At 40.4% G+C, this 576716-nt stretch overlaps 1 protein-coding gene across 2 annotated transcripts; it reads right to left on the minus strand.

The window, feature by feature from the left end:
• Positions 1-11851: 11851 nt before the first annotated feature.
• Positions 11852-486898, minus strand: GRIN2B (glutamate ionotropic receptor NMDA type subunit 2B). Of its 2 annotated transcripts, XM_058282823.2 has the most exons (15): positions 486729-486898; positions 486115-486348; positions 484692-485122; positions 349481-349909; positions 215004-215602; positions 136305-136419; positions 77479-77681; positions 76402-76573; positions 76038-76191; positions 72640-72765; positions 69415-69644; positions 29762-29922; positions 27859-28046; positions 20191-20429; positions 11852-17885 (listed from the first exon to the last, which is right to left on the minus strand). In XM_058282823.2, exons 4-15 carry the CDS (start codon positions 349889-349891, stop codon positions 16029-16031), a joined length of 4455 nt encoding a protein of 1484 aa, XP_058138806.1. In that variant the 5' UTR covers positions 349892-349909; positions 484692-485122; positions 486115-486348; positions 486729-486898; the 3' UTR covers positions 11852-16028. The 2 variants fall into 2 exon arrangements, with proteins under 2 accessions (XP_058138806.1, XP_058138807.1); XM_058282824.2 differs by lacking the exon at positions 486729-486898 and having other exon boundaries at positions 486011-486158.
• Between the last annotated feature and the right edge of the window lie 89818 nt (positions 486899-576716).

Below are 576716 nucleotides of genomic sequence, written 5' to 3' on the forward strand. Positions count from 1 at the left end.
TTTTTGGGAATAAGCTTTTTGTCTGGTTATAGCTGAATCTATTTCCCACTCCACCTTCTCTCTCATTCCAACAGTCACAATATTAATGGCTAAAAAATAATGTGCAACAGTGCATTGGGGGAGATATTTAGAAACACTTGTCTCCTATGACCTTACAACTGTGGGAACCTGAGGATGGCATCATGTCGCCAGCACATTCAAACTGAAACTTAAGCATCCTGTCACCGAGGGCTTGTGTCTTGAAATGATAAAAAATTGAGAGAGAGACAACAATAACCAAAAATGCCTCGCACATGAGAGGCACCTTGATCAAAGCCCCTGTGCACGCTCTTATGGAGGTCACTTAATATTCTGGAGCACACCCCTCTCATTAATAGAACTGCAGGCTCCCATTGGAGGTGGGTCACTTTCCCAGCGTTTGACCTTGAATTGAAGCATCTGGTAACAAGGTTTTTCTTGCTCATGTCTCAGTCTCTTTTTCATCTTTTCCATCTTCTCCAGTTAAAGAAAAAGAGAAAATCAGGTGGAATTACTTCTGAGGATTTCTTTTAATGAACTACTAGCTTAGATAACGGTGCAGTATAAGGAACTTATGCATCCTTCATAAGAAAAGATGATGGAGAAGGAACCAAATCAAGAAGGGACACCAGGAGAGCTGCTAAGAAGGCTGGTGGGTGAGGAAGAGTTTCCTGGTAAGGAATTTGGAAGGTTAATCTCAACTCTAAAACCCACTTTGCAATGGCTAAACAACTAGCTCTTTTGTCCATTTCCTGTTGTGGCTGTCATTCTTTTTGTCCAGCATCAACTGCTGCAGTTGATTTTGGAGTCATGACAGTCCAGGGAAGGAAAGAGAACCAAATGCCTCAAAGAAGAAGTTGCTCAAGAGGAGAGAATAAGAACTCAAAAGGCATTTGGGATTAAATGAAATATGCTGATTCTACTGGTTCTTCATGAATTTTCATGCCAGTCTTTGCCAGGAGGATATTTGATTGGTGATGACCAGGTAGACTTCCCTATAATGTGACATAGAAAATGAAAAAGGAGCAAAGGAAATCAGAAAACAATAACTTCCTATAAGACTGTAGTTTTGTTCTTGGTTTCTCTTATCTCCCTGGGACAGTTTATCCAAGGGTGAGCAGAAGACACTGCAGAGGATACTGTTAATTTGACCAAAGATACTATATATCTCAGAAACAGCAGTAACAATTTCCTTGATCAGCTGGCAGTTTGGATATAGACACTTTCCCAGGAGATGACTTCTTTTGGTGGCATGAAGTTGAAACTCTGTGATAAGAGTTCCCTGCCCATCTTCCAGTGACCTCCCAGATCACAGGTTCCTGTTTACCAGCCCTTACCCCAACAAGGTTATGTAGACTGTTCTTTCATGGAAGCTACAGAAAGGAAGAAGCCAATGAGAGGAGTGAGTTGCCCATGTGCCAATGACCAAATGGACAATTCTTGCTTGAGAAGAGAGTGATAGTATCTGAGGAATCCTTTCTTCCTCCCAGGCTCAGAGGAAAGAGTTTAGCTCATGTGGGCGCTGCTGCCCAGCAACTGTTCTGTGCTCTGAAATGAACACTATCTTTTTCTGCCTTTCCATAGGATACCTGGCACCCAGGCCCACTAAAATCTACCCGTGGGAAGGTACCCTTATTTTATGCATCCTCTTGGCTTGGAGGCCTTGGTCTTGTGCAGAATATGATTTTCTGTAAAAAAAAAAAATTCCTACATAATGCTTCCTGGAGATCCCCCGTTGGCATCTATGCTTGAAGGTCGCCTTTCTCATTTCTACTTTAATCCTGAACACATGGGCTCTGTGATTTCAATAAAATAATCCTCTGGTCACGCCCTTAGGTTATCCAGCGATCTTGTTATTGCCCTCCTCACCAGTAATTATAGCGGTAGCACAAGACAGGGATGGCCATCTCAGGGCAATGATATGCTACTGCTGATGCCCACCAGCTGTTGGTTCTGTTACTGATCATTGAGAAGCATCACAACCCTGTAAGGACACTCACATGAATGATGAAGCTACCATGAAGTCAGGGTAGGATAACCTTTGCCCCTTTTTCTTTGCTTACTGTAATGCCATCATGATTTCATGTGGCCTACTGGGAGGCAAAAAGGCAGGGGGAAAAGGCTCTTTGTAATTGGTTTGACTCTAAACTTTGAGCTCATGGATGGTTCTAGTCCTGCCTTCCCCCCAACCCCCCCAACCCATGCATGGCCATAAAATTTACTTCCTCTCTCTTTGTCTTTATCCCTCTCCCAACCAGGCTCTGGGATGTCTACATTGAGTAGTTGTATTATATAACACTTTAATCTCTCAACTTCCTACTTTCTGATTTTCCCTTAAGAGAGAGACAGGATGGACTGATGAAATGGGAAAAAATATTTCTAATTAGAGCTCTTTCACTGCTCTTGGTATAAGTGAAATGCTCTATATAAATGAGAATGTGTTTTGTGGCACAAATTAAAGTAACTATCCTCTATGGAAAGCTTATTACTTCCTAGGCTTGATACCATTCATCAGTGAGCAAGGTGGCAAGAGGAGGTGGCTGCAGGATTCCTTGTTACTTTGGGTCTTACAGAATTCACTATTGCCATCTTGGGGTAATATCAAAGTTTCATAAAGATTTCATGAGAGCTTCATCAGTCTTTAGAATTCCCATGTTTTCCTTCCTTTAGGTTTTAAGCAGGTAGCAATTATTTATTATGGGGAATGGGGGCACAAGTCCTTCCTTCAGAAATCCATTGTGTCTCTATGATCTGCCTTATACTTCTACTTATGCTTCCATAACTACCTCATGCCTTAATAGTGAACTTGGGCTTGATATATTTGACTTTGACCAAATTATATTGAGTTATTCAGAAGAATTTCAGGGGCCCTCTCTTGAGGTTTCCCTCCTCACTGTGGACTAAATAGAATTAACACTTCCAGAGTATCATGATACCCTTACACAAATTCCTGAAGGCTCCCCTCCTCATGAAAATTTCAGGAAGAAATCCTCTGCCCCAGATTCATTCTTGAACTTTTTATTTATGTGGTTTACATGCTACATAGAAAACTTTAATAATAAAAAATTATTTACAATGTCTCACCCCACAAAATTAAAAAACATTTTTACTTGACCTCCAGCTTTTCTTCACGACAGAAACTTTTGTACCCCTTTCTGATTTTCAAAGCTTTCCATTTGTTCTTACCCCTTCTGACTTGTGCCTGTGGACTCGTGGGGAGTGTGTGTGTGTAGTTTTGTGCAGAAGAATTTGCAAGGGAAAGATTAGGCTGAATCAGATACATGGCTTTTCTTCTCCACCCTTAGATGCTGAAAATTTAGGGTGGGATGGACAATTTTGGCAAATTAGCTCACATCCACATGTCCTCTACTTCAATTTACAGTTACTCATAAGTTCTACAGGCAAAAAGTGGTAGATGCCTAAGTGGGCTGCTGGTGATCCTAGAATTCCTACCTTCTTCAAGGAGTAGTAGCAGAGGTCAGGGTAGAAAGTGCCATATCTCAAGGCCTGTTTTAACATGTGAATTAACCTAAGAATGCTCAAGGAATAACTTCAAATTTCTATGCAATCCATTCCTTTTGTGTGCTACCAAGAAATAACCAAGGTGATGGCCCTGATAGTTGAAAGTGCCCAAGAGTCTCACAAGCCACCAAATAACACAGTTGTTCTTTTCCCTCTGATCTATGGTGCCCAATTAAGTATCAGACCCTGCCCTCAACCATTTAAATCCAGGGGTTTGACTATATTGGAATTGGGAGGATTCTGGTTTGGAAACATTAAGTACCATGCACTTTTTCAAGCTCTGTGCTCCTTCGGCCTCTCATCTTAACATTGCATGTCAGTGTGCGCATGTGTGCGAATGGCGGGTTGACAGGAGCTGACTCAGGATATAATACCTCAAGATCCATAAACTGAGAAAGAAGAGTAAGATAATGCAAGAGATGAAAAGTTGAGGAGGGGAAACACATCTGTTAGTGCCCTGGTTGACTTCCAGCCACATTCTCATCAAAGCATAGAGGTTCTTACAGTTTTGTGTTATTCTCAATAAGAATCATATTGGGATGCTTCTTTTTCCTCTTTGCTTCCTGCCTACATGAAATCTTGATGCTTTCCCTGCTCTTGACCCTGGGACAGGTAGAAAGGAAAAATTATTGCACCTCCCAAGCACTCAGTCCTAGCCTCACCCCCATTGAGTACAGACCACTCCACTCTACTCATGCTGTTTTCAAGAGGAGACATGGGAACACATGGATGTGTGTGTTTATCTAAGCAACAGGACTCTCTGTGCTCAGGAAGACTGGCTCCTGCTTCTCCATCCTCTTAGCAGTGAAACATCAATGGGTTATCAGAAGATGACATGAACTCCAGAGGGTAAAATAAGACAGTCAGCAGGGTAACCAACAACAACAGTAGTTTCCTTCACCTGAAGTTTGGATATTTCTATCAAATCTTGAGGTGTTAGTGATCCACAGACTAAGTAGATCAGAAGAGCAAATACTGGCTCAACAAACTATAACATGTCCATTTATTTCTAAATAAACACTGTCATCTGCCGGGAGGTTATTTCTCTTCTTCCATAAAGTGATAGAGACAGGCGATTTGTTAGGAGTGTGTGTGGGCGCGTGCAGGTGCACAAGTGTAAGGCAGCTCATGGAAGAAAGATCAAATTAGGTGTAGTTGTGCAGTTCTGGTGAGTACGTGGAGGCCATTTATAAATGACTGAGAGCAAAATCAGCCAGAGGCAGCTTAATTGCCCAGTCTGTGGTTTGCAGATGGCTTTACATCACAGCCAAAGGGAACATGAAAATAGCCCCTGATTTCCAAAGGAAATGATCGATTACAATTAAAATGTGACAATGGCCATGACAATTAACCACACAGAGTGTTCTGAACACGATGGAGGTTTCAGGCAGGAATTTTGTTGTTGCTGTTGTTAAGCAAATTGTCCCCTCTGAAAACAGTTAATATTCTTCTCTAAGAGAAGCAGGCAGTGCAGTGCGTTCACATTTTTGTGGCCATAGCCCTGAAGCAGCATTCGCATCAGACCTGAGAGACTGTGCATCCCTGAGCCAAGGCGACTGGATGGAGACCCGGCCTGGAAGCTGGGGCTCTGCGGGAAAGCGGGAATGGAGAGCCCTCCTCTCACTGCCAAGGGCGGTGACCCACGCTGTCGGTGTGCGCTAGCTCAGGGCTAACACTGGCTTTGGCCTCACCACCTGTGCACATCCAGGACCTCGCAGGTGTGACTGGATCCTCATCCCTCACTCTTCACAGGGTGGGCACAGTTACAGCAGAAGGCAACCATGACGTGGTTCTTGCTTTCCTTTCCCGGACCTGAACAGCTGTTACTTGCCCTGGTATTTTGTTATTGGATCAAACTGTTTTGGAGTCTATAAGCAGGTGTGGGGGTGACTCTCAGAAACCACGCTTTAATTTTCCTTTATTACTAATTTCCCCTGCTGCTGCCTCTTACTGAAAAAGAACAATAAGTATAATTCTATCCTTGGTCTGATTATGCCCAGGAAACAAGCTCCAAGTTTAAGGTAAACCTTCACTCCCCAGGGGTGATGAAAGGCATGGCCTTGTAGAAGGTTGTCAGCTTGGGGTCTTGCTCTTGCAGGGTCCCTACTTTCTGAGGTTATCATTAGAGGCTACGGGGAAGCAGGGGACTCGTGTGTAGGCTCCTCCTGGCTCTCTGTGACATGAATGACTGCTCCATTGTAGACTTCCTGCTGCTTTCCTTCCTTCTAGCCTTCCTTCACTTTTACAGCTCTTTATCGGAAACAGTTGGCATGAACACCTCATGGGTGAAAATCGCCTCTGGGTACATTTTGAATTTCCTGAGATTTTGGTTCTTTCATAGGTCCAACAGAGATTCATAATTGCCCCTCCTTCTGAGGATGGTTGTCTTTCAGCCATTCCACCAGATGTTACCAGACTATTTGTTTCATTGGGGGAAAAAAATATGCCTCATAATATCATGAGCTGGCTTTTGCTCTACAGTGTTAACTATCCTCATTACCAGGAGCAGGCTCATCCAGACCCCAAAGGATTTTTGAGACCCCAAATTCTCTCTCTCAGCTTCTATCTTAATTTTCACCAAGATATTTCCCAAGTTGTCACATTTTTGTCCCCTCTTGTCAAATAATAGTTCCTCTACCCTTCTTCTGTCTCAATGAAGAATGCACTTGGTTCACTTTTGTGAAGAGAGACTTGTCACTATCTGCAACTTATTTGACTTTGGTTCCCTATAGTACACTTTAAATTAGCACACAGTGGCTGGAGAAGCTTCCCGAAGGAGAATAATTGATGTCCAATGACAGAATGAGATTTATAAGGAGCTGGCCAAAGAAAGGGAGCACTATTGGTTACCAGAGCAGTTAAGTGGAAGTATTAGCTCCAAGGCTTTCTAGACACAGAGACTGGCTGTGACTAGAAGGAATAAATAATGGAAAACCAAGTGGAAATTTTGTTGGATATCTTTGACTAGCTCTGAGGCAGTAGAATTAGAAGTTTGATGGAAATGGAAGTAAGTGAGAAGAAATTTCAGAGTAAATTAGGAAGCTGAAAGTAAAATAAGATTTTTTAACAATTCCTTTTCAAATTTCTGAGTAGAATGCCAAGGGGGCAAATAAAAAGGGTGATTAAGGCTCAGAGAATTGCCATAGAATAAGAAGTGATGTTGTCTCCCCCAGTGTGATGAATACCTTCACATTTTACAGAGAAAGGGGTAAATCAGGAACTGGAATTCTCTCTGAGCCATCTAATTCAAATCCTAGCATAATTTCATTTGAAATACACAAATCTGAGGAAAACTGCTCAATTACCTCAACTTTCTTCTTCCCCTTGGTATAAATGGTCCTGTGGACACAGCCTTGGAAACAGAGAGAATCTACAGGGTCCAGGAAAGAAATATCATTGAGACAAGGCCCTGAAGAACAGTTTCCTCAATTCTAGCCTAGCACAGATATAAATGTGGCAAGTACCTGGCAAGCAGCATAATGCATTGATCCTACTGGCTGGGCCATCATTTGGGGTCCATAAGGCCATGTAATTAGTGAGCATGAACTGTGACAAGGTCCTACTGGTACTGAATGTGTTAAAATAACAACAACAAAAATGCCTCAGACTGGGTCAAAGGCCAGTCAAGTTGTTAGAGACTTGGGCTAATTAGTAAAGCATTTGGATACAAGCTCCACTCGGACTGTCGGAAAAGCTCCTGATACCTAACATTTGATCAATATCCTTCATGGTCTTGTTCTGTCTCTCTGTCCCTTACTTGGTTTGTGCACCTGTAGTATTCTAAGTACACTCTACTATCCACAAAACAACACTGAAGAACTTTAAAAGGCAAAACAGAACTCAGAAAAATCCACATTCTCATTTAAAATAATTAACATGGAAATGTAAACACATAGCTGTGAATGGGTGTATGTGCAGAAATACAGATGTAATGTGGAAGACTTGTCCTCAGGTTTTACTGTACTTTCAAGTATCCTGTGGGTAAAATAAAGTGACTCCTTTTCAATTATAGTTTATAATATTTACTCATGCCTTCCATGTACAAGGCACTTTGTTAGGTCCTAGAGGAGATAAAAGATGGATAAGTACATGGCCCCTCACCATAGAGAGCTTTTTAAAATCTAGCAGAGGAGATGATATGTGTAACCAAAACTACACAAGAAGATGGTCTGCAATAGCTGTCCCTAGAGAGATGCAATTCACAAAATGCTTACAATTTTTTTTTTCCTGGATGGGAAATGAAGAAAAGTGGGCATGGTGGCTATTTTCTTCTGGTCTTTGGAGATCTGTCTAGTGTGGGATGGTTACTATGAAAGGAGGGAATGGAGATGGGGATGAGAGCATTTTGGAAAAAGGGAGCAATTTAAGGAAAGACGCAAAAGTGGGAAAACACAGGTCTTACAGGAAAATTAAGAAAGGTGGCAAAATTGACTGAAAAGTTTTGTGTGGTGACACACATTGGTGATGCCATTAGCCAGAAGGTGAGCTTGGCAAAGATGCTGGTTCACAGGGATCATTTTGGAAATTTAAGTCTGAAGTGCTTAGGAGGACAAGTACAGAAGGTGCCTGAAAATATGGACATTAAACTGAAAGTAGGGTGTAGGAGTGAATATTTGGAATTTATCCTCCTTAAAGGGTCCTTAAAGTTATGGGAGGTGGCAAGACTGCTACAGAAGCATGGATATCAGGAGGGTTAAGTGCAGAATGCTATGGCAGTTCAGTACTGAGGGAACAGAAGGAAGAGCAGGAGCAAGCAAGGAAACAGACAGCCCTGGAGAACAAAGATTAAAATCAGAGAGTGCTGCCCTCAGAGGTTACTGTAGGTTACTGATGATAACGAAGAGTAGGAAGAAAAGACTATGGGATTTTTGTAGCAAGAAGTTCAACAGGAAGTTTCCAGAGAGTAGTTTCAGTAGAGGGGTAAAATGTAGATCAATTATAAAATTTAAGCCATGAGCATTAGGTGAGGAAGTAGATAAAGAAACACTGCCCTTTTGAGGAATAAAGGGAAATAGGGTAGGAATTCAAGAGTCTGGATTGAGAAGAGACTTGTTTTTAGAGATGGCTGTAGGGTTTGAATTTTGAGGTGTCTCTAAGATGGAGAGAAGATTCGTTTTTAAAGATGGTTGTAGGGACATATGTGGAAGAGATTAAGATACAACAGAGAGAAGAGCTGATGACTAGAGCACACCTCAGGAAAGGTCAGAGGGTAGGTTTCAGAGCATAAAAAAGAGGAGCATTGAGTTGAGAGGGAGGGTGGAAGAGATGAGCAAAGGACGGGAAAAATTTAAGGTAGAGAGGCAAGGTTTTGTGAGACATCTGAAAGCAGGTATCTTTTCTTAGTATGAAGTAGATTGCCTATTGAAAGAAAGGAGATGGGAAGAAAGTTCAGGGCTTAAGAAGAATGAATAACAAAATTAACAAACAATTGGAGAAGGTGAGAAGGAGGTCACAGTTGGAGTAAGAAAAAAGATGGTCAAGCAGGGTAGGGTTTAGGTGAGAATAAATGGATTGGATTTGCGCTCTTCTTGGAGATGGGCTGGATGGGGGGAGAGTGGGATACAGAGTCAGAGAAACAAAGCAGGTTTGGTGGAAAGCCAAGGGGAAGAAGAGATTACTGGTGAGCATGTTGTTGATATGAGTGAGCACAGATTAGACCAGGAGGGAGGTAAACTAAGCCAGAGGGAGCTTGAAGGAAGATAGGTATGATTCAGAAAGTGAAAGGTTGTGGGCAGAGAGGGAATTTCAGAGTTTTAGCCCTAGGAAGTGGAATAGTTCCAAAAGAAGAGGTCCAGACTGGCCACAATGGTGGAGAGCTAAATCTGCTGTTTTGTTTTTCTTTTAATAACATAATGGAGAGTCTCTTTGATTTATACCCTGAAACCAAAAATGATTAAACCTGCATATATAAATATACACATTTACCCACACCTATTCATTTATACATAACACATTTAAATATTTTATACCTATACATTCATATGTTACATGTGAATATATAATATACTCCATTTTAAAAACTATATCCTTCACAGTACCAGCCCAGGGACATAGTATGTGCTCAACAGATACTGATTTAATTGAGCTAATGTATTTAACCAGAGCTTTTATGTTTTTGCCTGCATAGTACTGGAATCTCCTCCACCCCCTAAATCACAACATTGAAATAATTACAAGCAAAGAGCATTCAGGTTTAATATGTGAAGACCAAATCTATCTGGGCTTTAGGGTTGTGCTTCTTAATTGTATACCCTTAATCCTTGCGCTGAATATCTTTCCTTCTACCTTTGCCATAACATGGGTTCTATGCACCAGAATCCCATTAAACTACTCTTCCTACCTTCAGTTCTCATCAGGGGCCCTCCTCCTCATAATCACATCAGCAACCATGTTTTAAAACATGGAGCTGCAACAGAAAGTCACTGTGATGAGATGGTTACAAATAGGCATACTGGCAAAGAACTGCGGAAGATCTCTAACTTTTCCCACCTTAGTTCTGTTACTGCTATCCTAACCCATCCACTCACTGAGCAAAACTCTTTTCATTTCTCCAATATTGTAAATTAGAGGCCCCAACCTCACCAATATCTTCAAGGCATGGCAATAACACTGATTTTTATTTAAGAATTTTGGTGTGGGGTGTTTTGTCATGGGAATAAATAGGTTGATATAGTCTAAGTCATAGAAACCCCCAACTTTGCTTCACTAGAACTGAAACAGGAATAGAACCTAGGATCTGATTTGTTCTGGGGACCCAGTGTGACTGAGTCCATGTGGTTGGAAAAGGATGGAGATGGGGATGTCCTCTGATTTGATATCCTCTGATTTGATATAAATTCTGGAACCCTCCAAACCACAATGGCATTGCAGACATAAACAAATACTAGACATTCTCAGATTAGCCTTTTTGTATTTTAATGATATCCTAAACATCTGATAGATCTAAATATATTACCCCACAGGTTAAGTAGCACGTGGTGGTCAAGCAGCTACCTATGAATTGGATGATTGGGCAGAATTGAGCAACCCCTATGGAGGTGGAGAATTTTAGAATATAGAACTCAGCTATTTGGAAGATTAATAGAATGGGGAGAGAGAACAGATAATGACAGTATCTTTTTAAAATCATAATTTTTCAATATCTTTCTGCCTGGCTACTCAGCAACCTGTAAAGGAGGAGGAAAAATGTCAGTTTTCCATTTTCTATAGAGTCACACTTCTTAACCTGCCTCAGGGTATTTAATTTAGCAAAGTCATAAATTATATACTCATGTGACTGATTCTTGAAAATAACTCCTGGCAAGGATTCCTATTCCTGTGTTATGCGAGGCTTAAATAAAAGCAGGCAGAAGATGAAATACTTGTTTAAAAGTTTCTAACTCGAGAATCTGTATCCTTGTCCCCATTCTGCTACTCTGTGGTCACTGCCCATTTTCCCTTTTTCTGTAGTGAAACTTAGTTCCAGGAAAAGGAATGGCTATCCTAATGGATGTAAATCCTTAATATAACTTAATATGGCACCCTTCCTGGGATTACTTTCATTTAAATAACAGATGAGCAGTTCTGTGCTAAAAGAATACATCTGTGTAGGAAGCCAGTATTGGGAGTAAGGTAGGGAATGAAAGAGTCCTTGTCAGGACTTCTAGAATCATGACACAGGCCATCTGCAAGGCCAGACCCACTTCAGTAAAATGGTCCACTTCTAGCTGCTGCTCCATAAAGAGGTCCTTACACGGGCAAAAGAGTCTGACACCCAACGAAGAAAGCAAGTGACATACCAAAGCCTGTGGTAACCCACTGAGCACTCACTTCCCACGTGGCTTGAGCTCAGAGAAAATGTGAAGTCTGGCCACAATACTTGGAAGCACGTAATGCATTCGTCAACAGCACTGCAGGTCCATCATTTATGCGTACATCTGAATCACTCCTAAGACATCCAAGCAAACACGCACAGGGTGTCAAGGAAGGGCTTTTTTTTAAGAGAAGAAAGATATGGAATAAAATAATAAATTGAGTCCTGGATTAGCTTTTTTCATAGTCTGCTGCCCAAACAATGCAGGATATTCAGTCCCTAAATCGTGAACTGACTAAAAAACCAAAACAAAAACCGAACACAAAGAAACCCTAGTTCTACAAGAGATGAGCAGGTGACCAGCACACTGCAGTACTGGTAACATGGGTTCTTTCCCTCCCACACAAGAGAATTGCCCCTTGGGGAACCCCCAATGGCAGTGGAAGACTGGGTAGATGAAATGCACTCAACTGTATAAATTGAACCCCTAGTTGATCACACTACACATGCAATTGGCACTACTGACACCATCAACATTTAATGGAATCTCTTGGGACTCTTCCCCTAATCACAACATGGCTGTGGCCAGTACAGGGGAATGCATAGCTAGGACACTTCCCAAGTTCTGGCGGAGGATACACAGTGACATACTCTGAAATAACAAGATCCTTTGTACATGCATCACTTTGAAGGCGGTGCACATCCTTGACCTAGGCATATTCCAGGGTCAGATTATCTTGAGTTGGTGAAATGCTGATATCAGGACCAACCCACCAACACCCCTTCGACAGTGGAAGGGAATGTTGCAGGGTAAAAAGGAGAGAGAACAGTGGTTCTAAAGAAAACTGGAACATTAGGTCCTCCTAGGGTGTCTGAGGAACTTCCTACTTTCAGATGGATTGTGTGTGTGTCCTAACCCATCTGTGGCATAGATGGCGATTACTGCTGAATTCATCCTCACGCATTTTATGTGCTTGTTATTCTGGAATTAAGTAACCTCTAGAACCTGAAAATGCCCAGCCTTCCTTTCTTTAAGCTTCCTTGAGCAGGTCATGAAAGTCTTACTTGGTCCCAGTTCAAACATCCAGTTGAGCAAAAATGACACTTTGGGGGCAAATAAGGGGTTTAGAAAATTGAGTTTATCCAGCTGTCAGCTTTCAATGATGGGAGGATAGGAAAAAAAAATGTTACGCAATATGCCAGATTAAGGGATTTGGAAATTTCATCCTGTGGTAAAGAGAGAGAGAGGCTTCCACCTTTCACAAAGCCAGTAGTTCAGCAGAAGAAATTCTGTTTGTCTACTTTAGCCAAGGTCAGCTTATAACTATCTGGCTTGAGGCAGATAGCACCTTCCTGATGGCAGAAGTTTGGACAAAGCAAATATAAAGCCACTACTGGTACGTCCCTCACATGCCCACCCTTCTACTTCTTAACCACTGAGCCACATTGGCTTCCTTCCCTTCTACTTCTTAATCTAACTGCAACCTTTTCTAAGAGCATCATCTGGAAACTATGATTAGAGCAGATCTGGAGTCTTTTCTAGAAGAGCATGTGAATGTATAAAACGTATATCCAGGGCTACCTCTCTGTAACCATATATCACATGCTTCAAAAAGTAAAATTGGTGGGGATTTTCTGAATGGGCTTGCAGCGCTGATTTCTAAGGGGTGTGGGAGGGGACAGGGAGAGGGTCTGTGCCTGAGGGCTCAGAAGAAGAGTCAGAGTGGTTGAGAGCAACGTTGAACATCTGAGGGTGCTGCCGAGACGTGTCTCAGGCTGGATATTCCTGAACTCTCTCTGTCACACCGAGAAGGAGAGGTGAACTGGACTTCAATTCTGCTTTAAGTCCTTAAGAGACTCTTTCTTACCCCTAGGTGCTGACAGGGAAAATATGGAGCTGATAACTTCATTCTGCAAGGAATTCTGGTAACCCATGATCTACCTGGGAGGCAGGCACTAGACCTGAGGTTCGCTTAGAGCCAAAGTGGACTCTGGGTGAAACCCAGGCCAATGGGAATGAAGACTTATCACACGTCAGGGAGAAGACTGGTAGTTGGGGGGGGGGGGGGGCCACATAGACTCCAATCGCTTTGCCCTGGCCTTTCCAGTGCAGTGGCCTCCATCCGCAGTCACTGTTTCCAGACGCCCTGAAGCAAAAGCCATACAAAACAATCCCCCAAATGGAAAATGGAAACCTATAACAAAACACTTTCCCCCTCATACCCATCCCCACCCCACTCCCTCCAGCCCAACACCCTGAATACTCACAAGAGAACACTTTATACAAAATTAATTAGAAAACAAAATATTTACATATGAAATAAACACCATCTCGATTTTCTGTCACCAGTGGAGAATGACAGAGCCCCTTTGTTCTAGATTGCTGTTCGCTAGGTTAGTTGGTTTGGTTTTTTTTTGTTTTGTTTTGTTTTGTTTTTTTGTTGGTTTTTTAGTTTTAAAAGGGTGAGGTAAGAGGAAGAATAAGGGGATGAGCCCCTGGCACCTGGACAGGGTCAGGGTGAAGCAGTGTTTCTATGGCCCTTCTCCTTCCTCCTGGAGATGCCTCACGCCCTGTGTCTTGCATTCAGTCTTTCCTTGAATCTAAGGTAAAGCACTCCGTGCTCCTCTCTCCAAATCTGTGAGAGGTTCAGCCCCTTGCCCCCAGGTTCATTTTAGAAAGGAAACAAAGCTTTACAAGGCCTTCAGTTGGCTTTAAAATGGAAGATACTGAGGTAAAAAAAATCAAGGAGGAGGGTGGGGGACAGCAGTTGAGGGCGGCAGATGATGAAGGGTCGTGAGTCAGGGCAAACAGGAAGGCAAAGAGCAGCCCTGAAGGGTGTGACTTGAAGAGACAATGGCAGCTTCCTTTCAGAGGAGAATGAGCACCTTTCTGGTTTATATGTCCTGTGTGCAACATGGCAATCCTGCGGTCAAGCTTCCAGACCCGGGGCTCTTTGGATGCCACCCTGTGTAAGGAGGGGAAAGCAGGACTGTGGAGCTGACCCAGAGAACACCCCTCCCCCAAGTTTTAGGACAGGCAGTGACAAATATTCATTTGCTTTCTCAAGTTTTCAACTTTAAGTGAAGGGGGCATCACATCTGCCAGTACCTTCATCCCTGGAGTTTTCTATTTTTTATTTCTTCAGTATTACAATCTGAGAGGGAAGGAAGGTGCTGCAGGAAGGTAGAAGGGCTTCTACCAAGAGTGTCCAAAATGGGCCCAGTGTCACATTCTCAGGAAACTAGGCCCAAAGAGGTAGCAGGAGAGTCCCTTCCCTCCTACCCTCCCTCAGTTCCAAATGTCTTCCCTTCCCTCCATGCCTCTGAGCTGTGCTTGTGGAGGCAAGCTCAGTTTTTCTTAAGTGTCCTTCCATCTCGGCTGTAATCACTTCTGGGGAAAAGCCAGCTCTCCCAGCTCCAGGTTAAGTAAGAAGGGATCAAAGCATTGGAAACATCCCCCTCTCTCACTTACCCTACCAGCTAACTGCCCCCTGTTCTTCAAAGCCTTACTCAGCTTTTCCCCAGACCTTGGCCAGCTGAGGGTCTGAAGAGCTCAAGAGACCTGCAAGGTTCTTTTGCTCTCAAGTGTAGGCAAAAGAATCATGGCTGCTTCTATTTCCCTTTAGCCTTCCTGGAAAGTTCTTTGCCAAAACTGGTGGCAACTGCTGGCAATCACTGAGGAATTACTTCTATACCCTGTTCTTGTAAGATTGTTCACCACCGTTTTGTGTGTGTGTGTAGCTCACAGAATTTTCTTTATTTAGAACCTGCAACTTCCTCTTTGAGGAAGGGTAAAGGGGAGAGACAGCCAAAATTCAGGTCACACGTGACCATCTCTGTTTGTATATAAGCCAAACAAGCATGTTGCTTAGTGATATTGAGAGAAACAACATGAGTCGAGGTAGCCTTCTCTAATTGATAGGCACCTGGCTGGCGACACGAGTGCACGTGGACATGGACACACAGGCTCATGCGATCCATCTGCTCTTACCTCTAATGCACCGTGGGGCACTATTATGATGTCCTTTCCAGTTTGTTCGGGAATCCACTCGTGCCTCCACCAATGACCTTCTCTTGTGGTTCACCACTAATGAGTCACATGGCATTGGAGCAAACATTTTTTGGCTTATATATAAACACACAAGCCTCCCACCCTCTGCTTGGCACCTCTACCCTAGACAGATGTCATCTGAGCAACAAGAATTTAGCAAACGCCTCTTTTCATTCACAAGCAGATGCTAAATGGTGTCACTTAGATGCTTTTGCTTCCTCACCAAATGCAAAGATCATTTTGGGAAGAGCTACTCCTGGGCTCACGTGAACGGTCCCTTCTCTAGCTTCCTTTGAAATGAGCGGCAGGGAGCTCTTCCGTGCTAGGAGGAAGCTCGCATGCAGCCACTTCCTCTCTTTTCCTTCTCTACCCTCCCGTGCTGGGAGAGCCCATCATCTTACCATGGGAAAGGAATGGCTGACAGATGGGGGAAGGCAGAGAGAACTGCAACAGGGAAGAGCGTTGGTGCTGGCTGCCAGGGTTGCCTTCAGTAGGTATCAGAACTCCAGGATCCCATAAATGAATTAAAACAAGAAAGGAGCAAATGGGAACCAAGTTCACCCCCGTCCCCTTCCATGACAAGTGCCCCCCGTGACCCGTAGCCCTATCCCTCCCATGCCCACCTTAACCTCTCTCTTCCCTCACTCAGACATCAGACTCAATACTAGAAAGTTTCTCATAAACATGCCCATTGCTGGAGCCATTGAAAGCCCTGGGGTTTTTGTTGTTAGGCACACAGGGGTTGGACTGGTTCCCTATACAGATGTCCTTCTGGAAACGGCCTGGCACTGCCCCATGAAGGGCTGAGACCACTGGCTTGTTGGTGACAAGGGCCCGGAAGTCCGGCCTGGCTTTCGGCACCCCTGCCACCGTGGGCTGCCTGAAGAAGTAGGATTTGCTGCCATGGAGCAAGCACTGGTCATCCCCAAAAGTGGGGATGAAAGGGTTTTGCGTGACCCGGTCCGGGTAGAGCGACTTGCTGAGCATGTAGCCGCTGCCAGGGTTGTTGTGGTGGTGGTGTCCGGCAGCGGGCACTGAGGACTTGTTGTTGGCAAAGGTGCTCTCACCAGCTGGCATCTCAAACATGTGGGCATAGGGACTCCCATCCAGGAAGCGGCCCTTGTCTTTCAGGCTCACGCTGCGCGGGGCCAAGGCGGCTTCTTCCTTCTGCAGGTCCACGAAGGTGTCGTAGGAGTGCTGCCGGCGCAGTTTGTTCCGGTTCTTCTTCTGGGCCTTGGAATTAGTCGGGCTCTGGGGGTACTTGGTGGTGGAGGCATTCGATGTTACCGCCACGGGGGCAGCCGGCTGGTCTAGCTCCTGCAGGGAGTTGTCCTCGCTGATGTCATACAGGTTGCCCGCCTTCTTGCAAGCCTCACACCGGATGCACGCCTGCCTGCCTGAGTTCTGCCCTGCCACGGTCGTGGAGTAGTTGTGCAGCTTTGAAGGGCAGCTGCGGCAGAAATTGCCCCCGGACCGGTCTTCCCAATCCACGTTGGTCAGGTTCTTCTCCCAAGGCGCTGGCACCCCACTGACCACACCATGCTTGTCGCCCGTTCCGTGTTTGAGGTGAGACCTGTTGGTGCAGGGTCCACCTCCACTGACCGAGTCACGCTTAAAGTCCTCGCCCCGCTCCTTGTAGATGTCCGTCAGGTCCACGTGCTCCCAATGAGGTGAGTTCTCCTTTGTTCGGAACTGGTCCAGGTAGAAGTCCCGTAGCCCTTCCTTGTCCCTGAAGTAGCGCTTGTGGTCAGGGGAGCGGGGCGGTCGGCGACGGTAGGCCAGCTCGATCTCGTCAAATTCCCGCCGGGACTTGGCTGAGGCCGGCCGCTTCTTCAGGCTGTCCTTGTACTGCTGCTTACGCCTCTTGGCTGCATTGCCCTCGATGTTTCCATAGGTGACGGTGTGGGTGGAGATGTCGGAGACATCTGAGCGGATCAAATCGTCGTGACCACTGTAGCGGTCACTCTTGAAGGAGAACTTGCCGTACAGGTCACTGAGCTGACTGTGTTTGGAGGAGGGTAGACCGATATCTAAAGGCTTCTTGCTGATGGACCTGGGCTGGGTGGTGAAGGGTGGGTTGTCACAGTCATAGAGCCCGTCGATGGAGCTGGCACTGCCGATGCTATGGGGCCGGTGGTGATGGTGGTAGTGATCTTGGTACACGTTGCTGTCCTTCAGCTGCAGGTTACCAAAAGTTCTCTCTACCTCACTTATGTAGTCACTGAAGAGGTTCTCCTCACAGGGCGGGTTGTTGTAGGACTTGCAGTCAGAATGCGTGAAGCTACGGCGGTGCTCAGAGATGTCATAGACTGATGACTCGCGTCGGATGAAGTCCAGGGCACTCTGGGGGGAGCCATTCACACCAGACAGGTTAGCCATGTTCTTGGCGGTGCGGAGCAGGCGCAGGATGTTGGAGTGTGTGTTGTTCATGGTCGCGGTGGGGGAGTTCATCACGGATTGGCGCTCCTCGATAGCCACTCCATGGATGCAGCTGTAGATACCCTGAAGCAGGATGGGACAGGACAGATTAGGTCTCTGATGAGGCTAAAACTGCCCATAAGAAGCAACTCTCTTCTCTACCAATTGCTTAAATAGATAAGAAAGTCATGTAAACCATGAAATAGTCTAATGTACTCACAGAAAGATGTTGCTGGATGCTTGCCTGATTTATCCCCTTGAATTTAGCAAGTTTCATTTAATGAGCTAAGGTCATTGGCCTGGTTAAGTTTAGGCGGAATATCAAAGAAGGTGCATGGCTATACCTAGTGACTGGGGCAAACAGATTAGGAATTCCAAAACATGACCTTCTTGCCTTGACTCCACCAATCACTTACAATGATTTTCCTTTCTAAGCTCAGGTGTTCATAACATAAAAATGAGGCCATGCTATCAACTCATATCAAAATTATTGTCAGCTTCCTGGAAATAAATGGCAGTGCTCTCCAGATGTTGAGGCTTTATGCCATAGCTGACCACCCTGAGCTGACAGTCAAGCACAGCAGAGCTCAATAGCTCATGAATGCCACTCATCTCCAGCTCTGACAAGTTTTGAGCAGCTTTTAGAAGTTTGGTCACCAGTTCTCTCCTTGAGCCAAGCATGAACCAAATTCACAGCGAATTCAGAAGCCCTGGGGTCAAAGAAGGTCTCTTCTCCTGCTGTGCCTTACACTGTGGGAGGGAAGGATTGGGACAAATACCAAGTACTGAATAGAATAAATAATTCCTTTTGAGTTCTCTCATTTATTCCCTCTTTAGTGCCTCTTTTCCTTCTTATACTTTCTAACTTAATATTATCATAAATAATTAATATCTTAACAAATTAGCATTGATTGAAGACTCCCTGTGTATAGCTCCATGTACAGGACTTTGAAGAACACCAGCCAGGAGAGGGAATGAGTGGGGTTCACTTAGGACACAGTATGCCCAACTCTAAAGTCAAGCCATCCTACTACAAATATCTTGCTCCCTGCCTTGAAAGCTATACAAATGTGGGGTTTTTCTCCCTGTTTAGGAAAGGTATTTGAAGAGGAGGTTGTTTGACTTGTAAAAGGGAACTAATTTGGAAAGAGACCTTCTCTCAGTGGGCAAGAATGAGAGGGGAGAAAGTTAAAAAGGAGAATGGCAGCTTAGTAGGAAAAAAGAAAAAGGTTTAGAAGAGGCGAACCTCAATTCCCAGAGGGCATTAGCAAAATATCAAGGTAAGTTTACTCTCTTTCCCTGCCCTCCTTTCTAACCCATCTTGATTATGGCCAGGAGAAAATGCCAAGCATTTTTCCTCCATAGATAAATTTAATATGTGTAAGGGCTGTGAACAGGAATGTACATCACAGGCCACCAGTTACCATTGCCTCTGATACTACCTTATCTGGGACCATGGGGAAAGGCTATGCAATAGACCCAAGTGACTCAGGGACTGTGACTACCACACATTCTATCCTCTTGCTCCAATGTTACAGAATGGCCTGGATTGACTCAAGCCAGAGAGGAAGAGGAGAAATTGTTCTCTATCAGTAAAATACTGTAGGGAAATGATGGAAAGGTCAAAGAATTAAGTGAAAAAATTGTTTTCTTATATAACTCTATTTAAGCCAAAGTTAGTCATATCTTAAACCTGGACCTCTATTTTAAAAGAGATTTTTAAAATTTCACCTCTAGTGGCTGAATCTCAAGTCAAGCCCACTTTGCCTTTTTTTACTTTTCCCTGTGACCCTTAGTTCATATTCAAAATTGAGTCTCTATGCCTCATTTCAGATGAGAAACAAAGAAGAGACCTAAATAAAGATTGACTTGAGGGTTATGTTCTTGTTTCAACTAGATAAGTTTCTGGAGTGTAACTTTTTATGGGTCAGGATTTATTTCCAAAGCTTCTGTTAATCTCTTCTACCCCACACATGGTTAAAACATAAACTGGAGTATACCTTTGTTTGTTAAAATAAGAGAGAGACACTACATTTCACTATTTAAAAAGAAATGTGATTTTTAAAGAATCAAAGGACTAATACATCCTATACAGAATTAACTAATGGTGATTAAAGACATTTAGGGATAAGCTAATTTTTGGTTGAAAGCCAAGTGCCCAAGTCCCAAGCAGAAAACTGTTTCTTAAAGGAAAAATAATAACATTAATTTTTTTGGAGCCACTTGAAATTATTTCACACAAGCTCCTGGGCATATGAGCATGATATGGTCTCTTGCTTTAGCAACATAAGTCTGGAGTTAGTGAATTCCTGGGTTTCTCCATTTTGCACAATCCTAGGTGGTTAAACTGTCTTTAACAAGCTCCAGACACCTAAATCAAAGCACTTACTCTGCTGATAGAGAAGACCATGCCAGGCTTGCCAGAACAGACACCCATAAAGCAATGTCGGAACTGCCAATAGAAAAGGTGTTCACAGATGAAGGTGATAAGGCTGAGAGCCATGGCTGCCCCCAACATGTAGAAGACTCCCGCCATGTTGTCAATGTCCAGCTGGCTGCTCATGACCTCATTTTTCTCATTGTGGCAGATGCCTGTGAGCCAGAGAGCTTCGAGCTCCTCCATCTCCCCTGGAGAGGGGTCAGAGAAGGAAAACAGATAAAGAGACAAGAGGGAAAGGAGGAGAAACAGGGAAAAGAAGATGTTGGAGAAGAGAGAGGAAACAAATAAGACATGGATGAGAAAGAAAGAGACAAGGAGACACAAAGAAAGAGAAAAAATGGAGAAAGTTAATAGTAATTTTACTAATGCTATTATATATTCATTCATCAACGTGGTCTACAAGTATTCAATGAATGCTTAATGTGTGTGGTACTGCAGTTGATACAAAGATACAAGACATAGCCTCTGCTCTCATCATCTATCCAGTGTGAATTGGTATATAAATAATCAATGTAACAAATTATATGAGGGTAATAAGAATTTATATTAGTTATTTTGTGTATGGAGTGGTGGGGGTTTTCATGACAGAGGTAGGATTTGGAGGTGGACATGGCAGATGGATGAATTTTACTTTGTATTGTATGAAAAGGCAGCCTAGGTGGCAAGCATAGCATGAATGAGAGAAGGGAGGTAGGAAAGGCTTTTTAAGGGAAAGGCATGGAGAACAGGTCAAACAAAATTATAGTAGGTGAAAGAAACTGGATAAAAAGTAACAGATAGTGGAGAATAACATGATCAAAACAACTGATTCAGAAGGTTACTCAAAATTGTGCAATACGGATAGGGAGGGATAAAAGGGGCAAGGGGCTGATACCTTAGGGATTCTTAGATACTGATTTCTTGTTTTAGCAGAATATAACTATTAAGATTAAAGGGGGATTGTGGGAAGATGACAGAGTAGGGAGCTCCTGAACTTGGCCCCTTCTCGTAAAACAACTACTAAAAAGACAGGAACTGTCTAAGCTATTTTTGAAACCCTGGAGGCCAGAAGACCACTGTACAGAATCCAGGGAAGAGATGGAGGAAGAGGCTGATACATTATGAGAAAGAACAGTAAATTCTCTTTTCACAAAGTGGTTACTGGCATCCATCCCCATTCTTGAAGCAGGTCAACAAGCAGTCTCACCCCTGGCTTTGCCGGTGACAGAAGGGGATGTAAAAATCCACTTCCCCAAGAACAGGGACAGGTATGGCTATCAATGATCATGGCTTTTTTATCAAAACAATTTTATTGATACATATTTGTAAAACATAAAGTGTAAATTCAATGGCATTTGGTGTAATCAGATATTGCATTCATCATTTCAATTGTTCTTAGAGCACTTTCATTATTCCAATAATAATAAAGAACAGACAAACTTATCATCTCTCAATTACTCTATGCCACACATAGCTGCTACTCTGTTTCCCTCTCTCTAGTATATTTGTATTTATATTTTGCAAAAAACAGTCTTATATATGCAATATCACCCATCTTTGTGTTTTATATGAGGTTTTACTATTTTATTCAGTCCTTGGCTGTGGCTTTCGATTAGCAAATCTGGATCATGGAGGCCTTGCTCTGAGAGCAGCTATTGTTACAACCTGTCCAGGACAAGGACAGTGACAACCATTGTTTCAACCAGATCAGATAGCAGCAGCAGTGGTGGAAACTGCTCTGCTTCATCAGGGCCGCAGAGAACAGTTACTTAAAGTGCAACATTTGTTGAGCCAGTCAGGAAAGCCCAGCTAGGGGAGCCATCAGATAAGCTCCTGGTGCCCATCCCGATCCCATTCTTGGGTCCCTGCCCTGTTTCAGATGTGAAAAACTGACTTGGGAAAGTCCTCTTTCCAGAATTTGCCTTCCAGGCAAAAGCAGAATGAGACAACAAAAGGAGTGTAAAAAAAACTATAGAGATGGACAGTCTAGGGCAAAGGTCTGCCAGCTTCAAACATCAGGGAGAGGGAGTTTGGTCTTCTGGGAAACAGAGTTCTCCTGTAAACAGGGGAACTCTAAAACAACTAACTAGCAAAATCCCAGGAAAAGACACAGGCCCAGAAAGACAGAGAAAATCCTACACTGCATTTGCCTTGGGAAGACCTTCCTGATAGGTGGGCTGAAGCTCAGCAGCTGGTTACAAAATCAAGAAACAGACAACATAGGGAATAAATCCCAGAGTTAACATTTTAAAACATTAAAATGTAGAGTGTGCAACAAGAGAAAAGACAAAGAAACAGAAAATGATGGCCCTTCCAAAGGGAATAAAAATCCAGGAAACACCAACCAAGAAGACCTGAATGCTGACATTCTGAACATAGTCTTTAAAATATTATCTTGAAAATGCTCAAAGTGATGAAAGAAAATATAGGGGAAGAACTAAAGGATATCAGGAAAACAATGAATATGCAATATGAGAATCTTAGTAAAGAGACAGAAATATTAAAAAGGAACCAAACAGAACCACTAGAGTTGAAGACCACGATAGCTAAAATGAAAAATTCCCAGTAGAGTTTCAAGAGCAAACCGAAGCTAGCAAAAGAAAGAATCAGTGAACTCAAAGACAAGACACTTGAAATGAGTCAGGCTGATGAGCAGAAATAAAAAAGAATTGTTAAAAACAAAAATAGTCTAAGACACCTCTTGGATACCATCAAGTATACCAATATAAACTATGGGACTCCCAGAAGGAGAACAAAGAGAGGAAAGGTCATAAGGAATACTCAAAGAAATAGTAGAGAACTACAAAATACACAAGCTTTTTTTTAAAAGTTATGAACATACACATTCAAAAGGCAAGAGAACACCAAATAGGATATGCATGAAGAAAAACACACCCTGTCATATACTGATTACACTATCAAATGCAGAGGATAAGGGAGTTTTCTGAAAGTTGCAAGAGAAAGCAATATATTATGTACAAGGAAGTCACAGTTAGACTGAGTGCCAATTTCTGATCATAAACCATGGAGACAAAAAAGGCAGTGGGTTGAAATACTTAAAGTATTGAAAGAAAACAACTACCAGCCAAGAATTTTATACCCGATGAGACTTGCTTTCAAAAATGAGGGAGAGATTAAGATATTCCCAGATAAACAAAAGCTGAGGGAGTTCATCACCACTAGACCTGCCCTACAAACAATGCTAAAGGGAGTTCTTCAGACTGAAATCAAAGGACACTAGACAATGGTCCAAAGTGGAATAAAGAAATAGACATGCAGTAAATGTAACCATTTGGATAATTATAAAGGCCAGTATTATTGTAGTCTATTGTTTGGTATGTAATGCCAGTTCTTACTACAGGTGCTAAAATGCAAATGAATAAAAAATAATGATAAATATATGGTTTTGGACATACAATGCACAAAGATATAAATGGTAACAAGTACAAAAAAAGGTGGGGGAACAGTGGAGTGTAGGAAAAGTATATGTGCATGTTGTTGAAGTAAGTTAGTATCAAACCAAATAGATTGTTATATATTTAGGATGTTAAATTTTAACTCCATAGTAACCACAAGGAAAACTGATGAAAAATATATCCAGATAAAAATGGGAAGGAATTCAACATTGTACAACTCAAAAAAATCAAAGTAAATATTATATAAAAATAGGCACTAATGGAAATAAGGGACAAAAATGGTATACAATTTACAAAGGATAAATATCAAAATGACAGAAGAAAGTCCTGTTTTATCTGTAGTGGCTTTAAATGTCAATGGATTAAACTCTCCAGTCAAAATGCAGATACTGGCAGAATGGATTAAAAAAAAAAAAGCATGACTCCACTACATCCTGTCTGTAAGAGACTCATCTTAAATTCAAAGATACAAATAGACTGAGAGTGAAAGATTGGAAAAAATGACATGAAAACAATAACAAAAGAGAGCTGGGATAGCTATACTAATATCAGATAAAATGAATTTAAGTTAAAAACAGTTGTGAGGGCAAAGGTGGTCAATATATACTGATAAAGGGATAATTCAACAAGAAGGCATAGCAATTATAAATATATATGAACCCAGCAGCAGAGCCCCGATATATATTAAGCAAATACTGATAGATTCGAAGGGAGAAATTGATGGTCGACATTTACAGTAAAATACTTTAATACAACATTTTCAATAATGGATAGAACATCTAGTAAGATGATCAGTAAGGAAATATAAGACTTGAATTATACTCTTAAACCACCTAGACACAAAAGATATACATAGAACACTTAGTCCAACAAAAACAGTATATATATACTTCTTGAATGCACATGGATTATTCTCCAGGATAGACCATGTATTAGGTCACAAAATAAGTCTCAAAAAATTAAAAAATAGTGAAATCATATAATGTATATTCTCTGACCACAATGGAATGAAGCTAGAAATCAATAACAGAAGGAGAAATGGAAAGCCCACACATATGTGGAAATTAAACAACATACTCTTAAAACAACCAATGTATTAAAGATGAAATCACAAGAGAAACTAGAAAATACCTTGAGGTAATGAAAACAAAAACACAACATACCAAAACTTATGGGATGCAGTGAAGGCAGTACTGAGAGGGAAATTTATAGCTCTAGATGCATAAAAAAGAAAAAAGTCTTCAAATATGAGACCTAACCTCAAAACTGTAAGACCTAGAAAAAGAAGAGCAAACTAAACACAAAGTAAGCAGAAGGAAGGAAATAACAAAAATTAAAGCAGAGAAATGAAATAAAAAACAAACAGTGGAGAGAATCAATAAAACCAAGGTTGGTTTATTGATCTTTGAAAAGATCAATAAAATTGAAAAAACTCTTAGCTAGAGTGACAAAGGAAAAAGAGAGGATATAAATGATGAAAATTGGAAATGAAAAGGGGGGCATTACTACCAATCTCACTGAAATAAAAAGGATGATTAAAGGATACTATGAACAACTGTATGCCTATAAATTAGATAACCCAGATGAAATCGAAATTTCTTAAAAACACACAAACTACCTATATTGAATCAGAAAGGAAGAAAGGATTTCAAGAAACCAATTACTAGTAAGGGTAATGAATCAGTAATAATAATTTTAAAAACTCTCCTGACACAGAAAATCTCAGGACCAGATGGCTTCAAAGGGGAATTCTACCAAACATTCCAAAAAGACTTAATTCCAATTCTGCTCACTATGTACCAAAAAACTGAAGAGGAAGGAACACTCCCTAACTCATTCTATGAGGTCAACATCCACCTTCAAATCATAAAGGTACCAAAAGAAAAGAAAACTACAGACTAGTATCTCTTATTAATACAGAAGCAAAAATCATCAAGAGGATTCTAGTAAACTGAATCCAACAGCATATTAAGAGAATCATATACTATGATCAAGTGGGATTTATTCCTTATATGCAAGGTAAATTCAAAATAAGAAAATCAATTAATGTAATACACCACATTAGCACAATGAAGAAAAAACACATGATCATCTCAGTTGCAGAAAAACATATAACAAAATACAGCATCACTTACTTATAAAGACACTTAGAACACTAGGAATGGAAAGAAACTTCCTTAACATGATAAAACACCTATATGAAAAGTTCACTGCTATCAATATACTTAACAGTTAAAGACTGAAAGATCAGGAATAAGACAAGGATGTCCACTATCACCACTGTTATTCAACATTGTACTGGAAGTTCTAGCCACAGCAATTAGGCAAGAACAAGAAATAAAAGTCATCCAAACTGGTAAAGAAGAAGGAAAACCTTCCCTATTTGCATATATGATCCTATATACAGAAACTTTTGAAAAATCCACAACAAAGCTACTAAATGAATTCAGCAAAGTGACAGGGTATGAAATGAACACCAAAAGACAGTAGTCTTTTTATATACAAGCAATGAAGAATCAGAAGAAGAAATGAAGAAAAAAATTCCATTTATACCATCCACAAAAATAATCAAATATATAGGAATAAATCTATCCAAAGATGTAAGAGACTTATACACAGAAAACTATAAAACGCTACAAAAAGAAATCAAAGAAGACCTAAATAAATGGAAGGACATTCAATGCTCCTGGATTGGAAAACTAAATATCATTAAGATGTGAATCCTATCCAAAGCAATTTATAGATTCAATGTAATCCTAGTTAAAATGCAAACAACCTTCTTTGTGGAAATGGAAAAGTTTATTATCAAATTTGTATGGAAGGGTAAGGGACCCATAATTGCTAAAGCATCTTGAAAAAGAAGAATGAAGTTGTAGGACTCACACTTCCTGATCTTAAAACCTAAAAAATGTGTTTTCATCAATTATAACTAATGTTCCATACCAATGAAAAGTGTTAATACCAGGGTGATATATGGGAATTGGGTATTTTATGCATGATTGTTCTGTAAATGCACAACTTCTCTAATAAAGAAAAAAAAATAAAGATTGAAAAAAAACGAAAAAGAAAAAAAGAGTAAAGAGTAAATTTGGATAATGTAAGGTCACCAAATTCAGACCAGTCTGCTTTTAACACTGTTTTAAGGAAGCTTTGATTAATTCAATCCCTGTCAGGTTTCAATAACCTTTATCTACTTCACTGGATATTAGGAATGAGAAAGGTAGAAATCCTAGAAAAACAAAATTCTGAAAATCTCATGAAGAAAATTGCTAGTCCAGTAATTCCTGGTTTGGTTAAAAATTTGAACTTTGTATAATTTGACAGGAATTTCAGTAACTTTCACAAATCATCCCTACTGCTGCTCCTTTTCATAGGCAGAGGCTCCGTTATTGTGCTGAAGTGACTGCTACTTTAAAATTACAGATGCTTTTTCACCAACATGGCCACATTCCAGCTATTACTCCCTCCTCTTTCCAACATTAATCAAATCAGCTTTTACTCATTTCTTTGATCAAACTCTGATTTTCCTGACTAGCCTGGAGTCTGAAAATCAAGCTGTGCTCCTCTGCCTGTTACCTCATTCCTTACAGCAAAGATTCTGCAGACATAATTTAGAGACCCATTTGGTTGATGGCCTGTGGGGCCAAGTGTTGTCAGGTTGTTCATCCATAACTGGGTTAGTTCCTATGGGGCAAGCAGGAGAATTAGGTGCTTTGGACAGTAAACTGGAAAGGGATGCAGAAGACATGTATAGAATGCAACAGGAGCTGCCATTTTCTCAAAGCAAGAAGGCTGCTGAGCATGCTGTGAAAGCAATACTGGGAATGCCTTATGATGTTTGCCTTCTAGACACTTAGCCCTGACCCTACCTCTTCTAGCTGAAAGAGCAAGATGGGAGGAAGGAAGAATGAGTAGAGAACTATAAGTTCATTTCTCAAAACACAGAGGAGAGACCTTTCCCTTGTTCTCTCTACTGTTCTAGCTGCATTTGAGAGCACTGATGTTGAACATCTAATACCAGCCTCTCCTACGTTATCCCTGAATGTTACTTCATTGCCTGAAATCTCAGAACACCCCTCCTTGGTCACTTACTTTAACCTTCCCCCATCCTTCTCCCCAGTTCTCATAGTAGACTGTCTCAAAATGCTGGGGTAGAGGAAAGGTTGGTATTTTGGATGGGCCATCAGTAAAAGCCAAATAAGCACTTTCCCTTTTAACTTACCATCTCCAAAGAGCTGCAAGATAGCAAGATCCACCTGGCGCTTCCATCCAGAATCCTTTTGGATAGCAATGCCATAACCAGTGGAAGCAAAGACCTTCCCACTGCCAATGGTTACCAGCTTACAGCCTTCATCTCTGCCTGCCATGTAGTTCAGGACTGCTGCATCATAGATGAAGGCATCCAGTTTCCTGTGCAGGAAAGAAGCAAACAAAATCCAATGGAGGAATTTTATTACAAAACTACCTGTGGGGGCCATTAACACGAAGCAATGGGGTTCCAGCAAACTGTGGAGAGAAGTGGTTTAAAGTAAGTCTCAAATTGGAACTCTGCCAGAATGTAAAGCCAAATCCCTGGCTGTTCTTTATGTGATTTCAGGTTGAAAGGAGTTCTTTCCCTGCCACTGGGAATGAGATGAGAATGGAAGTTCAGCCTGAAGCCAGCTCATAAGCGGTGTCTGAAAAGGAGAAGGCGTAAAATGGAATCAATAAAAATAATAACAGAAATAATGAAAAGTAACTACTACAACTATAACAGCAAAGAGCATGGGTTAGATTTATATAACATTTTTCATTTCTCAGTTCAGTTCATTACAGTCCAGAGTGGGGATAAGTGTAGGTGTATGTGTTTCAATAGATGTGAAATGCTATTTCTGTGGTCAAAAAAGGTTTCAATATTCTGTTGTGCAGGGCAAAGGTAGAGATGAGTGATGGCATGGTAGCAGTGCAGGCTTGTGTTCAGAGCATGTGTGTGAACCTAGAAGAGAAAGCAACATTTAGAACTCATTTCAAACTCCTAAACATAGAAGATTCTCACTTGATATATTGTGAAGTAGAGGAAGAAATTAATATATAGCCATACAGGTAATAGAGAGGCCTGCAAGGAAGACAAGTATGCAACCACTTCACTTTTACAAGTTAAGTAGCTTTGTAATCCTTGGGAAAAAACAAGCCTTTTAATGGCATACTAAGAGAATTCTCTTTACAAAGTCCATGAATATCCTATAGAAAGAAGGAACACCAAAAAATGAAAGCTTTGACATGATTGAGAACTGTGGGTGAACCAGGGCCTAGACTACCCAGAGTGGTCCTTTTCCCAAGCTCAAACACCACCTTCTGAAATCTGCTATGACTTTATGGTTATAGGTTTGATCAAGGCTAACAATATTTTAAGTAACCGTACATTTAGGTGGCTCTTCCAGCACCTGGAGCTATCATTGTATTGAAGAGGTACAATTGCTTCTAGTCATCTTACAAGAAAGGAAACCAGCAAGAAGATACTCTGACTTCAAAAATTACCCATTACCCATAATTCTTGTCTATCTTATTCCACAACTGTTGTTCCAGAAGGTCAAGTAGACGAAGAGACCAGTATGTTAATAAACTCCTTTTTGTGACCAAATACTCTCTAGAGCTGAATCAAAAGGACTGTAAATAAAAGCAAGAATTGGAGATCAATTAACACATTCCGACTGTTGGTTGTCTAAAAACTTTCACCTTTCTCTCTCTCTTTTTTTTTTCCCTTTGCCTATAAGACACCAGAATCATCATGGATCACCTCTTTCTCAACAGGTCTTTTTTCCCCATGCCTAACATATGGACCTTATCCTTGACTCTTCTCTCTATTTTCATATTCTCTTTCATTCCTTTTATGGTGATATCAATGCAAGAAGAAAATAAGTTGTAAAAAGAAAAAGATACACAGAATAATAGAATATGAATCTTTGTATACTGGCCTAAATTATGCTGTAAAAAAAATTGGAAATTTGTAAGGAGCAAATGAAGTCTTTCATTTTACTTTGTTATACCATCAGCACCATCAGGGTACATTAGAATAGTTTATTCGTTCTACGCTGAATAAATATGAGTAACATATCAAAGACTCTGAGCTTGCAAGCAGTTCTTACCCTGTTTTCAGGGAGAGCAATGCATCATCTACACCCCTCTGGTTGAACTTTCCCATGTAGGCATGCATTTCTGCGTAGTTATTGCGAATATTCCTCTCTGTGCTGCCATTGGGTACAGTCCCAAAGCGGAATGGGGGTGAGAAGTCATTAGGTCTCTGGAACTGGAAAGAGAGAGAAAGAGAGAGAGAAAATGTGGAGAGATAGTAAGTTAGCATTGTTGGATCTGTAACAGGAGGGGACCCCACTATAATTTACCAAATACATTAGCCCTCACAGGAGCAGCCATTGCTATCTGAAAGTAGACTCCAATTCAATTTAAATCCTATTGTTGAAAACATTCTACTATGCCAACCCTAACTTAATTCTTGTGTTCCTTTTATGTACACTGCACAAATAGCAGTGACAATGGGCCAAAAAGGAAAGTGCTGTTAGCCTAACTGTAGTGAATGAATCACTTTTATTTCTGAAAATTGCATAAAATCTCCTTCCAGACCTCTTAATTTAGGGACCCAAATACATTGTTATTGCACTATTGAGGCTATAGAGCCTTGGTGAGGTGGGCTGCATTTAATTTTGAAGATAGTTTGTTGAGTGTCAAACATTTATTACCAAGAAAGTTTCTCTTGACTTTTCCCAATTCATTAAAGCTCATATTCATTCTACATGAGATGTAGGATAAAATGTAAACTCAAACACAATTTTAATTATGTTCTCCTTGACTGAGAACTGAGAGTAGATTTCTGGTGCCTATCAAAGTAAACTGAAGCCTCTTGGATTTCCACCCCAATGCATTACCTTTATTCATTTCTACCTATTGCCCTGCAATGAATAAGTTTGTATGTTGCTTCCTGAACACATAATTTGTTCATTTGTATATTCACGGCCTCATGTAGACCTCAGTATGAACTCATGTCCTTCATTTCAAAATGTAACTCAACTCAAAGCACTTTCTTCAGGAAGTCGTCCATGAATTCTTCCTTCTGTCGAGTCTACTTCAAAGTGGCCCGTCAGTACCTGGTGTTCTTGGTTTAGATCATTGTAATTCAGACTTACAAATTCAATTACTCTCTAAAATGTTCTGTCTAAGTTAGGAAAGACAGTCTTAGGAAAGATAATCATTAAGAGTTTAAACTCTAGATTGAGACAGATGTGAATTGAAAACCAACTCCATTGGTTTAGACTACTAAAAACTCTCTGTGTACCATTTCCTCATTTGTAGAAAGGAGATGATAATGCCTAGTTTTCATGATTGTGAGGATTAAATGATATAACCCTGAAGTTGCTTGGTACAGCACCTGACGTATAAGAAATGCTCAATAAATACTTCCATATATTATTTTAAATTTATGTCCATGTTCTACATTCTCTAGTAAACGTCAGGCTCTCATTGCTTCTCATCTTATTAGCACAACAAGGATGAGATATAGCATATTACCAGAGTAGCTATGCCTTGGCATAAGGAAAGAATGTTGATTTTTAAAGTCCTCTTTGTTTTAATACTATACTATTTAATGTGGAGATAAATTTGAAAACCTAATTTGCAAACTCATGAGTCCTCTGAACCTAATGGTCATTCTTTATCCTTCCTTTGACCTGAGAAACTCTAGGATTGCCTGGAATATGGGAGTTTCAAGGACCCAAACCACCACAGCATCAGCAGCCATAAATGACATCTTAATTGCCTAGAGTTCACTGTAATTAAAAGTAGAGTCACTCAACAGTGATTAGGCCATCTGCAGCACTAAAGACCACTCTTTCCTTAAGACGCGCTCACTTTGATATACCACAGTGCTTTTTTTGCCATTAAGAGTTTCTGTCAGATTATTTTTAAAGGACTTGTGATTTTTAAGTGAATAAAGACACTTCAAGAGAGTCAAAGTATTTTAGAGCTGAATGGGCCATTCAAGGTTACCTAGTCCAAGCCATTCATTTCACAAATGATGAAACTGAGACCCAAAGATGGTAGGTAATTAGCTCAAAGTCCTACAGTGGCAATGATGGCTAACATTATCAGTAATTAATTGGCTTAAGTAATATTTATTCCTTATTGTCCTCAGCAGATACCAAGTTTACTTTCTTGGAAGAGGTAATTTGGAAGGTAATATCTGGGTTTAGTAGCTCACTATTTTGGGGAACTTGTATACAAACATGAAGAATGGAGGATCTAGATGGTGAAGGGAGTTGTGGGTAAGAAAGAATAAAAGGATGCCTAAGGAGCTGTACAGAACATATGTCCAGGGTGCATGGTAATGTTTGGATATACTCATAGTGGCAACAATTAAAAATCACAGCAGGGGGGTACTGGGTTCCTGGCCAGTGGTGCTCTGTCGTGGTCCCTAGGGGAGCAGCGACAGTCTCCCAGGTACAGCGGCGGGGACCGGGAGGGAGTGAGGGTGCAACAGTGAGCCCCTGATGCTAATGACTATGCTTGTGAGCTGATAAACCTAAAATAAGAACAAGGCCTAGAGCAACATTGTGCCTGGGAATTTCCTCCTGTCAGCCTTCATGTTACTCAAATGTGGCCAGTCTCGAAGCCAAACTCAGCATGTAAATGCAATGCCTTCCCCCCAGTGTGGGACATGACACCCGGGGATGAGCCTCCCTGGCAACGAGGGACCACTATCAACTACCAACTGATGATGCAACTGGAAAATGACCTTATACGGAAGGTTCAATGCGGATCAGCAGAATATCCATGTCTACATAAAATAACATGACTTTAAAATGCTGTTTGACCTAAAGTAAGGGGGAAATGGAAAGGAGAAATGAGTTTATATGGCTACGAGTTTCTAAAAAAGAGTCTGGAGGCTGGCAGAAGGATTGCCCTCATGCACAACTGAGCAGAGTCAGAGAAACAGATAAAGCAGATACAACCCCCAGATATTGGTTCCTTTGAGGGCTAAAGAGACCCATGGGAGTTATGGTCATGGCCGATGGGGTTAACTACCAGGGCAGATGGCCCCTCTTTGGAAATGGTGTTTATGTGTGATGAATCTGGACTCAGATGGGATCTTCCTTCATAAGACTTTCATGCTAATGTGCTGGAGGTGCAGTTAATGTTGGGGTTTAAGATATATTTAGGGGATTTGAATCTCTGGACTGACAATGTGATAGCCAGGTCCTGAGCCTCAACAGACTCCAGCACCTACAATCTGATTTATTGGACTTACCACACTCAGCTAAGATGGAGTTGAAGAAGGACAACCACCACACCATGGAGCCTAGAGTGATTACAACTGAAAATGGGAGGATTGCATCCAGCATCCATGTGGAATCTGAGCCTCCTCTTGACATAGAGGTGCAATGGACACAACCAATCCAATGTCCACATAGAAGAGGTGGCATTGGATTGGGAAAAGTGGACATGGTGGCTGATGGGTATGGGGAAAGGCAGGAAGAGATGAGAGGTGGAGGCGTCTTTGGGACATGGAGCTGCCCTGGATGGTGCTTCAGAGGTAATCACCGGACATTGTGAATCCTCACAGGGCCCACTGGATGGAATGGAGGAGAGTATGGGCCATGATGTGGACCATTGTCTATGAGGTGCAGAGGTGCCCAAAGATGTACTCACCAAATCCAATGGATGTGACATGATGATGGGAATGAGTGTTGTTGGGGGGGGGAGAGGGGGGGTGGGGGGTGGGGTTGAATGGGACCTCACATATATATTTTTAATGTAATATTATTACAAAGTCAATAAAAAAAAAAAAGGATGCCTAAGACTAAATGTACTTAATAAATGACTGGGTGGGGCTGGCCCTGCTCTGGCAAATATCTAGGTAAGTGCTTCCCCAAATTCTATCATATAGTACTGGTCAAACGTGGGCCCTAAATACATAACAGATACCAGAATATTACGCATATCACTGTCATATATAACACTTCAGATATCTGCATTAAGATATCCCCCAAAATAACTATGGTAGGTAGCAATATAATCAAATAACCCCCCTTTAATCACTAATTCTCCAGTTTGCTAGGACAATGACAACTGATACTCAAAATGACTAAATACTCCAGAATCCAACATGCTTTCTGAAGCATCAGTGAAAATAATGATTTTCTTTTGAAAACTGGCAATCCATTCATGGCATACACAGCAGTTTTTGATTAACCAAATAAAATCTGATCCCTACAGTACCTGATTTCCTGATGAAGCCATTTCATAGAAGGTTTTCCCTATTATTTAGAAACTTTAAAATTTAAAGACCTTTAGATTTCTTGAAGCTATGTGTGGCAGTTTAATATTATTTATGAATTCTAAAAAGATATTGATTATGTCTGTAAAGTGATCTGTTCCTCTGGGTGTGATATCCTTTGACTGTATCAAATTCAAAGGTTTTATGTTTACCTGATTAAATTAAGATTAGGGCTTTGATTCAACCACATCATTAGGGCATGCAGGATTGAGTCCGTGCCCCCTTGGTGGGCTATATAAATGGACACTCATTCAAGGACAATACAGGAGAAGAGATACAGAGGAATAGAGAGCTCCATAGACACAGAAGAAAACTTGTCAGTTTTGATCCTGAGGCCCTGGGAAGAGAGATGTCATTCATGTGATAGTTTACAGCTGATCTTATAAAGAGACCAGAGCACCTGAGCCCAGAAGGAAACAAGCTCTCCAGCCTACAGCTAAGATCAGAAGAAGGTGGGCCCATGAGCCTTAAAAGGAAAGGGGAAGGCTGAACCTTACAGATATCGGCAGCCATCTTGCTTCAAAACGTGGCAACAGACATTTGGTAAGAGAGTACCTCTTATGGTACCTTGAGTTGGACTTTTCAGGGCCTTGTACTGTAAGCTTTTACCCCAAATACATATCTTTATAAAAGCCAATAGATTTCTGGTACTTTGCGTCAGCACCCCTTTGGCTGACTAATACACTATGGCATGACCATATCACTGCATAAAAACTAAAGGACTGAAAAAGTACAAAGAATAGCCAAGACACATTTGCAAAAGAAGGACCAAGTTGGAGGACTTATACTACCTGACTTTGAGACTTACTATAAAGCTAAAATATCCAAGTATCCAAGTATACAGTATCATAAAAATAGATAAATAGATCATTGGAACAGAATAGGGAGCTCACTAGTTGACCCACACATACATTGGTACAAAGGCAATTCAGTGGCGATAGGATAGTCTTTTCAGCAAGTGGTATTGGAACAATTAGACATTAAAAAAAAGAAATAAAAGAAACATCTCACACCTCACAGGATATACAGAAATTACTTCAGAATGGATAATATACCTAAAAGTAAAATGTAAAATTATAAAACTTCAAGAAGAAAATGTACGAGAAACTCTTTAATTTTGAGTTAAGCAACAATTTCTTAGATACTACAACAAAAGCACTATACACAAAAGAAAAAAAAGATAAATTGGACTTCGTTAAAATTAAGAAATTTTTCTCTTTGAAAGACACAGTTAAGAGCATGAAAAGACAAGCCACAGTTTGGGAAAAATATTTGAGAATCAAAGATTTTAAAACTAAGGAAATGAAATAATGTAGCAAGACAATATCTAGGAAAGCACTTTTATTTATTTATTTATTTATTTATTTATTTATTTATTTATTTCTCTCACCTTCCCCACCCCCTGCTGTCTGTTCTCTGTGTCCATTCGCTGTGTATTCTTCTGTGTCCGCTTGCATTCTTGTCAGCGGCACTGGGAATCTGTATCTCTTTTCTGTTGCATCATTTTGCTGTGTCAGTTCTCTGTGGGTGCGGCGCCACTCCTGGGCAGGCTGCCCTTTTTTCATGCGGGGCAACTTTCATTATGGGACATGCTCCTTGCACATGGGGCTCGCCTATGTGGGGGATACCCGTGCGTGGCACGGCACTCCTTGCACGCATCAGCACTGCGCGTGGGCTAGCTCACCACATGGGTTAGGAGGCCCTGGGTTTGAACCCTGGACCTCCTATATGGTAGACAGATGCTCTATCAGTTGAACCAAATTTGCTTCTCAAGAAAGCACTTTTAACACAATGTGGCACATGATGGAGTCTCAAAATTGTTAGCTGCATTAGTGAGGATGAAGTTCAAATTTCTAAAATTGTCCTATGTAGGCAATGTTTCCTAAGACTGAAAGCTCTTTTCATCTAATTTCTTCCTTAAACTGGAGCATTTTGTCCCAGAATTAGCCAAAGCAAAGACATAAGTAAGTTTGCCTTTTCTTTTGAAAATTCTTGACCCAGCTCAGTAAGGGCTAAGAGGTTTAAATAAGATGCATTTTTAATAATTAAAAAACTACCACAGGAACTTGAACTTACTAAAAATTCATGGCTATGGAGAACTATATGTTTAGCGAGGCCTGTGGGAAAGAAGAAAAAATAATCTTCCAAATCTTTTGATGCTTCTGATGAATGCCCTTGTAATAAAACTTTCCCCATCCTGTGAGACTTTTAAGTGGCACTTGTTTAACCTGAGTGGTAATCCATGCTCTCCATGGCTTTGTGAATAAATAAAATTTAATGCTATTCAAGGACCAGAATGTTTTAAAATCCATAGGACAGGGAGGACCCCAGGATTCCAGCAATTGAAGTAAAAACTAAATCTGATTTTAAAGTAGGGAATTCTTTATAGTGCTCCTTATTTAACACCCTTGGCCTCAAATTTGGAATCTTTTTCTGGCAGTCATTTAGATTGGGATTATAAAACTCAGATTTAGATAGGGAAATAAAAGAGGAAACTTTAGGGAACAGACTCATTACGCAGATAAGGAAGAGGTCAAGTAAGTTGTTCAAGGTCACGTGGAAGTAGGAAGCTGACCTGAGACTTGACCCCTAGGTTTTAAGCCTTATCACTGAAAGCCCCAATTGCTGACACAATAGCCCTACTGCTGCTTGCTGGGGAGTGAAGCAACTTGCTGTAAGTGAAATGGGCTAGCAAGAACACCCTTCCTTTCCTGGCATCCAATGCCAACTCTTATCCTTCCCGCTGGATTCAACACATGGCTTCCAGCAATTACTGTAAGCCTGCACTTGCACAAGGATGAAACAATCTCAGAATGTTAAAAGAACTTTAAGCTCACTTGATCCTCCCAGGAGAGCGGCAGGGAATCAGACTTCAGCCCTCTGAGCTTTTAGATCATCTCAGATTTCACTTTAATGACCTAAGGTGAATTAGTGTTGGCAATCAAGCAAGGAGAAATGCACTACAGGCCGGAAGTAGAGGGCCCCTCCCCACGCCCAGGGATGGTGATTGAACTCTTGGGCCCTGGGGCTGTCAGGGCTGTGTCCTTGCAGCAGACTGCCTCTCATCCATCCTGATGTAGTGAGTAAGGGAGTGAGAGAAGTCAGGGAGGTAAGGATTGGTCCATTTTGTTTTATTTACTAAATAAATATATATAAGTTGACTTTCCCATGTATAGGGCATTATTAAATTTTTAAATAATAGACACTATTATTCAATACCTATGTATGTGCTAAGAATAACTCACCTTATCGCCTTTAATTATAATAATTAAAGTGCATCAATTCATTTGTTTACCAAGCATCTATTAGTGTGAGGGATTGAATTAGGAACTAGGGATATGAAGATGAAGCAATCAGACCTGTCTTCAAGGAGGTAGAATATCAGAGGGTAAGAAATGCAAAACTTTAGACAAAGATAGCAGAATAAGATACTTCAGGGTTGTGTTCCTCCACAGAAATTTTAAACAACAAGCAAAAACAGGTAATTCCATCATTTTCAGAGCTCTGGAAAACAGTTATAAAGGGTTGCAGTAACTGGGCGAACACCAAATCAAGAAAAAGGCAACTTAAAGGTGATAGGAAAAGCTTGTAGTTCTGTTGCTGGCTCTTCCCCAAACACCTCCCTGGCTCAGTGTGGAGTTGACCCATGCTTCCAGTACAAGTCCCTGCACCTGGTTCCAGAAGGCACAGAGTAACCCTTATGCACACACTGGAGTACATGTATATCTGTGCCAGTCTGTCTGCTGGCAGACTAAACCAAGACACTCATCACAGGCTTGCTGTCCCAGAGCTTGTCCAGCATATAAAGCAGCCTGCAAGGCAGCTAATATGTATTAAGAAAGGAATAAAATCATAGTGACTCCAGGAGGAAAGACTGTTTCCTAGGGGAAAAGAGGACATGACTAAGACCACACATGCATGCTCAGAGATGATCAGGAGGACCCAATGCTTTTGTCTTGGTCTGTCCTTTAGACTCACTGTTAGGATGGCTAAGCTCTGAAGGAGACCACAGGCCAACATACAGAGTACTATTTCCTCCCCTCCCCTCCCCTGCCCTCCCCTCCCCTGCCCTCCCCTCCCCTCCCCTCCCCTCCTTCCCCCTTCCCTCCTTCCCTCCTTCCCCCTTCCCTCCTTCCCTCTTTCCCTCCTTCCCTCCTTCCTCCTTCCCTCCTTCCTTCCTTTTTTGCTCCTGGCATTCAAGGAAATCTCAGCTGGATACAAGCTTTAGGAACAGAAACACTAGTGACTAAATTCCAGAGATAATGCATTAAAATACTAAAATGTCCCATGTGGAAAAAAGATTACAAGACATGCAAAGAAACAGAAAATTATGACCAATACAAAGGAATAAGATAAAGCATTAGAAATCATCAAAAAGAAAGGCCACGATTTGGACATACCAAAACACTTAAAAAAAAAAGTCTTAAATATGTTCAAAGAGCTAAAGGAAAACACAGACAATGAACTAAAGGAAATCAGGTAAATGACAGATGAATAAAAAGAGAATTTCTATAAAGAGATAGAAATAATAAAAAGGAACCAAACAGAAACACTGGAAATGTATGACAGACAGTGACTGAGCTAGTAGGAGGATTCAGTGAACTTGAAGATAAGACAATCGAAGAAAAGTGAAAAGAGTCTAAGAGACCTGTGAGACACCACCAGCAGCACCAATGTAAATGGGAGTCCCAGAAGGAGAAGAGAGAGAGAGGCAGACGTTATATTCAAAGAAATAATGGCAGAAAATTCCCCAAATTTAATTTAATGAAAAACATGGAGATATTTATACATAGCTCCAAGGAGCTCAATAAAATCTGAACCAGATAAACTCAAAGCAACTCACACTGAGATACATATTAGTTTACCTTTCAAATGCCAATGACAGAGAATCCTGAAAGCTGCAAGAAAGAAGCAATGTGCCGTGTACAAGAGAACTTCAATAATATTTAAGTCCCAGTTTCTGCTAAGCATGCAAGAAGGCAGTGGGATTACATAATTAAAGAGCCAAAAGAAAAAAAAATGGCTTACCAAAAATTATATATCTGGACAAACTGTCTTTCAAAAATGAGGAAGAGATGACAATATGCCCAAATAAACAAAAACTGAGGGAGTTTGTTAGTACTAGACCTGCCCTACAAGAAATGCTAAAGGATGTTCTTCAAGTTCAAAGGAAAGGACACTAAACACTAGAGTGAAGGTTCATGAACGCAGAAAAAACTCCAGGAAAGGTAACAGCATGGGTAAATGTAAATGTCAGTACTATGTATTTTCAGTTTGTAACATCAGTTTTTACTTCTTACAAGGTCTAAAATATAAACGCCTAAAAAGTAATGATTAATCTATGGATTTGGACATACAAAGTATAAAGATAAAATGTGTGACAAAACCAACAAAAAAGTGGAGGGATGATGGGATATAGGAACATAGTTTGTGTATGCTATTTTTTTTTTAAGATTTGTTCTTTTGATATCTTCTTTTTTATTTTTATTTTTTTTATTTTTTGTCCTTATTCATTTTTTAAAAATATTACATTTAAAAAATATGAGGTCCCCATATCCCCCCCCACCCCCCTCACCCCACTACTTCCCCCATAGCAACATTCTTCTCCATCATCATGAGACATTCATTGCATTTGGTGAATACATCTCTGAGCATCGCTGCACCTCCTGGTCAATGGTCCACATCATAACTCACACTCTCCCATGTTTCATCCAGTGTGTATGCTATTGAAGTTAAGGTGGTATCTAATTAAATGAGACTGTTACAGATTTAGGATGTTAAAATTTAGCCCCATGGTAATCACAAGAAAAATATCTGGAAAATATACACAGAAGGAAATGAGAAGGGATTCTGAAGGGTTTATTACAAAAGATCACTAAATACAAAAGAAGACAGAAATGGAAGAATTGAGGGACAAAAAATCTATGACTTGGAAAAAAAACTAAAAAGCACAATGACAGAAGTCCTGCATTATCAGCTGCTACTTTAAATGTAAATTGGTAAAACTCCAGTAAAATGACAGAGATTGGAAGAATGGATACAAAGCATGACCCAAATATTTGCTGTTGATAGGAGACTCACCTTAAATTGACAGATAAAAGTAATTTCAAAGTGAACAGATGGGAAAAAATCCTTAAAAATAGCTACCCAGAGAGGGAAGAGTGGTTGGCTATGCTAACATCAGCCAAAATAAGCTTTAAATAAAAATCCATTAAAAGGGACAAAGAAGGGCAATATATACTTATAAAAGGGCCAATCCATCAAGAAGATGTAACAATTATAAACACATAAGCATATATCAGTAGTGCCCCAAAATATATGAAATAAATGCTGACAGATTTGAAGGGAGAAATATATGGTTTTACATTAATAGTAGGAGACTTCAATTCACCACTTTCAGTGGTAGAGAAAATATCAGTCAGAAGAACAATAAGGAATTAGAGAACTTGAACAAGAGTTTAAACCAATTAGACCTAACCTATATATAAGATACTTCATTCAACAACAGCCAAATACACAGTCTCCTTTAGGGCACATGGATCATTCTCTAGGACAGGTAACAAAACAAGTCTTAATAAATTTAAAAAGATTGGAATCATACAAAGTATTGTCTTCAACCATAGTGGAATGTAGCTAGAAACCAACAACAGAATGACAACTGGAAAATTCACAGATATGTGAAAACCAAGCAACATACTCTTAAATGACCAATGGGTCAAAGAATAAATCACAAGGGAAATTAGGAAATACCTTGAGAGGAATGAAAATGAAAACACAACATACTAAAAGTAATGTGATGCAGCAAAGGCAGTGCTCAGATGGAAATTTATAGCTGTAAATCATACATTAAAAAGATGAATGATCTCAAATCAGTAATCTAACCTTGCACCTGAAGAACTAGAAAAAGAAGAGCAAACTAAACCCAAAGTGAGCAGAAGGAAGGAAATAATCAAGATTAGAACTGAGGTAAATGAAATGGAAAAGAGAAAAAACATTATAAAGAAACAATGAAATCACAAATTGGTTATTTGAAAAGATCAATAAAATGGACAAACCATTAGTTAGACTGACAAAGAAAAAATGAGAAGGGACATAACAAAATGCAGAAATGAAAATGGGGAATGTTATTACCGACCTTATAAAGGATTCTATGAGCAATTGTATAGTCCCCAAATTAGATAACCTAGATGAAATGGCCAAGTTCCCACTGGCACACAGTTTAACGACAGTGGCTTGAGAAGACCAATATCAAATAAGGACATTGAATCAGTAATTTAAAAACCTCCCAACAAAGAAAAGTCCAGTACTAGTGGCTTCACTGGTGAATTTTACCAAACATTCCAAGAAGAATTAACACAAATTCTTTTTAAATTCTTCCAAAAAATTGAAGAGGAGGGAACACTTGCTAAATCATTCTATGAGGTCAACCTCATCCTCAAACCAAAGTCAGATAAAGATATCATAGAAAAGAGATATCCTTATGAATATAACTGTAAAAATATTCAACAAAGCAGCATCAAAACAAATCCAACAGCATATTAAAAGGATTGTACACCATGACCAAGTGCGATTTATTCCATGAATGGGTCAATGTAAGAAAATCACCCTATAAAATATTAATAGAATGAAGGGAAAAAAGCATATGATCATTACGATGCAGAAAAGGCATTTGATAAAATTCAGCACACTTTCTTATTAAAAACACTCAGAAAACTATGAACAGAAGGGACCTTCTTCAATATGATAAAAGGTATATGTGAAAACCCACAATTAATCTCTTATTCAACAGTGAAAGACAGTAAGCTTTCCTCCTAAGATCAGGAACAAGACAAGGATGCCTGTTTTTACCACTACAATTCAGCATCATACTGGAAGCTGTAGCCAGAGCAATTAGGCAAGAAAAAGAAATAAAAGGAATTTAAATTGGAAAGGAAGAAGTAAAACTATCCCTATTTGCAGATGACATGATCTTATAAGTAGAAAATCTGAACAATATATAAGGAATCTACTAGAGGTAATGAATGAAATTGGCAGATTGGTGGGGTCCAAGATCAACACTCAAAATATACCAGCAATGAAAAATCTGAGAAGGAAATCAAGAGGACAATTCCTTTGAAATAGCAAATAAGAGAATAAAATATCTATGAATAAATTTAACCAGAAATTAAAGAGTTAGTTCATGGAAAACTACATATCATTGCTGAAAGAAATTAAAGAGGACCTAAATAAATTGGAAGATATCCCATGCTCATGAATTATAAGATTTATTCTTGTTAATATGTCAGTACTACCCAAAATAATTTATAAATTCCATGCATTCCCAATCAAAATTCCAACAGCCTTCTTTGCAGAAATGCAAAAGCAATCATAAAATTCATATGGATGAGCAAAGTGCCTAAATAGCCAAAACCATCTTGAAAAAGAACAAAGTTGGAGGGCTTGTACTTCTTGTTTTCAGAGTTATTACAAAGCTACAGTAATCAAAACAATGTGGTACTAACATAAGGATACACATAGAGACCAAAGGAATAAAATTCGGAAATAAACCCAGAAATGGGGCAAATTAATTTTTGATGTGGGTGTCAAATCCATTCAATGAGGGAAGAATATCCTTAAGAAATGATCTGGGAAAACAAGATATCTCAATTTTCTGAGATATTTAGATACCTCACACCATATATATTGAAAAAAAAAACAAAACAACCTTCCAAGTGTATTGACAATCTAAACAACAAATCTCTCAGAAGAAAACTTAGTGAAATATCATCAGGACCTTGTATTAGGCAATAGATTCTTAGACTTTATACCAAAAGCACCAGCAACAACAACAAAAAAATAGCTGCTAGACTTTATATAAAAATTAAAAAGTTTTGTACATCAAAGGACTCCATCATGAAGGAAAACTGAAAACCTACAAAAATGGGAAAAATATTTGGAAATCATATATCTGACAAAGGTTTAAAGAACTCTTACAACTCAACATGAAAAGTCAAAGAACCCAATTAGGAAATGAGTAAAGGACGTTGATAGACATTTCTCCAGAAAAGATATACAAATGGCCAACAAGCATGTGAAAAGATGCTTAATATCATTAGTCATTGCATTAGGGAAATGCAAATCAAAATCACAATGAAATACCATTTCACACATACAGAGACCTAGAATCAAAAGGTCAGGTAATAACAAATGGTGGTGAGGATGTGAGAAAAACAGAACCACTATACACTGCTGGTGAAAATGTAAAATGGTATAACTGCTATAGAAAACATTTTGGTGCTTCCTCACAAATTTAAAAATAGAACTACCACATGGCTCAGCAATCCCACTCCTAGGTATAACCAAAAGAATCAAAAGCAGGGATTGGATCAGATATTTGCACACTGGTACTCATAGCAGCATTACACAATATACAATATACAAATGTGGAAGCAATTCAAGTGTCCATTAACAGATGAATGAATTAACAAAATGTAGTATCTACATGCAATGGAATATTATTTGGATGGAAAAAGGAATGTGGTTCTGATACATGCTACACAACATTGATGAAACTGGAAGACATTGTTTTGATTGATATGAACCAGACACAAAAGGACAGACATTATATTATTCACTTACATGAAATAACTAGTCTCTGCGAATTGACAGAGATAGAAAGTAGTGTATAGATTACGGGAGATGGGAGAAAGGGGAGTTGACGCATAATGTATGCAAGGTTTCTCTTTGGGGTGATGTAAAAGTTTTGGTAATGCATGGTGGCAATGGTAAAACAACACTGTGAATGTGATTAATGCCATTGAATTGTATTGGGAGTGGTTGAGATAGGAAATTTTATGTTTATATATGTTGCCACAATTAAGAGAGAGAAAGGGACCCTCTAAAGAGAAAATGACAATTAAACAGAATATGTGATCCTGGACTGCAAATAATGGGGGAGAAAATGCCCAAATGGATATTATGGGAATTACTGAAAAAATTGGAACGCAGATTGTATGTTTTTTATCTATATTAATTTTCTGGAACATGAAAATTACATTTTTTTTGTGGCTACATAAGGGTATCTGTGTTGGGGGTATGTTGGGGTTCTATGTATTGTTTCTGTATTATTTTTGTAACTTCCCTGTAAGTTTTAACTTATTTCAAAATAAAAATTAAAAAAAATAAAATAAAAAGACACAAGATGGTGAGAAAGCCATGGCAAGATTGGAGACCACAAGAAGTCTGTCATTGCCAGGGTCTAGCAGATATGGTGGTGGTGACAGGAGGTCAACAAGGCTGAAGAGGGAGGCAGGGCCTGCTTCACAAAGGGAATTGAATTCTTTGCAAGAATATTGAGTTAATGCTCTAAGGGATGAGAAACAGTACAGCCTCTAGAGCCAAATTCTTGAGTTCAAATCTCAGCTTTGCCCACTTGATAGCTGTGTGACCTTGAACAAGTTAACTTCTCTGTGCCCCAGTTTCCACATTGGTACAACTGGGCTAATAATAGTACTATCCTATAAGGTTTCTGAATATTCCACCAGTTAATCTGAGCAAAGTGGTAGCATTGTGCCTGGCACATGGTAAATATACCATGTTAGCTACTCTTAGTATCACCACCACCACCACTACCACCACCACCACCACCATCACCATCACTGCTGCAAGCAATTGAAGAATGCTGGAAAAATGACAGGATAGCATTTTTGTGTTGGAAAGGGGGAACCCTCAGGTATCAGCATGGAGAACAGCTTGGAAGGAATAAGCCCAGAGAAGAAGAAGACCTGAACTCTGATGATGGTCTGGGCACCAGAGGGAAATAAGGATGAGCACAAGCACCATCAGATATTTACCTTCCAAGAGTAGGTGAGGTGGCGTGTGCAAAGCTAGCTAAAATACAAGACCACAGAGGTGTACACCACTAACACAGAAGTCCCAAATGAGAACGGCTGCAATTGGTCTGGTTTCTTGGAAGGCTTCTTGAAGGAGGCTGGATTTAAGCTGGCAGGGAGGTGGGGTTGGATTTGCAAGGGTGGAGGTGGGGGCTGGAGAAGCTGAAGCATCATTGGCAATAACGTTAGTTTTCACCAAAAGAAGATTCCTCCCCCAACACTACCAGTTAGCCTCCACGGGGAGAGTGAGGAAACAGATATTGGGAGAGGAGAGGTAAGGTCATTGAGGCCATGATGCTAGAAGAAGAGCAGGTTCTGAAAAACAAAACAAAACACTCCTAGACGTTGACGGCACCCAGGCTTCTGTTCTGACCACACAAGGCCATCTCCTCCTCAGCAGCCACCAGTCCTAACGAGGTTAATCAGAGGTAGATTGTATGAATGACAGCACACAAATGAAAACAGCCCTACTGAAATGAAGAGGGTGGCGAGGAAATGCTGTCTTGGGTATCTGGCTGCCCTGAAAAATGGCTCTTCTTCAGTGTGAATCAAATCATCATATGCAGATTAGGAGAAACTGGCGCTGTGACCTTGCAGGGCTGGATATTGTACATCTGTTTGCAGGGATCCATCCACATGAGATGCGGGATCTGGGGGCTTTTGTCTTCAAAGCTTGATAATCTTACACATAAATATTCATTCCATTACTCCTGATTTTGCATTTGAATCACAAAAAGAATCAATGCCCAGTGCTACGCAGGGCTTCTATGCCCCCAAGAGAAAAGGGGGGGAAGAATGAGGATACAAGGAGACTTTTGACGTGTGCTACTAATTATTATGAGGTGATGGTAGGACACCCTTTTTTACCTACCCAGCACCCTACATTATCATTATTATTGTTGTCAGTATCCTCTATTTTAATGGTGCATTTATTCTTATTATTGATTTTTATTTTTTGATGCACAGTCTATTAAATTTAACCCATGTATAGAATCTTATAACTACCACTGCAATCAGGATACAGAAGAGTTCTATCACCCCAGAAAACTCCCTTGTGCTACCCCTTTCACAGTTTCCCCTTATCCTCTGGCAATCAGTGATTTGTTCTCTGTCCCCATAGTTGTGTCTTTTCCAGACTGTCATTTAATTGGAATCATAGAGTATATAACCTTTTGAAACTGGCTTGTCTCACTTAGTGCAATGCCGTTGAGATTCATCCCAGCTCTTGCACATACCTGTAGCCTGTTCTTCTTATTGCTAATTAGCATTCCATTGCATAGATGTGCCCATTTGCTAATCCATTTACTCACTGAAGGACATTTGGGTCACTACTTTCATTTTTTGGTGATTATGTATAGAGCTGCTCTAACATTTGTGTACAGGTTTTTGTGTGAATATAAGTTTTCCTTTTTCTAAGGTAAATATCCAGGAGTGGGATTACTTGGTCATATGCCCCTCCCAGCCCTCTGCAAAGTCTTTTTACAGCTCTTCTTTCTTTTGATCTTCCCAATTTTCCTATGAACTATAGAGTAAGTACAGCATCTATCATTATCTTCACTAACCCAGAGGCATTTCACCTGGGACTCAGTCTTCCCATACTAATGTCTTACAGCCCAACAGGATGAAGTGGACATGGGCATGTGAGGTACTGGGGGAAACATCTAAAGAGGGAGGAGGTGGCTGGAGCAAGCAGTCTCCCTCCTCTCTCATTAGGATCCCTCACTATACCTAAACAGGGAAAGGTAAGTAAGATAACACGAAGAGGAGAACTTCTGAGGGCATGGCCTCCTTCACTATTCCTTAGCCCATAAATGCTTGGCAGACAGGAAAAGGAGGTGACTGGTGCTTACACTGAAAGGACAACATAATGTTAAAACAGTAACTTTGCATGTGAATTATGGGCTCAGGAGAAAAGACCCATGTTCAAATCTAACTTCTACCACTTACTAACTGTGTGACAATAAAAAGTCACTTCACTTTGAAACTGAATTTTAATGATGCTCAGAAAGGAGAAATAAAGTGTAGCATCCCTTCAAAAATTCCAAAACATTGAGTCCAGGAGTGCCAGCCAGGACCCTACCAGGGCATATAGAAATGGGTTAGAAGTCAGGCTCTTCACCCTCATAAAAGTTAGAATCTGGGAGGAAAAAAATTTTGTTTTTCTTTTTACATTTCATTATAAATGATGCATTGGAGAGAATACTGTTCAAATTCACTTGAAGTAGGTGACTGAATTGTGATAGCAATAAGGTTAGAGAACGTAGTTAGAAGATACGAATATATAATAAAAGTACCAAAATTAACCCTGTTCTTTTCCTGAGCCCCTGGAGAACCTGATGCCATTTTGTTCCTGCTGGAAAGTGAGTTAACTTCTAGTAAGCACTGACCACATGAGTCATTTCTGCTCGTTTCCTTCTTATTATTAATATGATTAGTGCCAAGGCTACCCAGAGTGACAAACACACTTAAGTGTGCTTGTGAAGAAACATGTGCCTGAATGTGAGGAAGCTGGTAAGTTGGTCCCTCTGTGACCCTACACCATCCTTCCAGAGTATGTCTTCACTGTTCTGTCTAGGTGCTGTGCTGCTATGGAAGGAGCACTTGGCCTCTCTGAACTTGATGTGGAGCTGGGGGTCTTACGTGGCACCTGGAGGGCTAGAGGTGATGGAGGGAATAGAACTCGCTCTCCTCCTGTCACCACTCTCCTGCTGTGCCCAAACCAAGAGTGTATGGAAAATATAATACTGTTTCTTTGGAATTCTGGAATTTAGTTATCAGTTTCACTTAAAATGAAGATCTTAAAATAGTAAAGAAGTAATTTCTTCTTAATTTTATAAAATGTGAATATATAAGCCTTAATAAAGATTTCCTAAAGTATTTCTTAAATTCAGAAAACAGCATTTTACTGTGTGTTTTCTAGCTGAACTTTAGTCTCTGAGTTGGTAAAGTCAAGGAAATGGGTTTATTACTATAGCTACTTTTCTGTGCCATAACCTGTACCCTGAAATCTTAAGATTTTTGGCAAAGTCTTGTGTCTGGTCATCAAATATCATCATCAACATACATTTAATGAGCATAACCCATGTATAAGCCACTGAGGTCAGAAAATAAGGATCCATGAAGCTGCAGATACAATTCCCACTATACAGTTTAGCTGGGAATAATAATGATAAAAATATAATGACAGCAGCAATTAACACTTCTATACCACTTACTATGTGCTCACAATTTACTATAGTAAACCATTTAGTCTTTGCATCAACCCTATGAAACGGGTACTACTATCCCCATTTCACATACAAGGAAACAGATGCACAAAGAGGTTAGTAATTTGGCTAAGGTCATGCTGCTAGAAACTAACAGAGTCAGGGTCCTCACTGTTAAGCATAAAATACATCACTAAGTTTCTTTGCTCATGGAAAAGATGCTCAGCAAACCCATTTAGAATAAAAAGATTCAATAACTAACCGAGTATGCCAAGTTCCAAATGGGAGGTAAGGAAATTAACAGCTATGGGAGTTGAGAGGGAGCAGAAATCATGCTGAGAGGGTGGAATTGGGGAAGCTGCAAAGAAGAGGCAGAGCTGGAGCTGCTGAGATTTACATGGGCAGGGAAGTGTGGGGAGGGCAATCGGAGCAAGAGGGAAGGCATGAGCCGAGATGTCTTAACTGAAGTTGGAAGGAATGTGCACATATGTCAATGAGGAATGCCAAGTTAGAGATGACGATGGAAGCCACATTGTAGAGCTCACCAAAGGACCAGGCCAAAAGGATGTGGTGTGCACACCACAATGCCTGGACATAATTATTCAGCTAAAGCAATATGGCTTGAAGAACACGAGAAGCTGGAAACGAGAGGTTCACCAGAAAACTAATCACCTGGACCATTTTCAGGGAGGAAATAGTGGGAGGAATAAATGAAATAAACATTAAAGAGGGAAGCCTTGAAAGAATCCAAGTCTGCCTATATATTCAAAAGAATGAAGGCAAGAAGATGGCAGAGTCAACATCATCTCCTCGCCCACTCCCCAGTAGCCAACCAGCCTCCTGGCCATTCCTAGAACATACCAGGCCAGCTCCTGCCTTAGAAAACTCTTCTCTCTGCCAGAAACCCCCAGATATTCCACATCTATATTCCCTCATTAACTTCAGGTAGACCCAATGGTCTTTTCAAGGAGGGCTTCCTTCATCATCCACTATAAAATAGCAACCCTCCTGCCCAACACTCATTATCCCCTGTCTCCGCTTTACTTTTCTCCATAGCACTTAATATCCCAAACAATGTATATAAGTGATTTTTAATTTAATTTCGGCCCCCTGTCCTTTGGAATGTAAGTGATACAATGGACAAGAATTTTTCTGTTTTGATCATTGTTGTATCTCCTGTACCTAGAACAGTACCTGGCACTTAGTAGGCTCTTAATATAAGCGAATGAATGATCAAATGAGTGAACTAGCACAAATGAGGTTACATTTATCATGCAAAAAAATCATTAAAAGCGCACTCCTTACTGGTTAATACATTATCATGCAATACAGTTTGAACATTATTATTCCTCAGCTATAGTCCTATTCTAGCATCCCTGGGGAATAAAGAGTTAACTTGCCCTTGTGCCAGCTGAGGACATCTTTCCTTGAACCCTCTCCATTTTTCCTTAAAAATATATCAGATCTGAGATCCCATAAGAGCTTGTCAAATTTAGGACTTGACAATGCATATGAATATTTCTTTGGCACCAAAATGTGAAAGAGGTGGAGATAATTAGGATAACAGGAGACGAAGTGAAACAGGCATGAGGACAAAGCCATTTGAGTTTTCTCCTTAAGTCATCCTGTGCGTGGCTAGCGTCTCCTGGGTGGCCTTGGTTGTGCTCCCTCAACCTACTCTCAGCCAGACTGACCTGGGGAATGCAGGGACCTATACCAGAGATTTTATAAAAGCTGTGAATGTTAGCAAAGAGAAATGGTCTCTAAAGAAGTAAAAGATGCAGGTGCATTCACCATGGAAACTGGACTTCCGGAGCTGCTCCAGAAGCCTCAGCAGCTCATATACACTTGGAGGGAGAGTACTAAAGGTTACTGCCAAAATTTCCATATGCAAGATGCCCCAGTAGAATTTAGGGTGCTCCAGTTGTTAGCATGATGATGTGAGGTTCCTGACACAGAGGAAACATCTTCAGAGTCACTAACCTGGGACGGGGATAGCGGTAGGACCGCCAAGAGGTCTGAGCCAGGCAGGGCCTGGGGAAAGTGAGGATCCGGGCAGATGTGAGCCAGGGAGAAAGGCACACCTCTGTGTTCCTGGCAATCGATCAAATCAGTCAATTCCAAACTGAGAAATGGAAATGCCAGCGTGTACACACACTGTCACATGGTGACCCATTTACAGCACTGCAGAACTTCTTGCTTTGGTCAATAAAGTCAGCCATACACAGGGGACGTTCAGTTACAGAATGTCAGCAGTAGGAGGGAGCCTCCGTGGGCCCACCCTGAACACTACTTCCCCTTCTGAGTTCACGACAGACCTTCACAACAGAGGGCTGATAAGTCCTTTGGTCAAGACACTTATTTAACCTTGACAAGGCATTTTCCCCAACTTATTTTACCATTACCACTCTCAGAGCACTCGTGGGCTGTGAAACTGAGTCTGAGAAATGCTGATTGAGTGACTTGTTCAACATACAGTGGAGAAAACAGGCGTGGGACAGTTTATTACCTACCCAAGGCCAGGCATCTCTACCCTCTTCCTGGCCCTTCCCTCCCTTCCTTCATCACACACATATAGTGGGTGTCTACTCAGGAGAAGGTACAGTCTCTAGAGTCAGGGGCATCCTCAATGGATCTCCAATGACATTGTTAACATTATTATAACATGGCTGTTACAAATGTAAAATATCATTAACTTTATTGGTAGAAGAATGGAATTTAACTTTTCCAGTTGACTGAGGGTGAAGTAAAAAAACCCTTTATTTTCACCGTTTTGTTGAAAATCATTCTAAACTACATTAATTCACATCCCACTTTAGGGTTGCCATTTATTCAAACACATTCAGTGCCCTGTATGCACCATGATACAGGGACGCGGATGCTATGTGGGAATTTAGATACAAAAGATCAGAGACAGCACAAGAGATTATGTTCACACAAATCACAAGCCCTAGTGTAAATTATGAACTATAGTTAATAGTGCAATTATAATAACAGTCTTTCATCAATTTCATCAATTATAACACTAATGCCAGGTGTTAATAATGGGGATTAGGTAAAATGAGAACTCTATTTTCTGCTTGATATTTCTGTAAACCTATAACTTCTCTAATAAAATATAATAAAAAATAAAAATAGATTGTGTTTAATATGTACTTATTTCAGGAAAATTCTAGATACCATTTTTACTTATGATTCTTTTATAGAAGCTTGTCATGTTATCATGTATTCTTTAACTGAAAAAAAGAGGAAAGTAGAACAGGTATGTTTACTTCAGGGTTGGTGCTTTCTGTTAAATGGTACTAGGAAAATAGAAAGTACTTGGTGAACACTTGGCTGGTTGAGAGCTGAGGTTTTGCTTCTCAGTAGATGGTGCAGGTTGAACACATACACACTTGGAGGGGCCTGCTGTGCTGTTCTCACATCAAGGATGAAGAGTAAATATCTTACCAAATAAGTCCTGAAATTAAAATTTAAGATATTGCAAGCCAAAAAAGTAGTACAGTTCTCCATTTATTCATTTCTTTTCTTAAATACCTCTCTGGTTCAGATGGTTTGATAGAGGCAGAAGCCATGAGGTGAGCAAATTCTACCTGGGACTGTAAGTGTCAAGTGTTTCTAACTTACATTACCCTCTCTTTCTTCTCTCCCATCCATCAACTATGAAACTATCTCCCACTGTTTCTTGAGTTGAAACAGCTAATGAAGATAGTATTGGCTTATCCTATGCACACAATATGAATTCTCCATGTATTCTCATTCACCTATTCGCTGGTCAACTGATTAATTCATTTATTCTTCAACCAATATTTGAGCACCTATATGTGTCAGGCTCTATTACAGTTACTGTGGATACATCAGTGAATACAGCAGAAAAAAATTCTTTCCCTTGAGGTTATAGTTTATTAGGGAGAGATACATATGATGTATATGTCAAATATTAATATGTCACATCAGATAACAATTTCCATTAATGTAAAAAAAGATAGAAGAATGGATAGTGAAGAATAAACTTGTTCCGAGCCTCCTCTGGATTTTAGATCAGATGTTCATCTAGTGGTCTGCCTACAGGATAGCCTGGGCTCACCCTGCCTTTTAGGGACACAATGTCTCCATTCCCTGGAAATTCTTTTAACACCTGGAAGGCCTTTCCTCTGAATCTGGACCTACTGGCTTGGTCTGGTGTGAATCTTCAGAGGAAAACTTTTAATTCCCTACTTAATATGATACCCAAAGTGTATTTCACCCCAGACTTAGAGAAAAGACCTTTTCTAGAATAGGCAAGTGGGTTAAGGAATCAACAGGATGGCTTGCCTATGAATTGCAGCACATATTTGGGAAAACAATCTAGATGAGTCTATTTCACACTTAGACTTTTTAAATCCTTGTCTAAGTGGAGATAATTAGAGGGAAACATGCTCACTTACAAGGACATTTTCTCAGCTACCTTGCAGGAAGTTCCTTAAAAGTTAACTTATGGAGCACCATGATGATTCTATGAAAAGACCAGGCCAGCGGATTCTTTTAATGGTTCAGAGTGCATGTATCATGTTCCCTTTGTTAACAGGTTACAAAAAAGCCAGACTATTTTAAAGTTTTCATGAAATTCTAGACTGGAAGGCAATCAACTGAAAGGAAAAAGAGTCTAAGTAAGCTATAAAGAAAACAGTTCTCTTTATTGCTACAAAAGTTGGGACACCTGGTAAGAGGGTAGATGTGATCAGCTTCTGTTGGGAGTGTGGGGTAGCAAACAGGGTAGGGTCTTAATTTCTTTAACAACTTAGATGATAGGATGGAAAACTTGCTCTTCAAATTTGCTGATGATACAAATTGAATTGGATGGCTGGCCACTTGGGAAATAGAATTAAACATCAAAACAATATGTCTGGCATGGTGAAAGAGATATTAAAAGAATGAATTCAATTAGGAAGTATACACAGTAACCATCAGAGGATATAAAATCACTGCAATATAGCAAGAAAGGGCAAGAATTGGCTTTGTCAAGAGCATGGTTGAACAAAGATCTTGGAACCCTACTAGACGACAAGATGCAAGAATCAGCAATGCAGTGCTGCTGTTTCAGTAGGGAGCCTACAATGGGAAGCTAAAGGCAAGGTGACACGTGGGATGGATGCGGTAAGGCCCCATTATGCAGCAGTAGGAGGGCTTTATGACCACAGTGTACTATCTTCTAGAACTCACAAGTGAAATATTGTGAAGGTTCAGAAAATGGATAAAGGTGAGGGGAGCAACTCCTGTGGTGAAAGGTTAAAAGGGTTCATTTAACCTTGAAAAGGAGAAACCAAGGAAATTCTTCTGTCATTGTACATCCTAAGTGCTAAGTACTGTTGATGTGGTTGTGTCTCTCACTGGACTATGAGACTGGGACTGCTTCAGCAAGGCTCCAATTGCACAGGTAGGGTTTCTGTGCAATTTTGGGACACATGTATACTAAAAATTATCTGCTGTCTATTCTGAAATTCACATGCATTATATCCTGTATTTTATTTGCTGTATCTGTCAATCTGACCCATAGGCTAACTATAGCTGCCCAATAATTAACAGTTAAATTGATTGTTACTATTATATGTGCTAGGTATTACACTAAGTGCAGAGAATATCATCAGTAAAAAGCCAGATGGATGATACAACAGAGGCCTTAGTGAATCTAAAGAACCCAGGGGAGGGGGAAGATTCCGGTAGAAGGCAGCATCTAGGTTGGACAAAGGGCCTACAAAAGGCAGGAGGGATTTCTGGATAGACTTTCAGGGATGAAGCAGCACAGATATTGGTCCTTATTTCAGGGTGCCAGCCTCAACCAGGGGCAGGGTAGCAGCTGCTAAGGACTCCCAAGACAGACTGTGTGGCTGCACATGAAGCTCAATGCTGACAAAAGGCTTAGAGGTGAAGTGCTTACACAGAGCTGCTCTCATCTTCCTATACCCTGTACTAGTAAGTGGTGTAAAATAGATATTTAGGATCTGCTTGCTGAATGAATAAATGAAGAGTAGGTGGTGAGAATGAAGAGTAATGGACCTGATTTCCATCCCTTACACAGAGACTCATTACATGATAGTTGCATTGTGCAGAAACACAGGATGGCACATCAATAGGCAGCATGTTAAGTGTGAACTGGCTGGTAGAGACCCCAAGGGGTACAGAGGATGGAACAAAGCTTCCTGAGAGAGAGGAGTTTGACTGGAACTACTGGGTGCCAGGCTCTCCCAAACCCATATTCAACTTCACATTCTGTGCATTTCCCAAATGGCCAGTGGTCATTAGGGAGTCAGTATTAACTTCATTAGTAGACAGATTGTAATAGACAGAATAGAAATTGTATATGACAATAGGAATATAACTCCTATTGCAAAATGATCTAGTCAGAATGGGTATTAATAAAAAACAAAACAAGGAATGTTATCAGCAATCTACAGTGAAGCCAAGGTTCTTCCCTTAGCTCCAAGACAGCTTGATACGGGAGAAATTAGGTCCCTTTTTCTGAGAGTCTGAAAGGACAGGCAATTCTTTGGCAGGACAGACCATGCATCCAGGGAAGAGCCTGTGAGATTCCGGGTTTTACACCATGTCCAATCCCACAAGAGACAGTTTACTGGGGGTAGGGCCCAGTAGTCAAATGGAATCCTATTTGAAGTTATTGTTTTGTATCACAGTAATGGGCCACAAATATGGCTTCAGGAAACACTCACTGAGCTCTTACGAGGCACCTAGGGTGCTGCTGGGTGCTTCCCCTGAAAAGATCCATGAGGATGGCTGCAAAGAGGTCCCAGGCTCCTCTTGCCCATGGCAGATGTGCCTTTCCAGGAGTCTAAGCACTGCAGCGTGACTCCCCTGTTCTCCCTCCTCCCCTTTCCAGTCCCGACACAGTACCTGCCTTTAACTAAATTCACCCCCACCCCATCCACAGGCGAGTGCTGGAGGTGGGGAGGGTGGAGGGAGCAGTGTGTTGGGATCTAGGGTGGCTAGGAGCACTTGGTCTGCAGCTTTCAAGGCACGTGCTGATCACCACTGGAAGCAGCATGGGCTTCGTGGGACGGGTTTCGTCACGCACCAGGGTCTGCCATAGGATCCAAGCATTAACACACTTTGCATGTTTAGTGCACATGAGGTGCTGTTCAAGGCACTGTACAGGTATTAACTTATTTAATCAGCACAACTGCCATAAGGTAGGTGACATTTTTATCCCTACTTTATAAAATAGGAAACTGAGGCACAGAGAGGTTTAGCAACTCAGCCAGGTCACAAAGTGTCTTAGTGGCTGAGTCTTAATTTTCTCTTTTGCAAAGTAGAAAAAAAAATCTACCTGAAAGGCTTAGGGGAGAAGCAAATGAGACAAAAACATACAGTAACTAGCCCAGGGCATGCAACTGAATCGTCACTAGTGACTGAGGCCCTCTCTGAGATTGTAATTACTGATGTGGTTTATATAGTGATTATCATGGATGAGGGCCATGGTTGCTAATATTGCAAAAGAACACACAATCAGAAGTTCATTTAATTTTGGCTTCAGAATGCAATGTTTAACAGGCAGGCTCCAACCTATGAACATGTCGTCTGCCATAGTTCATTTATAGATCAATTGTTCAGAAACAGAAATACATTCCCATACAGAAACAGCACTGTAAACGGTTAGCTCATTAATGGCAATTTAATACACAAGAGAGCACACCTTTATTTTAATATTATTATCCTATGCTCTGGGGACAATTAATTCATTTAACAAACTTCCGATATACCAGGTACTGTCCCAGGTGTTGAAGAGACAGAGCTATTGGAGTTGCTTTCTGTTGCCTCTAGGAAATTACAATCCAGGGAAGGAAATAGGTACTCAACGACGCCAGTGGAAGATGACCCAGGTGCTGTCGGAAGACAGGGGTGGGGAATCTGGGGATATGGTGGTGGTGCTGGGGTAATGAAGTCCAGGAAGAGTACAGCCATTGTACTTCACTTTCCATACCCACACCCTGCTTCCTGTAGGGGCCATGGTGCTCTCCTAAGCTCCTCACCAAAGGATCCAAACCTGACAGTCCCTATTTTCCTGTACGTGGTGGGACTTATCCTAGAACATGTATGATTCCAAAACAACTTCCAACCAAAAAGTAAAGTTGTGTCATGAACACTCTATTTAGGAGGAGCTAGGAAACTGCCCAACTTCTCAATGCCAAATTCCTCCTACTCCCACTCCATGCTGCTGAGAACACAACTGCCCAGCATAAATGCCCCTCACTGCTGTGTGGACTGTCCGCCTGCCTTGTACTCCTGACATTGGACAGGACTGGGTTGACAGTTACATAATTCAATTAAAAGCCTATTTTGGATGACTTGGGCTTGAGAGGCAAGATTGTAAATCCCAAATTCAAGAGATTCTGAAGTGCTGGGGCAAGGTAACAAGGTGAGACAGTCAAGAGAGAACTAAGTCCTCACTATTGTGATTAATGGGGAAAGAAAATAACTCTTTCTCTGCATATAGTAGACCAGATGAATGCATGAATGGTGCAGGCCTTTTTCAAATTAATTAATCTCATGATGTGAGAGAGAGAGTGTCTATTTATTTCTCCTTGTATGTGTTGATCATATTTGTGCACTTGGCAATGGTGAATCACGCTAACACTAGACCACAGGTTTTCTGTGCATGACCCCATGCTTGCTCATCATGTTCTATGAGATGCTTATATGGTTGTCAGACCAAAGAGATGTTTAAGGAATCAAATCATTCTGTCCACACTGCTTGAACTTCGAATCATGTCTGACCTGGTGGTGACTTTCTAGGTCACGGCTGAGTTGCACAAGGGTAACCCTGTCTGGTGCTGAGAACCTGCATTGACTTTGACTCTGCCTTCATCTCCCCTTGAAGCGTTCTCATCCTTTTTACATCAGAGAGTTAAAGCAACTCCTCTGGCAGCAGCCTCTTCTCATTAGCAATCTGGAATCACTGCTGTGCTGAAGGCTGCATTGTTCTTCAGTGTTTGAATATCAGTTTGCATAATGAAGCAGGTGAGAGTGCCTCTTGCCTGTTCAGGCGGTCCTGATTGGCAGAGAGAAAGGGATGTGTATGTAATTGGTTGCAATTAATTTGATACACTTTTATAAGGATAAAAAGAAAAAGCAGAAAATTGCTTAGTGCTCCGAGTAAAAGACACATCTGTGCACTGTGTGGTGTGTGTGTGTGTTTGCAGTGAGGGTGGCTGTGTTGTGTTAAGGCATGCATGTTCAAGTGTATTTATGTTTTCCTGAGAGTGAAAACAGGTTCTCTCCCCAGAGGCTCTTCTGCTCAGGAGGTCCTCTGCTGCAGCGTCCTTCATCGCACAATGCCATTGGCCATCTTGAGTCATTTGTATTGGAGGCCACTGGGAAACATGAGTGGAAACCTCAGCATTCTTCTCTCAGTACCAGGATGACACCCAGCTCCACATCTCTTTTGTACCCAATCCAAAAAAGGCTGGGTCACAGCTGTCTCAGGGTCTGCTGACAATCAGTTCTTGCAAGAAACTTAACTGGCTTATACTTAACTTAGACCATACTGTGGCACTAGTGCTAAGCTGGGACATGTGTGAGGGAGTTTCAGAGAATTAAACATTTAGGAAATTTAATATCAAGGTGGTTTACAGTCAAGAGCTATCACGCTTGGTCTTCTGGGGTACGGCTCAAATGCCAGCCCCTTCCTCACTCTAACTGCAAGGGGTGAATAGCAAGCTCTCTGAGAGGTCCTCTCAAAGCCCCTCTAGTTGGTTTGAGGAGGTTGGGAGAAAAAGGGGGGATGCCACAACAACCCTCCCCCCCGCCATAACTTCCACCAGTCATTTTCTCTTACAACCCTTTTGATACCTTCAGTTTTCTGGCTAACTCCTTGGTAGGTCCTGCACAGGCAAGAGCTTTCACCACCTACAACTTTCTTTCCTGTCAGTGAATTTAGTGTAAAAGGGTTCCTCCCGTCACTGATATGAACGCTCTGCCTTACTCCCTCGCATCCCAGCAGCCACTGCCCTTATTGCCCGCCAGAAAGAACTGCTCTTGTAGACTAACCTCATGCTTTTCAATGTGAGGACGGAGACCACAAGCGCCCTCCTCCTGATTCTTCCTACTAGAATAAGGGCCTGGCAATCCAGGCTGCTCCCATCCTGAGGGGCTGGCTCGCCTGCTTCCTTTCTCTTTCCACCCTGGCAGTATCAGGATCATGTTGGCCTGGAGTCAGTGTTTTGCCCCTCAAATCAAACCCCAAACAGGAGTGGATTAAAATACTACAGGAAACCCCTGACACGATAGTGTTTACAGAGCATAAGCACTCTTTTAATGGCTCTCTGTGACCCATCTGAGAAAGGGAAACGACATTAAATTGTAAACCACATGATTGGTGTTTCCCCAGCCTCAGGCACTCTCTGATCACACTGGCCCCAGCACATGCCTAGTTTCATCGAAAGATTCCAGAAATCTAACAGGCTGCTTGTAGTTTGCTGAGGACCTCATCCACTCCCGTTATCATTGGAGGTGGGGCCGTCAGAAGAGCAAGAAAGCCCAACTATCCACAAAAGCCTAGAGCCAGCCGGGGCCACCATTTTCACTGTGACTATAAATGTGACTCTGCGAAAACCTGATTCACTCTAAGCCTGATGCCTTTGGTCACATATGAATTTTCATGGCTGCATTAATTTGTCTCAAAGGACTCAGACTTAGTTGCCTAGAAGTGAAACACTAATTCTTAATAAATCCTCAACCCAGGAGCCAAGATTTCACGAGCATATACAAAAGTTTAGCCCCCTTATACTGAAACTCGTATTTATGATTTTTGTCCTAAATCAGAGAGAAAAGACTGTGGACAACTCTTTTATTTTCCTTTGATGAAAATAAACGTCAGAATGAAGAAACTGCTTTGAATAGTCATCTAAACAGAACAGATCTCTTCTCTTAGAACCAGGGCCTCAGCTGTACGCGGATTCCAAGTTCAGTGGAGCAGTCGAGAGCCACTTAACGCTTCCACAGCTGGGAGAGGTGCCTAGACAGGGAGAGGCCGCGTTTGCAGGCTGCACAGATAAATTCAATGATCTGACCAGTTCAAAAGACTTACAAGGTTCTCTCACTTCCCAAAGAATAAGTACAGTATTCCATGCTATGTGTTTTGATTTCTGTAACTTGCTGCCTGTTGCCAGCTTTCATTTTGGGCCCAGATCAATTCAATTCAGATGGGGAAGTTGTGAAATCATACTCACTCTGATTTGCCTAGTTTCTATTTTTCTTACAAATTTATGGCTATAGGAAGTCTCTGGTCATCTTAATATCTTGCATAGGGACATACCACTAAGAGGAGGACTATAGAGCAGAACTTGCCCAAGGTTGTTCTGACGCTACATCTTCCTTTTTTTTTTCTCCTTCCTTCCTTCTCCTCCCTCTCTCCCTTCCTCTTCTTTTTGGCACAAAGATGGTTCAATAATGTCAGCTGAATGAGACAAATTTCCTTATTTTTCCAGTTAAGGAAGACAAACTTCTTGAGGTACACTTTGTGAAATTCATGTTCTCTACACTTGGGAAACTTGTTTTCTCCATGTAGCTTTGTAAGTGCCAAGTTACCAATTATGCATTTATCTTAATGTAAGTTTGGAAAGATCATATATGTGTATGTGTATCCATATATACATACATGTGGGTGTGTGCTCCTGTATAACAAGGAATGTAACATGGAAAATATAGTCGTCTACAAGAATAGAAAGGACAGCTGTTTGCCCTAGATATGAAAAGAATCACCTGTGCCCAATGCTCAAGTCAAGTCCCTTTCACTGCTAAGATTTGAACAACACAGCACAATCCAGATATAGGAGGAATACACTAATAATGTTTTACTCCATGAGAAGAATTGTCAAACTGGAACCTTTCCCTAAACATGACTTCAATCCCCTTTGACAATGACATTACTACTAAGAGGTCTAGTAGAAAGTTGTGTGGGAAGTGTGCAAACAAATAATATATTAAATGTGTGTGAAACTAATGTCAAGCAGGCCCAAAGATGGAGCAATGATGTTTAGACTTTTATTGTCTCTCTAAAATGAACCAACACAGGGAAGACCCTTTGCATGTGAAACCTCTCTGCACAGCTTCAGTGGGAGGTAGACCAGTTCTCCTAAGCAGCAGAGGATAAGTGAGAAGAGGAAGGGGATCTGATCCTTACTGTGAGAAATGTCCACTTGAGAAGGATTGGGCAGGAGACTGAGATGAATGGGAGCAGCACTCAAGGCTAAAATGTGCAACAGGCTCAGAGGATAGGTTGCACGAGGAGGCATCACGGTGCTTTGTTAGTTTTCTGTGGTTGCTGTAATGAATTACCACAAACACGGTAGCTAAAAACAATGGGGATGATTTATTCTCATATTGTTCTGCAGGCTAGAAGTCTGAATTCAAGATGCCATCAGGTCTGTCCTCCCTTTGTCAGATCGAGAGGACAAACTTCTTTGCCTCTTCCTGCTTCTGATAGCTCCAGGGGTTCCTCGCGGTGGCTTCACTCCAATCTCCTTCTGCACATGGTCTTTTCCTCCTTGTAGCGTCTCTTCTTTGTCAGTCTCTTTTGGCCCTTCTCTTAAGGTCACTTGTCATGGATTTAGAGCCCACCCGTACAATAGAGGATGGTCTCATCTTGAGGTCCTTAATTCATATACATCTGTAAAGACCCTTTTACCAAATAAGGTCACATTTATAGGTTCTGGGATATATCTTTTGGGGGGCTGCCATTCAAGCCACTACAGGCCCCAACAGGAAAGCAGAGCTCTGGAGTGAGGAAACCTGTGTGGGAAGTCATGGAATATCAGGAAGCAGTTTGTCATTTATAGGGAGCAGGGCAAAGAGAAGCCTAATACTGTGAAAGAGCACACAGAAAGAAGGAGATAAAGGAGACTCTGAGGCTCTGTTGAGACCCCAATTGTCAGCATGGGTCATCTACATCCTGGGACTGGAAGGGGGACCACTGCTGAACACCTGCAGCCTCAGTCAAGATGAACTCAGTAATACATCTGTAAATAAAACCAAAGAAGACATGGTGGTACCTGACCCTGACCAATAAACCTGGCGCTGGCCATGCACCAGGGCTTTGTTGTAGACAGAGGTCACTATGGTAGGGATGAGAGATGCTCAATACTTGGGGCAGTAGTACATGAAAAGGGCCAGATTGGCTCTGCTAATTTAGCCATTAAGAGACAAAGCAGCAGGTGTCCCTTCTTCTGCCCATGCATGTGGCTGCACACACCCAAGGTTTTCCTCTTCTGTCACTTCCTCTAGACTAGCTCCAGAGGATTCCTGGGCAATGAATCATACCCTTACTTTTTGCTTAGCTACGTGGAGGTCCAGCCCAGGCCCTAGTAGTGATGCTTGCATGTTCCTCTATTAAGCTATTTTTAGCCTCGTATTCCATAGTCCGACAAAGACAGCCTGGGCCAGAACCAGGGTTTGACAGATCAGGGTTGAGGTCAGCTGCCTCCTTCTGGCTTTCAGCCTAAAGTTAATAGGGCAAGGGAAATACATTTGAGCAGTGAAAAGCATGGACCCATTTCCAACCACAAGCTCACACACCACCCAAACATTTCTGTGTACTTGTGTTGTAAATATTCTCATCGCTAGGCTGTGTGCTTATCACCAGCCTGGTTTTCTTACAGAACGTACATTTGCTTATTTGTTTGTATGTTGGTTTAAAACTCATACCCTGTTTAATTCCCAAAGGGACAAAAGGAGACTTGCAAGCCCTACGGTCGTTACACAGGTGTTTAAGTTTGTCCTCCTTGTACTTCCATGCTACAGGCAGAGATGCTGCCCTCACCACAAAGATGAGCACCTTTCTGACGTTTAAAAGTTATAGATGGAATCAGTGTAACTGTGGGGCAATGGAAGTGTTCCACAAGATTATGCAAGGATGGACAGAGGACATGTTAAATTACACCAAAAATGTATAGGGGCCTATAAGCTAAAATGTAAATCATAATGTAAAACATAAGATAACAAAAAATTTAGAAAATTGTATAGTCTAAAATATAAACCATAATGTAAAACCAAGTGTAACCTTGTTTGAAAGCTATTGTCTCAATATCTGTATATCAGTTGCAGTAAATATAGTATGAACATGTAAAAGGATTATTGCTGGGGAAGGAACAAAGTGTCTTAGGTTGGATATGTGGGAGTACTGTATATTGTATATATGAATTACTGTGATCTAAAACTTTTGTGAAGACAAGCTTAATAATGAGAAAAAAAAACAAAGAAAATGAAAGGATGTAGAGACTGAGGAAGAGTTGGAAGAAGTTGCCTTGTCAATGTGCATACAGGGCAACTCTTATTGCAGTGATGGAAGGCAAAACATCAAAAACAAAACTTTTTCATTTTTTAAGTTTTTGATACCCCAATTTACTTTTACTTTAATATTTCTAAATTAGTTTGTATTCTATATCTAACCTTTAAACCCATCGCTATATTCCATTTTACTATTAATGGAACCTGGCAATATATTGGGCTTCATTTTCAGGGAAGTTTTGGATAACAGAGAGGTTCAACAATGGCAGGGGAGAAAGAGATGTTATTGATAGGGGGCACATGGTTGAGAGGGAGTTCTCCAGGGCATATATATAGGGGACATAAAAATGTTTGGATATTTTCATAGTGGTTACAGTTAAAAACGACAACAGAGGGGGTGCTGAGTTCTTAGCCAGGGGAGCTCTATCACATTCCCTAATGGAACAGCAATAATCCCCATGTGCAACAGCAAAGACCAAAAAAGAAGGATGGTCCAACAATGAGCCCTTGATGGCAATGACTATGGCTGTGAGACTGTGCGCCTGAAATAAGAACTAGGCCTAGAGCCGCAGGGTGTCCAAGAGTTACCTCCTGAGAGCCTCCATGTTGCTCAAATGCGGCCAGTCTCGAAGCCAAACTCAGCATGTAAATGCACTGCCTTCCCCCCAGCATGGGACATGATTCCCAGGGATGAGCCTCCCTGGCACTGAGGGATTACTACTAAGTACCAGCTGATGATGTAACTAGAAAACCACCTTGAATAAAAGGGTCAACTCAGACCAGCAGAATATCTCAGCCTACATGTAATATCAGGAGTTAAAAATGGTTTTCGACCTTGAATAAAAGGGGGAAATGGAAAGGACAAATGAGTTTATATGGCTATGAGCCTCCAAAAAAGAGCCAGGAGGTCATCAGAGGGGTCACCCTTATGCACACCTCAGCAGAGTCCCAGAGACAGCTAAAGTAGATACAACTCCAGGTATTGGTTCTTCTGAGGGCTACAGAGACCCATAGATTCTATGGTCAGGGCAGATGGAATTCAGTGCCATGTCAGTTGGCCCTACTTTGGATTTTGTGTTCCTGTGTGATGGAGTTGGACTTAGATGTGATCTTTGTTCACAAGCCTCTTCTGTTACTTATACCAGACCTGTAGTTGGTGCTGGGGTTTAGTGTATACTCAGGGGACCTGAATCTCTGGACTGTCCATGTGATAGCCAGGCCCTGAGCCTCAACAGACTTGCAACTCCTATCCTCTGGTTTATTGGACTTACCCCAGCCAGCTAACAAGGAGGTGAAGAAGGTCAACCACTACACCAGGAAGCCAAGAGTGCCTATAACTGAAAGCAGAATTGCATCCAGCATCCATGTAGAATCTAAGCCCCCTCTAGATATAGATGTGGAGTGGACATAACCATTCCAGGGTCCACAGGATGGAGGAATAGAGTATGGATTAGAGTGGACTTACTGATATTCTATTCATGAACTATTGTGATTAGTAATCAAAGAAAATGTAGCATTGATGTGGAGAAGGAGCCATTGTAGCTGCTGAGGGTAGGGTGTGGGAAGGAGAGAGGTGATGTGGGGGCATTTTCAGGACTTGGAGTTGTCCTGGGTGGGACTATAGGGACAGTTACTGGACATTGTGTGTCTTCCCATGGCCCACTGGGTGGACTGGGGGAGAGTGTAAACTATAATGTGGACTACTGACCATGTGGTGCAGCAGTGCTCAGAGATGTGTTTCATCAAGTGCAATGAATGTCCCATGATGATGGAGGATGTTGTTGTTATGGGAGGAGCGGGGTGAGGGGTTTGGGGGGCATATGGGGACCTCATATTTTTTGAATGTAACATTTAAAAAAATCAATAAAGACAAAGCTCATTAAAAAAAAAAGTGAATGAATGGGAAGTGGCAGTGGCTCAATCAGTTGAGTTCCCGTCTACCATATGGAAGGCCCTGGATTTGTGTCCTAGGGCCTCCTTGTGAAGGCAGGCTTGTCCACTTGCTGCAGAGAGCCACCGGCCCGGATGCCACGGAGTGCCACCTGGCCTGCAAGCACCTCAGAGTGCTGCCTGGCAAGTGCCACAGAGAGCCAACTCAGCAAGGTGACGCAACAAAAAGGGAGACAAGTAAAATGCACAGAAGAGCGTGCAGCAAATGGACACACAGGGCAGACAAGCAAGCAAGCTGCGGGAGTAGCGGGGGGGAATAAATAAAAATTATACAGACACACAGAAAAATGTACAGCGAATGGACATTGACAGAAAGCAAAACACCAGAAGGGGGTAATAAAAAAAAAAAAACCCAAAAGTTAATGAAGTTCCTTCCCCTAGTTCCTGGAGGAAAAGAACTGCAAATTACAGTGCAGGCATATGTCACTCATGACATGGTATGGTATGAATATATGGAGCAGGGCCCTGGCAGCCCCGGGACGTGCAGGGAGCCTGATAGCAGACAGTAGTCTTCTGTGACCTTAGCAGATCCCGACTCCTGGCAGACTTCCTTAATCCCTACCTTTAAACCCCATTGACTCCATAAATGACCCTTCTCTCTCCTGGTGCCTCCCACTCTCCCCCATTCCCAACAGTAGCGTAAAGATTCGGATTGGGTCATATTTAGGGTTCTTTAGTCTGCACAAGTATTGGGAATCATCATTATATTCTGTTTACATTAGCACTTTTGAAAGACTTATTAAAGTATAAATGTTAGAATATTACCTAATTATTATGGCTCAATTACTCAGATAACTCTTACTTTTAGGAACGGAAAATGACTGAAACCATTATGTTTTTACAAGGTAGATGGAAGGATAAAAAGAAAGTGATTTAACTGAAAAAAGCATCAGGGTCTGGAAAGGGTTCTGTGGCTGCCAGGAACATCATAAAGGTAAATTATTTCACCTCTCCAAGCTTTAGTTTCCTTGTCTGTAAACAAAGATTTTAACAGTACTGTTTTAGTTTGCCAAAAGCTATCAAAAGCAAGATACGAGAAATGGGCTGGCTGTTATGATGGGTATTTATTAGCATAAGGCTTAGAGTTCTGAGGCCTTGAAAATGTCCAAATCAAGGCTTCCCAGGCAATGCTTTTCCCCCTGAAGACCAGCTGTCAGCAATCCTGGCCTCTTCTGTCCTATATCATAGACAAGGCACATGGCTGCATCTGTGGGTCTCCCTTCTCTTGCAGGTTTCAGTGCTCTAGCTTCTGGCTTCCTTTTTCAGCTTCTGTAGATTTCTCTCTCTCTGTCTCTCCGTATTCATCCATTTATAAAGGACTTCAGTAAGAGGATTAAGATTCACCATGGGTCATGTTCTACTAAATTAATCTAATCAAAAGTCCCCCCAACCCCATAATAGGTTTACACAAACAGGAATGGATTAGCACTAAGGACAAGATTTTCTCGGATCCCTAAAAGACTCAAACTACCACAAGCACTGTTGCATATGATAATCTATGTAATGTACCAGGCACTGTGCCTGGCTCACAACAAGAGCTGGAAAAATAGCTGTGATATTATTGTTGTTGAAGCTTTATTAATAATAATTTTATTTATTAAGATAATGATTGTTAGTGACAATAGTAATCACAGAGGTTGAGAAGGATGTGATAAAGTGGAGGTGCTGTAATTAAATGAATGGGCCGGAAATTAGATGAGAAGGTGGGGGCAAAGGGTAGCAATGCCAAACATCAGCTACATCACAACTTTGCCTAAAATAAGCTATGAGCGAGGCTTCCTGGCAGAGAGACTTTAAAGCCAAACACATAGGGACTCACACTTTGACTTTATCACTTGATTTAGGGAATTTTTTAACTTTCCAGAGTCTCAGTGTCCTCATCTGTAAAATGGGACTAATCATGGCTGTATAAAGATTATACATATGCTACATATATAACATACATAATGTATATATGTATTGCCTAGCAAATACGTCTACTCCGTTACCTGGCCAAGTTCTTTCCCCTTCATACTGTACTTTATAGGCTGCAAAATGAAGATTTTGTCTGGATAGGTAAAAAATACGAGAATTAGCATGTGGTTCTTTGTTGGGAGAATGATGTCACCAGCTTTCTCAGAAACACCTTCCACTGGGAGAGGTGAACGTAAAGCAGGGCTCCTAAATGTTATTATATACCTTGCACGTCTATGGAGTTACGGCACATAGTGGAATAATTCTGAATTCACTAATGTAATATGCTACACAAAGTGGAAGGCATCCAGTAAAAAGGAGCACAAAAAATAGGTTTTCATGGAAATTCAACTCTGAACATTCTGATTTTGTACCTTAACATAAATGAGGACTGAGTATAATTTTCTGCCATAAACATAATTTTTAAAACTATAAATCTAATGGCTAAAAACATTGTCCCATTATCACTCAAGATATTTATCATTTATTCTGAGTTATATGGAAGATATGTCATCCCCAAGTTTAGAAACTCTTCTCCATTATAAATGTTACTTTCCTTGATGAAAATTTAATTACATTGTAAAAGCATCATGAAAAATCATCTCACCTCTACTATGACACTTATTTTTGAAGTTCTTTTTTCTTTTCTTTTTCTTAATTTACAGAAAACACTTTAGACATTGCCTTCTTAGTCCTGAGACACTAAGTATTTGGAATAAAACTAATAAGAATTTAACGTTTTAAGTACAATTTCAGACAAGTCTCCTTCTGATTTATATCACTGTTCCTGACACTGATATGCAGTTATAATTCATTAGTTACTTAAATGTTTTCTATAATTATGTAAATTATGTTGACACTTTCTGGTAGGATGCTTATACTTTATTACTTTCCCATTTGCTACATTCTGAAATGTATCAGATAACCATTTTCAACCATTTTCAAAGTAAACAGCTGTTAAAGGGCTCTTGCTCTCTTCTTGCTTTCTTTGCCTGCAATGCTTAGGCCAGTGCTTGGCACAAGAGGCTCTTAAGTAAATGTCCTCTCTTTCTCCACAGCCTTTTCCCCCTCCCTCCTTCCTTCCCTCCATTGCTTCCTTTCAGCTTCCTTCCTTCTTTCCTGTTTTTATTTTCCCCTTCCCTTGCTTCCTTTTATGATAACCAAGTCATGGCACCTGACCTTGGGAGATCATGGCCAGATAGACAGAGATATGGTCAAGTACAGGACCACAGATTATTAAAATATAATGTTGAGCAAAACATTGTTATACAAGTGTGAGTAATTATTATGACAGAAGAGAAAATGATGGACTGCCCAGATAAGCCAAGGAAAGCTCCCCAAATGAAGTAATTTCTAATCTGGTCCTTGAAGTTTGAGTAGGAATTTAGTATATGAAGAAGGAAGGAGAATATCCCAGGAAGATGCAAGGATAGAGGCATGGTCAGGAATGGACGAAGTCTTGAGGATACCTGGTATGTGGAATGCAGGTATATGCACTGGGGGATGAGACCAGAGTGGTGGGGAACACTGGGGCTCATTGGTGAGGGGCCTTGACTGCCACACTGAGTAGAAATTGCCTCTGTTCCATAAGCACTGGAGCCACTGAAGGGCTTTAAGCAAATAACTGATGGGATCCAACTTTCCAGAATATAAACGCAAGGTGTGGAGCACAGACAGGTGCACATGTTCTCTTTTCCATGCAGCCTAGGACTTCACGTTCTTTCAAAACCACAAAAGGAGAAACAATCTCCCTCCATTCCTGATAGCCCATGATGATACAGGAAAGATACAGTGCTCCGAGCGATTTTCAGAGACACTCGAAGAAAACAATGTGATAAATGTGGAGGGTCCCCCACTTGACAGCCTAAAACTCCAGGAAGGGCTATGGTTCATCAAACCTCTGCCATATCAATCCATGGGGACATGGTCCCTTCGTCCTCTGCTATGTCCATGGGGAGAAGGAAATACAAAAGGGAATACTAAAAAACAAGGGAGAAAATTTTAAAAAAGGAAGACAAATCAGAGAAAGAGATAAAGTGAAGAAGGAATCAGAATTATATGTGTGTTCAAGAAGCTTGTTTATCTTCCCTGCTTGCTTTTGAGTGTTTTTGGAGTACCAGATGGGCAGATGGAAAAATCAGAACCTGAGTCCCAAAAGAGAATGTCTCCTTCTTTTCACTCTTCTCAAACCATTTACTAAGTATATATGGTTTTTCTTGAGGAAATCCCACCCATAAAATCAGTCATCAACTATGTGACCCATTTGGTCTAATGTCACAGCTGTTTCTATCTCATGGCTTCATCCGGGAGGTGGGGGTGGGAACTCACATTTTCTAAATCTCAGGTAAATGTGGAGTAGGAAACTTGCTGTATGTAAAGGTCCCTGAAACATTTTGGGGGGTATCCACGAGCTTTACTGGACACACAGGAAAGTAGCTCTTATCATTAGTCTTGGACTGCTCCGACCATCATGGTTTCAGGAGACAGCTCTCCCATGGAAACTGTGATGCTTCAGGTAGGTCTAGAGTCAGATGTTCTCAGAACAGGTATTGCACACCCTCACTCAGGAATGATGGAAACCAGCAGGCACTTTCCTTCCTCTCCTGACTGCACAGACCAACGCGAGGGCTGGCAATTGGTACAGGGCAACCAATTCATCTGCACCACACAGGGGCAATCGTCAAGTTAAATAGCAGTTACTTCTCTTCAAGACACTTTGTGAGCAACCCTCCTGCTCAACCCCGGGAAACATATGAGTGTACAGGAGAACAAAGGGAGAGCCTACAGTCAAACACCACCGGGAGGAAAATGAGGGTCAGAATTTGCCAGTTTCCCCAGCGTGGGTACACAGGGGCAGCCTTCTAATAACATGCCCAATGGGCCGCCCTGGGCTGACAAGCTACCTAGCCGTACCCAGCAAGACATACCACGTACTCAGAAAGCTGCTCACAAACCAAGCCCCTTATTTGCAGCCCAGGGTGTACTGGTGACAACCTTTTGCTCATCAGGAGGTACGCATGAAGTAATATTATTTCAGTAGGGAAACTGATTTCTGCTCCCATGTCCCCATTTAAAGAAATATAAGAAAGAACGGTCAACTCTAAAGATCTAGGAAAATTACCGCATATGTTGAGAACTCTGATTACAGCACAGAACGGATCGAGGGAATGGTGAGAGGTTTCAAATGGGTCTCTTACCTTTTTGTCACTCAGGCCGGACACCTGGTCCACGTACTCCTCTTGGATCATGAAGGCAGCTAAGTTGGCAGTGTAGCTGGCCAGGAAGATGACAGCAAAGAAGGCCCACACCGACACCATGATCTTGGAGGTGGTCCCCTTTGGGTTCTGCACCGGCACGGAGTTGTTAAACACCAGACCCCAGAGCAGCCAAATGGCTTTGCCGATGGTGAAAGATGGGCCGCCCGGCTCTGGCACGACCAAAAGACAAGGACTGAATGTTAAGACAGGTCCCTCATTTAAACCTACAAGTCCAGAGCAGGAAGCCCTCCAATGAAGATCCAGGCCTTGTATCAATTGCAATTTAGTTTGAGAGCTGGTAGCTCTCTTCTCCTGGGAGCCCTGAGTCAGGCAGAAGAGGGTCCCTTAGGAGAAAAACCAGATGCCAGGGATGTATAGGCTCCTGCTCCAACTAACAGTCTTGATGCAGTCAAGGCAGCGGAGGAGCTTCCTGCCGCCCACCCCCACACACCAACTCCATAATCAGGACCCTCAAGAGCGCATAAAAACTGAATAAGGAAGGCTGACTGTCCTACTATCATCACCCATGCATCCTTATTACCATTGTTCCTGCAATTTGTATTTGTATCTATCAAGGAAGGATTTCAACTTCACACAAGGTCAGCAAGAATTGTGTGGTCTTTTCCTACTGCTGTTACAGACATTCTCCAATTCTATGCACACTGATGCTGGGTATCTTTGATGCATTTTTCTTGATTATTCTTTAGCTTCTTCAGGCATATAACTTACCAATAGATATTTCAAAGGCGACTCTGGAACTGGCCCCCACCAATGCCAACGCCTCCCTACTGGTCTCCTACTGTCTTATCTTCTGGGTAAAAGAATCTCAGAAAGCCCACGAGGTAGCCATAGACCCCTGGCCTAGCCCCCCATATCTCGATACACACAGTTTAAGGGCCTCTACCCATAAAAGTATTGTGACCTCGCAGCTTGGTAATGGTGAACTCTTGCCTGGAGCCTGGGTTTGCATGTCGCCCCCCCCCCCCCCCCAATACAGAAACAGATACCTGCCTGCACAGTTTACAACATACTAGTGCAGGTCTTATGATATTGTCGGTGATTCTGATGGCACATGCTCAGCAAACCAAATCAGCAGTGACAACACATGGTGAACCAAATATCTAACTGCACACCTATCTGTGTGTGTGAACTTAGTTCATGGAATGGATGTGTAACTATAAAGTTGTTTACAGACCCAGGTCTTGTAAATTGCAAAATGCCCCAAGGAAATCTGATATTTAAAAGTAGCTCCAGGTTGATTTCCTTTGTGAAGACAAGCATTGTTTGGCAAAATGAATAAGTGTAAGCCTTTGTTCTTGGTTTTATGAATCTGGATTTTCACCTCCCTGGTTTTCTTCAAGGGTTAGGGGGCACATTAACTTTATTTCCTGCTACTGTCCATCTCCATGTATTGTTGGAAACTGAGGCACAGTGGCCTCTAAAGGAGAGACATGCTGTCTCCATGCTGGTGCTGTCTCCATGACTACGCTTGCAACCTAAGGAATGCGGTGATTTGGGAGTTCCCAGCAAATGGGATGAAACTGTTAAAGGCTGAAAGAAAAGATGAGCACATATCTTTTGTAATGTATAGAACACTTAGACTTTGTACCTTGAGATAAGATTTTTTAAAATTCCTTAGACTATAGGTAATGCTAATAGTTAATACGTGTTGCTCCTTAATGTCACCGTAGGCTAGTGTTTGTGTGTAGTGGCACGTAGGCTATCTATCTTATAGGCTAGTGTTTGGGTGTATAGGCACGTAGGCTACCTATACCTGCTTCTTTGCACATACACTGGGGTATATAAGACCCCCTTGTAATCAATAAAGTTGTCTGATGAGCTTGAGGCTTCAATGCTCTCAGATCCCCTAATCCCAATCTCTCTTTGTCTTTCATTCCCGATGCCCTTCCGGCCTGCGACTCCGACAATATATCTCAATACGCATTCTAGATGTTTCACTTGTCACTGGTGCCTCTCAAAATGGAGCAGAGGTCATGGTTTTAGATGACCCTTTGGCACAGGCTGATAGACCCCAATTATACCATATTGTGGAGATGTCAAGACTTCCACTCCAGGATGCACAAACCAACTAAGAAGGTAGGTCTGCTCCTGTGGTGGCTCACAACCTGGACTGCTTGACAAAGAAGCATCTCAATCCAAAAGATTCTTATTTAATTGGGGTGGGGTGGGCCTGGTTACTTGAATATGCAACCAGGGCAGAAAACCACAATTGTGAAACATATCGTGTTCGAAATCCCCATTCTGGACTTGGTGAATCAGAACATCAGAAAATCAGGTCCAAACATCTTTGTCTTTTAAGAGCCCATAAGATAATTCTTACATAGAGCCAGGGTTAAGAATCTTTCCTCTGGAGGTATAATTCCAGGATAAAGCTTGCATTCTGAATGGGAGAAGACTCAGGGAAGGCGGAATATTTCCTAGTCCAGGAGTTCTCAGGAAGTTTTGGAGGCACTTTATACAAGGACCCCATGGTCCCCTTCGGAAACTTAATGAACTTTATGTAAAGTCTCACAGAGGCCTCAACCACGAGGGAAGACTTTGCATCTCTTGGTGTACTTCACCTGGAAATTTGATCCTGGAGACCGATCCTGGTCTTCCCTACCCATTTTATTTCAAACTGCCAATTCCCATATTCCCTGGCACAGAGGTTTGAGCCAGGGACACATGCTTTGGTGATCTTGTGCCTCAGTATTGATCCTTTGGCTGTGGGAAACTCTACACGACTCCATCAAACTGTATGCTCCAAGGTACCCTATTTTTCCTTACTCTAAATATATGTATAAAACCTGCCTTTTTAGTTACATCTGTTCAGACAGACTATCCTGGCCTAAAGTTATCAAAATCGCTCCCTCTGACATGCTTATACTACATAGATCCAATGCTGGCCTTTCCGTTCATTTGCCTAGGGGTGGAACTGTGCTCTGGGAAAGGATTGAACCAGGGAGGGATATATAGGTTCAAACTAACATCTTAATTGGGGCGTTTCTAAAGAGTCACCAAGCTAGTGACATAGAAGGCTGAGGGTTCATTTTCAGAAATGAAAATGAAAGTTAGGGAGGAGGCAGACACCCAGTAAGGAGTACAGAGATTAGGAATTAAAAATGAGAAAAAAATTCAGAATGCAACAGTTCCGTATGGCCTTACCTCTGCCATCAGCAAGGCACCTGTTATAACCCACGGGGCTGAAATACTCAAAGACAAAGACAGCCACAGCCGAGACGATGAGCAGCATCACAAACATCATAACCCAGACATCAGCGCTGAATGGCTCTACAGAAGAGGAGAGAAAGCTCAGGGTTAACACGGGGAACAAACAGACTCTGATTAAGTCATAATTCATTTGCTCATGCAAACACATATTTTGTGGAAACAACCCACAAATGCCTTCAGTGAGCTGAACCTGGCTCAGGGAGGAGTAAGAGGCTGCGACTGAGTATCCCCATTCCCCTGATGGGTATGCCAAGGTTTTTCTGTTTTTTGTTTTAATTTCAAATCTATAAGGAGGATAGTCTCATGTCCAAGAAATCCATCATTGGACTGATTTCTGGGTCTTTCAGTAACAGGTACATTTGGAAGCAGCAGCACTAAATACGGAGCAAGTGAATCATATGGGACTGACTCTTGCTTTATGGTCTTTGCTGTGGCTCATCTCTGTGTCCACACCACGCAGTGGTGGAAATGCCTTCTCCAATGCTTCAGAACCTTTGAACCAAATTCGTTCTCCACGCACTTCATTTGGCTTTCAACATGCTGGTATTGACTCAGTAACGATAATGTACAATGAATAACTCCTTGCTCTCTTGGCCTACTTCTCTTCAGCCTCCCAGCCTACACTTACTTGTCCAACCCACTTTGATGTGGTATATCTTATTAGACATCATTAGGGTATGAGAATACAAGTCCTTGTCAAAACTCCATCTGCATTGACTGTCAGGGTCTGCAAGAGGGGAAGTGTAACAGATGACAAGGGAACATGTGTAAGATGTAAATGACAAAGCAACTATAATCTATTCCCTGTTACCAGGTGATAGGGTTGCAGGGGCAAGACCAGGCAAGATAGGAAGAATGTTCTAGACATTATTTCTTTAATTTCTTCAGTCATTTTTGCTGAATTCCTTCCAGTTGATCTATACCTCTCTAGTTTCAAACTGAACCCGATATTCCGTGAGCTACCTCTTTGAAGGCCTGTAAAAAGGGACCATCTCTATTCTGCCCCATGATTCAATGCTCCCTCAATTTGTGCCTCAAAAATAGTTGTGGCCTTTTTAGCTGTCACATCACATTGTAAACTCATAACTAAGTAAATTAACATGCCATTTTCTCCGCTTCTAAATCATTAATAAGGATGAAGCTGAAAGGGGAAAAAATTGGTTGAAAATTTTGAAAATATTTTCTTACTTTGAAATCTACTTGAGATTTATAAAAGCCCAGCCACTTTAGTAATTTAAAAAGGACCTTGATAAAACCCCAGAACTTAGCATACAGATTATGAGATGTGAAACCTTTTCATAGCGGCCAGAGATGTGAACAAGAACGTGCACTGCAAAGCCTTTATAAAGTGGCACAGAGGAAGCCCCTCTCCTTGACTCTGACTGCAATCTCACCCTGATTTCAGTTTTGTCTAAGACTGGAGAATAACTGAGTACAAGCATGTATTTCCTTTATGCTATATTTAGCCCCCTGACCCCAGAGCAACATTCTGTACCCAAAATACTACAAATATTTATATTGCTGTTTACAATGTAAAAAGTACTTGTACCACATACTTTATATAATTGATGTAAGGACTACTTTATGGTATCATCATATCTATTTTACAGAGGAGCAAATGAAGACTCAGAGGGCAAGGTCGTTTCCAAGTTCACATTGGCACGGTCGGCTTATGAACTTGGGTCCTCTGAAGCAAATGTCCAAGCTTTTCACATTGTTTCATGTTGCTTCTTAGTGTCTGCCAACAACACTGGTTTCTGGGCTAGGGGTTGAGCCCTGAAATAGCCCCAGGTGTACTGAACGTGAGCTCTGAAAGACAGCCACAATTGGGTTTTGATTCTGTTGGACGAGAGACTGTTGGAAAATTGCTTAACCTAAGCTTCTGTTTTCTAAGTCAAAAAATGGGTATACTAATAGTATCAATGAGCTAGTATACATAAAGGACATATAGTAAAGCCTGGCACATAGTAGGTGTTCAGTAAACATAGGCTTCCCTTATCCCTGTAACCAACAGCTCTTTCCCTAATACACACACATACACACACAAGACACCCTGCCTGGCATTTCTACGTCACGCTAGGGCTATACTGATATACTGTAGAAGTTAAGGCCAGTGGTATCCTGACAGTGTTAGCATTAGAATGTAGTTTTACTGTGCATCTTTTTATGCTACAATTTTCCTTCTAAAGAAAGAAAGCAAATAAAATTTGTATAGCTGCTATGAAGAATAAGGCAGGCGAGTGTGTATCCTCTCCAATAACATCTCATACAAAATTGGCAGGGCCAGAATTTCACTGGGAGTAAGAAGGTTAGCTAGGAAACTAGAGTACTCTACAGAAAAATTCTAGAGAAAAAACCCTATATCTCTACTTGGTGGTGGGTTAATTGATTTAATTCCTCCATGGGATGAATTAATGAATATTCTAACATTTTAAAAATGTTGATGTCCTTTAGAGAGGTTGTGACTTGTCCAAGGGCTTATAGCTTATTTATGATCAAACCAGGTTTCCTGTTGTCTAGCCCGGTGTTCTAGTTTAAGGTGACATTTTATTTATTTTCCTAGCCCCTTGCTCCCACTGTCTCTAGAAACCTCATCTAATTGAAATCTTGGCCTTAACTCACCATCTCACCAGGTCCTATATCACATCTAAACCTTTTTTCTTATTTTTTTGATTTACTGGGGATTAAACCTAGGATAGCATATGTGTGATGCAGGCGCTCAAACCACTGAGCTACATTTGCTCCTTCACAACTAAGGCTTTTGCCTTTTAAGTGAGGCTGGAGAGAGGGGAAGTATGGAATGGACTGGAAAGGAGAGGGCTCAGGGGGTACACTGGATCAGCTTTATCTGCCAAAGCCTAGAAAAATTCATCTGAATACAGAAAAACTTTTGGTAAACTGAGCTCCATTCTTGAAGATAATTAAAAATAAATAAGGATCTCAATGGTATCCCGAATTAGGGCTTATTAAACCAGGAAGCAGCTTTGACATCAGCTAGCCAGAATGCCTTTTTCCATGGATGAGAAGAATGAGTTCTAGGGTGGCTTAAGGCCAAAAGATGACTAAGTCGCAGGAATGGGACTACCATTGGACCCCTGGCTACCAGCCCAGCACTGTGTTCTCATGGGGTGTCCCGCCTTCCTATTTTTCTGGGTGTTATTCAGTTTCCATGTTTGAGACTAATCCATTATGAAGTCTGTAATTTGGCTGACTGAATTAAGCTCCTAGCAAACCACCTCCTGGCTAAAAGAGCCTGGCCACATGCTCCTTCGGTTGTTCCTTCTTTCTGTCCATATGTCCATTTCCTTCACACCAGCAAATGCATCATTTACCTAAGAAGGCAGAAGGTGAGACGGTCCCATTGCTTCGTGACACCATGACACTGATGCCAGTCTCTATAAAGGGCACAGAGAAGTCGACCACCTCGGATCTCTCCTCATTGATGGTGAGCGAACCTACCGCCATGTAGGCCCGCTTCATGACCACCTGGGCACAGAGGAACAAAGCAGGTAGCACGGTGAGGGGCCTCCACAAAGAAAACACTTACGACCCAGCAGTGGGTATCTTTGTATAGCAGAAACAAAAAATTCTAGTTAGACTTATATTTTCCAAGATTTCTGAATTACATGTTTTTAAATATTTACATGGAACAAAATAAGTGAAAAACGGAAATGGCCCTAAACTGCTGGCACTCACCTCTCCAATCATACCATTCCAGGTCCCATTGATTTTCTTCCCGTGCTTGCCATTGGTAACCAGGTAAAGGTCATAGGTGAATTTCACAGATTTTGAAATTTTCTTAAGGATGTCAATGCAGAATCCTTTGCAGCATTTTTTGATATAACCTGGTTCCTCATCTGTTTTATTTCTAACCAGTGAAAGAAATACAAGACAAAAGAAAGGCTTTATATAAAATGCAAAATACTACCTTATACCATTAAAAGTCCAACCCCAAAGCAGGCCCACCTTCACTGCTCAGCTTCACTACCAGACCTGAGTAGGGAGATAAATGAAGCTACTAGACTACAAAACTCTCAGGATCTCATCATATTGAACCATGCTTCTTCATATTTTCAGTGCTTTCTTGAAGGATAATATAAGCAGAAAAGAGTACACTGCTAAGAGTTCAGTTTGATGAATTTTCACAAACTGAACCACCTAATTAACCAGCAGCCCAATCCTGACACAGAAAGTTGCCAGCAACTCAGAGGCCTCTTGTGCCCCTTTCCAGATACTTTTCATGCTCACAAAAAAAAGAATCATTGTCCTGACTTCCAACACATACATTAATTTGATCTATTTCTTAAAATGTTTCTAAATCTCCGTATTTCAGGACTGGCCCAAGAAAACATGTTCCAACACCAGCAATCAGCTGAAACCTCCATACACCTAAGGGCACAAAGGCCAGGCAAGCCAGAGAAACAGGAGTGTAGCTTGTAGTTAGCAGTAATTCCCCCTGGTCTGGATGGAACCACCCATTTGGCTCCAGGTGTGCCAGTCATGCCATAGCTCAAGAGCGACATGAAATCAGACATGATATCCCAGGCCAGATGTCAACATCTGGGCTACCTCTGGCTACCCCAGGAGTCAATGTTTGGGCCACCACTGGCTATCCCAGGTGTCAACGTCTGGGCCATCACTGGCTATCCCAGTTGCCAACATCTGGGCCATCACTGGCTATCCCAGGTACCAACATCTGGGTCACCACTGGCTATCCCAGGTGCCAATGTCTGGGCCACTGCTGGCTTTCCCACTCCACCCAGAGTGACATACTCGGAGACAATACGCTTCTGGCAGGGGACTGTGTTCCTCATGCAGGTTCCACTCAGAGGGTCCACACTCTCCACAATGACGAACGGAGCCTCCTCCAGGGTCACGATGCTCAGGTGGTCGTCTTCTTGCTCTTCTGTCTCTGGACACATGCGGGGCCACACGTAGTACTTCATCTGCAGGGACTTGTCTTTCCACTTCCCCACCTGCACAGGGGCGAACAAGAGACTCAGAAGCTGCCCGTCACAACATAGTGGCCTGCCCCAGGACCACCTGAATCTCCCCAGGAAGCTGTTAAACAAAGGCAAACAGAGGCAGGCATTGCACACAATCAAGAGAAGAAAGTGTCTAAACCACAGGCTCTAACCCTCAAAATGAGACTACTGGGGCGAAATCGAAGAAAGGTGCCGCATTCATTCATTCACCACTTGCCTAATATTAAATGAGGCCGGGCGCTCTGTGCCGGATGTTCTGTTAAGCACTGTGGCTCAAAGAAGCTTCACTCTGCCCCCTGCGTAGCTCGCATTGAGTGAAGGAGTTGGAAATGTAAACAAGTGTTCACAGCGCTGTGTCTAAGTGCTAAAACCGAAGCCTGTACCAAGTGCGATGAGGATGCCAGAGTTCCCTGCATTATGTGTGTCTGTTGGTTTTTTTGTACTTAGCAACAAGGAGCATGATAGTGAGAGCAGCAAATAGCTTTGGAAAGGTCAACAGAATGACTGGAGCAAATGAGCCAGAAGGATAAGTTTTGGCTTGTAAGAGAGGTCCAGTGGGGAGGAAAGTGCTCTCTCTGAGCTGCCACCATGGGGGTGTGCTCTGGCCAACTTCAGGGAATGGCATTCACATGGACAACACTGTGAATGGTGCCCCCTGCAGTCATGCAGATGGTGGCCCTCCTGCCAAGCATCTGGAGAAATGCGTGGGTTCCATTATCTTTAGAAGAGCCATTCATTTCTATTTTTATAATAGAATCTGCATGGCTTTGTTGGTAGGTTCACACTCCTGCTCTGCCATTGAGTGAAGAATGAGGGAATGCCTTTTAATTTTCTTTAACTGAGCATCTAGGGTATAACACGGAATTATGGAATGCATGCCCCTGCTTTTTTCCCAATCCATGATTTCTTCCATGAGGTAATATGAATCAGTAGATGAGGCAAGGCATTGGGAACACAAAACTACTTAATTTATTAACTATGTAAATCACATAAAAAAGCAACAATTCAACAATGCTGTCTAAGTTTTCAAGCATATGTGCTTGGCTTAACACATTACCCAAAACCAAAACTCTTTCCTTCAGTAGTTTCTGCTTTTGTCTACACTTAGGCTTCTATCTCATGCCTCTCTAGGTGTGGTCCTTCCCTTCTTCCGACTTCTCCCGTGGTGCTGTCCACTTCCACACCCCAACCAGCCTGAACAGACACCGCTGTTGTTTCATTGCATCATTAGAACATGAGCAATGGCTTGGTGTCCTGGGATATATTGTTTGGCACCTGCACAGTCCTTCTTTGGCATTAACCCTGATGCTGGTTGGTTTGCTTCCAAGTGTGTAAACCACATCATATATTCTGAAACAATTGGTTGCTTTCCATTATATGTGTATTCTTCTCAGTACTGTTTGTCTCCCAATTTTGGTACAAGTCCGTTTTTCCTCGTATTGCTAAAGCTATTTATTTTTTAAAGCAGAGTTTTCCAAATAGTTTCACACCATGTGGATATAGTAATGTCTTCTGCCAGTGGTTGGGAAGAGGTGAGGGAACCCAGTCCTCAGGAGTCATCACATTGGGTCACCTCTAGCCCTAAGCAGCCATATTTACCCCAACTGCCAAACTGATATTTTCTGTGTGGTCTATGTGTAGAAAAGTTCAGATGCTCTAAAGTAACTAATTTAAAATTATTTTCATTCCTATCATCTTCCCTCAGCAATCAATTTCAATTTTCTCTCTTAAATCTAAATTTCTTCCTTGCCATTTCCATTGCCACTAGCCTAACCCAGGGTAGTCCTGGAGCCCTTTCTAGGATTATTACAGCAAACTTTAAACCTCACATAAGGATTCTTCCTTAGAGTCCATCCTGAACACTACTGCCAGATAGCTCTTCTTAAAATACCACTTTGTCATATAATACGTTACACAAAAATTTCAGGAACCTCCCACTGCCTTCAGGAGTGTGCATAAACTACTGACTCAAATGGCCAAGCCTGTACATAGAGCCTAACCTACCTTGATAATATTAAATTCCAAAGCATGAATCCAGGAAGTAGGTAGTACAGGGAGCTTACAAGGGTTAACCAAGAACAGACTGCAGCAAACTAGCTGCAGTTTTTTTCTGATAAACTTACTATATCCGTGAAACAGAAATGCTCCAAACATAGCATTTTGACAAATTTCCTCATGACAATTTTATGAACAAGATGGAATATAATATGGATTATCATATACCTTGATAAATTCGAAGGGGGTTTTAAATCTGTATGCAAAAAGAAAAAGAAAATGACTGCTAAATGAATCAATGCCAACATGGAAAGAAGTCTCTTATTGACATGCCAGGGGACTGTTCTTAGAAGTGGCATGGACAGTGTTTCACAAAGCAAAATAGAAGTCATGCTCTCAAAACTGCAAAGCTAGAATAGATAGATATACTGCATTGCAGAATCAAGTTTGGAAGAGACAGGAATTCACTGGAATGATGGGCTGAACCAAATGGAAAGAAATTTAACAGTATTTACATTTAAAGTACAGCATTTTGATTTCATAAAAATCAACTGCACATATTGAAAAGGCAATATTTTAAATTAGCAGCAGTCCATGAAAGTTACTGTAAAAACAAATGGCTACATTTTTGGTTTACATGTCTACCCCATGGGGTGAAGGGAGGGCATAGATGATGCCACTGTACTCTGTGTTCTTCAAACTACAGCTGGAAAACTAGACTCTGATCCTATAATTCTGTAGCCTACTGATTTTCCTTAAATATAGTAGTCTCATTCCTCCAACAGTAATTTCTTCATGCAGGTCCTCCCCACCATGCTTTTTCCCAGCTTCCTAGCAAGCTAGCTGGATCATATCCTTGCTCCACTTAAATTCAATTCAACCACTCACCACCACCTTTGTGTCAGACTCTGAGACATATACCAGAGACAACAATACCCAATAACATTTACTGAGTGCTTAGTACGTGTTAGGCACCAAACATATCTAGTAATCTCATCAATCTCCACAGAAAGCTTGTGAGAGTCTTTTATTGAATGTCTCATTTTACAGATGAGCCTGGAGAGGTCTGATGACTTGCCCATGGTCTCCCCGTGAGTGGACACAGTGTCAGGATTTGATGTCAAACAATCTGACTGCACTGCGTCTCTGACTACAGAGGAGTAAGATCTGGCCCTGAGAACAGTCTGGTAGGGAAAAAACACTACCTATGGACAATAATGTCAAGTGAGGCTTTGATAATTACCCTAATGAGGGGTATAGAGAAAGTACTCCAGGATTTCTAAAGGGGTCAGAATAAACCTCATGGGGCTGCTTATCTTTGAGGTGGGCCTTGCAACGTAAGCAATAGCTCATTAAGTGAAGACCGTTCTATTCACTGAGGCAAGGAAGAGCAAAGGAACAGAGTCAAACAGATGCGAGATGGAAGGACCATGGCGAGCCCTTCATAGCTGGAAGCTCCAGTGTGTGGGAAGATGGTCTAAGTCAGCTCTTTTCCTCCCTAAGAGCTACTCACAATAGCCTGGGGATCTCTACCGCTCGCAGAGCAGATTGGATATTCCTGTGCTTCTCTTCACAGCTGGGTGTTGTACGCTCTCAGGTTGGTAGCTTGAAATTGGCATGGGCACCATGGAATTGGCCAATACTACAAATTAGGACTTCCTCCACCTCCTGCCCCAGTTGTTAATATTTCCTAGCTAACCACTGCCCAGAATACCCAAGTCTTTCATTATTTCATGATATTTACTTCCTTCTTTATTGACATTTTAACTTTTCAGGTGGCTTGTTCTTGTCTCCTACGCTAAATTCTAAACATGTCCCCAAGTTTTTCTATAACCACACACATACTTCTAAAACTCTCTAGACCTCTTTCTACACCTGTAAAAGAAGGGAGTGGATTTCTAAAATGTCTTCCATATAATTTCATGACCTCAGGATCTCTTTAGCATGGGTCTCTTGACTATACATCTTACAGATTAGAGTCAATGAAAAATTCTTTGTTCTTTTTTCCTTAATGGAGGGCAGTATCCAATTCATTTATACAAAAGACCTGCTTGGCTTAACGTTATGATCCATTCTTTATTGTTTATTCCACGGTGAGTGCAGGGAAAAGAAGGGTTAACAAATTCCTTAAAGACCAAAAGGAGGAAGTTAAAATCTATAAGTAAACAAGGCTCATGTTAAATAAAGTATTTAGGCAGAGTTACCTCAAATTCCTTATGGATCAAGCTAGTTTAGAAATAAGTAAACAACTAAAAATGAATGAAATAGAAATTATTTAAGTGGACAAACAGAGTATGTTTTATGTGTTTTGAGTAATTCTCATTTCCAGGGGGATGAAATGTGATGAAAACCTTATGCATGGGAAAATTTGAAAAAGTGATGACAAATAGTAAATGGAGAAAAAGGAGCCTGAAATACTGAAAAGAAAACATCCTGAAGGCTCCCCTAGGGTATCTGAAATGGTATGAGTATATGTTATTGGAAATGCAGAGAGAAGTAAAAAAATGAGGCTAAACTATACAATTACCATATGATCCAGCAATCCCACTGTTGGGTATATACCTAGAAGAATTGAAAGCAGGGACATGAACAAATAAATGCCCACCAATGTTCATAGCAGCATTGTTCACTATTGCCAAAAATCAGAAACAATCCAGGTGTCCTTCAACAGAAGAATGGATAAACAAAATGTGGTATATACATACAATGGAATATTACTCAGCTGTAAGAAGGAATGAAGCACTGACACACACAACATGGGTGAATTTTGAAAACCTTGTGTTGAGTGAAGTAAGCCAGTCACTAAAAGATAAATATTGTATGACCTCACTGATATGACCTAAGCCTACTGAGCAGACTTACAGAGCTAGCGTCTGGAAGATAAGTTATCAAAAAGGGAGTAGAGAGTGGTGAGCTGATGCTCAATATGGGCAGAACCCATGATAAGGTGGAAGGAGGTGGTTTGGTGTAGAGGTGTTGCAGGGATGAGTGGGATCAATGGTGCCAGAGTGTGAAGGTGAGCAGGGTGTGGGGGGGCGGTTAGGATGGACTATCCATGGAACTAAGGTGGCGATTTGAGCAAGGAACAGGTGATTTGTAGGACTGTGGTTGGAACTACAATGGTGGGAAATTTTTTTTTTTTTTTTGGCAAAAATGGCAGGGGAGGGTCACTGGTGCAGGACTTTGATGGTGGGGGCATATGTTGGAAAGGGTACATCTTGGGCATGCTTCTGTGGAATATGAATGTGTTCATCTTGACAAAGGGTATTATCTCAGTGTGTAGAGACCCACACTTTAAACAAGAAAAAACTCCCACCCTGGTGAGTCCTGCAGTATTCTCAAATAGAGGGGTAAGAACGTCTTGAATAGATAAGCAGCACCTAACAAAACAGACCAGTATGTAACTATGAAACTTATTCTCCAAAAATTGAACCTTAGTGGTTGCCATAGGTTCCAAGGGGAGGGGGAGGGAAGAGTAGGTGGAACACAGGCATCTTTGGGGCATTGGAATTGTTTTGCATCATCTTGCAATGACAGATACAGGCCATTATATATTGTCAGAATCTGTAAAAGTATAAAGTACATGTCCTGCATGATATTGCAATGCTGGATACAGGTCATTATATATTTTGTTAAAACCAATAAAATTGTGCAGTGCAAAGTACAAAAACATAACATAAACTATGGACCATGCTTAACAGCACTGCTTCAATATGTGTTCATCAACTGTAATAAATCTACCACACTAATGAAAGATGTTGTAAATGGGGGGAAGTGGGGGAGGGGACGTGGTAGGGTATATGGGAATCCCCTATAATTTTGCTGTAACATTTATGCAATCTAAAGCTCCTTTAAAAATAAAGGAAAAATAAAGAAACGAGGCAAACAGGAGCTATTTCAGAGGACATTCAGTGAGAAAAAGTGAATGAAGGATTTATAATAAATACAAATATAAAATATGATCAGAAAAAATAAGCTAAAGGAATAATGAAGAAAATACCTGTAAAGCACTCTGAATTCCTTTGAGCTAAGCACTAAACAAACATCATTACCACAAGCACATTTGACAACAACATCTGTCCATTAAGAAAGACTCAGTTATCTGCCATACTAACATTTAAAAACATCTCTTGGGGAGTGAAATCATCTTTCTCCAGAGAAAAATTCCTCGCTTAGTTTTCTCAGAAAAACATGGAGTCCCTTTTAGAGTCTCGGGTTTGGTTCTGTCAGTACAAGATGAATACCCAAACAGCTGAGGATGTCTCCTTGGAAGGAAGTCTACCTCAAAAAACCTACAGCACCTGAGTTTCCTTCGTGAATTTTCTAGGGAACCAACCTCTGGTGAGTTTAGACCTCAAAGCCTTCCTTCTGCTAACAGATTTCCTCCATTACCATCAGTGAAACTGGCACCAATTAGCACCCTGACAAGGCCACGGGGACTGCGCCCCTCTGAAAGTCCCTGAGTTTGTCCCTTTGCCATAAACAGCTGCTGAGGCAGCCGGGTGACTGTCATCCTGGAGAAGGGAGAAGAGACCCGGGCAGGGCAGTGCTCAGCGAATGCCACGGCGGTCCTTGCCCTGAGAAGCAGAGGACATCAGTTTCCCTGGGCTGCCTCGCTCGTCTGCACAGAAAGTCATTTTTCAAGATCCTGGAACAAAAGCACTTATTAGAGCCTCTTTAGGCGTCAAAGGTTATTTTTCAAAAATCAAAGCATTTTTGTTTCTTGTTTGAGATGACATCTGGATCTAACACTGAACACTTGCTGCTTATTTTAAGCCTTCATGTGACTTTTAAAATGCAAAACTTAAAGCTCCACATTGTTTCCCTGAGCAAGCTGGGAGAGCAGGAAGCGTCTCCAGGATTCTGCATCCGCTTCAGCTTCAAAGAGGTGGGTCAGATCAAGGCAGGCCTTCGACTCCTTACGGAGAGTTTCACCACCCCCAAAGGGGCACATGGCAGCACTAAGGGTTTGTAGCGGATGAGCGTATGATGGCATTTCTTCATTTTGCTCAGTCTTTATTTTCCCCTATCCTCCCCTTCTTCCACCCCCTTGTAACCAAGTGGGCATCTGGTGGACGGCCATCCATGCCTTTCTCCACATCGAGACAAAATCCATGTGCATAAATCTGAAGAAGGGAAGATGCGGGACTGTGTGCACGAGTGTGTTTGGATTCTCACATACACATTTCTCTGCAACTTGTGGTTCCCACTGAATGTACTTCACAGGCTTTCTTCTAAATCAATATGTAGCAGATCTAACTCATTTTAGTGCCTGCATTGGGTCCCTAATATGAACGGGCCTCAATTTATTCAGTCATACCACTCTTGATAAATAATAGGATATTTCCAAACTAAATTGAAGAAAAATACATAATACATACTATGGTACTTCTTAAGCACCAATTCCCAGTAATGAAAAAGCAGAATCAAAGGATATTTATATTTTTTAAAGTTCTTGGTATTGCCAGGCTCTTTCACCAAAAGTTTGCAGCAATTGAAATTCCTATCAGTAAGACATGAGAGTTCTCCTTGCTTGCCTTCTCATTAGCACTGAGTTTTTATCACTATTAAATGTTTGCCAATCTGAGGAATGAAAAATGCTATCTTATTGCCCTAATTTTCATCTCCCTGACTCGCAGTGAGCGAAGGCCTCTTTCTGCATCTGGTAGTCGTTTGATTTTCCTTTTTTCCCAGTCTAATCACATCCTTCACCCACTTTCGATTGCAGTGTTTGTCTTTCTTATCTACTTCGCTGGAAGAGTCTGGTACAGTATGATAGTAACCCTTTCTCTGTCAGATATATTTGAAATAATGTTTGCACTTGGAGATTTGTCTTCTGTTTTGTTTATTCCGTGCACAAAATTTTATTCTTTCAAGGTAAAATATATCTTTTTATATAGAGTTTCTGTTTCCTAACTCACTTAAAGAAAGTCACCTAACTCTTGAAGTGTTCCTTTTTGTCCTCTCTCAGTACCTTTTTGCCTGTAGCTTTTTCTACACTGAGTGTGAGGGAACCAGCTGGCTCTCTGGGGCAGTGATCAGCCTCCCCTCTGCTTAGCCACTTCCCCTCCCAGGGCGTCCCCCTCTTCCAAGATTCCCAAGTCCACTATATCCTTCACGGCCCTCTCAGGCCTCCTCAGTTCCAGGCGCCGGGCCTGATTCCCCAGCTAGGAGAAAACCCTCTATCACTTGATCTTCTGTTATAATTTTGTGGGCCAACTTTTCTTTGGCTATTACATACTTAACTGTTAGCTACAATTTGCTCTGTACTTCCTGTCCTTGAATGGGTCTGTAAGCACTTTGAGGCCAGGCAGGGACTGTATTATTTTACCTCTTTGTGTTCTTTGTATCAGTTAGAGCAGGTGGGTGCCGAGTGAAGTACTGATAGGTGTCACTGGGGAGACACAGGCTTAAAGCCCTTCCCAGAGCTGCTGCTAGGTTTCACTCCAGAGTTCTTCCTCAAACAGGATGTGGGAGATTAAAGCTGCCCCACCCACTACTTCCTCTTCATTCTGTCTCTCTTCAGCCTTCTCGATTATAAGGCTGTCCTGCACAGACTCAGTTCCTTGTGAATTGCTGAAAGTATAGTGGCACAAGCTGCTGAGCTGAGGACTCACAAGGCCTGGCAGGGCTTGAAGTTCCTTCGCCTAATCATTTGCATATCTGGTGCCATCTAGACTTTGAAATTGGCCAGTGTTTGAAAATTACTTCCCTCATTCCAATCTGATCTGTGACTGCTTCTGGCCTATGACTGCTCCAGCCCTTACTAAGCTGGTGGCTCTGGCCACACCTGCTGGAGGGAGGCCAAGTGACCATACTTGCTGGGCACCCGGTGGCCCTTCCAGTGGCCTGGACATCAGTGGCCATCTCAGACCTTGGTTGTTCTCCCTGGCTGACCTGTGGTTCTTCGGGAGAGCCTGGGGCTTCTGAGAGCCGTGGGCACCCACTGCTACGGCTGGCCAAGGCTGCCTGAGTGATCCTTGATCTCCACTTGGTCCTCCTTCCTGCTCCAGAGAAGAAGGGACTGGGAAGATGGAGGTGGAGTAGAATCTGGTGCCATGCATGGGAGTTGCTGATTCTCTGAGCACCAGATACTGGTTATGGTCATTACAGCCACACCATGGACAGAGACATGATAGTATTAGAATAACTGCAGCCAGGCACTTCCTGTAGAGATATATCATTTCATTGTCACAAACTCCCCCAAAGGTAGGTAGAATCACGCCCACAACATAGGTGAAAACACCGAGGCTCACAGAGAGCACATATGCCAATTGCCCAGTGAATATTCTGAACCTCTTTATTCTGTACAATGTACTGTGATTTGAGGGGAGCAGAAAAGTCTGTTTCAGCACCATAGCTTCCACTCTCACCCCAGCCTCCCAGAAACCGAGACTGATGATTGTGTTTAAAGGTTTCACGGAAGATGACAACTGAAGTTCATGGTGGGGACTTGATGAGCAGGAGGGCAGCAGCTGGTAGGAGGGGGGAGGGTACTGACAAGCCGAGGGCCCGTGGGTGAGTCGTTTAACCCCTGTGCCTGGCATATAGTCCTATACAAGTATTTGCTGGTTTCCTCCTCCTCCTTTTTATTTTTACTAACTCAACTATCATTGAAAGCATCAGTGCAACTGCTTAATGTGCTTACCTTCCTCCCAGAAACATAGCTTTTGGTTTGCAAGGGGCAAACTGGAAAAAATTCCAACTTCCAAAATTTTTAATTCATTTTGTTTCAAATTTTCAGGGTAAACTCCATGCAACTGATTTTTTTTTCATTCAAGTGAAAACAAAAACAGAAATCACAAGAATAAAAATAGCACTACCTTCCAGATTTACAAAAGGCCTTGACTCCAAAGACCATGAATTGAGCCAGGTACTCCCTCTCCATAAACCTGGGACAAGCTACATATTTTAGAAAGGCCATGAGCTCCTTTCGGGAAGAGCATTTTGTTAATAGTCTGCTAAACAGGCTCAAAAGGATGAGAGATTCAACATGTTTTTCTGAACATGTTTTCTTGGCTCTAGGGTTTGAAATCTCCCCAAGCCTAACTCCCCAGGCTTGGAAAACATTTGGGCCTTCGAGGAACTTAATTTCTGAGAGTTGAGCTCCCCCTTCTATTGAGAGCGGCCTTTTCCCACAGCAGCCCCCTTTTCTGGGGCACCAGGATGGAATCCTAAATCATCCTCTGGGACATGCAGGACCCAGGCAGGGACCTCCAGCGTAAGTAGCACGAAGGCTACTTTGACTCGACATCCTCTGTAACACTTGGCTCTGGACGTGTGTGTCCTCTGGAGCACAGCCCAGCAAGGTCACTGACTAAGGCAGGACGGGTGGGCTCCAGGGGTGCTCTGACGATCAGCTTTGGGGGACTGGCTGCAGGCCTCAGCCATCGACATTGCTCATGCTCGGGTTAGCTTCTCCACACGCTCTTTCTTTATCCTCAGATGACAACTTGTACGGGTCGAGCAACGATGCACACTGCCCATTCTGAACTCTGCCTTCTGGATTTGATTGCCAACTGGGTGTGCTCTTCACTAGAGTGCATGTGTACATGTATGTAGGTAGGTAGGTATTCCTTCAGTCATTTAGTTACTCCATTTACTCTTTTCCATTGTTATATTAGTTAAGAGCATAATCCTTGGAGTCAGAGAGGTCTAGGTGGAGACTAGGCTTTGCCACTGTTGATTGTGTATGACACTGAGCTAACTACCTAACTTTTGTAAATTCTGTGTTGTGGATGTCTACTTTTGTCTACCAATCAGCTATCCCTTTCCCTCTTCCCCTAACACACACACATTCCTTTTCTCTCCCTCCCTCTCTCTCTCTCCCCCTCTCTTCTTAGCTTATACTTCCTTTTGTAATCTGACCCTTCTTCAATCCCAACCACAAGGAATCTGTGGAAGTTGCCATGCTATTACATTTTCCAGCCCATCTCCTGACCAAGCCACAGTTGAGCGGTAAAGGGGTGGGCCAAATCCTTGGGAATTTTGGCCTTAGGACCAAAGGGAGTGTTAAGTCAGTCTCACTCCAGTAGCATAAACTATAATATATAAAAGTTAGAAGCTATGGGCAGTTGTGCTTGTACCCTATGGAGAAAAGTGGCCTCTAAGGAGAGAGAGAAGAATGAAGGCAGTGGCCATAGAAAAGTATACGTGAGAGAGAGTGGGCACAAGATTTTTGAGAGCATCAAAGTCCTTCCTGGGCTGCAGCTCTCCTGGAGGCTCAGTCATATGCCTTCTGTGGGCTTCGTTGAGACAATCTAGTAATCTTAAAATAAATTCTAGTATTCTTATAATAAATAATAAATTCTTATAATAGACAATCTATTATTCTTATAATATAACACTCATAATGTCCCACTTACCATCTGTAAATGTTAATGGATAATAAGTGACTATCTTCATGGGGTTTTGATAAAAATTAAATGAGATAATGGACATAAACTGTTTGGCGCAATGCTTGGAAGATGATGAACACTCAGTAGATGATAGTACATGTAGTGGTAGTGGTGATATTGGTCATGACCAACTTTCTGCCTACATGTCAGGAACCAAGAAGAAGGTTGGTTCCTCAGCAGTAGGTTGATTCCACAGCTTCTTCTAGGCAAGGCTTTTTGCCTGGGTCTAAGGAAAGCAGAACCAGGAAGCCTCCACTTAGGCTCTTCAGAGTCTTGCATTTAGGCCAATTGGCTACTGTTGTCATATGAGTGACCTGTGGCTGCATCCCATACCTGTCCCCTAAGCCTCATGGGGTGGTAGTTAATGGACAGTCACAGTGTCTACATTTACAGCCAATCTTACTCAGCAGGTGATTTGGCATCTTTTACAACTTGGCCTACATACCAACCCAGCTGCCAGGCCCAGTCATTTCCATGCCTTCCTTCTTCCTTTCCTCTCTCCATACATCCCTTCAACAAATACATGTCTGGACTAAGAGTCCACAACTGGAAAGTTTGTATAAATGTCCTACTGGGGCACTTTGAAGCTTTTGTGGACCCCAGAAATCCTGTTCTTAAAATCCATTCCTGTGTGTGTAAACCTATTGTAGGTGGGATCTTTTGATTAAATCACTTAGTTATGGGCCTTTCGTTGGATTGCATGACCCAAGGTAGATCTTAGTCTTCTTACTGGAGTGCTTTATAAATGGAAGATAAAAGGTCACAGATACAGAAGAAAGCTACAGAGACAGAGAGAAGCCTCCAGAAGTTGAAAAAGATGAACCCAGGAGAGAGAAAATACATAGATGGAAAAGCCAGAAGCTGAAGAAAACAAGGCCCAGAGGAGAAGCAAGAGATAAGTGGATGTTGCCATGTACCTGATCGTCCACCGCTACAGCTGAGAAAGAAAGCATCTCTTGACTATGCCCTGATTTGGGTACTCTCATGGCCTCAGAACTGTAAGCTTTTAACCTAATAAATCTCCATTGTAAATGCCAACCCATTTCTGGTATATTGCTTCGGCAGCATTCAGCAAACTAAAATACCTACCCAGAGGTTCCCAAGCCAAGAAAGCAGCAGAAGGGGGATGAGAACCCAGGCAGTCTGACACCAGGTCCTTTGCTTTCTGCCATTTATCTATGTTGACTCAAACATTTTAAAAGACATATACTTTTTCATGCTATCCAGGAAGGGATCCATATGGTGTTGTCCTGGGTTTCCATTGAAACTTAGATGGAAACTTAAACAATGTCCAGAGCCCTTGATGTCCTACAGATGAAGGAGAGGGATGTCCTCAAATTCTTTGCAGTGGGAACCCACTTAAGGTGGCACCAGCCTTGTCTTCCAAATGGAATAGTACATCTACAAAAGCAAAAGTGATGGCATTGATATTGTTAATCTGAAGAAGACCTGGGAGAAGCTTCTGCTGGCAGCTCGTACCCTTGTTGCCATTGAAAACCTGCTGATGTCAGTGTCTTATCCTCCAGGAACACCAGCCAGCAGGCTGTGCTGAAATTTGCTGCCACCACTGGAGCTACTCTTATTGCCAGGTACTTCACTCCCGGAACCTTCATTAACCAGATTCAGGCAGCCTTCTGGAAGGCCCATCTTCTGGTGGTGACTGATCGCAGGGCTGACCACAGTCTCTCATGGAGGTGTCTTATGGGCATCTGTCCACCACTGCTCTGTGTAACACAGATTCTCCTCTGCACTGGGTGAATATTGCCACCCCATGCAAAAAGACATATGAAGTGCAGAGAACAGTATCAGGCATGTAGTCATAATGCCCAGTAAGTGGTTTGGATCCACGCTAGCCCACGCTAGCTCTGTCTCCTGAGGCAGCACTGAGTGCCTCGGGCCTAATGCTGCATGAGAAGTACGAGGAACCCAGGCCAGCAGGGGGGAGGGCAGGCATGGAGGGGAAGCAGGGCTATGATCCAGAACACACGGAGGTATCTGGGAAGACCCCAGGGATCCAAAGATGATTATACCGCTCTTCAAACACTGCTCCGAGCACAATCGATCCCCAGCTTGCTGCGTGCCCCTTGCCTCCTGGTTAGTCTCATTCCATCCATCTTCATCATGTGCCTCTGAATTGCAATGATTTTATAGATGTTGTGAGAAAAAGTTATTTGAAAATGTGCAGAAATCAATCTATGGATTGTAGACACAGTAGGATAGTACCTTTCCAAGAATATCTTAGGATATTTTACCAAAAATGATGCCAATTGTTCCCATATATAATAAACCAACCAATCAAACGAAATCAGGTTCCAATACCAACTTTCAGGAACTAGATAAGGAAAGCTGAGCTGGAGCAGGACCTCGTCAGAGGAGACTTTGGAGAGCTGTTTGTAGCACTGCAGGGTGGTCAAGTACAAGTGTCAACAGAAAGTAATGGGAAGCACGATGGAAAAGGAACATATTGCATAAGTATAATGACATTGTTTTCCAGACCACAAACCTGAAAATAAACTTTGATAATTAAAAATGTGCTTTCAAGGGCAACAAGGCAAAATAGTTGAAAACATGATTGTCCAGGAAATCCAAAATATAGTGCTGTGAATAAATATGAAAAGAAACAAGGCACGGACACTGAAAAGATACATACAAAATACTGAGGTAAGAAGGCAACACAAGTGGAAGAAGTCTAAGTCATTTAAAAAAAATTAGAATTTTAAAAGGAAAACTAGACCACAGAGACAAGAAAAATCATGAAAGATCTATGTCCAAGATAGTACTTGTTGTTTGCTCATAGAATTCAGAGAATGGCTTTGTCACATCTCATAAGACCATGCAAAACAGGACGAATTTCCTTTTAAAAAATAACATTCATTCTAATATTGTCCAGGGGCTACCACCCCTCATTAGCCAGGAAAGGTCAAATTCATGGACAAGCACACCTGGTAAGTATGTAGAAAAACTGCTCCTGCGATATTCTGGACTATATGATCCCAAACTAGGATATCCAAAGGTCATTCTGTGTCCAACTGAAATGCCCTCCTCCAGGATAGATCCCATCCTAGACTTTCTTCCCAGATGCTCCTCTTCTTGCCTGGATTTATGGGTGGCTCCTAACTGGTTTTTGCACCTTCATCTCATCTTCCAGCTGTTCATCCTCCACCTGGCCCTCAGAATGCTCTCTCTAAAATGCAGATCTAATGCTTCCTCACCCTTCTCAAAGCTTGCCAGTTTGAACTCATTCCTCTACAGAATAAAATCTAATCTCTTCCGAAAAGCAAACATTTTCCCTTCTCCTTCCCCTTTACTTCCTTTTCCCCTCTTTCCTCTCTCCCTCCTTCCTTCATCTCTCTTCAGGATTCCTAGCCTTTAATTTTATTTGATCACAACACTCTATGCTCTGTCTTAACTGAATGCCCTTACTCATGCTGAAATTCTCTATTTTAAGCCTCACACATTGAGGCCCGGCTGATGGCCAGTCCCAACAGCCAGAACACCGGTGCCTGTGTGAGCGCGGTTGTTGTCGGGGGTCATCCAGCCTCCTCTGAGCCACCAGGTGCAGGCGACCAGAGGAGGAAACAACCAGCTTGTCCCAACTCAAACTGTTGACCCAAAGAACTGGGAGCAATAGGATCGTGCTTTTCCAAGCCACTTTGCTTTGGGGGAGGAGGCACATAGCAGAGAAGAACTGAAACCTAACAACCTGGGGAAGAAGCCAAGGAAGAAGACAAGAAACAAGACCGCAGACCGGAGTAAAAACCGAAACAGCACCAACTTCCTTAGGCCTCTTTAACATATTTAAGTACAGTGCTGACAAAAGTCCCTTTTAATTGTAGTACTGTTGAAATAGTGCTGAATCTAGCCTTGGAAGTTCTGCATTCCAGGCCCAGCCCTACGTTGATAAGCCCATGTCATTTAACCTCTTAGAATCTGCATTTCTTTATCAGAGAAGTGTGTGTATGTGTGTGTGTGTGTGAGAGAGAGATCTACTAACTCACAGGGATGATAGGAAAGTCAAACATATCATGTTCATCAAAATGCCCAAATAAATTAGTTAATTTGTTAATAACCTTGGGCTACAACAATTACTAACAACAGACACATAAAGCAACAAAAATTGATGGGAGAGTGCAGGAAGAGATGCTATAGAATGGGAAATTCAAATTAAACTGTCAGCATGTTTCCGTGTATCAGATAACGTTACTTCAATAGGCATCTCAACACCTTTAGAATTGGTGGTATTTCATCATATTCTTTTATAAAGGGCTCGGCACCTGTCCTGTTTAACTCCTTTTTATTTATTTTGTTTTTCAGGGTTTATAACCCTGCTTGACATCATCCACTGATGGTCAGGGGATCTTATCTCCAGGCAAGAATACTAGGCCAGAGTATGAATATTTGACGCTGCTTGGCCTGTAGCTAGTGAGGAGAACTTGTCCCTTGATCTTGCAGAGCCTGACTCTCTATCTGTGGGTAACAACAATTACCAAAACTCGCCCTTCGAGGTTGGAGAGCCACAAGTGTGATGATGGATTTGGAAGTCTCTTGCAACAGACCAATCCCTGCACAAAGGCAAGGAAATCTGAGCTCTTCCTTTTAGCATAAAAAATAACCAATACATAGAGGCCCTGATCATGTGCCAGACACGGCGCCAAAGGGTCAGTTTTGCAGGGGGAAATTGAGAAAACCCACATTTTGAGATGTGAGATAATCTGTCTGCAGTCAGAACGAATAAACGGCTGGATTAGATTCAGATCCTCATCTGCCTCACTCCAAAGCCTGCACTTCTTAAAAGGCAGGTGCGGCCTCCCAAAGCCACCTCCTCAGCCAGTAGGAGAGCAGGATTATTGGCCAGGTAGTTTACCATTAAATGGGGTCACCAGCTTGTGGCTAAAGAAACAGATGATGAAAAAAAAGTGCTGGGGGAGAAAACGCCTGTTTACAAACACAGCTTAATTAATTAGCCGACACAGATCAGGCGGAAGACGCGGGATTCCAGATGCCAGACATGGAGAATTAATTAGAAGAAAGGCACTGGTCCCCGGGCTTTGGGTTGAAGTCCAGAGCACATGGTGGAATTAAATTACTAAGTTGCCTCAGTGCCCCTCACATTAAATAAATTGTCCCTTAACTTAACTAAAAGGCATTTGATTGAAAAAAGCTCATTGAGGGGGACAGCTGAAATTGGAAAGGCTCAATCAACTAAAGCTGCAAGTGTATTCAAGAAGAGAAGGTAAGGGAGTTTGGTACTTTAGCTCAAGTTAAGAAATGGTCAGAATAAAGCTAAAGTGAAATTGGGTTACAGAGTTGGAAACCCCAACTCTGTATACACTAGGGTTAAAAAAATGGCAATCTAAGCTAATGTTTTAGTTCCAGACAAAAACTACCACTTTTGCTTCAACTGTCTTTATGGTTGCAGTGAAAATGCATTTGGGGAAGCCAAAGTGTCCAGATTACTGCCTCTGAAGTTTTCTACTTCATCTTGTTGATTTAAAAGATTAAAGATTATTTAGGTAAGAGACACAGTCCTTTCATCTGTGTTAAATCTGCAGCAACCATAATAGCTGGGGAGAATATTAAATGAAATAATTACCATTCTGGCTCTTGTGGGCTCTTGTGGGATCGTGTGAGTAAAAGTCACTTTCCAGGAATGGGACCTGTCTCTGCATTCACAGTTAGCCTTTCATTGGGGTTCTGAAAAAAAAATTTTTTTTTTTGAGGTACTGGGTACAGGGAATTGAACCAGGACCTCACATGTAGGAAGCCGGCCCTCAACCACTGAGCCACATTGACTTCCTGGAGTTGGTATTTCCATTTCTTTTGCGTGTTTGTTTTTGTTTTTTCAGGAGGTACTGGGAACCGAACCTAGGATCTCCCCTGTGGGGAGGCGGGTGCTCAACTGCTTGAGCCACATTCACTTCCCTGTTTATATTTTTATTAGAGCATTTCCATGCATTCTGTAGTTGTTTGGGACTTGTACTCTACCTAATTAAGCAGAGAAAGTTAATGAGGTATGAAGTGACTTTTTGCCATACCCTAAATAGCATACAACGTGCATAGAGAGAAGTAAGAAAGGGCTCAGGGAAGAGTCAAGTCTCCGCTGGGGAGTCTTGAAAGTTGGGGGCGGGCAGAGGAAGGAGAGGCAGATTCACAAGGCAGGATCCCCCAGGGAGGGAAGAATGTTAGATTCAGAAGTGACCGAGAGAACATCGAGGGCAGTGGTTTGCTACCAGGCTGCATATTAGAATCACCTGGACAGCTACTAAAATGATGACTCTGGGACCCTGTCCCCAACCAGTTATACTGGAATCTCTAAGCAAGATGTGTTCTGAAGAACAGAAGAACAGGCAGATTTTAAATCCCCCCGGTGAGCTAATGTACACTACGCTTGAGAAGCACTCCTTTATGGCAACCTCTTCATTTTCTTGATGGGGATCTGCGGAAAGAGTTTGGAGGAGCAAAACGGAGAGGGCATGGCTCAGTGACATTAGGGGATATGCAAGATTTAATCTGGCTTTATGGGAAAGGGAGATCACACTGCCTGGGATCCTGCACTTGTACGGCTATTCCACTCGTGTGCACAGATGACTTCATTAATGTGGAGTGCCACTGAGTGGTTTAGACTAGTGGTTTGCAAAGTGTGGTCCTCAGACAACCAGCATCAGCATCACTTGGGATCTGGCTAGAAAAGTAAATCATCTGGCTCCACTCCACACCTACTGAATTGGCAGCTCTGGGGGTGGAACCAGGCACCTGGATTTTAGCAAGATTGATGGCACACAAAAATTTGGGAACCAGTGGCTCAGACGATCTCTCTCCATCATGTGTCTTTAGAGGCAGGGAGAGGAGTGGGACATAACGGAACAAGGAGGTTCATGAGGACATTGGCACCTGCAGCTGAGATGAAGTCTGGCAGGGTTTACTTATGAGTAAACCAAGGACCACAGGATAAAATTCATCCTACTCTACAATGATGATTTTAATATTTACCATGTGTCATCTGCCTGACCTACAGCAGGCTGGTGGAAAGAAAATGCCTTTTGTTCCCTCAAAGAGATCTGATGCCAAACTGATAAATCCCTGCAGTGAAGAAATTTCATTTGCTCCTAGGGATGGGGTTTATTCAGTATCCTACCTGGTCGTAACCCAAAAATTCCTATTGTCAGCTCCTAATTATGTATCCTTATAGATAATACAAAGATGCACATAATAGTAAAAAGATAGTCAACATTTTAAATTTGACTTGAAGAATGGAATACTCAGAGACACAGCACCTACCCCAAAACCTACCCCCACCTCTTTCTGATTATTGCTTGGCTCAGGGTCCTTTGCAGCACCCACAGCACAGCTGCTGGCAAGAGGAATGTGCTGCATCCCAGTGGATAATCCATTTACGGATAATAAAAATGCATGCCACATTTGGCTGACCATGTTAGGTCAGGGCTGCTCTACACACCTATAAGAGATCCTCCATACTCAAGATGGATTTCAAAGCCAAATGAAAACCTGCATGGTTCAACCATATTCCAACTTACCCTAGAATAAATGGTAGAAATAAATTCTTTGACCAACAAATACCTATTGACTACATGTCTTACAACCGTCTTTTTGTGATGCTCTGCAGGGGATACAGAAGACATCGACACAGATTCTACTTTGAAAGCACTAATGATCAAATGGGGAGGAAATATACAGGTATATTGAAAAACAACTTACGACATCAGGTACAATGATAGGCTAACCACTGCTACAAGTATCTGTGAAATGAATTATAATTCCAACACAACAGAAATTCAATTCTTGCTCATGTAATGGTACAGAGGCTGGCAGAGTAGCCTTTCCAAGCAGGTATTTGGGGGACCCAGGGTGATGGAAGCTCTGCCATCTTCAACCCAAGGGGGTGTCTCCATTCCAGCTAGTGAGATCAAAGGAGCATAGTTGAACTTGTGTGAGAGGATTTTAGGCGCTAGGCCTGAAGTGACACCCAAATCATCTGCTTACATTGTATTGGCTGAGAGTCCATCAGATGTCTACTCCTCCCTGCAAGAGAGTCTGGAAAAGAGTCTTGCCCAGGAAGAAGCACAAATAAATTTTGGTATATGCTAACAGGCTTTGCCATCCTAAGCACGGCCAGAGAGGGTATGTGAGGCTGGAGGAGGTTAGTGATAGTTTTTATGTGTGTGTGTGTGTGTGTACTGGTTTCATTGTCATGTATCACTTTTGTGATTTCTGAAGATCCCCTTATCTGGACTTATTGCTGCTGTTTTTATTTCTCCCAGAGCTCTATGGAATGCTGGTCAGTAGAGCCCACTTCAAGGATGTGCGTTAACAGCATTGGGGGGCTGTAGAAAAATTCAGGAAGAGAGGGGCAACAGCATTCAAATCACGCTATCTTGATTTGTTTCTGTCTCTCGTTTAAGTCAATAATTCACTGCTTAAAGCCAATGCCTGGAAAACAACCTAGTGTTGGCACTTATCAGGAATGATGAATTTCATTTCAGGCAAGACACCAACTGTTTTAGCCAGTCATGCATACTTGTTCTGGGGTCTGCTGGGATGTAAATACTGAAAGGAGGTTTAAAAATGTGGAATGCAGAGGCATATGGGGGGAGAAGCTCATCACACTAAGAAAAGCAGAACAGTGAAACAAAGTCAGAAGTACCAGAGAAGAATTTGCATTTTTCCTGCTTTCTGCCAGAAAGAAAAATCAATAGACAGCCGTTAAGAGTTCCCTCTGGTGACAGAGTGGATACCTTTCTCATTTCTCCCCTTCACTACTCAGCTGTCACTTTCCCAGTCATCATTTTCCCAGCTCTGGGTACTGGGAGGAGCAGAGGAAGATGGAGAAGCAGCACACACCTGGACCTCTCAGCCCCTGCTGCTTTTCTGCAAAGATAATTTTCTAATTGGAATCAACAGACACTCTGTGTCTGCAGTATCTGTTGGACACATGCGACATAAGTAGTAATCAAGCGGTAGAATGTGAGCACAGAAGGATTAGCAACTATGTGAACCTGGGCTCTGTAACTTGGGGCCCTGAATCAAGTCATTTGCTCATTTGATGCAAGACATTCTGCTTCATTTAGGCAGTTAGCAGCAAGGAGGAAATGAGTATGTATTCAAATTCCCATGTATTATACTGGGAAAGGTATTTTACACCTCTGGCATTTTATGTTGGAGAGATACACTGAGGCAGAACTTGCATGTACTGATACGTATAATTAGAGTACAAGTTCTTGCTTCTTAATTAATTAATTCATTCAACAAATATTATCACACACCTATCACCAGACAGGCACTCTGCTTGGCGCTGGGGATGGTAGCACCAAGTTGTCCCTGCCCTTGAGAAATTTACATTCTAGTGAAGGAGAAAAACAATAAGGAAATACATACTAAAATGTCAGCTAGACATAAGTGCTATTCAGGAAATTAAAGGTGGGAATGAGGATAGTGAGTGATAGGATTTAGTCATGGTGTTCAGGGAAGTCCTCTAGAAAGAGTTGACATTTGAGCAGGAACTTGAATGAAGTGAGAATCACGTGACTATATGAAGGAACAGGAGGATTGCAGGCAGAAGACACTGCAAATGCAAAGACCTTGTGATGGGGGCTTGCTGGGGGCATTTAAGGACTAGCCAGTCAGCCAGTGTGCTTGGAGCAGGGCATCCAAGGAAGAGAGGCAGGAAACGAGTCCAGCAAGGGAAGGAGAAGACAGGCCACATAGGCCCTGTATGCTAGGAAGGTTTTGGATATTCTGCATTTGATGGAAGGCCACTGCTAGATTTTCAGCAAATAATGGACATGAACTGCTCTGTGTTGGAAAGGACCACTTTGGCTGCTACAAAGAAAATTGACCATAGGGGCAAAAGATGATGGTGACTTTGACCATGGTGGTGGCAAGAGAGGGGGCATGGATTAGTCGGATTCAGGATATGCCTGGAAGGTGGAGAGGACAGGATTGGCTGAAGAATTTGATGTGGGCTGGAGAAAAAGAAGGGAATCAAGGATGGGTTTGTGGTCTTTGGTCTACATATTTGAGGGAAGGGGTGATGCCACTTATGAGACAGATCCTGTATAGAAAGTGGTGAGGATGAGGACAATGCAGCCACTGAGGCCTGATGGACTAAGCTCCACACTCGGTAAGCTACTTACGGGCTATGTGGTCTCTGGTAAGTTTTCTCTGTATGTCAGTTTCATTCTTTGTGAAACAGAGATATTCACAATACTTACCTTAGAGTGTTGTTAGGAAGATTAAATATGTTAATGCCTATAAAGCCTTTACTTAGAATAATGCCTGTAGTATAGGCAACTCTCAAATAATACTGGCTAAAATGAGGAAGATGGAAAGTGGGAAGCAGACTTAAGACAAAATCAAGAGTTTAATGTGGGGCAGGCTATGCTTGAGAGCTCTATCAGACATCCCATTAGAAATTTCAATAAACAAGTAGGCATAAGAGTCCAGAACTTAGGTGAGAGTTCCATACTGGGGATGTGAAACTGGGAGACATTCATGATTAGAAGGTTTTGCAAGCAAAGGATTGGAGAGTATAATCGTGTCCTCAGTGAGCATATACATGCAATGGACAATACATTACATGTGTTCTTAAAGCTAAAAAGGAAAAGTCAGGGTGGCAGGGGGGTGTACAAGAAGAGGAACTAACTTGTACTTGGGAGGCAGGGAAGGTTTCCCTGAGTAAATGATGTTTAAGTTGAAATGGGAAGGAAGAACCTTTCATACTCATAAGTATGTCCACTGCTCCTCTTTGTAAAATTTTAGTCATAACACTTAGGGCCCATATAGAGCAGGTTAAAAAATATAAGTATAGGAAAGGATGGTGAGAAAATTAATTATGCACCTGTGCACATTTCTTTAATGAAAACATCAGTTGGTTTTTTTAAATGAAATATTCATCTTCAGTAGAGTTTGGCATTGACCAGTGAATGGAAATGTCAGAATTTTCACGCATTTTGAATCTGTAGCAAGACATAGTTCATGACTTAAGCATTTTTTCAAAATGATAACGATAATCATGATGCAGGGCCTTACTTAAGATGACAAATTATTACCCTTCAAACCTAAGTGTAAATAGGGTCCAGGTGAATAAAATTTACTAATTTTCTTCCCTGTTCAGGACATGAGACCCTTTGTATACACACAGAAGCTGTTGGTAGTAAGAAGAGTATTAAAGTAGTCCACCAAATATTCTAATACTCTTCTCTACTTTCCCTCTACTTGTGTACCAAATAAGTGAAGCTTTTTTATCTCGTATCCCGCCACTTTGTTGAACAAGATAAATATGCAAAAATCAATAGAGTTTCCATGAGTTAAAACCTAGACTATAGATTATTAGGAGCTAAGAGGAGGTCTGACAGGACTACTGATGTTTACTGTACATAAAAGTTTTTTACTAATTTGACTCTACAAGAGTGAAAATGGATAGAGTTGAAGGAAACACATTATAGTGAATAGCAGCTGATTAATAAATAGGATTGTGGCTGAAAAGGGTAGTCTAAGGATGTAAATGTCATTATAAAGAAAGTTAGAGAAGAATCTAGGGACTGAATAACAGTGAGCTCAGAAGTGAATGATAATTGTGGTTGATGGTACAGATGCAAGAATGTCCTTCTGTGAGACAGAACTGATGTACATCACTATTACAGGGTGGGAATGTAGAGAAGCATGGGAAAAATAACAATTGGTGTGACCTATGGACCATGGTTAACAGAAATACTGCAATATTCTTGCATCAATGCCAAAGATGTACTGTGTTGACAATGGGGGTATGGAAAATGTGTGCCAAATGTACACAATGGACCATGCTTGGTGGTAATAGTCTGATGATATTATCTCATAATTTGTAACAAATGTTTCATCACAGTGTGATGTGTTGGTGAAGGGGTATTATATGGGAATTCTACACATGTGCATGATTGTTTTGTAAGTTCAAAAATTCTGTAATAAAAATATATTAAAAATAATAATAGGGTGGGTTGGGGAGAAAATACACCAAATATAAGATATGAATAATTGTAGTTAGTGGTAATACTTTGATGATATTCTTTCATAATTTGTAATTAATATTTCACAACAATGTAAGGAGTTGGTGGTAGGGTGATGTATGCTTAAAAAGAAAAAATAAGTGAACCTCATGCTTTATCAATAAATTGCTTCACTAAATCAAACAAAGCTTAGATAAGCATCAAGGCCAAAATGATGCTACTGACCTGTAAATAAATGTGCATATCTGAATGGTAAAGAGGATTTAAAAGAAACTAGATTAGATTTCTCACTGGAGTGGAAATGAAGGCTTCTACTCATCTGAAAGACCTACTGCCATCCTTCCACTGTCCCAGATGGCAAAAGTAATGCACTCCTTGACTGGAGCCAAAGACAATGCAAGAAAAAACAAGCACAGGCTGCTCAAAGAAACTGGGCAAAACCTCATACTCAATGCTTTCATTACACAAGAGACAACTTCCCAGACAAGGACACCTGCCCTGACCCTGTTTTCAACACTTTGGTTAACAAGGTAACTAAAAAATGTCTCATCAGTGTATCCCATGATACCTGAAAATGACAATAATATCATTTTGAGCCTGGTGGGTTTTTTTTTCTGCAAGGAGTAATCTAAGTCTGTATGTCCATATGCATGCCTAAGTCCATGTTGAGTGAATGTGGATGGACATATACATATGGGCAGAAGGAAGCTATTGGCAGAGGCAAAAGTCACAGCTGGGGAAAGGTCAAGCTGTCCAAAGAGTCAGAGCTGGGATTCCTAGTTTTCAAGCTGGCCCAAAGTCAAAAATACAGGAAAGGGTCTTGAAACTTGCAAGTTAAACATATTTCCAAAGCTATAGGAATCCATTTCTTTTTATGGGAGGTTGTTTGATCTCTTGTTTTGAAAATGCTCCTGTCTTAAAAATACAAGCATTGGTATAGGATGTCAGCCTTTAACAGTGAAGAACCACTTGGCAGGGAGGGAGCTTCTAGTAGAGTCATATCACCTACAGAATTATGTCCTCATATCTCCTACAGAATTGTGTCCTCCTGCTCACCTCATGACCACCCTATCTCTGGTAAATGGAATGGTCCTGAATTTTTTGGATATAGGAAATGAGCCCACTTCTTACCCCACTTACCCTACTACTGGCTCCCCTTCATACAACAGGCCATAGTAGAGTTGGGGCCCTCTCTGTACTTTTGTTATACCCCTTGGGAAGGAAAAAGGAATTGATATTCGACAAGAAAATGTTCATAGGTATAATCATCAATATCAAAAGCCTGGTGTAATGGTCTGTCATCCTTCACTAGGCTCTGCCCTTGCACTCAGGGCATTCTTGCTGTCCTATTAGAGAATGTAGCCAACTTCCCAGGATGGGAATTCAATCTTCTTTCAGTTATTGTGTGGCTCTCCACCTGTGATGGTTAAGCTATTGTGTCAACTCAACCAGGTAATTGTGCCCAGTTGTTTGGTCAAGCAAGCACTGGGCTAACTGTAATACAAGGGCATTTATGGACGTTAGTCACCATTGACTTTACTGCAGTGGTAAATCATAGATAGCTGATTACAATTACATCAATCAGGGAGATTGCCATCAGCAATGAATGACACTTCATCCCATCTGTTGAATGCCCTAAAAGGGGAACTGATTCCAGCATTGAGTGAGAATTTCCCAGCTTGTCTTTGGACAGCCAACATCTCCCAGAATTCATCAAGAACCTTCACTGGACTTTCACTGGAGCCCCTGGTTGCAGCCTGCCTGTGGAACCTGGACTTGTGCATCCCCATGGTTACGTGAGAGACTCATAAAATCACATTCTATTGACAGATGTCTCCTGTTGATTCTGTTTCCTTAGAAAACCCTGACTAATACACTACCCACTGAGACAATGTCCCAAGAACACTTGAACAAATTCATTAGAGGCATACCCCAGGTAAACCCCTCCCCATGCATCCCCCAATATTTGTGGAAGGTCTCCAATTTGCCAAGGCCAGAAGGAAATCAACATACCCACTGAGCTTTAGTTATATTTTCTCCATTTTATTAAGGAGAAAACTGATGTTTCAAAAAGTTGAGCACCTTTCCTAAGATTATGGAACAAATAAGCTGCCATGTCAAGATTCAAGCCCAGTTGTCTCCCAAACACCACATTCTTTCCGGAGAAGACAGTCTTGTTCTAACCATGCCCATCTAACTAAAGTTCCCAACAGAATTTCAGAAACAATGCTTTTTGATTTGCAGACTGTGGCAAACAGTCAGCAGCAGACCCTAGTATCAGATAGTGCCTTGGACATATCATAAAAATAAAAAGATTCAGCAGCAGAGACTGTAAAGGCAGTCACAGTTTTCACAGACATTAAGGATATCTGCTCTAATACCATATAAATTCTGCAGTTTTCAGCAGTCACTGTATTAATAGCTTTCTCATACCTGAAGACCATAGATAGATCAGTTCTCAGTGTTCAACTCTCCCATTTCCTTTAAAGTTACTACCCTTTTAATCATCCTCTAATTTTCCAAGAAACACTTAACAGGTTCTCCTTAATGCCTGGTAAATTCAGCAGTTCTGAACAGGACCCGTGGCTCTAGGAAGATTGGAAACCTTCAATGCATAATCAAAGAAAGTTGTCCTAACAGATAGGCAGAATGCTATCATCACAAGTACAATTGTCTTCTCGGGGCCTCACGCTTCCTTCCCCTCAGTTCTCTATGACCATTTATTTCCTGTTTCTCACCTATTTCTCCCCATCATTGATTCTTCTTTTCTTCTTTTTCCCTTCTTCCACTCATTTTCTCTTTTCATCTTTCTCTTTCTCTTCAGCTTCTTCACTTTTCCGTGTGCTATTCCTTCTCTTTCTCCACCTCTTATTCTCTGCCTTCACTTCCTCTCTTATAGCTTCAGAGGCATATTAGTTGAGTTAAACAGCAAAACACAGATGTTGAAGTCTCATAAACCTGGTTAAAATTTTAGTTCTGCATCTTAAAGTGTGCCCCTGGAAAAGTGACCCTCAATACCAGCTTTCCCCTATATAAAACATAGCTATCAACTATATTTATGCATAGGTTTGTATACAAGAGGAGGTAACTTATGTGAACACAGTTCATAATGGGAGGCAGTTGTGTCTCTTGTCCGCAGTTGTTAATCCTGCCTTCTCACACGGTAAGCACATGTTAAGCCTACTCTCTCTGTGTTACTTTTCAGCTGTTGTCTCTGGTTCTGGCTCAGCATCCCACTTATTTCCCTTCATTATGTCAAGGTCTTTCTCTGACTGTATTCTCCTCATGGTTTATATTCCTTAACTCTGAGGCCACCTTCAAGAGGAAATAATTAGACATTACAAAATGTTGCATGTAGACAAAACATCCGTGCGTCTCAATGACATGCTGATTTTAGATAATAGTAGTATCAATAATATTAAATACTTTTTGACCATTCTGAACTGTCTATTAAGAAAGAGGAGCTTTGGGTCAAGGAATGGCCAGGTTGCCCTGTGCTTCCATGAGCCCAGTGTGTGACCAAGAAGGGGCCTACCTGGTAAATAAGTTGAATAGGTAAGGGTACAGTCGTTGTCTACCCAGGTAGCCAGGAGACATTGCCGTCTTCACATTTGAAGCTTTCAAAATTTGTGAGCAATTCTGCTCACTGGTTCTTACACCAGGTTATTTGTTGGTGGACACAACTCTATTGTGAGGAAAACCAATTGGGGTGAATTTTCTATACGAACTTCGGAATCATCATTCTCCTTTCCATAAAATGTAGATTCACAAATATATACATCACTTTGCCTTGTGGCAATGCTGACCCCCTGCTACGTAACTGCATCATTTACTTTGAGGTCCACTACAACCCACGTATTTTTTTGGTAGTTCTCAACCTGACCTGCCATTTGCACATCTCAGATTTTATTTTCTGTGGATTTTTGACTCCTGTTTCCCCTTGTCTTTACTGAACTTCATCGTGTTAGGTTCTGATTAGTTGTCCAATTTGTTGAGGTCATTTCCAATTCTAATTGCATCTCCCAAGGCTTTAGCCTCCACTTTAAATTCAATCCACCTATGAACTTAATGAGTATGCTATTGTGGTATCCAAGTCATTGATGACAATCTTAACTAGAAGCAGATCAGGGCTAAGCCCTATGCAACACCATTTTTATGTGTTTACTTGTCAAAAGAAATGTGTTTTCAGGTGCTTTAATGAAGTTCAGTTTAGAAAATATAAGCTTCTCTCTTCAGAATCTGTGATCATTAGGGAAGAATTTGTGACATTTTTGACAACTCAAGGCTGTGTTTCCATACAAGTACAGTTAAAAAATCAGTCATTGTTCAACACTTAACCTTCTTTTTCAAAATAAAAAAACAAAAACAAAGCACAACACTTCATTATTTTGAATATAAAAATTGGAACATATTTTCTAATTACTTGTTTTCCCTGGGAATTCACCCAACTCTGCCCCGCTGAAGGTTTACTGGGTGCAGAGGGCAAGGCCCTGGCTTCTAGTTCCATCGCTGACATACGTGAACGACCATGGGTGAGTTAACCTAACCTCTCTCAGCCTCAACCTCCGTAGCATCATCAGTGAATGAGGGACTTGGATCAGATGTCTGAAAATGTGCTGCCAGTTATAAAGGCTGTGATTCTCTCTTGTTATTAAGGCCCAATTATTCTCCATAGCAAATTACTGCATGCATTCTTTGATTATAAGATTTTTCCCATGACACTTATATATAATATTATACCTTTGAGTGCATTTAAGAAGTAAAGGTTAGTCTAGCTTTGTCTAGAATTTATTCATCAAAAGACATGTTTATTGTTTATGTATTTATTCTCCACACATTCTCAAATATTTGAATGCTGGCTGTAAGAGAGGTGTTCAGGTGACTATCATTTCCTCTTTCTATCAATTACCAACATTCTCCTTCAGACTTCTCACTTGAAAAAGGAGGAAACCAAGGCCTAGGTTGGTTTAGTGACTTGCCCGGGGTCATACAGCTTGCTTGCTTGAACTTGGGTTTCTGGACAGAGTTCTGTACCCTTTCTGTTACATCACGCTCTCCTGGATACTTAACTTATTGTTCAAATGTATTACATGCTACAATAGAAAATACCATCAATTTTATCAGCAAGCAATTAATCCCCTCACCACACAATGGCAGATCATCTCATTATCAACGAGTATGATCATCAGTCTAGACTTTGGAGACAAAAGTGATTCTAAATTTTCTTACACTGGAGAGAGGTAAATCACTGTCAGAAATACATACAGACTGTTTTTTTCAAAGATATTTGGCTCTAATTCTGGAAAACAAAATTAGGGCCAACAGATTCTTGGCCTTAATTTCATAGAAATAAATAATTCCTTGTTCTTGTACTTTGTTTTTCCTCCAAGCCTTAATTCTTCATTTTCTTTCCCATTTTATACTGGATTAGGCCTCCAGGTAGGAGGGATGATGTCAGCAGCCCTCTTCCCTGTCCTCCTTTAACATTTCTACCCTCCAATTCAGAGATTTCTCTGATTCACTCGCTTCCCCCAAGGCAACTTCTACATAAATAAATGTCTAAAAGGCAGGGGGAGAAAAACAAAAAATCTAAAGACATAGCTGTAGAATCTGAGGACGAACGAAGAGAAAGTTATATTTGAAAGAAACTCGAAGGCATCATTTCATCTCAGAAATCTGTATTCTTCTAATCAGTCACCGTAAGACAATGAGGGTTTTGTTTTGTGAACTCCCAAGATCATGCTCATTGATTAAAAAGGGAGTGTTCTACAATAGCTGCCACTCAGAGCGAAAAACAAGAACCTGATATACCAGCAAATCATGGTAGGTTAATGATTGGAAGTTCCTCTCCTCCAGATGACAAAGAATTCAAAGAAATAAATGGAATGCTTCTAACAGCAGTTTTACAAATAGAAACATCTTTTTGTTGAGCTCTTTCTACATTATTAATTTTTTCCTTTTCCAACTCTATGCATTGTCTTTGGTTATTCTTCTTTAGGGTTCTCAGAATATCTTACTGTGTCTCTCATATAGGAAGAAAGGACCAGATATTATCCTGTTTTACACATATTACATCATTTACTCCTCAGTGTAACAGAATGTGGTAGATATTATAGAGGGGGACACATCCTAAAGTACCCCCCCAATGAATCACATCCTTGTGTAATCCCATCCCCCATGACTTGCTTCTGACCAATAGAATGTGGCAAAGGTGAGAGGCTATCATCCTCTTGATTAGGTTACCGTGATGGCAGAGGTGATGGATGTGATGCCCATGATTACAGCCCCCACTTTGACTGCAGCTTTGTGAGACCCTATGCAGAAGATACCTGACCCACAGATACTGAAATAATCAATGTGTGCCGTGTAAGGCCATTTGCTATGCATTGAGAAATATCTCATACCATTGCTATTACCATTTTATGGAAGAGGAAAATGAGCTTCTGAGAACTTAAGTAACTTTGTTCAAGGTCATACAACCAGTAGGCAGCAGAATCCATATTTAACTTAGGTCTTCATAAGCCCAAAGATCAAACGCCATCTCTCTCCAAGATACCATGCTGACTTTCCACACTTACCCTTCTCATTAAATGCAATTATAGGCTGGATATTACCGTGTATGAGGTGCAGTATGACTTCTGAACCTATAATGAACCTATAATGCATATGGTCTTGAAGTCAAACTTTAAAGAACCAAAGCAGTTTGTTCCTTTCCCTACACTCCCCTCCCTGGCAGGGATGCTGCCCACTCCTCACCCCCAAAGGAGAGGAGGGAAGGGGCAGGGTAGGATGGAGGGGGTTGCGGGCTAGCTTTGGCGAAAGGTTCTCACCCATTCAGAGGGAGAATTTAAATGAAAGCCCTCTAAAAGAGAACTGCTGCACCTCAAAAAATGTGCTGTGGGTCATAATAATGAGCCTCCTGCCAGGAATGCTCCAGAGACAGAGCCTGGAGCTGATGAGTAAGGGTCCATGCTTTGGGTTACTGCTGGGTAACCATAAATCCCGCAGCTTCACTTCAACGCGATTGGTTTGGGTTGGATGAAAGGGCACTGCTGGCACACTGACTTTGAGCTTGACAAGGCAGGAAGCATTGGTTCAGATAACTTAGGGGCTGTTGCTTGATTTGGATTATAAAGGCTGAAATTTCATTGGTTAGGCTTGGCTGAGCCTGTCTGATATTGGGTCGAGCTGGACCGTATTTTATATGTGCTTTGGTTAAATTACTGGAACAGTAATAAACTGGTGTATCAAAATTTGGACATGTCAAATTACATGGGTGCATATAAGTAGTAGGATAAACCTTAGCTCTATCGAGTCCATCGTAACGCTGCACTTCTAAAGCATGGCTTCAGAAAGAGCTCAACAAACATTTGAGAACCTATTCCATGCCAGGCCCGGGCTGAGTGCTGTGAGGAAATGGGTGAGTTAAGAGCCCTCAGCCTCTCAGAGTCAATAATCCAGCAGGACATAAATAACTCAATAACCTCCCAGACATTTGGAATTTGCCATCTTTGGACCAGGCAACAGTGATGCGCACAGTCATCCCCAGCTTTACTGTAATCAATCAGGTGACACTAAGTCACTCAGAAGACCAGCTATGGGTGTGAAATCCTGAGGGCGGGCTATGATTTGCTATGAGAATTCTTAGAATTTCAAAATCCCTCCCACTGCCACCAACAGCTTCTCTTCTGGGGACCATCCTTATGGAATGTTGTAGAGTAACTCAAGTCCCCACAAAAACACATTCAAGACCTAACCCCGGTCTGGTGGCTGTGAGCCCATTTGTAAATAGGACCTTTGAAGATGTATTAGCTAAGATGAGGCCAAACTGAGTAAAGATGGATCTTAATTCAATATGTCTAGAGTCCTCCTAAGCAGGGGAAATTTGGACACAGCAAGGAGTGGAAGACAGAAGGAAATAGATGGCCATGTGATGGAGGCAGATTAAGTACTGTCCTCCAGCGGCCACCAGAACATTACACATATCAGAGAAAGTCTGATCCTGCTGATACCTTGATTTTGGACTTCCAGCTTCCAAAACTATGAGAAAATAAATTCCCTTTGTTTAAGCCAAGCAGTCTGTGGCATTTTGTTATAACAGTCCTGGCAAACTAAGACATTGCATTTATGCCTTATGGCAATAGGGAGGGTCTGGGTGAAAAGGAGGATGAGACCAATGAAAACCTCCAGACTTTATCATCTTCACCTTCCAAGTAAAAGGCATGCCTCGGCAGTGCAGAATGTGGACTTTAGAATACGGATAAGTCGTCTCTGCCTGGAGAGTTTTGTGATCTAGTTAATGTAAACTAAATTACATGCTGCATTAAATACCTGAGAGGCACAAGAGACATGGGACTCCTATGAGTATATCCCTTTGAAAGTATAGTGTGCCCTTTAACTTAGTAGGATATTGGTTTTTAACATGTATGCCATGTGTGGTTGACAGCACAAGGGATAGAAGGAAAAGAAAAAGGGATAAGAAGAAACAACCTGGAAAGAATAGCACAGTAGATAGAAATACTGGCTATAGTTATATACTGATTTGAATCTGGGCTCTGCCAATAATTTAATTGTGTGATCTTGGACAAGTTAGTTATTTCCTCTGAGCTCATTCTCCTAATTTGTCAGGGATGATAATACTGACTTGCCAGCATTGCTTAGGAACAGCAATACAAGCACAGTGATTCGCACACAGTGGACACTCAAAAATCATGTTTTGAAGGAAGAAAGGTAGAAAGGCAGGCAGAAAAGATGGAAAGGGGAGCACTGACTTTTCTTCAACTGAATTTTCCAGGATTTTGATTATTTTAGGCTTCTCTCTGAAACTTTTGATTTATCTACCTTCTTCTTTCACCATCCAGGTTCCCTTAGGAAGAAGCAAACTGGTCCTGAGGACTGATTTGCTCATGATTCCTATGAGCACTACTTTCACAGGTGCTTGATGAGAAAAAAAAAACAAAAAACGTGGTGAAATAAGTTTGCAGAAATGTTAATTATTGCAAAATTGAACAACTTTCTTTACCAGAGGAATTTTAGACCCTTTTTTTCTAATGTATATTTTAACTCTTCAAGATGATGATATAAAAGATAGCATTTCTCCACTTAATTTGACAGGAACCAGTTCTTCATAGCGGGTCATGGGAGGCCAGGGTCTACCTAGGGAATACCAGTTTGAGAACACTGATTTATATCAAGATGGCATATCAGTGGGCAACAGACTTTTCATCTGGGAAGGAAAAGTCCCCAGAAGAGGCTATTGGGGAAATCACCCAAAAGAGAACCCCCGGTTTCCTCACCAAGTAAGCAGTATGACATTGGACTAATCATTCAAACCTCTGGCCTCAGTTTCCTCATTGATAAAATAAGGAGTTGGGGATACATATTGTAAGTTCTCTTCCAGAGCTGCCAGTTTAACATTTCCATGTGTAAGTGAGCTACATGACTAAGGACTTAAAAATAATACACATGCCCACACCCATACCAGTGATTCTCTCCAAGAAGCCCCCAGCAGTGTCCCCTGGGCGCCAGCCACAGGCCATGCCCCGGGATAGGGGCCTGACACATTTCAGGTTCTTTCTTGATCGTTAATGCAAGGACTCTCGTGTGAAAAAGGAGAAATGCAAAGAAGCCATCCTGGGCTGGCAGTCAAGGTCCTCCAGAGTCCAGCCATCTCACATTCCTTATCACCCAATAATCCGCCACCAACCTTGGGCTCTCGCTCCTTCCACTCCTCCATGTGGAAGCGCCCTCCGGTTAAACTCTTCTACGTGTCTTCTAATTATGCCCTTTTCACAGTATTATCCCTTTCTCCTCCTCTGTCAACATAAACGCCATTCCTTCTTCAAGAAAGAGTGGTGTCAGATCACATGAAGTCTTCCCCGACCTCTCTCTCATGTACGATTCAGCAGAACTTCATGTGTACATTCTCACTACGACGGAAAATTCCCTTTACATTTATGTTGATTTATCTTTCCAATAAAATCTTAAGAGCTCGAGATTCAGGTTTACCTGTCACCTCTGCTTTCCTCTGCTGTTCTGTACAGGGAAGTATGTCTCATAAGCATCAATCACCAAATGGGAGAAAAAAAGCATCACTTCACTCAATTTGGTGATTTCCAATACACTCCCATCAATTCTTCAGTTATTTACTCAAAAGTCACTTTCTCAATGAGGTCTTCCCTGCCTACCTTATCTAAAATTTCACTACCTTCCCCATAACCTTTCAGCCCCTCTTCCTTGCTTTATGTTTTCTCTTTAGCACTTCTCTCTATCCAACTAGATAACTTCCTAGCACATAGTAGGTGCTCAATAAATATTTGCTCAGTTAGTAAATGAATATGGAGGTCTCTGGTAAAAGCTGACTTAGAGAATGCCACTTCACCTCATAGGCCTAAAATTGTCTCTTACTCTCTATTCTTTTACTTTCCAAACCTGTGCCTAAAAAGGGGGAAAGTGGGGCTTTTCCACTGCAAGGAAAATTCAATTTAGAGCATACTCATCAGTGCCAGAGGAAAGAAGAGAAAAATAACAAGTATGCATTTGTTTGTCTCATAAGCCTAGACCCAAGCTGGCCTAGACTTTTTAGTTCAAGGCAGGAGCAGTACTCCAGCCCAGGCTGCAGTGTGGTAGAAATGTAGAAATGCAAAAAGGTGACAGTCCACAAAGAGACAGGACAATGTGAACCCAACAATGAGCAAAAAGGGCAAGACAGCATTTAGGTAGAAGCACCAGTCTCCAACAGTGATTCTGTCCTCTACTGAAACTAGGCATGTAGCCAATAAAATCAGTCATCAACCATGTGTGGACAGTTGTGTCCAGAAGTGTTCCTCCAACACTTTATCCCAATCCAGTGGGGAGAAGAGCCTAAGGAGAAGTTTAATTTCTCTTTGGGCAGAGGCATAAGGGAGAGGAGGTAGGAGAAAAAAGATACTCCAGTGCAAACTTTGTGAAGGAATGGCATGGCAGTCCTAGTTTTATGTTCTCCAACAAGCACAACACATAATGGTGGCTCAATGAATGTTAGATGATTGGCTGGCTGGTACTGACTTCACATTAGTAGAAATTCTGCATATAAAATATATGCCAGCATAAAGGCCACACCTTTTGTTGGGCTTTAGATTCTATTGCATAATTTTTCCCCTTTGCCTAACTTTGACCCTATGCCCCTTAAAATGAACCCCTCCCCATCACACCCAGAGCCAAGCTAGAATTCACCTTATGTCAGAACTAGAAAGCACTCTATGTCAGAGATGTTTTGGAGTGCCACCAGATAGAAATTAGTCTGTTGCCCATACAACATTTCCATGAGGCTTGGACTGACCACAGTGCTCTATCACTTGATGGGCGTGTGATCTAGAGCAACTTATTAAACCTCTCCAGGACTCCATTTCTTCATCCATAACACTGGGATTACATCCCTTTGGGGATGTGGGGAATAAATGAGATAATTTAGAATTTCATTTACTCATTAATTTCTCATTTGTAGAGCACTTATTAAGTGCCAGGCTGCACTATGCACTAGAGATCTAGAGATTAAAGACCTGGCTCCTGATCTTCAGGAATTCAGAAGCTGGAGAGGAAAGTCATGTAAAAATAAACAAGTACAATATGGTAGATAAATGTATGGATGAGGGTGCATGGAAGTTACGTGGGGAGAATACATAATCAGATTATAATCCAGACTACAGAGAGGTTAGGGAAGGCTTGCCGGCAGACACGGCATTTGAGCGGAACTTTAAAGAGTCATTAAGCATTAGTCAAGCAGAGAAGGTCTGCAATGGGAAGAGGAAAAGTTGACCTTCTTAGAGGGAAAAAGCATATGTCAGTGCAGGGACGTGGGTGCATAGTAGACTCAGAGACTTTTAAGCGATTCCTTATAAATGGAACTTTGAGTATAAACTGAGGAATGATAGAAGGTGAGAAGGAAGAGAAAAGCAAGTGTCTGGAGCCAGAAAATGACACTCTCAGTTCCTTAAAGTGGTTTCTGAGTTTGAATCTTGATGTTACCAGAGCACTATTGCAGCATTTTAGTCAGGGAACTGCCATGAGTAATTTTATGTTCCTTAAAGTGGTTTCTGAGTTTGAATCTTGATGTTACCGGAGCACTATTGCAGCATTTTAGTCAGGGAACTGCCATGAGTAATTTTATGTGTTAGGAGGATCCCTCTGACATGGTATGAAGGCTAGACTAGAACAGGGATAAATCAGAGTCAGGGAAAGGAGACAATTACAGTAATTCAGGCAATAAATGACAAAGCCAGTAAAAAAAGAAATAAAGAAGAGGAAATGGATATGAGAGATGGATGGATGAGAAAAGGAATCATCTAGATGACTCTCGGGTTTCTGTCTTGCACCACTGAGTAGACTGTGGTGCCAAATGTAATACAAGAGGAGAAACATATTGAAAAGAGGGGAGAAAATGTGGGCTTTAGTTTTGGATTTGGTGGGTTGAGATCTCTATGTGATATAAAAGTAAGGCTTTTCCGAAGTTGGCTGGACGTATAAGGTCAGGGCTCAGGAGAGAAACCTGGTGATAAATATTTGGAAGTCATCACTTTTAGGAATGGGTTTTCCATAAAATCTATTAAATTGGTGTGTGAGAAGATGAGAGGATCAAGAATGGAACCTTAGAGGACTCCGATAAATAAGCCTGGAGTAGGCAGTGAGAGTAAGGATGAAAGGAAAGGAGGCAGAAGAAGAGCCAGTGGATGGGAAGAGACAGACAAAATGGGAGGGAGTTTCAAGAGGGAAAGAATTGTCACCAGTGTCAAATATCAAAGGGAGGTTAATAAGCTATTGGGTTGACTTGTAGGATTGAGTGCTAGGAAATCACTTGGGGCAAAAGGGAGAGGAATTTTAGTGGAAGCATATACTACAATGTCTAACTCAATAGACAACTTCCATTTACTTCATCAAGTATATACAGTGGGAATGCATGTAACACTAACTTTCTGTTAACCATTTCAAGTAAGTATGCCTCAACCATTCTCAGTAGGCAAGTTTCATCTATAATCATTAGTTACACATTAATTGTCCATTTGTTCCTCTTCCTGCATGATAGGCTTACGGTTACTTTTTACACCAGGATTTCTATTTGTCGAACAGGCACAGCCTACGTCTCTGATTTTGTCAAAAATCACACAGAAAGGATTGCACAACATTCCCCTCTCCTTCCTGTATTCCCTACTGATTCTCAAAAACAAAAAGGCTATAGCTGTGCTTCCAGTATTTTCCCTCTGTGACCCCAAAAACAGAGGAATGCTGTGCTAGAGGTAGGGCAGCTGAAAGAGGCCCTCGCAGCTAGAGAGGCTCAATGTGAGTCCTCATAAAAGGCATGATAGAAAAAGTCGATGTTATTTCTGGAATTATTTTGATGAGAGATGTAACGAGAAGCTCACTGTAGGGACAGAGAGAAAAGAAAAGGAGGCAGCAGCAAGGGTAAAAAAAAAAGCATCCCTGGCTTCTTTGCAAGGTAGCTGTCTAAGGATAATGTCTGAAAATGTGTGAATGCTGAGAATTAACCAGGAATCCGAAGAATGAAAGAACGGAGCAATGGCACCTAATCCCATTTACTTGTTTTTATACGAAAGATCAAGTGAGAATCTTGACATGAAGCACATCTTTTAAGAAATCCATTGCTGACTCTTTGTATCTGATTGCCTCTGATTATACTTTCAGATAATAAATAGCCTTGCAGGATGATGCCAACGTGAAGATGTACATTGCGTTCTGATCACAGTCTCCCCCAAACTGCTCGCTGCCAACGAGTCAACTGGTTCTGTTGCCGACAGCTTATTTTCGCCAAGTTCCTATATACAAGTGCTGACTCTGTTCTCTTTTGTAGCTGAAACTGCTCAAAGCTCCACAGTCCAGTACTGGCCGTCTTGCTGGGGTATTTTGCCATTCTGGACTGCGTCCCTGCCACCCATCACTCTCATGGCAATTATGATGAATAAAAGTTAGCTTTTGCCTCTATTTCTGCAAATTCCACTCTGAGCTTCAGCTCACTCTCAGGTCCAAGACAGTGTACTGCCCCAGGTGTTGGCTATCTCCCTGAAGGTTGTTAAAGCAAGAAAAACAGAGGGTTCAGTTGTCAGAGAGGGTAGGAACCTGGAACAATAGGAAACAGTATTTCCAAATGAAGAAATGAGATTGAAAATGCCAGATGTCCCAGGCTTCTCCCTATGAGTACAGGACATAAAGTAGTACCTCTCTGTGATGGTCTGAAACTGTATGGACCCCAGAAAACTATGTTCTTAAAATTAATCCATTTCCTGTGGGTGTGAACCCATTGTAAGCAGGATCTTTTGGTGAGCAGGATCTTAACTTAAGATGTGACCTACCTCGTTCAGGGTGGGTCTTAATCCTCTTACTGGAGACCTTTATAAAAGAATGAAAACCAGAAGAGAGAAAGCCATGGAAGCAAGAAGCCAGAAGCAACAAAACCCAGAAGAGAAGGGAGAAACCAGCAGATGCCACCTTGCGCCTTGCCATATAAAAAAGGAGTCCAGGATCACTGGTAGCCAATCTTTGGGAAGAAAACATAGCCTTGATTTGGACATTTTCACAGTCTCAGAACTTAAGCCTGTAAGCAAATAAATCCCCATTGTAAAAGCCAACCCATTTCTGGTATATTGCATTTAGCAGCCTAGCAAAACAGAACAGTCCCTAAACTGGAGCAGTGGTTTTGCATGTTTAGTTGGGCTCCACATGTGAGAAAATTGGAGAGGCTGGAATTTAGTGAGCTGTACTTCCATTTGAGAGAACTATGACTCAGACCAGAAAAACCATCAGCACAAGACATCCAAGAGTATTCAAAAGCCACATGATTCTCTTCTGTCTTTCCAAGATGAAGCAAACCTGTGGGCCAAACACCACATCTTTTCTCAGGCTTGTTCCCCTAACCTGCCTTGGCTCAGTCTGGCCAGAGATGATTCTACTTAAGTTCTGCCTGTGGCTAAAGCAAACACACAGGGTGCACTTGGCAAACACGCAGCACAAGACTCGAATTTCAGAACAATAACAAGCACTGCCTGGGAAGAGGAGATAGGCATCAGGACACTTCAAACCTACTGAGCTTTCATCCAACCATGCAGGAGCCCAGTGGAAGGCAAATGGGGCCAGATCTTTCCCTTGATACATTCAGTGGTGTGAGATGGTCAGGAATATAATCTCCGGGATCTGACTGCATGGCCCAAATTCTGCTTCCTCTACCTATTGGCTGTGTGACTTTCAGAAAGCTGCTAAGCATCTCTGGGCCCTTCATCTTAAATACCGACTCCACAGGGATTTTGTGAGGATTAATATGAATTAACATTAGTGATCTACTTAGAATAGAATCAGGCCCATAACTACTGACATATTATAGAAGTGGTGGCTATTACTATGATTATTATCTGTCAGCCAGAGCTCTTATCTCTTTAGAGACTCTTCTTTAAAAGAATAGACACAAGCCAAGGTTATGCTGCCCTAAATGTTTTTTTTTAATCCTCCACCCCTTGTAGCTTTTTGCTTGCCATCTGCTCTCTGTGTCCATCGCTGTGCATTCTTCTGTGTCTGTATTTATTTATCCCCCTCCCACCCTTGTGGCTTGCTTGTCTGCTCTGTGTCCATTCGCTGTGCGCTCTTCTGTGTTTTTGCTTGTCGCCCTTTTTGTTGTGTCACCTTGCTGAGTCGGCTCTCTGCAGTACTCACTGACCAGCGGCACTCTGCAGCATGCGGGCGAGTCTGCCTTCACAAGGAGGCCCCGGGAGGTGAACCCAGGGCCTCCCATATGGTAGATGGGAGCCCAATTGAGCTGCTTCTCTGCCCTAAATGTTTTGATTCCTTTACCTTCATTTTCCCTGCCAAATGCCCTGGATAAAGTCTGCACCTTTCCTTGCTCTTCTGCCCCCTTCTAAGAAATTCCCTTTACTACCTTCTTTTTTAATGCCTTCCCTCACCCTTTTCTTCATCTCACTTTCTCCAGCTGTTTATTTCTCCTCTCATCTTTCTCACCCTTCTTGGAAAATAGAATTGAGCACATTGTAGGCAGTAATTAAAATTTTGTTGAATGAGTGAATAATAGACCAGTTTCCATGAACATTAAGAGGTAGTCTCAGAATATGATGCTTTCAAAATATAAGAAGGCAAAAAAGTACGACCATGTCACATAAATAATTCCTAATTTTGAAGAAAGGGATCAAAAAGAAAGAGATTAAGTGGTCACCAAAATAATATCCAGGAATACAACAAAAAATGATGAGACTGCTTGACAGTGAGGTAGGGAGCTCAGGTGGCATCAGCGTGTATTCAACTGCCTGGCTCCAATCACCACGTCTCTTTCATGAAGGAAGCACGAATGGTCCAACTGCACAAGCAGAGGCAAAGGGAGTCAAAGGTTTTCCCTGATGCCTCCATCCCAAGGTTCCAGGGAGAGCTGTTCCAGATTGCCATTACTAGCCAGGCAGGAGAAGCAGGACCCTGGAGGAATCCAACCTCCCTTCCCAGCCCCTCTAGGAAAAGAGCCATCAACGAAGTCCATGGAGCCAAACAACTGAAGTGTCCCATCTTGGAAATGAAGTTCTAAAAATAACCAATTAACCAATTAATGAATAAATAAATGACACTAGAAATATGCTACAGTCCAAACACTATGGAAAATGCAAGATTGTTTGAATTAGAAGGAACTTAAGGATTTAATCCAACCCTGTGGTGTTACAGATTCGGAAACTGAAGCCCAGTGGCATTAAGCTATTGTCCAGGGTTTTCCCACAGACTGATGGCAGAGCCAAGCCTTGGCACACCGAGGGGAATGGACTCACTCATTTCTGGGATCTTAGCATTTATATAAAATTGTATTAATTAAGTCAGATCAGGTATAAACATCCTGCTTGAGCCACAGAGAAGTGGAGAGAGCTGGAGTAGAGAGAGGAAGCAGAAAAGGGGACTGGGAACTACCTCTGCAGGAGGCTGGTGACTATGATCCAGTGAAAGTTGAGTCCAGCATTGAAAAGTAACCCAAAGAGGGAATGGAACAATGAAACCCACTGTGCACTTTCTGGCCTGGAACCAAGGGTTATTAACTGGTGCCCTGGCAAACGGGGGATGTTCCAAAATCTGCTCTGGAGGCCAAATAGCTATCCCAGGTTCTAAAAGCTGCTTGAGCTCTCCTTCATGAAGAAGGGCCCAGGTGCTCATCTATTATTGAGCATGTTTAAAAAGCCATTCAGGAAAGAGCAAAAGAGACAGATGTGCAGCTACGTCGTCAGTCCCAGGAGGGCTGCGCTTGCTAGAGAAGGAGCAGAGTTCATGCTCAGCAATATGGGAAGTGCCAACCCAGGCAGGTGTCCTGCCTTCTCCCAAACACCTGTGGGCCCACTCTTCTCCACCAGTTCCACTGGAGAGTGAGTGATGCAGAAGGCAAAAGCCAGCAAATGCCAGCCTTCCCACAATCAATACATCTAGACCAATAAGCTGCAGGCAAAGACTTTGTCCCTTTGTGTATGTGGGGTGGGGAGGGGGGCAAGGATTTTGTAAGGTATATCCATACATGTATGTGTTTTCTAAATGGTAGAATAACCTACAGCAATACAAATCATGTGATAAATATATAACTATAAATAGAAAAACATTTTACATTTTATAATTTAATCATGTGGCATACCATTCACTGCATATAATTAAAGGAAACAGATTACAAAATAGAATCTATAACAGTATCCCAATTTTATAAAAATATGTACATGTATTTTCATAGTATATATTTATAGTATATAAAAGTATAGGGAAAAAAGACTGGGGTGATAAACCCTAAAGTGTAAACAGAAATTATCACTGGATTGTAGAATTTGGGGTGAACTTTATTTTCTTCTTCATACTTTTCTTTATTTTATTATTTTCATAAAGAACAATTACTGTACTTTTGGAATCAGACATAAATAATGAAAGTTATCACAAAAAAGAGAGATTTGTTACACAAAATTAAACAGGATTCCTCAGGTTCTGAAGGAGAATAATCCTCATGACTTTATGTGGAATACATTTAAAGTCATTTTAAGGCATTTTCCTCCCTCAGGATCTTACACTGAGGCACAGGCTCTTACGTGGCCAACAATTCATGTGGAGAAGAAAGATCTGGAGGACAGAATTTCATCTCTGAAGAAAAATAAGAACTTTTGTTTGGGTAAATGCATATCTGTGTCCACCTACTTCTTAAGGTGTCAAGGGAAACTCTAAATGAGCTGTAACAAAGGCAGGTAAGAATCGGGCCACATTGCTTTGTAATGGAATTGGGGGGGCTGATGAGGTGTCTCATCCAGATGAGGTGCCGATGGGCACCACTGGGAAGTCATGACATGAGTCCCTCCCGGTATAGGTGCCCACTTGTCAGCCGCTGCCCTGTTTCTCCTCTCACCTCTTGGAGGCTCTCTTTGCTGCTTCCACTCACTTATCCCACACACCACCCCTCCCCCCAGGAGAGATCCTGCAGATCCTGTTCTTAGTCCTCTGTCCTCCCCACTGCTCTCCACAGGAACTCATTTCCCTGGGCTTCCGGTGTCACCTCCAGGCAGCACACTTCCACCCCACATTGTTCATGGTCTCTTATTACCAGAACCACAGACTGACATTTCCAGCTCCCCTTTTGGCCCCAAAATAGCTCAAAATTAAGAAGCTTAAAGCTGAACCCATAAAATCCCTTCCCTATTATTAACTTTGTTCCCCCTTTGGATGTCCCAGTCTCCAATAACCATCCCTTTGCCTGAGCTCCATTCAAACCTTCCCCCTATGCTACAGATTCCTTCTACCTCTGCTGTCATTCTCCCACCCATCCCCGCTCCCTCTGCCTACTAGCACCGTGTTTGCTCAGGCCCTAGATGGCTGCAGTGGCCGTGCGGGTCCCCATGGTCATAGAGGCCACCACAGCTACTAGATGAATTTTCTGAAGAGAAGCCATAATCATGCCTCTCTCTATCTCACAAACATTCCATGGCTTCCAATTGGTGCGAAGTTCACTCAAACTCGTCATCTTTGTTTTTCATATTCTCTTGGCCCAGTTCTTCCTTCCAGATTTCTCTCTATCCCCTTATTTGTAACCTATTATACAGATATATTTTTAAAAACCTGCTCTTCTATGAATAAATACTGTATTTCACCGGCTCTCTGAAATATCATTTTCAATTCTGCTATTGCCCACCTCTAAAAACCTTCCCTACATTTTAAGGTCCATCACTAAAATCATGTTTTTCTTGAAGCTCTTCCTGTTTCCCTCAACCATATAAGTTATTCCCTTCTTTAAATCCTTTTGTCTTTAGCATATCATTGCCTCCGTTATGTATTGCTGTGTGTGAAAAATTGCCCCGTCTTAATGACTTAAAATAGCACAAATTTATTACACCACAATTTCTATGGGTCAGGAATCCAAATACATCTTAGCTGGGTCCTCTGATTCAGGGTTTTATACAGGCTGCAGTCAAGGAGTCAGGCTGCGGTCTAATCTCAAGGCTCAACTGGTGGAGGATGCACTTTTGAGCTAACTCAGATGCTGGCGGCCAGAGATGTTAGTTTCCTACCACGTGGGACTCCTCACGGGGCTGCTCACAACACAGCAGCTGGCTTGCCTCAGAGAGAGGGACCCAAGAGAGAGGGAGGGAAGGCCCCACAACAGAAGCCATGGTCATTTTATGTGCTCCCCTCAGAAGTGGCGTCCCATCACTTCTGACCTCTTCTAGTCCCTAGAAGCAAGTTGCTAGCTCCAGTCCTCACTCAGGGGGAGGGGACTACATAAGACCATGAATTCCAGGATGTGGGGATTTGGGGGCCATTCAGTAGCTGTCTACCACTGTCGTATTCTCCCCTGCATTCTACTCATGTGATTTCCTTAGCTTCTCTCTTTCAGCGAATGTTTCTTGAGCATGTCTTACTTACCTTTATTTTCCTCATAGCACCTGGCCCGGGGTCCTTCATAGAGAATCCCTTGACTATCTGTTTGTTGAATTGAACTGACATTAACTCATTGCCTGGAAAGAGAAGTGATACCTGTGGCTACAGAAGCAAAAAGCGACACCTCTTCATGGACTTCGATTTTCTGCTTTTCATGTGGACAGCAGAATGGCAAGGGGGGATTGGAGAAGAAGGTCTATCTGAGCATTGCAAAATAGAAGAAGGTGCTATCCATTCATTGTAGCTCTTTGAATATTAGGAAGTTCCATTCTGAAAAGGAGGGTTTCTAACTTCTCTGGGGTGGGGTGGGAGAATCTAAGAGATCAGGTTTCCAAGGCAGAAAGAGTCTAAGCACTTCCCCTACACCCTTATTTAGCACCTGCACACATATAAAGATGTCCATGTGGTTACTTTTATTATGAATCTTCCTTCCCTTCTGTGCTGGATGCTCAGAATCTCATCTGAGCATGGTGCTTTTCTGCCTTGACAACTTCAACCCACTCTTCTCTTGACTCCACTTTTTTATTTTCTCTCTCTGCTTTAATCAGAATAGCACGTCTGAAAATCATTTTGCTCTCTCTTTACACCCGGACCATCTCTATTTAGTCACTGTCATTTTTCTATTCTTATATTTAAGACATGACAACATTCTACCCCTGCCTTCATTTCTAATTTCATTTTTTTCCAGGCCACATCTTTTTCTTTTCATTTACCCACTCTCTTTTCTTCTTCTCCTTGAAAGCTCACGACTATGAAGCATTTCGATGATATTCCTCCTGTTAAGATTATTTGTTAATTTGCCAAGAAAAAAAAAAAAGACAAGCTTACATTCTTCATAGGCCTAAAGCTTTTGAAGGCATTAAAGCTTAGACTTTCTGTTTCAGGTGATAAAAAAGTTTTGGCAATGGATGGTGGTGATAATAGCACAACATTGTAAATTTACTGAATGCCACTCAATTGTATTATTTAAAATGACAAATTTTATGTTATATATATTTTACCACAAAATATTGGTTTTAAGTTTGTGTTTCTGTATTTCACAGGTCGTGTCTCTTGCCTTCTACAATTCTAAGGTGAATTTGGGGACTCGGTACAATATAGAACTGAGATGCCTCTTAGCATTGATGCATTTTAAGAAGGTGCTCAGAATTCTAAACTGCCCCCTAGAGACTCCAGGATGAAGTGCAGTGAACACCCAAAAGGCTTGAGTGTGCTCAATAAATACCCAGTTCCTTAATCTGGACTGTACCCTTTTCCTTGGTATAAATTTTAGACTTTAAGCAGAGACTGGGTATTTTCTGAACTCATCCTTGTTTCTGGAGTTACCATGTCCACAGTATCTACCAGGTAGATAATTTTTTTCTTCTTCTTTATTTTCTTTTAAATGTTACATTAAAAAAATATGAGGTCCCCATATACCCCCCATCCCCCCACCCCTCTCCTCCCACATCAACAACCTCTTCCATCATCGTGGCACATTCACTGCACCTGATGAATACATTTTGGAGCATGCCCCCACATGGATAATGGTTTCCATTGTAGTCTACACTCTCCCCCAGTCCACTCAGTTGGCCATGGCAGGACACACAATGTCCAGCGTCTGTCCCTGCAGCACCTCCCAGGACAACTCCAAATCCTGAAAATGCGCCCACATCGTATCTCTTCTTCCCTCTTCCTATCTTCAGCAGCTACTGTGGCCACTTTCTCCACATCAATGCTACAATTTCTTCCCTTACTAATCACAACAGTTCCACAGTAGAATATCAGTAAGTCCACTCTAATCCATACTCTATTCCTCCATCCTGTGGACCCTGGAATGAGAGGTGAGTCTCCTGGAGAGCCCACATTCCATCCTCAGAAGGCAACAGCCGCAAGCCCAGAGGAGGAGCAGCCAGCTGTTGCCAATCTCCTGGTTTTTTTCCAGGAAATGCAGAAATCTGGAGTTCTATGGGAATCTCTGAGTTTTTCAATGCTATGACCCATTTAATTTTAAAAAAATACCTCTGCAGGTCACACAGAATATGTCTATGATCCAAAATAACCTGGGACTCCCTGTATTTGACTTTTCCTACACATCATCACCAGCTCCTAGTGTAGTATCCCATCACGATCAAATAACGAGGTCAGGTGGAGACAATAACTGTTGCAATAATCAGAGCCCGAGGTGTCAAACTATAAAAATTCATATTTCATTCTCCAAAACATAGTAGTAATGAAAAAACCTGAAGATCAATTACTATCCATATTTCCCATGGCTTGGAAGGGGGTCAACCCAGCATCTCTATAAAATTAAAGTGGAGGATCTAGAAGCATAACTTGAAAAGTTTTTATTTAAATAAGTTGTCAGTTACATTTCTAATAATAGCTCTTAGACATGCTCTTTAGAAATAAATGTAATGGCATCTTTTTAAAATAATAAAGCCATTCACAAAAGCTCCCTTGGAGGCTGGCATCGTCCCTGGTGAAGAGCCACTATACCCTGTCTTACTAGCTTCACAGCTCTCGATGCCATCCGCAATGGTCACATGTATATATGTGTATGTGTGTGTTTTCTTGTCTGGTCCTCCCTGCCAAGCCATAAGCTCCTTGAGGGCAGATTTGTTGGACTGTTCAGACTGTTTCCTCAGAGCTGGAATAATGCCTGGCCCTTAGTAGGAGTTCAGGAGATACTCCGGATGAAATAAACCCAGGCAATCAGCTGCTACACTTTACGCTAAAATGACAGCTAATTGAGCCTCTTCGAGGGAGCAGGACAGGCCTTAACCTCTTCTGGCCGGGCGCATTCCCGCTCTGTCCTCCACTTGATAAAATGACAGGAGAAAGGCTCAGTTTCATTTCAAAGGTAATGACTGGAGGATAAAATGAGAACAGGGAGCCAGGGCAGAGTGGCAGTCTTCAATACCCATTAAAGGTATACTTCCCTCCTCCTTGTGAAAGGAAATGTCGGCCACGGATGCACTGTCTCTGTGTTCCAGAGGTCACAGCTCACGATCCTGAGCCTCAACCCGGGGGCTTCTGCGGGCCCTGAGCATCTGCCTTTCTAATGTGTTCCCAGGTGAGCCCCAGGCTGCCGGCCCAGGGATTGCTCTTTGAGAACCACAGGCGTGAACTGTAAAACACTCTTCAGGTGTCATTTGTGACTATCATTCGCCTCCTGCTCCACTGCCATCCTCTGTACTCTGGCCTTGCCTTTGGGCGTTGAGCACTCTCCCTCTTAGCAGGCTCTCTAGTTCTTTAATACCTTCTAAGGCAGGGCTTCTTAGCAAGGGGCCCATGCGCTTTTACTGAAATTCAAAATTCACATTATTCTTGTGGGGACGTGTTGGTGCAGGTGTGATATATTTGTTAAGTAATATGCAGTACAGTGTGGACTTAGTAAGGGGTCTGTGGTTTATACCTGACTGGCAAAGGGGTCCGTGGAACAAAAAAGGTGAGGAAGCCCTGCTCTGAGGCAATCTCACCTGGCAGAATGAGGAAGAAGTCGCGGAGGGAGCCTGGCATTTCTCTACCAACAACCACAAAGAGGCAGTTTATGACAATGAAACAGAATCCAAGTAGATCAAATAGCACAAGGGCATGCAGCAAAGTTTCATAAACTGTCGTTATTGCTTAATGGGTTTTGGTTGTAACTGGGTGGAGACGAGGCCACATAATGTGCTACATCTAAGCTGAGGAGGTTTTAGATTTCTGAGTGATGGGCCCAGAAAGACTGCTGTGGCTAGGTTGGGGATTTTGCCGATATTTTATTACGACTCGTTTTTTTAAAATTCCCGTGCAAAAACGTTGTTTTAATAATAAAGGAAGAAAACTTGCTTGTTGCTAACTCATCACTAAGCACATGAAGTATTCTAATTCATGTTTCCTCGCTTCCTTCCTGTAGTTGTCTGAAGCCAAAACCCAGCCTCATTCTGGGTGTGTGCGCTTGTGTCTATATGCATGGTCATTTTTCTCCACTCCCTTATTTTCTAGAACCCATGTTCAATTGTATTTTCAGCCGTTTCCATATGAGCAGGTAGAATAATAGCGAACATCTGCAGAGCACTTGCTACATGCCCGACTTTGTCCTAAGAATTTTACATGAATTGAAACGTATTTGATGCTTATGGCAACACTTTGAGGTGGGTGCTATTATTATCCCCATTTTATAGATGAGGAAACTGAGGCACAGAAAACTGGAACCAACATTATTTGCACTTCTTTAGACAAATCGTTGTGTTAGGCAGAGGTGGGTAAGGCATGGTGGCTCTTGGCTTTTAAACAAAAGTTCAATAATCCAGTTAAAAGAAGAGCATAAAACAAGGCCTGGGGGCTTAAAAGCACAGTATGTGCTGGAGAATGTTGGGGGGCCCACTACCGCGGCATGGAGGGGCAATGCAGACAGGTGAGGGGGAAGAAGAAGGGGAAAAAATGTAGGTCAGCCTTGACTGCCATGATTTGAGGGGTGAGAGGGAGCAGACTTTGCCCCACGGAGGTTTTTCCCAAATTTCAGGCATTCAAGTATCATTGTTACAATTTTTATTACATCTGTGGACCACCTATTTTTAATGCAATGCTTGAAATAACCTTTTCTAAAAAAAAAAACCACACATTTATTTATAAAACACTTTGGCAAGCGGCCCTTGCCAAACACATATGATAACTATAAAAATGAATAGATGACTATTAAAGTAAAAACTGTCCATCTCTCTTAAATTAACTCTGGCATCACAGAGAAGCCTGCAGCCACACTTGGGGAAACACAGAAGAGGTAATGATGAATCACGGAAAGTCATTGTTCTTATTCATTGAATTTTGCTCCTACTTGTTCTTTCATGAGTTTATTTTTAATTTTAATGACTCTTCATCTAGTTTTATATGAGTTCCCCAAACACCTCTCTCTTGGCTATTTGAGTTCATAAAATATTTGGTTGATTGTGTTTTATATAAAGCAAATTAAAATTTCATGCCACTCTCCCACTAAGATTTAAGGGCTATTTTGTAGGTCAGCTATTTTCAATTCCCCTCTGCACTGCCAGCAGATGTCTGATGATGGACCACCACAGCCACAGGGCCTCGCCACGGAGGCTGTGTTGGAATAGAGATTTTTTTTTTTTAATGTGAAAGGTGACTGTTTCCTAGAAAATCCCCTCTCTGCCCTCAATCCCTAGACAGCTGTTTCTGAAGGTAGCTCTGGCCTCTGTCATCTGAAGAAACATGTTCTCTCCTCACAGTTTGAGGAAGTGATCCTCCCTTGTTCTCACCGGAAGAGAGGACATGACTGAGCATGTGTGTGTACATATTAAATAACAGACAGCAGGGCGATATATGGGTCAAACGGATTTTTCTTATCATTCTTGCCTTCCTGCCTTTTTCCTCTCTTCCTCCCCGCCTTTTGTGTTAAGCTCAGTTAAATGTTAAACTGACAGAGCCCAGACAGGTTGGATTAACGATGAATATCGCCTGCCCTGTCCCATACAGGACCATTTCTGAATAAATGCGTAGTTTTAAAGCTCTTAAGGATAGGGTCCACATATTTCCACAGTATGATTTTTTTTTACATTATTCCCATTGATTGCTAAGCTCTCATCCTATTAGTCTAGTTTAATACTGTTAAGGTAAAAATTACACTGGATTTAAACAGAGCTAGAAGTAAAGGTCTACTTCCAGCTCTGCCACTCATCAGCTGCGTGACTTTGGGGAAATCATGTGACCTCTCTGAGCTTCAGCTTACTTAACGTACAAATATTTCTCAAACTTGTAATAGGAATGAAAATAGGATCAAAGGTGCTAAAAATTCTTCATAAGAAGCATTGCTAATAAAGTGCAATATAAATGTCAGGTGTACTAGTGGCCAGATCTTCCTAACATCCCTTAATCCTAGCCTAGTCTGTTCTGGAAATTGTACATCTTCCCTAGAGCCTATAGGGAAAATAGCACTTTTTGCACTTTTGTATAAAGAGAATGCTGAGGTGGCTTAAATATCCACCAGAAATTCTACCTAAGAGGTAATGTTCTGTTCCTTCATCAGCAAACTTCCTTCCATATGGGGTGGATGAAGGAAAAAAATAGTACATATCATTAAAGGAATAGCCAAAGATGATACTCTTAGATGATAGCCTACGCTGTCCCGTGGGCTAGAAAAAAGTTCAGAGATATCCAGAGAAGGTCTGGTGTAAATAGAGAAATGTTTTGCACCTAGAAAAGACAGCTGTAGAGCATGGTTTTCTTTTCACCTGAAGCGGTACCTTCTCTCTCCAATGACTGCTTTCTACATCCTCTCTTCTCCTTTTATTTTCCTCTCTAGGATCATACTTTCCCTCTCACCATTCCTCCAGCACAGATTTGCTTTAGCTTGAAACCATCAGAACATTTAGCTGACAGAGCTAAGACCTCAAATGCCAGTAAAACCAGCAGTGGGCCATCTTTATGAGCAGCCGAGAAGGCCTGATCACACAACAGAGAGGCAAAATACGCGTGCTTCCAAGCCGCCGTGAGCTCTCTCTATCAGGATGAACTCAACTTTTCAGTAAAGGACGAGCAGAAATAATTGTAATAGAGAAAATAATAAAAGCACACTGAAGAATCTGGGTTCTCTGGCTGTCATGGGAGATCTGTATCCATATTTTTCATTCAAGGATTTTATGCTGAAAGGCAGTGTCTTTTTGTAAATGACTAACACTTCATTTCAAATCCTGTACCACAGGCTGAGTAGCAGACTTAACCATGCCAAGTTCATTCCTTTGACTCTGCTCCTGGCCATTCTCATAAATAGAATAGAATGTATTGTGAAGAAAGAAACCATGCCTGGACTAGGTCAAATCCATCATCACTGTGGGAAGAGCTCAAAGCATTAGGTTTGCTGGTGCTATATCAAGAGTGGCATCCTTGCAATGTGAAGGACATTCAGGTAGTATAGATTTCACATCAGCCTCCAGGCCTCAGCTACAGCCCATACGCTCTTACCGTGTGCACAAAGTAGTTGGTATGGTGAAAGGTACCTAACAATGCAAAGGGCAGTGCACTGCTCGAATAGCCTTGTCCGTCCCATGCTGCAGCTAGCAGGGATGTGAGTCAACCAGCTGCTGCCCCCACTGGGGAAAGAAGTGGATTACTCTCTCCCTTCTTCCTGGGTCACTGGTGGCAGCGAGAGTAGAAATAGCACCAACAGGATGTCCCCAAGCATGAGCTCTTTTAGCTCCCTGGGAACAGGGGGCCTAAATTTTCCAAACCTCCAACTCTCAAAGAAGAAAATGATCCCAATATGACAGAAAATGCAGATACATGCAGGACACATGGCTAACCCCATTTACTGTGTGATGGAATTGCCTACTGAGAAGTAATCCACCCATCAGCAAAGCTGGAAGGCAGCACACTCAATCAGAAGATGACAGAGTAAACCTGGCGTCCCTCCTAGCAGAGCAGGAATCACAGAGGAGGGCCTTCCATACCAGCTGCACAAGTGTCCACAGAGTGTCACTGAATTAATATATGCAATTATATTAAACCAATTAATCCCGAAAGTAAGAGTTTCCGTATTTAATGGTTTGGGACATGGGATAACAAAGCAGACAAACTTTGCAACCTTGGAAAGTAATCTTCTGGCATCAAAGCTAAAACCATCAAATACTTAGAAATTATTTTCACATGAGAATAGAAAGTCTATTTTACATAATATAAGTGGCTAATCATAAGGGATCAGTTTAAACAAGTATGATACATCCTTACAATGGACTATTAGGCAACATTAAGTTTCATGCTTTTGAATAATGTTTAATAAAATAGGAACATGTCCATAATATCATATTAAGAGAAAAAAAGTATGTTGCGAACACTCATATGAGATGTTTTCAACTCTATTGTACCCCATTATATCGTGTGATAATACACACACACACATACACACACACCCCACATGCAGAGAAGAAAATACTGATTGGAAATAGAAGAAATGTAACTGCTAGTTTTTTGAAGGGGTGGATATGAGTAAATTTTATTTCTTCCTTCCCCCCAATGTCCTTAATGAATATCAATTCTTTTTTTAATCAGAAAGTTATAAATATTGTTCTTGACCTGGATGTAAACACAAGAGTCTTCTAATCTCTACAACCACTGTTTTCATTACCACTATTGGTAATGAATTACAGACTAGAAATTAGAAAAATAGTTCAGGGGACTCATGGGTCAACCACAGATAAGCATCATGAAATAAAAATCTCAATAAAATTTAACATGATGGATGAAAGCCATCTTTTAATGACCGGGACACTTTTCTCTATACTGGGTTTCCTTACGTCAATGTTAAACCAGTATTTCAATCTCTGAGTTCCAATTTGCTTTATACCCTCATCAGCATATATAGATTTCAAAAGTAAAGCCAGCTAAGTTCACTATGTTCTTTTATCCTTTTCATTCAGGGGTTGATGACAAGCACCTGAAGACAAACAGACTTTCTGAAATGGTATTTCTGAAGTCTATTCCCCCAATACATCTTGTTCTTCTCTTTGAATTATTTCACAAACGGGGAAGTGGTGGCAGCTTGACACTGTGGACTGAGTCTAACAGGGTGTTTAGACTTTGGGGGTTAATGGCACACCTCCTTCCCTCCCACTGGGGCTGGCTCTAAGTGCCTCTGCCTGGCACCTGAGGAAAGGGTGTAGCCAAATGCCGTGGGCAAGGGCTCTGGGAACTCAGGGAACAAGAAGGAGGCAACACTTGGATGTGAGGGTCTGCAAAAGGCATAACTCAGAAAGATACCCCAAAATATGTAATCTGGGAGCCCTGTCTAGAAATCATTTTTATAAATAAAATACGTTAGTAGGGTCTTTACTGATCTAGCAACATGAAACACCAATCCAACAATTAAATTGTCTCAAATGATAAGATTTAAAAATTATCTTAGGTCATAGTTGTTTTTAATATCAGCTACTGGGAAATCTAATATATTAAGGTATTGGATATAATGCTTGTCTCATGGAAGGAAGGGAGGATGGGAGGAAGGAAGGAAGGAGTGTAAGAAGGAAGGAAGGAGGAAGGAAGAAGGAAGGGGCAAGCAAAATATAGTCCATGTGCTGGTGTTTGGGCAGAGGTGAGAACATATCTGATTTTTAGGACTTCCACCATCATCCCCTGGGTTAACAGTTCCAGCACTCAACATTCCTTTCTATTAAGAAACTGTCCCCATACCAAGTCTAAGTCCTCTCTGCTGGATCTTCAGCCCACTTCCTTTGGTTCTGTCTCAGAGGAGAAAGCAAACAGCTGTTCCCCAAACCGGGTGCACTTCATCTTCATATGCTTAAGAAAGTACGTCATCTGCTCCTTGCCTTTCCTTCTTCCCCTAATGCCAAGTCCCACAGCCTTTCTCCAAATCTCCTGTTTTCTAACCTCTTAATCCAATCACACATATTAGCACTCAGTTCAAAGTCAGTAAAAACAGCACATTATCAAGTGAGGGCATCAAGAGGTCAGTAACAAACATCCCCAGCAAGAAGGGCTTCTGTTCCACCTCCTCAGACACCCTCCGGGGTGCCTGGAGAGAACATGGACATCCTTGGCCTCTCCCCTGAGGTGGGGAGACAGAGCACAGCTTGCAGAGCTGGGTCCTAGCAGTCACCATTTCCCAAGTGCCTGCCCAGTCAAGTCTCCCAATGTGCTGGGCACAGAGTGGGGGGAGGGGGAGCCAAACAGGCCTGGACCCCGTGTTCCTGAGCAGTTTGTCAGCTTGGGTGTGAATGGGTCTGTGCACGAGTGCGTGCACCTGTGGGGATGGGGAGGCGGTTTGATTTTGTCAGACAACAGTGTGCCGGTGCTTTCTACCACAGCAGCTAGGGACTACTATTGTGTCATCACCAAACCTGACCATTCTGGACTGTGATCACTGTGGTCCTTAGGCACGAGTGTCACAGAGCACCCACACACAGGGCTTACTGCTGCTGGCCAAGGCGGACCGGAGGCAGATGGCCTCCTGACCAAATCTCAACCCTTCCAGGCTGCAGACCCTGGAAGAGAACCCTGCCTTACGTCCCTGTCGCTGCTGTTACTGCTCCGGGGAGTCTTTCTTCCACCAGTTTGCCCTTCCTCTCTCCTGTCAATCTGTCCATTCATTCATAAATGCCATTCGGGTTCAGCACTGAGGGCCAGGCAACAAGTAATGTCATTTCGAGCACGTCCTCTCCTAGTGAATGCAGCTGTGACATCTCGGTATTGCAAGCCTAAGATGCCAGAGATAAGTGGGGGCTCCAGAGAGTCGAGGACATGAGCCAAGCCAACTGATAATGTTTTAATTCACGGGTGGAAGGGAATTTTCTGGTGGGTGGTAGTAGAGGAGTGGGCTTGTAAAGCACATTGTCTCTTTGGGAAAAAGACAAGCAGCAGTTGGTATCATACCTATGCTCCTTTAATTCTGACCCAGACAGTCCCTTTAAGATCTGTTTACATCTCACGGTCTGAAAATGCACCATCATCATTTCTTGAAGTCATTACTCAGAACACACCCCCACTGCACTGCATTTTTATTATCCCCATTTTAGGAACGATTAAATGGAAGCAGAGAGCAGTAGCAATGAAGCAAATCATGAGAGGCTCTGATAAAGATTGAGAAGCCTGAATGCTTGTTGGAGCTGCTTCTCTTCTCTGTGCCTATTTTTAATGCAAGTTTATGCAGCTGTTTCCCACTTAGAGAGAGACTCTTACAAATGAACCCAATCTGCACTCAATTATTTTCTCACCCTCCTTTACCTCTACCAGCTCCTCATGCCGTACCTGCACGCAGCTGTGTGTGTGCCCTCAAATGCATGTGTATGTGTAACCCTTTGTAAATGTCTCTCTCTATGTTTCTATATTCTGGATTTTTAAAACCTAATTCTGATCTAAAGGTTCTCTTTGTTATTCTAGTTCCTCATGCCTCTTAGTGGTTACTTACACAGGATCACCAGAACAGGCACTTTTCATTTAAAAAAGGAGGTTGGGTAAATATATAAAATTTGTATGTGTTTTGAGAATCTTCAAAGGGGTACGTGAGAAACTGGGAACGATCACTGCTCTGAGGAGGGGACCTCAGACACTTAGGATTTTAGGTGAGAAGACATACTTCTCACTGGATGCCCTTTAGTACCAACTGCCTTTCTACCAAGTACAAATATTACTTTAAAATTTGCAGAAGGGAAGTAGAAACTGCCAAATGACATTTGTCGACAAATGTTTCAGGCCCTATTAGCTGGTGTTTTATGCTAAAATCTCACTTAATTTTTTCACCAGGTTTATGTAAAACCTCATTTTACAAAAAGGAAACAGACACAGATAATATGAATCCCTTGCCCAGGTTTACACAGCTAAGTGGCCATGCGGGGAACTGAACTCAATTCTCTCTCATTTCCAAAGCCACGTGTAGTCCCATAGACTATCTTGCCTTGACTTCAAGTCTTTTTGAGGAAACCAGATACGCACAATTATAGCTTTGAGACTACTCTTTGAAAACCGGAAGGAATATTTTGCAAAGCCCATCCAATGGTTCATACCAACAACTTAATGAATCTCCTCAAGCTTAGGTTCCTGGGAAAAAACTGTTAGCACACGCCTCCACTGGAGGTTGAGCTTCAGTGAAGATGTCCCCCTGAGTCCTTTGCTGGCACTCGGAGTACTCACTTCAGAGCTGCAAAATGCACCTGCTCTCAGGCTCTCTTCAGCCAACCACTTCTGTTCAAATGGAAGAGGTTTAAGGCAGACGCCAAATGGCTGCACAATCTTCTAACTCTCCTAAGCATACAGAGTCTTCATTTATTTATCAATGATCTCGTGAGTGCTCACTACAAGCCAGGCGCTCGTCTTAAAGGCAAGGATTACAGAGGTGAACAAGACAGGCAAGGTCCTTGCTCCCACGAAGCCTCCCTCCTGGCATGAAGAGGCAGGCAATAAACAAGCTAACAAGTAAGCAAAATACGAAATAAGTGCCATGAAGAAGATTAAAAGAAACGGTGGTGATAGAGTAACCGGGTGACTACTTTAGCTTGTTTCATCAGAGAAGGCCTTTCTGGGGAGATATTTATCCACATGACAAGAGTGACAAATATGCCCTGGTAGCTACCGTCCTTAAAAATAAACTCAGACCCCTTTGGTATGCTCCAGTTCTCACCATTCTAACTCCTATTTATTTACAGTGTGAATTTGCAATCCTAGAAGTTAGAGCTGGAAAGGGCCCTAGAAGTACTCCTAGTCTCACGTCATCATTTTAGAGATGAGGAATGATCCAGAAAAGTGAAAAGCTAAAAGCATGACTAGAAACTGCAGCTCCTGCCTCTCAGCTCGTTCTCCCGCCACAAGTCCAGGGGTCCTCCCTGTTTCTCTCTCCAGTGCTGGCCCCCTCACTGCAGAGTCTTCACCCTGGGGCTCACCCACAGGGGTCAGTAGGAACCAAATCCTCGCCGGACCACAGGAGACCTTCTGGAATAGGGTTAGGAATGCTGAGGCTACAGGAGGGAACGTGGGGCCAGGGTTGGAGTGGAAGAGATGTCCTAGAGCTGTGCCTGCTCCCTGCCACCCCTCCCTGCAGACAAGGGAACCCTAACAAGGGCTTCCAAGTTTAGGGGCTGTGAGGCTCTGTGACCTCAAAGAACCCTAAAGGTCTCTCTTCAGAAATGTTCCCTGACTTACCAAGTCAACATAAAAATGTCCTGTGCTATGATCCCAACCCCAAAGTTCTATAAAAAAAAGATTCAGCATGTAATTCCTTTAAACAGCAAGTTTCTTTAGAACATTTAAAGTATCATTTACAATAACCCAATCCACATAAAGATTTTACCCCCCCCCCAATAAAACCCAGCTATTATATTGAGTGCAACGGCATAAACTTGGATTCTTGACATATTTTAGATTCCTTTAGTAAGGAATGATTCTCATCCATTCGACACACATTTGTTGAACTGCTACACAGTGCACTCTTCAAGGTGCTGTGAGGACACAACAATGTACAGACATCCCCTCTGCCCTCCAGAAGCATGCATACACACAACTCTGGTACAAGGCAAATATGATGAGGGCTGTACCAGCTCCGGGACGAAGACTATGGGATCAAGGGAGTGAGGGGTTCTCTCAAGGTGAGAGATCGAGGAAGCGGTCACGGAGGAGAGAGCAATGTTTTAACTGGGTTTCGGAGGATGTTTATGATTTGTGTAATTGGACAATTCATTCCAGGAAACGCGAACACCGCGACATGTTGTACAGGGGACAGGACATACAGGGGCACATTCTCAGAATCGAGAGAGGAGCCCAGTGTAGGTTGGTGGTGAAATTAGGAAAGGGGGAGGAAGAGAAAACAGGCCTGGGAGTGTGGGCCAGAGCCTTGAATGGAAGAATCAAGTTTGGACCCAAGCCATATATCAGCGATGCCTTGAGAGGGTTTAGGGCAGAGAGAGAATGCAGTTAAAATTGTGCTTTAGGAAGGACATTCCAGAAGCTGCGGGTAGGACTGATCTGAATGAATAAAGGCAGTGGTCAGGCATAAAGAGACCCCACTTAAAAAATTGCTACATGGTTTGTGGATCAGTTAAAAGGAAGGAATACATTTACCAGCCAGAATAAAGGCAGACTTGATAAAGAGGGAAGGGGTCCAACCCTGGGAGGAGGGTGTAGTTCTAGAATCAGGCCTGAGGAAGAGAAGTCAGCGCGCCTGTGGGAGCAATCTCTCTTTAAGAAAGGACGGTTGGGAGATGCCTCCTCCCTGAGACAGCAGCCGTGAGCCCACCGCGCCAAAGCTATGCTGCTGAACGTCTTCTGATCCAGGCGTGAAGTCTTAGTTATTAATAACTGCTCTTCTGGAGAGATGCAGAAGTGCCTGTGATACAGGAGGGTCCCAGAACACTCCTTAAATTGTGACGTCTCTAAGCAGAAGTGAACTGCAGCTTGATTGGGGTGGAGAGCAGCAGCCAGGGGAGCAGCCATTTCTGAGCACAGGATAACTCAGTGGAGGGAGGTGACTTTAATCAAGAATACCAGGTATCATCTGAGCCCTAGAGCTGAAAGCGCTCAGAGGAACCACGTGACACACTGAGGCCTTCTTTTCTTTTTTTTTTAAGGAATGATGTCCTGGATTCCACCACCAGAGCCACCGATGCCAGCTAAACAAGTGCACACATGTAACTAGCCATCCAGGACTCTGTGACAACACTGGGAATTTCAGAAAGTCTCTCTCTGGTCTCTTTTCCTGGCTACTCACTCTAGAAATACATGGCTCAGTTTCCATTCTAGCCAGAACCATGCTGACATGCTGATGCTTGTTCTCAACCAATTGACCCATGGAGTCTGTAGAAATTGACTTAAATCAATGTTTTCCCAACATGTTTTCACAGAATATGAGTTTTAGGAGAAAAGGGGTCTGTGATAAAATATTTGGGAAATGACAGATTAAGCAAAATGAAAGATGTTTTATTGCTGTAAGATACCGCAAAACTTTCAAAAGCTCATAGGTTCTGAGAATCTCTAAAAGGGAGAAGCAATAGGTAGCATCTCACAACCTTAATTATCTACAGGCCCATTTTTCAGCAAAGCATCTCAAGGAACAAGTGTTCTGAAGAACATACTTAAAGAACCACCAGTGATGGCATTATGCCCAGGAACTTGTATTTTACCTAGGAATCTAGAACAATAATAAAAGTTTATACCCATTGAGTACTTAGTATGTGCCAAGTACCTTACTAAGCACTTGACATATACTCACTTAATCCTCACAACAACCCTGTGATGTGGATACTATTATTATTCCTGCTATACAGATGAGTAAATAAACTGAGTGCAGATAGCTGAGAGATTTGTCCAAGGTCCTAAGTAGACAAGTTAGTGAGCAGTAGAGCCAGGAAGTGACACTAGGCAGTCTGGTACCACAGAAATTAATTTCTAATGGTTGTGGGAAAGATCCTGAGCAGAGTCTAGCATAGTAACCATGGCAACCACAGGAAATCCAAACCTGCCAACTCATAAGTTAGGTTCCATATACTGTATACTTCTCAATTATACCACTGATTATGTTTTTCACCAAATGATTATATTATACATGACTATTCTTCAATTAAAATAATAAAGCCAGGATTCAGAAAGCAACAAAGCCAATAATAAATGGTAATACAAATGAAGAAACCAACCTCTTGATTAACCAAAGAAGCCAGAGAGTGAAGTTGTAATTTTGAGAATTGGCTTCTCCTGTGTTCTCAAAGTATTAATCTCTTGCTCCCCTGCCATAGGGACCAAAACCAAGGGAATGTTTCCCTTCAATATGTGGTAAAATTTTACACCCCTGCTCCTCTATTTGCTCAAGAATTACCAAAGACATGTCCTACCCTCTCCCACTTCCTCTCCTTGTTCAGAAGGATTATCACCAGTTTTGGGTGCATCTGGTAGCCATCTTCACTGAAGGACAGATTCCTCCCTTCAAAAGTGACATTGATCAGATACCTGTAAGGATAAAACAAAAGGAAGGTTAAAAGTACGAAGAAGATATACAAAGAACAAGATAGGTATATAGGAAAACAGTTGGTTGAAGATAGGTAAGTAGATATATAGATATCATTAAATAACTTGGAACCCCTCAAGCTCCCATTTGATTATGCAAGAGGGACACACAAGTTTTCACATAATAGGGAAAATAATAGAATGAGTTAAAAGCTTTGGGTTCAGGTTCATCTATAGCCTTGCCTTTGAACCAATTATTTTGCTTTTGTGAACCCTAGTTCTTTCACCATTTTCAAAAAAGGAGGGTAAAAGGATCTAATTCATTAGGTTTGTAAGGCTCAAATTAGATAAATTATGTTACCATAGACCTCCAGTATAGTAAATTCTCATTAAATGTTAGCAATTATTATTAAAACATGAGGTGGATTTAAAGGCAGAGGAAGTAGAGGCAAGAAAAGGAAGTGAGAATGTATCATAACAACTTCCGATAAGAAAGCTGGCAAATGGAGCTAAGGTCACTCTCTAAAGATAAGCACATGCTTTTTAACTCTAGATGAGGTCCTGCCCAGTCCAAGAGTTGTTTCCAAGAGTTGTGAGATAGCCCAACAGGCAGGGTTCTGACTCCATCAGTTGCATTTTGAAACCAAAGTTATTGCATTGTGTTTAGGGAACCAAAAATGTCAGGAAGGAAGGGTGGGGAAAGCATTTCACAGAGGATTCTGGATACATGTTCATAAATCAGTGGAAACTCTGGAAGTAACTAGAGTCAAACCAGTGAAACTGTCTTCCTCCTTGACACAGGTACCCCCTGCCCATCCCATTTCCCTGCTGGCAGCTGTGATCTGATAAGCAGTTCCCTGATTGGGAATTCCCACAGGCGTGCTCATTACAACTGCATTAGTGCAACTGTGCTGATGGTAATTAATGTCCCTTTACTATAATGGCCCAAGGAATCAATAATGCTTAGCTCTGTGTTCACATGACATGCTACTCTGGAGCCTTGGACCTGATACTGCTTGTGAGATGTATCTCTGCTAAGAAGCGGAAGGGGTATCTTGTAATTGTGGTGGCCATGCTAAAGGACTTCCAGAGTGGAAACAATGGCTCTCTAATACAATGAAGGGAAGTAGAATGCATGGGGGCAGTTTAAAAGTCCATCTTTTAAGTCTTTCCTTTCAGTGAAACTGGAAGTCTTCTCTTTGATTCTTTCTGGTAACATCAGGCTAAACAACAAGGTTGCTAGGATTCAAGACCTTCTAACTATTATAAAGATGTCTAGGTAGCTTGAACCAAACACTCACAGGCCACTTCTGGCTTTTAGGGCTGCCTGGGCTTTTTAAGTCTGCCATTTTCAGGTCTTCTGTAGCTTCACAAATGCAATCAAGAACACAAGAAGATATCCAAACAGTATGGATTCATAGAATCTCAGCACTGAAAGAGACCTTCTTAACCAACCAGGCTGCAACTTCCTGCAGTTTTTGCTTCCCTCTACAACATCATACAATTGATCATCTCAGGTTTTCTTGAATACTTTCACTGATGGGGAACTTATTATCCTCCACCACCAAGATAGTCCACCTCACTGCTGGACAGTGCTTTCTTACATAAAGCTGAAACCTGCTTCTTGCAACTCCTTGACCTTTGTTTTGTCCTTAGATATTATACAGTTTTGTCTAATCCCTATTCCATGTGAGATCTCTTTGAGTATTTGAAGACACTTATCATGGATTCCTTATAAAATCAATTTTTAAAATTGAAGAAGACATTAGCACATTTAGTTCTATAATTTTAACCTGATAGATGAGGAAATGGAAGCACAAGATGTTTGATTATTTTCCCAATACTATACAGTTCATGGGAGCAAAAATAACATTTAAGCCAACATCCTTAGTCCCATGTCCCACTGTGATTCTTACATGCAACATCAGGTTTAACATCTCCGATTCCTTTAGGTAGTTATTGTAAGCCAAAGCTTCAAGTTTTCTCCCCTTACCTTTTTGGCTACTCTTTCTGGACACATTCCACCAATAAAAGTATAGCACTCATAATACAGCTCCATGCTCTCAACAGCATCTTCTGTATTCCTTGCACTGCTCCCTCATGTCTCAGTTCATTGCTACTTGTTAAAGCCTTTCACTAGTTTGATCAATTCCAACATTCTACCAAAACTCTATAGAATTCATTCTAGTTTATATAATTGCAAAACCACAAGATGTAGTATTTTAAACTAATGAACCAGCATTTAGGCATCCAAGATAATTAACTTGGAAAATATGTTTTAATATATTACTGCTTTGATTATAATAGTTTCTGGAAGTCTTGGAAAGGTCTATGGGACTTGCAGAAAACTTAGTCTCATCTCTTTGAAATAAAAAGAAAAAAAGAAAAAAGAAAGAAAGGAGGAGAAAGAAATTACAGGCTTAAGCACCAGTCTTTTCACCAAACATGGCTCTTAATATCTCTGAATTTATCTAAAATACCATTAAGAATATTTTTAAAAAGAGTGTTCATTTCAGAAGGCAATTATAAAATAGAGTATGCAAAAATAATTTAGGTAATAAGCAGCATGAAAGGAACAAGCATACTGCCTCTCAAGATGAATTTTTTGAAGGGGACAGCATTAAATTGGATATATAAAGTGAGGAATTTGAACTTTCAAGAATAAACCATTCTCATGGATATTGTAATTGGTCTGTACTTGAATTTCTCTAGTATTGTTGCTCTGGATCTTTCTGTTTTTCCTTAGAAATCTGTTCTTTTACTTGGGTGTTCACAATCTCCCAGCTCTGCAAGTTTATTCTACCTAAGCCTTCTCATATATTTTATACTTCTCCCCAAATTAAAGCATTTTATGATAGCATACAAGATATTCTTCTCCAAAGTCATTTCACATCCTTCAGCAGCATATAGACTCATCATTCACATTGTATTTTTCTGAATAATTCCCTGTGATTTGCCAAACTTTAGCCATTAGTAAGGAGCTTGGAAATACACAGCAGCATTAAGCAAGGATGACCTTTGAACAGTGGAACAAACCAATCACATGGCGATGAACAGTGGAAAAAATTAATTGGGGATGTGGTCACTTCTAACCAGGTGACCTTGGCACCTGCCAATCTCTCTGAACCTCAGTTTTTCTTCTGTAATATGGAGATACCATTTTACCTTCAGCTTATCAGATATAGCTGTTGTGATGACAAAAGAAAATAATGGAGAGAAAACTATAGAAAGTAACACAAATATAAGGTTATATAACAGGAAACATTCAGAAAAGTAATATATATAAGCATGATTTGAGTACTGAAGGTAAGAAACATGTCCTGTTTTGAACCTCAGTGACTAAAAGTCTAATTAACTACATTTTAACAAGATCTAGTAATGGAATATGTCTAAGGAATGGAGACTGCATTCTATACTCAGAGGATAAAGTCAATTAGCCATATTAATCAATTTAAGTTTCCATAAAAACTGAAAATATCCAGTTACCTTTAGAGCTAACTGTACTTTGTCAATTTTGAATATTAATTAACACCTCAAAGGTTCCATGTTTTAATCCTAGGTAAAGGATTAAGCCATAATTAAGATTAAGAGGTACCATCGCTATTCTAGTTTTCGCTAAACATGTCATCCTCAATTACATAGTCAGAAAGCTTAGCTTCAAATGGCAGCCAAATTCAGGAGATCTTACCATAAGACTTTAATTTCCTGGGAACCTCATCAAAGACTGGTATATCAAAAATGTACTTGATTTGTCTCTAGATGTAGTTTGACCTCTAAGAAACCTGATGAACTGTCTAACAGAGTGCCAATGTTACACAGAATCTCCGAATGCTAGAATGGGAAGAAAACCTAGAAACTCTCCATGGAGAATCTCATTTTAGAGAGCAGACACAGGTCCTTCCCAAGGTGACCTATCTGTTCAGGACTGAAGCTCAAATCTTTTGATTCTCAAATTAGTGTTCTTTTCACTATATATCCCCAACTGAAGTAAAATCTGTTTCAGAGTTCCAGATGTGCAATTTAGTATTCTCAGGTCACACATCAGGCCCCATACTATATAGATCTCTAACTCACATTGAATAAAATAAAATCTACCTCATTGTCTGCTTGACTCCTTGGTGAGAAAGAGCCTCCTGAAGGGCTCAGAACCAACCCATTTGCTTTGTATGGCCACAGCCCTAGTCCAGGGAGTTTAATGGGGTCAGGCTGAGGTAAAAAGCACCAGTGCCACTTTGACTTTGGTCATGCCCCTCAGCTCATCCACTGAACCATGCTGGCACCTAAAACAATGATTTAGCAGTGTGCTCTGTGTAGGAGGTATCCAGGAGAGCTTGCCAGAGTTTTCCAAGCAACCAAGAGCTCTGGCACCTCAATATTCAGTTTTCCCTTAATATTTTTGCAAAAGAGTTGATGTTTAAAATTGTATGGCTGTTCATATGGCAGTAAGAGAGACATAGTATCTTATCTCTTCCAATTTCTCCATTTTCAGCTGAAGCAGATGAAGTCTAGAAGGACTTCGAACTTTACCAAGAGTGGATGTCAAGGCTGAGGACAGGATCCAGGAGTCCTCACTCCCAGTCCACAATTCTTTACACTCACCACCATGCCTCAAAAATGGTGGTTATTTTTCATCACCCTCAGTTTCCATTCTCCAGCTATTAAAATCAAAGTAATGAAGAGAAACAGTTCCAGCTTGACCTCTTGTTCACAATTTCCTTGGTTCACAATTTTCTTGGTCTGAAAATCTATAACTCTACAACTTTGTGTCTTTGGTGTCACCTAATTTCTAAAGACTTCAGCTGCCTTGTCTGAAAACTAGATTGATTCACACCATCTTCCTTGCCTGATATGGGAAGCTACAAGGGTGTTTCTTGACATGCTATCTCTACATTTCATTTCATCAGCACAGGGGCTATTATGTTAATGAACTCCATCATCTGAATGGTGAAACAAAGAATCTTTCAAAAAGTCTTTCTCTGGTTTCCTTTTTGAAATTGCAATTTCTTATACCCATTTTCTCTAGAAAATTCCCCAAGAAATAGTGGACTTTTTCAATTTTTAAAAGCTACCCAACTAAAGACCAATACTGGAGGAAAGAGGAAAAGTTATTTAAAAAATTGGAAATTAAATGTTCAGGTTTGGAGAGACCAGGTAGGAATTTTTGGCTGTGTTCCCAATGTGGAAATTCATAACTATCGAAATGAATCCAAAGCACCAACCCATTGTAGTAGGGTCAAGGTGGCAGGCCATGGCCAGAGAACAATTCTCTGGACTTACTAATGGGTCCACCTGGGATCAAACCCAGGAGCTTGTATCATTAGTAAGATATCCTACACTCACATGAACGTAAAAGCCTAGATAATGCTCAAAATTGCTTACTAAGAAAAAACAAAACAAAACAAAACAAAAAGGAGAAACAAAATAAGTAAGCAAGGAGGGAAGAAACATGGTCTGCTCTATATACACGAGCACATCCATACTGCAGCAGGCAATGCAAAGCACTCATCTAAGAGCAAGGCCACTGTTTTGAGCCTATTTCTGTGCAAACCTTGGATCCCCCAGTTTCTAAGTTGTGTGACAATCTTTTCAAGACACACTTTCTCTTATTTCTGCAAAATGATACCTAGTAGACAACTTCAGGCAGAATTAACTTAAAGGTCAAATTGTAATAATGATTTATAATCACTTGAGACAGGTTAAAAATAGTTTGTTTTCAAGTGGATTAAACATTTTCTCATAAATGGTGTTTATACCATTAATTTACTTGGAAAACCTCTCTGAAATAGTTTTACATCATTAATTTATTTGGTAAGCCTTCTTCATAAATCATAAAGGTCTCAAGTTTAGTTATTTCCCATATCTTAGTTATTTAAATTCTAAATTAGTGGTATAAAATTAATGAGATATTAAAGTATCTTGAAGACTGATCTACATAACTTTAATGTGCTTCCTCTCCTACTGGTATGAGGATTGTACTTTGGTTCCCTAGCAGTTAGGACTGAACAACACTCATTTGAGGAACAAATGGCAATAGGTCAATTCACTATGTATTAAAAAGAAAAAGTCTTCTGAGTCTCTTAGGCCTAACAGTGGAAAACTGAAGAGTTATTATCTAGATTCCATTTCACAACTTAATGCCATGAATTAGTTTTATCTGAAATGAAATAAAATAGAGAAGGATTGCTATATCCAATCTCTAGATACAAGGATGTAGATAACCTCGAAAATTATGTTATTTCTCGCCAACCATCAAACCAATGAGCACCCTGAGTGGTTTGGCCACCAACTGTGATGGCCTCATATCTACCCATCAGTGTGCTTTCACCAACTGGGGTCGAGGTGACAGACCACAGCCAGGGAACAATTCTACTCTGGACTTAATGTTGGGTCCATCTGGGATCACACCTAGCTGCTTGTTTTCATTAGTGAGATATCTTACACTCAGATATACAGAAAAGCCTAAACAACACTAAAAAATGCTTAGTGGTGAGCGTTGAGTAGGAAGAAAGTAAAAGGGAGGAACAGATAAATTAGCTACGCAAAGAGAGAAGGAATGCAGTATTATACACACACACACCCATCTGCGAACAGCCAATGTGGTATGGTGTTTAAGAGAAAGAACACAGCAAATCCACCAGTTCTTAAGTTGAGTGATCATTCAAGTTTTTGTGTGTGTTTTTTTTTTTTTTTTACCTCTCTTTGCCTTCGTTTCTTTGCCATAAAAACCTGTGGATAATAATAGCACCTATCTCATGAGGCTGTGGTGAGGATTAAATTATTCAGCATACATAAGGGACTTAGATCTGTAGTTATCACATGGTTAGCATGGTATGTTAGATGCCATAATTGTTGCTGCTGGTATAATTAGCTGCCATTGCCTGGATGTCAGAGGATGTTATTTTGGATACTAGTCCAAGCTTTCTTACTTAAAGCTGAACACACTGAGGTGGGGACACTGGTCTTAGTCGCTGGCCCAGTGAGATCAGAGTTCAGGTTTCCGAATGCCTGGATCTCTTCTTTTCTACAATATCACCAGTCCAGTAACTTTCCTCATTCTCCCAGTACCCACACATTATTAAGGCTGGTACACATTTGTTTTTCTTACAGTGATTAGTTATAGCTACTGCTTACCCCTGTGAGGTTTTCTGCAGAAGGGCATCACTTAATCATCTTACTTCAATATAAAGTTTACTTCCCAAGAAGAGTGAAAGATGAGCTCATAGTCCCATGATTTTAAATTTTAGTCTAGAACAAATGCTTCCTCAAAACGACTGTCATTCTGACCTCCCAGAGTGCTTGCTTGAAGACTAATGTAATTCTTCTAAAAACCCATTCAGATGGGTGTACTCCTGCTTGTGTGTGATGGCATAACACTTCCTTAGGGAGCGAGCAATGCCACCTTTGAGGCCAATTAATTAGGTGCTCCTGGAATATCCTCCCTCTTTTGACTCCTTTTCTCCTTCCCATTCAAAATAATTGAACACCAAAGCTGTTCTGTATTGAAGCCACTGTGAACAGAATCTGGAAATGGAAAAGGAATTCCCTTTGTCTTCTTGCCCACAACTCTCAGTCACCTTTGCTGTAGGTGAGACCTGCCACGATGCTGTGGGATACCCATGTGCTACTACAGGCAGTTAGAAGGGGAGACTCCCCGGTAGGAAAGAACCAAGTAAATCTTCTGGATAATGTTATGGGCACTGGATTTTTTTAAAAGCTTATTTTGCCATGTGGTATTTAAGTTAAAATTATGTTCTTTTTAAAAAAAAAAAAGCCAAATAAAATTCCTTTTCTCTTTCACAAATTAGGTGCTCAATAAGTTGGAGCATAGCCCAATATAGGCAATCAAAACTAGCAGTGGGACTTTTCCAGAGAAAACACCAAGACTAGCTGATCACTGAGTACACTGCTACTTCTTCTTTATGCCTATCAACAATTTTAAGGTGACATATTGCCTTTCTGATACCCAATTTAGCTCATGGGCTGGCAACACTACGTGTGGGCTATGTCCAAACTAGCAAACCAATGGCAGGCAAAGATTTCTCTAGGACATTTGATTCTTACCTAAAGCCTCTTCCTTCCTGTAGACTTTCAGACTTATCCGAAAAAAACTGTGGTGGATATGCCCAAGAACTTCTTGGTTAAGAATCTAAAGTGATCCAGATATGACATCAGGGAAAAGAATAAGGAGGCTCTCCTCTCCCTTTTGAACTCTCTCCATATCACCAATTTGTTCTTCCCTCTTCTGGCATCTTTCCCTACTTTATCTTATACATTGGGTGGTCAAGAAAATAAATACATTGGAAATCTCTCCATACACAGCCTAACCCCTCTGCAGCTACCGTGTGCTTAATTTCATAATTCTCTTTAACAGCTCTACTGAGGGAGGGGGTGAAAGGTGAACACATATATGATGAATTGAGTATATGGCTTCAGTTACAGGAATTGGGAGGGGAGGTTATGAGAAATGATCATCTACAAATGAGGGTTTTATGATTTAGTCTCTGTAATGACAGCAGAGTTGTAAGTATAGAGTTCTAGGAACAAGTATTTTGAATGGGAAGGAGAAAAGGAGTCAAAAGAGGGAGGATATTCCAGCAGTAGGAGGTTTCCAACAGAGGACTCAATGCCTGGGTAAAGATTCTGTCTCTAGGAAAGAGGAGCAACATATCATTACATTGTGTTACAGGTGTGTGTGTGAGAGAGGGAGTGGTGGGGGCTGTTGACTCATTCCACAACATATCTCTGTTTTCAAAAAACCCGCTCATGAATGGCAGCTACTATGTGGACAAAACTCTATCACGCAAGGAACAAAGCAAGTTTTGGTGTCCATGGGCCAATGAAAGCCCAAGGAAATGGAGAAAATGCAAATGGGAGTGAAGAAAGCTCAGAGAAATGAAGGTTAGTTATAAACACTTTGTTAATGTGGCTCCTGGAGCATAAGTCTAGAAGAACTTTCTGGAGCTATGGTAAAGTGAAAGGACCCATCACTGAAAGCAGTGTTGGCAGAGGAAGGGATATCACTGATCTGAAAGCAGTGAGGGTAAATGTATATCTAATCATGGAGCATGCACCTAGATGGAAACCTTAATGCAAGGTGCTGGTTAAAGATTATGAGCCAAACCCACATTCTACATTTCTTGAGTATCTGCAAGTGTTACTGAAGATCACAGTGCTTTATAGTGCTGTTTTCAGACTATGTTAAAATAGAGAGGTCAGAGAAAGATAAACTGTATTTAAAGAGTTATTTAGCTAAGACACCCATTGATCTTTTCCAATACTCTAAAATGAGCTTGACCCTTGGGCCAGAATTTCAAGCCAGGTGAAGGCCAGAGTTTACTTAAACTAAACTCCATTATCTTCTTTCCTTGTCCTCAAGAGGATAGCACCCAGTACCCCAAATCCATCTTCACAGGGAAGCTGAGAGAAACATGTAATCATCTCTCCCTGCTGTACTGTGTGGGGGCTAGAACTCTGCTGTTCCTTCTTTGTCAGGGGATCTTAGCTCTTTCTCTCTCTCTGTAGGTTGATGTTTCCATGGAAACATGCTGTTTAATGCTTCTGAAATTACTGTGCATTTATACTATTAACTCTATCTTGACCAGGGCAGGTGACAAAGACATTTTCCAACTTCTCTGAAAAGTAATTGCATATTCTAATTTGTTTTCCTGAAACTTAAAAAAAAATAATTGCACATGATCCCCCTATTTTCTCATCAGACCACAGTCCTTAACCCTTGCCCATATCATTCTACTGAAACCGTTCTTACAGCTCATCAATTGTCAAAGCAAGATCGAAAAAATTAAAATCAATAGCATTTGCTCCACCATCTTTCTCCTTAACATTTTAGAGTTTCTAAAAGTTGACACTCCAAATTTTCAGTGACTCCCCTTTATTTATTGTTTAAAGTAGGATACTATCTCAGTTCTCTGCCTACTTCTCAGGCCATTCCTTTTTCTCCTTTTCTTTTCATTTTCTCTTGAAGTCCCAGGACTCAGTTTTGAGCCCACACTCTGCCCCTCCGAGATTTCTTCATGGTCAGAGTCAGTAATCACCCCAACATCAAGACTTCAAAAATCACCATCACAGGTCCCACCTTTGTTCTGACTTTCAGTTCTTTATTTATGATGAGAACATTCTACCTCATTGTCCTGCTGTCAGGTCAAACTTAACATAACCAAGTCCAAGTCTGAATTCCTTAGTTCTTTTGGCAATGTGATCACCATTCTTACAGCTTTAAAAATCCAATGCGGCTTTGACTTCTCCCTCTCTCTTATAATGTCATCTTTACAACATGAATAACAAGAATAAGCTGGCTACTCTTATGAGCCATATTCTCAGAACCAATCAAATCAGATAAAGAATCCACAGTCATTTGGAATTATATACATAATCAGCTGACCGGCATCTTTCCTTTTCAACATACAGTTTCAGAGTTTTGTCTTCCCAAGGTAAATGAAACTCATGGTTTTCTAAACCTTAACATATTTCTGGTCTGGTTACTCAATAAAGCAACTCTAACTATGCTACCATGTTTTTGAGCATGTGCCAGGTTCTGTTCTGGGTGCTTTACATTGTTTTAAATCCTCACAAAAATGGTTAAGGTAATAGAAATATTATAATGAAGACCCATCTAATTCTGAATGATTCCAAAACATGAGCTCCTTCCACTGCTTCAAACTAAGAACAATGATATCAAGAGAAGGAAACAAAGAAATTATCAACTTCTAACATGGTGGAACTAAATTCCAAACTCAGATGTGAATGGCTCCAATCATTATTTTTACTTCCACCCAGCAGCCCATCTGTTGTTCTTTTTATCATATCTCATGCCAGCACTACAGAGGAGGCCTACAAGAAAGAGGGCTAAGCACAGAGGCGCTCCACAGCCCTGAGAAATACTGGAGGAACATTGCTGGTCAGGAGAGAAGTACATGGAATAACAAGAAAACTCCAGTCTCTAGGGGCTGTCAATCTGTCATCTTTCACAAGCGCAAACCCAAAAATATATGAAAAAATGGAATTAACTTCCCTTATTAAAAAAACAGGAGACAAACCACAAAACAATAAGCTTGCCTGGATTTACAGAGGAATTAATTCTCAGGTCATGCTCTGGGAGGAAGTCAGTTATGAAAGTCTAGGAATATATTCTTGGAGTTCTTGTTAGAGGCAAACAACAAGAGCTAAAATATTTATTTGGCTTTGTTAAGTTGGAAAAAAATTTATCCTGGTTTGGTGCAGAATGTCCAAATTCTCTCTGTACTTAAAGACATAATATTAAAATATTTATTTGGGGTTACAATTAACCTCAATTATTCTCAGTAATGGAGGCATAACCATACATATGATCTGGGAAATCAAACACGTATTCTACTCTTAGCAGTTATCCCACTCGAGCTTTCCACAGATTTATACTGTACAATAACCCCTTTCCTCTGGAAATGCTTTCCTTTGAGTTCCCCTCATGCCATATTATCTTGGTTCTCTTCTTTCATCTATGACTGCTTCTTCTTTACCTCCTTTTCTTGCTCTTTTTATTTATCTTTTCCCTTGGTTGGGGTATTTCAAGAAATTTCGTATACGCTATCTGTTCTTTCCTCACTTCACACAGGCATCACCCAAATCTTCCTGAAAGTACCCACACCTCCAGTCCTGACCTCTTTTTCATCCCCTATTTTCATCTGTTGCTGGCCATTTCCACTTGCACATCCCCTGCTATAAACTCTTAGGTCCTGAAATGAATTCGCTTTATCTCCCCCTGCAAAATAGCTGCTTTCAATTTCCCCTCTTTGAACCAGTTTATACTCACTGAGAACTCTTTCCAAGGTCAGTTGGTAGCCCTGGATGACTCCAAACTAAAGGCCTCACCCTTGGCGCCCCCCTCCAAGGGCTAACAAGTAGGGCAACCAGTCAGAACAGCGAACATCTGGGGCCCCGCCCCATCATTAGGAAAGGGGAGAAGGAAAGACTTTAAAAAGGCCTAACCTGGGGCACCAGGCCTGCATCTCACCCTGGAGCATGCCCACACCTATGTCTTGGGGTGTGTACTTATCTCTTTTCTCATTTTTTAATAAACTCTTTATTCCCTTGCTTACCCTAAAATAAATAAAATAAATAAATATTAATTATCCTTATTCATTTAGGCTTGAACTCTCCCAAGTTTCTCTGATATCTTCCTTTTCCTAATTTCCCATGTCCAATCAATCCTTAAGAACTTCCTTTCTTTAGAAAATCAATCTTTCATTCACTCTTTTCTTTCTATTCCTATAGCCATTATCCTACTCCAGGCCTTACTTACTTCATACCTAGATTTTTACAACAGCCCCTTCCTGGGCCTTATATCATCTCATACTGAGTACCACTTCCATTTATTCTTACCAAGACTTCTTAGTGCTTATTACTGCATGCTCCAAAGACTCCATGGCTCCTAGAGCAAAATGTTTGCTCTCAGTCAAGGTCCTGTACATCCTGACCTCATCTACCTGTTTGGAATTCTCTCATTCTCTCTGTATGAGGCCTTGCTAAAGCCAGGCGGCATCTCACTATCCCTTTAACAGGACCTCCATTTTCCTGCCTCTTTTCCATTTTCTTTCAATGGAGTGTAATCCAATTATTCATGCTTATGGATTTAGATCAAATTATTGTCTCTCCATACTTTCCTGACCATCCAAGGCCTCTCTTCTTTCTCCTGAGCTTCCCAGCCTCTAGTCCACATTTCAACATTTGATTTTTTGTTGACCTGACTTATTTTTTCCCTTTGTGTTATTTAACTTTTGATGTGTTGCTATCTTGTCTTCCATGGTGGGCAGTACACTGAGGATAAGAATCAAGTCTTGTTCTTCTGTTATTCACTGCAGAATCCAAATTAGTGCTTTGTTTGTTGTAAGTATTCAATACATACCTACTGATTGCTCAGGCATCCAGAGTAATAGTTTTAAATAGCTTTGTTACCTCCCATCCCACTATCCCACTCCACACTCACCTCTTCTGTGTCATACACACAAAACACATATACACATAACTGGTATTGGGTACTGATTCCTCATGGAAGAAGGTAAATCCTCCAATAATTTGATTTTTTTTAAAAAAAGAATAAATTCTAAAGAACACATACCTGCCTCTCTTTTCTAAAAAAAAAAAAAAGAAAGAAAGAAAAAAAAAGTAAGAAAAAGTAGGACTGACCTTACTCTGGCACAGGCCCTTTAAGTTTATTTACCCTTTTAATGTTCTCCTTACTATGGTTGTCCATAAAATATATGTCTGCCTGTGAGAATCATGTAACCTACCCAAACCCCCATCTTCTCCATGTGGTCCCCAGCCTGTAGAGAGAGCTTAGACAGAAGTGAATATAATCAATGACCAAAAGGCAAATCTACCATGATTTCTGTATCTTCTAAGATATTTATTCCATGTGAAAGAAAAGAAAATAAAACTTCTTGATACTGGGGTCCCTGAAAATTATTTTTCATTTAGAAAATTTTAAAAATGGGGCAGTATTTGAAACATATGTAAAAATTAATACTTGGAAGTTCTTTAACAATATAAATTTACTTTTTAGTCTAGGAACAGAAAAAATAGAACTCAATTTGCTTATAACATTGAAAAAGAAGATATTTTAAAAAATAAAAGGGAAATATTTGTTATTTATTTTCTAGTATTTTTAAAATTTTGAGGAAAATGAGAATATTTTTGGTGGGAAAAGGATAACCTTTTTTCAATATCCACATAGTTAAGCATACACAACTACAATGTTACTTTCCTTGCCACTTCCACCCTCACCAGCAAGAGCAGGAGAGAAGTTAAACATATTCAGATATTCATTGTAAGATCTTCTCTACATTTGGTCAAAGTCTTGATAACCTAGGATAATAATATCTGCAGAAGTACCTATGGGTCAGGGCAGATAATTCACAAGTGAATATTTCATGGATGGAGAGTTAAGTTTAAACTTCTTCCTTTGTAGCAAATAAGACATGAAAAATTAGTCCAGGTGGAAATCAGAATGGCATTGTTAAGTCTTTCTGAACCTCAGCAAAGGCTTAATTTCTGTGAAAGCAAAGGGAAGTTAATTTGAGTAACACTTCCTTGAATTCCCTCAGATTCTTGGGCATCCTAGCATAACCTAGAGGAATTTAGCATTTTAGTCAGTTTTCTTCTCTCTTTTCCAGTCACTATCAGGTTGCTTTGATTATATGTGAAGTTAAAAATACTTGCATTGTGATTGGGAGGGAGGTAGCAAAAGAGCTGAGAGAAATACAGTATTTGTGTCTTTAATTACAAAAGGAGTTGGGTGGGTGTATAAGAGACAGAATATGAGGGAGAAGGATACACTGGAGAGAAATCAAGAGATGGAGAGAGGATGAAACAGCCTGCAGCATGCTGGATGGCATTTCCATGGCAACCACATTATGTGGTACAGAAAACTGCCAAAATAAGTCAAGATCCACAGAAGTAGGTGTTGGTGAAAAGAGACGATACCAGCTTAGCAATGGACAGAAACCACCTAGAGGAGATGAATTATTTTTGTGAGTTTAACTCTTCTTCCATTTCTTTTCTCTAACCACACCCAGAGCTCCAGTTTAAGTGAGAATGTAACTAAAGTGTAGCTGCTGCCAAATCCAAATTTCATCTGTGAGTGTCTCAGGATGGCTGGAATGAGGCTTAAGAGCCCTTGAGTGGATCCAAAAGAGAAAAACTATGAATGAGGTAAATAATTTCCCTCTAGCTATCAGCTTGCTTTCCCAACCTTATTTGCACAGAGGGAATTTGTTTTCATTTTCCAGGTGGCTTAAGAAGGGAGAACAACAAGGAAAGATCCTATGTCAAGATGAAAAGATTATTGGGTATATAAAAATAAGTACAAAGTTCCTAGACTACTCCCTAAGTAAGTGGTCTAGGCTGCCCATTGGTGAAATCTACCCTCACAACATAGGGAGAAGCCTGCTAGAGAAAATAGTTAAGATATCACTGGAGAAACTACATGCTTGGAAAGAGCTTTTCCTGAGACATTTAAATTTATCCAGAAGATTACATATAGTTCTTCTTTAGAATGTAACATATGAGAATCATCAAGTACCTTCCAACAACAGTCATGGAGAGCCTCATGGTAACATGCTATCGCCAGTTCTCCAAGCAGGTTAACATCTGGAGGCTGAGGTAGTACCTGAGACTCACCTGTGGGGCCTGTTAAAAATATGGGCCACAATGCAGAGATAATGTGCTAAGATAGGGCCTGAGAATATGCATTTAGAGCTCCCTAAATCATTCTGCAGTGAAGACAGGTTTGGAAACCATTAGCTGAAATATACAACCCTCACTTCCACTCCTCTGGGACTCCTCTCTGCCTGGCCAAATATTGGTGGGGGGAGCTTTCTTCAACCCGGGAGTGGTAAAATTACCAAGCCTATTGGAGAGTTGTCCCTAAGAGACTCACCAGACCAGAAAAAAATGCCATTCTGCCCTTAAAAATGAATTTGAGAGCAGCTCTTGCCATCAACTTCTCCTTTCTAGAAGAGTCTGCACTCAGAGTCACTCTCCTATAACTGTGGAGGGGCCAGTGAATTAGAGAGAAAAGTAAACATTGTCTACATCAGGGATCTAGACTGTAAGTGAGCATAGTTAAATCTTAAGATAAACAGATTTTGAATGAAAATGAATACTTTTTTGCTCCTATCTATCCACAGAGATACTTATCTTCATCACAGCCTTCCAGAAAAGCCCCAGAAATGTCAAAGGAGACCTTATTGTCACTTAGCTCAAAACTGAGTTCCTTATTTTCAAATTATATCACCATCTTCTTTCTGATTCAAATTTATATCACCAAATGTTTGAAGACTCTCTTCCCAAACTAACTAAATAATTTCTATAAAAACCAAAAGAATATTGAATTCCCATCCTGGGAAGTTCTGATACATTCTCTAATAGGATAGCAAGAATACCCCAAGTACAAAAAGAGTGCCTAGTGAAGAAAGACAGACCATTACACCAGGCCCTTGATATTGATGACTGTACTTATGAACCTTTTCTAGTGAAATTTAAACTTAGCCTAGTATGAGATATTGCCTAAGAGTTACCCTCTGAAAGTTTCCTTGTTGCTCAAATGTGGCTTCTCTCTAAGCCAAACTCAGCATATAAATGCACTACCTTCCCTCTGGCATGGGGCATAACTTCCAGGGATAAGCCTCCCTGGCACCAAGGGATTTTTACCAAGCACCAACTAGCAATGCATCTGGAAAAAGACCTTGACCAAAATGGGGAAATACCGAATACAAAAAAGTTTTTATGGCTAAGATATTTCAAAATGAGTTGGGAGGTCATTCCAGAGGTTATGCTTATGCCTGTCTCAGGAGAATCTCATTGACTGCCATAGTAAACAATGCCTCAAACGATGGGACTCCTGAGGCCACTAGAGACATCCAGACACTATAAGCAGAGCAGACAAGCTCAGGATTCTGGCATCCTCTCAGTGGGCCTTACTTTGGAATTTATGCTCCCCAGTGCAACAGAGTTAGACTCACTTATAGTTTCCTTACACGTCGCTCTTCTGCCCCTTCTATTTGAACCTATAGTTAGCCCTATACTTGTTAAATATGTGTCCTGGAGACATAAATCTTTGGCCTGTTCATGTATCACTTGAGCCCTGAATCTCTGTAGGGTTGCAAAACCTACTCTCCAGTTCATTGGATGCACCCATGATAATTAACAAGGAGATGATATTGGACAATGACCACCCCAGGGAACAGAGAATGTCTGCAACTACAAGCAAGATAGTTCCATCCATCCCCCCCATGGGATCTAAGCCCCCTCTCAATTGGAAACAGAATGGGCATCACTATCCCCAAATCTTCAAGACTGGAGAATGAACAACGGACTAAAGTAGTCTTATTATTATTCTATTTTAAACTTATTATTTTTATAGCAATGGAAGACCTTTTATCATTGATATAAAGGCAGTGGCCACCAGAGGTTCTGAGGGGAGGGAGAAGAAAGAATAGGTATAATATTGGGAATTTTTGGGATATTGGAATTATCTTGCATGGCATTGCAATGATGGATACAGACCATTATATATTTTGCCATAACCCACAAAATTGTGTGAAAGTGTAAACTATAATGTAAACTATAGTCCACAGTTAGTAGCAGTGCTTCAATATGTGTTGATCAATAGTAACAAACATACCACATTAATGAAAGATGCTGTTAATGGGAAAGTGTGGCAGGGGAAGAGGGTGGGGCATATGGGAGTCCCCTATATTTTTACTGTAACAATAATGTAATCTAAAGCTTCTTTAAAAATAAAAAAAAATTAAAAAAAATTTTATAAAAAGTGAAATTTACTAGGAAAGATAGTGACAAGAGCAATGTCAAGATTATTCAACAAATGCTCATGGAGCCCTATTGTGTGTCAGTTGTTAGGAATGCAAAGATAAGAAAAGCTAATCACATCTCCCAAGCAAATACTATGTTCCGGGTGTATAGCAAATATTCCATCATACAGGTGAAGAAACTAAGGCTCATAAAGGTGAACTCATTTTTATCTACCTCATGCAGCCAGTAAATGACAGAATGGAATTAAAGGAATTAAAATTGAGGTTTGTCGAATCCTCAAATTATACTCTTTAACCATACTACACTACCTTTTTCCCTCAGTCTGGTATACCAACAGAAAATATAAAGATTAATATTGTTAGCCACATGTCCACTCTTGCCCTCTATTTCAACCCCTACACAGGTACCAAGGACACATGGAAGTATCATGGGAAAAACATGAAAGCCCTCTTTTGAGAAGAAATGAGAAACTTCCCCCATTCCCTTTTAAGACTAGGGAAAGTGAAGAGAGCCTTTCATAAGTGGAGCAAAATATTATACTTTTGGGTCTCTCTCTTTCCTTTTATTCCTCCAATTTTGTAAGACTTGAGGCTATATGTGCCTCCTACTTTAGAGGTGACTGACTCTGAAGAATAAAGATGATTTAAAATGGTGCCAAAGACAAGGAACAAGGAGTTTGCCATTTCATGGAAAGCTGCAAAGTGATCCCTGAGGTTTCTACATTGTCCTATTCAATTCACCAAGGACAGAAAACAGACATGAAAAGAATCCTTTATCAAGAAAATAAAAGAATCTGTGTCTTTAAGGTTATATCCTGACAGTTGTAATTATAGTAAGGATAGGAAACCACTGCATAAGACATGCATCCTTCTCACTTATCTGTCCCCTTCTATCCTTTCTGCTTTTCCAAATACTGTCATTGCCACTGTCATGTCACTCAGAAACATAACATAAGTGACCCAATGGAGTGGAGCTAAGGAAAGGAAAACCCACAAATAGAATGGTTTAAGTACCACCTTTAGAAGGAAGTGAATTACAGGTGCAGACACAAGGAAAATATGTAGGAAGGAACCCAAGGCTTCACAAAGGGGAGTAACTATAGCTGGGTCTTAAAACTGAGTAGTTTACTTGCCACAGAAGAGAGGGATGGAGGCTCCAGACCAAGAGTGAAACATGTGCAAAGGCAAGTGTTTGCAGAAGTAATGAAGAGGTTAATATAGCCACAGGTAGAACGGAGAAAAGGGAATAAGGGAATGGTGATGGGGAGAAGCATTGGTAGGACTTGAGACTGAAAAGAGAGACTAGGGCCAACTGTAATCTTATACAATAGGGCTCCAAGAAAAGTTCTCAAACAGGAGAGATAAATGTCTACTTAACTTTTAAAATTAATTTTTATTTGTTAAAAGAATAATTATTGCCATTGAGAGTTAAGGGGTTCATAGCCTAGATAAGAGAAACAATATGAATCTGAACAATGGTTGTGGAAATGGTGATTGAATGCTGGAAGACAATCTAACAGACTATTGTGGACAGACTGAAATGTATTTAGAATGTGAAATATAGTGGATTTAAAGGCATCAATTGCACTCTCCATTACAGAACTGAGGAGAAGTATAGCTCTAAGCTCTGCAGGACATCCTCAAGGTATGATACCTTGTGTTTATAACTTTCCTTATTTTAACGATGACCTCCTTAGCACTTCAAGGTCATGGGTGAACTGACTAGTACTTATTTCAATTGGAACAGGAATGAGAAGGAAGGCTGGGAGCGGGTCAAGAAAGAGAGGGACAGTCTTACATTCAAGACCCTCTTAAAAATGAGAAGGTGCAGGGCACATTACTAAAGACTGAGTAGCTGTACAGTACAATCACTGCATGTTAGAAGATCATGCTGTCAGGAGTATGAAGAATGATCAGAGGGAGCCAGCATCCCACAAATAACCTTTTATACATATGAAATAGTTACTTAACTACCTTGGGAGACTTTCATATTCAGGTTTGAGCATTCAGATTCCTTTCACCTTTATGGACTCCCTTTAACTATTTTCATTGTTCTTGCTCAGGCCCTCTCAAAACTCAATGGCATTTCTTTTACACACTGGGATATAGGATGATTACCTCAGATACTTTTCCAAAGTTCCCATTCTGGTCTCTCAAATTTTGGCATGCAGAGGTATCAGTGCATATAATTTGAAAAAAGGTGCCCCAGGTTATTCTAGAACCTCCCCCCACTACACAGTCTTACCTCCACCAAGAACCTCTCCTGTAATATATACCTGATCTATGCTGAGTGAGAAGAAAGATTTCATACCAATTTGATACTTCAGTGAACTCATATGGACTCTGTCTCCCTCTCATTACAACATCATATTGAGGCACCATGTTTAAGTCATGGCTCAGTGCAATTCTCAGCTGTATTTTGCAGTCCCCTTCCATCCTGTTTTTCTGCAAGTCAACTCTTCATTATCAGTGTTAATGGAGGACAGGAAGGGCATATGAAACCATAATCAACAGATAACTCTGAACCTCATTTAGGCAAAGGGCTCCAAATTCTCCCCCACCAAGTCTTTTGCAGAGCTACTATCATGAAGCAAAACTTAATGATTTCACTGTTCTTTCTGCTCTTCCACACCTGCTGGTGGAAGTCCTAATAAGCAGCAAAATGGCCAAAACCCAGCAGGAGGGGAAAGGGTGAAAAGCAAAAGACCTAGAAATTTTACAAAGTGGATAATAAGTACCTGAATGATGGGCTCTTGAAAATCAGGCCCTGGTTGATGAGGCTGATTTTCCCCCCAAATGCAATGAAGACAAATCATCAAAAGAATTTACTTCCAGAGCCAAATTCTGAGTTGTCATGAATTATTCCCACAACTCAGGAGAAAGGCAAGAAATGAGAAAAGCCTCAATTTTCACTTTTTAAATGTGCAACCATAACCTTAAGATTCATCCAATTCAGGAAGCAGCTTGTCTCTAAATGTGATGAAAGAAAACATTCTATTGAGTCTATCAGGGTTTCTGACACACTTACAGATGGTACAATTAACATCTAACTGAGCCCATTTCCCTATCCTCTTTCCCTCTAGCCACCCTATAGCTTTGGGCAACATGTAATTTCACCTCTCCCTTTGTTTTCATCCCTTGTTTTCTCTTCTGTGTAGTTACTAGAAGGTAACTTTGGCTCATTTGACAGTGATATTCTGAAAGCAGGAGCTGGAGTGGAGAGGCTAGAAGGATAGCCTGGCCACAGTGGAGAGATTCTATCCCATGCTTTTCATACAAAAAGCTATTCTGAGATTGTGTTAGGGAGGTCATACCCATTTTGAAACTGGAATGATAAATAACTTTACTAACCATCTTGATTTGCTTGAGTTTCCCTTTTATCCATGGAGTTATAAAGAAGTGAAAAAAACAAAACAAAACAAAACAAAACAAGTGTAGGTTAACTGATGCAAGCTGACATACCAATAATCCTTTGCAGTGCTGATAAAACCCCTGCCCCAGCCTGAGAGGAAGAACTGTAATAAGGAGTTTGAGCTGACACCAGCAAGACCTGCTGATCTTCATCAGATAGCCACAACCTTACATCAACATCCTTCTTAATAATTAGTGAACTGGGCCTCAAGAACACCCTGCTCAAACAGCCCCATAGCTTTGTAATACATGGAATGCATGGAAAGCACAGAAAACATGTATTAAGCATAAATCATGTCACCCTTAACCCTCCCCATTCCCCCCATACCTTCCCTTTGTTTCAAGCAGCCATATAAGCTGCTCCCCCAACTCAACCTTTTGAGCAGAAACCTCATTTGGTGCTGCTTCTGCGCTAATGCAACTTTAGCTGAAGAAACTTACTCTGCACCTCTGCTTTTTAAAAAAGTGTTTGTTTTCAGCACAACAGTACTTGGTGTCAGAAGTGGGATCCAAAGGTGGACAGCAGGACAACATCTCTGATGCCTAGGAGACAAGCATGGTCCTTGCAGGAATCCTTTGCATTCCTTCCATCCTCTCTGAGTTCATCACCTGGCTCACTAGGCTAGCTCCTTTCAGATCTTTGAATTCCTGCCCGTTGCAGTTGAGGTCAAAATCCATTTGTTGAGCTAAAATCTGATCAGGACTGCTATCACAGCCTCTGTTTTTGGTCATCAAACAAGAGAATTATTTTCTCTTTCTGTTTCTTTATTTTTTCTGAACATTTGCTATGGGAAACAGTCAATCAGTCAATTCTCCAGAACAGCCTCCACAAAAGATGACTGCTCATTTTATGTTTTCTAATTCTGGGCCCAATTTTTGTTCTTTTTAAACTAAATGTACAAAATGAACTCTAATGACCCCAAATTTACCTGGCCTCAATGGGAAAGTTTTGATCATTCCAAACTAAATTGTCTTAGGGAAAAGCTGAGCTCATCAAAAGATTCCACTAAGCTTCCCAAATGGGATGCACTTAATAAATGGTTTTTTAAAGTCAGTGAGTGTAAGCACAAAGACCAATTAGAATCTATTAAACAGAAAAATGAAAAACCTTAAAACTGAAACTCATGATCTTGTAAAAGACCTTAAGACAGAAACACACAACCTTGTAGAAGATTTTAAAGCAGAAACTGGAGATCTCTGGGAAACAATTGAAAGTAAAATCTGTGGCTTGGATTCCATGCCCAAAACTTTTAAACCTCTTACCCCTCCCCTTGCCTAAACTTGATCATTTCCCCCCTCCTTTTATCCCCAAAGTTGACCTTCCTTGCCCCCACCATATTCCTCAGTTTCCCTTTAAAATCAAATCCTGCACTGTTTGGGATGGAGAAAATAAAATTAAAGAAGTGCCCCGTTATATGTATGTTCCATGGACTCAAAGTGAACTGAACAGTTTCACTAAGTGCCTCTCCACCCCCAAGAAGACCAAGCTAGTTTTCTCCAAGATTTGAAATTCTTTGTCTCACTTCAAAGCCAGGTGTCCCTACCTCTTTCAATTAGCCCAACTTAATCTTGGCCAAGGACATGCTCTCCACTGATTCCCTACTGGGGGCATATCTGACATTCAATACTATCTTAAACAACAACGGATCCCAAAGGAGCACTGGAATGCAGCTCAGTGTATCACAAAATTTTTATTAGACTTATCCTTAAAGTGTTCCTTCCACCTGTTGATCTCTCAAAGATCCATGACATATAGCAAAAGAATGAGGCATCTGTCTATAATACCCCATTCACTGATGCTTATGATGCAAACTCAGGACTCAGATCATAGCCATTTGGGAGCTCTTATCAATTATCACTCCATGTTATTAGGTCTTCTTCCTGAACTCTACTTGGTCTTGTGACATCGCTGGCTGGCAAATACTTGCTACTTAAGCCCTCCTTCAAACCACTGCCTGATTTCAGGACTCCCTTTATTTGGAACAAAGAGAGAAAAAGACTAAAGTCCTGCAGCTGCAATTAAGTCAACTCCAGTCCACAGGGACACCCATTACCCAGCTCCTCTTTTAATCATCCTCAGGGCTACCTCCTACCTGCCCCCAGAGCAGGAGCCTATCATTACTGCAAACTTCCTGGGCACTGGAAAAATGAATGCCCCCATAAATATCAGTGAAAGGAATTTTTCAAGAATCCTCCTCCATCAGAAATCAGTTAAACTCCCCCCTCAGCACACCTCTTCAATCTTGCTTTCTCAGCATGAGGGTACTCTGGGGAAATTAACATCTATGGGGCTATGACCATCTCAGCCACTCCCCTCGGGTCCATTCCAATTACCATTTGTGGTAGCCCTCTTTCTGTCCTCATTGACTCCAGGGCTACTCTGTCTGTCCTAAGCCCCACTTTATTACCCTGAGTGCCTCCCCAGAATACCAAGCTTTATACTTTCGTGGGGATCGCTACCGATCTTTCTCTGTCCGCCCTCTAAACTTCTCCCATTTGTACTTGGAGGGCTTACTGGAACTCACCCCCTTCTCCTCCCCTCCCACTCCACACCTGTCTTTTAGGGCAAGACTTCCTTTCTAGGTTCGTGTGCCTATTGATTTTCAAACAAAGGGAAGGATTTCACTAACAGTTGTGTACTCATGCCCAAATCCTTTCTGCCCTTTTCTGCACACTTTTAGACTCCCTGGCCCTGCCCACTGATTCCCTTGCTTCTGTTACCTCCACTTTATGGGCTATTGACTCCACTGACATGGGCCACATCCTTAATGCCTCATCCCCATTATTATCCAAGTAAAACCCTCTTTCTCTCCCCTCTCTCCCACAATACCCCATAAACACAGTAGCAATTGAGGGAGCCAGACCCATAATTTAAAATTTACTTGCTGAAAGTCTTATCACTCCTTGCACAAGTCTTTGCAACTTCCCTATCTTCCCTGTGAAAAAAACAAACAATCCTGGATGGTGGCTTGTCCATGCTCTCTGGCCATTAATTCTATTGGTAAACCTAGAACACCTGTTGTTCCCAATCCACATACCCTCCTGAATCTAGTCCTCTCAGAGGCCAAAGTTTTACTTGTGTACACCTCTGTAGTGTATTCTTCTATGTAAAGGTTTCACCAGAGAGCCAATATCTTTTCACATTTACCTGGGATAATCAGCAGTACACCTGGACTGTACTTTCCCATAGTTATACTGAGACCCCTCTTATTTCTCCCAGGTACTAAAACAAGATCTTGCTGACATCTCCTTTTCACAATCAACTCTGCTCCAGTATGCTGATGATCTTCTACTCTGTTCCCCTTCTGCTGATTCCTGCATTCAAGATTCCCTAACACTCTTAACCATTTTAGCGTCAAAAGGGCACAAAGCTTCTAAGGAAAAACTTCAGATTGCCCAACCTTTGTTAAGGTCCTTGGTCATATTCTCTCCTCTCAAAGACTCTCACTGGACCACTCTTGCCTCAAGGCCATCCTTAACTTCCCCCAACCCACCACCAAATGACAATTCTATGCATTTCTTGGGCTCACTGGATGTTGCATTCTGTGGGTCCTCTCCTTTTCTCCCATCACCCAGCCCTTTTGTGATCTCCCCAAAAACTCCCAACCTGAAACTTCCTCATTCTCTTACCCTACCTTTCAGCATTCCAGTCTCTGCAGTAAGCTCTATTAAAACCCCCTTCCTTAGGGCTTCCTAATTACCCTCTCCTCTTCCAACTGTTTGGAAGGAAAAGGAGGGAATGCCTGTGGTGTATTAACCCAAAAACATGCTGATCATTATCACCCCATAGGCTCCTACAGCCAGAAATTAGACACAGTAACTCCCGGCCTTCCCTTATGCCTACCTTCAGTCATTGCCACTGCGACTTTGGTTCAGGCAGTCTCTGAAGTAACCCTAGACTCACAATTTTTGTGTCTCAGATAGTAGAGTCTCTGCTAAATAGCCATCATACCCAGCATTTTTTTGCAAGCTGCCTGCTATACCCAGAAGCCTCCCTGTTAAGCAACCCTAATATTTCCATTGTGTGCATGAACTCAATAGCCAAAGATGGCCCTGAACCTCATAACTGTGTCAGCCTTCTCAAGTCAGTTCTCAGTCCAAGACTGGACCTCAGTGAAGCCCCTCTGAAGGAACCTATGTCTGGTTTACAGATGAGTCCTGCTGTTGTAATAAAAAGGGATATCTACTTGCAGGACATGGAATAACAACCTCTTTGGAAATCATTGAACATGGTTCCCTCCCTGAGGCTTCCTCAGCAGGCAGAACTTGCAGCAGTTACACTGATCTGCTGCTTGGCAAAATGAAAAGCAGTTTACTGCTTCCACAGATAGTTGCTTTGCCTTTGGAGTTGCCCATGACTTTGGCATGCTCTGGAGACACAGAGGTTTCATTATATCCTCTGGCCAGCCCATGAAAAACAAGCTTTGGGTAAGTCAGTTTCTCCAAAGTCTTTTGCTCCCCTAGGCCATGGTGGAAGTGAAAACTGTGGGACATGTTAGACCTGACTCAGAGGAAGCCTGAGGAAATGTGCTAGTAGACATTGCAGTGCATCAAGGGGCAGGTATGGAGTACCTAGTGAACTACCAGAAGCTGCCAAGCCAGCCTGCCTTTTCCTGCTGTGCCAATGGCCCCCGAAGGCCATCCTTAAATTACACTGTACAAGCCCAGCAGACTATGCTCATCCAAGATCTCAAAAACCTGGAGGTCCAAGTGAAGCCAGCTAGTAAGAGAGGGAATCAATGAATGGATTTGGAACCTGGCAGAGAGTCCATGTGGACATCGGTAGCCCCAAGATGGCTGCTGGAAGACACACCCCCATACACAAGATTTGCCATTCAGAACAAGATTTCCTCTGGAAGCCAGGAGACACTCTGGATATTCCCCAAGGACTTTATCATTGGGCCCTCTCGGGGGATTGGTGGGTGGGGTAATCAATCAAAACAGCAAACAGCTGGAACTCCTCCCCTGCCATTAGGAAAGGGGAGGAATAATTAAAGGTTTAAAAAGCAAGCACAAAGCCTGAACTTGCTCTTGCCTTTGGACCGCGGGTCTTGCCTTCACCATGTCTCGGTGCCTGTTCCTTCCTTCTGCTGCCTGCTCTTGCCATTCTTCCCCTGCCCTGGTCACCATGCAAGTAAAACCTGGGGATTTATAATCTATAAGGGGAAATGGTAGTCTGCAAATCAGCCTGCTTTATCACTTTTCAGCCCCTTCCTCTCTACATAGGACCCACGCTCTGTTATTTTCTCCCATTTCTCTTCACTCCCTGCCTTAATAAATTATTGGCCTAACTCACCTGAAGCACTCTTGAAATTCATTTCTGCAGCATAGTCAAGAACCTACACAAAATCTGGCAACACAAGAAGGACATAAAGATCCCCAGACTGGACTTTGGGTCATCCCTAAAAATCTACTCATCCTTCGAGATGTCCTCACTCGCCCATTGACTCACCTTCACTCTCAAACCCATTGGGCTCCTAGTGAGCTAGACAATCTTGCAAGAAAATATTGGTGGGGAAATTTTAAATCTGCAGCTCAAGAAGCAGCTGCCCTGCTCAACCCTGTGGGTCTGCACCCTGGAAGTTCCTGCCACCTCGAGGGCCTTTTGAGATCTGGCAGATAGAGTTCACCCAACTCCCTTCCTGTCTGGGATATACTTGCCTTGTTCGGTCTGTATGCTCTCTCTGTGGGTAGAAGTTTTTCCTGTGAGACAACCAACGGCCACATCTGTAGCCAAAATTCCACTAGAAAAGATCATCCCCTGGTGGTGAGTACCTCAAGAAATCCATAGTGACTGTGGCACTCACTTCACAGGACAACCCCTCTCTGAACTCCTGTCAACTTGGCCCATCCTGCAACACCTCCACTGTGCCCATCACCCCAATTATCAGGGCTAGTTGAACACACCAATGGCCTAATCAAGACATAGCCAGGGAAACTAATGGAACAATTTCCCCTCCCATGGGTTAAAGCTTTTCTCCTAGTCATCATGAATCTATGGGGGCACTCTTTCAGCCCTCACCGACTTTTTCCTTTCGAGGTATTTACTGGCAGACCCATGCCCTTATTTTCCTGGTCCACAAACTGCCCAAGCCAGCTACCTACTGCCAAAATGCTCACAAGCTCTTTCTGAACACCACAAAACTGTTTCTGAGTCTCTCTAGAGATCTTCCCAATTCTCACCCAACCAGGAGATTGGGTGTATTAAAAACAGCATCTTCAGAAACAAGGGCATCAGTGGGAAGGACCCTTCCAAGTCCTCCTGACAGCCCCACTGCTGCAAAGCTTGGAGGAATGGACTCCTGGATTTACCTATCGCACCTAAAACCTCTTTTGGTGTTGCTGTTGCAATAATGCAACTTAATGCTCAATAAACTTAGTCTGCACACACACCGCCCTCGGTTTTCAAAGTTTCTTTTATTTTCAGCACCACACCATCAATGAAATGTAGTCTTTTGGAGAGATCTGAGTTGAATGGGGCCAATGTTAATATCCATCAGACCTGTGCATTGAATTCTTGGTATCTAAGAATTTATTTTCTCTACTTTCCCATATATTTAAAATATTTCACATTTTTAAAATGTTTAATATAGGACTGTGTGGGGAAAAATACAGTTAACCTACATTAAATCTACTGTTTTATAGTGAATTAAAGCAGAGAGCAGTTGGTCCTAGGAAATGCATTTTGCTATGGTAGCAATTTTCTTCATTTGGAAACTAAGCTTCCACATGCAATTCAACATGTGGCCCTGAAATATACACCAAAGCAACAGGTAAGATTCATTTTTCCATCTCCTGTCTAGGATGATAAATAGACCCTTCCCACCCTTTTCCATCATGCACTTCTGCATTCCTAAATGCCAGGCTGGGATTGCCTTTAGATGCAACCTCAGTTGCATGGAATGGCACCTTTTCTTCCAGCTCCAGCTTTTAGATGGAGGCCCCCTTCCCACATCGTTACTGGGCCTTGCTCCCGGGTGTATAGGCTAGAAGGACACAATACATGCTGCTAAAGGAGGCCTGATGATGTGAGAGGAAGCAATTTTACATTCAGAAATGTCTTAAAATCCTGACAAATCCCTGCCTTGCTCCCACAATAGAGAGTATCTTTATATAAAAAAAGTAAAGTAGCAGGGAATTTATCAAAATTTTTCTCTTGCAGAGACAGGCAAATATTAATTGAAAATTACTGTTTTGACAGTAAAATTTCAATTTGTATACAATAAATGACATAAGCGTGCCTGCATAACCAAGTATATTTATAAGATATTTGTAAGCCTGGAAAAAAAATACCCCCAAGTATAATAACACTATTTTTGTTTGAGGTAAAATCTTTGCATTCTTCATATATTTATATAAATTTTCAAATGTTTCTACAGTATGTTTATATTGCTATATATAAAGAAATTATATTTTAAAAACCAGAAAGTAACTGCTCTGTTCACTTGCATCAAATATTGTATAGAGGATAAAAATCATGATTGTAATATGTAGAAACTTGGGAAGACTACCATCCATCAAAATGTTGTCTGAAAAACCATAATGAATAATTGAAGTACATGGTGATGGCAACTGTATAAAAATAGGTATGCAAAAAGTCAAATGCTATGACAAAATTAAAATACTTGGGTTAGGGTGGGTGGGAATCAGTACTGTGGCTCTTTCAGTCAGTTCGTTAGGGGCTAGGACCAACTGCCTGAGGAACTGGAGGTAAGTTGGCTATAAGAGTCAAATTTAACCCATCATAACTGACAAGAGCTTGCATCAAACAACACAAGGACAGTGCTGTAAGGAATACCTGAGCTCACGCCCCAGCTGCACAGCACTTACTACACAGACCTGAGTGAGTCAGTCTCTCTGAGGCCCCCTCCCCAAATACCCACTGGGAAGGGTTATATTGCAGATTAGGGACAAAATGACACATGTAAACTGCCTGTTATTAATAGTCAATTAATAAATGGTTGTTGCTTGAAGTAGACTAAGCAGAACCTGAAACTTTTATCAAGGTATCTCTTGATAAGAAATCTGCAAACTAATCAAAAGAAGCAATATGTACAACCTTTTTACAGAAATCTCTGAAAAAAGGAAGAATAATTTGATCTAGGAAACATATCTGCTTGGAACCTATAAAAGAAGAAAAGCAATGAATAAGGACTCAGTGGTGATTTTTCGCACACTGCAGAGGAGAGAATGAACCTGAAGGAGACAAAAAATTTTTTTCATCCAAATATATTTAGCAGGTAACACTACAGTTAAGACAGACGCATCATAGGTTTTAGTGACACCAGCACCTCAGACCATGCTACTTATTCATTTTTCTATGTTTCTAAACTTACCAGGGAATCTTCTAATTATAATTGAGCAGTGGCAGTTCCAGCATTTCCATGGAAGAGGAGCTGAAGGACAGCAATATGCTGTCTGAGGGTGGGATGGTGGGATGGGGTGGGTGTTTTAGCACACTGGGATTTTTCTAAAAACTTCATCTGCAGAGTAAGCACATGGGTTTTACTTAGATTGTGTGTTTATTTGCCAGGGTTCAGAAGGAGAATTGATGGAAAATGTAAGGAGCTAAATACCATCCTCCTTCCTTTGTGGTGTGATAGTGGTACAATTATAAAAATGTGCTTTCATCAATTGTAACGAATGTTCCACACCAAGGCAAGGTGTTAATAAAGTGGCAGATGGGAATCCAGTATTTTAAGCACGACTGTTCTTCAGACCCATAACTTCTCTAATAAAGATACTGGTGGCCAGCATTTTATCAGCGTGTGAATGAGTCACCTTGAACGTGGATCCTCCTGCTCCAGTCAAATTCTCTAACTGGTGCCATTTGGAGTGGAGACAAGTTGCCCTTCCTGAGTCCTTTCCAAACTGCAAAACTGAGCAAATACGTGGTTTTTGTTATTTTAAACCAGTAAGTTGGAAGTGATTTGTTGCGGAACAATTGAGAACAGAAATGGTTACTAACCAATATCAGGATAACACATCAGTCTCTTAGGATTTTGGTTAGGATGGATTATTGCCCTGATCCTGGCCAATTATGAGATGACTAAGAATATGAGGCTGGGCGCCTAAAACTTCATAGGGCTGTCATAATGCTAACAAAGTAGTATATTCTGTTCAGTTCTTCTCAAGGAGCCTGCTGGCCTCCACCTATGACTTTATAAAAGAATTAATTTGTCTAAAATTGGTCAATTATTATGTGTTAATCAGTGGGTACCTGGTGACAAACAAAACAGACATAGTTTCTGCTATCTCAAAGCTCTCAGTTGGAGAGTTCAACTCTCCAACTGCAACATCAGTGCCTGCTGTAACTGAATTTACAACTGCAACGTCCAGGCCAGATAACAGGGGAAGTTTCTACTTTGATGGTGAAGACTGGTCTACCACAAGGAGTCCAGAACTACATGGATGAAAGGCATGTTGAACATTTTTCCCTCTCAGGACTTGCTTCAAGCACACCACTCAGAAAGCCTGGTAAAGACCCTGCCCACCCTCTTAGACACAGTGGTTCATTGTCCTGTCTGTAAAAGGCAAATGCAAAGCAATGCAGAGGTATGGAGGAAGTGTGGGAAGAACCCTCGAAGGCCTCTTGAAAAATACATAGGCCATTCCTGTGCTAAATAATTTTAGAGTTTTAGCTATACAAACCAGTATTGGTCAGTTCAAACTCTAAGAAAGTTTTTTTTTTTAAATTTGAATAGTCTCAGCAATAACAGAACTTCAGCAAAATGCTAACCAATTAAAATTGAAATTTGTGTAATGAATGCTTTATAATTCATGATCTCCTTCACCTACATCATAGTTCTTCCATTATCGTCCTCAGAAACGATTTCCCATGGGACCTTGGCCTGATCTCTTCTGAGCTACTACCTTCAGACCCAGAATTATAATTGTTAAAATGCTTGCAATTTTGCTAGTTCAAAAATAGTTTTGTGGTGATCTTTCCCTTAAGGGGGCAACCTCAAGGCATTCACTTTTTATTTATAACTTTAAGTGCAGGTCACAATCAAAACTGCCTAGATCCAAGGAGCATTTCATAGCAGGAACAAAAATAACCAGAGCATGTGCCTGGCATCTGTTTATTCAGGTTTCTTAAGTGGATGAGGAAGTGTCTCTGCTTCATTGATAAAAGAAAGGATCAAAGATCAAAACTGTTGTTAAGGGAAACGGACTTTGGCCCAGTGGTTAGGGCGTCCGTCTACCATATGGGAGGTCCGCGGTTCAAACCCCGGGCCTCCTTGACCCGTGTGGAGCTGGCCATGCGCAGTGCTGATGCGCGCAAGGAGTGCCATGCCACGCAAGGGTGTCCCCCGCGTGGGGGAGCCCCACGCGCAAGGAGTGCACCCGTGAGGAAAGCCGCCCAGCGTGAAAAGAAAGAGCAGCCTGCCCAGGAATGGCGCCGCCCACACTTCCCGTGCCGCTGACGACAACAGAAGCGGACAAAGTAACAAGACGCAGCAAACAGACACCGAGAACAGACAACCAGGGGAGGGGGGGAAATTAAATAAATAAATAAATCTTTAAAAAAACAAACAAACAAACAAACTGTTGTTAAGTGACTGTAAACTAAACCACTGAAGCACCATTGTTGAATGGCCATTATGATTTGAACACAGAAATAGATCCCATTAACATGCATTCCATGGGGGTCCATACACAAATAGCACATGTCCAGCCATCCATGGGAGGCCACCCTACTATACCCAGGAATTGAACTCATTGGAGAGGCATCGCAAGACTTACAGGACAGTGTCCCTGAGGCCTACTGAATACAGCAGAACAATGCCAGTGTTAAGAATCAGAAATACAGTTTATGGATTCCCACCTCTTGCCTTTCTACTCTTGTCGTGCCCTGGGTTCCCAGATCCTCTTTTTGCTTAGTTTGATGTCCCTGTGCAGTTTCAGGCTATCCAAAGCCCCTGCATTCAGATTGCCCTTTGACGGCTTCTGCAAGGTTGCTTGTGTCTACATTCTTATCACACTATTTGTTCTGGTGCTCATCAAAACTCCCATTCTGGGAAGAGGACTTGGCCCAATGGATAGGGTGTCCGCATACCACATGGGAGGTCCACGGTTCAAATCTCCTTGACCCGTGTGGAGCTGGCCCATGTGCAGGACTGATGCGCACAAGGAGTGCTGTGCCATGGAAGGGTGTCCTCTGCGTAGGGGAGCCCCAAGTGCAAGCAGTGCTCCCTGTAAGGAGAGCCGCCCAGAGTGAAAGAAAGTGCAGCCTGCCCAGGAATGGCACTGCACACACGGAGAGCTGACACAAGATGACGCAACAAAAAGAAACACAGATTCCCAGTGCTGCTGATAAGAATAGAAGCAGTCACAGAAGAACACATGGCGAATGGACACAGAAAGAAGACAACTAGGGTGGGGAGGGGGAGAGAGATAAAAATAAAAAAATAAATCTTAAAAAAAAAACTCCCATTCTTTAGAGCTAAGGTCTCAGCCAGCTGAGGAGGAAAGTCACGTATACATTACTAATTCATGCCATGGTGGGCAACTGCTGTGAAGGAATGCGCAGGGAGGGTGCTGCACAGGTTTAGGAAGGTCATTACAACATGAATGTTGTTAATTAGTGTTTTTATTATGACAATTTTCCAGCATGAGGCAACAAAGAGTTTTGAGGGAGGGATACTGTTTTCCTAATTTGCACAGAGGTGACATGTGGGCTAATATATTCTGTGAATCACTGAAAAATCTTTGTCCTCCCAGGGGTATGTGTTTATTACTTTGAGTAAATTTCTAATGGGGCAGAACTTTTCCTTAAATGAGCCCACTCCCTTAGGGCCAGCTGGGGAGAAAGGGATAAAAACCATAATGGGCCTCTAAGCCCATCCTTTGGGTTGGAAGTGCAAAAGCTTTATGCAAAACAGACCAGAACTTAGTAACTATTACTGTTAATGGGGTGGATCTGCTGCCTGGGGATCCCAGAAAAAATAGGCCCCTGCTGGAAAAGTAGTTGAAACTTAGCTGCCCAGTGCTCTTGGCCCAGGAATCTCTTCTGGATATCAGAATAACATTCTACTCTATACAAATCTTGACGGCTCTCCTCTCTCATCTCAACCTTCCTATATCTGACCCCTGAAATTCTGGCAAGGCTATATTAAAGTAGTACTTGTCAAAGCACCCACAAAATCATCTAATATTTATTATAGGAAATGTGTTTTTACTTTTATTTAGTTGTGATAGTAGACCTCTTCCTCTATGTCCATTCTTCAGATCTGTGTTACTCATTAAATATTATTGTCATCTTACAACTTACATCTCTTTTATTATCCACATACTACCTATTCATTGTGACAAATCAGAAAATGCAGCTAAGAAAAGGAGAAAAATAATTTCATTGCTAAAATCATAAATTCATTATATTTGGACAATTTCCAGACTTTTTCCAAGCATACATATGTAAATAAAATGAAAATATATATCTCATACACACTCAACCTTAGAAGACTATGTAAAAAAGATTAATCAAAATTTAATAAATCTCTTGTTAATGAAAATTTAAAATAATTTCAATTTAAAAAAACCTGGATAGTCATTACACATCTTTGTGCAGGTAACCTTTTCTTTATTTTAAGTAAGGTTGATCATGGAATTCTCTTAGACCCAATCAATTTGTTCCCAATTTCCTTTACCACCCAGGGAACATATGTGCGCATATACAAACAGTATAAACATGCCCTTAACTTTGTATGTACCCTTTCACCCTTACACTATCATTAACAAGCACACCGAGATTCAAACTCAAACTCACACGGAAATCCAACCATGCACAAAAATCCTGGATTCATTCACTTGTCTCTGTCATCAAAGGAGAGGGAGATGCTGGTATGGGGCTATACGTGGATAAAAATGGGGGTGGGCAGGAAAGAAATTTGAGGTATGGGGGAGATGAAAGTCAAACGGGTTTGTCAGAGAGAAAAGAAAGTAACAGTGGTTCATGAGGATGGTCCATGTCATGAATACTTCCATTCCTTCTCTTTTACCAATGGTAATATGCTGTGTACACCCATCTTTGTTTGTCTATAGTATCTATCACAGTGCTTTACACATAGGGGGTATTTAATGAATGTTGAGCTTTGTTCCCCCATTCTCCCACCTTAGCCCATCTCCATTATCTATATCTTCTTAACTTCTCCGTAAATCAAAAATAAAACACAGGGGAAATGGATGTGGCTCAACCGATTGGGCTCCCATCTACCATATGGAAGGCCCTGGGGTCACCTCCCAGGGCCTCCTTGTGAAGGCAGCCTGATCCGCACCTGTGGAGAGCTGATGGTCAGCACCCGTGGAGAACTGGCACAGCAAGATGATGCAACAATGGAAGACAAGAACACACAGTGAATAGACAGAGAGAGCAGACAGCAAGCAAGCAGCAAGGGGGGGGGGGGGTAATAAATAAATAAATCTTTTAAAAAAATAAAATAAAATACGGTAAGAAGAAATAAATGTCATACACTTTTATAGTTATTTGTAATAATTATTAGGTTTATATAGCATTCATGTGCCATAATAATAATGATAATAACAATAATTATTACATTATTATAATGTAGAATTTTTATTTCAGATTCTCTGGACAAAAGGAAAAAATCTAAATTGATCAGATAAAAAAGGAATGGATAACATAAGGTTTAATGTCTTATTATCTCTAAGTTTATAATTTAAAACTAATTTCATGGCTGGAAGGGACATGACTATGCCTATAAGGATTCCAAAAAATGTAGGCATAACAGAATGAGATGCTAAGTCTGTTTAAACAGTAACGAGCAATTAAAAAAAAATACCACAACAGGTCATCTTTTGCCTTACCTAATAATCTGGCTCTAACATCAATCCCTTTTATTTTCACCCAAAAAAACCCATGAGCTTCTTCTTCACATTGAAAATCATCAATAAAATCTCCAAAATAGTTATTTTGTACTCAATCTAAATTGTTAGTCATTATAGTAATTGCTTTACAATAATTTTATTTTTAAAATATTTTAAAATACTGTAGAGAAAGTCAAGAGTTCAGAGAACTTTAAGAAAGATGGCTAATGTACACTTTGAGGAACAGTGCAAGAAAATGGAGTTGTTTGGGCTACAGAGGAGGGACAGAAAGGTGATGAGATTTTGTCTTCAAGTTCATGAAGGGTTGTTATTATAGCAGTCTAGTAATCATTTGCTATCCATGCCCACAGAGAACAAAGCAGGAACAAATAAATTAAATTACATCAGAAAAGATTTCAATTAGACACAGGGAAGCACCTTCCAGCTGATTAATTACTAGAATGAACTACTTGAGGGAGGCTATCAGACTAGGGAGGCTGTTGGTCTCCATCTCTGGAGCACTTCAAGGAGAGAATAAACAACTCTCTATCTTGGCAGGCTCTGGCAATCATCTGCCTATAGGCACAATGCTCTCTGGAGGTGCCTTCCTGCTATTTGATTTGATGGCTTTCTCAGTGTTTACTGGTATCTCATTTACCACAGAATATATGAGAACTAGGAAAAGGCTGAGGATCAAAAAGACTGATCAAAAAGCAGGGAATAGGGGTAGAATTCAGTGCTGGTTAGACATCAGAAGTGCCAGTCTCCAATCGAATCATACTCTACCTCTTCCTGTCAAGATCAGAAGAAAAATGCATTAATTTGTAATTGCTCAGAGGGAAACTAAATGTTTAGAAATTAAACAAAATTCCTTACAATGACCTAAGCACAACTCAATCAGCAGATGTGATGGTTAATTTCATGTCTATTTGGCTACGTGATGGTATCCAGTTGTTTAGTCAGGCAAGCCCTGGCCTGACGGTTTCATTAGTCAGTTGATTACATCTATGGTTGATTACATTCTCAATCAACAAAGGAGACGGCCTTCAGCAGTCTCCTACAATAGTTAGAAGTCTTAAAAGGAGAACCAATGATTTCAGCAGTCAAAAAGAAGAGTTCCTTTCTCTACCTCAGCCAGTCATGTTCTCCTAGGGAATTCATCAGAACCTTCATTGGAGTTCCCAACTTGTAGCCTACCTCTCAGAATTTGGACTTGCCAATCTCCATGGCTGCATGAGCCAATTCCTATAATAAATCTCATAATATTCATATACAAACATATATTCTTTTGGTTCTGCTTCTCTGGAGAACCTTGACTAATGTACCAGAGAAAATAAAAAGGTCAGAATAAACTTGCTATTGAACTATAGGTTCAGTACACCGATACACCTCCCACAGATCCCAGGCCCCACCTATATGGATAAGATAGTCCCCAAATACGTCTCATATGTTTCTTCCTCTGGCCTGAGCTTGGACTTGACAACCTTCCTATGTCTGACCAACAAGTACTAACTACCTTTAAATCCCCAGCTCAGATACCATTTGCCTTTTGAAGATTTACCAAATCCCCAAGTTTTATTCCCATCTCCTTCTCTACATCACTGCATTTCTATCTGCGTGCTGCACCTTCCAGAAGTCTGTGATCCCTGCTTGCCTCAGCAAGGCATAGCTACAGAGACTAAAGAATGGCAAAGTGTAAACACAGTACCAATTATAGCAGGAGACACTTGGGCCAGAAAGCTCTTGGTGTTCTCTTTTCTCCCTTTCATGAAGATACCAAGGACGTGTCCTGTTGCTTTCTCTTAGGAACTGCCACCACATTCATTAAGTCTCATAATCCTCTTCAGCCAACCTTGTTATGGAGTGGAATCAGACTCTCCAACATGTCACTTCTCACTGCCCATGAACATCAGCATACAGTCTCTTTCAATCTAAGGCTCTTACTCTTAATCGCTGTAGGCATATAGATAAATGGGAACAAATTTGAAAAGCACAAGGTTATCATGAAATGAAAACATTCTTTTAGCTGTGGCTTGGCTCCTTAGCCTTAACTTCCTTCTAAGATAAGACTCATTGGCTTTTGCTTTCATTCCTGAAGTAAGAACCTACCAAACATGATTCTGGTCACCTTTCATTCTATTAATGAAAGCTATGTAGTCTGTTTTCCTCCCCAGAGAAATTCATTTAAGGGAATCAGCAGATATCCTCACATCTAGAATCATCTCTCTGAAGGTCTCCACTCTGAAGAATACCCAGTTAAGTAGATCTCCTCACACTCTCTAAAAGATATATTGTAAAAGATAGCCTAACCCTGGCATAGAAGCATCTGACCCCCTTTCCACATTCTACTGCTACCTCCTTTCCCTACATTCATTCGCTATAATGCCAAAGAGTACTGAAGAGAGCTGAAGACACTCAGAGATGTCCATTTGCTATGCACTTATAGGGTTCCCAAGACATTTACAGTGTCATCTCACAGTCTTCAGGATGCTGTGTGAGTTGAAAGGAAAGTTAAATATTATGTATCAATGAAAAATTCAATCGAGGCAGTTAAGTTGTATTTACTGAACATTTGCAAGTTCTCTTGCATCAGTGTATGGCAGTTGTAAATTCTGAAATTTTCACTTAGCATATTTTCAGTCAAAGACATGGGCTACGTGGAGAATATGGATGCTTGATAGAAAGTAGGGTGAACATTTTTGACTAAATGCAATGTTTGAAAATGCTATTGGATATATTTATATTCAGTGCCTGAAAATAAGAAACGAAAGGGATAAAGCTCTTTGAGAAATGATGTATTGATAATTTCTAACATGTAGAATAATCAGCAAGGTTATTGGGCACAGTTGAGTAAGAAGTAACCAATGTCGGGTGAGACTAACAGGCTTTCTACAGCAGGGGTCCTTAACAAGGGGTCTGTGAGCTTGAATTGAAATTTAAAAAAAAAACATTATTATTGCGGGGATGTGTTGGTGCAGGTGTAATATATTTATTAAATAATACACAGTATAGTGTGGTTTTCACCTGACCAGCAAAGGGGTCTGTGGAACAAAAAAGGTTAAGAACCCCTGCTCTACAGGTTTCATAGGAGTACTAGTGTGAACCCAGGATAAGAGTCCAAGAGAGGCTGGAAGCCTGATGGAACTGGTGTTTTGGTTTGTAGGCACCAAGGTAGTCGCAGAAAGGTTTTATTCAGTGAGAATAAGGTGGAGTGGGCTGTGACTCAAACAGGCAGGGAGTTGCATCAAAACTTAGCCCAGCTAGACTGGGCCAAAAGGTGCACAGCTGCAAAATGAACAAGGTTGCCAATTTACCACCTCCTATAAGACTTAGTTTGAGAATTACGCTGACAATTATAAGATTGTCTTTGACAAACTGAAGGATGAGAAGAGTGTGTGTGCTCCCAAATATTTTTTATCCTGCCATAATTAAAACAAATCTGAAAACTGGGATGAACCTGAAAAGAGTTTTAAAAAGTTACCTATGAAGACCATCTAACTTTCAAAGCCCATGATCTTCTATCTTTACATTTGAATATCATTTTTCTTGACAGAAAAGATATAAGGAAAAAAGGAGTGAAGTATTTCTGCTTTCATTGATCATCTGTTTATATAAAACCAACCAGTCCAAGCCACAGGCCTATCCTTTGGTTATTCTTCTTGCTCCAAATTTTAAGATATTTTTGTTTTCTCTGCATTTGAAAAGGAGTATATATATTTTTGATCATCTATATTATGTGCTAAATACCTGACATATATTTTATCTCTTCTGACAAAATAAAAATCATTTTCTCCACTATATACAAGAAGAAAATGAGGCTTAGAGAGATTAATCAATTTGCCCAAAGTCACAAGTGTTGGCCATTCTAATTCTCTCTTGCAGTTCCGCTCAGAATGTACAAGGGTATTCTTTAATAGCTGCTTTTTCATTCATTCAAAAATATTTTTGAATACCTCTGCTATTTATTCAGTTTTAGGCATTGTTCTGAGTACTTGGGATACCTTGGTATAAGGTTAAAAAACAAAAAACAAACAAACAAAAACAACCCTTCCTTTGTGAAGATTAAATTCTAATGGTTATGTACCAGCTGGGCCCTAAATCTCAACGGAGTTGCAACATCTACTCTCCAGCTCATTAATCTCACCCAAGACAACTAACATGAAGATGATGATGGACAACTACCATAAGAAGGAACAGAGAGTTTACAACTGCAAGCAAGAGAACTCCATCAATCAGCCCTATGGGATGGGATCGCAGCCCCTTCTCAATTAAAAGTGGAGTGGATATCACCATCCCAGAAGCCTCAGGATTGGGGAATGAACTATGGACTAAAGTAGACGTACTAGTATGATACTATAGACTTATTGCAATTCTAGCAATGGAAGAAATCATATCATTGATGTGGAGGAGGTGGCCACTGGAAGTTCTAGGAACAGGGAAGGGGAAAAACAGGTGTAATACAGGGGCATTTTGGGGACTCGGGGATTGTGCTAAATGACATTGCAATGACAGATACAGGCCATTATAAATCTTGACATAATCTACAGAATTGGGTGGGAGACAGTGTAACCTACAAGGTAAACTTTAATTCAGGCTTAGTGGCAATGTTGCAAAATGTTTCATTAATTGCACTGTATGTATCTCACTAATGCAAGATGTTGTTAATGGGGGAAAATGTGGGAGGTACGGGGAGTGGGGCATATGGGAATCCCCTATATTTTTTACATGACATTTGTATAATCTAAGTATCTTTAAAAAAAAGAGTTAAAAAAATTCTAATGGTGGCAGCCAGACCATAAATAATAAATATAAGGATATAAGTGAATAAATGAGCATCTTTTACTGTATCAATGTGTGCTTTCAAAAATCAAGTTTATTCGTCTGGTTCCAGATTAGATAAGGACATACCACATCCCACTGAACACAACCATAAAACTTGGGCAGAATGCATGGCACAGTTATTTGAGGTCTCTGAGAAGCAAATATCAACAGATTAGAAAGAAAACCAGAATTCAAATACCACCAAACTGGTGAATTTAAAGAAGACTCAGAGGGGAGTGGAGTTGGCCCAGTGGTTAGGGCATCCATCTACCACATGGGAGGTCTGCAGTTCAAACCCCAGGCCTCCCTGACCCATGTGGAGCTGGCCCACACACAGTGCTGATGCACACAGGGAGTGCCCTGCCATGCAGGGGTATCCCCCATGTAGGGGAGCCCACGCACAAGGAGTGCGCCCTGTAAGGAGAGCCGCCCAGCGTGAAAGGAAGTGCAGCCTGTCCAAGAACGGTGCCGTACACATGGAAAGCTGACACAACAAGATGACACAACAAAAAGAAACACAGATTCCCATGCCGCGGACAACAACAGAAGTGGACAAAAAGAAGAACATGCAGCAAAATGGACACAGAGAACAGACAACTGGGGTGGGGTGGGGTAAAAAAAAAAAATCAGAGTATCATGACATAATAGTCAAAATATCCATAATAAAATCCAAAATTACCCAGCATACAAAGAATCATGAACATCTCAAATTGTATGGGAAGAGATAATCAACAGACACCAACAATATGATGACCCACATTTTGGAATTATCTGGCAAAGATTTTAAAGGAGTTATTATAACAATACTCAAAGAAGCAATTATGAACTCTCTTGAAACAAAAATGAAAATCTAAAGCATCAGCAATGAAATAGAAGACATGAAAAAGAACCAAATGGAAATTTTAGAGCTGAAAAACAGAACAAAATTTTTTAAAAAAACACCAGATGAACTCAATACATAGAACACTGATAACAGGAGAAAGCGTGAATAATGGTGTTTGGGTAGCACCTTCTCCTTGGAGTGCTAACTACCATAGCAGATTCATGGGGCCCTTCCCCTGAGCTTTTAAATTCAGATAATCCCAACCTAAGTTCTAGAAATAGTAGCTGTTACTGCAGTTATTTTCTCAGTATTTCCTTTTTGTCATTTCAGCCCTCCAATTTTCTATATTATACTGTCTCTGTTTGGCTGGAACATTCTTACATTTCTGTTGGAAATGTAAAATGATATAACCACTTGGGAAAATGGCTTGGTTATATCTTATGAAGTTAAACATGCACCTATTTTATGACCCAGCAATTCTACTTCTGGATATTTACCCAAGAAAATGAAAACATACACTTATAAAAGGACGTGAACAAAAATGTATAGAGCATTTTTTCATTTTAGCCAAGAACTGAGAACAACCCAAATATCCATCAACAGAAGACAAAAAATTCTGGTATGGTCACACCATGAAATAGTACCAAACAAGAGAAACAAACTATTGATAAATGCAACAACACAGATTAATCTGAAAACATTGTTTTGAATGAAAGTAGCCAGACACAAAATAATCCTTATTGTATGACTACATTAAATGACATTCTAAAACAGGAAAAATTAATCTATTATGAAAGAAATCAGAACCTTGGTTGCCTGTGTGTATAGTAGGGAGGGGGAAGGGATTGACTGGGAAGGGGCAAGAGGCAACTTTGCTGATGAAAATGTTCTATATCTTGACAGAGATATGGGTTATAACCATTAAGGCATTTCTCAAAACTCATTGAATATGTACCTAAGGTATATGCTGATATAAAAGCTAGCATGGTTTGTTTTCATAGGAATTTTATCTTTAGAGACTGTTTTAGAGGCTCAGATGATTGGGTCAAGCCAAACTCTTTCCATAAAGCATAGGGCATGTTTCCTAACTTCATAATTTTACACAGTTAGTTAATATGGGCAATACCTCCCAATCTTCACATCTTCAAACAGTTCTTGTAATTAGCATCTCTTGTTGCTAAATTTAATTCACAATATGTTACAATGTAAATACTTCTTAATTTCAATTTGGTTCACTTCAGTAATATTTACTGAGCATAACTGTGTGCAGGCCAAAGTCCTAGAAGATGGAAGAAATCTAAGGTAGATAGCATATAGTCCCTCCCTACAAGATGCTTACAATCTAGGGTTAGAAAATGAGACAGCAAATAATGACAATATATGCAGAAAAATGTTATTTTTAAAGAATAGCAAGTAATCAACAAAGCATGAAATCTGCGAAATGTTAGGTACTTCTTTTAACTTCCTTGGCCCAAGCTAGTAACATGACTTTTTTTAAACTTCCATTTCGACTTCATTTGATGTGCTAATTTTAGCTCCAAGCAACTATGATTGGCAGATGCCAATTATTTCATTCCACTAAACCTCCCTTCCTATTAGTCCTAGCAATCTTAGCAGGTGATCTTCAAAGTACATTGACCTTAGTGGTTTAAACCTCAAACAGCCAAGAGGTTGCCATTTTACACAAGAAAGTCAGTGGGGTTTCCCCTCTAAAGAAGCATCAACTTCTTCCAAAAGAAACATGAAATCTAATTATCCTGCAAATTATCTAAGCAGAAATTAGAATCCACAGTCTTCCAATAAAAGAGCAGTCCTGAAATACTTCTTTTCTGGGAATGAGCCACCAGTGCTTGTAACATTCTTAGTTGAGCAAGATGTCACGTGCCTCAATACTTCATTCCACGTCTAAAAAAATTTTGTAAGTAAACAACACAGAATCTGGTTCTAGTTTTTGCTTTTTCTTCTGTTCTTCTACCAGTGACACCAATGCATAAGTAAAACAAGTAGGAGAAGGATGGGACAAAATTTGGGACTCTAAAGCTTACATGTTTGGAAATCTAGGCTTACCAGATCTTCTGTTCTTCTGAACATAAGCTTGCCATCATTACCAATCACCCAGGGCTGTTAAGCCTGCCTGACTGGAGAACAATACAGAGCTTTTAAGATGCTCTGTCACTAGTTTTGCAAAGATTTTTTCCTTCTTCCTGAGAACACATTCTACTTGCTCCTTTATGACATCAAGTGTGTGTAGTTTTTAGTTTCTGTTCAGTATTGACAAGATGGGTATTGTTTCTGCCCTATATTCCAAAAGCTAAATCCCTAAAACCTCAACTGACAAATTAAATAGATTTCTAAAAATGGATTCTATATCATGCAACCAAAGTCTGTCTCTCAGGAAGTGGGCGGGAATAAGGTTCTCTTCCTCCCGTTGTCCCTCCTCCACCCATCACCCTTGATGGATTGGGGATGTCAGCTTGTCAAGTCTTATTGGGTGCTACCTGATGTAAGTGCACATTGAGGCAGTAAAAATCTGTTCTCAGTCAGCTCTTTTAATAAGTCCCAGAAAACAGGAAGAGAGCAGTAAGCATTCAGTAAGATGCTTCATCTGATACAGTGAGGGAAAAATAGTCAATGACAGGGGCTTGATACGGAGGAGATTTTTAAACAAAGAACAGCTCTTTAGAGAAACTGGAGAAAAAGTTTCCCTAGGGATTTTGGGATTCTAAGAAATATTATGTTTCTATGCTTATGATTTACAGCTGACCTAGACTCCAAGCTCTTTGAAAAGGAGGCCATATCTTCTCTGTAAAATGCTCTATTCCATAGAGTTCCTGCTGAGCCCTAACTATTTTGTGGCTTCTGAATTCTGATGAATAACACTCATCCTCCCTCTTACTCGCAAAGCCAAGGGGAAACTCTGGGAAGTATCCATTTAAAAATGATAAGGTAGACTGAGACGAAGAAACAGTCTGATAATAAATACATTATTTTTATAACACAAAACACCTAGTTCTTTAGACAACAGAAGAACAGAGTTTGTCAGAAGTTATCAGAATGCTAAGAGATATTTTTCTGTATATTACAGCCACCTTATTGATATCAAATTAGGTGCCAAGCTCCCAAGGACAGTGATCCTATCTTTTCAGTAAAATGCTCCCACTTATAGTGCATCGTGCATTGTTGAAGAGCTATCGACCTTGTGGTGCTAAATACTGATGGATGATGGGGGTGGTGACTATGATAATGGGAACAGTGAAAAAGGCAATGACGTTCACTAACAAGACCAAGCCAAATTAAAACAACAACAACAACTGGATAGGGTGAATTATTCTGAGAATAATTATGTACGTATTCATTCATTCGCTTTTCTGGAGCCTCTCAGTTATTGGCCTTCCAAGTGATAGTCAGTTCTCTTAGAATAGCGCAGATGTTTCAGAATGTGAATTCCAGCAATCTTGCTATCAGCATTAAAATTAAACTTATTGTAAATCAGACTTAGAAATTGTTTCTTCCTGTTGGGGATTAATAAAATAATAACTACCAAAGTTCTTAATAATATCAGGCCTTTAGGGATAGTGTTGTATAGAAGGTTAAAGAACTGTCTTCATTCCTCACCCTCAAGACAACTAACATGCAATAAACACCTAATAAAGGTTTTTTGAGTGAATGAATGCTTGACTGTGTGAAAGAATGAATAAATGCATGAGTGAGTGAATGAATAGTCCTTTGAACTATGCTTCTCTATTAAAATAGCTACCGATAGCACAGATAAAATCACATTTTAAGAAAGCTGGAACTTATGTTCTGAATTATTAATAATGATCTCAGGGAACCTGGACTATAGTCTGTCAAATGAGCAAGTCAAGAATAGGTAAGCTCCAGAAGCAGAGAGCAAAATATGAACCCCTGGAGACAAAGCAAAACAAATGGTCATGATGATATCATAAGAGCAAGATATTTTTTTAAGCCTCTATTAAACTTCATGACAATTTACACAAATTTAAACCAGAAGATCTGGGGAAGCAGAAGAGTTTCATCCTATGGAGGTATGTTTCTCCCCGTATTCAATTACTTCCCCCACGATACCTGTTTCCAAATCATTCTCATATCCATAATTATCTGAGTCCAAATTGACTGACATAATGACCACAAAATCCTTCTTTATAAACCTATAAATAAGATCCCAAAGGAGAGTTCATGGCCTAAACCATCACCGAGGAGAACATTCCTTGGGTATAAGAATACATCTAATTTACTTCTGCATCTATGACATGCCTAATACAATGTTTCATATAAAACAAGCTCTTAATAAATATTCATTGATTGACTATGGGAGTGGGGGCTAGGATTGTGCAACAGGCACTAAATACTGAGCAAGTTTAGAGACAGCAGAACACTGTGGGGAGGTGTATTCAGAGTAGACGTCATGGAGGAAATGCCTTCAATAATACATAGAAGTAAATGACCAATAGTCACCTAAGCACCGAGTAGGAAGAAGGTCTCAGGGTCCACAGAAATCCAACAATAGCATGACACCCAAGATTCCTCTGACTTTTAATAGCTTTCTCTTAACGCAATAAGAAGAATGCAGTGAGAAGAATCACCTTATATGAAATCAGTGATGAAATTTCCAGGAAGGATGAAAGAAGAGCTATGGGATGAAGGTGAAAAATAAAGGTAGAAGGAAAGAAATGCTTTCAATGAAAGAAAGTCCCCTTTCTCACATTTCTAGTTGAAAGATTAATCTGTCCTCTGTGGATGAATGTCTAGAATGTTCTTCAGCAGAACACAAAATAGAGGGAAATTACAACTTCTAAGTCCCTATTATTGTCCTCCTGACCACACATGGTGTTATTTCTAGAAGCTTTGGTCTTTGTGCCTGAGAAAGTCCTTCCTACTCTTCACTTTTGTTTTCTGTGCCTACTTGGTGTGACTAAATGTGCAAGGGCTTGGCTCTTTGATCACAAGACTGTAACCACAGAAAATGGGAAGAATGTGTTCTCATCAGAAGGGGGGGATGTTAGAAAGGAGACTATCATGTCCTATCTAATGAAAATGTCATGCATTATGTAAGCATTTAAATATATTTATTCATATTCTTACTCAATCATCACAGCAAACCTTCAAATTAGGAATTAATATCTCCTTTTATAATTGGTATAGCTGAGGTGCAAACAGGTTTATACAATTTAAATACTAGTAAGTGTTAAGAGCTGAGATTCGTAAAACAAGTCCAGCTGACTGTAAATTTTACTGCATTTATCTAAACAGGCGGAGCATGGCAATTTCCGATAAAAAAATTCTAACTTGAAATAAAAGCAAAGCAGCACAGAATAATGAAAAGATCACTGAAATTAAATTCAGAAAGCCCTGTATGGAATATTATCCCCATCACTAACCACTGGACAAATTACTCTCCACTAGCCTTAATTTCCTGCTCTGTGAAATGCCATTTAAGAACTACCCACAATAGAGCAATGCAAACTAAATACGATCATCTTGGGAAACGGACTTTGGCCCAGTGGTTAGGGCATCCGTCTACCATATGGGAGGTCCGCGGTTCAAATCCGGGGCCTCCTTGACCCGCGTGGAGCTGGCCATGCGCAGTGCTGATGCGCGCAAGGAGTGCCGTGCCACGCAAGGGTGTCCCCCGCGTGGGGGAGCCCCACGCGCAAGGAGTGCGCCCGTGAGGAGAGCCGCCCAGCGTGAAAAGAAAGTGCAGCCTGCCCAGGAATGGCGCTGCCCACACTTTCCGTGCTGCTGACGACAACAGAAGCGGACAAAGAAACGAGACGCAGCAAATAGACACCAAGAACAGACAACCAGGGGAGGGGGGGAAATTAAATAAATAAATAAATCTTTAAAGAAAAAATAAATAAATAAATAAATACGATCATCTTTGTGAATGTGCCTAACTCTGAGGCTGCAAGAGTGGGGTTCCTGGCACAGAACTCGCACCCAGTAGGCATTCAGTAAATATTTGTTGAATGATAAAGGAGAAATGAGAGAACCCACAGGAACCATCTCCTTTATTATCCAAATCCATGACAGATGGTCAATCAATTCTTGCCACCCCCAGAAGCCACTCTACCTAAGCTTTGCACTGTCATAAATCAAAACTGACAGAGAAGAAAACTGGAGGTGCAGACACAGCCTGGCAAATGGGTAGGGATCCAAAATGGAAAACAGACTCTTCCTTTTCCTGCAAATCAGTCTTTTCTCTTTGTCCCCCAGGGTGGCTCCCCTATGGCCAAGTTTGCCTTCGAAGAAGAGAGAGAAAAGCAAATCCCAAGGGGAACAGCAGGGATTGAGGTCCCACGTGGAAGCACAGCCCTCGCTGGAAATTTGCTCCCTTCCCTCCTATTTTCCCTTTAACATCTTTCCTTTTCTCTCACCTCCATGACCTCCTCTGTCTCTTGATTCTATAGTGATGATTTCCTGCTTATCCTTACAGAAGGAAAGTCTTTTCCTCTCATGGGTAATCACTTTCTCCTGCTTGACACGGTAATCCCCAGCCTCTTCCTCTTGTCGCCCCCCCCACACTCCCACCCTTGAGGATGGTTCCGCTGCAGCAACCCTGTGCACTTCTCCAGAGAAACATGGGAGAATTTCAGTGACCAGAAGAGGACCCCTGCTGCCCGCACGTCGCACGCTCACTCTTTCTCCTCTTTTTCTCTCTTTTATGGTGAGGAAGCAAAGCCTTTCAGGCTGATCATTCAAGAAACTTAGCTAAGAGTATTTAAGGAGAGAAGAACAGCTGTGAAAGTCCACGCAAAACTTCAAGTGCTAGGGAGGAAGTACCAAAAAAAAAAGTGTGTGTGTGTGTGGTAAAAACCTGCACCGAGGCAGTATCAGAGCTGAATGGGTGGGGTAAGGGGAGAAGGAGGAGTTGGTGCTGGCTTATACCCAAGTGTAAATTGCTTGCTTTGCCCTATAGCATTTTATGGTGATGAGAAGCTTCTCTAGGAACCCCCTGTGGGACTGGAGATGATACAAATGTAAGTAAAAGAAGCTATAATGCTGCCTTGCATAGCAGCTTCTAAAGAGGATCTGGAAGCCCCCTTGGTCAGTCACATGACATTCCCGTAGGCAAACTCTGTCACATGAGGTTAAGCATAGCTGAGATGAAAAAAGTTAGTGCACCAAGGGGCAATCACCAAATATGTTTTTAAAACCCTCTAAAAGGGAGTACAATCAACCATACCAACAGTGAAAACACAGAGAAAACATGCTTCAATGAGCACCTCTCTTCAGCTCAGCCATGTGCATAACTAAAGATGCCTTTATATATCAAAATATCCTCTCATAATATTCGAGATCACTGACTCACCTACTTTGCTCAGACCCATGCTAAGTCTCAACCGATCACAAGGTTGATCAAAGGTCACCATCTACCCGTACTCATACATTTGCTCTCACCCCAATTTCCCCAACTACTACTCATAGGCTGGAATCACACACGTTCACCCACTGTCACCCTCTTCCATTTACAAAAACCAAAAGCTGAACTACACCAACCAGATAACTGCATAGGCTGCGACTCCTATGTGCAATCCACTGCGCACACACCTCAGTCTCTCACTCTGATCTACTGGCTTCCTGAGTTGATCCCATATAAATACATCCATAGTGCATTCTGCTGATTGTTCATGTTTGCTTTCTCCCAGTCAAATGAACACTAGTATACCTACTCCTTAACTCACTCATCCACACTAATCAGACAGATAACGAAGCACCCAGGTTATTTCATTGTAAATTCCAAAGCATGATCATAGTTTCTCTTCAGAAAAATGTCTGAAATCTCTTATAAATTTTAATAAATATTTATTTTGTAATGGAACGCCAGCCAAGATCTTCCTAACAACCAAAATAATGATAGCACTCTGGATTTACCACAATATCACACAGTAAGGAGCTACATAGTGGCACTTAAATAGAAGACCATCATAGTACAATGTGCAAGGATTGCAGCCAAATGAAGCCAACATTTCTATTCATTGTCTGAAAGTCTCTTTTCCATACATTAAAACTTGTGATAAGCCCAAAATATCAATACCAAATTCACACAGTTACTTTTGGCATCTTTGCATTGCATCTGTTTCAGAAATCCATTCTTATGCTAACTTGTTCCTTTTTAAACCTACCAGTCTTAGGGGTGCAGGGTTAGGAGGCAATTCATTTGTTATATCACAGACATGGAAGGCAATTTGCTGCGGCAATCATTCTCATAAATTGATGTTCTGCTCATTAAGATTCTGGAGCCTCTGCTTCCAAGTACCAAAGCTGGTTAATCACACCGCTACTGCATACATTGTAGAAGACTTTCGATTAAACTCCCTTGCATACCTTCAAGGATAGGAAAGACAATTAACCCAAACCATGGGTTCCTCTGTGAATCTGGGAAAGTCTTCCCCAGGGATAGTGTGGTTCACTTATTGTATGGGGAAAGCATTGAAAAGGATGAGCCTATGTCTCAATCACTGGGACTAATGGAGATATAGGTAAGTGTCGAGTCTGCCTGTATTTGTCTAATTAAAAATAACCTTCTCATGTGGATAATCCCCTGGCTTGTGTCACTTCCCAGGCACCTGTGGCCTGGCATCTGTCACAGGGTGTCTAGCTCCTCAGTTCTGGCACATTCAACCAAGCAGTCTTTGTTTTCCTATATCCCCACTAAAAAATGGCATGACCATTCTAGCACTGTGTCAGATTGTCTACACCCGTGAATGGGACTTACCGTGATGGAAAGGAAATGTGCTAATGCACTTGAGAAGTAAAATTGACAAGGGTCAAAAGTTTTTTGGAGGTCTTTAAAGAAAGCATTTAATTCGGTGGTGGATTTTTTTCCCTTGTGAATGCTCAGCAACAGTGCATTAAGCTAAGGCTCACAGAGTTGTCAGAAAGTGAGTGTACTGAAGTGATATTAACTAAAGTCACTGCTACCTTCCTTTGCCCAACAGATTTCTGAAGAGCTTGAAAAGCCCTTTAACATATACTGAGTACTCACTGTGTCGCTAAGTGCTTGAGAAATGGCCATGAACAAGGGGGACATGGACATTGGCCTCATGAGACTTAAGTAGAAAAGGGAAGAAAGATAATAGGCAACCCACAACAATAACACTGAGACAATAACAATATTAACTAATGGTAGCAGCTATTCAGAGAATTCAATAGAGCTATAAGAGAGAGAATGACTGGGCAGCTACTTGGTATTAGGTAGGCAGCAAAAATCCTTCTGAAGAAATAATAGCTAAACTGAGTTCTAAATGGCAAGGCTGAGTTGGGGTTATTAGAAGAACATGCCAGGATGAGGAGGCAGCAGGTTTAAGGATTCTAAAGCTGGAATACGGTTGGCATATTTGAGGAAGAAAAGAAACCAGCTGGAGTACAATGGCCAAGGAAAGAGAGGTAAGAGATAAGGTCAGAGACATGTTGGGGTAAGGTTTTGGATTTTACCTTAAGTGTGACAGGAAATCACTGGAAGATTTTTGAAGTGACATCATATGATTTTCTTCCCTTTAAAAAATTCATTCTGGCTGCTGTGTAGAGAGCACAACTACAAAAATTTTCCAGGAATTCAGGAATAGGATGCTGGTGGCTTGACTAGGTCAATGACTAGAGAGGCGAGTAGACTTATATGTGAGATAACTATGAAAGCAGGCTCTATAGGAGTTGCTTATGTTTTGGATATGGGAATGAAAAAGTGATAACTTAAGGAAAACCTGAACAACTGGGTGAACTGGGGTTGCCATTTACTGAGATGGGAGAGACTAAAGAGAGAGCAATTTTGAAGGAGAGAAATTTCCATTTTAGGTGCCTACCAGACACTGTTTGGAAATGTCTAACAGGTAATTAGATAGTCTAGTCTAGAGTTTTGAGGAGTGGTCTGAATTGAAGATGTGCATTTGAAAGTCCCTGCATATGAAAGACATGTAAAGCCACGGATTAGATAAAGTAACCTAGGAAAACTGGGTAAGTAAGAGAAAAAACTAAAGAAGGCCCAAGAAAGAGCCAACATTGAGAGGTAGAAAGAAAAAAAGAGCTAGTAAAAGTGACTGAGAACTGGATAATGGAATGAGAGGATAATTACAAGAATATGGCTTTATGAAAACCAAGAAAGGAAATATTTCAACAGTAAGCTTATAGCTGCATCAAATGTTTCAGAGAACACAAAGTGACCATGGACTGACTATCGGATTTTGCAAGATTTTAGTCACTGGTAAATTTGGAAAGAGCTACAGAGGTCATTTCATTGAAGTGGTATGAAAAGAAAACTAAATGTAATGAATTCGGACAGCACTGGAGATGAGAAACTAGAGAAAGAAATTACAGATAACTTTTTCAAGGGGAACAGAAAAATCAGGAGGTAGGAAGAGGTGAATGTATGGTCAAGAATTTTTTTGGTTTTTAATTTTAATATAGGAGATACTAGAACTTATTTGTGGCTGGTAGAAATGGTATGGAGAGGGATAAATAGTAAGGTATTTGAGAAAGCAAAAAAATTGACATCCAGAATTCAAGAGTCCAAAAGAGCTGGACTGAAGTTCTTTTGCTTTCTCAAGGACTTTGCTGTTTGCAAAAACTTGGTCTCTAACAGAATCAGGAGTACTTTACCCCCAGTACCTGGAAGGAATGCAGAAGAAGGTATGGTTATTGATGCAGGTAGGGAGGCAGATTTGGTAGTATGACAATAAGAAAGTTCCTGGAAGAATAATTGCATTTTATCAATGAATTATGAGGCAGATTTACCAGCAGAGAATGCTAGATAGAGAAGGAGGAGACTTAGGAGGTTTGAAGTGAGAAGAGAGTGTGAAGTTATTTTGGAACAGGAGAAAGTTAATACTGTAAGAAAGGTAGCTGGGGTGCCAGCAGGACAGAGTGACAATTTGAGATCCTTGGCTTTGTCATCATGGTTGTGTTTCTCCAATACTAGGAGAAGCTGGGGTTGTCCAAATGCTTGAGGCAAGCAGGAAATAGGCAGTTTGCTGAACTAGGGTGATGTATCAGGCACCACTATCACACCACTTCAAATCATCTCAGCTTCACCTGAGTTTAGGATATGGTGACAATTTCTGCTTGTTCTTCAGATAGCTTCTTGCAGCATCTCATCTCAGGACATACTGTCCTGGGTTTCTTTGCCGCTATAACGTGGAACATTAGTGAAAGGACTGCCGGGCATGTGTACTAACACAACCCAGAAGTGCAGGAGAATAAGTGGAAGCTTATGAATAAACATGTCCCTCTTTTGTTTTTCAGGTAGATGGCTCTAAGACACATTTACTAAGGCTCTTTAGATGATCCTGTCAGATTAAGGACCACTTGTCTTCAGCAATACCCAACCCAATAAAATGCATCCTTGCATCAACTTTCTGTCTTCCCTGTCTGGTCCCTCACTTCTTTTCCCTATAATCACGTTCCAAATAAATGGCCTATATATGCCTTTGCCTTAGAATCTGCCTTCAGAGAAACTTAGGATAAGACAATTGGTATCATGAGTAGCTATAGAAATCAAACTCTCAAGATGGGATTGTGGAGTTCAACAAAGGCACGACTTCTGGGGGATAAATGAGGTAAGGGCAATTCCTGGCATGCAATAGTACTGCAGATACTAAGAATTTAATCCTGTGGTGCACTGGGATTAGCTGGAGGTAGGGGGTGAGGTGTTAAGTTGTGTGGTGGCTCTGGCATTTGAGCAAATTGTGGGCAGTTGGCTGGCTTTATCAACATGATCGCAAGTCTTGAAAAAAGCAACTGGAAGAGTCAAGTCAGACAGCATTCAACTCAAGACATACTCTGAAATACAGAGAGCCTGTGAAGTCCTACTCAGGGCCATGCACATCTCCTGCAGCCTCAGGGCAGACTCCTGAAATCCAACCCAGGAACCAATCCTAAGTGTGGTGATGCTGCAAAAGAGACTGAAGGCACCACATTGACATATGGTCACCTACGTGCAAATCCTAATAGGGAAGGAACTGCATGGGGACAGTTAGGTGGGCCGTCGGGGAGGATTTTGTTGAATCCTCCTACAATGCAAAAGAAGCTCCTCCTCTCTTGCTAGAATAAAGAAACCTGCCCTTGCTTAGAGAACCTGCAGAGACTTCATCTGAGGCAGGTGTCTCTCAAGATGATTCCTGTCCTCCTCCTGAATATGTGCTCCTGCCTCCCCTCATGGCCTCAGAGCCAAGAACCAGAGTCAAGTCACAGCACAACTATAGCTGGAAAGCACAGTCCCTCTTCTAGGAGGAAACAGGGTATCTAATAAAGGAATTGCAATGGGAATACCTGGAAGAAAGCAGAGAGCATTCAGGGGACTGGATTTTGAGGGTGTTAGACTGGAGGTGGAAGGGGATATTGCTAGACTGAGGAGAGTTTATTGGCATGAGAGGATTTTCTTGTGACTTGAGGTTCAAGGTTCTGGTAGAGACTCCTAATATGTTCCTGGGTTGATGGCATAGTGAAGAAGGCAGGAGATGCTGGAATGACTTTGTCAAAGTATTGCAAAAGGGGCCAGAAGATTAGGGAGGTGGGAATGTTCAAATGTTCAAATGGAATTGCGATGTGCTACTGAGAACAGATCACTTGGCTGTGTTCTGAGATGCATTTCATAAGCTCTTCAGGAAAGTCTTTGTTGGAGCAAGTACCAGTCATCTGTGGTTATCTGCTTAATAAAGTTCTTTTCGTCAGCTTTTCCTCATTTTTCCCTGCCTCAGTCTCGTGGCGCTTACCCCTGTGCCCTGGAATTATTTCCCTGAATAAAAGCTGTCAGGCTGCTTCTGAGAAGTAGAATATAAGCAAGCTAAAGGACCCAGAGCCCAATCCTGATCCTACCACGGACTCCAAAAGTTCCCCACCTGACTCATTCTACTTTAGTGTCTAGCACACAGAGGGTCCTGAAGAGATCATTTCCTCCCTCTTTCCTCCCCTTCCCCCTTTACCTGAACCAGTGAATTAAGATTGAAGTTGAGAGAAGCAGATGTGGCTCAACTGATAGAGCATCCGCCTACCATATGGGAGGTCCGGGGTTCAAATCCAGGGCCTCCTGACCCGTGTGGTGAGCTGGCCCATGCGCAGTGCTGATGCACGCAAGGAGTGCCATGCCATACAGGGGTGTCCCTCGCGCAAGGATCCCACGTGCAAGGAGCACGCCCCTCAAGGAGAGCCACCCTGCACGAAAACAGTGCAGCCTTCCCAGGAGTGGCGCTGCACACACAGAGACCTGACACAGCAAGATGACACAACAAAAAGAGACACAGATTCCCAGGGCCGCTGACAAGAATGTAAGCAGACAAAGAAGAACACACAGCGAATGGACACAGAGAACAGACAACTAGGGGGAAGAAGGGGAGAGAAATAAAAAAAAAATAAATCTTTATTTAAAAAAGATTGAAGTTGAGGGCAAGCAATTTGTTGGGGAGAACAAGAATGTAAATATATCCACTGTGATCTCTTTTGCTCTGTGCCAGCCAAGAGCCCCCTTTTGAACCACTGTTCTTTGGAGGTGACTCTGCCTGATTTCCTAATACATTATCATGTGTTCCCCCCCCCCCCCACTAGTATGTAGCTTCAGGATAACAGTCTCCTCAGGGGAGCTGAGATCCCTTCTGGGGAAACCAAAGAGCAGATCAGGAATTAGTCACCAGATTGTGTGGCTTTCGACATGAGAAAGGAAGAATGAGAGGAATGAGGTGGGAGGGGAGGGGCAGAGGAGAGTGGGCAGGTGAGAGGAAAGAGGAGGCGAGTGGCGATGGGTGGCAGCGCTGCATTAGATGAGTTCACACATTTCATTTCATTTTATTTAATTATCACAATATATTCGCAGGGTGTTCTATTCATACATACGGGGGAACCTAGGCTTACAGTCCCTTTTTTTAAACAGCAGATCTCAAAGCTGAACCTACAGCCAGGGATTTCAGGGTGTGCTGCTGTCTGAACAAGACACAGGGCTTGATGGAGATGAGGGAGACCGAGGAGATCAGTTGCATAGACCTCTTCAGGCCTCTGCCTCGTTTTAGCTTGATATTATTCAGATACCCCAACAGATGGGAAAACTTCCCAGAACTAGAACACAGGCAAAAGGATTATTTTCATTTTCCCTCTGCCTAGCAAGCAACATTAAGCAAATAAGAATATAGGAAGCAATTTCCAAGACAGAGGGTACAAAGTTTGGTAAGGAGAAGCACTAACTTCACTGGCTCCTGGGTGCTGGCACCGCCTGGCAGACGATGCCCGGGCCGGGCCAGGCAGCCCGAGTGGGCTCGGAGGAGCAGGTCAGCTGCCCCCAGCTGCCAACAGAACTCAGCAATGCCGTCCAAGGCCACTTCACCAGGACTGAATTCCTTGCATGTCTTCAATTGCTCTGCTTTGTTTCCAGAAGTTTCAGTTTTACACTACACCCTTGTCTTCCCTGCTAAGATCTTTGTCCGTAAATTTCCACCTATACCAGTGAAATGTCTAATTTCTTATTTCTTATTGTGCTCTATCCCGTCTCCAGTTCCTGCTGAAGTCATCATAACCCTTTGCCATTTCAGCACTCTTCTGTTAAGCCATTTCCTTTGTAAAGTTTACATTATTCCTCCATTTCCAGTTATAATTAAGCATCAAAGATTCATAATACCCTAGCTCTGGAAGGGACCAACTTTTGAAATGAAACAATTATATAGCATTTTCCCTAAGCCAAGCACTGCTTTTAGGCACTTACAATTATTAAATAATTTAATTTAACACTCAACAGTCCTATAAGCGAGGTACAATTATTATCCCCATTTTTCAGATGAGGAAACTGATACTCAAACAGATTAACTTGCTTAAGGTCAAACAATTAGAAAGCAGCAGAGCCAGGATCTGAACCCAGGTAATCTTTGCTCTTAACCTTAGGGATCATTTAATCCAGTTTCTTTATTGCATAGCTGAGGAGACCATCACACAAAGTGACTAAGGGATTTGTGCAAGGATGAGGTAGAATACAGACTGGTGGGCAGGTCTTCTGATTTCCATTTCAGTGTTCCTGCTGTGACCCCACAGGGCTTTCCTTCCAGAGAGCAATGCTCACCCCCAGTCTGTTTCAATGGTGGTTCCCCATGAGTCCTTCACTGGATCTGTAGATTTACAGTATTACAATGGATTTTCAGTTTATCAGGGTTGTGTGGGAAAAGCACCTGGGATGGTAAGGATTTGCACGTGGTACTTTGGGACCTTAGAACTGGGTGGTCCAGGTTCTAGCTGTGTCCTTTGTGAGCTGGGAGACCACAGAATGCTCCTTCACCTGTCTAGAAAAACTAGATGGTATATGTGAGGATGCTCTGTAAACTGTAAAGAAGTACAGAAACCCTCGTATTACAATATGATGGTGATCGGTCCTATTAAAAGTATAGCATTTTACCCAATTTTTTTTCCCTCCAGAACTTGGGAAATGGCAACAAGGATAGAGAGTCAGATGATCATTTTATCTTAAGATGGGAGGATCTGGTGCTATTGGTAAAAGGCTGGGAGATACAAACCAAGTTCCTAATAATTTATTAAGCGCTCTGGACAAGAGCGTTATGGGGCATAAGTTAAAGATGTTAATAATGGAGAAGCTGGGGTCATAAAAACACACTTCTGCGTGTTCCCTCTCCCCTGGGTATGGGGTAGCATACCTTCCCCTGCCCTTTCGTACTGGCTCAGGTGATAACCTCTTACTGTGGCATCTTGGGTAAACTCATGTAAAACTGATCACATTTGGTATTACAGTTGTTTTCTCAGCTGCTTCTATCATGGAGATGTGAACCTCTCAAGGGTATCAAGTCTTTTATTTCTATACTTAAAGACCCAGGAACATGATTGGCACTCAGGAAATGGTGGCTAAATAATAAATGAATTAATGTTCTTTTACTTCCTTGAGTTGCAATCATTTTGTTTTCATTCAATGGCCCATGATTCAGATTGTCCCCCAAGAATGATAAACTGAGTAGCTCCAGGCTTCTAAGTATTAGGCAGGGCTATTACTGGAGTGTGGGGGTTAATGCAAGTTTTAGGAAATATGGGAAGAAGTATGTGCAAGCTGGAAAGTTCTTAGAACTAATTTTTAGAACCACTGTCCAGTTGTTCTCTAATATTGCAACACCCAACCACTCAAATCCTTCCACAATTCCTGATACAACATTTTTTTCTATACATATTAAAAATTAAACTGAATCAAACAAACAAACAAAAATCCCAAATCAGCATTTTGTCTCATAGCACTTTTATCCATAAATAGCTATTCAGAGAGCTGTAGTTTTGGGCTTCAAAGAAGATTTTAAAGCCTAGAAGAAAGGAAGTATGAAGAAAAGCTCAGAGAGGGGAGATCCTCATTTATACGTTCTGTGTGGGTTCTTCAATATGGAGAATTATTTAAGGGCAGAAACCAGGTCTAAACTTGGTTGATCTCCCATGGCACCTAGTATTAACTCCTCAATAAATTGATTTGATGGCTAGGTGGCTGAACAGATGGACAGATGGCTAGATGGAGTACAATTTGCTATTACCACCATTATCAGTAGTCACCTCTGAACTTAGTAACTCAGGCTAGAATGTCCAAATTACCTATGAATGTGAGACTTGCTTTCTTATGTATTAACTTCCTCTCTGGACTTTACTTTGCACAGAACTGCTATCTATTTATTTACCATTCTTTATTCAATTATTCAAAAGAGACCCTGCCTCCCTCATCACCGCAACAGTAAAATCCTCTAAGTACCCAAGTTTCTTCTCACACAAACCAAACAATATAACACAACGGTATTCTCATTCAGGTATTGTGTCTCCATGTGAGTGAGATAGGCACTCAGAGATGTAATTAAAGTCTAAGACTTCAGCTTTTTGGTCATCTTTCCCCACCTCAGTGCTCACATTTGAGCCCTTCTTCTTTCTGTGCCTCCCATTTTGTCATTTCTCTGTCCTAACTTTTGTATGGTGAAGAGTTCCAAGGCCAGATCATTCCTGAGCTAGGAAGAAGCCTATTGATGAAGAAGTAGCCTAGGAGAAGGAAACCAGAGAAGGCTATAAAGGTTGAAGTTCAGGAAGAGGGAGGGTGCCAAAGGAATTATCAGAGGAATAAGAAACAAAGGGGAAATATATCATAGAATATGCAGAAAAGACCATTTCTAATCTCCTGCTTTATCAAGAACTTCCAGAAAGGAAATAACTGAAGAGATGAAGAACGGGTTTGGGAAAAATGGTATTTCTGTTCTATGACAGGGTTCATTTTGCTACAGAAAGGAAATAACTTACAAGAGAAGAGAGAGACAGAAAGAAAGCAGGAGTAGGGTGGGCGAGACAAAGAGGAAGACATATGGGGAGGGGGGTGGGGGAGAAGGGCGAGGAGGCGAGAACATGGTATGCAGTGGGAACGCTGTTGGAAACATAAGAACCGCCCCCAGAAATAAAATGCCAGCATCTCTGGGCAAAAATCTAAATTGTCAGCACATGCATCTTTGCTCTGAGAAATATACACCTTTTTTTTTTTTTTATTTCCCTCTCCAACAACAGTAAAATGTATCAGATGGAAAGACTGAGATAACTTCCTTCCTCCCGACAGGCAGCACTCCCAGACCCCTTCTTCAGTGCTGACCCATAATTGTGCTTTCGTAAATTGATGCTGGACTCCCATTTCCCCATAGGGAAAATCCAGGAACAATTCTCTTGTTTTCATATAGATTTACATCTCATGAAATCATAATGGGAAAAAATTTGTTTCTCTTAGAAAAAATGAGGAAAAGAAAATACAATCCTTAATACTTACACCTTCTAAACCCAATTTTCCATTTAAGTGCCAGTTAATGTCAATAAGTCAATAAGTCCAATAAGGCAAAGAGAATTAGATAATAACAAAAACAATGACTACTGTTTTTTTTTTTTCTGAGTACTTTCTTTGTACCAGGTCCTTTGCTAAGCACTTTGCATACATACTCATTTAATCAGCAAAAGAACCCAACATGAAACCTTTAGTGTTATGTCTGCTTTTACAGATGAAGGAGCAAGTTCAGAGAGGTTGAGAAATGTGACCACAGCCACCTGGATAACAAATATGGGCGAAGATGTTGGACAGGGACCTCTGGCTTCTGAATACGTCCAAACGGCACCAGATCTCATTTTAGTCAGCACGGTTAAGTTCCTTCTCCACCAACCTACACCTGGTAATAGCAGAAAACTGGTTTGAATTTCTTCCCTCGATTTAATTTCTTTCCTGTGCTGTTTAAAAACTAATGAAATGATGAAATGGTTAAAAATTAGGCAAGTGAATGATCAAAAAATTATGTAATCAGTCCCTGATTAATGGTAGTTAATGATGTCAAAGAGAAGAAAAAAATTATGTACGATCCACAAAAGCCGCTGTCTCTACCACATTTGACACTGTTGACCATTTCTCCTTTCTTACAATAGTCTTCTTTTTGGCTTCAATAATAGGCTCCCTACAGAACTAAGCACCACAATTCCCCTCCTTGTCCCCGCCAGGCCTGTGGCTTTGCTGAATATTCTGCCTCCTCCTTCTTTTTAACTATAATGGATGTTCAAGGCTCACATCACATTTTTCATTTCTCCATATACTCCTGTCCTTAGAGAACTGATCTTTTCTCAGTTGTATCAACTCTATGCTGATGAATTTCAAATCTGTAATTCCATGTTCCAGACTGGATAGCTCCAGGCATTGCAAGACACTCTCAGTAACATGGCCAGCCCTCAGCTCAGAATTTAACACATCTTTTGTGAAATATAAAGTCCTCACCTCAACCTCTTAATTTCCATTGATCCATCGCCATATTTTTAACATTAAAACCTGCATTATCTCTATTTACAGATCCTAAGGAAGCATTCTTCAAAATTCTCCTGCAATCCCTTGTTACCATGAAAATTGGTCCTCGTCATCTCACATTTGGAGTACTTAAAAAAGGTCTGACAGTCTCCCCACTTTGGGTCACTAATCTCTTCCTTCTTAGAGCTGTACAAGTACAAGTTGTTCGCATGGTCAGTTTCAGGGATAAAGATAAATGATATAAATCTAGTCTTCAGACTTCTTCATGACCTACTGGATGCAACCCAAGCCAGGGATTCAAAAACTAAGTAGGCTGTTTCATATAGCAGAGAATTTTAAAGCTCAAAGATTTATTAGTGGTGTCTATTTCAACTCCTTTACAGAATTGCAGCATGTAACAACTAGAAATTGATAGAATCCTACCTTTTACTGAAGCACTAAATTTTTAATGAGAAAATGGAGATGTGGAGAGAGTAAATTACCTGATTAAAGTCACATAATTAGAGATTCCCAATATGGTACCATTTCAACTATAGCATGTTGCCTTTCAGAAGAACAACTCTGTCCCATCCAAACTCACCCACACGTATTTACCATTACTTGTATACAACTCCATTTAGGTGAAGCTGACCTCCAAATAATTCTCATATGAACATTCAGTCTCAAATGCCAAGTCTAAGTCTTTCTTCATACTATTATGAACAAAGAGGAATGTTACCTTCCCTCTGACCTCCATATTCTATGTTCTTCAAGGTCCAGGTCAATTGCAACAATCCCTCCATGATTCAGAGCTATAACTTCAGGCTATAGACAACACCCTTCTACTACAGCTTATGAATTGTACTTCCCACTTGAGGCACTTAATAATATTCTGCCTTGCAATTTTAAGCAACATTTTTGGGTGTGCAATCTTTGGTTCTTTAGCTAAAATCAAATCCTGAAGAGAATTAGATCAAGTCTTTAGTTTTGTGTTGTCCTTCAAACTGAGAGCCAAGAGGAAAAAAATAAAGAAAAGCCCTATAATCTAAGAACAGAGCATGAAACAATGTCTTAACTAGATAACCCAAATGCCCAGAGAAAATCAAGGCCATGGATAAGCCAAAGCTTAATTTTAAAATTAGCATAAGTTATTTCACTCATTCAACAAATATTTAATGTGCCTACTCTGAGCCAAGCAAAGTACTAATCATTAAAACAATAATGAGTGAAATAGACACCCCTGCCAACATGAGCTAAGGGTAGAGTCAGAGGAAGACACAAACATTAAATAATAATATATATGTACATGTATATACATATACTTATATGTGTGTGTACATATATGTATTTGTGTATATACATATATAAAATAGGATGACAGGACCATAGGAAAATGAAAAGAAATGTGCATATTTGAAATACATTTTGCTACAGAACCAATAAAATTAGAAATTTGATTCATGAGGGGGTTGAAGGAAAAGGAAGCATTAAAGATGACTTGCAGATTTCTGATTCATGCAACAGGAAGGATAACCGTTCCATTCATTTGAGATGGGGAAAAGTAGTGGAGGTCAAGGTTTATGGGTGACTATCATGAAGTTCAACCTTGGGCATGCTGAACAGCATCATTAGTAGAGCCCTATTAAAAACAAGAACATTGACAGGAAGCAGTTTGAGTTCTATTCCCTGGCCTTTACCCTATCCATCCGTAGATTGTGTTTTGTGTTTCTTAAAAAGTAAAAGCTCTACAAAAATTAGATCTCAGGAAAGGAAGGCAGATTTAAGGAACTTAGCCCAGAATTGGGTAACTAGACTGTGAATAACTACAGGTTAGTGTTTGCTCAGGCAGGAAAAATATAAAATACATCTTTTCAATCTAAGAAAATCAAATATGGTCTATTTATTTTCCTTTACCATGTGGATCAAAAACTCGGCCAAATAAAAAACTAAAAGTAATGCAAAAAATGATCGCTCTCGGTGTTGTGGTTTGTAAGAGACAGGCTTCCACGGAGACTCTCTCTTCATTCTCCTTCAGTGTGTGCAGTCAGTTGCTGTATAATAGAATGGTATGAATAAGGTCATGGTTCTGGATTCAAACCCATTCAAGCCACTTCATTGATTATACAGTTAGAAGAGAACACAGAAGTTAAATCCTTTGTATGATCAAAGAATCAAAGAATGTTGAAATCAGACAGAACATGGAGCTCATTATCTCTTCCAAATTCTGTCCAAGCAAATGTCTCTTCTGCAATATTATTTTACAGATGAGAAAACTGTAGTCAGAGGAGGTTAAATGACTTGCCTGCCCAAGGTAACACAGCTAATTTGTAACAAAACTAAGAATAGAATAATGGTCTCCAAAACTCCCAGAGGATGGCTCTTTTAACTATCTTTTAACTACACCACATTGTCTCGATGGTAACGACAAGGGTATGCCTAGAAAAGAAGCCCATTTTGGAATGTAATTGGAGATCAGGTTGATGATGTCCAGGAATTGTCAAATTTCAATGTGGCTAAACAAGGTTCCCATGGGTCCTTAAGCACAAGAATAAAATTAATGCAGTGACATCTGAGAAATAGAAACTTGATAGTGGGTAAGATGATTTTTTTTGTGAAATTAAAGATACACAGGGTAGCTTGTTACAGAAATTTAGAGACAAGCAAAGGAGGATAGTGACTATGGAAGAGAAAAAAAAATGATTCTTAGGGCCACTGTGTAGGAATAACTAGTGTTTGACTTTATGAATGGAGAAAATCACTCCAATTTAATTTGACTGATGATAACTTATAAGACCATGTGTACAGCCTATGCACCTAATGTAAATACTGAAGCCTAGTTCAGAGCCCCCCTTCTGCTGCCCATGACTTAGAAAAATCGCGTTCACACATGAAGGCCAGCATACTGAAATTTTAAAAAGAATAATCACCTTTTTACTCCACATGCATAAACCCCACCTATCATTTCTTTCCCGATTCATTCACATTTTCATTCAATAAAAAATGCATGTATCCACTATGCAATGAGTTCTAAGGTGGTTATAAAAATGAATGAGATCTTCCCAGCTCTAGACACTCCCAGATATACTTTTAATTTGAACTATGTGCATGTCTAAATGCTGTAACAGAGATCTAAACAAAGGGCTATGGAAGCACAAAGAGAGGAATGACTAATTCTGCCTGGATTTGTCAGAGAAGTCTTCATGAAGGAAGTGACACTTGAGTTGGATCCTAAAAGATATGCATGTTTCACCAGGGGAATTGAAAGCAAGGAGCATTAAATGAGGACAGTGTGTATGTATGAATGGAATAGTAAAAGACTCATATTTAGAGAATGGTTGACCATGTCATTTGATATTGATGGATCTTAAGCAGGGTATGACGGGGTATGGTGTGGAGGTGGAAGAGGAAGGCAGTTAGATAAGATGAATGAATGATTACATCTAGACATTCAAAGATCTTTTAATCTTGATAAGATTTTGAACCTCATCCAGTGGAAAAAGGGGGCCACCAGAGATTTGTGAGAAAATTAGATTTCTCCTCTAGATCTCCAATTCTTCATTATTTGCAGCGTGCGGAAATCATATTTAACTCAAGGCATGGGCTACAACTTCTTCCTCCCCACCTTAATTTGAGAAAGTCACTTGAGCCACTTTGAAGTCTTCAATAACAATGAAGCCCTCCAAAAAATGTGTAGAAGCCACAGCGATGGGCTTTTCCTCATCTAGCACAGCCAACAGGTTATCAGTCTCCTGGCAGGTGCTTGCTGGGGCATTGGCCATGTTTTTGGAATTGATATGTGATCAGGCCCAGTTCTTTTTGTGTAAAGAAAAGCAGCATTTATTGGAGGAATTTTGGGTACATACCCCTTCAGGGAGACAATCTCTTCACCCCGAAACTAAATTCTCATAAGCAGGGTTTTCATTTTCTCACTGGCAGAAGCCTGCTATGATAAAGCAAAGCGCCCACTTGCCATCAGGCTGCCCCTCATTCAGAGCCTCTCTCCTGTGTTAGGATGGGTCCAGTGTGGGCTGGAGTAGCCCTGTCTCCTGAGTGCTCTGGTATAAGGGGCTTAGCACCCGGCATTGAAGGCCACGCACTGGGCTTACTTATTTCTGAATTGCCTCTTTCTTCTCACATACCTCCCATTCCTTCTCTATGTCTTCTGTCAATTTCTTTTTTTTTTTTTTAATAGACACATTTCCCTGCTGCTTACTAATAACCAGAGTCATTGATTTGGCAGCTGGTACAACCAAGTATGGAGAAGTAGGATTCTTTCCCAGTGCTCAGAAGAAATGGAAGACACAGGGTTTTTTTCAGAAAAAAGAGCCTCACAAGCTGAAGCACGTTTTACTGCCAATGCTGACAGACTTAATGTGTGTGTCCTTTACACGGGACTCAAAAGATTTCAAAGGCTGAATCAAACACTGAATTTCCTTTCTTTTCCCACTTCCCAATTTTATCTTTGCAATAGAAAAAGATTTTTTTTCTCAGTTTTCCTGACACTGAGACAAATGAACTATCGTCTCTTAGAGAAAAAGGGGAAAAAAAGTAATAGCTGGTGCCCACTCAACACTTGGATGTACACTCTGCTCCTCCAGGAGACGACAGGGCATTCCTAGGGCCCCCCTTTGACCCAGTGTGGAAGGGTGGTGGGCAGCACAGTGAGGGGCCCTGGGCTGGTTAACCCATGGGCCTCTTCAGCCTGCCATCTGGCTCTTAACACCAAGAAGCCAGGATGAAATGAGGTTAACATCACTTCAAGCACGATGAAAGCAATATCAGCAAGGGAAAGGAAACCCACGTAAATTACAAGTGACACTGAAAGTAGCTCCAGGCTTGTGTCATTGACGGGAAGGCAGTGGCCACCAGAGGTTCTGAGGGGAGGGAGAAGGAAGAATAGGGGTAATATGGGGGCATTTTGGGGACATTGGAATTGTCCTGCATGACATTGCAATGACAGGTATAGGCCATTTTACATTTTATCAAAACCTATAAAATTGTGCAGTGCAAGTGTGAACTATAGTCCACGGTTAGTGACAATGCTAAAATATGTGTTCATCAGTTGTAACAAATGTACCACACTAATGAAGGAGGTTGCTAATGTGAGTAAGTGTGAGAGGGGAGAGGTGGGGTTTATGGGAATCCCCTAAATTTTTTCTGTAACATTTATGTAATCTAAAGCTTCTTTAAAAATAAAAATTTTAAAAAGGATCATAAAAAAAAGAAAGTGGCTCCAGGCTCTCAGTCACTAAAATACACAGGTCCATAACTGTCTGAGGATCATGGAGTAGTTGCTATACCTCCTTTCACCCATCCTTAACTTCAGTTGCAAAACCCAATGATGTCTTATGCATCCCTAATGTGAAATCCAGGAAAAACACCTATCTACTTGAAAACAAACTGCTAAACATATCCTACGCCTAGTACCAGTCATTGAGTATAAGTAAAACAAGGACCTGACTACTGTAGAAGCCACGCTCAGTCAAACTTTGAAGAGCCAGATCAATATGTAAACATAATATACAATAAATTCCTGGTGGAGTCTAAAAAAAGCAGCACTGGGTAGCAATTAATAAATGCTTCTTAACTGTGTTGTGTTATTGTTGAAGAGAAGCCAGAAATCTCCACATAATAGCCCAGATGTGGAACGTGGAGTTTGGGGAAGAACAAGTGTCCAGGATTCATGTCCTCCTGCTCTTTCAATTAAGCCCAGGTCTGATGGTTTGACACACATGACACAAAATTCCGTCTGTTCAGCTAAGCACCAACATGATAAATGTGGGAGAGAGGGGTGGAGAGAGAGGTTAAAGCCCATGATAACAATCTCCTAATAATTACCCACTTGTTAAGTGTGTCCAGAGGTTCCGCCATAGTTTTCTCTAATAAATCACAAAAAGCCTTAACAACAATGTTGTAGGATTTCATTCTCTTCTATTTTTTTTGAACAAAAATAAAATCCCCTAAGGCATGCAAAGTCTTTACTCAGATGGGTGGTATCATCCCAACATGAAAATAGTTCCTTCCTTAGTACAGTTCCACAGCTATGCCCTGGACTGGCTGCTCACAGCGGACATTGCCAAGGCTGGGCCCAATCAGAACAATAGTATTGTCACACCTTATGCAGCCACGTGCAACAAACCCCTGCCACAACATTATCCAGCGCAACTCAGTTGATTCTCCCTGAAAGAGCACCGTCCCATCTCCAGGAGAAGAGCTGTAGGATCAAGGAGGCCCACCTTTTTTTTCCTTACCTTGGCCCAGTGTCTTTCTCATTCTAAACTGTTTTTTCCTTTTATTCTGTAGCACTTAGGGAGCAATTCCATTAAATGTAATAACAGTGTAGTAATACAAAGAACATCATTTTCTAATGTTAATAACTTTCATTTTAGAACCACTTGTGTACTCCAAAATTCAGCAAAGCATCAATATCTCATCATGGCCAGCAGACACATCAAATTTGAAGCTTGAAAGTTCTCTTTCTTTTGGGTTTATAATCAAGGTACAGGGGAATTGAAGTGCTGTTTAAAGGCAAATTTGTTTTGATGCTCATGTTGCCAGCTTTATTGATGGAAATTCATCTCTCTGCATAGAGTAGACACATGGAGTATAAGTAAAAAGGAGCGAAAACCATATTGGGAAATCATGATCAACTGCAGGAGGATTGCCACTGATGAAATGACCATAACCCATCCCCCTTTCAGAATATAAATTTCATGCTAAAAGGTATCAAAAAAATTTAAACTGGTCATCAGGATAGAATCTAAGGAAGGAATTCTAGCACTAAGGTCAAATGTCTGCAAATGTCATCATTGTTTTTCATCCTGTTCAGCTCTTTGGGGCCACAAAAATGATGGCAGAGTTTAGGAGAGTGGCTCTCAACCTGGCTGTCCTTTGAAACCATCTTGGGAGCTTTTAATAAGTGTCACTTCCTAATGCACTGTCCCAGCCCAACTAACTCAAATTTCTGCACGGTCGGGCCTTGGAATCTGTACAAAGGTTTTTAAAGTGACCCAGAAAATTCGCATGTACAACCACCATGGCTGAGACGCACTGATACAGGGAACTGAAAATATGAGGAAGACAGCATTGGAGAAAGAAAATCAACACTTTCATGAGGCTGTTAAAACAGTATCAGGTGATACATTTTAGAAGACTCCTTTATCTGGAAAAGAAAAAATGTTAACTTTCGATCATCGTGAGAACCATATTTTATTTGAATTAGTTCATCAGTCATTACTACCTCTACCACCCAGCTTTCCTGCCACTGTTCTATACAGTTCTCTCAATTGCTGGTAGATGTAAGTCTTGTCTGCCCAGCAAGACTGTCAAACCTCTGGCCTGTTCCTCATAGTTGTGAGCACGAAGCAGGTAACAAGTAATTTTGTTACCCAAGACTGATGAGAAAGACAGATTCTGCAAAAAGCTCATCACTTGGAGAATGGCAAAGAGCACATGAGTGTTGAACTTGCTACTAATAGGGGCTAATTTTGAATTGGGCTGAATGTTGGGGGAAGGAAGCACTTTCCTAAAGGACTGAGCCGCTAGAGGCCGCTCTGAGCCAGATTCTCGTCAATTCATGTTCAGAAGAGAAATCGCATCAAAGGGAAAGGAAGGCTGCTGGAGTAGCACTGGGAGTCATGGCAACACCAAGGTTCCTATTTTTAAACTCGCTAGTGTGTGAGCACACAAAGTGCGTGTGTGAACGCGTGGGGGAGGGGCTTCTGATATATTCCCAAAGAGGATTCTTTCATGAAGTTTTGAGTTTGCAAGGGGCTAATAATCTGGGACAATGAGATCAAAGAAGTAAGCTAGAATGTTTTTTCCTCCTCTCACCTCCGCTATTGTGCTCTGAGTCAGAAAGGATCCTTCATGGCCTTGTATTGGAAGTTTTAGGAAATTCTTGATACATTTACCCAACAAACTCTGAAATTCTGATCTGTGTTTCTTAGGTTCATTCTGGTAGCTTCTTAGGCAAGCCACTTTGCGTTACAAGAAAAAGAAGCCCAGGACAGCAGATTCAAAGGTCTTTCTAGCTGTGGGACTCTCCACTCCTCATCAGCCCAATCAAATGGAGGACGTGCGCAGCATGTGAGCCCACTGCAGCTCACGGGGCTCAGCGCCAACAGGGAGCTGAACGGGTCTACCGAGGGGTCCCTAAGACATCGAAGGCTAAGTGCAACTTTCTGAGTAGTCCTCCACATGTCACGTTTCTTTCACTCTCAATAGCACTGTTTTCACTTTTCTCCAATTTCTGGTCAAGTGTTAAGACTTGCACAAATCCAAACTTATCTGACCTGTCAAAAAAGAACAGTGGCCCCGAAGGACATTGGTAAATCTTGACAGAGGCCGAGGCCCTGTTTTGTTGGATTACATACCCCTGACAGGGTTGTCTATCTGCCTGGAACCTTCAGGACCCTGTGCAGATTTTAAAACACAGAAAGTCTGCTCCCACTTCAGTGCCAAGGGCTTTCGGGTCTGCAGAGACCACAGGCTGTTGTTTTTCCACATGTAGGCTAATGGGCTTTGGAAACTACAGGAATTAGGATTATAATAAGGATTATTTTTTTCTCCTCAGAAAAGGAAGGCATAAACAAGGTCAGAGCAGGATGTGGCGTGCTTTAGGACCAAGAGTAGACCAAGGGGCTCAGTGTGGGCCATCCTTATCAGGGTCTAGACTTCAGGGCAAGAAATCAGCGGAGATGCCAAGAAAGGAGACTCTTTATTACAAGACCACACAGTCCAGCAGCTTAATAATGTGCTCAGACACGTCAGAGTCAGGCCTAATTTGTTCAGACTCCTCAGCAAAAGATATAGCTCTCAGAAGCATGAACAAACTGGGGCAGCATACACCTTGAATGCCTAAGATTTGGATTTGAAGTCCAACTCTAAGTAACATAAGCAAGTGGCTTGGTTTCTTTATCTGAAAAAGGGAGGTAATAATGCTCCTATCCAGTATTTTTAAGATTAAATGAGGCTATATAAAGCAGTTGGCACACAACGTTCACTCCATGACATTTTCTAAAGTAAAATTTCTAAATTGCTGAAGCTTGAGATTTTTAAGTACCAACCTTTATCCTGATTATCTGAAGCATTTTAAATGGAAAATTTCAGAAAAGTATTCTAGAGTTCTCTGATTTCTCACACAAAGGCTAATCAATAGAATTTAATCACTAGAATTTAAGACTTGACAATGACTATGCTACTTTTCTATACAGGGTTGCTTTAAGAGGGTTACATGCTTTTTAGGAGGTATATGATAGTGTGCCTGAATGACCTTAGACAACTATGCTTTTCAATATCCTCTATCAGATTTTTAAAAATGATATTCTGCTCCCATTTGTTATTTCTTAATGCTGCCTCTCTAATCCCCATCATGTTTCTTATTTCTAAGCTATTGTCATCTGGGAAATCAGATAAACAAGTAACTCAGATACTACTAGTTGCCTACCAAAGATACGGCCTTGCCTTCTTTCTCTAATTAACAGAGCTTTCATTTAAAAAACAAACAAACTATACGTCCCAGCTTCCCTTGCTGCTAGTTATGGCCATGGACCGATTTCCAGCCAATGAACTAGAAGCAAAGGCATTATGTAGAACTTCTGAGAAAGGGCATGTCCTTCTTCCTTTCTAACTGTCATCTGTTACATGAAACTGAAGTTTCAGCAGCTAACTTAGGGATGGGGACAAAGGCCACATCCTTCGAATAAAAGAACAGAAAGCTACCAGGATTCTGGGTCCAGATGGCCATGCAGCTACTGCACTGCTCTGTGTCTTGTTTAAACTGCTCCTGTTATTCTGAAACATATCCAACTCAACTGCCCCACAGGCTTCTTAGAAGAATGCATAAAATTATAGTAAAGGAGCTCTGAGTTAAAACAACCCACATTCATTTTAGGGCAAGAATTTTATCTCAGTGATTATCTGCATTCTTCATGTTTCTTGGTTATGTGCTACATACATCAGCGCTGAGTTGTCAAATATCTGACACCCCTCGGATGAAGGGTAAGTCTCTGTATGGACACAGGAGATGTGGTAACAGAGCAGTTAGAATAATGACCCCATGGAGCTTGTGGAATCATCCACTATTTTAAGTCATTGCTTATATTATACATAACACACACACAAAGGCTATGAAAGTGGTCCCTTTTATTGTCATTATTAGCTATAATAATTGTGGCAGTTTGATATAATTAATGAATTCCAAAAGAAATACTGATTGTTTGTAAACTGGTCTGTTCCTCTGGGATTAAATTATGATTAAATTATTATTAGGACTTTGGGCTACGTCAGTAGGATGTTGAGTTCCCTCCCCCTTGGTAGGCAGGGACTCACAGAGAAAAGACATGGCAGAGGATGGAGTTTTGAGTTTTGAGCTGGAGCCCAGGAAGTAAACACACAGGAGAAGGAATAGAGACAGAATAGAGACGGCTCCATGGACATGGCAGAGGCCCTGGGAAGAGAGAGCCTGATAGTCTACACCTGACCTTGTGGAGAGACCAGAGCGACTGAGCCCAGAGAGGAGCAAGCCCTGGGAGAGACTAGACTCAACCCAGCCTACAGCTGATATTGGAAGGAGCTGGGACCACAGAGCCTTGAGAGGAAGAGGAAGGCTGAATGTCAGCAGCCATCTTGCACCAACAAGTGGTAACAGACTTTGGTGAGGGAGGTAACTTAGGCTTTATGGCTAGTAACTGTAAGCTTCTACCCCAAATGAATACCCTTTATAAAAGCCAACAGATGTCTGGCATTTTGCATCAGCACCCCTTTGGCTGACTAATACAATAATGAACTTAAAGTTTTTTATCAAGTTTTATATCAAACATTAAATACACTTTGATGTATATTCTGAACTAGACTCCACCTGTAATCTCTTTCAGGAGACTATAAAAAGGATCACTTAGAATGAGTATGATATGGCCACAGTGTGGCTTCTGTGACTTTTCTGGTGCCTGGTCAAGGAATGACTTCCCCCAGAAAAAGAAGACATTTGTGCATTTCTTAAAAATATATAGAAACACCTGACTACAGAGGCTACATTCTTTACCTCAAAACTAAATGGGCTAGGGTAACTTAGAAACTTACAGTCATCAAGACTTTAAAAAAAAAATGGAACCAGGTTGGAAGGAAATGCTTTGGTATCCACCAGAGCTAATTCCAAGCAAGCCTTTTTAAAGGATCCCTCCCAAGTTCTACCCCATACTCAAGCTTTCTCATGTAATCACTCAAACGGTCTTAGTGGTAGGGAGAAAGGAGGAAATTTAATATGCAAACATTTTTTCATCCAGTTTTCTTAATAATGCTCTACCCCTTGACAAAAATAAATGTGCACACATAACCATGTACTGTATGAATGATGATACACATGCCTATGGATGTGTATGTGCATGTGCATGCAAGAATTCACATACTGTCATTTATGAATGTAGAATACCAAAGGCAAGGCCAGGAACACAAAGCTTTTAAATGAAAGAAGAGGTGAAGGGCAGGGGGTCATGAAGCAGTGATGAATGAGAAAAAGAGAAAGTCCGAGCAGTGAGGGAGGCACGAGGCAGCCCCCGGCCGGCTGCTGCTGCTGGAAGCCGGACAGAGGGAACAGATTTTAGTAGCAGGGAGCGCTAATCTGTCAGCAGCAGTTCCTTCATGTGTGACCAGCCGGCCTAGCTTGGGGACTGGCGCCAGTCTGGAGGAGCTAGCCCCACCAGGCTCATGGACGAGGATGTGCCACCAGTAACATGCAGAAAGTTGTGCTCCTAAGCTCACCCCTTCCTCAGCTTCTGCACATCAGTGGTGCTGGTCCAGATCCCTTAGCAACCACTTCTGGTCGTCAGCCTGAACATCCTACTGCTTCTATATCCCTATTGGCCATGTCAGGTCCTGGAGCATTCCTTCTGTGAGGGGACCACCTGCACACCCTCACAGCTCCATAGAAGAGGAAACAAAGAGAAAGACTCACACCATCATCTCTTTGGAATGTATAGGATCTTATATAGATGTTGAAACCACACAACCATCTCTGCCTCTAAGAAGCCCCGTCAGTTAAGCTGCCCTTGTCCTGCTGTGATTCAGCCCTCACCCAGGCTCCCAAGCCCCTTTCTGTAACCATAAAGCACTCTAGCTTTCTGGCAGCTCACCACATCCTTAGCTCCACCCAGCCAGCCTTTATTCTCTGGTGGGAAGAGGGAGCAGATGGAGAAGTGACTCCCACTCAATTCCTAAATAATACCAGCTTCAATTCCCATTAACTGTGAATTTTCTTCCCTGTCTGGGGGAGAACCAGGGGAGAGAGAGTCATGGGGTCCTTGACAGACCATGGCAGAGATTTGCAGGAAAGCCCTGGCGGCCCACATAGTCAACCAGCCCCTCCAAGGACGCAGCGAGGGGGCGAGGCAGCCTGCTTAACTGGGGGCGCTGCTCCCGCGGTCAGGGCCCTGGAGTGGTTGCCTGCCCCGCATCTAACGAGATGAGTGGCCTTGCTGAGATTTTGTTTTAACATCTGTAAAAATCCATTCATCATCCAACCATCTATTCACTAAGAAGACATGTATTGATGGGGTTGAATTAGATGAGCTCTGAGGTCTCTTCCTACTGGAAAAACGCTCTGGTGCTATTGGAAGTGGAGCTCTTGTTAGGGCCATGTGAGTGGGTGGCACAGGAGTGGCTGGAACCCAGGGTGGATTCCTGCATCACACAGCCTAAGCCGGGGGTCCCTGGGCCTCGGGCTTCTTAAAAACATATAAAATGGGGGTGGTATTTTCCATCTTCTCATTCATGAATTTATCTGATAAATATTTATCAATTGCCTGCAATGTATCAGGTGCTATGCTGGGAATAAAGCAGTTAGGTTAAAAAAAGTCATCCTTGCCGTCTGCCCTCATGTGCACACACATGCACATACATGGTAAGCCTGACAGGTGCCATGGACAAAAGTATATCAGGGGGAGGGGAGAAGGAGTGCTTAGCATGGTGGGAAGCACACGTTGCCCTTTTAAACAGGGTGACAGGGCAGGTGTCCTTGAGGAAATTCACATGAGGAGTTTTGCATGAATCAGATTAGACAACTGCACAACACTGGCATGCAGTAAGTACTCATAGAATTAATTAATAACTCCTTCAACCTGAGTGATCTTACCATGCCATTCTCACCAACCCACATCCCTTCTGAGGCAGAATCTGTTGCTTTGTCTATTGAGAGTCACTGTTCTTCTCCACTCTAGCTTCTTTCCTCTTTGAGATCATCCTATTCCCTTCCAGAGACAACGTCCATCCCTACATCTCCCTCAGCACAGAGCAGCCTCCCCACACACAGCACAAAAACTCTCCTAAGGGAAAATGGAGCCCTTTACAGAGAAATCCCCTCTTTATCCCCTGCCCACACCTCCCTGCCCTAAATAGTTTTTAGAGGAGGAAGGGGAAGAGGAAGACAAAAAAGAGAAAAAAAGGTGGAAAGGGAGGAGAAAGAAAGAGGAAAGAAACACTAATATGTCATGAATAAACATTAAATTTTACCAGGCAGCCTTACAACTTGAATAGCGATTAATGGAAGAATAAGGATATCAGTGTTAAACAATTTAGAATGACTTTCTCAGGTTTGGATTAAAGGGAAAGAAGCAAAGGTGACTTATTGAAATGACCATCTATTTAAATGATGTGAACGACTATGAAAGACTATCATTGAATAATCCTCATGTTCAGTCATTCTTCCACAAACAATTAAGGCCTGCTTTGTTGTACCCAAATTGCAATTTAAGCATTGAATATCTCTTCTAGGATAGTTATTAGATTCTTCTGTTATTTTTCCCAGTTAATATATCCACCTACACCATTGTGCAGACAAAGTATATCCCCCCATTTACAGGTGTGCCCTGCTTTACCAAGGCCTTTTCATATGAAAATGCAGCATTCTTTAGAGTCAAGTGGGCTTCTTTAATAAGATGAAGGGTCACTATGCCCATAATTCCACTTCCAACTAAGCATTCATGTAACTTTTTGGCCGATTCTCATGTCAATTATATTAAGTGAACCTACAATACATGTTTGCCTTACCATAAATCTGCCAACACTTGGCCTCTGTGAACACTCAATAAAAACTAAAAAATGGGTAATGACCAAGCATCAGTTGCCCATAGTGTCTGAAAACTAAGTGACTCAATTCCTCTTTTATTTCTTAACCTCTCAGCACTTTCCAGGCCAAGAGAGCCAAGTGGGAACAAGTGAGATCCCATGGGAACAACTGACTAATACAATCGTCTTAAGCAGGGAGAAGTTGGCTCAAGGTGGTAGGAAGACGGCATTCATCTAACAAAGCACCTTTCTTCACATCTGTTATTCAGAGGCACTATTCTCCACCCCTCAAAGGCTGGGCCAGGAGTAGGATTTTGTCTCTGGAGAGGGCAACCTTCACTGGGAAGAAAGAACATGGGTGGTGCAAAACAATTTTTAGTAGGAATGCTGAGGACCTCAGGAAGATAATTGGACAAAATTATTCATAAGAGGTTTGGTCTATTAAGACCCTTTTCCTTAAAATCTTATCTACTCTTTCTCCAAGTTCCAAGAGTAGCCCTGTGTGAAGAGCAGGGACAATGGGTTCTCAGGTCAGAAAGGGAGCCTAGAAGTGCACGGAAGGTGGGCCCTCATCTGAGTGTTGGAAATAGACGATCTGAGCTTTAGAGAGAACACTGGGCACAACAGCCGTGAACTGCTCCCAGGGAAGGCGTTAAAGGAATAATTCAGACCTACGCCTACCAACAGCTAGCAATGCTCTCCTAGCTCAGGAGGATAAAGAGGGGCTCGGACAAATGGCCTGGCCACTTTCTAAGTGTTTTCAGATCACGTGGTACCAAATGATTTTCAAACTTCCCTTAGGAACTCAGAATATCATTCATTTAGAGAATCGATGATATAAGAAATTCTTCAACTCTTTCCCATAAATAAAGTTCCCAGTTGGGATAAAATTCTCTCAGTGTACCTTGGGATGTGGTATTGAACACTGTACTACATTTACTAAGAAGGCATAAATGAATGCTTCAAAGTTCCAAGAGAAAATTTATTCTTAGTAGTGTACAAAATAGGGTTGCCAGATTTAGCAAATAAAAATATAGGAACGTAGTTAAATTTTAATTTCAGATTTTAAAAAATCTTATTTTAGTATAAGTTATCTTTGGGACAGACTTACACTTAAAACTTACCCAGTGTTTACCTGAAATTCAAATTTAACTGGGCACCTTGAATTTCTCTGGCAACTCTGGTAAAAAGTTTTATAGCAGCACAGAGCCTTTCTGAAAAGAATCACCAAGTAAGGTGGCTGTAGCTGGCAAAGCTACAAGGAGTTGAGAAGTCACCAGTAAGGAATGTGTACTGACTCCTGATAGAAAAATGCTTATTTGACAGTGAAATCAAACAGCTCATTTTAAGGAATCCTCTCTGAAAATGTCTATGTCATTAAAAAAAAATTAACCTTCCTTTGGTAACTAACAAATCACATCAAATACATGTCTCTTTTTGGGATTCAGGGATATCACATAACCTTTTGGGCAACAAGGTGCTTACATCTAGCCCCATGGGCTTCCCCCAAATGGAAAGAAAGTCTCAGCCTGGTCAGTTACAAATGAGAGTTTACAAGGTTTCTAGGAGGGGACAGCGTCTGTTCATGCTACTGAGTGCTCTTCTTTCAGAAGAGAACCCACTTTGTTATCTCTTAGTTCCTAGGGCCATCCAGGGCTGGGCCTTCCAAGATCCATCCCGAGGAGACTTCCTCCCTGCTGCTGCTGAGGCAAGATGATCAGCAGGCCAAAGGAAAAGTCGTCCTCATAAAACAACCAACTGTTTGCAGCAATTTTATTTGCAGAGATTTCCTGCTGTGGCTAAATGGTGTGGCTGCTTGGTTTGTTATTTAAAAGAGTGACCCTAGTGAGACCAGGGCTCTGAAGGGAGGGGAAGAGTCTGGTTTCAGATCAGGATAAGTAGGAGGAGCTGAGCATATCTAATTGAATTCCACTGATGCTTCTGAGAGTGCTGGGCTTAGTGATAATACCTCCAACTCGGGGCTGACTCCTGACAGTCCCAGTCAACCCCAATCCTTCCTAAATCCTGATCGAAAATAGTAATATATTACAGTACTCTGGAGAGAGGCTGGAGACTGGTTTCAAGAACTGCGGGAAGCTACATTTGGGAGGAAGGGAAAGAAGAAACAATTGGGATGAGCCAGGGATCTGGTACATGGGCAGGGGAGCCATCCAAGAGATGTCCAGTAGGCAGTTAGATACAGGCCAAGAAAAGGCCAGGGTTCGGGACAGCGGAGAAAGTTCACAGAGGAAAGCTCTTAGTGGGGTTCAGTGAGTCTGAAGGCCCTTCTCAAGCAGCGTACTTGGGCAGAGTCTACTCTCAACAAGCACAGGAGGGAAATCAAGTAAAGGAGGACTCTGCTCTACAATGACACCCGAGGAGTTTATGAATAGTCTGCACTGTGAGAACCTTGTTTCATTTTAAGACTGCTGTGCTCGAGGAGACAGCGGTGGGCAGTCGCCGCCTTCCTGGCAATCATGTCTAAGGGCTTCAGGAAGACTGTCTTCCGGAGTGGCCACAGGAGAGACCCTCAGGCCTTGAAGAGATGGTGGCAAAGGCTACAACCACTTGTGGTCTTTCTTAGAGATAGAGTGGCTAGAGACCAGACTTCAGAGATAACATTTACATTCTAATGTACAATGAGCCCAATGGGAAGTAATAGTATCTGCACATTGTTCAACCCAGAGCAACCTTTAAGATAAAAGGAGGCATTCCTGGATCATAACTGCCCCTTGATTTTCTCATGTTGTTTGGCAGATGTTTCAGATGTAATATTCCTTCATTGTCAGCTTTGGTTTAAATTAACAAACATTTTGTAAAATAATCTGAATCAAATTTGTATTTAATGCTAAAAACAGTTGGAGAAATAGGGAATCTACAGGAACTGAATAAGCAGTAATTTTTTTAAAGCAAATCTCTATTATCTTGCAAAGAGGAGCAGAACAACAAAGGTCCTGTGGAGTAGGTATGCACTGAACATACTGGAGCCTTGGATGGTATCGTTTACTCACTTCTAATGTTACCTGTGCCACACTTCATGCTAGAAACGGGATATAGAAGTGAGTAAGACAGAAAGGTTATTGCTTTCACAGAACTTTCAGGGAAGAGATATGATAAAACATGTAATTATGATAAAAGTTGAAGAGTGGTTTCACTGGAAAAATGCAAGACACATTAAAGGCACATGACAGAGTGACACTAGCCCAGGGCTCAGGAAAGACTTCCCAGTGTACAACATGCCAAGATGGAAACTTGAGGGATGAATAGAATGAGGCAGATAAAGGAGCATCTGTGTATGTGTATTTGGCAGGAAAGGGGTAGACAGAGTATTCAAAGCAGTAGAAAGAACTGGAGGTGAGAGAAAACATGATATCTTCAAAGCACAAAAGTAAGTTCAGTATTACAGGAATGTAGTGTTCTAGGAAGCAAACAGCATAAGACAATTCTGGAAAGACAGGCAGGACCCATACTGTGGAAGACTTTATAAACAGTATTAAGGATATTGGATTTTATTACAGGAGCAATGAAAAGCCACTGAAAGGTATTAAGGAGGAAAGTCACGAAATAGCATTCATTTTAGATTACTCTGCCTGCAATGTAGATTGAAGAGTAGAACTGAGAGCAGGAGGATAATTTAGGAGCCCCTGCAGTAATGCAGCTAAGAAGAGATAGGCTGGAACGTGGTAGGGGAGATGAAAATAAGTGAAAGCACTCCAGAGATATTTGGGGACTAAACTCCATAGAAAATGGTGTGATTGACTATGAGGTGTCAGAGAGTAGGAGTCAAGGACACCCTGAAGTTGTTTTTATTTGGGGCAACTTGGTAATGGATGTATCCTTCACAGGAGTGCAGCTTTGGCTAGGAGGGGGTGATAGAGAAATGGGAGAGGAGACGGGCAGTTTCGCTTTGGATATGGTAAGACCAAAGTGCCGAAGGATCACATCTACTCACAGTTAGAAACACAGACTTGGGGCTTAAGGGGAAGGTTGGGGCCAGAGTCATTAGTCTGGGGGAATATACAGACATTAATTGTATCCTTGGCAATGGATGAGGAGAAAAGAGGGTCTAGAACAGAACTCTGAGAGGCACGAATATTTAAGGGGTGGGTAGAAGAGGAGGAGTTTGCCAAGATGCCTGAGAAGAAACTATCATAGAGGTAGGAGGAAAACCAAAATAGTCTGTCCCTAATAAGGGATAATAACTAAGGAGAGGGGAAGAGCAGAAGGTTCAAGGTGTGAGAATATTAGGATTATATCACGATACAGCTACTTTAAAGGTTTTAGTTTCAACCCTGAATTAAGATATTAGCTTTAATTGGATTTAAGAGTTTACCTAACTCCTTCTAGAAGTTCTTCAGGTATAAGTAGGGACCCATTCAATCTCCACTGTATATATTTGAACCTCCCTGCAGTACACTTGCTAAGTACGTACTGATTACGCATTACACTTTTCTCAATACTGTTCTGCATTCCTGATGTAGTTTATCATAAATTTTAAATAGATGTCGAAAACAATAGATGTTGAGTGAAAGAAAGGAAGTTTATTGAATAGCCTGCATAGGTATATTTCCATTCATCCAAAACCTCAGATTTATTTCCACATATGGACACACGCACAGAGAGAGATGTCTAGAAAGACGTTTACTAATTATTTTAACAATGATTATCTCTGGTTTGTAGGATTTGGGGTGATTTTTACTTTCTGCTCTTCTGTATTGTTAGGACTTTTACAATGAGCATATATGGCAATTTTACACAAATAATAAAGCCACACAAGCATAGTGTAGAATCTTCTATGCCACAGAGTCACCTAATACCCTTAGGAGGATGTGCTGTTGTTATGGCCGGGTTATGGGAGGTGAGCAGAGCCTCACCCATGTCTCTATCTTGCTGAACAAAGAAGACTAGGAGCAACCATAAAAGCTTACTGCATAGCAGCATTCTCGCCCATAAAGGCAGAGAGAGGAGGAGCAGGTTCTGAGGAAAAGCCTGTTCCTTTTAAGAGGAAAACACTCTTCATATGCCTAAAGACCCATGCAACCTGTTCTCCATTGCCTCACAGTCCAGTAGCATTCCAGAGGTAGGTGGGCTGGTCCTTCTTTATTTCTAAGTCTACTGCATCTTTCATAGTGATTAAGTATGTAGGGGTCAGAAAGGCCTGGGTTCAAATACAAGTGGAACCACTTAAAAGTGAGTTTGGACAATTGGCCTCTCCTCTTGTTGTTATACTATATTGTAAAAAAGAAACAATTTTTAAAACCTGCCTAAAGGGATTGTTGTTTTGAGGACAAAATGAGGAAAATCATGCAAAACACCTGGAAAAACAACTGCTACATCATAAGAGTTCAATAAGTGGGAGTTGTTATTGTTATTCTGTATTTCTTAGAATAGGAATCCAGAACTGCAGGGTTTGGGTCAGAAATGGTTCCCTCCATCACTGTTACCAATGGCCACCCTAGAGGATTAACCTGCTGCCATTTTGAAATATTCTCCTCATAGTTTCTGAACCTCCGACCCTAATCTTTGAAGATCTCTAACGTCCCTAATGTACACTCTACTCCACACTTACCTGTTTAGCATATTAGACTGGTAGATTCTCTTCTCATGGGTGTTATAACAACTACTCTTGGGCTCAGGGATGAAGCTGTGTTCAGACAACATGTCGGAAGCGGCAGTGGTGATTATGGCAATTCCGTCTCTCACTCTGGCAGGGAGGCCATAGTCCCATTCATCGTAGGATACAGAGATAAGACCAGTCGGGAACTCCGAGGGCACTGTGTCTGTATCCCCTGCCACCAGACTAGGCACGATCCACGTGTAGCCATAGCCAGTCAGCCCTACTGAGTTAGCCACTTCGAAGATGTACGTGGCTTCTTCCTTAGTACAGTAAAGAAGAATGATGGGGCTTTGAAGTTTCTTGAGCTGGTTCTGGATCTTAGAATCTCCATCATCCAGGGACATGTCCAGTAGGAGGACTTCCTCTAATTCCCAGCCCACAAAGCTATTCTCGATGGTGCTGCGAATCTTGTTAACAAAGTCCTGGTAGCCAGGGAAATAGGTGGTGACGATAGAAAAGATGTACCAGTCATACTCTTCCATGATGTTGAGCATTACAGAAGCCTGCTGTTCAATTGATGGGCCAAACTGGAAGAACATGGAGGATTCATCCTAGAACAGTGAAAAAATTAAAATAGAGAGTGAGAGAGAGAAAGAAAAGGAAGGAGGGAATCAAACCAAGATGGTAAGGGAGAGTTCTGAACCAACTGGATACAAAGTTTTCTGTCCATTATTTAATCGTTCACATAAGCCTTCATGATTGCCTATGTTTGAATTACAAACATTTGTAATAACTGTTTCCTTCCTAAAACTCACTCTTAGATTTGAGAGAGAAAATCAACATCATACTCCTCTTATCTGAAATTCTTGGGACGACTGCCAAAACCTAGGACAGCACACCCAAATCAAGTATGCTAATAGTTGAAGAGTCCCATAAGGTGGAATTAATTCTCTAAATGGTTTCATGTCCCTTCAGGTCAGATTTTGCTATTAAATATGTTATTCAAACATACACAGACACATGTGCACATAAACTTTTCACTTTCTGGTCATTTTGGTTTCTCAATTGTGGATGTATATCGTTCAGTCACAGAGTGAATAATCTAAAATACCATCATTCTATACTTAAACCTACTTATGGAGAAGGTATAGGCACACTGGCCCAGCATAAGGGGGTATGGATCAGGAAGAAGCATTTTCAAGACAATATTGGACCAGTGTATTTTCTATAAAGATATAACTTTAAAATTAATAGCACATTTAGTTTGCTCTCTAACATCTGCTCAGGAAACGAGATATGCAAGCTATAATAAGGCTCAAACATTCTATCTAAGTTACCCATTAAAATGCCTTATATACAATATCAAATATGACTAAGTTTTATTTCAGAAAAATGTATAGAAGACAATTCTTTCTCTTTGCTACATAATGCCACAGTATTTAGTCTGGCCTGTTTAATATTAACCCCTCTGTTAAATCTACACATCTTCTGATTTCTCACTCTTTTTGAGAAAGAAGCAATTTTAAAATTTCCCCAGTTTAAGCTGTATTCTACCTGTTGTTCTAAGATGCAAGGCCTGCATTTATCTCCACCTTATTCTAGAAGATTCTCAAACAACAAAATAAAGATTCCCTCATCCTTTGCCTCTCTCTCAGTCCATTTCTCCTGGTTTCCTCCTGGATAAAGGTGTCTCTTTTCTTAGTTGGTGCCCCCATCTTCTATCCATTTCATGCCCATTTTATAATAATCCAAGCTCACAAAATGTGTCTTTCTTAAAGGGGAAGTTCTTTTTTATCCTCCAGATTAGAGCTTCAAAATGCAATTACAAGGGAACGTGCTTTTAAACAAAATTATACCGTGCTATCTTGGTTCAGGAGCATATTATTGTTTATCTGAGGAATTGTTCAGTATTTCTTGGGCTCACACTATTGAAAAATACATATATATAAGTTGGTAAATATCCAGTTAGTGTCCAAAGACCCTCATTTATCGATGAAGTCCGCCAGTGCCTCAGCTCTGCCAATGCCATGCTTGCTTCAAATGGCTTGAACTCTTTACTCTTCTCTCATCCCTTGTGGGATGTTTGACCATTTGGTAGTGATCCTTCCTGTGAAGGGCAAAAGGGTGCTTATAATGACTCCCTCTCCTGGACTCAAACCTACTGTCAAAGAGAAAGCCTCATAAGACCATGGAATTCAGAAAAGTAGGGAGGGTGGGGCACCAAGAATGGGTGGAAAGGGAATGAAAACTAACTCAGAACAGAATAATCATATCATACATATCCCTTCCAAACTCCTTGCCAGCTCACATCTTGGACTTTCTACTAAAGCACAAATATAGCTATTCAGGCTAACCTGACCATGTCATTTGCTTATAGGATACAATGGGAATCTAAGACAATAAAGCTTAATTATTCAGGCTTTTCAGGAGCCCACAGAAAACCACGACAGGAAAGGAAGGCCAATGACAGAAGGGCCCTCCAGAACTGTTACCACTTTAAATAACTTGAGACTCTCAAATGAGACATATTATTACCATTTGAGTTTCCACAGGCATAGTGGATATACTTAAGTGACAAAAAGCTTTCAAATAAATCTTAAAACATATAGGTTTAGGATGAAAGAAATCCCAATTGTATTCAAAGTAAGTCTACCCATTCTGGGAAATAGGAACACACGTTATGATAAGGAGGTTCCTGTATATACACGAAGTTCCATCTACCATGAATCCATGGCTGGCTCAAATGTAGAGCGAGAGAGAGCCTTGAGAGAAAACCCATGGGATGCCATAGTGAATAAGCCCATGCTAATGGGATTGAATGAAAAAGAAAACCAATCTATTCAATATCAACCTGACCCTCCCCTCTTTCTTAGATTTCTCTTAAAACTCTCCCACAATTATAAAAGGTACTGTCAGCTACTAGGTGAAGAAAGTCAATGTATGTTAGAAGGAAAAAAGAGAAAAAGGAATATAACTTCATCTTACCCCACCCATCCTTACCTTACTTTCTAATTCTATCATCCTCAACAAGCTCATCCTTGTTCTGACTCCTCTGCTCCATCAATGTCCAGTTCAACCACTTTTATCTTGCCAATACTTTGTTAAATAAAAATGCCTTATATGACCATTTTTATCTGTGGCAAAAGGGGAGGTCAATGAAGCCAAATAGAAATCAAGAGACAGAGTTATAGCTTGTGCAAATGTTTCCTGGTATAATGAGCAATCCTGTGTTATTAATTTAGTTGACATATCAATCTGGTATACAGCAGTCGGGAACAGAACAATTCTTTTTCAACAAAGCTTTGGGCTAACTCTAAGTTGCAAACAGTGACAAGCTTAGCAAATTATGACCACAGCCACAAATCAAAGAGCAATCTTCATGTGTGCATGGAGTGGAAAGGACGGGTGGCCGCGTATCTATCTTTGCAGCACCCAGCTTGCATGGTCATCACCATAAGAAGTGTCATCTTCAAGGATGAAGGACAGAGATGTAAATCAGTCTGCAGCTCTCTGTTCTTTCCCATTTACATTTTTATCTCCCAAAGTTATTACAGAATTGAGACTTGCAAGGGTCCTTGGAACAGTCTCCTCCTCCAAGTGAAAATTCCCAGTCAAATTTATTGCATGGATGAACTTCTTCAACTTGCATTGAGGGCATCTTTAAAGCATTCCTGTATAAAGGGCTACCATGACTGAGATGAGCAATTAGCACAAGGAATGTAGGACTGTACATAGATCCCATCAGTCTAGAACTGTTATGTTAGATCCCCATCATTTGATATTGATGGTGTTTATTTGCTAAATCAGAAGAAATAGATTTTTTCATTTTATTATGTGTCTCAGAAAATAACTGCCTAAATAATGAGTAGTGCAGGAAATTTTTTTTCTGCATCACCCAGATTCCCTACAGAAATAAAGGAATAAGTACTGTTGCTGCTAAGAGTGCCCCTGCCTGACAGCCTTCAGGTGCTGGCTCCCTTTGGGAACTGCCTCAGCAGAAGAGAGCCACTTTACCAAAGGCATGTCCCCTTCCTGCGTTGGATGACTGGCTGACATGAGTATCAAGACCTGGTCCTCTTGTCTAACCCTGGAGCTCTGAAGGGTCATTGTCTCTTCAGAACCACAGGTTTACTGGGGCTTCCATTAAAACTGCATCACAGCTCTACTTCTCCCATTACCCGACCATGCCCAGTCTTTGCTTCCTTTTCAATGTTGTTCTCAAGAGTATTCCCTAATAATCCTCCTGTATCCTAACCTCTAACTCAGAGTCTGCTTTCCAAGGAATCCAACCAGAGATTCTTTTCTTCAAAATAGAAATGAGGTGACTTAAAAGAGAACATGATATATATTTTCAAATACTGAAATATTTATTTTTTTAATATTGCCTTTTTAAATAAATACAAAGATTACAAAAAATATTACATTAAAAATCATAAGAGGTTTCCATATACCCCACATCCCATCCCATTCCTCCCACATCAACATATTCTTTCATCATTGTGGCACATTCATTGCATTTGGTGAATACATTTTGGAGCACTGCTGCACTGCATGGATTATAGTTTACATTGAACATTGAAGTTTATACTCTTTCCCAGTACATTCAGTGGGTTATGGCAGGATATATAGTGCCCAGCATCTGTCCCTGCAATATCAGTTAGGTGGTAGAAAGATAAGTCTTTGCCTACTGACTCCAGAGGAAAGAATTTGGACCAATGGGTAGAAATAATATAAGGTACTATTTTAGCTCAATGTAATACATGCACTTACAAAATTCAGAGGAAAGAACTTGGACAATGGGTAGAAATAATATAAGGTATTATTTAGCTCGACATAATATATACATTTGCAACAATTATAGCTGTCTAAAATTGAACTGATTTCAGAAGGTAGTGAGCTCCCTGCTGCTATAAGTATTCAAACAGAAGGTGGATTATCATCTGACAAAGGGCTTCTCCCCAGCCCTGTGTCTGGAAAAGGTCATGCTTGCCTTTAAGACCTAGTTAATCAGCTCTCCTACGTATGTAGTCTTTTCTAACTTCCCAGTCGATTCAATGCTCTCTCCCTGTGCTTTTACAAAAGTCTATACCTGCCTCTTTGATAACACTTACCACATCGTAAGTTTACATTTCTACCTTCCCCACTAAAATGTACGTTTCCCAAGGGCAGGAACTGTGCTTTATTCATCTCTGGATCCCTAGGTGCCATTCAAAAGACATTTTTTAAAATGTTTGTTGCATTAATGTTATAATACATTGGATAGGAAACAAATGGAAATGACCTTAAAGGTCTCATCTGTTATCAAATTTCTATGCTGACAGTATATATCTACCTCATGGAAATAAAGTATGCCTGAAATGTTCAACATAAACTGCATTTTTATTAAATGTAAGGGGATTCACCTTGTAGCTAGCTAGAGTGGCAGAAAATGTGGCCAGTCACTTATTTGCACCCCTTGGCAACACACTCCTTGGAAGCATCATCTATTACTTCCTTCAATGCCTCTTCTTTCAGTCTCTTTTTAACTAACTCTGGTCACATTTTCAATCCCACCACTCCACTATAATTCATCTTGTAAGGTAGTAGTGACCTTGATAAGGTCAACTCCAGTGTCAATTTGCTGTCATTCTTGTCTGTATGCAGCCCTTGACATGGTTAATTGCCGTTCCTGATTTCCATTCTCTTGACTTCCCTCCTAACCTACTGGTTGCTGTTTTTCTGACTCCTTTGCTGGTTCCTCCTCTTCCTTCAGACCTTTTAAAGCTGGAGTGCACTGGGGTTGGTCCTTAGTCCTCAAATCTTTTCTATGGACATTCACCTCTTGAGAGATTGCATATCAATTTCCTGGTTTTATACCAATCATTCTCACAGTTCTTTCTCCAAAACTTCTAACATCTATCTAACTGCGTGTTTTACATCTCCACTTGGATGTCTTGGACACATCTAGAACATCTGCAAAACTCACCTCGGCCTTCCCCATTTCAGATAAAAACAACTCTATCCTTCCAGTTCAACTCCTCTCTTTCTCTGGATCCCTATCACCAATCAATCAGGAAACTTTCCTTGGCCTTACTTTCAAAATAGATCTAGAATCCAACCACTCTTTATGATCTTGTCTCAACAATCATCTCCCTTCACCCATTCATGATGAGAGCCTGCTACCTCATCTCCCTGCTTCTGCCCTGGCTCTTTGGAGTTTGTGCTCAGTGCAAAAGCAGGGATGGTCTTGATAAAACTTAATTATAGGATGCTCTCTGCCCCAAACCCTCAATGGCTTCCCAATCCTCTGAAAAGAAAAAGCCAGTACTCTTGACATGAACTCCCTTGCTCCTCAGACCCATGTTCTCATTCTCACTCACTCAGAGCTCTCCTGAAAATACTCACTTATTCCTGCTCCAGGCTTTTGCTCCAGCTTACCTCTGCCTGAAACATTCTTCCTCCAGATATTCATGGGGCCAACACGCTCACCTCTTTCAAGTCTTTGCTAAAATCTCACCTTCTCAACAAAGCCAATCCTGACCACCCAATGGAATCCTGAAACCTGCCCTCTTCTGTCATGCCTAATGCCCCTTATCTTATTCCATTTTGTCTTTTGGTCATAGCATTTATCACCATCTAACAGACCAAATGATTTACTTATTTGATATATTTATCATGAACTATCTCTTCTCAACTAGAATATAAAAACCATGATGGCAAGGATCATTACTTCTTTGTTCATTTCTGTAATTCAGCACCTAGAAGTGGGCCTGTCTCATTGTGGGATCTTAGAAAATATTTGTTGAATTAAAAAGAATGGAGCAATCAATGCTGTAACGAGATGATCCTCAAATCCAGTTTATCTTTGTTGGCTATTATAGCAGTTTGATACTGGTCATGAATTTCAAAAATAGGTTTTGGATTATGTTTATAAACTGGTCTGTTCCTGTATAAGTCAGCCAAAGGTATGCTGATGCAAAATACAAGAAGCCTGTTGGCTTTTATAAAGAGTATTTATTTGGGGTAGGAGCTTACAGATAACAGGCCATAAAGCATGGGTTACTTCCCTCACCAAAGTCTATTTGGAGCAAGATGGTTGCCGACATCTGCCAGGGTTCAGGCTTCCTGGGTTCCTTTCTTCCCAGGTCTTGCTTCTCTCTGGGCTCAAGTCATCTGTTTTCTCTACAAGGTCAACTGTAGACTATGAGGCTTTCTAGGCTTTGTCTCTATCCACAAGGTCAACTGTAGACAATCAGGCAAATGGCTCTCTCTCTCCCCGGGGTTTCTACCATATCTGAGGAGCTGTCTCTATTCCTCTGTGCTCTTCTCCTGGTTCAGGTGCTCTCTTCCTAGGGCTTGCCTCTCTTTCCTCTGTGGACATTACTTCCTGGAGCTCCAGCTCAAGACTCCAGCATCAAATTCCAAATCAAAACTCCAATGTCAAAAACCCTCCAATGCTGCCCTTTGCCATGTCTTTTATCCTACTGATGTGGCCCCATCAAAGCCCTAATCATAATTTCATCAAGCCCAGGTACAGACCAGTTTACAAACATAATCCAGTATCTATTTTTGGAATTCATAACTATATTAAATTGCTACAGTTCCTCTGAGTATATTAGATTGTATTAAATTCAGAGGCTTCACTTTTAATTGATTAAATAATGATTAAGGATTTGATTGGGCTACATCAGTAGGATGTGAGAAAAGGACATGGCAGAGGAGTTAATGGGAGTTTTATTTATTTATTTTTTATCTTTTATTATTTTTTTATTTTTTCCATTTTTTTCTTTATTTTCTTTTAAATGTTACATTCAAAAAAATATGAGGTCCCCATATAACCCCCACCTCACCCACGCCACCCCTCCCACATCAGCAAACTCTTCCATCATTGTGGCACATCCACTGCACCCGGTGAATACATTCTGGAGAACCACTGCAGCACAAGGACAGTGGTCCACATTGTAGTCCACACTCTCCTCCAGGCCAGGCAGTGGGCCATGGCAGGACACACAACATCCAGCATCCGTCCCTGCAGCACCACCTAGGACAACTCCAAATACTGAAAATGTTCCCATACCATATCTCTTCTTCCCTCTCCTGACCATCAGCAAACACTGTGGCCACCCTCTCCACATCACTACTATAATTTCTTCCCTTACTAATCACAATATTTCCCCAGCAGAACACCAGTAAGTCCACTCTAATCCATACTCTATTCCTCCATCTTGTGGACCTGGGATGGCTATGTCCAGTCCCCTTTTTTTATCAAGAGGGGGTTTAGAGTCCACATGGATGATGGATGCAATTCTCTTGCTTGCAGCTGTAGGCACTCTTGGCTCCCTGGTGTGGTGGTTGACCCTCTTCACCTCCCTGTCAGCTGGCCAGGGTAAGTCCAAGAAACCAGAGGGTAGGAGCTGCAAGTCTGCTGAGGCCCAGGGCCTGGCCATCACATGGACAGTTCAGAGATTCAGGTCTCCTGAGTATACACTAACCCAAATGCCAACCACAGGTCTGGTAAAAGTAACAGAAGAGGCATGTGTAGAAAGGTTATATCTGAGTCCAACTCCATCACACTCAGGAACACAAGCTCTAAAGTAGGGCCAACTGACATGGCCCTGAACTCCAGAGCCATCTGAATTGACTATAGAACCTGTGGGTTGCTGCAGCCCTCAGGACAACCAGCACCTGGGTTTCCATCTACCTTGGTTGTCTCCAGTACCCTGCTGAGGCATGCATAAGCATCACCCCCTGTTGACCTCCTGGCTCTTTTTTGGAGACTCATAGCCATAGAAACTCATTTGTCCTTTCCATTTCCCCCTTTTATTGAAGGTCAAAATGCAGTTTTTAACACCTGATATCACATGTAGGTTAAGATATTCTGGGGCTCTGAGTTGACCTCTTTGTTCATGGTCTTCTTGTAGTTACATCATCAGCTGGTGCTTGGTAGTAATCCCTTGGTGCCAGGGAGGCTCATCCCTGGGAATCATGTCCCATGCTGGGGGGAAGGCAATGCATCTACATGCTGAGTTTGGCTTGGAGAGTGGCCACATTTGAGCAACATGGAGGTTCTCAGGAGGTAACTCTTAGGCACCCCACAGCTATAGGCCAGTTCATATTTCAGGCACACAGGCTCATAATTGGAACCATCAGTTTCAAGGGCTCATTATTGGACCATCTGTCCTTATTGGTTAGTGGGATTTTTAATGCAGGAGCCCCGGGAAGTAAATACACAGAGAAGCAGATATGTGAGGAAATAGAGAAGGCTCCACTAGACACAGCAGAGTCCCTGAGAAGAAAGATAAGCCATTTGCCTGATAGCTTACAGCTGGCCTTGTGGAGAGGGCCAAGCAGCTGAGCCAGGAGAGAAACAAGCCCTGGGACAGAGATGAGACTTATCCCAGCCTACAGCTGATATTGGAAGAAGCTGGGACCATGGAGCCTGGAGAGGAAGAGAAAGCGTGAACCCTTAGGATTTGTCGGCAGTCATCTTATTCCAACATGTGGCAACAGACTTTGGTAAGAGAAGTAACTTATGTTTTATGGCCTGGTAACTATAAACCTCTACCCCACATAAATATCCTTTTATAAAAGCCAACAGATATCTGGTATTTTGCATCAGCACCCCTTTGGCTGACTAATATAGCTACCCAAGTATGATTATATTTTTCTGGTATCTTAAAGTCCTTTACATTATTCAAATCTTAGTACTTTATCAGTTTCATAGGGATTATGGTTGGTTCTGTTAGGATATTAATGTAGTTTCAGATTAGATAAACCTGATTTTCTTTCCAATCCCTCCTATGAATGAGTACAAAAATCATCCTTCTCCTCTATATTTGGTTCCTGAGGAGGATCTGTGTCTGATAAGAGGCTAGAACTGCTTAGCTTTCACTGAAATCTTTCTCTACTACCACCGTCTAACAGGCAAGTGTAGAAACGATGAGGTGAGAAGGCAGGGTTACCTCAGATCCCGTGAGAGAACTGGGAAATTCCTTATTTACTCTTTCAACACTGAGCACAAAGTAGAAGCAGAATATGGAGCACAAAATCTCTTTTCCTTTCCCCAAATAAAGGGAAGGGTTTCCTCTCCCAGTTTAACCATCACTTCTTTCATTTTTTTACATGACCAGGGCTGGAGGTTCCTACTTAGGGTGGATTTGAATAGTGTCATGGTTTTGTGAGCAAATGGGAAAAATCCTGATGTTCTGCAGACTCACCATTAATCAGAAATACCTGGACTGAAACACAATGGAAATTGACTGATGAAGAATCAAGATCTTTCCTGCCTGTTAAATGCCAAACCCATTCTTTTCTTCAAATTCCTTGCACACAATGGAGAACACTCTAGGGTTTCAAAAGCCCACAAACAGAAATTTAGGCAGATTGGATTGGTTTCAGAGCCATTCTGCAAAACTGAAACAACTCACATAGGAGCTGGCATTCTTTTTCTTATTTGTTCTTATAGAGGGTCATTTTGATTTCTCCTTGAATTGTGCCCCGTTTTCCTCCCTTACTGAGTCAACCACTTGGATGTGCTTCAATCAATGATTGTAAGCCACAGCTAAGAAATAGGGTAAAGGTATTCACTTTGAGACTATTTAAAAGGTTCTTCATTGTGTAAGTCCCAGAGACAATTTTATAGCAACAGGTAACATATAAGCAACAGGGAGAATAATAAGAAGGGAAGAAAATAAAGGCAGATTCCCTCCCATTGGGATACCCAAACGAATTATAGAATTAAAGTAAGGGAGCAAAGGGCATGGGAAAAACTAAGAGAACCTCTAACTGTGTTTATGTTCCTCTGCAAGGTATCAGGACTTAATTTACTTAATCTCATCTTAAATTAAAATTCCTCTCTATGGCCTGCTCCATTATGCACATTAAACAACTCTTTGATGGACTGACTTGTATTTTTATTAAGAGGTTCTTTTCAATAAAAGAGCAAGCAGACAAGTTCAGCTTCAGCAACAATCAAGTTCCATGACTGAATAAATGAACTTTTAAATAAACACAAAGGAAGGGGTAGTTTAGATAAAAAAGAAAAGCGTAGTTAAAATTAGTGTAAATATTAAATCAACAGTATTAATTAGGTAGTAGGGTTATCAATAGCAGACCAAATTTATTTTGACAAATGTAAAGAATCAATACCAATTGATTCAATATTAATACAAGTCTGAGCATTTTATAGAGAAAAAAAAGGGAAGGCATCATAAAACTAATCCTTGTAGTGGAAAACAGAACAGTTCTTATTAGATATAAATACTAAAGCCAAAACATCCTTATACCATCAAAATCTTCTGTTTAAGTCAGGAGGGTAGAGTCTAAAGAAGAACTGTGATGAATATTAAAGAGCAGGGCTAAGTACAGGCTAGTTTTGGTACTTAACATAGTAGCAGCTTTTTTATGTCAGAATAAAGAGGCTGACATTTGCATCAAATAAATTAACATTCCCACTTCTTTGTACTCATCACATTCACAGACCTGTGGGAATAGAGGTGCTCCGAAGAGGGAAAGGATAGAAAAGGCATTTTATATTTGTTTAAACTATGAGTGCTAGTGCTGCATGTGTTGCCAAAAATACCAAAAGCACTGGTTCTGGATACAGTGGCTACATTTATCAAGGGTCTCGTCAAGAGATCACTGGAAAACAGAGTTCTTTGTCCTTCAGTCCCCGATCTGTATAGAAAGAGTAAGCACTACAGAATTTAGAATTTGAATCAACCATGTTCACTTGGAACAGGTTAGCAAGCCAATGTTTCCAATGGCAGAAAGAAGTTTTCTGAGAAAGATTTTTGTCACCACACTTCCAGTGAAGAGTTTTCCTAGGTCTCTAGGTAGTAACATTGATCACAACTTCCTCACGTAACAGCAGAGTGCAGCCGTTCAAAGTAAACGATGACCACCTGAGATCTGTCCCTATCTCCCCTTTCCTACCCTTAACAGGGAAATTATTAGTGCATTGTCAATGCCAACATGCACAAGGTTGCTTTGGCCACTATACATTAAACCCCTGCCTACCCACAGCAGTCATGGTCAGAGAATGGGTTACTTTGTCTTAAATAGGGTACCAACGGCTTGTTGGCCACCACCCTGTCACAGGACACCTCATGGCAAGGCTACATCCAGTCTTTCTCACTTTTTTGACCTTCCCTAGACTCACTGTTCACATCCCTGCTGGCCTGCAACAGAGAGAAAAGTCTAATATTTGACTGTTTGCATCCACATTATTTGAGATTTTTCTCTGTTCATTTTATATTGGACAATGCTCTCCTTTTCCAGATGATTCAGCTCTTACTTTTGTTATGCCTCATTTATGGATGCTGGTTATTAGCACTAAAAACGGATCTTTAAGCCTTCGGTGCTCCTATTGCTTGCTCTTCATTTCTTTCCTTCTAGCTTGGTGGGAATAGGTATTGAAGACTCCCCAAGAGTACAGCACAATTGACTAAAGCTGATACCCAGTCCTAACCAGATACAGGGAGAACCACCCAAGAGCCATATTTCTAGCCACAAAACCTTGTCCATAATCCTAGGAAAAAACTGCCTGTCCACTTATCTATCCATACAAAGAAGGGATAATTGGTTTGGAAGATACAGAATGTTGTGAATCCAGTTTCCAGTACAGTTAAGGCCTCTCTCTCCGGTCCAGCCAGGCCCTTCTGGCCATCAGCTCTGTCCCTATAAAAACCCTGGGAGCCCTCACGCCACTGTGCAAGGAGCTCTGCAGCCCAGGCGGAGGTTTCCTCCCCCTTTCCCTCCCTTCCTCCACAGTCCTAGTTCCACAGGTGAAGACTCTCAGAGTTTCCTATAGCCCATAGCCCTAGCCCAAACAGTGTTTCTGTTCTTCCTTCTGGGGTCTTAGGTCGCTGAAATCCTGTCACTATCTCAGCTTGACTGTCGGGGATTGGCCACTGTGACCAAGTAGCTGCAGTCATCCAAGGAAAGTATCCATGCCGGCAATATCTTTCCAAAAAATGGAACTTGACAAGTAAAAGAACAATCTATTTTTTTCATTCTTATTTTGAAGTTCATTTGTCTGGTTTTAAACCACATTCAGTGGTCTTCAACATTTCTATAGTTTATAGCATTTCACCTTGGACACTTGTCCTCTGTTAGAAGGATCTAGTAGAAAAAGAGTTCTTCACGGAAAATGCCAATTGGTGTTTCAAACAGAAAGAAGCTGAGGGCACCATCCCCAGATTCTCTTGGGTACGGTCACTGTTACAGTCAGATGCTAGTCCTTCACAGTGGGGCTTTGCCTCTAGATGAATCGCACCAGACAAGTATGTGTTACACACAGTCCTATAATCTTTGGAACTGGCAGTAAAAAAACTCACACGAAGCTGTGAGACTCACATTAGCTGGTTGTGAATACTGATCCATGCTAACAAAATAAAATGGGGGCATCTTTATGGTTCAGCAATGACATTTTCTGCTGATATGTTCTTCTTTCATAAGCACCACTTAAAATTCTCTGTTGAATAATGCCAACTCAAAAAAAAAAATTAACAAGAGTGAAGAATGATGAGAAGACACCAGTGCAGCATGGAACAGAACCACACTTAAACCAGTATAGGAGGATGTGAGATGGAACTAGGTTATTTTGTGAGACTTCAAAGAAAACCACACAATTTTCCTCAACTATGTAGACTGCAGAGTCCTGCAGTCCTGAATTTCAGAAATTCTTCCCAATGTCTACCCTGATGCCATCATGCTGCAGAGCAAGTGCTTTGGCTTTCATATTCTCTTCAGTGAAAAGCCAATAACAGGCCCTCAGAAATTGTATTGAACTAAATCAAGGCAATGTAAAGAGGGATGACAGCCTGCCATTACCTTGTGCATAAAGACTATTATTAAAATCACTTTCAGCCTTTTCTTCCTTAGTCTGAGCATCCCCTTCTTTCATTTCCTTATCATTACAATGTTTATGGAGTTACTTATAGTGTGGTAGGTGCTATACATACATTGTTGATGGATCCTCACATTCCTATGAAGTAAGCCCTATTTCTCTCTCCATTTTTACCAATGGAGAAAAGAAGGTTTAAAGAAGTGAAATAACTCACCAAGGTAAATGAACCTACACTCTTCTGACTACAAAGTGCACACAATCAACCAGTGCCCCACACATCTTCAAGCTTCCTTTAACCATCTCTGCAGCTCCCATCTGGACCATCTACACATCCTATTTTCCTTGTGAAGCACAGAATGATCACAGTTGTCTAGTAAAAGTCTATCCCCTACTTAGTTTAGTACAGATTATTTTCATGAGTTTCTTAAGAGTCATTCTTCTATATCCATCAACTAACATACATTACTAACTAGTGATGGACTTGGTATATATTATTATGCTACAGTATCATTCTATTGGGCAGTTACACAACTTGTTCTTTGTAATTTTTATCAATTGTTTCTTCATCAATCAAATATTTATTAAATGCCTAACAAGGTGTTATGGAAGGCAGAGGAAGTATAAGGCATCATCATCCTCATTCTCAAAGCGGGCTAATTGGAAGATATGATCAAAATATATGAAAGAATTGATGGCTTCCTCATTTAAATGATAATATGAGATTGAGTATGTGTCATAGGAATGATGAGAAGGAGAGGGCAGTATGGCTGGACCAATAAGGAACAGATGTATTTTCTAAGCTTCTTTTTACTTAGCTCTCTCCTCATCAGTTCGCCTATCAATTCTGTGCAGTAGCAAACCATATGCCTGTGCATTCAGTCAAATACCAGAATATGGATGGAAACACAGGTAGCATTGGGCCTAGAGTCCTGCCTTAGATTTGTCCTCTGGTGGGTAATGAGCCTGCCTCCAACATCCACTATCTCAGGGAGAGATGTGGGGGCTAACAGACACATCATATAGGATCACATCCAAAAATTCCACAGTCTAAATGAATTATATATCAATCTTTTTCCTTGATCTTTTGGTTTTCATCTCGGCTTTTCATTTTCATCTCAGAAGATAAGATTAGTATGACAAGACTTGTCCTTTATAAAGTCAGGCTACCCAGATAAAAAATCTTCTCCTTAAATGAGTGCAAATTGATTTTGTTAAGATGTCTTTTCAGTATTCCTTCAGAAATGCTCGGGGGATGATAATTCCTCATCTCTTCCCTTCCTTGAACATATTTTTCTTTACAAGGAACTTTTTCCTTTGGTCTTCTAATAGTTTTCAGTAACTGTCCACATCGGCCAGGTGACCAATGAACAATTTTAGTGTACTATGGGATAAAGGTGAGTTGGGCTTGCAAATTTAAACCCAAGCAACTCACAATAGTAGCCTAATGACAAAAATTCCTTCTCTGGCTCAGTGTAGTGGTCCCTGTTCTCCATTCATTTAAAAATACATTGAAAACTCAGTCTGATGATATTATCTCATAACTTGTAACAAATGTTCCACCACAGTATGGTATGTTGATGAAGGGGTGTTGTATGGGAATTCTACACACATACATGATTGTTTTGTAAGTTCACAACTTCTGTAATAAAAATACATTTAAAATAATAATAATAATAGGGTGGGTTTCAGGAAAAATCCATCAAATGTAAAACATGGGCTATAGATAGTACTAAAATTTTGATAATATTCTTCCATAATTTGTAACAAATGTCTCACAACACTATAAGGTGTTGGTGGTGGGGTGATGTATGGAGACCTGTATGATGTTATGCATGTTTGTTTTGTAAGTTCACAAAGTTTATATACTTCAGTAAAATTTAAAAAAATACATTGATGACTGTCAGAACTACCTCCATGTCTATTAAAGAAACATTATTATTTTTTTTCTTTTCTTATTGGAAAAACAAGGGTATACTTTAAGAGCTGCTTTTATTCTTGGCTCCATAAAATTAAATAAACTTTTAGTAGTGATGACATCTCTGTGCATTAACATGGTAACACAGCTTATCGCTTTTTGCTCACAAAGGGACATAGCCTGAGCCAGGGGCTTCCAGCTGCAAGTAGGGTATGAGAGCTGAATGGCTTTGACTTATCGATGCCACAGTCCTATGTTGGTCACTAATGTGACAACATCAGCAAAGTTACCAGAAACCAGTTTGAAGTTATACTTTACACAAAGAAGAATGATGCTTTTGAGTTCCCAAAGGTGAAAAGATTATAAAAATTATCTAGACAAGAGTCCCCAAAAGACCTGCCAAATACTTTCTATCAAGTAACTGTATCATAACAGTAACCTGGTTACAGAAAGTTCTTAATAGTCAATTATTTGACAACAAAAGGTCAGTTCGCCTCTCCTTAATTTTCTCAACTTCATAATTGTAAGGACTTTTCCTATTGTAAGGACTCGCCTCTCCGTGCCTTCACAGCAAAGCAAGTCTCTCTTGCTTTGGACACAGTCTAACTCTTCAGATACTTAATTGGCCATATTTATTAAATATGCACTAGAAGAGGATCTTCACTTTGCTCAATGAGTGACTTCTAGATAAAAATTAGTTGTGCATCCTTCCTTGATATGTCAAGTAATCCTATCCCTCATGCCTAGATTTCTTTTTAGCTTAAGCTCCCTTGCCCCCAGAGGTACTGTCACCCAGAGGTGGGCGTCTGACTGAAGCAGCCAGTTCCTAAACTGGCCAGTACGTACAATCTGTCACCTGTGTAGAAAAATGAGCCCAGCCCTCAGATTCTCATCTTTCTTGGGACTCTGAATGAAAAATCATGAACGAATGAGCTAGTCTTTCACCTAGAATGTGAAACAGAGTCAGGGCCATGACCAACCAAGGCCATGAGCACTCTGAAACAATGAGAAGGCAGAAGCTATGGGTTGGCAGAGGAAGCCTGAAGTAGAGTCGGGAGCAGATCAGATACACGTGAGAAGCAGGAATTTTTTAAAATAGAGACCATAGTGGCCTTGAAAGAGATCCACCAGATAGCCAGGTCTGAAGTGGTCAAAGTTCATCACATCTTTCTAGCTCTCTCCACATAAGTCCTCATAACAAATTCCCTGAGGGTTGAGTTGTGTTGGGTTATTACAGCTGGTCTTTGTTAAGTAAAAGACCCTAACTAAAAATAAAAAGGCTACCACTAGTTAGTTATTGGGAACTTACTCTACTGCTTCCCATTTTCACAAGGAAAACACCCTCCTAGCTGAATTCCACCTGGCTCTGAATTTAACAGCAGGCTAAGCCTGCTGGAGCAGACAGGGCAGCTGGACAACATCCCCTTCAGCCACACAAGACGGCCCTGCACCCTCAAGGCCCTTTGCTTATTCCCATTCCGTTCTCATCCACTAGCTGGTTATAATATTCCTAATATTCATTCAAGCGTGGCATTTTTGTCACACAGTTCTAAAGATGGATGGCTAGCTCTCTGCATTCACAGCCAGGGCTCTGGGCACATGCACCCAAGTTCTCAGGCACATCCTGAAAGTGCAAGAATGTACTTTGTCAGCATTCCTCCATTTGTCCTCTTATCTATCCAGCCACTTACTGAGCACTTAACACATGACTAACAGATCTAGGCACAGCGAATCAGTACAATTTACTTGAAGAAAAAGTCAAATGTTTTACTTGGAGAGAAAGACTTTTTGCTTCAGCAAGCCACATGTCAGACACTAACAAAACACACCTTCCATCACCAGAAAGTAGAAGGAGGTTAGAGAATGGAAAGCTGAGGTTTAATCTGGGCAGAATTGGTAAAAAGGTTGTTTGTAAATCTTTGGAAGTGAATAGAAATGGTGAAAGCATATCATGGTGTCTGTAACTAGCAGTGCTAAATGGGTATGCCAGTGGTTGAAAACGAAAGTCTAAAGTCATGTATATTACTAGAAGGAAAGCTAAAAACTGTACATATGGGACTGTATAAAATAGTAAAACCTCATGCAAGACACAAATATGGGTGATATTGCATATATAAGATTGTTTTTACAAAATGTAAATACAAATATACTAGAGAGAAGGAAAAAGAATAGCAGTTATGTACTGCTGGGGAAGCATAGAGAGATTGAAAGGTGATGAGTTTTGTTTGTTTTTTTGTTTATTACTGGAATAATGAGAGTGGGAGTGATTGGGGTGATGAATGCACAAATGTATTATATGAAATACTATTGATTGTACCGTTTGGATGGATTTATGCTTTATTAATATGGATCAATAAAATTGGAAAAAGGCATCTGGAAAAAAGGTATATGCGCCTTCAAACACACACACACACATATCTTCCTTTCACAGGCATTGAAAGAGTTCATCAGAAGTTGCTTACAAGCCTGCCCCCAAATAAACAACAGGTGGATGATGTCAAATACCCCAGACTGGACAAGTACAGTGAAAAAGAGGGGCAGAGTCACATGCACAGTGATGCGATAGCTGCTTCCACAGGCTCCGAGGCCACAGAGACCCACACAAGCTCCTACTGCGTGCCTCGAGAAAGGTTATTCATGCGGCATCAAGTCTGCCTCAAGCCCTTATGAAAGGGAGCTATTTATTTTATCAGAAATTCTATTTCATTTGAATTTCTGCTAATCTGAAAATGGCTTTTTTTCCAAAAATTTTAACTGCTTTCAGTTCTCCACAGGTTCAAGAAATGAAATTTCTCCCACCCTGTCCTGCTTGTCTCAGTTACCCTATGAAAACACCCTGAACAAATCTAAGGCATCCCAGCCTTCAACTTGCCCTGTTGTACATAAAGCTAGTCTGTGGCATTTGGGCATTCCCTATGTCCCTGTAAATTTAAAATGGGATAACTGGGTCTGACCCATCAAAGGTAGAGCTCTGTTTGTTCTGAATTATTGGGCATTTCAGACTGACCTGTTTGTCCACGTTTACTTCAAAGGAGATGAACGCTTGTTTTACTTTAACCAAATCTGATTCACTCTAAAAGTATCAGAATGTATCAGAGTAAAATATTCAGTTTACCTTCTGTAAAACAATAGCTGGGACGTTACAAGAAAAACTAGTTTGTGCACTACTTAATAGATTTCACTAAAATTTGGTATGGAGGTAGGGGTTACAGAGTTACTTTAGCATTGAGTTTAAAAAGCCAAATAATCACTAATTTAATCATTAAGCATGCAAATACAAACCTCAAATTATCCTATTTCAACTACACGTGCAGGTAGTAGATATTTTTTCCTGGGGAAAGGGAGCTGAAGATATGCAATGATGGAATCTGACAAGAAAAAGAGGCACTGACCATCAGAGGTTCCTACAAATTTTACTCCTCAGTTTTATCCCCAGGTGTCTCAGTATTCTCTATGACTTTGATAGATGGTTGCCAGTAGCCACAACTTCTCAATGGCCCCTAAGTGAAAATCTAAAATTTAGATTAAAATGAATAAAAATAATAATAATAATAATAATATTAAAAAGTCACAAAAAAAAAAGAATGAATACTGGGATGGATAGAAGAAGTATACACACCAAATTTTATGGGAACAATGAAGGAGAGCAAAGTTATTAAGAAAAATCTGGGAGGGCTTCTTAGAGGAGGTAAAATACAGAAATCACAGTAAAAATGTATGCTGATGTTCCCAGTGTTTTTCTTAACTACTTGTTTTTATGTTATTTCATCAATATCAGTTTTAATTAAATCAATACCCAATCGAGAGGCAAAAAAAAAAAAAGAATGATTTACTAGGAAGCAAAGGAAACAAAGCATTAAGTACAAAAAGAGAAGTAGGATTCTATGGAAAAAGATCTGGACTTGGAAGCAGAAATTCAATTAAAGTCAGATCCTTCTTAGCTGTGTGACCTTAAACTTATCCAAGCCTCATTTTCCTCCATAAAATACTGCTAACTCGAATGTATAGGGTTGTAAAGAGAATTAAATGAGACAATGCCTAGGAAAGTGCCTAATACAATGACTGGAACACACTGACTTTCAGATTGTGTGTAAATACACTTGCCACATATGATGTCCAAAATATAAGCAAAGAAAAGTTTTATTTAATTCAGGTTTACAAGGTAGTTAAGCCGCTAAATTCATCATATTTTTAAGCATCAATTGTTTTGGAACAAGCACAGATTCTAAAGTTTGCTGGACTTTCAGGACAGCCCAGTGGTGCATGGGTCCCCAAGTTACCCCCTTCAGAATATGCGAGAACATTCTGTCTTCTCGGTCTTGAGATGGGTTCCACCGATCCCTCCCATAACTCTCAGCCATTTACTCAATTGGACGATTCCTACAATGTCCGGCCTAAGAGACATACTCTTGCCTCCTTCCTGCTTATTACTGTCCAGTCAGATGAGTATAGAACATTCAAAATCCATTAAGATATTGGTTCTACTGCTTCATGAAAGTCATCTTATTCAGCTATTGTTTTCTGCCAACATCTGATCTCAGACAGAGCAGCTTACATCAGGTGTGCTTGGCAGGTGCCAATTTGATGGTTCTTTACAATCAGGTTACCTGGCTTTACCAGACACAATTCCTCTTTACGATTTCAAGGAAAACTACCTTTTCTTCTCATGTGAAAACTATAGGTTTCCTGTAGACTTTTCCTAATCTGAGCTTTTCCCCTAATCTGAGGAATACCACCAGTTTTGGGCTCTTTTTTAGGTTGGTTTGCTCTGAGCATAAAGAAAGACTAAAACCATCCACCTCACACTTCCATTCATACCTACTGCTCAGGCCACTAGCTCCTCCCACGTCTTATGATTCTCTTTGATGACTCATCAGCCAGAGTGCATCCATTCATGTCAGCTAATCAAAATGTTATAATTCTTTGAATATACATATAAAGTAAAGCAAAATATTTCCTATTAATAAGTATTTTAAACTGCATAGAATACATGAACTAAGAAAGAAAAGAGATATGGCAGAAATAATAAATTGAAATTCTCTATATCTGAATCACTTATGACACATTGTCTAAGCCACACATTTTTATCATAGGTGATCCAGTAGCCTTTTAACAGTTATTTTGCTTCTACAAATCAAATAATTTCTAAATAACTTCACAGGTCTACAAAAACAATCACATTTCCCAGTGTTATTCCTCATCATCAAAGCCATCCCAGCTAACTAATGTACACTCATTTAGCAAAGCCTCAACTTCCATTTTTAACCCCACATCTAGTGGTAAGATAAATGCTCTGAGGTCCTTTCTCTTGCAGGGCCTGATGATGTCATCATTTATAGCCATGGGTCAATTTTAATACTGTTTATTATAGCAGGAACCCGTGAACAGACCCTATCAAATGAAGGAAGGAAGTGTGTTAGGATGGAGGGAATGGTTAGAACCTAGAAGAGACTAGTGTTTCCATGTACCCACCCAGTGTCATACACTGAATCAGTAATTCCCTTTCATTCTAGTACATAAACAGCAAGGCTCTATGAAAGAAACAGAGTTTTCTATACTGTTTTTTTTTTCAAATTCAATTTTCACATTATCTGAAGTAACTAGTTTTGAGCTTGTGAATGCACATATTCGTACAATATTGTGTGCTCGTGTACAAAAAAAAGGCAGAAGAGAATTGACACAGAAGGATCTATACATAGAGGGTACAAATCTGTTAAGCACACTTTGAGGCAAGTTACAGTGAGATGGAGCTTAAAGGTGTTAGTAAAATAAATTGTTAGCTGCTTCTCCATCAAGGTGGACAAATAGAATTACCTTGGAACAGAACCAGAAGCACTCAGAGGTAAACAAGCACCTCTTGTTCTGGGGGAGAGGTAAAAGAACACTTCCGGGAGCACAGAAACAAAGGCATTGCCTCTTGGTATGGAGAACCTGATTTCTGCAGAAGAGGTGAGGAAAAGTATTAGGAAGTCAAGGATTTTCTTGGGAAAAAAAGAGATTGGTTTCCCAAGCCCCTTTGAAATTACCAGAAACATATCTGTATATTGATAATAGTTCAGTCACAGGAAATAACAATGGTGGAATGCTCTATGAGACCGTGAGTAATCTGGGATTGGACCCAGCTCAACATAAGGGACTAGAGGTTTATGAAAAAAGAGTAGTGTCAGCATAGCATGAGGCTGAATCTGAAAGTCCTTCCAGACACAGGCATACAGGCACCATGGTCCTGTCTTAGGAAAGGTGAATTAGCCTATAATATTATAAGCCCAAGACAAACAACAGGGGAAAAAAATAGGGTATACTAGTAGATTCACAGAAAGTCCAGTTGTATCTCAGCTTAGGTCTAGAATTAGGACTGATATAAGGCCTGAGAAAATTCTTACCATTCATGAACAATTTGCTGTGGATACTAGAGAGACCTTCAGAGAGAGACATTGCTTTTCCTGTTAATATGGGCAGAGGGTGTTTAAAAAGTAAACTAAAAAATACAAGAGGTGAGCCCCTTTTTGTTTCCCAAGCTAATGACTATAACAAATGGATACAGAACCAGTTATGCACATGGTAAAGACAGAACCACTTTCGATCCAATTTAGTTAACTTTGCTAATGGGTTTTTCATTTAGAAGTGAAACAATAGGATGGTTGGGAGCATGTAATGATGTGAAAGGTGAGTAACAAAATGGTTAAGTATGGCTCATTTGCTCAATACTCTGAAACCAATGTGCCTCAAAGTCAACATTTTCAGAGAAACCTCATCCCTGAGATAGAAGTTAGGGGTAATATGAATAGTAACAGTCAAATAGTTAAGTCTAGAACAGATATTTAATCTGATCTTACAGGACTTAATTGAGATGCAGGGGTATAGCAGAGGGATTGACACTCTCTAGTCTAGTCTTGAAAAGTCAAATGTACAGAGTAAGAGCAAATGTCATTTTAAAAGATGGTACCATAATGCATATGCTGCAATAAAGTTTTTCTATCATGGACTGTAGTTGAGGGACTTATCTAGCCTTACATAATACATTTACTTTGAAAGATCTAACATGCAATTAACATTCCTGAGCACTTACTATATCCAAGACCCTGTCCTAGGCACTAAGGAGAACGAAAGAAATAATGGGAAATAATCCCTGATCAAAAAAAGTTTACAGTTCCATTACTGAGAATATACAAATGACAATAATGCAAAGTGTAACATAATTATCACAAAGTAAATGAAAACAAGTGTTACAGAGTTCAGCAAAGGAAGGGATCACATATGACTGGGGAAATCAGGCAAATCTTTGTGGACGGGAGGTGTGACAGTTTGAAGTTCTTTTATGAATCCCTCAAAAGAGAAAAATTATGTTTTTGAACTAATCTATTCTTGTGGGTGTGAAACTCTTTTGATTGGACTACATCAAGGGTCTGACATAAACAGAGAAACAGAGAGAAAGACACAGAGAGAAGGAAGCCACTATGTTTGATCCCACCAAGTATAAGAGAGGACTACAAGAAAACAGAGAAGCCCTGAGAGGCTGAGAGAGGAGGCCTGGAAAGAGTCAAGCCCTAGGCCTGGTTGCCAACAGCCATGGTCCAGGAGATGGTAGATTCTGGAAGGGAAGGCAGAGGCCTAAGCAGAGACTAGTGGCTGTCTTGCTTCACCACTGGCAGGACTCTGAGAAAGCATCTCGATGACGTCTTGATGTGGCCTTGGATTTTGGCTTTGAAACTGTAAGCTTTTATCCTAAATAAAACCCCCATTATAATAGCCAACCCATTTCTGGTACCTTTCATCAGCAGCCCTTTGGCAAACTAAGACAGGAGATAATGAAGGTGAAGTTGATGAAGGTGACGGTGGTAGGGATAATTACCAGGCACTAATAGAGTAAGAGGCCAATTCTGGTGACAAGAAAACAAGCAGACACAGAAGAACACACAGTGAATAGACAGAGAGAGCAGACAGCTGGGGAGAGGGGGAAGAGGAGAGAAGTAAATAAAAAATAAATCTTTTTAAAAATTAAAAAAAAAAAAAGAATATATGCATCAGATATTTAAGGTTCTAAGTATTCACTTGTAGCGCATATGTCATCTGGTGCCCTGACTTGTGACAGTCTTATCCTTCCTGAACTTTTACAACTCCTGCATTTTAAATTGTGTAGTAGCTACATTAAAATATAAGAAGCCAGTGACTTTAAATTTTAATAAAATATATGTATTTTTTAAAGATTTATTTTATTTATTTCTCTCCCCCTCCCCCCAGTTGTCTGTTCTCTGTGTCCATTTTGCTGCGTGTTCTTCTTTGTCCGCTTCTGTTGTCGTCAGCAGCACGGGAATCTGTGTCTCTTTTTTTTTTTGTTACGTCATCTTGCTGCATCAGTTCTCCCTGTGTGCGGTGCCATTCCGCAGGCTGAACTTTCTTTCGCACTGGTCAGCTTTCCTTACGGGGTGCACTCCTTGTGCATGGGGCTCACCTATTTGGGGGGCACCCCTGTGTGGCACAGCACTCCTTGTGCGCATCAGCACTGTGCATACGGCCAGCTCCACACGGGTCAAGGAGGCCCGGGGTTTGAACCATGGACCTCCCATGTGGTAGGTGGACGCCCTATCCATTGGGCCAAGTCTACTTCCCAATAAAATATTTTAAGCCGATATATCCAAAATATTATTTTGATGTGTAATCAATATAAAAATTATTAATAGGAAAATTTATACTTTTTTTCCATACAAAATCTTTAATTCCTGGTTTGTATTTTGTCCTTATAATACATCTCAATTCAGACTAGCCACATTTCAGATGCTCACTGGCCACATGTGCTCAGTTGTTACTGTAATGAACATCACAGCTCTAAAGCCAGACTGCCTTGACCAATTACCTACCACTCCACTGCCTCCTAGTTGCTTGATCCCGGTTAGAAACAAAACAAAATGAACAATGACAACAACAAAAAAACCTTTCTGTGCCTCAGTTTCCTCATCTGTCAAAGAGTGATAATAATGATTATGAGAATTCAATGAGAAGGCACAATTTTTGGAACATAAGACATCAATAAATGTTAGAGATGAAAATTATCATCATAAATATTTTAATATTTTTCTATTTCATCTCTCATTGCTACTATCCATTTCTCCAACTTTTATCCAATATCACCAAGTATCCAGTAATACCGCATCAAGAAAATTCTCTTTTGTAATTCATTTACCAGTTAATTCTCAGCTGGAGAAATAATAACATAGAAAAGTCCCATATCTTTAACTCAATTAGATGATGCTTATGCTGGCATAACCAGACCAAAGGTAATACAATTTACTACTTTTTAAAAAATTAATTTAGACAAGTATAGTCCAAGTACAGAGATGAGAAGCACAATTTTTATTACCCTGTTTTAAGACTCTTTGTTCACCATAGTTATTTTTTAAAACCAGTCTCCTTAAATTATGTAGGCAACTTCTATCTCTATGCTGAAGTCTAGTTATATTCAGTCAGAAAAAAGTATTCACCATGATTCACCTGCCCAAGTATTATAGAATGGTATGTGGTCTTTAAGTAGATTTCATATGCTTCCTCATCCATGACTTCTTTTCAACTACAAGGAATAGCAGATTTGCCAAGTTTCTCAAAACTCCCTTTTCAAACAACCCTGTAAAAGGGAACCATAAATATTGGAAAATTGAGAATTAAACGGGATATAGAATGGTGGGAAAGGAATATAAAGGCTCCGGTTCTGGTTTCTTGTCAACTGAAATAAGTAGCATAAGATACTCCTGGGTATTACTCCCCTAGAGAATTTTTGAACAACTAGCAAAAACTAGCAAAGCCATCACCTGAAAACTCCAGAAAATAGTTAAAAGTTTGTCATAACTGGATGAGTGCCAAATTAAGAAAGTACAGCTTTAAAAATGATAGAAAAGGTCATATACCCTTGCTAGCCCCTTTCCACCCCTTTCAGAACATTGCGTGGAGTCAACATATACTACCTTAAAGGTCCCTAGCCCTGTTTCAGTGGGAGAAGAGTAACCTCTTTGTGCATTCAGGGTGCCTGTATGTCAGTGCCAGTCTATCAGATAGTAGTCTAAAACACTGAAGCAGAACACTCATTTCTGGCTTGCCCTCCCAGAATTTGCCCTGCAAGCAGAAGCAGCTAACCCTAACTGTAAGAAACAATTAAGTTGAAGCAGCCTGGGGCAAAGGACCACTTGCTTTAGAACATACAATACAGCTCCAAGGAAGGGGTGAAAGTCTATTTCATAGGAAACAGACGGCAGACATTCTACTCCTAAAAATAGTGGAATTCCTAAGGCCACCAGTAAACATAAGCCCAGGACAAGATACAGACTTAGAAAGGTGGAAAGGACCCAGTACTTTACTTTCACTTTGGGCTGATCTTCTTAATGGGATGGCTCTGAAGGACAGCACCAACCAACAGAAAGCCAATTTGCAAAGACAGTGAAAGGAATTTTTGCATTGGTTTGTTTGTTTGTCTTAGCTCCTGGCATTCAAGGAAATCTCTGTCATATCACTAGCTGGATACAACTCAAGGCATAGACAGCTTACTGACTAAATCCCAGAGTTAACACATTAAAATATTAGTATGTACAATGTGTAACAAAAGATTATAAGACAAAGAAACAGGAAATGATGATCCATCCAAAGAAGCAAGATAAAAATTAGAAACCATCAAAGAAGAAACCCAGACTTTGAACATACCAAATACTTTAAAAAAATAATCTTCAATATGCACAAGAAAATTAAGGAACACCCGTAGAATGAACTGAACTAAAAGATACCAGGAAAACAATGAATAACAATATGAGAATCTCAATAAAGAGACAGAAAGTTTTAAAAGGAACCTAACAGAAATATTGGAGTTAATGACCTCAATAACAGATGGGAAACATTCCAAGTAGGGTATCAACAGCAGATTGGAGCTTCTGGAAAAAGAATCAGTGACCTCAAATACAAGACAATTGAAGTGATTCTGGCTGAGGAGCAGTAAGGAAAAAGAAGGAAAAATAAAAAATGAACAGAGTCTAGGAGACCTAGGGATACCATCAAGCATACCAATATATGCATTATGGGAGTCCCAGAAGGAGAAGAAACAGAGAAAGGGAAAGACAGAATACTCAAAGTAAACATGGCAGAAAACTTTCCAAATTTAATGAATGACATAAATATACATATTGAAACATCCAACAAATAAAAATGGGATAAACATGAAGAGACCCATGCCCAGAAACAAATTAGTCAAACTGTCAAATGTCAAGGACAAGGAGACAATTCTAAAAGGTGCAAAAGAAAAGCAATATAGTAAGTACAAGAAAGTCCCCATAGATTAAGTGCTGAATTCTCACCAGAAACTGTGGTGGCAAGAAGGCAGTGGATCAAAATATTTAAAGTGCTGAATTAAAACAATTGCCAAATGAGAATTTTATATTCAGTGGGACTGTCTTTCAAAAAGGAAGGAGAGATTAAGACTTTCCCAGATAAACAAAACCTAATGGAGTACATCAACATTAGACCTGTCCAAGAAGCAAGTCTGAGGGAGTTCTTCAGACTAAAAGGAAAGGCTACTACACAGTGTATCAAAGTGACATTAAGAAATATAGACCCCCAGGAAAGGTAAAAGTATGGATAATTATAAATACCAGTATTATATATTTTTTGGTATGTAACTCCACTTTTTACTTCTTACAGGTTGTAAAATGCAAATGTACAAAAAGTAATCATAAATCTATGGTTAGGGATCCATAATTGATAAAAATATAATGTGTAACATGTATACCCAAAAGATGAGGTTACAGAAAGGTACAGAACAAACTGTATGCTATTGCATTTAAGTTGGTATCAAATCAAACATGACTGGTATACATTTAGGTTGTTAACTTTAAGCCCTATAGTAGCCACAGAGAAAATATCAGAAAAATACTTCTTTTTCCTTTTGAGTAGAAACTCAAAATGGCCCAACACATATACACACAAATACCCAAATAAATAAGAAAGTAGTCATTTATGGAAGAATTGAGGAACAAAACAGTTATAAGACTTACAAACACCAAATAGCAAAATGGCAGAAGAACATCCTGCATTATCAGAAGCTATTTTAGGTATAAAATGGATTAAACTCTTTAGTAAAAAGACAGAGATTTGGCAAAATGAATTAAAAAGCATAACCCAACTATATGCTATTTATAAGAAAGTTGCCTAAGTTCAAAGACATAATTAGATCGAAAGTGACAGAATGAAAAATATATATGGGCGGCGGACTTGGCCCAGTGGTTAGAGCATCTCTCTACCACATGGGAGGTCTGCGGTTCAAACCCTGGGCCTCCTTGACCTGTGTGCAGCTGGCCCATGCGCAGTGCTGATACGCGCAAGGAGTGCCATGCAGGGGTGTCCCCCACATAGGGGAGCCCCATGTGCAAGAAGTGTGCCCCATAAGGAGAGCCGCCCAGTGCAAAAGAAAGTGCAGCCTGCCCAGGAATGGTGCCGCACACAAGGAGAACTGACGCAACAAGATGATGCAACAAAAAGAGACACAGATTCCGATGCCGCTGACAACAACAGAAGTGGACAAAGAAAATGCAGCAAATAGACACAGAGAACAGACAACCAGAGTGGGGGGGGGAGGGAAAATAAATAAATAAATCTTTTAAAAATGATTTTAAAAAAATATATACAATGCAAGTAGTAACTAAAAAAGATCTGGGGTAGCTATACTAATCGCAGATAAAATAGATTTTAAGATAAAAACAATTACAAGGGACAAAGAATGCTATTATATACTGATGAAAGGGTCAGCTCACCTAATGACAGAGCCTCAAAAATATTAATATATGAAGCAATGACTGATTTGAAGAGAGAAGAAGACGGTTCTACATAAAGGATAGATTATTTAAATACACCACTTTTGATAATGGGAAGAACATGTACAGAGAAGATCAATAAGGAAATAGAAAATCTGAATTATGTTATAAACCAACTAGACCTAACAGATATATATAGAACATTTCACATGACAGCAGCAGAATATACATTCTTCTCTAATACACATGGGTCATTCTCTAGAATAGACCATATGTTAGGTCACAAATCAAGTCTCAATACATTCAAATTCATTGAAATCATACAATGTATATTCCCCAACCCCAATGGACTGAAACTAGAAATAAATAACAGGGAGAACTGCGACACACACAAATATGGAGAAATTAAACAATAAACTCTGAAACAGCCAATGGGTCAAAAAAGAAAAAAACAAGTGAAATTAAAAAATATCTTAGGGGGGATAAAAACAAAAACACAAAATTCTAAAAGTTGTGGGATACAGCAAAGGCAGAGTTGAGAGGGAAATTTATAATTCTAAATGATTACATTAAAGAAGAAATATCTCAAATCAGAGACCTATTCTCACAACTTAAGGATCTACAAAAAGAGCAAATTAAACCCAATATGAGCAGAAGGAAGGAAACAACAAAGATTACAGTGGAGATTAATGAAATAAAGATTTTAAAAAACAATAGGGAACCTGGAAGACATCATGTTGAATGAAATAAACTAGACAAAAAAGAACAAATATTGTAATATTTCACAGATTTGAAACAATTAGAATAAACAAACTCACAGAGACAAAATCTAAAGTATAGGTTACCAGGGAACAGGGTAGGGATAGAGAATGTGAAGTTAAGGCTTAACATGTACGGGTTCTAATTTGGAATAATGAAAATGTTTTGGTAATGAGTGGGGGTGATGGTAGCAAAACATTGTGAATGCATTTAACAGCACTGAAATATATATTTGAATATGATTCAAAGGACAAACATTAGATTGTATATATGGTAACAGAATAAAAATTTTTAAACATCCATGGAACTACATTATACAATGAACCCTAAATTAAACCATGGACTTTAATTAATAGTACAGTTATAAAAATGTGCTATAATAAATCGTATCAACAACAAATGCAAGTTGTTGTTGGTGGTATAATATATGGGAATCCTGTACTGTATGTGTGATTTTACTGTAAATTCACAACTTGTCTAATAAAAAAAATAATAGAGTATCAACAAAACTAAAAGTTGGTCACTTGAAAAGATCAATAAAAATGACAAAGTTTTTGTTAGACTGGCAAAGAAAGAGAGACAGAGAGGACATATACTAAAATTTGCAATAGCTAATTCAATGATGAAAGACTGAAAGTTTTTCCTCTTAGATGAGGAACAAGACAAAGATGACCACAGTCACCACTGTAGTTCAACATTTTACTTGAAGTTCTAGCCAGAGCAATTTGGCAAGAAAGAAAAGAAAGGAAAGATAAAGAAAGAGAGAGAGAAAGACAGAAAGAAGAGAGAAAGAGAAAGAGAGGAAAGAAAGAAAGAAAGAAAGAAAGAAAGAAAGAAAGAAAGAAAGAAAGAAAGAAAGAAAGAAAGAAAGAAAGAAAGAAAGAGAAAGAGAGAGAAAGAGGAAGAGAAAGAAAAGAGAAAGAGGAAGGGAGGGAGGGAGGAAGGAAGAAAGGACATCCCAATTAGAAAGGAAGAAATAAAACTTAACCTATTTTCAGATGGCATGATTCTACATAGAGAAAATCCTGAAAAATCCACAAAGTGACTAGAGTGAATAAATTAAGAAAAGTGACATGGTCCATGATCAATGCAAAACTCAGTAGTATTTATATGTACTAGTAATGAACACTCTCAAGAGGAAATTAAGAAAAAATCCATTTACAATAGCAACGAAAAGAATAAAATATCTAGGAATAAATTTAACCAAGGATGTAAAGGAAAACTATAAAACATTGCTAAAAGAAACCAAAGACCTAAATAAGTGGAAGGACATTTGTTCTCATGTATCAGAATACTAATTTGTCAAGATGTCAATTCTACCCAGAGCAATTTACAGATTCAACACAATACCAATCCAGATTCCAACAGCCTTCTTTGCAGAAATGGAAAAGTCAAATTTATATAGGAAAGGTAAGGGCCCCTGAATAGCCTAAATGATCTTGAAAAAGAACAAAGTTGAAGGACTCAAACTTTGCAATTTTAAAACTTATTACAAAGTCACAGTGATCAAAATAGCATGGTACTGGCACAGGGACAAATATATTGACCAATGGAATCAAATTTTGAGAGTTCAGAAATAAATCCTCACATCTATGGCCAATTGGTATTTTACGAGGGCACCAAGTCCAGTCAACAAAGAAGGAACTGTCCCTTCAAAAGATGGTGCTGGGAGGTGTTTCCAGCAGGCCCTGGCTGCTGAAAGCTGAGGTATATATGCTGATCTCAGTCTAGGCTCCCATCCAGGTCCTGCCAAGGCAGTGGCTGCAGTAGAAGGAATGAGGTGTTAGATGCACAGGCTGGATGCTGCTGTGCAACATTATCTCAGTTCAAAGATGAACTATATGCCCAGTACCACCAGCCTTGTCGAGGACATTGACAATGAGTAACTCATTTCCTCTGAGGGAGACCATACTCCCTTGTGGACATCTCTTCAGAGGAAGCCTGTAGAATAATCACATGGTCCGACTTCAAGATGGAAGAACTATTATAGACTTTTTAAGAAGAATTGATCAATTTGCTAACTTAGTGATACTTCAGACTGTGGAGCATATTCATGTGGGCAAAAAATATGGTGGTATTCCTCAAGGGATTTTTGTGGTCAGAGGAGAAAATGTGGTTCTACCAAAAGAAATAGACTTGGAAAGGCGAAGTGACACACCCCACCAGCAAGTGCGTTTTGAAGAAATCTTAGAAGAACAAAGGGTGGAAATGCAGACCAAGCTGGAAGCAGAGAAACTGAAAGTTCAGGCTCTTAAGGATTGAGGTCTCTCCATTCCTTGAACAGATATTCTAGATGAGTATTAATTCTTTTGTGAGGGATATTCCTCTTGGAGATCAAAGGCTGTCACTGAAAGTGAATCCTAGTAACTTCACATATTTGACCAGAGACTGTAGAGTTTGGAAAAGTCATTTTTATTTTGAATTCTTTTACATATACAACATGAAGAAATTATATGCCTTTTTAAAAATAATAACAAATAATTGTTTAAAGAAAAATGGTAGTAGAGACTTCTTTCTCATGTCACTGTGGAGTCAGCAAGTACTGACTCTCCTTATCCCAAATTAGACTTCATGGAGGGGGGTTCATTACCTGTAAATAAATTATGAATCTCAAAAGAAAAATGGTGCTAGGAAAATGGGGCATCTATATGCCAGAGAATAATGGTGAAACCCTAACTCACACCACACACACAAAAATAACTCAAAATGGATCAAAGACCTAAATTAAAGAACTAAAACTATAAAACTCTTAGAAGAAAACGTAGGGAAGCATCTTTAGGACCTTGTGGTAGGCAATGGTTTCTTAAAATTTACCCCAAAATCATGGGCAACAAAAGAAAAAAAAATACATAAATGGGACTTCATCAAAACAAAAAATTTGTGTGCATCAAAATACTTCATCATGAAAATAAAAAGACAACCTACAACACTTGAACATTGTTGATGGAAATGTAGCCACTGTGGAAAAGTTTGGTAGTTTCTCAGAGTTATGTATAGAATTACCTTATGACCCACTAATCCCACTTCTAGGTATTATCCAAAAGAATTGAAAGCATGGACTCAAGCAGATATTTGCACACTGATCTTCATAGAGGCATTATTCACAGTTGCTAAAAGATGGAAGTAACCCAAGTGTCCATCAACAGATAAATGAATAAACAAAATTGGCATACATATACATACAAGGTAATATCATTTTGCTATAAAAAGGAATGAAGTTCTGATACATGCAATGACATGGATAAACCTTGAAAACATCATGTTGAGTGAAATAAGACATACATAGAAGGACAAATAATGTGTGATCTCACTGATGAAATAATCAGAATAAGCAAATGCAGAGTAAAAAATAAGAATATAGAGTAACAGGGGCCAAGGTAAGGGTAGGGAATGGGGAATAAATACTTAATTGGCACACAGTTTCTGGTTGAGATGATGGAAAAGTTTTGGTAATGGATGGTGGTGAAGGTACACAACATTGTGGATGTAATTAACATCAGTGAAGTATTAATATATATTTGAATGTGAGTAAAAGGGGGAACTTTTACATGGTCTATATGCTCAAGAATAAAACTTAAAAAAAACAGTACTGTACAACACAGTGAAGTCTAAAGTAAACTATGGACAATTATAGACAATAGTATAATATAATAACATTGTTTATCAGTTGTAGCAAATGTACCATACTAGTTTAAAGTGTTAATAGGAAAAAGTGTATGTGAGAATAGTTGGGTATGTGGGACCTCTGTATTTTCTGGATAATTTTTCTATAAACCTACAACTTCTCAAATAAAAAATAAATGGAAAAAAAGACTCCAGTTTTATTAAGGGCCAAATTATTAATATTAGAAAAAGGGTTTGAGAAACTAGATAGCATGAGAAATTACAGAGGAAAAAGTTAAAAGTCGAGAGTCAGAAGTCATCAAGAGAAAAACTATTTACCAAACTAATCAGCATGATATTATTTGTAGGGACAAATGGATTTTTTTCAGGGCTCAGAAAACATAATGCAGGTCCAGGTTTTGTAAAAAAAACAAATAGAGATGTTTGCATACTTTATGGAACTATATGACATGGTTTACGGAACTTGCAAAAAAGGAGAAAAAAAACCTGGAAGCAATCTTTTACACATGGTATGAACCCTGTATTTTCCTTTTCTTCAGAAGGAATATTTTCTGACCACAAATGTGACCACATATTTCATCAGGACACTCAATAAAGACCCTTACAAAATCCTCATTAAGAAGTAACTTTGAGGGAGATCTCTGGTAGATAACCAAATAATTCTTACATAGTCCTGTTTCATTCAGGATGTTTATCAACAACTTTGGAAAGTATACTTCAACAATTTCATAAAACATGCAAATGACAAGATGTGAAGAATAATTGCAATATCAGATGGCAGAATCAAACCTCAAAAATACATGGGTAGGGATAGACTGTGACCTGTATATCAATGTTCAATTTCTTGAACTTGATAACTGCACTTAAGGTAATTACTTAAGTAAATATCCTTATTCTTAGGAAATACATGAAGACAGTAGTAGTATATAACCTACTCTTACATATTTAGTAGATAAGTAGTGAGATAGAGAGAAAGAGAGAGAGAGAGATAAACGGATATATATAGAGAGAGGAATAGAATGATAATGGCAAATGTAGCAAGTGTTAGAATTGGCAAATCTGGATATATGGGGGTCGAAGTTATTTTGGAATTCTCTGTATGGGTTTGTATTATTTGTGCAATTGTCCAGTAAGTTTGAAATTATTTCAAAAGTTTTAGAAAACAATATGTGGACAAGCTAGAAAGATAGCAAAGTAATCAAATGATAGGATATTGAATTGGGATAAAATTAACACCAACTGCACAATTATAAAAAGAGGAAGGCTTGACTTACTTTGGATCATAGATAACTGTAAACTTGGGAAATCAGGTTGCCAAAACAGTCAATGCAATGTTAAGATATTTTACTAGGACAGCATACCAAACAAGGTAGATAATAATACTATATTTGACAGTAAACAGAACACAATGATAAACTAATCATTGATATCTTGACCAAGTGTCCAGAATGAAATATCTGGAAATCATTTAATTTGAGAAACAGCTGGAGAAATCTAGGCTGCTTATTTTGAAGAAGTGAAATTAATGTACTATACCTGGAGACAGTCATGTGGGAAAATGGTTAAAAATACCTCCAGAGAGTAGAATATAACTCCCAAAATGGCAATTATAAGCACAGTTGATTTTGTTGCAATTCACAAAAATCTCTCTCAAACAGAATGGAATGGGTTCTCCTGGACATCCAAGTAAGTTTCCTGCCACCAGGTGAGATGAGATGTTGAACTAAATGACCTTTAAGGTTCTTTCTAAGACTCTATTAATTTAGCATTTATGCAGTAAAATATAAACAAATGGAGTCAGTTCTGACACTATACTATAAACGTGATATAATTGCATATACATATCCCCATCACAGTGTGTGTCTTATTACTAAAGACAAATTTTAGCTCTTCAGTGTCTGCAGATCAATTATGTCAACAGAGTTACATGCTGGACTTTGAGTTAGTGAGGATGAACATAAAAGAGGATCAGAATTTATTTGAGGTGATAAAATAGTCTTTACTATTTCCATAATTAGAAAGCATAGTTCAGGCAGTAGGTCAACCTACGGAAGGAAAGAAGCTAAAGAGATAAATGAGTACGTCTCTGTTCTCCTGCCCATATTGACGGCACAGGGAAAAGGTGGGAAAGGGACAGCTTAAAGTACCTACCCCCGCCCCCTGCCCCTCCACACACACATATCCCTGTTAACTGCTGGAGACAAGGCTCTGTGACTTTCCACAATTCCAGTTTGCATGCAAACCTTCCTTTCTGTACCTAGATGATCTCTGCCATTGAGTCTAAGAACAACATTATACTTGTGCTCCTCTCAAGGGATAAATCTGTCAGATTGTAAGATCTTTTTTGTCTTCAGGAAGAATTCTAGATTATCTCTCAGCTCTTCTGGTTTTAAAATGGATGATTCAATAGGGTTCCCTTTTTGACAATAAAGTAATAAGACTCATTTCTTACAGAATTTCAAACTTTCATATCTCAGAGTTCCACTTTGTACATCATACTTGAGCTACCATTTACTTGGGTGAATAAAACTTGGAGATGCTCTTCACTGTAGAAATGGGTCACCCATACATATATGTATAGTTTAATCTCTGCATCATATCACTCTCCTATCCTCCCCTTACTTTTTTTTTTCTTTTTTTTAATTTTTTTTATTGACTTTGTAATAATATTACATTAAAAATATATATGTGAGGTCCCATTCAACCCCACCCCCCCACCCCCCCTTTCCCCCCCCCTACAACACTCGTTCCCATCATCATGACACATCCATTGGATTTGGTAAGTACATCTTTGGGCACCTCTGCACCTCATAGTCAATGGTCCACATCATGGCCCATACTCTCCTCTATTCCATCAGGTGGGCCCTGTGAGGATTTACAATGTCCGGTGATTACCTCTGAAGCACCATCCAGGGCAGCTCCATGTCCCAAAGACGCCTCCACCTCTCATCTCTTCCTGCCTTTCCCCATACCCATCGTCCACCATGTCCACTTTTCCCAATCCAATACCACCTCTTCTATGTGGACATTGGATTGGTTGTGTCCATTGCACCTCTATGTCAAGAGGAGGCTCAGATTCCACATGGACAGACTGATAATGTAAACCATAATGTAAAACATAGGATAACTAAAAATGTAAAGAACTGTGTATCCTAAAGTATGCACCATAATGTAAGCACAGATGTCACCTTGTTAGAAAGCTAATGTCTCAGACTCTGTACATCACTTTAGGTAAATATGATATGAATAGGGCGTAAGAGTATCACTGTGGAAGGGAAAAGATTTTCTGGTGGATGTGTGGGAGTGCTGTATATTATATATATACATTGCTGTGGTCTAGGACTCCTGTGAAGAAAAGCTGAATAATTGGGGGGGGGGGGGGGGGGGAAAGATAGGATGTGGAATTTTTTCAAGTCAACATTCTTTATCTAAGTTCTTTATCTAACTTTATCCAAGTTCTTTATCTATCCTTTAAACCCATCGCTATATGCCATTCCCTAGTAAGGGACCATGACATTATATTGGGCTTCAAATTTCGGGGAGTTCTGGATCACAGAGTGTTTCAACAATGGCAATGGAGGGATACTGGTATGGGATACCAATGACAGGTGATATATGACTGACAGGGAGCTGTACAGAACATATGTCCTCCCCTTACTTTTACACTCAAGGTCAGTGCTGGAGCTCAGTCTGTAGGGCCAAGATAGATACAGAAGATGGTAGGTATAAGGAAGGAGTTCATCCAATAGTCTATGGAGACAGAGAATCAGGATCTACCAGGTCTTCAGGGGAAGAGATCTACATTGTGTGAGCACCCAGAATTCTCCCACATTTAGGGAATAAGCATGGTTTGACCTAGGGGGCTAATGTTCCCCAAAGAAATCAAATACTTCCAAAAACTCACAGAATGAATTTTTAAATACTGTGAGCATAAAAATAACTATATTTTGGATGCTCAATTTTAAAAATAATTTTAATATTAAAATTTAAGTAATATAAGCATCGAACAAGTGTATAATATGCTACAGAAAAAAATAGCAAGAGCTTTGGTTTACTGAATGCCCTTACTAAAACTTCATTCAAGTCTCTTCCAGGTCAGCTCATCTCTCTTTCACCCCAATGAGCAAGGAACAGGGATACAGAAAAGATGGAAGGGCTCATGAGCCAGGGAAAAGAGGAGAATAAGTTAGTGATTCCAGGTACAAGACCTACTTTCTGATCATCTGCACCAGGATTCCCTATGTAATGAGTTATAGACATTCTATTGATCTCCAAAATATGGGACAAGAGGACTACCACCAGGAATGGATTACTGACAACCACAGAAAGGCAATAGGGTGAAATGAAGACCTTTGTTCCAGGCGATAGGCAGAGTTAGGTGGGTGTTAGCACAGAAACATTTCAAAAGCCAAAACACTGAAGTAATAAGGACACTGTGATCTAGGCACAAGAATCTGGGGCACACAGACAAAGGTAGCCTGCTGAGGTCTGTGACTACCCAGAAAGATTGATGAAGGCCTCTAGGCTCTGCTATGGGACAAAAATACGTCATTTTACTGAAGCAAATGATCTGAGGAAAAGGGTATAATGAAATTACTTGAAATAAACCAAAAAAGCACATCCCAAGCTGGCAAAGCTCTAGGTCCTACCTGTTGGCCAGATCTGGTGTAGATTAGTTCAGAAACTAGGAGAGGCTGAGGATTCAATGTCACCAAAATTTGCCTCTTGGGCAGTGGACTTGGCCCACTGGTTAGGGCACCTGTCTCCCACATTGGAGGTCCACGGTTCAAACCCCGGGCCTCCTTGACCTGTGTGAAGCTGACCTATGCGCAGTGCTGATGCACGCAAGGAGTGCCCTGCCACGCAGGGGTGTCCCCCGCGTAGGGGAGCCCCACGCGCAAGGAGTGTGCCCCGTAAGGAGAGTCGCCCAGCGCGAAACAAAGTGCAGCCTGCCCAAGAATTGTGCCGCACACCTGGAGAGCTGACACAGCAAGATGACGCAACAAAAAAAAGAAACACAGATTCCCGTGCCACTGACAACAAGAGAAGCAGACAAAGAAGAAGATGCAGCAAATAGACACAGAGAACAGACAACCGGGGTGGGGGGTAGGGGGGCAGGGGTGAGAAATAAATAAATAAATAAAATTTCAAAAGCAATGTTTTGCCTCCTAGCATGTCAGAGGAAGGCAGGAAGGAACACATACTAATATAGAATATATCCCTTTGTGTCAGTCTTCCCACTAAGTAGAAACTTCCTGAAGGCAGAGGAGGCCTGGAGTACTGACTAAATATAATCAGGGATTAGCAGATGTTTTTATGTGAATGTGATAGCTCAAGTTGAGCTGTTTCCATGCGCTAGAGTGAATACACTAATGGCCTCAATTAATGGCCTCCCTGTATCTCCTTTGCCATGTGACTTTGTAGTTCCTACCCCTAAGAAGTACAGTCCATTTTCTCACCTCTTGAAATGAGCTGGCCTTATGACTCATTTCCTCCAATACAATGTAGCAGAAGTATCACATTAGTTAAGAGGACTTGCATATTGCTGCTTTCTTTTTATGAAATACAGTCATGATATGAGCAGAAGCCCAAGCTAGCCTACTGGCAGATGAGAAAACAGATGAGCCACAAGAGCCCAGTTGTCCCAACTGAGGTCATTCTAAACCAGCCCAAAGCCAGCCAACAACCAAATATGAAAGAGACCAGCCAAGATGGGCAGGGCTGCCTATCCAGCTCAAAACTGACCCAGATGCAGGAGTAAGCCCAGCTAAGACCAGAAGAATGGTTGAGTTAATCCGAGGCTGATGAGAAATAATAAATGGTTTTCGTTTTAAGCCACTAAATTTTAGATAGTTGATTATACAACAATAGCAAATTGACACACCATATTTTATGTTCTTTAAGCCAAAATCTTAATCCAGGACTTCAGGAGCCAACACACTATGCCACATCGTGTATTCATCTGAATTTATTATAATGAATTAAAAACTTAAGGAGCAAAGATGCTAAATGAGTTGCCCAAAGCCACAGAATGATCAATAGAGCCAGATCATGAATCAAAATCTTTTGAATCCTCCAATCTTATATATGTTCTACCACCGAGGAAGACACACTGGCTGACTGGTCTCCCCAGGAAAGCTTGAGAGTTGTGCCTTTGCCCATATTTTCTGAATAAAAATGTCTAACCTACGCAGGTAATTTTCATTCTTTCCTAGTGTTGTAATCATCTGGAGGTAAATAGCCGGGGCTTCAAGACGAGAAGAAGAAATTAAACCTAAAACCAAATTAAAATAAATTTTGGCTTTATTTGATTTAAGTATCAGAGAAAGTCTCCCCAGTAAGCTTTGTCAATACACAACTGAGCTAAATTTCCCATAGTCCCTGTAGGGACCTTGTGCATAGCACTGCTGCCTTCAGCATGCTCATCTCATTCCATCCCAGGCTAAGGACGGGTCTCCAAAGAGCCCCACAGAGCTCAACTGACCCGCTTTTCAAGAACTCTATTTCCCTTTTAATTACGTAAAATGTCAACGAGGGTAGACGCTTTTCCTGGTGAACATCCTTACACTTACACACTTAGGAAAGATGACTGCCATGGGCCTGTGGTTATTTGTCATCAGGGGCCAGAGTCCAGGGCAAAAAAATAAAATAAAAGGAACAAGGAATGGACCAGATTTTACTCACAAATATCAGATATAAGAGGGAAAAAAAGAGAAAAAGAAGAAAGGCCCGGTTGAATACAAACCCGAGTGAACCATGTAAGCTCGTTGGAAATAGCTCCTTTCCTACCTCAAAGGTAACCGCCACAGCTTGTTCTGCTGCTGTGCCTGCGGCCCGCTCCTCTTCTCTGTGAATGCAGGCTGCGCAGTGGGTGGGGGTGGCCGGAGAGAGCGGCAGGGGATGCAGGGGGCGCGCAGCAGAGAGGGCCTATTCAAGGGCACTTCGTCCTCCCAGTTTGAGACTCTCCACAAAAGAGAGAAAACAAATGCAGACTTCAAAGGAGGAAAGGAAATGTGTACAGCCGTCTACCTCCTCCAAGGAAGCTTTGATAGACAGCTCTTACCTGCTGCTTTATGTTCTTCCTCTACCTCCCAAAACTCCAATTCATCTGAAAGGTGTATTTTTTTCCTCTTAAGACCTATAAAAACAGACATAACTGGTTCCTGGATGAAATGCAGGGTCGGGCCTTACCTAACCCAGGAAAAGTATCCAGTGAATATTATTGGAGAAACTTTCTGAAATGTATGAGAAGTCCCTGAATGAAAGAATTTGAACTTGCGTTGAATTCCGAGCTCATCAGCTGTTCATTGCTTATCTCACATGTATCATCGGAAAGGTTAAAGATTCTATTTTACACAATCTAGGAGAGAGGAATGTAATGGTGGGTAAGACGGGCTGTTGCTGTGAGGAATGCCCTTACATACAAAATAAGTCTTCAAATTTTAGAGCTGTGCATCTCCCTGCCAGAAACATCTGCCTTATTTCAGATGTCCTGTCCCCAATAATGAACTGAGCCACTGTTTGTCTTCCAGTGCCCTCCCACTATGCAATTTTATGCCTTCCTAGCACCTCTGCCAAAGGGCAGGCAGTTCCTCTGAAATAAAACACAAATGATATTCAAATCAACTACCTTTCAGCAGTTGTAGAAAAATATGACAAAAAAAAAACACAAAAAAAACCCAGCAAGAAATATGCGCTTTCACAAGAACTGGAAGTAATCTAAGGAGTTCATAGATCCTATTACTCCCCAAAGCACATAACTAAGACTACCAACTCCAGCACATGTAACAGACTCATCAACAAATGTGCAGGTACAATTTAGGCTAGCATGAGCAATCTGCTGTAACTAATGTGCCAGCCCTCTTTTCCCTCACTCTGGAAATGGGCGGCGAAAGGGGAAGGCTAAAACTTGCATAAACATGGAACCCACATTTCTAAGAATAAAGAGCTCACCTTCTAAATAGAGTCAGTCCTCAAATGCATTGTTCCAACAGTTAATTTTTAACTTAGTCACATGGAAATCCAAAAGCATTTTCCCATCGATCCAATGTAATACTTGGTGACTGCAATCTCAAGCCAGCTTATAAGCACCAACTATCTCAAATACATCAGAAAATATACTTCTCTGGGCCATAAACTCACTGAGATCCCATCTAAGCCATCTTGAATCTTAAGTCCCTTTGGAACTACTGTCCTGACATCTAAAAGCCAAAGGAAGTCAAAGGAAAGAAAAAATAAACAAAATTCCATTTGGGACCTGGGACCAGGTGAGGGGAGGGGAGGCTGGAAGGGGTGGAAAGATATACTATTTCTCCCCATGTCAAGTGGACATCGTAGGGAGGGAGTTTTGTTCCTAAGAAAGAAGGTGAGTTCAGGGGACAAAAATGGACTCTTGGAATAGTAGAGAGGCCATTCTCATGGTTAACCAGTACTCACACTATATTAACAAGTACTGTGGTTATACTTGACATCGTACTATGTCAACTAGTAATACACTATAGTGTACTATCTTTTCAGTAGATGTAACTATTAAAATAATAATACATACACCATTTCCATTGAATATATACATTACATACTAATTAAAGAAAAATATAATTTAAAAATCTAAGCATTAAGGCCTTAACAACATACTCAACTGTTACCGAGCATTGCTGGAAACAAAGAATTTTCATACCGAAAAAAGCACTGGAGATCATCCACTCAACAACTTCATTTTAAAAAGGAGGTTACAAAGGCCTGGACACATAAGATCCTACAGTTACTTAGACACAGAAATCACCTGGTACCCTTGGAAACCTAATTTCATGTTCCTCTTATATAAACTTTGGCTTTTACTCCTTTCTTTGAAGAGCCTTCACTTTCTCTGTATTGATGCTTCCCATGGGAGTTAAACCCTCTTCCCGGCCAAGGTTGTTCATCTGAGTGAAAGTATTAATAGTTTCATGCCAAGCATCTCCCTTTGAACCGAGGACTCAGCTCTAACTGTCTTGGCTGCCAGGAGAGAGCATTTCCCTTTTCTCCTAGTAAGACCATCTTTGCCCCTGAGCATCAGGCCATCTGCTCTTGCCATCTTCAAGCAAATGGGAGACATAAGTGGTGATAGAGCAATAAACCTCTTGCAAATATCTCACTCGCTCAGTTTGCTGACCATCCTGATTAATGCTTCACCGCCACACTTCAAGACAGCCCCAGCTAAACCTTTGGAACTTCTTGCCAAGGACTTCTTAAGGAGCCTTGATTTTTCTCCCCTGTAGACACTTAAAATCCTCATTAAAGAAGAGAAAATGTTTTCTTAAAACAGTAAACAGTGTTTTAACTGTAGCCTTGCATGCCTGAGGTTCTAAATTCTCGTATTCAACGCCAGCCTCTAAGGACCCATGCCAGAGAACGAGAACGATAGACCACTGTCACCACAACAATGGTATCGTCACCAATCAAGATACTACGTGGTAATAACGACAAAAGGATTTACTATTAAACTAAGTGCATGTGCCTTCCACATTCCAGCAAAATGGCTTTAGAAGATAGATGAAGCTTGAAGTATTTGCTTAAAGTTTCACTGGTTCAGCTTCTGGCTTTCTCCCTCCCAGGTTCCATTGATGTCAGCTCCTTGATCTCGTGGCCTGCTCTCTTTGCTCCTATAGATTTTTCTCTGTTTCTGTATTTCTCTTTCTATTCATCCCATTTATAAAGGACTCCATAAGAGGATTAAGACCTACACTAGGTCACACCCTGCTGAAGTCATCTAATCAAAAGGTCCCCACCTACAACAGGTTCACACCAAAGGAATGGATTAGCACTAAGGACATGGTGTTCTGGGGCCCATCCAACTTCAAACTGTCACAACTGAGATCAATCAAAATGAACTTGCTACTACTATGACTCAAAAGCAAAAATGTAGGTGGGGGACAGCTTAGGGTGAGAGTCGCAGGAGGCTATCAGTGGGAGGAGCAATCTTTTGCTTCTCCAGCAGTACGTCTTCCCTCTTGAGGCCACAGAGCTTCAGACAAAGTAATTTTATGTCCTCAACTGGCCTTTTCTGAAATATGGAGGAGCCTAGTAGACACAGCCATAGACATGTGAGAAATCAGATACAGAATTCCATGTTACTGAGCTTGGCATAAGTTTAATGCATGAACATTTATCATTCTCCCCACCTCCCCCCATAGGACCTAATACTTGAGCTCAGTGTCCTGGTAGAGGACCATCTCCTTCTTGGAGACATCTGTCCAGCTTTCTCACTTCTGATCTCCTAGGGAACTAGGGAAGCAAAGCATCTCCCAGTCCAGGCCTGAGTCAATCTTCAGTTCACCTGGCCTTTGCCTGCCTGCCTCTCACAAATATGTTCCCTCTGTAGTAAATCTCTCTAATCTTCCACCTGGTGGGAGCTTCAGTCCCTTATGCAATATCCCTGCAGAATCTGCCTCCTTAGCAGCATCCCATCTTTCTACATTGACCATTGCCCCTTCTGTGTCCTCTCAGTCTCCTCCTCTATTGGCTCATTGCCAAGCCCCCCATATTTGGAGTCATTTCTCATTGAGCTCATTATCTCTGCTCTCTTTGAATATATAGATTCACTTTGAAAAAAAAATTTTTTAATTTACAACGTCTAACTATAAGTCTACCTGACCCAGATGAAAATATTTTTATTTCCCCTTTTGTGACACCCAAACACACATATACAAGTTAGACAGTACTAACAGGCTCTTAGACATCCATCAGTATATTTTCTATAACTTTGGGGATAATTATATTTCATAATAGTCATCTTCCATGAATGCTTCTGTGAAGAACCATTTCTTTTCTTTTTATATTTTGGTGTCACTGCCCACTGGTACTGGGTAGTGATTTTATAAAAATATGGAGTGGGAACCTTGCATAGAGAAGATGCCCACTTATGCTGTTAAATCCGTTAAAGGGAAATTAGAACCAATGTTAGTACCCAGGCCAGTGTTGAAAGCAGGTCCCAAGGTAGACAATTGGGTGTGGGTGAAATCGAGGTGGGACTAAGGCCCCTAAGGTGGGGTCAGGAGTGAGAGGCAGAGCAAGGCAGGGGTGTGGTGTAGAAGCCGGAACGACAAAGCTGGAGCTCTGCCCTAACAGCAAACACCAGAAGGAAACAGGGGTTAGCACATGACGCCACAACAGGGAAAGGACAAAATGGCTCTGGGGAGCACTCTGGTGGCCCTTATTTGTTTTGGTATGGGTCACAATAGCTATAGATAGAAATGACAGTGTAGAGAGAATGTTAAGGAGTTTAAGTGGAATCTTCAGGACAACAGGGTTAACATTCCAACTCTTGTGAAAGGGTCACAGGATTTTTAATGACAAAAGAACCATATGATGCCACCACACACAGTACATTGCACCCATCTCTTATTTAAGCCCTTAAAATATTCTTTCAATTGTCTAAGTACACCAAAGTAATGCCTCGTATATTAGTTTCTTTCATTTTCTCAACAACCTTGTGAGGTAGGAGATTTTCCTCTAATGTAAAGATGCAGAAACTGAAGTTCAGAGAATCTAAGGGGCTTGCTCAAAGCACTAGTAGGCGTCAGGGCTAGGACTGAAACATGCACTCTGATTCTCCACCCTGTGCTCTTTTCAATAAGCCTCAGCTATCCACACAATTGGTGGCCGAGCGTCTCACTTCCTAAAGAACAGTGTTTGGCCTAGGACCCACAAAGGCCATGTCCCAGTTTGAGCCAGCACTGGTGTTATCAATATTTGGGCATGTCTGGAGGGGTAGATTCTGCAGAAGTCTGTTTTCATGAGAAATTCAGGCACTCCCTGCAGGGAGAACTTACTTTAAGTAAAGAAGGAATCAAACAAGTTTAATCCAGTAACAGAGCTCTGATGCTATCACTTGAACTTCTCCCCAGCCTGACCCATGGATCACTGGGGAATGGGAAGGAAAAGCTATAACAAAAAAAGCAAAGGAGCTATTCACGAAACCTGTGGAAGACATTGTGGCATGAGAATCCAATTTTGTGTAACTTTCGGTTACACAGCTTTGTATGTAAACATAATTGGGGAGGAGTATCTTTCTCCCAGATTCTTCATCTGAGACCATGTTGCATATCATGAAGGCTCGAGTATACTTGAGGCATGTACTTAGTAGGAAACTGTAACACCCATAGGGAGACTGTGGTCTTAATGGAGAAGATGGCATGGTTTGAGGAGGTCATTGCACAAGGCAGATGCTACGGAAACCCAGAGAAAATGGTGGCCAGGAGATACTGCACCACAGTTGACTGAAACTATTTGTAAACCTGTGAGATGCCCTCCTGAGAACTCCCCCAAAGCATATCAGGGGATGATGACTTTATGAGGAAGAATGAGCAGGAAGAAGCAAGAACCAGTGAGATTTGGACTGTCACTGATACCACAGCTCCACTGCTTTCACAAAGTGGTGAGGCCTGGGGAAATCAGTGTTCCATGTAATATTCCTAACTGCATTTATGATGTCTATAATTCAGCCTAGTCCCAAAGCAGATCTAACTATTGTGGTAAAGTTATGCAACTCATAAATCCTCAGTCCTTAAGAAAATTTCAGGATACATTTATACAACCAAAAAATGTGCTCAGCACCCTCTTTCTTTCCAAATAGAATGAACTAAGCACTAACGACCTTGCCAAATGCGGTTCTGTTTTTCTCATATTCTTCTTTAGTCTGTCTTTCCTCATTTGAACCCACTCCTCTCCAATTCCCCAAAAGCTTCCAGTAAATAGCCTTGACACCGCTCCCAAATCACAACCACCGGTTGGATAAGCTTTTTTTTTTTTTTTTACTTTGGCTCTTCTGGCCACTTTCCCCATGGTTTGGACCCTTATCTGAATGGTGTCTTCCAATGGGGTCTCTTTCAATCCCATCATTGCACCTGAGCACAGTAAGTAGTTCTCTCTTCATAATCACACATTTTGGGGAGCAGGTATGTAGCACAGGTTTTTATTTCCTTTGAAATTCATTTCTTAAACTCCTTAACTGAAGTAGAAATAAGTTAAAGCAAAAGAAAAGCGAGTCATTTACAAGTAAACATGATTCTGCATAAGGACCACCTCCATTTCTAAGGCAACAGGCCAGTAGATGCCTCTATGACAGCAGGTCCTTTTCAGTGCAACTGCAAAGGCACCTCTCTACTAAATTAAACCCTCAAGTAGGATGAGCTATCACCAGCACACACTATCAACCTTCAGCCAATCCCATTATTGTGACCCCCCCCCAAGCCCAAGAGATCACAAAGATTCAGCTGCATCGAGGAAAATAAAATATTTCTCATTAGTACACACAGACATTGCCGGCAAGAAATCCCTTTACAATTGTCTGACAGAGACATCATTCTTCTCATGAAGTTGTTCAAGAAAATTGAGTAATCAGAAGAAATGAAGCTAAAAATAAATAATGTTAGCCATGGAGTGGGAAGATATAACTCAGCAAAACGCTGGCAGATGCTTCTCCACACGCCAAGCCTCACACCACACAAATGCACCTTCCTGTTCAGCCATGACGATCTAATTCAGGTTTTGTCCTCCCTGGAGGTGATCCCTTTGTCCAGATGGACATCAAGCTACCTCATCTTCCTGGGCATAGAAGCCAGACTGCACTGTAGGTATGTATTGAAATTCAGATCCACTTCTCCTCTGCCAGCCAGCCTAGCCAGGACAGGAGCTGCCACAAGCTTTGAGCCAGCTCCTAGGATGGCTGAGTGAGGCAACAAAGCCCTGGGATTCCTTGGGCCACTCGGATGCTTCAGGACTTAAAAGAGCAATCAGAGCTCAACTCTGCTTGCCCAGATGACTGAGATAGATAATCGTGACATGATCAGGACCAAGCAAATGAAATTTAACAGGAACAGGTGCTGCTTGGTAAAGAGAAACTGCACCAATCTATATTTAGCATTAAAAAAATAATCTAGGATTATTTAGTGGACAATGAGCTGAGTTAGGAATATAACAAGATAAGAAAAAGTTATATCAAGCTAGCTAAATTTAAGAATGCAAGGTAGAAGTAAGAAGGCTGCCATCATGATTAAAACATGGCTTAGATCTTTTCTAGAGAAGGATGTCAAGCTGGTACAACAGCAAAGTAATAGCTTTTATACTTGGAAGAAACAGATTTGACCTTGCCTTGCATTTCTACTATGCCATTTAACATAATTAACTAAATTCTCTGTACCTCGGTTTTCTCATCTGCAAAATGGACATAATAACAATACCTACTTCATTAGGTTCTTATAAGGATTCAATGAGCATAATGCATATAAAGTGCTCAATAGTGCATGGCAAGCAATAAGAATTCAATAAATGTTAGTTTTTAATGGCAAACACTAAATGGAGTAGAACTGTCCATTTCTGATATCACTGAAGAAAGAGGAGTATAAATGTAGAAGGTTCTTGGGGAACAATGCATACTTTAAATATTGTACATATGTCTTCTGCTGAAAACTTTACCAACTACAGATCCAAAAAACTGAAGATCAGGCCTTCAGACTTTGGGCCCCTACTCCATTGTTAAGGATTGAGTCTTTCCCCCACAAAAGGCAAGTTCAGGTCCGAACCCCTGGTGCTGTAGGTATGAACCTATTTGTAAATAGAACCTTTGAATATATTAGTTACTGTGTCCCCAAACTGAATGAGGGTGGGCCTTAATCAAATATGGCTGAAGTCCTCATAGCAAAGAAAACTGGACATGGAAGGAGAAGCCACAGGAAGCTGGAAAGCAATGGAACTTGGAAGAGAAAGGAGAAGATGCTGCCATGTGTATTTTCTATGTGACAGAAAAGCCAAGAAACCTCAAATTGTCCACTAGCCAGAAGATACCAATCCTGGGAAGAATCAAATGCTCTAGCCTCTGAAACCATGAGCCAATAAATTCTTGTGGTTAAACCAACCCATTGTGTGGTATTTCTTTTAGCAGCTGGGAAATTAAGACTCCCATTCTGTGAGGCTCTACCTGGACGATCAGCCAGGTTCCTTGGATACCTCTCTCTTAAACCTCAGTTTTTTAGTAGAAGGAAAAGGGCCAAAGGAAAATATAATTGTGACTGCAGAGCACAGGCATGGACCAACTGTGGCAGGGCTTGCAAATGACCAGGTACATCCTTCCGAAATTCAGAAAAGCTTTTAGGATCATTAGGAACTGAAATGTCCATTAAACTTGAAAGCGGGCAATTAGTAATGCAAATATTAAGTCACCCTAAAAAGGAAAGTGAAAAAAAATCAACTCATTTTAAAAAACCTCTGCAAGGTAAATTGGCTTTCTGCAGCACCTCTTGTCTCTTCCATCTGGCCCGGCAACCCTTTCTACCCATCACTCCACACTCGATTTCCCATTTCCTCACAGACTTGGGAGCATGAGCAGGAAAAAGCCTAAAGTCCCTCCAGTTCAAACTTCTCATCTTAACAGATGGAGAATTGGGACCTAAAAAAGTTGTTTTCCTAGAATACAAATTTAGTGGCAAAACCTGGTATAAGACCCTAATTTTCCATATTACCTGCCTTGCTCATTCTTACTTCAAAGAATTTATTCTGACAAGGATTATGATTGCCCTATTTCTATTTAGACTGTAAGCTCCTTAAGGAAGGATAAAACATCCAGCTTTTGTATTTCTCACTCACAGTGATAAATAGATGATTAAAGGTGATTTACCAATTATGCCTTTCCTAAAAAGACAGTAGAAAGTGGAGAAACCAGTTTCTATCTGGGCATGGGGCAAATTTATTCTGTCACTCACACTGGACGTAATTGTGACAATAATTTTGAAAACTCCATCATGGTTCTTAGAATATGGTTAACTGTCTAGTCATTTTCAAATAAGCCCAGTTTCATGCAAGTAGGGAGAAAATTAGATATTTTGAGTAAAGTAGCAACCAATTGATCTCCATTCAAATATAGCATTAAAACTTTTAAACAGACAAGCTTCAACATGAGTTTCAGGATACATGAGTCAGAGTGAATGTTCTTATTTACAGAGTATGAAACTCTATTAACAGACTTTGTGTAATCTTTATCCTTAGAACTCTTATAAAAATAATACTGTGCATCTTGAATGGTTCAAGGTTTCTCCTGCTTAGAGATACAGGTGGGTAGATGCCCACCTGTGATCCTTTCCATCCTCCTCACCTTTTTCTATTTTTTTTACAGTGATATTCTGGCTTTATTTAATTCCCGATCATCATTATACCTTCTACGTCTAATCACTTGCAGATTCCAATTCATCAGAAGTATCCCTACCTACCCCATCACACCCCATCCTTCAATTTAAGACAGCTATGATTCAGATGGTCTGGGGTGGGGCCAAAGATTCTGTATTCCTTACAAGGTTCCCAGTGATGCTGATACTACTCATTCTCAGACAATATTTTGAATAGTAAACCCTAGGATGTACCCAAGCCATCAGAACCATTTCTGACTCATTCCCCTTCCTCAGTAAACTCTTTGCTAAAACATTTAAAAATCCTTTTTCTGTGCTTTTTTTTTTTTGGTCTTAGGCAGAAGTTTTAAATTTTTTTCCTTTTTAAAATTAATTTGTTTATGTTTAATAGTCTTTTTTTTAAAGATACATAGATCACAAAAAAATGTTATGTTAAAAAAATATAAGAGGTTCCCATATACCCCACACCCCACCTCACCCACTCCTCCCACATCAACAACCTCTTTATCATTGTGGCACATTCATTGCATTTGGTAAGTTTCTGTGCTTATTTTTAAATGAATATACAATTGCAGTATTATTAAAAGAGAGAAAGATGCATTCAATCATTCACTATAAAAAAGTAGCAAGTTTGCAACATGACACACATTATACTGGATGAATAACTCAATCTTATTTGGAGACAGTTGTCTTGGTTCTGCTACTTGCTAGTTGACTGACCTTGGGAAACCCACCTAGTCTGTTTGTGTTAATTTATTCTTCTATAAAATGAAGATAACAATGTCTACCTCAAGGGTAGTGTGAGCATGAAGTAGAATTATTTATGTGAACTCACAAAATACTCCAAAATATATGATAATACACTATAAAAATGTTTGATAGGCTTATCTGTTCAGGATCCCTCCCCTCTTATGCTGAAAATTGTTTTGAGTTAAGGACTGCTATCACCTATCACCTGTCTGCGCACTCCTTCCACCTAAATTAAGAGCACCGCATTGTTTTTTACACTCTATAGAATGTAAGTATCTTTTCATTGTATGTCTGATCTCTTTTATTCCCATCCTTGGGTAATCCATATATCCTAGAACATTTCCAAGGGGAAAACCTGAACCAAAGGATATTAGGAAATATATTCCTGAAAATCTCTGTTCTGAACAGGTTATTCCAACATAAAGTTTCTCAGAATTTCATAAGTACTTCATTTCCCCAAAGCCCCTTTCTTCCATTGATGTCAGAACATTTCCCACAATCACTGGTGCTCAATAAATAGTCACTGAATGCCTGAATTAATATTAGAGTTTGACATTTGTTAAATCAAAGAAAATACTGATAGGTTTGGGAACTGGGGCCAGGTCTTTTTTTTTTTTTTTTTTTTTTTTGCCGTCATGAACAATTTCACTGCGCTGGGCTAGGGCAGCCACCCATCCCCATCCCCTGGAAGCTGTTCAGGGTATTTACTCAGTGACTTGGAAACTCTAAGGAATTATATACCTGTTTCTTAAGAACTGTGGTCACTGATGTAATTCTTACTCCTATCCCCGTCAAGGGACAAAGGCTAAATGAGATGCATTCCACCTTGCACTTGAGTGTGGCAGAGGGTGAGTGGCCCATTGTCAGAGCATGGAAAGGAATGTCAGGCTTTTACACTTATTCCCTGTGTCTCCCTCGCTCTGGCATTACACTGTCCTTACATATCTAGGGGCTGTCAATCCAGCACCAAACCCACTTAAATTGAGGCACAGCCACAAATGAGCCACACTCAGATCAAAAGCTTTCAGATCATAGGACACCTGAGAGAAAACTAAGCCCTGAGCTCAGGGTAGAACCCCAGGGCATCTCTTGCCCATTGCCTTCTTCTCCAGGTGCTGTTCCTGCGCCGCCACAGACAAGATTAACAAGAAGGTTATATTTAAACTTCCAAGAGGCGCTGCTGTGCCATTATGGATCTATTTAAAATCCTCCGGGCAGCTGCAGTACATAATAACAAATCAGCAGGAAGGAGGGAGGAAAGGGAGGAGAGGGGAAGAAGGAGGGGAGGTGGTCAGGAGCATCTTGGATTGTTTCTGTGAAAAATTGACTGTCAAAAGATGGCAGGGGGTGCAGACAAGTTAAAGATGCCCCCATGGTGAGGGAGAGGGAGAGACAGCACATCAGGAAACTGTGCTAAGCAGGGCAGGGAGGGGATGGAGGACCCTAACATGGACATCTGCCAGACCTGAAACCTTGCTGCCTGCCTGGAATATGTGTTCCAGAATACTCTATTCCTCCCAGGGGACCCTACTGAACAATGTGAGCCATCTATCCAGGGTTAATGGAAAATCAGCACGAGAATACAAAGAGCTCTGATAATTGGGATGCAAAGATGTTCCCTCATATCCAAGCAACCCATGCCATTTTGAACCTTGATTCGGCATCTGATAACTCAGCCAGGGGGAGGTCCACAGCCTTTCCCCTTAGAGAATGTTCCCTATTACAACAGCCTTAGAACGAGATGATTTACCTAGAGCTGGGTTCCGTTTTGACCTTCAGAACCCATGCCACTTTGTGTTGCCTTTGCTAATTTTGGTCATAAGCCTCTACTTCTTTCTTGCATCAAAATCCTATATCTACAGTGGAATACTTACAGGGTTCATGCAGCTGTAGTGTATAATCATACACATTTTCCTCTCCCAACACCATCTCCATTGATTGTATTCTTTAACCTTAGTTTGACTCACTTTATTAAAAATTATTGATATCATTCTTTGCTAAAGTTCCTTCCAAGTTATTCAGTTCTCCTGTTTTTTCTTTATGTATAAGTTTACTTAAATACAATTATTAGATTTCATCTAAACTAAAAACTTTCGTGAATCGAAGGACAGTATCAAGAGTGTGAATAAACAAACCATGGAATGGAAGAAAGTACTTGCAAATCACATATCTGATAAGGGTTTGATATCCAGAATATGTAACAGATTCCTACAAATCAACAATGACAAGATAAACAATCCAGTTAAAAAGTGGGGAAAGCACTTCAATAAACAGCTCTCCAAGGAAGATATACAAATGGCCAATAAGCACATGAAATGATGCTCAATAGCATTAGTCATCTGGGAAATACAAATAAAGACCAAAACCACAATGAGACACTTCTCCAGACCTATTAGGATGGTTATTATTAAAAACAAACAAACACCAGTGCTCCTCTCCTGCCATAATTGAACCCCTCTGTGATCCAAAACTTCTTCAAAAATGAAGCCTAATATATTGCCAAATTCAATTAATAGGAAAATGAAATAGTAATGATAGGTTTAAAGATTAGAAATAAAATCTATAATAATTTAGAAAAACTAAAGTAAAAAATAAATGGGGTATTAAAAAATGAAAAATACCATAAAAATTTTATCGATGTTTTGCCTTTCATCACTGTAATAGGTGTTGTCTTCTATGTTCAGTGGCAAGGCAATCTCTTCCACTTCTTCCTCAGTGTCTTATATCTTTTTTTTATTATGTCTTCAAAAAACTTTTAGGTCACAGTAAAGTCACATATACAATATAAGGAACTCCCATAGACCCAACATCCTCCCCCTTTTCCCCCTTCCCCAGCAATGATATTTTTACATGTGGATGTTACATTTGCTACAACTGATGTACAATTTTTTTAAAGATTTATTTATTTCTCTCCCCTCCCCCCAGTTGTCTGTTCTCTGTGTCTATTTGCTGCGTCTTGTTTCTTTGTCGCTTCTGTTGTCAGCGGCACGGGAATCTGTGTCTCTTTTTGTTGCGTCATCTTGTTGTGTCAGCTCTCCGTGTGGGTGGTGCCATTCTTAGGCAGGCTGCACTTTCTTTAACGCTGGGCGGCTCTCCTTATGGGGCGCACTCCTTGTGCGTGGGGCTCCCCTACGCAGGGGACACCCCTGTGTGACACGGCACTCCTTGCACACATCAGCACTGCACATGGGCCAGCTCCACATGGGTCAAGGAGACCCGGGGTTTGAACCACAGACCTCCCATGTGGTAGACGGACGCCCTAACCACTGGGCCAAGTCCGTTTCCCTGATGTACAGATATTGAAACAGCTACTAACCATGGTTACATTATGGTTTTCATTATGGTTTACATTTTAAACAATACACTTTTATAAATTTTTGGTGAAATTTAACATGACCTATATCCATCATTGCACTATCATGCAGAACACTTCCATTGCCCCCCAGTACCTCCTCTTCCATTTATTCTATTCCTCTTTCCCCCTCCCCTCAGGGCCCACAGTGACAACCAAGCTTCACTGCTTGAAGGATAAGATTCATAGATACTTGCAACAATGCTGAGGGTTTGACACACTAGTCTGTCCTCCCAATTGGGAGCCATCCACACTCTTGAGAGACACATTTCCCTCTGTTTGAGAGCATCAGGCCTCCTCAGGATGGGGGCACAACACCTTTCCACTCATTGTATGAGTCTCCACCCACTGATATAACACACTATGACAAGATGAGTACTCACACAGGTCACCCTGTGCCAGATACCACCTTAAACCAGTAACCCTTCCTTATTATATTTTCTAAAGAATTTTCTCAAGATTATAGTTTCAACCATGTACCTGACAATCTACCATGTTCACCTGTCCCCCCTCCCAACCCTCTTCCCAATTCCATGGACCATCTGACCTATCCTACTAACACTAGCCCCTCCTCAAGCCTACAAAGCCCAACCTAATAGGATCCCTATACCCCCGTCTTATCCCTTTACTGCACAACTACTTACCTCCACTTTATAGATTTCACCTGTGTGGGTGCTGATGTGTAGTGTCATTGATGGAGGATGCATGGGTGGGAGGTCTCCAGGGCATGCATATAGGGTATATAGATATGTTCGGATATTTGTTGGGTATTGATATAGTGGAGAGAGTTTCACATGACAGCCAAGAGAATGCTGAGTTCCCCTCCTGGGGAGTTCTGTTGCACTCCCCAATGGAACAGCTACAATCCTCCAAGTGCAAGGGCAAAGACCAGTGAAGAAGGATGGTCCAATGATGGGCCCTTGATACTGATGACTATGCTTATGAACCTGTATGTGTAAAATTTCAACTAGGCCTAGAGCTGCAGAGTGCCTAAGAGTTACCTCCAGAGAGCCTCCCTGTTGCTCAAATGTGGCCACTGTCTAAGCCAAACTCAGCATGTAAATGCATTATCTTCCCCCCAGCATGGGACATGACTCCCGGGATGAACCTCCCTGGTGCTGAGGGATTACTATCAAGCACCAGCCAGTGATGCAACTAGAAAAAGACCTTGAATAAAAAGGGGAAATGGTAAAGACAAATGAGTTTCTATGGCTAATAGACTTCAAATTGAGTTGGGAGGTCATCAGAGGGGTCATACTTATGCACATCTCAGCAGTATCTCAGAGATAGCCAAAGTAGATACAACCCTAGGTAGTGGCTCTCCTGAGGGCTTTGGAGACACCCAGGTCCTATGATCATGGAAGACAGCTCTGGGGTTCAGTGCCTTGCCAGTTGGCCCTACTTTGGAATTTGTGCTCCTGAGTGTGATGGAGTTGGGCTCAGATGTGACTTCTCTACACATGCCTCTTCTGTCACTTTTACTCAACCTGTGGTTGGTACTGGGGTTGGTGTATGCCCAGGAGACTTGAATCTCTGAACTAACCATGTGCCGGCTGGACCCTGAGCCTCAGTAGAGTTGCAACACCTACCTCTCCGGTTCGTTGGACTTACCCAGGTCAGCTAACAAGGAGGTGAGGATGGTCAACCACCATACCAAGGAACCAAGAAAGTATACAACTGCAAGCAGGAGAATCACATCCATCAGCCATGTGGGATCTAAGCCCTCTCTCAATTTAGAGGTGGAGTGGGCATCGCCATCCCAGGGTCCTCAGGATGGAGGAACAAAATATGGATTAGAATGGGAAAACAAACAAATAAACAAAAGCTGAAAATAACAAGTGTTGGCAAGTTTGTGGAGAAACTGGAACCTTCATACACTGCTGTTTGGACTATAAAATGGTACAGCCCCTATGGAAAACAGGTTGGTGGTTCCTCAAAATGTTAATAATAAAATTACCAAATGACCTGACAATTTCACTTTTAGGTTTGTAACTGAGAGAATTGGAAATAAGAACTCAGAAAGGTACTTGTACACCAATGTTCATAGTAGCATTATTCACAAGAGCCAAAAGATGGAAATAATCCTAGTGTCGTTCAACAGATAAAAAGATAAACAAAATATGGTATACACATACAATAGAATATTATTTGGCCATAAAAAGGAATGAAGTTCTTCTACACAATACAACATGGGTGAACCTAGAAAACATCAGGCTAAGTGAAATAAACCAGATACAGAAGGATAAATATTGTATGACACATATGAAATATCTAGAACAAGAAAATTCATAGAGAGAAAAAATTGATTACAGGTTACCAGGGACTAGGGGTAGAAGAGAATGGGGAGTTGTTCCTTAATGAGCACAGAGCTCCTGTTCGGGGTGATGCAAGGATTTTATAGATAGTGATGACAGGTGCAACAATATTGTGAATGTAGTTAACACCACTGAATTGTACACTTAAAAATGGTTAAAATGGCAAATTTATGTTATATCTATATTTTTAGAATAATAAAAGATTTAGTTATTAGCCCCTATTTACATCTCTACTAAGTGACTATCCCCACTCCTGGAACTTCCATATGGTACTAACATCTCTGGACTTAAAATCACAGAAATTGCAAGCTAAAGTCAACATGATATGTATGTGTGGCATACTCTTAAAGTGAAAAGAAGGGTTATTTATTGCCTGATTAATTTTGTTTCTGTGGATGAACAAACTGGATGACAGTTTCAAAAAACACTTATGTGAATCATAAGTCATGAGACTTGGATGTCTACAATAATCCAATAAACCAAATAAATGTCAAAACTTCACTTTATACTGCATAGACATACCCTAAATGTAATGCCATATTCTTAAGTAAATTTGTAAGTAAATTAAGTAAGTGACACAGGATGCAAAGTCTATGCCTCAAAGAGAATATTCTAGTGAATCAACAAATGTTAACAGTTTATACAAATCAAGTCTAAATTCCTCAAGGAGCTATATCTTTTGTTTGGTTGAATGCCTAATAAGTGGGAGATTTACAAAAATAGCTTTCCCCGCTAAAGGAATGGTGGGCAAAATATATACAATTTGCAACTAACCAAAACCTGCCAGGTCAAAATATGCTTTTTGAAATAAACATGGATTTAGAATTAAGTTCTATATATAATAAATACAGGAAATATTTATTAAGTTTTTATGGAATATATTGTGCAAATAATACCAACTTGTACAGATTGTATAATGAACATGCTACAACATGTTCAGGTCACAATCTGACCCACAGATCAAAACTTGGAGAATCCATAAGCAGTATATTGTCTAGTGACAATGTCCCTGCCTTCTTTACATATCTAGGACTTTTCCTGCAAATATGAGTAGTTCAAAAGATAAGGCTTCCAGGAAAAGAGAGCAAGGAGGCAGGAAGTACCACCAGATGCACAATACCAGCATATCCAACTTCCCAAATGCCCGAGGAAATGGAGATGCTTGTGGCAGCATCTCCATCAAGCCTGTAGAAATGTCTCCACCATCCAGTATGAACAGCAAATGGTTTTGGTCAAACAAAATGACCTTTTCAATTATAAATATACCAAGGACATTTTATACTCCAAAGGCTTCCTTCTGGGTGAGGTAATCAATGAGGACACCAGTTTAAGCCTTTCCAAGGTGTCAGGGAAAAATCCTTGCCAAAAGAAAAGAAATGTAGCTCTGCTGCAAAACTGTCCCTCCTTTAACCTACACAGGAACCTTGGTTGACCACTCAGCTCATTTCCAGATTCCCAGCCTCCTCTCCTCCCTGTCTTAGCTGTCATCTGCCGTTAGCTAGACTAAGCCTTTTAGTCTGGTCCTGAGGAACTGCCCTGAGCTTGGCACACATGCCTGTGACCAGACTTGTTACCTGCACCCCACTGAATACAATAAGTCTGGGGAAGCAGACTGGGAGGAACTCGCCTTTGGATTCTGCTTTGTATCCCAGCATCCATCCTTCCATTTGTGGAATCCATCCATTTGCACACCCACCAGATATTTACTGCATCCTTATTTTGTGCTGGGGGCTCAGGATACAAAAAAAGAATAAGATATGGTCCTTCCCTGAAAGAGCTTGATGTCTAGGAGAAGAAACAAAAGGTAAACAAAGAATAATACTTTACTCAGGGAAATTGGAAGATATATACAGGGTATTAGAGGGACAAAACAGTTTCCATTTGCAAGTAGCTACCAGAACAGACAGGTCACAAAAGAAAAAGAAAAGTCAAGTGGCAGATAAGTATATTTTAAAAGGTCAGTCTCCCTAATAAATCAACTAAATAGAAATTTAAAGAACATTTTACCCTTTTAAATATGCAAATATGTTTTTTAACTCTTGCAAAGGTAGGAAAGGTAGATATTCTTATACACTACCAATAAGCACACATACTAGTTCAAGCTTCCTGGAAATCAGTTTGACAATATGTAGCAAAAGCCACAAAGGGTTGAGACAATGTGACCAAAAAAGCCTAATTCTACAAATTTGCCTTAAAGAAATAATTGATAGGATAAAAAAGATCTATCCGTAAGGATGATCATTATATTATTTATAAAACCCCCGAATCAAAAATAATGTAATAATGCTGAACAATAAGGGAATTGGTTTGATTTCAGAATAGTATGTAACCATTAGGTATATTTATTGACAGAAAATAATGATCATTATATACTGTTAAATAGAAAAGTCTGGGAACAAAACAGTACATATAGTATGACTTCACTTTTATTTTATACGACACATGAGAAATTTGTAGTGCTATTATCTGGTGAGATGACGTCTAGATTGTTTTTATCCTTCTTTTCTAATTTCTCTCCAGTGGACATGTATTGCTTTCATATAAGAAAAGTAAAATTATAATTAGTTCTAAGGGAAAATTAAGTGCCTGTCATGGGCCAGGCCCTGGGACTAACTACGTGTGTTTTGGCCTTCTCTAGTCTTCACAGTCCTGCAAAAGATCAGTGATTCCAAGGCACTTGCCTTGTCCAGACCACTGGTAACTAGCAGGGTATAGATTAGAAACCATGCTCCAAAACCCCTGTTTTTCTTCCTATCTAGCTAGTCCATAGTTCTTGTTCCCTAGAATTAGAAAATTTTCATTTATTTTACCACGGTTTTTTAAAAAAAAATGTTTTCCATTTCAATCAAACCCAAGTACTTTTCTATACCAATGCAAAACCTATCATAAAATTCAGGGGGCTGCAAAAATATTATAAAAAAATTTCTAAAAGGCTTCCTTCACTTTATATTTTAAGATAGAGCAAGTACCCCAAGCCCTGTGATGAGAGGGAAAGAGGAAGTGATAGTAGAGAGCCATGACTGAAGACACACAGGGACAGTCCTTGTGGGTGGCCCCACAGCCACCCTAAACTCCACCCTAACATGATGGAGAAAGGCAGCCCAGACTGGCCCCGCTGCCTGGGAACCAGTCATTTCATGCCCGTCTGCTTCCACTTAAGGTACAGGACATGCAAGTACAATATGCGTGATATGAATTGTCCCTTCCCTAAGTGCTTTCTTCACTATTTACCCATTTTCACCTTCCTCTGAACTTGCAAATTATACATTTTTGCTGGAATATGCATTCCTGGGTGGTCAAGTATGAACGAGTCAAACTTTTGCCTCTTCTTCTGGCTCTCACTGCCTTGGGGTTTTTGCAAATCTCCTTTCTTTTTGATAGTGAGACATTTTCAGATAAGAAGCCTTTTCAATGCTGCTTTAATCCCCTATGGCCTGTTTTGTTCACCCACGGCTGTGCATTTCTTACATTTTACTCAGCTGGCTTTCACTCCCTGCACTTGTCACATCCCAGGCAGATCAGTGCTGTGCCAGTGTCCTGGGTGGTTTTTCTTTAAGTCTTTACTTTCGTGGATGCTTATGCCTTTTGGATTCTCCATGATCATTTAGGGTTCTCCATAATCTACCCCTGCCTAGTTTTTAGTCCTATCTCCTATAACTCTTCAGCACAAATCCGAGGGCAAGATATCTGGACTCCTTCCCGAGCCTTTGTGCACTGCTGGTCCCTCCACCTCCACGGCCCCTCTCTCTGCTCTCCTCTCTTCTCCATCCTTGTCCACAGAAATCTGTGGAGTTCAAACACCACCTCCTACAGAGTGCTTTCTCTGATCACACTAATTAAAAATTCCCCTGCATTCATATATAACACTTAATTTGTACAGCTCCTGCAGCGTTTCTCATAGAGCCTTATATTACACACACTTGGCTATGTCTTATCTCTTCCAATAAATTATAAACTCCATGAGGGCTAGAAGAGTGTGTTGCAGCAATAATGCTTTGCCCATAATAGGCATTCAATCAATATTTTTTAAATGAATGAACAAATGGACCCAACCAGGTTTCTCTAAGATTCTGGTCATGAGGGCTAGGGCTAATGTACACAGGGGTGTCTCAAACATGTCTACCTCACTGTGATAACCCAGCATTCATGAACATTTAAGTTCATGGTCACTGAAATACCCCCTCCCCTAACCCCAACATACACAGACACAAGCAAAGCCTTGCTGCCTGATTATTAATTTCAGACTCGTCTGGTTTTGGAAATTTTCCCTTTTTATTGGGGAGCCAATTTACTTCATCTTTAGGTATTTGTTTAGCACTTTATATTTGGAAAGGGTTTTGCAATCATTTCTTAGTTATTTTTCTGTGAGGCAGATTAGTATTCTCATCCCTATTTTACAACTAAACATCTGAAGCCTGGAAAGGTTAAATGACTCATTGAGAGTCAAAGACAAAGCCAATATTTAAACGTACAGCAACTCAGCTTCTTGCCCACAGATTAACCCACCTCACCACCTTCCCCTTCAGAAATCAGGGCTCACGGATCTGCTTAAGGTAACCTCATAACCTAAATAAGGTTGGAGCTAGAAAAACCTAAAGGCCAAAATTTTAAATAATTCTTCTAAACTACAAAAGCATTTTCTACCCTGAAAAGTAATACACTTCAACGTTAACTACAACACAAGGGAAAGGAAGATGCTCAAATCCCCATTGTGAGGTGTTTGCATTTCTAAGAAACAATAAGCACGCAGGCTGTTATCACTTATGTTAGTAAACATCTAAAAATATTCTGTTCAAATTCCAATCTGAGCAATATACCCTACCCACTTAAATTGACTAAAATGACCTTGCACATTTTAATGCTTTATACAAATGGGCAATCCATCACCATGTTACTGTTTATTTTCCTGCAAATCCTATTATAGTGCTCAAGCTCCTTGACTTTGTGTTTTGAAAGTTTGCTTGGTATTAATGAACAGAGCACAAGTTCCTCAATATTTCTAGGACTGTTTTATGGAAAAAGGCATTTGGTGTCTTTGTACCCAAACATGGTATGGCTCCATGAGTATAAGTGACTACTGTCCCCTAGGGATGCTCTGGAAGCATTTCAGGATGCCAAGTGATTGCCTCATGGACAATTACATGAAGTCTTTACAAGAAGCCCTAGGAAGATTCTGGCTCCTTTTATACAGTAGCCCACTTGCTCACCTTCCTTTTCCTGCGATGCCCTTCCACCTCCCTGTCCCCTCCGCTCATCACCTCCCTGACCACAACGACCTTGCCACCCCCCTTCTAGTAACAGTAAGGAAGCTACGCTAGGCAAGGACAGAATCTCACCACAGTGAGATGTGTCTCAATTTCAATCAGCAACAAGAGGGGAAAAAGTCCAAATTAAGCTGCTTGATTACGGAAATTAATCTTGTCATTTAGCAGCCCTGTTCTGCAGAACAGGGTCTTTGATTAGCCTCCTTGTTTCAGAATATTACAAGCAGACATTTATTAAGCAGAAGGCCTTTTTTTGTAGTCAGTCAAGTCAGAGGGAAAGTAAAGGTGCCAAGAGACTTTCTTTTGAAAGAAGGGCACTAAGTCGAGGACCCTTGGCCTATCTCTGAGTCCATCTTCTCCCAGAGCAAGGTGGTCATGGAATAAGGACCTTGCTGACCCACTCAGCAGTAGACCGCCTCTGATGGAAGGTTTAAGAAACAGAAAGACAAGGTGTGATCTTCCATCCTTTTAGAAATGGGATGAATCCCTTGACATAGAGGCAATTGATGACTGTAGATGATGTTATACATATAAAGTTGGATGCAAATATACGCAGCAGCTGCCACTTTTACAGGGCCATAAACTGTGGCAGCTCTGAGTTCTGTAAGTGTCTAGATTGAGAATGCCTAGAAAATGAATGAGTGTGTGCTGTTTTACAGGGTAGGAAGGTCATTCTCTATCTCCCACTAGTGTGCATCAGTATTTTTAAACTTAGAAGGAGAAAATTTGCTTCCTAACCCATGTTCCAAATCTCAGAGCTCCTGGGGTGGCTTCAAGTTTGGTAGCAGAAGGAAAGTTGGGTTGTACCTACTCCAACACAGCTTCTAGGTAGAGGGGATTTTCCCATGCTGGTAATCTGACTGACTTAAACCACCCAAGAGGAAGCACAGCACGGAGTGGCTCAGTATCCAAGCCCCAGGACTTCCCTAGAATAGCTCAGAATGCTGATGGACATCTGAACCCTAGAATTCCAAGTTCAGTCTATGTCAACCAACCGACAGATGAAATAGTTCTAGGAGACAACTGCTCGTTGACAAAGAAAACAGTACTTGACAACAGAAGCATTTCTTTTTAAGTGGACACTAACTTTTCCTTAGAACAAAGGCAAAGAAACATAATCAGGATGGTGAGCTAGAGTAATAGAAGTAAACTAATTAAATAATTTATAAAGAAATGCAGAAAAATATCTCTGGGACAGAATTTCTCAACCTTGGCACCATGACCAGGTAATTCTTTGTCATGGGGGCCTGTCTTGCACACTGTAGGCTGTTTAGCAGCATTTCTGGTCTCTACTAAGTGCCAGTAGCACCACCTCTCAACCAAAACATCACTGGATGCTGCCAAATACCTCGGGAAGGGGTGGGCACATTGAGAACCTCTGCTCAAGAATAATAGTCTCAGGAAAACCAATTTCCATACGTCCTGAATAAGTTCACTATGTCTTTCAATTCTTCAGAGACAGTGTAGTAGGGAGGAAAGACCATGAAGGTAGAGGACAAGAGATGGATAATCAAGTCCCAGCCTCATGTACTAAGTGTGGGACTGTGACTGATGTTTAGTCTCGGTCTCTCTGAGCCTGAGCTGTCTCACTGGTAAGATGGGAATTATAATACCTTCATTGCTGGGTTTTTGTGAGGATTAAAAGAGTTAATGTATGCCCAATGTCTGGTTACATAGGAGATACTGAGAAATAGTGGCAATTATGATTCAAAATCCTAAAATTCTAATCTAAGGCAGGGTTTAAGAGAAAACCCATAAAGTAAAATATTAGCTCCAGAGCTAGTCACCCATAAGGCTTGTTTAAATGGGTTTTAAAAGAGTGAAAGGAACAGAGAAATAAAGAAGTCCCATTAGAAGATGAGATCCTCAAAGGCAAGGATAAGTTATGACATGGCACAACTAAAATTAATACTGGATGAATGAATAAATCCTTTCTAAACCAGCCTCCTATTCCACTTTTGTACCTCCACCACCTAATCTTCATCCAGCCACGGAGTACTAGCTGGTGAACATAAAGCCCTCCAATTCCTTCCCTGTACACTTAGAATATCATCGAGGTATCCTCACCTGGCCTGAGGAACTCAGTTGGAGCACATCTCCTACCCCCTCCCCTGCTTGCTATGCTCCAGCCAAGAGGCCTTCTGGCACGTTCTCTACCATACCACACTCGTTCCTGCCTCAGGGCCTCCCTGCTTGCTGTTCCTGGAACTCAAAGTTCCTCATTGCTTCCCTTCCTTCAGGCCTTTGCTCAAATGTTGTCTCTTCTGAGAGACCTTCCCTTTCCAACCTGTTTAAATAAACTCCCTCCCATCTGCCATTCTTTGCTCATCCTACTTTATTCTCTTCATAGGAATTAATCTCCCAAATTATATTTGGGTTGTTACTGTTGTCTGTTTTCTGACTCCTCCCTAATAAGTAGGTTTCATAAAGCAGGGACTCATTCTTGCCCACTCAATAGCCCAGTGCTTAAAAGGTCTAGCTTATAATAGGCATGGTAAATATTTGTTGAATAAGTGTATTCGAAGGAATATATGAACGTTCTAAAGGTTTTCTTGAAACACTTTTCACATTAGCCTGCCTGTTCTTAGTACAGGCCTTGGAGAAGTGGAATAATCCCCATCTTTACTGAATGAACAAGCAGCTTGTATGTCTACATCTCACTTTGCACTGTTAACAACATGAAGGCAGATTCTGTGTTCTTCTCAAAAGTCTTTGTAACCCTAATGCCTCGTACAGTGCCTGGCACACAGTGAACACTCTAAAATGTTGATTAGCCTTAACTGCCAGATGACTCAGAGAAACAAGAAACAATACTCACGCTTTGAAAGTATGCCCATTGTTCATACTATGCATGAAAAATCTCATAGAAAGCCTGTCTTTTCCCCCTCACCCCTACGACATACCCACAAATAACAGTCAATAACTGGATCTGAAAGTTTCACTTTATGAATTGGATTAAGGTGCCAATGGGCAACACAACATTAGCTCCCTGTCCCATTGCATAGGATTAACTTATTGGATCCAGTAGCAAAATTCACTTACTTGATAATTAACAAAAAATTGCCACCTATGGTAACTGGCTGTAAACACCGACCTACCTTCAATATATGAACACCAGACAAATCTAACTGGGGAAAGATAATGAGGAAGATGCCCAAACAGTGTTGGCAGCATGAAGACCCAGCTCTCTCTGCTTGCCCATCCCCCATTCTACAAGGGACAGGCCCTACTTACAGATGACCCAGTCTTATAAAATGTATGGTCACTATTGCCACAGAACTATCAAGATGGGTGTATTAGTCAGACAAAAGGGGTACCGATGCAGAGTACCAGAAACCTGCTGGCTTTTATAAAGGGTATTTATTTGAGGTAGAAGCTTACAGTCACAAGGCCCTAAAGAGTCCAACTCAAGGTGCCATAAGAGGAACTTTCTCACCCAAGTCTATTGCCACATGCTGATACCAGCCTTCCTCTTCCCTCTCAAGGCTCTGGGGTACCAGCGTCTTCCAATCTCAGCTGTAGGCTGGCTTAGGGTTTGTTTCTCTTTCTCTGGGGCTCATCGCTTTCTGGGCTCCACTGCTCTGCTCTCTTCACAAGGTCAGCTGTCAACTAACAGGTTCATCTCTGTTCCCGGGGCCGTAGGATCCTCTGTGTATCTTCTCTGTGTATCTCCTTCTGTGTGAGAGTCTGTTTATCAGCACAAGGGGGCTGGGACTCAACTCTGAGCCACACTCTAAAGGCATGGTTGAATCAGAGTCCTAATCTTAACATAATTTAATCAGATGTCTCAGTTGAATCTAATGCAATCAAAGGGTATCATGCCCAGAGAAACAGACCAGTTTACAAACATAACCAATATCTCTCTTTGAAATTCATAAATAATATCAAATTGGGTGAAGGACTGCAAGAAGAGTGCCTGTACAATGATATTCTTGATGATATTATTTACGTGAGGACAACAGGCATTTTTCTCCATAAAATAGACCAATCTGGGTTTAATATATAAGATTGCAGAATCTGGCAATTAACACACAGCATGATTGGAGAGCAGAGATTACAGAATGATGCTAAGGCTTCTAGTTTCAGATTGGTCACAAAGTCATCATTTAAGGGAGATAAGAAATGGGAGAACATCAGTGGAAATATGGGTATGGAGCAGTGATGCTAATCCTGGGATTCATAAATGGGCCTCAAGGTATCCATGAATCCCCGGAAATTGCATGCAGAATTTGGTATGTGGATACATTTATTGGGAAAACGGGCCTACAGTTTTCTTTAGATTTTCAAAAGGCTCTATAACCTATGACCACTATTTAATAGACATCTCAAAAGAGAAAAAGAACCAAGTCCTATGGCTCTTAAGATATAGGGAGGTTAACTTTTTCAGATAACCACTCTATCCCACCTCCATAAAAATCAATTCAATAAATATTTGCTAAGTCCAAAACTATGTGAAAATTATTGTGTTGCACCACTTCCAGAAGTATACCCAACAAAAGAAATTGCTAGAAAAAGTTAATGTTCTTTTCTTCTTTGTGGGAATAAAATTCTTTGCAAAATGTTGACTGGAATAACTTCTGGGCTGAATTTTATTTATCTTTTACAACAGCATTTCCCACTACTTATTCTCCTCAACCTGTATTTCCATCTGAACATATCTTTTTTTTCCCCTCTTCTCAACATCTACTAAACCCATTTCTACTTCAAACATTTTCCATGAGTAAAATTCTGCTACAGTGCTTTGCACTCAATAAAGTAAAAATACTTTAAAACCCCTAAAAATAAAAAGTATAAAATTAAAATGAATTTAGTTTTTTTGCTCTAGTAAATCTGAGGTAGCTGCAAGAGATAGATAGCATCCAAAAGAAATGGAAGTGAAGAAGAGAACTGAGAAAATGAAGAGTAAGATCAGATATGTTGATCTGGGTGTCCACCATAGACACAGATATTTAAAACTATGAAGCCATTTGCATTAGGAATGGAAAGACAGTGAACTTGCCCTTAAAGTGACAATTGTAGATAATTAATAAAGACATTTCATGAGGTATGGCCAGCTGGGATCCAGACTAGAGAGCAGTAAGCAATTAGGAAGCTTGGGGAAATTTTATATAAAACTGGAAATCAAGAAAAGCAAAGAGAAAACATATACAGCCAGAAAAGCTATTTAAAGAATCTTTAATTTGAATATTACATATCAGAATTATGATAAAAGGATAAAATAAAGGTAAGGCAAAAATCAGAACCAGATGGCAAAGCAAGTGCATAGGAATACAGCAGAAAAATCTCCCAGAAAAATATGAAGGCAGGCAATGGGCAGCTTTCCTCTTCAGTGAACTCCCCCATGTGCACTAACTCCCAGCTAGAATGACCATAACCCAAGAAAAGGGGCAGATCAGATCGTAAATGTTACCTTTAGACAATAGGGTTGACCAAGATGGCCAACAAAGGAGAGAATCAATACAAGGCAAGGGTATTTTTGTTTTTAATGTGATACTTATTTTATATGTTCTGGGACTTGTGAACATTTTACTGGGGCTGCTACGATTACAAAAAAGCCACAAAGCTTAGTACCTAAGGAAAGGACCAAAGAATTTCAGTGAATAGTGAGTGACTCCCCCATGTCCCATGTCACTAAACCATCTGTGACAAGAGAAGGGATGAATGAATGTATGGATGGATAAATAAAAGTCCGAACGACGGACAGCAAATGTTTACGCAGCATTGAGAAGTACCTTCTCAGACACTGGGTATTGAGCTAAATCCACCAGGTAAAACCTCTCAAGTAAGAGACCTGACAGGAATATATTTCATCACTGAGTCTAACAAAAGGCACCATTCAGAACAGACAATCAAAAAAACATGTAGGAACTTCTGACACCATAAGAACAAAGTAATTGCTAAGTATCCAGCGCGTCTCAAATTCCTTGAGAGAGTTATTAAAGGTGGATTGTTTATGGGAAATGGAGTCATTAGAGAAGGGAGTTTTAGGGATATATATTAGAGAAATTTGAAGAGAATGTAGAAAAGATGCATTGATTTTCTACAGGGCCTTTGAGAATGTTTCTGTGTAATGTGAGAACTGGAAAAGTGAAAAACAAAAGATTCTTAGTTTTTAAAATCTGACAAGCAAGCTGTCATGACCAATAGCTTTGCCTGGTGTTGGGCCTTAAACCCCACTCTGCCAACCGTTGAAGTGGATACATGGGTTAAAGTACTCATCTATTTTCTTTCTCCCTGAAAAATAAGCCTGTAGACCTAAGCATTTTAAAATTCTGGTTCCTGTATTCGTGGGCTTCGTTTGACATGATGCCTCACACAGCAATCTTTCCATTAAAAGAACACAAGTCAAGTATCATGGCAAACGTAACTCAACACACTATATGCTCACACACACACAGGCTCCTGCAGCCCTCTATGGAGGAGACGGTGCCCTGAACACTGCCAGCAGTACATACACTTGGGAGGTTTCAGCAGAGTGAAAAAGAAGTCACAGGGATTCAGCCATGGTCTTTCATCTGGTTCCCACTTGTGAAAATCAGCACATGTGTAGAAGCCCTTTGAAGGATGAGACCACCTTAAGTGGCTTGTATGAGAGGTGACAGGTCCCTAAAGGCACAGATTTGCACCCTTTATCTAACAGGATAAGAAAACAAGTGGGCACAAAGAACTGACACCTACAATACTGTGGGCTTAACAATGCTGTAAAAAGGAATCGAGAAAAGTGGGTGCAGATAGAAACGACAACTGATACACTGTAAAACTAACTTTTCTCTCCAGCCCACTGGGGCAAGGCACAGGAAAATGAAGGTTCAGAATTGCTACCAGTGGTTTGGACTAGGGGCCTTTTTTTTTTTCCCCCTTTCCCTCACTTACAAAAGGTCAGAATGGCAGGTTTCAATGAGGTTACAATAACGAAATCACAGTTGGGACAAGGTGCCAGCAGGCTTTTTGGATTCCAAGCAGTAGGAAGCTTGGAAATTCCACTCTGGGAAGGAGTGAGTGGCAGAACCTGGTTTCCATAGCACTGCCATGGAAACAGCTCTCTATGCCTCTGTGCCTCCAGGCCCTCTAAAACTGAAGCAGCTCTCCCTTTTTCTCTCCAACACCCACCTCCAAATCACATGCCCCCAACCAACCTCCTCACAAACCATTAAAGGATATGCTGAGAAAGTGGGGCCCTCACCAGGCTTTCGCCTGGTTATATTAATACACATTAATGTCCTTGAAAGATGAGAAAAAATTCAGATGTTTCTTCTCCTTTTATGGGCAGTAGGGAAGGAGTGGGGAACAAAGGGAAAAATAAAAACCTGAGGCCCAAAACCCTAAACTTCAAATTGCAAAAGTAAAAAAATCTTTCCAAGAAGCATACTAAAGAAATGGGCCTACTAATCCCATACATAGGGTTCTTTAATCTTCTTTTGTCTGCTTGGAATGCCAGCAAGCAAATAGGAAGGATTCAATTAACTATTAGAATGTATAAGAGGCTCCCTTTAATCTTTATATTTTTTTATTTTTTATTTTTAAAGAAGCTTTAGATTGCATAAATGTTACATAAAAAATAGAGGGGATTCCCATATGCCCCAGCCCCTCCCACTCCCTCACTTTCCCACCTTAACAACATCCTTCATTAGTGTGGTACATTTGCTACAATTGATGAGCATATATGGGAGCGCTGCTACTAACCATGGACTATAGTTTACATGATGGTTTACACTCTGTTCCGCACATTTTTGTAGGTTATGACAAAATGTATAATGGCCTAGATCCATCATTGCAATGCCATGTAGGACAAGTCTAATGTCCTGAAAATGCCCCCATATTACACCTATACACTGTTGGTGAAAACTGGGGGTTTGGTCGAATTTTTTTTTTTCTCAATGTCCATTCCTTGATAGAATAAAAGTTTGGAAATAGCCGTCAAGAATCAGGTAGAGAACGCCAACGGAAGGATGAATGGGCTATTTAGCAAGCCTGGTGTCCCCCAGGCCTCCTTCTCCAGCCCCTCTGAGGGGTGAGTGACAGCCAGCCAGCGGTGAACTGGCCCTGACTCTGGCTCTAGTCGTGCTTTCTAGCTGAGCTGAAGCACTGCCTACCGTTCACAGGCAAGCCAAAGGTCAGGCAGCCTAGGAGGTGGCAGATGCTCACGTCCTCCACGGGGCACGCCAGAAAGGCTCCCCCAGCAGCAGGGCCCACACGAGCCGATGGGCTGCAAGGAGGACCCTGGGGATCCCATTCCTGTCTGCAGTGCCTACCCGACCTGACGCAACAAACATGGGGCGCTTACTGATCTAGCACATGGGCTGTGCGTAAAAAACATAAAACCTGAGCGGAACCTGAAGCTTCAGCTGCTGGGAAGATTGTTGGGAATTAATGCAAATAAAGGAGGGACTCACCAATTGCTGGCTAGGAAATGTGATTTCCAAGCTTCTTCAGAATAAGCCGGTGATAAGTGGACAGTAGGGAGAGTTCATATATATATGCCAAGAGGATTTTAGTGGGGCCCTGGGTTTTTAGCAGCTCAGGAATGGCCCTTCTGGGGCAAACAACTAAAATTTTCTACGTCTTTATTTCCCACACCTGAAAAATCTCCACCTACCTTGCTGAGTAGTCTGAACTGGAAAGCGAAGCTGGCATCAGTCAGAGTTAGATGAAGGGGAATAAAATAAGACAGGAGTTCTGAATTATTCATTTTTATTTATGTATTGTACTGGCAATTGTTACAGTTGTTTTTTTTTTTTTTTTTGTTTCTCCTAGATGTTCAAATTGTAAAGAGAGGGTTGAATAATTCAGCATGACTCAAGGAAACCTAAATGAAGCTCTGTCTGGGCAGTGAAAGCCTATGAAACAGACTCATTTTGTTGTTATTCTTAACATTTGTAGGATGCGGTGGTTTATAATTTAATTAACAACCTGTGACAGTTCTAATGAATGTGATAATTTTGTAAAGCATTTCAACATTCTAAACGTGGAGAGAGACTGAATGGTCCCACTGCCTTCATTTTTAACCAAAGGGCAGGCAGGAAGAAGGAATCCGGGGCGTTGCTGGAACCAAAGGCCATTCCAGGCAGGTATCAGAGCCCACACATGCCAGAGGCATACTTTTGGGTACTAATTCCTGCCCTGGCTGTTTTGAGCACTTATGCTAAGCTCAGCATGCAATTATATTTCATACCACTGTAAGCCTAGAGGCAAGGCAAGATTTATTTTAAAAGGGGGTGTTATTTCAGTCCAAGAGTCACAGGTGACTTGGGGAAACATAGAAAGTGCAAATTTGTCATTATTCCTAGAGAACAAGAAGCCAAAACTCCAGTCCAAGCCTCAGATAGTTAAGTCTCTTTTTTAATCATACCTCCTTTACCAAGTCCAGGAATACTGAATGCTGCTTAAGGAAAACAACTTAAAAAAAAAAAAAATTAGTGAAGCGAGGAGAGAAGAAAGTAGTTTTAAGAAGAGAATAGTCATTATCTTAAGATTGGGGGTCCCCAACTTTCCATCAAAGACAAAATCATCACAGCAGACCCTGTCCCAGGTCCAAGCCCTTCCTTGGATCCTCCATCAGTGCTTCTTACCAGAGGAGCCGCTGGCCTTTTGGACAGACAAGTCTTCACGGTGCAGGGCTCTCTTGCACGCTCTAGGCTGCTGAGCAGCCCAGGCCCCTGCCCATTAAGTGAGAACAGCACTCTACCATCATTATAACCTCCAAGAAATGCACCCACACATTTGCAAACATGCCACGGGGGCTATATCACCTCCAATTGAAAACCAAACCAAGGTTCTCAAGACTTAACTCACACTCATCTTTTCTAAAAGCCCTTTTTCTCTACAAGGGAATTTAACTCACAAACATTTATCTAAAACCCAAAGCCCAGGCTGTGTTTCATAAGTCAACACTTTTCAGATTTTAAAAAGGTAATATGGTGCATTTACCGAATGTTACCTAACACTACCCTAAGGGTGTCTAGAGCAAGTCCCTGTAATCAAACACATAAATATAAAAATATGAGTACTTTTCTGGCTAAGTTAAGACTATAAATAGTTGAGGAACACTTCAGGTCAGATTTTGCTGGCAAGTGAATACACATTAGTTCAGGTTTTAACACTAAATTAACTACAAAAAAAAATGGTTTTCAGAGCTTTTTGAATTTCAGAACTGAAATTAAGCAATTAAGCCTGCGTCCTTCTCCTTTAATAAAATGAAATCCAGAAATTCCAGGGTCAATTACTATATGGAGACTCTTCTGGTGGACAAGAAGAAGCCAACAAGCAATGTAGACTCTCTGCCCTGAAGCTTCACCTTTTTCATAGGATTCTTTGCCCTTTGCTTCCTGGTGCTAGAAGGATACTGTTCTCCTTAAATCCCTGGCCCCAAATTTGGAAAAGCCACTCCCTTGGTTTCCCTTGTCTCTGATGGAATAAGCTAGGAATTCCTGAAAAAAACAAGAAAAAACACTTTATTAAATCCTAAGGGATAACAAAGGGGAAACTAACAGAACTATTTGACCCTACTCTTGCTAGCTAGTTCTCAGAAGCCTAACGCCCCCCAGTGTATTTCACATAAGCTCCAAGAGAAAAGAGGACACTAGTCTAACAACAAGTACCTCTCACGATCCTAACCTCCACCTCCCAAGGACACAACCCTGTATTTTGACCCTTTCTTTTTCAAATGAAACATCCCTTCTCTACCCTACAGTAAAGAGAGGAAGAAGTTGTCATTCTCCCTACCAATAAACCCACCCAACTGTACTCACATATTTATTCAATAAATATTTATTAAGCACCTAGTAGGTTACCCAGCTCAACTAAGTGATAGGGAAATGATGGTGAGAAAACACTGAAGTTACCCTCATGGAGTATCTTAGAAACCTTTTATCTCAATTCAGACAGCACTCACTGCTGACCTGTTATAGAACTTTATAGCATTACATTTTAATTGTTAAATGTCAGTCTCCCTTACTAAACTTTGAGTTTGTTACAAGAAGGAGCAGTGCACTATTTATATCTTGAGCACTTAGTAAAATGCTTGGCCTACATTAGGGGGCCATATAAATGTTGAATGAATTAATGAATAAATGAAAAAAGTACTTGATCACTAAATGCTGTCCATTTTATCTTTCTAACTATCTAAAAGGGTATCATTCCTTTATCCCCACTGCTGTGACTTTACTATCGCTTCACTTGATTACTGTAATAGCCTGGTAACTGGTCTCCTTGCCTACAAAAGTCCCCCTCCACAATGCTACCAAAGAGATTCCTAAAACAGAAATCCTGTCATATCTCCTTTTAAATTCTACTGCCTATGGGATGAGGGTCAAACTCCTTTGACTCATACACATGGCCCTTTCACAATCTGTCCCAATGGATTTTTTTTCAATCTCCTTCTACCTGCTACCAGGCACTGTTTGTTCCATTTACCCAGGACTACTCAATGTTCTGAAAATATACCCTGCGCTTTCATCTCTGTGCCTCTGCCCATGCTACATTTTTCTTTAATACTTTTTTTCCCCACTCTAATCCATATTTTATTCCTCCATCCTGAGGATCCTGGGATGGTGATGTCCACTCTGCCTCTAAATTGAGAGGGGGCTTAGATTCCACATGGCTGATGGATGCAATTCTCCTGCTTGCAGCAGCGGACTCTCTTGGTTCCCTGGTGGTGGTTGACTGTCCCCACCTCCCTGTTAGCTGACCTCGGTAAGTCCAACAAACTGGAGAGTAGGTATCACAGCTCTGCTGAGGCTCAGGGCCCAGCTGACATATGGAGAGTACAGAGATTCAAGTCTCCTGAGCATACACCAACCCCAGCACCAAACACAGGTTCAGTAAAAGTGACAGAAGAGGCATCTGTAGAAAGGTCACATCTGAGTCTAACTCCATCACACTCAGGAGCACAAATTCCAAAGTAGGGCCTGTCATGCTCCCCAGTGGAGCAGCAACAATCCCCCAAGTACAAGGGCAAAGATCAGTGAAGAAGGATGGTCCAATGATGAGCCCTTGATAATGATGACTATGCTTATGAGCCTATGTGCTTGAAATTTCAAGTACATCTATAATGCTTTATATAGCTACTCTTTTCTCCCTCCATCTTCTACCTCAAATAACTGCTACCTTGCCTCTAGAAAAACTCTTTGTTCATTGTTTAGGGCCCAGCTCTAAAATTTCTTACAGGGAGCTTCTCCAGCTCCTCAGCGAAATCATTCTCTGTCTATGAAACGCAGCAATAAAGTAAAGGAGGGCTCCCAGCAGAGGGGCCCTGTTCATTCCTTACACACTTCATCACACACCACACACCTGGAGGAGGCCAGCCCTGCCCAAATTTCAACTGTAAATAAGGGTCCCTCTGCCTTTAAGGGGCTGTTGTTAAAAATGGAAATATTTCAAAGTACATCACATGCAAAGGCTAATTTAAGAATAAGTTATTTATTATCAGGGATTAGCTAATGGACAGCTGAGCCATAGAAAGGGATTGGTGCTGGGGAACAAGGCAGAAATCAGGAAGAAAGATGCTACATAAAAAGAGAAGTAGGCAAGGGCATAACACAAACTTCCCCTACTTTACCATTTCCCTGGGATCAATTATGACCCTAAGTAGTAACCAGAAATCCTTGATCATTTAGTGATGTAGGAAACACTTAGAGCCAGGTACTGTGAAATATCACCTTGGAACCATATATGGTAGAAAAGATATGGTCACTATCCTCAAAGAGCTTATGATCCAGTGGGCTATTGAATTCACGAGAATTTCACATTTTACTATTCCATTGAGGAACAGACTTTTTTTGACCAGCAAAACTTAAAATGAAGAAAACATATTTGTATTCCTTGGAAGTTTAAGACTTCTAAATGTTACTACATTTGCCACTATTCAGAATAAACATAGGAAGCAATGAATCTGTAAGGAGTTGACCATAAATATCTTCAATTTCAGCCATGAAGTAAGCCCTGACTCTAACGTATATACAGTAAAAGTCAAATGAAAATCAGGTAATGAGAGTCAAAATAATTTAATTCCCTCTGTCTCTTTATTCTGTTTTCTGCACTATGAGTATCTCCTAAAGAGCAGGACCTCAGGTCTAACAAACTGTTAAAATGGAGTCCTTTGAAGGAAACTTGGTGTACAAAAAGAGAGGGAAAGAACTATGAAATTATCATTTACAAATACTAAACCAACATAGCATTTCTGGGATAAAGAGATCTTGGAAATAAAGAACTATACTTTTTATATCTTGCTTATAATCTATTTACTAATATTTTCTTGAGGATGTTTGCTTCTCTATACATAAAGGATATTGGAATTAAGGTTTTTTTGGTAATATAGTGTCTCATTTTGGAACCAAGATAATACTGGCCTTGTATCATGAGTTAGAAAATATTCCCTCCACATTTATTTCCTGAATGAGTTTATGTCGAATTGGTATTATTCTTTCTTCACAAATTTAGTAGACTTTATCAGTGAAGCCATCTGAGCTGAGGAATTCAAAATCTTTGATAAATATAGTGTTACATAGGTTATCTATTTCATCTTGAGTGATTAAGGTAGTATTTTTTTTTTTTTTTTGTCTTTCAAGCAATTTGTCCATTTCATCTAAACTATCAAATGCACTGGCATAAAGTTGTTTATAATATCCCCTTATTATCCTTTTAATTTCTGTAGGATCTGCAGTGGTATTCCTCTTTCAAGCCTGATATTGGTCATTTTTGTTTTATCTCTTTTATTTTTGGTCAGTCTTGCTAGAAGTTCACTGATTTTATTGATGAACCAGTTTGGGTTTCATGGATTTTTCTCTTTCATCTGTATAATTTCTATATCATTGATTGTCCCTTCTCTCATTATTTTTTTCCCTTTACTCTGATTTTATTTTACTCCTCTTTTTCTAGCTTCTTAAAGTGGAAGCTACTATCACTGATTGTAGACATAGACTTGGATCACTGATATTATAAGCATTCTATAAATTTCCAAGTAAATTCTACATTAGCAGCATTGTACAAATTTTAATATATTGATTTCATTTTCATTCATTTCAAAATGTTTTTTAATTACTCTTGTGATTTCTTTATTGAATTGTATATTATTTATAAGCTTATTGTTTAATTTCTAAAAGTGGGATATTTTCTTGATTTCTTGTTCAATTATTTTCTGTTCACAGAACTGACTTTGTACGATTTCAGTCAGCTTAAATTACTGAGACTTTTCATGGTCCACAATATTGTATATCTTGGTGAATGCCACATGTTCTCTTGAAAAGAATATATATACTGCTACTCAAAAAAGTACTCTACAAAAATCAATTAGGGAGGATTGTGGGAAGATGGCATCATATTAGGCAGGTAAGGCTCAGCTCTCTCACAAAAACAACAGAGAAAGAGTCAAAAACTGCCCCAGTGGCCTGGTTTGGGGTCAGCAGACCAGAACAGTGCTTCACAACTTCCAGGAAGGTGAGGGACACAGAAAGAAAGAAAGCAAAACAACTAACATATGAGTTACCAAGCCTCTCCTTTGGCAGGGAAGGGCTCCCTTCCTCCACCTCTGAGATACTAAGCCAGGGTAAAACCCCTGGTTAATTGCAGCTGAGAGGGGAGCAGACATCTTCCTCCCTGTCAGCTGTTAAAAGGGAAAAGGGAGGGTGAGTTAGGGGCTTTTGTTCAGTGAATTCAGCCAGTGGAGCCCACTCTGAATCTCAGCTCTGGACAGATGAAAACAAAGAAAAACAGAGAGATACATCTCCAGGGAAAGGTGCTGACTGGTCTGGAAATTGAATGGACAAAACCTGAGTTTGGGTTTCTCTGTTCTCTAACTTCTGGGAGAAAATCTGTGCCCCATTAGTGAGCCCCTGGCATCATTTTGATAACTTAAGCTGGGTAATTTTAAAGACTGAGGATAAACTGAATCACATATCAAAGAAGAGCTGTGGAAAATAATATTAGGCAAGAGAGAGAAATTGGCCATCAGAGTAAATTCACCAACATATTAAGATGCCTAGATATCAGCAAAAAAAGTATAAGCCATATTAGGAAATAGAAAGAGATGGCACTGCCAAAGGAATACACCAAATATCCTGAAGAGATACAGGATTTAAGACAATTAATCAATGATAATCACGTAACTCTCCTAAAGCAGTTTAAAGAATTGAAAAACAATATGACTAAAGAAATAAAGGATATAAGAAAAGGGGGAACATAAAGAACAATTTGAAAGTCTGCAAAGAAAAGTACCAGACTTTATGAGAGTGAAAGACACAATGGATGATATTAAAAATACATTAGAGAAAATAAGAGAAGATTTGAATTGCTCAAGGACAGAATTAGTATTTCAAAGACAGAACACCAGAACTTTAAAAGATAGGAGGACAGAAGGAGAAGAGAATAGAAAAAATGGAGCTGGGTCTCAGGGAGTAGAATGACAATTCAAAATGAAAAACCATACACATTATTGGTGTCCCAAAAAGAGACAAGATGGTAAAAGGTGAAGAAAGAATATTTGGGGAAATAATGACTGAAAATTTCCCAACCTTTATGAAAGAGATAAATATCAATATCCAAGAAGGACAATATATGCCAAACAGAATAAATCTGAAAAGACATACACCAAGACACCTATTATTCAGAATGAAAAATATCAGAAATAAAGAGAAGATTCTGAAAGCATCAAGAGAAAAGCAAAGCATCACATACAAGGGAGCCTCAATAAAATTAAGTACCAACATCTCATTAGAAACCATGGAGGAGAGAAGAAGTAGAATGATGTATTTAAGGTACTGAAAGAGAAAAACTGCCAGCCAAGAATACTGTATCCAGCAAAGTTATCCTTCAAAATTGAGGGTGAGTTCAAAGTCTTCACAGACAAAACTGAGAGAGTATGTTACCAAAAGACCAAAATCACAAGAGATACTAAAAGGAGTGCTACAGCCAGAAAGGAAAAAAACAGGGCAAGAGACATGGAGAAGAGTAGAAATGAAGATTATTAGAAAGGGTAAATTAAAGGGTAAAAAGATAGACAATAGTAAGATATGACAATAGAAAGTCAAAGGTTAAAAAAGGTGAAATAAGTAAAGCCTTTACAATAACTTTGAATGTTATTGGCTTGAACACTCCAATCAAAAGATACAGACTGATAGAATAGACAAAAAAAAAAAAAAAGAGTAATCTATATGCTGTCAAAAAATGATGGATTCAGATATTAGGACACAAGCAGGTTAAAAGTGAAAGGTTGGAAAAAGATATTCCACACAAATAATAACCAAAAAAGAGCCAGAGTAGTGATAGTAATATTGGACAAAATAGATTTTAAATGCAAACCTGTTAAGAGGAATGAAGAAGGTCATTATATATTAACAAAAAGGGCAATTCAGAAAAAACTATACTAAATATTTATGTACATAATCTCAGTGCTTCAAGATACATGAGGCACACATTGGCAAAATTGAAGAGAGAAATAAATGTCTCTACAGTAATAGAGACTTCAAAACACAACTCTCAGTATTGGATATGAGAACACAACATATCAAAACCTATAGGACACCATAAAGGCAGTGCTGAGAGGGAAATTTATAGCCCTTAATCCTTACATTGAAAAGGAAGGAAGAAAAAGCTAAAACTGAAGGCATGACTGCACACCTGGAGGAACTAGGAGAAAAACAGCAAATTAATCCCAAATCAAGCTGAAGGAAAGAAATAGTAAATTCAGAGCAGAAATAAATGAAATCAAGAACAACAAAACAATAGAGAGAATCAACAAAACCAAAAGTTGGTTCTTTGAGAAGATCAACAAAATCAAAAAATCCTTAGCTAGACAGGCAAAGAAAAAAAGAGAGAAGACACAAATAAATAAAATCAGAAATGAGAGTGGGGATATTACCACTGACCTCACAGAAATAAGAGAGATCATAACAGGATACCTTGAACAACTTTATGCCAAAAAGCTAGAAAATATAGATGAGATGGACAAATTCCTAGACAAATATGAATCACCTACACTGACCCTAGAAGAAATAGAAAACCTCAACAAATCAATCACAAGTAAAGAGATTGAAACAGTAATCAAAAACCTCCCAAAGATGAAAAGCCCAGGACCAGATTGCTTCACAGGTGAATTCTATCAATCATTCAAAGGGGATCTACTACCTATCTTCATCAAGCTCTTCCAAAAAATTGAACAGGAAAGAATGCTACCAAACTCATTCTATGAAGCAAACATCACCCTAATACCAAACAAATAAAGATACTATAAAAAATAAAAATTACACCCCTAAATCTCTAATGAATATAGTTCCAAAAATCCTCAAAAAATACTTGCTAACCCAATCCAAAATCACATTAAAAGAATTATGCACCATTATCAAGTGGGTATTATCTCACGTATACAACACTAGTTCAACACAAGAAAATCAATTATTGTAATAAACCACATTGATAAATTGAAGAAGAAAAATCATATGATCCTCTCTATTGATGTAGAAAAGGCATTTGACAAAATATAGCACCCTTTTTTGATAATAACACTCCAAAAGATAGGAATAGAAGGAAGTGTTCTCAATGTGGTAAAGTGCATATATGAAAAACCTACAGCTAGCATTGTACTCAACAGTGAAAACAAAGTTTTCCTGCTGAGATCAGGAACAAGGCAAGGAGGCCCACTCTCACCATTATTATTCAATATTGTGCTAGAGGTTCTAGCTAGAGCAATTAGGCTAGACAAAGAAATTGAGGCACCCAAATAGGAAAGGAAGAAGCAAAATTTTCACTGTTCACTGATGACATGATCCTATACAGAGAAAATCCTGAAAAATCCACAACAAAGCAACTATAATTAAAAGACAAGTTCAGCAAAGGGGCAAGATACAAGGTTAATATGCAAAAATCAATAACATTTCTATATGCTACTGATGTGGAATCTAAGGAGGAAATTAGAAAAAAAAATCCATTTATAATTGCAACTAAACCAATCAAATACTTAGGAATAAATTTAACCAAGGACATAAAGGACCTGTGTTCAGAAATCTACAAAGCATTGCTAAAAGAAAATGAAGAAAATTTAAATAAAGGGAAGGACATTCCGTGTTCATGGATTGGAAGACTAAATATGGTTAAGATGCCAATTCTACCCAAGATGATTTACAGATTCCATGCAGTCCCAATAAAAATTCCAACAGCCTTTTTTGCAGAAATTGAAAAGTCAATAATCAAATTTATTTGGAAGGGAAATGGGCACTGAATAGCAAAAAAAAAAAAAAAAAAAAAAAAAAATCTTAAGAAAGAATGAAGTTGAAGGACTCTAATTTCCTGACTTTAAAGCATATTACTTAGATACAGTGGTGAAAACAGCAGGGTACTGGCATAAGGATAGACACATTGACCAATGGAACCAAATTGAGAACTCAGAGATCAACCCTGACATCTACAGTCAAGTGATATTTGACAAGATTGTTAGGCGCACCCAGCTGAGCCAGAACAATCTATTTCAGCAAATGGTCCTGGGAGAACTGGATAGCCAAAAGAAAGAAAGAAGAACCCTGTCTCACACTTTATACAAAAATTAACTCAAAATGGATCAAGAAGCAAAATATAAAAACAACAACCATAAAACTCCTAGAAGAAAATGTAGGAAAACATCTTCAAGATCTTGTGGAAAGCGGTAGTTTCTTTAACCTTACACCCAAAGCACAAGCAACAAAATGAAAAATAAACATATGGGACCGCCTAAAAATTTCAAAACTTTTGCACCTCAAAAGACTCTGTCAAAAGGGTGAAAAGGCAGCCAACTCAATGCAAGAGAATATTTGGCAATCATGTATCTGATAAGGGTTTAATATCCATGATATATCAGGAGATTGTACAACACAATAAAAAGACAAACCGTCAAAATAAAAAATGGGCAAAAGACTTGAAAAGACAACTGTCCAAAGAAGAAATGCAAATGGTAAAGAAACGCATGAGAAAATGTTCAACATCACTAATGATTAGGGAAATCCAAATCAAAATTACAATGGAATATCAATTCATACCTATTACACTGGCCACTACTGAAAAGTCAGAAAAAACTGTAAATGTTGAAGAGGATATGAAGAGGTAGGAACGCTTATTCACTGTTGGTGGGAATGTATAATGGTATAACCACTGTGGAGGACTGTTTGGCATTTCCTAAGGAAGTGGAATATAGACTTGCTATAGGACCCGGGAATACAATTGGTAGGTATATATCCAGGAAGAACTGAGAGCAGTAACACAAATGGACATCTGCACACCAGTGTTCAGAACAGCATTATTCACAATAGCCAAAAGTTGGTAGCAACCCAGGTGTCCATCAACTGATGATGGATTAACACACTGTGGTGTATATACATGATGAAGCGGTAAGAAGAAATGAAGTTGTGAAACATGTAACAACATGGAAAGCATTATGTTGAGTGAAGCAGGCCAGACACAGAAGAACAAATAAATATGACTGCCTATTATGAAATAAATATATTATGTGAAGTATAAATATATTTTGTGAAATACGAATATGGGTAAAATTACATATATAAGACAATTTTTCTTTGAAGCTGAACAAACGTGGGTTAATAACTACAGAATGTTAATTTCAGACAAAAAAATTAAACTAAGGAGACAAGACACAGAGTACTACATATAGGATGATTCCATTTATATAAAATGTAAATATAAATCAATTTATGAAGATGAAATTAGATTAGGGGTTATGTAGGACTGGGGAAGTAATGCTAAGGAGTGTGGGGTTTTTCTTTTTGGAGTAATAAAATTGTTCTAAAATTTTTGAGCTGATGAATGTACAACCTTGTGAGTACACTAAAAGTGATTCATTATACACTTTTGGTAGATCATATGGTATGTGAATATATCTCAATAAACTGCTTAATAAATTTTAAAAAGTCAATTAGGTCAAGTGTGAACAATGTTTATCAAGTTATTTATACCCTTAATGGTTTTTAGAATCCTTACTATATAAATTACTAAAAGAGGAATGTTTGAAACCTCCAACAATAAATACGGTTTTGCCTATTTCTCCTTTTAGTTTCATTCTGTTTTCGCTTCACATATTTTGAAGCCTTGGGATTAGATGCAGGCTAATCCTTTAGGAGTGTTATATTTTCTTGATAAAATGGCCCCTTTTTCATTACAAAATGTTCCTCTTCATTCCTGGTGTTATTCCTTGTTCTGAAGTCTCTTTTGTCTGATAATTAACATAGGCAATCCAGATTCCATTTGATTAGTGTTGGAATATTATATCTTGTTTCATCTTTTTATTTTAATTATGTCTTGATATTTGAAATGATTTTCTTATAGATACTCTATGGTTGGGTCTTGCTTTTTTCATAATCTGATAATTTCTGCCTTTCAAGGGAGTATTTGGGCCATTTATGTATAATATTGATATTAATATTAAATAATACTCAATGAGGTTCTTTCTACTCAGAATTAAGTTTTAAATCTATCATTTACTATGTCAATTTTTCACATCTATTCTTTCTTTTTCTATTAATATTTTAACGTTCCCTTGGATTGACTATTTTTATCATTCTATTTTGCCCCCACTATTGACTGATTAGCTATACTTCTTACCATTGTTTTGATGTTTTTTCTAGGATTTACAATATGCATATTTAAATTAGTAAGTCTACAAATAATTTTACAACACTTTACATATACTGTAAGAACTTCACTACAATAAACTCCATCCTTTTCTTCATTGTTAAGGCTATTCTTATCATGTATTTGCATACATTTTATATATTACCAACCCCACAATAGATTAATTTTTTTGCTTTAGACAGTCAATTATCTTTAAAGATACATTTTGACTATTTATAAAATTCTCACATATTTAAATTTTTTTGATGTTCTTCATTCCATTCTCTAGATCAACATTCTCATCTGGTATCATTTTCATTTTGCCTGAATTTTAAATTTCCTTTTAAAATTTCCTTTACAATTTCTTAAGTACAAGTATACAACTGATCAATTGCTGTAGCTTTTGTTTCTATGAAAGTCTTAACTTTGCCTTCATATTTAATAGATATTTTCACCAAGTATAGAATTCTTGACTGAATTTACTTCTTAGTATTTTAAAGGTATTTTAAAGATATGACTTGCATAGTTTCTGATGAGAAGTCTGCCATCATTTTTATCTTTATAATGGATCTTTTTTCCTCTGGGTACATTTAAAATTTTCATTTTTATCACTGGGTGCCCCCCACCTCCACATCCACCATTGTCTGCTCTGTGTGTCCATTTGCTGTGTGCTCTTCTGTGTCTGGCAGTTCTGGGAACCCATCCTGGGATCTTCTGGAGGGGAAGAGAGGTGATCATTCCCTTGTTTCACCTCGGCTCCCTAGTTTGTTGCATCTCATATTGTCTCTTCTCTGTGTCTCTTTTTCGTTGCATCATCTTGCGTGTCAGCTCTCCATGTGGGTGGCACCACTCCCGGGTGGTCTGTACTCCTGTGCAGGGCTGTACTCCTTGTGTGGGGGCCACTCCTTGCACAGGGGGCACCCCTGTGTGGGGTGACACTCATTGTGTGCTGCCCCATTTTTCCTCATATTTATTTTTTCCTTTGCATCCTTTACCACATTTATAATAGTTCTTTTAATATCCTTTTCTGATATTTTTGACCATCTCTGTTATTTCTAGATCTGTATTTACTGACATTTTTTTTCTTTTGATGGGTAATATCTTCCTGGTTTTTGTGTCTGGTAATTTTTTATTGGGTGCTGAACACTGGAATTTTATTTTGTTGAGTGCTAGGTTTCCATATATTGCTTTAAAAAATGTTGGACTTTTCTGGCAGAAAAGTAGGTTAGTTTATTCCTATCTATAGAACTTTAGACTAATCTCTATTGTAGTACAAATTTAATTCTACTTCTGAGACATGGCCCTTTGGATGTCTACTAAATGTCCATTAATTCAATTGAGGTCTTTCCACTCTGGCTTAAGGGAACTACAATGGTCCCTGGCCCTGTGTGAGCTCTGAGAATTGTTCCTATAGCTCCTTGATAATTGTTATTGTCTCAGAAGTCACTCTTGTCCAATCTTATGGAGTTTCACCCTACACATACACAGATTAATATTTGTCCAAAGACTCAAAAGGAACCCAAAGTAGATGTCTGGAGTCATTTCTTATTCTGTCCCATAAAAATCTTGGCGCTTCAGACCACAATATTCTGATATCAGTCTCCTCAACTCAGTGAGACAGCTGGACTCTACATCGTTTATTTCTCCCTGTGCCTCAGTCCTCAAATCATCTCCAGATAGACCGACAATAACCTTATTTCCCCTCTTACCAAAACAATAGCCCTCTGGCTGTCTGTAGCCCAATGTCTAAAAATAGCTGTTTCTTATATTTTTTCCAATTTTCTAATTATTTATGGTCTGAGAGTGTGATAGATTGAACCATGTACCCCAACAAAAGGCATTCTCTTAATCTTAATTCATGTTCCAGTAGGTGGGAACACATTTTTAAATAGGAACCTTTGAAATGTGAACAGAAGCTTCTAAGATCCTTTTTGGATGTGGCCAAACTGAGTCAGAGAAAGCCTTAATTGCTATTACTGGAGCCTTATAGAAAGGCCAGACGTCAGGGGAAACCAAAGAGCAGTCTCAAGGAGGGAGATGGTCATGCGATAGGAGGCAGAGATGCAAGCCAACAAACCCCAAGGGTCGACTCAAGCCAGTACTAGAACACCACAGACTTCAGGAGAAAGCATGGCTCTACCCGCGCCTTTATTCTGGACCTCCAGTCTCCCAAACCGTGAGCCAATGACTTCCTGTTGTTAAATCAACCCACTGTGTGGTAATTATCATAGCAGCACTGGCAAACTAAGACAGAGTAATTAGAGAAAGTCTTTCTCCCTTTTTGGTTGGAAGTAAAACCTCAGATAATCTTTTTATTTTTAATACTAAAATCAGATCCTTCAATGACCTCCTATCACATGTATAATTAAATTCAAATTCTTTACCATGGCTATACATACTCTAATGCCTGTCTTTTTTTATGACTTCACCTCCTACCAATAATCTCTTCCACACTGCACTCTAACCGCATGTCTTCCTTCTGCTTCTAAAGTAGCTAGGCTCAATCCCACGTTAGAGTCCTTGCCCTTGCTATACTTCCTTCTAGAGTTCTTGTACCATAGATCCTCACAGAGGTAGCCTCTTCTTATCACTTACATCTCAGTTAAAAACTTACCTCCTCAGCCCCTCACTGAACCCCCGATCTAACATAGTTACTCCCTAATCACTGTTCATGAAAAGATTCCACTTTATTTTCTTTTTAGAACTTATATTATCTGAAATTAGTAGCGCTCATTCATGTGTTTATTACCTGACTGTCCCCATGAATAAAGAGATATAAACTCTGTTAAACCTGAGACATGTCATTTCACCCCTGAACATCTACCAACTAGAAGAATGTTGGTATAATATATATTCGATACCTAGTAAATATTTAAGTAATTTGCTCCTTTTAAAATAAGTATTCAGAACATGAAGAGAACACTGTGTTCTAGAATTATAAAAGACTGGGAGGAACTAAACCCTACACAGTGCTGCTATCCTTTCTTTCTAATTGTTCTTTCGTTGCTCCTTCTCCTGGCTCCTCATTGGCAGTCCTGGACTAACAGATAAACTTGAGAAGGGCCAATGATGATGTGTACTTTGCCAAGTCTTGTTTGAGTATTTGGGATTTATCTTCATCCAAATTAAAATTTGGAATCCTCTGTAATGCCGCATCTAAAATGGGATTGTAGCAGGAAACAGTAGACCTGTTCAGGGTTCAGAAAATCTTTCTCAAACCCTTCGCAGTGAGGATGGTTCTGGATTCAGAAGGAAGACAGAAGCAGTTGTTCTACCCTCACACTCTGGACCCCCTGTAACACAGCTGTTTCCTGAAGAAAGGAGCCACATCAAAGAGAGAGGCCTCGCTTCCCTCTCCCATTATGTTGTGAGAAGCTGAAGAAGTGGACAGGTGGTATAGATGCCAGTGGAGGATGGGGATCTGGGAGGGACGATACAAGAACCTGGGTAGCAGCCCGAATCCACTCTGCAAAGCACCTGAGACCCACTCTGGCGGGCAGATATCTTCAGGCTGTCACTGTGTCATCAGAAGACGTTTGAGTTCTGTCAGCAAGCCAGAGCCCCTTTAGACTCCTACATACAAGATACTTGACAAAAGCAGGGGACTTGAAGAGGGGGATATTTAATCTAAGGGATTATAACTCAGGGAGAGTTCGAAAATGAAAGCAGGGCCAAGTCAGTAAACTTATTCTTGTACTTTGTTTTTTGACTGCATTATACTATCCTTGTGACTTGGATTATAACTCATTAGCACATAGACACTTTCAAATAAGAAAACTAGGAGTATTGCAAAATTTGAAACTTAGTCATTCTTCTAACATGAGAATACTTTTTTAATACATAAAACATCTACTTTCATGACCCTGCACAAATAGCCAAAGATGCCATTTCTTTAGCTTCTTAATGAAAATGAGGGTCATAGGGAAATTAAAGAGGAGGAAAAAAAATACCCTAATATTCTCCAGAGCAAGCACCCATTATTTTATCTTTAGAACATGTTCTCAGAGGAATAAAGTTTCATATGTGAGGAAGACAGCCTAATATGTGCATGTATTTTTATTTATGTTGATTTACATCTTAAGAAACTAAGCCACAGGACAGCATCAGCCATGCCGATTGAAAGCCCTGTTCCTCACTGATGCAGGCTTAAGGAACAGGCAGTGTTCCTATGGGAATGGCTCTGCTTTGAAAGCCATTAACTCGAAGAGAAGAGGAAATGAGGCCCAACAGGGGAGTCCCAATGTACGTAGCACTGCAGTCATCGCCACCTTCCCACCCACCCACCACAGCAATAGAGTGGAAAAGGCAGATCATAAGTTAATTTTCTTATTCCCTATGAAACCCAGAGAAAGGAAATTCCAAGTTGCCCTAACTGATGATGACAAAGCAGGGAGGATTCTCGGTGTTTACTAATTGCTGGGGATCTTCCCTCTAGCCCAAGAGCCAACATCCTTTCTAGCCACTGGAGATGCCAGCTCAGGCCCCGCAGGCATAAAGGGACAGGAGAAGTGACTTAAGCAAAAGGTCATGGAGAGTGAGGCTGGCACGATGCAGGTGCACAGCACAGCCCAATAGCTGGGGTGGACTGGAGAGACGGAAACTGAGTAGGAGAAGAGGAGCTAACTGGGAGCAGGCAAGGACAGGAGAAAGGAGGAAAGGAGGAAAAGAGATTTTCACGGGGGAACCCGGTGACTGCCACCCACAATTCCCTCAAGATCCAGTCAGCTGGCCAACGTTGGAGGCCACTTGTCTCTGTGCTGGGCCACGCCATCTCCTTGGTTAAATAATTTTAGTCTCTTTCCTTTCTCACCTTTATAAAGACTGTGATGATGATTACATTGAGAAACAAAAACTAATCTGGCTCAACCTAAGACAAATAAGTCAGCAGGCCTAAAATAAATACAATAAACAATACTTTTCAATAGTTTCTATTAGTTTTTCAGGGAAATTTGCCTTTGTAAGAGAAGCCTTCAGGTATCTGTCCCCAGATATATGCTTCTATATGCACAGGGTTTTTTGGGGGGGGGGGGGTTGGGGTGATTTTGTTACTTTATTTTAATTTATTGGTGCTGGCAAGTAGAAGTGGGACGACGAATTTAAAGAAAGTCAGTGTTTGCAAACGAAAGTAGAGTCCGTGAAAATTTAGCAATTTTCCTGAAGAGCCACATTTCCTTTTAAAATATTTAGTCTTATTATATTTAATAGTAATATTTTTAAAATCTATTAATTATGTAAAACTGGGGCATTATAAACCTCATACAGAAGAACATTTAAGTCATCTATATTGCCTCCATTCAGAGATAATTGTTATTGTTTTGGTGTCTACCTGTTGATCTTTTTTAAGTTCTTGTATCTTCCTGATATATTTATTTTCTTGAACATGAGCTCCTCCTATCCTCCTACACACACCACTGGATGTGTACTGCCAGAGTGTACATCCCCAGTGAATATAACCTTCCAAAGTATATACACTCCACCACAATTGGCTAGAAACTTCCAGTATGTACATCCCACCACCACCTCTAGAGAGAACCTTCAAGAGTCTAGAGTTAGTCCGTCTCACTTACTACTCTATTCTCACTGTCTACAACAGTGTCCTGAACATAACAGGCACTCCATCGTTGTTGATTATTATATGTTTTTTCAAGTATTTACAGACTGACACTTTCCCATTTAATTAAATATTATTTTCTTCTGTAATGTGATTTTTAATTGTTGCTTATCATTCATATCATACTTTAATTTAACCAGTCCCTCATCAGTGAACACATAAAATGATTCAAATTACTCAGTACGATAAATAATGCTATGATGACTATCTTTTCAGATAAATATTTTTGCATTATCACAGGACCACTTTCTATAAGTTCAATAGCTATAATGAGTATAAATATTTTTGATGCTATTATTGCTAAATTGTCTTCCTAAAAGGTCATCCCAATTTATATTTTTGTTGTGAGTTTATGAGGATGTCTATTTCCCCACACTTTCACCACACTGTTTTAACTTCAAAATTTTCAATCTGATACAGGAAATATAATATCTCATTATTCTTTGAATATGCATTTACATCATGTCAGTGGAATAGAGCTCTCTGTATTCTGAAAACGTTTTAAAATGTGCTGCTTTCCAAAGAATGAAGTAAACCCTCTCCTCAGCATCCTTGTCTTGTGTTGCTTCCCTAAATCTACTTTCGATAAAGCCAAAGTGGATGAGATGCTGTCTCTCTCAGCAGTGCCATGCTCTCTTCCTGAAGTACCTCAACTCCATCTCCATAGAGAGTCTGCCCATCCTTTAGGGCAAGGCCCTTCGCCAAAAATGATGCTCTGATTTGCTCAAGTAGTAGTCATGAAGGTTCAAGAAGGTTCCTTGCTGCTCTCCATGGGGTGTGATATCCCATCACTTACTCAGAAAGCCCCTGGCTGTAGTGATCGTCTGTCTTCCATTCTTTGCTCTCTTGGCTCCAGCCACATTAGCCTTCTTCAGACTCTCAATTTGACCATGGGCCCTTGCCACACATGGCCATTTTTCCCTCTGCCTGGAAGGCTCTTCCTTCCCCTGAGCCCAGTTGACACTGCTCATCCTGACGCCTTCCTAATCTCTCTGACTAGGTCAAGCCCACTAGTATGGGTGCCCATAAGGCCACACACTTCACATTCCTCATACTTATTACAGTTGGAATTTTAGATTTATGTGTGATTGTTTAATGGCCCTTTCAGCTGTAACCTATATGAGGATGGCAGTTCACACTGTACCCTCAGTGCCTAACACCCATAACAGGTGCTCAGTAAATAACTACTGAATGAATGAAGGAAGGAATAAATAGTATGATAATGGGATAATAGAAAAAAGGCTTTGTATATTGTATGTTCTACGAATGTTCACTGTTAATGTTATAGCTATCATTGGCCTTAAAACTTCTTGAGAACATTGCCTGGCATGGTACTTGGCACATGGTACAGCATTAATTGAATTGAAAATAGATAGAGGTGTGGAAGATGGCTGACTGCAAAGACATTTCAGTGTCAATAATTCCACTTAGCCTGTTGTGGGCACTCAGATATGAGAATGATTAGCCCCATTGTCCAGGCCTGGTCTTCCCTGGTGTCTGAACAGCCTAGAACCTGGCTTAGGCCACTACTGTGAGCCTCTGAACACTTTCCCTATCTCCTCAGAATCTTGGCCTTTTTCTTAGTCTAGTTCTGCTCTACACATTTTCCCTGATTCCTAAATTTGGTTTTTAAAGCTATCTGAGAATGTGTTGTTAAAAATTCAGCTGTTTTCTGGTCGTTGGGATTTTTTCTGGAATTCCTCTTGTCTGGCTCATCTCCTAGCCCTGGTGTGAGGTGGGGCCTCTAAAGACACCTTGCTGGTACCTTGTAACAAATGGCAGGTATGGACAGCAAACTTGGGACTGGTGGAAACGTCATCCTCACAACTGAAAGAGGCCTTTACTCACTCTACCTCACCCCCACCCTGCTCCCAATTTTCAAGATGAAGAAATGAGGTCCCCAGAAGATAAGAGACTTCTCCACAGCAGCACAACCTGCTCACAGCAAGGCAGGTACCAGGCCCTTCTGATCACCCCAGGATTCCTCCTTGATGGGAATCACAGAGGAAAACAAACTGATGATCCTTCTGGTGATGTTTTCTGAACATGGACAAAATTCTATAACTTAAACATTCATTAATTCTTGCTATACATATGCCCAGTGCCTGCAGGCAAGGGGAAGGAAAAGGAGCAAGGTGAAAACACAGATATCCTATCTGCTAACTTCTAGAACCAGCAGACACCCACCACAGGAAGTTCCCTTAGCAGCTTCTGGAGCAAATCAAAATGCCAAGCCATGTTTCTCTCAAGCTCACCACTTAGAGTGTCATCTTTCGACCTGAGCTTGACCACAACAGCACCTTATTGCCCTCACGGAAGCAAGCCCTGGCCCTCTGCTTGGGTTCTCATCTAGTCGTCTCCGTCTGCTGGCAGACCTTGCCCTGGCACAGCTGCTGCCTTGTTCACCTACTAACTGTGCTGCTGGTCTCCCTTCAGCTCCTCAAAGGTCGAAGGATGGTCATGTTTCATGAGGTCCCGCAATGATCCTGCATTTACTAAAAGAGATATGCAGGGGAGGGAGAAGAAGTTTTGAACTGAGTTTGAGAATTATGTGCCTTTTTTGCAAGGATTTCACCCATCCATTAAAAAAAAAAATAGGACACAGAAATGGCTACTTTACAGGCATGATTACTACCTTTCAAGTAATCACCATTTAATCCAGTCATTCCTGGCATCGAATGTACCACGTGTGGTACATTAGAGTCACCTGGGGAGCTTTTAAACGATTCTAGCACCCAGGTTGCTCCCAAAACAATGACATCGGGATCCCTGGGGGACAGAATCAGGCTCTGTATTTTTTAAAACTCCCAAGGACGTTCCAAAGCTCATCTGAGTTTGGGCACCTCTACTCTAAGCATGGGCCAAAGGAGCCTGTTCCAGTGAACCGTCTTGTGACAAGGAGAGGACTCCAGGAATGAAAACGAAGGAAGACTTAACTCTGTCTCCTCTTCTCATTCTCTTTCTTCACCCATTTTCACCACACGGTGTAATTCAAGAGGCTCAAAGAGCTCTCTGTGATATAGAGAGCAGAAATAATCCTGAAGAAAAGCATTTTTAAAGCACTGATCAATTTCTACCTTTATCCTCAGATGACAGCACTTTCTGGATTTGAAGCTTGCACTTTCCTGGGATCCTAAAATGAGCTGTAAGGGAAAGCTGAGGTGTGTGCAACATCATCTGTCCTGCCTCCTGCTTGTCATGGGAATGTCCCCCAAAGTGATCATGATCCTGGGAAGATTTTTCCGGGAAATATCTAAATCTAAGCAACAGGTCTCTCTCCTCTTTCCACTCGCCACAGGTTTTTCATGTCAAATGGCGATGCTTTTGCCGTAGCCCAGCCCAGGTGGAACAGGAGCTGGGGGCAAACTTAGCAAGAAAGGCCCCAGGGAAGGGGCCTGGAATGGCGCCTCCACAGACACAGACCAAACCGAGAGGGCTAGTGGCTGAGGGCTGGGAGAACCGCAGGAGAGGGCCTCTAACCTGGGAACAGTGCCGGCCGTGAGCACTCCGGGGGATAAAGGGAGGGAAGGACTTAAAGCATCAGAGTTGTGAGAGAGAGGAAACACACCACTTTCTTTTTAAAGGCAGCAGGAATATGTCCTAATTTGAAGAAACAGGCCACATTGCCATGGCAACTCTGAATCTCCACACAGCAGCCAGGCATGTCTTTAAACATCACGTTAACTAGTTCAACTATGAAGAAGAAGAAAGAAAAAGGAGTCGGGGTGGGGGGCTGCACGACGAGGCCTGCGGCCCACCCAGGGCCACTGGAAGATGCTGCTCACGGCCTGGCCATGCTTCAAGGAAGGTTTCAAACAGGGAAGCTGCCGGCTCTGCGCTGGGTCTCTCTCCTCCGATTTCGGCAGGTGGGGAATATATTTTCATGTGATTATCTACAGCTTAAGAAAGATTCTCCCCAAAGCATCTAGATGCTGACCCAGCACTTACCGACCACCAGGGCAGCCCTCAGAGCTGTCCCCTCTTCCACCCATACAGCCAGTCCCTTGTGCCCAGGCCACCTCCAAGGGCCCCAAGAAGCCCGTGGGCCTGTGCTAAAGGGGAAGGGGTTCTAGCACCCGTGAGGACCGAGGGGTGCCATACTTTGACCACACCTGCAACCCGTTCATGGCTCACTGCCTGGGAATTCTGACCTAAAGGGGAAAAAAAAACCAACTTCATTTATTTAAAAAAAAAAAAAAAAGCCACCTGGAAACATCCCTAAATGAAGCTATGCCATGTGTGGTACATTGGAACCAAGCCAGCCATGACAGGAATTCAGGAAACTGTTTACTGAGTGACTCTGAACCTTTTGAAAATGTGAATAAGAATATAAAACTGTTCTCCCATCTGGAACATTCATTCCTGAAATTATGTGCCTAATGTTCAGCATTTATTTTACCTTGCAACTAATTCTCGGCTACATTGCCTGCCACATTACTCTGAATTCTTTCCCTTTAAACAGGGCCTCTCCTTGTCCCTCCATCGTCTTGCCTAGCCTGCCTTCCACCCTGTCTCCCGCTAGGGCCACAGGGCTCTCCTGACAGGGACAATGAGCAGCGAAGCTCCAGCAGGTGAAGGTCAAGTCAGGAAGGAGCAGGAGAAGCTCCAGGCCCGCAGGCAGAGCCAAGGCCTGAAGGATGGAGACTGGGAGGTGCCCAGGCAACCAGAGGAGCTTCCACAGGCCAGGGGGAGTGGAGAAGACGCGCTCTTCTCAGCGTAATAACAATAATTACTGAAAAAGCAGATGAATGCATTGTTATCTCCAGGCCTACCCTCTTTCCCTTTCGTCTTCATTGGCTGACATCAAATCATGTTCTCTCAATATATTTATTCCTAGCATATGAAGCTGAAATTTCCACTTGCTCTGCTGTGGACTGAGAGCTTCCCATTCCAGAACCATCCCTCAGCCCGGAATGGGTCCCCATTCAGGTGACGAGACCTCAAGGAAGGGGCCCCTGGGGGGCTTCACCGGAGCCCAGGCTGCAGGACACCAGACCTCTTCCGCCAGGAAGCCCTCTCCCTCCCCCATCTCCCCTACTAAGATCGCGTCTTTCTCCGAGACACGTTCTCCTCCCCACGACGCACTTGCGTGGCAGCTCACACCTCAGTGCCTCCGAGCCCTCCATTTCACTTGTGCGATCATCTCTACCTCCCAGGATCGTGGGGAGAACTGACGGGGTGTCTGTGGAGGAGGGGGGCCCCGCGCCTGGTCTGCAAGGAGAAGGCTTCCCCGTTGGGCCAAGCACTGCACTGAGCATGCGCAGTTCCTTCTCCATCAGCCCTTCAAGGCTGGTATTGTGATCCTGATGTTACAGGGAGGCGCCCGAGATTCCAAAAGTGTAGGTAATTGTCTAAGTTCCGACAGGGAGGAGTCGGTTGAAGCTTATTTTGACACTGGAGTCCCCTGCTCTTAACCACCTCCCAGCTCTTGGGCTGGCAGTCTGGCTGGAAGGCTGGGCTTCAGGACTCATGTGGCAGCTGCCCTGCAAAGCAGGCACGGCCTCTGAATTTAGCATGGATTCTCATGGGGGGGTCTCTTGTGGTGAGGAAATGCAGCTGGTGGACATCCGTGAGGGGGCTAGAGGCTCCTACTCCCAGCCGCTGGAGGAGCCACTTTGGGCACCCTGTCTTTCTAATAAATGCCAAGAAATACTTGTTTAGTAGAAAATATACCTTATATTCTTTGGTTGTAATTCTGTTTTTTCTCTAGCTCTGTCTCCAGAAATTCCCAAGGGGAGGTTAGACACGTAAGAGGGAATTAAAGGAGGAAAAGTGAAATCAGTCATTTACACAAAAACTAAAAGATGAAAAGCCTGCATATCAGAAGGGTGAAAATCGGACAGAGTAAGAGATAAATGGCAAATGAGAAAAAGGGGAGAGGAAATTACGAAGTGTTTAGCAAACCAACAACTTAAAAATTCTACTCAGGACAAAGCCTGGACCATGGCCAGCCATGACCCAAATCGCCTGTGCGCTCCATTTTCCACCCTTCTAACCCTTGATATTCTCTCGGGTGCCTCATTCTCTGAGGAAAACCTCGCTCTAAGTCCTTCAGATCCAGCAAATCCTCCACATCTGAAGCACCCCCATCCATCAGAACCCAGAGACACTGGCATTGTTTTCTTGCCAAGCTCTGTTCTCCCACTCTATCCTCTCAGTTCTCTCGCCATGCCTCAGTTGATTTAACCTGCATTTAAAAAATAATAATAACTGAATTATCCATGCGTTGTCCCATCACATTACTGAAATGGCTTCTGCTGATTACAGGCCCACCTTTTCAGCCTCCTATAAGATCCTTGTCTTTCTCTTTTCCCCTGTACCTATCCCCTCTTCCATCCCCTTGTCAAGGATTAATGGGGTCATAACACTCATTCCACCAGTAGTCACTCGTGATCAGGTGGGGCAAAGTTGAATTTCTAACGTGGCCTCAAAGAAATTTAATAGGGAAGAATTCAGGGGCAGAGTGGCTGGAGAAGACAGATGTTTTGCTCGAGAGATGAGATTTTTCAGGGTATTTGTACAGAGGGAGCTGCCAGTTTGCTCTTGGCATATGGCTGATGCAAGGCGGCCTAAAACCTGTCTGTTCCCCTCCCCCAGTGATATTCCAGTCATTCCAGCACTCACCCACTCACCTTCATTGACAACCTGACCTACTCCGAAGTACCCCTCTTGGGAGGCAAAGAGGGGCCACAAGGATGATGTTTTTTTCTAACATCTACAAATAGCACTCCAAAGTTAAATCTTCACTGGCTTAGGGAAGCATGCATGTGCAAAAGGTGAATGAGTATACAAGAGAAACAGCAAAGAATCCAGTAATTTCGACTACAGTCTGGCAGGCTGATTTTCTACCATTTAAAATTAATTATGTAGCATAATGCACACAGATGTCCATAGAACAAGGCAGATAGGTTGGATGAGGGCTAAGAAATAACTGAATGAGGGGGATGTGCTTTACCACGATTTGATTACACAGAGGAAATGTTTGGGCTAGAACCTTTGCACGACGATGTCAGTTTGAAAGCAGTTCATTCAGGTGAGAATGTAACCATGCATACAATCATCGCAGTGAAGATCCCTAAATTCTTTTCAATTGCTTCTTACCAGAGGAGTCACAACACCCAGCTGATGCTTGTAGAGTGCTTACAGTTTAACAAAGCACTTTCGTGGATATTGTCTCGTTTTTAATCATTACGTCATCCATTATCATTTTATGGACCCAGAAACTTTGGCTCCAATAGGTTCAGTGATCTGCCCAAGGTCATGTAGCTGGTAAGAGGCAGAGCCAAAAGAAGACAAAAGTCTTGTGACTACACACCTTCAGATTTTTGTCACTGTCGTCCAGGCTTTAGAGAGACAAGGACAAGAACCACAAAACCCTCAGACTCAAGAAGAGTGCACATATTAAAAATGACAACACAGAATCAACCGGCTATTGAAAATTCATCTTCTTTAGTGCGTAATAACTGGGTCAAAGCTTTGACTTTATTGAATGAACAAGAACAGCTCAATTCAACGAACATAAAATAATCTCCATAATGGAAAATCTGCATATGCGTGTTTATATCATCTGGAAACCAGGGGCTATTTTTATACTTGAATCCCTCAGAATGTCATTTTTCTCCCCACCTAGCTACAGGAAGAACGAATTTATCCTCTAATGAGGGACCAAGTCACTTGTAACTAGAACAGTGAGGTGTGTTTCGCTTTGTCTGGGAGGGGACCTCATGCCTGACTCCACGGCGTGCAACGCCAGGCTCTATTTCATGCTGTGCCTCTCGGTTCTGCCGGCTGCGCTGCTTATCACTGCGGCCAGCAGCTGCCTTGGGAACCTGTTTATTCAGGAAGAATCCAAGCACTCTAGAAACATACAGCTGGGAAAGAACTCAAGGTCATCTCCTTGGAGAGGTAAAAAAGGAAAAAGATAGGTAAAGATTTCCCAGGTTGGAAAAAGTGCCTTGGGCACTTACTCTGAATTAGCAAGTGACAATGAATGAATGTATAGGTGCAGGAGGAATCTCAGGATTTGGAGCCATAGCTACCTGGTTTGAAATCCTGGCTGCACCTCCTACCTTACCTGCAACCTTGAAAACCACTTAACATCTCTGGCCTCAGTTTTCTCCTACCTAAAATCGGGGTAATTATACCCACCTTCACAGGATTACAGAAAAGCTGAAACAATATAATTAATACAATCGGTTAAATGTTATAATCAGATACAATGTAATTAAACATAAAGCATCAGCAAAGTACTTATTTGGTTCATGTTAGATCACCTTCCACTTTTGTATGTTCCAAACTCACCAAGTGTTTCTTTATTGATTTGTTCTAAAAATACTACTAAGGCTGATTTTTATTTTTGTAACTCTACATCTTCTGTGTTTTTATATTTCCTCCCTGGGCCTTGAATTGTTGTTATTAAATTGTATCCTAGGGAAGTGGATGTGGCTTAACTGATAGAGTGTCTGCCTATCAAATAGGGTGTCCAGAGTTCAAACCCAGGGCCTCCTGACCCATGTGATAAGCTAGCTCCCACACAGTGCTGCCGTGCGCAAGGAGTGCCATGCCACGCAAGGGGTGTCTCCATATAGGGGAGCCCCATGTGCAAGGAGTGCGCCCCACAAGGAGAGCCGCCCCACGCAAAAAAAAGTGCAGGCTGCCCAGGAGTGGTGCCACGCACACAGATAGCTAACGCAGAAAGATGATGCAACAAAAAAAGACAGATTCCTGGTGCCACCGAGAATGCAAGCAAACAGAGAAGAACACACAGTGAATGGATACAAGAGAGCAGACAACTGGGGAGGGAGGGGAAGGGAAGAGAAGTAAAATAAAATAAATCTTGAAAAAAAAATTGTATCCTAAAATTTTTGCACATTTCTCAAAAGTAAATATTAACAACTCCTTCAGCTCTAGTCTCCAAGGACTAGGTATAAGAAATAAAGGAAAATCATTTCCACTAAGTGTATGATGTGATGCCCATATTTACACATTTATTAAATAATCATAGCTTTCCTCTTTATCAACAAATATTGGAGCAGCACGAGAAAACTAAATTGATGAGTCGATATTTATATATTAACTCAAAGCAAAGAAATATTTTTCTTAGCCTCAGCAAGCCTAGTTGTAGGTAAATGTGAAGGTACTGTTGTTGTTTTTTAACCCTGAAAATAACTTGATGAGCCCCAAGTTATCTTACAGATGAGAAAACTGAGACCCAATGAATGAAGCGCTAGCCACGAGAGAGCCAGAATTCTAACCCAGGATTTCTAACTCTCAGCTAAGCGCTGTTTCCCCTATACCACAGTTTTGAAATAACCTTCCAACCAGAAAGCTGTGTCTGGATTTTGTTTTCGTGGATTATTGATGGCTATGTCACACAGGACAGAAATAAAAGGCTTGCTCAAGTCAAAACAGAGTACATCGATCACTCCCCCGTGCACCCCAATCTGAGAGCCTCATCAGTCTGTCACTGAAGGAGATTATGATATACTGTAGAACCTCAGTGCAACACTGGTCATTGCACTGTAATTTCTGTCAGAGAAACAGGCTATCAGCAGAGCCCCACCTGCCAGGCTCCACACCAACGTTCAGGGGACGCATCTGGATCCACAGCTCTTAGAAGTAATTTCCTGGGTAACGCAGCCTCTAGCAATAATGTCTACACCAGTGCTTCCCAAACCCCAGCCTATGGATCAATGACATCCCTGATAAAGTTATCAATGGCCCACAGAGGAAAGAGAAAAACAAGAACGATGGAGTGAGTGGTTGACACAGCAAAATGTATTCAATTTGGAGGACGGTCCTTTTTTCTGAGATTTTGTGTTTCCTGGCTTTGCTTCATTTTTCATGTCCATGTCCTTTCTTATTTCAAAAAAATGGTGAAATGGGGTTTTTAGAAATACATTTAATTGGGAAAATAAAGATTCTCTATATACTATTTCATGACACACTGCCACCATCATTTGAAATAATTAGTCTGTGACTCCTGAAACCAGGCGCCTCTTCTCTAAGCAGCCAGCAACAGCAACTGTGGTCCCGTTCGCACCAAAATTCCTCCCCGAGAGCTGGAGCACCCTCAGCAGAAGTGGACATGCCCATGGCATGGGGACACACTCCCAGCAGCCAAGGGACTCCGGGGAGTTTAGGAAAGCCAGTCCTCAACACAGCGCTCATGGCTCACGTCTATTCTGAATTCAGTCACATGGGGTTTTCGTTATGCCATGTTTTGGATTTTGTTTTCATTTCTGTGGTTTCATTTTTCACATTCAGCTAACACCGATGGGTAAACCACCTACTAAGTGCCAACATTTGCATCAGCAGTTTGTATATGCATTAATATTTCTTAGCTCTCTGAGACAAACCTTTAGAGCGTTTAAAGTCACCATGCCTGGTTTTGGGGGGCTTTTTGTGTTTTTTTGTTTTTAGTGTAAAGCCAAAGTGCACACTCAAGACCGGCATGCGGGTGGGCTCGTACACGTTGCATGAGTCGCTCATGGCTGGTTTTTACTTGAAACCCGCTGCTGCAAACTTTTCAGGATGTTTGCACTTAGATCCTCAAATCCAGTCCTCTCCATCTAGTTTCTGTGCCATTTTCTCCTTTCTTGAAGAGTTCAGCATTGGTTAATGCTCAGAGTCCTATTTAGGTCCATCCATTTCTCCAGCTTCTCTACTGTGCCCTGTGATTTGTACTACTTCTAACACATAATGGATGCTCAATTACATTTACTGAATGAATAAATTAATTCCTAGACCACTTTCCAAGGAGCTAATCATAAGGTAATTCAATGAAATTATCAAAATGTTGATATTATTTGTGAAAATGGACCTGAAAAGAAATCGAACTTGTAAAGTTCATTATGGAAGTAGGGTGAAAGTGAGGTCTAGGGAGGTGATGGGTATTCACTAGCAAAAAAAACCAAAAACCAAAAAAAAACAGTTAAGGGAATTCTAATGAGATAACGCACGTAAAGCTCTTAGACAAACATAGCAGGTGTTCCATAAATGTTATCTTCTTCCCTTTCCAACTTATCTTCTGACTATTGCTGGTTGGAGTGCAGGGGTGATTTAATTTTCTTTTTTTCGGAAATCTGCTTTGGTGTTGTTACAATACTGCTTCTACAAAAATCTATAATATTAACTCTTGGCCCAGAAAGAACACACCTTAGCAACATTATTATCATGTTCTCCAGAATTTCCATATGCACACACATACGTACATACACACATAAACACACATGCCCACTCTCTCACACACACACACATACAAACATGCCTCCAAAATTTTTGGTTGACCTTAGAGTACTAAGTACTGTGACTGCAATCTTCCAGTCAGCTGTGTATACTTCTAAGAGCCACTCCACATTTCATCCGGTTCCAATATTTTTCCAAATCTTTTGCAGGGTGATCAAAATGAAAACTTTTTCAAATTAAAGATTAAATATTAATACATTTTTTTATTTCTCTTAAAATGACTGAACTCGTAGACTTTCACAGACTATTAATCAGAATGACGGGGACTTTTAGGAACACTAGGAAAGCTACTACAAGGTGAGCATAATTTAATCCCCAAAACAACTGGTAGGTGATAAATATTAAACAGCCAGAAGACATCGATTAGGGCTAGAAGGACCAATGTCCTAAGCGTCACTCAGGATTACCATGCCTTGTTTTAGAAAAAGGTACAAGTTCCAATTCTATCAAGAGCCTATCATTGGCCAAATCCAACATGACTCAGACTTTCATAATTTGTTTGCAGCAAATCACCAAACTCTGAAATGTGTCATGTTATACTGGCGCAGGTCTCTTTCTGTTTGTGCTGATGTATTCTATTTATACCCCTCAGTATAAAATGAAGTTTAATATCCATTTTAAAGTCAATGTTATCAAAATATATTTTAGCCTACATTCAACAACCCTAGAGTAGGCCAAGAACCTAATACATTTTCTCCTCATTATCACCTCAGTAAGAGTCCCTTGCCAGGCTCTGGCTAGGAAATCGGTATCTGACAAAGCTTAATGAAGTGTTAATGAAGGGAAAATGTCCCAGCCCCCTTCTGTCTTTGTTCAGAACAGGTAAGTATACCCTAGTAAAAGGCTTTAATAGTGCCTCTTTTATTCCCCTAAGAGAGGACAAAGAAAGTGAGAGGCTGGAGACTTGAGTCTATCACCACTTGTTGGAATGCTGTTACCATTTGCTCACAAACACTGAGGTTTAATTTTTTACCCTTATTTTTAAGTTCTTTTCCCCATCCTCCTTTCCAATACGTCTAGGTTCTGAAGCACAGAGACTTAATATTGCTATAGCTCCTTCATCTTCCCTAGAAACTACTTCCCGATCCTCTCTTGTCCCACCTATGACCTTTACGCAACTTAAATCTCATCAGCCAAAGTCTCCAAAGAATTCCAGTAACCAAGCCCTTCGCATTCCATCTGACAACTCTGTGCTGCCCTGGCTCCACAGATCACTCGTCACCATTACATACTCTTCAGTGTGGTTCACACGGTTTTCTTCTCTTGTAGGCACTAAATTAAGGGCTAGAAAACATGGATTCTAGTTCTAGACCTGCCACTTATAACATCTCAGTCTTTAATATATCATTTAACTTTTCTGTCTTAGTTTTTTATCTGGAGATGGGGATGATTATAATAGTTACCCTGAGTTTTCAGATTCCCACCTTGCGTAATTGTTGCAATTAAGACAAAGAACATATAAAATATCATTAAATGTAAGATTTGATTGTAATTTTGATCTCCCACCCCCAACCACACATACTCTGGGAGATTCTTTTCTGATCTCTCTTTCCTTTCTTTCTGGAAGCATCTGGGCTCTTAAGTTTGTACCTCCAGGTGCACATACATTTTCCTGCATTGCTGAATCCTTCTTTCTTAAGAATCTCAGTTAGATGAGAAGGGAAAGGGGTACTTTCAGAACAGTATTTTGAAGAATAGAGGAGATATATCTGGCTAATGGGTAGCTGGGGAAAATTGAGAAACAATTTCTGAAGGTTTCTTTGATTACTGAAGAGTCTCAACCAGATAAAATTTACTTTGTCCAAATTTGCTTTCTATCTGCCTGCCCATGATTATCATAAAGTCCTTCAAACCCAATATACAGTCTTCTACCATATATAGCCTAAAAATTCATTCAAAGTGACTGACTTAATCAACATCTGACACATTCGCTAATATATTTTTAAGCAATTATCTCAGACCACATTTAGTACAGATTCAAGAACTGGGGAATACACATCCTTCCCTCAAATGCTGATTTCTATCTGCCACTGTCTTTTATCTCTCTTCAGGAGAGAGGAGAGAAGCAACAGCAATTCATTCCAGACTATTATCTGCTAGCCTGTGAACTACTAGAGACAACTGGCATTTTGTCAAGGTGAAAGTACTACCAGAGACTGACCTGGTAATCTGAAAAAGTAGGCCAACTCTAAAAGGGAATTAAGGAGTGGCCTCAGGCAAGTCACTCAATCTTCCTGGGTGGCAGGGTCTCCTACTGTGAGATAAGAGCATTGGACTAATGTCTGAGGTCCATTCTAGGGCAAAGGGTTTCTGGCGTAGTATAGCAAGAATATATGTTCATCCGGACTTCTGTGGAGGTGGAGGATGGGGTGTGAGAAGAGAGTTCTCCTTAGGAATCCTCTTTCCTTTCTCCACTGCAACCTTCTCTTTGCAACCCTTTTCATTCCAAATCTTAAAATCTGTCAGAAAATGGGAAGCTGATGTGGCTTAAGCGGTTGGGCACTCACACACCACATGGGAGGCCCCAGGTTCAGTTCTTGGTGCCTCCCAAATAAGATGAATAAGACAGAGAGCTGATGCAATGGACTGGCATGGCAAACTGACACAACAAGATGACACAACAAAATGACACAGTGAGGAAACACAATGAGATACACCGCAAACAGGGAATGGATGTGGCTCAGGCAATTGAGCTCCTCCCTCCCACATGGGAGGTCCTGGATTCAGTTCCCGATGCCTACTAAAAAAAGATGAGCAGACAGCAAGAGCAAAGAATGGGAGGGGCAAACAGAAAAAAAATCTTTTTTAAAAAATCTGTCAGAAAGGGTGCAGTTTAAAAATTCATAATTTAGTTTGCCCACTGCTCTTCATTGTTTACTTTTAGTCTACATACTCTGATCCTGTACATTTTAGGTGGTCTCCCCCATTCAGTGACTCATCTCTCCTTCAATAAACATCCTTTTCTCTTAAACGTCTTATCAGAAATTCTTAGAGTGAAAGCGATTATAAAACTCAAGCTCTTCCTTTTGCAGATAAAGAAGGGGAAGCCTCAAGAGCTCAAGGAACTTGGCCGAAATTACACAGTGAAGACTGGTTATAAAGCTTGAATGACTTCCTAGTTTAGTCTAGGCTCTTTATACTCTAATCCCAATTGCTACTAAATTAATATTTCCATTCTACTCCTAAAGAGACTAAAGTCCATTAAAAAATGAATACTTACATTCCATCTACCACATTGACTAAAGGATTCAAAATGAAAAAAACAAATTAGCTCCACTCTCTCTCCTTACACTTCAAATATTGGTGATGTACACCTTCCATGTAATATAACCCTAGCTGTGTATAGTTACCTATCGTGAGTTGTTTGGGTTTTTTTCTTTCAGTTCTTGGACAAATGATATTAAATCTACAGACTCTGCATCCCTATGTCTAACCCACCCAAACCAACCCTTTTCCATTCTTAACTTGTGATCAAATTCATATGAAGCACAGCTGCTGATATCCCCTGACTCCACCATCATCTAGCCCAGGCAGTGCTGTAGGATCTATGTGAAAATTAATTAAATCATTTCTGTAATTATTCTCCCATGCTTATAAATAATTAAGGGCTGCAGTCTCCTGGAAGCCACAAAGGACCCAGAAACAGTGAATGACAGGAGAAATGGATCAGGAAATGTGCCGTGGGAAGGAAGTGAATATCCAAGGAAGAGGTGATGATGGAGAAATTAAAAAAAAAAAAAAAAGAAGAACGAGAAACCAGCTTTGAGACTTAGAAAAATGGAAAGAGAATAAGCAGGGAGAAGAGAAGAGGAGCGGGATTTCCCAAGACAGTGATATAAATAAAAGGACAGTTAATAAGAAAGCCAGTAAAGAAGAATAGACCCAGGACAAGAGGAGAGGGGGGGTGCAGGCAGGGGGGTCAGAGGAAGCCAAAAGTGTTGTGGTTATTACTGTCATCCTTCTTTTAGAGCTAAGGAGACTGAGGCACAGAGGCCAAAGTCACAGGACTAACAAGGAAGAGAGCCAGAATCTGAGTCCAGATCTGTCTGGATCTGAATTTGGATAATTCCAGCTATGATATTGATTTCAAACTCTTTCTAGACTTTAAAAAATATAAAATGGCAATCAACAATTATCTCAAAATAAAATTCTTAATTTTAAATATATATATCATGTTATTATATATGTCCCTTATCAATAAATTACCATTGATCCAGCCACAGATTCTGACCTAGCTGTCCACTGGGACCAAAGGCATAAATGTGAAAGGACATCTCTGCCATGCAATGGGAGAGAACCAGCAGGTTCCTACAGAGATAGGGCACATATCCTTGGTTGGCCTCATTAAAGACCAAGCTCTAACCAACTGGACCAACTGGCCACAGACTCTAAAACTAATATCTGACAGCTCTAAAAGGCAGGCGAAGACCACCTGGGGCCTTTTAAGTATGCCGGTCCAAAGGTAGGCCATTGAGGGACCTAGACAGTGACAGGATGAAGCATGAAGATAGCTGTGTGAGCCACATAAAGTATAAGAAGAGTGGGGCACGGGAGACAGAGGAGAGGACAAGGTGAGAGAAGGACAGAGAAACGAGAACAGAGCTGAGATGATGTGAGAGCAAGGAGTGGAGAGAGGAGGGGTAATGGGGACAAGAGGACAGAGAGAAGGAAAAGTCAGAGACTCTAAGAGAGGGAGAAACAGAGAAGGACCCAAGCAGAGACAGGTTAGGAAGTCCTCAACGGGGGCAGTAAAAGGCAGCTAAATGCTCTTGGTGCAGAATGTCTGATGTCGGCCCTCACTATAGTGTGGAAAAGTAAGAGTCCAGGAGTTTTCAGAGTTCCTTGATTAATCTAGGCTATCCACTCCTACTTGCTTCCTGCTACTTCCTTCACAGAAGGTGCTCCGATGCCATTCTGCCCCCTAAAGCTGGTTGTGCACTGTCCCCTCCTCAGCTGGGGTCAAACGACACCCTTCTCAAGTGGCTGCCCTCTTGTGTTTCTGTTCTCAGCGAGGGCTCTCCACAGAGCCTGCCTCTTGTTAGGATTGGACAAGGCTCCATGCATTAGGGGTGGCATGATTTGTGGGGTTCCTATCTCATATATATTTTTCCCTTACAGCCCAAAATGGTATCTGAAATTTCGCTCTTACAAATTTGTTCCTCTCAGTTAAAATATAAATGCCCATGAAAAAGGTAACACATTGGTTGCTTCTGTCTATTTAGCATCTAAATTTTAGACCCTTGGTTGGCCTCCTTAAATGCCAAGTTCTAACCAACTGAACCAACTTAGTTCCATAGATTGCCTCCTGAGTTTGAAAGGAGAACAGGGGCCTGTACAAGTACGGGAGGGCCACATGAAGGACAGATCCAGGAATGGGTCACATGGTGCCTCTTGGAGAGGTCCCATCAGTGGGCAATGCAGGGAGCTGGGCAGCAGTGGGAACAGAGGCCTTGAGGCATCTTAGTTTCCTAGGACCACCATAACAAAGAGCCACAAACCAGGCAGCTTACAGCACTCACAGTTCTAGGAACTAGAAGACTGAAATCAAGGTGTCAGCAGAGCTACCGCCCTCTGAAACCTGTAGGGGAGAAGCCTTCCTGGCTATTCTAGGTTCTATTGTTTGCCAACAATCCCCAATGGTCCTTGGCTGAGGCCACAACCCTTTAATCTCTGCCTCTGTTCTCACAGAGCACTCTCCTCTGTGTCTGTGCATGTCTTTTCTCCCCTCCTTTAAGAACACCAGTCATATTGAATTAAGGATACACTCCACTCTGCTGTGATTTCATTTTAACCAAACTAATTCCATCTGCAATGACACTATTTACAAATAAGGTCATGTTCACAGGTGCCTGGGGTTAGGATTTCTACATACTTTTTTGAGTGGGATACAATTTAGTCTATAAAAGTATCCAAGAGGCAGCAAAGGACAATGAACAACTGAAAGAGGTGGGAGTTGTCAAAGGGAGAGAGAAGCATGGGGAAAAGGAATAAAACCATAGTTAAAAATATATTTATTTCCAATTGCATAACTTTTGCCAGGACTAACCACTGAGATAAGGATGACAAAGGTGATCGTGGTTGCTACATGCTGTCCCCAAAACACAAAATAACTCTATTCAAGCTATAGTGCCACCTCCCAACAGGCAAGAAACCAGCTCCAGACACCCACAGCTCTTGGAAGCATCAAAGGCCCTAAGGAAATGACTTGGTTGGCCTCTATCTTGGATAAAGAGAGCACATGAGTAGAATTTGCCAAAGGGAAAGAAAGTGTCCTTCTTCCAGAGCACCTGGTGAGTTATCCCTGTGCCCTATTCGCCCTTCCTGCTTTACAGACCAGTTTTCATAATAATCATTGAACAGGTCTCCCTTCAAGAAGAACTAACATGACACCAGTAACTAATCAGTGTTATCAATTCTTCCTTTTCATTGACTAGTGGGAGTTCCTCTTGGGCACAGAAAGGTCAGGGGCAAATAGCATACTTTCAGGACCCCAAAGGTCACATTACTTTCTCCTATAAAATTAGCTACCAACTTAGTGTCAGAGAGCAATGGTGACCAGAGACCAGGACATTCACAGGAAAAGTATTCCTATGTCTTAGCTTCTTCTAGATATCTCTTGGAAAATGATAGGGCAGGTAGACAAACAGGACAAGAACTGGGACTCTGCTGTGCTTTTCTTTGCATCCTGCAGAGCAGCCCTGCCTTGGAGTCCACTGCTCATTCTGTGCCCCTGTTTGGCCTGAAAAAAGCTTCTGCATGCAACAGGAGATGCTGCTGTTCTTCCTGGACAACTTCAGCTGACATGATCTGAGCCACCAATTCTCTGCCTCTCAACCCTGTCACCTCCCCACCTTGGTCTGGGAACTTCCTACTCAAATTCCTCAATCTCTGGGCTCTAGTCCTAGGATTCAAATCTACTTTCTGACTTTCAGTTTGAACTTCAACTTTCAGAGCCATTCATCCACTGAAGGAGACCTCTGTAATCGCCATTCAGGGGGGTGATAAGGGGCGGCCTCTGGCAGAGACTCCAGGCAAGTAGCCAGCCAGGGCCAAGGGGAAGAGAATTATTCACAGATCACAGATGTTAAAGTTGAAAAGAACTTGCAAAAACACATCTCACTCATCCATCCCACCTTGCAATGTAGGCCCTTTTCCAAGAGCATATGGCCTGTTCCCATCTGATTTCAAAGGATCTATCATTATCAGCAAATATGCACTGGGTGAGGCTTGTGTGCTCCCAGCTATGAAGGGAGGAGATGAAGGGGCCATCTACCTTTGCGAAGGGCTCCCACACTAAGTGATAAACTTGCCTGTCACCTCATTGCCTAAGCCCACCTAGATATCTGCCCTTCCATCCTGACACACCTCTCACACACTTGAAAGCTATTCTTGCACATAAATGCTCTTGCATATCCTCTCCTATCAAATGGGAAACTAACAAGGAGAGAAGGTGCTGAAGTTCCAGAAAAGAGACCAGTACCACAGAAGGAGGCTGAGAGAGGGGTCCAGTTGAAGCAACTTCTAGGTACCACCTACAGGAACGGGTAAGGACTTTGGTCCAAAGTAATAGCAGGTTACAGCTGATTGTCTAAGACTATTCAGAAAGTATAAAGAGAGAATTTGTTCTAACACTTATAGTCCAGGACAGCAAGACAAAGACGATTCTTTCCTGGTCAGCATCTTCTCATGACATCTTAGTCTGGGGGATATCTTATTTCAATGTCTCCTGAGACACACCAAGGTAGAAAAATTATTCCCCTAATCCCAGTGAAGAGTTTGATTTGACCCAGGAGTCAAACGCTGGGGCATCCACTTGGAAGTGCCCTGGGCTTGAGCATCACAGAGTTTGGGGGAATTGGGGTTCCCATGTGCTACAGTCCCCAGGCTCTATCAGACTGAAAATGGACCTGGCAGATTTTCTCTCTTCCATGCCCTTATTTCTCCCTTGTCATTCTCTTTCCCTTTCTACTTCTCTTCCCAGTTTCTTCATTCCTTTAGCTGTTCTCTCATTCTAAATGTTTCAGTCCTAATCAAGAATGATTAGGAGAGGGGGAATTATCTTTGCCCCAGTTGACCCAGTTTGGACAATTGGGAATATCCTCCTCCAGGGCTAAATGCTAGAAGTCCCAAGGAAGCTGAGAACAAGAAAGTGCTCAAGAAAAGGTAAAGCAAAACAGTGAAGTCTGTGAGCTTCACTGTCACTCAGACAAGGGTTCCAGTTTTCACACTGCAACTAATAGTGGTGACCTTGGGCCAATTACTACCCATTCCGATCCTCAATTTCTTCATCTATAAAAGAAGGAAAATAATTTTACTGCCTAAATCCTAGGGCTTCTCTGAGGACTAAATTGGCTGCTGTGGGGAAGGCATTATTTCAGATCAACTGAGCACCTGGCAAGTAGTAAGCACTTCTTTTTTTTTTAAGGGAGGAATAGAAGGAAGCTGATCCCTTCTGAAACTCCAACCCAACCCCATCTCCTGCTTATCAGGGAAAATCTAGGATTCAAAACATATCCAAAAGAGCAAGCGTGTTAATCAATTCTAGATGAATACCCTAATAGTCTGGACTCCAATGGAAAAGCAGAGACAAGATTGTCGAACTGAAATCTGCTGACTGATTTTCATCCCTCTCCTTAATTGCATATTGCTATCTTCCTTCTCTGTTCCTTTCCTCTCCTGGTCTCCTTTTGAGAAGCTGCTTCTCATATTTCTCCAACTCTTTCTCTTCCTCCTTCTCAATCTTTATTAAGCATTCACATGAATACATTGCACTGGAGACCATAAAAGAAATCCCAACAGATAGATCTTGGTCTATCCAAAACTTTATAAGCTAAACAAAATAACATGTTCTACCCACAAGTGATTTGCAAACCTGGCAGTATCTCAGGGGAAGTTTAAAAGACTAGCAATTAATGGTGCTTTACCTCAAACCTATTAAATCAGAATCCTTGGGTATGGGGTCAGATAATGCATATTATTATTATTAATAATAATAATTTAAAATGCCCCTGCTGATTCTAAAGTCCAATCAGTTTATGATCCACTACTACACACTACAATTCAATGCCTCTTTCCCCTTCTTTGCTGTTTTAACTCTTTTATTCCCACCACCCCCTCAACTTCTTATGCCATGCAGCTTTATTTTTATTTGCTTTCACAAAAACAAGAACCCTGGAATGGTAAGAGAATAAATGGCAAAGGGGTTGAAGAGAGGTAGAAGAGCATGCAGAGAGTGGGTTTATGATCGCAAAAGGAGTGCAGAGATGCAGATGGCAGGCAGTGGCAATAAGAGTGGCAGTAGGAGGAGGAGGGAGAGGTAGGTGGCAGCAGCATATAGAAACTACAGTGAAGCCTGGCTTCCCAGGAAGTCTGTTGTCCTAGCAACGTGATGCTAAAAGGTTAAAGGCTGCTGTTCCCTACAACTCTGGACAACAAGTTGCCGAGGCAACACAATGCATTCAAGACACATGGTGGCAGGCCATTAGGACTTCAGGGTGTGCCAGGAACCCTCAGGTCAATGTAGGCTACACTAGCTGGGCCGTTACACTACATCCCACTCTCAACAGGTACCTTCTTCCCCCAAACCTTACCCTAGCTGCTCCACCCCCTGTGGCACTCTGTTCTCGTTCTGTCAGCCCCCTTTGGGAACAGGGGAAATGATGTCAGACTGCAGCTATGTAGACACAAGTTCAAGGCACAGGGCAGTGGTGCATGGGAACCCTCCAAGAACTCAAAAGAAGAGGCAGCTATTTAGTTAGAGTAAAACCAGTAATAATGCTTGTAACTTCTTACATTGCTTGGTAATTTGTTTGCAAGTTTATAAACATATTTTGTAAAGCAAAACCCATAATCCATAGGCATATAGAAAGAAAGTGACTCAAGGAATTTGTATTTCAGTCCTATTAGAATTTTGGCACTATTAGAAGTGATAATACTGACCTTTATTCAAAACCAGGTGTGTATCTGGATGAGTAATGAATGCTATAAAGGTTATTTCATTTAATCCTCATCATATCTCCCTGAAGTCAATGATCCTTAACCCCATTATAGGGATGAGAAATTAGGAAACTGAAAAGTCACACAATGTAGCAAGAGGTCACCCAACTTCTGCAAGGTGAAGCCAAGACTTAAAATGGTTCCAAGGCATATGTTCCATCCAATATAACCCACTGCCTCCATCAGAAAAGCTGTTAAGTCAGACTGCATATTTCCCTTCCTTACACCATCTAGAATGTATCTAAGGATACCCAACTCCATGCCAAGGCTCCCAAGCCCTATGTGATCTGGTGCCAGGATGTCCCTCTAACCTCACCTTCTCCCACCCCTCCCCACTCCCCACCACCCTTCAGCTATACCGACATTTCCAACAGTCATCAAAAAAAAGAGCAGCTTCCTACTTCAGGGCCTTCGCAATTGCTGTCCTCTCTGCCAAAATGCCACTCCTCAGCACTTCGTAAATCTTGCTCCTTCTTATACAAATATCAAGTGCTACCTCTTCTGAGATGATCCCTGAAGCCCCATCTATTGTGTGATGATCCCACAATACCCCTCCCTGTTCTTTTCATGATAGCATTTACCAGTATCTAAAATAACATTGCTTCGTTTGTGTGTTATTGTCAGTCACTGCTCCGTGAGGGCAGGGCCTTGCCCTCTCTTACTGATTTTGTCTCCATTTCCTTGAACAGTTCCTGACAACCAGCAGGTACTTAAATATTTTTTGAATGAGTGCATAAATAAATAAGAAAGGATGTTGTTTGCTACAGGAAGCTTCAAAATTTCTTGCTACCATCTTAGGAAAGTTAATTGCCTTGATTAAATTTAGTTGGGTGGTATCTTGCTGATTAGCATGCCATATGAATTGCATATATTTCTCTTTCAAACTTTTAAAATGTTTATACTTTTCTACTTCCACGTTTGGAAGACAAAACTAACACTGGCATCCAACTGCTTTGAGTAACAAAAGCTTTTCTCTGCTTCCCCAAACTACACCCCCAACATGAAGCAGCACTTTTGCCAATGTCCATATACTAGAAATATTGCGGACATGAGTATTGAAACCCTGGATGCAAGTTCCAAGTCGGTGATTGCTAGAACTGGCCAGATGAGAAGAATGAGAAGGTAGATGCAAATAGCAGCCTCAAGAGAAATAAAGAATGTATTTGCTAGTAACCAAAGAGAGTAATCCTATCAGCCATTTTCATTTGGGTTTCAAACACTTTTCTCTTAACTACAGCTGACATCTGCTGCCCTGGAAGAATTAATTCATTCATACATTTAACAAATTCGTATTAAGGGCTTACTGTATGCCAAGTTATATGTTCAAGTCTTGGGATACATTAATGAAAATGTCCTTGGCCTTATGAAGCTTGTAGTCTAGTAAGATAGATAATAAAAATTATTACGGTTAAATACAGCTGCGACAAGGGCTATAAAAACTATAATGGGAAAGGAAAGGGAATGAAGGAGAAAGAAACAGGAGTTTTAATTTGAGGGTAGGAAAGAAAAAAATATATAATGGCACAAAGACCTTACATTGGGAAGGCGGTCTTCGGTGAGATGTACCATCCGGAGCACTGGAAAGTGTAAAGCTACTGACTACGTCATTTGAAAATACACACACCTGCATATGCATGGACACGCAAGACAGAGGCAAAAACAAAAACAGGAAAAGATGGGTGCAAAAAGGAAGGAGGAGGAGTTCACTGACATGAAATAATTAAAATAAGCAAACTTATAGAGTTGGAATCTAGAATGTAGTTTATCACGAGAAAGGGTGGGGATAGGGAATGGGAAGTTGAGGCTTAAAATGTACAGAGCTCCTATTCGGAATGATGGACATGTTTTGGTATTGTTGGTGGAGATGGAAGCACAACATTGTGCATGTAATTAACAGTACTGACATCTATCTGAATGTGATTAAAAGGGGAAATGTTAAGATTGTATATATGGTAACAGTAATTTTTTTTTAATTCCATAGAACTGCACAATACAAACAGTGAACTCTTAACTAAACCATGGACTACCGTTAACAGTACAATTATAAAAATGTGCTATCCTCAATTGTAACTAATGTTCCACTTCAATGGTATTAATAATAGAGGGTATCTGGGAATCTTGTATTTTATACATGATTGTTCTGTAAACTCTCAGCTTCTCTTATTAATAAAGGGAGTCGGGGGGAAGGAAGTAGTAGGACTAAAAGACAAACGCTATTGCCCTAAAATTATGCTTAGAGTTCCCGTGGAGGACCATGCTTAGCCCTCCCATGGAGGTAGATGAGTTTGCATGACAGTGTTGACAGCTGTGTTTCTGTCTTCATCACCCTCCTCACTCATTCATTTATTCAGTAAACATATTCTGAACACCGGTCATAGAACCCACACTTACAGATCCCTACAATAGGCCAGACTTTGTCTAAGCACTTCTAATAACCTTACCTAATAACCTCAAGAAATGGGTCTATTTTTATCACAATTTTGAAGATAAGGACCTAAGGCTCAGAGAAGTAATTCACCAAAGAAACAAACTGGGCAGTGAAATTCCAGTGCACCAGTATTATAGTATGCGCATTAATTTCCTAGAGCTGCTGTAACAAATTCCACATGGTAGCTTAAAACAGCAGAAATGTAGTGTCTCATAGTCCTAAAGGCTGGAAGTCTGAAATAAGGTGTGAGAGGGCCATGGTCTCTCTGTAACCTCTAGGGAAGAAGCCTGCCCTCCCTCTTATGGCTTCTCTTGGCCCCAGGCACTCCCTAGCTTGTGGCTGCCTAACTCCAATATCTGCCTGTCTTCACATGGCCTTCTTCTCTGTTTCTATGTCTTCTCCTCGTCTATCTTATAAGAACACTTGTCATTGGATTTAAGACCAACCCATATGAGTCAGGACTATCTCACTTCAAGAGCTTCAACTTAATTACATCTGCAAAGATCCTTTTCCCAGATTCTAGGGTTAGGATGCAGATATATCTTTTTGAAGGTGCACCATACAACCCACTATAGTGTGTATGTAGAGTGTGCAGTTTAATAAATGTTAATAATTTGATAAAAGTTAGCTGTTATTATGTACCAGATTGGGAATACAAAAGTTTGTAAAACATGGCCCTGACCCACAATGAGCCCATTGTGGAGCAAAAAAGATATATGGAAACAGGAGTGGTTACAATAAAAGCATAAATAGGGCACAGGTGGAGTACACACATGTTAATTCTGTAAAGATGGGAGTGAAAACACAAAAACAGGTTCCCAGAAGAGTGACCTGAGTTCCCTTTGAAAAAAAAAGAATAGGTGGTTCATGGTGGACAAGGAAGAACACATTTTAAGGAGAGGCAGCAGCAAAAACAGATCCAGAGATGTGAAATAGCCAGAACTAATTTCCAGTTGATCAGGAAGGCGGCATAAGATGTTCCAGTGCACTGTTCCCCCACAGAATCTTTAAACAACCAGCAAAAACTGGCAGAGCCATCTTCCTTAAAACTCCAGAAAATATTTAAAGGATTGCATAATTTGCCAAGAGCTGAATCCAAAAAACACAACTTCAAAAACAGCAGAAGAAGCTTGTGGTGCCTTTTCTGACCCCTCTCTTTCCCTCTCCATAGCATGCTGTGCCAGCCTATATTCCTATAATAGCCCCTGGCCTGTTCTGGAATGAGTGAAGTAACCCTATGCACATACTGGGGTGCCTGCATGTTAGTGCCAATCTATCAGCTGGCAGCCTGAAAGACTGAACCAGAACAGCTGTCCCTGGTTCACCCTCCCAAAACTGGCCCTGCAGAAGCAGCATGGAGAGAGCTAAAGCACTGTAAAAGAACAATTAAATTAAAGCGGCTAGGGGCAGAGGATTAGCAGCTTTAAGACATAAAATAGAGCACTGTGGAGGGAGTAGGAAGGGACCTATTCCATGGGATATAGAGGGGAAAATAATATTCCTGTAAATGGAGGAATACACATGTGCACACAAGCCCAAGTCAAGACAAAGACTAAGAAAAGGAAGAGAAGATCCTGCACTTCACTTTCACCATGGGCTGATCTCATTAATAGGAAGCCCAAACTCTGAAGAAGAGCACCACCCAATGCAAAGCCTATTTTCAAATACTATGAAACCTTTTTTCATGTGTACATTGGTTTGTTTGTTTTTAGCTACTGGCACTCAGTAATATTTCTGTTATATCACTAGCTGGATATACACTAAGGAACAGAGAATGCAATACAAAAGGCTAGAGTAAACACATTAAAATACTAAAATATGCAGTGTACAACCAAAAATTACAAGATTAAAAAGAGAGAGAGAGAGAGAGAGAGAGAATGATGGCCCATCCAAAAAGGCAAGATTAACAATTCAGAAACTATCAACAAAGAAGATCAGACCTTGGACATAACAGACAAGGTATTTTTATAAATGATCATCAATATGCAGAAACAATTAAAAGATATTAGAAAAATAATACATAAACATTATAAGATCTCAATAAAGAGATAGAAATTTTTAAAAGAAGCCAAACACAAATATTGGATTTGAGGAACACAATACCTAAAATGAAAAATTCTCTAGTGGGGTGTAACAACAGATTGAAACTGGCAGAAGAATCAGTACAATTGAAATTATTCAGGCTGAGAAGGAGAAAGAAAGAAGAATGAAAACAAGTGAAAAGAGCCTAAGAGATCTAGGGGATACCATCAAGCACACCTATATACGCCATTTGGAAGTCCAAGAACAGAAAACGTCCCAAATTTAATGAAACACATGAATATACACATTCAAGAATCCCACTGAACCTTAAACAGGAGGAGAACCCTGTCAAGAAACATAAGAGTCAAACTGTCAAATGCCAAGGACAAGGAAACAATTTTGAAAGCTGCGAACAAAATGCAGCCCCAAATTAAGTGCCAATTCTCACCAGAAACCATGGAGGCAAGAAAGCAGTGGAACAAAATATTTAAAGTGCTGAGAGAGGGAAGTGGACTTGGCCCAATGGATAGGGCATCCATCTACCACATGGGAGGTCTGCGGTTCAAACCCCAGGCCTCCTTGACCCATGTGGACCTGATGGCACAAGGAATGCCATGTCCCCTGCATAGGGGAGCCCCACGTGCAAGGAGTGCACTGCATAAGGAGAGCCACCCAGCGCGAAAGAAAGTGCAGCCTGCCCAAGAATGGCGCTGCATACATGGAGAGCTGACACAACAAGATGATGCAACAAAAAGAAACACAGATTCCCGGTACCACTGACAAGGATAGAAGCGGTCACAGAAGAACACACAGAGAGTGGACACAGAAAACAGACAACTTGGGGAGGGGGGGGAATTAAGGGGAGAGGAATTAAAAAATAAATTAAAATAAATAAAGTGGTGAGAGAAAACAAGTGCCAACTAAGATTTTATATCTGGTAAGACTGACTTTCAAAAATGAGGAAGAGGTAAAGACATTCCCAAATAAAGCTGGGGGATTCCATCAACATAAGACCTGCCCTATAAATGATGCTAAATGGAATTCTTCAGACTGAAAGGAAAGGACACTAGAGAGTGGATTGAAGTGGAACAAATAAGGACCTCCAGTACAGATAACTTTACAAGTAATTATAAATGCCTGTAAAATTGTAATATATTTTTTGATATGTAACTCTACTTTTTATTTCTTACAGTTTCTAAAATGTAAATGCATAAGAAGTTATGACAAATCCAAGGTTTTGGACATAAATAAGAATATAATTTGTATCAGGTAAAACAATAAGTTAGAGGAATGGAGAGTCAAAGGAATAGTATATGTGTACTCTATTGAAGTTAAATTGTTATCAAATAAAACATGATAGTTACAGAATTAGGATGTTAAATTTTAGCCCCATGGTAATCACAAACAAAATATATATTAAATATATACAGAAAGAAATGAAAGGCAACTCAAAATAGTCCCTTTTGGTCTTATAGTCCCTAAAAGACCAAATAAACATGAAAGGAGTAATTAATGGAAAAATTGAGGTATACAATGGTATAAGATTTACAAAGAATAGACAGCAAAATAACAGAAGAAATACTTGCATTTTCAGTAGTTACTTTAAATGTAAAATGAATTAAACTCGCCAGCCAAAAGGCAGACATTGACAAAATGAATAATAAAAGCATGATGTATATGTTATTTAGAAGAGTCTCACCTTAAATTCAAAGAAACAAGTAGCTTAAAAGTAGAAGCATGCAAAAAATATATACCATGCAAACAGTAACCAAAACAGAGCTGGGATAGCTAATTCAAATACCAGATACAATAGACTTTAAAGATTTATTTTTTATTTATTTCTCCCCACCCACCCCCACCCCCCAGTTATCTGCTCTCTGTGTCCATTTGCCGTGTGTTCTTCTCTTTCTGCCTGCATTCTTATCAGCGGCACCAGGAATCTGTGTCTCTTTTTGTTGTATCTCGCTGCGTTAGTTCTCCATGTGTGTGGTGCCACTCTTGGGTAGGCTGCACTTTTTTCGTGGAGGGTGGCTCTCCTTTCAGGGCACATTCCTTGCGTATGGGGCTCCCCTATGCTGGGGACCCCCTGCATTGCACGGCACTCCTTGCACACATCAGCACTGAGCATGGGCCATCTCACCACATGGGTCAGGGAGCCCTGGATTTGAACCCTGGACCTCCCATATGGTAGGTGGATGCTCTATCAGTTGAGCCAAATCCACTCCTGGGATACAATAGGCTTTAAATAAAAAATTTACAAGGGGAAAGTGGATGTGGCTCAAGCAGTTGGACACCCACCTACCTCACAGGAGGTCCCGAGTTCTGATCCCAGTACCTCTTAAAGAAGGTGAGCAAGACAGCAAGCTGGCAATGGGCTGGTGCAATGAGCTGAAACAATGAGATTGTGCAATGAGGTGACACAACAAGGAGACCCAATAAGCAGGGAGCAGATGTTGCTTAAGTGATAGGGTGTCTCCCTCCCACATGGAGTTCCCAGGTTCAGTTCCAGTGCCTCCTAAAAAAACAAGAAGAAGAGACACAGAGAGCACACAATGAACAGACACAGAGAGCAGATAGCAAGCACAACAACACAGGGTGGGGAGAAATAAATAAACCTATCTTTAAAAAAAGACTAGTTTACAATGAACGCTTCAAAAAACACTGTTACAAGGCACAAAGTTCACAATATACTGATAAAAGAGTCAATTCAACAAGAAGATGTAGCAATTATAAACGTATATATACCTAAAAGTAGAGCCTAAAAAATATGTCAAGCAATTATTGCCAGATTTCAAGGGAAAATATGTGGTTCTATATTAATAGTAGAAGAATGCAATACACCACTTCCAATAATGGCAGAGCATCTAGACAGAAGATCAGTAAGGAAATAGGATGCTTAAATGATACTCTAAACCAATAGAACTAAGACTTATATTGAGCCTTCACCCAACAGCAGCAGAATATACATTCTTTTCTAGGGCACATGGATCTTTCTCCAGGAGAGCCTATGTGTTAGGCCACAAAAAAAGACTCGATAAATTTAAAAGGTTTGAAATCATACAATGTGTCTTCTCTGACCACTATGAATGAAGCTAGAAATCAGTAACAAAAGGAAAACTGGAAAATTCACGAATGTGAGGAAATAAAACAACACATGCTTAAACACCAGGTGGGTCAAAGAAGAAAGCACAAGGTAAATTAGGAAATATCCTGTGGCAAATGAAAATGAAGACACAACATACCAAAACGCACTGGATGCATAAAAGGCAATGATGAGAAGGAAATTGATAGCTCTAAATGCTTACACTAAAAATAAAAGATCTCAAAAATCATAGAATTAACCTTACAACTGACGAGTCTAGAAAAAAGAGAAAACTAAACCCAAAGTAAGCAGAGGAAAGGAAATAACAAAGATTAGACTGGAGAGAAATGAAATAGGGAATTGGGAAAAAAAATTAGAGAAAAGCAATGAAACCAAAAGTTGGTTATTTGAAAGGATCAATAAAACTGGCAAATCTTTAGCTAGAATGACAAAGAAAAAACAGAGAAAGGGTGCAAATACCTAAAATCAGAAATGAAGGGAGATATTACTACCCACCACATAGAAATAAAAAGGATTATAAGATACTATGAATAACTTGATGCTGACAAATTAGAAAATCTAGATGAAATGGACAAATCCCTAGAGGCATGCAAACTACCTATTTTTTAATTAGAGGATCTCAGCAAACCAATATCAAGGAAAGAAACTGAATCAGGGATCAAAAACTCCCGATGAAGAAAACCCGAAGACTAGATGGCTTCACTGGTGAATTATACCAAACATTCCAAGAACTAACACCAATCCTGCACAAACTCTTCCAAAAATTTGAAGAAAAGGGAAAACTTCCTCACTCATTCTATCAGGCCAACATCACCCAAATATCAAAGCCAGATAACAAAATAAAATTAAAGTCCAGTGTCCGTAAAACTTACAGATACAAAAATCCTTAACAAAATGCTAGCAAACCGAATTCAAGAGCACATTTAAAGAAAAAAGTTATATACCACGATCAAGTAGGATTTATTCCAGGTATGCAAGGGTGGTTCAACACAAGAAAATCAGTTAATGGAATGAAGGAAAATTACCACATGATCATCTCAATTGATGCCCCAAAAGGCATTTGACTAAATCCAGCATGTCTTGCTGATAAGATAAAAAGAAAAAAAATTAGAAAACTAGGAATATGAGGTAACGTTCTCACCATGAAAAAGGAAATACATGAAAAACACAGAGCTAACATCATACTCAAGAGGAAGAGTCAGAAAGCTTTCTCTCTAAGATCAGGAATAATATAAGAATGTCTGCTATCACCACTGTTATTCAACATTGTACTGGAATTTATAGCTGAGCATTTAGGCAAGAAAAAAAATAAAAGGCATCTAAAATGAAAAGGGAGAATTACACCCTCCCCTATTTGCAGATAACATGATCCTATATATAGAATATCCTGAAAAATCCATGACAGAGCTACTAGAATTAATCAACAAATTCAGCAAAGTGGCAACATATAAGGGCAACATGAAAATCAGTAGTGTTTCTACATACTAGTAGTGAACAATCTGAAGACGAAATCAACAAAAAATTTCCTTTTACAATAGCAATTAAAAGAATCTATATTTATTTAAATTCTTTAGATTATAATTAACCAATGATGTAAAGGACTTAAACAGAGAGAACTATAAAACACTTCTAAAAGAAGCCAAAGATGACCTAAATAAAAGGAAGGACATTCCATGTTCATGGATTGGAAAACTAAATAATGTTAGGATGTCAATTCTCCCAAAGAGGTGTACAGATTCAATGTAATCCCAATCAAATTCCTAACAGCCCTCTTTTAAGAAATGAAAAAGCCAATCATCGACCTTATATGGAGAGTAAGAAGTCTCAAATAGCCAAAAACATCTTGAAGAAAAATGAAGACGGAAGGACTCACACCTCCTAATTTTGAAACTTATACAAAGCTACAGTGATCAAAAGAGCGTGTTTCTGGTACAAGGACAGTCACATAGACAAATGCACTCAAATTGAGAACTTAGAAATAAACCTGTATCCCTACGGCCTATTGATTTTTTTTTTAGGAGGTTCCAGGTTAAATCCAAGACTTCATATGGGAAGCGGGTGTTCAACTACTGAGCTGCATCCTCTCCCCAGGGAGAGTTGTTTTTTTTCATTTGCTTGTTTGTTTGTTTTCTTTTTAGGACGTACCAGGGATTGAACCCCAAACCTCATACATGGGAAGTAGGCACTCAACCACTTGAGCTACATCTGTTCCCCTGGCCAATTAATTTTTGACAAGGGTGCCAAATCTATTCAATGGGAAAGAATAGTCCCTTGAACAAGTGGTGCTGGAAAAACTGGATATCCATATGCAGAAGAATGACAGTGAACTGTAATTCAAACCACACACAAAAAATAACTCAAAATGGATCAAAGTCAAAAATACAAGAAGCAAAACCATAAAATTCATAGAAGAAAATAGGGAATCATCTTCAGGACCTTTCACTAGGCAATAGTTTCTTAGACTTTTACACCAAAAACACAATGAAAGAAAAAAATTAATAAATTGGAATTTAAAATGAAAAACTTTTTTGCATCAAAGACCTCATCAAGAAAATAAAAAGACAACCTAAATAATGGGATAAAATATTTGGAAACCACATATCCAATAAGGTTTAATATTCAGACTGTATAAAGTAATCCTGCAACAAAAAGACAAGCAACCCAATTGAAAATGGGTGAAAAGAGTTGAATTAACATTTCTCCAATGCCTATTATACAAATGGTCAAAAAGCAAATGAAAAGATGCTCAACATCATTATCCATTAGGGAAATGCAAATTAAAACCACAATTAGATATTATTGCATATCCACTAGGATGGCCACTAATTTAAAAAATGGAAAACAGGTGTCAAGGAGGATGTGGAAAAATAGGAGCACTTGTTTATTGTTGGTAACATCATAAATTGGGGCAGCTGCTGTAGAAAACAGTTTGGCATTTCCCAGAAAGTTTAAAATTTCTATAATACCCAGCATTCAAACTTCTAGGAATATACCTAAAAGATTTGACAGCAGGGATTCAAATAGATATTTGCACATTGATCTTCATAGCAGCATTATTCACAATTGCCAAAAGATGGAAGGAACCCAAGTGTTCATCAATGAATGAATAATCAAAATGCGGTATATACATATAAGGTAATATTATTTTGCTGTAAAAAGGAATGACGTTTTCATACATATGATAACATGGATGAACTCTGAAGACATCATGCTGAGTTAAAAAAGCCAGACATAAAAGGACAAATATGGTAAGATCTCACTGATTTGAAACAACTAGAATAAGCAAATTCATAGAGACAGAAACTACAGAACAGTTTTCCAGGGCACAGGTTGGGGATAGGGCATGGGAAATTAGTGCTTAATTGGTACAGGGTTTCAGTTTAGGGTGATGGAAAACTTTTGGTAATGGATGGTGGTGATGGTAGTACAACACTGTGAATGTAATTAACAGCACTGAATTATATATTTGAATGTGGCTAAAATGGGAAAATTTAGTCTTGTCATTCTGTGTTATGTCAGCGGGTGGAGACCCATGCAGTGAGCAGGAGGGTGTTGTGCCCCCATCCTGGGGAGGCCTGAAATTCTCAAACAGAGGGGAGGGTGTCTCTCAAAAGCATGGGTGGCTCCCAATGGGGGAGGACAGACTGGTGTGTCAAGCCCTCAGCATTGTTGCGGATATCTGTGGGTCTTTTCATTCAAGCAGTGAAGCTTGATTGTCACTGTGGGCCCCGAGGGGAGGGGGAGGGACGATAAGAGTAGGTGGAGGAAGGAGTAACTGGGGGGCAATGGAAGTGTTCCACAAGATCGTGCAATTATGGATATATGACATGTTAAATTTCGCCAAAAATTTATAAAAGTGTAAAGTCTAGGGTGTAAACCATAATGTAAGCAAAAAATTATAAAACTGTATAGTCTAAAATATAAATCATAATATAAACCATAATGGAACCATGGTTAGTAGCTGTTTCAATATCTGTATACCAGCTGTAGCAAATAGAACATCCATATGTAAAAAGATCATTGCTGGGGAAGGGGGAAAAGGGTTTGATGTTGGGTATATGGGAGTCCCCAATATTGTACTCTAAATCTTTTTTGAAGACATATTTAAAAAAAAAATTTTTTAATTATGTAGACACTGAGGAAGTAATGGAAGATACTGCCTAGCCACTGTACATACAGGGTAACACCTATTACAGTGATGAAAGGCAAAACATGAAAAAAAAAGTTTTATGATTATTTGCCATTTTTAATATTTATTTTGTACTTTATTTTAGTTTTTCTAAATAATTATGTATTCTATTTCTAACCTTTAAACTTATCATTACCATTTCATTTCCCTACTAATTGAATTTGGCAATATATTAGGCTTCATTTTTGAAAAAGTTTTGGATCACAAAGGGTTTCAACTATGGCACAGGAGGAGCATTGGTGTGGGGTGTCATTGATGGGGGATGCATGGGTGGGAGAGAGTCCTCCAGGGCATGCATATAAGGTATATAAATACGTTTGGATATTCGTTGGGCATTGTCATAGTGGGTAGAGTTGCACACAACAACTGAAGGAGTGCTGAGTTCCCATCCTGGGGAGCTCTGTCGCATTCTCCAATGGAAAGGCAACAATTCCCCAAGTGCAAGGACAAAGACCAGTGAAGAAGGATGGTCCAATGATGGGCCCTTAATACTGATGACTACACTTATGAGCCTGGGTGCTTGAAATTTCAACTAGGCCTAGAGCTGCAGGGTGCCTAAGAGTTATCTCCTGAGAGCCGCTAGGTTGCTCAAATGTGGCCACTCTCCAAGCCAAACTTAGCATGTAAAATGCATTGCCTTCTCCCCAGCATGGGACATGACTCCCAGGGATGGGCCTCCCTGGCACGGAGGGATTACTACCAATCATCAGCTGGTGATGCAACTAGAAAAAGACTTTGAATGAAAGGGGGAAATGCTAAAGACAAATAAGTTTATATGACTAGGAGACTTCAAAATGAGTCAAAGGTCATCAGAAGGGTCGCACTTATGAAAGTCTCAGGAGGATCCCACTGACAGCCAAAGTAGATACAACCCCAGGTAGTGGTACTCCTGAGGGCTACAGAGACACCCAGGTCCTATGGTCATGGCGGATGGCTCTGGAGTTCAGTACCTTGCCAGTTGACCATACTTTGGAGTTTGTGCTCCTGAGTATGATGGAGTTGGACTCAGATGTGACTTCTCTACACATGCCTCTTCTGTTATTTTTACTGGACCTGTGGTTGGTGCTGGGGTTGGTGTATACTCAGGAGACCTGAATCTCTGGACTGTCCATGTGTCAGCTAGGCCCTGAGCCTCTGTAGAGTTGCAACACCTACTCTCCAGTTCATTGGACTTACCCAGGTCAGCTAAGAAGGAGGTGAGGCTGGTCAACCACCACACCATGGATCCAAGAGAGTCTACAACTGCAAGCAGGAGAATCACATCCATCAGCCATGTGGGATCTAAGCCCCCTCTTGATTTATAGGTGGAGTGGACATTGCCATTCCAAGGTCCACAGGATGGAGGAATAAAATATGGATTAGAGTGGACTCACTGGTAGTATACTATAGAACTATTGTACTCTAGCAATGGAAGAAATTGTATCATTGATGTGGACACAGTAGCCACAGGAGTTGTGGAGGGCAGGGAGAGGGAAGAAGAGTTGTGATATGGGGGCAATTTTGGGACTTGGAGTTGTCCTGAATAATATTGCAGGGACAGATGCAAGACATTATATATCCTGCCATAACCCACTGAATGGACTGAGGGAGAATGTAAACTACAGTGTAAACTATAATCCGTGCGGTGTAGCAGTGCTCCAAAATGTATTCATCAAATGCAATGTATGTGCCTCACTGATGAAAGAGATTGTTGATATGGGAGGAGTGGGAGGGTGAGGTAGGGAATGGGGTATATGGGAATCTCTTATATTTTTTATGTAATTTTTTGTGTGATCTAAGTATATAATTTTGAAAGACAATCAAAATAAATAATTTTTTAAAAAATCCATAGGACTGCCCTGTATTCTGTATGTGACTTTTCTGTGACTTCAAACTTCTTTGAAGACAGATTGAAAAAGGTAAAGACACTGGGGAGAATAAATGGAGGAGGGTGTCACTGTACATATGGGACAACAGATCCTACAGTGATGCAAGGCAAAATGTCAAAAAAAAAACTATAAAAATAATTTTTCTTTATTTTTTATTATCCCCAATTTTTTTTATTTTTATCTTTTTAAATTTTTTTTTATCTTATTTCTTATTTTTAAAACTATCATTACTGTTTTATATTCTTATTGATTGTATTTGGCTATTTTTTTTAGGAAGTTTTGGATTGCAGAGTGGTTGCAAGCTATGGCAGAGGAAGATTATTGGTGTGGGATGTCAGTGATGGGGGATGCATGGGAGGAAGCTCACCTAGGCATACATAACAGGCATATAAATGTGTTCAAATGTTTATGGAGCATTGTTGCAGTGGGTGGAGTTCCACACAATGACCTAAGGAACGTCAAGTTTCCATCCTGGGGAGCTCTGCCACATTCTCGAATGGAATAGCAGGAGTTCCCTGAGTGCAGAGGCAGTGGCTGGTGAGGGGTGATGGTCCACTGACAGGCACTTGGTGTTGATGACTATGCTTATGAACCTTTGCTCTTGAGGCTGAAACTTAGCCTAGTATTATGGGATGCCTGGGAGTTTCCTCCTGTGAGTCTCCTTGTTGCTCCTGTGTGGCCTCTCTCTAGGCCAAACTCAGGGTATAAATGCATTGCCTCCCCCCAGCTTGGGGCATGGCTCCCAAGGATGAGCCTCCTTGGCACAGTGGAATTGCTGCCAAGTGCCAACTGGCAATGTAGCTGGAGGGAGGCCTTGACCAAAGAGGGGATAAGGTAAAGACAGGTGAGTTTGTATGGCTCAGAGACTTCAGGGTGAGTTGGGAGGTCATCTTAGAGGTTGTGCTTGTGCACATCTCAGCAGGATCTCACTGAATGCTAGAGTAGATACTTCCCTGGATAGCAAGGCTCCTGAGGGCTCTGGAGACATCCAGATACTATGGTCAGGGCAGATAGTTCAGGAGTTTGCTGACTTGCCAGGGGCCCTACTTTGGAGTTTGTGCTCCCTAGTGTGACAGAGTTGGAGTTAGTTGTGGTTCCCCTACACATAGCTCCTCTGTCCTTCTATTTGAACCTATGATTGGTGCTGGAGTTGGTAGTGTACATCCAGGGGGCTTAGATCTTTGGGCTGTCCATGTGCCAGCTGGGTCCTGAATCTCAACAGAGTAGCAACACCTGCTTTCTGATTCATTGGTCTCACCCAGCACAACTAACCAGGAGGTAATGATGGACAGCCACCATACCAGGTGGCCAAGAGAGTCTACAGCTGCAAGCAGGATGGTCATCCATTGGCTCTATGGGATCAAAGCCCTCTCTCAGTTAGAGTTGGGGTGGGCATCACCATCCAGGGTCCTCAGGATTGGGGAATTGACTATGGACCTAAGTAGACTTACTGGTATTCTACTATAGGCTCATTGTGATTCTAGCAATGGAAAAAACTCATTGGTGTGGGGGCAGTGGCCACTGGAGGTTCTGAGATGGCAAGAGGGAAAAGCAGGTATAATATGGGGGCATTTTCGAGACTTGGGAATTGTCCTAAGTAACACTGCAATGGCAGATACTGGCCATTATGTATCTTGTCATAGCTTACAGGATTGTGCAGGAGAGAGTGTAAACTACCATGTGGACTGTGGTCCATGCTTGGTGGCAGTGCTCCAGAATGTGTTCATCAACTGCACTGAAAGTACCACACTGATGAGGGATGTTGGTGTGGGAAGGAACAGGAGATGTGGAGGACAGGGCACGTGGGAATCCCCGATGTTTTTTGTGTAGCATTTATATAATCTGGGTATCTTAAAAAAATTAACATTAAAAAGAAATTAATTAGAAGTTACACCACACCAAAAAAAATCCATAGGACAACACAGTGAACCCTAACGTAATCTGGACTATAGTTAGTAGTAAAAGTATAACATAATTTCATCAATTGCAACAAAGGTACCACACTAATGCAAAGTGTTCATAATAGGGAAAATTGTGTATGAGGGGGTGGGGGGGATACTGAGAATTTTGTGTTTTCTGTATAGTTTTAGTGCAAACCTACAACTTCTCCGATAAATAATTAAAAATAAAATATTCAATAAAAAGATTTAAATGAGACAACACATTTAAGAAAATTAGCTCAGAGTGTGACAAAAGTGACCAATAAATGTTAGTTCCCTTTCTCCTCACCTCATAACAACCCGTAATAGAAATTGTGGGTGCTCTGTGTCCCAATATAATAGAATTGTAGTACAAAACTTTTTGTCTTTAGAAAAGTAGAATAAAAATAGCCTTTAATGTTACTCTCAAGCTTGCTGGACTCTTAAACCACAGAATCAAAATGTAATTTGATTACAGAACATAACATCTAAGAGTAAGGCAAAATAACAGAATCACAAATCTCAGATAGGGGAATGAAAATATTCTCTTTGAGTAGAAATCACAAAGAAAAGAGTTTTTCAGTAACATCAGTGTAATCTCTTAAGAACTGGCTGGTGTCTTTTAGCAATTTAAGGGTCCTCTTGGAGCTACAGCCTGTTACGCCTTCCTACCTAGTGCCTTTACTATTTTCCTCATCTAATCACTCACTTTTCCTTATACATCAAGACTTCCAAATTTATGAATGACCCTGGATTCAAACACTATTTCCTTCTGCTCTGCTTTTTTTAGTGTTCCTGACTTATCTTTATTGCTTACATCCTATGCATATCAGTTTATTGAAATCTCTGTGTCTCTGCCTTGAAAATGTTGATAAATTCTGATTATGTCACAATCAGTAATTTCATCATCATAGAGGCAGAACTCAGTGAGCCATTGCTTATCCACTGGGCCTAAAATGAATTAACATGCCAATCTCTTCTCTTTTGGTTAACAGGGAAAAAACTAGGAGACTATTTCCCTCAAATGATTTAGGTAAGATCTGGCATATGAAAATACCAGGTAGCGTGTACCGAGGGCCTTTTACTTACCACCCACTAGATGCTTTGCTTCATTTAAGGCTCACTGACCGCTGGGAACTAGGTGCTATTTTTGTCCCTTTTGCAGATGGAGATCCTGAGCTCAGAGAGTTTAAAGAGCATAACTCAGGTCACGTGGTGGGATGAGGCACACTCTGATCTGTTGACCCCAGGGCCTGGATTCTCTCCGTGTTGTGACCCGGTCCTCCTATAGGCACATCACCACTTTGCTGGAGGAGGCACAGCAGTAGGAAGTTTGTGTTCTACTTTCCAGCAATAAGAGCCTTTATTCCTGTGAATGCCTAATCAATTTCTGGGCTCTGAAAAGTTTAGTTTCTTAGAACTGCTTACCCATTCTCCCCCAAAATAGTTCAAGGAAGTAGAGGAAATGAAGAGGAGAAACTGAACTCTGGGCAGAGAGTTCCGTCCTGGCTTTTTTCAACTTCCTCCAGGGTGGATGGGGCAAGGTTTTAAAGTTAAACATACCTGGATCTGGATCCCAGTGCCACTGTTTTTCCAGCTGTGTGTCTTTGGCCAAGGTATTAAACTCTCTCTTTTAGTTTTCCCAGCTACAGAAAAGAAATAGTACTATGTACCTCACAGAATTGCCTAAGAACTAAAATGCTTAGCATCCTACCTGGCATTGAGTCGGATACAATATATATTAGCTTTGCTCCCTCTGGCCCTTTCCACCTCCACTTCTTAACTTTCTTCATTAAGACAGTTATGACACCACAGTTTGCTCCAAGAAACCCTATAGGACAAATGACTAAAACCAAGGTAAAACAAACAAAAACTAAGAGAAACCAGAAGTTAGAGAAGCAGCATACAGTAAGTTATGGGTAGCACAGCCATCTTGGTTTCAAGAGTATGCTGGCTACAGAAGCCCACAAGAGCAAACGGAAGGCAGTATCCTGTTCACAGTGCCACACACACCACTGGCTCTTTCACTCTCTCCGATTCATTGCCATTTATCTCCAGGCAGTGGAGAGGGTAGGGGAAGATGGGACAGAAGATCTCCAAAGAAGAGTGGGGACCATCTTCTTAGGCACAGTTAGCTTTTAAAATGCAACTCTCAGCACAGAATAAGAGCACTATTCAAAGCTTCAAATCTCAACCAAGCAACCTAGAAAGGAAAGTAAGTATATTTCCAATGTCCTTTATTGACAAACAAGATATGGAGAATGATGCATGTTTTAGCCACTGTACCAACCCACCCATTTTCAGACCCTGACCCTTTACCCAGGATTTCCTTTTGTCTTCCTTTCTTGAAACATTAAAGACTGGATCTCGTGTCCTCTTCCCTGATCCCACAGCAACTTCCATCTGTCTTCCTTCCTACCTCCTGCCCAGGCCATTTTCACTGGTCCTAGTTACAGTGACAAAAGGTCTTCTCTGACTCTAGCATTCCCTGTTACCACTCCTTCTTTTCCTTCCCTAAAGTGTTTTCACAAGATACTTTTCCAAAATTTTTCACATATTTCATTCATTTCATCTTCAAAGTGCAGAAAAGTGTGTGGGGCAGAAAAACAAATTAAATCTCCTAAACTGTAAACTGAGTATCATGTAGCTTAAATGATTTCTTTGCTGAAAGTTTTCAAAGCTGGTCAGAATGGAGACAAAAACTCATGACTTGTATTTCTTGGCTCAGTGCTGCAGAACCGTATAACAGAAAAAGCACAGGCTTCAAGATAAGTATCTCTGGGATTTGAATCTCAGTCCCATTGCTAATTGTGAGCTGTGATATCCTGGATTAGTTACTTAACCTCTCTGAACTAAAATCTGAAAACGTAAGAAAGATATTAGGAAATCAACAGAGAAACCTTCCAGAAAGAAAATGGAAATACATCTAATTATTGTCCATTATTTGGATTCAGATGGGCATCCTAAATCTAGGATCTTGGAAAGAATGAAAGTAATTATAACAAAGCAAAATAAATAGACTCTTTATACTCAAGTGGGCAACTGCCGAAAAGCACCTCATCCATGGTTAAACTGTGACTATCCTAAACAGGTTTCTACTACAAGCACTTAGCAGCTCTTGCCTAGGTACAGCTCTTTAACTGAGCATGCCCTTTTTGCCTATGGCAGGCTTCCATGCCCCGGATAAGCCTCGATTTCCCAGGACCAGACCATCTCAAGGGCCCTTCCCCAGATCGCTTGGCTCCCCTCCTGGTTGGTCTCCACCTCAGAAAAGTCTCTACAATTAGCTCAGGCGATTTAGGCAATTTAATTCTTATTCTTTTCTAGTCATGAAACCTCCTTTTCTTCAAAGGATCCACACAAACTTCACCTTAATCTGCTAAATGCTGCTCCAGGCTTTTAAAGTGTAAAATACTATGCAAGACCCACTATGTGCCAGGCATTAGTTTCTGTGTGATGGAGCTGGACTCAGATGTGATCTTTGTCCTCAAGCCTCTCCTGTTACTTTTACCGGATCTGTAGTTGGTGCTGGAGTTTAGTGTATACCCAGGGGACCTGAATCTCTGGACTGACCATGTGATAGCCAGGCCCTGAGCCTCAACAGACTTGCAACTCCTACACTCTGGTTTACTGGACTTACCCCACTCAGCTAACATGGAGGTGAAGAAGGTCAATCACCACATCAGGGAATCAAGAGTGCCTACAACTGAAAGCAGGAGGATTGCCTCCAGCATCCATGTGGAATCTAAGCCCCCTCTTGATAAAGATGTGGAATGGACACAACCATTCCAAGGTCCACAGGATGGAGGAATAGAGTATGGATTAGAGTGGACTTACTGATATTCTATTCATGAATTATTGTGATTAGTAATTGAAGAAAATATAGCATTGGTGTGGAGAAAGTAGCCATGGTGGCTGCTGGGGGTAGGGGATGGGAGGAAGAGATGTGATGTAGGGGCATTTTCAGGGGTTGGAGTTGTCCTGGGTGGTGCTGCAGGGACAGTTACTGGACATTGTATGTCTTCCCGTGGCCCACTGGGTGGACTGTGGGATAGTGTGGGCTATGGTATGGACCATTGACCATGAGGTGCAGCAGTGCTCAGAGATGTATTCACCAAGTGCAATGAATGTCTCATAATGATGGAGGAGGTTATTGTTATGGGGGGAAGAGTGGGGGTAGGGGAGCGGGGGGTATATGGGGACCTCATGTTTTTTTAATGTAACATTAAAAAAATAAAGACAAAAAAAAAAAGCTCTTTCTATGCATCATCTCATTTAATTCTCAAAAACCCTATAATACATATATTATTATCCCTATTATACAGTCAAGGTTTAGAGCAAGGGGTCAGTGGCTAGTTTAGATTTCCACATCTGGGAAGTGATCACTAAAACCAGATGTCAGGCGGTAGACTTGGCCCAGGGTCAGGGCGTCCGTCTACCACATGGGAGGTCTGCGGTTCAGACCCCAGGCCTCCTTGACCCGTGTGGAGCTGGCCCATGCGCAGTGCTGATGCACGCAAGGAGTGCCGTGCCACGCAGGGATGTCCCCCGCGTAGAGGAGCCCCATGCGCAAGGAGTGCGCCCCGTAAGGAGAGCCACCCAGCACGAGGGAAAGTGCAGCCTGCCCAGGAATGGCACCGTACACACGGAGAGTTGACGCAGCAAGATGATGCAGCAGAAAGAAACACAGATTCCCATGCTGCTGACAACAACAGAAGCAGACAAAGAAGACACAGCAAATAGACACAGAGAACAGACAACCGGGGTGGGGGAGAGAAGGGGAGAGAAATAAATAAATAAATCTTTGAAAAACAGATGTCAGACTCCAAATTCTGAGATTTTAAAGCTCTACTGACCAGCTTCCATATTTCTCCCTATCACGATGTAAGGGCCATTTCCTTGTTGGGAAAACAGAGCACTTGCTATTGTATTTATAAATATATGCAAAAAAATGAACACATGCTATTTGACCAGATGCTGAATTTGTGTCTATTTTTTGTCAAATGTCTTTATAACTTTGTTATCTTTCCTACATCATTAACTCCTTAAGCACAGGGGTCTTATCCCTGAAATGCAATATTCCACAAGGACATTTAATATGCATGTTTTCATTTGAAACAAAGTTAAAATGGAGTGACAGCTAACATTCCCCAAGAAAAGGAAAGAAAATGCAAGGTTTATTTATCATCCTTGAGTTGACTGCTATAAGCCTTAAAGGTAGCAAAACTGTATTTCTTAGATTTTCTGCATCAGTCCCAATTTCACATGTTCTGTCCTGTTTACCCATAAGTAGATTCATAGTTGTCAAACTCCATGTCTCCATGTTTGTAAAATGTGGCAATGGTATTTGGAAATCTTCATTTTCTTCATTAACAAGGAGACCTTGATCATGTCATTTAACCAGTTCATGTTCATCCGCATGTCTTTCTAACACTGGAGGAACAACTGAGTCCATTATTAGGATAACATGTGATAAAAGTACCTGGACAGAATTTTTTGGAGTAATGCTTCCATAATTTGCTAAGCTGCCTTTTGTCTGATACTTTCTTTTCTGAATTTCAAATAAAATTTACTTAAAATTTAGGAATAAACTTAACCAAGTTCATAAAGGACCTGTGTTTTGAAAACCATAAAACATGGTAAAAGAAACCAAAGAAGACCTAAATAAATGCAAGGACATTCCCTGTTCATGGATTCTAAGACTAAATATGGTTAAGATGTCAATTCTACCTAAACTAATTCACAGATTCAACACTATCCCAATAAAATTCCAATAGCCTTTTTTACAGAAATGGAAAAGCCAAATATCATAGTTATTTGGAAGGGTAAGGGGCTCCGAATTGCAAGAATTGTCTTAGAAAAGAATGAATTTGGAGGACTCTCATTCCCTGGCTTTAAAGCATGTTACTTAGCTGCAGTGATAAAATCAGCTAAAGATAAACATATTCACCAATGGAACCAAATTAAGAATTCAGAAATAGACCTTCACATCTAGGGTCGAGTGATTTTGACAAGGCTATCAAACCTACCTAGCTGGGTCAGAACAGTCTATTTAACAAATGATGCTGGGAAAATTGGATATCCAGAGCTAAAAGAAAAGAGAAAGGCCCCTATCTCACACCTTATACAAAAATTAACACAAAATGGATCAAGGACTTAACAATAAAAGCTACAACCATAAAACTCCTAGAAGAAAATGTAAGAAAACATCTTCAAGATCTTGTGGTAGGCAGTTGGTTGGTAAACCTTACACCCAAAGCACAAGCAACAAAAGAAATAATAGATAAAGGGACCTCATCAAAATGAAAGTTTTGTGCTACAAATCACTTTGTTAAGGTGAAAAGGTAACCTGGTCATTGGGAGAAAATTTTCAGAAACCTCATATCTGATAAGGGTTTGATCTCCATGTTGTATAAAGAGCTTGCACAACTCAAAGATAAATTTTTTATCTTTTTTAAATCCCAATTTTTTAAATGTGCAAATAACTTGAAGAAAAAATTCTCCAAGGAAGAAATACAAATGGCCAAAAAGCACATGAAAAGACGCTCAACATCACTAGCTATTAGGTAAATGCAGATTAAAATTCCAATGAGATATCATTTCACATCTTACAGAATGGTCATTATTAAAAAGGCGGAAAACTACAAGTGCTGAAGAGGATGTGGAGAAATGGGAACACTCCTTCACTGTTGGTGGGAATGTAAAATGGTGCAACCTCTGTGGAGGACAGTTTGGCAGTTTCTCAGGAAGCTAAGTATAGACTTGCCATATGATCCCACAATTCTGCTAGAAGGAAGAACTGAAAGCAGGGATGCTAACTCATTTGCACACTGATGTTCACAGAGGAATTTTCACAATTGCTAAAAGATGGCAACAGCTGAAGTGTCCATCAACTGATGAATAAACAAAATGTGGTACATACATACAATGGAATAGACTTCAGCTGTAAGATGAAATGAACTTGGAGTGCATATGACAACATGGATGAACCTAGAGATTATGTTGAATGACATAAACCAGGCAAAAAAGGACAAATACTGTATGGTCTCACTAATATGAACTAAATATGATGGGTAAAGTCATGGAGTTAAACTGTAACATACAGGTTACTAGAAGATAGAATGTGGATTGAGAAGGGGGAGCTGATGCTGAATGTGTGTGCAATGCTTAATCAGGAGGACCATAAATGTGAGGAAACGGTTAGAGAAGATGGAAACACATTATAGTGCGTATCATCAACACTGCTGATTTATAAATGTGATTGTGGCTGAAAGGAGTCATTTAGGGAGGTTAATGTCAATTGAAAGAAAATTAGAGGATAATCTAGGAACTGTATAACATAGTGAGCTCAGTGGTAGGTGATGATTGTGGTTAATAGTACAAATATAAGAATGTTTCTCTTTTACAAGGTGTTGAGAATATGGAGATACATAGGAAAAATATAACTAATGCAACATCTAGACTACAGTTAACAGTAATATTCTAATATTTTTGCAGCAATGGCAAAGAAGGGACTATATCAATGCTAAGGGTTAATAATGGGAGAGGTGCAAGGGGGTGGGGTTTCTCCTTTTGGAGTAGTGAAAACATTCTGAAATGGACTGAGCTGATGACAGCACAACTCTGTGATGAAACCGAGAACCACTGAGTGTACAATTTGGATGGACTGTATGAGACAGGCAACTGTATAAAATAGCAAACCCCATGGTGAATGATGGACTGTGGATAACAGTACAAATACGAGAACATTCACTCACGAACTATAACAAATATACAATGCTAATGCATAGTGTTAATAATAGGATGGTTTGTGGGGGGGAAATATACCAAATATAAGCTATGGACTACAGATAGGAATAATACTATAATAATGTTCTTCCATCATGTGTAACATGTGTGACAACAATGAAAGGTGGGGGGGGTGGACAATGTATGGGAATCCTGTATGGAATGCATGCTTGTTTTGATAACTTACAACTTCTCAAATTAAAAATTAAAAAAAAAAAAGAAGAGCTTTAGAACAAAAAAATGGGGCCTTGAATTTGACATGTTTTATTTTTGAAACCTGCCCCAAAGTTTATTTCTCGGGGCTCTGGGGGACATCTGTGTTTGCCTCCATGCACTTCCCTTAAGCCTGTGAGCAGCCTCTGCTCTGGGGCTGGGTGCTGCCCAGTCCCTGTGGTTCCTTCTACACCCTCCTCTGCAGACACCGTTCCAGGCTCCAGCTCCTCGGGGCTGAACCTCCAGCATGCCCGTTTCTGTGCTCTTAGGATTTCCTTCTGTCTGCTTTTCCTTCTTGCTGCCCACGTTTTGGAAACCGTTCTCTTCTGATCCAAACTCAATTAGATATTACTTTGGCTGTTAGGAAAGAGCCTAAAAGTTAGCGTCTACCTCCTATCTTTGGTGGGGAGAGAAAACATAGGATGAACTATCTGGGTGGGGTAGCAAAGCAGGGAGGACACAGGGAAAGAGACCAGAGGGGATCTCATTATGGAGGTCTGAAAGAATCCACCTTACCAGCCTCAATTCTCTCTTTCACTCCCTAAGGGCACAAGTCAATGGGCCTTCCATGGATTAGTGGTGTAACTATGAGCTACACCATTTCATTGCCTCATTCTTTCTCTCTAGTCAGATTCACAGAAGAAATAATTCCAGTATTGCCTGATTATGGGTCAAGTGACTGATTACTTTTTGTCAGAGAGCATCCACCACAGTGCTATATAACAGAGGAGGAGATAAAGGAAGGCTGAGACCTTAACCCGCGTCTTCTTGAGAGGCAAACAGCACAAGGTCCCTGGAGCCAGCAAACATCTCTGCCATTGACTAGTAATGTCATCCTGGATATGTGATTTAACCTCTCTGAGCCTGTTTCCCCATAAAACGGAGGTAAACACCACTTAGCTTGCTGGATTATGAGGATTCAATAAGATAATGCAGGCAAAGTACTATATAGCATGATACAAACTCAAGACGCTGAGGATACATCTGTGAACAGGAGAATCAAGCTTCTCCACCTGGTTTGACTCTTACCTCTTGTTATTAGATATTTGTTGTTGATTTAGGTGAGAAGCAAAAGAGAAGCAACCGACTAGTGTCGCCAATAACCTTCTACTAGGAGGAAAAAATAGCATAGGCTGCACAACAGTCCACATGAGAAAAGAAAAAAATGTTTTCAATCATTTTCACCTGTTGTGCTCTCAGAATACATACGCCCTCTTATCCACATCAGCATTAGTTCACAGTAATATTGTGTCCTCAAAATATCACTTCTAAAATGCAATAGAGTTTGCTAAGGGCAGTGCTGTTAAAAAAAAAAATCCACCTGAAGCAAAAACTCATTGGGTTTTGGTGTCGTCCATCTCCATTTTCCACTCTAAGTTTATCCCACTTCCCGTAGCATGAGACAGTCATGCCAGTCTTTGTTTCCTACTTGCTGTACCTGTGTCCATATGAATGGAATGTTCTTTCTCATATGATGCTGAAGTTCCTCCATGTAATACTTTAACTTGACTTCCTAGACTGAATAAAAAAGCAAGGCTCTAAAACAGGCTAGACATCTCCGCCTGATGCCAACAGATGGCGATAATGGTCACACAAGGTGATGGTACTTGAGATGGTTCTCAAGAGCTCAAGTTGCCAGCTTGTGCTAAGTACTGAGGTGTCTACAAACATCACTAAGGCCAGCATGTCCTTTGGTACAAAAGTAAGGGAAGTTTTGAAAGTGATGATAAGAAAGTGATTTAAAATGGCAATGCAAACTTAGAGACAGTTTAAAAAAGAAAAACCAAAGTGATTTAAAAAAAACACACACACACACAATAAGTGTTGCATTTGTGGTGGAAGGAATCATTCTAAGATGGGAATGATTGCCAAGGACAATATAAATAGGAGAAGTGCTGTACCTATGAAATGAATAATCAATAAATCAAGGAAAAATAACCAAAATAACTGAAAAAAATTAAAATCAAAACGCTTTTTCTGTGGTTAGAGAATAAGCATACATGTCAGATGACAATCTAACATTAATGCAGGAGAGGCTGGGATTCATAAAGGCCTTAAAATGGATGTCATCAACCTTGCTAGAATCACACACACCTTTTAAAAATCCTGAACTCCAGGGCCATACCCCAGACTACACTTCAGAATTTCTGGGGCATTTAGAGTGTTGAAAGGTTTTCAGGCGATCCCCATGTACAGCCAAAGTTAAGAACTACTGCCTTCAAATCTATGCCTGGGGAAAACACAGCTGCTACTGGTTCCCTGGATTAAAATTCATTCAAATGTTCAGATTAATGTGTGTGATGAGTGTGGACACCTTAGCAAGAATTACTTCCCTGTGACATTTACATCTTCAAGGAGAGGAGTTACCAACCCAAAGAGATTCTTCTTTTTATATTTATGAAACTAATATGGGGGTAGAGCATATTACTAAGGAAAAATAGAGTATGTCTTATTTAGAGTTTTGAAGGAGTTATCCATACAACTATTTGAAGAAAACATATCACAGAGTACAAACCTCAACAACTTAGTTATTTCAGTGAGTGCCTTTACAACAGACACACAAACCTGTTCAAAACTACAGGAGCATTTAGACACCGGCATCTTTTCCTCACTTTCATCTTCAAATGATTAGACCAATTATTGATCTATCCACTCACTCAATGCATTCTGGTTACCTTCCATCGTTAATCACCAGGCTTCTCCTTAAAACAAATGCATCGTGTAGTTCTTAATATAAACCCCCCTCCAGGCCCTTCTTCCTGCAGCCCCATTTTACCTTATCTGCCATTATCATAGAGGAGCCCCCGTGGATGCCCAGGATGGGGGTGAGAGTCTGGGCGGAAATGAAATCAAGGATCTGGGCGATGGCTTCCTGGTCAGTGTCGTCAGCAAACACCACGCCCTGAATCTTCCGGTCAGACATGAGATCACAGATGCGGGTGATGATGCTCTTTGGGTCGGTCTCATTCATGGCTACCAGCTCCACACGGGGGACCACGGAGAGATGGTGGAAGTCATCTTTCTCGTGGGCATCCTTGATGGCCACCTCGTCTGAAGTGCCCACGAGGATGACAGCGATGCCGATGCTGGGGGTGCTCTTCTGGGAACGGGCTTTGCTGCCGGACACAGCCAGGACCGCCAGCACCAACCAGAACTTGGGGGAACAGCACTCCGCTCTGGGCTTCATCTTCAACTCTTCGACTCCCTGAAAATACAGAGACAGAAGGGTTAAAATAAGGCCCACACCACATAACATAACTGCAAAGAGGCTGGACCCTGCAAGTCAAGGAAGGGCCTTATTTCCAATCTCTGATCAACAGACCCAACTTCTATCTTCAAGCCTCATCTCTTATCTCTGGTGTCTGCTAAGCAAAGTGAGAAAAGCAGCAGCTTTCAAAATCATCAGGAATCCTTGAGCAAGGCAATAAAAGATGCCATTGCAATAGCCATCAGCTGCAATAGGCAGAGACTAATGAGGGAAGGTGGATGCAAGAGGCCTACGATGTGCACAAATTCAGGGGTCAGCAGGGTTCTTGCTGACCTCTGGCTCTCCTGCCACAGCCCATCCTTGAGATGCTCTTGGGTCAAGGGGATGGTCCAGGCCAGGCAAAGTCAGCAGCAAAATGGACTCAGCAGAGACTAGCAACAAAGCATGGTCTGGATAAGTAGGATATAGGGAATTCCAGATACATCAGCCCCACATTCTTGCTACCTTTACTTTGTGCTTGCCACGAAGAGGACAACCGCTGAAAAAAACTTTCACAATTCTGAAAAATTATAGTATCTGACTCCTAATATTAAATCACAAGAACAACTAATTTGTGGGCAGTTCTTTTACAAACATGATCTCAAATGATCCTGACAATAAACCAGTGACAGAAATAACAAGGTTATTATCATCCCTATTTTACAGATGTGAAGCCAAGACTCAAAGCTAAGTGATTTGTCCAATGTCATGAATCAACTAAGCAAAATCAACCTGGACCCAGATCTTTTGACTTTTAGATCAATTTGTATTCCATTGCAGTCCACCACACTGCCTCTCACTGCATTGATTATTATAAACAACGTTTTTATCCTGATCAGTCTATGCATCAAAATATGCTAACTTGGACAAATATTATTGATGTCTGCAGTATGGTTAGAGCCACCACTGAAAAATTTTCCCAGTATTTTATTCTTATGACTTCCTATAGAAGTGACTTCCCTGGAATGATTCTGTGTTTGCACACAATTCACTACCTTTCACCTACAATGAATGCCTGCCATCCTACTTCCACCACCTGTGCCCCTAAATCTCACACTATGAATGAGACTAAGGACTTGGCTCTGTATAAAACATAAGCTTTATTTCTTCTTACATCTCTCACCATTTTCTAAGAGTTCCTATTATTATAACAGGACTGGTCAAGCTTATGTGGCTTTCATTTGTTTTTAATGATCATTTATTATATATCTGTGATGTGCTGTGCACTAAGATCCAATCTCTTTGGTCTCATAGAAACCCTATAAATTAGAAAGTTTATTCCCATTTCTCAAATGAAGAAACTGAAGCTTAAAATGGTTATGTATTTGCCCAAGGTCACACTCCTAGTATGTATAATACCATCATGCCAATATATAAACATAGCATTTTTATACACTTGGAAACATTCTGCAAGCTGTACCAACCAGAACCAGAACCAGGGATTCTCACTCTTCTACAATAAGAGTGTAATCAGGAATAAAAATGCTGTTTAATATTTCCTACTTCTTTGACAAAAAGGTGAGATATTAGGGCTCCAAATCCAAAAAGAAACAACAAAGGTAGTGAATAAAGAAAGATATGGAAGTCTTCTGGCTGAAAGACTCACTGCACAGTACATTGATGATTGGGGAGTAAGATGCTGGGGATATTTTGTGGCTGAAGAAGCACAAAATCCAATCCAGTTCTTGGCAGAAACATTTTGGACCTCTTGCTGTTGGAGTCATTCTTCAACACTGCCGAGAAGGAGACCTGTATCGACTTTCTCTCTCGTGAATGAGACCAGGAACTCAGTGTTTCACGTCTGAGCAAAGTTTACCCCTGACAGTTCTCTAGTCTCACTGTCTGGAAACGGGGTAACTACATGGGCTCTAAAAACCCCTCCTGATTGACTGCACTGGCTGGTAGACAGCTGGGTCTCAATTCCTCCTCCCACAGCTTAAAGAAAGGCAACCACAGGGAGAGAGCTGAGCTGCCCTGACTGCTCAGAAAGGAAGAAGGATGGGTTTGCACCTCAAAAAGCTGTGCACAAAAAACAAAAATCTGTTCAATTATAAAGACTCATTCTCAAGGAAAATCAAAAGATTTAGAATTTGGCAAAACTAGTGACTAACCTCATTCCAATGGGATTCTAATCCTACAGTCACTAAATTAAATTCCTTCACATTGAAAAGTGGTCCATTCTGCCATGACAGTTTATTAACGTTAACGCACTCTACACTCTCCCACTTGGATGTTTTATTTGCTCTCTGTAAAATATCTCTTGTGTTCCTCTATTTCTTCTCCCATAATAGATTATACTTTGTTATGCAATGGCTAGTTGTGACACTCAAAGAATAGAATCTGGTTTTACCAAGCATCTCTTTTATATTCAAGATACAGCCCATTACAAAGCAATACATTAGGGGAGATACCAGTAACAGAGGAACTGTGAGACAAAAAAAAGAGGCTGCTTTGAATACAAATTCAATTTCACACATTAGGAGGGGGTTAGTTGTGAGAAAGTCTGTAGTCCAAGATGAGACAAGTAACTGTGCTGTGTTTCCCAGCCAGATTTTTTTTCTTTTCATTTTATCCCATAGAGAGTCTCAGTGTGCAGATTCTATGAAGTCTTGCCCCCTCCTCTCCACTTCACCTAAGTACTGCCCCCGCTCCAGAGTTGAGCATTGCTTCATTGGGGCTCTCACTTTGTATCTATCTAAGCAAGTGTAGTTATTTATTATAATTAAATAATTAAGTGTCTGCCTACCTTAACTACTTGGTAACCTCCTTGCCCTTGTGGGCAGAGACCTCTTCCGTTCAGCAAACACTTACTGAGTGCCTACTAACCAGCAGGCATTGTTCTCAGTTCTTTGTCTGCAACAATGACCACCACCACAATGGCTCAGTCCTCCAGAACCACAGTCTAGCAGAAGATATAGACACATAAAGACTGTGTCTCACTTCTATTGATATTTGTATTCCCAAAGTCCAGCAGTGCCTCATATAAAATAGGGAAACATTCAACAAAGGATAGCCCATCCTAAGTTTCTACCATCAAGCTGAACCATTCAAAATTGTCAATATTTAACCATTTTTGACCTACAATATTTCAAACTACTATGTGGCTAGCACTATTACTCCCAGATTATTTTCATGCATTGTGAGAGCCTCATAAGAACATGATAAGTCACATGTTTTCCTTATATTACAAATGAGGAAACTGAAGTCAAAAGACAAAGCAGAGTCGAGAGGCAGTTTGCAGCATTTTAGTTGGGACACCAAAATTGCTGCAAGGACATCAATTGCCTACAAAAGTGAAAGAAGCTTAGAAGCTGGGGAATTTGTGGACAGCTTTCTAACAGAAAGAAGGAAGTTAGCTAGGTTCTGCCAGGGACCTGTTAGTCTGAGATGGGCAGGTAAAGTGTTAGTGGAGCTTTATATTTAATTGGGCAAGCTATGCTTGACGAGAAGGGCAATTGGCTATTTGGGATTGAGCATCTTGGTGGGGACTTTTAGAAGAGGATGTTTGTCACATAACTCTATGCTAGTTTGGGGAATATAGCTTCTACATGGGTTCTGAGAAAACTCAGGCATTATGTTTATTATATTTATCGAGGTTAAGTACACAATGAAGGCCATACAGCTAATAAGGAATGGCATCAAGTTTCAAACCAAAGTTTGTCTAACTCCAAAGCCCTTGCTCTTTACACTCTGCTGCCTTTCATATAATATTAGTGGGGGAATGAATGAAATCATCAACCAAAAACAAACTGAGCTCTCAAACCAGTTCCACATTCCCTGAGTGCCTAAGACTAGGAGAGGCACCAAATCACTGCCTGTTTCCTCATTGGTGAAATCAGGATAACATCCCTTGCCTACATATCTGGAGGGTGTTTTATGTGGATCTTATGATAATAGTATATAGAAGTACTTTGAAGAATAGAAAATATCCTATGGATGCAAAGGATGTTGCCTTTAAACATCTATGGAAGCTTCTCAAGGAGCCGAGCTAGTTATGAAAGCCCAAAGAGAACATGTGGGAGGGGGGCTGAGAGAATGGCAGGCAGAGGCTGAGAGGAATGGCAGGAGGAACCCACGGGGGCGAGACATGTTAGTTCCCTGGGGGCTAAACTCCCTGATGATGCCTCTTCATGGCCTCAGAGCAGCAGCAGCTGACTCCACTGACAGCTCCCAGTCCAGTAGCAGAATTCCAGAGTCTCTGAGGCAGGGTGAGCACAGAGTCAGTGGTGCTCAGTGTGCCCAAGCACGCTATGAAATTAGGCATCGGGATTCCCAAGCAGAACCAGCAGGTGAGCAGGAGGACTAGAGGCCACCGTGCCCCTCTTTGGCCTTCTGCCTCCAGTAAGCTTGAGCGTAATAATCTCAGATCCACAGCCAGCTGAAGGCCACTGTAGCCCATTTCAAGCCTATCCTGGTACAAGGTAACTACAGCAGAAACCAGTCTACACTCTGCCCACAGCGGGCTCAATGGAAAGTGCACCTGGGCGAGCAGGGGGCTCTCCCTGTCCTCGGATAGAAAATGAGTACTAAGACAACCCTAAGAGGAAAGGTAAAGTGTGATTTAATCGAAGATTAAGTCACATTTTGCAAGTCCACTCTGTAGTGCAGTCAGGACCTGTTTGGAATGACCCAGTTAAAGAGGCTGTGTTGGAATGATAGGCAGTGAGTACAACGAAGATTAGAAGTGCCAGAACTGCACCCCAGGCTCAGTTCCCCAAGCTGACCATAAAGACAGAACTCTAGGACACATAGGTCTGACACTGTGCCACACTAGAGAGTAGGGGAAAAAGGACTCTCAAGCAGTGCAAGTTAAGTATAAACGACCCTTGTGGGGCATGGACTCACCTAAATACACTCCTAAGAGAAGCCAACCCCAAATCCACTTGAACATACTCAGAGAACACAAGGACTTACTTAGGTGACTTGTGGGAAAGTGTTTAGTCAGAGAAGAAAGAGCCAGAGAGAAGGGGGAGAAGAGAGGTACAGGTAAAAAGTATCCAAACCCTTAGCCCAGCAGATGAACCATTACATTCCCCTACATAATGCAGGTAAGAGTGCGGCTTGCCAAGACCACCTGCTCCTTTAAGCCTCTACTAGGAGATGGCCTCCCAACGACCAAGGGCAAAGGAAACTAAATTCCTTAGTAGAGATATTTTCCTTCCTAAGACTTCTACTAAGTACAATCCTTCTTGCCTTACTCAGTTCCAGACCTATCTACTCTAGCCCTCTTCTCTATCCAATGATGTTTCCAGTGGCCAAATCCAGAGTTTCCCAGGCAAGCTCTTCTTTCCTGCTGCATGCACGAAGCAAAAGAATTGCTTCTCCTGTCACCTAAGTACTTGACACAAAGGCTGTATAGATAACTAATAAAGGATTATAAATCACTTTACATGTGTGCATTTTAATAGAAATTTGTAATACAAACGTAGATGACTATCTGTATTCTCACCAGCAGCAGCCACTCGTGGGGCTTTTTTTTTCTTTAATATTCTGCACGAGCAGACACCAAAATTGTTCAAAGTTTCCCTTCTAACATCTGCACACGGTTCTTAATTATAATTAATTTATATGCCTCCAAGGACAGTGTGGGCAGCCCTGCTGAAATCCAAACCTTTTGAAACCTGATTCTGATTATTACCATTTGGCAGCAGATTATAGCAATTGTGCGTATTGGTTTAACAGCAAAATAACATTGTCAAGTGTTAATAAAGATTATTGGCTTGTCGCTGACTATTAAGAGCTGGGATGGGCAGTGAAAATGGGTGGGATGAGACAGAGAGAAGTGTGGGAGCAAGGCAGCTGGACCCTAAACTGAAAAAGGAAGTCAAAGGAAGGTACAGGAGGGAGAAGGTGACCAGGACATAGGGCATAATCGCCAAACCACCCCAACACCAGGGTCCTGTGTTACAGATAAACAGCCTGTGCTAAAGCAGATTAATGAAATTTAGGTATTGAAAAGGCCATTTCTAAACCATCCCCAAATGACCACAGCATATTCCAAGCCCCTGCAACCCTCAGCAAAGCCTCTTCTGCAAACCCCAGTTCCAGCCAGTAATAATAATCATTTGGTGCTATCATGGAAAGAGCAAAGCTTTTAAATAAATGGATGTGTTCTATACATTTATTCTTAGCTTGCTGTGTGATCTTGAATCAGTTTCTTTACCCTTCTGATCCTCAACTCCCTTATCTGTAAAACCTGGTGACAACTGCTGCCACAGGATTACTGTAAAGATTAACTAATTTGGCAAACATTTATTGAACACTTTCAAAGTGCCAGGGAATGCGCTAGTATATGGTATCCAACACTGAATACGATCCAATCTGCAAGGACCCTGCAGTTGAGTTGCCAAGACAGACAAATAAACAGGAAATGCCAAATAGTAAAAGCAGAATACTACGTGATAAGAGCCATAATAGAGCACTGCCTGTGTGCCATAATAGGAGACTATCTTGTCCTGCCTGAGAAGTCAGGAGAGATACAAGTGAGGTACTTACAGAAAATAGTAATGGATGTACAGAGCAAAATGTTAACCATAATGTAAACTCTAGACCATGGTTAATAGCAATACTTCAATATTTGTTCATCAATTGTAACAAATGCACCACACGCGTTTAAGATGTTATTAATAGGGGGAAATGTGAGAGGGGGAGGGGATGGGGTATATGGGAATCCCCTATATTTTTTATGTAACTTTTCTATATTCTAAAACTTCTCTAAAAATAAAGTGAAAAAAAATTGTAGTGGAAGCAATGGATTGAAATTGCAAAAATAATAAAAATTTTAGTTAGAAGGGCTTCATAATATAGTGAAGAATGCAAGGACCTGTAAGTCAAAAGATCTGGAATTGAAATTTAGCTCTGGCACTTACGAATCTTGGGGGTAACGGGAAGGTAGAAGAGTAACTTATGTTATCTGGACCTCATTTTCTTCATTATAAAATGGGGATTATTATCTTCACCTCCTGGAGTTGTTGTGAATATTAAATAACTACTTGAAAGCAGGTACCTGATATTGAGTCACTCAATGTGAATATGCTCTGTTCAGAGGCAGATAAGGAAATTCTTTTGCCTTGAATTACTTAGAAAGGAGTCAGAGCTCCTTCCAGGCATTAGGACAACTTCAGGACAATTTCTACTGACCTTAGAAACAGGCTGTTTTCAAAAGTTACTCTACTAAGTAACAACCTGATATCCAATAGAAACAATAGCCAGCACCTACCCCAGGCCCCATCCTCCCAACAGCCACCAAATTTTGCTCAAAGTAATACGACCACTTCAACTACATCACAATATCATTTATTATATCAGAAATCCATTTCTTCACCCGCTAATAGTGACCTTCCCTGTGTGGAATATAGGAAAGCCGGAACCCAACTCTCACTACTTTTCTAGTTAAAATGGCTTTTCTTACAAACCCTAATGAAGTGAGGGCAGGGGCACATCTATCTTTCTTATCTAGCTCCAGTTTTCAGCACTGTGTCAGGTATACGGAAGGTGTTCGATACACACTGTTTATGACATGAATGATCCATGAATAAGTACCTAAGAACACCAGTAATTTGTCTCCACTCTCCATCTACACAGATAAACAAACGAAGGCGCTCTCCTCAGTGCCAAGGTTTATAACACAAGGGGAAACTGCAGCTGTCACAGGGGTCCCAAACTCCAGACACACCCCTAACAAATACCATTTCCAACTTCTTGATATCAGGTAGGGATCATTCCTAAGGTCAATGTTGCTACTTGGTAATTGCCTGTGTGTCTGGATATTTATTTGCACGCATGTGTGTATGTGTAACTCAATGTTGATATGAGTATGCATGTATATGTGTACAATTGAGACCCCTTTCGCTCGGTCTCTGAGTCCTACGATGGCTCTGCTGCTGAAACATGGCACTTAAACAACATTTCACTTCAGAGCCTCAGATTAATACCAACCTCTGAGCCTATACCTCACAGACAGCCCTGTAGCCAGGCCAGAATCAATAGGAAACAAAAGCTGCACCATTTGAGCTGGCTGGTAATCAGGCCAACTCTAGACACGCTCATACTTATGTAACAATATAGAACACCATCCTTTATTATTCCTATCAACATACATACTTGGTAACCACCCAACCAATCAGAACTGAATTCTGAACTCCAATCCATCTAGCATCACATGTGGAATTGAGCACCTACTCTGAGCATTCATCAAAAGCTGCAACTTGACTCCATAATTGTACTTGCCCTACCTCCTCTCTCCGCCTTTCTTCCAAATTACTGTAATGAGAAGAATGATGTAGCAGAAGGGACACAGAACTGAGAGTCAGGAAATCTCAGGCCCTGTTACAATTCTGCCACTAACAAGCCACATAACTTAGAAAGAATTACTGAACCTCTCTGCGGCTCTGTATCTTTATCTGTGGAATAAGGGAAATGGGTGGTTTTCTAATCTCTTCCAGCTTTAAAATTCTGTGAATCCCCTCTGTCCTCCATTCTCCACTCAGTCCACTCTGAGTGGCCTTAGGAGACTGACCCACTTGGGCTGTATGAATGGACCTCCTAGCCCTCTGGCTTCCGGCTGGGTTTGACTAAGGGGGTGCACGAGCGGTAGATCAGAGGCATCAAGGAGACCAAGATTGGGGCATTTGTTCCCCTTACTTCCTTCCCTTCAGGCTCACCATGTGCCGGCCAGATGGCTCCACAGAGGTCACAGCCTCCATCAGGTGGTTCTCTCCACACACCAACCCCCTCCAGATGCTAGAAATTGCTCCTGTTCCTCCTTCAGGTCTAAATACAGTGGCAACTACACCAAGTCACTACCAGCCCTAGGGCACTGAACTACCTTTTGTGGTTTTTGTGCACTGTCCACAACTTGGTAAATAGTCCATTTACTAAACTTTCTTCAAACTAAACACATTGAGTGTGTGACCGGTTTACTGCCCTGGCCATTAACGATACAGATTCCTTATAGGTCCTTCAATAATGCCTAGAATTTCTCTTTGATTCAAATGGCAAAGTTGGGACTGAATTCCTCCCCCCCACCGCCTCCCACCATCAACAGGGAATGCTCTTTCCAGACATGCTCCTGCTGATCCTCAGGTCCTACGAAGAACAGGAGAAGTAGCAAAGCTCTCCTAGATTTCTACAGTGTCCTAAAGGACAGTCAATAGGAGCCAGCATTCAAGAATGAGGACTTGAATGCATTAGGAATCAGAAAAATACACCAAACAGTTGTCAAAATGACTACAAAACAGACTTCAGAGACAGGCAGAGGGTTTTCGTGAAGGAAAACATGGCCATTAGATGGAACTTTACAATGCTGCAGAAACAAACTGGTTTCACAGCCCTAACCTATTTTTCCTTCTCTTTACTTTGGGTAGAATCTGCTTCATGAAAAGTTTAGAAGCAATTTTCACTGACTATACAAATTATACACCAAAGAGCAAAGAAATAACTACAGCAACACAAGAAAGCATTAAGTGGTATTTCAGGGAAATGTATGTAAGTTGACTTTGTATTTTTTCATAACATGCAGAAAAGAAATTAAAATAAATGAAAAAGAATGAGCAAATACTTGAAAACCCCTGCTGTAACAATAATAATATAGCTGCCATGTGGTCACCCTTTTCAGTTTAAAATAGTTTAAAAACTCATGTATCTGCTCTCTCTGAAATGCCAGCATTTTTATTCTGTTAGAACAGCATGTGCATGAGGCCTGAATTGCCAGAGCCACTGTCACCACAGAAATGGCCAGGCAGGAACAGGCCAGCATTGCCTGCGTCTCCTTTTCCATGCCCCACTGAGGCCAAGCGAAGCCCTTTCCTGACACGCCGCAGCCAACCACAGGCCGGGTTGGAAATGCAGGGCTCAGAGCTCCACAACCATAAAGGAGGTGTCAGGGTACCTGTGACTGTCCCATATGAAATTCGATTTTTAAAGCAGAAAACGTGACTCAAACCATCACACCCAGCTCTTATCCCTTTCTTCTCAAAAGCCAGTGAATCGATAAACCCACAGTGAGCACCCATTGCACAAAGCGCTACCAAGTGTCCCAGGGAATCTAAGACTCACTATCTGCCCACAAGGAGCTTATACTCCCGCCCAGGAGAATGTCACACAATCCCCAGCACAAGATTGTCAGAATGGCCTCAAGGTGCCAACAGGGGACAAAGCCAGCAGCAGAGACAGAGGACTCTGGGCTTGCAGAGGGAGGACAACTTATCTGGGAAGCGGCTTTGAGCTAAAGAGCTCTGAGGGTATGTGAGGGCAGCAAAGAGCTTTAGCAAAGGCACAAAGGTAAAGGCTGCGTGAAAGCAGAAAAGCAGTGATGCACGGAGCGGATCAGGGAGGGTGAGGAGCCTGGCCTGGCCAGAGGGAAGAGCTCTTGTAAGGAGGAGTGGTAAGATAACGCTGAAAAGGTATGCAGAGGAATTTGGGTGCTCAGCTAAGGCGCTTAGACTTAAAACGCAGGAGAGATGAAAAGAAGTTACGGAAGACCGGGAAGGAAGGAACAGATCTCCAGGAGCTAAATCCAGTTTATTGTCCGCTTCCAATGGGGAATAAAACAGCAGCTGCCTCCAAGAGCTGTTTGGGAAATCAACTATGCTGGCTTATTACAGCATGGAAATTCCTGCCCAGCTTCCAGATAATAGCAAGTTAGCCACCACTGTTGAGAAGTTAAGACCCCAATTTTACAGTGATTAAGAAACCAAAGTACTTACGAAATAACACTCACTGAAGTGTTTTTGATTGAAATAATATTCATGGAGACAGTTTCCTTCTCAACATGAACATTTCCCTCTGGTAAAATGAACTTAAATAGAGCAACCCAGTACTGCCTGAAACTGCCCTTGTACTCAGAGACTTCTCTTTGCTCCTCTCTTCTCTTCAGTCTATTCCCTCAGCTCTTTCCTTCTTCTTTACCACTTGTGCTTTCTCATGGCAAGGTTGTCCCACAGCCTCACTGAAATCCCCCATCTTAGGCAGTTTTCTTCAGCTTTCAAATTCTCCTCTTGCCCCACCTTGGTTGACGAATGGGCATGAGGCTGTGCACGTGCCTGGGGCGGGGTATGTGTGCACATAAATAGAAAGAGAGAGCAAGAACCCTTGCCATTTATTTTCCCCCCTCCTCCTCCGTACTCTTTTTTCCATTCCTCACTTTGAATATTAAATCTTCTCCTTTTCTTAAAATTTCTCTTCTAGAGTACTTTTTGAATGCCTCCACACTTTCATCCATTCCATTTTCCCAAAGCAAACTTGACTCAAGTCACTAACAATACGTTCATGAGCAGCTCCAGTAGCTTCTTTTTCTCCTGTTGTTCTAATTTTCCCTTGCTGTGCTTGACAAGGTTTATCATCACTTTTCCCCATTTCATCATCTCTCTCTTGACATCTAACCTCTTTGCATTTCCTTGGTTCTCTCACACTGGAAGCCTCTTTGGGGGGCTCTTCCTCTGCTCTCTTACCTTCTTTCACTATCCTCTCTCTCCAAGGGGCTTCATTTCTACCAGGAATTTAACCAACAACAACACTCCCCCTACCCACCTCACAAAATGAGCTAGTGACTCAACTCTTACTCATTCTTAACATATAAAGACCTACTTTTATACATTTATCCATCTGTCTAGTCATCTGGCCTCCCTCCAAGGTCAGCGTGCCTGAAATATTTTCATAAGCTCTTCAAGTGCTCATGTTGCTTTTCTTTGTCTAGTTTATATTCAGCTCTAAGGCAGACCCTGCTACATTCTCTACTTAAGCACCAACTCTTTCTTCATCACTGGATGCAATGTCCTAATGCTTTCCACCTACCCTGTTTCCTCTGTTTTTTTCTCTCATTACACACCAAAATATCCCCCATCAAAATGTAGTTCTTCTCCTGCTTGACATGAACTATAGTTTTCTTTTTTAAACCCTTCTTTCCTTAAGAATCTGCATAGAGATGTAGCTTGACAGAAACATAATTGATTCAGTCTGAGCTTCACGAAGTTGGGGGGTGGCTAAGCCATTACTCCTGCACCTACTTAATCACTCCTGCCTTGAAACTCATTCTTCTACCACTCGTCTGTTCCTTTGCACCAGTTCTCCAAACTACCATCTGTTTCTCCGTCCCAGATACAGCATGGTCTTTCTTGCAAAAGTCCCTACAGGAGATAAAATGAAGAAACCTTGCAGAGATTAACTCATTACATACAACACACACTATGGTATATAAATGCCTCATTTGCGAAAAGAAAGGTGATATAGTAGGTGCCTTAGCATCCTCTCCAGAGTTTTCCCTGGAGATTCATAGTCTGGAAGGAATGGAAGGACTTTCAGAATGGAAGGCTAAAGGGACCTGAGACAAAGGAGAGGGCTGAGTGGAGCACCAGGATGCTCCCTGGAATTGGTCTGGATCAAGAGGTAAGTATAAGACACCAAAGCTGGAGCAGCCAGCTAAGCCCTATCAAAAACATTTTTTTTCCCAAAACTGTTACATGTCATCTATTTTTTAATAAGACATTGACCTATAATGCGAAATGACCCAGATTTGAAAAGATTTACTATGTGACCTTAAGCATATCACTCTTTTTTTTATTTTATTTTTTTATTTTTTTTAATTGACTTTGTAATAATATTACATTAAAAAAATATATATATATGAGGTCCCATTCAACCCCACCACCCCCACCCCACCTCTCCCCGCCCCCCCCCCCCAGCAACACTCATTCCCATCATCATGACACATCCATTGCATTTGGTAAGTACATCTTTGGGCACCTCTGCACCTCATGGTCAATGGTCCACATCATGGCCCATACTCTCCCCCATTCCATCCAGTGGGCCCTGTGAGGATTTACAATGTCCGGTGATTGCCCCTGAAGCCCCATCCAGGGCAGCTCCATGTCCCCAAGACGCCTCCACCTCTCATCTCTTCCTGCCTTTCCCCATACCCATCAGCCACCATGTCCACTTTTCCCAATCCAATGCCACCTTTTCTATGTGGACATTGGATTGGTTGTGTCCATTGCACCTCTATGTCAAGAGGAGGCTCAGATTCCACCTGGATGCTGGATGCAATCCTCCCACTTTCAGTTGTAATCACTCTAGGCTCCATGGTGTGGTGGTTGTCCTTCTTCAACTCCATCTTAGCTGAGTGTGGTGAGTCCAATGAATCAGATTGTAGGTGCTAGAGTCTGTTGAGGCTCAGGACCTGGCTATCACATTGTCAGTCCAGAGATTCAAATCCCCTAAATATATCTTAAACCCCAACACTAACTGCACCTCCAGCACATTAGCATGAAAGTCTTATGAAGAGAGATCCCATCTGAGTCCAGATTCATCACACGTAAACACCATTTCCAAAGAGGGGCCATCTGACCTGGTAGTTAACCCCATCGGCCATGACCATAACTCCCATGGGTCTCTTTAGCCCTCAAAGGAACCAATACCTGGGGGTTGTATCTGCTTTATCTATCTCTCAGACTCTGCTCAGTTGTGCATAAGGGCAATCCTTCTGACAGCCTCCAGACTCTTTTTTAGAGACTCGTAGCCATATAAACTCATTTCTCCTTTCCATTTCCCCCTTACATTAGGTCAAACAGCATTTTAAAGTCATGTTATTTTATGTAGACAGGGATATTCTGCTGATCCACATTGAACCTTCCGTATAAGGTCATTTTCCAGTTGCATCATCAGTTGGTAGTTGATAGTGGTCCCTCGGTGCCAGGGAGGCTCATCCCCGGGTGTCATGTCCCACGCTGGGGGGAAGGCATTGCATTTACATGCTGAGTTTGGCTTCAAGACTGGCCATATTTGAGTAACATGAAGGCTGACAGGAGGAAATTCCCAGGCACAAAGGCATATCACTCTTAACCTCTCTGAACTTCAGGGACGTAGTTCATCTCTAAAATTTGAAAACAAAGTCTACTTCGCATAGTTGTGAGACTCAGGTGAGAAAATAGGCATGAAAGTAGTTCATAAATTGAAAAGTACTACACAAATGTGACGGTTTATTAGTACCAAATGGAACTGACAAATCATTCATGTATATATTAATATGCAAATTTTTATTAATAACAAAATTCTTTTTAAATGTCCTGTTTACTGAGATATAATTTCCATGCATTAAAATTTACCCTTTTAGGTATACAGTTCTATATATTTGGACAAATGTATACAGTCATGGAATGGCCACCATAACCAAAATATAGAATATTTCCAATCACCTCAAAAAGTTTCTTCATGTTCCTCTCTAACCAATTCATTCCCCTAAACCCAATCCCTGGCAACCACTTATCTGACTTCTGTCCCTATAATTTTGTCTTTTCTAGAATTTCTTATAAATATACAACATGCAAGCTTTTTTGTCTAGCTTCCTTCACTTGGCATAACGGCTTTTTTTTTTAAAGACTTTTTTGTTTTTATTTCTCCACTCCCCACCTCCCCACCCCCAGTTGTCTGCTCTCTGTGTCCCTTAGCTGTGCATTCTTCTGTGACTGCACCTATCCTTATCAGTGGCACCGGGAATCTGTGTTTGTTTTTGTTGCATCATCTTGCTGTGTCAGCTCTCTGCGTGTGTGGCACCATTCTTGGGCAGGCTGCACTTTCTTTCGCACTGGGCGGCTCTCCTTACAGGGTACACTTCTTGTGCATGGGGATCCCCTATACAGGGGACACCCCTGCGTGGCACGGCACTCCTTGCACGCATCAGCACTGCATGTGGGCCAGCTCTACACAGGTCAAGGAGGCCCAGGGTTTGAACCGTGGACCTCCCATGTGGTAGGCGGACACACTATCCATTGGGTCAGGTCCACTTCCTGGCATAATGGTTTTTGAGATTACTACGTATTCTCCTTTTTTTTTTTTGAGATTACTACATATACTGCAAAGGATAAGTACTTCATCCTTTTATTACTGAGTAATATTCTTTTGTATAGATGTACCACAATTTGTTTATCCATTCTCTGTTGATGGACATTTGGGATGCCTCCACTTTTGGTGACTGTGAATAAAGCCACTATCACATTTATGTACTTAGTCGGAACATGTTTTCATTTCTCTTGAGTAAATACCCAAGAGCAGGATTATTGGGTTACATGTTAAGAGTATGTTTAACTTTAAAAGAAATTGTCAAACTGTTTTCCAAAGTGGCTATGCCATTTTGCATTCTCGACAGCAAGCATTTCTTCCACATTCTCACCAATACTTGGTCTTATGCATTTTTCCTTTATTTTTATTTTTTCCTTTCTTCCTTCCTTCCCTCTTCCCTCTCTCCTTCCTTCCCTCTTTTCCTCCTTCCCTCCTGCCCTCCCTCCCTCCTTCCCTCCTTCCATCCTACTGGGCATTTAGTGGGATCTCATGGTTTTGATTTGAATTTCCCTGTTGAGTAATGATGTTGAGAATCTTTTCAAGTGCTTATTTCCATCTGTATATCTATTTGGTAAAATGATCTAGTCCTTTGCACATTTTTTAATTAGGTGCTTTGTCTTCTTTATATATTCTAGAGTCCTTTATATCAAATACACATTTTGCAAATATTTTCTCCCATTCTGTGGCTTGTCATCGTTTCCTTAAAAGTGCCTTTCAAAGGGCAGAGGTTTTATTTTTTATGAAGTTCAATGTACTAATACCTCCCTTTTATGGTTCATGATCTTTGCATATTGAGAAAATCTTAGCCAAACCAAGTTGCAAATACTTTATCCTATGTTTTCTTCTATAGTCCTATATTTTCAGAGATTTAAAATCATAGTTTTATTATATATTTCAAAATAATTTTTTACACGATACAGGATATGGGTCAAGGTTCACTTTTTTAATATATGGATGTTCAATTGTACCAGCACAATTGTTTGGAAAGACAATCCATTCTCCATTAAATTACCTTGGCACCTTTCTCAAAATCAATGGACCATATATATGTGTGGGACTATTTCTAGACTCTCTCTTCAGCCTGATGTCTATTCTTCAGCCTCTATGTCTGTTCTTATGCTAATACAACACTATCTTAATTATTATTATAGGAAATCTTATAACCAAGTAGAATAAGTTCTCTGTATATTATATTGATTTCCTGGTATCAACAGTACTTAGCATTGGAGAAAATCCTTTAGACAATGAAAGGTAAATATTAAACCACAGAAAAAAAAGCAATCAGGGACAAGAACTTAAGTTAGAGGTCAACTAAGTGAAGATGATGCATGAATTAAATCTCTTCTAAATTGAAAGCACAGGTATGCACACCTAAGAGATTTTCTCCCTGACTAGCTTGGTGTAGTTAGAATCCCCCAGGAACCAAGCTTTTCTCTCTGTTACTGTGAGAATTTTCAGTCCTCTTTTCTTCAGGTTCACTGCTCCCTCCATATAAACTCCCCCTGTGGCTGGGGCATCCATCTCTCTACTTGATCCTGATGTTCATTTCACTCACCCCACTGCTGCCAGCTAGAGCAAGTGAGACATGGTGGTAACAAGATTAAGGAAAGCTTAACTAGGCTCATATGTGTTAGCCAGGAATCTACTAACCTTCCTAAAAGAAACCATACTCTCAAGTTTTAAACAAGAGTCTTAGAAACTGACTTTCAGAATACAAATTATTGGTAAGGTAGAGTATTCATATACAGAGGGAACAAGAGGAGGGAGAAGTGTACAGCTTACTAGAGAATTCATACCTAATATAGTGTTTCTCAAAATATGACCTGAAAGCAACCTGCATCAGAAACTTTGCAAAATCTGCAGATTCACAGGGCTGATCCCAGACCTCTCCAGCAGTGTTCTTCAAAGTACGGTCATAACTTGCGTTTTTAATGGAATGGACCAGATCAGTTCATCTCATGGTCTAAGCATAACTATTGTTTTCAGTTTTACGTATACGGATGTATATACCAGGTTGATATAAAATACATTTCTTACTGTGTGTCTTAATCAACATTTTTTGAAAAGTCATAGAGAAACTCATATAGAAGCTGCCTCAAAAGAGGTACCCGACATGTCACATGATCTCACAGGTCCACATCACCCCGCTGCTCTGGCCAGCTGGACTAGGGCTGGGTCCCTGACCAAGCTTGACCAATTAGGAAAAACTGGAGTCCAAGAACAGAAAAGGTAAACAAGTTACCTCTAGGCAATGGACCTAAGAGGGTGGAGAGACTGGTGGGCTGAGGCTAAGACTTGGGGTTACTGACTTGGAGCTGTGGAGTGCTGAAGCGCAAGCAGGAAAAGCTAAGTAGCGAAGAGAAACAGAAAATTGTCACAGATTGAGAAGCAGAGGCGAGACATCAAGAGTTCCTATCATGAACGGAAAAGGGAGAGCAGAGGGCATCTGCATAGGTTCTGCAGGCTGCTGAGCCACCCTGCCCAGGTTCTCCCTGAGGCCCAAACTCCTTGCCCTCTCGTGATCCCCCGTGGTAGATTGAATTATGCCCCCAACTTACACATGTTCTGAATCTTCATCCACATTCCTGTGGTTGTGAACCCGCTGTAAATAGGACCTCGTGGAGATGTTATTTTCAGTCCATGTGTGACCCGACTGAATGAGGGTGGGTCTTAATCCAGATAACTGGAGCCCTTTCTCAGCAGGAAAAATCCAGACAGAGGGAGAGCCACAGGGAAGAGTGCGGAGCCAGAAGTCAAGGAGCCTGAAGAGAAGGAAAGGACCTGGCCATGTGCTGTGGGGCAGGGATACCAGCCAGTAATCCCAACAACCAGCACAAGCACACTTCTGACCCAGGGAGGAAACAAGCCTTCCAGCTTGGGAAACCATGAGACAATAAATTCCCATTGTGGCGGCGGACTTGGCCCAGCAGTTAGGGCATCCGTCTACCACATGGGAGGTCCGCGGTTCAAACCCCGGGCCTCCTTGACCCGTGTGGAGCTGGCCCATGTGCGGTGCTGATGCGCGCAAGGAGTGCCGTGCCACGCAAGGGTGTCCCCCGCGTGGGGGAGCCCCATGCACAAGGAGTGCGCCCCGTAAGGAGAGCCGCCCAGCGTGAGAGAAAGTGCAGCCTGCCCAGGAATGGCGCCACCCACACGGAGAGCTGAGATGACGCAACAAAAAGAAACACAGATTCCCGTGCCTCTGACACCAACAGAAGCGGACAAAAGAAGATGCAGCAAATAGACACAGAGAACAGACAACCGGGGTGGGGGGTGAAGGGGAGAGGAAAAAAAAAATTCCCATTGCTGCAGCCAACCCATTGTGTGGTGTTGTCATAGCAGTCTGGCTAACTAAGACAGCCCTCTAACCCAAGCCAGCTCCAGGGGGCTTCAGCGTTTCTCAACCAAATGATTTAGGAGAGTGACAGTCCCACTCACAATCTGTCTTAAACCTATCAGCATAAAGCCACCACCACCATCATCATCATCACAATTGCAGACACTTATGTAGTGCCCACTGTGGGATATGCACTGCTCCACATGCTTTAAATATATTATTTCTCTTAATCTATACAACAATCCTAGGAGGTCAATGATATTATTAACCCCATTTAACAGATGAATAAACTGAAGTACAGAAAAGTTAAGTAACAAACCTGAGATTACACTTCTACTACATAGAGGAGCTGGGGGACAACCCTGGGCAGTTAACTCTGGAATCTATGCCCTTAACCACTAGCCTGCACATCCTAGCAAATGCTGGAACAGGAAAATTAAGTCCCAACCTGGAAAATAATTACAAAAATAAAATGAAATGCTTTAGGAAAAACCTTTCAATGATATAGGACACAAAAACATGAATGAAAAAGAAAACAAATTATAAAACTTGAATAACAAGTGACTTTTTAAAAACTATTAACATACAGCATTTATACACATGTGCACATACCTTGTAAGTGTACATGGAGCTCATTAATTTTTTATAAAATAAACCACCACTGGTTTTTTCAAATACCTTCATAATTATATAAGGAAACCTTCATAGAAGGAAAGAATGCTTTATCTTTCTATCCCTGAAACTAATGTTTTTTAAAAATGAATACTTAGGGGTGGCAGGATAAAGCACAGAATGTAATAGAATGCTCACTCACACACACACATACACACACACACAAACCAGCAAAAGATAGCATGAAAGGAAGGAGGAAAGAGAAAGAAATACAAACTCCTAAAAGAAAAAAATAATTCCCAGATACCTGCTTTTAGAAAGCTTCAGGGATTTATTTCAATTTTACTTACATTTACCTACTCATCTAAGACAAGTAATAATTAGGCAAAGTGAGTGATGAAGACTGGAGATTTGTGGAGTTTGTGTATTTTATTTCTTTGGAACAATCTCCCAAAGGAGAGAGGGCCAATAGATGCTTCTATGAGACAGCTCTTAGGCATTTACCATTGAAGCTTGTTTGTGACGAGGCATTCCATTTAAACAGCACCTTCCTTCTGAAATAGGAAGGGAACTGTGCCCTGTCCTCAAATGGATGGTGACAATGGCTCGTCGTAGTGCACGGCCTTAGCCAGTCATAGTCCACCTCCATGTACTTCAACACACCTGTTGGCACTTTTGCCCCAATCACAAGTGAGCTGAACCAACAGTAAAATAGCTGAGTTGGCCTTGGACAGAGAAGGCAGACAAACGAAAGAGAGGGGATGAGTGGACTAGATGGAGGGTCAAAGGAGACAAAGACAAAATTGTGTTGACAACAAAATGAATATACACAACATCTCTAGGCCCTAGAAAACAATTTTGCCATCTACCTACTAGCTTGAGATACGGCATAAAAGTGCTTTTAAGTCTGAATTTGCTGAGGGAATTTTAGGTAAGCACAACATCATTACCCAACTTATTAACATTTAATGCTCCGTCTTCCAACTACTTTATAACCTTTACCAAATTAATTTTCAAGAAACCTCTGCAAGGGATGCATACATTAAATAGTCATTTTGTAAATGGACAAACCAAGAGCAAGAGGTTAAGTGGCTTAACTAAAAATGAAGAGAGAGGCTGGCATGTGAAACAGAATGTGGACAGCAGTAAAATATTTCTGTTCCCCAAGACCATGCCAAATGCCTATTTTTCCGAATTGTTTCTACTCTCAATCTCCCAGCTCTTATGACATGGCACCAAGGATGAAAGTTTGCACTGGTAACATTGTTCATATACCTGACTTTCATTCAAATGCCCAAAAAGGAGATCATTTCCCACAAGTGGATGTGCGCCCAGGAAACTAAAATACCCAGTGATAACAGGTTCAAAGATATACAGAGAACAAAGCTCACTATCAGTCATTATCATTCTGCAGCCTTTGCTAATAAGCAGACTTGATCTTTCCTAGGTTTCTAAGTGAAGCCTGATCAAGGGAATAGGCTGGGCCCTCCAGATGATGGGGATTAAAAGGATCTACCTACCCTAATTCTGTCTTCACTATGCCTGGGAGGAACTGAGACCCTATGGCCCACCAGGCTGTGGCCTTCACTTCAGTCCCTGGTGGGCTGATCCCATGTAGATGGCTGGTCTGCACCTTGCTTCGCTGATCACTCTACAGCCCTTGGCATCTGGAGGCTTGCCTTGAAGTTCAGCCTACTGACTGCAACCCTGACCCTCTGCTCTGCTCTTGCCAGTTGCTTTCTTCTAAGTAAACACAGCTCTCCAGAGTCCCAGTAATGGATGGGAGTTCATTCCTAAGTTCTTTATGCTTATTTAGACCCTATGAATTGGCATATCCTCTATCTCATCTCCTTTTGAGGTTATTTCTATTGTTGGATCAATATTATTTCCCATGGCCTCACCCACCATTTTCATTCCCTACTTTTCCCAATATTATTCCTAAGATCCCCTGACTTCTAAAGGTCAAGTCTTCATGGATTGTGGACTTTAATCCTTAAGAATACCCTTTCAATGCTGATAAAGAACGGGTATCCCTCTTTCCTACATGTTTTGCTATTCCTCACTACCAATGCATCATTCTCCCATCCAGTAATTTCTTCTTGCCCCATCTGCCTGATGGCTCATATCCTTTTGGTTTTAACATCTTTGCGAAGTTTGCCTACCTACTTATCAACTCCAAAAATTAAACTACATCAGTGACTCCTGCACTCTAAATCTCCTAATGATTACTCTCTAGCTTCTGCAAGCCATACCAGGGATTTATAACCTATAGAATCTAAACCAGGTCTTGAAACCTGACTCTGCTGCTGCAGGTGGGTTGTTGCCACCCCACACACCCACACACCCAGTGGTAGCACCAGAATTGCTATGGAAGAGTGTGTTGGGGCAGCAATAGGGCTGGAAGAGAAAGTCTGGGGACTTGTCTTAAAGTAGCATTTACATAGCAGACACCATTTTTACTTAGCTTTGATGTTTATTGAGGAGAGAAGGTGCTTTAGATATTATGGAGTTCTGAGTTTCCTCCATATTATGAGTTTGTGTCCACTGGAAGAAGAAAAAAAAAGATACATTCAAGTCCTAAATCCTTTTTCTGTCAAAGTGAACTTACTTGTATAAAAGCTCTTTGAAGATGTTATTAAGATACAGCCAAACTGGATTAGGGTGGATCCTAATCCAATATGATTGGTGCCCTTACAAGGAGAAGAAATTTGGACACAGGAGGAAAGACAAAGGCAGAGAGGCAGATGGCCATGGGACAGAGGCAAGCCACCAGCCCTGGAGCACGGGGGATCGCCAGCCCCCTCCAGGAGCCTGGGGATGGTACGAGGCATCCAGATCGGCCAAAGCACTACTGTGAGTCTTCAGTCCATCCATAGGCAACCAGAGACCTACCACGAAGGGGCAAGTGCCCTTCCCACCCCAGGTTTGATGCACACCCAGCCCATCGCAGTCTCTGAAGGGAGTTTCAGTGGAGCACTCGCGCCTCCCTGGCTGGCCATGCTCTTCTATTTATCTGCATTCCTAGGCAGAGGCCTTCCCCAGGCAACCCTGCAGAGACCAACTAATGGAGAGAAGGGGGTGTAGAAAGGGGAGACCTTGAAGACGCTTCCTCCACTCAGACTCAGTATTTTTCCACTTTTGGCACCCCCCCCTTCTCCCTCCCCTTCTCACACCTTCCCCAGCCCCCAGGTCCATAAACCTGCAGGAGCCTTTTGTTCCAGGCTCCCTCGGCAGTGAGGCATAGCCCCACATCTGGGTGAACCCTGCGACCTCACTGGGAGTGCCATCCATCTTTCCATGGGGGAAATGGAACAACTGAAGATGGTGCTTTTTCCCAGTTAACTTCTTTCTTATACCATCTTTGGTTAAAATAGGGGCTCTTAACCGTTTTTGTTCCACACACCCCTTTGCCAGTCAGGTGAAAACCATGGACCCCTTATTAAGTCAACACTATACTGTGTATTATTTAATAAATATATCACACCCACACCAACACATACCACAAGAAGAGCGTTTTTTTTAAATTTCAATTCAAGCCCACAGACCCCTTGTTAAGAACCCCTGGGTGCTCCAGGGTACATTCACCAAATACAATGAATGTGCCTTACTGATGAAAGGGGGTGTTGATGTGGGAGGAGTGGGGGTGGGGGAAGGGTGGGGGGAGGGGTGGGGTATATGGGATCCTTTTATGTTTTTTAATGTAAAATTTTGTGTCATCTATCTTTTTTTAAAAAAGACAATAAAACAAATAAATATTTAAAAAAAGAACCCCTGGGTTAAAAGCTTCACTGTTATATCCATTTGTTCTTGATTATTGTCTTAATTGACTACCTTCAACAGCTGGCAGCTCAGCTCAGCCCTCGACAAGGCGCGGAACCAACTCTCCCACCCATGAAAGGGAATGGGGCCCTGCGGACACCTTGATTTTAGACTTCTAACCTTCAGAATTATGAGACTGAAATTTTGTATGGTTTAAGCCAACTAGTCTGTGGTACTTTGTTATAGCAGCCTCTGCACACTAAGACATCCCACATCACCCCCTTATCTCATCCCTGTCCCCTGAACTACCTTAGGTATTTAATTCTTGAGACCCAAACATGTAAAAAAAATCATGAAGGGCCTGCAGCCCTGCTCACAAATATCCAATATCCAGTAGACAGCCTGACTCCTGCCCAGCCCAGTTAGGACTGAAGGGAAGACAGTTTGGGCACCTGCAGACTTTCCACTCTGGAGAAGGGGTAGTGTCCTGGACACTATGAACAGTGAAGCTGCAAATTCCAGTGGGTCATGGACCCATCAGAACAGGCTTCCTCTGAGGATAAGAACACTTGCAGGCGGAGGCTTTTCTAATCTTGCACCCTAGCAGGGCCAATCTCTGCTTTCTGTCAGCTATTACTGATGCACAAACACCTTTGCTGACTGCCATCTTCAGTCTTCTAGAATGTGATTTTTAAGTGCATTATGTATTTCATTTGTGCAGTACCCTGGCCACTGGATTGGAACACAATTGCAGCAGATTACACTATTTATTTTACATACTGGGAGATAGAGCCTTTTGAACTCAATATGCAAATGCATGTGAATACTATGCAAATCTGTGTTTTCTGCCAAGGAGCTGGCATTTTTCTTTTAATGGGACTGTGATTCCTATTCAAGAAGGAAAAGCATCGTCCTTGCATCCTCCTGCATCAACGCTGGCGCCTCCTCCCTTCAAGGTCCTGACTAGCTTGTAACTTCACTAAGCTTCAAAGCCCTGAGAAAATTATGGGCACCACTGAATTATATTTAAACCAATAATGGCCATTCCAAGACATTATTTAATGCTTGTCCATAGTGTGCTACAAATGCAATGAGGTTCACTCTTCTTCATTGCCAATTTGAAATTTTATTCTTAACCTCATGGAATCTGACAGTCTCCTTAGTAATTCTAAATTTAAATGTTCTCACCTACTGTACAGATGCAACCACACAAGCTTTCTAAAGGAAAAAAAAAAGCAATTTACCAAGCTTTTTAAAGGGGAATTTACAGTGGTGCTGGTAAAAGGTGTCAGACGGACAACTGCAAAATTGAATCCTCTATTCAGCCTCAGAAGAGTAAATTATATGTCTCTTGAACATGCCTCCAGCAGCACCACCACCATTACCTTTACCACCTCCTCAGCCACAAGGAGTAAAAGAAATAGTCAAACCCAACAGAACCTACTGAAGCAATTTAAATTCCACCATTATTTGTCTACTATGTAAAAGGAGCTCTTCGAAGGTAAGACAATCCCTGCCCTTTAGAAGCATACAATAAAAATAATGACAATAGTTAATATTTACTTAGCAGTTATTTTACACCAGGCAAGATGTTCAGCACTCAAAGGGGCACATCATTTGATTCCTGGGACAACTGTATTTGCCCAGAGACCTTACAGTTAATAACTAATAGAAGCCAAATTCAAACCCAAAGAAATCATCCCAAATAATTGTTGAAATGAATTGAAGTGAAATGTCATATGTTAAACACAACTGTCCAAAGAGCCAAGGTGAGATCCTTAAATTAACTCTCCAACAAGGCTTACATTCAGGACTTTAACAACAGAGGGGAAGAAAGAAAGGAGAGGTTCTGTCTCCCAAAGGCCCAGTTCTAATTTGTATGAAATGCTTTTATGTCAAATTCAATATAATATCCTAATGGTTTCCTAATCCTAGTCCATTCACAAAGAATATTCTTTTTAAAACTATTTCAACTACTTAGAATGAATATCACAAGGGCTGGGTGTATTCCTCCTTGAGGATGCTATAATTTAGAGTTGCTAAGTGATCCCAGGGGACAGTGAGGGCCCAAGATTGCAGAGAAATGTGAGTTGAAAGAACACACATACTAAAATGAAACTGTAACCGCCATCATCTCTAATCTGCAACAAACTTACTTATTCCTCTTGGCTATGAAGAAGTGGTAGAGGCAAGGCAAAGAATGCAGCCTTGGATAAATATGTTTCTCCCTCAAAATACATCAGGGCAAAAAAGCTGACAAGACAATGAACATGCTCAAAAGCTTTGTAGTACATGAGAATATAAAATATATAACTTTAAAAGCATACTATATTCCCATCCCCATTTATCCCCCCTCTTTATGTAGTTCTTGTCATGAATTATATATTTGTACATTAAGTCCCAAACTATGGATTTTTCCTTACTTCTCATGCATTTGCATTTTAGAACCTGTAATAAATTTTTAAGAAGGAGTAATAAACCAAAACCACAATAGTACCAGCATTTATATTTACCTATGTTGTTACCATTACAGGAGATCTTTATTTCTCCATGTGGCTTCACTCTATTGTCCTTCATCCTTTCCTTTCAACCTGCATCCTTCCTTTAGCATTTCTTATAGGGCTTGTCTAGTGCTGATGAACTCCCTCAGCTTATGTTTTTCACAGAAATTGTGAGTTTTACAAAACAATCATGCATAACATACAGGATTCCTATATCTTACCCCACCACCAGCACCTTGCATTGTTGTACATTTGTTACAAATGGTGAAAGAACATCATCAAAATATTACTGCTAACTATAGTCTATAGCTTACATTTGGTATATTTTTCCATAAGCAACCTCTTATCAACACCATGCATTAGCATTGTGTATTTGTTATAGTTCATGAGAGAAAGTTCTCATATTTGCATTGTTAACCACAGTCCGTCACTCACCACGGGGTTCACTGGATTATACAGTCACCAGCCTTATATAATCCATTCCAAAGTGTACACTCAGTGGCTCTCAGTTTCATCACAGAGTTGTGCAGTCATCTCAGTCCACTTAAGAACATTTTCATTACTCCAAAAAGAAAAAGCACATCCCCTCTGTACTTCTCCCATTATTGACCCTTAACATTGGTATAGTACTTTCTTTGCCATTGCTGCAAAAATATTAGAATATTACTGTTAACTAAAGTCCATAAATTAGTTGTATTTTCCCATGTATCATATTCTTAACACCTTGTAATAGTGACATATATTTGTTCTAATTCAGAGCATTCTTGTATTGGTACTATTAACAACATTCCCCATCTACCTCCAGGTTCACTATGTTATACAGTCCCTAGGTGAGCCCCTAGCTTTCTTTCAATTGATATTTATATCCCTAGACTATTCCTTTCAGCCAAAATCACATTTATAAATCAGCAGTGTTAGTTACGCTCACTACAATGTGTTACCATTGCTTTAGCTTTAGTGGTTACTTTGGCTATCAAATTTCACTGCTACCAATCCCTCAGTTTTTGTTTATCTGGGAATGTCTTAATCTCTCATTTTTGAAAGACAATATGGCCAGGTGTAGAGTTCTTGGCTGGCAATATTTCCTTCCAGCATTTTAAATATGTCATCCCACTGCCTTCTGGTCTTCATGGTTCCCTATGAGAAATTGGCACTTTATCTTATTGAGACTACCTTGCATGAGATGCATGGCTTTTTTCTTATGGCTTTCAGAATTCTCTTTATCACTGACATTCAACAATTTGATTATGATATGTCTCAGTGTGAGTCTATTTGGGTTGATCCTGTCTGGAGTTCATTGAGCTTCTTGGATATGTATATTCTTGTATTTCATTAACTTTGGGGAATTTTCAACTATTATTTCTTTGAATATTCTTCTAGCCCTTTCTCTGTTTCTTCTTCTTCTGTATCTGCTAAAATGTATATATTAGGTATGCTTGATGGTGCCCCACAGGTCTCTCAGTCTCTGTTCACTTTTCTTCATTCTTTTTCCTTTCTGTTTCTTATTCTGAATAATTTCAATTGTCCTTTATTCAAGTTCACTGATTCTTTCTTCTATAAGTGCTAATCTACAGTTGAATCACTCTAAGGAATCTTTAATTTCCGTTACTGCAGTCTTTAGTTCTCTTTGTTCCTTTATCATGATTTCTACTTCTTTATTCCCTTTGTGTTAGTCTATCGTTCTCCTTATTTCCTCTAGTTGTTTCTCCATCTTTTCCTTTAGCTCTTTGAGTATATTTAGGACTATATTTTAAAAATCTTTGTCTGGTATATCCAAGGTTGGTTTCTAATGCCTTATTCTGCTGTAACACACAAACCATTTCCTGTATCTTTGTATGTTTTGTAAACACCTGTTGTAACCTGAAATTTTTGATATTTTAATGTGTTATCTCTGGAAATTAGACACTGACACATATGTTCCTTAAGCTTCTGTCCAACTATTGTTATGACAGAGATTTCCTTGTATATCAGGAACTAAGAAGAAGAAAACAAAAAAGAAAACACTTTCCCAAACTTTACAGATTGGCTTGTGTGAGTGTTCTTTTTCACAGCTTTGCCTTCCTTACAATAAGTTTAGAGAGCAGCCTGAGGCAAAGGTATAGGGTCCTCTCCAGTTTTTTTGCACATAAGTCTTGTCCTGGGCATGAGTGCTTAGTTCTAGAAATTCTCCCATTCACATGGATCTGAATATCCCCTTTTTCCTAGGAAACAGCATTTCCTCACACTTCTGGATGCCACACTGTATGCCCCACAGTCAGCAATCCATTAGCCCTGGTTTCTGCAATCTGATTGTTCTCCTATAGCATACTGTAGGAAACTTCTGTGAGCCATCTATATGTATAAGGCAAATTCAGGATGCAATTAGCAATTCAGACTTTTAACAGACAGACTGGCACAGACATACATGGACTTATTATCTGCACAAGGACAAAGGACCAAGGACCCAGCTCCATGCCAATCCAGGGGTGGTCAAGGGACCAGCAAGGGCATCACAAGAAATTATCACTCCTTAAATGAAATATTTTTGAAATATATCATTCATACATGAACATACATACACAATATGTATACAGTAAAAGGTGTGAACTTAAAAACTTGCATATCATGTTACAGGGCTCCCCTACATCACCCTACTACCAACATCTTGCCTTGTTGTGAAATTTTTATTATAAACTATGAAATAGCATCATCAAAATATTACTACTAGGGAGCAGATGTATCTCAAGGGGTTGAGTGCTTGCTTTTCCATGTACAAGGTCCCAGGTTTGATCCCTAGTACCTCCTAAAAAAAAAAAAAAATGAAAAAACCAACTGTCATTGGGGAGCAGGTGCAGCTCAGTGGTTGAGCACACACTTCCCACATACCTTCCTGGGCTCAATCCCCAGTACCTCCTAAAAAAAAAGAAAATGAAATTACTACTAATGAGAGCACATGTCTTACACTTGGTATATGAATTTTTCCCCAAACTCCTGATTATTAACACCATGTGTTTGTGTTATACATTTCTTAGAGTTCATGGGAGAACATTCTCATATTTGTCTTGTTAACCACAGTCCTTCTTATACTACTGGATTCCCTGTGTTATACAGCCCCATGGCTTGTGCAAGCCAATTCAAAGTGTACACTCAGTGGCTCTCATCTTCATCACAGAGGTGTGCTGTCATTACATTAGTCAATTTTAGAATGCTTTCATCATGCCAAAAGGAAAAATCTCATACCCTCTTTTCCTTCCCCTGTGTCTCTTAGATTTAACACATCTTCTTTGCCATTGCTACAAAAATATTACAATATTACTGTCAGCTATCATGCATAAGTTACATAGTTATAATTTTCCCATGTATCACCACGTTCTTAACACTTTGTAAAAGAAGAACATTCTTATATTAATACTATTGACCACAATCTTCAACCACCACTGAAATCACTATGTTATACATACCCTAGATTATTCTCTAGTTTCCTTTCAATGGGCATTTATGTCCACAGAATATCACTTTCAGCCACAATCTCATTTATAAATCAGCAGTGTTTGTTATAGTCTTTAATCTGTTATGATCAATTCTATTCACTTCCATGCTTTTATAATAAACCTTATTAAAAATTCTACATATGTTGGACATCAGCTCCCATTCGCAAACCACATTCTATTTCCTAGAAACTGATACTATTGAGTTTACATCATGAGTTTATTCATTGTATCTAGTTCACATTAATGAGACCATACAATATTTGTCCTTTTGTGTCTGGCTTATTTTACTCAACATAAAATTCTTCATATGCATCCCTATTTCATTTCTTCTTCCAGCTGAATAGTATTCTGTTATATGTGTACGTCCACATTTTGTTTAGCATTCATCAGGTGATGGACAGTGGGTTGTTTCCATATTTTTTAGCAATTGTGAATAACGTTGCTATGAGCATCAGTTTCAAATATCGGTTTGTGTCCTTGATTTCGGTTCTTCTGAATATATTCCTAGTAACAGGCTTGCTGGATCATACAGCAGTTCTGTGTTCAGCTTATTAAGGTACTGCCAAACTGTTTTCCACAGAGGCTGTACCCCTCTATATTCCTACCAACAGTGAAGGACTGTTCCTATTTTTTCACATCCTCTCCAGCACTTGTAGTCTCCTGGGGATTTTTGGTGGGATTTTTAATGATGATGGACATTCTATAAGGTGTGAAATGGTTTCTCATTGTAGTTTTAATTTGCATTTCTCTACTAACTCATGACACTGAGCATTTTTTCATGTGCTTTTTGGCTATTTTATTTGCTCTTTGGAGAAATGTCTACTCAGACTTTCACCCAGTTTTTAATTGGGTTACTTGTCTTTTTATCATTGAGTTGTATGATCTTTTACACAACATGGATATCAACCCCTGATTGGATATGTGGTTTCCAAATATTTTCTCCCAATGAGTAGGTTGCCTTTTACTTTCTTGACAAAGTCTTGTAACGAACAAAAGTGTTTAATTTTGAGGAGGTCCCATTTATACATTTTTTTCCTTCCATTGCTCATGCTTTAGGTGTAAGGTTTAAGAACCTATTGCTTACCACAAAATCTTGAAGTTGTTTTACTACATTTTCTTCTAGGAGTTTTATGGTTGTAGTCTTTATATTTAGGTCCTTGATCCATGTGGAATTAATTTTTGTATAAGGCATGAACTAGGAATCCTCTTTCTTTCTTTTGGACATGGATATCCAGTTTTCCCAGTACCATTTGTTGAATAGACTGTCTGGCCTAGTTGGATAGGCTTGACAGCCTTGTGAAAAATGACTTGACCATAGATGTGACTGTCTATTTCTAAATCCTTGATTCACTTCCATTGGTCAATATGTCCATCTTTATGCCAGTACCATACTGTTTTTGCCACTGTAGTGAAGTAATATGATTTAAAGTCAGGAACTGAGAGTCCTCTTTTTAAGACATTTGTGGCTATTCAAGACCCCTTACCCTTCCAAATACATTTGATAATTGGCTTTTACATTTCTGGAACAAAAAAATGCTGTTGGGATTTTTATTGGAATTCCATTGAATCTGTAAATTAATTTGGGTAGAATTGATATATTAATGATATTTAGTTTTCCAGTTCATGAACATGGAATATCTTTCTGCTTATTTAGGTCTTCTTTGGATTATTTACCAATGTCTTGTAGTTTTTTGAATACAGGCCCTTTATGATCTCGGTTAAGTTTATTCCTAAATATTTCATTATTTTAGTTGCTGTTATAATTGGAATTTTTTTCTGACTACCTCCTCTGATTGCTCCTCAGTAATGTTAGAAATGCTACTGATTTTCGCATATTAATCTTATAGCCCACCAAATCGGTGAACTCATCTATTAGTTCTACTAACCTTGGTGTAGATTTCAGGGGATTTTCTAGATATAGGATCATATCATCAGTGAGTATTGACACTTTACTTCTTCCTTTCCTATTTGGGTGCTTTTTATTTCTTTATCTTGCTTAAATGCTCTAGCTAAAATTTCTAGCACAATATTGAATAACAATAGTAACAGTAGGCATTCTTGTCTTGTCCTGATCTCAACGGGAACGCTTTTAGCCTTTTATCATTTAGTATAATGCTACCTGCATGTTTTTCACACTTGCATATGCACTTTACCATATGCATTTTACCTTCTATTCCTGTCTTTTGGAGTGTTTTTATAAAGAAATAATGCTGTATTTTGTCAAATGTCTCTTCTGCATCAATTGAGAGGATCATATGATTTTTCTTCTTCAATTTATTAATGTGGCTTATTACAAATTGATTTTCTAGTGTTGAACTACCCTTTTATATCTGGGATAAAACCCTCTTGATCATGGTGCATATTTCTTTTAATGTACTTTTGGATTTGATTTATAACTTATAGTTGAGGATTTTTGCATCTATATTCATTAGAGAAATGGATGTGTAATTTTCTTTTTCTCTAGTATCTTTATCTGCTTTGGTATTAGGTACTAGGTTAATGTTTGTTTCATAGAATGAGTTTAGAAAGGTTCCTTCCTGTTCGATTTTTTTTGGATGAGCTTGAACAAGATTGTTATTAGATCATTTTGAATGATTGGTAAAATTCAACTGGGAAGCCATCTGGTCCTGGACTTTCAACTTTGGGAGGTTTTTGATGACTGTTTCAATCTCTATACTTGTGATTGGTTTATTGAGGTCTTCTATTTCTTCTAGGGTCAGTGTAGGTTGTTTGTATGTTTCTATGAATTTGTCCATTTCATCTACATTACCTTGTTGTTGGCCCTCCTTCTTCCCAGGGAGGGAAGTTTGTTGTTTCTTTCTCTTCCCAGGGAGGAAAATTTCTATTCCTTTCTCATTTGGCTGCATTGAGCCACACATTTTATTCAGGCCATTCGCCTAGAGGGTGGGGATGGAATGTGGTGCCATTGCCAGCCACAGGGTTTAGTAACTCACAGTTTTCATTTCAGTTTCTTTGTCTCTCTGTCCCTTACCCAATAGAGGGGTACACAGCACTCTCCTGGTCTTCATAGCCCCAAAGTAGGTCCCTCAGACAGCTTTTTGCCCTTCCTCCATTGTTTTGGTGAGAGAGTTGAGCCCTGCCTACCTATTCCAACAGCATCTTCCTGGAAGTCACCCGACCCTGCCATTTGCAGTTTGCCTTGTTAAAAATTCAGCATTCACCTTGTTACTATAACCTTTAACTCTCTTCCAGAGCCTTGAGAAATTGGTTCTGCCAGTTTTTGTTTGTTGCTGATAGCTTCTGTGAGGGGATGGAGCCCTGGCGTATCTCGCTCTGCCATCTTGATCTCTCATCTCTGCTGATATTTTAAAGACTCAATCCTAAAACTTGCCCCAAACTCTGATTCATCTGACTCCCTAAAACTGCATTATTTTTCATGGAAATAGTGAATTCAAAGCTCAGAATAACAGTGATCAGTGATGAGAACCTGAACTCAGAATTGAGCAAAAAACCCCTGTCCTTTGAGAATATTCATTCAGTTCTGGGTTTTGTTCAGTATTCAAATGGACTTGACCAACATTGATCGCCTATATCTAAGTACCTTTGTACAAATAAATTTGATTAACTTGTTTAGAACAGGTTTTGAATTTCAGCTAAACAGGCCTATTTTAAAATAACTAACACACTCTATTTCACCACTGTTATCAATAAAATACTCATGGGGCATGTACATATATTGACTTCTAATCATAAGGTCAACTACTGAAGAACCATGTGTTCCTGTTTTTACTGTGCTGGTAAAGGATGATGCAGAAGATAGATGGTCATGGGGAGTAGTAAGGCCCATTAAAAATTATATTTCCAAAAGTAACAACAAAAAACCCTTCATTTGTAATGTCAAGTGAAAAGAGCAACATGAAAAATTGTGAATCCAAATCCTATAATCAATAGAAAAAAAGGTAGGAATAAACAAACCAAAATGTTAGATGAAAAACATTCATTAAATCCTTTGCTTAATCATTATTAGTTAATGCCAAACTGTAAAAACTTAAGCCTACAGACCCCATTATCATCAGTTACCTGGAAATCTGTGAAAAGATATGCATTGGCATTTCTTTATTCAATAGAAATGTGTCTAAAAAGCTACACATAAAGCATAAATCTATAAACCTACTCCATACATATTTGAAAAACATCTATACCAAAGTACATCATGGTAGTTTGCTATTTAAAACTATCATTTTGAGAAACTAATGACATATAGAAAAGGAAGAATTGGGGGGGGGGGATCCTTTCATTCATTTCATTTATAAACTGATGACAAGTAACACAAAGTCATGTTCATAAATGTAATAACTTAAAATATACTACAGCTATAAGCAGAAAATTAGCAAAAGAGAAACTATAGATTAACAAACATACGGAAATATGGAAAATTATTCAATGTCACTGTTAATTACAGAAATATAAATTAACACAGTTAAGTTAAAAATTACATGGAGTATAATTTTGACTTACCAAATCATAAAGTTGTTTTTTTTAAATGTAACTAGTTTTTAGAGGGGAATAGCCAATACTGGCAAAGGTATGGTGGAAATCAGCACTTTCATATATTGCTGTGGAGAGTATAAATTGACATAACCATTTTGAAAAGCCATTTGGCATTATGAAGTAAGAGCCTTAAAAATGTTCATACCTTTGACCCTGTATATCAATTTCTGGGAATCCATCCTAAAGAAATAATCTAAAATACTGATAGAAAAGCTTTAAACACCAAAATGTTCACTGCAGCATCATTTATAATATTGAAAAATTGAATGTAATTAAATAGCTGACAGTAAGAAGGTGGTTAAGTAAATTATGCTATAGCTGTATGACAGAATATTAACCTAAAAATATGTTTACCAAGAGTTTTTAATAACATAAAAAAACATTTATGCTGTGATGTTAAATCAAGAAAAGTAGTACAGGGGAAATTAATGTGGCGAAGAAGTTGAGCACCTACTTCCCACATTGGAGGTCTCAGGTTTGAATCCCAGTGCCTCAAAAAAATGAACAAAATCAAACAGGCAAAACAAATGAAAAAAACAACTCAGGGGAGTCAATGTGGCTCAGTGGTTGAGCACCAGCTTCCCACACACAAGGTCCTAGGTTCAATCCCCAGCCCCAGTGCCTAAAAAAAAAAAGCACAGAAACTGGTATGATTCCGTCTCTATAAAAATGCATTGGATTTGCACACCAATGTTCATAGCAGCATTATTCACAAAGATGGAAGCAACCCAAGTGTCCATCAACCATGAGTATATAATCAAAATGGTATAAATATACACACAATGGAATATTCTTTGACAGTAAAAAGGAATGAAGTTCTGATACATACAACAACATGGGTGAACCCTGAAGACATAATGTTGAGTGAAATAAGCCAGACAGAAAAGGATAAATATTGCTTGATTGCACTGATATGGAATAATGAGAATAATCAAATTCAGAGAGTCAGAATCTAGAATACAGGTTATCAATGGATGGGGAGGAGATTGGCAATAGGGAATTAAGACTTAAAAGGTACAGAGTTGCTTTTTGGGATGATGAAAAAGTTTTGGTACTGGATAATGGTTTTGGTAGCACAACATTGTGAACATAATTAAGAGCAATGAATTATATATTTGAATATGGCAGACGGGAAATCTTAGGTTGTATATATGTTACTAGAATTTCAAAAATTGTAAATGCATTGGAAAAATGCTGGCAGGAAATACACCAAAATGTTAACATCAATTATCTTTGTTGGAATTTGAGTGATTTTTTTTCTTCCTCCTGTCAACTTTCCACTTTTTCCAATTACTGCACAATGATTACATGTCACTCATGACCAGAAAAAAATTTATTAAAGTTATATATTATATATATTTCAAGTATTCATACCAGTCATTTAATAAAGAAAAACAGAAAAGAGAGGAAGAGCAAAGTTGAAATGAAGCAGTGAAATAAATTTATGGAGTATCAGTCTCTTCCTGTCACCTTTTAGGTACTGCCACTAAATTTTTTAAGGCCATGTTGTGATTTAGCAATTACAACATATGAAACATTTACCCTATTAGCTGAATAAAATTAAGTGCATAAATCTGACTTGGGTCACATATTTCCTACTCCTCACTTAAGGAATCATATAATGAATCATTTCTGAAAGAATCATTTCTGTAAAGCAAGAGTCATGATCTAATTTTGAATTACCACATTTATTTAAAGTGCTCTGCCCTCTTTTGTGTGCATATAAAGGCATGTTCATATTGTGTAAACACTGTAAATGTTTGTGCGCATTGTGTAGACACAGATAAAAGAACATTAGGGCAACTAAGAGTTGCATGGGTTGATCCAGTTCGACCCCCCTTTTGACCAGAGGAAGAAACAGTCCCAAAGAAATTAAGAGGTTTAGAAACATGCCCGGGTCACTTGGCCAATCAGTGGCAAAGTCTGAACTAAAGCCTGGACTACCAGCTTGGAGGCTCTCCATTAATTTTCTACTGCCCAGTTTTCACACCAGTGTAAGGAACTAAAAGATGAAATAAAGCTGCAGTAACACCCAACTCCTACCCTACCCAAGAAATGCGCACTTTCAGTTTAAACCGTTTTGGATAATGAAGGGACTTCAGAAGCTACTGGAAATGTGTGGCTGAGCTCTTTGATGGGTGTGAGTGTCCTGGGTGGCGGCTAATCACTCAATTAGCAGAACAAGCAATGCCTTAGCCAACGCAGGGTTTGGTTGTTTTGTTTGTGTTCTAAGATCAAAACAGCTTCCTCCAAAATTTGAAAGGCAAAGAATTTTTGACATTTTTGAGAAATGACAGGAAAGTGAGTTAATAATGTAAACTGAACTCTAGATAATAGTAGGCTGTTCTTGTATAACATTAGGCTAGCTAGCCCCTGCTCCAGAGTCCCTGACCGCCACGATTAACACACGTAAAGTACTTCAGGGTGACTTAGGAAGCTGCTGACCTTCGGGCTTCCGAAAATGATTTTGAACATAGATCTTTGGATCTTCCCAGGCTAGGTCCATTCTTCTAACTTTGAGGTCTTACAAGGTATCTGCTGGCTTAAATGTTCTTATACCTATTAATCAGGGTGGCATTTTACGTAGAAGTTTACTAATGACTTAAACCATTTTGGCAGAATACTTAAACTCTGTTTATATACAATAAAGGGCTTTTACCAATTAAATGTATGTGCGTATATTATATTACATATATTTCGTATTGCATCTACACTGTTTAAACAAATTCCATATGCAAATATTTTCTACTTAGGGAAACTCAATGCTGATTATTGAAATAGACAATAAAGTAGATAAACAGAGGATCAAAGTGTGATTTCAGAGAAGAGGTGAAGTGCAATGGAAGGCTGTGCCAACGAGGAGGCTCCTTTAACTGGCAATAAACTCGGGTTGAGAACAGCGGGATCACGCCAAGGGAAATGAGTAATAGAGAAGAAGACTGGAGACAGGCGGGCAGCGCTGACGAAGCTGAGGTGCGGGATGCGCTCGGCTCTGACAAGCCGGGGAGGAGGGTAATTAAAGATCAAGGCAGACGTTTGGAACCGAATCTAGAAGAGAACAGGGAGCCCAGGGGAAAGGGCAACGCCGTGGGCTGGCTAGAGAGGTCACGCGCAGGGGCCAAAGTTATGAAAACACGGACGACAGTGGTCTTTGTAAAAGTTGAAACCTGTCTCCAAAATGAATAAGATGACTACATGGTAATGCCATAAGTCATACCGAAAAATCCATTCCATTATTTTAATACCCATCTGGTGATCTCACGGCTCTGTGGACAAGCGAGGGCCTTGAAAAAGAAAAATCCACCATATAAGGTGTGTTTGCGGGGAGAGGAGCCCTCCAGGTCTCTAAACATAAAGCTTAGAGTCACTTTACGAGCAAGTTAAACTATATGCTGTGTATTTTACTATCGAGCAAGGGCTGTCAATAGGTCCAGCCTGGCTTAGACATATACCAGCTGGGTGACTTTGTATAAACGACTTAAGCTCTCTGAGCCACGATTTTTTCACCTATGAAATGGATATAATCCTTACTTTGCAGAACCACACAGAAAGATTCTGGTACATCTGGCCCCTTAACAGATATTAGTAATGAGGAGGAGGAAGAGGAGGTAGAAATGGAGGATGTTACTTATTTCAAGTATGGGAGGCATTTAAATTTCTCCCTTCCTTGCGCTTTGCCATTGCTCTCTGCCTCCCACCTCCCGCACAGTTCTCTGAGACACGGCCAAGAACTAGGGGAAAAGCTTGATGTGTTAGAAAAGTTTCTCACCGATGGGGTCTATTTCCTCAGAACTTCTCACTCTATCAGCCTCACTCGTGCCTCTCTCATGCAGGGAAATCACGGCCCCAGCCTGCCCAGGGCCTCACTGCAGGAACTACCTGAATCCCTCCGTCCCTTCTCGATTCACATCCTCTAAATAAAAGATGCTCTCCCTCCATCCCCCCATAATCACTTCTCCCCACCCCCCCGCCCTGCTGCACTGATGAAGCCAAATGCTACAAACGAGCCAGCGCAGAAGAGAGGAACTCCACTGTGTAATAAAGAGAACAGAAGATGATCAGGTAAGAGACTCCCAAATCTTTAATATTTGACAAGAGTACAGATTAAAAGATGAACCTCCTTACCGATCGTTTCCCAGGCAGTGTCTTCCAAAGCCATCTGCATTCTGCTTTCAGCCTTTGAGAAGTGTGGGCTCTCCCACCGTGTCAGGAGGGCTGGGACCCTGAAAGTAACCAACTATGCGCCCTGGGATAAGACCCTTAGCTCTTTGAGCCTCAGATTATCCCCTCTAGAAAATAAAGATGTTTTATCAGGTCATCGTAAAGGTTTTCCTGAATGAACAATCTATGACTCTTTAAACACCGCTTTTAAATGACATTGATAAAGCAGAAATAAGATTGCTAAATAGATGGATAATTGATCGACAATGGATAGATAACGATAGCATTTGGGGGATCACAATAACTGAGTAGGGCTCGATTACATGTTTGCTGGAGCAGTATGTCCTAGGCCCAGGTTATCGGAACCACTCGATCCCGAACGCCTGGCCCTACCTCTCACCTCCCACCACCATGCCCGTTATGGAGAGAGAGAGCTACTGGCTCTGCCAAGGAGGCTTGTGTTCACTGAGGAGAAAAACAGACAATGGCAATGAACATGCACAGGGGTTGCGTTATCACCCCTCTCTGCTCCCTTCTGATCTAAACAAACCAAAAGGCTGCAAATGGGACACATCAGGGTCTGATATGGAGACAGAGGAATTTTCCAGGTCATTATTTCTAGCTCCATACAGTCTGGATGAAGAGTACTAGTTCTAGGGGAAATTATGATAATGATGGTAATAATACCATTTATTGAACACTTTATTATGTGCAGGCACTGTGCTGTACCACTTATACATGTAATTGCATTGCACAGTCAGTGCTTTATAGAGATAGGTTAAATAACTAGTCAAAGTCTAACTGGCTGATAAGTGGCAGAGTAAGGATTTGAACCCAAGTCTGTCTGATTCCGAGGCTGGTGCTTTTAACCACAAGAGAACACTTCTCTTGGGTGCCAGCGTGTGGCCAGTATGTGGCCAGAACATCCTGCTTGCTGGATGAGGGGAGAATGCCACAAGAGAGGACAAATGTGGCCCTTCCTTGTCTGCCTACTGCACTTCCTGGCATATTCTCTGGTGCAAATAATAAAAATAACAATAAGATCATTAACAGTAATTACTACTGCTCCTGCTATCACTCACCAAGAATTATGGTTTGTCAGATACTGCACGAAGCAATTTATTTATGTAAGAATTATTTCTCCCATTTTACAGATGAGAAAACTTAAATTCAGTGACTTCCCTCAGGTAATAATAGCTTACAATTTGGAGTCCAACATTGTTTCACTCAAACCAAAGTATATTATGGAAGATTTGAATGCTGAAATCAAGGCCACATGAATTAAATCGACATATGACTCTAACCTGTGTGGGGCCCCTAAACCTTTCAAAGCCAAAAGAACCCCTCTCCCCCAAAAAAGTTGCCTTTTTAAATTGGAAAAACTATCCTCAAAAATGTTCAATGGAAATAAGACATGATACTATGACCCGGAAAAAGTTTAAAGTAAGTGGGTCAAGTTGAGAGTATTTACTCCCAGGGCCATCAGAAAGATGGCTAACATAAATCAGGTTCGGTCCAAACAAAAATGAAAATAGGCATGAACATGCAGAGGGATAACTCCTTCTGCCCAAGGAGCTCTGCTAGGTTGTACAGCATAGTGGCTAAAAGTGCCAGACACATATTAAGGAATTTATAAATATTAGATGGGATTTTCTATGTCAAAATAAGTTAAACCAAGTGATTCATCTGTAATTAAGTTAGTCAAAAGGGGAAAGTGCCAACTGTCCACTTCCAGTGAAGTGATAAAAACAAAAAATAGCGTGTTAAGATATTATTCCATCTGATGCTAGAACCTGTGGGCACATAATTATAGCCAAGCTTTCTTTCAAGAAATCCAGAACTGTGTTTTGTAGAAGACATTATATCTACCAAGACTTTTTAAAATTGAAGAATAATTTCACAACAGCCTTCAGTCTAGGAAGGTCCCTCATGATACATCCCTGAGCAACTTTGTCTTGTTGCCCCACAACTTTTCCTTTGCTCCTCAAAGATATCTGTACTATTCACAGGTCCCAAACAGGAATGTCTTCCCACTTCCAAGCTCTTTTCATGATGCTCCCATCCTAGAAGGATCTTTCACTATCTCTATCTGTTGAATCTTTTCCTACTTCAAGGCCACTCTCAAACATTCTACCTCTGTAACATTTTCAAATATACTCAAGATAATATACACAGCTTAGGACTTCCTTTACTATTGTGGAATACACATAAAAAGTACATAAAACAGGGGAAACAGACTTGTCCCAGTGGTTAGGGCATCCGTCTACCACATGGGAAGTCCACGGTTCAAACCTGGGGCCTCTTTGACCCGTGTGGAGCTGGCCCATATGCAGTGCTGATGTGTACAAGGAATGCCATGCCACGCAGGGGTGTCCCCCGCGTAGGGGAGCCCCATGTACAAGGAGTGCACCCCATAAGGAGAGCCACCCAGCACGAAAGAAAGTGCAACCTGCCCAAGAATGGCACTGCACACACGGAGAGCTGACACCACAAGATGATGCAACAAAAAAGAAACACAGATTCCCGATGCTGCTGATAAGGATAGAAGCGGTCACAGAAGAACACACAGTGAATGGACACAAAGAGCAGACAGTTGGGGGGAGAGGGGGTGAAGGGGAGAGATAAAAAAAAAAATCTTTAAAAAAAAAGTACATGAAACATTTATGTATACTTTTCCAAATAATTATAAAGCAAACACTCCTTTAATTACCATCAGATTTTTTTTTAAAGCATGTTATAGGGAAGTGGATGTGGTCCAATCGATTGTGCTCCTGTCTACCATATGGGAGGCCCTGGGTTCACGTCCCAGGGCCTCCTTGTGAAGGCAAGATGGCCCGTGCCCATGGAGCTTTGACGGCCCACGCCCACAGAGAGCTGGCACGGCAAGATGACGCAACAAAGGGAGACAAGCAGGCACAGAAGAATGCGGCAGCAAATGGACACAGAAAGTAAACAGCAAGCAAGTGTATGAGGGGGTTAGTAAATAAAATAAATCTTTAAAAAAAAAAAAGCATGTTATAACCACTCCAACTATCCTTATGTGCCCTTGCCTTGTTAGAACCATCTAATTCACCAGTGGAGATAACCACTAGTCCGAGTATTATAATAATCACTTCCTTCTTCCTTGTCTTTATAATTTTCACTTGACATATTCTTAAACAATATTGTTGTTTGTTTTATAGCATTACATGATTAGAATCACTCAATATTTATTATTTTTGATCTTGCTTCTTTTACTCAATTTCACATTCTGAGACATTGGTAAGTAAAGCTGTGGTTCATTTATCTTAATTTTTATATACTGTTCCATTCTATGACTGTACTTTAATCCCTTCTAATGTAGAGGCCTTTGGTTTGATTCCAGTGTGGGGCTATTTTGCCATGCCAGTTCTTGGACAAGAGCCCTTTTATAACGATACATGAATTGCCCTAAGATTTTACCTACCTGTGGAATTCCACAGAACACACACACACACATTCTACAAATTTAATAGATAATACCAAACTATGTTTCCAAATCATGTCAGTTAGATGAAAAGTACTTCTTTTTTCCATACTCACCAAAACTTTGTATTATCACTTTTTAAAAAACTTTTAAGCCAGTTAGTTGAGTGTATAGCGGTAACTTATAGTTGTTTTCATTTGTATTGCTCGCTTCCTAGTGAGGCAAATACCTTTACATATGCTTATGAGACATTTAGATATCCTCTTCTGGAAGGGCCTGGTGTCCACTTTATTACTGAGTTGCACTTTATTCTTATTAATTTATACAAGAATACATATTCCTTTACAAATTACAGACACTTTTGATGAATACAAATGGATATAAATTAAGGACACTATCCTTTATAGATTCTGGATATATATTTCATTATAAAATCTAGATTATCACTGTCCAAAGTGGTACTTACAGCTATTTGAGATTATTTATGAATCCCCAAAAGAAAAAGATTATGTTTGTAAGCTCATCTATTCCTCTGGGTGTGATACCCTTTGATCGTATTAAATTCAGAGGATTCAAGGTTACTTGATAAAATCAATTTAGGGCTTTTGATTCGACCACGTCAGTAAGGCATGACTCAGGTAGAGTCCCTGACCCCTTGGTGGCTTATGTAAATGGATACTCACTCAAGGAACTACCTGGGAAGAGAGAGAGCTCTATCAGTCCTGATCCGGGGTCCTGAGGAGAGATGAGCCATTCGCCTGGTAGTTTGCAGCTAAAGAGAACAGAGCAGCTGAGCCGCTTAGAAGGTTGGGAAAGAAACAAGCCCTATGTCAGAGACTGACTGATACAGGAAGCCTTGAGAGACCAGGCAGAGACTGCCCATTATCTTGCTTCAACATGTGGCAGCTGACTTGGGTGAGAAAATACCTCTTATGGTACCCTGAGTTGGACTTTCCATGGCCTTGGGACTGTAAGATTTTATCCCAAATAAACACCCTTTATAAAAGCCAACAGATTTCTGGTACTTTGCATCAGCACCCCACTGGCTAACACAGTAGTAAGTAGTCACATGTGTCTAGTGAGAGTAAAGAAGTGATTTTTGTTGTTGTTGTACCATAATTAAATTAAAGCAGCCACATGTGCCTACTGGCTACCACACTGGACAGAGTTTTCCTACTCTGCAATTTCCTGTCTTTTCGTTGTCTTTATGATTTAATATTCATAATCAAATTATGTTATATTTAATATAGTTGAACTTATCAAACATTTTCTTTATAAAATTTTTTGGCCTTATATAAAAAAATTTCTTACTCAGAGTTCATGAAAACATTCTCCGAGTTTCTAAGAGCTTTATGGTTTTACCTTTCACATTTACATCTTAAATCCACCTGGGACTGGTTTTTTAATATGCTGTGAAGTGAGGTAACAATTTCTATGTTTTATATAAATACTCAATTTCCCAGCACTATTAAAAAGTCCATCATTCTCCTAGCAATTTTCCACACACTTCTATCATTTAGCAAGTAGCCATAGAAATGTAGCTCTATTTCAGAAACTTTCTATTCTATTCCATTGATATATTTGTGAAACCATGCAAAACTTTTGCACCATTAGCTTTTTAATAAGTCTTGATGAGATAGAGCAGATCCTCCCATCTTGGACTTCTTTAAGAATGCCTTGCCTCTGGTTAGCCATTTGCATTTTTGAGTAAATTTTGGAATCTATTTGTTAAATTTTTGAAAAAAAAATCTGCAGCATTTTTAGTGGAATTAAGTTGAATCTTAAGTTATTTGGGGTGAATGAATAGCTTTAAAATACTGAATCTTCCAATCTGTGAATATGGTATCTCTCTCTATTTAAGTCTATAATACTCTATACTATTTTGCATGATCTTTCCAGATTCATCTTTTATAATTTTCTTCTTTATTGGAGAACAATAATTCATAAAATACAGGATTCCCATGTACTACCCCACCACCAACATCTTGCATCGGTGTGTGGAACCTTTGTTACAACTGATGATAGTTCATTTTTATAATTACTATTAACTATAGTCCATGGTTTAATTTAAGGTTCATTGTTTGTATAGAGTAGTTCCATGAATTTTAAAAATTTATATTTATTCTGTTTACCATATATACAATCTAACATTTTCCCTTTTAACCACATTCAGATATATATTTCAGTGCTATTAATTACATTCAAAATGTTGTGCTACTATTGCCACCATCCATTGCCAAAACATTTCCATCATTCCAAATAGGAAACCTATATATTTTAAGACTTAACTTCCCGTTCCTTATCCCTACCCCATCTCTGGTAACCTATATTCTAGATTTTGACTCTGAGTTTGTTTATTCTAATTGTTTCATACGATCGTTGTTATTTTGTGTCAGACTTCTTTCACTCAACATGATGTCTTCAAGGGTCATCATGTTGTCGCATGTAGGACTTCATTCCTTTTTACAGCTAAATAATATTCCATTGCATGTTTATACCACATTTTATTTATCCATTCATTGGTTGATGGACACTTTGGTTGCTTCCATCTTTTATCATGAATAATGCCATTATAAACATCAGTGTACAAATATCTGTTTGAGTCCCTTCTTTCAATTCTTTTGGGTATATACCTAGCAGGGAGATTGTTGGGTCATACTATAGTTCTATTTTTAGCTTTCTGTCTTCCACAGTGACTGCACCATTTTACATTGCCACCAGCAATGAATGAGTGTTCCTATTTATCCATATCTTCTCCAACACTTGTTATTTTCTGTTTGTTTGTTTTTTTAATAGTAGCCATTCTAATGGTGTGAAATGGTATCTTGTGGTTTTGATTTGCATTTCCCTGATAGCTAATGATGTTGTTGACCATCTTTTCATGTGCTTTCTGGCCATTTATATGTCTTCTTTGGAGAGATGTCTATTCAAGTCTTTTGCTCATTTTTAAATTAGGTTTTGGTCATTTTTTGTTAGGTTGAAGGATATCTTTATATATTGTGGATATTAAATCTTTATCAGATACGTTGTTTCCAAATAATTTCTCCCCATTGTGTAAGTTGTCACTTTACTTTCATGATAAAGTACATTGAGGTGTAAATATGTTTAATTTGGAATAGGTCCCTTAATCTATGTTTTCTTATGTTACTTATACCAGGATTTTAAGTGAATAGCACATAATGGATATACAAGTAATGATAGCTGAATGGCACGGAATAGGTGTGCTAGGAGTAGAAAGGAAATTCACAAAAGGGGAGTACATAGGTGAAGTGGAAGTGCAGAGAATGGGCAGGAAAGGAAAGGAAATAAATGGCAGTATGGGGTTGTGCAACAGTATAAGTTAAATAGCTCAAAATCTTCACAATGATTGGAAGCTTCATGGTTCATGGAGTGCAAAAATATTTCCTTGCTCACTCATTTGGGACACTTGCCCTGCTCTCCCCAGATAGCCTCATTATGAGAGTAATAAACCTTCTCATACTTTCATCATGTGTATGTGGTGTCATCAGTCTCAACATGTGAACCAAATTTTGGGTAGAGGCGCTTCTATTTCTTTGGGGTAGCTACAACTGGCCCAGCAAGATGGTTGTATAGGAGAGGGCTACCACCAAGTCTTTCATCTCTTTCCCTGGGTTGCTAAATAGCTCTGCAGTCTATAAGTTGCCTTGCACTTTGAATTGTGTTGCTTTGTGCTGCCTTTGCTAAGTGCCACCAAGTCTCTTTTAGATAGATTGCACCAACCTCAATTTTACTCCTGATACCAATTGAGGGTTGATCAAGTTGGGACAGTGATTCATTTAAGTAACATTTCATTTACAACTGCTTGAATCCTTCTGCAATCTTACCATCAATTTCTTGTTCAAGTGGGAAGTTTAAGGTCATATCACATCTCCACACAAAACCCAGATAATCTCTCTGACCACAACTGAAATTTCCAGAACAAATATTGCCATGATGGCAGATGCATCTTTCCTTCAGATATTTCACATGGTATCATTTCTTACTTTTTATGGCCACCTTCCTTACCTGAACTCTAGTTTTGGGGAAATCCTATTCTTTCTCTCCACAGTTCCTCTCCTTGCTCCAATTAGGAAAGGAAGTTACATGTTATTCCCTTGGGGAGGTACTTTCCTGTCCCCTGCTTTTGTTTTTGAAAACTTGATATTCTTGGGAGAATTAAGATAGGTTTGCAGTCCTGAAATCCAGTGGTTGCAATGTCAATAGTCAGCCAACAACCGTCTTCCTCTGCATTTCCATTACAACCAGAAAAGCAGTAATTAAGCAAATGTGGACATCGTTGGACCTATCCCTGAGCCATTGGAGCCCCCAGGGAGGGTCATGGGGAGGTTTCTGGGAAGGTCTGAGGCTGCAGGAGAGGTTGCCCTGAGACCGTCAGTGCACAGGACAGGAACCTTCTGGCTCTCTCTGTTCAGTGTACCCTCCTCAGCCCTCTGGCGGAATCACTAAGATTGTGTTCAGGTCACTCATTGCCAATGACTGAGCCTCAGTGACCTGGACTCAGGAGAGTCAACGTTGAAGGTCCGGAAAGAAGAATCAGCCAAAGGAGGAGTGGGGTAGTTTCCTCTGAAGGTACATTTTTTGTTAGATGTATTCCTTGATCATGTTCACGATGCCATTATAAATGATATATTTTTAAATTTCATTTGTAGTTGTTCTGGTATTGGAATATAATTATTTTGTATACTGCTTCCAACTACATTGCTAATCTCTTATTCTAATAAATACATTTAGATTGCTTTTATTTCTGCAGACACAGCCGCATTATCTGAAAAATAAACATGCCTTTACAATGTTTTATTTCACTTTTTATCATTTTATTCTTGCCTTCCTGGATAGGCTAAGACTACCAACACAGTGTGGAATTAAAATAGTAGTGGGGTGCATTCTTGTCTTAAAGGTCTTGCTTTCTGTGATGGTTTGGAACTGTATGTACCCCAGAAAAACATGCCCTTAAAATTTACCCATCGCCAGTAGGAACTTTGGATGAGGCTACTTCGTTAAGGTGGGATCCACTCAGTCAGGATGGGTCTTAATCCTGTTACTGGAGTCCTTCATAAGAGAGAAATTCAGAAAGAGAAAAAACCACAGGAAGCAAGAAACGGAAACAGAACCCAGAAAAGAAGAAAGAAACAAGGAGACACCACCAGACCTTGCCAAGTGACAGCTAAGGATCAAGGGCCTCCAGCAGTCAGCCCAGAAGGCCACTGTCTTGGGGAGAAAGCACCGCCTTGATGACACCTTGATTTGGACATTTGCCTGGCCTCAAAACTGTAAGCTGAGTGTGGGCTATGATGTGGATCATTGACTATGGGGTGCGGTGATGCTCAGAGATGTTCTTACCAGGTGCAATGATGTGTGACGATGATGGGAGCAAGTGTTGCTGTGGGGGGAGTGGGGGGTGGGGGCGATGGGGTTAAATGGGACCTCATTTTTTTTAATGTAATTTTTAAAAATAAATAAATAATTAAAAAAAAAAAACTGTAAGCTAATAAATTCCTATTGTTTAACCCAACTCATTTCATGGTATTTTGATTGAACAGCCTAAGTAACTAAAACACTTTCCAAATTTCACAATTATCATGTATGTTACAGTGTGTTGTTTTTTTTTGTAGATAATCTTTATCAGAATAAGGAAGACTCTTACATCTGGTTTACTAAGAGCTTTTCATAAACGTATGTTGAATTTTTTCAAATAGTTTTGTACATCTGTTGAAATGATCAGAGAATTTTTCTCTTTGAATCTGTTAATGTGATGTGTTACGCTAATTGTTTTATAATATTAAACCAACATTGCATTCCTGGGAAAAATGTTTGGTCTTGATATAAAAGTTATTTCAACAGCTCTTGGCTTTTATTTGCTGTAATAATAATTTTTGCATCTGTATCCATGTGTGCAATTGGCCTGTAAATTATATTTCTCATATAGCCCTTGCTGAGTTTTGGTATTAAGATTATGTAAGGTTCATAAAAAATAATAACAAAAAACAAAACAAAACAAAAAATAGGGATTGTCATCCCTTTGCTAGTCTCTGTAAGAGTGTGTTGACAAATAAAATTTTTCTCTCTTTAATGTTTGACAAAACTTGCCAATAAAGCCATCTAAGCCTGGTACATTTCTTTTTAGGAAGATTTTTTTTTTCACTACAAATTATATATTTTAATGATTATCATAAACTTTAGGCTTTCTATTTATTTGTGAATCCATATTGTATTATTTTCTAAGAACCTTTCTATTTTAACTATATTTTCAAATTCATCAGTAAAAAATTTTCAAACTTACCTTTTTTATATTATGTAGCATTTATAGTGATATCCATTTTGTATTTCTTAGATTGGTATTTGTGCCTTAAATCTTTTTTTGCTGACCAACCTTGCCAGAGGTTTGCAAATTATAAGTTTTCTTTAAAAAAAAAAATAAAAAACAAATAACAGCTTTGGATTTTGTGAATACTTTCTACTATATATTTATTAACAATTTCTTTCATTTCTATTATCTTTATTAGCTCCTTCCTTCTACACTTCCATAGATTATTTTATTTCTCTTTTTCTAATTTCATGAAACAGCCTTTAAATTTTCAGTCCTTGTTTTTGTAAAATATAAGCTATAGGGTCCCTTCAAAGGGCTGATTTATAGGCAATTCAATTCAAAAGTTTCTAATTTCCTTTATGATTTATTCAAAACATGAGTTATTTATCTAAAATGTATGAGATTTTCTAGGTATCCATTTGTTATTGATTTCTAGCTTAATTTCACTGTGTCAGAAAGAACACAGTCTGTACAATTTCAGTCTTTTGAAATTTACTGAGCATGATTTAAATTCTGGTAAGTGTTCAGTTTTCCCTAAATAGTCTATATATGCATGAGAAAATACATTTATATTCTGCAGACTTTTAGCATAGTATTATATATACTTATTACGTCAAGCTTTTTAACCAGATATATATGCTGATGTTTTATCTGCTTATTCTATCAGTGACTGAGAAAGGTCTTTTAAAATCTCCTACCCTAACTGTGTATATTTTTAAATTTTTACTTCTGCAACTGTTAATTTTGATGTCAGATATTTTGAGGCCATGTTACTAGGGTTTTACGATCTAAAATTTTTATATCTTCCAGGTAACCTAAAACTTTAATCAATTGAAATGCTCCTATTTATCTAGCAATTCTTTCCTCCTAAATTCCATTTATTTCTCTCATATTAATACAGCATGATGTATTTTTTTCCAACTTTTTATATTCACTCTTTCAGTGTCCTTATGCTTTCAATATGTTGCTTAAAAGCAGCATATGATTCAGTTTTAATCCAACCTTAATCATTTTTAATTGGCACATTTATAATTGTTATAATTATTCAGATTTAAATTATATTATTTTGCACTTACTATAGGTCTCACCTCTTCTATATTTCCTTTTTTCCCTCTTTTTTTGCCTTCTTTTCTTTTTTATCATATTTATATACCCTCTGCTAATTATAAGTTATATACTCGGCTTCTATTGTTTTTGTGGTTATCCTAGAAATTAAAACATATCTAATTAATCAATATTTTTATGCTTCTCTCATAAAATATAAGAATCTTAGAGTACTTTAGCCCCATTAACCTCCCTTCTTAATTTATGTTTCTTTTGTCATGCATTTTTCCTATTTTTTATTTTACCCTTATTAGTCAATTTTTTTACTATTTTGATGGTTAGTGTTCATTTCTAATCACCCACACATTCGTTACTTTACTTGCTCTTCATTACATCTTGCATCTCACACCTTCATCTTGGGCTCCTTTTCATCTGCCTAAAATTTAACCTTTAGAATGTCCTTTATTGAAAATCTGCCAGTGATGAAAATTCTAGATTTTATTTTCCTGATAAAAAAAAAAATTTGCCTCATTCTTGAACAATATTTTGACTGGTATAGATTTTTAACTTACCAGTGATTTTCTTTCATCATGTAAAGATTCTACTATCTTCCAGCTTGTATTGTTGCTCTTGAGAAGTCAGAGTTTAGTCTGCCTTTCATTTTGTTATAACAATCTTTTTCCATGGCTTCTTTTAAGATATTCTCTGTGTGGATGATTTTCTGTTATAGCATTATGAAAAAACTTTAATGCAGAAACCATTTTGACATACAAATGAAAAATACATTTATTTATGTTTCTCAGCATTCATTAATCCTCTTGAATCTGTGAATTTATTTTTTCTTCTTGTGGAACTATTAATTTATAAATATTGATAGATACAAATATTTGAGGCCATGTTTTTAAGTACATAATATTTTAAATTGTGGCATATTTCTGCTGAACGTAATTTAAGAAGTGATCACAGAAAATGCTCTGGCATAATTTCTTCATATCTTTTGCTTCTGCCCATTTCCTCTCATCACTACAAAACTCTGATGCTATGCATGATAGACTTTCTCACTCTGTCCTTCATGTATTTTAATGTCTTTTCTACATTTTCCTTCTTTTGGGGAAAAAAGGGAGGCTGTCTCCCTCCTACCGCCTGAATAATTTTGATCCATCTTCTAGTTCACTAATTCTCCCTTCAGTTGTCTATAATTCTGCTACTAAATCAATCATAAGTTTTTATTTTGTTGTATTATTTTAGAAGCGCTAACTGATTATTTTATGGATTGGCTAGAATACTTTTCTATACTTTCCTGATTTCTGAGGATATTTTAAAGCTTGTCTTTTATTCCTTTAAATACATTAAATATAGTTGTTTCTTAGTATGTCTGAGAATCCCAAAGACTGGAAAATCCCTCAGCATTTTCTTCTGGTTTTCGCTGGTTTCACTGTAGATTCATTACCTTTTCACTGCTCAACTGTCCTTGAAAAGGAAAAGATAGTGAGGTGGTTCCCAGTAGTCTAGGATAAAGATGTCTTCCTCTAAATATGTTCTGCATTTGCTTCTGCCAGGTGCGTAGAGTACCACCAACCCTGAACCACCCTAAACTAAATTCACTGCGGGAGGATTCTTGACCACCTATTTAAGTAAACACTATTTGCAAGTTCTCTGGTGGGCTGAGAGCCAGCTGTGGTTACAACTTCTCAGGCATAGGTTTTCTATCATTTCTTCAACCCCTGTCCCTCTCTGCTCAGTCTCAAGGCAGCTCTCCATAGAATTGCCTGAGGATGTGAGTGCAGGTTCAGAGGGTCTAGCTTATTAATAATGCAAGGGTTTCCTTAGATTCCCCACTTTGGCTAAGTTCCAAGATTTGTTTTCTGCCTTCTCCTGCCAGGTCATCAAAACTACAGATTATGGAGCCTGATGATTCCTCACTTTCTTAGAGCAATTTTGTGCTTTTAAGTCATCATCATTTTTATCAAGCATTTTTAGTTGTTTTTAGTCAGAGGGTTGGGTTGAGTGATCAGATCGCCATCTTCCAGGCAATAAATGGCCTTTCTTTTTACTTACCATATTCTATCTGGTACCTGGTTCCCCTAACTACAAACAAATCCATAGGTACTCAAGTCCTTACTTCCTATCTACCAGTCTCAAAGCATAAAGTGCACTGCCACTGAAAGATAATTCTTGTACCATTCTTCCATCTTCTCCCATCTCTGGGAGTTTTCAAGCAATTCCAAGAACAATAATGGAGTTTCAGGAACAACTGGGTTTTAAAGAGACTATCACCCACATGATGACAGAAAAACAAATGTTTATATCCCCCAAGAAATGTGTGATTTTTCACACTGTTTGTTGTAGGTGGCTTGTGCGCATTGTATGTAGGAGGGGAGAGAGAGGAGGAGAAAGACAAAGACAGAGAGAAAGAGAATGTGTGCTAAAGATACAGTCTAGCAAAATCTACTCTATTTCATTGTACAGGGACTTCATAACTTATACAAATGGGCATGTAGATAATGATTTCCTTATCCGAATAATCAGAATAAAAGTTCTGAAAATACCACTGTCAAAAAGTGTATACAACTCAAGAAGTCAGTCCAATTGTGAATAGGATTAATTTGTATTGTGGTTATTTGTAATTTTAAATAATTCACACTTCCTATATATAATGTAGGCACTGTGTGCATGATTTTGAGTGAAGATAATGTTTGTGGTTGCAATGACCCTATCTCTGAAGATACCATGTTAGTTGCCATTAGTTAACTAAGCAAATTACTTAATATCTCCTGTTCTCAGGTGCTTTATTTATAAATGAAAGGCCTTGCATATGAACCTGTATAAAGCTCCTTTTAGCCTCACATTTCTTTCAAGGACTGATGTGTAATAATGGAAAAACATTTATAAATCAGTAGCTTTCTGGGCAAACTAATTATATGCAACAATTAAATGGATCTCACAACATTAAACAAAATAAACCAGAAAAAAAGAGTACGTACATCAAGAACAGGCAAAATTTATTTAGGGTGATAGAAGACTGAACAGTGGTTATATCAGGACAGGAGGAGGTATTGACAGTGCTGGGGTACAAGAGAACATTCTAGCTTGCTGGAAATGTTTTATATCCATCTGTCCAGCAGTTAAATGGATGTATACACATGAGTCACATACTTGCAATTTGACCACTTCACTGTGTGTCTGTTATACTTCAAATTTTAAAAAAGAGTGTATGAAAGAGCACTCAACAAATTAAAAACTATAGATATAACTTTGATGTTTCTTAAATTCCAAGATAAAACAATTCATCGCATTGTTAAAAATGATGGCATTGATGGTATTTTACTTATGACTGCACGAGAACACCTTAGAAATGTATACACTATTCTAAAAATCCTGAAACAGTATTTCTTCACTTAAAAAATCCTCATTCAGACTTTTCACCAGATGAGAATGGCTTACTCACCCATTCTACCCTATGCTTCAGTTATTTTGAGTTTTTGAGGTTATACACTGTATTCCACACTTTACCTGAGCATTACAGGAATAAATATCCCATATAAGTTATTCAGGAAGCTGAAACTCCCAAGTTCTCCACGGCCACCCTCATTCAAGGAAAAATAAGAAAATCACACATAAATAAGCCAAAGAACTCCAGATTTGGAAAAAAAGTTACAGTGCTCAGTTGTCATAGGAAATCCCAATAACACTATCTTGAGGCAGTTTAGACTGTTAATAAAAGCTAGCATTTATCAAATACTGTACATCATGCTGAGATCACTTAACTGGCATTATGTCACAGACAACCATAACAATTCATGAAAGAGATATCAATGTGATCCCCATTTTACAGAAGAGAAAATTGAAGCTTAGAAGAGATTTAGAAAAACAAAAAACAAAAAACAAAAACAGAGCTTACCCAAGTTGATACAGCCAGTAACTGGCAGATGGTGGACTAAGCTCAACAAGCTTGATTCCAAAGCAAGAATTAACTACCATACTCTAAGGTCCTTTCTTAAAATGAGTTGAACTCTGTCTCTCTTTACTCCATTTCTAGTTCGGCTCCCCAGGGAGATAAAGAACAATTTTAAGTACCTTCCATATGACAACATTTCAAATACTTGAAGACAACTGTCATGTCCTCCCCTGACCTCTTCTTCCACATGTTAAATACTGCCATTTCCTTCAATAGTTTGTTACATAATTTGCTCCAAGACATCTTCCCTTGCTTGAGATTTCTCACTAAATGTACTATAATGGGTTCAGTGATTGCCTAGAATTGAAGAAAGTCTACTCCAAAGTGGTCTGATGAGTACACAACAGAAAGCCCACTCTTGCCCTGTTCCCAAAAGAGAAGGACTATTTTAGTGAAAGGTAGAACTGCCTGCTAACAGTGGAAGTGATAAAAGAAGTTGCACCAGGCTTGCATGTACCCTCGGGCTTAATACAAGTGGTCACTGGCTCATACTCTCTAACCAGGGCAGTCTCCAGGAAAACAGTATTCATATACTTCCTCTCCCTCTTGCCTTCCTCAAGCTGGTCAAAGTCACTGATCCTTGAGCAGCACAAAGGGCAAAATTTTGGAGCTCCCAATTCCATGGCACAAGCAGGCCATATTAAATTGGGCTTCATAATGCTGATTCATCATACATGTGTAGAAGTCCACATGAGAACCAAGGACTGGTTGAGAGAGCAGCTGAGGTAGATAAGGAGGGCAAATGTCTACTGCCATACTGAAGCAGTGAGTAATAACAGCACCCTTATGTTACTGCCTCTGGATATGTGCCACATGTCCTTGTGACGTGCAGCCCCAAGGGCAGGAAGAGGACAGGAGAGAGTCAACTTTGTTCCTAGATCCAGTAGAAGTTTCCAGCAGGGCTTATCAGAGTCTTGGGGAAGGATGTCAATTGGAAGCCACATAACAGACCTGAGCACAACACAGGTTAGTGCCCGGCACAGACACACTGAGAAAACGTGTTGCACCTAGCCGCCGTAAATTGGGAGAGAAATTAGAACGATGAGGAAGAGGAAAGAAGAGGGCCTTTTGGTGTGGAGGAACACCTAGGAGTAAAAAATATACATACTTCAAGGAAATGAATGAGAGACTAAATCATGCTGAAAACAAGGACAAACTGATGGTGGCCACTATGATTTTCTGTAAATATCAGCAGAGGGAAGATGGACCTGAATTTGAAAATATCAACCATCATTTTTAAAAGGTCTCATTTCTAAAGACAGAGGGAATGATTGTCAGAGGTTACTGAACAATAAATACTGCCTGCTGTATTTTAAGAAACACTCTCCAATTAAGTCAACTAAAATACTTACCTTGGAAAACCGAGAGCAGAATTCATTTAAATTATATTTCAGGAATGGATTTTCATGTTCAAACGTTCAACTAATTGAGATTTTCTAATAAAATGTAAACTTAGCCAAACTGCTTCCAGATCTGGTTATTTCATCACTGACAAATATAACAAAGCTCCTGGGGCTCAGATCTTATTACTATTAAATACTTATTAACAGTCTTTGTGTGCTGAATGCTGCACATTATGGGTGGACAGAAACATTGCGAACCCACCCCCGAAGAGCTTAGAGCCTTCTAAAAATGATAGGACACCTACATAAACACTGCCAAATTTCTTCTAGAGAGAGCATTTATAATAACAACATCTTCATAATGCCTTGGTGTTATATGCAGGGATGAAAACTAAATTGGATGTATTTGATGAAATGGGAGGAACACGTGGACGTGATTATGCTAGCAGTATGTAGCCATTTTTCTGCCTTTCTTCAGTCCCAGAAAAGGTGCAGCTCCTGCCAGCCCCAGTCCTAGGTGAACTGCTTTAGCAAATCCCTCCCCCCTCTCACCTCTGTGCCAACACTTTGGCTCAGACCTTCATCTTCTTGGGCTGTGATTACTGCCATCACCTGTAAATGAGCTCTGCCTCCAGTTCACACCCCTCTGAGCCACCCTCCTGCATTTTGTTTCCCAAATAATGTTTGGGTATGTATATAAATATGTATATGAATGTACACTTGGGAAGTGGATGTGGCTCAAATGATTGAGCTCCTGCCTACCACAAGGGAAGTCCCTGGTTCGGTTCCCAGTGTCTCCTAAAGAAGACAGTGAGCTGGTATGACATGCAGGCACACAGCAAGAGACACAAGAAAAGAAACATAATGAGAGACACAGCAAAGCAGAGAGTGGAGGTTCCCAGTGCCTCTTGAAGAGGACGAGGAAGAGAATGAGCTGACGTGACAGGCAGGCATAGCAAGCTGACGCAACAAGATGACAGAACAAGAGACACAAGAAGAAAAACACAATGAGAGAGACACAACAACACAGGAAAGGGAAGTGGCTCAAGTGATTAGGTGCCTCCCTCCCATATCAGAGGTCCCGGGTTCAATTTCCAGTGCCTCCTAAAGAGGATGAGCAGGAGGGCGAGCTGGTGCGACAAGATGACGCAACAAGAGACACAAGAGGAAAAACATGATGAGAGACACAACAAGCAGGGGACGGAGGTGACTTAAGCGATTAAGTGTCTCCCTCCCACAGTGGAGGTCAGGGGTTCGGTTCCCGGTGCCTCCTAAAGAAACAAGGAAGATGAACAGACACAGCAAGTGCAAACGATGAAGGGGTGGGGAGAAATAAATAAAATAATTCTTAAAAAAAAAAGTAACTCTCACCATGGCACGCCCCTGTATAAGTTCTTCAGTAGACTCCCACAGCTCTCAGGACATCGTTGAAATTAATCCCTTGGCATGACATGAAGTGACCTTTGCAGTCTGTATCTTTCCCAGACTGGCACTTTCATTGCCCGGCACGCCCCCTCAGGATTCCATTTACTCCAAACCGACTGCCCTTTCCTGAAGGCATCTACATTCCTGTGCTTTTTCCTCGGGCCTTCACCCAGGCTGAAAGGTGCCTGGGACCCCCTTCTCCTTCTTCCCCTAACCAGACTTCAAGCCCCACTCCAAACACCCTGCCACGGAAGACGCATCCCCCTTCCTGTGGGCTGCCCCCATGCAGGGCCCTTTCCATCCTCAATGAGACCCCGCAGATGTCCCTACTGTGACATTCAGTAGCCTGTGAACTACCCCCCCAGCAAAAAAAGAAGTGTATCCCATTCATTTTTGTACCTGTGCATTTGGCACAGAATGGACGAGCTCGAAATGAAGGGATAATGAGCCTAAAGTGGAACGAATTGATCTTTTTGAATAAAGGAGCGACTGACTGACTGACTGAGCGATCACACAGGTGGTTCAGCTCAAAGGACCATGCAAAGGGTCAGATGGCAGAGCCCTGACACAAGGCGCTGTTCTACGTCAGAGGGGGGAGGCGCTGGAGGGGGACGCTGGGCAGCAGCTGCACCCCAGGAGAGCAAATTTGCCTCAGAAGGCAGCTGTGAGCTCACAACCCCGGGAAACCCGAACGAACCCCACCTAACCTTTGTACAGGCTGTGTCAATATTTATTATTTTTTACACAGTTCTCCTTGGCTACCTCCTCACCTCCGGCAATAAATCAAAATCCTATCTTCTGGCTTCCTTAAGGATCTCTTGTCTTCCGAGAAAAGATGATTCCTTCTCTCTCCCTTGGCCGTGAATCCTAATTCAGGCATGAGGCGCCCCTCTTCACCCCAATCCATACCCAGGCATCCTCGAAATGGCAGATTTCACACAGGGCGCCGTGCACGGCCGAGCCTGCTTCCCCCGGCAGGAGGCAGCTGAGCTGGCTGCACGCACGCCCCGGCCACGGGGACCTGCTCACTGGGACCCCTTCAGCCTCCTCCTTCTTGCTCTTTCTTCCACGAAAAGCAGCTTTTCGCTGGAAAACGGCAGGTCTGACTGGTCAGGCGGCCACGAAGCTCTGCCACCCGGCAAGGGAAGGCAGGGATGGAAGCGGCGCCGGCTTCACGGGGCGAGGGAGTGAGCCCCGAGCAAGCAGAAACGACCCAAGTCCAGGGAACCCGCCGCCCCCCTTCCCTTCTGCCACCGCCCCTTCCTCAGGGAGGAGGTGGGTGCTCTGTGACCAGCGCCTCGTCACCTGCCCGGGCAGCGTGGGGAGCTCATTAGGATGGAGCTGGGCTGTCGTCTTCCAGCACAGGCTGGCATCCACTCGGAGAGCAATTTAACAACTGTATGCAGAGAATAATAACCAGCCGGGGCCTCTCGCAGCTCACAGAGAAATCAGAGAAAGAGGAAAGCAAAAGAGAGGGGAGGCAATCAGAGGCTAAAGAGGAAATGAGGGATACCTAAAGCAAAATGAGAGGGGGAGGGAATTCCTTTCCGAATGTCTGGTGTTTAAAGGAAATGACACATGAGCAATACTGTTAGGAATTAAGACCCCGAGTGATTACGTATTTAGCCACCTGAAGGCTCCCGGGAGCACCGCAGGTCTATGAGAGCAACAGGCTCACTAGAGCCTTCTGCTCAGAGCTAAGAACTTGCGGGCAGAGAGCGAGGACGTGGCCTAGTGGCGGTGTCCTGGCTCCATCCTGAACTGGTGGTGCCCTCAGCCCAAGCCACGGGGTGACGGCAGCATGGCAGCAGCATGGCCTTGGGGTTGGGTCGTGCTGGGCTCCAACGGCTTTCTTCTGGATGACACGGCCTCTCAGAGTCAGGCTCCTCCTCTGTAAAAGGCGGATGAATAGAAAATCCTTCACCAGATTTATTTGGGAGCAGCCAATGCAGGTACATTTTATAAAGGGCTTAAATCTAGGCATCTGCTTTTGATGATGGTAACAACCCTGAAGTTCACCCTAATAAACATATTTCACATTCGGTCGTAATATACTAAATCTCAGTGTGAGCCAAGGGCACAGGAGCCCTGTTCTTCCTGCCAACGTGGGGGCATGAGGCAGCAGAGCCGGAGCTGGGGTGCAGGGAAAAGCCCCGGGGTCCCTCCTCCAGCCTTGCTAAGAAGAGGAGGAAGGCAGGCTCTCGACCCTGTAACCAACAGCGTCATGAATCCCAGCTCGCCCCTCGACGCGCCTGTCAGAAAGCAACGACTGAGGCTCCACACAAGCCCTCGGCCTCCCGCCTGGGCAGGGGACCAGGCTGGCAGGCAGCCAAGAGCCGGTGGCAGAAGGATACAGATCCAGTACCAGAGTCCACACAGCCTGGCTGGGAGGTCCCCAGATAGCGCCTGTGCTGCCAGAGCCAGGACGACCACATTTCCTTTTCTTTCCTAAAACAAAAGCCTCCTTGAGGGGCAGGAAGAAATCAGCATTAAAATGTGGTTGTATTTTTTTAATGTAATTAAAAAATAATAATAAATAAATAAATAATTTTTTAAAAAATGCGGTTGTACAAGCCAAGGTCCACAGAAAGGAGGAATACAGTAAGGATTAGAGTGGACTTAATGATATTCTATTCATGAACTATTGTGGTTAATAACTGAGAAAATGTGGCATTGGTGTGGAAAAAGTGGCCATGGTGGCTGATGGGTGTGGGGAATGGGAGGAAGAGATGAGATGTGGAGGCATTCTCGGGACTTGGAGTTGTCCTGGGTGGTGCTCCAGGGACAATTGCCGGACATTGTATGTCCTCCCATGGCCCACTGGATGGAACGTGGGAGAGTGTGGGCTATGGTGTGGAACACGGGACATGGGGTGCAGCGATGCCCAGAGATGTACTCACCAGATGCAATGGATGTGTCATGATGATGGGGGAGAGCATTACTGTGGGGGAGTGGAGGGGTGGGGGTGGTGGGGGTGAATGGGGACCTCATATTTTTTGAATGTAATATTTTTTAAAAAATGAATAAATTGAGTAGAATTTGGAAAGAATAAAATAAAATAAAATAAAACGTGGTTGTAAAACTAGAATCTTTTTTTTAATTAATTTATTTCTTTATCTCCCCTCCCCCACCCCCACACCAGTTGTCTGTTCTCTGTGTCTGTTTGCTGTGTCTTCTCTGTCCGCTTCTGTTGTTGTCAGTAGCACGGGAATCTGTGTTTCTTTTTGTTGACCCAGTTGTCTGTTCTCTGTGTCTATTTGCTGTGTCTTCTTTGTCCGCTTCTGTTGTTGTCAGCGGCACAGGAATCTGTGTTTCTCTTTGTTGCGTCATCTTGTTTTATCAGCTCTCCATGTAGGTGGTGCCATTCCTGGGCAGGCTGCACTTTCTTTGCCTCTGGGTGGCTCTCCTTGGGGCACACTCCTTGCGCATAGGGCTCCCCTACACGGGGGACAGCCTTGCGTGGCAGGGCACTCCTTGCGTGCATCAGCACTGCGCATGGGCCAGCTCCACATGGGTCAAGGAGGCCCGGGGTTTGAACCGCGGACCTCCCATGTGGTAGGCAGACGCCCTAACCACTGGGCCAAGTCCGCCACCTAGAATCTTCTATTCAGTACCCCAACAGCCTTCCCAAAGCAACCCTGTCCCTACACAACCTGAGTCACCCTGGCACGGGCTGAAGTGAAATGGATGGCAAAGAAGAGTTAATGCACACCGACTCACACAAGAGACTTCTAAGCATGCCCCCTTTGAAAACCTCTATCTCAAGAAAGGGTTAAAAATGTAGCCCTGGAGGCAGGGAAAGTTATTACAAAGGGATCAAGTGAGGACCAAGTCTCCAGGCCAGTGCTGCTGAAGCGGGGAGTGAGTCATTTCACCCTTTTTAGCTTCTGGTCAAACTCTGAAAAAAATATGTCCTTGCAAGCTCCCTCCCAGTGTGCAGTATGCCTCCCACAAGTGAGTTCTGTCTGGGCCTTACAGAGCTGTTGCATTGTTGTTTGATCTATGAAATGCTCAGCCAGGCTTGCTTTCCACACCTCCACCACCCCCTACTGTGCTACCTTCAGGGACCTTAAGCATTTATATCACCCACCTTGCCCCAAGACATCTCAGATGGCCACACGTAGGGAAGGTGGTGCCCAAGCTGACCCTTCCGCATTGGTTGTGTCGTCTTGGACAATTTGCTTTATCTCTCCAAACCTTAGTTTTCTCATCTATAAAATGGGGGTGAGAACAGCATCTACCGCTCAGGTAAGTGGGTTAACTTAGGCAAGAAATTGTGCTTCGAACAGTACTTGAGCACAGAACAGTACCTGCAATAAAATTTTATTACTATTATTATATTTTCATCTATGATTTAGGATTCTACAGATCCTCATTTCAGTTATTAAATTTCCCATGGAAGAAAAATCCACTTTGGCACCAGCACTTGACAACAGACCCTGAAGAGGTAGCGGATCACTAACTTGGCTCTAAGGGACTACTGAAACAGGTTAATTTCTTCTAACCAGTGTCACCCCTTTTCACTCCCAATTCCTTGCCCACTTGGTCCTTCTTCCCATCCTAATACCAGAAATGTACTTAAGACTTAGAAGCACCCACTTCCATCTTGGACTCTGTCATGGGTGTGACCTTTTACATGTCACCCAATACCCCTAAGCTTCAGTTTTCTCATCTGTTAAAAGAAGGCAAGTGACCACTCTCTTAAAGGGTATCATGAGGATAAAATAAGGTAACATCCAACAATTCCTAGCATATGTTAGCTGCACAATAAATTAGTTAGGTTTTAATTTGAGTCTCAACCAGGCAGACCTCCCTCTCTATTGGAAGCTGCACCTCCAGGACTGTTCCTGGCCATGCTGGATAAGTCAGCATCTTGCAGAGGATGCAACATTATAGCCTCCCAGCCCCTTGGAGCTACACTGTCCAATAGAACTTTCTGCAATGGTGGTAATTTATATCTGTGTTGTCCAATGATAGCCACAGGTGGCCACTGAGCATGTGAAATGTGGCTCAGTGATGAAACACTGGTAAGTTTATTTCATTTAATTTTAATTAACTTAAGTGCAAATAGCCGTAAGTGATCAGTGGCTAATGTATTGGACAGCACAGCTTTAGAGCCACCTCCAGTTGCTACCAAAGTGCCAACACAAGCCACACTTCTGCGCGAGATAGCTGAACTTCCCAGCCACCTGGCTGGCATCTCTCTGTGGACTTTACAGCTTCCCTTAAGGCTTGCTTGATGCAGCAGGATAATGAGGTCGCTGAAAGGCTAGTTCCAAAGCCCCATCAATCACTAAGCAACTAGAAGATTTGTTTTTTAATTTGTTTTTTAACTCCCCTCTTTTTACTGTATTTGGGGAATGTATATAAATCAGAACTATCATTTGAACAGTTCCTGAGGGTTTCCTTTGCAGTGGTTTTGCTCAGAAGGGCAGCGGGGTGTCTCACCAAAGGGCAGAGTTTTCTAGCAAAAGTCTGTGCACCACTGAAGCAAAAGGTAAGGCTGGGGACCTTTTAGATAATGAGATCCCAGACATATAAATTTCAGTCCATCAAAATTTCCATAGGAATTAACCTACTTGCCAATATTTTTTAAAACAACAATCTTGCCAAGATCAGATTCCAAGAAACAATAAAATATATTGAGTTAGCTTTTATTTTAAATCAGGAAGTTTGTTAAGTTTGAAATCATAAACAAATTATCATCTTTGCCAAACTGAGACTGGCCCTAAGGGAGTGTGAGAGAGAGAAGCTGTGTCCTCTCATCTGAAATGAGTGAGCTTTGCGCAGCTTTGTAACCTTCATTCCTGGGTGTTAAATGCCGTGTGTGGGCTATACTCAGTCATTTGCCCTAGACAAAGACAAAACAACAACAACAACAACAAGCTGCCCAAGTGAAAGAATGTTGCGGGTGGAAGGGGAAACTCATCTGTTCATTTAATAATATATCATGTCTTTGCTGTACGCTGGGCTGGGACGAATGACAGTTGCCTAAAAGTTCAGTTAGAGACAGTTCTATAAGAAAATAATTATCACATAAAAGGTACCTGGCACACACAGCTGTCTGAGAACACAGAGAATGAAGCAATACCTAGAAGAGTCCTTTACCTTGACATGGAAAAGTCAAGAAGGCTTTACCAAGAGGAAGTCTTTGAGAGCTGAGACTTGAGGAATGAGAAGAAATATGCCAGCCAAGGATGGGAAAGAGAGAGCTACATTTTAGGAAAAGGACATGGAAGAGAGCAAAACCTCAGAGAGAGAAATGAGCATTCTACACTAATGGGCAAGCCCAAACACTGCGCCCATTTTCATTTTGGAGTCTCTGTCCTCAAGTCCTTCCTGGGTCTCCCAGCCCTCTTCCAAATTCCTGTGACCAGTCCAAGAATATCTAGTGCCTCTGGGTCACCCCCATTGTGAGAAGACTCCTAATCAGATCCAGCTAATAGAGTCCCACCACGATCCTACTAATCTAAACTGCCTCTTCTACACATCCCTAACAATTCACCATATACATGAAGTACATTTGCTTTTGCTTGGGAAAGACCACACTGCTGCTCTAAGTAGCCAGCTATTCATGCAATGATGATCCAAAGCTTTTAGAGGGAGCTGGAGACTATCAGGGTGGGCTGGCTGGGTTGTGAAGTGTTGTAGGGCAAAAAAAGAGAAGAGATGCTAAATGACAGTCAATTTAATGAGATGAATGCCAGAGGCTAAGAGCAGCTCTAAAGTACAGTACAATAGGGTGACACAGAATGAGAAAAGAGACAGCAATTAGGTAAATGGGGGCTAGCTGGAAATTTTTCTGGAATGCCATTAGATTCTTAAAATTGGTCTTCTATGCCTAGGAGATCAAGTTTGAAGAAGGTACATTTACCCCAAAGTGCAGAAAGCAGATGCTAGACTATTCAAATGAAACTAATAATATTACTGACAAGCATATATTCAAAACTGGACTACAATTTTTAGATGAAAAACATTTATCCTCTTATTGTGAGAATATCTCATTTTAAGCAACAACTTCAGCATATACAAAAATGCTTCTTTCTGCTTTCCTATTATTCTATCTGTATGCTAGAGAAATATCAAGTTATTTTAGATTCTTTTTCCCCTATCCTTTGATAAATTAGGTCACCTCCCCAGGTTTTTTGGACATGCTGGGTGGATTTTCCCAAATAAAGACATCACAGTGGTCAGCTGGCAAATATCAATGATAGAATTCAGGTCCCAGAAACTAGAACCAAGTAGACAACACTCTGAGAAAAAGCACTGGACTTGCCATCAAAAGTCCATCTGATTTAGCTTACAATGTCCATTCTACCCCTTCTTCCTTGTGTGTGTTTAAAAAGATGAACCTCAACTCCTTCGGGCCTCAGTTTTCTAATCTGTCAAGGGGGAATAGTAACACTCATCTCATAGAACTTCCATGAAGAATCAATACAATGATATAAGTGAAAGCATATCATATAGAAAATACACTGCAGTCCATAAATCTTAGTTCAGTTGGATCCGATAACCAAATATCATTCATTTGTCAATAATAGGTATTTGATGTTCTGAAATCTGGATATGGAAAAGTCAGCAAAATGTCCACATTTTTATTTAAAATTCTGGTTTCCAATCCTTTACCTAATCTCAATCACAAACAGCACTGCCCAACCTCAGCTCCCTTTCATTTTATAAACATTTTATATTCTAAGACAGAGAAGTTGAGTAAGGAAAAACAAAATGTATCAAAAGGGTAGTTATTTGCTTCCTCTCCTAAAAGCCTATGAAGAATTGATTCATAGGTGGGGTCTACTTTTTCTTACAAAATGAAGGACCTTATCATAAAGCTGGAAAGGTACTCCTTAATGCCTCCCCCTTACATGATCTCTTTTTGGAACAATTAGCTTGAAAGCAGTTTTCTTTTCCAGGATCTTTCTCAATCTTTCTACTTACTCAAAAATACTGATGGTCCAACTAACATATTTATTTCATTTATTTAATATCTCCTGCCTTGAACTCTAAAGGAATTAAGATCTCCAACCCCACCCAGATAATAGTAAAAATGTACCTGCTTCCAAACCCTTGGTATGGGGTACCCCCACAATGGGTCTGAGCTCCTTCTCCTCCCCCTACATTTATCTGCCTGGTTTCACACACATAAGCACACCTTCCCATAAATACAACTGACTTTCCTGATTTCCAATTTTCTGAGTCAGAATGTTTATGTTTAAAGTTTGGTACTTGGTGACCTTCTTAATCTAGTTAATAGTTTTAGGAGACCAAATACATAATCCATAATTAGAGCAAATAGGGTCATGTTTAATTTTTTTTCATGTTTAATATTAAAAATTCTTATTCATTGATTCTATTCCAGTCATTCCAGTGAAACGGACAATCACTTAAATGAAATCATTTGTTTTCTTACAACGTTACTCAAGTTCAAACTCTTCTTCTAAACTAATATTCCATAATACACATTTTTGTAATGGTCCCAACATTTTGGAAATAATGGCCCTGTCTGGCATGAAAGACTTCAAGTAGAGACTATATGGCTTTTTTTCTTCTTACCAGCTTAATGGCAATTCTAAAAATAAGAGAAACGACATGCTGCAGTCATTTTAAGGCAGCCCATACCCTTAAACTAAGCCCCTTGGTTTATGAGTGCAAAACACAAGTCAGTGTCCAGACAACAAGGTAGGCAAGCAACAGAATGAACGGAAGAAAGCTGTCATCCAAAAGCCTGCTCGAAAAGTGGGAGCTGAAGAGGACCTCTTCCTGGAAAGATTCCATGCCCCATTTTGAGGGCTGATGCAACCTCAGGAACTGAAAGAAAACAGACCATCTTCTCAGGGTTCATATCAGAAGCATCTTAAATGAGACCAATGATGTTGCAGATGAACTGCTGGAGCAGTTAGCTTCCTCTACCATGGGAGGAAGATGACACTCTCTCACAGAGGAACACACCACAAATCCTTTCAATCAGTTCAACTTTTTCATTCCTAAAGAGCTTACCTCTGAAGAGGCCTAGGATGATATAGTTTTTAAAAAAGCCCCCAAAGGAATTCAAACCCAGTCCTGATACCAATGGCCCTTCTCCTCACTGAAAAAGGAGACAGGAGACCCACAAGAGTGGAGGGGAGGAAGGCGAAATAAAAAGAGGAGACTCAATAGAACTAAATTCCCCCAATGTTGTTTTGTTTCTTACAGAAATTTCATTCTTTAGCATTTTAGCGCCTCCAGGAGAAGCTCTAAAGGGAAAACAAGAATGGGATGATACTGCTTTCTTCTAAGGCAAAAAATGCCATATTTTAATTGTGGAGGAGATAGTTTATTGGTCCTCAACATTTCTTAGACGCCCCTGCTAGCAAGATTCTGAATAGATTCCACCAGTGAGAGGCACTAGAGTGATCCTGGAAGGCAGAAGAGGAGACTCCGCTAAGTTCCAGGGCATCTGAAGGCCAGTACCTAGACGTTGTCATATGATACATGTGGGGTTTTGCCTGTGACATCAGGCATCTTTTGAGACTCCAACTTGCTTAACTGCACTTATATTTTTCCTTAAGGGGGCCTTCCTAGCCTTCGATCCCTCCACCTTCCAAGGATTTTGTAAACCTCAAATTCCCTGTATTAAATCAACTTCCTTTTCAAAATATTTAGGGTAGCTCCTATGAATCCTAATGATGTAGTCATCTATTCAGTACTTCTCAAATAAGACTGCATGTACCCCTGAGGGCACCAGGGATATATAAAACCACAGAGAAATATGGTATATATCCTTGAGCCATACTTCTACTCAATAGTATCTACTTTAAGAAATTTTTCTATTAAAGCAGTTATTGAAATACTTGAGTGGGGGTGGAATGGGATTTTAAAATAAAGTTTTCAAATAAAATACAAAACTTAAGAGAAAATAACACTTGCAAAAGGCCCTTTATAGTACAGTCTCTGAACTTGAAAGACATGCTTCAACTCTCCTCTGCAATTATGAGTGTCATAGTGAAAGAGTTAGAGATATCTATCTAGCCAGATAGCTATCTACCTATCCATCTATATATCTATCCATCTATCCATCCATCCATCTATCCATCCATTCATCCATTCATCTATCCATCTATCCATCTATGCATCCATCCATCTATCCATCTCTCCATCTATACATCCATACATCCATACATCCATACACTCATACATCTATCTCTCTTTCTCTCTCTCTATCCAATTAAACTTCTATTTTATTCCAGAATATATTTTAGCATCTATAGCAGCAAATGGCAATTTGAAAGTCTATACACATTCCTTGAACAGCATGGTCAGGGTATGTAGTGCTGAACTAATCGAGAGTTTCCACACTTATTTTATCTTACTTACCAGGGTGGCTGTTTTTTTATAACAGGGAAGGCACCATGCCTAATTGACTATGTGTTTTGCTCTGGGTCTCCAACAGTGCCCAGCTCATAGCAAGCTCTATGTACATATCTTATTCAATGAATTGAGGGGTCAGTGGATAGATGCATAGGTGGCTAAGTATTTCCCAAGGACAAGCAGCAGTGCAGCATAGAGGTGGTTAAAGTATATAAGTTAAAATCCCAGATTAAGTGTATAATATTGGCCAAGTTATTTTGCCTCTGAGCTGAAGGTTTTGCATGAGGAAAATGAAGATGAAAATAAACTACTGCATAGGTTATTAGGGTTGATGTAGAGGTTCAAGAGCAATGATACTGGCAGAGCACTTAGCAAAGTGTCCAGCATATAGTATGTGCCCTATAAATATTAACTATTATCATTACCAGTTTTTCACTAGATTTGAAAAGCCTAAAATATGCTTAGATTGTGCAACTACACTGAGTCTAATTCAATCTTTCCTCAATGGTTCAGAGAGCACTCAAGTGCTTCAGCAGGTCATTTGTGTCTCCAGCTCATTAGCCAGCATGGCAGATAGCAGGGTGCCCTGGTCATCCTAGCTCCGGGCCTTGCTCACACAGTGGAGCTGGCTAGGAAAAGCTGATGTTACAGCCACATGGCACTCTTCCCAACTGTTATTTGGGGTGGGATTACAAGATTAGTAGAGAGGAGCACACAGTCAATAAAATAATACATTTAACTTAAAAAAAAAAAAGTGATAGAGCAGCTCACAAAATTTTACTCCTTACATGAAATTCACACTGGCAGAAGAGTAAAATTTCTTCACAGAGGCTAAAACTTGACTAAAGGCAAATGAACAATTATCAATGATAATATGCATAGTCAGAGGAACGCCTGGTGGGGAGCCTGTGGCACGCGTACTGAGTCCAGTTTATTTAACATCTTGGTTAATGATCTGGAAGAGAGGTAAACAGAAGACTAAAGAGAGATGCTGAAGTGGACATCTGTTGGCTTTGTCTGCCAGGCACCCATTCTTCTATGGCCAGTAACAGAACCCAGGCTTTGCTCTGGGAAACAACCCCTCCTCCAATGGGTAAGATCTCAGTGCAATTGTCAAACAAGGTGCCCCATCCTCCCTGGTAAAGAATGGGTGAGTGACACATGCTGGTCCAAAAAGATGCATTCTCCCTGGAGTTTGAATCTTAAGCAGAGTATCATAAAGATTTTGGAAACTATTGAACCATCAAATATTATTTATTCTAGTCATATATCACAGGGAGAAAAAAACCCTATCTATTAATTCCTGCTACCTAGATCCTTGGAAGCACCCTGATTCTCTTCCTACTCTTTCCCCTCAAATATAATATACTTCATTTTTTATTTCTTAAATTACTCAGTGTCATTTTCCATGGATTGCAACCAAAAAGCCCAGCTAAGAGAGATGTAGCTTCTATTAAACCTGAAATATGCTTTCTGTTTATCTGACCCTTCAGCAGTTCTCAAAATACTTTTCAGATGCTAGCATAAGAAACATCACTATAATAAAGCAAGCTATTTATAAATTGCAGTGTTTAGATTCCACTTGAAAAAATCCAAACTGACATTTTTCTAGGAAAAAAAAAGGAATGTATGCTAATATTCACACAGCAGACCAAATCAGCTAACCTGAGAACTAATGTGACAGCAGAACATCAGACATGAGACTGCAATGAGAAGAGTCTTTTTTAAATGCCACTGAAGTTCTATGTTGCGTAAAGTATAACACATCATACATTAGCGAAGTACAACCATAGAAAGTGACCTCTACGGTACATCATCTGAGTTATTAGGTACATCATTTCTTTACAGTGAGAGACAATGAGAGTAAGGGAGAGAATACATCAGTGAAAATTAGAATAGTGCAATAAAAATGGGTAAGGAATTCAGGGTAAAGAGATGAGTGCTAAAGACAGGCTAGCTTTGTTTTCCAACAGTCCTGCTCTCTGAGATGGAAAACTGTCAGAGAAGAGCTGCCAGCTTTGCTTGTGGCTAAGAGAGGCACCATGCTTAAGGGCCATACTTGCTGATTACAGTAAACTCAGCGACTCCTGCACAAAAGGGGAGGTGTAGACTAATGTGAGGCGAGCTTACCCTCAGCCCAACTGGATGTTCTCCGCCCTACACTCTTTCCATGACAGTTTGCTTACCTTGCTTTCCAGCCTGGAGTAGAAGCTGCCCTGCCATCAACTAAATAGGCCACTCTCTTGCAGGGAGAATTTGGGAAAGAAGAGGAATTTTCTTCCCAGTATTGGAAAGAATAAATGTCCCTCTGTTCCCTAGCCTACAAGGATTTCCACCGTCATTGTTCTTTTCTCCCAGAATCCACCTCTGGGTGAACTAGCCAGGGCCACCTACTGGTTGGTGCATTAAAAGTCCTGAGGCATGTATCACATGCAGGGTATAAAAGGGGGCACGCTAGCAGGTATTTTATTGTAGATAGAAGATATCTACTGTTGTATATAGTCTGGGTCACAAGAGAAAAGAGCAGCACCCGCAAATGGAAAGACTGAGGAGAGTTTAACAAAGGGACAATCTATAAAGGGGCGGGAAGAGTTAAGGGAATCCATCAAGGGATGATGAAACACCCTGCATCTAGCAACTGTGGGATCTGTTACCATCCCTGATCCCAGAAGGGACAAAGTGAGGGAGGTGAGTGAACCCAGCAGAGCTGAAGCTGTGAGAAAGGCCACCCTCAGGAAGCTGTGACCTTGAGTAGTTACCTTTGGAGGAGGAAGGCACTCAACACACCAGTACGATGGGGAGGGAGCTGGGTGAATGGCCATCCAACCCTCTTGCTCTCCTCTCTCATCCATGCAGCCCATTTTCTAATCCTAACCAGAAGCTAAGACTAGGGAGTTCACTGATTCCATCTACAGGGTTCAGCCTCACAGAAGTCAATTCAGAGTGAGGGGAGTGGGGGGTGGAACTGAGGGTGGGGGGCACAAATGGAGAATATCTATCTTTGTATACATATATATCTATATTTAGATATCCATATACCTATAACTGTATCTCTATATCTCACACAGCATAAAAACTCTTCCTATATTCCTCTAAAGTATGTGATGATCATTTTAACCTTTCCATTATTGTGCCAGATCTTCTTGCCCTTTCTAAATGTTAATCTACATTTTCCTTAATTTCCACAACTATAAAATAAGGAGGTAGGAAACAGAAGTGGTATTTTCTTATTCCACATCACCAGGCACAGACACAGACAAAACCTTCCCCAAGACAACAATCATAGCGGAGTGGGTGTCGCTCGGTGGTTGAGCACCTGTTTTGAATGTACAAGGTTCTAGGTTCAATCCCTGATATCACCTAAAAATTAAAAAGACTATAATCTTATAAAGACAATGATAAAGAAGCCAAATGCCTCCTAATACCTCAAAGGAAAAAGAAAATCATTGCTTCAATAACTTATGAAAGGCAGAATTCAGATATCTTGCAATATACAGCTGAAGCAAAAAGCACCTCTATACAAGGGTACAGTAAGAACTGGCTGAAATAGCAGCGCTGCCTTTGACCAGTATCCTGGTCCCCCACTTTGCTGTTGGGCTCCATCTTAGGAACAGCTCTCAGCACCTCCAAATCTCTGGCTACAGGCTAAGTCCATGGCCTTCCATAGAGACCTGGTCCATCCAGGATTCTGCAAAATCCTATTACACAGGGCATGACAGAACACAAGTACCAGGAAGAAATCAAGGGATAATTTAAAGAATATGGTGTTAGAAAGGGCTCAAACAAAATGAGATCTCTTATGTCACGAAAGGATTGCCATAGAAAGTAGGGCAGCTGTCGTTTTTGAGAAGCTTGCTGACAGAATCTTCAAAGCACAGCTTCCTTTACTGATTTCCACCATTTTGAAAAGGAACATGAGTTTAGTTCTTCAGGTCAGACCAATATTTTATCTACTTCATCTCTGCCCTGACAGTGGCACCAGGAGATGTTTTATGAGAGAACTGAACTCGCTGTCCTCCATGACATTAGCCTCACACTCGAGGAGAGGCCTTCAGACACCCTCAACTTCCCTCAGGACCTTCAAACCAAAGGATCCTAACAGCTATCTCCTTCTGTCCTTAATTCCTGACTGTTAAAACTCAAGCATCTGAAACAGTTTTAAAAGCTATTAAAGCTATTAATAGTGAGAGTTTGATGTGCTAGCTCAAAGTCAGTGCTAATGACCTGTTGATGATTTTAATGGGTCTTGCAATAAGTACTGCGAATGACCTATTGCTGAAATACAGAATGACTGGCTTTTAAATTAATCCATTAACTCTTTTTTCCTCATATTTCTTTTAGAACTAAAATATTTTCTTCCTTTCCTTTTGAAGAGGTCATGAATAAAGAAAACCAAGGTACATGAAAAGATTAAAATTGAATCACTACAAATCAGAAGAAACAAAGGAAAAGGGATGGGAATAAGCAAGATTCTGTGGTAAAGTCCAAGCCTTGTTTGTGTGAAGTTGTAGTTTAGAAAGGAAACAAATCCAATAGAGTTATCCTCAGAGTGGGGGGCGGGCAGAGAGACAGGGTGCAAATTCAGAACACAGAAGATGGGAAGATGGCAGAGAGGGAAGGCCAGGTTGGTGGACTGACTGGATTAGGGAAACGCCAAGATCAACATCCACAAGGAACCACACCTGCCCTAGCACACACTCACTGCCAAGAGCAATATACACATATTTTATATTTTGCACATGTAGCCTCCAGGTTCCTCTCTCTATTAACCCCAGGTTACTTCCTCTCTATTAATCCCCAGGTACTCATAAGCCACCATCTACACCTAAGCAATGGACACTTTCCTTACTTTCCTGGCAACACTTGCAGCTATGCTCCTGCCCCCTTTTGTCCCTTTCCATTTAATGGCGTGTACTCAGAACCCACCTCAGGAAGTGAGCCTGCTGTTTCAGCTCCTCCTCAAGGACCATCCTGCCCTGCACGCACGTGGGGCAGGATGTCCAACAATTAAAGCCTAAGGATCAGGACCAGTCCCTAACAAATGAACAAAGGCAAGGGCTTCATCCCTTACCTGGCTCTGCCTGCATTTTTAAGAAGATAAACATGTAGTGAATGCATTTAAGAAGGTATAAATGTGCATGGAAATTCAAGAACCGGGATCCATGACTGAGAACATTTGAGTGAAAGATAAAACAAGACAGAAAATAATATCACAGTAAGTGTAGAGACCACCAAACATCCTAGCCTGACAGAGGATATTGGGAATATTTCCTGAAAGAGATCACAAAACTGACAGGAAGGCAAGATATGTTAGCGATAAGAGATTTCAATTATTTAGACATGCTAGCAGTTTAATTCTTTTGAAACAGGGCATCTGATTTTTTTCCTTTTGACAACAGTATTTCCCAGGAGGTTAAGAAATCTTTAGGGAGAGCTGCTACCAAGGGTTTTGTTTTCTTCCTCAAGGAAACTCTCGTAAGAGGTTTGGCAAACTTTCTCTGTAAAGGGCCGAATAGCATATATTTTACACTTTGTGCACCACTGAGTCTGTCCACCTACTCAACTCTGCCCCTGTAGCACAAAAGCAGCCATAGACAGTACATGAACAAATGGACCTGGCTGTGTTCCAGCACAACTTCATTTACAAACAGCGAGCAGGTCAGATTGGGCCTGTGGGCTACAGTTTGCCAGCCCCTGCTCTAGGTGGTTATATGGAACTAATGGTACGCCTGTGAGAAAGTGACCACTGTGGTTTATACAAGCTCAGGAAAGGGATGCTGTGGAGTAAGATACATAACTGGGTGAGATGATTTCTGAAAGAAAAAAAAAGTGGGATATAATAGATTTGAGTCTATAACCTCTCTAAACAGGTAATCCGAATTAAATGAGATGGAGTGTGTTAAATTATTTCATTCTGACCACTCAATAGCTAGTAATCCCAATGCAGAAGATATTTAAAAGAGACAGTATAAATACTCAGGAAGTTCTGTGATAAATCACATCATATAACAGAATGTATAGAAGAGGAGGATGTACTTTCAAGGTATTAAATAAAAAACAGAACATATATAAAAAACATAAGGATGATCTTGTAAGAAAGTGGCTAAAGCTTAGGAAAAAATTATAAAAGTTTTCCAGGAGGGGCAAAATGGTAGCTGAGTAAGGAGCCCCAAGAGTCAGCTCATCCTACAGGGCAGTTAGTAATCACCCAGAGCTATCTAAAGCAATTGTTTAGGGGCCCTAGGACACCGGAAGAGCAGGTTGCAACATCCTTGAAACAACTGAAAGAGGAGGCTGCCCATCTACAGTGAAAATTTCTGAGTAGAACGCTCCACCTTGGGAGCTATTCTGTGGCTAGAGGTGGAAGCTCCATTTTCCAAAAACAGGGAAGGAAGAGATGGTTGGCTCTTCTGACTTCAACTACTGACTAGCAAATTCGGCTGACTAAAGTTTGAACCTGTCCAAGTAGGAAAGAGGCCAGTAACCACTAATTTTAGTGGGGCTGATTGAAAATCACAGTGATGATGGGGACTGGCTTCTTTTCACCAAGATTAGCCTGCAGCCCTAGATTGGCCCTAGCCCCACCTCTAGCAGGGAGGAAGCTGGCAAAACCTGCACCAACCTCTCCAGGCAACTGCAGGTGCTTTTGGCCTGCACAGACTGAACAGATATCTGGGGCTCCAGGGTAACTGCAGGCACATTCTGCCCACATGGATTAGATTGTTGGGCACTTCAGAGGATCCATTCCAAACACTGGCAAGGAAAGAGGTAAGCCAGTGCTATGTCAGTCTACCTGAGCAATTGTGGTCATTTTGGACCCATACAGCATAGATTGCTGCCCATGTCTGCAGCTCCATCCCCACCCCAGGCAGTGGAGGAAGAGGCATGAAGTTTCATTAGTCTCTCTGGGCAACTACAGACAGTCTTGGCCTGTACAACTTGGATTATTACACATGGCTTCAGCTCTGTCCTTACTCCTGGAAGAAGAAAAAGGTGGGAGAAGTTTCATTGGTTTCTAAGCAAATGCAGGCAACTTCAGCCTCCACAGTTTTCAGTACCAATTACATCCTCAGCTCCTACTACACAACCAGCAAGGGATAAAGGATGAGAAATCCCTGAAGAGTAAACTGCACCCAGAATAAATACATCTAGTAAGCCAGATGCCAAGACACCAACAAAAAATTACAATCCATACAAAGTAAAAGGAAGAATTGGCCCCGTCAAAGGAACAAGATCAGCCTCCAGCTGTCATAAAGAAGTTGAAAAAACTAATCACAGATGTTCAAATAATCTCTTTAATAAATTCAATGAGATGTCTAAAGAGATGAAGGATATTAAGAAGATACTGGAGGAGCACAAAGAAGAATTTGAAAGCACACTTTAAAAAACGCAGATCTTATGGGAATGAAAGTCACAATAAATGAAATAAAAAACACACGGGAAGCATAAACAGCAGATTTGAGGAGTCAGAAGAAAGGATCAGTGAGCTTGAAGACATGGCCACTGGGAATGAATATACAAAAGAACAGATGAAGAAAAGAATATTAAAAAACTGGACAGGGTCTCAGGAAACTAAATGACAGCAAGAGACATACAAACATATATGACAAGGATGTCCCAGAAAGAGACAGGAAGGGAAAAGGAGAAGTAGGAATATTTGAAGAAATAATGGTAGAAAATATCCCAACCATATTGAAGGGCATAGATATCTGTGTCCAAGAAGGACAACATACACCCATTAAATAAATCTGAATAGACCAACTCTGAGACACATACTAATCAGAATGCCAAATGCCAAAGACAAGAGAGAGTTCTGAGGGCAGCAAAAGAAAAGTGACACATATCATACAAGGCATACCCAATAAAATTAAGTGCTGTTTTCTCATCAGAAACCATGGAGGCAAGAAGGCAGTGGCATGATATAGTTAAGATACCACAAAAGAAAAATTGCCAGCCAAGAATCTTATATCCAGCAAGACTGTCTTTTTCAAAAATGAGGGTGATTTTAGAATATTCACAGATAAACAGAAACTGAGAGAGTATATAACCAAGAGTTTGGCTTTCATTAATACTAATTAATCATTAGTCTAAATAATATTATTTAGTATGATAATACTAAAGAGAATGCTACAGTCTGGAAAAGGAGGGACAGGAGAGAAAGGCTTGGAAAAAAAGTCTAGAAATGAAGATTATATTAGTAAAAGTAACTGAAAGTGTCAAAAGAGTGGTGAAAATAAAATATGACACATAAGACCCAAAGAACAAAATGGGTGAAATAAGAACTGCCTTTAGAGTAATAACATTGAATATTAATGCATTAAACTCCCCAATCAAAAGACAAAGACTGGCAGAATAGCTAAGAAAATAGGAGCCATCTATATGCTGTTTACAAGAGACCTACCTTAGACCCAAGGATACCAATTTAACTGGTAAAGGATATTCCACACAAGCAGTAACCAAAAAAAAGAAACAAAAAACAAAACAAAACAAAAACCGGAGTATCTATACTTATATCAGCTGAAATAGACTTTAAAAAACAAAACTGTTACTAGAGACAAGGAAGGATATTACATATTAATAAAAGGAGTAATTCACCAGGAAGAAATAACAATCACAAATGTATAGGTACCTAACCAGGATGCCCCAAATTACATGAGACAAACATTGGCAAAGCTGAAGGAAGAAACAGATGTCTCTACAATAACAGCTGGAGATTTCAATAGAAGTTGAACAAACTCTCAGCATTGAATAGAACATCTAGGCAGAAGACCAATCAAGAAATAGAGAGTTTGAATGGTATGACAAATGGATTAAACCTAATAGACATATACAGAACATTGCAACACAAAACATCAGGACATACACTCTTTTAAATTGTTTATGGATCTGTCTCCAGGATAGGCCATATGTTGGGTCGCAAAGCAGATCTCAATAAATTCAACAAAACTAAAATTACACAAAGCACTTTCTCTGATAATAATAAAGTTGGAAATCAACAAAAGGTGGAAAAAGGGAAAATTCACAATTAAATGGAGATTTAAAAACACACTCTTAACAATCAGTGGGTCAAAGAAGAAATTTCAAGAGAAATTGATAAATATCTTGAGTTGAATGAAAATGAGAAAAGAACATATCAGAAACTATGGGATGCTTTGAAGGCAATACTGAGAGGGAAATTCATAGTCCTCAATGTTTACATTAAACAAGAAGAAAGAGCTAAAATCAGCTGGAGGAACAAGTAAAAGAACAGCAAATTAATCCCAAAGGCAAGTAGGAGTGAAATAACAAAGATCAGAGCAGAAATAAATGAAACTGACAGCAAAAAGCAATAGAGAGAATTAACAAAACCAAAAGTTGGTTCTTTGAGAAGATCAACAAAATTGACAAATACTTAGCTAGACTGACAAAGAAAAAAAGAGAGAAAATGCAAATAAATAAACTAAAAAATGAAAACAGGGACATTACTACTGACCCCACAGGAAAAAAAAATAGATCATAACAGCATACTATGAACTGAATACCAACAAACTGGACAATATAGACAAATTGAAAAATTTCTAGGAATGTGTGAACAACTTACACTGACACTAGAAGAAATAAAAGACCTCAACAAACCAATCACAAAAGATTTAAAGTTATCAAACAATTCCCCAAAATGAATAGCCTAGGGCCAAATGGTTTCACAGTTTAGTTCAAAGAAGATTTAATAACGATCTTACTCAAGCTTTTCCAAAATATTGAACAAGAAATAAAGTCACCAAATTATGAAGCTAATATCACCCTAATATCGAAGCCAGAAATGATATTTTGAAAAAAAGAAAATTACAGACCCATTTCCCTAATGAATATGGCTGCAAAAATCCTCAACAAAATATTGGCTAGTCAAATCCAACAACACATTAAAAAAATTATTCATCATGATCAAGTGGGTTTTATACCAGGCATGCAAGCATTGTTCAACACAAGAAAATCAATCAGCATAATACACCACATTAATAAATCAAAGAAGAAAAATCACATGATCCTATCAATTGACACAGAAAAGGCATTTGACAAAATATAGCATACTTTCTTGAGAAGAAAAGTTTCTTAACATGATAAAGGCCATATTTTTAAAACCCACAACTAACATTGTACTCAATGGTGAAAGACTGAAAGCTTTCCTGTTGATATCAGAAACAAAACAAGGATGCCCAGTGTCACCACTGTTATTCAGTATAGTGCTAGAGGTTCTGGCTAGAGCAATCAGGCATGAAAAAGAAATAAAAGGCATACAAACTGGAAAAGGAGAAGTAAAACTTTCGCTATTAGCAGATGATATTGTAGATAAAAAATCTACAAAAAAGCTGTTAGAGCTAATAAATGATTTCAGTAGAATGTCAGGCTACAAGATCAATATGCAAAACTCAGTGATGTATCTATATGCTAGTAATGTGCAATCTGAAGAGGAAGTCAGGGAAAAATTCCATATGTAATAGCAACTAAAACCATCAAATATTTAAGAATAAACTTAACCAAGGATGTAAAGCAATTGTATTCAGAAAACTATAATGAATTGCTAAAAGAAAATTTTTAAAAAGGCCTAAATAATTGGAAAAACATTCCATGCTCATGGATTGGAGACTAAATGTCATTAAATTGTCAATTCTACCCAAATTGATATACAGATTCAATGCAATACTGATAAAAATTCCATCAATATTTTTTAAACAAATGGAAAACAATTATCAAATTTATGTACAAGGGCAAGGGGCCCCAAATAGCCAGAAACATCTTAAAGAGAAAAAGCAAAGTTGGAGGACTCTTACTTCCAGACTTTAAATCATATTACCTAGTTACATGGGTAAAAACAGCATTGTACTGGCATAAAAATAGACACATAGACCAATAGAACTGAACTGATGGCTCAGAAAAAGACCCTCACATCTATGGTTAAATTATTTTTGCCTATCAAACCTAGCCAGCTGGGGTAGAACAGTCTTTTCATAAAATGGTGCTAGGACAACTGGAAATCCATATCCAAAAGAATGAAAGAGAACACCTATCTCATACCTTATGCAAAAATTAACTGAAAATGGATCAAAAACCTAAATATAAAAGCTAGAAACATAAAGCTCCTAGAAGAAAATGTAAGAAAACATTCCCAAGACCTGGTGGTAGGTGATGGATTCTTAAACCATGCACCAAAAGCATGAGCAATGAAAGAAAATATGGATAAATGGGACTTCCTCAAACTTAAACACTTTTGTGATTCAAAGGACTTAAGAAGGTAAAAAGGCAGCCCACTCAATGGGAGAAAATATTTGGAACCACATATCCAATAAGGGTTTCATTTCCATTCTATATAAAGAGATCGTATAACTCAACAAAAAAAGAGCAAGCAATCCAATTTAAAAAGGGGACAAAGACTTAAATAGACATTGCTCCAAAGCAGAACTACAAATGACAAAAAAAGGCAAATGAAAAAATGTTCAATATCACTAGCTACTAGGAAAAGGCAAATCAAAATTACAATAAGATATCATCTCACACCACATAGAATGGCCATTATTTAAAATAAAATAAAAAAAAGAAAATAGTAAGTGCTGGAGAGGATGTGAGTAAATAGGAATAATTCCTTCACTGTCAGTGGGATTGTAAATGGTGCGACCTCTGTTGAAGACAGTTTGTGGTTCCTCGGGAAGCAAAATACAGAATTTCCATATGATCTGGCAATTCCTCTACTAGGAATATATCCAGAAGGCAGAAGACTGAAAACTGTGACACAAACAGACATTTGCACACCAATGTTCATAACAGCATTATTCACAATTGCCAAATGATGGAAACAACAAGTGTTGTGAACAAGTGTTGTGAACAAGTGTTCACCAACCAATGAATGGATAAACAAAATGTGGTATATACATATGATGGAATGCTATGCTACAGTAAGAAAGAATGAAATTGGGACACATATGATAATATGGATGAATTTTGAAGACATTATGCTAAGTGAAATAAGCCAGACACAAAAGCATAAATATTGCATGGTCTCACTAATATGAACTAAAATATAAAGAATAAATGCATGGATTAAAGCCTACAATATAGGTTATTAGGAGATAAGAGGAGGGCTGCAGAGGGGTACAGATGTATGTAGAAGTTTTAATTAATTTGACTATAAAAGTGTAGAAATGGATAGAGCTGATGGCAACACATTATAGTGAGTAGCAGCTGGTTTATAACTGAGATTGTGGCTGAAAAGGGTAGTCTAGGGATGTAAATGTCAATTGAAAGAAATCTAGAGAATAATCTAGGACTGAATAACACTGTGAACCCAGAGGTGAATGAGAATTGTGGTTGATGGTACAAACACAAGAATGTCATTCTGTGAACTAGAACAGATGTACATCATGACTGCAGGGTTGTGGAAATGTGGAGAAGCATGGGAAAAATACAATTAATGTAAACTATGGACTATAGTTAACAGCAATACAATACTATTCTTGCGTCAATGCCAAAGATGTACTGTGTTAATAATAGGGAATTATAAAAAAATATGCCAATTATAGGCTGTGGACCATAGTAAATGGTAATAGTCTGATGGTATTATCTCATAATCTGTAGAAAATGTTCCACAACCATGTGGTATGTTGGTGAAGGTTGATGTATAGAAATTCTACAGATGTGCATGATTGTTTTGTAAGTTCACAACTTCTATAATAAAAATATATTTTTATAAAATCTTCCCATAAGAAATCACCAAGAGCATAAAAATATGTTCACTTACTAGTAATCAAAGATATACAAATGACAACCACTATCAGTTACCATTTTACTCCAACCAAATTAGCATGTATTAAAAAGTAAAACAATAAAAAAAGATACAGAATAAGGGAAGCGGACTTGGTCCAGTGGATAGGGCATCCATCTACCACATGGGAGGTCCGAGGTTCAAACCCTAGGCCTCCTTGACCCATGTGGAGCTGGCCCACATACAGTGCTGATGCGCGCAAGGAGTGCCCTGCCACGCAGGGGTGCCCCCCCATCAGAGAGCCCCATGCGCAAAAAAGTGCACCCCATAAGGAGAGCAGCCTAGTGCAAAAGAAAGTGCAGCCTGCCCAGGAATGGCACCGCACACATGGAGAGCTGACGCAGCAAGATGATGCAACAACAAAAGAAACACAGATCCCTGTGCCGCTGACAACAGAAGCAGACAAAAAGAATAGGCTGCAAATGGACACAGAGAACAGACACCTGGGGTGGGGGGTGCGGGAAAATGGGGGATAAATAAATAAAATAATTCTTAAACAGAATAATAGATATTCTCATCCACTAATTAAAGGAAGTTATATTGGTATAACTACTTTGGAAAAAAGTTTGTCTATATCTAGCAACACAGCAATCTGTTTTTCCATAACTCTACCTCTATTCCCTAGAGAAGGTCTTCCACATGGGCACTCAGAGAGATGTATATAAGAGAATACATATAACAGCATTTTAAACAACAAAACCAGAAACAACTCAAAAGTTGTTTAACTTTTTGACTTTAAAATAGGTAAAATATTATATAACAGTGAAAGTGAAACAACTACAAATAAACACATTAACATGGTGCTTTTCAAAAACATAGTATTGAGCAAAAAACTATGCCACAGAGTAATACAATTAGAATAATCTCACTTGCATAAATTGGCAAACAGGTCAACCTAAACAGCATATTGTTCAGAAATACATGAACATGTGACAGTTTGAAATTATTTATAAATCCCCAAAAGATAAAAACTATGTTTGTAAACTAATCTATTCCTCTGAATGTGGTACCTTCATATTAAATTCAGTGGAGAGACTGATTAAGTTTACTTGATAAAATCAATTTAGGGCCTAACTCAGACTGAGTTCCTGCCCCTTGGTGGACTGATATAAATGGGCAATTAGTCAAGAAGACACACAGGGGCAATGACTAGTGTCCATTGATGGACCCTTGATATTTACGACTATCCTTATGAGTCTTTGTTCTTAAAGTTGCAACAAAGCCCAGCATTGTATGGTGCTTAAGAGTTACCTCCTGAGAGCTTCCCTGTAGCTCAAATGTGGCCTCTCTCTGAGCCAAACTCAGCATATAAATGCATTACCTTCCCCCCAGCAAGGGACATGACTCCCAGGGATGAGCCTCCCTGGTGCCGAGGGATTACTACCAAATACCAATGTGCAATGCAAATGGAAAAAAAAAAAACCTTGAATAAAAGGGGGAAAAGATAAAGACAAATGAGTTTACATGGCTAAGAGACTTGAAAATTAGTCAGGAGGTCTTCCCAGAGGTTACGCTTTTGTGTATCTCAGCAGGATATCAGCAGGATCTCAAAGACAGCCAAAGTAGATATTACCCCAAATAATGAGGCTCTTGAGAGTTCTGGAAACACCCAGGTCCTATGATCATGACAGGTAGTTCCAGTGATTGGTACTCACCATTGGGACCTACTTTGGAGTTTGTGCTCCCTAGTGTGACAGAGTTGGACTCAGACCTGACTTCTCTACACATGCTTCCTCTGTCCTCTTTATTTGAACCTATAGTTGGAGCTGGAGTTGGTAGTGTACATCCAAGAGACTTGAATCTCTGGGCTGTCCATGAGCCAGTTGAGCTCTGAGCCTTAGAAGAGCTGCAATACCTACTCTCCAGTTCTTTGGACTCACCCAAGACAACTAACAAGGAGGTGAGGATGGACAACCACCATACCAAGGAACCAAAAGAGTCTACAACTGCAAGCAAGAGTCCTGCCTGTCAACTGTATGGGACTGAGTCCCCTCTCAATTAGAGGTAGAGTATGCATCACCATCCCAGAATCCTCAGGTCTGGAGAATAAAGTAGGGACTAGAGTAGACTTACTGGTATTCTACTACAGACTTATTGTGATTCTACCAATGGAAGAAATTATATCATGTATGTGGAGACAGCGGCAACTGGAGGTACTGACGTCAGAGTGAGGGACAAAGAGGTATAATACAGGGGCAATTTCAGGATTTGGAATTGTCTTGAGTGACATTGCATCAACAGATACGGGTCATTATATATATGGCCATAACCAACAGAATTGAATGGGAAAGAGTGTAAACTACAATGTAAACTATAATCCATGATTAGTGGCAATGTTTCAAAATGTGTTCATCAATTGCAATGAATGTACCCTACTTCTGAAAGAAGTTGTTAATGTGGGGAAGGGTGGGCAGTGTGGGGAGTGGGGCATATGAGAATCCCTGATATTTTTTTATGTAACATTTTATGTAATCTAAGTATCTCTTAAAAATAAATAAACAGTATATTTATTAAAAAGAAAAAGAAAAAATAAGGACACAAGGGAAGACAGAGCTCTGTCATTTTTGATCCTGGGGTCTCAGGGAGAGATGAGCCATTTGCCTGATAGTCTGGAGCAGAGAGAGAGGAAGCCCTAAGAAAAAAGCTCTCTGCCAGCCTACGGCTGAGATCGTGAATAACCTGGGCCCATGGAGCCTTAAAAGGAAGAGAAAGCCCAGGAAGGAGAGATCAGCAACCATCTTGCTTCAAGATATGGTAACTGACTTTGGTGAGAAAGCAACCTTGAGTTAGAACCTTTAGGGCTTTTAAACTGTAAGCTTTTACCCCAAATAAATATCCTCTATAATAGGTATTTTAAATATGACAACAAAAATCAATATAGAAATAGCCTTTAAATAGAATAGGCAATATAAGAATAAGAAGGAAAAGAATATCCTTTATGAAGTGGTGTACTTTGAGCTTCAAGACACATATGCAAAAAAAGCATTTGGAATCTTTTAAATTTTGTTTAACTATGGGTCTATTTAATTCAAAGATAACTGGAATGGGGAAGTGGACTTGTCTCAATGGATAGCGCGTCTGCCTACCAAATGGGAGGTCTGCGGTTCATACCCAGGACCTCCTTGACCCGTGTGGAGCTGGCCCACGTGCAAGGAGTGTGCCCGTAAGGAGAGCCACCCATGTGAAAGAAGTTCAGGCTGCCCAGGAATGGCGCTGCACACATGGAGAGCTGACGCAGCAAGATGATGCAACAAAAAAGAGACACAGATTCCTGGTGCCACTGACAAGAATAGAAGTGGACACAGAAGAACACACAGAGAATGGACACAGAGAATAGACAACTGGGGTATGGGGGTAGGGGAGAGAAATAAAAATAAATCTTTAAAAAAAAAAAAAGATAACTTGAATGGGTGATTTTTTTATCTCAAGTATTAAGGACCAAAAATTCCTTCTTAAGTTTATGTCACATATACTTTTTTGATATAAAGGAATTTATTTAAGACTACAGTATTTATCTATGTACATGAAAATGCCGGCCCACTAAAAGGTATATATGCTATAATTACTCATTTAACTGCCTTACTGAAAACTATGTAAAGTAAAATAAAAATCAATATTGTAGTAGGAGGAAAAAATAATAAAAGTTTTGATAAGGACATATTTAAAAGAAAATAATCTAGAAAGTGATAGAAACAGGTTTGCAGACAAAAAGTTAAAAGATGACAGAAAAGGCAGAGTGCTCAATTTTTATTACTTTTTATTTTTCCCACTAGAGAGAGTGATAATTAAACTGAAAAGGATAAGGCAAACATGTTAAGATGAACCTGAAACTCTGTGAAGGAAAAGAAACAATAAAGAAGCAATCACTTATATACAACAGATAATGTCCCAAGATGATGATAACTCAACAAAAATGGCTACCATTTTCTGAGTTAGGTATTGTACTAAACAGTTGATGTGCAATAATGAAATTTAATTACAACAAAATACACATATAATTTGTATTAAACAATATATATAATTTGTATTATCATTTTTTCCATTTTGTACATGAGGAATCAAATAATTAAGTAACTTGCCCAAGTTCCAAGTTAGGAAGTATGAAGCTAGGCCTTGAACTCAAGTCTTTGTGACAACAAAATCTTGCTTTTAAGGATCCTTAAATAACATGAAGATTTGTTCAAATAACTACTATGCGTAACCTTAAGAAATCATGCAGAACAGAAAAGTACCCTAAATTGCAGAGTAGCATATATACTCATTTTTAAAATGAAAAATAGAGAAGTGAAGTCCACAAAACTAAACTAGTTATAACTTGCACAGATCCACTGAAAAGTTCTAAAATAGATTATCAAACAAAGGGTGTGGTTGCTTTAAAAATTAGAAAAGTTGATTACCAGGAATCAACATAGGCTCACCACTGGTTCATTTCTGTCCTAGCCCTACCAGTCTTTCAGCAACAAGAAAGTCCTAACCACACAGTGTCAGCCCAGCTCCAATCCTGAGACTAGGAAAGCCAAGTCCTAGGCTGTAGTCAAGGAAGAGCTTCCCAGCGAGTGAGGGATATCTGAAATACCTTCAGCCATAGACCTGGTGTTACTATGCTAGGTTGTCCACAGGAGCCTCAAATTTCAGCTTTTCTTCATAGGTTATCATCTGTGAACAACATGTTGCTTCAATGGCCTGCACAATTCCCCAATTCTGGATCCCATTTCAGTGGTTTGAATCCTGGTCAGCCATGAAATGTCTTTAACTTCTCTGATCCTCAATTTCTTCACTGGCAAAATGAAGCAACTTAGGGAGCACTGGGTTCTTATTATGCACTCCTGAGATGGTTAAGTGAGAGAAGGAATATATATCAAAGCCCTCTCAACATAGCAATATGCTAAATAAATATTAATTTTTACAAGTTATTATTAACCTGACTTTGTTGATAATAATATTTTGTGGATAGGACTACTAGACTGGAGATTCTAAAAATGTTGCAAATTTTAGGAATCTTGACTTCAATGGGGCATTTGGCCAAGTTCCCTATGAGAGCTTTGAAACTATGACAGAAAGTGGTGGGTGGAATAATGGTGCAGCTAAGAAGGTTCACAGCTAGATGAAAGGAATGGACCAAAGCAGTTTGGAAAAATTGGTTAATTGGTCCAGACACATCCAAAGGAAAACAGCATCCACCCGGCCCCAATCTCAAGCCAAAAGGAACCAGGCCTTCTTACTTGGTGGAATTACATTTAAAAACAGTCTTTGTCTATATTTATATTTATGTAACTGTAATTCATTATTTATACTCACCCACTTCCACAAAATATTTGAAGGAGCTAACATGTTTATTAATGACTTGAATGAAGGCATAGAGACCTGCTTATAAAAAGCTGACATTAATCCCTGAGTGACAAAATTTGGGCTCAAAATAGAATGCGGTAAGCGAAATCTAACAATATGAAGTACAACAGTGGCAACCATAAGGTCCAGCATTTGGGTCAAAAAAAACAAAACAAAAAAAAACCCAGCTATATAATAACAGGGTAGAGAAGAATCTTTCTGTGTTGAAGATTTAGAGGTCTTAGATGACAATATCATCAAAAGTTCAATGTGGTTAAAAAGAAATGCAGTCTTATGCTGTAATCCTAGATGTTGAATACTTAGAAGGAACTTATTTTCCTGAAATAATTCCATATGTGGCAGTTAACACAGGGAGTAGTACAGTGTTCAGTTACACTTACTACTTAGAGGTGCCTGAATTCATTTAGAGGTGGTTTGACCAGGAAAAACTTGAAAAAAATATAGGAATTTTATCACATTAGGTACAGTTTTAAGAACTAGTATGATTATGGATAGTGTGTAAAAAAGAAGGTAGGGACTGTAACAATCATCTAATACTTACAGAACACTACTAACATTTCAGTCTCTCTTTAATCCTCTACTGCTAGTGCTTGTACAATAGTCACTGATGATCCCTACATCTCCAAATCCAATGGCCAATTTACTGTCTCATCTTCCTCTCTCATCTGCATTCAACCTTGTTAACAATCCCCCTCAAGTTCTTTACTGGTTCCAATAATACTGAAGTATCCTAGATCCTTCCTACTCCAATGGGGAGTCTTTTTTACAACTTCTAAGGTAGAACTCTCCAGGCTCACAAGACTAAACCCCTATATGATTGCATCTAAAATTAGGGTTGAAATACCATCTCTATGCTAATGGCTTCCAAATTTATTTCTCCAGCACTGACCTCTTCTAGTGTTAAGGCTCAAATAGATCTCTAAATCAGAAATACCCCAAACTAATTCAGACATAAAAGACTTCACGTCTTTCTTCACCAAGTATAACCCTCCCAAAGTCTTCCTTATCTCAATAGTCATACCACCATTTACTCAATTTCACAGTTACCCTTGATTCCTCTCTTTCACATCCTCCATGCTCAGTCCATCAGCAAGTTAATTCAACTCCATATTCAACATATATTTAGAATCTAACACTGCTCATCACCTCCACAGTTAATACTTTGGTCCAAGGCCCATCGTTTCTCACCTGGATTATAAAACAGCCACCTAAATGTATCTTGCCCCTTGCAAACCGTTCACCCTGCAGCTAGATTGGAAACATAAATCAGAGCATGTCCTCCAATGACTTTCCATCACACTTAGAATAAATATCCAAGCCTCCTACCATGGCCTAGAAGACCCAACATGATTGAATATCTACCTATTCCATCTCATCTTTTAATGTTCTCATGCTCATTACACTCCAATCTCATTGACCTTCCTGCTACCACTCAAATACATAAAACTTGTTTCTGTCTTTGGTTTTGTCTTGCTGTTGGTTTCCTCAGCCTAGCAGAAAGTTCCCCATCTGTTTTTCACCTGGCCTGCTCCTTTTGATCTTTTAGATAGCTACACAAATGCCACCTCTACTGATAGCTTCCATGACTACATTATTTTTTTTAAAAAGCCCTGCAATCCATGCATTTATTTGAGGAACTTCACACTATCTGAAATTATATTATGCTTTTACATGATTAATATATGTGTCCTCCACTAGCAAGTCAGTTCTATAAGAAAAGAGCTTTTGTCTGTTTTCTTCATCCCTGTATCCCAGTGCCTAGAACAATATCTACCACTTAATAGGCAGTAACAAATGTCTTGTAATGAAGGGATACCATATAAAAAAAGAAACAGATTCAAGGGACAAATTCTTTAATCTGGTAACTTCCTATCATTTTACCTATTCTTTGAGCCAACTGCTTCCTTATTCATCTTCTTCCTTATAACCTGAAAATCCCTTTTTGGGATCTTAGCATTTTTTTACCATTCTAGCATTATATATGGTATATAGCAGGCACTCGATTAATGTTTGCTAAAGTTAACAAACTTTAACTGAATGAATAACTTCTTTAATAGAGGGAAGAGCAGAACAGAATTAATGGATAGAGAATTTGGAAGGAGGCATATTGGGTCTACATCGTCAAGAATGTTCCAACAATTACTTCTACCACATCAAGTGGTGACTTTGTCATCCCTGAAAGTATTCAAGTGTCAGCAGAGTGATCATCTGTTAGAGGTATATACAAAGGGCTCTTTCATCAGGAGGATCTGTAACATCCAATTCGACAACTCCTTGATTCTTTGTAGGATGTAGAGAGACCAAAGAGAATAAGAATAAGGACTGAGAAGGCACAAATGAAATTTGGAAAAGAGGACACCAGTGATGGAGAGCTCAGTCTCAATAAACAGCTAGGAGCAGTAACTGGTTTGTAAGTGATTAGGTGAGTGGATACTGAGGAAATTAATACAGCCAAAGTAGATGTCTGTTGATGAAAGAAAGTGAAAAAAGATGACAGCTCAAAATGAAAGGCCAGGTCTCAGGAGGCCGTTTAGAAGGAGATTTAAGCATGTTTGGAAGCAGTCTAAAAGAGGATGATGGTGAACAAAGACAACTTAAAGATGCAATGACGAAGCATGAACTCAACTGTGATGTATTTGTAATCTCTGGTGATGTATTAGCCCAGAGAAGCCTAGCCTCTGAAACTGAGATTTCCTGAGAAGCAGTGTGTTGAACTGGGAAAGAAATGGAAACCCCAACTATGAGTCTCAGAAAAGTTATTTGTTTAAAATGAAAGTCCCTAATTTAGAGTTATTTTGCATTCAGAAAATGGATGAGAATATAAAAGTCCTAAGGGAGGGAGGCAGAATAGCCTTTCTTGAATGCCTATCCTAAACTTCCACAAGAAAGAGTAAGACTAGTCCAGGGAGATTTCCAGGACTAGGAAGATTCCAGAGCAAATGTTAAGTCAAAAACTAATAGAATTGGAAGACCTTTGGTTTTAAACTTAGGGTATAAACCAGGATGAAGTAGAAAGTGTTCAATGTTTATACTATGAAAACTTAACTTCTATGTTATCCTGTGCCAGGATAAAAAGAATGCTTTTTTTCTATTTTTTTTCAATGTTACATTCAAAAAATATAAGAGGTCCCCACATACCCCCCATCCCCCTTACCCCACTCCTCCGAAATCAACAACCTCTTTCATCATCATGGGACATTCATTGCATTTGGTGAATACATTTTGGAGCACTGCTGCACCACATGGATAATGGTTTATGTTGTAGTTTACACTCTCCCCCAGTCCACCTAGTGGGCCATGGCAGGACATACACTGTCCAGCATCTGTCCCTGCAGTATCACTCAGGACAAATCCAAGTCTGAAAATGCCCCCACATCATGTCTCTTCTTCTCTCTTTCTACCCTCAGCATCTACCATGGCCATTTTATCCACATCAATTCTACAATTTCTTCCATTACTAATCACAATAGTTCCATAGTAGAATATCAGTAAGTCCACTCTAATCCATACTCTATTCCTCCATCCTGTGGACCCTGGGAAGTTTATGTCTGCTCCACCTCTATATCAAGAGGGGGTTTAGATTCCACATGGATGATGGATGCAATTCTCCTACTTGCATTTGTAGGCAACCTTGGCTCCCTGGTGTGGTGGTTGACCCTCTTCACCTCCCTGTTTGCTGGCCAGGGTAAGTCCAATAAACCAGATGCTTTTTAAATTATCGACCTTTGTTTGTTGGTACCACAAAATGGTATTAAAGTAGAGTTTGTACGAAAATGACTAGGCACACATCCATTTGTATGTACACAGCCACAGTTCCTGTTGGGCAGCCCTTCTCCCACAGCTACGGCTCTCACCAGGCTCCTTCCCCTCCCCCCTTTACCCAGAGGCATTAACAGTTTCCAGCTTCCAGCTGTTGTGAATCCCTGGATTCTTAGTCTCCAAGTTGAGTACTCTATCTTTGGCCATTCATTTGTAAATAGTCCTTTTATTAAACTCTCTTCAGTTAAACACTCTGAGTACACTACTGGTTTCCTGCTGGGATCCTGAATGAAAGATGGTTCCTTTCCCGGAGGCAGCACCTTCTATCCATGTTCAATGTCATTTCCAAGAATAATAAAGTAAAATACTTCAAACCAGGGTGAGGACAAACTTGAGAACATCATAACAAGACTAATCAATCCCAGGCTCTACCCTGGCTTAAACTCAGGGTTTCCTAAGGCTGCGATGCAACCATGAACTCTGCATCTGGCTTTGGATTTAACCCCCAGTCAAAACTCCATTGCTGTATATTAACAAATCTCAGAAGAACCAAGAGAGGACATTAAATCTCAGAATATCAAAATCTATAGAGCAAGTCTCTACAAGATTACATTTAGACAAAGAAACTTCACAAAGCAGTTTACCCTCTAAAATTATGTCTAGTTTTCAAGAAAGGGTCTAATTCCCTGAGATATAGTTATATATCCCTTTTGATATCACAACAAATCCCAACCAAAACAATCCATTAAAGATACTCTCATAAGCTAATATCAGTCAATTTCATTCTTGGACAAAACTACATATCATCATTTTAATCACAGCTATATAGATCCCTTATTGGTCACCATTTCAACTGTAAGAACAGCAGATTCATTTTCCAACAGTTTACTCTTTTCCAGTTAATTATTCACTGGGTCACCATTTTACCACACATCTACATGAGACAACCCCACCTGAACAATCACATACCTATAATTCCATCCTAAGTTTTCCCTCTACCTACCCTAGCTTCCCAAATGCAACCAATAGCTAGTCCTTGGCATAGCTCAAGTGTTGCTAATACAACTGCATAAAGAGCATCAGGCCCTAATCAAATCAGCTAAAACCCAGGGATGCACTTCAGGTCTACAGAGGAACCAGAAAGTAAATTAAGAAAGCAAGACAAAGCCCCATCATGGAGCTAGATAGTAAGAGCTGCAGGTGCACAACTCAACTCTACTCAGTTTGCCAGAGCCCAGACTTAGGACATCCTGATTTGTGCCAGATCCTATTGACTGGAGGGTGTAAAACTACCTGTTTTAGTAAAGCCTGGCTTAGAAGGGGACTGATCCAAGCTGACAGATTTAGGTTCACTTACCTGAAGGTGAGCAGGGCAGGGAAAAGTTGGAATAAATATTTGCCTACTTCTCAAACCTTCCTCATCCCCTCACCCCCCAGTCATCTGCCTCCTCAAATTGCCAATTCTCCTGAAATATCTGTTATCATAGTCCAGTCTTACCTCTTGAAGAGACTATATGCCCAAGAGGGCATGAAGTTTGCCTTTGATTTCTGCCTTGTTCTTCACAGCATCTAGCACAGTACTTAGCACCAGAAGAAATTTAGACCTCATCTAGACAGCCTATTTTACTCTCACAGACTCAAATACTAATCCTCCTTGACAATCCCTACCTACTTGTGTTCTTTGAATGTCTAATTCTCCCTAGCCAGCTGATTCCTTTTTTTCCCAAAAACCAAACTTTTACAATAACTGAATTGCCGGAAGTTGCAAGCCATTGACTTTCTTAGAAAGCTATATGGAAACAAGGTTAGATAATACAGCTTTTACATACATTATTTCCTTTCAGTCCTCACAATAACCCTTAAGGTTGGATATGACAGGCATTATGATTCCCATTTCAGAGCTGATGAAACCAAGGCTCAGAAAGTTAAGCAAGTAACCCAAGACCACAAAGCTAGTAAGTAATTTTAACTCAGAATAGAATCCAAGTCTCTGTCTCTTACCTCACACAGCTTTTCTATTTGCACCTCTCTCCCCCCACCCCTGGTTAATCTCCCTTTCCTCTCTAGACTTACTGAAGGAGTGTGACACGATGGGGAGACTAACAGGGCATTTGGCCAAAGCTCACAGCTGCATCATTGGTGGGAGTCAAGACCTCAGTGCACATGGCTGTTCTGAATCTTGGTCCTCAAGTGCTTGCTGCTGCACTCACTCAGGAATAATGCCCACCAGCTCTTCTATATAGAAAGCGTGTCTCTCAGTTTTGATATAACCAAAGCCCAGTGTGCTCACACATCCCAATCTCCTGGTCATCTGTCATGGCAGCCATGAACAGCAGACAGAAAAATTCCCACCTCTGGTATTCTCCTATGCTTCCAGCTAAAAACCCAACCACAAGTAGTGGCCTGATATCTTATTTTCCATGTCCTATCCTCACCTGACTGGCTGAAATATTTGTTCGCACTTACTCTTGAAAAGTCACCCAAGAATGGACAGCCAAGAACTCCTGGGACTTTAAAACAAAGGTGTCAGAAAGAACAGGTGGCTCATAGAAAAGCAAATGATAATGTGAGACAAAGTTAAGGAATTTTCAGGAGTCATAGCTAAGTGAGTTTGTCTATGCCTCAGCTATTCAAAAGACAAGCATGTGTAACTGGTAAAAACCAAAACAAAACAAAAAAACTGTAAGTACTCTGTATCATATAAATTTGAATATAAGCAATAGTTAGTAATTTTATACTAAAATAGGACTCACTGAACTATTTCGCATCCCACCAACTTCAGAACATAAACATGGCTGCAACTTCTTTTGGGGATTCTCATACCAATAATCATACTTGCACATATAAAGCACTTCATCTCATCCTTATATGAGGAAAATATTTTCTGTGTGGTAACTATGGCAGTGAGTGATATCCCTTATCAGGTTATGTAGTGTATGATACTGTTTAAAAGCATGAGCTCTTGAGTCAGACTGCCTTGGTTTAAAGCCAGACTCTGGCACTTGCAATAAGTTACCTAACTCCCTATATAACAGTTTCCTCAGCTACATAATTGTGATAACAATAGTTTATCTATTTAATGAGATTATTCTGGGATTAATAGACATACTACATATAAAATAAATAGAACAATGCCTTTCATTAGAGAAAAATTCAATAAGTGCTGCCTATTACTAAAGATAAAAGTAAATTAAGGACTTCTGCTTTCTGCCATGATGGGATATCTTCTATCAGACTAGCTCTCCTCCTGGAAACAAGTATAAAACTGGTCAAAACACAGAGGGTGACTTTTTCTAAGCAGTGGACACTAGGCAGCGTAAGATTTCAAACCCTGAAAAAAAGGAAACTTTGAGATGAGCCCATGATCACCCTAGATCTTTACTTACAAGTAATTTCCAGATTGTACGGAGAGCTGGAGTACAAGCACAGCACAGTGGTCACATTGTGCTGAGGAGGTAGTACTCAGATCCTGGCAACTAAAGAGGCTGGGCTCTTCAGGATGGTGTATCAGAAAGGCATGTGCAAAAAAGGGCCTACTAAGTCCAATTTGAGGTTGTCAAATGAGTCAGTGGCTCAGTGCCAAGTTGTCATGCTCAGGGCAAGACCCACCCGGATTTCCAAGATATCATCCCTGGCATCCAGCTGAGATCCCAGAAATAACATGCCTTAGGAATATGGACCACCTCCTGGAGTGGTCTAGGCCCACCCTAATAAAAACTAAATCCAAACCACAATAAGGGGAGGCAGAGCTGAGAGACTGAGTCCCATCAACTTAGAGGGAAACATGGGCTTTTTATAGCTTTGCCATCATAAGGCATAAAATTAAGCCTGCACAAGTTTAAGGTGATCATCCAGTATATAAAGTGCCAGCTAAAACAAGAATTAACACTTCCCAAAGAAAACAACAGAATTCAGAGTCTCTACAACATATCTACAATTTCCAGTATTCAATCAGAAAATCACTAGGCATACAAAAAAAAAAAAGGAAAATGTGATCCACCATGGCATATAAAGACTTAAATTCAGATATAACTAGCTAGTAAGAATATGTTAAAAGAAGAAAAATATGTTCAAATAATTAAAGGAAAATATGGGCTTAATGAGTGAAAAAATAGGGCATCTCAGTAGAAAAACAGAAATTACAAAAAAAGATGAAAATAAAAGTTCTAGAACTAAAAAGAATAACTGAAATAAAAATAAATCACTGTATGGACTTAATAGCAGATTGGAAATGGCAGAAGAAAGAGCCAGTGCACTTGAAGATATTAATAATATCATTAATTCATTCTTTTCTCTTTTTTTCACCTTGGTGCTCTGTCTAGAGATAATTTGGTGATGGCAGTAAAGAGGGTCAGAGTCTATGAATAGGGGAGAAATAAAAAAGGGGGAGAGATTAAAGAAAAATGAGAGTTTCATATTGATATTTGAGACAATATCAAATGATCTAACATACATACAACTGGAGTCTCAAAAGATGAAATGAGGTAAGATTGAAGCAGGAAAAAAATATGAAATTACATGTTAAGGCAGGGGTTCTTAAACTTTTTTGTTCCACGGACCCCTTTGCCAATCAGGTGAAAACCATGGACCCCTTCCTAAGTCCAGACTATACTGTGTATTATTTAATAAATATATCACACCCACACCAACACATCCCCACAAGAATAATGTTTTTTGAATTTCAATTCAAACTCACAGTCCCCTTGTTAAGAAGCCCTGTGCTAAGGGAATTCAGCAAAGCTTATACAGGATAAATAAAAATAGAATAACACTTAAGCACATTTTATTCAAACTTCTGAAGGCGAAGATAGGAAATCTTGATGGCAGCCAAGACAAAAATATACATTATATACTGTTGAGTTATCAGAAACAATGTGGACCAGACAAAATAGAATAATATCTCTAAACTTCTAAAAGGATAGGGAAAAATCTTCCAACCCAGAATTCTACATGCAGCAAAATATCCTTCAAGAATGAGGGTAAAATAAAGACACTTCCAAATAAATAAAAGCTGAGTATAATGGAGCCCTTTTGGCTAAAGAGAAATGATACCAGATGAAAATTCAGACTTAAAGGGAAGAATGAAGAGCACTGGAAATGGAAAATAAATGAGTAAATATAAAAGACTGTGTTTTCATTCTTCTTATAATTTACATAAAATAACACTTTATTAAAGCAAATATGTTTATGTGTAAGGTAAAGTTTAGACATAGGTGGAAGTACAGGAAAAGATAATCACATGAAGGACAAAGTAGTCCATTAAATGAAATTATGCTTCTGTAAGTTTATTATATTTGTAAAGTGGAAAGTAAGAATTGGGAAGAGACAGGTGTGATGTGAGAAGAGGGAAACATGATATGTGAAATATGCAATGTCAGATGTGAAGTGTGAAGAGTTCCAACAGTGACTCTAAATGGTCTCCATAATTTAATATACATTGTTCGCTCTAGAGAAACCACTAAAAGAAACAGAAGCAGAGATATAAATAAGAAGTCAATAGAAGAAATAAAATGAAACACTAAAAAATATAGTATTAACCTAAAATAAGACAGGAAAGAAGCAATAGGAGACCCAAGAGAAGCAGAAGAGACAAATGAAAACCAAAGAGCAAGCCAGTAGAGATAAACCCAACCATGACAATAATTATATTAAATTTAAATATACTAAACCTTCATACAAAAAAGCAGAGATTATCATACTGAGTTAAAAATAAGAACCAAGTATATGTTAGTTACAAGGAATTTATTTTAAAAATAAAGTCATAGGTTGAAATTTTCTAGAAGGGTGGGAAAAGCTATACCATACACCCATATAATCTGGTAACCCTACTCCTAAATATAGGTCCATAAAGAGATCTGGACATCAATATTTTCACAGATTTTTGTATAGTAATTTCAAAATGGAAACAATCCATATGTCTATAAATAGGTGACTAGATGAACAAATTGTGGTATATGCATAAATAAAATACCACTCAGAAAGGAACAAAGTACGAATATGTGCAACATCATGGATAAATCTCACAGACATTTTGCTGAGCAAAAATAAGAGCTAGAATCAAAATGGCACATAGTATATGTGGAGGCAGTGGCCACTGGAGGTTCTGAGGGGAGGGAGAGGGAAAAATAGGTGTAATATGGAGGCATTTTTGGGAGTTGGGAATTGTCCTGAATGATACTGCAATGACAGATACAGGCCATTATATATCTCATCATAACTTGTTTGTTTTAACTGCGCATACAAAATTGTGCAGGAGAGAGTGTAATCTACAATGTAAACTATAATCCATGCTTAGTGGCAATGCTCCAAAATGTGTCCATCAATTGTAACAAATGTACCAGACTAATGAAGGATGTTGCTAACATGGGAAAATGTGCAAGGGGCAGGGTGTGGGGCATATGAGAATCCCCCATATTTTTTATATTACATTTAAGTAATCTAAGTATCTTTTTCAAAAAAATTTAAAAGTATATTTAAAAAAAGAAAAAAGAGTACATAGTACATAATTCTACTTACATGAAATTCTAGAACAGGCAAAACTAATATATAGGGATACAAATCAGATCGATAGTCACCTTGGGCAGGGATGGGGAAAGGGTACAAGGGAACTTTCTGAGATTTAAATTTCTATTTCTTGATTGAGGGGTGATGACACGATCATATGTTTGTCAAAAGTCAACTTTTTAAAAAATATGAAGGATTCAAACAATTTTTTAAAAGTCAGTTGAATGTTTCTCTACTCTTTTCTGCCACCACCATTAAATTTGACCAACTGATGCCCATTCAGGAAAGAGAAGAGAGAAGTAGAGGACTGGAATGAAATAAAAGACCACTTCAAAACAATTGAAGTGTCTCCTACCCCCTATTATGAATAAAATCTCTGAATTATCAGCCACTATTATTAGTAATATAACCAATCACCTTTAATGATCTTTAATGAAACTGAGTTCCCTAAAATCTAGTTTCTAAAATTCTCTTATGTATCTAGAGTAGTTCAATAATATAAAATGTGATCTTAATCTAAGAGACATTCCCACCCCACAAGGGGCACGCAGCACACACTAGGATGGTTGAGTATGACCTTGTATTAGCTACAGCATCAAGGCAGAAGCAGGGAAGCAACTAGTGACCTGAAAACACTTGAACCAGGTACATTCCCACCTCCCTAGACTCACAGTCCAGTAGTTTTCACTCCAAGTTTATCAATCTGGGAACCACAGAGTTTGAAATCCACAGATTGTATTACTAAAATTCCCCACTGCCTTGAGATATTTACAGTTTCACCATTATGAATGAAACCAAGAGTTAACTTTCAAGAGGGCCTGTCTCTCAGAGCTGGTCCTTTCTTTTCTTGACACCACTCACTCCCACAGCACCTACTAGGAGAGTGATGCAGTAACTGAGATAAATTGTGATGGGTTCATCTCAGACTATTTTATATTTGAAATAGTAGAATAAGGAGACCTCCTCACCTTTAGAGAACTCCATGTACCCCAGCCAGAAGGCTTTTTTCCCACTGTTTTTATCTCACCTCCCCATTCATTCTCCAAGACTCCCCTCAACACACACACACACACACACACACACACACACACTCTCTCTCCAAACTACCAAAATGATGAACTGGGAAAAGAAATTGATTTATGAGGGTGACACAAGTGGTATAACAAGGAGATAATGGGGTGAAATTGAGCAAAGGATGTGTAGGATGAGTATAAAAAAACATTTGAAATTCATCAGAGTGTGAAGCAAGCTTCCAGGAGAAGCCAGGGAAACCCTATGGCTGGAAATCATTCAACACGCAACGGTGAGGAAGAACCAGTTGTGGATCGGCTAGATGGAGAGAAGGGAGCAGAGCTGGAATTTACGTTTGGCTAATATTTAGAGGCACTTTGTTAAATAAGTAATTCTGTAAGAGTGAACATTCTACTTCTACCCCCTCTACCTCCCACTCCCCACCCTCACACGTGTGTGTCTGCTCACACACTCACACATCCCACAGATATCCAAACTCTCCTCACACCTTTCAGCATGAAGACTGCGAGGAGGCAACTTGCCATGCACATTAAGGTCTGCAGGATTCCAACTCTCGATGACCCTTTCTCTCCTAACCATCCACCATTTCATCAGCCTCACGGCCTCCCACTATCCAGCTTCCCACCCTCTCTTTCTTATAATTTGCCCTCTTCTCTCCCTTTTCCTTTCATTAACCACTATATTTGGCTGATGCCCCTCTGTGGCTAGCAGCAGCCCCAGGGAGGGCAGGCACATCACAAATAGGAGGCTGAGAAGACAGGTTGGGTGGGTGAGCAAGAAATTCAGATTTTGTGTTTCTTCAATAAAATCAAGCCAATTATTAAAAATGATCAAAACAGTATTGCCAGACGTTGAGGATTACCTTGATTTCATTGCCTCCTCCTACTTTTAGTACTTTGAGACTACCTTACGGTCCCACATTTAAGCCTGGATAATAAAAGCTAAAAATGCCTACAATTAGCATACAACTCCCCACAAACCTTGTGGCCAAAAAAAGTTCTCCAAAAGTAGAGCTGACAATGAAAATCATAGCTATGAGATGGCTGGGGCAGGCTGGCAAATCTTCCTGCTGTGAAGATGGACAAAGGGACCAGAAAAAAACATGATGTTGTTCTCATTTCAAACCCTGTGTAAGGCCTGGGGTCTGGTATGACCTTTTGTTCCAAGTCAAGGTATAAAGCTTTATATTAGGCTGAAAGCTCTACAGAGCATGATTTACAAGACCAGAAATGTCGAGGCTAGGATAACCTCAGTGGCTGAGGTTGACATAATCAGCCCTTAAACTTGACCCACTGGGAAGGAGCAGCCAAAGCATGCAGCCTTCATGGCATCAAAATATAAGGAACATCACTGCAGATTTCCAGTCCCTTAGTATCTTATGACTGGATGAAAACTGTCACTTCTAGATTGGTGTGTGTGCAGTCCAGAGGAGCCAAAAGTGGAAAAGAATTAAACGTAAAACTGAACGTTAATCAACTGAGAATGAAAATAAGGTTCAAACGTGACTAATCCGATGCAGTGTCTGTTAAGGGTAACGGGGAAAGCTGAAAAGTTAGCATGTTACTGCCCTCTCCTGGGCGGAAGGTCACAGCCGGTACAGATGTGCGAGCCACAACTGGCTCCAGTGTGTGTGCACTGTGGAGTAGGTCTTTTATCCACTCTTTTATCAATCTTTGACAAAAGTACTGCCTTTTACCATCCCCCTACCACCCCCCTTTTTCCCTTCCCACCAGAACGACATGCTTCTGAGACCCCAGGCTTCACTGGTGTGTTCTAGGTGGTTGTGGGGAAGGGGCTGGAATTTTCCACTTGGAATAGCTGATACGATGGAGGGTGAGAGAGGTGGCAGCCCAGAACTTCAGAAGGTTCTAGTGGCCCATGTTTTAAGCAGCAACCCCCTTTCTCTGTCTGCTGCCCCTGTAATTATTCACGTGGGTCTGACAAAATTTCTCCTTCCAATCAACTCTTTAGCTACTGGCCCCGATACACAATTAAAATACAATTATCTAATTCATTTGCAATTTTTAAGGTCTAGAATATCTTCCAAAATTAATGAAAACTCAAACCTTTTGGAAGTAATTATTTTATGACTTTTAATTTCTATACAAATAACATTGTAGACAAAGAAGCAAATGAATGCTAAGTAGAATAAAATGAGGCAAATTAACTAACAATACCCTGATAGGTTTATATTAGGTAATAATCTATTTTTGATATAAATTCCTGAGGTAAGTCACCATTTCCAACTTCTCATTTAATACAATGCATAAAGATAAGGATCAAATTCTTATCAATCAAACGAATCCAAATTAATGGGCATTTATGATACAGAATCGTTCAATACAGACCATAATCACTTTAAAGGAGTCTCATCCTTAACAAATATTTATCCAGGGCCTGCTGTGTACACAGCACTATCGTTGGGGCTAGAACACAATCTCATTATCATGTCTGTTTAGGAGGATAAATCACAGAAAGTCCTGAGAGTCACAGTCGGAGTCGTGTCGCTTGACTGGCACTTTGATCATGTCCCCAACCCCTCTGGTCCCCGCAGAGGCCCTCCCCTTCACCATTCATGGGAAAAGCAGGCAGTGGAGTTGCAATAGCTACGATTAACTGAGCACTTCTCAAAGGGTGCGGCTGTAATGTGCTAGAACCTTTACAGATTCTGTTTCACGGCATCGTCTAAACAACCTGTGGTAGACCTTGTTATTGTGCCCCATTTTAAGGACAAAAAAAGAGAAGGGTCCAAATTTTAAGCATTTTGCTCAGTTACGAAGCGGTGTTAATCTACTACTAGGTTAAGAAGTAGGATTGGGATTCCAATGAAAATCTCTCTGCTTCTCAAGTCCAGGCTAGTAACTGTTGTACTACAACTACTCCCTTCATCACTGAAGTAGAATCATCCAAACAGATGTGTTTCACAGATCTAACGGCAATTTATAAGAAGACACTTCCTGAACAATAATTTGCTTCCATAAAGGATCAGTACGTCAGGTCATGCCACACCCCTACTCAAAACTCTCCAACAGTAACCCCTACCTTTACCTCAATGTTTTAAGTTCTTCTGTTATCACATGATAATATCTACGATCACAATAAATCTACATTGATCCATGTGGGGGAGTGGGGGTAATATGGGAATCCCCTATACTTTTGATATAATTTTCTGTAATCCAAAACTTCTTGAAAAAAGAAAGTTTATGATGCTTTTTTAAAAATTCTCCAATGGTTCTCCATCTTAAAATAAAATCCCAAATTCTTGCCGTGGCCCACAAAGTCCAAGACGGATTAGCCCTTGGCTACCTCCACCACCTCACGTCCCCTACTTCTGCCCCATTCACTGCCCTCTAAACGCAGCCTCCTTGCTTTCGCAGAAAGAAAAAAGTACATCCCTGCCTCAGGGTCTCTGCACTTGCCATTCCCTCCGCCGGAGTCACTCTCAGCCCAGACAGGACATGACTCATGTCCTCACTTCACTCAGGTCTCTGGCCAATGTTCCCTTATCTGAAAGGCCTTTCCTGGCCAATCTACCTAAATAGAAACTCCCACCACTATCTAGTCCCTCCTCTCTCTCCAGTTTTATTCAAGGCACTTATCACTCTCTTTCATAATATTCACATTTCTTGATTTATTGTTTGTGTCTCCCATTTCAGTGAAAGCTTCATGAGGACAGGCACTTGGCCTTGCTCACTGCTCTATCCCTGGCAATAGAGCAACAGTTCATTGCACATAGTAGATGATAAATATCTGTTGAACTTTCTACATTCCCATCTGTGTCTTCTCTTACATCATTCCCCAAATCTGAAATATTATGCTCTGAACTGCTGCATACTCCCTTCCTAGAAGTGCCTTCAAAGATCTTCCACAATCCTTCTCTGTCACCTCTCTTCAATGATGTGTGGTCAATTTCAGTTATAAAATCCAACATTTTACAGCAAAGCCCTCCGTGCACTGCTACACGTAGAATCCTTGGTCCTGGCCCCGTTTCTCCCAACAGTGGTAGAAATGTATCTGTTTCCCTTAGAATCTCTCAGAGTTCTGTGGTCTACTGGTCTAACTCTTGTTTCTGTATGCCAAGTTCTAGCACGGCTCCAGGTACAGGGAAATATCTAAGATGCCTTTGAGGAAAATGGTCATGATAGCTTGATTTATTAAGAATCTACTTTGCATTTTACATTTACTTACTCTGTTCCTCTTAACTAACCCAGGAAGGTTTGTACTCTCCATTTTACAGATGATAAAAATGAGTATCACAGTTAAGTAACTTGCCCAAGATCATAGAGTTAGTTAGGGGTAGCATATACCAACAGATCTGACTTGAATCCAAGAAAGAAATATTTCTTTCAGTTTTAAGGGATAAATATCAAGGTTTTTACCCAAATGACCAAGCATTTTTCATACATTTACTATATGTCTCACACTATGATGGGTAATCTAAGATTCAAAAGAAATGGGTACATTTCAACTGAGAAGGAGAACTGTGAATCATTGGTTCAGTTACCAATTTTCCTATATGTTCACAGCTTTAATTTTTCTAAGCTCTGATCTGTTTGGTTCAATTAATCTGTAAAATTCCTATAAAGTATGAATTTTTTATCATAAATCACTTTATGTTTCAGGTGAACATAGCTAGAAAACTCAATTGCTTTAGTGGTATAATGTGCTTTTCTAGAATAAAATAATTCAATAGAGGTTCCTAGTTCCACAATAATATTAAGTAATGTCTCAGAGAACCAGGTCTGAAGCAATTTGGAGCAGGCCCCCCAAAAAAGGCTATTGGCCCTCAAAACAAAATGCAACTCAATCCCTGCATCCCTTCTTGATCTAGCAGCTTAATCCATTTAATGTATCCTTGTTATGACATTAAAAAGAATGAGAAGTGGCAGGGTGGTAAGCATTTTTATGAGGTGTTACAATTTTTTAACTAACCTACACTTCCTTTCAGAAGGCTGTGTTTTCCGTATCACTATAAATTCCTGTTGCATCCCGGGTGTTACTGCTCGAGTCGGGCTCTGCCCGTGTGAGCCTTGAGAAAGGCTCTTTAGGAACTAACTACAGTTGCTAACACCTGGGCCTTTGTCTTACCTGTTGGAAAGTGCTAAGTTCCTGTGAACAAAATGACAGCAGATTTTGTACAAACCCCCTCCACTTCTCTTTCCTCAGAGCTGGCCTTTCCACAGAACAAAGTAGCACCCAGGAGATGGGCCATATAAGGGTCAGGAAGGGGTAACCAAAGGGACAGAATCAACAGCACAGGAGCAGTGACAAAAACAGGTCAGTCCAACCCCAAGTGAAGGCTATCAGACATCAGGGAACACAAATTGGTTCTTCACAGACTGGCTTCAGCAGCTCAGTGTGATGCATACACACTTGGAAGTAATCCAGCTAAGCATTAGACTTCACCATCAAGAATGGCTGTGCAGACACCAAACAGGACAGTCTGGGACACCAACCCACTGCTCACATTATAACAATGCTTTAATGCAAGGAGGCGGACCAGCAAGCCTAATTGAGCATGGAGGCTAGGCTGCCGATGATACAGACCATTCCATGGGGAGAGTGGGCAAAAATAATCGTGAAGTCAAAGAGGAAACAAGGGGAGTTGGGTTTTGAAGCTAGTGTATGTAAATCCTGTGTTTTGACTGAGTATGTGTGTGTTGTAAGCATGTGCACACAAACAATGCTTTCGAACTTTTTTGCTCAGTTACCTACTAAACGAATTCTGAAATCTATGTGCCCTTTTTTAAGCTAATATCTAAATTTTTCATCAGAATTTAAATGGCTCCAAACAACATAATTTCTGGCATATAGTAAACATGAACAAGTTTAAATAAAATGTTACACCACTCCTTTAAATGTTTCAATTTTTAATATAAATACAATAGTAATTTAATATTTACCATTATCCACTTTTAAAATACAAGATTAAACTTTTCATTACAGCCATAAATTATATGCCATTCCTTTTTCTCCCTGACATTGTACTTCTCTTTCAGTTCACCCTACAAAAGTTTACTGTGATATAATATACACTATCCTTGGAAGTATTTTATTGATGACTCTACAATAATTCTTTGTAACCAAAATATGTATATATAGAGTTCATGATTATTTTGTATTTCCTGTAACCATAGATTCTAGATGCTCAAATATTCTTTTCTGGATTGATATAGTATCACAATTATTTGTAAACATTTGACAAAAATTAAAAAACAACAGATTTTGATAAATAAGTATTAACATAAACAATAAAATGTTTTTTGAACTAGATCTCTTAAAAAGCTGGATAAACAGGGGTAGTTTGTGGTATCTTATTTAAAAGAAGCTTCCTCTACTACCAATATTTCTAATTATCCCTTTTTTGACTCCCCTGGAAGTTTTGTTTTTTTATTTCACTTTAGAGCAATATATATATAGGAAAATTCTGAGTAAGCAAGAGATAGGTATATATATATATATACACAAGAATACAAAGTAAGAAAAGGCCAGTCATAAAAGGAGTTAGCACTTTTAAGGCAGGTCAAATTTAGGAAAAAGAAACCTGGAAAACCTAAGATTTGGAAAGTAAATCGCTTATGTACCCACAAAGGTACTTGTTCTCTGGTTGGAAGAACTTCTGGAACACTAAAGGCTTGTGGCTTTTCCCACTGACCATGGCTAGTCCATGTGAATAATAAATCACGAAGTTGTGTATGTGCATTCCTTCACTGCCTGTTCACCATGGAATAGGAAGAGGACGAGGCTCACTGTGGGGCTGTCCTGGGGTTTCACCAGTCTGGGCTGCCTGTTGCTTTCTTCTGATTATCTCCCAGGAGGGGAGAGTCAACAGCAGGCAGCAAAGCCTGGGAACCAGCCTAAACAGGGCAGTAGTAACAGAGGTCAAAAAAGGATGCTTCACTTCAGCCAATGAAGGGACCAAGGACAGTCTCAACACTGCGTTTCCCCCACACATCCGACATACGATTTCATCCCCATGGACATCTCCATCCTGTATCTTCTATTTTCAATAATCAAGCCCACTTGAAACCCTAGCATAAAAGTGACTGTTTGTCCTATAAGGACCCTATGTGTGTATTTGTGGCTCATTTCCAGCTATGGCCCGAATCCTCTGCTGATGACAACAAAAGCATCTCCATGGCAACCATCATTGAGCTACAGTGCAAAGCTGGGGTTGAAGCCTGAATTCTCCTGCAAATGGCTTCCACAGTGTGAAACCCATGTCGTTGCTCACCCTCCAAGCCCACTGACCTGTCCCAGAGGAGCGAAAACAGAACAGTTCTAAATTAAAATTGTTCTTTCATTTTCCTCAGGGCATCTCTACCAAAAAATAAAAATAAAAAAGATTACAAAATTTGCCATAGCTTTGTTTTCACCAACACCCTCAAAGTACAGTATTTATTCATTCAAAAGCCACATGTCTTTCAGTTAATTGTAGAAAAAGAATAAACGGGGAAGGGGAAGATGATACCTGAAACAAGCACATGGACAAATACAACACAAAATGCTAAATTGTTGTTGAAGGGAGACAAAAAAAAAGAAAAGGTTCTGGGGCAAATATATTCACATTGCCTCAATGCATAAGCCCAAAGAAAGTCCCTACCAGGGGGGATCCTTGGGGTAAATGCTTTCTTTTCATAAGGATCAATCCAACCCTGCCCCTTATGTTTAAATGCTAAATTCAAAAATGTACTGCGATGAAAGAACAACAAACCTTTGTTGGTTCTCTGGGGGGACCAAAGATACTGAAATATATGCCTTGCTGAGACAGCTCTGTAAATCGCAAAGTCCTATTTCTCTTTACTCACAGACAAAGCACAGTCCTACAGATTTGGGTTTTGGATTTCTTTTTTAAACCCTCTCAAATTCACTTTTGCCAGAGTCATCCGGTTCTGCTCTGATGCCAAAGATTTTAACACAGTTGGTGGTGGCACAGCCAACAGTGGTGACCTAACAAAGAATGTTCATTCAAAAGCCATATTTCTGAAGGGAAAAAGAGGTCAGTTTTAAGAGACCTGGATTTTGCAAAGAGCAACTGCTCCACTACTGTCATAAAATTTCTGAAACCACTCCCCCCCCATCATATATAGTTTACATCAATCCCATCAGCATTCCAAAGGTGGTGTCTCATGATCCATAGTAAAGATTCCAAATTTGTGGTATTCAGCCAGGCACTCTGAGTGTAAAGAAGGCAACTGGTGACTAACTAGGAATTCTGAGGAAAGATGGACCATTCAGAGTCACTGATACTTTTGGTCCTCTGTACTGATAGGCTGCTACTCAGGAAACCCAGGGACCAACAAAACTCACTATTTTACTACTGGCCACTTTTTCTTTTAAAGGACTAAGTGCTTGAGAAAGGACAGTTTGGCTAAACTAGCCTTTGAAGAGTATTCCAGGATGTTCCATTACTTTCCCTATATCTCAGGTCTCCGGCAGGGGCAGGCCATAAGTTCCTATAGCAGATGACAGCAGAGAGCCCTGTGTTGAACTTTGGAGGTTCCATACCTCTAGCCCCAAGAAGCCTCAGGAATACAAGTCATGATGGAGTCCACTGACCAAAGAACCAAGAGCTCCTGGAGCAGAATCATCGGGAAAGTAAGGGGCTGGTCTGTAGCTCACCCTGGAGAACAAAGCAGACTTCCACTAATTGAAAGAATTATCAGGGACATCTCAGAAGCTCCTGGCTGTTAAGGAAAAATCTCAAAGAGAGAAGTACCACTTGCTCTAACTCCAAGGCTCTCCCATATCTTCCATGTCCTCTGAGGTCAAAGGCACAAACTTTTCCTCTCCCTTTTTCTGCCTCTTTTTCCCAGGGCTGCACCAGGTTTCCAAGATGCTCAGTCTGAACATTCAACCAGAGGGATGGCAGGCCTCCTGATGTCCTTCAAGGGTGAGGCTGTAGGGGGCTTCAGATATAGAACTCTATAGTCTTATGTTCTCCCAGCATGCAACATCTACTCTGTCACTGGTCTCCACAACAGGCTGTCAGGCATCCCATATGGTCACAAGATTATCAATGATCCATTTTATGTGGCCTCTCTCTAAGCATATAAATGGACTACCTCCTCCCTGCTCCCCCACCCCCAGCATGGGACATGACTCCCATGGATGAGCCTCCCTGGCACCAAGAGATAATTACAAAGCACCAACTAACAATGCACCTGGAAAAGGACCTTTACCAAAAGGGGGAAATGGTAAATACAAATGAGTTTTTATGGTTAAGAGATTTCAAAGTGAGTCAAGGAGTCATTCCAGAGGTTACACTTAAGCACATCTCAGCAGGATCTCATTGACAGCCACAATAAACAGTACCTCAAACAGCAGGACTCCTGAGGGCTCTAGAGACATCTAGACAATATAAGCAAGACAGACAAGCTCAGGAATTTGGCAACCTGTCAGTGGGCCTACTCTGGAATTTATGCTCCCCAATGTAAAAGAGTTAGACTTATTTGTAGTTTCCCTACACATGGCTCTTCTGCCCCTTTTATTTGAACATAAAATTAGCTCTATAGTTGATAAATATATGTCCTAAAGACTTAAATCTTTGGTCTCTCCATGTGCCAGTTGAGCCCCGAATTTCAGCAGAGTTGTAACACCTACTCTCCAGTTCATTGGTCTCTAGCACTACTAGCAAGGACTACTAGCAAGGAGATGATAATGGACAATGCCCATTCCAAGGAACAGAGAGTGTCTGTAACTACAAGCAAGATAGTTCCATCCATCTACTCTGGGACCTAGGGCCTCTCTCAATTAAACAGAGTGGGTATCACCATCCAAAATTCCTCAATACTGGGGAATGAACAATGAACTAAAGTAGACTTATTATTATTCTATTACAGACTTATCATTATTCTGGCAATGGAAGAACTTTTATCACTGATGTAACAGCAGTGGCCACCAAAGGTTCAGAGGGGAGGAAGAGGGAAAAATAAGTGTAAAGGGGGAATTCTTGGGACATTGGAATTGCCCTGCATGATATTGCAATGACGGATACAGGTCATTATATATTTTGTCATAACCTACAAAACTGAGCAGGATAGAGTATAAATTATAATGTAAATTATAGTCCATGGTTAGTAGCAATGTGTCAATGTGTCCATCAATTTTAGCAAAGGAACCACACTAATAAAGGTTGTTGTTAATGTAGGAAAGTGTGGAAAGTGGAGGGAGTGGGACATATGAGAATCACCTATATTTTTGATATAATATTTATGTAATCTAAAGGTTGTTCAAAAGTTAAAATTTTAAATTTTTTTTAAAAACACACAATCCATTTTATCCATGTACATGGTCTAATATTATTAAGTAATACAACAAAACAGAAGACCAAGGAAAATACTTTAAGTAGTATATATTGATAGGCAAAGAGACAGACAAAAGATGGAAAGCATTTTAAGAGAACCAGCAAAACAATATCTATCTTTAGCTATCTGGTATATCTAGTATATAGTCTGGTATATATCAGTACAGAAGCATGCAAGAAACAAGTCAATCAAATTCATATTTATTATATACCACTATATGTAAAGCACTATGATTCGCCAACACATACTACATTAATTGAAGAGGAATTCAAAAGGGAGCAACAAAGAAAACTAAGGCTTGGAAAATAGGCACCTGAATTCTCTTTGGTCATGAAGTTAATTACAGAACCTGAGAAAAGATTGAGAGATAGTTGGATGAAAATGAAAATGTGCCACTGTATATGGAAGATACTGACCAATTTGCCATTTCCACTGAGGCTAAGGAATGATTTTATACTTCAGAGAAGAAACATTATATTAACATATGGAAAAAGTAACTTGTCAAAATGGTGCACTGCATATAAGAAAATCCTTGCTAAAGATCTTTTATAAAAAAGTGGGCAGAGAATTCAACTCCCAAGTGTTTATGAAGATCCCATCCCAAACCCAGCCTGCTGCAGTATAACACTGTGGTTAAAAGTGGGAGGTCTATAGTCATTCTATCCTGGGTTCAAATCCTAGTCCAGCCACTTACTAGCTATACAATCTTGGGCAAGTTATTTAAGCCTATTTCTTCATTTGGAAAATGGGGGTGGTAAGATTACTTACCTCATTAAGTGACTGTGAAAATTAAATCACATGCACGTATGTAAAGAATTTCATACAGTGTCAGACATATAGGACAGGCTCAATAAATTGTTTTTGCTTATGTTCGACTCCTTGCCTAGAAGGTACCGGCCCAGGGATCTGATTTACCAAAACACAATCAACAATGAAGAAATAGACAAAAATATTTCTGATCAGTCAGACTAGATGTCAGCTCATTGCACAGCAGTCCATTCCCTTTGCTCCTTGAGCCCACACTCTGACTCAAGCTTCGTGTACATTTCATTAGAAAGAGTTCCCACTCCAAGTTTATGGAGCAAAATAAGTTTTAGGGATAATATCACTTTGGTAGAAGCAGTTCAACCAAAGGCTAGGTTTTTAATATTGCCAGAGTCCATATCAGAAATAAACTTAGCACAGTACCTCTGATTGATAGGCCTACCCACACAGATAAAAAAGCTAAGTTTGACCAGGGAAGAGAACAACGAAGAATAAAAATCTCCACTCTAGAAGAGGTACTTTTAGAGATCAATGTTTCAAAAACACTTCCTACTCCCTTGTGAACATTCCAAAAGGAGCAAATGGTCATGGTAGAGAACCGTAATATGGGTACCAGACAAAATACAAGACATCAAGTTAAATTTGAATTTATGACTAACAACAATTTTTTTAGTGTAAGTATAGAAATTTTGAAATATGGGGGACATGCTTATACTGAAAGAACAATTGTTATTTACCTGAAATACAACTTTAACTGAGCATCCTGTGTTTTAATTTGCTGAATGTGGCAACCCCAAGACACAGTACAAGGAACCTCCTGTATGTAAACAGACTAAGGGCAGAAATTAACTAGAAATACTGAAAACCCAAAATAATGCCCAGACAGTTCCTTTGCCAGGTATGCAGAGAGAATTCATTCCAGGGGAAGATAGGAAATCTGCAACTGGAATAAAAAAATCCTATGTGAAAACCATTTAGCCTATACTGTAGGGGGTGAAGAGGTCCCCTTGGGCAAATTAGCTTGTCTCATTGCCTGGACAGTCAAGTCAAATGGCCCAGTCTGTTTGTGGAAAGGCCCTTGCATCCACAAGCCAAGCACATATGCTTCATGGGTGGTAGAGCTGTATAATTGTCCCCATTCATCAAAGCTCTAGGAAAACTTCCATGGAAACTCCACCCCACACTTCCCCCAGCAGGCACACTACACCTGCCGCCACCACAGCATGCCCCACCCAGAGCAGAAGCACCAATTTATCTGTCCATCTCTCCTTCTAGATGGTGAGCCCCTCAAGGGCAGAAACAGCATCTAATCTATCGGGGCCACCACAGTGTGTGGCCACCACACACGACAGGTAGTTGGCATGCATGATTCCTGTAAGGAATTTTGTAGTAGGAAGGGGCTAATTAGACTTTACCGGGAGCAAGTCAGAAAACAGAGAGAAAAATCCATTCCTATTAATTGTTCTCAACAGATTAGATATATTTATCTGTACAGGTTTTACACATAAGCACACCTTATGTCAACTGATCTGTGAACACATATCAGTAAAAAAAAAAAAAAACTCCAAAGATGTTTGTTGAGGTTTATTTCTAGGAGTGAAGGAGAAGATCTACTTGTTTGCAACTATATAAGAATATAAATGTACATAAAGGCCTTAAGTATATGTTTATATCTGCACGTCATGTGTACATATGTAACACACTAGAGCTTCCTTAAACAGAGTGAGAGATATTAAAAAAAAAAGACGCAATCAGATCTCTTCCTAAAAATACTCAGAACTCCGAGGCTCTTAATTCTACCATCAGCTCGCAAGAGCAGTCCCCATTGCGTTAATGAAACTGTGACATGACATTTCTCACCACTAACCTTTATACAGTGTCCACAGGAATCCACAGCTTGGGATAGGATGATGGTCCTCACGAAAATCATCACAGAAATTATACTAAAATGCTTTCAAAGCCTAATACTGCTTCAAGACAAGTGCCCACCCCATCTGTGAGCCCCACTTCACATTTCACTGAACCTCTCTCCATCCACATCATCTCATCTCTCTCCTTACCTCTTACCTCCCCTAAGCACCTCCCCAATATGTCCTTCCCTGCTCCATCACTGTCCCCCAGTCTCTCTTTCTCACAGATTATTGAAGTAGTCATTGACTATTAAAAATACCATTAGGGATTTGGCTCAACTGATAGAGCGTCTGCCTACCATATGGACGGTCTGGGGTTCAATACCCAGGGCCTCTTGACCCTTGTGGTGAGCTGGCCCATGTGCAGTGCTGCCACGCACAAGGAGTGCTGTGCCACACAGGGGCATCCCTGCGTAGGGGTGCCCCACGCACAAGGAGTGCGCCCAGCAAGGAGAGCCACCCCGTGCAAAAAAAGCTCAGCCAGCCCAGAAGTGGTGCCACAGGCACGGAGAGCTGACACAGCAAGATGACAACAACAACAAATAAAAGCAACAGTTTCCTGGTGCCTCATGACAAGAATGCAAGTGGACACAGAATAACAGCCAGCAAATAGACACAGAGCAGACAATGGTGGGGGGAGGAGGGGGGAATAAAAAATAAATAAAAAATACCATTAATATCATAGTTGGGCCTCTCTGGCCATGTGAAAAAAGTAAAAGCATGTAACAGTACATGGCCTCTAATTCCCTGGGAGCTGGGCAAAACCATTCACTGGATCTGGAGGAAAACATATTAGAACTTGCATACATTTCATCTCAGTCATTTTCAATTTCTGTTTTTGTGTATGCTTTATAATGGACACAGCATATTAGATAGTTCCCACATATAATTACATACTAAATAAATATGCTGGTCATTTGTGTTCCAGTGTTTTATGGCCACTTAACAAACCACCCCAAAGCTTAGTGGCATTAAAATAGCAATCATTTTACAATGCATGTGGCATAGACTCTGTGGATTAGGAGATTAGCCAGGGGATGGCTTGTCTCAGAGCTCCGTGATTTCTCAGTTGCTATCTTAGTTTGCCTGAGCTGCTATCACAGGTACCACACACTAGTCGGCTTAAACAATGGGAATTTATTGGTTCTTAGAGGCCAGAAGTCAAAAGCAAGGCATTGGCAACGCCATGCTTTCTCCCCAAAGACTGCAGCATTCAGTGCTGGTGGCCGGTAATCCAGGTGTGGCCTCTCCTTTCATGCCCAGGTTCCCGCTGACTTTCTGCTTCTCCCTGTGGCCTCCTCTACCCTGGCTTCCTGTTTCTTCTCTTTATAAGGCCTGAGCAATCTGGATTAGGCCCACCCTGCCTCAATGGGTCACACCTTAACTGAACACTTTTTCAAGAGGTCCTGTTTACATTCCACACCTACAGGAATGCAGATGATGACGACGAACAGGTCTAAATTGGAATACCTAATTCAATCCACCAACCATAGTTGAGAAGACTCAAGCAGCTGCAGGTAACAGGCTGGGACCCCCTGGAGCATCTTTGGTTAACAGAGCTGGCTCCTGGGCTCCGCTCGGCTGTTGACTGGAGTACCTACACGTGGTCCCCAGGTGGCTTCTCCCAATGTGGCTTCTGGGAACATTCAGAGAGCAAGTACCCCAAAGGAAGTGGGGGGAGCAGGAGCATGGCCTTTCTGACCCAGCCACAGAAGCCACCTTGCACCACTTCCTCCAGACGCTTTGGTTAAAGCAGGCATAATCCCACCAAGATACAAGGGGAGGAGATGGAACTCCTCCTCATGACAAAGTGGCCAAGTCACCTTGTGGAAGAACCCGTGTTAGAGTCATCTTTGGAAGATAATTTTTCTGTTTGCTCTCGGATCTGCTCCCCACCCTTGCTCTGCACTGGTCTGCATTGCAGGGGGGAAATCTAGCAGACCCCATTTCCCAGGGTAGGGAAATATGTTTAAACAATGGAGGCACTGCCAAGAGATTGAAGGGGTGCTGAAGAGGGGAAGAAGCTAGGTTTTTCTCCCTGCTTTCTCTCTATTCAGTGAGTATTTTCTCCATAGTTATATCTCCTCCATGCTTTCCCCTCTCTGCTAGGCAGAAACCATTTTATTCCAGTTTTCAACCCACAGCCTGGGACCCAAGGTTGTGACTGGCTTCCTCCTCTGCTGATCTGGGGTTGCTTGACCATGCACTGTTTAGCTTTTCAGCACTTTCGATTCCTTTATAACTAATTCACAGGATTAAATCCTCCCTTTTGAACTACCAGGTATGGGCTCTGTTTCCCAATTAGACCCTGACTCTGTAATAAATCGGCACATATTGGTCACAAATATTCCAAAATTTTTAACATCAAAATGTAGAATCAAAAGTTATGTCATATGAAAAGCCCTGGAATGGGAGTCAGGCTACCTGAATACTGGTCCTGGATCAGGCACTAGTAATAGTCTTTGACATCTGCTTAATCCATGGTCCTTCACATAGTCAACCACACAACAAGTTGTCCCCAGGGGCACCGACCGTTCTATGATCCTATCTTCCAGATATAATCTGCCCACCAAGTCCAAGCCCAACCCACACTGACCTTGAACATCTTAGCTAAGAACTAAAAAAACAAGAAAAACCCAGCACAAACCAACCATTTTCCATATTACCCACTATGTCAGACAGTAGTGGAGCCAGGCCCCCAACAATGGCTTGCCGGTGCCGTTGAGACAGGGAGTACGGGGCCAGCACATCCAGTCAGAGCAAGGCCTCAGTTGACCATCTTAGGGCACCTGGGAACCTCACAAGCCAACCCGGCCAGCGGCAGACCGATCCCCATCCGGGTTTAGAACTATATAGGAACATTCACATCATCTGAAAAAAAGAACTTTTTCTTCTTTGAAGGGGGAAATAAAGCTTATAACATTGTCTGTTGCAAAAGTAAGAAAAACTTTGCAATTAAGTATGCCAATTATACCATCAAGGAGGAAAGCTTCCAGTTTAGAGAAGCACCTTCAACAAAGAGCTGCCAGAGATGGACAAATTCAGGTTGGTGCCTTTTGTTTTTTCTCTTAGGTTCATTTATATGATTCATCCTAACTTACTCATGCCCTCATTTCATATCCCAGGGAAAGAGGACTTAACAAAACTGATTGTAGATTTAATGAAACATCTTTAAGATATTTGAAGGAAAAGTGATACTACAGCAAACTATTAAAAACTTGACCGTATATTAAGTTCAAAAATTTTAGTCAACTATTATTTAAAACAAATGGGTTAAACGACTAGATCTAGAAGTCTTTGGCAGTACATCTATATCTCATAACAGGATCTGGCCTGTAAATCCATCCAAGTACTATTCGGGAACAAAATTGAGGAAAGTGCCCATTCAAAGTCAAGATCCTGAAACAATGTTAAAGATGCTGAAAGGTTAACAAGAAGCACCGGTACTTCCCCACGGGTCAGCAGCTGGCTTAAAGCCTTGCCTACATCACTACTCCAGCCCTATCCAGAGTAGAACCTGGGAGACAGTCAAACCCAAAACTTTATTTTGTTGACTTAGAGAGCAGGAAACAAGTTGAAGCAATTCTAACTGAAGCAAAATTGTACTTACTCTGCTTAGCTCAAACTAGAGGTATGCATCCAAATGATTCTGAGATGAACCAGGCAGAGTCCATCACGTACACAGGAGCAGGTTTCCTTTCTTATCCCACTTCCACATTTGGGTCTGAAGGTATTATAAGACACTTAGAAACTGCCACGATCAAGCAAATGAAGGCAAATGAGCAGAGAAAGATAAGCAGACAGCAGTTTCAGTTAAGACACTAAGAACAATTGCCTACCGCATGCAGCACACTTTTCTAGAGGCTGCACAGAATGTGAAGATGAACAAGACACAGCTCAACCCTCAGGGGCCATGCAGGTGAGTGACGGAGCTGGCACATATATGGATAACTCTGAAATAAGACTTCAAGGTGACAAGTGCCACTGAGAGTACAGAGGGAGAGTAAGAATGAGGGACGGAGAGAATGTCTCCTGTTTGAAGGGCCTGGGGGATGCTTCTTTGATGAGGTGGGATTCGAACGGGGGGGGGGGGGGGGGGGGGGGCCTTGAGGGAGGAAGCAGGAGGTTGCAAGGCAGGGGAGAGCCGACCCGCAGATGCCAGGGAAGGAGAGGAGAGCGCCAACTTCATCCTGCCCACCACGATGAGCCGCTCCGGGTTTCTGAGAAGGCAGATGCGATTAGATCTCTGATTCAAAAGACAACTCGTGGCAACTTGAGTTATGGTCTTAAAACCCATATTCCTCAGAGGAAATTTTGAAAAATTTCGTAGCAGGGCAATAAGTCTTTTATCTCTGTCACGGCTGCCTTGACTGCGCCGACTCTCATTCTGTCTTAAAGGCCTCCGTCTGCACCCAAGTGCTTTATTCTCCAAGTCGCTGCCTCCAACTGTTCAGTCCTTATGGGCCCCGGTGCCCTGCGCCGCTCTACATCTGTCTGCCCGGCAACGAGCTGCGACATGAGGAGGAAACCCAGAATCTCTCCTGAGGGTTGTCCAGCAAGCCCAGCAGGGGCAGAGGAGCCCAACGTCCACTCCCGTGTAAACGTCCATGGAAGCACAGAGAAAAGGATACAGTTTTTTATGGACGGGTAGCATCCATGTCCCTTCAACAATTCATTTCAAGGCTATCTTGGTCCACAATTTCTCTGGACTCAGAGTTCAGAATCTTCCCTCTAGTGCTATAATTAAAGACTCAGAATTTCCAAGGAAACTTCTTTCCTCCTCTAGCCTTCATTTCCATGGGTAAACAGACAATGCATCTAGTGTGAGCACTCCCAATGCCTTGTGTCCCACAGGTTAAAAGAGAATTCAGTATTTTTCTCCTTTAGGCATAAATAATGAATTAGATTAAAATTCAAGTTCAGCAGAATATGTGAGCAAGAAAGGAGGGAAAAAAAAACAGGCAAAGAGAGGGTCAGGCCATACCATCAACCTATGGCTTATTTTTTTTTAAGATTTATTTTATTTATTTCTCTCCCCTTCCCCCCATTGTCTGTTCTTTGTGTCCACTCACTGTGTGTTCTTCTGCATCCACTTGTCAGGCAGCACTGGAAATCTGCATTTCTTTTTGTTGCATCATCTTGCTGCGTTAGCTCTCCGAATGTGCAGCGCCACTCCTGGGCAGGCTGTACTTTTTCACATGGGGCGGCTCTCCTTGTGGGGCGCACACCTTGCATGTGGGGCACCCCTACACGGGGACACCCCTGCATGGCAGGGCACTCCTTGCGCATGGCAGCAGAACTGCGCATGGGCCAGCTCACCACACGGGTCAGGAGGCCGTGGGGATTGAACCCTGGACCCTCTGTAGGGTAGAAGGATGCTCCATCAGTTGAGCCACATTCGCTTCCCAGCCTATGGCTTTCATTAGCTCTTGGCTTGGGGATTTGCCATATTCAGATGCTTCCACTGAAACATGGTTGCCATGCAGACTCCACCTGGGCTCTGAGCCCAGTCCACACAGGAACTCTGCAGCAGTGCAAGCTCCGGGAAGAGTGGAACCCACGGCAGCTTGGAGCACACATCGCTCATATGTCTGTGAGTGTGTGTACACACCCTGACACAAACACACGAGAGATGGAGAGAGGTTTCCAATACAGGGTACTTCTGAGGTGTTTCTCCGTGGAAACCGAAGAGCCCTAAATGAATTCATTGGCCTCCCATTGATAACCTTCCCTGGGCCACAAGGAGAAGACTGACAGACTGCTACAACGGGGGACAGGGACGTGGGGCATCAGAGCCTCCTCGAAGCAACCTGGGAGAAGCAGTTCAGCAGCTCCCACAGCCAGGCTCCCACACCCTCCCACAGCCTGTCTTTTGTAAGAAGAGGCCGAGGCCCCAACAGGCGTGAGTGGTGAGCTCCTGAACCGCTGGGAGGGAGGAGACCTGGAGCTGGAAGTTTTTTCTCCGCCAACGCTCCCCATCCACTGCCGACTCTACAGGACAGTGGCAGGCTCCGAAGCGTTCCTGCTCAGCACCCTCTCTCTTTTACGGAGGACCCAGGCTCTGCAGCTGCCAAGTCTCCCACCAGCTCCCCACATTCAGGTTCCTCAGAGTTTACTGGAAAAGGGAAGCAGGATGAGGCAAAAACCCAGATTAGGCAGATTACTAACTCTGACAAGTATGAATAGAAACTAGAGGCCAGAGTCGGCCCTGCTGTCCAATGTGGAAGCCACCAGCCACGTGACTGCTTAAATTTGAAATAACTTAAACCAAATTTAAAGTTTCATTCTCTAGTCTCACTAGTCATTTCTTTTTTCTATTGGATAGCAAAGACAAAGAACATTTTCATCATCACAGAAAGTTCTGTAGGGCAGCCCTGGTCTCAAGGTTAGGACGAAGAGTATTTGCACCTTGGATTAGGAATAAAATGTAGTGTTTGCAATAAAATAAAAAGAGCACTAATTAGGAGTTCTAAGTGTGCTTTACTAATAATGGATTCTAATGCCATCAGGGAACCACTTAACAGCCCAATCTGCAAAATAAGAGCATTGAACTAGACAGGTGAGCCCCAAACCTTACCTGATTTGTGTAAGATCATGCAACAATACAACGGGCTGCAATGGGCAGAGCAGGAGGTCTGGAGTCCCACTAGTCCTAAAGCCCAGGGCAAGTTGCCTTAGTTTTTTTTTAGCTGCTTAATGTAATAATATCATCACCCTCATCTATCCAACAAGATAATATATTTGAAGTTGTCCTGTTTGCTGCAAAAAATGCTAAACAAAAGCTAGATGTTACTCTCTTAAGTTGAGGCATCTGGAGCCCACCTCTATTTTAAGATTCCTGCTTCTTTCCTTTATGCCTTTGAAGATCTCCTTTAGCCAGTGCCCAGGATATGGCACAGGTTTGTCTTTGTTCCTGCTGGCAGCCTCTTCAGGAGAGCCCTTTTGTTGCCTGGGTTTAGCAAACCCAGTTCTACTTCCTCCTCCTTCTCCCCCACCCACCATCAACACAACCACAAAGAGAAGAGCAGGTTATTTTAACATCAGACATAAAATATGCCTATGGAATTCCTCCTTGGCTTTGAGGGAGAAAAAAAAAAGACAGTCACAGAGACATCATTTACTGAGGTCCTGCTATATTCAGAACACATTATTTGGGCCATGGAAAATAGATTTTTTTTCAAAAATTTAAAAAAGAAGTACTAGTCAAAAAAGATGGGGAAATGAAACATACATATTTGGAAATTTTAAATTACTTAGGGATTCTTCATACATATCAGCAGGCATAAATTAATGTAGGCTAAGTCTAATAATTAGTACTTAAGGTAAAAAACAGATATTGAGTAATCAAACAAGGAGAATCTGTTGGGTTATTCAGGAAGGTTTCCCAGGGGACTTCAAAATTGAGCCAGGATTTGAAAGAGGTGACAGACACCGTTTGGCAGAAAAGGAAAAGTCTATCCAGGGAGTGAAATTATATAAGTGCCAAGGTGCCGAAACCAGTGCAAGGATTCTGCAAGGAAACCTCACACAGGTGAGTGCCAGGTGAGTGCCCGGAGTCCAAGCAGGGGAGAAACACAAAGGCAGGGGCCTGCAGAGAGAGAGGTCTGGCAACAAAGGGCTTTGGGGGAATTTCCTTTTGCTAATAAGCGGTAATGGAGAGCCACTGTGGATTCTTGAGCAGAGGAAAACAGTAGTTAATGAAGACAATTCGAGCAGCTGTGTGGAGGATGGCTTTGAGGAGGAGATGCAGGGAAGCCAGCTAGAGTCCTGAGCTAAGCAGTAGCCATGGAAATGGAAATGAGGATCAAAGGAAACAGTGCAGAGAAAGAACTGGCAGAAATTGGTGTAGACTGGGGGATTTCTGGGAGCAAGCCAGTGGGAACCGGTGCCATTGGCAATGAAGGAAGTGCTGGAAAAGGGCAGGCATTTGAATGGAGAAGTAGGGGGGGACACCAGATCCTTTCTTTTTTTCTTTAACATTTTCCAATATCAGGAGAATATGCAAGGGAGAGTTTTCTGTAAACCACTGGAGACATAATCACGATGCTGGAAATACAGACTTCAGAACCATCCAAAATCAGTTTGTAACTGAAACCATATGAGAAAATGAGCCTTAAAAGGAGTGGCGCACTGAGGGAAATTGAAAAGGGAAGCAGATGAAGTCTTGAGGAAATGGTGGCAGTGACGAGGGCCAAGACGTAGAGCAGATTTTGCAAGCTCAGTACTGTTGACCAGATAATGCTATGTTGGGGGGTTGGGGGCACGGTCCTGTGCACTGTGGGAGGTTTAGCAGCATCCCTCACCTCTAGATGCCAGTAGCCCACCTCTCCCAGCGTCATGACACTCATACATCTTGTCAAACTTTGCCAAATGTCCCCGAGAGGCAAAAATCACCCCCAGCCGATCACCATTGATGTAGAGGTAAAAATAATAGCTAGCGTTTACTTGCTGAACACTTACAGTGTGCCGGGCATTGTTCTAAGGACTTTGTAGGGAATTAATTCATGCAATGCTGGAAAGATTTCTAAGCAGCTGTACTATTGTTATGCCCATGATCTCAATGAGGCATCTGAGACTCTGAGAGGTCACATAATTTTTCAAAGTTCCCACCACTAGGTCCTGGCCGCTTCAGGCAGCTGGGCTCCCGGGCCCAGGCTCCTTACCACAGGGCTCTACCACTCTTCTGTGGGAAGGGAACTCGGGTGTGAGAGCACTTTGAAACAGATCCCATAAGGTCCATGGGGTGTGGGGATGGGCTATTGGGGGATGTGCTAGGCTTGAAGGGCTGGGTGGGTGCTGGTCCTATCCAAGAAACAGAGAACTCAGGAAGAGGGCGAGGGCGAGGGCCGGGAAGATAATGATTTTTATTCTGGAGAAATAAAGGTTTTAGGGTGACATTTAAAGCAGCTGTGATGGAACAGTGGGAAGAAAGAATTTCATGATGTCGGGAAAGGTGAGGGGGCAAGTATGATAACAAATGCTCATAAAGACCTGGACTGGGCTAGCAACAGAGGCATTTGTTGGAAAGATGGAGCAAAGGCTCTCTGAAGCATCCAGCAAGCAAAAGATGAACATGAATACTTGTGGACAGATACGTCAGGGAGCGTTGATGTTCTCAGTGGCGTGTGATGATACCAGCAACTGTGAGCAGGAGTCTGGGGGAAAGATGCTCAGAGGTGATGTTTTAGGAGCTGGGGAGGGCTGTGATCCTGGGATGCGTGAACCAAAGCTAGCCAGCCCTATCTTTCAGGGGCGATGGGGTTCTGGAAGGCAGGACTCTGAAGTGGGCGAGGTGAGCTCATTTCTGGAACTTTCTTCATCTGCCCTTAGTAGAATGAGTAGCAGAGAGGAAAAAGCAGATACAGCTGCAGGTTGATGGGTCAGTAACGGAGACATGGAATTAGAGTGTGATGAGGCAAAGTGGCAGAGTAGGCAGGAGAAGGAAGCAACAAGGGGATTCCATGTGGGCAAGCCAAGGTGGGGGAAGCAAAGCTGAAATCCCCAGGAAGGAGAAACTCAATATCAGGGGAAGGGGGTAAGAAAGACACCAAAACCAAGGGAGGACCATTGCTCGCAGTCTGGGTGGCACGTCAATATGATACCTGGAGAGGGCATTTTTGTAGGGTTGGTGGGCAGTGGAAATGTGCAAGAACCCTTGATGCCAACATTTTAAAAATTGCCCTGGTGTCTATTTAGAGAATATGACTGAAAATGGAATAAAGAGCAAACACATCAACCATTTTGACTGAATAACTAAATACACACTTGTTTTATTAAAATTAGAGTAAGTTCTTTCCCTCTGGGCAAACTGAACAATCCACTCACAATGAAAAATTTAAGAATGGTTATTTCCACAGCATGAGTAGCTGTGTGCAGAAAATTACAGGTTAAGAGCATTTATTTCATCAATCCACTATGTGTTCCAGAAACATGGGTCCCTGGAATGGCAGACAGGAATGGCTAGGAGTTTCAAGAAATTGGGGACCGTCTTCCTCCCTTAAAGTGGACGTTGCAAGCAGCACTGTTTGAAGCAAAGCAAAACTCTTAACACTAGACAAAGGAGCAGGGTGGGGAAAGCTGGGGGAAGGGTCTGGCATCGTAGTTCTCAAACCTGGCTGTGTATTAGAACTACCTGGAAAGCATTTACTGGCCCAAGAATCTGTGCATTGACAAGCACTCTCTAAGGCTTCTCATGCTCTGCAGTAAAAGGGTTTCTCATTCTTTTTCTCATTCATATTATCACATTCTCTCACACACACAGTCACACACACACACGTGAGGAGCTGGCTCTTGCACACGGCAGGGCGCGCGGCTACACTTGGCAGCTGCTCCGTCCTCCGGCTCCGTCTGGGCTCCAGCCAAGGAACCAGGCGGGAGCAGAGAGAGTTCGTTTTGCCTCCACAACCAGCTCGTTCGCACTACTGATTCTGATAACAAAAGGAGATGAGGACCCAGTGCTTTAAGTACGAACCATCGCTTCTCCTGGAAACGGAAACATTTCACCAAGACCAGGATTTCCACCTGCCTGCAGTTTCTAAACTCTGCCAGATTTTAGCAAACTGCATTCATTTTGTATAAAAGCAACCATGACTTGCCTATGCTACTGGTAGTCACCATGTCACAAACAACCTAAAACCAGGGGGGAAAAAAACAAAATTCTGTTTGATTGCTTGATTCGCTAGACTCATAATGCTCACTTCCTTCCCCAAAATGTCTGTTTGCCACCATTTAGAGAAAAGAGTAAGACAAAGAGATGTGCACAGAGCCAGTGTCAGGCACCAAGCAGCGGGCAGGCAGAGGCCAGGGTCATCGCGGTGACTGTCACACCCAAGCGAGTCCTGGGAGGGGCTGGCAGGCAGGCAGGCTGGCTGACCTCCACAAATAGGTCACAAAAGCTCCCCGGAGTCCAGACAGAACTTCCAGGGTGGCAGAGCAGCTGTCGCTTTCTGACTCTCCCAGAAAAGTGTGCCAAAACTGCTGATGACTCTCGTTGAGTCCAGGCTGGGAAGGGGAGGGCGGAGGGGAAGGGGCGGCAGCACTGGGGAATACCGAGGGGCTCTGTCTGCCCCAGTCCCACTCCCTGATGTTAACAGGCAGAAACCTCCCTGCAGCCCACCAGCCCTCGCTCCCTTCCCTCCTTCCCTCCATCCTTCCCTTCCCCCTCTTCCTCTTCCTTCTGCCCCTCCCCCCCCACCGGTTTTCTCCCATTCAATGGCCAAAGTAGAAGAGCACCCAAAGAACTCCACTGAAGATGATGCCCTGGATTCAGCACCTTCCTCTCTTTCTTTTCATCAGTCTCTCCTTTATTTGCTCCTCCTTTCCTTGCTATTGAAATTCTCTCCAATAAGTCCAGGGTCTCACCACCCCCCCCCGCCCCAGTCTCCCTGGATTGCCCCCTTAGACATAATTCCAGGACTTATTTCAAAACACTCCCAGTTCCCTGAGGTCATTCCAGGCCACAGGATTTTCATATACTTCCCGCTGTCCCCACTATAAGCGGAAACAACATATCCGGCCTCCATATTTCTTTTCTTCTTTGTACTAAAGCCAGAGTGGAGAATCGTTGCAGAAAAGGCTGGGTGGGGCATTCGTGTGGGAGAAAGAGAAGAGGATGGAAGAGGCCAGCGTGGACCATCACCATTTCTTCTTTCTGTTCTACTGAGAAATTGCCAGCATTACTCATAGCATACGGACTGGAGAGGTAAGGGAGCTAAGTTCCAGGCACTTTTCGTACTTTACCTTATCTAACCTTCACGCAACCTGCATTTTACAAAATAGGAAAGTGGAGGGCCAACAACTCACCCAAGGTCACTTGGTGGCAAGTGGCAAATCCAGGATTCTGAACTCAAGTTCCTTTGACATCATAGACCTGGCTCTTTATTTACTTGGGCCACTTCCCCAGACAGAGGTGATACGGCTTCAGTCTTTACTTCCAAACTATGCAAAATCTAGGTTTGCCTTGGTTCAAAAGTCACAGCAGTATGAGCCTAAAAATTAGAGACAAGGCTCCCACTGTGAGAAATGAGTAAAGAGAATCCACAAAGTTTAACCTCCACTGAGTGTCAACTTTCTGATAGGGGGATCCTATGAGAAACCTTAATTCATTCCAGCCTTGATTACAAAAACCCTTCCCCAGTGCTCGCATGCCTCACTCCGGCGAGGGCTGCCTGGTGCATGTCTGGGCCAGGTGGTGGGTGGGCATACATCACTTGGTTTACATCACCTGGAGGACACCTTCGCTCCTGCCCACTTCTCCAGCATTCATCTCCCAGGTCTCAGCTCTTGGAGGCCAGCACTTCACCCTCTCCCAGGGTCCAGTGCTTGGCAAAAAGTTTTCCCCAACATTCTTTAAATGAATAGATGAGACTGCTTCATCCTGGCAGAACAATGAAGTCAGGGTCTCAAGGAAATCTCTGCCACACTATTCCTCCTTCCAAGACAAATAGCTAGAGGAACATCTTCCAGGGTGTGCCTTAGATGCACGGTATGGAGAGAGGTTTCTTCACCTGTATCCAGGGATGGGCTTCGGGGATCCTAAGCCAACTTTGTGTTTTGTGTTGACCTTTGGGCGTCGCATAAAAGCAGACTTTTCTGGAAAGAGGATCCAGAGTATATAGCATACAGTTTGAGAATCACTGATCAAATATAAGTGCGAGTGGGAGGTGAGGGTGGGAATGGGAATAGTCGCAAAGATAGAGCTGGGGTTGCAGGGGGAGGGAGCGCAGAATGGGCTGTCCTTGTGCACCACAGCTGCAAAGCAGACCGTGGGAGGACATCTACTCAGTCTCGCCCTGGGGCGCGGCCCCCACCCCTATTCCCGTCAGGCCTGTGAAACAGGCACTGTACTTCAGTGTCCTCATCCTCGTTGAGAATGTTGATAGATGCTGGATCCAAGCTCCCCGCAGTGAGACCCAATCACATGCCCACAGCATGGCCCTTGCACTACCCAGCACTCCATTTTGAGCACCAGCTATTTACATACTTCATTTCCCCCTTTTAAAGGGCAGAATCTCCTGCGAGGCCACATCTTCAGCTTTCCTTACTTTTCCTTAGCTACATATATCCATTCCCTACAATCTGACCAGCCTATCCTCCCAGATCTACAGCTCTAATAGGATTTGTTCTTTACTAGCCATTTTAATGCTTCCTAGGTGCTGGTCTCTTCAAGATGTTGGTAATTATTAGGTTTGCTATTTTTCCAGTTTAACATTTATGCTGAAGAGTTTATAATTTCTAGGCACATCTCTTCTTAAAATAAGTTTATAAGCTGGCCCTCAGATATCTTTCCAGTCCTCTGCAATTTTCTCAAATAGCAATCTTTGGTCCTGCAATAATCATTTCTTTGTTAAAAGCATTTTAGAATCCGTCACTAAGACCTGAGGTTGTTTATTACAGTCTCCCTAATTAATGTTTTAAAATCCTCTCCAATTTTAACTTGGTTTTTTGTTCTCCTAACCCACCGTAGAATCTGGATTTTATATACACACAAACACACACACGCGTATGCATGTGTGCATGACTGTATGTTAGCAACAAGTAAAAAACATTCTAAAATGAAAAAACATAAAGACTATATTTTCTGCATGGTTTTGTAAACCTATCATGGCTCTGATAAAAAAATGGAAAAATATAGAAACAAAAAAATAATGATCCTTAAACCCTATACCTTGCCTTTTCAGTTTTCACAACTCTTACTGTTTCTGAATTTGTTGGCCTACCCACCTAAGTCACTTTTCTCTGTAAGCTTTTTTCATCTAGTGAGGCTTCCTCCAAGTTTTCTCATCCAAGATAACCAGCTATCTCAAGGCAGAGGTAGTGCAGAAAGAGCCCTGGACTTGGAAATCAGAAAACCTGGGCTTGAGTTCTAGCTCTTTCTTCTGGATTGCTCAATTTTGGGCAATCACTAGAGCACTGTGTACATCATTTGCTTCATCCGTAAAATGGGAATAATTGTTCCCACCCAGAATTTCTCCTGGTGAGTCCTTGGGAAGACCAAATAATAATGTATTAGGAAGGAAACTGATGAGAAAGCCCTTGGTAAACTATAAAACACTCCAGAAATGCAGGTGATTGATATTCTTATAACCATTTCAGTTTGTAACCTTCTTTCATTGAAAACCTTCCTTTCTTTCTTAAAATGTATTCATTTTTTTGGCTGGCTTCCTTAGAGCTCTCCATTTCATCCTGTGTTCGATCAGCTGATGGTCACTTTGCCCAGGGCTCACTCCAACCTTTCAATCCCCTACTAATTGGTTCCTCTTTGTGTGTATCTTCTGTGGTTTTTTTATCCTAAGAATTATTGTTCTCTAAATATTCTAGAAACATTTCACCTCTCGGTCATTTTCTCTTTCCCTGCCAGCAATGATTTGATGAGCTACTCAAAGAAGTTGATGTCATTCTTGATCTGGAGGCCTCTAAGTCAGAAACAACTGCCAGCCCATACATGGGGCAACTGTGCCTCCCTCCCCACCTTCCCCACCCCCACTCCTAAGCCATTTTGGCGTGAGGAGCTACTGGGTGGGACCAGGGACAGACATAGTAATTAATACATATTAAATGTTTACACCGCACAAGTACTGCTTAAAATAAAATAACTTACTTAATTCTCACAATAACCCTAAAGGGCCAGGATTATTAATAGCCCATTTTATAGAGAAGGAATCTAGGGACACAGAAAAGTGAAGACACGTACCTATGTCTAAACTAATAAGGGCCAGAACACCTGGCCATCTGACTCCTGCATCGTAGCGCTCAACCACTTCTTTCTGCACCTGCCACCACGTTATACTGCATTAGGAAAAGGTGGGACGCAGGCCAGTGGGCCCCATGATACCCCTGAAGTACCACTGGAGAAGGCAGCCAGGAAAATTTCAGAAACCCAAAGATGACCGCAGACAACTGAGGTACAAGTACCGCAAGTACATCCCACCTCACCCTCTGCACAGTTCAACTGGAAGTGCGCTAAGTACATTTCCATGTGTTTCCAGATAAGCACCTCAGAAGAACAAGGTCCAGAAATATGCAAATCCAGATCCTAACCACCCTTCAAATTCCGCCACACACTCTCTTCTCCTCCCTTCACCATCCTCATTCTACGGAACCGGACACGCAATATGTTTCTTCTAAGTCTCTGACCGTTCAAGTCGGCCATAACCACTGTTTCTGAAGCTGTGGAGCACGGGGTATAAAAATGTGGGTGCAAACCAGAAGGCCGGCTTCAAATCCCTGCCGCTTAAGCTAAGCAAGTTTTTAACCCCTTTGTTCCTCGCAGCCTCATCTAACCAGGGCAGAGAACAACTGTACATCCCTCCCAGGGGGTTATGGGGGTTCAATTAATTAAGGCATGAAAAGCACTGCACACAGGGCCTGGCACACTGTCAGTGCTCGTGTCAGCTCAGCAGCTATTATTAAATGGCCACGACGTGCCAGCAGACATGCCACGGGAGGACAGGAAGGTAGATGTTTCTGCCCTCAAGAAAGCCACATCATAGTGGGGGGGGGGAGTGATGAAGAAACGCACAACAGCCATTTTCATTCTGGGGGTGGGATAGGGTTGGGGCAGGAAGAAGGCGGAGATCCCAGGCTATGGGACCAGCTTGGAGCAGCGTTTCCCTGAGCTGCAGCTTGAGGCTGGTCAGGCGTGAGCCTGCTCAAGGCAGGTGGGAGCGCCCTGCAGACAGGGTGAGAGCCCACGCTGAGTCACGCTGAGGTTTGGAGTGTGAAACAGCCTTTCTCATTATCTTCTCTCTCAGCTCCTGTCACCATCTCATCCCCTACTACTCTTCTTGGATCATGTAGAGATAAAAGATAAAGCTGGGAAAAACTGTCCCATACATAAAGCTAGAAAGCTTCATCTCACTCTCTTTTTGACAAGTATTTATCTAGTTTTCTAGCCAAAGAGAACCCGAGGAGACCGTAGACCAAATATTAAAACACTGGCCCCAGTTTCTAGGTGCCGCTCTGTGTTTCGAATAGCAGTTGCTTTGTTACTGGCTGCCTCTCCTCCCCATAAAACAGATATTTTTTATCCTCTCGTCACTGAGAGTGGATGTACTGCACCAAAGGCGATAGAATGTATTGAGGGCCTATTATTTTGAGCATGATGGAGTGGTCACTAATATAATATTGTATGTATGTACATTAAACTTATGATTTGAGGGGATTTTTTACATTCCTCATTTACTCTACAACAGAATAATTAATTGCTCCCTAGAAAGACTTCATTTTATAGATGAGGAAGCAAGTTCAGTGAGGGAGTAGAATTTTGCCTTAATCACATAGAGCCAGGGGTGGAGAGAAATGGGGCCTGATCTCCTGGCTCCTTCCACAGTTCCACCTTGCTTTCAATTACCGAAAGGTGGTTTAAAAATGTGCATGTGACTGCAGGGACAGTTACTGGACATTGTATGTCCTCCCATGGCCCACTGGGTGGACTGTGGGAGAGTGTGGGCTATGATGTGGACCACTGACCACGAGGTGCAGTGGTGCTCAGAGATGTATTCACCAAACGCAATGAATGAGATTGTTGGATGAGATTGTTGCTATGGGGGGAGGAGTGGGATGAGGGGGATGGGGATATATGGGGACCTCATATTTTTTTAATGTAATATTAAAAAAATAAAGATCAAAAAAAAAATGTGCATGTGGTAAAGCCAAGGCAACAGGCCTCAATGCGGCAACCAGAGACACATTCTCTCTTAGAAAAATAAAGGCACAAGAAATTTAACTTTTGTGATACATTTATTTTAGATAAAATGACCCATCGATTGTTGATTCAGAGATTTGAAACAAAACTAGCTCCCTTGAATCATTTTTAGACTGAAGTAAAATATAAAGTCATAGATAACAAGAATAATGATTCCTGTTATTAATAAAACCTAACATTAAAGCAGTATTCTTAACTGCAGTTCTCTCATTCTAACTGTTAGTCTCTTCTCAAATCAATAGTATAGGAACAGGTTTGGTTTTTTTTTTTTTAAAGAAATAGGCACCCAATAAAAGAAAAGGCCCAGGAGTAGATGAGTGGTGAATATGGGTTGTTTCCTCTCAGAGAAAGTAGAGTCTCCAAGTCAGAGGAGAAGTGGATTTACAGTATGGTGTACCTAGGCCAGGAGATGATGCCCAAGTCTTAGTTAGCCATCAATGAAATAAAGAAGTTGATCTCCAGTGCCTTAAATTTCTCACCTTTCATCCACACTGAATTAAATTGAAGTTCAGAAGTTGGCTATTTTGTAGGGTCCATTTTTCCATTTTAAAAAAATCCTAGGGTTTTGCCAAGAGCACAATCCAAAGAGAAGTGATCTAGAAGGAAGTCCCACTAATTAAAAGTTCAAAGTATATTTCGAGGTTCCTCTGCATACAGCATGTATCTTTACCTTCTTGTACATGGAGGCAGCTCTGACATATTTAGAGAGTCAGGGGTTATGAATCAGAGGACCTGTCTGAATCCTAGCTTGCTGCTTACAGCTGTGTGACCCTGAACTCTCTAATTCTCACCTTGTTCATGTGGGAAACAGGAAAAATAATGTCAGCCTTGTTGTGAGGATTAGATGAGGTAATCTATACAAACATAACCTAGAATATAATTAGCAAACCACAAATATCTATTGCCAATCCAAGGCCCAATTTCAACAAAAAGTTGTCTCAAACAAAGAGGCAAGGCAATGCCTTTTGGGCAACTCTCAGATTGGGAATGACAGTGATAATTCTTAGCATTTTCACTCTATTGCTCATCTTTCAAATGATGTAAAATTCTGGCTACCTAATTCCAGACCCTCTGCTTCCTTCCCTAACCTCCGTCTCAGTTGCATAAATGCACATTCATTACCCAAGTAGATTCCCAGCTATGATCATTCCTGAGTTTCAGAGCCAACCTTGAATTTTACATTGGAATCAAAGCGTCTTTGTGAACAGGTACAGAATCTAAAGGAGAGTTGAGGTGAGTAACCATGATTCCATTTATTCCAAAAAACACAGCACAGTAGAGCAAAGGTGATTAGGGGATGATAGATGAAAGAACCCTCAAGGGATGTGTCCCAAAGGCCAGCATATGGAAAGAGCTACAAACAGAAGGAAAAGAAAAACAGCATGTGAGCAAACAACTTGGGAGGAAGGATTCATTTCTAGCCAGGGAGATCAAGCAAGATGCCATGGAGGAAACTGCCTTTGTGATGGACACTGAGGAATAAGCAGTGCGTATACAGAATTTGAAGGGAAGAAAAGCAGCATGAGTAGGGATGAGTGAAAGCTTTTTGAAGAAATGCCTTTATTGAACATAGTGTGAAATGAAGCTCAAAGAACTGAGGCACGAAGGAATGGGTATATTTTCCCTCCTTCTGCTGATAGCTGACACCACAGAAACACTCGTCCTTTCAGCTCTAGTACATCTCACCAAAAGCATCAAGAGGTGGTTGGGAGGCAATGAAATGGAAAATAGAAAGGGTATAAATGTGTCGACTTTATTTTCTATGCACATTCATTTCCACCATCATCTTTACAGATAACCAGTGTCTTCTGATAGTTCTGACACTGAACATGGGCACAGAGCACCCTGCTAAGCACTGGGGACAAACAATGATAAAAAGCATGAACCTGTTCTCATGGGAAAATGACAAATCCATCGACAAATAGTGATTTTTTTCCCTCTACATACAGACTCTAAGAAAACCTATTCAGTATTTCTTTCTTCAAAAATCTAGAGTCATCAGCGTTCTCCTGGCCAAGAAAGATCTTCCAAATCAAAGCACCTCTACTTGGCCAGGGTAGAATTTCACCTCAGTCCTTCGCATATGAATTGAAGGAAAAACAAGGATACAGAAAGAAACAGAACAAGATAAGGGCTGGAATTTTCTCTACTACCCTTCAAGCCCAGAAATAATCCTGAAGTCTCCAATAAGGTGACACTAAGGAGAACCATAAACTCTGAAGACATCAAATCTGGCTCCACAGAACTCATAGGTGAAGCTGATCTGCATGGTAAAAAAAAAAAAAAAAAAAATCCGAAGGCGAAGTCTGCAGTATAAACGACATGGAAGTTTTGTTTACATAGGGCCAACCAATAGATATTTGGAAATTCTGATCAATGGGTACATTCAGTTTTTCTTCTAAATATTTAGAACCTTCTACATCTGCATATCCCAAATGCCGCTGAGAGTTCAAACTACACTCCTCTCTTCTCTCACCTCTGTTTAGGTGTCCAGAAAAGACCTAATATTCTTCTTGTTTTACAGTTTGCCTGTTTAAAGGAGCACAGATAAACCAATCTGCTTTTTTCCTCACCTAGGCACAGTTTGGTTTGCATTTATTCTTAAATGGGGAAGGGAGGGAGACAAAAAGGAAGGATGTGGGAAAACTATTAACCAAGCCAGCCTAATAATCAGTGATTAAAGTTACAGTCAGAGGAGAACGACATCTTAATGCCTCCTACCCTCTCCCTCCTCCTCGTGCTTTTAATATTCTGCTTCAGGCACTGAGAGGGAGGGCAACATGGCTAGTGACTTCCAACCAGCACAAAGATAATTGTACCATTCCCATCCCTCACCAGTCAATCAGGGGCTGCTCATCCGGCCCCATTTATTAATAGTTTTCCTATATTTACAGTGGTACAAAGGAGTGAAATAAGGCTTTGTCTCTGAAATAGGGCACCCTCAGTAAAGACTAAGTGGAACAGAGGATGTTGGCAGAACCAAGGCCTGCTCGGCCTATCTCACAGCCACACCTGTTTCAAAGGTGTCAGGGAAACCCTCCTCCCTAACTTTCCTAACTTTCACCACCAAGCCTGTGTGGCATCAAGCAAGCCCAGAAACAGGATAAAGCACAGCTCTGCTCTTCAGTCAACCAGGATGCACTCAGGAAACTAAAACCCCTTTAACAGTTTAACTCGATAGGGTCTCACACTACCTGTTAAAATGTCTGGATTACATCATGCTTAGAGCTAATAGGTGCCTTGACAATTATCTAGTCCAGTGGTTTTCAAACCTGGCTGCACATTCGAATCCCCTGGAGAACTTTTTAAATGACTGATGCCTCGGTCCCTCTCTGAGAGATTCTGATTCCAATTTATTTATTTTTCTTTTGGAGGTACTGGGGATTGAACCCTGGACCCCGTATATGCAAAGCACGCACTCAACCACTGAGCTACACCCACTCCCCCCTGATTTCAATATAACTGTTTGGGGTAAATCCTGGACATGGACTTCCAGTTTTTCTTCTACTTGGGGAAGGGGGACACAGCAGGGGCAGATTAGGTCTTTTTGCTTTGTGCTGTTTTGAAGCTATGCAGGAGATTCTAACATTTTTGGTTAAGGAGCTCTGCTCTAGCCTAGTTTCACTGTTAGGGAAATGAGAAAAATTGAGGCCCAGAGTCAATGGCTTGTCCATGATCACAAAACAAAGCAACATGAGCAGAACCAAATAGAAGCTTCTGGCTCCCAAGGCCACCATGTCCTCCATTATCACTTAGGACATCCTGCAAAACCCAAGATTGTTAAAGATTCCCAACACATAAAGGGAGTACCCTGAGCTCTGAACACACATGAACAAGCAAATGCCCCCCCGCTGGCTAACATAAGGACATACTTTCCAAGATGACTTGTGGGCAGCCCAGGGGAGGGGAAAGCACTGAAATAGGATCCAAAAGATGGGGCTCTGTCACATGTATGTGACCTTAGACCATGGGACTAACTTTAGAACTGGTTTCACAGTTTGAAAATGGTGGTTGGCTGGGAGGACAGATGACTATCCAGGTGCCTGCCAGCACGAACCATGAATGCCATTATCCCATGTCACACAAACTACCTGCAATATTGTACCTAAACTGCACACACACACATTTAATGCATCTAAGATTATTTTTGGCTAGTGAATTGGTAGCTAAGTCACTGAACAAACATTCATATATGCACAAGCCTAAGGCATATGGATACATATGATATGTTTCCATATAGACACAGAACATGCTTATCTCTAATCCAAAGACACAAGCCACTGAGGTATCGGGTGACCACAGCAGGGCCGCTAGAAGGAAGGATTGCTTCAGAATGTTGGTACATCTTCACAGAGTACAGCTAGCCTTGGGAAAAAGGATTAAAGTCGTCATATAAGTTTTCGTTTTCGTCTAAGACTCTCTTGTTACCTCCCTAACTATGTAATGCTTCTATCCAGCCATCATTTCTAAGTTCCTCCTTTCAAAGAGAAACAACATCTGACTGCCTAAGAAATTCTAACTAGTTGAGCTGAGACGCTCTATATGAGACGTAATGAGAAGTTTAAACTTGACATATGTATATGTAAAGGAACTTTAAAAAGTTTTCAGCCCAAGCTTCAAATGAAATTAATATAAACCACAAGGTGCAGAGAAATGGTGAAACTGGGTGGGAGGGAAGGGGAGAAGGAGGGAGAACAGAGAAAGATGCATCCACTTCAAACCCATCTTCCCTTAGGCAGTAAGGTGATTCTCCATCATCTCTACACCTTAGCCTCCCATGAGTAAAACCTTCCAAAATAACAGGTCAACCTAAGGGGGCTATCAAAAAGCATTTTGTGAATTCCATGAGAATAACAGTCCCTCTTTTGCCTGCAATTCCCTTTACCATTCTAGTATATTCCCTTCACCAGTAAAGTGGGCTAGTGTCTGAATGGCATGGCAACTCTCTACCTCGTTGTGCTAGAAACACACAGCATAGGCTGGTCCTTCACTCTGAGCATCTTGGCCTGGGCTGGGATCCAGCTCTCTCCTTGGACACAGACCAGCTAACAGCTGTCCCTTTCTTTGCAATGGCCATCAATAAAGTTAGTTGCAATCCAGTAGTCTAAGATGAAAACAGTATCATTTACTCATTTTAGAGGCAAGCCTAATAAACAGGGCTGGGATACATTGCCCCTGGAATCTCTAACAGAAATTAGAGCCTCTTCGCTTCCTTTCAAGAAGACCCTACCTTTATTCCCTGGCCTCATCATTGAAATACCTACTCAATAGCCAGCATGTTCCTGTGTTATCGCGCATCCCCCCCTGCCACCAAGGGATATAAGAAAGAGCAGGAGGAATGGCCCTTTATGTCTATATGCTCTCTGTCCTCTGCCTTTCCCTTGAAAATGCCTATTTAGCCTTTAAGGCATAATTTAAATTGCAACCCCTCCTTGAAACTCTCTGCATTCTTCCAGGCTTCTCTTCTCGATAGATTTTACCTACGTCTATGATCATCTCCTGACACTGTCTTTTCCACCAGATCATGAGCTACTGGAAGGCACAGACCAGAGCCAATTCTTTTTCACAGCACAATGTTTGCCAAATATCGGTTCTCAACAAATATTTGCTGAACAATTGAGGAGATCAAAAGACATAAAAATAAAGTTAAAAGAATGATGTGGAAGAAAAGAGACTAAGGAATGTTAAAATAGAGATAAACTAAGAAGCAAGAGAATGCACAAAGGAAAGAAAAAGGTAAAAATAGTAGAAAGGGTTAGGAGAAGGACCAGAAGGAAAGACCAGAGAGGAGGAAAGGGTAAGAGACAAAAGATGTACATGAGTGGAAGAGTGAAAGAAGAGAGGAGAGGGGTGAACTGAAGTACATAGGTTCCTTTCTGATTCTTCTTTTGTTGAGAACAAAGCAGAGATGCTAAAAATTCCAAAAACAGAATATATATGGAACTGCCTAAGTTAACTAGGGTTTATAATTAGATGTGGGGATGGGATAGACTTATTGCGCATGACCCCACCCCAGATCTAGAGAATCAGAATGTGCGTTTTAGCAAGATCCCCAGGTGATTCTTATATACAAAGTGTTTAAGGAGCACTAATGTAAACACCTGAAATCCAAAGATAACCCCCCCACATTTCACTTTAATCGATGGTGTGGTATACAAAGCATTGGCCAAGTTCTAGTACTAAGCAGCTACATAACCACAGGCAAATCATTTCTCCAGATCTCAGCTTCTTCATCTGTTGGCTGAGTCAGAGTAGATGCTTTCTAAAGTTTCATACAGTTCTGACATTCTTGATCTCATCTAACATAACTTCCATTCCCATACCCCCCAAAACAAATAACAAATAGCATCATTCACTAATATTTCACTTCCTCTCCACATACTGAATGTATTTTGATTATCTATTAAATACCAGTCACTATGCTAAGTACAAATGATTTCAAGATGAATAAAACATTTCTCTCTGCCCTCAATCAGCTCACAATCTCCTTGAGGAAATAGGGCATATAAACAAAATTAGGATAAAATGTGCTAAGCAGTGTGAGCAAGTGCTGGTGAAGCACAAAGACAAAGCAACAAAGCAGTCATGGAGAGTTTGAAGGAGCGGACAACATAGGTGCTACTTTCCTTCTCTGCCAGTCCCAGTTGAAAGTGCTAGTGAATGAAAAGACAGAAGAAAGGTGACAGGAGGGCATCAACGAAACAGCCAGAAGTTCCGTGAACACACCTCTCTGGTTCACAAGCCCCCCCAGTGCTCATCCATAAAATGGCTTTTGTATAATAGCCACAGACTTACCACTAACAGGCACAGGAAAACCTCAGAAAAACCCCTCCTCTGAGCTATGCCTGCTCTTGCATCCCAGCTACATTCTGTTCTTCTGTCTTCTGACTCCTTCTGAAAGATAATATCAATTCAACCACTAATCTACTCTCCCTGGAGACGTTTTCTTGTGGTTGCAAAGAGGAGATGCACTTTAATAAATGTGAACAATTCATTAGACCAGTAACTCTTATGATCTATATTTATTTAGAGAGAGAGAAGGTACTAGCATCTGGCTGTATGCACAGTGCCAGAGACTGAAAATGTAGTTTACGCAAAGGAGGACATCTCTCAAATTCTCCAGGAGGGTGCAGGGTGGCACTGAGGAAAACGAGCTTAACTTTTGCAGGTCATCCATTCCTGACCAAGACAAGTTACAGGTCATCGATTATTTTGTCAGCTCCAATTTTCATTATTAAGAAGAGAAGGCTATTGTTTGGACAAACAGCCATCCGACCTTTAGAATAGGGAGTTCCACTCCGGTTTATTTCTCTTCCCTCTCTTCGAGAGGGGGGTTGGTGGCTAAGGTTTCTTCATAGACAATCTGTCCCTTCTCCTGCCTCCTTCTATATTTCACAGGTGATAAATACCAGCTAATTTTTTGCTTCAGTCTATTATTTGCAGTGGACATGTCACCTTCATTTTTGGATTCTTGAACAAGAAAATACGGGAAGAAATTCTTCACTCTACGTTCATGGTATTCATGAAGGGGCTGGCAGAATGCTTGGCCAGGTAATGATGGGGCCAAAGGCTGGATCAGCTCAGTCGTATTTCGCCCTGTCAACTCCCACTCATCCACCCAACCAATTTCATTCTAAAGAGCCATCTCTCAGGTGCCCATGGCCTTCCTTGCACAAGGCTGAGGGCACGTTGGTGAATGCCAAGGAAGATGGTTAAGGTTCTGGAGTCATATTTCTGGAGGTGAGGCAGGAGCACAAAATCTAGGTATCTGCTGTTCATCTTTCCACCAGGGAAAGTCGCTCTTCTCAGCAGAAAAGAAAAGCGCTTGGTGTGCAAAATAATGACTAGAGGAATTTTTCTCTTTCCCCTACTTTCCTGTCATTTGGCCTCTTTACCAGTTCTCTCTGCCTATATTCAACCCTGCCATAAATTACATACATACAGTAGAAAAGCAAGAGTCTTTGGACAGATGGGTTTCCTAGGGATGAAGCCAATGGAAGAGAAAAAAATTAGACAATCCTGTGGCACAGCCTGCTCTTCTCCTCACACTTTCACACCCATCTCTAAGCTGGCCTGTGGCTCAGTGTTCACAGCTCCAAAATGCTCTGCTACACCTGAAGCACAGAGACAGACAAGAACCATGTTGTTCTGCTTCCCTTGAAATCACCAGTCTAACCTCCTTGATTAGGAAGGATGTCTTTATTTCCCAATTTTTTTCTTCTTAATTGCACATCATGGAGGAGGCTCCCTTGAAATTTTCTCCTTCTCCCACCAGCAGCCACATTTCTTTCCTATCTAACCCACACTGGCAGAAGGAGAGAAGACAAAACAGAACCCAGTCAGCAATTTGTGCTGCAAACAGAACAGTAGCCCCCAGAGAGCCCAGCCCACCACCAAGTCTCAGCCTCAGGGCTCACAGGGGTAGGCACCCGCTTCGCCAGGGTCTCCAAAATGCCTTGGCAGGTCAAGCAGGTGCAGACCACCTGTGGTGAGTCTTCCTTTGATCCCAACAAGCCCTCTTTGGTTGCTTCTCCTTTCTCTCTATAGCTTCCCTACTCCCCATTTCCTCCTCTTCCTCAATATCTCCCCTCTTATCCTGATTTCCTTTGCCCAGCCATAGGGCCAACTAGGGACAGCCAGAAACCTGGCTTAATCCCATTGGCATTCAAGGTGAATGAGACCCTGTCAAGAGGCTTCCTGTCCACCTCAACACCAGGAGACATTCCGAAGTGTACGGCCCCATCCGCAGCACCAGGGACGCCAACGGGGCCCCCTGCTGCCCTGTGGGTGCCCACCTCTCTGCCCATCTGCACACATGAAATCATCGCACATGGAGCTGCTTTTCTCAGCCATGCCCCTGCTCTATTTTGAAGTAAAATGAAGAGTTCATCCTCCCACTTGAAGGAGAAGCAGATGGGGAACCAACTCAGGTGTCTCGAAGGTGAGCGCACACACGACAACCTCAGCTATTTGTAGAGATTGTGAGAACACGGTTCAAAGCGGGATCCCACCCTCTCACTCTAATTACACGGTGGTTACAGATTAGCGTTTAAGCAATAAAAGCTCAAAGGAATAAAACCTGGGAGGGGCGGTGGTGAATCTGGTTTATAGCCATTCGGTCTGGACAATGGAGAACTACCATCTACTGTCATTTTGAGCGATGAGGACCTTTTGCTCCTTCCCCCACATCCTTTTAGTATTTTGGATTGTTTCAAAGCACCATTAACATTTTTTTTTAATTCCAAAAGAAGATTTGGGGAGGGAATAATTTTTTAAAAGATTATTGCCATTAAGGAGTCTCAAGATCTTTCCCCCAACCTGGATCCTTACATTTGAGGGCCTAAGAGTTTGGGGGATGTGTTGTCAGTGGACCACAGAGGAGAGCAGCCAGCCCACGAGCATGGCCCTCTAGCCCAGAGATGGCAGGATTTCCTCAGGAGTTGTCTTGGATTGCAGGAGTGACTAGCTAAGGAGACATTCGCTAAGTCTTTCCCATTTCTCCTGCTATTTCTCTTTTGGAGTACATTAAAATGACGCCTAACCACATTTCACATATCATAGAAATTGATGAGAGGGGCAAAATTAAAATCTTAATTCTATTTTGAGGGTAGAAGACTAACACATGCCAACGGCACATCTCTTTGTTTAACACAAAGACTCACGTGTCGAATTCTGCACCCCTTCCACATGCACAGCATTTTAGAACTCTGCAAGATAGCCATTTTGCAAGAGTGTGGAAGTAACAGTTTGCCTGGAGGATGTGTGGGTATAAATAGATGTGTAGACAGAAGGAGAAATTTACAGCTCAAAAATAATAGCACATGAAAAAAATACAAATTAGAAGCAGAATATTGACAGAATTCCTTCTGCCCAAGCTTGACATTTAAGTCCTCCTAACTGCAGCATCCTCAACCAAGTGTCTGTAGACTAGCCCAATCTCCCACCTATACCTGCCCCTCTACAACAGGCCTCCCAGGATTTCTGGGCCCAGCATCAAGCCTTTAGGCAGTAAGTGGATTTCAGGGCAACAACTACTATAATTTTAATCATTATTTTTATTTTTTTTTAAAGGGCATAGAAAGGCTGTTAAGCCTAGGAAGGTGGAGACAAGAGATGGGGAGAGAGGCATTGAGATGGCAAGGGGAAAAAGCCAGTCTGGATTTTAAGAGAGAGAAAGAAAAAGATTTCCAGATTCCCATAAAAATTCAAGCTTTCGCTCTGGCTGAGTCAAATTCTATTTAACTGAAATCACACAGGTCTGCTGGTCGTGTCTGCATACATATACTCGCCCATGCCAACCAACGTCTTCTGCCCCTACATACACCTCTCTCCACTGCCCCTCAAAAACCCAAAGCCTATTTGACAAGGAAAAGAAATAACATGGGGGATTCCTCCCCCTTTTGAATTCCCAAAACAGCATTAATATCTTGTTATCTTCCCCCCCCCCCCCAAAAAAAAGATCCACCTGAGGGACTTGATGAGCAGGATAAGCCAGGAACCCCTACCCCAGATGAAGAAAAGATAAAACAGAATTTGCCCTACCTTGGTTTGTAGAAGCCAAACCTCTAGGCGGGCAGATTAAGGGAGTGAGCATGTTGGGAATGTCCAGGCTCCTCTTCTCGCCTGCATATCCACGTAAGAAAGACGAAGGATAAATGGAAGGAAGAACGTTTAAAATCCAATTGAGCGTGAATTGTGTGCTAATCTTGTGTCTTGAAGAGATGCAAATTCAAAGCAAAAAGAGGATTCAATCTAAAGATAATTCGGGGTCTGGAGAGCAGCTCACAATGCAGAATCCATAGTAATTATTCCGTTGGCATGTGAGGTCAGTGGCTGGAATATTTTTTAAGTGATTCTTCTGGCAATTACAGGTTTTGCTTCTCGGAGCTTTAGTGGAGGAGGCTGTGTGTGCAGAAGCGGGGGGCGGGCTCCGAATCTCCGTGGAGCGTGGTCATTCCCAAAGCGTCCCCTTCCTAAGGGGGAGAGAGAAGCGATCAGGATTGGATTCCAGGGTCCCCCGGAGGGTGAGAAAAATGCATTCCGGAAAAGCTATCAATTTGTTTTAAGGGAACGGGGGAGAAAACCCCGCATTTCCCACAGAGTGCACGCGAGAGGAATTGAAACAGCTGGCATCGGTCTATAAATAATTCAGAAAAGGTCTGGCTCTACCATTCCTGGGACAGGCATGGAAGAGAGGTGGAAAAGCCAACCTGAATGGAAGAGGAGAGGAAGCGAGCGAGCGGGCGCAGAAGGGAAGGTGGGAAGGAAGAGGGAGGGAGGGGAGGAGGCACGCTACAGCAGCACACGCTCACACACTCGCAGAAACCCAATCCCCACTTAACTCGCCGGCGAGTGTGGCCCCCAGCCCCATCTGCATTGCTGCTGACATGTCTGGCTGGCTGGCTCCAGCAGCAGCGCCTCCTCCCACCCCCGGCGGGTACTGAATGGGTTCTGATTGTGCACGGGATGCACACTGGGCATTTCTTGGAAGGGGCACACTGACACGCTCTCACACGCGCCCCCGGCGCGCACGCGCCCCCGCGAGCGCACTCACACTCACCTCCGCGCACACTCACCCCCGCGCACACTCACGCTACCGCCGAGCTGATGTGCAGCGCTCGGGGCTTCACCTGCAACGTGTCCGTGGGACTGATGGTCGCGGCGCGTGGCTCCGGCCCGGGGCACCGCTGCCCAGCCTCTCCTTCGGCGGCGGTGTTCACCCGGCCCCCCGCTCCACGAAAAGACCAGGGGAAAAAGCCTTATCCCTTCCCCCGACCCCCAAATCCTTTTTATTAAAAAAAAAAAAAAAACCCACGTCCCAATGAGCGAATCCTGGCTTCTGCTAGATTTAAGAGCTTTACCTAATACCACGTTGGCCAACGGTTCCACCGCTTCGACCCTTTATCCTCCGGCACCCCCAAACCCTCAACTGAGACGAAAGACTCCAAAGCTAATATTTACGCACCGGCTCTGAGCGCCTTAGCGATGCCAGAGTCTCCGGGGAGGGGTGGCGAGTGGCGGAGATTGAGGCTTTTCCTTTCCCGCAAAGCACGGTGAATAATCCGCCTCGCGGGCTGTGAAGTTCACGACTCTTCTTTGCAGAGCACAAGGAAATGCACCCGGACGCCGGCACTTCTAGGGGGTGGCGATCCAGGACCACCCCGCGGAGCGCGTCGACCGTGCAAAGCCCGGAGATTTCCTAGAGGTGAAGACGCCGAAGGAAATGGGTGCTGACAGCGGGTGGAGGGGAACCTTCCTTTCTCAAAAAAAAAAAAAAAAAAGTTGGGGGTGGGGGGAGGTGGTTGGAGAGGCAGGAGCCCAGATTCCAGCTGGTGCTGCTCGAGCCGGGGGAGGGGCAGCGGGCGGGGGCCGGCGGGGGAAGTCAACCGCACCGCGGCGGAGAGGAAGAGGAGGAGGGGTGGCCAGAGTCGGAAAAATGGGTATTAATCACCCGGGACGCGGGGAGCGGGGTGGCACCCGGAGATCACAGGTTGCCCGGTCTGGATTTGGGTCTCACACTACAAAAAAAAAAAAAAGCAAAAAAAAAAACTTGCCACCCACACGCACACACACACCTACCTCTCACACACTGGCTTCGGTGGGAGGAGAAACCCACGAAGCTGGGGGAGATGGTTCGGGGCCCAGGGTGTGTGTGAGCGTGCGTGGCCCCTTTCTCCACACCCCCCACCCCACCCCACCCCCAAACCCCTTCACCCCCTCGCTCCGATTGCTAAGACTCTGGCGGAGGCAGCTTCCCACGTCATGTGCTGGGGAAAGTGGGGTAGGAAGGGGAAAGCCAGCTTAACCCGAGTCCGCGGCGCCTCCTCCTGGCCACAGGGGGGAACAGCAAGGAGGAAGGCCGGCTGAGGGGTGGGGGCAATGCGACGCGCCCCCGGTGGGCGGCCGCGCTGGGCTGCGGAAAGCGTCTCCAAGGCGGAGCTGCGGGCTGAAATGCGAGGCCCCTGCCTGTGTTTTCAGGAACTCACCGTTTGCTTCGTGCGTGCATCCGGTAAGCTGGACGAAATTTAAGGCCAGGTTCTTGCCTTCAAGGAGCTTAAGATCTATATTGAGCGCAGGAGGCGAAGGCAGAAAACAATAGGAGATAAAGCAAGGCAGGTGTAGTTAAGGGCTAAATCACACAGTACAGACCATACGTGTGCTTTGCTGAGTGCTAGTGAGGGCTTGAGGCGTTTGGATATATTTATTAAGATGGATCCTGTTATTTAAAGTCCTTGAGGAGACATAACGATGAGAGGTGAATAGTCCCCAAATGAAACTCGATTTCATAGCACTTCCACACCCACCCTCCTTTAAAAGGCAAACATCCATTCACCTCTCTCCCTCTTAAATGGTTTAATATCTTCATAGCACTTATTACCACCTGTAATACTCATTTTTGATGTTAATATCGTTGTGTATACATCAGTCTTCATTCCCATCCATTGTCTTTGCAAAGATCCAGGGGAGCAGATGCAGCTCGAGTGGTTGAGCACCTGCTTCCCTTATACTAGGTCCCAGGTTCCTTCCCCCGTAACCCCTTAAAAAAATTTTTTTTTTAATCCAGAATATTACATGGTGGAGCATTATCATATGGGTTTTATCACGGCTTCTCACCAACATTCCTGAGAAGCAGCCATACAGACAATCGTGAGTGAAGTGGTTACATCTTTGGAATGGAGATTGGGTCTAAATACCCAGCAGATGGGGATTGCTGTCCTAAAGACAAGGCAACATTCACAATACATTTGAATGTATTCTTTCATGTTTCCTGGGTTTTGTTTGACTTAATCTTGGACTCTAGGATTTTTAAGACACACACACACAAGCATTACATGAAAACACAAATGAATGGGTTCATGTACAAATTAACCCTCAGTTATGCTGTCATTGCTTTTCTGAGGCAATGGTTGGGCTGCTCTTCCACTCCTTTGGAGAACTGCAGACCCACCCTCAGTTCGTTGTGCCCCCGTCTGTGTGCAGTTGCTGGAACATGGGTTCCAGGAGGTGGGCAGGACGTAGAGAGCCAGGGGTCCACAGGGCTTTCCTAAAACCCACTTCCCTGAATCTTCCAGGGATGACCATTGCCTTTAGAATAAGATCCAAGTCACTCAAGGACTTTCAAGTAGTTGACCTTTAATTTAATTTTCTCCACCTCCGCCTTCCAATCCTCAATCCCCTTCACCATAATTGGACTATTCTTTTCTTCCTTTTCTTTTCCTCCCTACCCCAACCCTGCAGTTCCACTCCAGCCTGTTCACTTTGTGAAGCGTAGAGGAGAGAGTGGACTCTCAGGTGCCCTCTCCCGAAGACCATTCTGCCCTTCAGCGTCCAGGTCAAGTCCCACCTACCCTGGGGATCTTTTTCCGCCAACCAAGCCTGAATTGATTTCTGTGGCAATTTCAAGGATTGTAAAATGATTGTAAAATGCACCTGACCATCATTTGCTCACTCCCACCACCGGCATTTGGAAATATGTTTGATTTATCTGTTACCACAGAGGCTGGGTGATGCTACTGGAATGTATTATTCAGGGACCAGAGAAACTAAACCCACCAAATTGGCAGATTGGTCCTACTTAGGAAGAACTGGCCCACTGCAAGGAAAATAATACTTCCATAAGTTATTCATGTTGAAACACCTGAAACTTCTGGTACTCGATTATATGAAATTGCCAACCATCTGAAGTGACCATTATTGACTTACAATAAAAAGGCTAATTCATATGCTTAAACTTAAAATTGCATTCTTGTGTATATGTCCTCTCTTTCTAACTAGTTGTTTAATTCCTTAAGGGTATAGGCCAGCATCTAGATTATCCACATATTATTAGCACCTGGCACAATTCCAGACATGTGGTAGATGCTCAATAAATACTAAGTTTTCTCAATAACTATTTGAAACCATTTTCCCAAGCAGTATTCCTGTCTCTGGCAAAGCTAATTCTAGAGACCATGCAGCTCTGTGAAGCCCAAAGTGCTATCTCTTTTCCATGGTATTCATTGTCCATTGCCCAGCAGATTTGAGCAAGACTTCTCTATTTCTCAGACTCCTTGTCACTCACTTGCACTTCTCGTGAACAACCTCTACCTCCACAGACCACAAACCTTTCAACAAAACTATTGCAGAGATCACCTAGATTCATGATATTTGAAAACATTATTCCTCAATGTGGCACATATGCATTTCCTAACTCCTAATCAGGCAGCACCGAAAGCACTATATAAGCTATTGAATTATATTTCACAGCTTTGTTTATTGAGGCAAAAACTCTTGCCTGAAGCTGCTAATGACACTGTTGGAAGTATTCTGCCAGCTCACTTGACCCAAAGAGAGGCTCCCAGGACATGCAAACACTCTTATCCGAGGCACAGTCAGCAGATGCAAAGTCCACAGCTTGACCATGACAATTAAGGGTTTCAAAACACAAGAAAAGTATTTAACTAGCAGAGTCTTTTAGAGTAAATATTGATACCCAAGAGTAGGTCCAAGTTTTGTGGGGCTTGGCACATATAATTGGGGGTCCCTCTTTAAGGAAAATAATAGAAATATTGATGTGAAAGTGAATATTTAAAGTGAGAAAGTAAATCACAGTTTGGTTTTTTAATTTTTATCTTTTGTAGCTTTACTACATTCACTTGAATTGTTTTGTAGTATTCCTTTTAAATTTTCTGATTTTTCCAAACACTCCCCCTAATACATATATATACTCCCAAATCAAAAAATTCTAAAATATATATATTTTTATTCATTAACTTGCAGACATTTCTGTAATACTTGTTTTTCTCTATTTTTACTGCATATACTTTGAGCACCATTTCACATTATGATTTATTATAGTTTCTACGGAGGTCATAGAAAGAATTCAATGTGTTCCTCAACATGGTTGTTTGAAAATTCATTTTTATTATAGATTATTTAGAAAAATTACATACTGGTTCATAACTTGTGGTTGGTACTGCCATGTTAGGATTGTCTTCAAATTTGGGAAAACTTTTTATCAAATTTATTTCATAAAAGCTATAAGGTTTTGAAGATTTCATGTTTTCTTGTACAGTGACTTTTATATCCCTTGAATTGATGACACTCATTAACAATTTGTAATGTATTATTCATTTTATGTTACCTTCATCAGTGTCAGTATGTGGTGTCAAATCAACAAGAAATTTAAATCTTTTCCCAATGTGTCATATGATTCACTCCTCTTCCTTAATTGGATTATCAAACAATCCAGGAGTCTATTCATTTCCTTTATTCAAAATGTCTCTTTTCTTCTTAAAGAATTACAGCTTTGGTGTAAAATGGTGCAGTTCACTCCTCAATGTCAGATTAATTTCTATTGGTGTCATCGCTCATATCTCTTTTGTTTCATATTCCATTAATTTTTATCTGAATTTTCTCTTGTTTCTTTTACAAATAAATGTAGATAATACAAGACAGTATCTTTCAAATATGTCCCAAACAGCAGTCTGGAATTTCTCACTTGTTTTATTAAAATGTCCCAAAATATCTTCCCAACTTGCTGTTAAAGCGGCATAAATAGCTTTACCAACTTTTTGAATAAACTCTCTGTACCTCATTTGTGTTCAGATTTCCCTTCCCAACCCCTGAAATGTAAGAACCTTATGCTGATGGACTCATTTTCCAAGGCTTGAACAGCTTTATAATGGGCCATCATTTCATGAGACCCAGACTCTTCAAAGAAAAATCTATGTTGTCATTTGTGTTGAAAATATTCCATTTGTGAGACAATTTTGAAAAGAAATGTTTACAAAATACCAAAGTGGTCAGCAACTTCATATAGGGTGGCACAGCTTTTCTGCAACTAGCATAAGGGCACGGGTCCTGGGACGCCTTCTCGGCACAAAGGGGGCAGGTGGAGATCTTCTGGAATCCTGTCCTTCATGAGGACAACTGGAAATCACTAGAGGGGGAAGTGACTCTACGCCTCATTAATCTCTCTCACACATCCCAGATTCAGTGATTCCCAACTCAAACTTCCTCTTAGCTTGGTCTCAGAAATGCTCACTGCCATGACGTGACACCCAGAGTGAGCTGAAACCTGACTGAGGCAAAGTTGGAGTGGAAAGTGACAATAATCTTAAATGATTACAATTACAGTATTTTGCAAATTTTACTAAAGCATTCAAACACATTATTAGGCCCCTTCTCATGGCCTTAAACCGGGGCCTCGAGTGAGTGGCCGTGACTCCAAAGCTGCCTTCACTTCAAAGCCTGCCTCTGCTTGTTACCTAATGTAAAATAGGCTTCCTGGTTTCCAGGAAAAATATTAGAATGTTTTGTATCTTTGAAAAAATAACTCGTTAAAGGCTCAGTTGACAATATGCATATTAATGCCTGCTGATGAACCCAATCCGTCTTCTGCCTGCAATTCAGAGTGTACAGGAAACAGAGGCAGGGCATTCAATTTTAATAACTCTCACAAGCACACTAAGATCCTGACTCCACCATCATTACTCTTTGAAAAGAATCTCTATTTTGTTCTTATCATAATGATATTAATTATTCAGCTCGGGCAGTCTTTTTTCAAAGGGATAGTTAAACAACCTTCATCCCGGGTCTGAAAACCTGCCTGTCCTCTGACAATGAAAGAAATATTCATTATCCAGTGGATTTTATTGAGCCTGTTGTGTACCTTGTAACAATACATGTTGAGACATTTCCATTGGCTACTCAGGGAAACATTTCTTTAATACATTCCTGAACATACCCGTTTGCTTAGAAATTGCACCGTGGGGGCAGAAGGGAAAGGAGAAAGAAGGGGTAACTAAATAAGACTTTCAGAGAGAAGAGATTGAATCTAGGAAGTATGAGATTTAAGATGCGATGTGATAGTACGTGTTCTCTGCATTAAAAAAAGGGAAGAATCCGCATGGTGTTATTTCTAGCATCACTCACCTCCTGCAAGGAAGCACTCCAGAATGGAGATAACCTCCTCTTGAGCACAGTTAGAGTTGGCATGGCCTTATTAACTGTGGGTTTTTTTCCCCTCAGACATAGAGCAAAACTACAACAATACCGTATCTGGTCCAGCTGTTTGGTTTTGCTTTTTTAAAGAAAACCTTTAGGATATTGATTTCATCTATCTGAATAGGTCTTCCTTTTTTATATTTATCTAAATACTTTGAGAAAAAAAAACTGACTTTAGTCTCACCATGATTATGTAGAGAAGATGCATCCTTATGGAAGTTTACTATCAGATTGTTCAAGTGTCTTGAGGAGCATGCCATTTCTTTTACTACAAACAATCTGGATGAGAGTATCTCTTTCTACAGGCTTTTTTGAAACGTGTTATTAGCAGAAGCAGTCAGATAATGATACAAATGAGAAAACAAAATGGAGATAAAGTTTCTCTCCTGTTGGAAACTGAGGCACAGTGGTCTCACGAGGAGAGACGTGCTGTTTCCACGGCTATGCTTGCACCCTGGTGACCGTGTCTGTCTTAGGTTGCCCTCCTCTCCTTTCCCTAGTTTCCTTCTCTCTCCTCACTCCATGCCCTTCTCTGAATGGTAAAGAAAAATAAATTTAAAAATAAATAAAGCTTTCTTTTGTGAGCCAGATGTCAGTGCCCCCAATATCCCTTTTCCACTTTAATATGTCTCTTTCCATGTGGACCTTTACTCCTGAAACAATCGTTCTCGTCATCCTCCGGGGACGTGCCACCCCTTTTTTTCATACTCCCTCCAGAAAGTCCTTTCATCTTCCAGAAGAGCTTTTACCCATAGTGACTTCTGCCCACTTATGGAAAAGATACAGGGCCCATTTTATGCCCATCACCCTGAGACCCTTCCCCACTGACTGCCAAGAGACCTTACGTGGAGCGCAGCTGAAGGAAGTGAGGACAGAATGTCCTGCCTGCTGAGGGAAAGGAGAAGCCCACAGAGAGCCTTGGCAGGCTAGTGGGAGGGCAAGGAGTGACAGGGGTGTGTCCCTCCTGTGCAGGGACAGTTAGCAGTGTCACATATTATCATAAAATAAATGTGAAATTACATGAATTGAAGTGGATCTCATTAGTACATATACATGCAAAGCCAGACACACACACACACATTCTCTCTCTCTCTCTCTCCCCCTCTCCCTCCCTCCCTCCCTCCCTCCCCTGTGCTTTGGGAGAATTCTAGGAGTTTAGCTGAGGGGATATTTCTCACATGACCATAATCCACAGTTAACTCAGGCCTCCGGCCATGTGAGGAATGGATTGTAAGCTCCACAAGGGCAGGGGCCTGGTCTATTTTGTGCACTTTTTGCATTCCCAACATTAGACCAGTACCTGAATGAATAAATGAATGAATGATTTGTAAAAGGACTTAAAAAACGAGGTCAGTAAATATTTAAAGAAGGATGTTCTATGTTTCTGCAATAGTTGTATTACCTGATCTTCTCAACAGGCTCCCCACTAAGGGGAATTCATTGGATCTCTTTACCTTGACATGCTTGTTTCTTCAGTCTGGCCCCAACTTAACTCTCCTCTCTACCTCTTCATAATGTGCACTCATTTTTACTTTGTTTTTAAATTGGGGTTTATTTTGTTTTTAAGTTTAGATTTTAGTGTTATCAAAGTTATGTAAGAAAGAGTTTAAAATAATCAAGTTGTTCAACAGTAGTTATACATGATCTCCCCATCACTACCACCATTTCTTACCCCCTACAGGCAACTATTTTCAGCTCATTTAAATAAAACTTTTGGTATTTACCCTCAAAACCCAAAATAATATACTTACATTGCTACTTCTTAATTTTTCAATTCATTATCTATTGACATCCTATGAGAGACAATAAGGATGTGCCTCTCTTTCATGAAAGAAATTTCTAATATACCACACATGTACATGTCCTATCCCCATATCCTTCAGTACACTTATATCATAATTATAATTAAATCAAATATTCAGTGTTTACAATTATCACATTCATGTCCTTTATCATGTATTGCATTTGATTGCCCTATTCTTTTAACTTCATTTAACCTAGAATAGAACCTCCATCTTATTTTGTCTTCTCTGACAATTGATGTGAAAAAGTCTGGGCCAGGAAAGTGGCTGTGGCTCAATCGATTGGACTCCTGTCTACCATATGGGAGGCCCTGGGATCATGTCCCAGGGCCTCCTTGTGAAGGCAAGCTGGCCCACACCCTGCAGAGAGCTGACGGCCCATGCCCACGGAGAGCTGGTGCAGCAAGATGGTGCAACAAAGGGAGACAGGCAGACACAGAAGAATGTGCAGTGAATGGACACAGAGAGCAGACAGCAAGCAAGCCTCAAGGAGGGGAGGGGGGTGATAAAAAAAAAGTCTTGGCCAATTGTCTATATAAACTAAATTACAGTCTGTATTTGTTTTTGCCCTCATGAATAGATTAAGAATAAACATTTCTAGCAGAATGCTACATAGGTGATATTGTGATCTTCCCCATCACACCATATCACAGGGCCTATAATGGTAGTTTGTCCTATTATTGGTGATGCCAAGTTTGAGCAGTGATTAAGGTGGTATCTACCAGACCCTTCCATTGCAAAAGCACATCTTCCTCTTTTTAATTAACAAGTAATCTTATTAGACCGTATTTCCCAGGTTGTTTCAGGTAATAACCTAAAAATTTAAGGACAAAAAGTACTGAAAAGAAATCTTAAATTTCACATAGTATGTTTGTTGTTGGTAGTGGATTTAGTGTATTAATTATAGAACAATTTCATGTGTGCTATAAGAGAAAACCAATAAGTAAATATATTTATGTTTTGGGAAAATAGGTTTATTACTGAAGAGAGATACAAATATGAAACGGGAAGGTGAAGAAGAACTTGAGTGGTTGAGTTGGAGATATCAGTATGAACTTACCGCTTATATGTGTGTATATAGAGAGAGAGAGAAAGAGAAAGAGATGATATAGATAGATATAGATATACATATGCATATACATATACATAGTTTTAGCCACTAAAAGGGCCTAAAAGCAATGACATTCCCATAACCATGAGAACATTTAGCACTTAGATTCTAGTTTCTAAATACTATTCTTCACTCAAGAACCGGTGATATTTTTGTTTCTTTGCTTGTAAAAATTAAAAAAGAAAAAAATAATAGACTAAAAAAATGAATAAATTTAAAAAAAAAAACGAACAAACAAAGAACAATCCAAGGACCCTTGGAGAAATGGCTGATTTCAGGACTAGAACATGGAAAGTAGAAGATGAGTCCCAAACATCTCGGTGGGCCAAAATGCTCTAAGACTAATAGGGAAATGTAAGCATACAAAGGGTCAGCTTACAAGATCTCCCACTGGCCAAATTTGTGGCTAATTTAGTATTAAAAAGAATCATGACTGTTATTGTTAGGACACATTGACTTAAAAAGGAATCAATAAATCCATAGGAATACTCAAAGAAAAGGGTGGTGAGTAGAGGACAAAAAGCCCTTCTTTACAAAGATTCTATTCAATAAATATGAAGGAATGACAGAATGACAGAATTACCATTTTATCATCTCCAATATAATCATTGATCATTAGTGAATGCAAAATAAATGCATTTTTGATACTGATCTTTGGCAGGCCATTAATTGTACAAGACATTTGTTCTTAACCTATAAAAATTATGACCTTTTTAAAATTTCAATCTCCTTTCCTTTCATCTAGCCTTACTAATACATTTGGTGAACTCTTACAATTTACTTGTTAGGAATGCTTTTCTTATTCCCATTGGTAGATATTACAAGTACTAAAATATATGTAAGTTATTGACTGTGGAGAAAAACCCTTTAGTCTCTACTTAAGAGCAATTTCTGAATTTCTTCTTTGAACAAAAACATTTCATGGATTTCTTTTTACAAAATGCTAAAGTACATCTGTTAGCTATACTCCTAATTTTAAAATATGAATTTGAAGAACATGAGTTGAAAATTGTCTATGAGTAAAGCAGAATGCTAAGAATTGCTGGAAAAGAAATAAAATAAGAGACATTCCTGCCTCCCAGAAGTTTAGTCTAAGAAAAAGCAACCAAAATGTAAATGAAGAGGCAATAAAATGCATAACCCCTGTAAAGACATAGACATAAGATTCTAATACCGCATAAATAATACCCATTCATTCTAATTAGGGTGCAGAAGATGACTGTTGTTAGCCCCGATTTTTTTTTACCTCTTCAAATAACCACATCATTTGCCAAGTAACTTTGCAGTGTCCTCCCATTTTGGAGGTGGCATACTTCCCTACCCATTGACTTTGTGTTTGGTCATTTGATTTGCTTTAACGAATACAATAAGGAAGAACTGATAGAGTGCCAGTTCCAAATCTAGATCTCCAGAAGCCTGCATATTTCCACATGAGCTTTCACACTTCCTCCATTGCCACAAACATATCTCTGCCAGGCTCATCCTAGAAGGAAAGAAGAGACATGCAGGGCAAAGTTGAGTCACCCCAGAAGAGTCCAACCCACTTCAGACAATCTTCAGCCATTCTGTAGTTCTGTAAAAACAAGTGCCTGGTGTTTTAAGCCCCTGACTTTAGGGTAATTTGTTTTGTAGTAGTTTTATAGCAATAGCTAACAAATACGCAGAAGAATGAAAGTAAGATTGTATCTCAGAGGATGTGCTACTAGGTCTGAACTTAGAAAAAGTGGACTTTTGATAGGGAGAGAAAGAGCTGAACCATTCTAAGATGAAGGAAAAGTATTGGCAAAGCATAGAGACACAGTGGTAGAATGTAGTAAGAGCACTAAACAGAATGAAAAGTCCAAGGAGGAATGTAAGAAGAGTATTGGGGTAGGTTCTGGAGGCTACTGAATTTCATACTATGGAATCTGCATTTCTATGGTTCTGGAGGAAGAAAGAAATTTGATCTGGCCTGGACTTTTAGAAAATAATTTTGGCAACAATGTAGATAGACCAAATGCAAAGGAGGAAAAAAGAAGGAAATAATTATTGGTTCCTTACTCTTTGCTGAGTGCTTTCCCCTAATTGTCACATATAATCTCTCAGTAGTCCTATGAAGTAAATAGTGGCATCCTTTTTTATAGATGAAGAAATAACATGGAGAGATTAAGTAACTCTTCCAAAATCATGCAGCTGACAAGGTCAGATTGTATGACAAAAATATATGTTCTTTCTACCATCATCATTCTACCTCCCAAATATTATATGCAGAAGACAAATTAGGAGGCTATTGCTATATCTAGGCAACCAGTAATGAATTATGACAGTGACAATGAGAAAGGAAAGGACAGCAATTTTAGAGAGATTATAAATAGTTGCATTTACTTCCCCCCAGCGTGGGACATGACACCCGGGGATGAGCCTCCCTGGCAACGAGGGACCACTATCAACTACCAACTGATGATGCAACTGGAAAATGACCTTATACGGAAGGTTCAATGCGGATCAGCAGAATATCCATGTCTACATAAAATACCATGACTTTAAAATGCTGTTTGACCTAAAGTAAGGGAGAAATGGAAAGGAGAAATGAGTTTATATGGCAACGAGTTTCTAAAAAAGAGTCTGGAGGCTGGCAGAAGGTTTGCCCTCATGCACAACTGAGCAGAGTCAGAGAGACAGATAAAGCAGATACAACCCCCAGATATTGGTTCCTTTGAGGGCTAAAGAGACCCATGGGAGTTATGGTCATGGCCGATGGGGTTAACTACCAGGGCAGATGGCCCCTCTTTGGAAATGGTGTGTATGTGTGATGAATCTGGACTCAGATGGGATCTCCCTTCATAAGACTTTCATGCTAATGTGCTGGAGGTGCAGTTAATGTTGGGGTTTAAGATATATTTAGGGGATTTGAATCTCTGGACTGACAATGTGATAGCCAGATCCTGAGCCTCAACAGACTCCAGCACCTACAATCTGATTTATTGGACTTACCACACTCAGCTAAGATGGAGGTGAAGAAGGACAACCACCACACCATGGAGCCTAGAGTGATTACAACTGAAAATGGGAGGATTGCATCCAGCATCCAGGTGGAATCTGAGCCTCCTCTTGACATAAAGGTGCAATGGACACAACCAATCCAGTGTCCACATAGAAGAGGTGGCATTGGATTGGGAAAAGTGGACATAATGGACAAAGGGTATGGGGAAAGGCAGGAAGAGATGAGAGGTGGAGGCGTCTTCGGGACATGGAGCTGCCCTGGATGGTGCTTCACCGGACATTGTAAATCCTCACAGGGCCTACATGATGGAATAGAGGAGAGTATGGGCCATGATGTGAACCAATGTATATGAGGTGCAGAGGTGCCCAAAGATGTACTTACCAAATCCAATGGATGTGTCATGATGATGGGAACGAGTGTTGTTGGGGGGGGGGAGAGGGGGGGTGGGGGGGTGGGGTTGAATGGGACCTCACATATATATTTTTAATGTAATATTATTACAAAGTCAATAAAAAATAAAAAAATTAAAAAAAAAAAAAAATAGTTGCATTTATTTATTTACAATGCCAGAGTAAAATTGCCAGGACAGAGCAACTGGCAATATGTGTGGCGAGGGAGCATAAGAGGATTCAGCATTTTTGAACATGACTAACTAAAGTGTGGCTTTGTCACTAAGGTAGGGGTCACAGAAAGAGTGTAAGAAGACTAATTCAGTGGTTTAAACTAGCATCCTGGCAAGCTTTCTAGCTAATAATAATAATACTGATAATAACTAACCCTCATTAACCACTGTTCTGAGGCACTGTTCTTGGTACTTTGCATGAATTAATTCACTCATTCACACAGCAGCCCTGAGGTAGGTGCCACTACTATCCCATTTTATTGATAAGGAAACTAAGGAACAGAGAAGTTATGGAACTTGCCCAAGTAGCAACTTTAAGAGACTGCAGTGCTCAGATATGAACTCAAGAAGTCTGGTTCTAGGGCCCCACTCTTTTCCCCCCTCTATTTGAGAAGTTGTGGATTTATAAACAATCATACATAAAATACAGGAGTCCCATATACCACCCCACCACTAACACCTTGCATTGATGTGGAATATTTGTTACAAATGATGATAGTATGTGTTTATAACTGTACTACTGGTGTGGAACATTTGTTACAAATATGCAAATGATGATAATATATATTTATGATTGTACTAGTGATTAAAGTCAGTGGTTTAACTTAGGGTTCACTGTATAGTGGAGTTCCATGGATTTTTACATTTTTTTATTTTGTTACCACATATACAATCTAGTATTTCCCTTTTTAAATCATACTCAGATATATAGTTCAGTGCTATTAATTACATTCATAATGTTGTGCTACAGTCACCACCATTCACTACAAAACATTTCCATCATTCCAAATAGGAACTCTGTACATTTTAAGCCTTAACTTCCTGTTCCACCCAACCCCCATCCCCTGGTAACTATATTCTAGATTCTGACTCTGTGAGTTTGCTTATTTTAGTTGTGTCAGATCAGTGAAATCATACAGTATCTGTCCTTTTGTGCCTGGCTTATTTCACTCAACATGATGTCTTCAAGATTCATCATGTTGTCGCGTGTATCAGGACTTCATTGCTTTTTTACAGCTGAATAATATTCCAATTTATATATATACCACATTTTATTTATCCATTTATTGGTTGATAGGCACTTGGACTGCTTCCATCCTTTGACAATTGTGAATAAGGCCACTATGAACCTCGGCGTGCAAATATCTGAGATCCTTCTTTCAATTCTTTAGGGTATATACCTAGTAGTGGGATTGACAGGTCATGTTAGCTATAATTCTACAGCTAACTTTCTAAGGAACCTGCAAACTGTCTCTCACAATGGCTACTTCATTTTATATTTCCATCAGCAATGAATGGATGTTCCCAATTGAGTAGTTTTTGCTACCTTGTCAAAAATCAGTTGGCCATACCACAGCGCTGCAGCATGCTGGCTGTGTAAAGGACATACCAAGTGAAGCAATAGTTACCAGAGTAATGTGAGTAGAACTTAAACAAACACAATTGACATTATGGCCTGCTCCCATGGAAAGGCAACATGTACGGCAAACATGGAACTTAGATCTATTAACTGCAGAGGAACTTGTGCATTGATTAGTATTGATTAGTATTAAGTGCTGCACCTATACACCTGATGAATATACTAATATCTTTTCTATTTTAGATTATATGCAGAGGGATATTGAACATGTTTAGAGTCTTGATAAACTTAATTGATTTTCTAAGTAGTTAATGAACATGCCTATAAGATAAAAGAATGGGTCTCTTAAGAACTGTCTTTATTTTGCTTGCCATATGCTTGTCTTATTGTTCCTATATTGTAGGGAAGGGCCTCTCCTCACACCTCTCCTATCTGTTCTAGGCAGAACCACCACCATGGGAAATGGGGTTAGCAGTTTATACCAAACCCAGCAGGCCTACCACAAACTCTTCCTAGAATTAACCAACAGCAGAGGAGAAACTAGCTGTACCTTAGAAGACCTTAGACAGCAAATAGACTCCCTTGCTGCTGTGGGCCTGCAAAATCGCAGAGCCCTAAACACAGTAACAGCAGCACAGCGGGGGAACTGTCTGTTTCTCAAGGAAGAATACTGTTTCTATCTAAATTGTTCAGAATAGTCCTAGACAGCACTTGAAACCTTCAAAATGAAGCCCACCAACTTCAAGGGGATGTAGCCTCTGAAGGCATCTGGCCTTTCTCACTCTTGTGGTCTGGTCTGCCCTCTTTGGGCCTACTTACCACCATCTTCTTTATCCTTTTAGCAGGACCATGCATCTTCAAAATTCTAACTTGTTTATTTCTTCCAGAATCAGTGCTTCCCAAAACAAAATATCAGTCATGCATGGATTTCATCCAGTTCTAATCATGGTGCCAGACCTGCTTTCCCTCAACCTTGACAGAATAGTCAGTTTTACATCCCCTCAGGCAGGGAATACTGCCCCTAACCAGCAGGAAGCAGCTACAGAAAAATGACCATTGCCCTTCAGCTCCTCCTTGAGAATGAGGGTGTAAATTCTCCAAAGGGGGCGTTGAGGCAGGTTAGTATAAGGAAAGAGGGAAAACAGCTGGGATCCAGCAGAGAACATAAACATGACACCCTGCCTGGAAACCCACTGAGGGAAGGCTGCTCAAAACTGGAGAGACCCTGCTGAGACCCTGGGCTCAAGAGGAAGCCCCAGATAACTCCAAACAAAAGGCTTTGTTCCTCATTGGTCTCCTGAGAGCTAACAGGTGGGGATCATAATTCAACCAATCAGAACAGCAAACGGCTGGGGCCCCTCCCCAATATTAGGAAAGGAAAGGAGGAAAGGGCTTAAAAAGGCTTATCTTGTGGCCCCACATGTGTATCTAACCCTGTAGCATGCCTGCAGCCATGTCTGAAGTTGTGTACTTTTTCTCTTTTGTTTAATAATAAACTCTTCACTCCCTTGCCTAAAAAAGAAAAGAACAATTTGGTCATAAATGTGAGAGATGATTTCTGAGCTCTCAATTCTATTCCATTGGTCCATATATCTATCCTTGTGCTAGTACCATGCTGTTTTGATTACCGTAGCTTTGTAATAAGCTTTAACATCATAGGGTCCCACTCTTAATAGCTACACTATTAGTCAGTCAGTGAAGGTTCTTCCAACTTGCCAGGCCCCAGGTCTCTGGTACCTATAACTATAGTAGCCAGGATACACTAGTTAAGCTGCAGTAAAGAGACTCCAAATCATTGCCTTAACACGAAAGATTACTTCTTGCTCTCTCAAACCCCACTGCAGATTGAAGCAACCCTTCAAGACCACAGTTCTCCCTTTACTGACAAAACATTACCTGTTGCATCACTCTTATGTCATCTCCACACAACATGCACTATAACATTAGCAGTGACAAGGTAAAAGAGAGATGATGTTTCTTTGCTGGGCAATTAAATGTTTTGTCCTAAAAGTGATACAAAACAACAGAAAACTTGTGATTAAACACACTTATAATAGGAATTACTATTTCAGAGATCATGACCAAAAAAATTGAATTCTTTGAAATGGTTTTATGAGAGTATCTTGACACTTAAAGAGGTTACAAACTCAAATGACAGAAATGTATGAAGTAGCTAGATATAAGAATGGCAAGGGCTATAGTGAACTGAAAAGTGTATGCTCTATCAAAAGGCTTTCAAATTCAGGAGGATGGGGGTTAGCACTTAAACACTACGAATCAAACAAAGCACAACTTCTTGGCAGCATCTAGACTGTTACCTCTCATTTAGAGAGCTTCTCCCCAGGGATATTCTTGTGTTAATTGATAGTGAAGACTTACATTAAAAGGATAAAGATCTGATGGTGACATTTCATGTGGACAGCAAAGAGATAAAGGAGATTACATAGGGGTGGTCTTCAGGATCTATCTGTAGACCCTGCCATATGAGAGGTTGCCTGATCTACTAGCAAACTGGTCAAGATGACACAAATATGTAGAGAATTGGAAATGGATCTTGCCTAAATTACCACAAATTTCAATTTAGTGAGGTCAAAATTAATGAGGTTTTATTGTACCTTGAAATCATATTTGATGGCATAATAAATGTTAGAACTAAAAACTTAACTGTCTATTAATGTCAACATTGAAAGGAAGACAAGGAAAGAACAATTAGCTAACATGATTATGGAAGGAACAATGAAGTGGCTTAATTAAAACCTTCCAGAGGAACATGCTCTCATGCTATAGACATTCTGGATTTTTTAAAGAATGTAAATTTATCCTTTTGACACCAAGACCCTTGAATTTTCTTAAGCACAACATCCACTTTTATGTCCTATCTTGCCCTCTGACCCCTAAAAATTATTGACAGTCCCATTTTATTTGAAAGGAACTCAAACCCATTAATATGATTAAAAAATAATTTCTTCTGTATTGGTATTTTTAATTACTTTTATATTTCCATAGAGAACCCTTACAAACACAGTGAATGAGAAGGAGCATCTCCTATGACCTTTAAGATATTTTCCTGTAATTATCATTGAGCTTATTGATTTACTGTTTGTTCATTCTTGTGTTCAAATGATTTGCTCCTCTTCTTTGGCCAATTGTTCCGTGGAGACAAAATATTAAATTTAAGTGTCTAGAACTATTCTCTTTATAATTTTATATTCAAATTATATCCATTACATTTATTTTTTCCTATTTCCTATAGTATAACATATGTCTTTTATCTTAATTTTAGAAATTTTTCTGTAAAAATATTTTAAATATTTATCATAGAAGTACTTACAGAAATCCCTAACTTCCGTACTCTAAACTCCTAAGAACTTAGTTCACATTAGCCTGAATTAGTCTCGCTCCACTGCTGAGATCTTTGACCAATTACATCTTTACTTACAATGTGCTTTTAGCACTTTGACTTTATTAATTACCCAGGCAGATCAGCATTATGTTGATGTTGACCTGATACACAACCAGAATTTATGCTTTTATAAAGTTGACTAATAGGATGTAGAAAGGTATTTCTATTGTAGCTTTCCATAGAGCAATAATCATATAATTTGTGGTATCACAAGACAACCTACAGTCACACAATTATTCCAAGACTACATCAGTGAAGCAATACTTCTCGAAATCCATTCCAGAAGCATCATGGCCAAGATCTCACTAGAAATAGAGATAAATAAAAATTCACAGTGTTTGAGCATTAGTGAGGAAAATGATATTTCCTTTTTGCAATAATAGCTATTCTCTTTTCTCTGACAGCAATGGTCATCCATCCCTTCAAAGTTAAAGGAACAATAAACTTTCATCTTCAGAAATTCTCTGTGCTTTCTTAAGCATTATCCTCAAAAAGAATACTATACATTATGACATTCACTGAAGCATTACTAACAACTTTTTGGAATTCATTTCCTAATTCATATCATCTATTCCCATGGTTTCAAACACCAACAGTTCAACAATGATTTCCAAATCTATATCCTAGGCCAAGCCTTTCTCCTGGTCTTAAGATCCACATTTCCAAATGCACAGAGACCTCTCCCTAGATGGCATTTATGCCTATCAAGCACTGCATACTCAACATGCCCCAAACTTAACCATATTATCTCTTTTCTTGTGTAATCTGCTTCCCCTACTATATTCCCTATTCTTAAAAAAAATTTTGCTTACTTAGTTATCTCACCCAGAATTTTAAGAATAAACCTGACTTCTCTCACATACACATCTCTCACACTATTTCATTGTCCCCTAGAACCCATTTCATTGTTTACTTCCTTATCCTCGCTATCTCACTTCAAGCCCTTCATGGGTTTTACCTGTGCTATTGCAATAGATTCTTTTTTTAAATCTACTTTTTAATTTGTTTTGAAGATACTTAGATTATATAAATGTTACATAAAAAATACAGGGGATTCCCACATGCCCTGCTCCCAACCCCTCCCTCATTTTCCCACATTAACAATATCTTTTATCAGTGTTGGACATTTGTTACAATTGATGAACACATTTTGGAGCATTACCACTAAGCATGGATTAGAGCTTACATTGTAGTTTACACTCTCTCCTGCACAAGTATGTAAATTATGACAAGGTATATAATGGCCTGTATCTGTCATTGCAACATCATTCAGGACAATTCCCAAGTCCTGAAAATGTCCCCATATTACACCTGTTCTTCCCTCTCCCTCCCTTCAGAACCTCCAGTGGCCACTGCCTCCACATCAATGATAAAAGTTCTTCCATTGTTAGGATCAGAATAAGTCTATAGTAGAATACCAGTAAGTCTACTCTAATTCATCATTCATTCCTTAATCCTGAGGATTCTGGGATGGTGATGCCCCTTCTGTTTCTATTAATAATTGAGAAGGGGCATAGATCCCAAAGCAATAGACTCTTAATTAGTCTTTCAGCTTCCAGACTCAACCATTCTCATCCATCCAAGATACTACACCAGAGAGATCTTTTAGGAATATACATTGATCATAGCACCTCCCACTTTAAAATACTCTGACTGCCACTAATACCTTACAGAATAATGTCTAAACTGCTTATATAGCACTAGTCTATACAAGATCTTTATTATTTGAAAGATCCCACCAAAGGACAGATAAAGACTTGGACTGTCAAATCTACAGTAATGATGAATTTTACTACATCACTCACATCCTCATATAGTCTAGCCAACAGTTAATAACACAGACCTTTTATGGTAAGTGTAAGCAGGGATTTACATTGTTCATGATTGTATCCAAAGTTACAGCTTTCATACTGGGAATAGATAGTTCTATTCCCTCATTTAATTTCTGTATTTTTGAAGGGGTAGCTTATAAAATGCTAGATTAATTATAATGAGTTTTATTATTACCTCAGTAGTGGATGAGTGTCAATAAACGTGTTTTTTTTACTAGAGAAGTTGTAGGTTTACTGAAAAATCATGCATAAAATAGAGTTCTCATATACCGCCCTATTATGAACAGCTTGAATTAGTGTGGTGTATTTGTTACAATTGATGGAAGAACATTCTTATAGTTGTACTACTGAATACAGACCATGGCTTACACTAGGGTTCACTGTTTGTGTTGTGCAATCTTGTGTTTTTTGGGTTGTTTGATTTATTTTTATTTTTATTATTCTAGTAACATATATAACCTAAAATTTCCCCTTTTTTCCATCAACCCAAATAAAATCTCTGTACAGTTTAAGCATTAACTCTTCATTCCCTATCCCCACCACAGCCCCTAGTAGCCTATGTTTTAATTTCTGACTTTACTAATTTGATTATTTTAATTTTTTCATATCAGCGAGATCATACAATATTTGTCCTGTTGTTTGGCTTATTTCATTCAGCATATCTTCAGGGTCCATCCATGTTTTCTCATGTATCAGAACTTCATTCCTTTTTATGACTGAAAAATATTCCATTGTATGTATATGCCACACTTAGTTTATTTAACCATTCATTAGTTGATGGACACATGGTATGCTGCCATTTTTTGGCTACTGTAAATCATGCCTCTATGAATATTGGTATGCAAATATCTGTTTGAGTACCTGCTTTCAGGTGTTTTGGAAATACACCTAAAAGTGGGATACCTGGGTCATATAAAAATTCTGCATGTAAATTTCAGGGAAACTGCCAAACTGTGTTCCAGAGCAGCTGCACTATTTTATATTCCTACCAAAAACAAATGAGTGTTCCTATTTCTTCACATCATTTCCACCACTTGTATTTTTCCATTTTTTAATATTAGCTATTCTAGTGGGTGTGAAATGGTATCTTATTGTTGTTTTGATTTGCATTTCCCTAATGGCTAATGAAGGTCAATGCAAATCATTGGCCATTTGTACATCTTCTTTAGAGAAATGGCTATTCAAGTCTTTTGCCCATTTTAAACTGGGTTATTCATCTTTTTGTTGTTGTTTGTAAGATTACTTTATACATTCTAGATACTAAATCCTTGTCAGATACGTAGTCCCCAAATATTTTCTCCCATTGTATAGGCTGTCATTTTATTTTCATGATGAAGTCTTTTGAGGCACAAAAGTTTTAAATTTTGATGAGGTCCCATTTATCTATTTTTTCTTTTGTTACTTGTCATTTGTGTATAAAGGTTAAGAAACCATTGGCTAACAAAATGCTGAACATGCTACCCTATGTTTTCTTCTAAGAATTTTATAGCTCTAATTCTTATAATTAGGATTTTGATCCATTTTGAATTGATTTTTGAATAGGGTGTGAGATAGGAGTCTACCTTCGTTCTCAGGAGCATTAAGTTTTCCCAGCACCATTTGTTGAAAGGCCATCCTTTCACAATTGAGGGGACTTGGCACCCTTGTCAAAAATGAGTTGAGGGGAGCAGATGTAGCTCAAGTGGTTGGGTGCCCCTTTCCCATGTATGAGGTCCATGTACGAGGTCCTGGGTTCAATCCCTGGCACCTCCTAAAAAAAGTCAGTTGGTCATAAACTTGAAGGTTGCTTTCTGAACTCTCAGTTTGATTCTATTGATATATATGTCTGTGCTTGTGCAAGTACAATGTTGTTTTGAGTATTGTGGCTTCGTAATAATTTTTAAGATTGGGAAGTCTGAGTCCTCCAATTTAGTTCTTCTTTTTCAAGATGGCTTTGGATATTCAGGGTCTTACCCTTCCATGTAAATTTGATGATTGGCTTTTCTATTTTTGCAAAGAAAGCTGTTGGAATGTTGATTGGGATTGTGCTGAATCTGTAAATTTCATTGGGTGGAATTGACATCTTAGTAAAATCTAGTCTTCTGATCCATGAACACAGAATGTCCTATTTATTTAAGTCTTTAATTTCTTTTAGCAAGGCTTTTTAGTTTTCTTTGTACAAGTCCTTTACATCCTTGGTTATATTTATTCCTAGGCATTTGATTCTTTCATTTTTTAATGTTTTTTTCCTTCTTTATTTTTTTAAAATGTTACATTAAAGAAATATGAGGTCCCCATATACCCTCCACCCCTTCACCCCACTCCTCCTACATTAACAACTTCTTTCATCATTGTGGCATATTCATTGCATTTGGTGAATACAGTTTGGAGCACTGCTGCACCACATGGATAATTGTAGTTTACACTCTCCCCCAGTCCACCCAGTAGGCCATGGCGGGACATACACTGTCCAGCATCTGTCCCAGCAATAACACCCAGGACAACTCCAAGTCCTGAAAATTCTCCCACGTCATATCTCTTCTTCCCTCTCCTTACCCTCAATAGTTACTGTGGCCACTTTCTCCACATCAATGCTACAATTTCTTCTGTTACTCATCACAATAGTTCCATAGTAGAATATCAGTAAGTCTACTCTAATCCATACTCTATTCCTCCATTCTGTGGACCCTGGGATGATTATGTCCACTCCACCTCTGTATTGGGAGGGGGCTTAGATTCCACATGGATGATGGATGCAATTCTCCTGCTTTCAGTTGTAGGCACTCTTGGTTCCCTGGTGTGGTGGTTAACCTTTTTCACCTCCCTATTAGCTGGCCAGGGTAAGTCCAATAAACCAGAGGGTAGGAGTTGCAAGACTGCTGAGGTTCAGGGCCTAGCTGTCACATGGACAGTCCAGAGACTTAGGTTTCCTGAGTATATACCAACCCCAGTGCCAACCACAGGTCCAGTAAAAGTATTAGACGATGCATGTGTAAAAAGGTCATATCTGAGTCCAACTCCATCACACTCAGGAACACAAACCCCAAAGTAGGGCCAACTGACATGGCGCTGAACTCCAGAGCCATCTTCCATGACCGTAGAGCCTGTGGGTTCTATAGCCCTCAGGAGAACCAGTACCTGGGCTTCTATCTGCTTTCACTGTCTCTGGGACCCTGCTGAGGAGTACGTAAGCATTACCCCACTGATGACCTCCTGACTCTTTTTTAGAGACTCATAGCCATGTAAACTCATTTGTCCTTTCCATTTCCCCCTTTTATCCAAAGTTATAAAGCAGTTTTTAACACCTGATATTACACGTAGGCTGAGATATTCACTGGTCTGAGCTGACCCTTTTATTCAAGTTCTTTTTCTGGTTACATCATCAGCTGGTGCTTGGTAGTAATCCCTCAGCACCAGGGAGGCTCATCCCTGAGAGTCATGTCCCATGCTGGGGGGAAGGTAAGACATTTACATGCTGAGTTTGGCTTGGAGAGTGGCCACATTTGAGCAACATGGAAGCTTTCAAGAGGTAACTCTTAGGCACCCTGCAGCTCTAGGCCCAGTTCATATTTCAGGTGCACAGGCTCATAATTGTACCCATCAGTATTAATGGCTCATTGTTGGACCATCTGACTTTATTGGTCTTTGCCATTGCACTTGGGGGATTGTTGCTGTTCCATTGGGGAATGTGATAGAGCTCCCCTGGCTAGGAATTTAGCACTCCCTCAGTTGTTGTTTTTAACTGAAACCACTGTGAAAATATCCAGACATTTTTATGTACCCTGTATACATGCCCTGGAGAATTCCTGCCCAACCATGTGCCCCCTATCAACAACACCCCACAACAATATTCCTTCCCTTCCATAGTTAAAACTCTCTGTGGTCTGAAACTTCTTTAAAAATGAAGCCTAATATACTGTCAGTTTCCATTAATAGTAAAATGGAATATAGTAATGGGTTTAAAGGTTAGATATAGAATAGATAGTAATTTAGAAAAATTAAAGTAAAAATAAATTGGGGTATCAAAAAATAAAAAATGAAAATGCTTTGTTTTTGACATTTTGCCTTTCATCACTGCTATAGGTTTTGCCCTGTATGTACAGTGACAAGGCAAATTTTTCCATTTATTCATTTCTTTTTTTTCCTACTCATTAAGTTTGTCTTCACAAAAGTTTTAGATCACAGTAATTCATTTATACAATATACAGTACTCCCACATATCCAGCATCAAACACTTTGTCCCTTCCCCAGCAATGATCTTTTTACATGTTCATATTATATTTGCTACAGCTGATGTACAGATATTGAAACATTAGCTTTTAAACATGGTTCCATTTGGTTTTACATTATGGTTTATATTTTAGACTATGCAATTTTAGTTGCAGTTGTAAATGGAATTGTTTTTCATGATTTCTTCTTCAGATTGTTCATTACTAGTGTATAGTTACACTACTGCTTTTTGCATGTTGATCTTGTAACCCACCACGTTGCTGAATTTATTAGCTCCAGGACTAATTTGTGGATTCTTCAGGATTTTCTGTATATAGGATCATGTCATCTGCAAATAGGGAAAGTTTCATTTCTGCTTTTCCAAATTTGGATGGCTTTTATTTCTTTTTCTTGCCTAATTGTTCTACCTAGAACTTCCAGTACAATATTGAATAATAGTGTTGACAGTGGGCACCCTTGTTTTGTTCCTTATCTTAGGAGAAAAGTATCCAGTCTTTCACCATTGTGAATGATATTAGCAGTGGACTTTTCATATATGCCTTTTATCATTTTGAGGAAGTTTCCTTCTAATCTTAAGAGTAATTATCAAGAAGTGCTCCTGAATTTTGTTGAATGCCTTTTCTGCATCAATTGAAATGATGATGTGTCTTTTTTATACTTCATTCTATTAACGTGGTGTATTTACATTAATTGATTTTTTTGTTCTGAACCACCTTGTGTGCCTGGGGTAAATCTCACTTGATCAAGGTGTATAATTCTTTTGATGTGCTGTTGGATTCAGTTTGCTGGTAATATTTTGTTGAGGATTTTTGCCTCTATATTCATAAGGGATATTGGTCTGTAATTTTCTTTTCTTGTGGCATCTTTATCAGGCTTTGATGTGAGTGTGATTTTGGCCTCATAGAATAAGTTAAGGAGTGTTCCCCCCTCTTCAATTTTTAGAAGAGTTTGAACAGTATTGTTAATTCTTGGAATATTTGGTAAAATTTGCTTGTGAAGCTATCTGATCCTGGGCTCTCTTTGTTCAAGGTTTTTGATTACTGATTCAATTTCTTTATTATTTATTGGTTTGTTGAGATACTCTCTTTCTTCTTGAGTCATTGTAGGTAGTTTGAGTGTTTCTAGGAATTTGTCCATTGCATCTCAGTTATCTAATTTGTTGGCATGCAGTTGTTCATACTATCTTCTTATAGTCTTTTTTATTTCTGTGGGGTTGGTAGTAATGTCCTCTTTTCATTACTGATTTTAGTTATTTGTGTCCTCTATCTTTTTTTTCTTTGTCAGTCTAGCTAAAGTCTTTTTAGTTCTATTATCTTTTCAAAGAACCAACTTTTGTTTTTGTTGATTTTCTCTATTTTTTAATTCTCTATTTCATTTCTCTCCATTCTAATCTTTGTTATTTCATTCCTTCTGCTTACTCTAAGTTTAGTTTGCACTTCATTTTCTAGATCTTCCAGTTTTAAGGTTAGGTTTCTGGTTTCAGATCTTTTCTTCTTTTTAAATATAAGCATTTAGAGCTATAGATTTCCTTCTCAGCAGTACCTTTATTTCATCCCTTAATTTTGGTGTGCTCTGTTTTCCTTTTAATTCACTTCAAGATATTTCCTAATTTCCCTTGTGATTTCTTCTTTGACCCATTGGTTGTTTCAGAGTGCACTGCTTAATTTCCACAGATCTGTGAATTTTCCATTTCTCCCTTTGTTATTGATTTCTAGCTTCATCCCCTTGTGGCCAGAGAAGATACATTTTATGATTTCAATATTTTTTAATTTATTGAGACATTCTGTGAAACATATTAGCATAAAGTCCATTCTGGAGAATGATCCATATGCACTAGAGAAGAATATGTTTGCAAGCCACTTCTCTTCCCTCAGGACAAACTCTGGGAGGACAAGTCCAAGACACCTTCCCCAGCTAAGCGCCTTAGACTTCTACCCAACAGATTGGCATTGACATACACATATCCCAGTATGCACAGAGTGGCCAGTCTGGAACAGAGCCAGTGATCCACAGAGGGAGTGTAATCTGGTTGTACCCCATGTTGTGGAGGGGCTGGAGGAAGGGACAGCAAGGGCAGCAGCAGCATCTTCTATAGCTTTTGAAGTTGTATTTTCTTGATTCAGCACTTGCCCAGTTAATACAGTCCTTTAATGTTCCCTAGTCCTCACTGCAGTTCACCACAACACTGGTGGAAGAGGGATGGTAGCCAGAGCAGGGAGGGTGAAACTCGCTGGTATTTATCACAGTTTGCCAACTTCTTCCCCCTGCTGCTCCCTCGACACTGCAGTGTTCCACTAGAGCAGGCCTTCTTAACATGGGTCCGTGAGCTTGAATCGGAATTCAAAAGAACATTATTCGTGTGGGGACGTGTTGGTGTGGGTGTGATATATTTATTAAATAATGCACAGTAGAGTATGAATTTAGTAAGGGATCTGTGGTTTTCACCTGACTTGCAAAGGGGTCCAGGGAACAAAAAAGGTTAAGAACCCCTGCATTAGAGTCTGGAGTTTCAAAATAGTTAATTCAGAGAGTTTTTAAAAATTATTATCACGGGTCTCAGGATATTATCTTCCTAGTAATTTCTACTCACTACACAGATGTGACTTGAAGAATAACTAATAAAGAATGATATAAAGCCTTTCACAAACACTACATGCTTTACATTTGCTTAATTTTAGCATAAATAATTCCTGAATCAAGAGTTAATGGAGAGGGAAACGGACTTTGGCCCAGTGGTTAGGGCGTCCGTCTACCACATGGGAGGTCCGCGGTTCAAGCCCCGGGGCTCCTTGACCCGGGTGGAGCTGGCCATGCGCAGTGCTGATGCGTGCAAGGAGTGCCGTGCCACACAGGGGTGTCCCCCGCATAGGGGAGCCCCACGCGCAAGGAGTGCACCCATAAGGAGAGCCGCCAAGCGCGAAGGAGGGAGCAGCCTGCCGAGGAATGGCGCCGCTGACAACAACAGAAGCGGACAAAGAAACAAGACGCAGCAAAAAGACACAGAAAACAGACAACCGGGGGAGGGGAGGGGAATTAAATAAATAAAAATAAATCTTTAAAAAAAAAAAAAAGAGTTAATGGAGAAATGAAACTCACATGCTCCAGCTCCACCCTGAAGTTGAAAGCTAATCTGCAGCTTAAATATAATCAAGCCCATGAAAAATATTAATTCAGCAAATAAATATTATGAATCTATATTTCAGTGTTGTTCTTTTTCATGTACATATTTAATATTAAATGTTGATTTCATATTTAATTTTAAAAGAAAGAAATGAAATAAAAATAAAAATTGATGAAAACAAAGTAATGGTTAAAAAGGACAGCTCTGGGCTTACAAACTAAATTAAAATGTTTCAGCATAGTAATCAGCAAAGCCACAAATTCAGGATTACTACCCATGTTCAACTATTTAAGGCAATATTTGGATAATTAACAGAAAATGTCATTTTTTGTTAATAGAACAGTATATGCAACTATGTTTTAAGTCAATAGAAAGTCTGGTTGTGGTACTGATTTAGCTAATGGTTTGGTGAAAGCCATTTTGCCTACTTTTACTCTTAGGATGTTTGCAAAGGAAGAAGGAAGAATTAGACAAAGCCACATAGGTCTCTTTTCCTCCTAGAAGAGTGTGGCAGAGGCAAAATTATTTCCTTCACTGTCTAGTGTTATCTTTTAGCCCCAAAGTCATTATGACTACAGAGAAGGAAAAGAAGGCAAAGAGAGACTTTGCCCATGTCAGCTTAAAGGTCTTTCAGCCTTCCAGCACAAAGTTCATGTTCATTAGCCCTTCTCACACACTGTTCTTTTCTCCATCCACTTTCAAAAAAGTCTGGAGTATAAGAAAACCATTCAGGCCCGAGGAGAATACCAGAAGGAAAAGTGTTCAATAGGCCTATGTTCATGATTTTATTTGGCTCACTAAAATTTATAAGTATTCACTGTACCCCGTGTTCCACTGAGAGAAGTACAAAAACAAATACCAGGCTATCAACCTAACTTTGAACTGGGTGCTTCAAATTCCTGCCCAGTGGTGGCCTTGCCATTTCCTCTATTGACATTCTTAATTGGGGTCCTAAATCTATTGAACTGACTGTGTGCAGAACTTCAGAACTTCTGCCAATTCCAGGTGAAGAGCTGACTGAGTGGCTCTCAGATTCTGTGTGCTTCAGCCGTACCCTGGGAGGCATTAGTCCCATCCAGAAAACATCTCAGGATTGCTTTCTCCCTATTCCGTAGAGAAGTGGAATTAACCATTTTTAAAAGAACTTCCAGATTAAAAACACATAAAATGCATCACTATCTTTCCTAAAATAGTCCTTCTTAATACTTATGCTTCCCTTAGGCAGAAGAAATAAAGATTTTTTAATTATGTTTAATCCAGAAAGCTGTAAGGTAGGCCAGATTTTTCCTCTTCAGTGTATTTCTTCATGTCTTGCTTGAATGGATTATATCACTTATGGTTACATTAAGTTTGGGGAAGACAAAGGAGACCCAGAATAGGTAGAGTCAGGCAGGTTCCTTGAAATAACTGATTGCTCTAAGTATTATGTTTAAATTTTTTTAAAAAACCTAGGTATTGGTGCTTGACTATAAATGGAATTCTGATCTACAAATAAACATTTCACATAAATATTAATTGAATTTTTTCTTTTAGCTAGAGTAGCACCATTCTTTTGCTCAGTAGTAGAAATGTGTAATGATTTCAGAAACTGAGGTATTAGATGGGTTGTGACCATGCTTGAGTGTATGTAAGTCACTCCTGCTCCATTAAATAAACGATCACTGAGAGAAAATTCATAAGAATAGCAGCAATAGCAGCAAGCTACTAGGTAAGAGTGGGCAGTACAAAAGTGAAGGCAGGAAAGGGGTCATTTTCATTTTAACATCATTTTATGAGAGCAAAAGGGAAGCCTCAATAACTTCATGGCACTGAATGTTTTTAAAGGTCTTCGTGAACCAAGAAAAAACTTGCAGACTCTTCGGATGGATTGGGAAGGTAAAGACTACTTTATTCACAGAAGTTTGATGTAAGGCATTTGGTGGTCCTAGAAAGTAGATTTGGACCCCGTGTTCCCCTCGCCTAATGTTTATAACAACTTGCTCTCATATTCCCTTTAGGGAGGATTACGAATATTTTGGTGTCCTTACAGCTTTTGATAAAACATATGTCCTTACAACCCCTCTTCCACACACATCCCTTCATTTTAGCAAAACCTCCATGCAGTATGTATGGAGAAAAAATAAGTTGCTTATTGTGGACAGAAATGTGAAAACACAAAAGTGTTTCTTTCTGTCATCCTCCCACTCAGTCCCTCCATCCATGCCCAGCGACATTTCAGTTTTTCATGGGCAGAAGAAAGTGAGGACAGTGCTTTCTTCCCCGCTCCCCAAGTGGGACCTGCAACCCAGGATATGTGGCCAATGCAATATAGAATCTTTTTCTTTCAGGCCACATTGCCCTTGTTGAACAGCCACAGGGAAAAATTCAATTGTATGAATCCTGGACTAATTCCTAACAATTCCCACCAGAATATCTGATCATTCTTTCCTCTGTGTTTTATGCAGAATTTGTGCAGAAAAGTTGCCGTCATTCATTTCAACACAAATTTAAGGAGACCATCTAGTCCTTTGGAATATATCCCCTTTTTGAGAAAGTACTACTAAAACTAAAATCTTTTTGGAGAGTAAAGTACTCCTAATATTAAAACTAGTCAAAGATGTAAAACCACACGAGCACATTTGTATAATAAAAAATGCACTTGAAGAGTTACTGGAAAGTAATCTTACAGGATAATGGGTCCTTCAGCCTGGCTCACTTATCAGTGAAGGCCACATCCCATACACTTGATCACTTTCCACCTCATTAAAAAAAAAAGATTTTTAAAAATTTTAGGTTTGCAGTTTTCTGAAGTGCAAATCAACTAGATCTCATTGTGCTGCTCAAAAAAGTTTGTTTTGAAATTCCTCACAATGACACCTGCCATGTAAAATAGTATTACCATTGCTGCAATCATTTTAATATTTGGATAAATACAAGAATATCCTAGAAAATCCTGAGGGAAAATAGTCCTCCTACTTTACCCTACCTTTCAGTGCTATTTCATGAAATCCAGAATCCCATTTTGGTGTCCCTGAAGGCTGCCATGAATTTGACAGCATTCCCTGCAATAAAATGATTTTTACATTTGGGAACTAGGATGAAAACAAATGAAAAGAACTATATAATATTTGCACAGTGTAAACACTGAAAAGTGCCTTAGTAACAGTATTCAAGACTATAAATGTTCAGTCTTGGAAAGATGATGACAAGCTTAACTGATTCTACTCATTGCAGGGTAAAAGAAAATGGATTTATACTGCACCAGAAGAAATATGTTATGCATATGTAAATATTTACATACATATGCATATCAGACATGCACATAGACACACATAAACACCTGCAGTCTTCACAAAACCTATATAATTCTCTTTCCCCTGGATGTCTTGAAGTCTAATAACTTGGGTTAGGATTTTGATAGAAATAACCTGTGCAGATGTTCAGAAGTGACTTTATTAAACTCTAGGGCAGGGGTTCCTAACCAGGGTTCAGTGAACTTAAATTGAAATTCAAAAAAGCATTATTCTTATAGGGACATGTTGGTGCAGGTGTGATATATTTATTAAATAATACACATTATAGTATGGACTTAGTAAGGGGTCCATGGTTTTCACTTGACTGGCAAAGGGGTCCGTGGAACAAAAAAGTTAAGAACCCCTGCTCTAGGACAACTACATTATGCAGTTATAACAATATACACTCATTACAGGTCCTGTGACAAACAACACAAATGGCTGCCATAGACAAGAAGGCAATGATTGACCTTGGCTATGGAATTAAAGTCCATATCCCTTTTTAAAGAAAATCTCTTTTGCCTGTATATACACTGCTTCTATCATACCTCCAACCCAGGTTATTAAACTTTAAAAAGCTGTACCAGGACTTTATATGATGTAACTGTATATCTTTGTGTATAAGAATATGCTAATATAAAGGTCGAGTCTAAAAGCAAATAAAAGTTTACCAACTGCTTAGTGTCCCAAGGAAATACTTTATCTCCGTTCTTGGAATCTAAATCTTTTTTGAGTAAATATATCCTTTTCTAAAACTATTCGGTACACAGTACATTTTTTAAATCTTCTCATATAATTCTTCCTGAACCTCCTTAGAAGGCTCTTCCTTTCTTCCATGCCCTTAAGTATTGAACCTAATAAATATTTAAAAGATTAGGTGTCCTCCTAGGTGGATAGACATAGAGAAGTCCAATGGAGATAGGAGAGCATTCCAAGCAGATGGAGGAACCCAAGCAAAAGTTAAGGGGCATGAAACAGCACAACATTTATAGGGAAATGCAAGTACTTGGGTATGGCTGGAATACAGGGGCTTGTTTGGGCAGGGTGGGGATGAAGATGGGGACATGATGCTGAATGAGAGCTAGGGTTACAGATATGGACAGGGCCAGCCTACAGAGGCCTTGTTTACCACACCCTGAGGTATGGCATTTCTCCTATAAGCAATGGGTATCTAATGTGGGATTTTAAGCAGAGCAATTGGGTCATCACATTAGGATTTTAGAAAAATCTTTTTGGTAACTATGTGGTTTTACTTCTGTGAAAAGTAAACATAATCGTAGGCAGAAAGGACCATTTGGAGACTGAACTAAAGCTGTAATGAGTGGAGTGGAAAAGGAAGTAGTTGATATGAGAGAAACTAAAGGGATAGAATCTACAGACTTAGTATTAATTAAATGAGAAGTTGAGTGAGAAGGTGAAATATAGGATGGCTCTGAGGGTTCAGAATTAAGAGATCAGGTGTTTAATGGTATCATTCACTGAGAGAGATAAGAAAAGAACAAAAATAGAAGAGAAAGTAGATCATGGAGAGGAGAGATAAATGCTATATGGGACATTCAAGTTGGAACTCAGGAGAAAGATGAGCTTGAGAGTCACCACATGGAAAATCTGGTGTCAGTGAAACCAAAGCACTGATGTTATATCTCAGAGCTGAGATCCTTGCCAACACTCACGTGAAATAAGAGAGTGCTCTATTTTTTAATATTCTTATGGTTCCACATCAAGACTCCTAGAGCCTCAAAGTTGTATGGGTTTATTATTATACCGCTTTTATTTCACACACATATCCACCTGAAAGTACATCCACCTTTACAAAACCTGGTTATGATGGTAAGTTTTATGTGTCAACTTGTCTAAGCTATAGTACTCAGTTATTTAATGAAACACTAATATAGGTATTGCTCTCGATGTGTTTTTTTTTAAAGATTTATTTATTTCTCTCCCTCTCCTCCCCCCCCCCCCCCCCCGGTTGTCTGTTCTCTGTGTTTATTTGATGCGTCTTCTTCTTTGTCCACTTCTGTTGTTGTCAGCAGCACGGGAATCTGTGTTTCTTTTTGTTGCGTCATCTTGTCGTGTCAGCTCTCCGTATGCGTGGCACCATTCTTAGGTAGGCTGCACTTTCATGCTGGGTGGCTCTCCTTACGGGGTGCACACCTTGCGTGTGGGGCTCCCCTGCGTGGCACGGCACTCCTTGCGTGCATCAGCACTGCACATGGGCCAGCTCCACACGGGTCAAGGTGGCCCGGGGTTTGAACCACGAACCTCCCATGTGGTAGACGGATGCCCTAACCACTGGGCCAAGTCCACTTCCCTCTCAATATGTTTTGTATCCTTGATAATCTGGATGGGCCTCATCTAGTCACTTGGAAGGCCTTTTGAAAAAAACAGATTTTCCTGAGGAAGAAGAAATTCAACTTGTGCACTGCAGTTTCAGCTCTTGCACAAGAGTTTCTAGCCTGCTGGCCTACCCTACAGATTTCAGAATGCCAGCCCCCAAAATTACATAAGCCAATTCCTTGAAATAAATCTTTGTGTGTGTATTTGTTTGTGTAATCTCTTTGTATATATAATCTCCAACTGATTCTGATTCTCTGCTAAAACCCTGACTAATATAGATTTTGGTACCAAGAAGTAGGGTGCTGCTGTAACAAATACATAAAAATGTGTTTTGGAATTGGGTTAAGGATAGAGGCTAAAAGAATTCTGAGGCACATGACAGAAAAAGCATAGATTGTTTTAAAGACATTACTGGAGGAAATATGGTCATTAAAGGTGGTTCTGGTGAAGTCTTAGAATGATCTTAGAAACTTAGTATTGGAAATAGAGGAAAGGCAATTCTTGTTATAAAGTGGTAGAAGCTTCATTGAATTTTGTTCTCCTGTTAGGTGGTAAGCAGAACTTGTAAACAATGACCTTGGATATTTAGCTGAGGAGATTTCCAAGCAAAGTATTGAAGGAGTTTCCTGGTTTCTCCTTGCTGTTTCTAATAAAATGTGAAAGGAAAGAGATAAGTCGAGAAAGAAACTGTTAAACAAAACAGATCCAAGCTTGAAGATTTGGGAGGATCTAGGCCTATCAAGATTGTAAAGAATGCTAAACATAGGAAATTTACTGTTGAGAGAGCCTGTTCTGGAGAAAGGGCCAAAGGTGTTTCTGAATGGACTTTTGCTGAAGAGATTTGGTGTGTGACATATTGACCCAATCAACCATCTCAATAGAAGCCAGGAATAAAGATGAGTTATTCAGAAGGATTTGTGGAGGACACTCTTGCCTAATGGCAAGGATTTCCTTGACATAAAATGTAAGCCCAAAAGGTTTTTGAGAATGTTATATCATCAGGATCACTGCCAGGTTGGTAAAGGGAGAACGACTAGATGAAATAAAAGATGGTTGTTGGATTCCCAAAATTCTACAGGAGACAAACTTATACAGCTATTCCATTGCAAACATTTGCTACCCTTCAAGAAAACAATAACTAGGAGGGCAGAGCCACCAAAGGCCAAAGGCAATGGGACCACTACCAATGGTACAAAGGGTGATGAAGATGCAGCTGAGGGTACTCAGGATAACAGAGTCACCACCAAGGGCACAGAAGCTGTTGATGTAAAGGGTAGAGCTGTGAGCCACAGGGGATTATTTGCAGGTCTTGAAAATTAATGGGATTTTCCTAGTTGAATATCAAACTTTCTTGGCACTTATCACCCCTAATTCATTCTAATTTCTCCCTTTTGTCCTGAGAATATTCTGTACCTGTTTCACAATTGTATTTTAGAAACAAATAATTTGTTTTCTATGCTTACTAGATTACAGATGGACAGGAGTTTTGTCCAAGAATAAATCATAACAAGAGAATAACCCATACGTGACCTGGATAATTTACATAATGATATTTGGGACCTTCCAGCTGATGATACTTAAATGAAATTGTGGAATAAGAGACTTTGGGGATGCTGCTATGGGGAAAATGTATTTAGAGGGTATACTATAGTGGTTCAATTACAGCTCCCAAAAGATATATTCACCTGGAACCTGTAAATATTACCTTTCTTGGAAAAGGGGTCTTTGCAGATGTAATTAGGTTAAGGATGAGAGAATAAATGTCTGTTGTTTCAAGCCATCAAATTTTTGGCAATTTTTATATTAACAAAAGGAAACTATTACACTGGGCAAGGATTAATTCTGGTACCAGTCCACACTTTACCCAGAAACATCTAAGAACAGATCTAGATCCTGAGCCCAATTATCTCACCTTTACCTAGTGTAAAACTTATGCCCCAATGTCCCATTGTCATTTCCGGAAACCAACTTCAGTTGGAGCCATCCCATACGACGGAATGTTTTTACATATTTAAACCTTAGTTGGAATATAGGGTGGTCAGGATCTGAGCCCATCTTCTACTAATAGAATGCTCCACTCCTATGTAAATTTATGGATACGAAAGAGATCTGTTGGAGTTGAACTTGGCCCAGTGGTTAGGACATCCGTCTACCACATGGGAGGTCCGTGGTTCAAACCTCGGGCCTCCCTGACCCATGTGGAACTGGCCCATGTGCAGTGCTGATGTGCACAAGGAGTGCCCTGCCACGCAGGGGTGTCCCGCACGTAGGGGAGTCCCACGCACAAGGAGTGCACCCCGTAAGGAAAGCCACCCAGCACGAAAGAACGTGCAGCCTACCCAGGAATGGCACCGCACACACAGAGAGCTGACGCAGCAAGATGACGCAACAAAAAGAAACACAGATTCCCATTCCACTGACAACAACAGAAGCGGATAAAGAAGATGACACAGTGAATAGACACAGAGAACAGACAACCAGGGCGGGGGTGGGGGGAAGGGGAGAGAAATAAATAAATAAATAAATCTTTAAAAAAAAAGAGAGAAATCTGTTGAGAAGAGTGCACCCAGTTTGAGATGTCAGCGCACCCAAACCCAAATAAAAGGATACACTAACCTAACATCAACAATACCTGAATCCCAAAATGCCCTTTAATACCATTATGAGGGCTATTAATGTTAATTTAATTTTCAATTGCCTTTGACATTATAATTATGCTTATAGTAGGCCAGTGGCTTGAGCTAAAACTTAAGGCATAGCTCCAATACCCCATCTCCTGGGTATTAGTAATCTACTGAGAAAAATACTTATTATTTTAATAATAATTATTATAATTTGTTGAATAAATAAATAGACCAGAAGATACTAGGACACTATTAGACATACAAAAAAACCTCTTAGGATAGATAAGAACAGAATATATTTGGTTTTAATAGTTTAAATGATAGTTTCTTATCCTATTATACTTTTTGAATTTCTTTTTACATGGATGTACCACTTTTTTATTGTGTTAACATATATCTAGCATAAAATTTCCAATGTTAAACTTCCAAGTATGTAATTCAATGGCGTTAATTACATTCACAACATTTTGCTACCGTCACCACCATTCATTACCAAAATTTCCCATCACCACAAACAGAAACTGAGCACATATTAAGCATAAGCACCCATTTCTCTTCCCCTACCCCTGATAACCTGTATCTAGTTTCTGTCTCTATGACTTGGCATAAATTAAATTATGAAATATATGTCCTTTTGAGACTGGCTTATTTCACTGAACAAGATATCTTTCAAGTTCATCAAAGTTGGAGCACGCATCAGGACTTCATTTCTCTTTCATGCATGAATAATATTCCATTGTATATTCATGCCACATTTTGTTCATCCATTCTCCTATTAATGGCCACTTGGGTTGCTTCCAGATTTGGGCTATTGTGAATAATGCTGCTATGAACACCAGTATACAAACATCTGTTGGACTCCCAGCTTTCAATATTTTAGGTATATACCTAATGAGGGATTGCTGGATCGTATGGTAATTCTGTTTGATTTTTTAAGGGGCCACTAAACAATATTCCACAGGAGCTGCAAAATTTTACGTTTTACCAATGATGTACATTCTCCATATCCTTGTCAACACTTCCTACTTTCCATTTTTAAAATAAAAGCCATTCAGGTGTGTGGAGTGATATCTTACTGAGGTTTTGATTTGTATTTGTCTAATGGCTTATGACATTTAGCATCTTTTCATGTCCTTATTAGCCATAAGCATATCTTCTTTGGAAAAATGACTACTCAATTCATTTGCCCATTTTTAAATTGGATCAATTGTCTATTTTATTGAGTTGTAGAGTCCTTTATATATTCTGGACATTAAACCCTTATCAGATATATGGTTTCCAAATATTCTCTACCATTCTGTAGTTGTCTTTTCACCTTCTTGATACTGTCTTTAATGCACAAAAGTTTTTAATTTTCATGATGTCCAATTTATCTATTTTTTCATTTCGCTGCTTGTGCTTTTGGTGTAAAATCTAAAAACCCATTGCCTAATACAAGGTTCTGGAGACACTTCCCTATGTTTTCTTCTAAGACTTTTATAATTTTAGCTCTTATGCTTAGGTCGTTGACTATTTTAAGTTAATTTTCTTCATGGTGTGAGGTAGGGGTCTAATTTTATTAATTTCCATATGCATACCCAATTTTTCCAGCACTATATGTTGACGAGACAATTCCTTCCCCACTGAGTGGGCTGGAACCCTTGTCAAAATCAATTGTCCAGGGAAACAGATGTAGTTCAAGTGGTTAAGCACCTGCTTCCCATGTATGAGGCCCCAAGTGCAATCCACAGAACTTCCTAAAAACATACAAACAAATGAACAAAACACCCCACTCTTGGAAAGCAGATGTGGCTCAAGCTGTTGGGCACCCACCTACCACATAGGAAGTCCCAGGTTCAGTTCCCAGTGCTTCCTAAAGAAGATGAGCAAGAGATGGTGAGCTCCAATGATGAGCTGCCTTAGTGAGCTGATGCAACAAGATGACACAATGAGGAAACACAGTAAGAGATACAACAAGCAGGGAATGGAGCTGGCTCAAGTGATTGGGTGCCCCCCTCCCACATAGGAGGTCCAGGGTTTGGTTCCAGGTGCCTCAAAAAGAAGATGGCCAGACACAGAGAGCACACAGGAAGCAGACCCAGAGAGTACACAACAAACAGACACAGACAGTGAGTGCAAACAATGGGGAGGGTGAATAAATAAATAAATAAAATCTTTAAAAAAAAACAGCTCTCATCAGGGAGTGATATAGCTCAGTGATTGAGTGCCTGCTTCCCATGTGCAAGGTCCTAGGCTCAGTTCCCAGACCCCCTTAAAAAAATCAATTGTCCAGAGATGTGTGGGTTTATTTCTGCACTCTCAATTCTATTCCACTGGTCTATGTGTCTGTCATTATGCCCACACCACACTGTTTGATAATAAGTTCTAAAATTGGGAAGTGTGAAACCTTAAATTTGGTTCTTGTTCAAGATGGTTTGGCTGCTGTAGGCCCTTTGTAGTACCATTCGAATTTGAGTACTGTTTTGTTTTGTTTTTTCATTTCTGTGAAGAAAACTGTTGGAATTTTTATTGGGATTGCATTGAATTTGTAAACCATTTAGGTGGTATTGATATCTTAATGATATTAAGTCATACAATCTATGAACTTGAGATAATTTTCTATTAAGTTAGGTATTCTTTAATTTCTTCCAGCAATTACTTGTAGTTTTCCATATCACTTACATCCTTAGTTAATTTTATTCATAGATGCTTTATCCTTCTAGTTGCTTTTGTAAATGCAATTATTTTCTTGATTTCCTTTTGGATTGGTCACTGCTGGTATATAAAATACCACAACTTTTTTTGCATTGATCTTATATTCCACCACTTTGATGAATTATTACCTTTAGGAGATTTGTTGTGGATTTTTTTGAGATTTCATGTCATCTGCAAATAGGGAAAATTTCACTTCTTTTCTAATGTGGATGCTTTTTATTTCTTTTTCTTGCCTCATTACTCTAGCTAGAACTTCTAGGATAATGTTAAATAATAGTGGGCTTTCTTGTCTGGTTCCTGATATTAGGGAGAAGTGTTCAGTCTTTCACCATTGAGTATGATATTCCCTGTGGGTTTGTAATTTATGCCCTTTATCATGTTAGGAGAATTTCCATCTATTCCTACTTTTCTAAGTGCTTTTATCAATGAGGGGTGCTAGATTTTGTCAAACACCTTTCTGCATCAGCGGAGATGATTATGTGTGGGTTTTTTTTCTTCATTCTATAAATGTGGTGTATGGCATTAATTGATTTTTTTTATGTTGAACCACCCTTGCATGCCTAGGATAAATCCCACTTGATCAGGGTGTATAATTCTTTTAATGTGCTATTGGATCCAATTTTTTGCTAGTATTTTGTTGAGAAATTTGCCTCTATATTCATAAAGGATACTGGTCTGTAATTTACTTTTCTTGTGACATCTTTATCTGGCTTTGGTATGAATGTGATGTTGGCCTTATAGAATAAGTTAGGGAGTGTTCCCCCTCCTCTTCAATTTTTTGGAAGAGTTTGAGCAGGATTGGTATTCATTCTCTTTTTGAGTGTTTGGTAAAATTCACTTGTGAAGCAATCTGGTCCTGGACTTCTCACTGTTAGTTTCTTTTTATGCTTGTTTTTTTTTTTTTTTTAACTATTTATTCATTTGTTGAGATCTTCTATTGCTTGAGTCAGTGTAGGTAGTTTGTGTGAGTATAGGAATTTGCCCATTCCAACTAGGTTATCTAATTTGTTCATGTAGAAAATTTGCTTTTGTAAGGCTGATGGTAATGACTCCAACTTTTATTTCTAATTATAGTCATTTGTATTCTCTCTTTTTTCTTTGTCCATCTATGTAAATGTTTATCAATTTTATTGATATTTTCAAAGAACCAACTTCTGCTTTCTTATTCTCTCTTTTGCTGTTTTATTCTCTATTTCATTTATCTCTACTCTAATCTTTGTTATTTCTTTCGTTCTGCTCACTTTGGACTTAGTTTGCTCCTAATTTTCTAGTTCCTGTGGCTTTGAGATTAGGTTATTGATTTGAGCTCATTCTTTTTTAAAATAAATAAATATGTAACTATAAATTTCCATCTTTGCTGCATTCTATAAGTTTTTGTATGTTGTGTTTTCCTTTTCAGTGATCTCAAGATATTTCCTAATTGCCCTTGTGGCTTTTCATTGACCCATTTGTTGTTTGAGTATATTGTTTAATTTCATATATCTGTGACTTTTCCATTTCTCCCTCTGTTCTTGATTTCTAGTTTCAGTCCATTTTGGTCAGTGATGTTTTATATGATTTCAATCATTTTACATTTACTGAGACTTTCTCTGTAACCTAACATGTGATCTATCTTAGTGATCCATGTGCACTTGAGAAGAATGTGTGTTTTATTATAGTTGGATGAAGTCTCTCTATATACACACACATCTTTTAGGTCTGGTTGTTTCTTAATATTGCACAAGTCCTCTAGTTCCTTATTGATCTTCTGTCTAGATGGTCTATCCATTATCAAATTGTTGTGTCAAAATCTCCTACTAACATAGAACCATATTTTTCACTCTTCAAAGTTGTCAGTGCTTGCTCCATATATTTTGAGCTCTGTTGTCAAGTGCATATATGTAATATTTGTTATCATCTAGATGAATTGATCTTTATATCAGTATTAGTATCTTTGTTCCTTTTAACAGTTTTTTAGTTAAAGTCTATTTTGTTTGACATTATTATAGCCAACCATGCCCTCTTTTGGTTACTATTGTATTGTTATGTGCCCCAAAACATAGATTTTTCATTACTTTTTATATGTTTGCATTTTAGATCCCATGCGAAGAAAAAAGTGGATTTACAAACCAAAATACAATAGCACTGGTATACATATTTACCAATTTACCTTATTGGGATATTTAATTCTTCATTCAGCTTTTATCTAGTATCGACCAGCCTTTCTTTTTGTGATGCAGAACTCCCTTTAGAATTTAAAGTAGATCAGGTCTAGTAGTAATGAACTCCCTTAACTTTCACTTATCTGGAATGCCTTAATCTCTCCCTCACTTTTGAAAGATAGTTTCATTGCATATAGAGTTATTGGTTGGCATTTATTTTTATTTGCACACACTAATATGTTGTCCCACTGTCTTCTTGCTCCCATGATTTCTGATGACAAATTGGTACTTAAACTTGAGGCTCCCTTGTCCATGATGGGTTACTTCTCTTGCAGCTTCAGGATTCTGTTTGTCTTTGGCATCTGACAATCTGATTATAATGTGTCTTTGTGTGGGTATCTTTGAGTTTATCCTGTTTGGAGTTTCTTGGATATGAATATGCATGCCTGTCATTAAATTTGGGAAGTTTTCAGTCATTATTTCCAGCCTCAGTCCACTGTGGTCAGTGATACTTTGTAAGATTTCAGTAATTTTACATTTTTTGAAACTTGTTTCGTAACTTAACATATGCTAATAGTGATCCATATGTACTTGCGAAGAATGTATATTCCATTATAGTTGGATGAAGTCTATATATGTCTGTTAAAGCTAGTTGTTTTATAGTATTGTGCAAGCCTCTATTTCCTTATTGATCTTATGTCTAGATGGTCTATCCATTATCTAAAGTGTCATATCAAAATCTCCTGTTATTTATGTAGAACCATATTTTTCTCTCTTCAAGGTCAGAGCAACCAGTGTGACTGCTTAGCAGCCCAGGTTCATTGTATCTTTCTTCTCAACCTTCCTAATGCATGACTTCCCTTTTCAAGGTTTATGCACAGTTCCAACATGGCTGCATAATTCCAGCTATCACATTCCCATGAAAAAGCAGAGAAGAAAGAACACTCATTCTCTCACTTTTAAGAAACCTTCCTAAGTCCCTCAAACACTTCCACTTACGTCACATTGACAACACCAATCTGGAACGGAGGTTTGGAAGGGAAGTTTTCAGCTGGGTCCATTTCAAGATTTTGGTTACTAAGAAACAAAAAGAAAATAGATTTCGGGAAGAATTTAGCAGCCTGTCACACAACACGGTATCCACATATAACATATGCCAACTTCTGAAGGTAAGGTTTAGAACTGTAGTGATTATACAAAATATACTTCTCATTTGACACTTACTAAATTATGTTCTATTCCTCATCTTGCTTGGGCAGCCATAATGTAAAAAGAGAGAAGAAACTATCAAAATTATAAATAATATGTTATAAAATTATTTTAAATTTCTAAATTTCTGGTATTTATTTAAATAAATATAATTTTAACAGTGAAAAACAATACATCCAAAGATTTTTTAAAATCCCCATTGTCACCTGTGCTATACTAAGGCATTGCCTTCTTAATATTAATGGCAAGGTTCCCAATGTGGTAAAAAAAAAAAAAGATCACTACTGAGCCAGCAACCATTGCTATGTTTCCAAGCAAGTCTGGATATGTTTGTCAAATTGATGGAGTAGCCTGATAAAAGTCTATTTTTATGGGGAGGACTGAAGAACCTAGTGGCAGGGAAAGAGATAAGCATGGAAAAACTCACCTCTCATGTCTGAGAAGGATTGGGATTCTGACAAAAGCATGTTAGAGCCCGTATAAATCTCTTTGGAACACTTCTCCCTTGGTACAGATCTGGGTCCTGAAGAGAAAGAAGTCCATAAGAAAACTTGAAAAATCTCTCTCTAAGGTCTCTAATACTTTGGGATCCAAGCAACACTCTTCTTGGGACACAAAGCAACCATAAACCTAGAAAGGCATCTTCAATTCTCCAATTCTGCAGTAGGCCACCTTAACACTTGGTCATGCTAAGAGCTTGGTGTAGCTACCAGTGTAGAACTGATTAGCCCAACACCAAGTGGTGAAGCTACACAGAATAACATAGTACTTCCTTGCTGCCACTCTACCAGGACCACTTTTTGGATGAAACAGATTTGTGGCACTTGCTCACTATGCAGCAGAGGGCCTGTTGAAAAGAAGCATCATCTGCCATACTGGAATAGTGAGAGTAGCCACAAGCAAGGAAACTACTTTACCCAGAAGAGCAGCAAAGATATCCTAGGAACAAACTGTACTTGAGCGCATATGAGGTTTCACCTGAGCTGCTAGAACTTGATAGAGGGCAAGAGACAGGAGGAAGATTTTAGATTCTAAGTACTTGCAGGGTTAGTGGTATATAACTAAGATAATTTGAGTTACATATATATTTTTCCTGGTTAGACTACTCTTACATCAAAACTGGGAATATATTAAGAATTACAATGAAATTTTTAAGACATTATTAAGATATAGAGGATATGTTTTTTTCTGCAGGGTGGATACTAAATACTATTGTTTTAAGGCATCCTTAATTCATGTCATTCAAAAAATTACTTATTGGGGGCCCACCCCAATCAAAAGGGTTGAGTAAGATGCTTAGGGTTCCATTTCCCCAGAGAAGTTGGAACAATCAGCAAGAATTGGCAGAAACACCTTTCTCAAAGCTCCAGAAAACTGTTAAAGGATTGTGGTAATAGAACAAACACGAATTAAAGAAAAGTCCACTTAAAAGTGGTAGGATCTTAGTGCACTGGCTAGCCCTCCCAAATCCCTCATGGCTTTGGGAGGAACCAACCCACACTCCCAATGTGGATCCTTGGTCCCATATATGGAGGGTGCAGAGTAATTCATATGCACATACTGGGAACATGTATGGAATAGTTGGCCCAATCTGTCTAGTGGTGGCCAGAAGGATCTGCCATCTGAGAACTTGCCCTATGTGTAGAAGGCAACACAGAGTGCATCTACAGAGTACTGTGAGAGAGTAGTCAAGTCATGCTGCCCGAGGCAGGGAGTTGCTGGCTGTAGGACATACAGTGCAGTGCTCAGGACAGTGAAGAAACTGTTTCCTAGGGAAGAAGGAACATTCAGAACCATGTAAAGGGAGAATTCCTAGAGTCATATGTCCAAGACATATCCAAGACAAAACACATGTGCAGGAAGAATCAGGAAGCCCCTATGAGCCTTTCTTTAAATTCATCATATGAATAACCCCCAAAGAACACCTGCACAGTGTTTTTATTCTTTTGGTTAGCTTCTGGAATTCAAGGAAAGTTCTGTCATAACATTAAGTGAATGTTAATTTACAGAATGAATGTTAATTAACTGAACAACAATTGAAATCATCCAGTATGAGGAACAGAAGAAAGAAAGAATGGAGAAAAGTGGAATACCATAAAGCATACCAATATATACATTATGGGAGTCCCATAAGAAGAGTCCCATAACAAGAAGAAAGAGAAAAAATGCCAGAGAGAATATTCAAAGAAATAATGGCTTAAACTTCCCAAACTTAATGAAAAACATGAATATACATGTCCAAGAGGCTCAATGACCTCCAAACAGGATAAACCCCAAAAGACCTATACTGTGGCATAATATAATCTAACTCTCAAATGCAAAAGATAAAGAGAATTCTGAAAGCTGCAACAGAAGCAGCAGGCCACACATCACAGAGACTTAATAAGATTAAAAGTCTATTTCTCAGACACTATGGAGGTAAGAATGCAGGGGGAAGATATATTCTAAATGCTGAAAGCAAAAGACCTGCCAACCAAAAATTCTATATCTATCAAACCATCTTTCAAAAATGAGGACAAGATTAATATATTCCCAAACTTAAAAAAGAGGAAGATGAGGGAGTGCATCACCACTAGACCAGCCCTACAAGAGATGCTAAAGAGAGTTCTGCAGGATGAAAGGAAAGCACAATAGACAATATATCAAAGCCACATGAAGAAATAAAGATCACTGGTAAGAGTAATGACAGGTAAATATAAATGCCAGTATGTTGTATTTTTGGTTCATAATTCCACTTGTTACTTTATATAGGATCTAAAAGGCAAATGCATAAAATTTAACGATAAATCAGTGGTTTTGGATTCATAACATATAAGATATAATTTGTGACAAGGACTACATAAAGGTGAATTGACAGAGGGGTATAGGAACAATAGTTCAGGAACTAAACTATTGAAGTAATTTGCTATCAAGAAAAGATTTTTATAGATTTAGGATGTTAAATTTAAGCCCCATGCTAACTACAAATAAACTATTGAAGAATTTGCAGCTCAGAGACAGAAATTAGGGTTCAGGTTGACATTGGGGTGAGTAGGGAGAATAGAGGGTTAATGCATAATAAGTGTAGGGTTTCTGTGTGGGGAGATGGGAAAGTTTTAGTAATGGAAAGTGGTGAGGATACTGCAACATAGTGATTAATCCCACTAAATTTTATGCTTGGGAGTGGTTGCAATGGAAAATTTATGTTGTATATACATTCCTGCTATAAAAAAGAAAGAAAGAGCAATGAAAGAGACAATGACAATTAAAGGTAACACATGATCCTGGGCAGGATCTTACAAGGAAGGGAGAAGGCTCAAAAGAACAGGTTAGGAACATTATGAAAAAATTGGAATATAGACTGTAAGCGTTACATCAATGTTAAATTTCTTGAACTTGATAACTGCACTTAAAGTGATTACATAAGTGCGTATCCTCATTCTTTGAAAATGTACTTAAGGCTTCCAGTAGCACGTGTGATGGTTAGGCTAATGTGTAAACTTGGCCAGGTAATTGTGCCCAGATGTTGGTCAAGGAGGCACTGGGCTAGTTGTAATACAAGGACATTTATGGACTTTAGTCATCAGTGAGTTTACTGCATAGATGACTATTTATACCTACAATCAACCAGGGAGATTGCCATCAGCAATGAGTGACATTTTATCCAATCAGTTGAATGTCTTAAAAAGGAAGTGATTTTAGCATTCATTGAGAATTTCTCAGCTTGTATTTGGACAGCCAAGGTCTCCCAGGAACTCATAAAGGTCATTCGTTAGACTTTCATCGGAGCCCCTGGTTTGCAAACTGCCTGCAGAATCTGGACTTGTGCATTCCCATGGTCACGTGGGAGAATTTTATAAAATCTCATACTGTTTACAGATCTCTCCTGTTGATTCTGTTTCCCTAGAGAACCCTGACTAATATTGCATGAATATACAAGCTACACCCCAGTGTTCAGAAAATAGATTGCTTCATACCTAGATAAGGACAGAAAGATAGATAAGGTGGATTGGCAGACTGATGGAGAGATAGATAAAATAATGCAGCAAATATGGCAAAATGTTAAAATTGGTAGATATGGGTAACTGGTGGGATAGGGATATATTGAAGTTCTCTGTATATGAAATGTATTATTTTTATAACTATCTTGTAAGTTTGAAAGTAAGTCAAAATAAAAAGTTCAAAAATTTAAAGAAAACTTATTTAGTGTCTACTATATACCCTGTAGAAACTACTAAGGATATAGTAGCAAATGGAAAAAATGTGAATGATAGAGTGTAGTTGAAGCCAATAGCAGACCTGGTCATAGAAGCTAGCACTACAATTTTGACTTCCCAAGAGATTCACCAACATATTACATTTACTCCTTATGTAACAGAATTAGACTTATTTATTTCTTTATTTATTTTTAAAGATTTATTTATTTATTTCTCTCCCCTTCTCGCCCCGCCCCTGTTGTCTGTTCTCTGTGTCTATTTGCTGCATGTTCTTTGTCCGCTTCTGTTGTCAGTGGCACGGGAATTTGTGTTTCTTTTTATTGCTTCATCTTATTGTGTCAGCTCTCTGTGTGTGTGGCACCATTCCTGGGCAGGCTGAACTTTCTTTCGCACTGGGTGACTCTCCTTACAGGGCACACTCCTTGCACGTGGGGCTCCCCTCTGTGGGGGACACCCCTGCGTAGCAGGGCACTCTTTGCGCGCATCAGCGCTGCACATGGGCCAGCTCCACACGGGTCAAGGAGGCCGGGGTTTGAACCACGAACCTCCTGGGTGATAGACGGACGCCCTAACCACTGGGCCAAGTCCACTTCCCTAGACTTATTTATAGTTTCCCTATACATGGCTCTTCTGCCCCTTTTATTTGAACCTATAATTAGCACTATACTTGTTAAATATATGTCCCAGAGACTTAAATCTTCCATCTGTTCATATGAGAGTTGAGCCCTGAATCTCAGCAAAGTTGCAGCCAACACCTACTCTCCAGGTCACTGGACTCACCCAGGACAACTAACAAAAGGATGGTGATGGAAAATGCCCATCCCAAAAAGAGAAAATAGAGAGTATCTACACCTGCAAGCAAGACAGTTCCATTCATCTGCCCCATGGAATCTAAGACTCCTCTCAATCAGAAACAGAGTGGCTAACCCAAAATCCTTAAGATTAGGGAATGAACAATGGACTAAAGTAGGCTTATTATTATTATATTATAGATTTATTATCCTAGCAATGGAAGAACTTGTATCATTGATATAAAGGCAGTGGCAACCAGAGGTTCTGAGGGGAGAGAGAGGGAAGAATAGGTATAACATTAGGGCATTTGGGGGATCTTGGAAGTCCTTCATGACATTGCAATGATTGATACAGGTTATTAAATATTTTGTCAAAATCTATAAAGTTGTGCAAGGCAACTATAAGGTAAACTATAAGGTAAACTATAGTCCATGGTTGTTAGCAATGCTTCAATGTGTTCATCAGTTGTAACAAATGTTCCACACTAGTGAAAGATGTTAATGTGGGAAAGAGTGGGAGGGGGAAAGGTGGGGTATATGGGAATCCCCTATATTTTTTAATGTAAAATCTTTGTAATCTAAAACTTCTTTAAAAATAAATAAATATTTTTTAAAAGTATATTGGTCACAGAGTGAATTATTTCACCTATAGTTTTGCTTCCTTATTATATAATTCTATATTCAACATGCTTTGCCCCATGCCATTTTTGACAGGCTTATTGAAGTATAATTTAAATATCATAGAATTCTCCCATTTTACAAGTATAGTTCAATGATTTTTGGTGTATCTATACAGCAATGGAACCATCACCAAAGTCAGTTTTAGAACACTTCCAATATCAAAACAAATTTTCTTCATGCTGTATGAAATCAATCCTTTCTCCCACCTCCAATCCATGCAGTCATATCTCTATAGTTTTCCCTTTCCTAGAAATTTTATATAAATGTAATTATACAATATATAGCCTCTTGAATCTTGTTTCTTTAATTTATATGATGGTTTTGAGATTCATCTATGTTGTTACCTGTACCAGACTTCATTCCTTTGTGTTGCTGAGTAATACTACATTGTATGGATATACTATATTTTACTTACCCATTCCCCAATTCATTAACATTTGAAATGTTTCCAAATTTTGGCTATTATAAATAATGTTGCTATGAACATTCACATCCAAGTATTTGTGAGTCTTCATTTCTCTTAAGTAGATATCTAGGATTAGAAATGCTGGGTAGCGTGGTAAGTATATATTTAACTATTTAAGAAAACTGTTAAAACTGTTTTTCCAAAGTGAATGCAGCACTACATTTTCATCAGCAATGCAAACGGATTTCAGCTCCTCCATATCCTCATAAACAATAGATACAGTCAGAGACTTTTGATAACAGACATTCATAGTGGTATTTCATTGTAGTTTAAATGAGCATCTCCAAGTGAATAATGATGTTGATCATTTCATGTGCTTATTTTCCATTCTTTGGTAAATGTCTTTTCAAGTCTTCTGCCTATTTTTAAATTGGGTTATTATTGAGTTTTAAGAAGTATGCATATATTCTGGATATGTCTCATCAAATATATGACTTACATATATTTTCTTCCTATCTGTGGCTTGTCTTTTCATTTTCTGATAATGTCTTTCAAGAATAAAATCTTAAAATATATTTTACTTTTGAAGAAGTCTAATTTATCAATTTTGTCATTGATGCATTGGTATTTTTTGCTTATACCTAAGGAATCTTTGCCCAACCTAGGGTCACAAAAAGTTTTCCCCTATATTTTCTCCCAGAAATTTTATAGTTCTTTCTGTTACATTTAGATCTCTGATCAAATTTCAATTAATTTTTGTGCACAATGTAATGTCTAAGTTCATTTTTTCTTTTTTGCCCCAACACTAATTCATTGAAAAGTCTATCTTTTCCCCATTGAATTGACTTGGGACCTTCTTTAAAAATTAGTTCCCAAAAAATGTTAGAGATAATTTCTAGACTCTATATTTCTAGACATATAAAGTACCTGTTTATATTTATGCCAATATCACAACATGTGATTATCATAGCCTTATAGTAAGTTTGAAATCAAGTAGTATAAGTCCTCCAACTTAATTCTTCTTTTTCAAAATTGTTTTGTCTCTTTTAGGTTTTTTAATTTACAAAGAAACTTTAGGATCAGCTTGCCAAACTCTACATTTTAAAACGAGCCTGCTGAAATTTTGATATGGATTGAATTAAACCAATACCTCAATTTTGGAAGAATTGCCACCTTAACAACACTGAATCCTCCAGTACATGAAAATGGTTTATCTCTCTATTAATTCAGATCATCTTCAATTTTACCCAGAAATATTTTATAAAACATATTTTAATTTTATCCAGAAATGTTTTATGATATTTTAGTGTATTTATTCCTAATATTTTTCTTCTTGACACTATTATGTATGGAATTACTTTCTTAAATTTATTTTCAGATAATTCATTACTAGTACAAAGAAATAAAATTTCTTGCTGTATATTGGTCTTTTTTTTTTTTTTTATTGACTTTGTAATAATATTACATTAAAAATATATATATGAGGTCCCATTCAACCCCACCCCCCCCACCCCCCCAGCAACACTCGTTCCCATCATCATGACACATCCATTGCATTTGGTAAGTACATCTTTGGGCACCTCTGCACCTCATGGTCAATGGTCCACATCATGGCCCATACTCTCCCCCATTCCATCCAGTGGGCCCTGTGAGGATTTACAATGTCCGGTGATTGCCCCTGAAGCACCATCCAGGGCAGCTCCATGTCCCAAAGATGCCTCCACCTCTCATCTCTTCCTGTATTTCCCCATACCCCTCAGCCACCATGTCCACTTTTCCCAATCCAATGCCACCTCTTCTATGTGGACATTGGATTGGTTGTGTCCATTGCACCTCTATATTGGTCTTTTATCATGCAGTCTTGCTAATCTCACTTAGTTCTAATATATACATATATATGTGTGTGTATATGCACAAAACCTTAGGGTTGTCTGTGTACGAAATCATAAAGGTCTTTTGTTTTTTTCCCTTGCTTTACTGACTAGAACATTGTATTTCAGAGCAAAAGTTGAGTAGAAATGCTGACAGTAGATATCCCTGGCTTGTTCCCAGTCTGTGGGAAAGTTCTTGGTCATTCACAATTAAATATGATAGTAACTGTAGATTTTTCATACATTCCTTTTATCAGATTGAAGAAATTCTTTTTATTCCTAATTTGTTTAAAGTTTAGGATGAACAGGTATTAGATTTTGTCAAAAGTTTTTCTGTGTCTGTTGAGATCATGTAGTTTTTGTCCTTCATTCTATTAATATGTTGAGTTATATTAACTGATTTTTGGATATGAAGTCATTATTGCATTCTAGGGATAAATCTTATTTGGCCATGGTATATAATCCTGGTATATATTACTGGGTTCAAATTCCTAATACTTTGTTAAGAATCTCTGCATCTATTTCATTAGAAATTATTGCTTTATAGTTTTCTTTTCTTGTGATATGTTTGTCTGGCTTTGGTATCTCGCTAATACTGGCATAATATAAGAAGTTGGGAATTGTTCCCTCTTCTTTTTTCTGAAAGAATTTTGTAGGATTGGTATCACTTCTTCAGTAAAAGTTTGATAAAATTCACTGTGCTTTTCTCTATAGAAAGGTTTTTAGTTAGAAATTTAATCTCTTCACTTGTTTCAGGTATATTCTGATTTTCTAATTCTTCTTAAGATAGTTGTGGTAATTGGCATCTTTCTAGAATGTTAACCATTTCATTTAAGTTACTTAATTTGTTGTAATAAATTTTTCATAATATTCCCTTCTAGTTCTTCTTAATTTCTGTAGGATCTGCTGTGATGCTCTCATTTTATTCCTAATTTTGCTAATTGCATCTTCTCTCTTTTTTTCTTTGTAAGTCTAGCCAATGGTTCATCAATTTTGCTGATATTTCTGATAAAACAATTTTGTGTTTCATTGATATTTCTCTGTTGATTTCCAGTTTTTTGCTTCACTTATGTCTTCTTTGTTCTTTATTATTTCCTTCCTTCTACTTACTTGAGCTTTGATTCCCTCGTATTTATCTAGCTTTTTGAGGTGACATTTAGATTACCGATTTTATGACTTCGGTCCTTTATAAAAGAAGCATTTAAAGTTTTGTTTAACTCTGAGAACTGCTTTGACTACATCCCACAAATTTTGAAATGTTAGCTTTTAATTTTCATTCCATTCAAGACATTTTCTAATTTACCCTGTGATTTCACTTTTGACTCACTGATTTTCCAAAATTATGTTGCTGAAATTCTAAATATTTTTGAAATCCCAAATTGTTTTATGTTGTTGATTTTTTATTTAATTTTGTTGTAGTCAGAAAACATACTTTGAGACTTGTTTTATGGCTTATACTATGGTTTATCCTGGAGAATGTTCATTGTATACTTATTTGTATTCTGCTGTTTTTTTGTAGAGCATTCTACATATACTATTTATGTCAAATTGATTGATTGTGTTATTCAAGACTGATATTCTGTCTAGTTCTACTTCCAGTTACTGAAAGAATATTGAAATTTTAATTACAATTGTTAAGTAATCTATCCTTTAATTCTATCAGTCTTTGCTTTAAGCATTTTGGAGGTCTGTCATTAAGTGCTTATACATTTATAATTGTTATTTCTTCCTGATGCATTGAAATTTTTATCATTATTAAATATTTCTGTTTGTCTCTAGTCTTCTAGTAGTAAAGTCCATACTTTCATATATTAATAAAGTCACTCCAGTTCTCTAGTGGTTGCTTGATATATATTTCCATCCTTTTACTTTCACCCTATTTTTGCTTTGAATCCATAATATATCTCTTATAGACACATAATTGGATCTTACTTTTGTATCTAGTCTGACAATCTCTGCATTTTCATTGAAGTATTTAGTTCATTTACATTTTAACATAATGATTTAATAGTTGGATTTACATCAATGATTTTGTTATTTTTCTGTGTGTTTTGTATCTTTTTTACTGTCTTATGATATGTCAAACAAATATTTTAATGAAGAAATTTAAATCCTTTGTTAATGTTTTAAATATATTTTTAATTATTTCCTTATTAATTCTTCAAAGGGCATAATCTACATCTTTAATGTATCATGATCTGCTTCAGGTTTAAAATGATGATTCCAGTAAAATACAGCAACTTTACTCTAATACAATTCTATTTTCTACTCTCACCTTAGTATTAGTATTGAATGTATATTACATCTATACATGTCACAAACCCAAATTAATAGTGTTGTATTATAATTATTATTTAAGAAATTTTTGTTTTTTTAAAGAATTAAGAGAGAAAATTTATAGAAAGAATCTTTTCCATTTACCCACATATTTATTATTCCAGTGCTCCTCATTCCTTTCTGGGGAGTTTAGTCACCATCTGGTATCATTTCATTTCAGGCTGAAGGATTCCTGTTAAGATTTCTTATATTGCAGATCTGTTTATGTTTATCACAGAATATCTTTCATCCACCTTCACTTTTGAAAGAGTTTTGCTAGATAGTAAATGCTTGGTTGACAAGCTTTTTAAAATTCTTTCAGCACTTTGAATATGCTCTTCCACTGCCCTCTGTGCTCCATATTTTCTGGTGAGAAGTCATATTGTTGTTCTCTATACCTGATGAGCCATTTTTCTCTTGTTGTTTCAATACTTTGTCTTGGCCTCTGTCTTTTAGTGTTGTTTCTATGATAGGTCTGCATGTGGATCTCTTTGTGTTTATTCTACTTGGGATTTATTGAGCCCCTTGGACATGTAGGTTATGATTTTAAAAAATTGGGGGAGTTTATAGTCATTATATCATCAATTTATTTTCCTCTTTATCTCACTTCTTGCTCCCTGAGACTTACATTACAACCTCGACATTGTTCTACAAGTCTTTGAGGCTCTGTTCTTTTTATTTGATCTTATTTTCTATCTACTTAGATTCATAGTTCCTATTCTTCAAGTGCACTGATTCTTTCTTCTACTTAAGTCTTTTGTTGAAACCTTCTAGTGATTTTTTTCATTTCAATTCTTGTACTTTCCAATTCCAAAATATCCATTTGGTTAATTTTTATGGTTTCTATTTCTCTGTTTAGATTTTCTATTTGTTTAGTCACTGTCATCATAATATCCTTTGCTTCTTTGAAAACAAATTCTTTTAATTCTTCAAATATATATATAGCTGTTTTGATGTCTTTGTCTACTAAATCTAAACTTCTGGCTCACTCAGATTCAGTTTCTATTGGCTACATTTTTACTTGAGTATGGATTTCATATACCCAATTCTTTGTATGTATGATGTTTTTGTTGAAAACTCAACATTTTAGATAATATATTATAGAAAATCTGCAATTGCTTTATTTACTGAATTATTTTTCTCAAGGATTTTTTTATAGTAGCTTGAATGAATTTAAACTGCAGAATCTGTTTCCCACATTATGTGTAGCTGCTTATGTCTGCTCAGATTATGAAATTCAGTTTTTTAATCATTTTTCAGCTTGCCTTATTGGGGCTGACCCTTGTGTTACTAAGATCTTAGTGGTCAGCTAATGATTTAGGTAGAAGTTATGCTCAAAAATCTCAAGGCACAGGCACTTCATCCTCTGCCAATCAATCTATGTATAGATTGGCAAATGCATTCAGAATTCAGCAATTTCTCAGATCATCCTTGGCTCTTATTTTCCACTAAGATTTTTTGGTCTCCCAGGTTCATGTGCATAGTTTCCCAGCAACCAGAAATGTGTGGAAAGGTTATTGAGCTCTTTTATGGTCTCTTACTTCCAGAATCTCTCCCATTAAATTACTGGCTGGTCAACTACTGGCTCCAACCAGAACCTCAGACTAGCAAATCTGTAGTATTCCCCCCATTTGTTTCCTGTCAAGTTTGTCACTTTTAAACAACAAAGCTATGGGGTTTTTCCAGTACCCCAAGTTGAGCCTATAACTTAAGAAGCAAATATGATGGTTTTCATGGCCATCTCTGCTCAGGAAAAACTACAACTTTCAATAACCAACCTGGAAGGGAAGAATGAAAATAGACCAAGCAAAAAAATATGCTGCCAATTCCTACAGTTCTCCCCTAAAACTCCTGCAGATTTTTTCAAGAATAAATACTTTTCAATCATTACCTACCTTTAGTCAATTTACAAGTCCCTGAAAATTGAAAATTTTGTCCAGTTTTATGCTTGACTTTGCAGAGAGGACTCTTCACATCACCATAGCTGGAAATACCTCTGACGTGTCGCTTTGTAGCACCTCTCCCTAGAGGGCAAGTGTCAATTTCTTTGTCCCTAGTGATGTTAGGTTTGGCCATGTGATTTATTTTATCTAATCATGTTAGCAGGGGTTTTAAATGTGCTCTCATAATTTGGCTTGACTCTTGCCTTCATAGGATCTATAATCAGAAGGACATACTTTGGGTAGTCAGTGGTCCTAGAAAAAAGAAGTATGAAGCAGATTTATATCTAATCATTAGCCTGGAGCTCAGCCAAGTTCTTCCATGCCCCAACTGAAACCCATGAATAAGAAAATAAATATTTATTATTGTAAACAACTGAGATTTGGGGCATAGTTTGTTATACACCAATGTTGACTCATACATCCAGTTAATAATATATAGCATCCACACTAGCCTGTTCTCAGATTACCAATAAAACAAAGTAGGACCATGCCCCACTTTGTACAATCAGTTTAATGGATCTAGGTTGAAGGGGGTAATGTCTAAATTACAAGCATATTAAAAGCACAGAGTGATAGCAAAACAACTGGCATGGATTTATCATAAAATTCTTTACAGACTCAAGAAAGAACAATGGACTTGTATAAGCTGTAAAAGCCATTTACTTCTGAGAGTTATTGACAAAAAAGTAGAAAAATACATGAAAAATGCCAATGTTTCATGGGGCTGATAGAGTAAGTTTTGATCTAACTCAGGATTACTGTATAGACCAAATAGATGGTCCATTAGCAAAAATGCATTCTAATATTTTGTTTTGCTGTGGACCCTGTACTCTCACATATATCACACACAGCTTTTTGAGAAGTTTCAAATCAGTTCAATTCAGCACACCTTTATTGGATAGCTACATTAGAGGGATAGCACAAGGCATCCTAAAATCTCTCATTCAAATTATAGCACTTACCAATAAATAGATGTTAAATGCCATGTCATATGGGTCATAATAGATGATAACAGGTTATAGATGCCTATGTATTAGGAAATAATACTTCCTTCCAGATTAAGAATGTTAACTTACAAATTGCATTTCTCACCAGCATTACAGGAATATATTGTTGATCTTGGCATTGAGATAGTCCTTATATTGATGTACCACTGGAATGTGTGTATGCAGAGAATGGAAAACAGCAGGATACTCAAGAAGCTATTGTAGAAGAAAGCTGATGTTGGAAAATCACAAGCAAGGAAAGCAGGATAAATGCTATAAGAACATATTGAAACACAGCATCAAGCAATGCAACAGAGCTTTGGACTGCTGGGAAATAACAGCAGTACATAAAACAGCCCTAGCTGCAACTATAAAGAATGTGAAGAAAGCTTTCAGGTGAATAGCTAAACAACAATAGGTTACAGTTGCTAATGCAGGATCAAATTTCACATGTGCATAGTGCATTCCCCATTTGTCTGTTTTGTCACACTTGAACACAGCAATTGTTGCTTGGATCTACCACATCACCTTAAAAACAAAAACAAAGAGAATAATTCTAGCTATTGTCTATCTTCTTTTTTTTAAAGATTTATTTTATTTATTTCCCGCCCCCCCCCCCCCAGTTGTCTGTTCTCTGTGTCCATTTGCTGCATGTTCTTGTTTTTGTCCACTTCTGTTGTTGTCAGCAGCACGGGAATCTGTGTTTCTTTTTGTTGTGCCATCTTGCTGCGTCAGCTCTCCGTGTGTGCGGCACCATTCCTGGGTAGGCTGCACTTTCTTTCATGCTGGGCGGCTCTACTTATGGAGCGCACTCCTTGGGTGTGGGGCTCCCCTATGCGGGGGACATCCCTGCGTGGCAGGGCACTCCTTGAACGCATCAGTACTGTGCACGGGCCAGCTCCACGTGGGTCAAGGAGGCCCGGGGTTTGAACCGCGGACCGCGGACCTCCCATGTGGTAGATGGATGCCCTATCCACTGGGCCAAGTCCACTTCCCAAAGCTATTGTCTATCATTTCTTTATATATTTTATATGGTCTTCTCATCAATTATGTGCATCATGTCTACTGTCACTTGAAAATGCTACGCAATCCAACTTAATAGATTAGTAGGAAGACTTCTGGAAGCCACAGATAGTTCTTCCATAACTACTAATCCAGAACCAAAAAGATTTCTGCCCTGCAAGGAAACCAGCTATAATAAAGCCCATTGGACATTATCTACAGAAGGAATAGAGTGCTCATGGGCCCTAAGACCTCCAAGTTGTTAAAGCTTACAGACTTCATAAGCTTCATATCTGCTTTCTCTAGAAAATGGATAGGTTTTCATAAGTTACATTGGCTATCCATTTTGCAATGGAGAGGGCATAAAAGTATACCTCAGAAGCAATTATAAACATTGGGGGAAAGACAGCCAAATCACCAACTGTAATCACACATCAAGTGCTGTGGGCGGCAAATTTATGTAAAAGCAATACCCCTGTAACTTCACTGAGAAGGCATCACAATATAGAAAATAGTGCTTGATAATGACGACACAGATTTATCCCAGAAAATGCTATATTAAGTTGTTTTCTTTGCTTAAGAAGATGGAAAAGTATAGTACATATAAGACTTTCACAAGATAATTAACACAGAAAACATTTTAATGTTTAAATGAATCTGGAAAATATAAACATATACAATAATCCATTGCACAATGACTATAGATCACCATTGACCAGTAGGTGTATAAATTCAAGCCGCAAATGGAAGCCACATATGTAATTTCAAGTTTTCTAGTAACCATATTAAAAATTTTAAGTGATGAAATTAATTCCAATAATATATATTTAATCCAATGTATTCAAAATGTTATCATTCCAACAAATAATCAACATAATTATTAAGATGTTTACATTATTTTATTTTTACTAAATCTGTGAAAACTGCTATGTGTTTTTTGCATACAGTGCACCTCAATTTGGACTAGCCACATTACAAGTGCCCAATAGACACATTTGGCTAATGACTACCATATTGGTCAGCACAGCTGTAAATAAATGAAACTTTACTGAAGAACTGAAATTAATGAAATTCAATATTCAAAACCACTAGAAGAAATGCAGATATCAGGTCATGTTTCCTGAGTTTCCTCCTAAAATTATTTTGCAAAGTTTTATAGGCAAGGATAAAAGAATTTCGTATACATGTCTGATAACCATTACTAAGATAAAATAGGCTAGTACTAACTCTTGATGGGGATGTGGGAATGAGTCATAGACTCATTGAATTTTAGATTTAAGAAGAAACTTTCTTTGTAAAATGTTCTTGAACACTTAGAAATTAAGTATAGCCTTTGATGCTGTAGTTCTTTTCATAGCTGAAGAGGAGTAAGGAGAATTTTGAATGTTTGAAACCATTTATATAGTCACTACTTTCTATTATAAGAATAGAAATTCAATTTTCAAAACTGCAATTCTAAAATAATTGAATTTTCATATATTAAGGTTCTAATCTATGTCTACATCACAGTAAGAAAAAGTCTACTAAGTAAATCTAATAAAGATATTTAAAAATACAGCTTTTGCCATTTTGTATGAAATGTCGATTGATTTAGGGTCATTTGAAGTTTTATATGATTTTTAAATTTATTAAAACTTAATATTAATATTTAATAATTATACTGTAATTTGGGACTATGAGACTACAGTTACATGTAGATTTCCTTGAACTTAATTTCACCCTTTCTGAAATAAAAATAAATGAAAAAATCTTAATGAAACATTAATATCAAAAGACATGAAAAGACTTAAGGAAGTACTCATTCTCTTTTATCTAATTTGAATCTTGTATTATTGCATGATTATCTACATATCCTGGTATTAATGACCTATAACCTGCGGAATTCCCTGTTCAACCTTCCCTTCTATGGAAAAAATAAAGGGATCCCTAGTTTTCTCATCGGATCAGAACTAGGACAAGTTGAACAAAGCATTAGTCAAATGGGAAATGTAAGCCTAGGCCAGGGTGGATGGGTGAGAAGGAAAATTCTTAAATGTCAAGTCCTAGAAAGAACAAATCTGGAATTTTAACCCATGGTGTAGTCATTAAAAACCACTGGAGGACTTCCAGGAAGATGGCATCAGAGTAGGTAAGCAGGACTTAATTGTATCATAAAAACAACTGTGAAAGGGTAAAAAGTTATCTGAGAGAGCTGCTTTAGGAATCTGCAGACCATTAGAGTGCTGTACATCCTTTAGGAGGTCAAGAGACACAGAGATGAAGAAGCCAAAATGAAAATCATAAGCTGCTAGCCACTGTGGCTGGAAACCCACCACCAAGGCAAACATCCTGGATAAAACCTGTGTCTCACTGCAGCCAATTGAGAGGGGATTAGATATCTTCCTCCCTGGGAAGACCGAGAGTACAATGAAGGGTGGAGAGTGGTTTATATTCAATTAGTTTGGTAAGCAGAACCTGCTTTGAATCTTGGCCCTGGCCAGACCAGGCAAGTGGAGGTTGAAAGATACACCTGATAAGTGCCATTAGCTGGCCAGCTGGGAAACAGCAAGGAGAAAAGACGCTTTTTAGAGTGGCCTTCTCAGATCACTTAGATTGGATCAGTACCCCATTAGAGAGTCCCTGGCCCTATTTTGATAATTAGCTGGGCAATTTTAAAAACTTAAAATAAGTTGAAGTAAAAATCAAAGAAGAGCCATGAAACAAAATTACTAGACAAGAGAGAGAAATTAGCCATAGGAGTAAATTCACCAACATAATCAAATGCCTAGATATTGGCAAAAAATTACAAGTCATATTAGGAAAGAGAAAAAGGTAGCCTAGCCAAAGAAAAAAGCCAAAAAGCTTTATGAGACATAGCATTTAAGACAAATAACCAATGATAATCACACAAATGACCAAATCAATAAAGTTGCTGAAGGAAAATATGATGAAAGAGATAAAGGATGTCAAGTCACTGGGTGAGCATAAAGAACAATTTGAAAGCCTGCAAAGAAAATGAACACAGCTTATGGGAATGAAAGACACAATGGACAAGATTAAAAATGCATTCTGGGGAACTCTGTCACACTCCCCACTGGAGCAGCAAGAATCCCTCAAGTGCAAGGGCAAAGACCAGTGAAGGATGGTCCAGTGATGGGCCCTTGATATTGGTGACTATGCTTATGAACCTGTGTGGTTGAAATTTCAAGTAGGCCTAGAGCTGCATGGTACCTAAGAATTATCTCCTGAGAGCCTCCATGTTGCTCAAATGTGGCCACTCTCTAAATCAAATTCAGCATATAAATGCATTACCTTCCCCCTAGCATGGGATATGACTCCCAGGGATGGTCTCCCTGGCACCAAGGGATTACTACCAAGCACCAGCTGGTGATGCAACTAGAAAAAGACCCTGAATAAAAGGGGGAAATGGTAAAGACAAATGAGTTTATATGGCTGAGAATTCAAAATGAGTCGGGAGGTTATCAGAAGGATCATGCTTACGCACATCTCAGCAGGATCTCAGAGAGAGCCAAAGTAGATACAACCTGAAGTAGTGGTGCTCCTGAGGGCTATGGAGACACTCAGGTCCTACAATCATGACAGATGGCTCTGGAGCTCAGTGCCTTGCCAGTGGCCCTACTTTGGAACCTGTGCTCCTGAGTATGATGTAGTTGGACTGAGATGTGACCTGTCTACACATGCTTCTTCTGTCACTTTTACTGAACCTATGGTTGGTGCTGGGGTTGGTGTATGCTCAGGAGAATTGAATTGAATGGACTGTTGATGTGCCAGTTAGGCCCTGAGCCTCAGCAGAGTTGCAACACCTGCTCTCCAGTTCACTGGACTTATCCAGGTCAGCTAACAGGGAGGTGAGGATGGTCAACCACCACACCAGGGAACCAAGAGAGTCTACAACTGCAAGTAGAATCTCGTCCATCAGCCATGTGGGATCTAAGCCCCTTCTCTATTTAGGGGTGGAGTGGACATCGCCATCCCAGGCTCCTCAGGATGGAGAAATAAAATATGGATTAGAGTAGACTTACTGGTATTCTACTATAGAATTATTGTGACTCTAGCAATGGAAGAAACTATATCATTGATGTGAATACAGTGGCCATGGGAGTTACTTAGGGCAGGGAGAGGGGAAAAGAAGTGTGATATGGGGTCAGAGTTGTCCTGAATGATATTGCAGAGATGGATGCAGGACATTAAATATCCTACCATAACCCTTGGAATGGACTGGGAGAGCGTATAAACTACAATGTAAACTATAATCCATGCTGTGTAGTAGTGTTCCAAAATGTATTCATCAAATGCAATGAACATGCCACACTGATGAAAGAGGTTGTTGATGTGGAAGGAGTCGGGGGGGAGGGTTAGGGAGTGGAGACATATGGTAACCTCTTATATTTTTAATGTAACATTTTGTGTGATCTATATATCTTCAAAAATTTTTAAAAATAAAAAATAAAAGGAATTAAATACCAAAAAAATACATTAGAGGCATAAATCAGCAGATTTGAATTGGAGGATAGAATTAATGAATTGGAGGAATGAGCCTCTGAACTTCAAGAGACAGGAGGAACAGAAAGAGTAAAGAAAGGGAAAAATGGAACAGAGTTATCAGGAAATTGAATGGCAATGCAGAATACACAAACATATATTTGAGGAGAAGAAGAAGAAATGGAAAAGAGGCAGAAAGAATATTAGAGAAAATAATTACTGAAAACTTCCCACCCCTTATGAAAGACATATCAATATACAAGAAGAAACTGCACCCCAAACAGAATAAATCCAAATAAACCTATTCCAAAACACCCTACTGTTCAGAATATCAAATGCCAGAGATAAAGAGAGGATTCTGAAAGAAGCAAGAGAAATCAAAATATCATATTTAATGGAACCTCAATAAGATTAAGTGTTAACCAATCATCAGAAACCATGGAGGCAAGAAAAAAGTGGTATAAGGTTCTGAAAGAGTAAAACTGTCAGCCAAGAATTCTTTATCCAGAAAAAACTATCCTTTAAAAAAAGAGGGTATGTTTATTTTTTTTATTTTTTATGACTTCACTTTTTTTGTCTTTATTCATTTTAACATTACATTCAAAAAATATGAGGTCCCCATATACCCCCCACCCCCCTCACCCCACTCCTCCCCCCATAGCAACATTCTCCTCCATCATCATGAGACATTCATTGCATTTGGTGAATACATCCCTGAGCATCGTTGCACCTCATGGTCAATGGTCCACATCATAGCCCACACTCTCCCATGTTCCATCCACCGAGCCATGAGAGGACATACAATGTCCGGTAATTGTCCCTGCAGCAGCACCCAGGACAGCTCCAAGTCCCGAAAACGCCTCCACATCTTACCTCTTCCTCCCATTCCCCACACCCAGCAGCCACCACGGCCACTTTCTCCACACCAATGCCACATTTTCTTCAATTACTAATCACAATAGTTCATGAATAGAATATCAGTAAGTCCACTGTAATCCATATTCTATTCCTCCATCCTGTGGACCTTGGATTGGTTATGTCCACTCCACATCTATATCAAGAGGGGGCTTAGTTTAAAAAGTCTTCACAGACAAACAAACACTGAGAAGATATGTTACTAAAAGACCAGATTTACAAGAGATACTAAAGGAAATGCTATAGCCTGAAAAGAAAATACAATGGTTAGAGACTTAGAGAAGAGTGTAGAAATAATATTACTAGTAAGGGTAATTTAAAGTGTAAAAAGACAGATAATTGTAAGATATGATAATGGAAAGCCAAAGGATAAAGTGGAAGATATAAATAATACCTTTAAAAAATAACATTGAACATTATTGGATTGAATTCCCCAATCAAGAGACAGACTGACAGAATGGATAATATATTTATAATTATATTTACATTTACATTTATGTTTACATTTATATTTATATTTATATACATACATACATATAATATGTATATATATTTATATATATACATATATATTTATATACATATTATATACATATACATATTTATATACATATATGAGCCATCTATATGCTGTCAGAAGAGACTAAGGAGACTAAGATGTAAGGAAACAATGAGGATGAAAGTAGAAGTTTGGAAAAAGATATCCCATGCAAAGTATAACCAAAAAAGATCTGGGGTGGTGATAATAATATTGGACAAAAGAGATTTTAAAGGCAAAACTGTTATAAGAAATGAAGAAGGTTATTAAATATTAGTAAAAGTGGCAATTCACCAAGAAGGAAATAATGGATATTTATGCACCTAAACTGAGTGCTGAAATATACATGAGGCACACATTGGCAAAACTGAAGGGAGAAATAAATGTCTTTACAATAATAGCTGGAGACTTCAATATACCAATGTCACCATGGATAGAACATCTGGACAGAGGATAAATAAGGAAACAGAGACCTTGAATAATATGACAAAGGAATGAGACCTAATGGACATTTATAGAGACATTATACTCCAAAAATAGCTGGATAGACATTCTTTTCAAGTGCTCATGTGTCCTTCCCCAGGATAGACCATATAGTGGGTGACAAGACAGGCCTCAAAATTTTTAAAAAGATTGAAACTATACAAATCATTTTCATAATGGAATGATCATAAAGGAATAAAGCTGGAAATCAATAATGGACATAAGAAAATTCACTAATATATGGAGATTAAACAATATACACTTAAGTAATCATTGGGTCAGAGAATAAATTGCAAGAGAAATTAGAAAATATCTTGAGATGAATGAAAATGAGAACGCAACATATCAAAACCTATTTGGGGGGAGAGGATGTAGCTTAAGTGATTGAGCATCTGTTTCCCACATATAAGGTCCCAGACTAGATCCCCAGTACCTCCTAAAAACAAATAAACAGACAAAAACCTATAGGATACAGCAAAGGTAGTGCTGATAGGGAAATATATAGCCCTCAATGCTTACATAAAAAAAGAAAGAACTAAAATTGAAGACCTAAATGCACACCTGGAGGAACTAAAGAACAGCAAACTCATCCCAAACCAAGTTGAAGAAAAGAAATAACAAAGATCAAAGCAGAAATAAATGAAATTAAGAAAAAAAATAGGATCAACAAAACCAAAAGTTAATTATTTGATATCAACAAAACAGACAAACTGTCAGTTACCCTGACAGAAAAAAAGAGAGAAACACAAATAAATAAATTCAGAAATGAGAGGGTAACATTATCACTGATGCCACAGAAATAAGAGAGATCATAAGAGAATACAATTGTCTGCCAACAAACTAGAAAACATAGTCAAAATGGACAAATTCCTAGAAACACATGAACAACCTATACTGAGTCTAGAAGAAATAGAAGACCTCAATAAACTGCTCACAAGTAAAGAGATTAAAACAGTTATCAAAGACCTCCCAAAAATGAAAAGCCCAGGACCAGATGTCTTCACAGATAAATTCTACTAATTATTCAAAGATGATCTAATACCAACCTTGCTCAATCTTTTCTAAAAAATTGAACAGAAAAGAATGCTACCAAAATTTTAAGAAGCCAATATCACCCCTATATGACAACCAGATAAAGATACTATGAAAAAAGAAAATTACAGGCCAATTTCTCTAATAAATGTAGATGCAAAAATCCTCAATAAAATACTTGCAAACTGAATCCAAAAGAAATTAAAAGAATGATACTGTTACTGGGGACTTCCAGAATAATGGCAGACTAAAAAGATATGGGACTCTCTTCTTCTCCAGAAAAATAGCTAGAGGTCAGGCTAAAAGAACCTGTAAATATATCTCCTAGAGTTTAGGACATCAGGTGAAGGCTGTACACTGCCCAGAGGAGAGGACAAAGGAGGGGAATTGTAATGACAGAACTATGAGTTGAAAACACCACCTGCTGCTGCCAGCACCACCCCACACACACACTAAAGACACTTTAAAATTTTCGGGCCTCTGGGCTTGCTGCTACAGACAGAGTAGGCTCCAGCAATCCACCACCCCAGGAAAGGGGAGAGAGAGAGGGACACGGTCAAAGTCTGACTCAGCTTCCGACCCACAAATTTGGTCTGCTGTGTCTAACCAGGTGGGGTCCACCCATTGTTTGCCTTGGGGAGCAGCAAGGGGCTAAAGATAAGCGGCTTTCCCAATTTCCTTCCCTATAAACTGGGACTGATGTTTGAGGACTCAGAGGGGAGTGGAAATATTTCCTACCTGGGAAGAGAGAGAGAATTGCCAAAGAAGGCTGGAGAACTGTCACTGAAAAAGTTTGAGTTACAAGCCTCCAGACAGGAAGCTCTATCACATAGATCTGGCCTGTGTCACAATAAATACACTCTGACCAGGCACTGAACTGAAAGCTGCCAAAGAGTACCACCCACTGGCAGAACAAGGAAGTATTTTAAATATGAGAATATGAGAATATTTAAAATAAGAGAGGCTTTTTCTGGCTTTTTAAACTTCCCTTCCCAAGGCCCTAGGAAGTGGGTCTGCAATCAATTACTGGGTCCAGAGCCCAGTTTTGAGCAAGTAGCAGGGACAATCCTAACAATCCAGGTAGAGCCAAGAATCAAAAAGCAGTGGTAACACAGAGCCTCCTGCCACTAAATCCCTACAAAAGAGAAAGAAATTGAGCATCTGAGTAAATTACATCCTAATCAGATGCAAAGACATCAGCAAAAAATTACAAGCCATACTAAGAAAATGGAAGACATGGCCCAAGAAAAGGAATATATCAAAGCCCCAAAAGAGACACAGAACTTGAGAGAACTAAAAAAGTAACAGAGCTCATGGGAATGAAAGACACAATAGGTGAGATCAAAAACACATTAGAGGAATACAACAAACTTGAAGTGACAGAAGAAAGAATAAGTGATACAGAAGACAGAACAGCTGAAATTTGAAGAAAGAAAAGAACTGAGAGAGAAAAGAGTGGAAAAAATTGAGCAGGGGCTCAGAGAGTTGAGTGACAACATGAAACACAACAACATACATGTCATGGGAGTTCCAGAAGGAGAAGAGAAGGAGAAAAGGGCATAAAGAGGAAATAATAGTTGAAAATTTCCCAACTCTCATGAAAGAAATGAACTTACATATCCAAGAAGTACACTGTACCCTAATCAGAATAAATCTGAATAACATACTCCAAGACACATACTACTCAGAATGTCAAATGTCAAAGACAGAGAGAAAATACTGAGAGCAGCAAGGGAGAAGCAAACCATCAATATGAGGGACACTCAGTAAGACTTAGTGCAGATTTCTCTTCAGAAACCATGGAGGTAAGAAGATAGTGGTATGATACAATTAGGATACTGAAAGAGAAAAACTGTCAACCAAGAATTCTTTATCCAGCAAAATTGTCCTTCAGATATGAAGGTGAGTATAAAATGTTCACAAACCAACAGAAACTAAGAGAGTTTGCAAAAAACAATCCACCTTTGCAGAAAATATTAAAGGAAGCTTTAGAACCTGAAAGAAAAAGACAGGAAAGAGAGGCTTGGAGGAGAGTATAGAAGTAAAAATAGCAGAAAGGATAACCAAAAGATAGTAAGACAGACAAAAATATGATATGATATATGAAAACCAAAGAATAAAAAGGTAGAAGTAAATAATACATTAAAAATAATATCATTGAATGTGACTGGATTAAACTCCCTAATCAAAAGATGCAGTCTTACAGAATTGGTTAAAAAAAAAAAACATGAGTCATTCATATACTGCCTACAAGAAACTCATCTTAGACCCAGGGATACAAAACAGGTGAAAGTGAAGGTTGGAAAAAGATACTCCAAGCAAATAGTAGCCAAAAAAGAGCAGGGACAGCTATGCAAATATTGTACAAAACAGACTTTAAATGCAAAAAAGTTTTAAGAGATACAGAAAGCCATTACATATTAATAAAAGGGACAATCCACAAGGAAGATATAACAGCAATAAATATCTGTGCTTCTAACCAGGATGCCCCAAAATACATGAGACAAACTCTGGCAAAATTGAAGGGAGAAATAGACATCTTTACAATAATCATTGGAGACTTCAACACCCAACTCACATCATTAGATAGAACTAGACAGAAGATCAACAAGGAAACAGAGAACTTAAAGAGTATGATAAACAAGTTAGACCTAACAGACATATACAAAATCCTGCATCCAGACTCAGTGGGTTATACATTCTTCTCAAGTGCCCATGTTTCTTTCTCTAGGATGGACCACATGTTAGGGCAAAATGCAGCTCTTAATAAATATAAAAACTCTGAAATTATACAAAGCACCTTCTCAGATCATAATGGTATGAAACTGGAAATCAGTAATTGACAGGAAAAAAGTAAATTCACAATTAGGTTAAAGCTGAATAACACACTCCTAAATAATCAGTGGGTCAAAGAAGAAATTGCAAGTGAAATCAGTAAATATTTTGAGAAAAATGATAATAAGAACACAACTTAACAAAACTTATGGGATACAGTGAGGCAGTCTTGAGAAGGAAATTTAGAGCCCTAAACACCTGTATTAAAAAAGAAGAAAGAGCTAAACTCAAAGATTTAAATGAACAACTAGAGAAACTAGAAAAAGAAGAGCAAAACAATCCTAAATCAAGCAGATGGAAAGAAATAATAATGATTAGAGCAGAAATAAATGGAATCAAGAGCAAAAAGCAATAGAGAAAATCAACAAGACCAAAAGCTGGTTCTTTGAGAAGATCAATAAAATTGACAATTCCCTAGCTAGACTAACAAAGAAAAAAAGAGAAGATGCAAATAAATACAATCAGAAATGAAAGGGGGAAGTTATAACCGAACTCACAGAAATAAAAGGATCATAAGAGGATATTATGAGAAATTGTATGCCAACAAACTAGAAAACCTAGACAAATACCTAGAAATGCACAAGCAACCTACACTGAGGCTACAGGAAATACGAGAACTTAATAAACCAATCACATTTAAAGAGATTGAATCTGTTATCAAAAATCCCCCAGCAACATGGTAGAGTACATATATGAAAAAACCCATATATATATTTTACATATATATATAAACAGACCATTATATATTTTTTATAATGTATAAAATTGGTGGGACAGAGTGTAAACTATAAAGTAAATTATAATCCATGCTTAGTGGCAATGCTCCAATAAGTATTTATCAATTGTAACAAATGTACCACACTAATGAAGGAGCTTGTTAATGTGGGAAATGTGGGAGGGGGAGGGAGTGAGGCATATGGGAATCCCCTACTTTTTGTGTAACATTTATGTAATCTAAAGTATTTTTTTATTTTTAAAAAATCATTTAGAAAAAAAAAGAATTTCAAATACCCCTTAAATATCTATCCTCGCACAGCAAACCTGTGAAACGGAGACCATACTGAGAAATAAATTGACATTAAAGTCTTTAAAAAAAAATCCCACAGCTAATATTTTACTCATCAGTGAAAGACTGAAAGCTTTCCCATGGAATCAGGAACAAGACAAGTATGCCCACTGTCACCACTGTTATTCAGCATTAGGCTAGAAGTTCTTGCTAGAGAAATTGGTCAAGAAAAAGAAACAAAAAGCACCCAAATAGGAAAGGAAGAAATAAAACTTTTACTATTCACTGATGATATGATCCTATATTTAGAAAATCCTGAAAAATCCACAACAATGCTACTAGAACTAATAGATGAGTTCAGCAAAGTGGAGAATACAAGATGTGCAAGATGTGCAAAAGTCAATACAATTTCAATGCACTACTATAGTGCAATCTGAAGAGTCATTCAGAAAAATATCCATTTATACTAGCGACTAAAATAATCAAATATATAGGAATAAACTTAACCTAGGACATAAAGAATGCATATTCAGAAAACAACAAACATTGCTAAAACAAACAAAGAGGACCTAAATAAATGGAAGGGCATTTCATTTTCATGTATTAGAAGACTATATATTGTTAAGATATCAGTTTTATCCAACCTGATTTACAGACTCAACACAATCCCAATAAAAATCACAACAGCCTTTTTTTTCCCCAAAAATAAAAAAGCCAATAATCAAATTTATTTGGAAGAGTAAGGGGCCACAGATAGCCAAAAACATCTTAGAAAAGAACAATAAAGTTGGAGGACTCTCACTTACTGGCTTTAAAGAATATTACTTAGCTACAGTGGTAAAAACAGCATGGTACTGGCATAAGAATAGACATATTGACCAATGGAACTGAATCAAGAACTCAGAAATAGACTGTCCCATCCATGGTCAAGTGATTTTTGACAAGGTGGTCAAGCCCACCCAGCTGGGCCAGAACAGTCTCTTCAACAAATGGTGATGGGGAAACTGAATATCCATATCCAAAGGAAAGAAAGGGGAGCCCTATCTCATACCTTATACAAAAATTTGCTCAAAATGGATCAAGGACCTAAATATAAGAAACTATAACCATAAAACTCCTAGAAGAAAAGATAGGAAAACATCTTCAAGATTTTGTAGGCAGTAGTTTCTTAAACTTTATACCCAAAGCACAAGCAATGAAGAAATGGATAAATGGGACTTCTTCAAAATTAAACATGTTTGTTTTTCAAAAGACTTTGTCAAGAAAGTAAAAAGGCAGCCTATTTAATGGAAGAAAATATTTGGATACCACATATCTAATGAGGGCTTGATAGTCATGTTACATAAGGAGATCATATAACACCATGATAAAGAGACAAGAAACCCAATATAAAAATGGGCAAAAGACTTGAATAGACTTTTTTCCAAATAGGAAATACAAATAACCAAAAAGCACATGAAAAAATGTTCAACATCACTAGTTGTTAAAACTACAAAATACCATTTCACACTTCATAGAAATGGTCGTTATTAAAAAAAAAATACTAAAAGTGCTGAAAAGAATGTGGAGAAATAGGAACATTCCTTCACTGTTGGAGGGAATGTAAAATGGTGCAGCCTCTGTGGAAGACAGTTTGGCAGCTCCTCAAGAAGCTAAATATAGAACTGCCATATGATCCAGCAATCCTTTTATAGGAATATGTTCAGAAAAACTAAAAGCAAGGACACATACTCACATTTGCATACCAATGTTCATAGCAACATTATTCCCAATTGCTAAAATATGGATCCAGCCAAGTGTCCATCCACTGATGAATGGGATAAACAAAATGTGGTATAGACATACAATGGAATATTATTTAGCTGTAAAAAAGAAATGAAATCGGGATGCATTTGACAACATGAATGAACCTCGACGACACTATGTTGAGTAAAATAAGACAGACACCAAAGGACAAATATTGCACGATCTCACTAACACTACCTAAGTATGGTGAGTAAACTCAAAGAGGTAAACTCTAGAACATAGGTTACTAGGAGATAGAATGTGGGTTGAGAATGGGGTGTTGATGCTTAATGTATGTACAATTTTTAATAAGGTCTATCACAAAAGTTTGGAAATGAATAGAGTGGATAGTAATACATTATAGTGAGTATAACTAACACTGCTGCTCTATGAATGTGATCTGGCTGTAAGGGATAGGCTATGGAAGTAAATGTCAATTGAAAGGAAGCTAGAGAATAATCTAGGGACTGTATAACAGTGATTTCAGTGGTAGATAAAGACTTGTTAATAGTATATATAAATACAAGAATTTTCTTTTACAAAGTGTTAAGAATATGATGCTATGCAGGAAAATTACAATGAATGTACTTCTGGATGATAATTAATGGAAATATTGTAACATTTTCACAGCAATGGCAAAGTAGATATTATATCAATTCTAAAGGACAACAGTAGGGGAGTATAAAGGGGTATTACTCCTTTTGGAGTAATGGAAACATCTAAAATTAATTGAGTTGATGACAGCACAACTCTGTAATGAAAATGAGAGCCACTCGGTGTAAATTTTGAATGGATTTACAAAGCACGGAACTGTATAATACAGTGAGTCCCATGGTTGAAGATGGACTGTGGTTAACAGAATGAATATGAGAACATTCTTTCACGAACTATAGCAAATATATATATATATATATATTTTTTTTTAAAGATTTATTTTTATTTATTTAATTCCCCTCCCCTCCCCCGGTTGTCTGTTTTCTGTGTCTTTTTGCTGCGTCTTGTTTCTTTGTCCGCTTCTGTTGTCGTCAGCGGCCCGGGAAGTGTGGGCAGAGCCATTCCTGGGCAGGCTGCTCCCTCCTTCGCGCTGGGCGGCTCTCCTTACGGGGCGCACTCCTTGCGCGTGGGGCTCCCCTACGCGGGGGACACCCCTGAGTGGCACGGCACTCCTTGCGCGCATCAGCACCGCGCATGGGCCAGCTCCACACGGGTCAAGGAGGCCCGGGGCTTGAACCCTGGACCTCCCATGTGGTAGACGGACGCCCTAACCCCTGGGCCAAAGTCCGTTTCCCCATATAGCAAATATATAATACTAATACGGGATGTTAATCATCAGGTGAGTTGGAGGAAAACACACCAAATGTAAGATATGGGCTATAGTTAGTAATAATATTTTGACAATGCTCTTTCATAGTTGTAACAAATGTTTTACAACACAAGTATTGGTGGTGGGGTGATATATGGAAGCCCCGTACAATGATATGCAAGTTTGTTTTGTCAGCTTACAACTTTTACTATGCACTTATTGTTTATGTATGTTCATGATCTGCTTCAATAAAATTTTTTTTAAAAACCATTGGAAGGTATAAACCATTGGGAGGAAAAATCTGGTGGCTACAGTTTTCTTAAGTACAGAAAGAACTTGAAGGATGAAGAATGGAAAAAATGAAATTTATAAGGCTACTCCAAGTTTTTACTTACCCTGGATTTAGTTTGTTTAAACTTAAATTTTCAAAGAATTATGGCAGTTTGTTATATATTTCTATGACAATAATTTTATTTTATTGTTTTCTAAATGCTAAATGATCTTTATATCTTTCTCCATAATTTTCATAGCCCAATACTTGATTACTCCCATGTGAACTTCTCTGAGTTCTCTTTCTCTCCTGAGTTAACGTAGATTTTAGAGCAAATCATAATACACATTAGAATTGACTACAGCTGAGTGGAATAAGAAGAACACCAGAAGGTTCTAACATTAACTTGCTCTTATATGTTCTAGGTCTCTTTGTGTTACAGATCAGTTTTTAAAGCAAAACTACATTGCTGCTCCTGAACTGTTTTGGGCCTGCCTTTTCCCCATATTCTCTTTAACTTTTGGATGACCCTCTCCTGATCAATGATATGAATACACTTCATAATAACGATGTGTAATAGATTGATGCTATCATCCCTCAGTTTGCTGATAGGAAAAAAAATTGAAGACCCAGAAATATGTGGTAATCTTAAGCCTTCATTTTGATGTTTAGATTCAAGATCCAGCCATCTCCCAAAGTAGTCTGAGCAATTCCCATGATGTTGGGCTATTAAGCCCAGTTTTCAGTGCCCAGAAGTCATTATTATTTTCCACCCCTGGGGAACAAAAACTGCTACTATCTTTTATGTGGTAGTAGATAAAGTTCTGGCTACTATTCCTATTGTAGAAATTGGTGAATACACAAATATTTCAAAGTAAAAGTAAGTCGGGCAACAAAGAGATCAACTCACACTAACTAAAAGGTACTAGAGATGAAAGTAAACATCAGAAGGCTGGTATCAATTTACAGTGATATAACATCACATGTATAACAATATTTACAATGGCCTGATCAAAAAAAATTCCATGTGATCCAACCACATAGAAATCAAAAGGTGGTTTTGTTAAGTCTGGACTCAAAACACAAGGAGATAAATAAATCGATTGCTTTAACATGTTATTTCCCCCAATTTTTTGTGTTCTGTGAGATGACTTAATAGATCTTTCAACAGCAACAACAAATGGTTTAAATAATCAAACAAAGTTAAGAAACACTGTATTGAACTAAATTAAATAGCTTTCATAACTACATATTTCTTAGAAACTCTGCCTATCAATATACACTGTGAATCTCCAAGAAGTATAAATAAGCAACTTTTCCAAAATTTAACCCCTGCATTTTATAGAATTCTTATCAATATTTCATGAAATATTCTACAAATACTCACAGACCAAATTCCTTATTCTGATACACCATTTCACCATAGGTATAGACTTGCCAGTGGACCTAGCACACTTGCAATGCAAGGTTGAAAGCCCTTTATCAGTTACTCTTTAGGGATATACTTCCCTGAGAACTGAAAACAGCAAAATCCAGTATCCGAAGCTCTCTATCCCCTTACAGTGCTTGAGTGAGCTTTGCCAATATTGTGATTCTCCTTTTTATTTAATTAGATCAATTCTAACAATAAAGGTTAAGAGATTACAAGGTTAAGAGATTACAGTGAAGGCTTGCTTGCCTACAAGCAACCCCGTCTTCAGATGATTTTGCATACCCTATTGTAAGTCATGGGCTGATTTTAAAATCTGACTCTAAGTGACTATATTTTCTTTATTTCAAATTTTTAGAGTCTTGCCACACTATAGTCTCTAAATGCTTATTAAAAATATGTAACCAGAAAAAAAATGTAACTGTGGTAGGCAGAAAAATGCCCCCCCTCAAAGATGCTAATCCTAAGAACCTGTGACTACGTCACCTTAAAAAGGGATCTTGCAAATATGATTATGTTCAGATCCTGAGATGGAAAGATTATTTTGGATTATCCAGGAGGGCCCAGGGTCCTTATAAGTGAAATAGGAAGGCAGGAGAGTCAGAGTCAGAGGAGAAGATGTGACAATGGAAGCAGAGGTCAGAGTGACACAACTGCTGGCTGGAAGAGGCCCATGAGCTAAGGACTGTGGGCAGTCCCTAAAAGCTGGGAAAAGGCCTTGAAACAGATTTTCCCCTAGAGCCTCCAGAAAGAATGCAGCCCGTGCCCCACCTTGACTGAGACTTGTGAGACCTACTTTAGACTTCTAGCCCCCAGCACTGTAAAAGGATCAATGTGTGTTATTTTAAACCATGAAGTTTGTGATACTTTGCTATAGCAACAATAGGAAACAAAGACAATGACTAAGTATTTTGGAGACATATGTCTCCTCTTCACCAAGTGTACTTGGTTACCCATATCCAACATGTGGCCTCTCAGTTCAATTGTGATTAATATCCCATGCCACAGTGCCTATCTATCCTTTAAATCTGTTTGGATTCATGTGACTCTCACTTTGGAGTGCTATGAGAGCTTTAATCTAAGAACCTCAAGAAGCTTCAGTAAGTGATAAATTATTAAATATCTCAGATAGTGATCAATGTATCTAGAAAGCAAAACTATGAAGGATATTAACAGGAGATGACTGCTAGTTGGGGAATGTAAGTTTATTGGAGCCTCTGGAACAGACTGAACTCAGGAGAACTGAGTCATGCTAAACAAATTCACAGTAGACCTGATACAAATGAAAATGTCAATTATTAATTTACATTTGGGATCTATCTTTCCAATGATTAAATTATCCATTTCCACTAGCCAGGAAACTTTCTTAGTAGCACAGCATCTGGTAGGTTTAATTAATAAGCATAAAACTACTTCATCGGTGTGGAATCAGAACCAAGATAGTAAGACACTTGTGGGAAATCATCCCCTGAACCAGTCAGATCCTACCAGGTGCCTGCCAATAATGCTTGCCTTTGGAGAAGCCTCCAAGTTCTTGCCTTTTGAAATTTTCCCTACCAGTAGATTTCCATCCTTTGTTCCACTTGATTGTACACAGATGGGCCATCATCTCTGTAGGTCCAGAAGGTGACCTTGTATTGGTTGGCAAATGGCAATTCAGTAAGATCATTTGAAAGTTTGAATATGACACATATAGAGAGAAAGAGAAAGCCCTAAGACATTAGATGCAATGTTTTAGCAGAAGTAATGTTAGAGAACAAAATGGAGATTAGTTCGGCAAAGCCAAACAGGAGGAAGCAGAGAAAGAAGCAAAGGCGGAAGTGCTGAAGCCTGCCCTGGCACACTAGTGGACTGAGCTTCCTCCAGCCCACGAGAGCCATGCTGGTGTCCTGCCTATACACGACCTACTGTTCTCCATGGGGCCTGCCTACGAACTGCTGAAGACATGGTTTTCCTGCCTTTCCTATTTCCCCTTCTTTAAATTCCATCCATTGAGGTAAACTGTAATGTCTCCTCCATTCCTTGTAACCAAAAAGTACAAACCTAGACTCTAGGAAAGCCAGGTAAAATTTTACACCCCCACAATGCAGTACGCATCTCCAGCTATTGAAATGTTCCCATTCCCTAGATCCAGGGTCTAAATCCTAGAGTCTTCGGACAGTGCTGGAAACATAAAGACCATCTGTAGTTTTGCAACAAGATGTGTATACCCTAACAGTGCAGCAGACAACTGGTTAATGCTACTACAGAATATAAGTCAGCTTGTTCATATGTTTCCTGAAATGGTTTGGGTTATACCTTCAAAAACCATCATGACATTTTGTCTTCTTGAGTCTATACCCCAGTCATCTTGGACTGCAGTACTGCCATGCTAGTGTTGTCCTCTGGGCACCAATTTCTTGATTGTTCCTCAAGGTGTACAATTTTTAAAGATGGCCAATTTTATCCATTATGTGTGGATATTTTGAGTTTTACTGTCACAAGTTACCCTTATTTTCCAGTTCCTACATGACACTTCATTTCCTCTTTTTGTGCTGACAATCGTGCCATGCTTATTCAAATTTACCAATGAAAAATTAAGAGCTTTAAGATTAATTATGCAGTAAACTTTAGACAGAAACAGAATTATACTATAAAAATCCAGGCTTATTAAATCATTTTGGTGCATTCACATACAAGAGAGGAACAAGGAATCCAAAAGCTGATGTTGGGGGATTCTCTGACCTTCTTAAAAAAATTCCTTGTCTTGAGAGTAGGTGAGCCAGGGAACTGAGGTGGTGCAAGAGAGTAGGTGAGAACAGCAGAATCTGGAAGGCGGTTGAGGGCAGAACTGTCTTGTTGCAGCAATCTGGTAGCTACTTCTAACTGAAGACATCAAGCCTTTAGGACCAAGTGTCAATTCATAGAGGACCTGGAAGAGGCTACAGGTTTGGGCAAAGAAGAATTTTGTTTGAGAGGAGAATAAGAGCCAAGTGGCAGAATAAGACAATAAGGTAGCATGATCTGATCCCAGCACAGGGACACTCTGCCCCTGTGCTGGTTTAGAGGTGTTTCCATAGAGTATAGGAGACTCTGAACTTCAAGGGATTAACTGCAACTAGAAAGAAGGCCTTGGGCTTCAGATGAATTGTGTTCCTGGGTAGTGCTTGGGTAGGGATCAGCTTGTCCCACTTTCTTGTCACAGGAAGTAAGCTGCTGCTGCTGAAAAAAAAAAAAATCCTTTAGAACAGTGAATTTTTTTAAATGGGTAGGAAAAGAACATTTTTTCAAGTGAAATTTTTTGTGGAACATCAATACGTAAAAATAGTTGAAAGCATATCAGCTCTGAACCACCCAGAGCCCAAACACTCAGCCTCCCTGCTGTGCCCCACACCCATGGAAGCCTCTGCAGCCCCTCCTTGGACAATTGGGATTGGTGGAACAGCTGTGAAAGCCACTGCTTCAGTCTACATACCCAGACTCCGAAAGCCCGAAAGCATAAATTTAGACAAACAGGGAAAATAAAACCAAGCCTCACACCAACAACCTAAAAATCCTTTCCAAGCTGAATCATCTGGTCCCTGGGGAACCCTAAATGTCAAAGGCGCCCTTGAATCCTACCACATCAGCAGTCAGCTTGTGGAAATACTCTTATTGAAAAGCCTAAGAGGCCATGCAATGCCATGGAACATGTCTTTTGGAATCCTAAGCTCTGAATTTCAGTCACAGCTCTGCTACTTGTTTTCTCAGGGTCACTGGGCTAGCATCTTAAACTCTCTGAGCCCGAACTGTATCAGCAGCAAGAGAAGGATAATAGGTTGCTGACTTACATTACATGGTTATAAGGATCAAACAAAAGAATGTATTAATATGGTATATAAACCGTAAAGCTTCAGAATGCATGAAAATTGCTGGCATTATTTTTTTTTAATCTGCTGTGTAGTTGGCCATCTCATTCATTCACTCTACAAATTTTTGACTGAACAACACTCAGCTGGATACTATAAGGCTGATAAATTGAGTTGACTTTTTTATGACTCTTCCATTTCCCACAGAACAAGACAGCAGTAATGGGTGGCAACTGTGCCCATGAGCGTGGTGGGATCCTTATCTCCTATAATTCCTTCCCAGTTCCTGTCCACACTTCCTGACATGCTATTGCAGCTTTCTCATGGGAAAGTTTACTCCTCTCAGTCAGTTCTCCACTCACTGTCATCTCCCCCACAGCCGGGACCATGAGGATTTCTGACCCCAACTCCTATACAGAAAACTCAGAGCCAAATGACCCAGTCATTACATAATAGATAGACCTAATTCTATCACTAGCAAGACTCTAGCAGTACTGTCCAATGTTGTAACAGTGATGATGGAAATATTCTATACCTGAATATTCAATAGTAGCCATAACCACAAGTAGCCATTGAGTACTTGAAATGTGACTAATGCACCTGAGGAACTGAATTTTAAATTTAATTTCAGTTAGGTTAATTAAAACTAAATAATTACATGTGACTAATAGACAACACAGCTCTAGAAGAAAAGAAGGAGGGACAAGTTTGATCTTTTCTCTTGAATCCAGCAAACATGTAGAAGGTGCCAGAAGTTATGTCATGTTCCAATATAAAACCAGTGCTAAGTAAATAAATAATGGCATTGCCATATTTACATGATCTTGCTAAGAACAGATTTGGTTCCCTGTCCTAGTTCAGTCTCCACTAATGCTTCTCCTAATTATTTAAAGTTGTGAGCAGAAGTCCATGCCAAACAAGAAGACTGAGCATGTATCTGTGGTATTTAACATTGTTATCAAATAAAACATACAATAAAAGTAATCTGACACCTGTTAATGATGTGCATAATAACTATGGTGCATGCAGTAATTAGTTATAACACATGGGTCATTTCTCATAAATTACTAAAATTAGCATAAGTTTTGCACTGTTTGTTCTCTGATATTAACAAATTACACCAATATTCCCAGATTTCCTGAACTCTTTGTTAATGTTCATATACTGCCCATCCCCAGCATCATTAAAAGACCAGGGTCCTAGCTTCAAAGCTATTGCTAAAGGTCATTTTATCTCAATGTTCTTCTTACACAATACAAATCAGGGTTGGGGTGCTTGGTGCCCCTGGCCACACCACCAAGTTCTGCCACTCTCTATATCCCACCCTTGAGATGTCACTAAACAGGGCAATTATAAGTTCAATTATTTTGAAGTTCCTGCCTGGGAGGAACCAGTGACAGAAGCTCTGAGGCAAAGGATTATGGATGACCAGCTCTACCTGATCACCAAGCATCAAAGTGAAAGGAGGGATGGAGAAGAAGCGAGGAGGTCAGGAAGGAAGTGAGATGCTGGGCAAAAGCAGCGACTTGGAGTAGGCAAAGGATGTGCTGAAGATGGACTGTGGGTGATGGGCAGATGAGAGTTCAGGGACATAGAATGAAGTAAAATAAAGCAGTGCAGCATTTAGACAGGGTCCTGGTCCTGGGGCAAGCCTAAGAGAAGCACAGGGCTCTGAGCACATGCTCTGTGCCTAACTGTCCTTGATCATATGCTTCTAGTGTCTCTACATCTGGAACAGCTTTCATGTAGAAGAACAAAAATAACTAACATCACACAGCAGTCTTTGATCTATTGGAGGACTAGAGGAAGAACACAGGGGCAATAGATGCCTGAAAGTAGACAGAGAAGATAGGATGAAGGAAAAGGTGAGAGAGGCCTAAGAAAAAGAAATTTCATGATTTCCTTTGGCTGGAGAAATGGCATAAATCCTTCCACATTCACAGGAAATATTAATTTCTGTGGCAAGTGTCATGCTGAATTTATAAGTCTAAGCTGGGCAGCCACATTATGTCTTCCCAGGTAAGGGGGTTGGGGACTGGAGGGTGTTTTAGTTTGCCAAAGAACTGCCAATGCCAAGTACCAGAAATGGTTTGACTTTTACACCTTTATTTGGTGTAAAAGCTTACAGTTCTAAGGCCATGGAAAGTCCAACTTAAGGCACCATCCGAGATGCTTTCTCATCAAAGCTGCCACGTGTTAAAGCAAGAGGGTAGGCAGTCTCTGCCTGCTCTCTGCCTTCCCCTCCAGACTTTCTCTCTCAGGCTCAGCTGCTCGGCTTTCTGCCCAATTACAGCCGTATAGGGTTTGTCTCTTAGGGCTTCTTTTCTTAGCTGTGGGTAAAACTGGAGTCTTTTCTCTCACATGGCAGAATCCAACATGGCCGCTCCCTTTTCTCCCCTGTGTCTGTCTCTGTGAGTCTATTCCTGTCAGACCCAGCAAGGCGGTGGAGACTCAACCTGAGCCAATCAGAAAACGCTAAAGCAATCTTATCAAGTAATCTATTCAAAGACCCCTCAGCTGAGTTTAATGCAGCAAAGGGTGCCACACTCAGAGGAATAGATTAATTTACAAACGTAATCTTTCCCTTTTTGAGATTCATAAAATAATCTCGAACTGCCAGAGAGGGTAATTAAATGATGCTGCTTCCTCACCAAATTTTCTACATTGCAGAGTCTACATAGCTAGACATTATCCTAATCAAAGGTATATTTTTCTTTTTCTTTTTTTAAAGATTTATTTTATTTATTTCTCTCCCTTTCCCCCCACCCCACTCCGTTGTCTGCTCTCTGTGAACATTTGATTTGTGTTCTTCTGCGTCCACTTGCATTGTCAGGTGGCACCGGGAAACTGCATGTCTTTTTTGTTGTTTTTGTTGTTGTTGCAGCATCTTGCTGCATCAGTTCTCCATGCGTGTGGTGCCACTCCTGGGCGGATTGAACTTTTTTCATGCAGGGTAGCTCTCCTTGCAGGGCACACTCCTTGCACATGCCCCTTGCACAGGGGCATCCCTGCGTGGCACAGCACTCCTCATGGGCTGCAGCATTGCATGTGGGCCAGCTTACCACATGGGTCAGGAGGCCATGGGGATCGAACCCTGGACCCTCCATATGGTAGGCAGATGCTCTATCAGTTGAGCCACATCTGCTTCCCAAAGCTATGTTTTTTCTAAGGTGAAAGCTGTCAAGGTCTGCTTTATTATTCCAAAGTCCAGAGATCCAAGGGGAAGAGGCGACTCTGGCAGGGTTTGCACTAACCAGAACCCTGCGTACTGCAAGGACCCTCTCTATCTTCAGTTTTCAGTGTGATTCTGGGATGAAATACCAGTAACAACAATAAACAACGTCATCAATTTTTATATAAGTTGCACTAAATGTCACACCGCCCAACATCTCTCACTTCCTAATGCTCTCTCTCTATACACACACACACACCCTACAGCTGTGTTATCAAGAGTGATAGCTGTTTCTTCTCTGGATCCCAGCCTTGGCAGTCACACCAACCCTCTCTGGAACTCTCCTCAATTGTCTTCCTTACCTCAGTGCCTTGAGATAGAAGACAAGTTACTAAACACTCGCTCATCTCCTTACCTTTGTCCATACTTTTTCAGGGTGCTTTTAGTTATAAATAATACAAGCCAACTTTAGCCTGGCTTAAGATAAAACAGACAGGTGAGATGGCCCTTATGAGGAAAGAGCTAGACCCAGGAGCTGTCAGGACCCCAGCAGAATGCTCCCTTGTTTCTCAGCCCTGAATCTCTCTGCACTTCTGCTTGTTCTCCCTTCCTCAGCTCCCAGAATAGCTCTTGACTTGATGTCTTCTCCATTCACCCAGCCAGCTCAAACCCAGACTAGCTTTCCTTGACCTCAACTTAAAAGTTCCTGAGAGGGAGAGTTACCTGATTCATCTTTAGTTAGAAATGTACTTCAGTTAAATCAATGGTGACCAGAGCTCAGGTACTCGTAGAATAAATGTGAATAGTGGAGGCCTGCCTGGTGGAAAAAGGGGTATGACAGTCCCCAGAGAAAGGAAGTATGAACTAGACAATCAGCAATGTGTTTATTGTTGGTCAATACTTCAATGCTGTCATATAGACTGCCCTTGACCTTGGAGAAGAGTCGTCTTCACAGGAGGTGGGGAAAATGCAGACATGGGGGTGGGGTAACCTCTAGCTTCTGCATGGTTTTGCCTAAGATTGTCTTCATTACCTTCAACTGATGAAGATAAATAAAAGCTGTGTGCAAGGAATTTGGCTCTGCCTGATCCCATGTACAGAGGGAGGTAGAGTCACAATCTCATTTTGATAAGGTGCTACTTTTAATTCCTCTGAAGCCAATAGATCCCTCAAGAAGAGAGATGCTACCATTATTCAAGTCCTTGAGATGAGCAGTTATTGCACTCCCTTCCTTTCAGGGACTCAGAACACCTTGTGGGAGGATTTGACTCAGAAGGCAGTGTAGGGGGCAACTTGTTTTAGAGATTACATGGTTGGGATGCATTTATAGTCTACCAAAGAATCTACTGTTAAAAGCTAATGTCCTAATGATTAGGTGATTAAATAACTAAAACATCTATTAAAATTAGTATTATTGGTTACCTTTATTAGATTCTAGTAGAGAAAGTAAGGACCAATGAGCAGGAGATTAAGCTCACCTTTGGTAACTGCTGCAAAGAACATGACTGAAAGCAATTCAGGGCTGCATTTGATGGTATACTCCTTATGACTAAGTAGACGCCAGTACAGAAAACTTTCCGTGGGAAAACGTTAAATAAAGAAGAGCCTTATCTCCTAGGAAGCAAATTCACTCCTCCTCATTCTCTGCTCAGAAAGATAGCCAGCTTTCCCTTTTCCCACCCCCAATCCCATCACCATTTCCTTCTTCAAGAAGCTCACAGTCTAACAAAAAAAAGCAGGCATTTCTAGAGGAGTGGATTTTTTTAAGCCAAACAGTATCCAGTCAGGTTCCAACAGCATTTCAAAATTCAGAATCCATCTGGAAGGGTATTTGGGAAGTAGAAATCTAGGCAGCTGCTGAATAATTGCTTAGGTATGACAATGAACACATGCTGTGAATAGGAACACAGATGGAAACCACCTATCTAACCCTGTTTTCCATAGGGTAAAATTTAGCAAATGGAATCTCTATGACATGGGCTATGCTTCCTGACATCTCTTGTAAATGGTTCCACTGATGCTGTGACCTCAAGGCATAGTCCCATGTCGAGTTTTCATCTACTCATTTATTCACTGTGAATTAACCATCTATTATAAACCAAACACTGGGAAGGGTACTAAGGTGGTGGGGGGAGAGGTAAATAAGAAACATTTAAGGAGCGTGCATGTAACAGGGGAAGCAGGAACATAAATAAATATAACATTGAATTAGGAGGTTTGTGCAAAGTACAGTGATGGCACAAAGGAGGGTTAACCCTACCAGGGATAATCAAGGAAATTTCATGGAAGAGGATATCTTTGCCCTGGGTGTTTGAAGATAAATGGAAGTTGGCCAAGAAGCACACGGTGGAAGATTTGGGGTGAAGGAAACTTCCAATCCTGGGAAACAACATGTGCAAAATTTGGGAGGCACAAAACTGTAAAGTGTAGGCATGAAACCACAAGTAAGTAATTCAATATGGTTGGCTCCAAGAAAGAAAGGAAAGCAGAGAGAGGTGCTTAATGAAATAGGAAGGCACCAGTTCATGAAATATGTGGTTTGTCATGGTTGAGCAGTTTGGAGTTTATACTACATGTGGTGGAGGAAGAATGCACCAGATTATCTGTGGTCCACAGAGCCATTCCCACCCTTTCTATGATCTCTCCTTTGTTACAGGAGTTAGAAATTTGGGAATACATTTTCCAGATCCCTTGCCATCAGCTTAAAGTCCACCAATTTAGAATCCTGCCAGATTCAGAAGGTAGAAAGAAATCAAAGTCCCCCATTACTCCTCTGATAGTGACAGGCAGATATGTGAGTTTCAGCAGACATTCATTTTTCTCAGTTCTCTGCTGTGAACCACCCACCTTGTTGCCACAGGCAGCTGTGAACATCAGCAGACACTCCCTGAAGTCCCTAACCAGGTGTCTCCTTCCTTATCCTCAGAAAGCTCCTAGCAAATCTTATGGCTATTGGTAAACTTCAGAGTCACTGGCAGCATTTTTTGACCTGCAGCCCTCCAGCCTTTCCAATGTGCTTTAAGCAACAGTTACCAGTGTTAAATCCATCCCTGTTTAAAATACTTCTGGTGGTTTCTGTTTCCCTAATTCAAGCGCTAACTGGGACGTTTTAGAAGATGACCTGGTAGCTGTGTGAAGAAAGAATTGAGGGGAGAGAGATTAGAGGCAAGGAGATCAATTGATGGATTATTTTAATAACACAAAGGAGAAATGGCAAAGGTCAAAATGAGAACAAAAGCAATAGAAAGAAGAATACAATAATTCAAAAAGTATTTAGGACATATGGTTATCTGGGTGGAGGGGTAAAATGAAAGGAGCATAGGAAGGCGCCCAGGTTTCCAGCCAAGGTGATTGCCCTGACAGAATATAGGTCAGGGGACAGGGGAGAAGGAGACCTGGCAGGCAGGTACAGATGATGAGTCAAATTTAGGATGAGTTAAATTTGTGGTCTAGATGCTAATCAGTTAGATAAATATTATTTTGTAGACTTGGAGAAATTAAGAAAGAAATGGTAATTGGGGAGCAGATGTGACTCAAGCGGTTGAGTGCCTGCTTCATGCATGGGAGGGCCCAGTATTGGTACCTGATGCCTTCTAAAAAACAAATGAGCAAACAAATGAAAAAACCAACTCAGGGCAGCTGATGTGGCTCAGTGGTTGAGTGCCAGCTTCCCACATACAAATGTCTAGGGCTTGGACCAGTAATTCAAAAATAAAAAAAAGAAAGAGAAATGGTAATTAAAACCATAAAAGTGGGTGAGATTAATCAAAGAAGTGAGTAGCATGAAAGGAAAAGGAAGTTAAGAGATGCACCCAGGAAAACATCAGCAGTTAAGGGCAAATACCGGAAAAGCATTCAACAAAAGAGACTGAGAAGGAGTAATGAGAGTGAAAGAAGAATCAAGACAGTAAGATATTGAGCAGGAAGAGATCATCTGAAATCAGGGAGGACATGATCTCTATATAAATTGAAACTGATCCAGGGTACCAATTTAAAAATGAATAGAGGGAAGCGGACTTGGCCCAGTGGTTAGGGCATCCGTCTACCACATGGGAGGTCTACAGTTCAGACCCCGGGCCTCCTTGACCCGTGTGGAGCTGGCCCAAGCACAGTGCTGATGTGCGCAAGGAGTGCTGTGCCACACAGGGGTATCCCCGCATAGGGGAGCCCCACGCACAAGGAGTGCACCCTGTAAGGAGAATCGCCCAATGTGAAAGAAAGTGCAGCCTGCCCAGGAATGGTGCCACACACACGGAGAGCTGACACAACAAAGTGATGCAACAAAAAGAAACACAGATTCCCAAGCTACTGACAACAGCAGTGAACAGACACAGAGAACAGACAACTGGAGTGGGGGGACGGGAGAGAAATAAATAGATAAACAAATAAATCTTTTTAAAAAATAAATAAAAATGAATAGACTCCAAATGACTAGTTATGATCATTCAAATGTTATTGTTATTTTTATACATGGGTGGCCAATCTTGTGCAATGTGCAATGTTGAGATGAAAGGATCTTCTGTGGCACTTTGTAGACAAGGTCTCAGGTCAAGTCATTTATCTGGACCATCATCCCAGGAATCGGAAGTGAGGGAGTAGGGAAAGTGAGGTAGGGAAGGGCAAAAAGTCAATAGACTATATGTTGATAAGCTGGTCACCACGTGGGTAACTGGTTCTCAGTCTTGCTGGGGACACTGAGGAATTGTTCTCCTAAGGCAAAGGTTGGCAAACATTTTCTCTATAGGGCCAGAGAGCAAATACTTTAAACTCTGCAGGCCGTGCAGTCTCTGCTATAACTCTGCAGCTGAAACCGGAAAGCAGCCATAGACAGTATGTAAACAAATGGATATGACTGTGTTCCAATACAACTTTATTTAAAAAAAAAAAAAAAAACAGGAAAACGGACTTTGGCCCAGTGGTTACAGCGTCCGTCTACCACATGGGAGGTCCGTGGTTCAAGCCCCGGGCCTCCTTGACCCGTGTGGAGCTGGCCATGCGCAGTGCTGATGCGCGCAGGGAGTGCCCTGCCACGCAGGGGTGTCCCCCGCGTAGGGGAGCCCCACGCGCAAGGAGTGCACCCATAAGGAGAGCCGCCCAGCGCGAAGGAGGGAGCAGCCTGCCCAGGAATGGCGCCGCCCACACTTCCCATGCCACTGACGACAACAGAAGCGGACAAAGAAACAAGACGCAGCAAAAAGACACAGAGAACAGACAACCGGGGGAGGGGAGGGGAATTAAATAAATAAAAATAAATCTTTAAAAAAAAAAACAACAGATGGGCTGCAGATGGCCCACAGGTCAAAATTCACCAACCTCTGCACTAGAGCATACCCAGGATGGTTTGCTGTAAGACACTTGCAAGAGGGATGGGAATGTGCTGGAATCAGGTGGGCTGAGGGATGTGGTGCAATACATCACAAACATCTGCTACAAGGGAACAATTGAGGTTCTGAAATTCTGGAGAATATAGTCACATCTCATTTCTTTGCTGAAACAACCACACAAGGCTCTCCTAAGTCTTCCCTCATGTTGCCGGTACCACCTTTATCTCTGGGAACACTAAAATCTGGTGTTTTTAATATTCGTCACGACCCATTCCCTAATGAAATCAGTAGATGCATTTTAGAGAAGTTTTTTTCCTTCACTTCTTCAAAGTCTGTTCAACTCTCACAGTTTGGAACACACTCTATCATTTCAAATAATTTTCTCTTAAAACTGTCCACACAGAGGAAGCTCACCTCATTATTCCTACACAGTCTAAAAGACACATTCCCTCTTATGCTTTTAAGCTCATTTTCTTTTCCACATGCTTTCCTTTTTTCCCCAAATGGATACATCCAATTACTCTCCTCTTGGGTGTTTTAATTTCATACATTTTTGTATACTTAGCAAAACCATAGATTGTACTACATTCAGTGGCATATCATTAAAAATCATTTAGATGAAAGAAAATTTTCATGAAAACCTATCTTTTGTAGCAACTTAAGCCTGAGATTATTCCTTGTTTGAAACCACATAACCAGAAGAGAGGAGGAAAACAAAGTTTCATAATTTGAATTCTTTTTAAGACTTTTCATTGGCATAGCATTTTTCCAGTTCACAGAATCCTTTCTTCATGACAGTGGCATGATTTATACCTTGTCCTTACTTGATCCATGAGGGAACTGAGGCTTAGGAGTTAAGTGGTTTGTAAAATTTACAGACCAAGTCATTAATAAGGGTCTTTATAATCCAGCCCCCCTCGGTCCTAATCCAGGATGCTTTCCGAAGAGCATTATTCACAAGTGTTCCGTTAATTACAGAAATTTTAAGGGTCGTTTTCTGATTACTAACTTTTCACAGGGACGTTATGACTCTAAGACGCTCACCTTATTCTGTGGCTGGATACTTGCTCTACATGGTAGAAAGCTTTGTATTGCAGGTAGGCCCCAGTCATGGTAGATTTTTTGCCAGGATGGTTACAATAAGCCCTCTCATCCTTGATGCTCATGACGTTGCCATTCCTCCCACTGAGAGAGAGTCTACGTCCCCAGCCCTAGAGTCTGGGCTGGTGGCTTGCTCTGACTAGTAAAGTGCAGTGACTGTGACCAAGGGGACTTGCAAGTCCAGGCTCCAAGGCCCACAGTTTCCACTTGCACCTTCTTGGAACAAACTTGCTGCTTTAAACATGTCTAAAGTGATCCCGCCTTTGCCTGCATAGAAGCCGAAAGGTGACCTTGAAGGATTCCTCAGGGGTCAAGAGCCCCTGCTCTTCTACTATACAGGGGCCACAAGGAAGCAGCTGCCCAGGAAGCTAATCTCATTTCAACAGTGAGGTCAGGGAAGCCGGTGTCTTACATTTCTTCGAGCTTTTACCTACCACCCCCACCAGACATGTCTCTATAAACAACGATTTAACTGATGCCAAGCTCTCCCCTCCCCCGCAGTAGGAGGACAATACCTGGATAACAATACCTGGAATTGGTCCCCAGGAACCTGGGTGAGGTATATTGATGGTGTCCACCCAAATATATGTCCACCTGGAACCTCGAGCGCGACCCTTATTTGGAACAAGGGTCTTTGCTGATTGAATTAAGGTTAGACTCTTGAGATGAGATCATCCTGGATGACGCTGGGCCCTGAGTCCAGTGAGTAGTCCTTATAAGAGAGAGAAAAGGACACAGAAGAGAAGATGGCAAACAGAGATTGGAGTTGTGCTGCCACGAGCCAAGGAAGGCAAGAGCCTCCAACAGCTGGAAGAGGTGAGAAAGGCTTCTTCCCTAGAGCCTCTGGAGGGATGTGGCCCTGCCACACCTTGATTTCAGACATCTGTCTCCCAGAATGTAAGAAAGTAAATTTGTGTTGTTTTAAACCATGCAGTTCTGGGCAATTTGTTACAGCAGCCCTAGCAAACTACCAAATTGACTATTTAAGGATTTGTGGCACCAGGTACAATGTAGCCATTGTATTTCCAGTGGCATAAAAAAAATCAATTTCTATAAATTACTGTAATATTCCCATTGTATTTGAGAGATCTTAGTTTAAAAGAACTGAAATCTTACATAATTACCACAATTCAAGACCCAGAAAAAAGACTGATGGTAACAAGTCACTGTCTAAGGATTTTGCCCATAGAGAGGTAGATGCTGCAGAACAGCTCCTGAGGGCATCTTGTTGCAAAAGACTAAATTCTACCTGTTTCTTTTAGGACAAGCCTGGGAATTGATTCGGTTTTGTTGCTGAAAAGGTAAAATGACCTTAGTAAATGCCCAGCAAATGAAAGTCACAGAACTTTGTGCCATAGTAATTTTTGCAAATAAAAGGAAGCACCCCACTGATAGACGTGCTATACCTGGGTCTCTTTCTGGATCTTTACAAAATATAAACAAGGCCTTTAAGTGACCTTAAAACTAAGGAAGTTGGTGTCTTCAAGTAAACAGGTCCAGGTGGTGGCCTAGAAATTGGTGCCCAATATTCACCTCTGGCTAGGAGTAAAACGTCCCATCCTGGTCGTATTAGAACTTCTTCCTCTATTTTCCAAAACCAGAAAGTTGTGTTTCAGCAAAAGTTACTGGTCTAAAGAAACCAATCAAAATTTACTCCAATTTCTTGTGAAATGAAAAAAGGAAAAAAGGGAGTAGGTAGCATTATACAAGTGTAAAAATGGAGAGGTCTCTTGATCCTACTCTATGATTCTTAAAGTTTTAAAGAAATTGATAAAAAAACTTGCAGAGTGTTTAGTTTCAGTAATCCTAAAGGGAACACATTTCATATGTAACAGGCTTATTCAAATCACAAAAACAAACCCAAATAAAAATTTGTTTTCAATAACAAACCCATTTAATTAGGGATAAAAAGACTAAGTCCTACATACCATACTCGAGAGAAAAATGACATGCACGGACGAGAGGCTGGTTGATTTCAGGGGCTGTAGCCAGGACCGTGCATGGCTCCGTGCCTGCCATCACGGTGCAGTTTCTCTGCAGAGGCAGCAGCGGGCCAGTGGCACAGGGTGAATTCCTAAAATATTCCTTTAGCCACATTCATTAAAGTTAGAACCATTTTCTTAAAGAGGAACAAGTGCAGAATGATATCAGAATCCAGCATATATAATATATAAATTTCTGCAAAATGGATAAAAAAGACATAGCTACCAAAAATATTTCAAGAGAAGAGTGAATTGGGTCAGAGGCAATTGCTATTCTCTCAACCACCTGAGCTCATGACCTATGAGTCATTTTTCTTTCATTCATTTGTTCACTCATTTCATTTATTCAAAAACATTTATTTATGGCTGCTTTACACCAGGCACCATGCTAAGCACTAGGAAAGAAGAGAATTAAAATACAGTTCTGTCCTCAAGAACTTTACTCTCTGGTTTTGGATACTTTCTACTCTCTTATCCCATGTATCCAATCATGAAAATTGGTGTAAATGTCTTTTCTTTCCATCCCTTCCTTGCCTCTACCATGATCAAGGGCAGCACTTCACTGTTGAATGTTTGAAGTCATTTTCTAATTGGAATTCCGACTTCTAGTTTCTTCTTTTTCCACAAATCCTTTACAGTATTGCCCTATTCATCTTCTAAAAAGATTGCTTTGGTCATGTCACACCTGTGTTCAAAAATCCCCAATAACTCCCCATTTTCCCTAGAAAAGAAGATAAACTCCACAACTCAGTTACTGTTATGAATATGAATAATTGCAACCATTTACTGAGGCTTTACTATGTTCCAGGCACTGTGTTAAGCACTGCATGTACATTATCTCATTTAATCCTCTTGACAACCTCTCACAGCAAGAACTGTTATCATTATTGTATAAATAAGATACAATAAGAACTAAGAGGGGATCAAGAACTTTCACACGGATAATAGGTAGCAGACTGAGCCCAGAGCCCATGTCTGAACCTCTATAAGGAACCACCATTCTGAGTCTCAACCCTGGGGAGACAGGCCTGCCTCATGCTGAGTACCCCATCTAACATGTGCGTCACTTTCTCCATGTCCTTCAAATCCTCCTCCTACTCATTCAAAGCCCAAATTAAGTTCCCTCTCCCCATGAGCTCTTCCTAAACTACTCTAGTGTACAGGGGTCTCTTCTTCCTCTGAGCTCTTACAGCACTTATTTTCTCTACCATTTATTTGTCACTGTAAGATGACCCATACTATATTTTACCAAAATGGCTCATAGGTCCCAGCCAACACAATGAAAATCGCTTGAGAGCATGCATCCTTCACAGATGTTTAATAAATATTTGTTGGTTTTTGTGGTGCTATACATGTAATAGGCACTCAATAAATTAATGCTGCATGAGTATATGAAGGGCTTAGACATTAAAACAATGAGAAAAGTTCATCACTATCAAGTGACTATAATGTACACAACATTCTCCTGCCATAATTGGTGACAAAGGACCATGTCTAAGGTGCTATAACCCCCTGTCCCAGCATGCCATACAGAACTGAAATCTCCCAAATCTTGCCCAAGTATTTACAACAAGGAGCATTATGTAAATCCCTGCTCTGATTCTCAAGCAGAATACTATCTGTGTGGAACTTTAGCCTCAGACCCTCTGTAAGGTCTAGGATAAAAATAGGGGACTTCTTAATCATTTGGCAGTATGCAGTTTGGCTATGACTGAGTAATTATGGACACTGATGACTCCCACCCTCTCCTCAAACTGCAGAAATGGTTTTCATCAAAGCTCCAATCTCAGTCATTTGGAGGCCTTCAGGCACACTAGCCAAACGCTTTCATACATTGACTCCCTCAATGTATGACAGGAAGGGACAACCACTCTTGGTGTCATTCTCAGAGGTTTGCCAGCGGGAGATTGCCAACTGGACAGCAATCTCTAGTCCCTTCCTGATTAGTGAACGAGACAGGATGACAACAAATGTCTGATGCTTTTCTTGTTGTTAGGAGTTGGTGGCACAGCATAGTCCATGCCTTCACTTCTTTCTTTAGAACAAAACATCATATGACTCGACAGTGGAAGATTCTGGGCAGAGCGTCTGATGTCTTAAAGTAAATGCTATATTTTTCTGAGGAAGGTAAGAATCAGAGAAGCTTGAGGAATGTTAGATACATGTTGTCTGAAAAGGCACTGATGATCTATTATGTTTTGTATTGGCCTTTTCAGTTTTCATAGTGGTTTCATAAATATCCTATCACTCCATTCTCTCAACCACCCTAGAGGATGGTTTGGACAGCTCCCTTTTCTCTGAGCTCCTACAGCACTTATTTTCTCTCCCACTCATTTGTCACTGAGAAACGTCTCATTTTTCAAATGAGGTAAGAACAGCCCAAAGTCTTGCTCAAGATCCTACAGATAGTGATTGTCAGAGTCAGGGTTAGAACCTCTCAGCTTCTCATATTTTTTCTAGATAGTAGGACCAGTCTCAGCACATCATTCTTTCTCAAGACTGAATGACTGTAATATAAATTGTTTGGTTTGGCTTGGTTGGCTTTTGGCTTTGGGGTTCCATCCCTGGTTTTAATTTGTTCACTTTCTATCCCTCCTCTTCTACCTTCAAATGCCTCTCCATTCCCCTCAACTTCCCCCACCCCATTCCCCACCACAGACATGCTTTCTCTTTCTCCCTCAGCTTATTTCAGATGCTACTTCACTGGCAGCTTTGATTATAAACCTCCCTGCTTAAGAGCCAATACTTGGAGTTCACATATTATATACCTGTGTCTTCAGACTGCCTGTTGTTATTCCTCAGAGTTGGATGGGTGATTTTTTATCAAAAAAATAAGGGAGTTAGAAAGGGAGAGGCAAAGGATGGTACAGTTCCAGAATTAACAGCAATTGGTTCTCAACTAATAACATCATTAAAACCCCAAATTGTCCCAATCTAATTACAATTCCATGTTTATGTTTGTGATAGATAAGTTACAGACGTTTTATGAGTATATACCCAGGGTAAAATGCTTCCAATGTTACGGTCCTTTGGTCTATTGGCTAGTCAGTATCTCAGGATCTAATAATCGAAAAGATCATAAATAGAGTTCTCAAGTTATTCCCATAGTTTACTACTAAACTGTGGGTGAGAATCATGGAAGATGAGGTGAGTCATGCTGGGAGTTGTTAATTTGGCTTCTTTGCCTAGCACCAAATTCACGCTTGCACACAAAGCACATATGAGCAATGAAAAGGGAACAAGGGAAAATCTGAAGGTTAAATTGTCATTCTACACAAAGGGGATAAAGTTCTGAAATTGTCGAAGATTCAACTTTGGTTCTCTTTTTCCACATCAGTATTGTTCAGCCTGACAACCCTACATGATGCAAGTCAAGAATACAAGCCAAGGAACCCCAGGAATCACCAGAAGTTAGCCCCAGAATGTCACAGAATCTGGGGACAAAGCATTGCCTTGCTAGGAGATCTCATAGCTTCAAAACCTCAAAATCATTGTTCACTGCTGTCCTAATCAAGATGGTGGAATGAGAAGCTTCAAGGCTTCGCTATCCCCTCACAGAAGCTTTGAACAACCACCAAGAACTGTCAGAAAATTTTTTCTCAAAGCTCCAGAAAAGAGTTAAAGGACTAACAGTAATAGAGCAAGTGATAAATCAAGAAAAAAGTCCACTTAGCTAAAGGGCAGAAAAAGTCAGCCTGTGGAGAAAGGAACCCAGCTGATGAGGAAGGGGAGAAACAAGATTGAGAAGGGAGCGAAGGACCCCTGGTTCCTGCTAGATTCCTAGTTCTCAGACCAGGTCCCCAGGGAGCATGGTTGGATGCTGCCCTTAGCCTCCAACAGATACTATTTTAGTCTTAAATAAATTCTCCTGTTTTTGAAAGAAAGGAAAGAAGGAATGAAGGAGGGAAGGGAGGGAGGGAGAGGGAAAGAAGGAAGGGCCATTTAAAAGCAGTAGGGTCTTGTGGCACCCTGACTAGCCCATCCCTACCCCTCTCTGGCTTGGTAGTAGCTGGCCATGCTTCCAGTATCAATCATTGGTCCTGGTTCCAGAGGGAGCAAAGTAACATTTGTGCACATACTGACGTATGTTCAACTCAATCTGTCTGGTGTTAGCCTGAGGGCTTCAACATCCCAGAACTTACCCTATGTGTAGAAGGTAGATCACAGAGGTCTCCACCAGTA

Source organism: Dasypus novemcinctus, chromosome 20 (assembly GCF_030445035.2).
Source record: "Dasypus novemcinctus isolate mDasNov1 chromosome 20, mDasNov1.1.hap2, whole genome shotgun sequence".
Taxonomy (NCBI): Eukaryota; Metazoa; Chordata; class Mammalia; order Cingulata; family Dasypodidae; genus Dasypus; species Dasypus novemcinctus.

What these genes read in the sequence shown, in the direction of transcription:
- GRIN2B (XM_058282823.2), bottom strand. Translation starts at nt 349,891, where the DNA reads ATGAAGCCCAGAGCGGAGTGCTGTTCCCCCAAGTTCTGGTTGGTGCTG. An exon ending in AGGAGAGGAAGTGGGAGAGG is followed by an intron (nt 77,682 to 136,304) that starts GTAGGACATGTC and finishes GCCCCTGTGCAG; the next exon opens with GTGGGGAAGTGGAAAGACAA. An exon ending in TTGCTCTCCCTGAAAACAGG is followed by an intron (nt 28,047 to 29,761) that starts GTAAGAACTGCT and finishes TTTCCTGCACAG; the next exon opens with GAAACTGGATGCCTTCATCT.